General features: G+C 40.2%; 43 protein-coding genes, 1 long non-coding RNA gene and 1 other non-coding gene across 73 annotated transcripts; 19 read left to right on the forward strand and 26 right to left on the reverse strand.

The window, feature by feature from the left end:
- Positions 1 to 23,619: 23,619 nt before the first annotated feature.
- LOC6585993 (achaete-scute complex protein T3) lies at positions 23,620 to 24,688 on the reverse strand. Its single transcript, XM_002011581.4, has one exon. It carries the CDS (start codon positions 24,587 to 24,589, stop codon positions 23,732 to 23,734), a length of 858 nt encoding a protein of 285 aa, XP_002011617.2. The 5' UTR covers positions 24,590 to 24,688; the 3' UTR covers positions 23,620 to 23,731.
- Positions 24,689 to 29,162: 4,474 nt separating this feature from the next.
- Positions 29,163 to 32,705, forward strand: LOC122756838. Its single transcript, XM_044007466.1, has one exon. The coding sequence runs from the start codon at positions 29,163 to 29,165 to the stop codon at positions 32,703 to 32,705; it is 3,543 nt and encodes a 1,180-aa protein (XP_043863401.1).
- A 24,360-nt stretch (positions 32,706 to 57,065) lies between these two features.
- Positions 57,066 to 58,406, reverse strand: LOC6585994 (achaete-scute complex protein T4). Its single transcript, XM_002011582.4, has one exon. It carries the CDS (start codon positions 58,187 to 58,189, stop codon positions 57,104 to 57,106), a length of 1,086 nt encoding a protein of 361 aa, XP_002011618.1. The 5' UTR covers positions 58,190 to 58,406; the 3' UTR covers positions 57,066 to 57,103.
- Positions 58,407 to 104,664: 46,258 nt separating this feature from the next.
- On the reverse strand, positions 104,665 to 105,966 carry LOC6585995 (achaete-scute complex protein T5). The gene has a single exon (XM_032733142.2). The coding sequence runs from the start codon at positions 105,887 to 105,889 to the stop codon at positions 105,101 to 105,103; it is 789 nt and encodes a 262-aa protein (XP_032589033.2). The 5' UTR covers positions 105,890 to 105,966; the 3' UTR covers positions 104,665 to 105,100.
- A 31,575-nt stretch (positions 105,967 to 137,541) lies between these two features.
- Positions 137,542 to 161,669, forward strand: LOC6585996 (frizzled-3). Its single transcript, XM_002011584.4, has 2 exons — positions 137,542 to 138,144; positions 159,829 to 161,669. Exons 1-2 carry the CDS (start codon positions 137,908 to 137,910, stop codon positions 161,470 to 161,472), a joined length of 1,881 nt encoding a protein of 626 aa, XP_002011620.1. The 5' UTR covers positions 137,542 to 137,907; the 3' UTR covers positions 161,473 to 161,669.
- Positions 161,670 to 166,427: 4,758 nt separating this feature from the next.
- On the forward strand, positions 166,428 to 171,700 carry LOC6585997 (protein O-mannosyl-transferase 2). The gene is made up of 11 exons (XM_002011585.3): positions 166,428 to 166,688; positions 166,778 to 166,861; positions 166,924 to 167,008; positions 168,025 to 168,129; positions 168,204 to 168,312; positions 168,372 to 168,946; positions 169,016 to 169,222; positions 169,299 to 169,539; positions 169,610 to 169,758; positions 169,851 to 170,244; positions 171,422 to 171,700. Exons 1-11 carry the CDS (start codon positions 166,597 to 166,599, stop codon positions 171,613 to 171,615), a joined length of 2,235 nt encoding a protein of 744 aa, XP_002011621.1. The 5' UTR covers positions 166,428 to 166,596; the 3' UTR covers positions 171,616 to 171,700.
- Positions 171,701 to 171,773: 73 nt separating this feature from the next.
- Positions 171,774 to 173,450, reverse strand: LOC6585998. Its single transcript, XM_002011586.4, has 3 exons — positions 172,720 to 173,450; positions 172,329 to 172,640; positions 171,774 to 172,259 (listed from the first exon to the last, which is right to left on the reverse strand). Exons 1-3 carry the CDS (start codon positions 173,254 to 173,256, stop codon positions 171,849 to 171,851), a joined length of 1,260 nt encoding a protein of 419 aa, XP_002011622.1. The 5' UTR covers positions 173,257 to 173,450; the 3' UTR covers positions 171,774 to 171,848.
- Positions 173,451 to 182,174: 8,724 nt separating this feature from the next.
- Positions 182,175 to 184,224, reverse strand: LOC6586000. The gene is made up of 3 exons (XR_006356941.1): positions 183,847 to 184,224; positions 183,170 to 183,776; positions 182,175 to 183,097 (listed from the first exon to the last, which is right to left on the reverse strand). It is a non-coding gene; the product is annotated as an uncharacterized LOC6586000 (long non-coding RNA).
- Positions 184,225 to 184,358: 134 nt separating this feature from the next.
- On the forward strand, positions 184,359 to 193,218 carry LOC116804626 (anaphase-promoting complex subunit cdh1-like). The gene is made up of 2 exons (XM_032733103.2): positions 184,359 to 185,600; positions 191,781 to 193,218. Exons 1-2 carry the CDS (start codon positions 185,102 to 185,104, stop codon positions 191,960 to 191,962), a joined length of 681 nt encoding a protein of 226 aa, XP_032588994.1. The 5' UTR covers positions 184,359 to 185,101; the 3' UTR covers positions 191,963 to 193,218.
- A 3,815-nt stretch (positions 193,219 to 197,033) lies between these two features.
- On the forward strand, positions 197,034 to 238,175 carry LOC6586002 (putative uncharacterized protein DDB_G0286901). The gene is made up of 4 exons (XM_044007467.1): positions 197,034 to 197,262; positions 222,605 to 223,009; positions 235,335 to 235,732; positions 235,784 to 238,175. Exons 1-4 carry the CDS (start codon positions 197,136 to 197,138, stop codon positions 237,509 to 237,511), a joined length of 2,658 nt encoding a protein of 885 aa, XP_043863402.1. The 5' UTR covers positions 197,034 to 197,135; the 3' UTR covers positions 237,512 to 238,175.
- Positions 238,176 to 251,108: 12,933 nt separating this feature from the next.
- Positions 251,109 to 252,290, reverse strand: LOC6586003. The gene is made up of 4 exons (XM_002011591.4): positions 252,156 to 252,290; positions 252,039 to 252,100; positions 251,763 to 251,880; positions 251,109 to 251,697 (listed from the first exon to the last, which is right to left on the reverse strand). Exons 1-4 carry the CDS (start codon positions 252,188 to 252,190, stop codon positions 251,589 to 251,591), a joined length of 324 nt encoding a protein of 107 aa, XP_002011627.1. The 5' UTR covers positions 252,191 to 252,290; the 3' UTR covers positions 251,109 to 251,588.
- A 152-nt stretch (positions 252,291 to 252,442) lies between these two features.
- LOC6586004 (coatomer subunit delta) lies at positions 252,443 to 255,401 on the reverse strand. Its single transcript, XM_002011592.4, has 8 exons — positions 255,054 to 255,401; positions 254,911 to 254,950; positions 254,584 to 254,807; positions 254,102 to 254,520; positions 253,802 to 253,996; positions 253,426 to 253,739; positions 253,235 to 253,346; positions 252,443 to 253,168 (listed from the first exon to the last, which is right to left on the reverse strand). Exons 1-8 carry the CDS (start codon positions 255,054 to 255,056, stop codon positions 252,874 to 252,876), a joined length of 1,602 nt encoding a protein of 533 aa, XP_002011628.2. The 5' UTR covers positions 255,057 to 255,401; the 3' UTR covers positions 252,443 to 252,873.
- Positions 255,402 to 255,552: 151 nt separating this feature from the next.
- Positions 255,553 to 259,721, reverse strand: LOC6586005 (protein phosphatase 1 regulatory subunit 12A). Of its 2 annotated transcripts, none has more exons than XM_015160591.3 (5): positions 257,802 to 259,721; positions 257,437 to 257,733; positions 256,477 to 257,095; positions 256,164 to 256,409; positions 255,553 to 256,080 (listed from the first exon to the last, which is right to left on the reverse strand). In XM_015160591.3, the coding sequence occupies exons 1-5, from the start codon at positions 259,609 to 259,611 to the stop codon at positions 255,777 to 255,779; spliced, it is 3,276 nt and encodes a 1,091-aa protein (XP_015016077.1). In that variant the 5' UTR covers positions 259,612 to 259,721; the 3' UTR covers positions 255,553 to 255,776. The 2 variants fall into 2 exon arrangements, with proteins under 2 accessions (XP_015016077.1, XP_002011629.2); XM_002011593.4 differs by having other exon boundaries at positions 256,149 to 256,409; positions 257,802 to 259,720.
- A 272-nt stretch (positions 259,722 to 259,993) lies between these two features.
- Positions 259,994 to 260,972, forward strand: LOC6586006. The gene has a single exon (XM_002011594.4). The coding sequence runs from the start codon at positions 260,102 to 260,104 to the stop codon at positions 260,762 to 260,764; it is 663 nt and encodes a 220-aa protein (XP_002011630.2). The 5' UTR covers positions 259,994 to 260,101; the 3' UTR covers positions 260,765 to 260,972.
- Positions 260,973 to 260,997: 25 nt separating this feature from the next.
- On the reverse strand, positions 260,998 to 265,353 carry LOC6586007 (structural maintenance of chromosomes protein 3). Its single transcript, XM_002011595.4, has 5 exons — positions 265,244 to 265,353; positions 265,071 to 265,185; positions 264,864 to 265,003; positions 261,682 to 264,801; positions 260,998 to 261,601 (listed from the first exon to the last, which is right to left on the reverse strand). Exons 1-5 carry the CDS (start codon positions 265,256 to 265,258, stop codon positions 261,389 to 261,391), a joined length of 3,603 nt encoding a protein of 1,200 aa, XP_002011631.1. The 5' UTR covers positions 265,259 to 265,353; the 3' UTR covers positions 260,998 to 261,388.
- A 591-nt stretch (positions 265,354 to 265,944) lies between these two features.
- On the forward strand, positions 265,945 to 284,247 carry LOC6586008 (plastin-1). Of its 2 annotated transcripts, XM_015160592.3 has the most exons (6): positions 277,136 to 277,186; positions 277,576 to 277,742; positions 280,600 to 281,710; positions 281,782 to 282,060; positions 283,234 to 283,487; positions 283,562 to 284,247. In XM_015160592.3, the coding sequence occupies exons 2-6, from the start codon at positions 277,665 to 277,667 to the stop codon at positions 283,760 to 283,762; spliced, it is 1,923 nt and encodes a 640-aa protein (XP_015016078.1). In that variant the 5' UTR covers positions 277,136 to 277,186; positions 277,576 to 277,664; the 3' UTR covers positions 283,763 to 284,247. The 2 variants fall into 2 exon arrangements, with proteins under 2 accessions (XP_015016079.1, XP_015016078.1); XM_015160593.3 differs by lacking the exons at positions 277,136 to 277,186; positions 277,576 to 277,742 and adding an exon at positions 265,945 to 266,812.
- Positions 284,248 to 286,627: 2,380 nt separating this feature from the next.
- Positions 286,628 to 288,052, reverse strand: LOC6586009. The gene has a single exon (XM_002011597.4). It carries the CDS (start codon positions 287,981 to 287,983, stop codon positions 286,814 to 286,816), a length of 1,170 nt encoding a protein of 389 aa, XP_002011633.1. The 5' UTR covers positions 287,984 to 288,052; the 3' UTR covers positions 286,628 to 286,813.
- Positions 288,053 to 288,158: 106 nt separating this feature from the next.
- LOC6586010 (receptor-binding cancer antigen expressed on SiSo cells) lies at positions 288,159 to 289,224 on the reverse strand. The gene is made up of 3 exons (XM_002011598.4): positions 288,765 to 289,224; positions 288,589 to 288,708; positions 288,159 to 288,524 (listed from the first exon to the last, which is right to left on the reverse strand). The coding sequence occupies exons 1-3, from the start codon at positions 289,071 to 289,073 to the stop codon at positions 288,342 to 288,344; spliced, it is 612 nt and encodes a 203-aa protein (XP_002011634.2). The 5' UTR covers positions 289,074 to 289,224; the 3' UTR covers positions 288,159 to 288,341.
- Positions 289,225 to 289,510: 286 nt separating this feature from the next.
- On the reverse strand, positions 289,511 to 296,152 carry LOC6586011 (monocarboxylate transporter 7). The gene is made up of 5 exons (XM_002011599.4): positions 295,969 to 296,152; positions 294,752 to 295,831; positions 290,108 to 290,252; positions 289,926 to 290,046; positions 289,511 to 289,865 (listed from the first exon to the last, which is right to left on the reverse strand). Exons 1-5 carry the CDS (start codon positions 296,077 to 296,079, stop codon positions 289,613 to 289,615), a joined length of 1,710 nt encoding a protein of 569 aa, XP_002011635.1. The 5' UTR covers positions 296,080 to 296,152; the 3' UTR covers positions 289,511 to 289,612.
- A 1,716-nt stretch (positions 296,153 to 297,868) lies between these two features.
- On the reverse strand, positions 297,869 to 322,298 carry LOC6586012. 2 transcript variants are annotated; one of them, XM_032733092.2, is made up of 5 exons: positions 322,187 to 322,298; positions 321,063 to 321,313; positions 300,310 to 301,756; positions 300,052 to 300,243; positions 297,869 to 299,995 (listed from the first exon to the last, which is right to left on the reverse strand). In XM_032733092.2, the coding sequence occupies exons 2-5, from the start codon at positions 321,141 to 321,143 to the stop codon at positions 299,775 to 299,777; spliced, it is 1,941 nt and encodes a 646-aa protein (XP_032588983.1). In that variant the 5' UTR covers positions 321,144 to 321,313; positions 322,187 to 322,298; the 3' UTR covers positions 297,869 to 299,774. The 2 variants fall into 2 exon arrangements, with proteins under 2 accessions (XP_032588983.1, XP_043864106.1); XM_044008171.1 differs by lacking the exon at positions 322,187 to 322,298 and adding an exon at positions 321,372 to 321,438.
- A 7,326-nt stretch (positions 322,299 to 329,624) lies between these two features.
- On the forward strand, positions 329,625 to 329,697 carry Trnam-cau. Its single transcript has one exon. It is a non-coding gene; the product is annotated as a tRNA-Met (tRNA).
- Positions 329,698 to 334,361: 4,664 nt separating this feature from the next.
- Positions 334,362 to 342,201, forward strand: LOC6586014. 2 transcript variants are annotated; one of them, XM_015160596.3, is made up of 5 exons: positions 334,362 to 334,465; positions 339,076 to 339,450; positions 339,553 to 339,679; positions 340,419 to 341,735; positions 341,821 to 342,201. In XM_015160596.3, the coding sequence occupies exons 2-5, from the start codon at positions 339,157 to 339,159 to the stop codon at positions 341,958 to 341,960; spliced, it is 1,878 nt and encodes a 625-aa protein (XP_015016082.1). In that variant the 5' UTR covers positions 334,362 to 334,465; positions 339,076 to 339,156; the 3' UTR covers positions 341,961 to 342,201. The 2 variants fall into 2 exon arrangements, with proteins under 2 accessions (XP_015016082.1, XP_015016083.1); XM_015160597.3 differs by lacking the exon at positions 334,362 to 334,465 and adding an exon at positions 336,933 to 336,954.
- Positions 342,202 to 347,756: 5,555 nt separating this feature from the next.
- Positions 347,757 to 359,034, forward strand: LOC6586015. The gene is made up of 5 exons (XM_002011602.4): positions 347,757 to 348,180; positions 356,527 to 356,703; positions 356,774 to 356,900; positions 356,962 to 358,488; positions 358,562 to 359,034. Exons 2-5 carry the CDS (start codon positions 356,539 to 356,541, stop codon positions 358,699 to 358,701), a joined length of 1,959 nt encoding a protein of 652 aa, XP_002011638.4. The 5' UTR covers positions 347,757 to 348,180; positions 356,527 to 356,538; the 3' UTR covers positions 358,702 to 359,034.
- A 618-nt stretch (positions 359,035 to 359,652) lies between these two features.
- Positions 359,653 to 365,522, forward strand: LOC6586016. 4 transcript variants are annotated; one of them, XM_015160599.3, is made up of 5 exons: positions 359,653 to 359,967; positions 361,596 to 361,805; positions 361,874 to 362,144; positions 362,207 to 363,466; positions 365,273 to 365,522. In XM_015160599.3, the coding sequence occupies exons 2-5, from the start codon at positions 361,632 to 361,634 to the stop codon at positions 365,398 to 365,400; spliced, it is 1,833 nt and encodes a 610-aa protein (XP_015016085.1). In that variant the 5' UTR covers positions 359,653 to 359,967; positions 361,596 to 361,631; the 3' UTR covers positions 365,401 to 365,522. The 4 variants fall into 4 exon arrangements, with proteins under 4 accessions (XP_015016085.1, XP_015016084.1, XP_002011639.1 ...); XM_015160598.3 differs by having other exon boundaries at positions 359,653 to 359,905; XM_002011603.4 differs by lacking the exon at positions 359,653 to 359,967 and adding an exon at positions 360,277 to 360,599.
- A 240-nt stretch (positions 365,523 to 365,762) lies between these two features.
- LOC6586017 (protein split ends) lies at positions 365,763 to 389,545 on the reverse strand. The gene is made up of 3 exons (XM_032733098.2): positions 389,047 to 389,545; positions 367,484 to 370,094; positions 365,763 to 366,787 (listed from the first exon to the last, which is right to left on the reverse strand). The coding sequence occupies exons 1-3, from the start codon at positions 389,047 to 389,049 to the stop codon at positions 366,615 to 366,617; spliced, it is 2,787 nt and encodes a 928-aa protein (XP_032588989.1). The 5' UTR covers positions 389,050 to 389,545; the 3' UTR covers positions 365,763 to 366,614.
- Positions 389,546 to 393,924: 4,379 nt separating this feature from the next.
- On the reverse strand, positions 393,925 to 395,269 carry LOC116804632 (mucin-2). Its single transcript, XM_032733160.2, has 2 exons — positions 394,439 to 395,269; positions 393,925 to 394,384 (listed from the first exon to the last, which is right to left on the reverse strand). Exons 1-2 carry the CDS (start codon positions 395,185 to 395,187, stop codon positions 394,111 to 394,113), a joined length of 1,023 nt encoding a protein of 340 aa, XP_032589051.2. The 5' UTR covers positions 395,188 to 395,269; the 3' UTR covers positions 393,925 to 394,110.
- A 128-nt stretch (positions 395,270 to 395,397) lies between these two features.
- LOC6586019 (cell surface glycoprotein 1) lies at positions 395,398 to 397,228 on the reverse strand. 2 transcript variants are annotated; one of them, XM_044010049.1, is made up of 3 exons: positions 397,076 to 397,228; positions 396,436 to 397,001; positions 395,398 to 396,381 (listed from the first exon to the last, which is right to left on the reverse strand). In XM_044010049.1, the coding sequence occupies exons 1-3, from the start codon at positions 397,175 to 397,177 to the stop codon at positions 395,526 to 395,528; spliced, it is 1,524 nt and encodes a 507-aa protein (XP_043865984.1). In that variant the 5' UTR covers positions 397,178 to 397,228; the 3' UTR covers positions 395,398 to 395,525. The 2 variants fall into 2 exon arrangements, with proteins under 2 accessions (XP_043865984.1, XP_032589038.2); XM_032733147.2 differs by having other exon boundaries at positions 395,398 to 397,001; positions 397,076 to 397,227.
- Positions 397,229 to 400,198: 2,970 nt separating this feature from the next.
- Positions 400,199 to 402,851, forward strand: LOC6586020. The gene is made up of 5 exons (XM_002011607.4): positions 400,199 to 400,653; positions 400,900 to 401,209; positions 401,281 to 401,990; positions 402,051 to 402,399; positions 402,462 to 402,851. The coding sequence occupies exons 1-5, from the start codon at positions 400,498 to 400,500 to the stop codon at positions 402,767 to 402,769; spliced, it is 1,833 nt and encodes a 610-aa protein (XP_002011643.2). The 5' UTR covers positions 400,199 to 400,497; the 3' UTR covers positions 402,770 to 402,851.
- A 359-nt stretch (positions 402,852 to 403,210) lies between these two features.
- Positions 403,211 to 407,552, forward strand: LOC6586021. The gene is made up of 7 exons (XM_002011608.4): positions 403,211 to 403,343; positions 403,770 to 404,481; positions 404,544 to 404,635; positions 405,012 to 405,879; positions 405,946 to 406,134; positions 406,199 to 406,397; positions 406,513 to 407,552. The coding sequence occupies exons 2-7, from the start codon at positions 403,934 to 403,936 to the stop codon at positions 407,125 to 407,127; spliced, it is 2,511 nt and encodes an 836-aa protein (XP_002011644.1). The 5' UTR covers positions 403,211 to 403,343; positions 403,770 to 403,933; the 3' UTR covers positions 407,128 to 407,552.
- A 1,636-nt stretch (positions 407,553 to 409,188) lies between these two features.
- LOC6586022 (high mobility group protein DSP1) lies at positions 409,189 to 416,597 on the reverse strand. Of its 4 annotated transcripts, XM_002011609.4 has the most exons (7): positions 416,282 to 416,597; positions 415,937 to 416,117; positions 412,839 to 413,324; positions 412,600 to 412,761; positions 412,374 to 412,537; positions 412,076 to 412,250; positions 409,189 to 411,990 (listed from the first exon to the last, which is right to left on the reverse strand). In XM_002011609.4, exons 2-7 carry the CDS (start codon positions 415,958 to 415,960, stop codon positions 411,793 to 411,795), a joined length of 1,209 nt encoding a protein of 402 aa, XP_002011645.1. In that variant the 5' UTR covers positions 415,961 to 416,117; positions 416,282 to 416,597; the 3' UTR covers positions 409,189 to 411,792. The 4 variants fall into 4 exon arrangements, with proteins under 4 accessions (XP_002011645.1, XP_043867644.1, XP_032589056.1 ...); XM_044011709.1 differs by having other exon boundaries at positions 415,937 to 416,597; XM_032733165.2 differs by lacking the exon at positions 416,282 to 416,597 and having other exon boundaries at positions 412,839 to 413,300; positions 415,937 to 416,190.
- Positions 416,598 to 418,297: 1,700 nt separating this feature from the next.
- Positions 418,298 to 419,108, forward strand: LOC6586023 (HIG1 domain family member 2A, mitochondrial). 2 transcript variants are annotated; one of them, XM_002011610.4, is made up of 3 exons: positions 418,298 to 418,406; positions 418,497 to 418,672; positions 418,738 to 419,108. In XM_002011610.4, the coding sequence occupies exons 2-3, from the start codon at positions 418,528 to 418,530 to the stop codon at positions 418,899 to 418,901; spliced, it is 309 nt and encodes a 102-aa protein (XP_002011646.1). In that variant the 5' UTR covers positions 418,298 to 418,406; positions 418,497 to 418,527; the 3' UTR covers positions 418,902 to 419,108. The 2 variants fall into 2 exon arrangements, with proteins under 2 accessions (XP_002011646.1, XP_043867645.1); XM_044011710.1 differs by lacking the exon at positions 418,298 to 418,406 and adding an exon at positions 418,426 to 418,444.
- A 353-nt stretch (positions 419,109 to 419,461) lies between these two features.
- Positions 419,462 to 421,672, forward strand: LOC6586024. The gene is made up of 4 exons (XM_002011611.4): positions 419,462 to 419,529; positions 420,066 to 420,406; positions 420,584 to 420,896; positions 420,961 to 421,672. The coding sequence occupies exons 2-4, from the start codon at positions 420,072 to 420,074 to the stop codon at positions 421,270 to 421,272; spliced, it is 960 nt and encodes a 319-aa protein (XP_002011647.1). The 5' UTR covers positions 419,462 to 419,529; positions 420,066 to 420,071; the 3' UTR covers positions 421,273 to 421,672.
- A 300-nt stretch (positions 421,673 to 421,972) lies between these two features.
- On the reverse strand, positions 421,973 to 424,345 carry LOC6586025 (calpain-C). The gene is made up of 2 exons (XM_002011612.4): positions 423,373 to 424,345; positions 421,973 to 423,302 (listed from the first exon to the last, which is right to left on the reverse strand). Exons 1-2 carry the CDS (start codon positions 424,071 to 424,073, stop codon positions 422,003 to 422,005), a joined length of 2,001 nt encoding a protein of 666 aa, XP_002011648.1. The 5' UTR covers positions 424,074 to 424,345; the 3' UTR covers positions 421,973 to 422,002.
- Positions 424,346 to 424,430: 85 nt separating this feature from the next.
- Positions 424,431 to 425,993, reverse strand: LOC6586026 (XK-related protein 6). Of its 4 annotated transcripts, XM_002011613.4 has the most exons (5): positions 425,586 to 425,993; positions 425,367 to 425,522; positions 425,172 to 425,302; positions 424,938 to 425,090; positions 424,431 to 424,868 (listed from the first exon to the last, which is right to left on the reverse strand). In XM_002011613.4, the coding sequence occupies exons 1-5, from the start codon at positions 425,822 to 425,824 to the stop codon at positions 424,480 to 424,482; spliced, it is 1,068 nt and encodes a 355-aa protein (XP_002011649.1). In that variant the 5' UTR covers positions 425,825 to 425,993; the 3' UTR covers positions 424,431 to 424,479. The 4 variants fall into 4 exon arrangements, with proteins under 4 accessions (XP_002011649.1, XP_015016091.1, XP_032589008.1 ...); XM_015160605.3 differs by lacking the exon at positions 424,431 to 424,868 and having other exon boundaries at positions 424,944 to 425,100; XM_032733117.2 differs by lacking the exon at positions 424,431 to 424,868 and having other exon boundaries at positions 424,944 to 425,090; positions 425,165 to 425,302.
- A 1,742-nt stretch (positions 425,994 to 427,735) lies between these two features.
- On the reverse strand, positions 427,736 to 429,492 carry LOC6586027 (27 kDa hemolymph protein). 2 transcript variants are annotated; one of them, XM_002011614.4, is made up of 2 exons: positions 429,389 to 429,492; positions 427,736 to 429,319 (listed from the first exon to the last, which is right to left on the reverse strand). In XM_002011614.4, the coding sequence occupies exon 2, from the start codon at positions 429,215 to 429,217 to the stop codon at positions 428,315 to 428,317; it is 903 nt and encodes a 300-aa protein (XP_002011650.1). In that variant the 5' UTR covers positions 429,218 to 429,319; positions 429,389 to 429,492; the 3' UTR covers positions 427,736 to 428,314. The 2 variants fall into 2 exon arrangements, with proteins under 2 accessions (XP_002011650.1, XP_032589009.1); XM_032733118.2 differs by having other exon boundaries at positions 429,395 to 429,473.
- A 285-nt stretch (positions 429,493 to 429,777) lies between these two features.
- LOC6586028 lies at positions 429,778 to 432,219 on the forward strand. Its single transcript, XM_002011615.4, has 3 exons — positions 429,778 to 430,015; positions 430,117 to 430,842; positions 430,913 to 432,219. Exons 1-3 carry the CDS (start codon positions 429,866 to 429,868, stop codon positions 431,936 to 431,938), a joined length of 1,902 nt encoding a protein of 633 aa, XP_002011651.1. The 5' UTR covers positions 429,778 to 429,865; the 3' UTR covers positions 431,939 to 432,219.
- Positions 432,215 to 433,673, reverse strand: LOC6586029 (lambda-crystallin homolog). The gene is made up of 3 exons (XM_002011616.4): positions 433,350 to 433,673; positions 432,901 to 433,279; positions 432,215 to 432,778 (listed from the first exon to the last, which is right to left on the reverse strand). The coding sequence occupies exons 1-3, from the start codon at positions 433,391 to 433,393 to the stop codon at positions 432,242 to 432,244; spliced, it is 960 nt and encodes a 319-aa protein (XP_002011652.2). The 5' UTR covers positions 433,394 to 433,673; the 3' UTR covers positions 432,215 to 432,241.
- Positions 433,674 to 434,485: 812 nt separating this feature from the next.
- LOC6586030 (IWS1-like protein) lies at positions 434,486 to 438,109 on the reverse strand. 2 transcript variants are annotated; one of them, XR_006357961.1, is made up of 7 exons: positions 437,895 to 438,109; positions 436,649 to 437,827; positions 436,409 to 436,577; positions 435,987 to 436,350; positions 435,473 to 435,877; positions 435,154 to 435,414; positions 434,968 to 435,094 (listed from the first exon to the last, which is right to left on the reverse strand). XR_006357961.1 is itself a non-coding variant. In XM_002011617.4 (6 exons), the coding sequence occupies exons 1-6, from the start codon at positions 437,914 to 437,916 to the stop codon at positions 435,292 to 435,294; spliced, it is 2,262 nt and encodes a 753-aa protein (XP_002011653.2). In that variant the 5' UTR covers positions 437,917 to 438,109; the 3' UTR covers positions 434,486 to 435,291. The 2 variants fall into 2 exon arrangements, 1 of the variants encoding a protein (XP_002011653.2); XM_002011617.4 differs by having other exon boundaries at positions 434,486 to 435,414.
- A 190-nt stretch (positions 438,110 to 438,299) lies between these two features.
- Positions 438,300 to 439,320, reverse strand: LOC6586032 (glycine-rich selenoprotein). The gene is made up of 3 exons (XM_002011619.4): positions 439,200 to 439,320; positions 439,041 to 439,125; positions 438,300 to 438,976 (listed from the first exon to the last, which is right to left on the reverse strand). Exons 1-3 carry the CDS (start codon positions 439,216 to 439,218, stop codon positions 438,772 to 438,774), a joined length of 309 nt encoding a protein of 102 aa, XP_002011655.1. The 5' UTR covers positions 439,219 to 439,320; the 3' UTR covers positions 438,300 to 438,771.
- Positions 439,321 to 439,561: 241 nt separating this feature from the next.
- Positions 439,562 to 465,096, forward strand: LOC6586033 (anoctamin-1). Of its 8 annotated transcripts, XM_044011251.1 has the most exons (11): positions 439,562 to 439,789; positions 441,077 to 441,379; positions 442,575 to 443,125; positions 444,678 to 444,830; positions 459,759 to 460,196; positions 462,098 to 462,153; positions 462,213 to 462,750; positions 462,829 to 463,450; positions 463,582 to 463,787; positions 463,880 to 464,161; positions 464,683 to 465,096. In XM_044011251.1, the coding sequence occupies exons 2-11, from the start codon at positions 441,367 to 441,369 to the stop codon at positions 464,941 to 464,943; spliced, it is 3,120 nt and encodes a 1,039-aa protein (XP_043867186.1). In that variant the 5' UTR covers positions 439,562 to 439,789; positions 441,077 to 441,366; the 3' UTR covers positions 464,944 to 465,096. The 8 variants fall into 8 exon arrangements, with proteins under 8 accessions (XP_043867186.1, XP_015016098.1, XP_032589018.1 ...); XM_015160612.3 differs by lacking the exon at positions 441,077 to 441,379; XM_032733127.2 differs by lacking the exon at positions 439,562 to 439,789 and having other exon boundaries at positions 440,614 to 441,379.
- Positions 454,525 to 457,094, forward strand: LOC26528034 (phosphoglycolate phosphatase 2). 2 transcript variants are annotated; one of them, XM_015160613.3, is made up of 6 exons: positions 454,686 to 454,823; positions 454,988 to 455,069; positions 455,967 to 456,133; positions 456,187 to 456,321; positions 456,380 to 456,587; positions 456,649 to 457,094. In XM_015160613.3, exons 1-6 carry the CDS (start codon positions 454,809 to 454,811, stop codon positions 456,957 to 456,959), a joined length of 918 nt encoding a protein of 305 aa, XP_015016099.1. In that variant the 5' UTR covers positions 454,686 to 454,808; the 3' UTR covers positions 456,960 to 457,094. The 2 variants fall into 2 exon arrangements, with proteins under 2 accessions (XP_043867213.1, XP_015016099.1); XM_044011278.1 differs by lacking the exons at positions 454,686 to 454,823; positions 454,988 to 455,069 and adding an exon at positions 454,525 to 454,636.
- Positions 465,097 to 467,631: 2,535 nt separating the features above from the next.
- On the forward strand, positions 467,632 to 470,130 carry LOC6586035 (4-nitrophenylphosphatase). Of its 2 annotated transcripts, none has more exons than XM_002011622.4 (6): positions 467,632 to 467,859; positions 468,024 to 468,105; positions 469,003 to 469,169; positions 469,223 to 469,357; positions 469,416 to 469,623; positions 469,685 to 470,130. In XM_002011622.4, exons 1-6 carry the CDS (start codon positions 467,845 to 467,847, stop codon positions 469,993 to 469,995), a joined length of 918 nt encoding a protein of 305 aa, XP_002011658.2. In that variant the 5' UTR covers positions 467,632 to 467,844; the 3' UTR covers positions 469,996 to 470,130. The 2 variants fall into 2 exon arrangements, with proteins under 2 accessions (XP_002011658.2, XP_043864639.1); XM_044008704.1 differs by lacking the exon at positions 467,632 to 467,859 and adding an exon at positions 467,866 to 467,938.
- Positions 470,131 to 470,396: 266 nt separating this feature from the next.
- Positions 470,397 to 472,120, reverse strand: LOC6586036 (chronophin). Of its 3 annotated transcripts, XM_044008706.1 has the most exons (4): positions 472,031 to 472,120; positions 471,687 to 471,813; positions 471,223 to 471,600; positions 470,397 to 471,159 (listed from the first exon to the last, which is right to left on the reverse strand). In XM_044008706.1, exons 2-4 carry the CDS (start codon positions 471,702 to 471,704, stop codon positions 470,617 to 470,619), a joined length of 939 nt encoding a protein of 312 aa, XP_043864641.1. In that variant the 5' UTR covers positions 471,705 to 471,813; positions 472,031 to 472,120; the 3' UTR covers positions 470,397 to 470,616. The 3 variants fall into 3 exon arrangements, with proteins under 3 accessions (XP_043864641.1, XP_043864645.1, XP_002011659.2); XM_044008710.1 differs by lacking the exon at positions 471,687 to 471,813 and having other exon boundaries at positions 472,031 to 472,060; XM_002011623.4 differs by lacking the exon at positions 472,031 to 472,120 and having other exon boundaries at positions 471,687 to 471,858.
- Positions 472,121 to 472,583: 463 nt separating this feature from the next.
- On the reverse strand, positions 472,584 to 477,365 carry LOC6586037 (protein cramped). Its single transcript, XM_032733102.2, has 7 exons — positions 477,248 to 477,365; positions 476,422 to 476,997; positions 476,155 to 476,358; positions 474,673 to 476,090; positions 474,106 to 474,610; positions 473,422 to 473,573; positions 472,584 to 473,362 (listed from the first exon to the last, which is right to left on the reverse strand). Exons 2-7 carry the CDS (start codon positions 476,960 to 476,962, stop codon positions 473,261 to 473,263), a joined length of 2,922 nt encoding a protein of 973 aa, XP_032588993.1. The 5' UTR covers positions 476,963 to 476,997; positions 477,248 to 477,365; the 3' UTR covers positions 472,584 to 473,260.
- Positions 477,366 to 478,177: 812 nt separating this feature from the next.
- On the reverse strand, positions 478,178 to 482,947 carry LOC6586038 (syntaxin-4). Its single transcript, XM_002011625.4, has 7 exons — positions 481,565 to 482,947; positions 480,494 to 480,691; positions 479,140 to 479,233; positions 478,821 to 479,063; positions 478,695 to 478,768; positions 478,376 to 478,624; positions 478,178 to 478,312 (listed from the first exon to the last, which is right to left on the reverse strand). Exons 1-7 carry the CDS (start codon positions 481,595 to 481,597, stop codon positions 478,241 to 478,243), a joined length of 963 nt encoding a protein of 320 aa, XP_002011661.1. The 5' UTR covers positions 481,598 to 482,947; the 3' UTR covers positions 478,178 to 478,240.
- Positions 482,948 to 533,183: the final 50,236 nt, after the last annotated feature.

Raw genomic sequence — 533,183 nt, forward strand, 5'->3', positions numbered from 1 at the left:
CTAGAGAAAAGTGTGATCTACATAGCGGAAATTGTTGAAGATATAAACATAATATTTATGAAGATTGTGCAATTTCATCAGAAGTGATCGGGGCTATACAAAATTATATAACATATGATCTTAAATTCAACTATAACTGGATAGCCCTAAAGCATATATTGCTAAAATTCTCATTACAGATAAAAAACTGTTCGATATTCAGCATTAAATTGATCGATCTTTTATTCGCCACATTATGATATTTAATTCTATATATGTACGATTTAAATATTGTCCCTAACGATCTATGTTTGAAGTCTCTTCTTCTCCATCAATTGGAAAATCAATTCATGCACCAAATAATGATGATCATATATTGCAATATATATGTATTAAACTGCGTGTTTCTTCAACAGCTTTTTGGATCACTTGTGAGGAAAGGAAACACAATATCAAGCGATCATAAGATTGTTTCGCATATTCTATGTAAAAGCCGCGTTTATTTCGCCTGAAGCAGCGACAATTTACGATGCGCCCCGCACAATTCAAATTCTAACAAACTGTTCATCATCTAAGTGACAGTCTTGTTGTTGAGGATCGAGCAAGGATCATCAGCAATATACATATAGATTTATACAAATATATACATACCATATACACAGCGATCGTAAACTATTTTGTCTGCTGTCAAAAAAAAAAAAAAAAAAAAAAAAAAAAAAACAAAAAACAGAAAGAAACATTGAACTTCTCTGAATTTGTTGTTGAGGTTTTCTCTCTCTCATTCTCTCGGTGATTTTCATTCTGTGATCTGTTTGCATTTTTGATTGATCGCTTTATACCGTACAAGCAAAAGGAATGAGAGTACAAAATGTAAATGCAGCAAACCACAAAAAGTAAAATAAATATATATAAATGTATATATATATAAATATATATATATATATATATATATATATATATATATATATATATATATATATATATATATATATATATATATGAGGCAGGATCTTTGGCATCGATCATCATTTGGCGGTGCATATTTGTGGTCTTTGTTTTTTTTGAGTGATCGCAGCTTCTCAGCGAACGTCAACAAATGTTGTTGATAATCAAATCAAAGGCAGATCGAGAAATTGTGATTGTGTACTCGATGCAGGGCAAAGGAACAAACCATCATAACTTCAACCTTCACTTGTGTGTGTGTGTGTGAGTGTGTGCGTCTTGTCTTTTTGGATCTCTCGGTTTTTTTTGGGTCTTTCAGTTTGTAGCTACCTACGCGCTATACGACTTGCTGCATCGATCGAATGATCGGCAATCGTTGATATTGATGCATAATTAAATTTAAACAAATCAAACTGCCAGTGCAGCAGAGGAAACAGAAATCAAGTTGTACTTGGAGACCACCAGGCGATTGGCGCAAGTGAAATAATTTGCTGGAAGACGAGATTCAAAGAGATGCACGATCATCAACAAGGCGATCGACCCACACACACACACACACACACACACACGTACACTTACATTGCAGTAGCTGCCACAACAAAAAGTAGGAAGAAGAAGAAGAAGAAGGAAAAAAGAAAAACAAGTACAACTTGTAGCTGGAGCTCTCTGAAGCTTCGACTGTCTGCGCGCTGTGATCGTTTAATCTAGCGCTAAAGATCAGGCCAGGATCGTCGTCCTACGTACCGCAATGCTGAAATGATTGAATTGTGTCTTGCTGTCGATCAGTGCAGTGCGTGAGTTGGCCAGACGGAATACGGTGAGTCGTACGTCGTCTGATCGCCAGACATTGATATTGTTGCATTGATATTGATGCATGGATGTATGGAACGGATCGTCTCTGCTTTGGTATGCAAAACGATCAGCGCTTTGCATAATGGTAGACTCTTCTCTCGACTCTGAATCTTGGCATGCAAATCTCTCTAGGTTGTTCGCTGACTGCCTGAACGGCTCCTTTATGTGACTTTGAGTCCTGTTTCCGATCGCTGTCGCAGACTTTCACAGTTTTATAACAAATTTGATTGAATTGCCTGCCTGCCTGGCTGACTGTCCGGCTGACTGTCCGGCTGACTGCCCCGATCGATGGTAGGCAGCCAGCCAGCCCCCGTCATTCAGTGTGCTGTGTGTGCCTCTTGTCTTTGTCTGCACCTTGCAAATGATTATGAATTGATTTTTGATTGCTTTTAGCTTTATGCATGCATATTATTATTACTCACATATGAATATATTTTCTGTTTTCTGTTTTTGGTTTTTGGTTACTGATTTTCGATTTTGGGTTCCGGTACGTTGCATTTACTGTTATAACGAAACTGTTGCATCAACAGCTGCGATCGATTTTCATATTTGTATTTTGTTTTTTGTTTTTTTTTGGATATACTCTCTTCAAGGTAATTAGCACACGTGTGCACATGGGACATGATCTTAGATCTAGACATGTGTGTCCAGCTTCCTTTTGCGCAAACTATCTGCATGCATAGATCTCACATAATCAGCGAGGCAATCGCACGTTTCGCATTCGTTTTTGCATTGCACAATGATTGAGTCATCTCAGTGCATCTGATCATCCATCATCGATCTTCGGTCATACGCATTGTTTTGCTATTCATATGCAGGTACCATGGACAGAGAAATAGAGAGAGAGGGAGGGAGGGGAGAGACATGTAAAATAGCTATTTAATGAAGTGTCCTAAGACCCGCTGCCCATGTAAACTAATGTGCCTTAATGTTTATGCCAAGAATATGTTGCCGCGTATCTTTGGAGATCGCTGCATGCTGGATCTTTGTCAGCGAGCATCTTTGAAAGAAGTTTCTGCACGTGCTATGCCCAAGGGAATAGCTATAAGCAGCAGGTAGCTGAAGATTTGCAACTCATATGTGAGGTTGGGCATAGATCGTGCCTAGTCTAGCCCTATGATTGCATCAGAGTTGTTTGAATGGTAATGAGAGAGCGAGCAGGCGAGTTTGTTCGTTTCGGCTGGAGTTCAGATTATTGGGGAGCTCTTTAATGGTTGTCCTGTTAACAAACGATCTACTACTACTACAACAAACTTGTTGGAGATCATATATTACTTACATCATAGCAAGATTTCGAATTAAATATGTAAAGATCAAAGATGCAAGACTTTAGGAATATAAATAATATAGGAAAATAAAAAGATCTAAAAGTCTAAAACTACAAAATATGCTAAATATTAATAATGTGAGCAAAAGACTTAATACAAAGGAATCCCGATAATTCGAAATGGCAAGGGGATAAGTTTTTCGATTTATAATTAACAAGATACGATTGAGAATGTAAAAATCAACGGATCTGAGAGTTGTTCTCAGATATGTATTTAAAAACTTACTTAAATAACTGCAGATGAAGATATATAATTATTACTATTTAACTATCAAAAACATCAGATATGATGATCATAAATGCTGAGAATCATAGGGATAGAGGGATCTACAATTGTGAAAGATATAGTATCTAAAAGCAATGCACTCAAAAATTTGTAAAATTTTTAATAATAGACATATTATTATCTACTAAGTCTTAGATCTCCAAGGGAACGGAAATTTTGGTTGATAATTATTGTAGAGTAATGAATAACACATGTACAATAACAGACCATTTTACATATGCACATCACAGTTGAAGACGTCAATTAATTTGTTAATTGATATGTTAATTCTAAAATATAATTGAATTATGCTTAAGCCCAATTCGTGGCTGCTTTCTGGTCGAACCACGATCAGTGCTAGTAGCATATTAGTACATTCAACTACAGCTACAACTTACACTAATGTGAGATGCTGTTGATATTTTAAGTATCCCGCATGCTGTGTGCAGATTATCTATGGCTGCATCTGGCTATCTGGTTGAGTTAAGCACAAGCGCGATTGTAAGCAGGCATTGTGAGATGATAAGCTTCCATGTAACTGGCAGATGGGGGCCAATGATATAGAGGCAGGCAGGCAGGTAGCTATAGAGAATTGGCTTAAATCGATTTCTTATGTTGCCGCGCTTATCGATCGCGGCGACAGTTGGACAGTTGGACAGTTGGTCAGTTGGCCAGGGGCCGGGGGCCGGGGCCAGGGTGGCGGTAAGGAATGGAGGCAATAAAACGGCAAACTTTAAGATTAGCCAAGTGGCAAAGTTGATTTCCATATCAGTGGCCGGGGCCCATAAGTTGATGTAAGATATATTAAGAGATAAATAACAGTGCCAGAAACAGATCGATTCGTTGATCGCTGATCGTTGAACGCTCTGCGAGTGGAGTGCAACTTTATTAGAGCCTCTTAACACGATTGCCAATTGATAGCCGCATCTTAAGCTGAAGCTGTTGCTGTTGCTGCCAAAAGGCATTAACAAAACTGCCGGCAACGCGATTGGCTCATCAGCAAAGAGCAGCTAAAGAACTGAACTGAGCTGAGCTGAGCAGAAACAAACAGAACCAAACAGAACAGAACAGATCAGATCTCTGATCAGCGTCCGATCAGCAGAGATCAGCGCAATTAAAATTGTTATCGCTGTTTGTTGTTAATGCTGATGATGTCGGCGATCTGCGAGTTGCCGCAACTTCCTGTATGCCCACTGCCGCTCGATACACTCACCCAATTAGGGAACTGTCCACTAGCTCTTGAATTTGAAGTAATGCAGCGCAGTCAAGTGAAAAGTGCTAGAACTGGTGTTGAAGCATAGATAATATATTGATGGATTCTTAGATTTTATAAATTCGATATCTTTCTAGCTATTTCTATTTCGAGCTGTCAAATCTTTTTAGGTTTGGAGCTTTAGATAATCAAATTTTCAGCTATTGAGATCATTGCACATTTATAATATTGTATATCTGTGTTAAGATCTGCAGCTTATTCATATAAATAGTTATCTTTATATGTTCAGCTCTTTTACGGAACCAGATCAAAAGCAACTATGTGGAAGTTCTTTATTCACAAAGAAGTGATCAGGTGTCAAGTTATAAAGCAGGCATAGGTAGATTAGAACTTATATTTTGATAAGGTTAGCCTTCAAAGTGTATATGAACTAGTTCATTGAGTGGTTCATTATTCATCTTCAGGTGAATTACTCTGACAGTGATAATAGAAAAACGTGAATTTTTGGAATGTCCAATAGTTGTGAATCTTAAGTATGAACCGTTCTGTGAACCAGTTCAAGTACTATACATTGTTAATAAGAAAAGATTGCTGAACCAATGACTTAACTTTGAAAATGATCCGCCCCCATGAGCTAGTAGTTTAACTGCTGCTGTAACATTCATCTCAAGGATCTGTTGAGTGTATCTGCCAGTTCGGTGCATTATCGATTTGCATTGCGTTCGCTTGTTTGCTTCACGCCTTTGGCATTTCACTGAAAACTTAATTTAATTAATTGCCAAACACACACAGAAGATTTCCCATAAAATGTTTCAGTGTCCAGTTAGTGGTGGCATTAACCAAAAAGACCAGGAAAACAGAAAACAGAAAACTGAAAACTAAAAACAAAACTGAAGAGTCGAAGTTGGCGATCATCACTTTAGGCGCAAACTTGAATAATTGCTGCATTGGCGCATTGGGCATTTAAAAGTGATTCGTTTTACGAGCCCATTGCACTCGCCTTTATGATTGGCAATTAATTAGGCCACGAAATGCGATCGACTGAGTCCAATGAACGTTGGATCGCTGATGCAGTGCGAATGTTGCTTGGCCTGCCTTTGGGGGTGATTTGTTTTTACAGCTACCGTATTTAATAGTTGCGTCTCGATTTGTTTGCTTAATTAATCGCAGCTGTAATAATAATAATAATAATAATAATAATAATAATAATAATAATGATAATAGTAATACAACAACCAGTAGGTGCTCGTCTCTTCTTCTTTGTGTGATATAAGCAGGCATGAAATTAGTTTTCAGTGGAGAAAAGAAAAAAGTTTCTCAAGTTGAAACTGAATCGATTAATGCGCACAATTGCATTTGAATGGCAAATGTGGCGCATTGCTCGATTGTTTTCGATTGTCTGCAGCCCTCAACTCTCGCACACTAATCCTTCGGGCCTCACACTTGGCCCATTGTGTCGCCCATTGTGCTGCGGCGATTCGCCATGGCAATAATAATAAGAATACTTTATATATATATAGAGAGAGGGAGAAGCTGAGAGCAAACCCATTCCAAAAGGCATTCGAACGGAATGCTGCATGCTAATCCTTTGCATTCGTTTTTGAGACGTGTGTGGGCTGCGCCAGCGTTGGATTAATTTTGTTTTTTTTTTTTCTTTCTGATGCATTTTGCCATGAAACGAGTGCAACGAGCATCAAAAAGAAGATCACACGAATCAAAAGAAAAACAAAAAAAAAAAAAACAGAAATATGAAAAAAATAAAATAAATATTCACAAGCTAGCCTAGCTGTGTGGATGAACTAGAAAATACTGTGGAAAATGTGGAAAATTATCGAGGAATATCAATAACTCACAATAGCGCAGACTCCTGACACATTTGCTTTTGATAACGTGAATGATTATTATGCGATTTCGACTCCTCCAATATTTTCGAGCTGGAGCTGCTTCAGTTTAGTTACTGCAGAATCCTTTCTGGCATGTCAACTGCAAAATTTGACTTTACTTTTCTTTATTCCTTTCATAGAGAAGAGTCTTATGAAACTGCAGTTTTCTTAGACTGTAAAACGAAAAGTTTGGATGGGAAAAGTAGATTAGCTTATGACAAAGCTCCCAAGTTCAATGGTTTAGATCTATAAAATTTAGTCTCTATGCAGTCGCTCTATGCTCTTCTACTCTGTCAAACCATCCAAAGGAAACCCTCTTTAATTTCCATAATCCTACAGCTTCACTCATCAAACCAACCACTCGGCACACATCATAAGTACAGGGTATACAAATGCGTTTTTTATTGTAATATTGCTCGACATTCAGAAAAAAAGCAAAAAGAAGCAGATCTATGTAAAAGTCGAGAGCCTAAATAACGAACGTGCCAAGCAAAAAACCAAAAAAAAGAAAAAGAAGGAAAACCAAGATGAAATCCCGCACTGAGCAGAGAGTCAAGAGACCACCCTTAAGAACCGCGTGCCCAGATACCAAAATTTATTGCTGCCCAGAACAGTCAGGAGAAGGTCTCTGTGTATGTACGAGTGTATGTGTGTGTGTGTGTGAAAGGACCTTCTTATTGCCCGCTCGCATGCCGAACAGTTCATTTCAATTTTAATTAGAGCAACGTTTGGCTTGGAATTTTTCTCTAATTTTTTTTTTTTCGGTTCATTCTTTTCTTAAGGTCAACTCGGATTTTTCTAGTTTTCCTTTTTGGTAATTTAAATTTTAGTTAGTTAAGTCGGCGCATTTCGTTTGATATTTCTTTTGGCTGTATCTGGGACTCTTTATAATTAGATGGCAAAATGCCGCTGCAAGAAATTGAAATTGAAATTGATTGTTAAATAATTTTCTTGTGCCACCTTTGCGGGGACCCAACTGATTGGCTCCAACTCACATGGTCGGCGACTTTTTAACTGACTGACTGAGAGAGAGAGAGAGAGAGAGATGGAGACAGGGAAGTAGAGCAGCTGTGCAACGAGGTGATTGCGAAAAATTGAGAGAAAATTTGAAAATATGAGAATTTAATGGGGGGAAGATTAAGACTGAAAGATAAAAGACTTACAATTTTATTTGAAATAGTATGAAATATAAGTCATCTGTATAGGATTTAGTTTTATGGAATTTGCAATATCTTATATGGCATTTATATTTAAGTAAGGCCTATTCCAGCTGATCCTCAATGGGAAAGCAGTACAAAGTGATGCAAATATCAATATTAAGTCGATTTCATTTACACCTAGCAAACATGCATCCCTTTCATCTATCTTTATGATTAATGTAGGGAATATGACTGGAAAGAAGTTGCCTTGGAAGGATCTTAAATATGTTTAGACTTACAATTAAATGTGGATGGAACCCCTGTGCGTGCATAAAATTTTCCCAGCTATGGATCATATTTGTTTTACTCTGGAATCGAGAACTGAACCTTAAAATGAATGCAGTATTAAAATGACGAAAAATAGTTCGAGTTATAATTATAAAATATTATAATTTATATAGATGTGTATACATATATTATATGAGATCTATCTCTAGCATATTGAGACATTCGTTGTCTATGGGAATATAGAAGGATATAAACACATATGTAAAATTGTAGAGCAAGCAACATTATCAAAGTTTTTCATCAAAAATATATATTTTCCCTAAGAAAAAAGAAGAAGAATTATAGGTAAAACCTAAAAAAAATCGAAAAATCCTTAAAAATAAAAAAACAATTATAGAACTAGATAGTTTTATATATCACTCCGAATGCTCCATTTCTACATCGATCAAGACCAGGCCAGTTTTCTAAACTTTTGTGGCGCACCTCGCATTAGCCACTTGCTGCACGCATTCCTTAACTGTATGCAAAATATGCCGACACAAATCAAAAATGAAATCGGCAATCGCAAAAGCTAACGAGCCAAATGGAACGCTGAAGCAGGCAGACGACGAGTAGAGCGTAGTTAAAACGAGGCAGGCCAAAGGAGAGCGAGGACTGGGGAGGGGCAGCGTCTGCGCATGCGCGGAAGCAATCGCAGAAAATTAGGCGTAAATTTTTATTGGGGCGACAGTTGGAGTTGGGCTTTAACTTTATATGACTGCGGCGCGAGAATTGGAATTTGAGTTGAGTGCAATTGTGTGAGTGTGAGAGAGGGTTCTATACATACAAGTGTATGTATTTGTATGTGTGTGTGTGGGGAAGTACAATGCAAATCCACTTAAGTGGTCACAGCCCAGGCAAACAGCAAAGCATTTTGTCCAAGCAGTTCCATAGAAAGACAAGAAAAAAAAAGATGAGAAAAAGGGTTTGAAGTCTGTTGTTTATTTGCTTAAGGCGAGTATTGAGGGCGGAACAGAAGCTGACCACAAAAACTCAAATATATATTTATGAATAATATTTCAATAGAAAACGGAAGAGTTGAGCACACGCTAGATAGAGATAGAGGGCCAGAGATTGATGTCTCCTGAGAGTTCCAAGTAAGGAGCAGGAAGTATGTATAGCTATAGTATTACTGGCGTCTTACCAAGAATTTAAGAGATATATATAAAACATAAATATATATATATATATGTTGACTGTGTGCATAGACCAGCATAAATGCAAGTTGGGCTGGCTTGTGTCTGGCGCGTGTCGTTTGTTGCCAAAATGCTGGTAGGAGGCCGAGGCCGTTGCAACCGCAACAAGTCCCAATAGAGAAATTAAATATCAGCCAGGTGGTGGTGGTGGTGCCTGTCAAGGCTGCACAGCTGTACGGCTGTACGGGTTCGGCTCTCTCGTGCCATTTGCGCTAATTGTGTGTAAATATTTTGACCAGAGTCGAGGCACAGTTGACCCAAATGAGCAACTCTATTATAGTCAAACAGAGTGAGAGAGAGAGAGAAAGAGAGAGAGAGACGGCACAAATCTCTATTCATGTTGTGACAATTAGAAACTGCTTAGCTTTGTTTCACACGCACACACACACAGAGATTGCACAGAGCCTGTGTGTGCTCGGCTCAGCATGCTAATAACAGTTAAGAGCCCAAATGCTCATTTCAAGGTATTTTTAGCGAACTGCTGCGCGCTGTGCGGTCTTAGCCAGCATTGTTTTCATAGACAATGTTTTGACCGCATTTGCCAAAAACCAAAATAGATACATGCATATATATATTATAGATATATATATATAGAGAGAGAGATATTCGTTTGTCCACTGACAAAAAAGGGCCATAAAATCTCAACTCTGTGGTGGTCCTCAATTCGATGCTCTTTTGTTTCTCACCCTGCTTTGGTGTTTGTGTCACATGAAAACGCGTTTTTATATGCGTGACATCTCTATATAACAGCTAGACTCGGTCATCTTCTTCCTCTTCTTCGTCTTCTTGTTCAGCTATCTGTCTCTATTATGGCGCAGGGCTCTTGGCGAGTTTCCAACTCATTTGTGGTGGGCGTTTGTCAATTGTTATTGAATTGAATTGAATTGAATTGAGCCAAGCCAAACCGAGCCGAGCCGAACCTTGGCAATTGTCAATTGTTTTCTTTCGCTGTCATTCGGCTCGCAGATCGAGATTCGATTCCAGCGATAACATTCTTAACATCATCGTCGTCGTCTTCTTCTTCTTGGCACGGTGTGTGATTTGTGCATCTGCTACTGCAAATTGCATTAACTTGGCCCATGGACAATTGAGGCGTGATTTGAGGCGTTGTGTGCGGTAGCTGATTTCCCTTTAACGACCGCAAATTCATTTTTCTCCGCATTGTTTCCATTTGCAATTTTTTTTTTTTTTTTTTTTGGCCTCGAGGGGATATTTTGAAGGAACGGACTCTTCCAGCGAATCTCTCTTTATTCCAATAACAAAGAGCCCCACGTGCATGTGGCTCATACAAATGCAATTTAATTGCAATCGACAAATGTTTTTAACCATTTTAAGTTAGATGAAGATGTATAGAAGAAGAAATATATATGTATACATATATTGAACTATGAACTCCTGTCGTTAATTCTTATTTTTCTAACTCTTTCTTAATATTCTAATTACTTGGCATATATTTAGATGATTTTTTAATAAAAATAACAAAAATTCCAATAATTCCAATAATTCTGTATGAAATAGCACAGTTGTTCTATGTGAACTCAGCTCTCAATTGCAATTTACTCATGGAACTTGGTTAAACTACAACTTTTGGCAGCAAATTAAGCATATGTATACATGAGATCAAATATAAGATATATGATCCGATATTATATGGTATATGATATATGATCAATTAAAGTGAACTTTTGGCTTGAATAACATTTTTTTGTGCAAAGCCCAATCAAATTTGAACAAAATCATGTAAGACCGATTGAAATCGGCTTTTGTTTTTGGTAGAATAAAATTATGCTCTTAGTTTTACTATATACCATAGTGAATTTCTTTACTCCAGGCCAAACCTTCAGTCGAACATATTGCTATATCCTCAGACACAAACAGTCGTTTAGTTAATTATGAAATTTTCGTTTTTAAGCTGACAGATAGCAAAGTATCTTTGAGATATCTACATCACTATTTCGAAATAGAAATTGTTGTAAAACTCTCGTTGCCTTTTACGAAGCTGTCACGCCCACAACGTGAGCGCGTGCTGGCCCCTGGCTCAGAACTCATTACGTCAGCCTAATCCAAGCGTCAAGCATATCCATGCTCAGGCAAGAGATTTTAACTAGCAGACGGATCAGCGCTCATTCGGCCTCCTTTCTCTGTCTCACTCTCCCACTCACCCGCTCTCACTCCCTCTCCCGGTTTGGCTCTGGTGCTGGGTGGAGGCATAGCTGCACGCAAAGCTGTTAAGCGCATTCGACGCGCATGCCGCCCACGTCCTTTGCCCATTTTTCCTACTTTTCCCAATTTCCCATTTCTCTCGCTGTGGCTCTTGGTGAAAATTAATTAGCTAAAATCCTCGACGAAAAGGTGTTGGAAATCTCTGATTACGCTGGTAATTTAAGACAGCATGATGTGTAATGCGAGTATATTTCAGTTTTTTTCCTTCTTTTTCCAATTCGTCCGACACAATTTTCCTTATCATAATCATATTTGCCACGCCACGGCAGTTTTTCTCGCCATTCGAGGTGAGTTTGCAATTCAGAGCCGTGACAGGAAACATCTCAATTTGCTGTTGTTATACGTATATCCTGTTCGAGGTGTCTCTCTATCAGCGTTCTCTCCATTGATCGATGTTATTTTTTTGTGGTTTTTCTCATTATTTTTCACAGTTTTCTTCTTCTTCTATATAGTTTTTGTCGCATTTCCTTCCGTTTTGCTTGTAATTTCAAACGTCAATTAAAACTACGTTTTCTCCTTATCTCTATCTAAAGTAGTTTGTTCGCACTTAGTGCCTGGCTGATCCACTTTAGAGAGCGACTGGTAGCTGCCAGTTGCTCTGCTGCTATTTCTTCATCTTCCGCCTCTACTTCGTCTGCCCTCCATTTGGCTGTCAGTCGAGTGTCCATGGAGATATCTAAATTTGTTTGCGCTCTCGAGGCGATGACAGGCTGGCGAGTCTCTGGATTTAAACGCCTGTTGCCTGTCAATTACACGTCACGATATGCACCACAGCTCAAAAACTCTTTCACAACCCAAAACGCCAGACACGCGTCACACGCTCAGCTGCCGTTGCCGTTGCCGCCGTCGATATACCTTAGGCACTGCTTCTGTGTGTGCACGTGTGTGTGTGTGTGTGTGTGAATCGATCCAGCAAGCGAGTATCTACAAGTGCGTCAGTCAACGCTTCGATATCTTTCATTACGTTATGCGGCACATGCACTTGCTTCGAGTATTTAAAACTGTTTTGTTTTTTTCTCTGACTCCGATGAGACAGTTTATAAGTTTGGTTATTAAATGAGGCAGCATATATAAACTAAGTTGGTTCAGGAAATAACTGAGCTAAGACTATAGAGATAGAGCCTATCGCAGTAGCTGCAATAGAACAGGGAAACTTGAAGCTAGAAGTAGAATCTGGTTATAACTGTCATTATAACCGGAAGACACTATAACCGTATAAGTTTGCTCATATAAGCGGAGTCGTTATAACCGGATTCTACTGTATAAATTACTCTCTTACTCTACTTTTGATTTGGGTTTCAGCATATTATAATCATTTATGTAATCAATTTTATGAATACTTACAGATATTCATCAGCGCTCTCAGATAATCTCAATTATTAATACTTTCACTCTGATTGTAATCTTAAGAGTCAGTTCCTGATATCTTCCAGTTGTTCCAATGTTTTCGCTACTTTGAGTCTCGCTTGATATTGCTTCATACACAATATTATATTCATATATTAATATTAGAGTACAATGTAGAGTGTCTCAATATCTCCTGATATTTTTAAACAATAGCAACTAGTATATGCCTTGCCTGCTATGAAACTTTTTAAAAGTAAATTCAAATTTCAAGTCTTTTTACTAATATTGCTCGGTATTTAATAGAATTTCTCGTAAAATTGTTTAGTGAGGTATGAATTGTCATTCCCATAATGGACGTGGATATATAATATAGTCGAGTCCAGATTATTCGAAACGGCAAGGTTATAGAATTTTTTTGATTTATCGCAATTTTTGTTTTTGCGGTGTACAAATTATCGAGACTCGATTGTATATGAATATAAATGCGCCTATATGGATATAAAAGTACAACATCTTAGTGTTCTACATCTTAAACTGTAAGGAATGTAATTTCAGGCGACTTGTCATACCTATAATAGGCATAGAAATAAATACCTTTTATAATGACAAACTATACATATGAGTATAAATATTCTAAATTTCAAGCCTCTAGGAGCTTAAATAAAAGCGTTTCTGCTTTATCATATATACAAATTATCCGATTTGCCACGCCACTAGTACTCATATCCGAACGATAAAAACACTATACAGCAAGGCTACGGACAAGTCTTTACTTTCAGAATAAAATATTTTCACTTCATAAACATATTGAAAAACTATACATTGATTTTGCTAAGTTATATTCTATATAATATTATACTCTATATTAAAATGTTTTTTTCTTTCATTCAAATACCCACATAGTATATCATAATAAATTAATAATTTTTGAGAATTTTCTATGCAAAGTGTTTTTTTTTTTTTTTTTGCTCGTTTCCTTTGACGTTAGGACGCCCCTACATTATTTTTTGTGGGCGTTTTCGGTATGGTCAATGAAACCGCTTGGCACTTGTTCGAACAGAAAAAGATGTGCTGCTGCTGCTGCTGCCTCAATTAAAAGGACATCCTGCTGTGCTTGCACTGAATTTCATTAAATTGGCGGAAGCAAAATGATTCAGAATGAAAACTATTCAATGCAACGCACTCTCTCTCTCCCTCTCTCACTCTCTCTTTGTCTCTCTTCCTCTCTGTTTTCGTCTAGTTGGGGGTGTTGCCCGTGTTTGAGGCAAGTGTTTAGGCCATAATTGTTCACGCCTTGGCCGCGCAATAGAGACACTTTGATGCGCCGGCGTTTTTGGCCTACATTAATTGCTCTCGCACACACATCCTGCCCGGCCTCTGGCTGCCTGCTCTGTGGCTCCTATGCAAAGCGACGCTAAACGCTGAAGCGTGCGTCCTGATCGGAAATCGGGCGCCGAATTGCAATCGGAGAGAGAGAGAGAGGAGATGAAGCGCAAAAGGTAAACGACGGGCGTGAGTTGATTTCCCTAGAAAAACATAAATTGAGGGCCCGCTGAGCGAGGCGGACAGGGTCGGCCGGGCTTCAGCGTTCAGTTTGAGATCTGCAGCGACACACCGGGTCGAGGTTGCACGCTGTTTGTACTTAATTGCAGTTACCAAACGAAATTGATACTCGGTATCTGTAGCTGCACCTAGCCAAAGGTCAGGGCTGCGGCCTTTTGGCGAAAAACCAGCGTGGACAACATTCACAGAGATAAGATTGGCCCGCATTCGGTAAAAGATACAAATGTATCTGCAGGGACATGCACGTGCTGTGGGGATTCTGATTCCGGCTTTTGATTAGTTAAAGGTTTGTCTCTCGAGTGTCAAGAGAAAAAGTGTTTACATATGATAAAGACACAGAGACGATATATGTTGAAGATACAAATGTATCTGCTGGATTGCACGTGCTGAGCGGCAAACGAGATACAAATTTTGATTAGTTAAAGGTTTGTTCAAAGTGTCAGAACAGCGATTCTACATGTTCCAGAGATATGCAGGAAAAGAAGATATCAATATGTATATCTCATGCTGAGGGGAGTTTTGAATAATTATGAGATTATGGCTAAAGTATATGAAGTAAGCTCTAAAGATACAAATGAATCTCTTATGAATCACTTGCAGAGGACAGTTTTGATAGCATTTTCTAAGACTTGGCACTGCCTAAATTCAGTCTTGATTAGTTACTTAGTTAGGGATTGGGCTATATATAATTTTATCAGAGATTCTGGCATCCGCGAATTAGTTCGACCTATTGCAAATCATATTAAGCGAAAGAAACAAATGTATCTCCTGGATTGCACGTGCTGAGCGGCAAACCAAATACACATTTTGATCATTTATTCCAGAGATATACAGAAAAGACCATACAAAATATACAAAATATAAAAATAACTCATGCTGAGAGTAGTTTTGAACAATTATGAGATAATGTCTAAAGTGTATGCAGTCCTAGTAAGCTCTAAAGATGCAAATGAATCTTGAATCATGCACAATTTATAACTTCATCAGAGTCTCTGGTATCCGTGAATTACTATTGTAATATTATTAGGCGAAAGATTTAAATGTATCTCAGGGACTTCACGTACGTATTCTAGGGCTGCGATTGGAAAAAAATGAGCAGTGGAATTATAAATATGCGATAGAGATTTATCGCAGTTCTATCTACAATTTCTAAGCTGTCTAATAATACCAATATATTTTAAGAGTGTAAAGATTTCTTTGAAAAATGTCAATTGATGATGAACATATGAAAATGCATTAGCTACGATCTACACCTGATAGACAAGCAAAATTTATATATAACTTTGAAGATCTGATGGAGTTTCTTTACATCTACAGCTTCCACTACGAAGTAGAATAGAAATCAAAACAATTTGATATGTTGATCCTCAGAATATTTCGATCTTCACTCATTCATACCACATCTGCTTTATAAAAATTTGCAGTTTGCTTCGAAAACTCTCAGACTCCACATAGATTAAGCCACTCTTAGATTAATACCTTTACTATAGCCAAAGATTTTCATCAATGTTGCCTTCATTAAGCATTAGAACTCTCAACGCTTGACCAGTCTAAGCGGTTTGTTGTTTGGGCCATGGGAATATCGGCGAGTTCTATGGCCAAAAATCAGAGCATGACAAAAAACAGAAACAGAAAGATTTAGTTAAAAATCGCATCGAGCAATCGGGCCAAAAATGTAGACAATGAGAAAAGCGAAAGCAAAACAAAGCGAGACAACGGCATTAGCCCGCGTCGTAGTCAAAATTGGGCTGGGGTCGGCCACACATATATACATATATAGCACTATAGACCTATGCCCCATGCCGGGCATCAAAGCAAAGTCACCGACCGTAAACCACACTGAGAAACTAAAAAAAAGAAAAAAATTAAATAAAAATAGAAAGAAGAAAATGTCAACCACAAAACGGCGGCAACGAGACATCGATCGATGGATCTGCATTCAGCGACCACAAAGACTGAACTCCATGATGATGATCAGCTCGATAATGAGGTTAATGTTGAGGTTAAGACTGAGGCTGCGGCTGTGGTTCAGGCTGAGGTTGAGAAGTTGTCGATGGCCATTCTGATTGCATTGTGAATCGATTCGGGGTTCCCTTTTCTATTTTGCGCATCGCATTGTTTTTGTGACTGCCTCCTACGATGCGATAATCGATTTATCAAAAAAGCAAAATACGCTTTGCCAAAAATCTTCAGCAACAACAAAAATCGCTCTATATAAGTATATGAAAGGAAAAGCAAAAGTAGCCGCCGCTGTTGCTCGGTGACTCGGCTTGGTCAAAGAGGGCGGCAAATTTTTAACGCGCATTCATGTGCATTAAGATGTGAAATTGTCATCATTGTCCTGGCCATTGTGCTGCATGCAACGGCCCACATGCGACAGCAAAGAGAGCATCAGTCGGCGGTCTGCGCGTTGACAGCATTAAAAGTCATATGAATAGAATGTCATATATATGTGTACTATGCTGTACTAAAGGGAGAAAAAATAAACCAAAAATCTTTCGGCTGCATTCGCATAGACGATTCGCCGTCTATTCAGCTCGCCGACAACTACTTTTGCCCTGCTTGCCACGCCCACTTGTGGCCACATAAAAACAGAAGAAGCTGAAAGAGCAGAAATGCATCGAGTGGGCGTCAACGCAGCTCTGCACGAGTTTTACTATCAATTTTTTTTTTTGCCGCCTTCAAGCATTTCATACGTGCAAGCCGTGAGGGATATGCATGGATCTATGTTTTTTCACTGCCATCAGATACATTTGTATCTATGCATATCTGTGAGATAGTTTTTGTATCTTTAGATAAGCAACGCTTGGCATACAAATCTAGATCATTAGATACTTTTGGTAGCTATTATATGTTTTTTTTTTTTTGTTTGAGCAATCGCATCTTCAATTCAGGTATGTATATATAAAATAGTCGTTGTATCTTATAGATATCTATATCTTGAATCATAAACTTTGCTTTAGATCACATATGATTCATTGCTGCCCTTCAATATCTATCACACATCTCAGTCACATATGTATATATAAGGAATATTTCAATATATCCATAGCATTTGTATCTATGAGATAAATTTACACAGAGGTATACATTCATTACGTTTCAGATAAAAAAAATTGTTTGTCAGAAATGTTGAAATGTCAGTCAACTCCATTGCATAGGTATTTCTAATATGTATATTGATTGAAATAAGAATAGAAGCTACCAGCTAAGTAATAAGAGAATATGAGATACATATGTATCTTTAGATAGAAATCAATATTTTATATTGTAGTATGGTAAATATTTGTTGTATGTATGTCTCCATGAAGGCTTTGAATAAGATATAGATATGAGATACATTTGTATCTATAGCATTGAACTGCATTATTCTAAAATAGCTGAGAGCTCCGATTTATTCAGTAGCATTTGTATCTTCTAGTGCGATGAGATGAGATATATTTGTATCTATATGCTATTGTCGTGTCTAAACTATGCTCTAAGCATCTAATCGTATCTCGTATGTAAGCATCTATCTAGGTATGTAAACTATGCTCGTCTCTAAGCACGTTTGAAGATACATTAATATCTGTTAGCTGTAGTTGTATCAATACATACCAGTTAATGAGATAAATTTGTAACTTTTAGTTGAATTAAGTTAGCTAAAATTAATGTTGAGATACTTTTGTATCTGGAAGCTACTGCTTGATCTGAATTAACTCAAGCATGTGGATTACTTACAAAATTTTAAAAATTCTTTAATGAAACTGTCATGTTTTAAGCCAAAAATATTGTAAAAAATGCACTAAATTTATTTAGTTCTGGCTCATGATCTGTGTGCAAGGATTCATGCCTAAGGCGATCTATTGTAATATTTGTTTTCCGCTTTGTTTGGAGGGCCGAGTGCGCTAGCTGATCTGAGCCGTGGCCCGTGACATTGTCGCGCCTTGTGTGAATAGCGAAACACATGTGTGCGCCGTCCGGGATTTTTGGTTAATTTCTGACTGGTTCCGGTTCCACTTGCCAATGCTGAAAATTCACTTGCAAAAATGCAGCGACAGGGAAACCCCGAGGATTGCACGGCTAGCATAGGCGAAACAGGTAGTAACGAAATGACAGCGACAGCTATGCATTTAGACACGCTTCAATGTCGTGACGAATGCCCTTTATGTAGAGGGAATGCTATTCGTAATGCTAATGACCAGACATAGAGAGCCGCCCCGCCGTCTAGCAGAATTTTGTGAAAATGGGAAACCCTAAGACACTTCGTCGCCTCGAACTGTTGCAAATGCTGCGCAATTCGCTGAGCACAGCGATCAAGTTGCGCAGCCCTTTAAGTTTAACCTCCGAAGTTGACCTTTTGATGGATGAAATGAAATTCCTTGAGCACAATGGGAGCTCGCTTGGAGTTGCGGGGGTTGTCGAGAGCCCGAGCCAGAGCCAGAGCCAGAGGCACGCATCAATGAACAATTTCGTAAATGAGAACGAGAATGTCGTGATCAAAAAAGGAATATAAAAATCGAAAGGAAAATAGAAATCACTTTTCATGCGATTGAAGCGATGAGAGCGCGCATAGACAATGCTCGTTCAGGATATTCCAGTGAAATTGTTTTCAATGGGATTTTGCTTTTCGATTTTACGTTTCTTTTTTTTTTTTGCCTTTGGCTCCATTGTCTAGCCCGGGATGGATATGGCTCGATATGGCTTTTGCTTCTGCTCGAAAAAAAAATAAAAACTAGCTGACATTGATTGCCTGTGTTATGTTTTTTTGTGGAGTCCTGCCACGATGAGAACCTGCATGGCCAGGAGTTGAACACGTGTGTGTGTGTGTGTGTGTGTGTGAGTGTGCTGAATGCAACTGCGTTTCACGTTTACACATTGATTGATCCTGGCATTGTGCTTGGGCGCTTTTGTAGTCTAACTGCGGTTAGTTTTCAACATGTCAACAATCAAGTCAAAGTAGAGCCCGCATCTAGTCTCTCTTTCTTACTCTCCCTCGCCCTCTCACTCACTATCTATCATTCTGTGCTCTGACTGCCTTTTGTGAAGGGTTGTACGCACTGTAAAGTCATTTAACTACCGACAGTTCACACTGTGCTAAATGTAGCGTGTGTTGAGCCTCAATAAAATAGCCGAAAAAAAAATGTGATACCAAAGTGAAATGCAATATCATAGATTACCTTTTAGCTGCTGCTGCTGCTTCTGGCAGAGATAGTACTACGGTTCGGGGGTGGCTCTTGCTGTGCCGTTTGCGATAGCGACTCTAATGATCGAGCCCAACGATCGTGTCATGCTGTTTCAACAATCGCTTGCACCAGATATTTTTGCGATTTCGTTAGAAGTTTTAGTTTAATCTTGAAGAAGTTGAACTCACCCAAGATGATTAGCAAATGATCAGCGCTGCAGATTAGCGGATCAAAGTAAAGTCTGAACAGATACAGATCAACGGGTATAAGCAGAAGATGAAATGTCAGCTCTGTTCGATATCTTCTTCGAGAAGATGTGCGGATCGATCTGGTCAGCTCTGCTTGATATCTTCGAGATGATGTTTTATAAAGCAGAATTCAGCGATCTAGTCAGCTGAGTTTTGATCTCAATTAGTTCAACTGATCTGCCCATATATACATATATATATATATATATATATATATATATATATATATATTTATATATATATATATATATATATGTATTAATGGGCAGATCAGTTGAACTAATATATATATATATATTCCTCAAATATCTAAATACTTTAGAGTGTTGTTTGTACATTAATGAGTTTTCTTGGTAGTCTTGACAAAATGATCGCCCCGTCTAGAACTGATCGTGGCAACAACTCAATTGGATTGGCTCAGGCTATAGCTCTCGCCTGGGATTTGTCTGGTAGCACTCGGCGTCGCCTTATTAACGAGCTACTAGGAAAGTGGACAACTGTCCGACTACCACTTGACGCCTGCGCTAAGTGCGAAATCTAACAAGAATAAGTTCGAGTGGCCATTGATCGATGGCTAAAATCTATGCTGGACTCTCGAGCTCGAACTGCTCGGGCTAGAAATGGAAATGGGAAAAAAAGGAGTCACAGCGCGTGGAGGCGCAACAAGCGCTCTCGTATTTTGACACATGGCTCATAAATCTTGTCCAGCGATGCGTTGCCCGTCATAAAGTCACATAACACACATAACTCATGGAAATCGACTGCACTAGTACAAGCGGGCAGGACAAGTGTCCTTAAGGAGCAACGACGGGGCTGCGCCCAGTTTTCCTTTGAATTGCGACACGATAAAATAACATGAGACTCAAATTTCCAACAATGCTAGAAATATGCATGCCCAGACAGACAGATACGTATGTATATGGATGATATGAATGTATGTAGAAAAACACAGGCGCATTATAAAAATAAATAAACGGCAAGCACTTCAGGACCGCGCAGGACAATGTCTATAGATATACATGTGTGTGTGTGTGTGTGTGTGTGTGTGTGTGTGTGTGTATATGGGAGCCAAGGACTCGTGTGTCTGCCTCTCTGGATGCAAAACAAATACGCACTTCCTGCGACGTTCGAAACGGCGGACATGTCTCGATCTAAAGTGGCGCACAAAAGAAGTTACTTCCTGGCTAAAAAAAAAAAAAAAAAAAAAAGAAGCAAAATAATGAAGAAGAGAGAGAAAACATTGAAGTAGAAAAGGACCAGCTCAAATGAATTTATTGCAATTGCTGTCTGTCGTCCGTCCATGTTCAGTTATTTGAGCATTGGCTAAGCTGAAATCTGAAATCTTAGCTAAAATTGCATAAAAACTCAAACGTTGAACAGCGCGCACGTCAGCTCAGCCGGAGTCCTATTAAGGGACATTGGCTTAGTCTCGTATTTTGACACCTAGCAGCAAGTCCTTGTCCATGCCGGACACTGAGCCGAGCCGAACCGAGCCGAGCGGAGCGCAGGTCTAAGCTTCCTCTCGATATGCGCTTAACAATGCACGGATTTCAGCCATCGCCCTCGCTCGTTTCCTGGTCGCATCTTAAGCTGACATACAATCATATTTCGCATTGTCCTTTTCTCATTTTCTTTTTCATTTTTGCATTGCTTTGCCTTTGCCTTGCTTATAGCTACCGTACGTACGTATGTACCGCTCGCGCACTCTCTAACTACCTACCATTTGGCACTGCCTCCCTTTTTCGCTCGCTCTGTAGCAAGAGCAGCAGCAGCAGCTTCCTTCCTTCCTTCCGTCCTTTGTTGTGCAGCGTCTTTTGAGGCAAATTCTAGCTGAAAAAAAAAAAATTATTTCAGTTGGCTCGGCGTTTCTTTCGGTTTCCTGTCCTCTCGGCCCGCTGGCTGGGCGGGTCAGATATGCGGAGCAACACCCTACGGACGCTCCTCTCAGCCAGCAGCACTTCCTTTGATTCCTGCACGTGTCCGCTATGGACACATTTGCATAAACTATATTTTGTGGGCGTGTCGCAATTTGCATTTCCCTAGATCGCATTCCCAAAAGCAGACACACACACACATGGCCCACCACCTGGGCATTTAACATAATTATTTCTCAATATTTGGAATGTCCTGCGTCTTGGCACACGCCTAGGAGCATGCAAGCTCTTCCTTTACTCAATTTCATCTGCTGGCCTGGCAACGCGTCAATAATTTAGGGGTAGTCGAGGTGAGGCGCGGCGCAAGTTCTTACCCCGGAAGTGCATTTTATGCCATGTGATTACGTCCAGCTTTTTCCTTTCTGGGGTGCGCCAGACACGTGAGTGCCTGCCTAGCAGCTCCTAGCTTCGTCGCTGTTGCGTTTGGTCCTGCTTCAGTCTCTCAGGCGTGACTGCCTATTTCCGCTGGCGGCCCAGTCGGGCAATTTATGCGCCATTAACAATGCCAAAGACCAAAAATTGTTAAAACTCGTTAAAAACACACACAACAACAACAACAACAACAGCTAAGGCACACCGTGTATATATGTATTATATATCAACAAATATATTTGCTGTTACTTCCGGTCGAGCATTTGATTAGCGCGCGTCATGAGTGGGTTGCCATGGTCGCCCTAGGCAAGCTCATTGCCAGCCAGGAAGTGCTCAAAGTCCTGATGACTCATTATCCATAAAGCACATGTCGATAATTTGTATAGCGAATTCTTGCTGAAAAACATTTCATGAGCAGTTGACCATTTAGGGCGGAGTCGCAAAGGGATCCTTAATGGAATTACCTTAGAGTTACCCATAAAATATTCTCTATATGCATAAAAGAAAGAAAGAAGAAGAAAATGGTATACCATTTTTGCATTAAATATTTAGTTTTTTTTTTTTTTCTAGATTTTCTAAATTTGGCTCGCTTCTACTTTTAGATGTAATCTTTACTCCCTAAGAAATTTCTTTCATATATTTGTCAACTCTTGGATTTGTTTGAAGGACTCTTTAATACCGTCCTTGAATCTAGAGCTCTTCAGATCTATTTATGGAAGTTTATTTCTTCATCTAATACTTCAAGCCACTTAAATGTGCAGAACTTCCATAAATCATAATGTGGATAAGATAGTTGAGCTATTCATATATTCAATGAGTAATTTATACATGCTTGAGTGTTTTTAAATCTTTAGAGTAACCTCTTTAAACAGATTCACCCTTAACTAAAGAACTCGCTGAATAGTCTAAATTTAATTTTATATATTGGACTTGTTTTACATGCAGCATATAGTCAATAGTCCTTACAATCTATTTGAAAATAGATCATATTATTTAAAGATTGATCGAACATATTTAATTTAAAACATTTTTAAAAGAATTTGCTTGTCCTTCTCTCATTTTCTCTCCCTCTCATTCTCTCTCTGTATCTGTAGATCTCTGGTTCAATATCTTTCCAGCTCTTAGCTCTTACCACTCTATTCTTCTAACTTTGTTCCTTAAGTCTTACCATGCTTGCTTTAATACACTTCCAATTTTACTTCTGAAATTTGTTAATATTTTAATATAATTTTTTTTTATATTTTATTTATTTATTTTTTATTTTTTTTAGCATTTTTTTGTAATTCATATATGTGCACCCTCTCTCTTCTCCCTCTCTCTCCCACCCTTTTGTTTTCATTCTTAATAAAGAACATTTGCTGAAATATTTAAGAAATTGTTTTTTTCAATAAGAAAATGTTTAAGTTTGTTTGTTGAGTTTGTTTTAATTCTTAGTTATTATTGCATTTCAATAATAATAATAATAATATAATAATAATAATACTTAGTAACTAGTTTAGTGTCTTCCATGCTTATAACAAAAACTTAGATTATGAAAAAAAAGTATTTAGCCTAGAATTTTTAAATCATTGTCTTCCAAAAAAAAAGGTGGGGCTTATGACTAAGAAACTTCTAGAATCTGGGACTTGGTTGGTTTTTGTTTTCCATTGGTTTTCACTAAGGCAACAGTTATTTTTGTTTTTGTTTTTTTACACTTTGTACAGCATCCTGATGATGTTTTTGGCTTGACTGGATCTTGTTCGCTTCTATATCTCACTCACTGTTCCTGCCACGAGGAGATATAGTCGAGCAGCTCCTCATCATCGGGCTGCTCATCGCTGAAGCTGTCGAACGATTCGAATTTGAATTGATGCTGCAACTGTTGCTGCTGTTGCTGTTGCTGCTGCTGATGCTGCTGCTGTTGGTCCTGATCGGGCAGCTCCTGCTTCACATAGCTGGCCGATAGATCGGAGGCATCGCTATACGAGTGCGTGGGCGAGCTGCTCGAGTGATACGAGTGTCCGGCGTACTGCATGCTTTGCGGTCCCGGCGAGCTGCTGCTGTCGAGACTGTCGTAGCTGCCGTCGTTGCTGATGTCGTCGGTGAGGCTGCTGCTGCTGAAGAGCTGACGCCGCGGCTGTCCATCGTCGAGCATGTCCTGCAGGCCCCGGATATATTCGACGGCAATGCGCAGCGTATCCACTTTGGAGAGTTTCTTGCTGGCGCCGCGTCCCCCGTTCGACAGCGTATTGATGACGGTCTGTGGCAAATGCTGGCGCAAATTGACGAATCCGTTGTTCACCTGCTTGACACGGTTGCGCTCCCTGGCATTGCGACGCGCCACCGATGGCATTTGCTGCTCGCCACCAGCTCCTGCGCCGTATGGCAGATGGGTAAACGTTTGATACTTCTTCTTGGAGAGCATCGGGCCGAGTGTTGTTTGCTGTTGCATATTCTGCAATTGGCTGTTGCCCAGCGGCTGTGGCTTGGGCGCAATCAGCTGATGTTGCTGCTGCTGTTGTTGTTGGTGCTGTAGCTGTTGCTGCAACTGTTGTTGCTGCTGTTGCAATTGCTGCAACATAATGTTGCCAGTGCTCAGCTGGAAGTGCGAATAGCTGCTGCAGACGGTCGTCATGTTTATCCTGAACTGAATGCTGGAGTTGAGCTGAGTTGTTGACTGTGTGGAATCAAATTCCGCAATGATAAACCTCGTCCTGCGCGCTCGCCCTTAAGTAGCTGCCGGCGGCAGCGCTGCCGACTGCGCGACGACTGCGCGAACATGAACTGATCTCTGAGGCTACCTGCCCGAGGGCAGGCACACACAGTCAGAGCCAGCGAGCACAAGTGATCATGCCTGCTCTCTCGGCCTGCCCTTAACTTGCCCTATCTCGCTCTCTCGCTCTCGCCCAATCAATAGGGGTTGCGACGACTGTAGGGGTTGCTCTTACACCCGTGTGGGTGCTAACTCACTCTCCCTCTCCCTCTCTCTCTCTCGCTCAGCCCATTCAACTTGTCTGCTTTTTGTGCTCGTGTGTGTGTGTGTGTGTGTCACAATTCCTTTTTTTTTTCTTTTGGGAAAAACTGCATCGAAATCGAGACTTAAATCTTATGCACAATGATCCTAACTGCTGATCCTTGTCACAGAATACACACAAGACAAGAAAAATATGTATGTAAGAAATGAGAAAGAAGCGAACTCGCTTTTCAATGCACTTCCACTTTTCTTTTTGTCAGGCTAAAAGAAATAAATAAGAAAATTTACTGCGCACTATGCGCCAGCTCGCTCTCTCATACGGACGCCCTCTCTCCCTCTCTCTCTCTCCCTCTCTGTCTCTCTTTCTGTATCTGTGTCGCGATGTGATCCATCATGTGTGCGCCACTGGCTGGCACTTTCGCTGCCTGGCTGGGGAGTTGGGGGCAGGCACTCTGTGATCTGTTTAGGCTGTTGGCCTTGGACAGCAGACGGGGGCAACTGTTCTTTAGCATTAAGCATTTGCCGCATTGCCGCATTTGACACGTGCTTCCGATTCGAGGCTGATTAACATAAAGTTACAACAACAACAGCAACAACAGCAACAACAACAAATCCCACAAGTGTTTGCCCTCTCATGCATATCAAGTGCGAAAGGGGCGTCTGCCCTTGGCTGCATTTGCAACTCATTTGCTTAAAGCTTTGTCACGAAGCTGCAACTTGACGTGCCTGACAGCCGGACAGCTCGACAGCGCGACAGCCATGTGAGCCACGACACTGTCTGAGATGTGGGCATCGTTGTTTTTTCATTTTCAATACTCTTTATAAGACAGCGGGAACATGTGACAGGGGCATATAGGCTGGACTAAGCTATGTGAACTCAGTCACTTCAGCAGCTAGAACTGATATTTTCTAGTTTTAATAATTGGGCAATGGATATACATATATATTTTACACCACTGCCACCTGAAATATTTGGTATATTATTCTCTTTTAGCATAATTTTAGATAATAATATAATACTAATATGTGGTAGATCTTTACCTACCTTATTAAACCTATGAATTATAAGAGCTAGAGCTGTGAAATTTACTTTGCTTTTATCTTATCATCTCATTGAATTTACATATGGGTAATTTAATTTTGAATTTTTGTTTAAATATATAATATTATACATATAGTAAATACTTTTCAAAACATTAAGATTTTTTGACATTGTAATCTTAGTGGTAGGAAATTTGAATTCAATCGAATAATTTATACGTATGCCATGTATGCAAGTCGTAGACCATTCTAACCTTAAAGACCTCAGAAACTAGCAGAGCTAGAGCTCAACAATTTGGTATGAGATTATCATTTATCATCAATTTGAATAATATTAACCTATTCACCTCACCTATATTTGTGATAGACAGTAAGTTTCAATTTTTCCCATACTTTTACTTATAAGATCTAGGGAAACTTGTATTTTTATTGTACAAAATTTTTAAGACTTTGGATCTAAAGGTATAGTTGCCAAATTTTATATTGGATTGATTTAAGCTAACAGATATTTGCTGAATATACATATATTATTAACATTATTATTATTATCATTATTATTTTTATTATTATTATTATTATTATTATTATTTTATTTTATTATTATTTATTTTTTTGATTAACAGTCTTTATTTAATAGTTTTGAATAGATTCTATATTTACAAGTTCATTATTAGCTTGATTATATTTTATACTTTTTATATTTCTATTATTTTATATTTTTATTATTTTATATATTTTTATTTTTATGTCAGAGTGAGTATACTTTTCATACATACGTACGTAAAAATATTTATAAAGCCAAAGTCTGTTCTGAGTTGTAAATATGAATACTATATTGTTTATTATAAACCTAGTTAAACAAATGTTTTACTAGGTCTAAGACTGGCTACCTGTGTCTGTCTCTTATATGCTCTCTTCATTAACTATGAGAGCATATAAGAGATCTAAGCAATTGTTGCTATAACAACTTTCTTATAGTCAAGAGTCCATTGCATAAGTAATATATATATATATATATAGTTAAAATCGTAAGCAAAATGCATCCATACATAAGTATGATATATATAACATAGTATATACCCGATCGTATTAATATTCATACAATATGTACTTTTGCCTGATTTTACAGAGTATCTTTGCAGTTGGTTTTCAGAGTTTGTTCGAGTTGATTCTTCATTCTCGGGCCTCTGGTCATGCTTAAGCTCTTGGCGCTAGGCAGAGACGTGGCCACGTGCGTCTCGCTGGCTATTTATACGCCCGCAACAAGTGAAGTGGTCCCCCCACCCATAAAGCACACTCATAAATTTGTTATGGGCAGCAACAATGTTGCTGATCGACGAGGATCAGAATCCACGGCTACGGCTACGGTTGCTGCTTCGGCTACAGCTTCGTCAGTTTAGGTTGATTTTCAAATACCGTTACAGTTGTTGCACCGAACTCGCAGGGGTAACGAGATTGCGCCCCCCAATAAATGCATAAATGTGAATAACAACGTTGATTAACCTTAAGCAGGCAGCTGCCTCAACGAATGCAATTTTTTTCAAGGGGTTTTCAGGTTCAGCAGGTCTCGGCCTCTGCAGCGTTCTCTCTGCGTGGTTTGTTTAATCGTTTTTTAAAAGCTGCCAACGATTCGATTTTGTTTCTTCTTCTTCGTGCTGCAGTTTTTTTTTTTTTTTTCATTAATGCATTTCTAATATAACCCAGAGGCAAATGCTTTGCGTCATCGCCTACACGCCCAGCGAGCGTGGAATTCTCCCCAAAAACGTATATGAAAATCCATTTTCAACTCTTTTATTTTCCATTTTCCACAACACACCCACAAAAAAATGATGTTTTGGTAGCATTTTAATTAGCTTCTGCATTTCGATTACATCAGTTTTTGATTAATTAAAGTGCATGTAATGCCTAAGGGTTGTGTGAATGAGAACAGGTAGCTCTCAGGGTCCTGCAGGTATGCCAGGAGTCAACAGGATCAATTGCCAGGGTTGTCAGGCTGATCCATTTAGACAGTCAGCTGGCGGCATCTATGACACATTCCCATTTCGGTTACATTCCAATTGGATGTAATGGGAGTCGGTGGTGTTTGCTGCAGCGCCATCTAGCGTTTGATTTGACCAGCAATGAGAATGTTGTAAATCCAATTGGTAATTGGTTGGGAAAAATGTGGGGAAGGGCTATGAAGTGGCAATGAAATTAGAGAGCTGGGAGTAAATTAATGAATTGTGTTTAAATATAGTTGAAAGGATGTATGAATCTAAGGGTCAGGAGAGCTGTTTGAATATATAGGCAATATAGATTGTATCTAGATTTGTACATTCTAGATTCTAGATCAAAAGATGTCTTTTTTTTTTCATTTCATAGTTCTCATTCTAGTGAATGGGTTCTGTCCTAGTTCATTCCTATATTTAAACCTCAATATAAACAGTAAAAAAATGAAATAGGATTTTTATTTCAAATTTTAAGCATTTAATTTTTATGATATAAACCAAAATATTAGTTTAATTTACTGTTGAGGAACCATTTGTCATTTTTTTGCACATTTATCATTTTTTAGCATATTTGTCATTTTTTAGTATAATTTGTAGCTTTCATTATTATCGGCGAATGAAGAGCCGCATCGAGATCAATTATCGGTTAAGTCGATAAACTTATGTTAGTATTCAGTAAGCAAACGAACGGACAAGTTGAGCGTACCAGCAATTGGCTGTTATAGTTCATATAAAATAAAGAAATGTTTAATTATTCATCATAAATTTGGTCCTTCGAGCCGGAGCCGTTGGGCATTGCTACTGAATGTTCACTTGGAGTTGTTGGAAACAGCACGCACTATTGGAAAAGTGACGTGTTTTGTCTTGTATTGTATTTGCTGCTGGAGACGCAGCATTTGCAAATTCTTGAAATTACGTATCGATATTTGGCATCATACGTAATAAACAGCACGCACTATTGGAAAAGTGACGTGTTTTGTCTTGTCGTGTTTTTGCTGCTGGAGACGCAGCAATTGCAAATTCTTGGAATTACGTATCGATATTTGGCATCATACGTAATACGCAGTACGCACTATTGGAAAAGTGCGGTGATTTGTCGTAATGGTTTGTTCGGCTGCTAGAGACGCAGCAATTTCATCACATTAATTTAATACCTGGCTATTTTGGACAACTTGGATTGACTGCTGGCAACGCAGCAAGCTGCAATGGAAAATCTACGTACTTTACTGGGAGCCAGTATTTCTGGATATGCGGAGCATCCACCTGAGGGCTGCACCTTCTACGATATTGATACCAAATTGGACACGCTGGTTCAAGTTTGGAAGCAGTTTGTAAGCCTTGGTGACGAACTTTATAAATATGAAGATGTGCAGGGATATGTGGATCCAGCAAGTGACAACAATGTATATGAGGAGCGCTTTGAACGAGCTTGTGCTCTTCTTAAGACACTACATGCTGAGTACAAACCCCACAAACTGGAAGAAGCCAATACCACAACTAATGTGCTTGGGGAAGTAGATAATTCACCCATCCAAGGCATTTTACAACAAATACAGCAACAGTCTTATATGCAAATACAACAATTACAGCAACAATCTCAGATGCAAATGCAGACTATGGAGCACCTAATACAACGACTGCTACCACAGCAGGTGGATAACGAGTCACCGTCAGGCTCACAGCAAGGCGCAGGACCATCAGTGAAGGATTGGGAACTGCCACGGATTCATATCACACCATTTGATGGAGATTATAAGGAATGGCACGCATTTAAGGGTCTATTCGACAGTGCCGTTCACAGCAAGACAACGTTGACGAATATCCAGAAGTATCATCACTTAAAATCTTGTTTAAAAGGAGAAGCTGCGAAACTTATTCAGCATCTGCCCTTAGCCGATGCCAACTATGAAATAGCTTGGAATTCATTAGTTGATCGGTACGAGAAGCCTCGCTATTTGGTAAACGTGTTGCTGGATACATTTACTGGACTGCCCAAGGTTGCGGATCAAAACCCAGCATCGCTTCGATCGCTAACAAACGAAGCTGGTACCGTAATTCGGGCATTAGACGCCTCTGGACAAACGGATCGGGATTGTTGGCTGATTTACTTGCTCATGGCAAAGGTTGATGACACCACACGTCGTGAATGGTACGAAAAGAGTCAAGATATAGCAAATCCTACGATAACGCAGTTGCTCAAGTTCCTGGATGCACGTTGTGATCGGCTGGAGCTCAGTCAATCTGCAACTACGACAAGCAGCAAGCCTAGACAGGACAGAGGTACCAGGAACGCACATGCGCTACTCGCCACTTCAGAGCGCTGTGCAAAGTGCAACAAGGAACACGCATTGATGGCATGTACACAATTTTTGGATTTATCTATTCAGCAGCGATATGCCTTTGCAAAGTCCAAACACATGTGCTTTAATTGTTTGAGACTTGGCCATGGAGTGAACGCTTGCACATCGAAGTCATCTTGTAAGCATTGCAAGCGCCGACATCACTCACTCTTGCACTTCGACCAACGTAACACTAAGGACAAGGATGACCCACAGCAACATCAGCAGGATGATTCAAATGAGGCACCAGGTGCTAGCACAGTAGTAGCACTGACGAACGCCGTTAATACTTCAAAAGGTGGCAAGGGTGCAAATATGAGAAGTACACTGCCAACGGCGCAGGTGTATGTGCGCAATTCTCGAGGACAAGACGTTGTTTGCCGCATATTGTTGGACTGCGGCTCGGAGTTGTCCTACGTTTCGGAACGGTGTATCCAGACATTGGGTCTGGCCCGTTCACACTCTCGCATCTCTATATCTGGAATATCATCAATCAAGGCAGAAACAACAAGAGGGCTCTGTTCACTACATATCAAGTCGCGAGTGTCAGATGCATCTCTTGTGGTCAAGGCACACGTGCTTGGAAACATTACTTCGACACTGATGAGAGAAACTATAAATGCAGCAGACCTCTCTATGTTTAGCGGCCACACCCTGGCAGACGCCGCATTTAATACCAACGCTTCAATCGACATTTTGCTTGGTAACGATCACATTTGGACGGTTCTTACTGGAGATAAGCTGTGTAATCTTCAGGGGAACACAATTGCTATTGATTCAATATTTGGATGGATCATCACATCAGTGGCAGGAGCGTGTACAACCACAACTACGTCACTCCTAGCTACCATGGACATCAACACATTGTTGCAACGGTTTTGGGAACTGGAAGAACTTCCATCGTTCACGTCTGCCAATAAAGAAGATGAGTTAGTGGAGACTCATTTCGTCCAAACACACTCCCGTAATGCCGAAGGGAGATACATCGTCGAGCTACCATTCAAGCAAGGGAACCCAGAGTTTGCAGACACCTATCATGGAGCCAAGTCTCGCTTCTTGGCAGTTGAGCGTCGTTTAATGAGGGATGCAGCTTTACGATCGAAGTATGTGCAATTCATGAGGGAGTACATACAACTGGATCACATGAAGGAGGTGGATGCAGAAGAAGACGCCACTTCGAAGAAGGTTTTCTACATGCCGCACCATCCAGTGCTAGGGGCAAAGCTGCGTGTGGTATTTGATGGCTCATTTCAAGACCAAGATGGTCGGTCTCTAAACGATGCGCTTCATATTGGTCCATGTATACAACGCAATCTCTTCAACGTATGCATGAGGTTTCGAATGCACAAGTTTGTATTTTCGGCTGATATTGTGAAGATGTTTAGACAAATTTTGGTTGCATCTAAACATCAGGACTTTCAACGAATATTATGGAGAGAACATCCGTCAGCACCATTGAAACACTTCAGACTCTGCACAGTTACATACGGGACTGCGTCTGCGCCATTCCTCGCAGTCCGGGTGTTAGAACAACTTGCCAAGGACCACGAGAATGAGTTTCCTAGAGCAGCTAAGATATTACTTGAGGATTTCTACGTGGACGATGTATTAACAGGAGCCATGACAGAGGAAGAACTTATTGACATTCAAACTGAGCTGGTTGCACTCATGTCACGTGCGCAACTGGAATTGGGAAAATGGATCTCAAATAGCACACGACTATGCACCGCGCAAGGTGATAGAGTCAGCATGTCAACAGCAACATCAAAGGTATTAGGACTACATTGGGATCCTGGAGAAGACAACCTTGCATACAACATTGTATTATCGGAGACTGCAAGCTGCACAAAGCGACAAGTGCTATCCGATGTAGCACACATTTTTGATCCTCTGGGCATTTTGGCACCAGTGGTAGTCCAATTCAAGATTCTACTGCAAGAACTTTGGTTGCTTGATTTGGATTGGGACTCTGAACTTCCGATGAAACAGGCGCACTCTTGGCAGATGCATCGCAAGGACATTTCGTCGCTACAACAGCTCAAGATACCTCGCTTCATAGACAGTCACATGGATCACATCGAGTTACATGCATTCTCAGACGCTTCGCTTAAGGCATACTCTGCGGTCGTCTACAGCAGAGTTGAGTATAGTGACGGCTCTATAGGAGTATATCTTGTTGCTGCTAAGACTCGCGTCGCACCTTTAAAACTAGCAACGCGGCCACGCCTCGAACTGTGTGGAGCTCTACTGCTGACTAGACTTGTTAAGGCAATTCAAGCTAGTTTGGGCAAGAAGGAAGTGAAGCATTGCAGCAACGACCCAAATGGTCTACCAAAATGCCTAACATATCCCTTGGAGACATTGTACTCATCAAGGATTCGCATACGCCTCCAGCAACATGGAACTTAGGACGCGTAATCGAAGTGTACCCAGGAGAGGATGGATTAGTACGGGCAGTTAAACTCAAGGTCGTTTCTGGAGAGATTATACGACCCATCACGAAGATAGCAGCTCTACCACATTCTGAAACGGAGTTTCAGGGGGGGCCGGGATGTTGAGGAACCATTTGTCATTTTTTTGCACATTTATCATTTTTTAGCATATTTGTCATTTTTTAGTATAATTTGTAGCTTTCATTATTATCGGCGAATGAAGAGCCGCATCGAGATCAATTATCGGTTAAGTCGATAAACTTATGTTAGTATTCAGTAAGCAAACGAACGGACAAGTTGAGCGTACCAGCAATTGGCTGTTATAGTTCATATAAAATAAAGAAATGTTTAATTATTCATCATTTACGTATTCTTTTTTTATGGGATATAAAGGTATTCTAGATTGCATCATAGTTTGAGTAATTTCTAGATTCTAGATCAAAAGATGTATAATTTTTCTTCATTTCACAGTTCTTATTCTGGGACTAGTAATCTGTCCTAGCTGATTCCATCCTTCCTTACTTCAGGCGTTTAATTTTTATGATATAAACCAAAATATTAGTTTAATATTACGTATTTTGTTTTTGGAATATTTATTTGATAATATCAACTACTTAACCTGATTGATTTGTTATCAACAGCCTTTCTTAACTTGGATTTTTACAGCTGCCTTTCATTCCTATTTTCCTTGTTGCCTTCTGAGAACTCTGGCAAGTGTCTTTACATCTGTTCCGAGTCACTTTTACTAGCTGCACGTAGAACGGAAGCACACGTTAAGTGTCAACACTTTCGCTTCTGTAGGCGCTCTAGCCAGCTATCGTAGCTATCTAACGATATCGATATGACAATTAATTACGCACTTTATGTGACAGTTCGGTTCATTAAGGCTAATTGAGATTCCGTACAGCAGCCACGGCCGGAGCATATCCAACGCTCAACTCTAAGAAACCGCTGGCCGCACGTACGCATCGAACAAGTGCAAGACGTGATGGAGTAGGTCAGCATATTTACAGACATTTACAGTTTGACATGATTTTGTTCTCTGATCTTGGTTTCAGTTTCGGTTTCGATGTTGGTCAATTCGCACGATAACGATATCATGAGCGTGAAATCTATCGCCCTTTGGATACCCATTCATAAAGAAATTTAGTGGGTATGATAGGCTGCGAAACAATAAAAAAATATAGAGAGAAAGTAGGGATGCTTAGGATATATTTGATGTATATCATGTAAAAGGAATGTCTTCTATATATTCTTCAAATACATATATGTATAAAAGGCTATACTTATATACCATATACATATAACCATCTATTCTTTCTTGGCATCTCTCTATATTTTCGTAATTTCAATATTTTGAGTACTTCTCGAGATCTAGAAACGATAGAGATACCAAATTTTTGATATACGTATTTTTATCGATTAAGCGATTGAAAATAATTTTTTTTGAGTACCTATGATATGTATCTATAAAAATATAAACATTTAATTCATATAGAGACCTGCAGCTATTCGCGATAGTATAAGTTTACTAAATGGAATTTGTCAACATCGATCATTTGATCGATATACATACTATCGATAACTAATAAACTGCAGGGTAGCTACCAGTTCATCATGGCTATTTAACCATATGTAGGGTGTTAAGGGTGTTTCTGGCTTATCGCAAATCATATGCTCAGCGTTGTCTGTTTTTTTTATCCTTCTGCCTCTTCATCTTCGTGTCGATTGTCAACACATTAATTTGATTTTTTATGGCTGTTATTGAGTCGGAATCAAATGAAAGAAACATCAAGCGGAAATTGTTAGTGTAGTACGATGTAAAAGTGAAAAAATGAAGATTGAGAGAAAGGGGAAGAGGAAGAAGTTTTGAGCGTGTGGCGCAAGATTTGGCTTAAAAGGGATTTGTATACTGTGCGCAGGAGTGTATGTGTGTGTGTGTGTGTGTATGTGTGCTCGCTGAACTGGGGAGCATTGGATTTGCGATTCGCACGATCACACCTAATAACGGTAATTTACACGCACGCCACTCGTCGTGCGATAATTGCGAGGGCACAGGATATGCCAGGCTTAGCTTAAAAAAAAGACAAACGAAACAACTACGGAAAAAAAGTCAAAGAGAGTTCTCCTGCCTGAAGAGCTCCCATGAGCTGCTGATGAGTTGAGTGAGATAACAGTGCCGCAGCAGTTATTAAAAACGCTACGGCGGCGGCGGCGGTGGCGGCGATGTTTGAGCTGCCTCTACGCGCTGCCGTTGCAGTAACCGAATACGCCGCCAAGTGCGAAAAAAAAACACACACACAGCAACAATAACAACAACAGCGGCAAAATCGCAGCTTTAAAAAATGTTGTCGAGGTGTGAAAAATAACTGGGCACAGGTAGCCAAGCCAGCAACAACAAGTCCAGCCAATGGGGGGAGCCAGGGGGCCAGGTGAGGGAGGCTGGGCCTGAAGCCTGTTCCTGGGCACGCATCGAAGGTGTTGAAAGCTTTGCGCTTCTAAGAAACGTTTGTCGTTGTTGGTGCTGTTGTTGCTGTTGTTGTTGTTGTTGTTGTTGTTGTGATTTCGGCTGGTTGATATGAGAAGCGGCGCGTTACTTCTGTAGTACGGCATCGATGCGGTAAGCAGCGGCTCCCCACACCACACAACGAAGATGATATTTGTCGATGGTGTCCGAGGTGTTAAAATTACCCCAAAGGTACATAATAATTACCTTAAATTGCAAAAACAGCGAAATAAATTTTCAAACTGCCAGAGACAGCGCTGCCCAGAGCCGAGTTACGATAGCTAGAGGTACGTGCGCCCCTTACCCTCTCTCCGCTCTTTCAAAGGCAAAGGCCGAGAGAGAGAGAGAGAAAGAGTAAGAGAGAGAGACAGCGAGAGAGCAGGACTTTAGCAACGGCAGGCCGAACTTGAAATACACTCATGCATATGCCATATTTTAGTTTCAACTGCTGAGGGATTTATGCTAGAGAAATATATGTATGTATTAGGACTACGATTCTATTGAGATCTAACTACCTTACAAGTATAAAGTATCAAATACCAAAAAATTATTTATCATGTCGTATATAAAGTGTATTTTCCACCGTTCTTAGCAAAAGCTCATCTCTTGGTATCCTTCCTGAGAAAAGTTCAAGGATTCGTTGTCTATCTGATTGTCTAAAATCATCATTTGAGGGTCTACTCAAGGTTTCTCTGCGAAAAGAATCTTTCCTTAGTATATTTAAAAAACAACAACAATTTTCCCAAGGATCCTCCCTAATGATTAATCCCGAAAGATCTTTCCCTACGCTTCTTATGGGTTTTTCCCCCTATATTATCACCAAAGATCATTCCCTGAGCTTTATCGCAGGAGAGAACATTTTAAGGAATACTTCATACAGAACCAATCCATGCTTACAGTTCATACAGTATATATTTTTTTTAAGCTCTTCCATATGGCGGACTAGCAATGATTCTCTCTGGGATTTGTTTCTGGGAATGTCTTCAAGCAGTCTGACTGAGTGTCTTCCTATTAACCTTTTCTACAACTGCAATCCGACTCTTTATGAGAATATCTAACAGAAGCAAAGACTAGATGCTGATTATACATAAATCATTCGAATAAGCTTCAGAATCGATGGCAAAATTTTAATACCCTGACGCAGAGCATTCAAAAGTAGTGAACAAAAATTTTATTCAGCGGCCACGTTTGAAGCGCGCCCAAGAAGAAGAAGAAGCAGCAGCAGGAGCAGCCGCCGCCGCTGAAGCGTTGCCAGATCGTTACGTTTGGCATGCAAATGCCGCCGTATGGGGCGTGTGTCCTCCATAAAAATTGAATGCGGTGTTGCGGTAATTAAGCCAGGGCAGCATCAAGGAGGTGTTTTGTGTCTGCTGTGCCCCCTCATGTATCGATGGGGACATTTTGTGAGTGCTCTGGCCGAAGAGTAATGACAAGACGCGTCTTTAGACGCAGCTCAAGTGGTTGCCACAGGCTGCGGCGATCTATTTAATTAATTGCTAACAAGTCGCAAAATGTTTAAATGCTTTATGGCAGGCAGGCAGGCTGGATCGATGGCTGGATCTCTGGCTGGCTGCAAGGCAGGATGGAGATGGCCACAGAGTTGATGCTGTGAGGTCGCCTTGAAAGCGCTTTGGGCCTTTGCCATAAAGACAAATTGTGGCAGCTTCAGTGCAGCGAAAAGCTGTTGCTGCTGCTGGCTGGGCATTTGTGAGGCGGCCATAAAGCTGGGTGAGATTTTTTGGGGAACTGACAAACGTGACGATCCATATATATGTCACATATAAAATATATATATATATAGAGAGAGAGAGAGATTTCTTTTATGGCCTAGGTCATGTATGAGGTCTACAGTATGTGGTATATAGGAGGCATATATAGAGAGTATATATGGTATATATAGTCAGTGCATTGGCATGCCTTGCTGGAGTGCTTAAAGCTCATGCGTGTTGACAGTTTTTTTTTTTTTTTTTTTTTTGGGTGCAGACAAATGAGAGAGGAAGCCAGTTGGACGACATGAATGTCAACGCGATTGTGATCATGATTATGATCAAGATCTTCTTGTTGCTGTTGCTGTTGGGTTGATCTTGGCTGAAGCGCGAAGCGTATTTATCACAGTGAGAAATGAGTTGTGAGGCAGCAATTATCATTAAAAGTAACATGACAGCTCAAGTGCCGCAGAGCACAGACAGAGAGAGCAAGAGAGAGAGAGAGAGAGGGAGAGGGAAAGAGTGTGGTGAGTAGGGCAGCACGAGTGAGAGCTAGTGAAAATCTGTTCAGTTTAGATTGATCTGTGCCTAATTAATGATGGGTGCCCCATGGCTTAAGACCCGCAAAATTATGCAAAATAAATTAGAGAGAAAAAAGTAAACAGAAGACAGAAAACAAAATGAAAACAAATAAATAAAGATAGCTCCAGGGATTTGCGCTCCTTTGGTGGAAAACAAACAAAGTTAATGAATTTGCGGTTCGTGGTGATGGAGCGACAGGCGCAGCGGGTGGAAGACGAGTAGCACACGCCAGCGCACAAATATCGAATTCCGCTGAAAAAAAAATTCAAAAATATAACAAAAATTGTTGTATATGTATAGCCCACTGTGCGGCTCACTGTTACAATTTCAATTTTCTTTAGAAAACAAAGCGAAATTTATTTGTTGTTGTTGTTTTTTTCTGCTATCTGTTTCTGTTTGCCTTTTTTGATGTAATTTTTCATGCGCGTTTTTATTTTTTTTCTTCGTTTCATTCTCTGTCGATGCGAAGCAGATGCAATTAATCTAAATCCAATTATAAGACAAAGCGCAGCAAGGACCATTACACACAGAGCAAAAAGTCTTCAGACTGTATCTGTATCTGTAGCTGTAGCTGTAGCTGCATCTGTATCTTGAGCTGCATCTTTTGGCTGGTGATATACGCCAATGTGCAGCCGATTAATATTGAAATCAATACGCTTAACAGCCTTTTGTTTTGCAGCTCCCTTAGCACTTCCTCCATGGACTCGGCTCCATCCTCTCGAATGGGCTTTGCCCTTTGGGCAGCATATCACATTACGGCAGTGCAGCGGGGCTAACAAGATGCATGAAGTGTCTAAATTGGTGTTGAGCCATATTACCTGATCTGACTGACCGGCCAGCCGTCCTCCAGGCATGGACGCAATGGACGTTCTGCGCGATGTTTGAATCCAGTTCAAAGCCAACTGACTTCAAACTGAAATCGAGCTCATTTCGCATTTGCTGAGGGTACTTAGTTAAGGTGAAGACGCATAGTCAAAATGCAGAAGATTTCTTTGGTAGAACTAAAGTGACTTAAGCTTAAGTGATAGTAAATATCATATATTCATATGAGTAAATATTTGTAGAATGTGTTAGAACATTCATTCAGGAACTTTGATTCAGAACTGAGCTACTAAAAAAAAAAAGTTTTTTAATAATATAATTTTAGTATTCCTTATAGAGTTGTCGAAAGGGAAATAGATAACAAATCTAAATTGAAAACTCTTTAAAAAATTTTTAAATTATATTTATTATAAGACTTTTTTCTGAGTAACTCAGCTCTATAGCTTTCAGCATATCAATTACTTCCGGAAACCATAATCAGATTTCGGATCTCTGTCTATAAGAGAGCTAAAGATCACCAACTGAATTCATGCACTTATTTACGGATGAATACAGCGTAAATTTGTTTAATTCGTACTATATGTTATAGGTAAAACATATCTAAAATTTCAAGACTCTAGCGTTTGTGGTTCCAGAGATCGTTGAGTTTATACGAATGGACAGTCGGAACGAAAGACGGGCGGATGAGCAGACTAGCTGATGGGTAGACGCACGGGTAAACGGACGTACTGCAAAATGGATAAACGAACAGACGCACGGAAGGATATGACTAGATCGTCTAGTAGTACAGTTCAATCTACTTATGAGCTGGACTATGAGCTGAGACGTTTCTTTTTCAGTTGCATACAGTTTCACAAAGTCGTTATGCCCCGAAATAACACTTTAAATAGGCTTGAGATATACCCTAAGGGTCTTACATTGATAAAGGACTATATGATAAAGTACTATATATGTACTCATACACTAATGTTCAGTGAAGGAATTTCAATTGACTTTCTCTAACTGAATAGTATACTTAACAACAATAATATGAGCTAAGTCCTGTTGAATATAAATGCCTGAAATCAATAAAAGGGGCATGCCCTACTAGACATTTTAGCTGTCTCTTTAAATATGCCTGAAGCAGAAAATCTGTCCTTTAAGTCTGATGACTCTATAGCTCTTAATAATATAGTCAATAAAATACTCTTACCATTGATTATATTCTGCTCCAACTTTAGTTCAATTGCTGGCTAAAGAGCGGCCCAAAGTAGCTGCAGCAGCAGTTGGCTCGCCCCTGCACAGCTGACAATTGAGTTTGAGATCATAAGCGTATTAGGCTATAAGACCTCATGCAGGACAATTCACGATGAGGACACCCACATAAGACCACACAACATATAATAAAGAAGAGGAAACTTAAGTACAAAGTTCAACTAATGTACTCCAAAACTACTCCACTGATAAGTATCGATTGGGTTGCCTAAGTCAACACGATTTATGTCACTTAATTCCATCGAAAAAATGAGAAGAAGAAGTAGAAGAGGAAAATCTGACAATTGCAAATGAAATTGAGCAAGAGTTGGGGCAGTTGAAATGTGTAAGTAATATGCCCCGCATGATTTTTCCTTACTCGAGAAAGGCTTAAAGTCGAACAATAGAATTAAATATGAAATACATATACATATATATATTTTATATATACACATATATATATATTTGATTGCTCGCGCTGGATAAAGTCAATGAAATTTATGACTTTTTTAACGCGTTGCGGCACAAATAGCACTCGGACTTCTAACAACTTCATGTTCGGCTAGCTACTTTTACCTAAGCCGAATGACAAAGCATTTTGTGTGCGAGCTCCTCGGAGAGATCCTGAGGGTTTGCTCGATGCCTTACCCCCAGGATCCTGCGGTCGTTAATAGCGCATTAATTTCCTTCAAGAGAACACAGAGAAAACACACAAAATATAGTTTTTTACTAGTGTCTTATTCTTTATTATTATTTCTCCATTTACTTTTTCCTTTCGCGTTTCATTTGTGTTGTTTATCTCTCTGGTATCTGGCAGGAGGCATCGTTATCCTGCGGTGTAGTTTTAATAATTTTCATATTTCATTGTTGGCGTTGTGCCTTTTGTGTTTGGTCATCGCATTTTGTGGAAATTTACACCAGACTCTATCGCAACTATGATCTTTATGGCCCGCCATCTCTACTCCACTCCTCTCTCCCTCTCTCGGTTTCTCCTTGTGATGGATCAGCGCTTAGCAAAGTGCTGGAACGTGTCGCTTAGCTCTTTAAATTGTCATTTAAGCGCTCTAATGATCTAATGATCTAAGACTCATCCTGATTTGGGCCTTGCTTTAAGTGCATTGTTTTTGAAAGCTAAAAATAGGATTTAGATAATGCAGAGTGCAAAATATACACGATATACAGCTGGGTTCAGGATAATAGTAGCGCCACAGGCCACTAGCATTAAGTGATAAAAGTAATAGCTAAAAAACGATTAAAAAAAAAAAATATTGTCTAAAAAAAAAAAATAAAATTACCAGCACTTTATTGTATATACAAAAAAATAATAATATAATAATAAAAATAAAAAGAATAAAAAATAAAAAAAAAAATTAGGAAGAGGCTACAATTCAGCTATATTTTTTATTAAATTCACAAAATCAGTCTTGTGCTAGCTCTCTTACTGTACGCACGTACCTAAGGATTAGCTTGTCAAAGAAAATAAAAATAAAAACAAGTCCACGATTAAAAGAACAAAACGAACTTTATCTCCAGGGGACACCGTTATGTCGCCCAAAGTAAAGCGCACTGCGCTAAAAATAGACACTGGTCAGCGACCAAACGCCAACAAAAACTACTACTCGCCGTTGCAAACACTAATACAACCAAACGACGAGATCGAAATCACTGATAAGAATGAAGATGAGCTCGAGCAAATCAGTTCTAAAAACAAAGTGTATGTTCCCCCAATAACGGTCCTCAAATGCACAGTGGATCAAATTCATAATATCTGCAAACAAATTAATTGCACTAAATATTCCATCAAAAAGATTTCAATTGGAATCAAGCTCCATTGCGTCGATATAAATGACCATAAAGCCGCGTGCAGTGTAATGCATGGAAAATTTGAATATTTCTCCTACGCCGATAAAAATGACAGGCCATACAAAGCACTGCTGTTGGGGCTAGATAAAATGGATCCCTCTTCATTAAAAAATGAGCTTATCGGTCTTGGTCTAAACTGTCTAGATGTTAAACTGGTTCAGCGAAAAAGACCAAACAACACTGTCCTAATTCTATACGTGGTCTTCTTCACCAAAAAATCCATCACACTCAATGAGCTTAGAAAAAACCACTCAGTTATCAACTATGTAAGAGTGAAGTGGGAGTATCAAAAGAAATCCAGTCACCAAATAACTCAATGCTACAACTGCCAAATGTTTGGTCATGGCTCAAACCGCTGCGCCGTGAAGTCGTATTGCTCTAACTGCGCTGGACCTCACAAAACCGCTGAATGTCCGGATGGATCTACTGTTAAATGTGCCAACTGTAATGGTTCACATAAATCCAACGACGCTAACTGCCCTAGTAGGATTAGTTACCTAAATCTAAGATCTCAATATCGGTCGCATCAAGTAAGACCCAATCGTACTAATATTTCTTTGCCACCACAGCTTGATTACTCCAATGCGTTCCCTAATACGCTAAGTAAATCAAATTTTCATTCAAGCGCCAGATGGGTTAACCATAATGGCAATCACACTCCTAATGTCAACAAGGATCTTTTCTCTTTGGAGGAGATCAAGTCCCTTACATTTGAGCTTATAAAAAACTTAAGAAACTGCAAGACCAAGGCAGACCAATTCGAATTAATAACATCATTGGCATGCAAGTTCGTACATAATGTTTGATCATCTCTCAATTATAACTTGGAACGCTAGAGGCGTTAAAAATAAGAAAGATGAGCTTTTTGCTTTCTTAAATAGAGAAAATGTAGATATCTGTCTACTAACTGAATCCTGGCTTAACAGCTCATTATCAATTAAAAACAATAACTACTTTTGTTACAGATGTGACAGATCTAGTAGAAGAGGAGGAGGGGTTGCCATTATTATTAAAAAAATCTATTCGCCATACCCTGCTTCCCCTCCCTAACACAAATTTAATCGAATCTATTGGCATAAATATTACCATTAACGGAACTACCTGCACTTCACTGTTTTGCTGTTATTTTGGTGGTGGTCGAGCGGACCACCTTCAAAAACAAATCTTTACAAATGATTTGCGACTATTAACCCGCACTCCTGGAAACTTAGTGTTAGGAGGAGATTTTAATAGCCGACACAGGCTCTGGGGCTGTAACCGAGCAAATGTCTGGGGATCATTGCTGTACAACTTCTCATTATCTCGTGGACTTACAGTTCATTTCCCTAATGAACACTCTTATGTACCAGCGAGTGCTAGATATCAATCGTCTACGCTAGACTTATTTGTTTCAAACAACTGTCAACTGTTATCCAATACTATAGCAATAAATGATCTAGGCTCGGATCATCTCCCTGTCCAAACAATACTGCACTCAAATTACACTAAAGTTAAAAAATTCTTCTATGATATCAAAAACGCAAACTGGACTGTGTTTGGTAGAACAATCAACCGACTATTACCAGACTGCGACTCCTTCCCCGCTAGTTCGCAGGACGACATAGACAATTTAATAAATTGGTTTAGCTTAGTGATCGTTGCAGCTAAAGAGCACAGTATTCCTAAAAGAGAAATCAAATCTTCTCCCAAAGCTCTACCTCCTAATATAATCTCTCTAATAAAACTTAGAAACAGGCACCGTCGAAATTGGTTGAGACGCAGAAATATATGTGATCTGACTCTAGTTAGATGGTTCAGCCAACTAGTTAATATTGAATTATCCAAACTCAGAAACGAGAACTGGAATAATCTCTTATCCTCGCTAGAAAAAAATTCTTCCCCCTTTTGGAAGCTTTCAAAAGTCATCAAGAAGAAATACAGTGGAATACCCACACTCACACACAATCAGCAAAATTTCGTAAGTGCCGATAAGAAAGTCGAACTATTAGCATCATTGTTCGCCTTGAACCATTCGCACTCAGCTAACCTCGGTGATCCATCCACTAGCTCTGAGGTCAACAGTTTCACGGGGTTATTGGACTCCCTGCCTGTTGACCACGACGAATCATACCTGACAAATGTCCATGAGGTATCTTCGATTTTAAAAGAGCTTAAATCCAAGAAGACTCCAGGTCTGGATAACATTGAAAATGTGTGCCTAAAAGCCCTCCCTCGTAAAGGAGTCAAATTTCTTTCATTCCTTATTAATGAGTGCCTACGCCTCGGATATTTTCCACATAAATGGAAGATCTCTAAAGTCATTCCCATCTTAAAGGCAAACAAGCCTCCTGAATGCCCTACATCATATAGACCAATAAGTCTGCTTTCATCAGTCAGTAAAATCCTAGAGAAAGTCATTAAGAAAAGATTAGTTGACTTTACTGAAAGTAATAATGTCCTTTCGCCTCTTCAGTATGGCTTCCGTCGTGAACACAATACCATTCATCCTCTGGGTAGAATTAAAAAAATTGTCAAGGCCAATTTTAGTAGTTCCAAATCTACGGGTATGGTCTTGCTAGACATTAAAGCGGCCTTTGACTCTGTATGGCATGAAGGACTTGTGTACAAAATGAACCTCTTACATTTCCCATTGCAGATTATTAAAATAATACGCAGTTTCTTGAAAGACAGATTCTTTACAGTGTACATAGGCGATGCTCATTCACGTGCAAGTTATATTCCTGCAGGTTGCCCGCAAGGATCCTGCCTCTCCCCAATATTATATAATATCTATACATCCGACTTCCCTGCTTTAAGTGGATGCACGGCATCCATTTTCGCTGATGATACGGCAATCCTTTGCTCTGGTAAACTGGCAACCGATATCTCAGATTCTCTCCAAGCAGCCTTTAACGTTCTAGTTGCGTACTTTACTAAGTGGAAAATTCTTATAAATCCGGAAAAAACCCAAGCAATATACTTTACAAGAAATAGGAAAAATAATTATATTCCTCTACATCCTATTAATCTAAGCCAAGTAGACATTAACTGGGAGAACAATGTTAAATATCTTGGTGTCTTGTTAGACAAAAAAATTAACTTTTTCTGATCACGTCCAATTTATTATTAAAAAAACAAATATATTAATTAAAGTGTTATATCCATTCATAAATAGGAACTCTCGACTAAGTTTAGAAAATAAAATGTACCTATTTAGATCAATTTTCCAGTCCACAATTTTTTACGGGGCTCCGGTTTGGGCTGATATAGCTAAGTCTCATATCTGTAAAATCCAAGTCTTGCAAAACAAAATATTAAAAAGAATATTTAATCTCCCGTGGCATTACCCTACTGCGGAGCTACACTATATTGCCAGAGTCGAACTAGCGTCAGATAGATTGACTAAGTTGCACACAAATTTTGTAACCCGTTGTAGTTATTCATCTTACCTACATTTACAAAACAGTAATGAACCCTTATAAGCAATAAGCAATTAGTCTTAATTTTAATTTTAAGTTTTTAGTCTTTAAGTCAATTTACGAGGTTTTTGTTTATACTTTTCCTTCAAAAATAATGTTTCTAAATGTAATTAAATTTCCTGAACAAATAATATTAACATTTAAGCAGAAAAGGTTTATGGCCTGTACTCTTAACTTTCACATGTAAATCACTCACACTTGTGTAAATACTGATATAAAATAAAGTGTTCCTTATAAATAAATAAAAAAATAAATTCACAAAATTTTTCATGTACAGTAGAATCCGGTTATAACGACTTTACATATAGCGTCTGTAGGGTTATACCGACGAAAATTCTAGTCCCCAGACAAACTTTTATAAGCTTACTTATACGGTTATATTTGAAAATAAAGCTGTCCGTCTTTAAGTTACAATTGCCGCTGCTTTTGTCGAACTTCCTATAGATTTTTGATAATATTTAGATCCAGGCACTAAGCTGGCCAAATCATTATATCGATCTAATCTGACTATCGATCTCAGTCGATATCCAGTATCCTGCTGAAATGCTCAGCACAAAGACTTGTCGCAACTAGACGATATTCTGTTCATAGAGAGCTGAGCTGAGAGAGATCTAGAGAGAGCACTTGAAAGTAGTACTACAGTTACAGTTGATCTGATTCGCATAGGCAGACAGCTTTAGATGGACGCTGCTATTACTGCTCATCAATTATATTATATAATATTTATTATATATGTATATATTTATATATTATTTCTGGTCAAAACTGTAATATATATTAAAATATAATATATAAATATACATAAATATATATTTGTATTATATATTATATGTATATTATAGCCTGAAATTTTTCTCTCCCTCTACCCTGAATATCTCTTGGGGCAAGATCTCAAGATATATTGCAGCGGAAGTGCAGGAAGTTGTTAAACATCAGCTTAAGTAACTTTTTATAAAAGCCGTGCTGCTGGGTCCCTCTTCTTTTCCTCTCTGTCTCTCTCCCTCTAGCCCCTCCATCTCTTTCTGCTCCGCAGACATCTGCTTGACGCGTGTTAAACTTTCACTGTGGCCGCAATTTGCGTGCATGGCTGCTATTTTGAATGCCCGCGCGCGATTGTTGATTGACTGGACACGCGTGACGAGAAACAGTGAGAGAGGAAGAGAGAGAGAGAGAGGGGGAATGCAAGAGAGAATGAGATATCGAGAATTGGCCAATATGCGTTGGCGATCGTGGCTCAATTCTGGCCAAGTGTTGATAGCTTTATTTCAACTCTCACGATATGCCAATGCTGTGCGACGCAGCCGCTTTGCGGAACTGGCTAGTTAAAATCTTATTAAGATCTCGTCCCGAACGGCCAAGAAGGCAGCCTTAAGTGATCCCCACTGATCTGGCAGACCTCACAGGAAATGCGCTAAACTCATTTTAATTAGACTTGATTAAAATGCAATTTTCGAAAACAGGCAAAAATTTCAATTGTTGCTTTGCTGCAGCGAAGACACGCACCCAATGTCCAGCTCCTGGAACAGTGCGCCGCCAGCTGCACAAATCCACATCGCATCGATGCGCCGTCATGGGAGAGATTCATCTTCGTCGTTCATCTTCTTCGCTCTGCATCGTTGGTAAATAAAGTCATTAAATTCAAATCAAAATTATGCCAGCAATTTTGTTTTTGGGTGGCCAATTGATTTCGGTGCTGGATTTCAATTAACTCGCATCATGGCTATGGGCCAACAACAATGCAGCTAAAATATCAACAGCAGCAACAACAACAAGAATAAACATTATATCACGCAAATATTAACGGCGACCGCTGGTTGAGGGTTGGCAGCAGTTTTCGCTAATGGAAATTCGATAGGACAAGTGCAAAAGTATTATACACTTAGCGATATTTTCTATGAGAAATAGGTGAATAGAAAATAGTCAAAAATTAGTGAGTTTTTGGTTTGATTGTAACTTTAACTTCGATCTATCGATTTACACAGAAATTCAAATCATCGAGATTTATCGAGAACGATTTTTTTTAAGAGGATCGATTTTTTTTTCAATTTATCGCGATTTTTGATTATTATCGAGACTCGAGTAATTTTTGTTGCTAGTGCTAGAGTGTTGAAGTTTGGAATATATACACGGGTTAACAGCCTAAAATCAATAAGATGTTATGAATGTGATACGCCCATGGGGGTGTGGCAAATTCTCAAAAATTAGATTTCCTACAGTTTTAGAGCTAGAAACTGCAAATTCACTATTGACTTAAGCAAAAATATAATTAATATGGGGGTCATGTCAAATCGCATCATGAATGTGTATTCTGCAGTTGGTAACGCCCGATTATCACATTCTTACTTGTTGAAATATTATTTTTATCTACATATAAAATTTGTTTTCCTTTCTAACTCGTAAACTATTTGAGCAACAGAAAACTCGAGCAGCTGCATAGCTGCGTTTTATGTACAAAGAACTGAGATTTTTATCATATAAACTATATTTATCATCATCATATAAACTGTATAAATGGTTCATTTTTGATATTTTCAGACATAACATGATATCTAACTAACTATATACCATACATTTTGGTAAGTGGATGCTGGATAGGATATGTAATGTAGATCCCTTTTACTTTACTCAAATAAAGGCGAGAGTCTGCTAGTTTAATTGATTTCAAACATTCTTAGATTTTATGAGTATAATATACATATATATATATAAATACCTATATTTTTTAATGTGCCTTTTCATATTGGATTTCCCATTTATATGTCTGGGTTTTCTCCTCGCTTTTTTGCAAGTGCATTTGCAAAGAGACAATGTGAAAGATGAAACGCACGGAGGCACATGCCATTTGGCATTGGCATCGATTACCCTGCAGATTAGGCACGGCACATTGGGCAATAGGAGACGAGCGAGTCGAGTCGGTAGCAACACGCGGTGGTCGGGCTACTGTGCAACGAATGCGAATGCAGTAGTCAAACAGCTGGCCAGCGAGCCAAGCGAGATTTGCTCGGCCAGATGGTTGCAGATGTCAACTCGGGGACAAAACTTGACCTTGCGACCAGAACTAAATGCAATTCAGTTGCAAAGGAATTTCGATGTGGTCATTAAATTTCATGGCTAGTCCAAATATTGACACAAAACAAATGCAAAATGTGAAATTAATTTGGCTACAGTTGAGCATGAATAAAAGCGGCTTGCAACAATGGCAATGGCAGTGGCAGTGGCAGTTCCCGTTGCAGTTGCAGTTGCATCAGTTGCGCTGCATGGCGCCACAAGGCATGGCACAGTGCAGAGGCTCATCTAAGTCTCATCCAAGACTCATGCCAGACTCATTCGAAACTCATTTGAATGCACTCAGTGTTGCCCCGTTTAGCTCCACATACAGCAAGGGAGGGAGAGGGGGAGAGAAAGAGCGAGAGATACAGCGAGGCAACTGCAACCAGTTGAATGCAACATTTATGAATGAAAATTTCGCACGCTTCAAGCTGCCAGCTCTGTGCAGAGGGGCTTGGAGGACTGGGGCTGCTGCAGCGACTGCTGCACCTGATAATTGACAAAACCTGACAGCACTCGAGCCCAGGCATCATCATCAACATCTTCTTTCACGTTTTTTTTTTTTTCGTTTTTGCTGGAGATTTTTTTTATATTTTTATTTTTGGTCAAACCCGTATGGGAAGTGGAAAAATTAAAACAGGAATAAAAATGCAAGTGCTATAAAATAACAAGTCTACATTGTATACACTTTAAAGAGGAGTAAAAGAGTTTTTGTGGGTAGAGAAACGAACTGGATAGAGTAATAGATGGACGTATGATGAATAGATAGGTGAAGACTATGAGAATCGAAAGATGAGAAGAGAAGTAGAGAAATATATAAATATATGACTATAGATATAGAGATATATGAATAGATGTATATGTATATTATAGATCTATCTATATATTATAGATATAGATATTGAGATATAGATGTATAGAAGACTCAAGAGATGTTAAATAGGTAGAACTGAATATATAGTAGATGATAAATATGTATACACATATGTAGATGAGTATATACAGATACAGAAAGATGAATAAATGACAAATAGAAAGATAGATAATTTGATAGATAGGTGTATAACTTATATATGAGACATTAGATGGGTAGATCAAAAGATGGTAGATTTATTTTCGATGAGTAAAACACCATCTACATACATAGAGATTCTGTTATCAATGTAGCGGATAGATAGATATACAGATTACAGAGAAATAGATAAGGAGCTAAATAGAAGAATATACAGATACATAGATGACATATACATAAGTAAATAGATCGAGATAAAAATGGATCTATAGATACAGAATAGAAATATGTATAGAAAAATTATAAATAAATCTATATTGTAGCATCTGGAGTATGATATATGTATATGCATATGTTTCTGAAGGAGTGCCACATAAGATCTCATATAGATAGCTAGGCAGTCTAATACAAGTTTAGCTAAGCATCAATAAAAAGAGAGGACTGCTCACATAGCCAAGGGACCCCAACTAGAATGCAGCCCGAGGTAGGGCAGCGACTTGATTTCATTTGACAGTTTATCGCTGAGGTTTTGCGGTTGCGTTGCGCTGATTGCCCGGCTTGGCAGAAGGCAAGGCGCGGTCTGGGCAAGGCACTTCAAGTGCGTAAAGAATCAGTTAGAGAAGAGGTCAATAGACGTATTCCTAGAACTGTCTAAGAGACGGTGCATCTATATTGTATATACATGTACATATAGCGATGCATTTGTGTGAGTGCCTGCGCCTTGATGCATGATATGAGGTTGCATTTCATAATATTTGCGGCGCTCAAGTGTTTGCGCTCGATGAAAGGATACAATCACAATGCAATATGAGGGCCAAAGGATAAAGGACATCTTTATATGGGTAGAGTCACATTATAGCGCGAGATATAAGTGAGATGAGTTGTGGCACTTGCATGCATATCAAAACAAATATGGACATAGGACAGACATACATACATATGTATATATGTATATGTATATGAATATATATATATTTACTGTGTGGGCGCACTTCAAAGGGATTCTGCTTAAATGTTTGATCATTGCGTGGCGCAATCCTTTTTTACTCTTCTTCGCTTGTGTGTTTACTTGGGTGCGCTCTGAGGGGCAGCTGAGCGAGAGAGAGAGAGGGCTACAGTTAAAAGGATTACGCGATAAACTCTTGAACTGGTGCTGCGCGTGGCTTATGCGTTGCATCCTGCGCCAACGGGTAATTACAGCGCATGATTTATGGGGCAACGGGCAACGGGCCAGGGCTCGAACAACTTGGCCAAGCCGCAGACTGGGCAAGCAGCAACAGCAACAACAACAACAACAATCGATCGATCAGTTCAGCTCTGTCCGCCCATTTTGGCCCCTTTGGGCGCTCGCTTGGCCAGCTCCAAAAAAAAAACAAAAACAAAAACGAAAACAGCAACAATAAAACGCATTGCAGATGCGTCTTGGTGATTTTTATGCAAATACACGCGTTCCCCCCCAGCGCAGCGCAGCTGCCCCGCTGCCCTTGCCCTGTGTGAAATTTTTGCCGAGTGTTTGACAAACTCGCTGCAAAGCGTCAACCGCCACCGCAGATTGATGACATCCAACACAGATAAAGAAGCGAGAGAAGCTGAAAGGAGGGAGCAAGAGACAAAGAGAGAGAGAGAGAGAGAGAGAGGGAGATAAATATGAAAGAGATGAGAATCGCAGTCTAGACACAAATCCTAAACACTGAAGACTTTAGCAAAAATATGAATTCTAGTTTCACATGCTCGAAGTGCAGCCACTCTGTAGACAAGTTAGGAGCCACAAATATATCTTAAGTGTATACCCTGTAAAAATGTAAAAAAATTTAAGTTCTTAAGTAAGCCTAAGTTACTGGAATATGCATGGTAGTTACTAATAGTAATATCATATTTAGCTTTAACTATCAATAGTTCCAGTAGCTCCCGAGTCCATATAGGCGAACCAGTTCAGAACAGGAAATATAAGCACATTTTAGAGATATGTAATACACTTCAAGTATTGCGAAACTTAGTAGAAGCTAAATACTAAATTTTGTTCAAGCTAACTTTTATAGTATCTGAGCTCACATGGTGTGTGAATATATATATGCATGTACTATAATACTACAAGTTTAAAATGCATAGTTCACTACAGAAATGTATTCAAAACAAATATTTTCTTGATTGGTTCTATAGTTCCTGAGTTCATTTACGCTGTATATCCCATTGTATGTTGAATGTTACACGTCTTAAATATATTATAGTCTGAAATAACTCTCATGCAAAGGCTTTACTCATGAGTTATAGATTCTGTAATACTGTAAATAGTAGCTATGAAGCTTGAAAGGGAGGAACTCCTTAGCTTTTAGAGTTACTACTATATATAGGCTACCGCAGATTAATAATGAAGGCATATGTGTAATGATATGATACATGTCTTCATACCGTATAAGTCTTGATATATACTCATGCAGTATCCATATACCACAATTTATTTGAAAATCCACACACATATAAATTATCTATCTAAAACTATATGTCATTTGTCTGTTACATACACACTCTTACAGCTTGGTATACCCCATATAAAAATATGCATTTTATTTACTGGATACTTCAAAAACTATTTGCCGCTTTTGCGATATTAATTTTTGCCTTACTTCAACTTTATGAGCAAAATCCATATAATCCATCAAAGAACATCTCAGACGTTCGCAGTACGTGTTATGGAATTTCAATGCGAGATCTCTGGCAAAAACAGGAACAACAACACAGACAGGCATTCATATATGTATGTGTGTGTGTATGGACTGTCTTATATATATATATTTATATATATTCTCCTTTGCTACGTGCCAGCTCTTGCGTCTCTGGCAACGGCCACTGGGGCACGTGTTGGCAAATGTTGTTGGTGTTTTGTTCCTGTTGTCATGGTTCATAGTAAAAACCACTCAAGTGCTGGGCAATTAGAGTGCCAAAATATGCTGAAGAGAGAAAACAGTGTATTAGAGAAATTTAAAATTGGGATTGGTGAGAAATTGACAATTTGTTATTGCAGTGCGAAAGCGGAGACGCCCAGTAGCACTAGGCGAAGCTGTTTTTGTTGATATTTGAGATTAAAGTATACCTGACTCTGGCCGTTGCAATAATAATGCCATAAAACAAACACACTCAAGTCTTTAATTAAGGCAAGCCAGCACGGGTGGTCGAAGCAGCGATTAAAGAGGTCTCAGGAAATAATATTATATACCCAAATATATGTATGTGGTATATTGAGTATATGTAATATACCTAGTATATTTAGTACATGTGGTAGGTAGGTACTACAATGTCATCAGCTCTATGTGATCTACATGTTATTGGTTTCCCAATCTCAACAAACGGCTGAAGGATTCATGCCAATTGTCCAGATTATGTGCGAATAGGCCTGCTAATGAGCACAGGTAGAGCTTTAATCCTTTGCTGTCCAGCTCAGCCGCCCAGTGGGCAGGTGGAATCTTAAGCAACCTAAACAGGTCAGCTTCGGCAGGTAGAGCAGCCAGCGAGCTGGCCAGAGGATCTGTTCGGGGTTTTCTACTCGAAGTATTTGAGTCTCAATTGTAAAGTCAGGGTCAAAGGCGAAGGTCGTTAAAGCCATAAAAGTACAAAGAGACGTGGAAAAAATGCAGCTCTCGGAATTTCCCGAGTGTTGTAAAAGCATTTTGAATGATTCCAAAATCTGGGAAAAGGCAAAGCAGATCATCATGATGATGATGAGGCTGGGAGTTGGCACTTGGCGTTAGGGCCGACTTGGCTGTGGCCCTACCTAAGCGCCGGCGGCAGCAATCGGCGAGCAAAGTTATCACATTGAGTATGTAACTACATTTATCACAACCTAATATGACAAGTCGAATAACTTTTGCACGGGACTAACCCCGCGGCCCCGCAGCACCTGCCCAACGGCCGTCATCCTTGCGATGTTGTCTTGACAACTCTTGGTACTCCGTTCGCTCTCCCTCTCCCTCTCTCTCTCTCTCGCCTCTCTTGCTGTTCCTTGTGGTATCTGTAGCTGTCCAAGCATTTGAGTTTCGCTAATTGGAACATATTTTGCTGCATCAGCAACAGTTGAGCTGCCCCCGACTGTGGGGATCTACGGCATGATGTACGCGCACTCAGTTTGGGATTTATGCATCCTTCTGCAGCCGAATGAAGATATCAGACAATATATTTTCGGATCAGCTCTCTTTGTCGCAAGTGCAAATAGTTGGGACTATCGAAATTCGTAGTCTTGCCTGGGGGGTACAGCTGTAGATCCCCCCTCTTGCCTTGCGGAGCGCATCAATAATTCATAATGCTAATTAATAACGCCCCGTTTCAAATGTTGCGTGCCCCAACAAGAGCTGAGCGCAGCGAGCCAAAAGATGAAAGCCAAAAATGCCGCCCTATGCACATAACAGGATAATGAACTCGAGACACCACGCCCACACAGCGACCCCCGTGCATCTCCTGCTGCCATTGCCCAATGCCCAATGCCCTATTGAAATTCAAATAAACCTCGTTTCCATCTTCTTCTTCTTCTTCTTCAGCGTTTCGAAGGAGTTTTTTGATTGCGTTCAGCTTTAACTCTTAGTTTGTGGGGAATTTTCACTACTCGAGATTTGGTATGTGGAGCAAAGGGTATTTCGGGTTTCTTATGAAGAATGTAACGGGTAAAAGACTTTATATATATATCATAGATGTGTATGTATATCTACATATATGAATATATGTATATGTGTGTTTATCTGTCTTTGCTCTAGTCTAGTCTAGTCTTTGCGAAACTATTAAGAATGTTTGTATGTATATAAGAAATGTTCTATAGTAATAAATATCATAGATCTCAATATAAGAGCGAGATAACCAAACTTGCTTGTATCAAAGAGCCTCTATCAAAACGAGAACTAACCTAAAGCTAACCTTACCTCAACTATATATTATATATAGCCTAAATAAAAACTGAAAAATATTACTATAAATATTACCTAATATTTTATAATTCAAAGAATCAATAATGCCTTCAATTCAGTTTCGATTTATGTAGATCAAAAGTAGTTTCTTAAGTATATAATTAAATTATATGAATATTACATGAGTTTTTCCAGCATTCTTTGCGCAGCATCGGCTTCACTTCGTTCACAAAGCTCTTTCAATCGACAGAGTATTCAACAGTCAGCTCAACTCTTCCCTTATCCAGTTGACTGTATTTTTGTTGCTTTTATTATTATTTTAAATCCTTGTTTTTTTTGGGACTATCGCGGTGTTCGCATCACGCCTTAGGTGTAAAAATAAATGTTTAAAGTAACAACTTCTTAAAGAGCTGAATTATGAGCCACATGCGAGCGAGTGCTGAGCCCCCGCATAACTTGAGAATCGCCATCAATCTGTGCATCCTTAGAGAAAGACAGACAGACGAAGAGGGAGGAAGAGAGAGAGAGTGAGAGAGAGTGGGGAGAGGGGGAGCAGGGAGAGGGACAGCGCCTTGGCTCGAGCCTTAGCCTATAATTTGTACAAATTTGTTGGACTGATTGATGCGACGGCGGCGCGTTTTGTCTTGCCACAAAGTTGACCAAGAAAGCGGCGCGCCAAAAAATCTATTAAACAACAACTCCTTCAATGCACTTAAAATATAAATATATGTATATGTATATGTATATATGTATTTGTATTTGTATATATATTTAAGGAGCAGCTGAACAGCTGCCGCCTGACAGTTGCTGTTTATCAAATGCTCATTTCTTATGCTGCTACAAAGGTGAAAGTTCTTCCGGCGCTGTATCTCTATCATATAATAATAATCCTTGCCTACTATTCTAATACAAATGCAGCCCCAAATACCCTAACTCCAGGACAATCGCATTGAGTTGTCAAGTGTCAGCGTTGACATTGAAAGAATGGCACAAAAGTGGAAAAGTAGGGCTAGGCGAGGGCCAGCTCTATGGGAAATGGGCATCCAAAGGGTGACAAAGGTGTTTTTTCTTTCGGTTTCTTTCAGTTTCTTTTTATAAAAGTATCTATCCATTGTTCTGCTGCTCTTTAATGTGTCAAAATATAGTCCAAGAGCGAGTGTTTTTTGTAATGCAAAAGTGATTTATTGTGCGGGGCGTGGGAGCGAACAATCGCTTGAACAATCAACTCTCTCTCTCTCTCTTTAGATAGATGGAAAACCAAAAAGGATTTGAATTGAAATGCAAACAGGAATGTTGAGAGTAGAAAAAATGTTAAATAAATAGTTTTTCAATATGAACTAGAGTGGATGCCCTTTGGAGATTTAGGAAAGTGGAACAAAAATCAAGAGTGATCTCGAATATATTTCAAGTTCAAGTTATGGATATTAATTCTATGTGATCTTACATTTAATTCTGGATAATTAAAAAGTTTAAATCAAATGCCAGTTCAGCTTTTGATGGGCTTAGCTCTAATATGAAATTATATATTGATTTTATCAGAGATTGATTCTTGAGCTGACTTACGATTAGGTCTTAGCGTCATATTCAGATGTAGAAGTGAATTATATATACTTCTCGCAGATATAAATCATATTGGATATTCTATTCTTTCACGTACTGAGATTTTAAAAATTTCACATTTTGAAGAAGTATAACACAGAAAAGTTGATCAGGAATACGGACATATATACATATAACTACATATATACAGTAGAACTACATATATATAGTAGAAAATATAAACTCGAGGGACCGTCGCTATATCCGGAAGACGCCATAACCTTATAAATTTGCTCATAAGGGTTTGTCGTCCCATTAACCGTACGAACGCTATAGGCGGAGTCGATCTAACCGGAATCTACTGTTTATATGTATATTATATTAACAGATTTATATACAAGTACAATTATCATAGACCCAGGATATTTCCACTGTTCGATTCGTATACAAAAATAAATGCTTTTGACAACAAATGTCTTTATATGGCTATGGATATAGCTCTACAACGCCATTCATAAATCCTATAGTCAGGGTATATCCCAAAGTATTTCTGAACTTCTATTTACATGTGAAATAACATTGAGTCAAAATCATTTCGATTGAAATACAAAAAATTTCCAAAATGTTTGACTTTATTCAGGCTTCGTTACAGTATGCTTCATACATATGTATGTACATATATTTTGGCTGATTTTATCTGATTTTAGTTATGATATAGTCTTTAAAGTAGCGGCCGCCTATTTCCGCTTTGCGAAATGCTCGAATTTCAATCGAAATAGCATATCTGCGTGGAATTTATTTGAATTTGCTGGCGATAAGAGTTCTCCGTACTGTCTTGCTCCCTCTCTCTCTCGCTCTCCCTAGCTCTCATGCTCTCTCTATGTATATCTAACTCTGTCTTAGACGCCGTCTCGCTCAAGTGTTTCAAGAGCACGCGTCAAGGGCGTCATTTATTTTATTTTTTTTTACTTATCAGCTCTTATGGCCTCTGAACCTGGAAGGTATACTACCTGCGCTTTTTCTCCCCCTCACAGAGAGTGTCTGTGTCTCGTTTTTTTTTTTTTTTTTATACGTTTAATTTGAATTTGTATTTTTAGTTTTCAACCACGCGCCACATTTTAGGGGCTTTTACTTTTACTTTAGCCTAATCCCTAGCTACCTGATGATGTTTTCCTGCTGATAATGAGGCGCGTGTCGAGCTGAAAAGGGTTAAGAGCTTCGGTTCGGTTAGCCGAAGAGCAGGTCTGGAATGGCAACTAAATGTTTTATCTATATGTATGGATTTAAAACAAAAAAATCGTTTTCTTTTATGCTTATGAATTTGTTATTTTTATTTCATTTACAACAACTAATTAACATTTAATAATTAGCAATAATAGAAAAAAAAATTGTATTTTATATTTTATGAACTGGTGTCGAGTTGCTTAAAATATTTTCAACTTAAACTAAAAAAAAAAATTGTGCTTAGCCTAAGAAAAAAATATTTAAGATAATTTTATACTCATAAATTGTTTAATATTTTTTTAAAATAATATATATTTTTTAATATAAACTTAACCGAAGGCAAAAAAAAAAAAATTGTGGCTTAGGTCTAAGAACTGAGTCTATTTACAGTTTGAGGCACTTGGTTCAACTCAAAATATTTGACTAGATAGCAAAACAGCAGGAATTATTTGAAGTTTTGAAATATGTGTTTTTTTTTTTTTTTTTAGTATCTTTACTGCTCCTGCCAGAGCGATATATAGTCGAGAATTTCCTCGTCGTCGGGCGTGCAGTCCTCCTCGTCGAGCTGAAAGTGCTCGTATGGCTCGAACTTGAGCTGCAGCTGAGCATCCATGGCGGCCACAGGTGGCGACAATTGCTGCGGCTGCGCCTCGTAGGTGCCCGAGTCGAAGGACATGCTCGAGTTGAACGAGGATGTGGGCGAATGGCAGCCACCGGCGATATTTGTTGTGGCTGTCGAGCTCATCATCGATGACGTCGTCGTCGTTGTTGTTGTCGCTGGAATTGCTGTCTGTGCATTGTTGGCGTTCAGTGTGATGGGCGTTAGCGGATGATTGGGATACTGTTGGCGCTGCAATTGCTGCTGCTGCTGCAGCGCTGTGGGCGTGGCGGTGGCATTGGCTTGCGTTAACAGCGCGCTGCTGTAGTAGAGCTGCTGGGCGAGCTGCTGGCTGGCGCTGGAGCTGGCAGTGGAGCTGCTGCTCGAATTGGAGCTCTGGCTGCTGGTCTCGTCCAGGCACAGATTGAATTGGGCTGCCGTGGGAGTGCAGCTGTTCGTGCTCGGTCCGCCGTTCAGATCGTCGACAAGGTCCTGCAGCCGGCGTATGTACTCGACAGCGATGCGCAGTGTGTCCACCTTGGAGATTTTCTTGTGCGGTCCCCGACCGCCGCCCTTGGTCAGATCGGCGATAATGGACTGCGGTATGTGCTGACGGAGGCGGGCGAAGCTATTGTTCACCTGCTTGACGCGATTCCGTTCCCGGGCATTGCGACGCTGCACCGACTGCGACTGATCGACATTGTAGGGCGACGAGCAGCTGGAGGATGAGGAGGAGCTGTTGCTGCTATTGCTGGAGGAGGCGTTCGCCAGTGCCATGCCACGCGGCGTGTACTTGCGTGTCTTGATCAGCGCGGCACCACCGCCACCGCCACCGCCAACGCCGCCGTTGCTCGACTTCAGCTCCGGTGCGGGCATTATGTGCTGATAGCGAAACATTTTTGTAGCGCCTCCGATCGTTGTGGGGAATAGTTCGGCGGCGTTTTTGCCGACGGCGCTTGCATTGAATACCACACTTGACATCGCGCTCTATCTCTATCTCACTCTCTCTCTCTCTCTCGCTCGAACACACACACACACACGTTTAAAAAAAATTAATATTTTGCTTTTGATATGTTTGTAAAATTGTTTTTCCTTTAGTGCAATTTTTCGTTGGCAACGTAAAAGTTTTGTTATTTTGTTTGCTCAGCGTAGCTCAAGTTGATCGTTTGACACCTTGCACAAGAATGAGTCCCTTCGTCCTAAACCTTCATGTTTTGTACCTTTCGCATTAAGCAAACGGCGCACCGCGAATTCACTCAAGCGTCGCTCATGCGCTCGCGCTCGCGTTCGCGTTCGCATTCGCATTCGTTTGCTCTCTCGGTCGCTTACCTGTGCAGCGACTGCAACCACCTGGCAATTGAGTCGGCGTCGTTGAGCCACAGGTAGACGCAGTAGAGAGCAAGAGCAACAGCGCCTCGCATTGAGTTCTCCCAAACTCAACTGACTCTCTCTCTCTCTCTCTCTCATTCGCTTGCTCTCTGTCGATCAACTGCCTGGCTGGCTGGCTGCCTGCTCGCTCCTGCTTTGGCCTGAGTCGGTGATAAGGCACTCGAACTGTTCCCACTCGGGCAATAAGCAACAATTGCACTCAGGGCTACGATTTGAGCGTGTTTTATCTGTTCATTTTCTGATTGAGGATCATTTGAGTGGTTCGTATATGTTTTGAGAGCGGAGCAGAGTGAGAGAGCGAAAGAGAAAGAGAGGATCATTATGCGTGCATACGAAACTTTATTCAGCTTTATTTGAAGCATATTTTCGGGTGAGCCACTGAGAATTGCTAAAACTTTTCTGATTGAGAACGAGGCGAGGATCACTTGGAAATTAATTATATGACTGCACCATGTTGATCACGATAGATCAGTAAGAAGATCTAACAATAACTTTACGTCCTACTAGCGAGCGTAGGGAATGCTAGCTCTATTCTTCTTGAGATCGAGGCGCTGATCGCTTTATATGACTTTATTGAACTATATGCGAAGCCTATTAGAGCTGAGTACGCCATACTAAATTATCAGTAGCTCCACCTCTCTCACCGGTGATCGCTAGATCTTTACTGATTAATCACAAAGCGAGGATCCCTTGGAAATCAGCAATAGATCATGCTTATATGACTTTCTTGAGTACTTGAAACATATTTTCTGTTCGCAGTGATCTTTAGATCGTACTGAGCTGAGTCGCTAAAAACTCTCGATCAGCTCTAGCTCAAGTTCTCAGTTCTCACTCAGCTCTTGTTCTCAGAGCTTTGCAAACTTTGAGCTGCCAGGATCAAGTAGCTCAAAGCCTCAATGCTCTCAAGTGTTTGTGCATATTAATTGAATGCTTTGAGTGTGTTTTCTTTACGTTCTGATTCATTCAGTGGCTCGAGCTGCTGGCGTTGATTTTGAGCTGACAAAAACTGTTCCCAGTGCCAGTGATTGAGCTCAACTTGATTTTGAGCTGTTACGAGGATCAAGTAGCTTGCGTTTGAGCAATTGGAATTGAGAGTTTAGCTGGCAGCTGGCTGTCCTGCGTCGTGTGCCTTTATGGCTTTTTGACGGAGGCTCAAGCTGAGGCTCAGACTGACGCTGAGGCTGAGGCTGAGGCTGAGGCGACTGTGCTGGCTGAGTTGGCATGCCAGCAATTTGATTTCCGTGTTAATTAACTTAGCAAAACTCGCGATCGTCGTCATCGTTGCCGTCGTCGTCTTCACTCTGTTTTTAGCAGCCCATTTCATGTGCAGCTCACGCACACGCCCCTATTCATTAGCGCCGCCAGTGCAAGAAGAAGAAGAAGCAGAAGCCAAAGCCGAAGCAGAAGAACAGACCAGAACAGACGAACTGCAAAGAAGCCAAGTCAACTCGCCCCCAAAACGCTTTGGCATGCGCGTGTCACCAGGGCTGTCTGGCTCGCATTGCTTATTAGCTATGCAGAGTGAGGCTTGAGTTAGGTGTTCGAACAATTTCACATATGCCCCTCTAATTAAACGATCAACAAGATCACAAGTTTTTCCCTGCATGCTGCAAACTTCCGTTTGACACTCTACCTACCTACCATATCATACCTACCTCCCCCTCTCACGCACACACACTCTCTCTCTCTCTCTCTCTCGCTCTCTTTCTCTGTCGCTATTTCTTTTTGCCTGCTCATCGAACGTTTGATCAGTGCGATCTGTGGCCAGGTGCTGCCGCTGCCGTTTGTCGATTTGGTTTTATTCTGGCATTGTTTTTCACTCTTTCAACTCGTTCCCATTGTTTATTTTGGCCAGATTTTTGTGCTGAACCATCATCGATCGAAACGGTAGCCGTGTCAATTTTCCCATTTTCCCATTTCCATTTGCCAAAACCGAAAACTGAAAAACCCTTTTTGACAGCCATGACCGACGAGCGATCGAGTGATCGGGCGACCGGCGCTGTTTACTTTGACAATTTGCGTAGCGTTCGCTTCTTGTTTGCATGCTGCGGATTCATTTCTTCTATTTTCTCTCCCATTTTTCTGCATTGTAATGTCGAAGGGAGCTCTTGGGCTTAGACTCCATTATTTTGGCATCATTAACACTTGCATTGTTCGACATTCTCTTTTCACTTTTCGCATGTCCTTTGACATATCCTTTCCTTTCCGCTTGCGGCTATTCAAATTGATTTTGATAAATGCAAAACTCTCTCCACCCTTGACATCTGAAATTCCTGCTGAAATGTTCAGAATAGTTTTGCCGATTTTTGTTTGTTTGTGTGGCTCGGCTTGGCTTTTGTCTAACCCGTAGAATGCTTTCGGGCTGGCTGGCTGCCTGGCTGGCTGGTTGATGATGGCGCCCATTGTTGTAGCTCAACGAGAGAATTTCAATATGCGGCATATGTTACCTTGTTGGTTTTCAAGTGCATTTGCGTAATGATTGTCAATGCCAGAGAATAGATCGTGTCAATAGATCGGCTAATGGTCAGCCAAAATGCGACAATTGTTTATATACACAGCTGATGGATCGGCAAAGGATCGGCTTAAGCGTGTCTAAATGGATGAACATTAGTCTGTGACTATTGTAAGAGAGATTCCGAATTAGGTATATTATCTGTGGACCACTTAATAGGATTGACAATTAGCAAAATAAGCTAGTAGTTTGAAACTACTGAAGGTTCATAGTGAAATCGTAGTTTTAGTGATCTATTCTAAAGGACACTTGGGTATCCTTTGATATGTCTCGGATATGAAACACATTTACATACCAAAGTTCTATTTGAAAAGAGCTCAAACTGAAGTTGCTATACTTTTCTAACTAGATAAATCTCTACAAGATCTTAAACTCTACCGGCAAACCAGAAAAGGTTGCCTTTGGTAGCCCCGATCTTATATATCTTGTGCCACAGATCGAATGATCGTAAAGTCAAGCTTATATCTGTGTGCGTTCATATTTTGCCGGCAGATCAAAGAAACGCTCAGCGATCAAGAAGTTAAATCTTTTACATATGAGGAAAACGAAAGACTTGACCTCTGGACTGATCGCTGATCGTATGTCAGGTCTACCTGCATGTTGGTTCGAGCACAAATATAATCGTGGCCGAAAGGAAACTGGATAACTTATCAAAACTGATCAGCTATGATCTATGGCCGATCAAACTGATCTTTGGCCAAAATGTTGAGCTGCAGATCATATGACTTGGAAGGCTTTGAGTTGGCTCTGCTGGCCTCTGGCATTTGAAAGCAACAACAGCAACAGCCCCCGCCTTGGCCGTAGCGTCATATCCTTTTGCAACGCTTGGAAGATTTAAATGCATAATTATTTTGATATGATGCATAGTTCCGGGAGAAGCGAACCGGGCAACGGCAGTGCCAGTGCCAGGGCGCGTGCGTTAATTGCAAGCGAGCGAGATGGATAGACGGAGTGAGAGAGAGGGAGAAAGAGCGAGGTTGAGCTGGACTGGCATATCCTGCACTGAAACTGGGGCGCGTTTTTCCAATGAAACTGGAAATGCAAAAAAAAAAAAAAAAAAAAAAAAAATGAATGTTAATTGAAACAAGTTTCCGTCAGGACCTGCCGGTGAGCCTTGCTGGCCATGCCACGCCCCTGCCCCTGCCTCTGCCCGTTGCGCCAGCTCCTGTTCTTTATTGCACTCTCTCGCTCTCTCTCTCTCTCTCTCTATGCTTAGTGCTCCGGCGTAGTCCAGGCAACCGACTCGTAGTTGTTGCTGTTGTTTATCCCTCAGTTATTTTCGTAGTTAATATTTTAATTAAATGCAGGCACAGGACTCGGCCGACTCGAATGCGAGCTGACGCGTGGCAGGTGTATTTACGCGACCAAACATCACGAATCGCTGCGCGATCGCTGGCAACGGGGCACGGGCTTAGAGACAGCCCTCTCGCTCTCTCGCTCACTTTCTGTCTCTATCTCTGTCTACGGCTGCAGCTGAAAATGAACGCACACAAATCCATTTGGCTAGGGGTTGCCTGTCTCGTATCCAAAATAAAAACAACACAGGGGAACGAAATAAAAAACAACAACACAGAAACAGACACACTAAATAGGGGAGCTGAACTGAGCCCTCGGAGCGTCCACGCGACCGTGCGAGCGGCTCATTGAACTTTGTGTGCGCAGCCAGCGCAAAAGTTCACGACGCCAAAATCCAAACTTTGCCAAGCTGAGATCGACGTTCAGCTTTCTGATTCTTTTTGCTGCTCTGCAAATGCCTGTCGCTGGGCTACGACATGCAACTGGAAACTGTCGATGTGAAAAAGGTATGAGCTAGTAGTGGAACTAGTTCATGACATATATAGCAAGTCGATATATCAATAATGTCTTTTGAGTGAAGATTTATGGCATAGCTTACATATCATGACCCTTGCATGACGAATTAGACATTTCGTAATAATGTTCCAAAAATGGCGTTAGGCGTGTATTAAAGTTAAGGAACTGGTTCATAAGAACCAACGGTGCTTAAATGGTATACATGTATCGCCTGCCTGCATTATTTTGTAATTATCTGAGGACCTAGAAGGAAAGTATAAGTTATGAAACTAGTTCATGCTACTTACGTAAATGAACTAGTTCATATGAACTGCTATTTTTGCAATATAATCTAAACAAAAAAAAAATTTAAAAATGGTTCAAAACAAGTTTATAGGTTTAAAATGGATAATTCATTATTGAACTAGCTTGGAGCTTTAGGTGAACAAGTATATATAGAATTTTACTTAGGAAGAGCATCAAAATTGCGCTTTCGCTTGGCATAGAAAAAGTTTTGGAATAAATTTAGTTTTGTTTTATTTCTTGGTTTGTTTTCGCTTTTTTTTTGGAGGTTTGCTTTATGAGTAGTCGCGGGCCAGAGGGACAAACCCACAAAGACAGACACAGCTGATAACTATCATTACCCGCAGCGACAATGTGTGTGTGTGTGTGTATTTGGCTTTTGTTTTTGTATTTGGCTACAATTCTGCGGTCTGAACATGAGCCTGCCTCGTCTGATCATCATCCATTTTGATGTGCTGCAAAGGAAAAGGCAAACGGCAAACGGCAACAGGCAACAGTCACGGGGCAAGGGGCAAGGGGCAAGTTGCAAGAACAAACGGCAGTAGCACGCACCATTAGATGCGGTCAACATGAAAACATCTGCTCTATGCCAGCTCTCTCGCACAAAACTCTCCATCTCTCACTCTCTCTCTCTCTCGCTCTCTCTCTTTCTTATGCTGTCTGTGTGTGCATTATATGCCCGAGTCTTTTTGGGGTCAATAGCTAGACATATCTTGTGGCTTGCAGTGAAACGTGGCGCGCGCCATTTTCCAAGAACCACAGGAAAAGTGTTTTTGAAGCGTAAACGAAGCAGAACAAGAAGAAGAAGAAGAAGAAAAAAAAGAATAAGATGCAGACAAATAATGATAATAATATCCCACAGATGAGACGGCAAATCAAGTTGGCAACGCGAAAAGCGAACTGGATGCAAATGAAGCCATTTGCTGTGTCCCACAAAAATTGATGGCCAACACAGTTGCGGCTCATTAAATTTTAATCAATTTTTCGTTGCGTGGCGCGATCGTAAATCGCAGTTTAGTTCGGGATTAGCGCATATAACGTTTAATTTTAAAAACGCATAAAATTTTTGTAACAATGTCTCTCGCTCTACGGCAAGGCAGACGGTGCTGTTCGCGAATCCGAATCCGAATGCGAATGCGATCGGCCTAGAAAGATGCGCCCAGCGTTCAACATTTTGCGCCTTTTAACGACGCCAGATAAGCAAAAAAAAAAAAAAAAAAAAAAAAGGAGTTGCAAAAACCGCATGAGTAGCCAATAAGGGCTACATTGCTGAGATGCACTTGACTCGAAGATACCCTGCAATTTGAAGTTAAGCTGCAGTTGAACTGAAGCTAGTATTAACTCTAATTAATAGTTCTACAAAATTTTAAGGAGTCTCCAAACTACTTGATTTTGTCTAGTCTTCTTTACTTATAGCTTAGATGCATGCCTAATTTGTTAGACCTTGCTTTTAGAGTTTTCGAAGTATGTCTAGAAATATCCACACTTATAGGAATATAGAAACTTCACCTTGGGATAGATCCTTTGTCTCTTATATAAATCAAATTGCAACGCAATAGAATATCATATTTTTATCACTTATACGACTTAGACTAGAGAATTATAATCGATGTCTCATACATATAGAGTAGATTCAGATCCTCTGATTCTACTATATAGATCAAACTACCCAAAGTTGGCTGCATTTTGGGATTGGTTGCTGGGTATTAAGGCTGAAACTTGTTTATGCGCCCTACTAGCTGCTGCCACGCCCCGTCGCCTGCAACTGGGCGAATGACGGCGAATGCGACTGTGCGATCTGTCCGATCGGCAGCCGTTTATTGATTTTTAATGAAGCGAACGAAGCAACGATCACTTTTGATGTGATCCAGAAACCCGAAAGAGATCAGCAGCGGCAGCAGTAGCATACGAGACTATCTATATAGCACAAGTCATACACACATATATATATACATATATATATATAGAAATGTGTGTGTGTATTTCCTCAACTGCTTCTTCTTCTAGGGCACATCCTGTCTAGCCAAATATTTGGCAAGGTGAAAGAAAACAAATCATCAATCAAACTGACTGATCGCCATTCTAATTTGCTGCAAGTGCCAAAATCGACACCTTTTGCTGCTGCTGCCTTAGTTTTAGTTTTTTTTTGTGAATCAGTCGTTAACAGATCGAAGTGCCGTGCGCCTATTAGTGGCAATTTTCAGTCTGATTTACGCAGGCATCAGCATGTTCCAATTAAAGTTCTCTAAAATGCCAAGTGAGCCTTTTAAAAACTCATTAATCACACGCTTAACTATGCCCCTGAACCCACGATTCGCATTCGCCGTCGCAGTCGTCGCCTTAACAAGATCGATTTCAAATATTGCGAGCGCAAAAAAAAAAAAGAAAAACAAAAAGGTGCAAACCAATTTGCACCTTCGACGTGGCAAAAGTCCCTTTTGCTTAGCCTTAAGTATCTGCCTTTTGGCCCTGCCCAGTTCGGGGCTTGACCGCAACTCGTCCTGCAGCGACAGACTCTTAAGTCGAGCCCTCGAGCCCAGCCCAAGTTGCCGATTCGTGTTTTTCTATGAATTTCACGCCTACCTTTAACAAAAAAAAAAAAATTGTCTGCGCTTCATTTCTGTTCCTGTTCCTGTTCATGGCGCGGCGCCAACTTAATGGATCATACATCAGCCGTAGAGCCAGGCCTAACCACTCACCCAAGGACTCGGAAACGGCCATAAAACACAGAAAACCAGCTGCTCCTCAATTCCATTACCAAACATGTTGAAAAGCTTCCTTTAGCGCTCGGACAGAGATTAATATGGATTTTTGGAATATTTTTAATATTATGCTATAAATCGTGCTCTGTACTTTCTCTATGAGTAACTTACTTTAGGGTTAGAATGACTTTTATAAAGCATTTATGTATGATGACTTAGCTAGCACCTTGTTTTTGCATCATAAGAGGTATTTTGTTTCTGCATTCCCTGTATTTAGTAGTAGAGAGAAGGAAACTCTCCTAACTTTTCTCTATTCTCTTCATTCTTATATCATCTAACTTATCATATTTGACATTTCATCAATCATGTTTCTTACGGTCCTTTGCTCTATTTTCTAATCTTCTTTTATTCCTCTTATATCCTGTTTCTCACCTCTTTCTTTTCGTTTTTCTCTAGCACTATTAATACTTTCCTTTTTGTAAAATATGTTAAATTTTTCATATATAATTTATTTCATTTCTTCACTTTTCTTTTCATCCGTATACTAAGTCTTGTTTCTCTTACTATATCTTTTCTGTTTCCCATTTACTATTTTTTATTTCCTCACTATTCTGTTTTCGCTCTCAATCCTTTCCCTTTCCTATATCCTTTCCCTATAAGTACTCTATATATTCTATTCTGTCTTCTGTATTCCCTATCTTTTCATTCCTTTGTTATTTATCATATATGTATGTCATATATCATATCTTTCTTTTCCTCCCTGATAGTTTATAGTCTATGTCTTTTTTCTTTCCTTTCCTCTCCCTTCTCCTTTCGCCTATATCTCTACACTCTTCATTTCTTCTCACTTTTCTATTTCAGCGCCGTTTCTTCCTGTGCGCTTTAGTTCTGCAACCAAATAAATTCTAGATCTTTGGCTTTTAAATGTTTTATTATACCATTTGGTTTTTTTTTTTTTTTCTTTTTTAATATACTTTTTTTATTGGCAAATTATATGTTTATTATATGTATAGATATGAAACATGTACAATAGCTCCAATTAGCTTATGCCCGACTCTAACTAGAGTCCGCACTATATTTTATATCATATCACATCTGATTCGCATCAGACCTAAAAATAACTCTAGTCATTCTTTAGTTTAGTTTGTCCTGCCCCGAGGAACTGTCGGTCTTTTGTTTCTGTTTTAGTTAGTTTTTTGTTGGGTTCCAATTAAGCCATTAAATCTAGACATGCACCAATTTAGACGCCTTTCAAATTATTCAACGACCACACATTATAAATTTTAAGACAGCAGACCTCAGTCTCATAAAAATACAGACAAGAACAGCATCGTATGGCGAACTGAAACAGAGATACCGTGTGAGGGAGAGAGAGAGAATAAAAAAGACGAGACAAACTTTTGTCACAAAATGTCAAAGTCCTGCGTGATTTACTTCTCTGCCAATTTCTCTGTCTGTGAGGCGAACACACAGAGGAGCGAAAAAAAAAAAGAAAGAGCACTTGATGCCCTTCTCGTAGTCTGGCCATGAATGGGAGGGGGCGGTGCGGTGCCGTTGGAGGTATCGGGTCTCTGGGGTGTCTGCTGCTACGTTTGATTGCCGAGAAATTAAAACGTTACGCTCGTTGACGCAATGCCCAAAACGATGTTGACATGCGGATCGGCTTTTTATAGTTTTAAGTGATTGGTTATATAGCGAGGATCCTTCAAAGAGCGCTCTTCCCGCTGCCTGCCTGCCTGCCCTTCTCCTTCTCCCTCCATATATACGTATGCCCTCCCCACAGCGGCTGCCCATCAATCACAGACAACAGCAACCACAGCATCAAGTTCAGCAATCAAAATTCGAAGGCCAAAAATGCAATTCTTGCAATATTTTTGATACCCTAGAAACCATTAAAAATGGTTCAAATTATATGGGTAGCATAGCTATTGCGAATGTATATAGGGTATATTACATACATTAGAGCATGGTTTGGGATGAGATTCTAGATATTCTTAGACAGCTCTATTCTATTTCTCATATAAATTTTCGATAATTTCTGAGATATATTTGGAATATTATGAAATATTATAGATATATAGCCTTAGCTAGCTAGTTTAGATATGAATACTAGATAGCTTTACATCTACGACACCTTCATCTTGTTTTTCTCTTAACCATACGAAATCTTGTTCATATCTTATCTATACGATATCTCAATGCATAGCTTCATTCACTAAATAACTAATAATATTTCAAATTTGTTTCTTCTCTGATATATTCATCCTTTCAAAGGGTTTTTATATATTATTCGATAGTTTACTTCGATTATAGCTCACTCTTGCGATAGTTTCACTCAAATGGTTCCTTTCGTTAGCAACTTATGCTCCATAGCTTTATCTATATCATAGCCCCAACTTTTTGATAGCCTTATTCATAATTCATAGTTGAATATAATCGATAGTTTCATGTATTCGAATATATTCAATATATTCCACAGTTTAATTCAATTTATAGCGAGTCTGAAACGTATATGTATATATTATCGATTCTAGGGTATTTTCCAGCACATCATTTCTGCTCTTTTCACACTTAGTTGTTACTAATAAAATTGCATGAATTATATGCAAAGCATTATTCAGCTACAGCAGCCCCCGCGACTTGGATGAGGCACAGCGTTACGACACAGACCATCGACTGAGTGTGTGTGTGTGAATCGGTGGGCAATAAGACACAGAACTGTTGCCCGCGGGTGTAGCGTCTCGTAATATAAAACTTTCAACACCTTCGCAACAGATTTTCAAATCTTTATGGCGGGCTCGGTTGAATTCAGCGTTGGCTTCTCGTCGTCTGGCTGCCTTTAAATTGTTTCTGATTAGCGCTACAGCTACAGTTGAACCTGATCAATGGAGTCTTGACTGCTGCAGACAGCTCCCTCTCCATCCCTCCCTCTTTTTCTCTCTCAATCTCATTCTCGCACTGTGGTGATATATCTACCATTGCGTTTCTTGCATATATAATTAAGGCGTTAGTTGCGACTCACAACTGGAGTGCCCAATGCGAAATAGAGTGTCGAGGCTCTAGAGAAATGCGACAAAGGCTTTAGCTAATGAATTATAATATATTCAAATTTATAGACAAGTTTTGGCTCTAATAATATTGCATGTAATTGAGTGATTAATCTATGCTATATGAAAAATTATATTATTAATTGTTTGTGTTTTTATTGAGGTCAGTTCCTAAATAGAATCTGTCTCGGGGACAAAAATTATATTTATTTATGTTAATTATCTATCTTAAATATTTTATTAAGAAAACCATTAGGGCAAATTAAATTAAGATGTTTATATTTAAAAGAACATTTCTGGATGGTAAAAATATGTATAAATTATTTTATTTGATAAAACAAAATCATTAAAGAGAGTTAAACTAAAAAATTTATATATTAAAAGGAAATTTCTATTTATTCTATAAAATTTTATAAAAATATTAAACCTTTTTCTAAACCATTTGATCCTGCTATAAAGATTGCATTTAGATTAATAAATATTTGGCCAATTTCGCATACTCTCTACATATTTGTGCCTCGGTCTCCATCAGATTGACCATTGGGCACTTTATTCAAATGCAACCGAATGGCAGCACGCAATGTCTCTGCCCCTTTGCACCCGCTGCAGCTGCAGTCTCTGACGCCCCCGCTTTGGTCCACAATTCCGTTTAGCTGTCTGCACTTGAGATTGTCATCATCAGCAGCAGCGAAACGCGACTTGGTAGCTCTACACAGACTCTACCTATAGTCCTCTCTCTCTCTCTCTCTCTCTCTCATTCTCTCTCCCCCTCTCTCGCCCCTCTGTGCGTCGTTTGTGTTCTGGTTTGGTGGGGCGGCAGACAGGATGCGTTTGTTTTGTTGCTTTTGGACTAATGCAATAACAAATATTTATACTTTTTGCGATAAATGTTTGCGTTGGTTAATAAAGCGATTTGTTATTTCAGTTTCGTGCTCATAATTTATATGCTTAAATTGGATTATGTGGTAAAGCCAATACACCCGCGCCCTGCCACCCTGCCCTTGCGGTTTCACAGTCTCCGTGAAGTTGCGGAGGCGGCGTTGAGTTGCTTCAAGCGCCTCAGGCTTTTAGTTTCAAGTTTCAAGGTGTGAAAAAAAAAGAAATGAAAACGTTGAGATGCCACAAATACTTTGTTTACATTTTGCGTGGCTTTTCATTTATTTGTTGCCCTGTTCTCCGTGGCCTTATAGAGGGTATATGAGCTGTAGAATAATATTAAATCATTGATTATATTCAGTATCTCTGGTAGATTGGTATGCAATATTTTTAACCTAAGGAATTTATATGAGCCTCTCCGAAGCACAAGAAATAAACTCTATTCTCTATAAGAATCAAATTAACACTTTTACAGTTATAAAGAACATGCTCTGCTCGCCTCTCAGCTCTTCTTAAATTGCATTTCTAATGACTGCTCGACTTCCATTCGAGCATCCATCAGCATCTTGGACTGCCCACTATTTCGATAGCCTATTTGTATCCTCGGTGTTTTTTGCTTAATGGTTTTTTGTGTACATGGCAAATTACTTAACCAAGAAGTTAATGACAACACCTACAAGAAGCAGATCGAAACGATCGCAAAAAAAACGAAACCAGAAGAACACTTTTGATCGCAGCAAGAAACAGATTCTAGCTCTGCAGGGCACTTAGGTAGCTGCCTGGCACAGCATGAGTGAGAGAGAGAGAGAGAGAGAGAGAGCGGGAAGCTGCGACTGAGACGATCATTTACAGCGGCAGCGGCGATCATTTATTTAAAAATTATTGCCACATCGATCACTGGGCAGAGACACACAGAGTCCGAGTCGCAGTCGGAGACACGGAGATCGTTGAAGAGGTCTCCGCTGCCAGAGCATTTCATTATTATAGGGCAGCAGCAGATCGTTGCTGATCGTCGCTTTGCTGCTCTCGTTTTTTTTTTTTATTTTTATTTTTTTACTTTTTTTTTTTTTGCGCATTTGACGGAACAGAAACTGTATCTGAAGCTGGCTGAAACCAGCGACCGGATATGCTGCACACGCACAAGCTGAAATGCACTACATTTATTTATGGATCCGCCTGCCGATCGCTCGTCGGGCCGGCCTGCACGCTGGAAGAGAAAAGAAATCAATTGTAATCTTTGAGTTTGATGAATTGATTTGAGATTGCGTAGATATTGATAAGAGACGCACTGCAAACGCTGTCCGTGTGTTGTAAGCTGTCATTAGAACACCGCCCCATCGCCGTTGATCCTCGCCAAGCCACGCCACGCGATGATCGCAATTAAGCAAGCACACACGGCACACACAGCGAGATCTTTGTGGTACGGGGCGATAAGCATAGACATTATAGGCAATTTGTTGTAATTGAAAATTAAAGTGTCAGCCTGTGGCATTCATTAATGCAACAGCCACAAAACTGTGGGCACGCCTTTAAACCAAAAAAGCAACAACAACAACGAAAAATTGAAGTTCAGTTTGGCCATCTCTGCGTGGACAGTTTTGTCGTCGAGCATCGGTACACGATCGCCGATTGCGATAAGATGCGCATTACAAACCTTGGCTCGCAGCGGATCACCAACGCCTTACATTAAGCTGATATGCAAATTATGCCAGCCCTGTCTGTCGAACGATGGGGCAGTTTTTTTTGCTGTTGTTTCCAGCGAAACGTCGCCTGGTCGGATCGTTTAAATTAGCGTTAGCCAATAAGTATGCCAGGGTCAGGCAACAGCTCAGCCCGATCCTTGGCCAGATTATCGACGCGTCGATCGATGCGTTCGCTCAACGTCCACTGACGTCGTCTGCCTTGTATTTGTATTTAAAAAATTTACAACTTTTTTTTCGCTGCTTCTTCTTCTTTTTTTTTTTTTTTTTTGCCAACATTTTAATAATGTTTTGATGAATTTTATATGCGCCGCTTGTCGTCGCCGATCATGACTTTGATCATGGCTTTCGGCGCTTAAGCACAGCTACAGCTACAGCAGCAACAGCAGCAGCAGCATCAGCTACAGCTTCAACTCCCTTTGGCTAACTCTGGCAGTGCAGCGAGTGTCAGTTTATGAGCTTCATTATATTGATACTGGGTTTTATTTTGTATGCTCTACAATCGAGCCTAAACACTATCTCAACTGGTTAATGAAATTGCTGGAACTGTCGTCAGTTTTGGGCTATCTTTCTTCTCTTGCTCTGAGAGAAAGCTTTTGCTGAGTTTCCACTGGGTGGATTTTATGATAAGCTAATGTCCTGCCTTAACAGGAATGAAAGTTGGGATTTTCTTGAAGAATACCATTAATAATTATTCCTAACGCACCTATAAAGACCAACTTTGTTTATTGATCAGCGATATTGATGATGATCAACTCAAAGTGTTGCTACTCCTACCCTGCCTTGGCCTCTTCAGCATTCATCATTTCCGTTTAGACTTTGATAAAATCCAAATCCAAACTTATAAGTTTTCAATAGATCATCAGTGATCTTCAATAATGGTCCCTATATATAGGTACTACTCACTATATACTAAAGATATATACGTATATATACTGAACAATCATCAGCTGCCAATGCTTGAACAAATCTCAGTACTGATCGCAACAGTTCGCTTATCTATGATCAGTATAAAGATTTAGTATATACTAAATAGTGCTTAGTATTCTAGTGAGTAGCTCGCATCTACCATCTATCATCTACAAATGTCGTTACCAAACTGATCAGCTGATCAACCGATCAACCATTAAACCGATCATGCATACATAGTGTATATAACCTGCGACTTTTAGGCTTTAGCGAAAACTTTGCCGATTTTAATAGGCAGCCACATTGTCGCGATAGGCGATCAATTGGTGGCATCGCTGGGCCGATCGATGATTATGTTGTTGGCATATTTTACGATCAGCCTAGCAGCTATGCATGTATTATTTCCGAGCATACACTTCATGTGCTCGAGTGTGTGTGTATCTATATATCTGTGTTTTTTCTTTTTCGTGGGGGCTCTTCAGATCTCGGCCTGTCAGCCATTTGACAATGGACTAATTTACGAAACACGCAGGACTTGCAGAAGGATCTCATGGTTTTGTAAGATCGCCAACGATCGTTAATCGATTAAGCTGGTGGAAGCTGTGCACTTTTGTCTTATTTGTGTGTTCGGATTGGTAGCGAGGGCTACCTTATTTTGTCGCTAATAAAGAACGTGATAAATTGCGCACAAAGTCTTGGAAATTGGACTGGTGAAATGGGCCAAGAGGGGTCGTTGCTGAAACTGACCCCCGCAACGTCCCGCATCGTTGGATCATCGGAAATGAAGCGATCTGTTCGTTCGTTTGGGTGGCCAATGGAGCAACTTAATTTCAATCGCTTGCCTGGCTTATTGTTATAGCTGCCTGGCTGCAAAACAATGGGGGCAGCAGCAGCAGTCGAGCACACCCAAGGAGCAGCCAAAAGCGGCTCTCAACAGCAGCGGGCAGTCGGCAATAATAAACTTTAAGGATCTCTTTCTCTCTCACTCACTTGCTGTGCGTGTCTCTCCCCTCTCTCTCTCTCCCTCTCTCTCTCTGTGTTGGCTTGTAGAGTTCAGCCAATTATTGTGTGCGTTGTTGCAATAAATTCGTTTATCGCCGCAGCCACAGCAGCCAAAATCATTTAAAAGCGATCAGTTTTGGCTTGTCTCTCTTGTTTTTTCATGTAGAGTAAATATGTTTTTTAGTTCAGATTAAGTGATTGGCAAAGTTTTATGGGTCGTTGATATTGATTTTGGTTTTATATATATGTATATGCATACCCAGCACTCATTTGCAAAAGGGTAAGCGTCCAAATAAAGTCCTGAATTGACCTATGGATGTTGTAGTAGATTCTGAAACTAGAGCAATATGAAAACAAAGGCATTTTGAAATATAAAATGTGACTTACAAATCCTATTCGCATAAGGAATTTATTTCATAATCAAAATATTGAACGGTTTTTTGTTCCCTGAACCCATTCAATATGGGATATTGAGGTATAATGGTTTTGTTAAGAGTATGTAACAGACAGAAGGAGGTGTGACAGATCCCACAAAGTATATACATTCTTGATCAAAGCAACGAGCTGAGTCGATTTAACACTGCCTGCACTGTCTGTCTATCTGTCTGTCCGTATGTATAACCGCGTCGATCTCAGAAGTGATAAGAGTTAGAGACTTGAAATTTTGTTATCTAGGTCCGTGTATATAACGCGCACATCAAGTTTCTTTCCAAAAATCTATAACTAGTACCGTTATTGTGTTATCGATTAAAATCCTTATTGACAATTAGTTATAAAATGGTGTCTACTTCATCTTTAGAGACTCCAAATAGAGATTCGATTCATGCAAATTTTATAGAATTTCGATTTTTATCCCTTTAAAACTAGAGACTTGTGCTTTGGCATCAGCATGATCTAATTTATTGCAAAACAACTTACTGAAACATGTTTGACACTTGAAGAAGTCCCAGATTGTCAACTCTGCTAGCTACAGGGTATATGCCTAGTCGCATGCTCTCAACTAGATCACAGTTGCATGCTTATGTTACTTATTTGCTGCAGGCATCCTCTTGCAGGGAGGGGTCGGGTGCTTGGGGACAATTTTGCTTACAAATTGATTGAGTTATGTAATTGCATTTTGCTGCTTTACATGACTGCGCTTCACATTTTAATTAAAAAAACAGCCAAAGGGCGCTTGAGCAAAAGAGAGGGAGAGAGAGAGGGAGAGAGAGAGAGTAGAGTCGACTGCCGGTTGAACTTGTCACAAAAGCATTTTTAGCGGCAATCAATGCCATTTCGCCGGTCCATCGAATTGCGGGCTGCTGCTTGAAGCACATCATAAATCACACACACACATACACATATGGAGAGAGCAAGGTGAGAGAGAGATCGAAGCATAGTTGAAGTTTAAGTCAACGTCAGCGTGCACGTCGAAGTCGACGTCAAAGTTAACGTCAACGTCAACATCTCTTTAGCATTTTGCGAGCGAGCGAGCGAGCGCGCGCGCACTTGTTGTAAATTTCGTCAGAAAACGCAGAGCGGACAAGTGTTGCGGCCACCGTTGCCACCGGCTCCTGCTGCTGCTGCTGCTGCTGCTGTTGATGTTGATGCTGCAACGGCTGCCAGGCTGTGCCCGACTTGGCTTGGCTGCATGACGTGCGCACAATGCGTGCGCATAATTCAGGCTGTTGCCAGCTTTTGCTGTGTGTTGCATGCAACACGCCGCCCCATGATGCGACTGCCGCTGCTGGTGCTGGTGCTGGTGCTGCTGCTGCTTGAAGCGCGCTCATTCATTCATGCAATAACTGACAAGCAGCCCCCTGCCCGCCTACCCAAACATTGCCAGCCAGTTTTTGGCTCATTGATTCACGGGGCACACACATTCCTTTTGCTTGCCACTTGTCAACACTTCATTTCGTTGTCGTTGCTGTTGCTGTTGCTGCTGCTGCTGCTGTTGTTGTTGTTGTTGCTCAGTCAACTACTCCTTTTGATAAGTCAATCATGCCAAGTGGCAAGTTCGAGTGTTGTGGCTGCTGCCGTTGTTGGCGCAACAAGTGGCATTGTATGAAAAACGCCAGTCTACAATTTGTGTGTGTGTTTGGTTTTTGGCGGCCAAGTCAAGTGTTTTGTGCTTTGTTCTCTGGGTTGGGGCTCATCAGCTTATTGTTTGATCCTTTGTGGCATCCTTTTGATGATCATCCTTCCATTTGCAAGACGAAAACAGAAACTGCACTCCCTGGGAACCAATCGAATTGACATGAAGTCCATTAAACACTCATCAACCGCAAGTTGGCAGTAAAACTATGCGAACTAGTCATTGCAATGCCCTAGAATCTATATATAAGAAATCTATAAAAACTCATTTTACAGATGCCCAAGATTATAACATAGTATATAGAGATATATCTAAGAACAATTTGATCTAGTCGTATAGCTTCTCCAAAGTATGTATTATAAGTTGGGATATCTAGTCAGCCTAGAATATATATACTATGCATGCATAATTTCCGAGTTCTTTGAGATTGCTTACGTGAAATGAGCACTTCATTGACAGTATTTTTTAATATTTTTATGATATAACTAGTACAAACGAAACACCAAAATTATATAGTTATAGCTTGTATAGTTCCCGAGTTCCTTGAGACTCTTCATGTGAGAACTATGAAGACTCTACAAGAACTTAGTTTGCAATATAAAAATCACAATATTGCATCCACCAAAAGCAACATATAAAAGTTGGTGGCTGTTACAATTGATATTCCCGAGTTACTTGGGATGAATAATATTGATAGACAATTTAACTATATAAATTGAATGAAAAATTTAAATACAAAGCCAAATACCTCCGGTACGACATAAGTACATACATAGTTCACGAGTTTCGTAAGACTGCTATGTCAAAAACTTATCAATTACATTATACATCCAAGTACACCCACAGATCTAGAGTTATTTAAGGTACTCAAAATCCTAGAGGCAACATATAAATTTTAAATCTCTGTGTAGCTAGCTAATGCTACTTAACGAATCATAAGTTTGTGCCACATACAGCTCCCCAGTTCCTTGAGACTCCTGATGTCCGATAAGCAGTCCAATTACAACATATTAAATTTCGCCCAATAATAAATACTTGAAAGCTGCATTTTCTGCACTTTCCCCTTGCGACTGGCAGCAATTTGCCTCCACTTAGCAGCAAATCCCAAATCTGTAATCGCTTTGAGGTTATCTTCTGTTTTCTCACTTCAGATGGTTCCTTTTTTTCATATTTTTTTCACGTATTGCTCCAAATATTTTTCACAGCTCATTAAAATGTAATTTGAGGCGCGAAATGTTTTGCGTTTTGCGGCCTTCTTTTTGGCTTAAATTTTTTTTTTTTTTTTTTTTTTTGGTTTTTTGAAGCGAGCGAGTAATAAACCGTTGCATTGATATGATCGCGTCTTAAAGCGAGAGCGAGGGACAGAGAGAGCGGGAGAGAGGGGCAGAGGGAGATAGAGTGCAGCTAAATGGCAACTTAGTGTTGCACTTGAGCATTCAACAATTTAATTAAAATGAAATTTTCGAATCTCAGAAGGGGACTGCAATGCCAAGCAATGCAATGGCAACTGCTGCCGCAACTGATCTTGCCCGATTGTAAAGCTCCAAAGAGTGTAGATCAGTGCTGAGCAGGACAGAGGAGGATGAGGGATGCTGGATTGGAGAGATGATGGGATGACGGTATGACGGGGGGAGGTAGATGAGCGGCCAAAGTCAAAGCTGAAGGTAAAAAAGCCAATGCGTTTCGTAGTCGCCACTCCCCTCCTCCTCTCTTGTTTGCTGACGATGATCAATGATCGCAGCGCCGACGCCGACACGTGATCAAGATCACAGCTACACACACACACACACACACTGAGAGGGAGAGTGAGGAAGGGAGAGAGAGCAGGGGAAGTGTTCAAGGGGCAGTTACTGCTATAAGCGGCATGTAATGCGCCATGCATTACGCATATCTGGCGTTGTCATCGTGTCAGTTGCCTCGCATATTATTAATTGGCTGCCCCATAGAAATGTGGGAAGCATTGAGGGAGCTACAACTAGCGAGGGGGGAGCGGGAGGAGGAAAGAAGTTGAGCAGCATATGTAGTATATATCTGAGTCTGGATTCATAAATGCGCTAGAATTTATGTGTTAATTTGTCGCGCCGCCAAGAGTTGTTGATTTATTTTTGAATGCCCTGAAATGGAACGAGTTGCTTGCATATGATATGAAAGCTGAGACTTTTGGATAGAGAATAGATGTATGTACATACATATAGATAGTTTATAGTACCTTATCATTTCTAGGCGTGGCCTCCTACTGCCTTGTCTGACTTGAGAATCTGGATTAGAGTATCGTTTATGTTTATGTTTTTTTCAATTTAAATTGTTTTTTCGAAACTTCAATGATCAAAATCCCTATTTGACTTATTGTTATACAAAATAGTTAGGAGGAAGGATGAGAGAAAGAAGGATGTAGAAAATATAGCGGATGTACAACAAGATGTAAATATAAGAAGGAAAGTAAAAAAACGATTCTTGTATATCTTGATACTATATAACACCTATTTAAAATCCATGTATTTGTATGCCTATCATCTTTCGATCTACATTTTGTTTATAGTTAAGTACATATATGAATAAGTACAATCCATATATTGATATGGAAGCTATAGCTATATGCCTGACAAATCCGATAAAATTGATAGCTTTAGCCACTTTGAAGCTAGACTTGGCTTGATCACAGCTAAGGTATCTAAGAGATAGAGCTATAAATTGAATGATGCATTAATGGGGACTTGATAGATTAGTAAATACAGATACTTTTACATATAACTTTCTTCAAATATAATATTTTATATTTGAAAACAGAGATAAGCACGGAAAGCTTTTGGTAACTGATTGAGCTTTACATTTCACTTGTGCGAATAACCAAAATTTCTACATATTATTTAACACCTACTTTGCTTATATACAACCTCTTTGAAAACTTCTATAAGCTTTGCATAGCGAAGCCCTAATATAGTTATATATATATATCATATAGCCAATATCTAGTCATAAATATCTTTTCTTTAAAAAGAAAATTTGAGATCTGAAAACAAGACTAAGAAAAATATGTGCTCTTTTTTTCCATTACTACACATTATAAATATATCATTATCATTATAATACGAAAATCATTATATACTATACTATATCTTTCATCAATGGAACAATTTATCTCTCGCTTGAGAGAGGACTCTTGTCTAGCTTCTAGAGTATTCAATGTGGAGTAGCTCTTTCAGTTAACTGTTTCTTTATTGTGCTTCTGCCGAGTTTTTGCTAGCTGTAATTATTTTCGAGGGCAAGTTGTGGCAAGCGGTTGCAGCAATTTGTTGCATTGAGCCAGTTGCGTCGGACATAAACATTTCTTTTGTGCGCCGCAATTTGTATTGTTCGCATAATTAAATTGACGCTTGGCATTCCAATGCTCAGAGAGCACAGACTGCTGCCCCCAGACTGCTGCCCCACCTGTAGCTCATTCCAGTTGGATTGGAGCCAGTGGGGCTGTGACTGTGACACGCGCAGTCGCCGCCAGTTTGAAGCCGACAGTCGCTGGCCTGGCTCCTGCCTAGTTGGTATAATTAGCAACGATTAAACACTTGTCGTCCCACCCAACGCAGCAGTACAAAAGCATTTTGCCGACTCCCAACAATGTCCACGGGGTTCTTTTGCGCGTCTATTTAGCTATTTTATAGCTCCTAGCTGTACACTGCGAGTAATTTCAAAACAGTTTGGATAGTTTCAGGATACATAAGAACTACGAAGAATTTAAATGTTTTCAATTGAGAATATGAAAAATCTATTGAATATTCAAATATGTTTTGATTTAAGGAATCCACATGCCTAAAGCTCTAGCAATAATAGAACTCGAGTTCTGTCCATGTGAGCTCGAAATGTTTATTCCGATTGAGTTCTATGAATCTCTGATGAAAAAAATATGAATAGAGTATAGAAAATCGATTTAATATTTAAATATGCCTAAATTCATAGCTCTAGTAATAAGCTCTATTTGATTTCGAAACGTTTATTCTGATTGAGTTCTATGAATCTCTAATGAAAAATATGAATAGAGTATAGAAAATCGATTTAATATTTAAATATGTTTTTGTTTAAATAATTCACATGCCCAAATTCTTAGCTCTAGCATTAATAGTACTCGAGCTCTATCCATGTGAACCCGAATACTATTTATGCTAGAGCAGAAAATTTTGTTACATGGACTCATGGTATTTAATGCATACAAAGGTCTATAAATACAATTATTTATAAATTGAGTGTAGCTTCTTATCAACAATAAGTCAACTACTCTAGCTATGACTTTTCTTGAAGTGCACTTAATTTTGTAGCCTGCATTCGGCCTGTGGCCTCTGGCAGCAAGGCGGAATTTGTCAAGCGCAAGGACACATAACTGACTGCAATTAGGTGCTGCTGCGGCTGCGGCCGGTACTGCTGCTGCTTCTTCATCATGTTCATCTTCTACATACAGCATCCAAGGAGCACCACTCCCTGGCAATGGGAATTGTTGTCAGGCTTGTTTGATTAGCGTGTAATTGGCCTGTCACTGGGCCAGTTCGTACGTACGTACGTACGTACGCATCCATCCTTGCCCCTTGTCTGTTGCCCGCTCCCCGAGTCCATCACTAAATACTCAATTATAAATTTATTGATTTTAATGAACGTTATCAATTTTCAATATTTAAGCAACAAAAAATTAAATACTAAAGCCAGTCAGTCTGCCTAGCCGTATATCAATCAAGCTTCTCGCGATACCATCAGCATATCCATTATCATTATGAAGAGCACGCTCATTATCAACAGCATCATTAGCGAGTCACAAGGTCGTAACTATCACATATGCATAGTGTGCCCGGTGTAACTGGCTGAAGAGGTACTAAATACTTGACTGAAAGCTTGTCTCAGGTGTCGTTTATGACGGTGTCTAATTATATAAATTATTCGGGGTTGTCTTTCTACAATATAAATGCCAATTGCAGAGAATTATCATAAATTAGAGGTGTGGAGTATGTGAGAAATTAAGTTAAAGTGTTTATAGATCGTTGAATTGCGTTTGATTACCAAAGAGAAACTGAGTCAGTTACTATCAGTGCCTAAACATCACTCATTAGTCATCAGTCATCAGTCATCAGTCATCAGTTATCAGTCATCAGTCATCAGTCATCGGTCATCAGTCATCAGTCATTAGTCATCAGTCATCAGTCATCAGTCATCAGTCATCAGTCATCAGTCATCAGTCATCAGTCATCAGTTATCAGTCATCAGTCATCAGTCATCTGTCATCAGTCATCAGTCATCAGTAATCAGTCATCAGTCATCAGTCATCAGTCATCAGTCATCAGTCATCAGTCATCACTCATCAGTCATCAGTCATCAATCATCAGTCATCAGTCATCAGTCATCAGTCATCAGTCATCAGTCATCAATCATCAGTCATCAGTCATCAGTCATCAGTCATCAGTCATCAGTCATCAGTCATCAGTCATCAGTCATTAGTCATTAGTCATCAGTCATTAGTCATCAATCATTATAAATAGCTCAATTATTCCGATCAATTTCTATATCCACAGTGGGTAGACTTCCCCGACATTGTTCTTTCCTTATTTCCATATTGCCTTTTTGCTCTTTCCCATTCGATCAATTCTTATGTAAATCCCCGCCACATCGTAGAACACATCAAGCCAAATGTCAATTGAAAGCTGTGCAAACAGCGTGGAGGAGCGCGCGCGAGGAACCTGAAGGATATGCAAACAAATAAATAAATATTTATAAGGAAACAGACAGGCGGACGAGCACACAGGACGACGCACACGCGCCAGCCAGCCACAGCTCTAGCCCATAGCCCATAGACAAGCTGCAAAATATGAAGCAAGAGCCGTTACGCTGGGCACGGTCTGTGGCAGGGGCAGGAAGACGTTCGGGCAAATGTGCAAACGCGTGCGTCGAGGTCCTCGTTTCAAGTGATAAGAAGCCGGAGGGGGGGAGAGAAAAAGGTCTGTGCGACACCAAGAAAATATTAATTTACACGATTTGTTGTTGTTATTATTGTTGTTGTTGTTGTATCTGAATGTATCAGCTGCTTGGAAATAACAAGAAAAAAAGGGCTGCAAGGATTGCGCGCCAGACAATCAAGGTGCATCTGCAGCTAAGGCACGTCCACGTCCTGTGCCAGGCAAATACGACACTCAGCTAACCCCATCGCACACACCACACACCACACACCATACACAAACACACGCACACACACATGGAAGCGCCGCGAACACCTTGCCTCATGGAATCAAGAACGAAATCAAATACAGCCAAAATGAATGCAGTTGACAAGCGACGCCCCCGACATGTGCAACACATTTGCAGCTTGGATCATTGATGATTATTATGATTATGCCACAGACACGGATATGCACATAGCGAACGCGCACAATCAGGCGCTGGCAACATGTTGTGCCGCAACATTGTTGCTAGAGACATAAAACCGCTCGAAAAGTTTTGCATCTGAAGTCCGCTCGAACATTAGCCAATTAGTCGTAGCCATAAGACAGAACTAGTTTAGTAGTTCTTGCAAAGATCGTGACATTAAGTTGACTTAATTGCACCACCAAGAGATTTACAATATAAGTTGGTTAGCACTAGGCGTAGAAGTACTACTAGGCTATGGGCTATACAAAGAAGCTGTAAAGATTATTTCTTTAGTATTAGTTTTTGTCTTTTAGTCAATATCTTTATGTCAATATCAGCTGTTGAGTAGACGCCTTTCATTTCTCATGTAAATGTTTGCATCTCTATTTTACCTTTTGGTTTAATTTAGAAGCCACATCTTAGCTATTTCTGGAATAGTCTAGATCTTTCGAATGTTCTGTCAGTGTTCCAATTTTGGATAAGAGGTCCATAAAATGAACAAAATGAAGCTGGCGTGATGATCGTAAACCTCGTCATGTATAGAGCCACTAGAAATGCATATATGTAAGGAAATATTTTGACTGCTTAAATATAATGATATGATGATAATGATATAAGAGAAATTGATATAGAATTGATAAATATCGGTATGTACTATGTTGATAGTTTATACAATCGATGATTATCTATAATACGTAAAATCACTCTACGCCCAGAGCAATAGATATGAACGTACTCTTAATCAATATGTTCTTATATAATATCAGATATACAAATTGTCTTTATGATTTTTTTCAAAAATTTTATAGATCGAGTTTGGATCACAATCAAAATCATCAAGAAAATTTAAATAAATGAAAGATGAAAATATATTAAAATTTAAATAAAACTAATACCATCAAAAAAATTCGTATTAATGAGAAATTAGAATATAGTCAAATTAAATTAAGATTTATGGTTAATATTTCACCTGAAAAGCCTTTTACCGTTTATTTTTAGACGAGATCTAGACCACAAATCTTATTTGTATCTTGAAAATTTTCGAATCAATCTGAATAGAACTAAATACTAAATAGGACGCTAATACCAGACCCTACCACTGTTTCATATAAGAGAGAATGGAAGCTTCTATGTGGTCCAGTGCAATCCCATGCAGAACTAGATGATCTAGATGACAAATGGATTAGGAAACAGTGCGGAGGAAAAACAGTAGCAGATGAACTGATGTCTCAACTCTCTTTCTTCAGGTATTACAGGTTCTTACCTATTATGAGTTAAGATCTGCGATGCAAACTCTATTATAATTTCGGTTGCTAGATGTCATAATTGGGCGGGTGCTGTTGTTGTTGTTGTTGTTGTTGTTGTTGTTGTTGTTGCTTGTGGTGGCAATGCAAATGGGATTTGCATTACGCTAGCCGCAAATTATGCAAAATGTTCTTAGAGATATGCCGCTTAGATTAGAGAGGTGAAAGAGAAAGGGCGACAAAGAGAGAGAGAGAGAGAGAGAGAGAGAGAAATGCTGCTGAGCCTGTGGCTTAGCCGCAGCTAAATGCGGCTTTAGAGCCTTGTTAGGCGTGAGATTTGTTGTCGGCAAAATTTCAAATACAATTTTATGTTTTTCCACTGAAAATTTTCTAGTGAAATGGGAAAAATACACGCAAGACACACACACACACACACACAAACACAAGGAACAATGAGTTAGTTTTTGGGCTGCTGCCAGGATATGTTGGGATTTGTTTACATGCAAAATAAGAGCGTGTGTAATGTGTACTTTATGCATGTGCATGTCTGTGTGTGTGCATGTGTGCATATGTGTAACTTGTGTGTAACCTGAGCCGTCGACACGAGTCGCAGCAGCGGCAGGCGATAAACATCAGCTTAAAGCAAAAAGTCAGAACTTAGCAGGCAAGCCCCCCGGGCAAATATAAACTGCCAACTGCAAACACACACACACACGAACACACACACGTGCATATAGAATTCATCTCTGTGGCATGTCTGCCAGCTATATATATTCATATAAAATGCCTGCAGTTAGTTCTGGGGCCGGCTGCCAAAATAATTAAGTCGTTTCGCCAACAATTAAATAATTCTGAATACTTTTACTTGAAAAGTTCTGCAGGAGCTTCAACTGCTACTGCTGCTGCTGCTGTTGCTGCTGCTGCTGCTGCTGCTTATTTAGTGGCACGCAATTTGTTTAATTGCCATTTTTGCTGCGAGCGACAGTTTAACATACGAGACGACGCCTCAAACACACACAGCGTGAGAAAAGCATCAAATACTGTCCCAAAGCTGAAGCTGGGCATTCATCATGCGACACGCTCGCACAGTGTGACAAAAGCTATTTGATTGCAACATAAAATTTGAGAGAAAGAGAGCAAAATAGACACAAAGAGATAGGGAGAGAGAAGGGAAGACGGAGAGGAATATGAAGAGCTTTTAGTAGAGGGAGAATGAGAGACGGAGAGAAAGAAAGTTCGAGAAAGAGATAGAGCGAAAGACACAGAGAAATAGAGAGGGAGAGAAGGAGAGAGAGAGTGAGGAACAGATGGAGAGAAGAAAGTCGAGGAAGATAAAGAGAGAGAGAGAGGAAAAACAAAGCAAAAGAGAGTGAGAATGATAGAGAGAGTAAGGTACACAATGAGAAAAACGGAGTGAATGAGCAAATTCCAGAGATTGGGAGAGAAATAAAGAGAAAGAGAGAGAATGCAAGAGAGATTAATTGAAATAGAGAGAGGGGGAGAACGAGAGACTGCAAGAGACATCAATCGATATATATATAGAGAAATAGATACAATGCAAGAGAAATCAATTGAGTGAGAGAGGGAAAAAAAAGAAAGAGTCGGAGAGTGCAAAATAAATCACCATAGAATGCTAGAGACAGAAATTGAGAAAGAGAGGGGGAATCCTTCATTTAAGGTCGTGCAAGATAACAATTTGTTATTATTGTTCTTATGAGCTATAGATAAGGACATTTTCATTATCCACCTAAATCACACTTACATCTCATTCTGCAAAAGTTTGTTTTCCACTTTCAATCAACTTTTGTGCCACTGTCCTGGCGGCAGGCGCTGCACTTGGCATGTGGCTTTCACTGTTGTCCGTCTGCGTCTGTCGCTGCGGTTTGACGGCGTTGGCAGCCAGGGACTACTGTGCAACGCCCACTTTTTGGGGCGCGCACATAATTACAATTGTATTTTATTTTTATTTTTATTTATTTTAATTTTTTTTAAATTCTTTTTATTGCATTTTATTTGAGTTTTTTTCTTGCTGCGAATTCCAGGAGCTGTCGCACAGCTGAGAGCCCCAACTGCCTCGGGCAGCCGAGTGGAGACAGCGGTGCATGTGCAACTGTGTTGCCAATCTGACCACATAAGAATTATATTTATATATATATTTGCTTGGAGCACATAGGAGTTTCATTTCTGCATTAAAATTTTATATAGATTTTATCACAAATTTTTTTCAGGAATTTTTCTATATTGAATTGTTCTTCTAATCGATTCGCACGCCTTCGATTACTTTTATATTTCGCACTAAAAACATGAGTAGTGTCGTTTCAATTGTGCATTAGGTAGCAATTGTCGCATGTGTGTTTGTTGTTGCATTGTCCTTTGTTTGCCTTGGGCGACCATTGTCCAGGCGACACTTGAGAAGCAGCCGGCAAGCAGGCAACCAAGACTCGAGCCTCGAGACTCGCGTGCATTTCTGTGGGCGTTGCTCGAGGGGCGGACACCGAACAAATCGTCTTAACTCTCTTCTAGTTTGTCAAAGGCAATTAAGATGACCATTGTGTGTTTGGAGGCGTGCAAAACGCTTTGTGCTGGCGGCACACGCTGCGAATGCTGCGTATGTGACTGTGGCTGTGACTGTGGCTGTGAGTGTGAGTGTGTGGCTGTCGCTGTGGTTGTGGTTATCTTTTTTAATCTGCGACGCACCACTGCATCGCTCTAGTTAGCAGCAGAGAAATTGAGCCAATTTATGGACCGAATTGTCACTCATTGTCAGCCCTAGGCGTGGTTTGTCAACATCATCTTTGTCAGCAGCTACGAAATCTTCACAATCTTCACAATCCGCTGATCTAGATCCAGATCTTTGCTTGACTTTGTCACCATGGCATGTGTGAATCGCAAGCCGCTTGGTCTGCTTGATGCTTGAAATCGGTTTAGTTACTCGGGTTTGCGGTCAAAGTTAATCAGCAGCAGCTATAGAAGCTGGGAACAATATAGGATTTGCCAGAGTTTTTTGCTTTAGTCATCAATTGTTGACTGAGCAAGTTTGTTGTCGAAGTCATTTGTTTAGCTGGCCAAGTTTGCTGCTTAAGTCTTTTGTTTTTACATAATTTTTTACTAAATGTTTGCATGAGTAGCAACAAGTTCGTTGTCTAAGTCATTGTCTTGTTGAGTCAAGTTTGTCGCCTAAGTCTTTTTTACTAAATATGCAAGTTAATTTTTCTTGCCTAGCCTTATTTTTATTCCTAAGTGTTTCCAAACACGTTTATTGTCAAAGTCTGACCAATTAATATCTACATCTAATGAAACTACACACAAATATTCTGTCCTAGTTCGTTGCCTAAGTCATTTGTTTAAAGCAACCAAGTTCGTTGTCTAAGTCTCTTCTTTTTTTTACTAAATATGGAAGTTAGTTTTTCTTGCCTAATTTTCTTTCCTTTCCTAATGTCTGACCAATTACTATCTACAGCTAATGAAACTACGCACAAATATTCTTTACGCAGTTCGTTGCCCAAGTCATTTGTTTAAAACGACTAAGTTTGTTGTCTAAGTCATGTTCTTTTCTGCGTTGCACCAGTTTTGAAATTAAGTTGGTTGCCTCAAAGTTTTGCCTATGGCAATCAAGTTCGTTGCCTAAGTCATTTGTTTCAACAATCAAGTTCGTTGCCTAAGTCATTTGTTTGCACAATCAAGTTTGTTGCCTCAGTCATTTGGCTTTCTGCTCGCAGACATTGCCTTAATTTAGCATTCAGCACAGTCCTGTTTGTCTGTGTCCCGCCCTCTGCGATGCGACTTGCTCTACATCAAATCAATCAAAGTGATGCGCTTTGATGGACAGATCAACGACATATAACGAATGCACCCGAAACGGCATTAAAATATTTAACTAACAAAGCAGTAGCAGCAGCAGCAGCAGCAGCAGCAGTCGATGAGAGGGGACCATTTCATATCGAGCAGAACTTTATTTAAGGGGGAGCTCGTCTGCTCGATTCGCAAGTTTAACATAAAAGCAATCATAATACCCACACAGTGCTGACAAAAAGTTGTCAATTAGGTTCATCAAAAGGCAACCTCCCCCTGGCCGCACGCCTGTGTGTGTTATGTATGTATGTTAATGTGTGTGGCCGCCCGAGTAGTCAAATGGAGATGCTGCAACTGTAGCAGTGGATCGCCTCTATGCTGATGAACATCATGATGATGTGGATGATGCTGCTGATGATGATGATCCGTGCAGCGATCGTTGGGATCGTCCACTTTAACCACCCAAGCAGCGCATTTATTATGATTGCATTTTGGGCAAATGCTCGTTGTGGATGCTGTGACGGCTGCTGCCCCGCTGCTTAGTTAAATGAGACATCAACATTGATGACGAGATCTTTGCATATATATGTATATATATGTGCATTTGGCGTTGGCCCCGGCTTTAGCAATGACTTTGGCTTTGGCTTTGGCATTGAATCTACCAGCTAACAGAGACCAGCTACCGGTTAGCGGTTTTTTTTTTTTAGCTGATCGCCATGCACTTGCCATTCGATATGTTGTTGTTATTGTTAATAATGATGTTGTTGTGTTGGTTGTTGTTGCATGTAACACCTCCGCTCCCGCTCTCCCGCTCACCCACTCTCCTGCAACGCTGTCGTTGTCGTGCTGTGCAGTGTGTGAGAAAGCGGTTCATTTTGCAGACTTTTGCAAGTCGTTTAATGTCTTCATTACGCTGCTTCCCCAAAGAGTCGACAACAACAGCAGCAACAGCAGCAGCAGCAGTTGCATTGAAGACCCTCAGCCTACGCCTGGGCCAACGTTGTCATCATCATCCATGTTGTTGTTGTTGTTGTTGTTGCTGCTGCTGCTGCTGTTGCTCTTATATATTGTTTATTTATGAATGTCATTCAATTTATTATATCATTGTATATTTGACTTGAGAGGGAAATGAACGCATTTGTTGCTGCCTTCGCTGACCGACACAAAGGGCGCTGAACCAGCATCCAAACAGAGCCAAAGCACACCCAAACACACACACACACACACATACTAACAAGCTCTTGTAGGAGTCGTCGTTAGCGTCGGTCATCATCTTTGACTCGGACTTGGACTTGGGCTTGGACTTGGCTGTCTTGAGCTTGGCAGCATTTGCATCATTGCCAGAGCTGAGCTCAAATCAACTGAATCAACTAAGAGAGTCCATAGAAAAGTGCAATCAGTATGTTTACTGTTAGATTAGAGACATGTATTATTAGAGATATTATATTTCTGATAAATATATAGATAGATAGCAATTAGTGATAAAGATAGAACTATTTTATAAGCAATACTTCTAAACCTAAACTTTGATCTTGCTCTAAAAATATGAAAATTAATTTGTATGTAAACTCACGAAGACTATGTTAAATACAAGTCTGAGCTGCTTTAGATTTTTAAGATGAATAATGAATATTATATAGATATGAGTCTAAAGTGGGAGCAGAGTATTATATAGATATGAGTCTAAAGTGGGTGCAGAAGAAGAACTTCTAAATGTTTTCAATTGTTCTAATAAACCTTTTATACTACTTATGTCTCATAGTCTTTTTTTCACGAAAAGAAATATATAGACACAGAAGTTAGGATCTTAAAACAGGCAAAGCAATTCACTTTGTAGATTATGATATCTACAAAAAATAAATATTATATAAAGTTTTAAATACAGAAAAACTTTCTTTATAAATAGATTTCTGATAACGAATTCTCTTTATAGACTTTTAAAGCTCTAGCTAGGTAAGTCAAATATTTTTCTAAAATTTGTACACGAATTACAGCTGAAAAACTTCAACTCCTCAAGTAAATGAAACCATAAGGAGATGAATTTCACTTTAGCTAAAGCTTCCTTCTTTATGTTTACCTAATTCCCAGAATAGCCTAGGCTCTTGATATGTTTATGCTGCTTGCATCGACTAGCTCCTCTATGTAACTAAGTCTAAGGGCAGTTTACATATCTCCTCTTTATCTCTATAAGAAGCCTCAAAGCGCATTTGTAGTTCGACCATTTGTAGTTTTAGCCTTCTGGTCGCCTGGTTCGTTTGTGGCAATGTTCTGATCGCGAGCTCTGCTCGATTATTGTATATCATCATGCTGCAGACATTGCCAAGACGTTCCCCTCATATTTGAGCCGCTGCTGCGGCCTGGTTTTGCGGGGCGCTTAACAAGTTGCCAATGCTTATGAGTTGTGTGCGTGTCTCTTCCGTCCTGTCTCTCTCTCCATCTCTCTCTCTCTCTCTCTCTCTGTCACTTTGGCCTGTGTCTGATCTGTTGCATTGCATAAGATAATTGGTGATTTTCATATCGATTTATGCATCCGCCTGGCCGCCTGGCCGCCTGGTCGCCTGACTTTGGCTAGGCATCGGCAAGCTGAGCGGCTCTATTTAGGGTTTTTGTCAAACCGCGATCAAAGACTGATAAATGTCGCGGTGCATTAGGCCAACGATTAGCGCACAGCACGACATAGTCAGAAAGACAATAATTAAATCATAAATTGTGTCGAGGGGGCGTTGCGGCAAACAGAATTTATTGCTCTATTTGGGTGAAAGTGTTTCGATCCAATCAAATCACAATAAAAATAGTCACACGCCCACCAAACCTACATAGAGATGAGGTGTGTGTGATAAAAGTAAAAAAAAAAAAAAAATGAAGTAAAGAAAAACAATAGAAAACATTTGGTAAACATTTATTAAACAAGTCACAGCACACGCTGTGATCAGGATCTCTAGTCGATCTCTAGTTGGACTTTCTTCAGTCGCTGCAGCGAGCAGCTCGAAAGGGTTTTCTCTGCGGTTTTCCTGGAAGGCCTTGTTGCTGTGGCGGCATCTCATAATCAGCGCAATTATATTGCATTTTTCCAAAAATGTTCAAATTCCGAGAGATCGCCGCAATGCGTCTTTGTAGCGTGCCGACAGTACGTGGCTGGACAGTGGCAGGACTACAAATTGGAGTGGGAGCAGCAAGAGTAGGAGTAGGCAATAGGCGTAGGAGTTGTGGCGTCGCCAGTGGCCAGTCGCGAGTTTTAGTTTGTCTTTTGCGTCTGCCTCGTCTTTCTCTGTTGTTTTTGTATCCTTGTTATCCTGGCCAGCGCAACCGCAAATGTGCTAACGAATCGTTTGCAGCCGTCCGTGTCTCGGGCACAAACATTGCCCAATTAACGCGAACTCGAGCTAACAACTACAAAACTCTAGCCGTCTGGGCGTTAAACGTTCTCGCACCTCCATCGATGACTCGACGCAAAAGCAAAATATAGCCGAGAGCCGTCTCAAAAATCGACCTCAAACTCAACAAACGTTTGCGCGCCCTTTGTAAATACTAGCACCGGCCTCCGGTCGAAGCCAACTGCTTCCTGACTTTGCCAGCAATTCTGTAACAGAATTTTGTGCCTTGCATCTAGTCCAGGAATGTTTGTAATGGATATAGGTACTTGACTGCTGACTTTAATTCTCTGTATATGAAGAATCTGTGTATATGTTGCTTGACGCCTCAGAATGTGATTCCCAGTGAAGTTCGTGCGACTGATTTGCTTTTGAGTTACTTGAAAAAAACGAGCCTATAATCGTCCACAGAAGCCAAGATCTTATAGAAACACTACCCTATATGAAACAAGCCTATATAAATCCGAACAAATTCAAACTACAACAAGTAGGAGCATTAAAATCGGATGTTACCAACAAAAGAATACTCATTCAAGGCTCAAACGCAGCCAGATCGATTTTCCGATTTGCCACGCCCCCCAAGAAGGAGTGTATATATGGATGGGAGCACGATAAGACAGACATTACACAAAGCCAATATACTCATTTCATTGACATGAATGAGTATGAAACAAGAATATTTATAAATGATATACCTTCTACTTTCTTTTTAATACCAGCTCTTATCATGCTCTTTACAAAAGTCAGAAAAATTAATAAATGCAAGTCTTAACCTCTGAAAAATGGAATAAATGGACCTTTCTTCCTTTAAACCCTCCAACCTTTCCCCATAAATTTTTTAATGTAATAATTTAAAATGCACTTTGATCAACTTTGGTCTCTAAAGCCCACAATAGCCAAGCTCTTATAGAACTTAAGTATATTACCTTTATTGCAGGAATATCACTTATTAGCTGACATACCTATAAGATATATATGTATATGATATAACCTCTGCCAGCAAATGAAAGCTTTACCTCAAACGCATCTAAGTACAACAATGACAATTAATCCCGCTTGAGCAGTTGCAAACATGTTGGGTGACAGCAGCATAAAGTCGATATGGTTAAGTTGGGGGATTGACATTGTAATGCACTCAGTGCGCAAGTGTGTGTGCGTGTGCGTGTGTGTTTGCATGTGGGTATCGGTGCGCCTTTGTCAGAATTTAGTATTTAAATTATTTTAGCAGACATTCGCATGGCATTCGCAGTTTATTGCACTGCCTGCCTGGGTGGTGGCGACGCTCAGCGCAGCCAAAGTGTATCGGCTGGCTCCAAAATGCGTGCGGCTTACAACGTTGAGAAGTGAGCGACACTAATCCTGAACAGATCCGATTACTGACAGCGTCGCATCGAGACGCGCTGAGTGGCCAAAAGTGACAAGTGGCGAAGCGTCCACAGCTGAAGAGCTGAGTGAGTGAGTGTATACCTGTGGGGAGTGAACGACTAAGCTAAATATCCGGAACATGGTTGCGGTTTTAAATTAAAATGGGGATACAGCTTATTCTTCCTAGAGCAAGTCACTATGTGAACTGAAGTGTTTAATAACTTTTGTTCTATGTGAATATGTATGTTCTCATCTATAATATTTCATACTCCATATAATAGGAGTAGTTGAAGAATTCATTATTTGAAATAAATAAATTAATTGTTCTTTCAATTCCTGGGATAGTTGTTTCTAATCGATAATATTCATAATCTATTTTAGTAGGGTATTCAGCTTAATTGTGTTGTTTAAGTAATAGTTCAAATTTAAAAAAATCGATAATTATCGATAATAAGAAAAAGAGAAAATATAAATATATCAATAAAGAAACATGATAGATAAACTTTTACTTTATAAAGCATTTATATGTCAAAAACTATAACTTACAAGAAATGTTCATACTGATGGAAAGGTAGAGGACCAGATGTATAGAGAGAAAGATGTACCAACGGACAGACAAGGAGTCAGAGCTAGAGCGACTTTACTTATGTGTAAGATCAAGCATAGATAGACGAACAGACAGACATATAGACGGATAGATAGATAGATAGAGGTTATAGTTAACCTCATCATCTCTCTGTTCATCTCTGTGACTATCTGTCTGATTGTCTACTTGTCTATCCGTCTATATATCTGTCTGCTCGTCTATCTATGCTTGATCTAACTCTTAAGTAAAGTCGCTCTAGATCTGACTCCTTATCTGTCCGTTGGTACATCTAATTGATAGAACCCGGATTAACCTATCCTCGCCCTATACTTATCACTCCTATCGATAACATAAACGTCAAGTCCTTTGCCTTCTACGCGCTATAAAATGTCCCTGCAGTCCCATGCCAAGGCAATGTCATAGCACAGTCCTCTGCTATAACTCTAACTAAATTTACATCATAGATCATTTCTCGTTGACTTTCCATTGGAAAGTAAGTCAGCTTTAATAAAAGTCATTATTCAAGATGGGCAATTGTATTGTTGCCGCCATTGTTCGGGGCTAATAAAACGAGATAGTGGCAGCGCGAGTCCTTTGATAAAAGAGATCCTTGTTAGACAATTGGAAATTTGTGGACGATTGTTCAGCTTGTGGTATGTGGTGAATTGTCATAAATCGCTTTCTAATCGTTGCATCCTGGCTTTGTCCTGTGTGCACTGATCTCATTAGTACGCCCCATTTAGCACCTTTCAGTGTGTCGATCAGGTGCACGCGGCGTGGCCCTTTGATCAGCCGCCTTATTATTAGATCAAGTGAATTGAAATAAAAGAAACTCAATTCGATTCGATGCGATGCGTTACGATTCTTTTGTATTGCAACACAGCACGCCCCACTTTCTATTAATGATTGCGCAGCATCCATAACTTCTCACGCTCTCACACACACACTCTCTCTCTCTCTCCCTCTCTCTGTTCGTAATCACCGGCTGTCTTCACGCTCCGATCAAATGTCCATTAATCGTTTGGGCAATTGCTTTCCATCCTTGGCCAGGATGTGCGTACAGGCCGTAGCGAAATGCTGGCCAAATATTTGCATGCGGAAAAAACGGCGAACGGAATGGAACGAAAACCGGAAACCGCTAGAATGTCGACTTTCCCACACACGTAAAATCCCGTTTTTAGCTGTAAAACAGCTAAACAAACACGCAAAGTACCGCACGACACATTTGCGGCCTGAGCCGATAAAAAGGCCAACTAAAGCAAACCGACGAAACCCACATCAAATTCAAAATCAATAAAAGCAACAGATTCCCAATCGATGCGACTTCCGCTTACCCTTCTTGCCGCTCTCTGAATGACTGACTGACTGACTGACTGGCTGGCTGGCTGACTGAGTGACTGGAAATTGATTTGAACGCCCTCGCCTCGCTATAAAGCCTCTGCCACTCATCAGCATAACAATCGAGACTCGCAGTGGCAGCCCTTTTGCCACTTCCCGCTCTTTCACATGGAATCGTTTTTTGCGCTTCGCTTCCATTTTTCACACCCGATCGATAGTGGAAGCCGCACAGGTGCCTCGCATACGGACTAGGCTCAGCCTCGTTAAGTCACAGCCGAACGTTTTTCGTAGAAACGCATCAGCATCAGAAAAACAAAATAACAAAAACAAAAACAAATCGATTCGGATGTGTTCGATTTGCTTAATTGAATTTCGTTTTAGAGGCTCGATCCATGGATCGATCGATCGCTGCAAAAAGGCGGCTGCCTTCTAAATAGATTCACACGCACGCCACACGGATCAGCCAACAACAACAAGCATGTTGAGGGATGCTGCAGGGGGCTGATTTTGTTTATAGAACTGTATATTTGAATCTCAATTGATCTCCTCTCATATATAGAATAAATCAGAAGGTTCCAGAGCTGAAAGCAATCTTAAAAAGAGATCAGAAATTGCATATGCATAGAAGAAATGAGATTCTTTCAAATAGTTTAGGTTAGCAAAGAATTTGCTAGAGATCTATGAAGATTATTAGAGCATATCTTAGAGTTAGGCTGAATCATTTTAGTTGATCTATGGATCATTTTAGTGAAGTGAACATAAATTAGATGATGACTGACTGATTGACAGATTGATAGACCAATGAACTGAAACTGACTGATAGACTAACTAGTTAATTTGTTGAGGTTAACACAAGCCTTGATTGATGATGAATAAGTTATGATTGATCTTTGATTCAATATATGTATTAACGAGTGTTCAACTGACTGTGAGTTCAACTGAATGATTGATATTGATTGAAAAATAATGTAACTAACTTTGATTGATGATGATTGCTTGACTGATGGCATATATGAATAAGTTTCTGATGGACTAAAAGTCAGTTTGAATGGTTGATTGGTTAATTGAACAAGTAGATATATAACTTAGTTTGATTGACGGATTGAATGCATTAATAAACATAAGATTGATTCGAAGTATGACTGATTGACCTGGAGTGAATAATTACCGATTAATAGCTCACATAGTGTTTGATTGATGATTATTGATTGACTGAGTGAATGAATCTATAATTATCTGGACTCTGAATATATAACTGATGGCTTGATATTGATTGAATAACTAATATAACATTGGTGTTGATTGTTGACAGTTAACTATCTTTAGCTTAATGATTGATCAACTGATTGAATGCGTGCATGATTAGCTTGGATGGAATAAAACAGAGTTAGCGCAGGAACAACTAATCATAGTACTCATGGAATCCGTGCTTAAGCAACTGATTGAATGATTGATGATCAGCGACTAGCTCAAACTGCAAGAGCCGAGTAGTTCACAGAGGAGCTGCACAAAAGAACACTTAGCCGTGGTTTTTGGAACAATTTCTTTCCCCTAAGTCACTTTTCCAGACATAAACTGCTCGACAATGGCCAAATTGTAAGGAACCATTACTGGGAGTAGGTATCATGGAATCATTATAGCCATTATCAGACAAGTAAGGCCTGCCCCAACACAGGATCATTTCTCAAAATCTATTCTATCGACATCAAGTGGATGTGGATTTTTATCGTACCGTTCATTAGGGCGGCTCAAGCGAATTGCCAAACGGCAATTGTATTTGAGGGGCGACCCACTGGCTTCCATGTAAGATGCGCGCCAAACTTAAAAGGTTTCCTTTCGGGGTTTGCGCTTGGTGACAGGACTACGGCTACTGCGCCTGCCGCGTGTCAGTCCCGGGGCTAGAGGAGAGCGGCGAGTAGCGCTGCTAGCTCCTGGGTCAATTAGAAACACATTTCTGGGCGCAACCTCTGAAGAGGCTTACAAACGCCTTACATTCTTAGCCGTTTTGCACTAGAAGGAAGGTGCATTTGCTGGAATAATGAAAAGAATGAAAGGAGAGGACGATCCTTATGCAATTTACGTCGACTACTTTTCATTATCATCATTGTCAATTGTCAGTTTGTCACAATGGACAATGGGCCATGATTCCTGATTTGGGCAATGCCCATTGTAGTAGTTTAGCTTTGCCAGACACACGTGCACCGCAGCACGTCCCAAAGATCCTCATCCTGGCAAAAGGATGTGCCGTGCCCACGGTGTTTTGTTCGAATCGGTTTCTCGGACATTTGCCACACGCTGCGTCCAGAAATTGTATTTGTATTTGTATATTTTTCTCTTTTCGGGTGTTTTGTTTCGCATTCGATTTTGTTTTGGCCCATGCTACTATTTGTTTGCATTTTGTCACCCGCAGGCGTTAAATTATATGCATAAATGTTGACCACAGCTGGAACTAGATGTGGAGTATTGAATCAGAAATGTTTGCCTTATGCAATGCGGAGCCTTCAAAGGATCTGGATTCGACGGAAGCGCCTTCAAAGCACTAAACACCGACAGACAGAGCCTCTGCCCTGACCTTGTGTTCATTGGAAATTGGCTACCAGTTCGCTGTTGCCATTTCCGTTCCCGTTGTCGTTCCAGTGTCAACTCCAGTTCCAGTTCCAGTGCCAGTTCCAGTTTGCGTTGCTCGTCATCGTCTGTCATACGGCGCGGTGCGGTCATAGCATTTCATTGCCATCATTTCTTATGCAAATATCCTGTGGCAGCGTTTCGAATTTATTAATTACCCCACCAAAAAAAAAAAAAATAATAATAATAAATATATACATTTTCTGATATATATTGTATGTAGTCGTTGCTTTGGGCTACCGGTTCCGAATGGAAACGGGGCGCCGTTTGTTTGTATCGTCTGTGGAAATCGCTGAAACTGGGCGACTTGCTGCGGCTCGCTGTGTATAATTAAAATGTTCAAAAAAGCGACAGTGTTCATTTTTTATACCCTGTAACAAAGGCAGCTCAACGGGTAGCTTGAATCTGGGCTGAAGCTAAACAAAGAGTAAACGAGTATGCATTCATTATGACTGAAGACAACGAAGACTTCACCTAGTCTGGTTGATGTCAGATGAGTTGAAAAGAGATATAGATCAAATATTATATATTGTTGTATAATCGATGAAGGTGAAAAATAGTGGCAGATCAGTAAATATAGATGAACATTTTGAATGAAAGTTATATGGAGATAAAATAGATACGATAGAAGAGACATATAAGATAAATAGCAGAGCTCAGTTAGATGAGAGATGAGAAAATATAGGCAAAATAGATAATATAGATGACATAAATGAAGTACTTAAAGTATCTGTTTTATATTAGTTAGATATTATAGATACGATAGATAATAGAGTTGAGATAGACAAAATATATAAGATAGGTAAGATAAATATGATAGTTATGATAGTGATCCATGATCCAAATAGTTATGATAGTTTTGATAGATATTATACATATGATATTCTATATGATATTAAAAATAGATGATATAGACACAATATATAAGATAAGTAAGATAAATACGATAAATAAATTTAAATATTTATGATAGTTTTGATAGATATTATAAATATGATAGATACAAGAGTCAAAATAGATGAGATAGAAAGAAAGAAATTGTGTAAGATAGGTTGGATAAAAATGATTTATGATTGGATCCATATGTATGTTTTTTTATATGTAGAGCATCTTTTTACTCCATTATCTCCCTTAAGACATAGTTACAGCTCGTAGATAAATATAATAAATATATCAAACAGATTGGGAAGCTGTGATAGTTAGATGAGATAGATGCGATAGATATAGATAGAGATAGATAGTTAAGATATAGATAGATATATGGATAAGATAGATAAAGCGGCCTATATCATGTATAGATACCATAATGGGTATCTAGCTAGTCGAGCAATCATCGACTATTGCCACCTCATACTCGCTCATCATAAATTTTCAAAAAGATTGCAATTTTGGCGCTGGAGTTGAGAGCGCGCGCGCCGCGGCTCACTTCAAATGGACGACGCGCGGCAATGACAACCTGACTGGAGGAGAATGGCAAAGGCTAAACGAAGGGGCTAGCGCAGTGGCAGAGGGGGCAAAGAGGGTAGAGCGGATAGAGGCAGCTCTACAGCATTGCTGTTGTTAAAATTTGAGTTGTTTTTTTTTCCCCTCAAGTTTTGACTTTTGGATTCAGTTACAGTTTCAGATTTGGTTTCGAATTCGGATGCGGATTTGGTATTATGTGCGATGAACCAGTTCAGGAGAGCTGCGCAGTTTGTAAATATTTTTGCTCTTTATTTTTCTTTATATTTTATTTTGAAGTAATTTTCAAATCAAACCAAGGTCTGGAACTGTCCGTGGCACTCGAGGCGAACTGCGCGTGCGCAGCGGCAATTTGATGAAATGCATATGAAATCAAAAGTGAATTACGACTGATCGCCAGCAACTGGGAGAGTCTGAAAGACAACTAATTGGGACAGTCACGCAGCGCATTGCAGTTTTACATTTATAGTCAGTCTCCCTCTCTCTCTCTCTCTTTCTCTGTGTCTCTCAATATATATAATGGAATGATGATGGCCAGACTGTGTCTTGATGACACACGTCATTTTCTAGGCTGCTGCTGCTGCTGCTGCTGCTGCTGCTTCTGTTCTTTTGGAATTCGCTGCCTTGCGGGCAACGCGGCACTCAGTCTCTGGCAATTAAATATTGTAAATTTCATTATAAAATCCTAAAACAAAAAGCTGAAGCTCAAAGCTGCGAAATCAACACGCACTAGAGACACTCAACGTGGCAGTGCCACACACAAATAGAGAGAATTAACATTCAGCCTCAGCCAATGAATATCTTTGCTTCCTTTGCCTCAGCTCATGTGTCATGAATTGCTCTCAATTATAATATTTATATATTAATCATAGCTGAGAGCAGAATCCAGAACTCAATTCATAAAATATTTTAGCTCTATCTGATATTCCCAAAGTATTTCAGAAATTAATGTTTTCTCTCTCTCTCTATCTTCTTCACTTCTGCTATCATATCCAAAACTACGACTATTTCTCTCTCTCTCTCTCTCTTCGTCTTCTCTTCTGCTATTATATGCCTGACTATGCCTATTTCTCTCTCTTCTTCTCTTCTGCTGTCATATCCAAAACTACGGCTATTTCTCTCTCTATCTCTTCTTCTCTTCTGCTATCATAGCCCTGACTTCGACTATTTCTCTCTCTCTATCTCTCTTCTTTTCGTCTGTTATTATATCCCGAACTACGGCTGTTTCTCTCTATCTTCTTCTCTTCTGCTATCATCACCCTGACATGGACTATTTCTCTCTCTCTCTCTTCTTCTCTTCTGCTATTATATGCCTGACTACGACTATTTCTCTCTCTCTTCTTCTCTTCTGCTATCATAACCCTGGCTACGACTATTTCTCATATCTCTCCTTTCGCTCGCTCAATTCAGCTTGAGCTAAATTTCACTCGAGTAATACAATTTATCTGCCCAGGCGATGTCTGAAGTCGCAATTAAACATTCACTTGCTCAGTCTACAATTAAAAGAGAGAGAACAAATGAAATTATATAAAACATTCAGTTTTTTTTTTTTTTTTTTTTTTTTTTTTTTGCGTAATTATTTAAAATAATTTGCTTGGCCCAAATTGTTTCAGAATGAAAGAAGGCGCAAGAGAAAGTGCCCCAAGCAAATTGAGACATTTGTCTCGGCCCTTTCGGTAATTAAGCCGCTGGAGCACAGAACAAAATTCGCTGCGTTGCATTCAATAGAGCAGAAGAAGAGCGAGACAGAGGGGGGAATTAGAATGACATTAGTCATGTTTTAGCAAGTGTGAAGAAAGAATGTAAGAGAGAATTTAAGAGCAAAGCAAAATGCAATTAAACAAGTGAGAATAATATGAAAGGAATGAAATAACGGGAATTTGGAAAATTATAAAGAGGAGGTAAAGGAAGGAAAGGGCAGCAAACTTTGAGTGTTTCTCCTTTTATGTTTATAGTTTTGTTACTCTGCTTCTCTCTATACCTAATTTTCCTTCTACTCTATATCCATTTGTTTAGATTATACAAATGCATATATTCCTCTATTTCTATCTTTCTATATATCTTTCTTCATATCTATTCATATATGCATGTCTTTCTTCTTCTCTCATATATATCTCATATATCTACATTTGTCTACATATCTCGTTCTATATCTCTCGATTTCTCGCTGGTTGTTTCTATGTCGCTTACTGTCTCTGTCCATGTCTTCAAATTTTTCTCTATCTATAGATCTTCCACTCTCTCTCTCTCTCTCTCTCTCTCTCTCTCATCAATCTTTCTCCCAATCTTACTATCCAAATCTCTCCCTCTCTTTCTTTTTTTATCTTTTTCTCTCTTTTTCAATTTATCTCTCTGCCTCCTTTTCCCACTCTTTTTAATTTTTCTCTCTCTCTGTCTCTCTTCCCTTCAATATATCTCGCTTTCTCACTCTCTACCTCTCTTTTTCTCAATATATCTCCCTGCCTCCCTTTTCCTGTCTCTTGCTCTCTTTCTCAATTTATATTTCTCTCTCTCCCCCTTTCACTCTTTGTATATCCTCTCATTTCCCACTCTCCCTCTTTTCTTGACCACCTAACCCCTCCCCCTCTCTTATAATCTCACTTTCCACTTGTCTCTAATTCCCTACCGCCCAAGCACTCCCTGAAGACCTCAACTAATGCTCATCATTCTCTAATTTGATTGTCACACTACTAAAAATCGTGCCCAAAACAATTCCCGCTCACAGCGATCGTTCGCTCGTTTAATCCCCCAAGGAGGAATCGTTAAGTAAATTTAATTGCACTTAGCTACGCTCACTTCATTCACAATTGGAACAACGACAGTCGCCCCCTGTTATTAACATTTCAGCTGGAAAAATTAGAAAACTAAAAATTAATCAGCTTAACTGCGAGAAGAACGACGAAGAAGAAGAGCAACTTTATAGTATACTGTCCCAAGATATCGAAAGACTGAACCTGTCCTATCCTAACTATGAAATTTACACACACACACACATAGAGTGAGTGAGAGATCACGCAATATACGCAACACGCAATTGTCCTTAACAATTTCATCTTATTTCCTTTTATTATTTCATGTTCATTTTGTGGGCGTTCGTTTTTTCCTTTTTTGTTCAATTTGGAAATGGATGGAAAATGTGGAAAATTGTAACAATGGATGCAACTAGATAAAACGCAAAGCGTTTAATTTACGAGCACGAGCAGAGAGCGACAAGTGCAAATGCACTTGTTCTAGGGAAACTTGTGAGAAACGCTCGCTGCTCAGATCTTGCCGCCCAAACAAGTGCTGGGGCGGGAGGCGTGGCTGGCCAACATGAGAGCCTGCTATCGGTGCAAATATCTGTAATTGCAATGCGGTTGAATCTAGGTGACACAAGTGCTCGCTCTCGCTCGCGCTCTCACCCTCTCCCTCTCTGTCTGTCGCTGGCTATGGGTGAAATCCGGAGCTGAAAAAAATGTCAGCATATAGGGCTTGAACATAAATTACATTATTCTTTGTCAACATTTGTGAGTCAAAAACGTGTTCGCTGTTCATGTTAAACAAATAACTCACTTGTTGCGGCTGCCTCAACTGTTTTTATGCGACTGTTATTTACGAGACATCAGTCAGGCTGCTTTTTGCAGGTACCCAAAGCTTGCCCCCCCCTTGCCGCTCTCCCACTCTCCCTGGACTGCTGCTGCTGGCTGGCGTGTTGTAATCAGAGCATCCTTAATAAATCATAAATTTATTCGGGGTCTCTTGCAGGCGCATGTAAAGATTCGCAGCCAGGGCCTCTTGCATTTGTTTGCCTGCAATTCTGCATGCATACATACATATACATTATACATACACATATACATATACATGTGCATGTACATTCGTGTTCTGCTCGCTCGTTGTCAAACATTTTATGAAGTTCACACAAAGAGCGTTCGATTTTGCACCAGTTTTGTCGTATGTCGCCCAATGCGACCGCCACCAGAGACCCAAATCCGCTTCCTACCCACCTCCCCCCCTCTTCTCTGGCCATTGCCCTCTTCCTTAACCCCTTCGTCAGCTTATTGATGATGTTGTTGTATCTCATCTTTGGGCTCGGATTTTGTGCCTTTGCTGCATACATTATTTGCAGTCCAAGTGCAACAAGTGTTGCATATAGTTATGCAATTCTTGGCATGACTAGCAGTTACCCTGTAGAGTTTTGGTATAGCTAATTCTTATTGCATTTTTTGTGGAAATCTTACGAAATTTTTTATGTACGTTTATAATGAAAGAACTAATTAAAATTGTTCCATTGCAATGTTAGTGAAAATTAAGGTATGATTGCTCAATCTGTGCCTGATTTATATGGGTAGAATACTGGGTATAACAAGAGCCGAGTCGAGTCGAAATGTTGAGGCTAGACATCGAGGTTCCGCTTTGAACCTCTTTGATTTCAGTATGAGTGTTAACTGATATTCAATTTTCATTAAAAAAAGTCTGGTTAGATTTAAATACAAATTTCATAAAACAATATTTTTTATATTTTAATTAAATATTTACAAAATTTTGTTTTTATTTATTTTTTTTTTAACTCTTTAAGCTCTCAAGCTAAGTTTAAAAAATTCTGATATACCTATTTAATATTATATTTAAGTATTTTAAGTATTTTAAATTTATAGATAAGCATCCTGCTGTTCTTTGGTCAACAAAATCTAAACATAAACTAACTAGAATTAATCTTTCAGTTAGTACCAAAGATCTTTAGCAAGTAGAGATTTAACATTTTGTTGTAGTTTTCTTTTTTTTTTCAAATTTTCAAGTCACAGTGAATAATTTTAGACTAAATAATTTAATATAAATAATCTGCATGGATTATAATACATTATGTAAATTTTTTTCTTCGTAACGGCAAATCTTTGCTTTTGGTAGATTTTAAAGACAAATAAAATTGCCTAAGATTCTCCATAGCTTAGATGCATTTTGTATTTTCGCGCTGTAGTGAATATTTTTGATTTAGCACAGGGTATATGAAAAGAAAAGCAAAAACAAAAACCGGAAATAACAATTCGATAAATGCGCCATGAAGATGTGGCCCCAAAAAAAGAAAAACAGAAACCGAAACCGAAGCAAAAGCTGAAGCTGAAGCTGAGGCTGAGGCTGAGGCTGAAAACTGAAGCTACATGAACAGGCAAACCGTTCGTTTAGCTGCTGGCTGCGTTGCGAATTGATTGCAACGAGACCCCAACAACAACAAGACAAGCAACAGCAACAACAACAACGACTACAACTCTCGAAATTGGCATTAAAAAACAATGCGTTCCCTGCGCCCTGCTTGACCCACAATTGACCCCACGGCAAGTGACGGAAATGCGTAAGCCAATTCATTTATCTATTAATGGCAGCCGTAAACAGAGACAGAGACAGCGACAGAGGGAGCGACAGAGAGAGTCAGAGAGAGAGAGAGAGTGAGGGAGATAGGAAGAGCTGCAGCGGAAATGCGCGTGGGAGTCTTTTGTTGCTTAAGCACAAAAGTTCTTGACTAGAACAGACGCATCCGCTTAGCCCGGATCTGTGCAAATATATATATATATATATATATATATATCCCTTTATATATGTATATATACCCTTAAGTATATATAAATGTATGGATGCCAGCTTGTCGGCTTTGCTTTGCTGCTTATCTGCTTTGAAGCATCGCGAATTGCAAAGGCCAGCTTCCGTTCCAAGCTGTGCTCCCCAAAACAGCTCAGCTCCAAAGACAATTGCTTGGCTCGCTTGTCGGGGGCGATCTTGCACATATATATATATATATATATATATATATATATATATATACATATATACACATATATTTATATACATTTACCTTAACATATGCAAAATTGTTGCTGCATTTTGCGCATATCTCAAAATTAGTTCAATTGAAAGCATCGATCCGGCGAGCGATCGATCGATCTGCTGGAATTGGCGGCATATAAACAATTTGGTTGTTTAACCTTCGCATATGCAAAAATGCATCAAGTAATTTAACTTCTCTGTTGCGCTTCTTTCAGCTCTTTTGGTCAGGCCAAATCGTTTGCATAATCTGCGCAGTCATTTTTCGTTTCGGCACAATTTGTCGCCAGTAGGACGTAGCGTAACGGTAATCGAAGGGAGTTTATTATGCTACATATGTATACGAAATTCAATATTCATTGTGTGTGTTAAAATTGAGTTTATTTTTTTGCAATTGATTGGCCAAATTGAGTTGAAAGTTGAAAAAGAACTAAGTAAAATTTCTCATATTTGAATATTAAATTTATATGTATATCTATATGAAATTATTTTTGGATATTAGCAAGAACAAGTTCTTCATATTTGAATATTAAGTTCATCTTTAAAGCTATATAAAAATTATGGCGTGTTATGAAAGCAATATATATAATAAGTAACATTATTAAGCATTTTCCTTTCCAAATAAAGAGGCAAAAAATTTTTATTTTATTATTTTATTTTATTTTTTCCAATATTTTTTTTTTTTTACTCTAAGTTTCAGTATAAAGAATGTTAATGTTGCCCGTAAAGCTAAAGAAATTTCTTGCTTTCGTAGTAATCTAATCTATTCGTCACCTTAGCTCCATTCTTTGTGCTCTGTCCTGAAATATAATATTGGATAATCCAGTAGTGCTCACTTGGGTAGGGTCAACTTTTATACCATATCATATATAGTTCGTAAACTGATGGATGTATTTATATATAACATATAATTATTCTGTATATAGCTCTACGAGTGAGTTAGTACCATAGACAGAAGATACATAAAAATTCAGAATGACTCTACGATGTACGCTTAATTTTATTTTTCAGTTATTATCATTATCAGTTGAATCGTAATTATATTTAACTCTTAAGCTTGAGTCGAAATTCAAATTTAATTAAATTTATTATTTCATAATTTCATTTTATTTAATCGAGTTTCATAATTAAATGTTCACAATTCGAATTCCTAATTGAGTTCATTCATATATTCAAATCTAATATAAAATTTCAGCTAACTTCATTGCAGCCACAAAGAATTGCCAGATTCACATTCCCAAGTTTTTTCTTTCCCAAATAAATAGATAAAAATTGTTGTTTTTTTTTATAATAACTTTTTTTTTACTATAAGTATCAGTTTAGTGTCCTCCATGTGTTTGCTTAGGTTTAAGGAAAAAAAATATGAATTTCTTACAGCTAATTGTCTTCCATGTTAAGCTAGTTCTTAGGAATAGGCAGTCTTATAAACTATATAAAGAACAGGCACATTCAGCGCACTTAAAACTAATTTGTACAAAGTGTTTGTAAAACAAAAAAAAAAAAAAGAGTTTGAAAAAAAAAAATGTGCTTAATATTAAAATAAATACTTGAGCGTTGGCTGAGGTAATACTTGAGGTGGTTAAAACTTGACTAGTTGTTGTTGTTGTTGTTGTAGGGAATTGTGTCTCTATTGCTTACATATCGTCCTGCCAGAGCGATATATAGTCGAGTATGTCGTCATCCTCGGCGCCCGAGCTGCACGAGTTATTGGGATAATCTTCGTAGCCGCCGGCGCTCGTCTCCTCCTGCTTGAGCTGAGCAGGAGCGCAGGCGAAATAGGATGAATCGAAGCTGGAGCTGCTGGTCGAACCGGCTGATGATGAGCACGTGCTGGAGCTGGGCGAGATGAGCTGCAGCTGCTGTTGCAGCGCATAGAGTTGCTGCTGCTGTTGCTGCAACTGTTGCTGCTGGTAGTTGAAGTGTTGCTGCTGTTGGGCAAACTGTTGCTGTTGCTGTGGCTGGTGTTGCTGCTGCTGCTGCTGCTGTGGTAGCAACAGTTGCTGCTGCTGCTGCTTGTGCTGCCGATCGTTGTCATCGATGACGCGCTGCAGCCGCCTAATATACTCCACGGCCATGCGCAGGGTGCTGACCTTGCTCAGCTTCTTGTTGGCGCCGGGTCCAATGCCGCGCCTGCCATTGCTCAGGTCGGCAATGATGGCAACGGGTATGTGCTGGCGCAGCTGGCTAAAGCCATTGTTCACCTGCTTGACGCGATTGCGCTCTCTAGCATTGCGACGCACCACCGAACCGCCGCCCAGCAGCTGCAGCGGCTCATCGTCGTCATCGAGCTGCTGCTGCTGCAAATAGCTGCTCGGCTTGGCATAGGGCGCCATCCGCTGCTGCTGCTGCTGCTGCCGCTGCTGCTTCTGCTGCTGATGGTAGAGAGAGAGACTCTGGCTTTGATTCTCGCTGCCTAATGCCATCTTGATTTTGGTTGAGTTTGGCTTCTTTAGTTCTTGTAGTTTGAGCTGATCTTTTGGTAGTTGGCTCTGCGAGCTCTGTCGCTGTTCTGATGCCCTTCCCTGCGCCGTGCGCGCTATTTATAGGACAGCGCGTAGCCGCAATTCTCACCTGCCGCAGCAGCAGCAGCAGCAGCGGCTACCTGTGTTCCAGACAAAAGGTGCAAACGGCGCAGCGCAGCCAACCAGACAGCATCCGCTCAAGGATCAGAGTTGCTCAAACTGAACAAATGCGACGATGCACTCAAAGTCAAGCGACTCACTCATTCACGCACTCACTCATGCACTCACTCGCTCTCTTTGAGCTGGGAAGAGTCTTGAGTGAGTTTGAGACTGGGAAGAGTTTTTTTTTAATGCTTGCTTCACTCGAGTTGCTTTTCAGCTTCCTTTGCTGCTGCTGCTTCTTCTTTTTTCTTGTTGTTGTTGCTGTTCGGGCAGCTGCTTTTGATTATATGTCTGTGTCCATTGACTGGCTGCCGCTCTTCAGCTTTATCTCTCACTACTTCTCCCTCTCCCCCTCTCGCTCGCTCGCTCTCTCTCTCTCTCTCTCTGTCTGTTGCTTTGGTCGCTGTCGCGTGCCGGCTGCGAACCGGTTGCTTGGCCATTCGTGTGCCTTGCTTTTTGGAGCAGTTGCTCCCATCTGCTCCCATTTGCTTGTGAGCTGCCTCGCCTAGGAGCTGGCTGAACGACAAATGTTGCCTGCCTGCCAGGCTGCCTGGTTGCCTGCCTGCCTGCTTGGCAGTCAGGGTCAGGTCGCATTAACACCCCGCCCGGTTGCATTTAACTATTAACACTTCCACTGCTAATGCCCGTTAGTCCTTTATGGCCAACGTCCCGTTGTCAACGAAGGTCGGTGCGTAGCAACGCGCACTCGAAAGCATTTAGCATTTGGCATTCTTGGCCATTCTTGGCCATTGTTGGCCATTGACGCTGTCGGAGTCAACTCTGGCTGCACGCCAGGCCGCAACCGTGTCAAAGCGTTTGACATTCGCACCTCAATGGCCCAATGGTCCAATAGCGAGCCCAACCGTACCGCACCGCACCGTACCAGAGCGGACAGCGCTGACCACGCTGTGCCTCATTTAGCACTTCAGCAGCCGCAGCAGCGGGATATTGCATAGCATTGCGTTTGCCGCTTGCATTCAGCCGAACATCTGGTCAAAGTTGAATCCCAGGCCGAGGCCCAAATTCAATTCGTATTGCATTTCGCTTTGGTTAAACTGTTTTGCCCAACATTTGATTCGCATCGGCTCCTCTGTTGGCGCAATAGAAATTCGTTTTGCACAATTTTTAGTTTTCCTGCATTGGTTTTCCTCTTCTTCCACTTCTTGAGACTGTTTGCCTGCTCGCATCGTTCATATATAAATTGTGAATTATTTTTTACGTTGTTTTTGTTTTTGTTTCTGTTTTTTTCTTGGTCGCGTTCCATTCGAACGTTAACCGGGCCGGTTCGCGGCGTTGCGGCACGCTTAATGCCGCCTGAACAGGCCACAATAACGGTTAACCAAACTGAGCCGATCAGTCAATGCTCTAACTTAAGAATTTTGCAGCTATTGAAAGTGAATTTATGTGAGCTAATATGTGTTAAATGCTAATTGTGAACAATTTATGTGAACTAGTACAGTTGGTGGTTCAGTGCATTCAAGATATAATCATATGCAATATTTCTTAAGTTAAACTGAACTGAGATTTAAATCAATTGAACTAGTTTTAAATGGTTCTGAATCGAATCAATGAATCGATGTGTAAGAAGCTCAATTCATAAAACTTTATGAAGAAGGATCAGACCTAGCTCAAAAGCTCTAGCTTTTGGCTTATATGTAAACCATAGGTTCATAGGTACTACACCAGTTCTTAAATGGCTCCAATCCCAATCACGCAACTGATAGGTTAGTTGAAAATATAACACTATAAAAAGCAAAAACAATTCAATATCTATATATCTATCTATCTATCTATCTATCTATCTATCTATCTATCTATCTATCTGTTGGTTGGTCGAAAGAATATGAATATGAACAAGTGGTTCGAAGTGAAATTAACCTAACTATATCATGGAAATATCTCAGAGTTTTATGGCATTTGATTGAAAGTACAAAGCAATAAACTTAGGTTTATCTTAAGAACTAGTTCATTAGTAATTCCAAAGCGAATATGCAGAAATGCATAAGTGTAGTATATACAAAGTAATTAATTGCGGCTTTAGATATAATGAAATAAATTTAGGCATATATTATGAACTAGTTCATTAGTGGTTCCGAAACGAAGTAAATGCGTATAGTAGTATACAAGATACCTACTTCCAATTGTATGTAGATTAAATGAAATAAATTTGGGCATGCATTATGAACTAGTTCATTCATGGTTCCGAAACGAAGTAAGCAGACATGCATAAATGTACCATATACAAGAAAATTACTCTCGATTGTGGATTTGGGCGTGCATAACAAACTAGTTCATTTGTGGTTCCGGAACGAAATATGCAGAAATGCATAAATCTACCCTATATGAGAAAATTATTTGCGATTGTTGATTTAATGAAATAATCTTAGGCATGTATTATGAACTAGTTCATTAGTGGTTCCGAAACGAGGTAAACAGACAGACATGTATAAATACAATTTGATATATATTGAGGAAATTAATTTTGTTTGTAGTTTAAAAGGAATAGATTTGAGTATAACTTGAGAACTAGTTCATAAGTAGCTCTAAGCACAAGTCTGCAGACTTACAGACCTCAAATTTCCTATGCAAGAGATTAAAATAGTTTTACTTAATTGTTTGAGCTACTTGTTTTTGTTAAGTTTATGGGCTCTCGTATGAAACGCTAAATAGAGTGTGGAAATTATTTTAGTTATGCTCTGTACGCACAGTTCCTTAGCCTAGCATCTTATGTGAAGAATTGCATTTGAGAATTCTCAAAATAATATGAATACGGCCATGGAGACAAAGCTGCTCACTTAGCTGTTGGATCCCAGAGTTCCCAAAGCTGGCATTAAGAGCAGCCAGCTCTGTGGATGCCGCCACCGTTGGCAAAGCCTCTTGTGGCTGTTGTTGGGGGCTTTAAGCCTTTTTCGGTGGCTCAGGTGAGACTGAGCTGGAGACAGGTCGAGCAACAACATATATGTATGTATATAGGCATATACATACATATATACCTATATATGTATGCAGCATGCAGATATATTTAGCGATCGGCAGCAGGCGCTATCATTATCTGACACAAAAATTTAATATAAATTATGTTGACATGTTGGCTTATAAATATGCGAGCGAGGGAGACAGAGAGATAGAGTGAGAGAGAGAGAGAGAGCGAGATGAAGCCTAGTTGAATAATATTTGTGCCCGCTCTCATAATTGCTAGTAAGACACGTTGAGCAACAAAACGAATTCACAATCCCAAATGCGAAATGCGAAATACGAAATATGAATCCCGCCCGAATCCGAAATGGCAATCCGAAATGCATTCACACAGGGCGGAACGGTGCCAGAATCGCGAGATGAAGTCGTCATTAATATCGACTCTGGCCTGTCAATAACTTGACATCGCATCATCATTTCGCCATCGCCAGCGTCTACCTTTATTTTTTTTATTATTATTATTATTTTTACTCTGTGTGTGTGTGTGTTTTTTTTTTTTTTTTCGCGCAGCTCCTGGAACTCCTTTTCGGTCAGACGGCGACGATCATTCGAATATTCGCAGTGCCACTTTGTTGTTTTTGTTGTCTTTTTTTTTTTAGCTTGCCAACTTTCAGACACTTGGCGTTACGATTTTTGACGCGCCCCAAGCCAAGGTCGAGCTTCCAGGTATTTGTTGTTGTCCAAGACTTTTTTAACCCTTAATGTTGTAGCTGTTGTTGTTGTTGTTGTCATTTTCATTATTGCTCTTGCACTTTGCATAAGTTTAATGTTAATCAAAATTCGACTGTGTCATCTTGATGTCTTTTTTTTCTGCTTAATAACGTTGAGGGTAAAGGCGAAAGTTATTTATTGAGAACCAGAGTGAACTTGAGAATTACAGAAAATTTGGAGAAAAAAATAAAGAAGCCGTAATATCTTATAGATATACAGATTTCATATAAATCGTACGATAATTCTTAATCAGTTGAAAATGTATTATTGATTTCATTGCTGAGGATGGTATTTCTCAATGGTACTTCTAGCTGAATATAGACATATGTTTAGCATGCTGTACCGTCTGACAATTAAAAGTATTATACACATACATTTGATATATGTATTACTTACAGCGAAATTTTCTTATATCTTTCAATACTGAACATCAGGAATATTGACATTTGATAGGTTTGTACCTAGATGATGATGAGTTAATCGGCTAAAGTCAAAGTACAGATTGAATCGGAATCTTAGACTACTCGTCATAAAGAAATATGTAGAGCTGATAACAGCTAAAAATTCCTTGTAATGATCATTTGGTGTTGATCGCTGATCCCCACTGTTATACTTCGTATACCTCTCTTGGAATAACCTATTGCTATTTAGCATATATCTGTTGGTAGGAACTATCTATATTTAATTATAGGGATGCTTCCATCTCTGATAATTCTATCTGTGTCTCTCTATTTTAATATCTTCTTTGACATGTAATTCATTTGGCACTCTTTTCGCAAAACCTCTTAAGCCTTTTGTATTTCCAATTTCCTCTTCGTCTATCTCTCTCTCTCTCTCTCTCTCTCTCTCTCTCTTTCAGTTTCTGTATTTTTACTATTTTACTTCTCTATCTCTCTCACGATCTCTCTTGCTCCTTGTCTAAGCTTCTCTCCGTCTCAGTCTTTCACTCAGCCTTTTCTCCTTCCGCTTCCCTGCTTCTCTCTATTTGACTCTCTCTTTCTCTCCTGATTTCTTTTCTCTCTTTATTCTGTGTCTTTTCTTTCTCTTTTCTCCATGTTCCATTCTCTCAGTCTCTCACGCACATCCGCATTTCTCCCTCTCTCTTCAAGTCTATCTTATTTTGTAACCTTCTGATTGAAGTTCTTTATCCTATCCTTCATTTGCCTCTCTTCCTCTCTTCTCTATGATTAACTTGCATTATAAATTGATTATTACATATTAAGCTTTGATGATTATAGATCGCTTCACATGCTTCTGTTTGTTCGCCTCATTTCGTTTACCTCTTTCACCCATTCTCTCCCTCTCCTTCTCTCTCTCTCTCTCTCTTTCTCTCTTGGCTATCATCAATTGTTTTGACAGCAACTGTCAATCGTTCATGGCCATCAAATTGCCGCCTGATGTGCACATAAAAGCCTAAAAGCCGCGTCCACTCAGGTCTCAGCTCCAGCTCACGTTTCAGCTCCCGTTCGAGCGGTGAACCATTCGACACCCACTCTGATGAAGATCACGCTCGCTCGCCCTGTCTCTCTCCCTCTCTTTTCTACCTCTCTCTGTCACTCTCTAGCTCTGTGCTTGTGTGTGTGTGTGTGTTGGTTCGCTTTGCTGATTTATGGGCGGCTGTCAGCGGCTGTTGGACTTCTAAGGTGCGCATTTTGACGCCGCCGTCAATTCTATTGGCCACATTCGCAGTGATATTTATGGCCAGCACAAGCAGCAGCAGCAGCAGCAGCAGCAGGAGTAGAAGCAGCAGCAGGAGCAGGAGCCGAACCACCATATTTGCAGTGCATTTTTGATTAATTGTAATGCGAGAGCTTTTGATTAATTGCGGCCGTGTTGCGGCAGCCAAAACATAACAATTTGTTTTCGCATTGCATTAAATCAATGTGCAGCAGCACTTAAAAAAAAAAAAAGAGCTGCTGTCTCTCTCTCTCTCCTCCTCCTCTTTATATCTCGTGTGATTGAATTGGCCAACACCTTCCATAGTTATTGTTGTTATTGCTGCCATATCGATACATCGCCAGTATCGATACTTTGGCCAACAATTTATGAATGGCCCCCAAATCCATTAAGCAATCGAGCCGAGCCTTGCCGCCGGCCTCTGTAATTATGCAAAAAGTTGTCAAATGCGGCTACAAACAAGCGCGCAGCACGGGGCGTTGCCAGGCTGTAACTATCAACAAAATATAATCAACAACAACAACAGCAACATCAGCAGCAGCAATGAAGATGATGCTGGAACAGTGGCAGGAGCTGGGGCAGGAGCGGGAGCGGAAGCAACGGCTGACAACTGAACTACAAAATTAACTCGAAAAAAATACCGAAAATTGTACCAGTTTTTTTTTTCCTTTTTGTACTGCACTCGCGTGCAATTTACATGTCTCTGTGTACCACAGCTATCCGTCTCTGCTTGCCCTGTCCCCTGCCACCTCCCCGCTCGTTCGCTCTGAGTGTCTTGCTGCACGCTTCTGCCAGCAAAACCAATCAACGCGTCTGTCAGTCGCTGCAGTTGCCGCTTATCGGTAGCCGCCGCCGCTGAAATCAGCTTCTGGCACTCACGACGATCGCACTGCCAGCCGCGCACCACCACCACCACCACCGCCGCCGCCACCAGTGCTCCTCAGCTGCCCGGCTGCCCGGCTGCCCACTGTCTCTTGGCCCTCACGGCGATCCGTGCTCGTTGCTCCTGTCACAATTACAACAGCAAGTGCAGCGGACTAATGACAACCACAACGACGGTGGCAGTCACAGGCGCACAGTGGTGCAAGCTCCATGGAAAATGTGACAAAAGAATTGTAGAATTATCGATTGACAAGTATGGCAAATAAACGATTTATGTATCTATAGAATTTCTTACATTGATGACAGAAGAGCAGTAGCATTTCCGATATACCACAGCAGCTCTTTAAGTTATCGATACATTATCGATTTATTATCGTTAGCTGTGATATAGCTGAATATAAGCTGTTGAAATATCCAATATAATTTTTATCCAATAACATTTTTACATAGGTACTCTTCTGTAATTTTAATTTTTTTTTTTTTTTTTAATTTAACGTAAGATTTTCGAATTTCTGTTTTATGAAAATTTTCTTAAGTATTTATGATTAACATTCCAAATATAATAAAGTTTTCTGAAAAAAATTTTTATATACAATTTCTTCAAAATATTTTCTTCAACATTATTTTGCAATATCCTAAAAATATTATCCAATATCCTCAAACTTGCAAAAATCACTAATAAAATTTTAGTTGAGATTTTTAGAATTTTATATAGACTAATTATGCTTTAATTCAGATTATTTAAAAAGTATGCAAACAAATATTTAATTACTGAATTTATGTTTAATTTCAGATTATGTTAAAAATGTGCTTAACAAGTTAGATTAAAGGAAAATTCATTTAAGCAGCTTGTAAAGAAGTTTTGTCTTTGAAAGAGAAGAGACTACATATATATGTCGCATATGTAGCATATGTCATGCACTCGGTCTCACGTTAATAGAGCTTAAGATAGTACATTTTATAGGTAAGTTATCTGTGAACGATCTGTAGACTATTTGTCTATTTGAAATACATTGCAATCAACATAAATATGAATGTATTATAAATAACCATGTATGTATCATATTATATAACTCTATCTCATATGATACATTAAAGAATGATTTCCTTATATTTTAACTTTGAGCTGGTTTTATATGATAGATTCAACAGCTGAACCAGATTAAGCCCGAACAATTTGCAAGCATTTCTCTTCTCTAAGTCTCTGTTTGATAAAATGTCTGACCAATCTCAACTAATTATAACAATTATATCAGAAAAATGCTTGCAATTCGTTGGGGTTTGGTAGCTAAATAAAATTTCTGTATGTCTGAATTATGTTGCGATTCATCCATATTATTTCCTCAATATGAACTCAGCCCAAGTAGAATATAGAATATAGAACAGAATACACTTTGCTAGAAATCTAAAATTATCTCATTAATAGATGCCGACTTCAAAGAGTTATATAAATGTCTTCCTACACTCATCAGTCTTTGACTCAGTTCCTCACACTCGTCCCACTGTGCGACTGGGCTCCACAGTTGACACGGGGGAAACTTGATATGGCACACACGAGTCGAGTCAAGCCAAGCCAAGTCAAGTCGAGTCGAGTCGAGTCGAGTCGAGCCCTGGGAGCTGGGAGCTGGATCTTGGCGTGCGCGTGCAGCGCAATTAACTTTGTTGTAAGGCAAGCAGGCAACACTTTGACATTGACTTGGACTTGCCCAGTGGCTGGGCAGCTACCTATATGGCATGGCGTTGACTGGGGATGGCAAGGCGGGAGGGGGGGGTGGTGGTGGCGTCAGGTCTCGAACTGTCTTTGGGGCACACGGCGACAATTTCACCTGTTGCTGACACAGTAACTTATATATTATTTGCATGACTCTGGCCACGAGTCTGGCGACGGGTCGCAAAATGCGGCACAGTGCACAAAATTCAGGAACTGGTTTCGTACGAGACGTCCGTGCCACGTGCACGGCCAAATAGCACGGCCGTGGGTGGGGCCGTCGAGTTAATTAGACCAAAAAAAAAAAAAAGGCAAGACCAGAGCAGATCAGGCCAGACAGCTAAGTAGCTGGCATTAAAAATAGTTTCAGGTGCCGGGCAACGCACAAAACTATAATTGCCGCTGCGAGGCGTTGGCAACTGGCAATTAGATGCGGCTCTCGAAATGCAATTAGTTTTCATGGCAACGAGCCGTAATATTTGCAGCTTAGCACATCATTAGAACTAGAAGATGTTGCAGAGGAAGAGCAGCAGAAGAACTGAATGTACAAGTGCAAGTGGCTGTGGATGTTGAAGGCGAATGCGAATGCGAATGCGATTGCGAAATCGAAGCAAGAGCAAGGAACAGAACTGAGCTGCTCACATTGACTGCTCGACTCAATGAGCTGATTGCGTGAGTCGTCTTAACTGATTCTCATTGATTAATTGCCATCATTAGCATATGGAAACGACGGCGTATGATTGATATGATATGGTATGATATGGCAGTAACCAAAAGCTGACTCGACCACCGGCGTTGTTTTTGTGCGCCAATGTGGAATGCGGCTCTTAATGTTTGGGCTCCATAAAAGGGCAACATTTGTGGGGCAGCAACAAGCAACAAGTGTAGCAGCGCGCTTAGAGCTAAAGCAGGAGCCGAAGCAGGAGCAGGAGAACCTGTGGGGCTGGCGCGCTAATTGTTAACAAATTGTTGGCCAACTGCAAGTGAAACGAGCCACATGAAGCAGATGCCCGCTGCCCACTGCCCGCACCCCGCTGACCGCTTCCCGTTGTCCAGCTACCAAGTCAAATGGCATTGGCAATGCCAACGACACGCAAACTGTAACCAGAGCTCGCAGCCTCAAAAACTTGGTGCACACGCAATCCGCGCGTAACTGAAAATCCATTACAAGACAAGACTCTTCGGGTCACGACACGCAGCAACTGCAGCTGGCAAAAAAAAAAATAATAAACAAAGAGAATCCCTGCACAGTAGCCCAAAGCACAGCTACATAGCGAACAGCAGGGCCAGAGACGTCGGCAATCTTGGCCAATTTGCTGGCGGCTGGCTTGCTTTTATTAGATGCTCCTGCCCAGCCCCCTGCCCCCTACACCAACAACAACAAAGTTGCCCCAATTGCAATTCAAAGATATAAAAGCCTTCCGAGGATAGAGGCCATGTGTAAAACATGATCTGAAACCGTCTTCGATTACATTTTTGCAGTGGAGTCTACAAAGAGTGTTTGAACTAGTAGTAAGTGAATGAGTTTGAATAATGAATTACAATTAATTGAAAGAGAGAGAGAGAGAGAGAGAGAGAGGCATATAGAGAGGACGATAGAGAGATATATCTATAGGGGGAGATATAGAGAGAGATATTTATATATAAGATATTTATATATGAATGAATGATTTGAATAATGAATCACTTCTAATATAGAGTTGAGCGCTGAGTTGAGTAGGGCTCTAAACTCTAGCTGAGGTAAGAATTGAATTTGTTAATTATTTAGGAATGATGTGAATAATAATCTAATTTTGAATTCGCATTTCAAGTTTTGGATTTATTACTCTAAATTACGAATTATATAAATAATGATTAATCAATTAAGAAATAAAATTTGAATTTTTGGATTGATGACTCTGAATTATTAATGATATAAATCATAATTTAATATAAATCCAAATTTTCATGTGTTAGAGATAGGCTTTGAGACCAATTGAGAAAGGAAATTGAATTTTCGTATTGATAGCATTGATAGCTGTATGATCTTATGACCCTCTAGTAATATGAATAGAGTTGAGGTATGATGAGATCATAAGCTAGAACAAATCTTTGCTTTTCATAATGATTCACTCTCAATATAATCTATTTGTTCATTAAATTCAATATATATCAGATTTATTCATTGAATTTTAATTTTTCACGCACTTAATGAATGTCAGCTAATAGATCTGTAAGTCTAAGATAATTGATATCACTACATTTATATATATTATAAAGTCAGTAGAGCTCGTCGGCTTGAAAAAGTTGAGTCTATAAAAAGTATTTTCTGAACAGAACAAACATTCAGAATTTGCTTTTATAGTCTAAGATAGCCTAAGTTTCCTTGAAGATCGTTCAGCTCCCTAGAGGAAGATCTCTGTGATAGATTATTTAGGTATGATGGATAATTTTAATATGTATGACAAATGAGCATTTCTCTGAGTTTCTCCACTGCCTCTCCGCTCCTAGCTTCTCAGAAGCTGCGCCTCTTTTCCTTCCAAGTAAATAAAATGAAATTTGTAGCCCGACTCTCCAAAACTCTTATTGACACATTCCTTTTATCTTATCCATGCAGTTGATTGTTTTCATATGCAGCTTTGGCCCTTTGGCTTTTTTGCTCTCGTTTTTTAATGCTTTCAGCTCTTTAGGTCTTGAGCTAATTGAGCGCCTATAGGTTGGCTGTAAGTATGTTATCAATGGCTAGGCCGGTGGACCCATAATCTGCGACCATCAACATCAACATCAACATCATCATCAACATCATCATCATCATCATCAACAGCAGAAGCTGCAGCTCTGTGCCAATATTCATAAATGCAGTTGGGGCCATAACTTTCCATTAAGAAGAGTTTCAATTTCAATATTAAAACGTTGCGCTGCGACAGTGGCAATTGGACGATTGCTGCGATCTGAGTAAAAGTGAATAACTACCTGTTTTTTTTTTTTTTTTTTTTTTCATTTTGTTTCGCTTCGTTTGGGATGAGCAAGTGCTTCGATGCGATTCGATTCGATGCGAATCGGTTTGGTGCCGCGAGCCACATTGGAAATTCATTTTCACTCTGGGCGCAGCCGCAAGGGATCCTCATGATGATCTGCTTTGATCATAATTATATTCGACCGCAGGCAAAAGTGTGCTCCAGTTTAATTGAAAGCGGTTTTCAAGTAACGGCCTTGATGCCAACAACAACAACAACAACTACAACAACTGTGCATGCTTCGAGGTGTGAGCTCTATATCAGAGCCTGCACTTGTTTTAAATGTACGAATCGGTGTCATACCCTGTACTTAATCAAGCTCTGTTAGGAGTATTACGGTAGTAGCTTGCCAAAATATGTGATCTATATTGACTCGAGGGAAATTTCTAGATCGATCTGAGACATCGATTATAACTAAAAATTAGCCTAAGTTTTTCCACATTAACCTTAAATACTCTCGATAAATATTAATGTCGAATTTATTTATCCATATCAGATCAGTAAGCTATATTATTTAACTCTAAGTCGGTAGCTCAAAATTATAGAGAGCTATGGATAGCTAAGGATATCAAGCGCGATTTCTACTGACATCGATAAATATCGAGAGAGATACTGACAGTTGTCGAGAGAGTTATCGACATATATCAACAGTTATCCAGAGATCGACAGATATCTAGAGAGATATTGGCAGATATCGGGAGATATATTGACAGATATTGGGAGAGATATCGACAGATATCAGGAGATAGCCAGGGAGATATCGGGAGATATATAGAGATATGGATAGGGAGAAATCGAAGGACTGAAGCTCTACCCAGTTACTATGCAAATATCAATAACAATGATCTCACAAATGGATATTTTCATTGTTAATTTTTAAATATCGATAAATATCAAGTAAACAAAACCTATATTAAGGCTCAGAAAATTGTACAAGGAGTCTAACTTGGGAAGCAAAGTTAATTTAAGATTTAAACTCAGTTTCAAATTTCCCCACTACAAATCAAAGCCAGCGACGCTATTTCTAGGGTATCTATGAGCCATGCAGTTGACAACCAGCTGAATTTGACTTGTTTTTAATATACGAGTTGATGTTGCTGCCGCTGCTGCTGTAGTTGCTTTATTGATTATATTGACGAAATGGAAATTTGTCAATTCTCACCTGGCAGGAGTGGAGCAACAATTACCTGGCCGCCTGGCCAACTGACGAACGTGGGCACATTTTTGTGGTCTGACCCCAAAGCGTGGATGATGAGCTTTTTCTTTGCGGCTAACTTTCAGTTTTGATCAACTGCCAGCCCACAGTCAAGGTCGCTGCTGGACGGCAGGGAAGCGAAGGGAGCGCGGCTCTTAATACGGACTAAAAAAAAAAAAAAGTCTTTAAGATAAGCCAGCAATCGCTGCCTGTAAACAACTCAATCAAATGAGTTGAATGCCTGTGTGTGTGCCTCTTTCTCACTCTGTCTCTCTCCCTCTTTGTCTATCTCTTTAAACTCCTTCTCCTGTTCAGGTGTTATCTACATGGTTATCCGGGTTAGAGTCCAGTCGCACGGCGACATACACGAATAACCTTTTAATTAAACCATGCAACTGTTACTGGCGACAACGATAACAAAATCGTTTGACGCTCCACACTCATCGCTCTTCACGCGTGTTTCGTCATATCGCAAAAACCCAAACTCAAACCCAAACCCAAGCCCAAGCCCGAGCCTGAGCCCGAGCCCGTACACGATAATCGTCGTACGTACCCAAATGCTATCCGCATCCGTATCCGAGTCGGCCAACCGGCCACGCCTTATCGCTCGCACGCAGCGTCTTCAGTTCTTTTTCCCTCCCTCCTCAACTTCTTATTTTATTATTTTTATTTTTTTTATTATTTATCAATGAAACTCGCCAAGGCAAAACCCGAGCTCGATTCTCTCATGAATGAGACTGCGGTCATTTGACATTTGCCAATGCAGCAACGATTAGATTGGCTGCATTTGACTGCATACCCAGTGCCAGTGGGCATTAGAAGTGGGTATGCTCGATTTGTCGTTGTCTTTGACTAGCAGCATTTGTTAATTTATAAAAATTATATGGCATACCAAAGTTTCCATATAGACGTATAAGGAAGGGTTGTATATAATGAAGTGAATTTGAATAGAACTAGTAAATGTTCCATTGGTTCACAAGTGGTTCAATGGCTCACAAATGACGCAGCATCTTAACTTAAGTAATTTTTGAGCAACAGAGTTTTAGCTCCGATTCAGCTCAGAATATGCAAAGAGTGGTAAAGGAATCACATGCTGTTACAAAAAAAAAAAAAAAAAAATTAATTTTTTGACGCATTTTTTTCAAATAAATTCAAATTCAAAATATTCTAAATAAGAAATTGAAACATTTTGTTAAATATTCAACTGATTCAAGCATAAAGTGGTTCATAAATGCTACATAAATGGTTCATAGCTGACTCAGCAGCGAATTTGTAATCACAATTAAATTATTAAACTATATTGAATTGAATAAATGAACCAGTTCAACTCATCGTATTGTGTATTGGTTCACATAAGGCTCACAAGTGATTCAGAAGTTTATACTAGAAGATCAGTTTCATTTTCTGTCAACTGCATCTTTACTAGAAGAAGAAGATCATGGAAATGGCATAAGCAGAGTCTAAGATGTATTCCCATGAAGCAAATTATATTCCCACATATGAACTACCTAACAACTCTCACTGATATGCGTGGTATATGCTAGCTAGTCCCTGTCCGCCAGTCTCGCTGCAGTTGTAGAGTTGGCAGGTCTGCATCTTTGTGGCTGGACAAGTACATTAGTTGCACAGCTGCGTTGTCAGCTCTACCTGGCCGCAAAGATAGCGCAAGATACAATTATATCTCGTGGGCTCTTTGTGTGGCTCTACACACGCTACACACTTGTTCTTGTGGACTCTCTCGCTCTCTCACACACTCTTTCTCTCTCTCTCTCTCTCTCTCTCTCTCTCTCTCTCTCTGTCTGATTGTCTTGACTGTTAACAATTTTTATGCGCGCCCACCAACAATGCGGCCGCGGGGCCAAAGTGGGCTGTGCGATGCGAACGATTTCGTGTTGTCCTTTTGAAGTTGGCTTTCATTAAAAAGACATAAAATGTCAATCAAGATAATTTCGCAGCTTCCTCTCTCGCTCTCTCTCACTCGCGCGGGCCAAACGATATGCACCAAAAATATTTAAAACATTTGCTTGTTGCCATTTTTTTCATCCGTTTCTCCTGCTGCTTCATCTTCATCTTCTTCTTCGCTCTTTGTCGCGTGAATTGAGCGATTAAGCTGCACTTTCTTTTTGTGCCGCAACGTCTGGGATAATGCGAATTATGCGCGGGGAGTGCTTGAATGAATAAAGTACTCATTCGCATTTGTACTCGTACTTGTATTCGCATTCGTACTCGTTGTCAATTTAGCTGCTCGACTGGCCAACTGCTCCAGCTGTCCAGCTGTCCATCCATCCGATTGTCCGACTGGCGGACTGCCTGCTGGCGGCATTTCACGCCTTCACTTTTGTACAATCAATTACGACTTTGTTAAATGCGCATAAAATTTGCAGCATTGTTCGATAAAATTAGCGTCGCTTTTAATTGAAAACGCGCAAGCGAATGAAACAAAAAGTTCGCAACGAAAGACTTAAGCAACGAACTTAACCAGCGAATGACTTAAGCAACAAACTCGAACTTGTGCTCTCCTCAATTTTGTTTTTGTTTTTATCGTCTGCTCGCCTTGTTAACAGCCGACAGCTGCACAGCAGGTCAGCAATTGCGTATAGAGTTTAACCAGTGCCACGCCCACACGCCCCAAATACAACCGCCCGCTGCTTGTTGGCGCCTTCAATTAAGTAGCTCTATTTGCATGCAGCCCCCATCTGACGCTCTCCCTCTCGCTCTCTCTGTCCGCATGTCTGTCTGTCTGTCTGTGTCTTGAACTAGCTGTTGTTTGGCTCATCAGCTAAATGCGGCTGCTGCCCCAAAACGGAAGCCATAAATGGCAGCTTGATATTAACGCCGTCTAGCATAAAATTAGCAAAGTGTTCGAGTTTTTGTCTTCCTTTGCCTTCCTGTTGCATTCCATGCGTTGGGGAAAAAAAAAAAACGTGAAGCCCCTTTAGGATTTACAATACACTAGCTAAGAGAGTATTATCAGCTTGCGTATGCCACTAGAGACTTTTGTCTGTTTCTATATAGAACTGTATATCATATATACAAATTGATTGTAATATAGAGCAAAATTTTCAATCGATATATATAGTCTATATATCATATTATACATATGTACATGCGAATTTGTGCATATTCTACATCTTATAGCTGCCATTTTTGCTTAGGCTTATATAACAATATTTTGAATCATATAGAATATTATTCTCTAAGGCATAAACCTTAGCGAAATATTTTTTTTTTTTTTTTTTTTTTTTTTTTGAAACATAATCTATTTAATAACCTCTTCTTGAAATATGCCAGAAAACCCAGAAACTATATGTACTATGAAAAATATTTTTTTCTGCAGCAAATACGATTTTTTGGAAGAAGCACACAAAGGGTTTACTTAACTACCCGTACTATTATAAAAAAATAAAAATAAATTTTCTTGGAATTATACCTAGAACTATATTGAAATTGATTATGTTATTATTATTATTGTTAATAGTTTGTATTAAAATATTTTCTAGGTTTTATCAAAATATTTTCTATATATGTATATATGTATTTATTAAGCAGAATGCAAAAAGTTTTGTTTTATGCTTTAAGAATATATTGAAAAAAAAAAAATTAGAAAAAATTTAGTTTTGGTAAAGTTATGTTAGTTTTGATTAGGCAAGCTAAAATTGATCGCACTTGTATTTTGATAAGATGCTTTCAGTTGGTGAGCCAATATTCAGACGAGGATGATGAAAGCGTAGCCAGCATAGCAGATAGAAGAAGACACTGAAGTTAGTAGATGGACAACTGAATTGAGTAAATGGCATAGGGTAAGTAAGTACTTCAGACGAATCGAGCAATTCATATACCATATTCTTAAATATCTATGGGTATAAAAATATACATATATACAGTCGGGTCCCGATATTTCGAAATGGCAAGGTGGTCAGTTTTTTTTTTTTTTTTTCGCTTTATACAGAAAATTAAATTATCAAGAATTATCGAGATCGATTTTTTTCAAGGCGATAGAATTTTGTTTCTATTTATCACGATTTTCAATATAGTGGGTACAAACCATCGAGACTCGACTGTTTATATTGTATATAGATAGCAATAGTATTTATATCCTGTTTTAGCTATACATATATGGGATTGCAAATGCAAATGCAAAAGATACCGGATTGACTTTATATCGATTGTCCATATCACTTGATCGATCAACTCAAACTTTCATCAAGGATGTTCGGGGTCTTCTACTATCGGCTAAAAACGCTAATCTTTCATCATCTCCATCTAAATCTAGTATCATGAGCATATAGACTAGTTCAAGAATTTTGCCTATTTAAAGTGTATTCAATATTTGCCAGCTGTGAGTCAGTAATGTCTAACCAGAATTTGTAGCTTTAGCATTTTTATTTATTTTTGATTGCAAAAAGAGGCTGAAATAAGCTGAAAACCTTTGGCGATTTATTGCATTTGAATATGCGAGGCAGCAGAACTAATGATAGTGTACTGTCCAGATATCGCGAGACTATCTCAATATTTGTTTAAGCTGCCAGCGCCGCGATGAAATTTCTATAATTTGCATGTGCAAAGTTCAAGCTGCGGCTGCTTCTTCTTCAACTTCTGTTTTTTTTTTTGTTTGTTTTTTTTTTTGGTTTGATTTTGGGTTCTGTTGGTAGCTCTCGCTTTCTGTGCGAGATGCTGCTCCTATGTAAATCATCATTCGGGCAACCGCAAATTAGCCACACGTATGCATTGGGCTAAGCTGGCGATGGCGATGGCAACGGCGATTGCTGCCGTCGTTTCTCGTTAACGGACAACGAGTGGCAACGGCGGCAACGGCGGCCACTGCGGCGGCTTCCTCTTAATGCTTTTCAATAAATTTTCAGACGGTCGCGCGCTCGCGCGGTTACAGCTCGGCGAACTGGTCCACGCAGACGCGTTAATAGAGCAAGTGTTGTTTTGCTCACTTTTGGCGTTAAGTGTTTCGCACAGCAGCCAAGGAGCCAGCAGCTGCAGAGGACGGCGGGCGGCGGGGGGAGCTACGTGTATTCGTAATCAAAAAGTAAATAAATGCCGGCCGTCAACGATTGCTGCGTCCTGGCCTCTTGCTTTCGCCTCGTTTGTTTGTTTTTGTTGTTTTGTTTTTTTTTTTTTCGTTGTTGTTGCGAAAGTCACAAGCGGTCTGCTTGCCACGCCCACAAGCGGGCAGCAACCGCGGCCAGCAATGCCTGGCGTCCTGGCGCAGGCCCTGGCTGCATATATAAATCATGCGCATAAACTGCAAGGGGCGAATGGCAGCAGCCCATCTCATATTCCCAGCCTCGATCTCACTTTGTAATTATGTGTGAATTTTGGCACAGCCATCATTTTTGAATACCCCCAGCTCTGCCCCGCCCCAGCCCCGCCATTCACTCACAAGATTGGCCAGCGTCGTGTGCATGCAAATGAACGGGCCCAAACGCAGACGAAACAAGTTTACAAAGTCTTATTTTTCTTTTCCTTTTTCTTCACTGCTGCATGAATGAATGGAAATGGTTGTATATATGAAAAATCATATATGCATAAATAGGACATTTATAAGTATTCATAATAGAAAATATTGTTTTTTTGGACAAGTAAATGAAATTACCTTTTATTCACACTATGCAAATTTCTGCACTCAACAACTTTTTCGGCTGCCTCAAAGTATGCAACAAAAATTTTGTTTGTTCATTACAGACGCCCCCTAGCGTTAGTTTGTGGTACTAACCATACCTACTTAAAAAATGCACCTAAAATTATGCTTTAGCATGATGAACTCGGGCTGGATTGAATCTTGGTAACAGTGTTGCCATTTTTCCAGAGGCAACCATAATAAGCTGAGTCAGGATTTGAAGACATTATTGCACACTTTATATACGGCGTCATTATTCCGTCATTTTTTCTTTTTAAACAACGTTGGTGAGGATCACTCGTATACGCTTCACCGTAAGAAGCCGAGATGGGCATTTAAATGATGTCATAATTCCGTTTATGCGCCGTTCAAATAAAAAAATAGTTTTGTCCATACCTCATACACAGCTTGTTTTATTCTATTTCAACATCTACCCGCCCTTATTGAAAAACCCTATATAAAAAAAAAACCTCTTGAGTTGATCAGCTAAAATTATGTAATAATGTAAAATTATGTATATTTGGAATCGCGCCTGGGAATAAGCCAAATCTGGCTGAAAATAAGCCAAAATAGCTAAAAATTTTGTTTACCCTGAGCTTAAAGAAACTGAGAAATTATTATATATGATAATGTATGATTATGTAACATGCAGAAGGAGGCCTAGCAGACCCTATAAAGTATCCAAATTCCTTGATCAGGATGGCGAGCTGATCTAGCCATGCCTGTCCGCCCGTCCGTCCAATAGTCCTCCGCTATAAAGTATGCTTTGCCAATTTTTATCTATTCGAATCCCTAAATTAAAAGCATATCTTTGGACGTACTACACAAGTCATATTAGTCCAGTTACAGCAATGAGCTAATATATAGCTATATGTGACTGTCATTATAGCAGACCGATAATTTCATATGGATCAAAAACAAGCAACTAAAGCAGCTATTAATTATTTGATATTTCTTTGCAGCATAAAATTGATTTCCGCTGCAAAGCAGGCTTCAATTATTTGTAGCTATTCGAAAAGCGTGTCCTTGGGCGTTATTTGAATTAAGAATGGAAATGCAGGGCATAATTGTTTTCTCAAAATAAACTTAACGGGAAGAAGTAGTTGAAGAAGTAGCCAGCTGAGTGGATTTAGCTATATTATAATATAAATATTTGTATAGGTGAATGATCGATAGCCCTTTTTCTTATATTTTCTTAAATATTTCTAACAAAATATAAATATAATAATAATCATGACAGCTGTGCGTCAACTTCTGTTGACCATCATAGCAGGGGATCGGAGAATTAGGTCCCTTGGTTGCCTTCGGTTAAGCCTCCTAGAATTCGGTTTCTAGTGATCACGTCATCATTTCATGTACTGAAATCGATAGCAGTAGAATATCTTTAATAAACCATAAGAAAAATACCTCGATTACAAAGATCGTTTAACTTTCCAATTCTTAAAGAGTTACGAAGTAAAATCCTCGTGAATTGGCAGCTTTTGTTATGCGAAATAGCAAATACGAAGAGGATTACTCCCTGTCCGGCAAGCGGCAAGACTTTACCAATAAAAAAGATATACAAATCCTCTCTAAATAAACAGGTTTGGTCTGCAAAGAATTAAACCAAATGTGCTGTAAACGCATAATATTAATGTATAGGTTAAGGTACAGGTAGTGTATAACCTGTACCTGTACATAAAACATAAAATAATAAAAAAAAAATGAATAAATAAATAAAGAAACCAAATTTGTATTATTTGACAAAACTTTAAGCATTACAATGCATTGTAAAAATGTTAAATTTATGGAACTAAATCTACAAAGTTGTATTTGAAAAAATATTCATTTATTACTATGCAGCATGAAATTAAAGACTATTTGCTAGGGGCTATATAAAAAATAAAATTTCCAGCTGCCTTTTAAAGTTGTATTTATTACTACCCTCTAGTACTGGTAACTGGTTCGTAGCTGGTGAAATCACTACTTACTAGGGTACTTACTTACTTACTTTGCTAACCCTAAGCAATGCATTTCATCATTTCGTTTTTTGTATGAAATGTCCGCAAAAAGGGTCAATCGCCACCTCCAGTACTACAGGGTATATATTGATTATATTCACCTGACAATTCAGAGGCTATGCAAGCATTCATCCATTGACAGCTTCTTGTCTCACACCCTCTCTAACTCCCATTCCCTCTCCCTCTCTCTCCCTCTATTACTATCTGTCCAAATCTATCTGTCCATATCTCTCTGTCTTCCTCTCTCTCTCTCCCTCTTCATGCCTCTCTTTCTCCCGTCTCTCTCTATCACCTCCTTTCTCTTATCCTCATTGTTTTCCCTCTCTCCCTCTTCATCGTTCTCTCCCCTCTCTCTCTCTCTCTTTCCCTCTATCTCTATCTGTCCATACCTCTCTGTCTTCTTCTCTCTCTCCCTATTTCTTTTCTCTCTCTCTCTCTCTCTCTCTCTCTCTCTCTCTCCCTCTTCATGCCTCTCTCTTTCTCTCTTTTTCCCCTCTCTCTCTGTCCCTCTCTCTCACCTCCTTTCTCTTATCCTCATTGTCTTTCCCTCTCTCTCTCTCTCTCTTCCTCATTGTCTTTCCCTCTCTCTCTCTTCCTCGTTCTCTCTCCTTCGTTCTCTCCCCCTCTCTCTCTCTCTTTCTCGTTCTCTCCCCCTCTCCCTCTCTTTCACTCTCTCTCTCTCTCACACCTTTACTCTCCCTCTCTCTCTCTCTCTCTCTCTCTCTCTCTCTCTCTCTCTCCCTCTCTCTCTCTCTCTCTCTCTCTCTCTCTCTCTCTCTCTCTGCATAGCTTTCCCTGTCTTTTCTCCCATCAGCCAAATGAATTGAAATTGGAAACCATTTCAATAAAATTGATATAGCCATGCTTGAGCTACTGCCTGACGTAGCGATGCTTAAGCGGCGGCTCAAAGGAGCTCCATTTCTCTCACTTACTCACACTCTTTCTCTCTCTCTGTCGCTCTCTCTCTCTCTCTTTCTGTCTACCGCTCTACCGTTATCATTGTGGCAACAATTGCATTTGCATTTGGCAGTTGCCGCCGCCCGTTCTTATCATTTAATGAACGCCCCAGCCGCGATAGCAGCTTCAACTTGCAGCTTAATCTTGAGCTGTGCGTCGTTTCCCATTTGATGATGCAGCTGGCCCGCTGCCAGAGCCGCAGTGCCACACGTTTGCCTTTATCTTAAGTAAATGGCAGCCTTTGGGGCTTACAGTCTGTCCGTCTATCTGCCTGGCTGCCTGACTGACTTGAGCTCCTCTCGCGCACTGCACTGCACTGCAATGTTAATATAGCGATAATCATGGCTCCATCTACTAATTAATTGACTCTTTGTGTTCGTTCCTTGTGGCTCTCTTGCTCCATGCCTTTTGCTGCTGCTGCTGCTGCGGCTGCTGCTGCTGCTGTGGCTGCTCCCCTACGATCCTGTGCGGCGCTTTCGTTTCATTAAAAGCCAGTTTCAATTTTCTGCATTTTACTGCCTGATGCACTTTGGCATCTCGAGGTAAGGCGAGGCAGTCATTCGTTCATTTCTTGCTGCTCTCGATGTTGTTGTTGTTCTTGCTGTCTGGTTGGCTTTTTGTGGTTTTTGTGCCTACACATATTTGCACTTTGGCTGGCCGCTGCTGCTGCCGCTGCCGCTGCCACTGCCTCTGCCACTGCCGCTGCCACTGCCGCTGCCTCTTCCGCTGCCTCGACAAGACCCATAAGGCATATAGGCAGCGCTCTAACCCAACTTACCCATCCTCCGTCAGGCGGTTGCTCTTGAAGGCGTCTGCCTCCGCACAGCCGCGTCCCACCGCTTCGCGCATAGGTCCACATTGACAGTCGCGTCCTTCTTTTAATGCGTTCAATTCATGTGTGTAGATAATTTTGACATTTAGTTTCTTATCTGAAGTTTATTTCTTTTGAAAATGCAAAACTTTTAGCCAGCCCCAGTCGACGCTGGGCGTCGCCACTGCCGCTGCCGCTGCCGCTGCCGTCGCGACGCGTCGCTGCGCTGTGAATATGTGCGGGGGGTCGCTAAATTAGCACCTACACACGCACACACACACACACGCACACGCACAGAGCAATACACACATACAACAACAACCAGCTACAACAATAGCCGCTCTGTTGCCACGGCAACTTTATTAGCACCCCAGAATCCGTTTGATCTTTCGCCGCCGCTGCCGTCAATGATGATTAATACCCTTTGCACTTTGGGCATAACAGCTAACGCGTTGGGCTTATACAAAACTCAGTCTCTACAAGCATTGCACTCGGGCGTGACCGACTGCAGCATACCCATTCAAAGCTTAAACGCATTCAAATCTTTTATTCAATTTGCCACGCCCCAAATGGGGATATATGTGTATTATATTTTGTGCATATTAATAGAGAATGTCAAGAGTAATTTATTTTCTAGCTCTAAAACTGTAGATAATCAGTTTCCCCCGATTTGCAACGATCCCAATCGATATAATCGATATAATCGCGATATCTTCATGATTTTGTTTCGTCAAACCAAATTTCATCTCACTATAAGAACTTCCATGTTTTCTGAGATACAGGAAGATGAACCTTTTTACCACGCCCCTACTGACCAGATCAGGAAAATCTTGACAATATTGTCAATATATTCATATATAGGATATATACAAGTATATGTTCTATATTTGAGGTCTCTAACTTCAATAGCTTCATATGGATAAACAGACAGAAGGATGGATAAACATATTGACAGCAAGACGAACATTGCACAAAACCAAAATACTTTTTCCTCATTGAAAACAAGGTATAAGGTTCATACCACAAATTAAATTGAATCTTCCATCTCCGGTTTGTTTTTCAAAATAAGCTTTTAATTTTGATTTTTTGCAGTGCATTTAGCATTCGTTGTGAGCCATCAATTTTTGCCCTTAATCGTTTTTATTTCTATATAGATTTTGCTTTCATGTTTTATTTTTCTTTTTTCTGTGCGCAGGATATGGCAAATTATATTTCGGCGCACAAGCTCTAAAGTTCAATGGCGAGACTCCGGAGAAAAATGTTCTTAATTTTGTTGTCTTTTCTTTTGTCATTTAATTTTCTTGTTTTTATATGACTCAATAATTTACTAAAATGTTTTTTTTTTTTTTCGATAAATGAAATATTACATTTTTATGAAGATATCTAGTTATTTAGTAATATATATGTAATAGTAATAAATACATATGTATATATTTTTTTTAATAAACTCCATTTACATTTTTTGTTTATTATTATTATTATTTAGACATTCAAATAGACTGTTTTTTTTTTTTTTTTTTTTTTTTTGTAGTATTGTTAATATTTACTTCAGGTTAAACTCTAAAATTAAAACTTACTTTTATTTAATAAAGAATTAAGTCATATATATGAATTATGTTTATATATAATTTTTTAAATTGTTTTGTGTTTACTTCAGGTTAACATTTTACAATTTACTTTCATTAAATTAAATTTTAGTATTTAATTAATATGTAAATTATTTTTAATATATTTTTATTATTATAATGTTTTTTAATGCATGTCATCTTAAATTTATTTTCTACATTATTTCAAGTTTATTGCTTTTAAAAATTTTTATTTTTGGATTTTACTCAATTTCTTTTCAATTTAATTTTTTTCATTAAAAAAAATTTGTTTATTTTTTTCTTTTTTTTTCTTTAACTATTTTTTGCTGCTCGGGTGCCCGTGTTTCTTTGGGACTCTTTTTTATAGCTTGCGATTCCAGTTTGAGTTGAGTGGCCTTTGTTATTGCTGTTGTCTGTGACGTTGTTGTTGTTGTTTTTGTTGTGCTCATATCCTGTGATATCCAGGCAAGCGCCAGGCTCCGTTACCTGCCTGACTGTCTGACTGCTTACCTGCCTGCTTGTCTGTTTCTATATCAGTCTTTCTTTGACTATCCCTTTCACGCTTTCCCTCTCTTTCGCTCTGCCTGGCATATCAATTTCAATTGGTTCTATTATACGATCCGGCCAATTGTGTAGTTAATCGCTGGCAAAATTTGCAGATGAGCGTCTTCAAGCGGAAATCGAGATCCCAGCGAGCGGGAGAAGATAAGCGAATTTATTGTTATCAAACGAAACCTGTTCCGGAATACATTTATAGATCGACTCATATGCAGATTTTTTGCCAATAATATGGCCAAGGCTCAAATTGTAAAGTGAGATATATATATATATACATATATATTATGTATATAGAATAAAGAACTAGTCTCTGTCTACAAAGTAGAGGCAGGGTTATTTAACCTTCGCAGCGGTGGGCATTGTCTATGATAGCAAAAATATGCGGCAAGCGTTTGTGTAACTCAAGCAGCAACCCGCAGCTCAAAGGCACAGCGACAAAACAGTGCATGCCATAAGTCTAAGGACAGTTATTTCACTTAAAATCGAAATCTGGTAGAATATAGCTGTTAGCTACAGCCAAGCAATGATCTATAATGTTTATAACATGAAACGGATGAAGTCAGAAACGGGCTTTAGAGGAATTTAGGGAAAAGACACAAAATATGGTCACTCTAAGGATTAGACTCTACAGAACTAAGAGTCGAAATGAATTCGTTTTGACTTTGATTGACTTGAACAACAATGAAATTACCGAGTATATACCATATGTATATACTATTTACTATATATTATTTCTCAATTATTGCATTGAACTGACCTAAACTAACCACATTTTCAGGGCGAAACTTGAAACATGAAGTTAAAATTTCACATATTTTGTTTTTTTTTGACTATCCGTTAACCTTTTCAGAACTGCTTTGTGCTTCCATTTACTTCTACACTCATATTTGTCATGATTTACTCTAAAAGATCTCGATCAGATGCTGCAATACTTTTCTGACGCACTGTGTGTGCATGTAAGATTGTCATATAGCCGGAGCCATTCGAATACAACACATTTGTTGAGTACGTGTGGCAACAACAGCAACAACAACAACAACAACTACTACTACTACTACTACTACTACTACTACTACAACAACAACTACAATTACAGAGACAGTTTCCATTCCGTTTTATGCTCTATTCTAATCCCACTCCCTAGGCCCATTCCCAGTACCCGGGGTAACTTTAGATGCCCCAATGTCCATGGCCCTCCCGGCGGGGGTGTCGGGGCGAGTGTAGCTGCTGCTGTTGTCGTCGTTGTTAATATTGTTGTCGTTGTCCGACAACTTGGCTTGAGTTGCGGTAATTCACACGCTCGCCTCGGCAAGCGCTCCTGTGTGTAGCTGCTGTGTATGGGGCCACTGTTTGGAATGATTCTTGCATTGTAATTATCGCATTAATTCTATGGCTTCAGCAAAAAAAAAAAAAAAAAAAAAAAAAAAAACAAAAAAATAAATGTAGCTGCTGTTAATATGGGGGGTTACAAAGCAGTCCCCCTACCCCACCCCCTCTACGCCCCGTCGGCACATATTAAATTGCAAACGGGCGCCAGTTGAAGAGATAGCAAAGGCAGTCGACCCATCCATCCAACTGTCCGAATGTGGGGTCCGGGTTGGGGCTCGACTTTGACTTCGACTTCGGCTTGGCTTTGGCTACGGCTAGCCGGAATCGATGCCAAATGATTTGATCGATGAGGCAACAGAGATCGCCGATTGGCGATCGCCGATCGTAGATCGTAGATCGAGGATTGGAGAGTGGGAGCCAAAAGCGGAGCCAAAAGCCAAACATCGTGACTTGCAGCGTTGTCGTCGGTAAAACATCAAGCATACTAAAATAAAGTACTCAAAGCGTATTTAAAAGCACTAAACACAAGTACCACAGATTAATAAGCGCTTTTGAACTCAGCCGACCAGAAAACTAGTTAATGGCACAACAACAACTACTACAACTACAACAACGACAACTCTGCAAAAACAAAAAGGCAAAATATAAAAAATTATGAACTAAAAACAAAAAATGTTGAAAACGGCGCCGGCGACTACAGAAAGGGAATGCCTCATCCATGGATTGTCAACATCATCAGCGGCTTTATGGAACCGAGCTGCTCCGACTCGACTGGGGCCGGTGAAATGGTGTTGAAAAATGCTGGTGGAAATCCATGTCAAATGACAATTGGAAAAGCGCAAATAGGCAAGCAAGCGAACCGAGAGCCAAAGCGAATGGCAAATACTGAAGCAGTGAGCGGCTGTAACTGACCGTACAATACCCGCTCGAGCAGGTATAGCAAAAATAGTTTGTACATTTACAAAGACATTTCTATGATGCCAACAGCACTCAGAATTGGAACTCGACCTACAAATTTGTTATATTCAGGAATATGCATTTCAAATATGCCCACCCTAATCCTTAACTCGCATATAAAAATATGTATATATCTTCCAGCTTCTCGCTTTGCATGTACCTAAATAGCCATTAACCAAAAGCATCTTTGAGCGCAATATTTGGTCACCCTAATTTTTATAAAATTATTTATAAAAATAAATAAATTTGAACTAATCATAATGTATATTACTAAGAGACCCTCAACGTAGATTATAATATGGTCACTCTAATCTCAAATAATTTACTCTGGCTGTAATGAAGCAATTAAAGTATTAAATGATTTGGAGTCTCATTATGATTATTCTTAAGGAACACTCAAGAAGCAGGTGAACTGTCGAATTTGGTCACTCTAGTCGCTATGAGCGATCGTGATATGAAATTTTCGAGAGTCCAGTTTTTGCTTCAGCCAAGCAATGAACTTAAATTTGGTCACTCTAGTCACAAATATTTGGCTTTATTTCAAACAGAGCTAGCGAATTTGGTCACTCTAAAAATGTAAGAGGTACAGATAGAAGTCAGGTGGTGATATTGTTATTTCATAAGGTTATACTCTTTATTCTTTTTTAGCGGGTATAAAACAAAATCAGGCACACACATGTTATACCCAAAAGCCATCAATGATGATGATGATGAAGATGAAGATGACGATTATAATGATAATGATAATGATGATGACGAGGGCAACAGCGAGTTGCTAAGATGCAAAGAGACGTCCCTGTTGACAGCAGCGAGCAAACATTGTTGCAGTCCCCACTTCAGATTGAAATGTAGCCGGCTGGGAGTCAGGAGAGCGCGAGGCTGCGCGGAAGCGAGAGAGAGAGAGAGCGAGAGACAGAGAGGGAAGCAACCTGCAAATGCAGTCGCTTTATGTTTGGCATCTGGTGACAGAGCGGGAACTCTTTGAAGATGCATACGACAATTTAATAGCTGGCAATGCGTCTTTGTTGAAGTTTTTTTATAGCAATCAGCGATCCGTGATCCGTGATCGGTGAGCAGTGAACAGTGAACAGTGATCATAGTTGAGTAAATAGTGCATGATGAAGTCACAAAATGTCAAAGTTGAAACAAGAAAACTTTAAACTTCTATATCTATATCTATATCTATATCTATATCTATATCTATATCTATATCTATATCTATATCTATATCTATATCTATATCTATATCTATATCTATATCTATATCTATATCTATATCTATATCTATATCTATATCTATATCTATATCTATATCTATATCTATATCTATATCTATATCTATATCTATATCTATATCTATATCTATATCTATATCTATATCTATATCTATATCTATATCTATATCTATATCTATATCTATATCTATATCTATATCTATATATATATCTATATCTATATCTATATCTATATCTATATCTATATCTATATCTATATCTATATCTATATCTATATCTATATCTATATCTATATCTATATCTATATCTATATCTATATCTATATCTATATCTATATCTATATCTATATCTATATCTATATCTATATCTATATCTATATCTATATCTATATCTATATCTATATCTATATCTATATCTATATCTATATCTATATCTATATCTATATCTATATCTATATCTATATCTATATCTGTATCTATATCTATTATATCTCAGGTAAATTCATATAATTTCCAGGGTATTTTCCAATATGTCGAATACCACTTAAAGATCGTTGAAGACAAAACGTTATTGTTATAAGCTTTGCGAGCAAAACAAAATAAAATTGCTTGGCCTGGGGCAACGTATGCTTATTCATTCGTATGCTCCGTGTTCCGGAGACAATGCAAAGTGATCGACTGAACCGAAATGCCTCGCAGCGTTTCTGCTATAGATGTTGTATGTACTTGGGTGCAGGCCGTGGCACTCAATGCAAACACTTCACATCAAAAGAGCGAGTAGATAGGCGAAAGAGACAAAGAGAGAGAGCGAGAGAGAGGGAGACGAGAGGGCATAAGTTGTAAACAAAAGACGAAGCCGAGGAGGCCAAAAGTAAGTGCTTACATTAGCTATTATAGGGTAGCGGCTGCCCCTGCCACATGCAGCACATGCAGCCAGATTGATCCCTTTGATGATGTGGATATATATGTGTATATGTATATACATATATATTCTTGCGTACGCCCGGATTTTGAAAGATCAACAAACAAACAGCCCGTGCAGCGATCCGAGCATAAGAGTCGTCGAGTAGTCGTATTATTGTTGCCCATTGCTGAGCAGCTCAATGGGGCCGTAAGGCAAGCGACGAGAAGCGACGTGCAGAGCGGGGGGGCAGGGGTAGGGTACAGAGGCTTACATGGGTATTAGCTCTGATGACAATTGAGAGATCACTAAAAGTGGTTGGCTGCGATCGAATCAGGGGCAGGGACAGGGGCCGGGGCACTGCGGAAGTGTGCACCGATTTGCTGTCAATTGAGCGTGCCACAAATCCAAGAACAGGTGTTGCAAGCTGCAATTGATCAGCGATCTTCATTCTATGCATATATCTAAGTCACAGCTCCGTTCGGTATTCAGCATTCAGCATTCGGCATTCAGCATCGACATTGGCATTGGCATTGGCCGTGGCAATGGCTGTTCAAGTGGTGCTGCTTCTGCTGCCGCCGCGCTTTACCGTTGCTGCCACCAAACGTTGCCAGCCATGTGCAACGCCTCCTTTTGCTGGTGCGGCGATAAAAATCTCGCTACGCTTCGCCCAACTGCGTTTGATGCGCCGTCGCTGGCGCAAAATTTGCTGCAATTCGTTTTGATTTGCGATTTGTTGCAGCGTCGCCGTCTGCGCCCCACCAAAGAGGGGCAACAATGAGCAAAGAGAAATATATATATATATATATGTGTATATATATTAAGCAAGAAAAAAAAAAGCGGAGAATCTTATCTCGCTGCCGGAAATCAAAGCGCACATCAAAGATTGCCGACGCCGACGTTGTTGTTGCTGTTGCTGCTGCTGCTGCTGCTGCTGCTGCTGCTGCTGCTGCTGCTGCTGCTGCTGCCAACGGAGGCCGCCCAACTGCCCAGCTGCACCGCCTCCCTTCGCCCTGCGCTCCACGGTGCCGCTCCCACGCGGCCAGCGACATGGCAGACCACCGCCACCTTTTTGCTGCAAGGGGCCACCTTTCAGTTTTGTTTGATGTCGTTGCTGTTCTCCTTCGCGTTATTGTTGTTGTTGTTGTTGTTGTTGCTGTGGTTGCAGCTTGTCGTGTATGCGATCAAATTTCTCATTCGCCCCACAAGCAAGGAGCCAATCACACACTCACTCACTCACACACACATATACACACACTCACTCGCCTCTGTCCATGTGGAAGATCGCTGCAGAGGCGCTTTGATTGCCACGCCGCGTTGCATAGCTCACCTGCCACGGCTGCCGCCAACAGGTGGGTCAGCTGGCTGTCGATCACCCATCGCCGTTCATCGATCATCGATCAGCAATTGTAGACTCATCAAGAAATTGATGCTCAATCGGTAACGGTGCATTTGAAACTCTGAAATTATCTAATTGATTCGATTGAGATAATAAAAAAAAAAAACGAAAAACACGTAAAATAAAATAATAATTTACCACATCTCTATGTCATTTATACACATTTATATATAGTAATTTTTATTATACATTATATTTTATGAATTTATTTATTACTGTACATAAAGATAATAACACACAATATGTGTTGCTTATTTTAATTCTTTTTGTATAGTATACAAAAAAAATTATTATTTTTTAAAAATTAATATTTATTATTTATTTATTTATTTTTTTAATTACAGCTAATAAAATAAGTAAGTAAAACTAATGTATATTAATATTAATTTGGATAATTTCAAAACAATTTTTATTTTTAATTATTTACCATACACTAAAAAAAAAAACTAATGTAATATTTTCTATGATGTAAGTAAAATACTTTGTATTCATTAAAAGAAATTTTAAAAAAAATTATAACAAAATCAAATAATTAAAGAATTAAACCGACTGCACCATACTCAGTCACAGTCTAAACAGGCTATACATATTATTTTTGTGCAAGTCAATAGGGGATGTCAACAGTAATTATTCGTTAAATTTGCAACTGTAGAAAATACTTTGAGTTTTTTTTGCGGATTCGCCACGCGTCCAATGTGCCGAGTATATATTCCAAGTTCCGAGTCTTTAGCATCAATAGTACTCTGGATACATAAGGATCTAGGTATATATCTATATAGTCAGAACAGATCTTATAGTACTTGCTTGGGTTCCTTGGATTTCTTAACTCTACAGTTATAGAAAGTTCACTCGATGACCTTTTGTAAATGACTATTTAATAAAACTGTTATACATGAATACAAAAGAAGTATTTTTTAACATATATTTAAATCAATTTTTTTTGCTATAAATAATATTTGTTGTTTGATTTTATGCCTTTTGCCTTTTTTTTAGGTATATGAATTATTTATATTTTTATTTATTGAATTAATAATGTCGAATATTTATATTTTTAATTTATTTTATTTTTTTGCTTTTTTTTTCTTAGCTTTAAAAAATATTAATATTTTTAATTTATTGAATTTATAATTTCGAATATTTATATATTTTTAATAAGTTTTATTTTCTATTTTCCATAGTTATAAAAAATATTTCAATTTTTAATTTACTGAATTAATAATCTGGAATATTTATATTTTGAATTAATTTTATTACAATTGCTTTTTTTTAGTTATAAAAAATATTTGAATTTTGAATTTATTTATTTATTTATTTATATTTTTTTTTTTAAGAGAAATTATAAAATGTATTTATTTTTATTGAATTAATAATCTCGAATATTTATATTTTTAATTAATTTTATTTTTATGTTTTTGTTTTAGTTATAAAAAATATTTATTTTTTGAATTTATTGAATTAATCATCTCGAATATATTCACATTAGCCTGTACCAAATGCAGGCGGGCGTATAACAATCACTGTTATACTAGCATGCATTGTTGTTGTTAGTGTTGTTGCTCTTAATTACATACACTTTGGTCTGTGACAATGCAAATATGTAATGCACCTGATGAAACGGACCACGAATTCAAATTGTCTAGCGCCCTAACTGTGGCTTCCTCTCCCAAAAACAGCGCGCTTCTCTCTCTCTCTCTCTCGCTCTACCTTCCGCTCTCTATATGTGCCTTATCTGTCCTTCACTCTCTCTCTCTCTCTATCTCTGTCTTTCTGTGTGCCTCGCTCTCTGCTTCTGCTCTAGCATCGCTTTGTTGTTCATATGCGCGCTCAGTTTAGTTTCAGCTGTTACTCCAGTTCGCCTCTCTCTCTCTCTCTCTCTTGCTCGCGCTCTTTCGGCGACCGGCTGAACCCAACGAGTTGCAGTTCGTTTCGCCGCCTTGTTCAGTCCACGTTGAAACATCGAGCAGTGTGGACGCGTTACAGTCGCACCTCAAATTACATAAATTACGTACGACTCACACAGTGCCTCCTGACCCAATCGGAAATATATTTATTATTCAATTGTAGTAAATCGAGTCTTGATTTCTTGATTTACCCACCCACTCAATATTTTTTTTTCACGTGACTCGCTGATAAAAGCAGCGCCCGCGCGAGTGAATGATTCGCATATTGTGAACAATGAGGCCCAATTGATCTGTCAGCCTCTCATCCTGATCCTAATTCTGATCCTGAACTAGCCACAAAGATCTAGTGTACGGCCCGCTAGTGACCAGACCCGTGAAAACAGCTCTGCAAGCAGTCGAATCGGTGCGTAATGCTGGCCGCTAAACTTCTGTTGGCCCTGCTCGCCTCCTGCCTGCTGCAGTGCAGCGGCCACCAGGCGCAGGCAGCGGCCGCGGGCAGCGCTGCCAACGGCGGCGGCGGCGGCAACAGCCCCAATGGATTACAGTGCAAGCGCATCGCCGTGTCCGCCTGCCAGGGGCTCGGCTACAATATGACCGCGTTGCCCAATCTCGCGGGTCACACCAATCAGCTGGAGGCTGAGCTGCAGGTAAGAGTCCCACCCACCCCCTCCATAGCCCAGCCTGGCCTAGCTTTGTGCTTGAGCCGTGGTGGTGCCTGTGCCGATGCCTGTGCCCCGATAAGCGGCTTGCCTTTCGGTATGGTGTGTGGCCATAAAAACAATTCTTGACGCTTACGTGCGAAAAACACACAAAAAAAAAAAAAAAAAAACAGCAAAAACAAAAAAGTGTTCAAAAGTCACAAGGCATTGCGAAAGTCATCGGACTGCGACGCCGGAGACGTAGACGGATCTGTAACTGTAGATATGGACATGACCAGAGCTTCAGCTTCTACTTCAGCTTAAGCTACAGCTCCAGCTCCAGCTCCAGCTCCAGCTCGAGCTCCAGCTGTAGTCAAAGTCGGCGCTGTGTCAGTTGCTGTGACGTTGACGGTAACTGGCGGCAGTTGATCAAAGCGCCTCCACTTTTTAGCTGCTTCCTCTTCTTCTTCACGTCTTTTTTATGTGTGCACAAACATATATGAAAAAATTTCTATATATATATATAGAGTTTTGTTTTTTTTTTTTTTTTGTGGCTTTTCGCTTTGGCTTTGTCGTTTCGCGATGTACACAAGATAACGACGAAAGCCAGGGAAAAACAAATACTAAACTATAAATTGAAATAAAGACTGAGGGCAAAGTCTCTCGGGGGATTCCGAAATGTCAATCAGAAGAAACCATCAAAATCGATTCATAGCTGTAGTAGAACAGGCAACTGCTTACCTATAAAGGAGATAGCATATGTGAAATACAAGGATAAAGAGATATATAAAATATGCATATATATATGTTATGATATATGATAGGTAGAACAATATGTAATAATATATAATAATAATAATATGTAGAATAAGAGATATATCTAATATGTATATTCCACTGCATATAATGGTATAAGTGTATATGTAGAATAATAGACCTTACGGAATTCTAGTTCAGATGGCGATGACATATTTGGTAGCTGATCCATGCTTCATGGGGGCGTTGCGACATGTAGAGCTTTGCTTATTGATAAGTCTGGAGAAGGACAAACAGAGGGAGAGAGAAAGAGAGAGAGAAGGGAGAAAGAGAAAGAAAGAGAAAGAGAAAGAAAGAACTCTTCCTCTTCAACTGAATTGTCATCAAAATCGATTAAAAACTTATCTATGCTAACTGAAATGAGATGTCATACAACTTATATACTTATATATCATACATATACATCTCCTATATTTATACATACATACATCTCCTATATTTCATACTACATAGATCGTGGATCTTGGATCAATTACCCAAAGACCCTTGTAGTTTATAAGGCAAAAATGTCAGCTATGCCTACTCTATATAGATTCAGAGCTCTTTTCTTGGAGTATTATTAAAAGAGAGTTGATCATACAGTAAAATCAACTCTTTTTCTTCAATTGATCCACAATCCATAAATCCTGAAACCAAATTGCCTAGGGCAATCTGGTCCTCTAGCCTAATCTACCTGAGATTTGATTACTCCATATCAAATATGAGATGAAACTGTAAATTTCTATTAAAGATAGCGAAGTATTTGTGAGATATAGAAAGCATTATGATGGTTTATCGCAGTACTCAATGTGATTTGAATGCTGAGAGTTGTTTTGCCTATGTTTCCATTTATTCGACTTGTTCTAAATGAAGCCATATCAGCTCAAGCCTTAGCATTATGCCAGCTATAAAATCTGCTAAGAACTGTTCAAATTTCAAATAGAATCTACAATTTGAATAGCAATGCCTGCTATAAGAAAGAATGATCCTCAGTTTCGGTAATTTCCTTGAAAGGACTTTTGGATGTTTTCGGGTTCTCTGCTTCATTATCTACATATATGGAGTTTCGTTCGGGACCTAATGTAAGGGAACTCTATTACTTTAAGCATATCTAGACAAGTCAGCAAACACACACACACACATACACACACACACACTCGCACAGCCAAGTTATCAGTCAAAAGACTCTGGAGCAGCGACAGCCGCAAACATTTAATTGCTTTTCAATGTAAAACGCTGCCTGCTATCAGTGACTGCGCCGTCGACGTCAGCGTCAGCGTCGGCGTCGCCTTTGCATGTTCCAGATAAAATGATAAAAGAAAGAAAAATACAAAATGAAAAGAAGCAGCAGCAGCAGCAGCAGCAGCTCAGCAGCAAACAATATGTGAAGAGGCAACTACAAAGAGCAAATAACAACAACAACAACAACAGCAACAGCAGCAGAAGAAGAAGCAGAAAAAAATGAAATGACGAAATGAGCAAGAAATTGTTAACTGGAACTAAAGTTGAGCATTTTTTTTTTTTTTTTTGTTCGTTTTGGCCGTAAGTGCATTTGAGGTCAGCTTCAGTCTTGGCCATAATTTACCATGGAAATAGTCGAACCGAGTGCGTGCCTAAAGCTGTGGCAGACGATGAAGAAGATGAGGCAGCAGCCGGAGACAGAGACAGAGACGAAGACAGAGACGGAGACGGAGCCGGATAATGCTGATGGTAATGGGGCAAACGTTTAGTGGAAATCTAGAGACGAGCTGACGCGATCCACAAAAGCCGAGTTTCGAATAGGGAGACACACACACACACACGCATACACAGAGACAAAGAGAAATAGTGAAAAAGTGAGAAAGAAAGAAAGAAGTGAGAAATGTGCGACGCGTAGACAAACGGCATTGCAGGGGTCGGAAGACGTCGAGCGTCGGACGGTAGTCGGGGTCATGGTCGGGGCCTTTCTTTTGGCCAAAGTCCATTAACACCTTTTTGCCTGTTGCGGCATTCATCGGGCTCTTTTGAGTATATATCTTGCATTTCATGCCCTACCCCAGTCCCAGTCCCAGTCCCAGCCCCTGCCCCTACCCCCGCCTCTACCCCCCGCCCCTACCAAGCGCATGCGCCGCTTTCTGTTTTGGTCATTGGGATGCTGTGCGGCATTAAGTGCAGCGGCTCTCGGGCAATAGAGACTGCAGCTGATTGCAGCTGCTGCGGCTGCTGCCGCTGTGACGCCGACAGAGTATCAAAAGCCATAAAATGCGGCACCAGGCCACGCCATGCCAGCCAGTTGGCTATGGCATACCCTGTAACTGGCTGTGCTCAGGGAAGGTGTAGAGATCAATAATTGAGAGTTTAATAAGATATTGTGTGAATGAATATATGTATGTATATACATACATATATCTATAAGTATGCTTAGTTCATATGGCAGAGTTTACTCAGTCCATAGCAATTCACTTCGGCTGGCTGCGTATCTGGCAGTCGTTCATTGCCCATGGGTTTTGCGTTGGTTTTTGGAGGCGTTCGGTTCGCGTTGCCGCCTACTTTGCCTTTCTTATCGCAGCCTGCGCCTGGCGCTGTTGTAAACGTTCGTTCTTATGCCCTAAATGGATGTCTGTCTGCCTCTCCTGCTGTCTGCCTGACTTCCATTATCTTGTGCGCCCTCTCTCTCTCTCTCTCTCCCTCTGCCTCTCTCTGTCTGCTTAGACCAACGAAATGTTCAATTTTGCAGCCTGAGATGCGTGTGCATGACTATGCCCCTGTGTGTGTCTGTCTCTGTATGTGTATGTGTATGTGTATGTGTATGTGTATGTGTCTGTGTCTTTGTTTAGATGAAACTCAAACAAAAGTCGAACATGTTTCAAGTGGGCAATAAAAACGAAAGCAGCAAACGAAATAAAATGAAATTAAATCGGAAGCATATAAAAAGCAGATCAAAGACTTTTCAACTGCAAGCGGATAGAAATAGGAAAAAACAACAACAACAACAACTACAAGCAGCAGCTACAACTACAACATAAACCTCAAGTTATCAAAAGAAAAGTCCAACTGCAACAACAACAACAATAACAACAACCATCAAAAAGCTTTGTGTGGCCAGATTCAAATGCATTCCATGAAAACTAAACTTATCAAAGGCAAAGGCGAAAATCAAAGAAATGAACGGAAATAAAAACAAAATTTCCATCTCAAAGACAAAAGTTTTCTTTATGTTTAAGTTGAAACTGCGAAAAAGTTTTACGATTTCTTTAAGCAGATCAAAGATATATAAGAATATATATGATATATGATTTGATATATATTACATATATATGATATATGATTAGATATATATTTTGTAAGGAACCTGAATACTGCCCTTTATATACTTGAGTCAAAATTATATATTATTCCCGACGTACCAAAATAAATCATATCAGATTCTTTGCTTGGAGTGTGGAAAAATCGAAGACGAACTGTAAAATTTCTTAGTAAAATTATTTTCAATAATTGACTGAGGAGTGAACTGGCTTATCGATATCGAACATCGATAGTCGAGTATCGATATCGGAAAACGAAAATCGAATATACAAACATAAGCACTTTCAACTAAAAACTCACGATAGTTCTTAAGCAGATTTCGCAACTTATTCATATAAACATCAATCAAGATATATATATAATATATATAATATGTGAAAAATATAATAATGCTATATAATATCATAGCATAATGCCCATATATCATATAATACAATATGTGTATGTCCAGATACTTATAATATTTTATATACATATAGCAAATGTCTTGGACTATATTTGGAGTCTTTTATTTTGTCCCATGTCAATTGGAAAATGCTTTCCATAACTTTCAACCAATTTGCCATGGAGCACTTCGACAAGTGTCCAAGTTCTTCAATTTCGATTGATGTTTATCTATGGAGAGGTGCGCTGCTCAGCTAAGGGTGCTTTGTAGGGGGCAATGGGTAGTGGACGGGCAGCCGGAGAGGAGGAGGGGGGCAATGGGTAATGGTGTTGCAGCACACGTTGAATTAATTTGCTTGTAATTGTCCGTTGACGAGCACTTTGTCGGCACTCGGTCGTAACGCCCACAGAGCAAATAGAGCGAGCGAGAGAGATGGGGAGACAGGGAGAGCATGAAATCGAGATAGAGATAGATAGAGCCAACAGCACGGGGAACGGTGAGATATGGAGGCGAGGGCAAGTGCAAGCGACGCATTGTGAAGGGCCTGGTGGGTGTGTGGCATGTGGAGAGATCTGCCTGCTATGCTATTTGACTTGACTTGCTTATGCCCCACTGCTGCCGCACCCCACCTGGTCACCCCGCCAGTTGTTGTTGGCCGTGCTGTATGTCTGCTAGATTTTTATTTGTCCATTATCATTTCACGTGTTCCCGGGCAGACACAGAGAGTGTGTGTGTGTGAGAGAGAGAGAGAGAGAGGGAGGGGGAGATAAGAAGAGACGGGCGGCGGCAGACGGGAGACGGTCTTACTCGCTGTCATGTTTGTCATATCGCCTTCGATAAAGAAACAAAAAACAAAATAAAAGTAAAGAGAAAAAACAACAAGAAAACGAAGAAGAAGCAGCACGACAAGCTGCGGCCCGTCGCCCGTCGGATTTGTGCCTTAAATATGACAGATGAGTGCGAGAGAGCGAGAGGAGGGGGGAGAACTCTACCGCTGCCCCCAGCCAGCGCCCCTTGCTGTTGCGCTTTATAGCGTTTATGTAAAGTAATTGTAAATATTTGAACAGCGTTTTGGGCGCTGTGTTTGGACAACGCATTAGCCGCTGACACAGCGAAGATCTGAGACTCAAACTGCCGATGTGCCCAAAAGGCAGCACACTTACCCCGCCCCCCCAGAGCCAGTCCCCTGTCTCTGTCTCTGTTCCCACTCGTTGCTCTTCTCATACTATTATTAATTGCAATAGTCTCCCCATAGCATAAACACACACACACACACACACACACACATCACATGAAGCCGCAAAGTTTCCTCCATAAAGTCAACGATGGCGACAATAAAACTGTTTGATTTTCAAAATCAGAGCCCATTAGGCATGGCCCAGGATTGGGGCAGGGCTCTTCTGTCAGTGTGTGGCACTGTGGCTCTGTGGCATCTGATAAACAACAAGCCCAAAGGGAATACTTCAAGCTGAAGAAATTTTAGATGGCTGCAACCGCCCCACACCAGCCTTGCCCCCCCTTGAGAGGCAGCCATAAATGTTTATGGCAATTATGCCGCTTATCAAAGAACGCTTTCAATATAAATATCTGATATATACACACACACACACACATACTCACACTTATAACCACAATATCAATATCTATATCTATATGCCCACAATTGCTTCACAATTTGATTAAAGAACTAGGCGCAAAAAAATATTTCACACAGTTTAGTTTTTTTTTTTTTTTTTTTAATAATAATGAAAATGCAGATTATGAAATCATAGCCAGACCGTGGAACCCTGGTCAAAGTTTTCAGTTTAAACGCGTTGATGTCATCCAATTCCCAAGACCTAAATCAACAATCGAACTGAGAGTAAACAAGTGCAGAAGAAAATACGGATATTCGAAACTCCGAATTTGCATGAGAAATGTGAATATGCAGAATAGAAGTAGATATGATACCTCTGAGAGTAAAGAGCGAACTCAATTTGGGAACTCACAAATCTTTCTTCTTTGCTTTAAGTTTTGCAATAGCCAAAAATCTATAGATGAACCAAAAGATGTCCAAAGCGGGCGAACTTATCGATATTATCCATAATTGGATATTGAAAGTACGTTAAAGTAGATTAGACTTTAAGAATAGACCTCGTATACACTTTTTTCTATTTCTACATTTTCACATATACTATTTATAAACATATGTATATTTTTAAAGAAAATTTAAAAGAAAAGAAAATCATTATTATTATTGTTATTCTTATTTATTTTATTTATTTAATCTTTTTTTTTTTTTTAATATTTAAGTTAATTCTATTTTTTTTTTCTTTCAATATTTTTTAGTAATATTTTATTTTATTTTATTATAATTTTTTTCTTTTTTTTTTTTTTTTTTTTTTTTGGCGGTCGTTTGATAAATACTTAATGTGTTTGCATTGCTCTCAGCTATCAGTTTTCTGTACAACAATAACAACAGCAACAAAAAGATTGTTTTTTCGCCCCATTGTTGTTGTTTTCTTAGCAAAGAAAAACTCATCCAGAGTTAATCCGTGGCGGCGTTTTGATAAGAGTCGCTCGCTTATCAGACAGACGCTGAAATGTGAAGCGCCAAGTTGTTGCTGTTGTTGTTGTTGTTAGCTAAAGCTACCAGGTTACGTTTTCAGATATAAACGCACATATATATATATATACGTACACATACATATACATATATGTATATTTGTATTGTAATTATGTGGGCAAATGTTCGTAGAAACAAAAAAAAACAAAAAAAATGAAGCAAAAGAAGAAGCAAAGCAGCCGTAACAAAGACTCAAAGAATGTCAGGGCGGCATTTGAGGGGACTTAGCAATGATAATGTCAAATGTTTGAGTGCTGCCGACCAGCAACAATAATAATAATAATAATAATAATGACAACAACAACAACAACAACAATGCGCACCCCGAACATAATGCATCAGTTACTTATGGACAAATGACTTTGAAGTTTGGCGCTGGCAGTTCAAATGCCACTGAAAGTGGATGCGTGTCTCTGTGTATGTGTATGTGTGTGTGTGTGTGACGGTTAACTATGGATCGTTTGTCATTCGATGGCCGGCATAACTCTGGCAACGACTTGATATAATGATGAAGCACTGCACAATGTTGACGAAAACATTTTTGACAAAAGGTTGCCTCCACACATTCACATTGGCTGTGGCACAGACGCTAGCAACTGTTGCCCGTCGCCCATGTCCGTGCCAGTGCCCGCTTTCCGTCCTGGCAACAACAATTAGTTGGCCCGGCTCGAACGAACGACGATGACGACCCAAGGCACAAAAGCACGCAAAAAATGCAGCAACGTTTTTCAAATGCCGCACCAGGGAAAAAGCCAGGCAGGAATGTCAGAGTAACGATGCGATGCCACTGAGCGAGCAGAGCAAAAACACAAAAGGAACAAAAAACCCGATGGGAATCTTGATTGACTGACAGATGCCCTATGTAGACAGTTTAGATATTGCATTAGCATTAGTTGTATTCATTATCATCACAGTCAGCGGCATTATTATGTGAGATTCATGAAATACATTATTCTAATCATTCGAATTATTGCTATTGTCATTGTCATTGTCATTGTCATTGTCATTGTCATTGTCATTGTCATTGTCATTGTCATTGTCATTGTCATTGTCATTGTCATTGTCATTGTCATTGTCATTGTCATTGTCATTGTCATTGTCATTGTCATTGTCATTGTCATTGTCATTGTCATTGTCATTGTCATTGTCATTGTCATTGTCATTGTCATTGTCATTGTCATTGTCATTGTCATTGTCATTGTCATTGTCATTGTCATTGTCATTGTCATTGTCATTGTCATTGTCATTGTCATTGTCATTGTCATTGTCATTGTCATTGTCATTGTCATTGTCATTGTCATTGTCATTGTCATTGTCATTGTCATTGTCATTGTCATTGTCATTGTCATTGTCATTGTCATTGTCATTGTCATTGTCATTGTCATTGTCATTGTCATTGTCATTGTCATTGTCATTGTCATTGTCATTGTCATTGTCATTGTCATTGTCATTGTCATTGTCATTGTCATTGTCATTGTCATTGTCATTGTCATTGTCATTGCCATTGCCATTGCCATTGCCATTGCCATTGTCATTGTCATTGCCATTGCCATTGTCATTGTTATTGTCATTGTTATTAGTAGCATACCGCCAATGAAGTCAGTCTTCTAGCAGTCTAGCATATTGCCAAGGATATCTTGCTTCTTCTTCATGGCATAGAATCGAACTATAACGTTGTCTGACTCTGCCTGTCCAGGGTATTCAGAATGCAGACAGCGACAACAACAAAAATCGCGTTGCCATGAAACATAAAAAATACAGAAAACGGAGAAAAAAACCAAGAAGAAGAAGTAGAGGAAGAGGAGGGAAATAAAAAACAAAATATAGCAGGCAAAGTCGCAGCAGCCGCCGCAGCAGGTTTGTGTCTTAAGTCTTTTGTTTTGCAGCAGGATGCTGAATGCCGCCGTGGCTGAAGATGACGTTGAACTGTGCCAGTGTTGCCGATGTTGTTGTTGTTGTTGTAGCTGACTGCTGACTGCTGCTGCTGCTGCTGCTGTTGTTGTTGTTGTTGCAGCGCGTAATTACATGGCAATTAAGTTAATTGAACTGCGCGCCTGAGCTCGCGTGAATTGCTTTGGCTAAAGATAATTTCCCAACCGTCGCCCGCCGAACGATCGCATCGTGCATATGGCAAGTGCGCGTGGCGCAGCTGCAAGGCTTTGTTTTGCTCTCTCTTTCTGTATTTCTTTCTTCGTTTTAATTTTGCTGTTGTTGTTTTTGTTTTGTCAAAAATTCATGTAAGCTGGATGTATTATCCATGCGTCGGGGCAACTGACAAAATTGTCAGCCCAAAAACCGGGACAGGCTAGACGCAAGTGCAGCCGACTTGGACTCCATGCTCAAATTGAATACATTAAGCCGAGCGATCGTCCAGTTGGGTGTGTGTGTGAGTGTGTGTGGTTGGGTCAGGGCTGACCGGCTGCCTGCCCGCCTGTCTATATATAGTATATATATATATACAATGGCTCGAGACGTTCAATTGTAACTGTAGCGTGCGCAAAACTGAGCGCAATTGCTTTCATGTACTGCCAGGCCGCAGCCAGAGCAGAGTCAGCAGTTGCAGTTGCCGTTGCCGTTGCAGTTGCAGTCGCTGCCATTGTGGCTCTCCTTTGAGCTGTCTGTCTCTCTGTCGGTCTGCCTGGCAGATTTCTGCCAAAGATTAGCCGCCGCTGTCGCTGACTGTTTGTCTAACTGCTGCCAATGGCAGGCGAAGTGTAGCCACAGCCCGTTGCTGCCTGGCATCGAGCTGCCAGCTGAAGTCGGTGCTGCAGTTGCCACACTCGCGGCGCAGCTGATTAGAAACGCTTACCAACTGAATATAGTAAATCTTTCTGTATCGATTGCTATGCAAGTTTAACAATTTCCTGATTGTTTCCAGAAACATGGCTCAAATTTCGATTTGCCTAAAGCCTTTGCTATAAGAATTTTACAGAGATATATAGTATAAGAGATCCAATATAATTTGTAATACATAATATAATTATATACTCTGTAGACTTGCTACAGTTGTTGAAATTTTCATAACTGCTGAGATCTTGTTGCTATAGCTTTATAATGCAATATCGTATCTTTTATATAGATTATCTAAGATCTTATTGCTATAAGTTTATAGGTAATTTTTATATCTTTTTTGCTATAATATATGCTATATATTATTGCTATAATTTTATAGGTAATTATTATAGTATTTTATGATTCTTCAAGATCTTGTTACTCTTATTGCAATATTATTTGACGGAATTATAAGTTTGTATGATTCCTCAAGATCTTGTTGCTATAGTTTTTATCCAGCATTATTTTATGTTTTGGATGAGTCTTAGATTTCTAAGATCTTGAATAAGAACTAAGATCTATATGCTATTGTTACGAAAATTTTGTAAACCTCTGACTCTCTCTGTCTCTCTCTCTCTCTCTCGCTCTCTCTCTCTCTCTCTCTCTCGCTTACTATACTACCACATTTTTCTATATATTATATGCTGAGCTTAATTATTATTGCTTAAGTTCCAAAAACAATTTTTGTTTTTCTATTTTGAGAATATATGAGAAATCTTTGAGGTATGAAATATCTTCAAGATATTTTAGATTATATATTTTACTACCTATATTTATTTTATTTGGCAAATTCTTGACTTCAATCATACTAAAATATTATATAATATTCTAGCAAATCTATAAAATGTTACATGAATCATAATAGAATATTAGAGCTAATTTATAATGGCCTCAAAAGGTATAGAAACATTTGTAGCCTCAATCCAAATCGATTCTTTATATCCTTAGCTGATTCTACTTTTTCCCCTAAACATTTCATCAACTGCTTCTAGTTGTTTGCCCCGCGCTGTGTCTGTGATGCGGCTGCCTGCTTCTAGCACTGTAGCTGCCATTAAGCTCTAGCTCTTTTTCCTGCATTCCTGCCTGCCTTGGCTGCCTTGGCTGGCTGGCCAACTTGAGTTGGCTTGGCTGGCAGGCAAGAGCCAAGAACGTCGGCGAGCATTTCATTTCATTTCGTTTCAATTCGCTTCGATTCATTCCATTTGGCTGGCCATTGCATTGGCCGTTTTGAATGACAATCGTCGGCAGTCAAAACGTCAATTAGCTGTGAGAAGACATTCATATGTCGGCAGTGCTCGCTTGACAGTTGCATGCCGCCGCATGGGGCATGGAGCATGGGGCCTGGAGCTTGGATCTTGGGGTTCCCAGTCAGCTATGCGGCGTCGCTTATCAGCTGCTTAATTACAGAGACAAAAAGTCGGCCTGATTGTTTGAGATCTATCAGTTCGCTCAGCTATGATGTCATCTACGGATTTCGCATTTGCTTTTTAGCTTTTCCCTGCTCGACGTCGACGTCGACGTCGTCGGCTTCGATTTATCATCGCATCGTTGTCACGCGGCGGCGTCTTAATTATGCAAATTAACGCCTGACGGCCAGCAAAGCTCCAAATTTGCCTCTCACGGTAACCTGTTGAGCCAGCACTGAGAAAAAGAAAAAAACGAAGAAGATGTATATATGTATGTGTATATATAGCAACGCTCGCTGACACAGCTGGCCCCAAAAATAAAAGCAACACTCGCGCATATTATTCATATTTGTGTTCGCATTTCTAGCTGGGGGATCGCGAATCGAGCTTCGCTAATTGCAAGCGCTTTCAAAAGCAAATTAAATCAATTGGTGCACTTCAAAGCGGCCGCTGTGGACGCTGTGGCCACTGTCGATACCCCGGAGCCACAGCGATAATCCAACTAAACTTCAGCTGCCCCATTCCCCAAACAGCCGCCCCCGCCTGCCGGCCGGCCTGGCTTTTGGCTCGTATCAAATGGCTCGCAACGTGGCCGTTAAGCGAGCAACTAAATCAAATAAAGCGCAAATCAAATAAATGCACTGACAACAACAACAACAACACCAACAGCAACAACTGACAGCAAGATAAAACGCTGCCGTCCTGTTCATATGAAGATCGTGAACGACGCTTTTGTCGGCTGACCAAACTTGACTTTGACTGGGCCAAGCGCGGCTGCCAAGCTTCAAAGATTTACTAGCTGTGCGAGCATTCACTGTATATCTGTCTGTCTGTCTATCTGTCTGTCTGTCTCTGTGTGTGTGTATGTGTGTGTGTGTCTAGTTTGCGGTACTTTGCTCAGGCATTTTGCAACACTTGTCACTTGTGGCAGCTGAGCAATTTGTGGAGGCCAAAGTCGCCGCCTAGATGCAGCTTCAAGATAACGCAACAAAAAACCGCTGCTTAAGATGCTCAATACATAGACAGCACACACACACACACACACACACAGATCACACACACACACATACAGCTCACACACATAGAACTCATTCATAGTTCTGGCTGTCTCTTGAGCACGCTGAAAGCTCAAGTAGCTGACTGAAGTTGTTAGAGCACACGCATCAGCCTGATGATAATGATGATGATGAGCTCTGCTAATGATGATTGGCATAATAATGATTATGGAAATCAGTCACGCAGCCAAATGCTGGGAACGCAAAAAACAATATACACACATACACATACACATATATATAGAGCATAAGTTTGGCATAAATATAACAAAGTGAAGCAGGCAAGATCTGAGAAAATTATAGCAGCTTGATGAGGTGAACTGAATTAGCTTGGATTAATTATAGAAGCTATATATGTAGAGAAACTAGTATAGATTAGAGAAAGAAGTTAACATAGATTAGCCATGGAAATTATATATATTTACATATATATAGTAGTAAGTATAGATAAGTCAGGGAAATTACATATGTATTGTATATATAGGTAGACAAGATCTAGTCTACAAAACAGAAAACAGATTTCAGTTTTTTTTCCCCATTTATATAGATTAGTTAAAGTAGTTATATATATATATAGAATGAAGTATATGTATGTATATAGACTTAAGATCTAGTCAACAAACAAGTCAGTCAACAGTCTTAGTTGGGCAGTATACATACAGAAAGAAGTTATACAATATTATATCATAGAAATGATGTGTATATACTATGTAGTATATGTAGACTTGGGTTGTCAAAAATATATTGAAATATCAATGTATCGATATTTTTTGTTTTAAATATTATATATATATCGGGATATTATTTGGGTCAAATATCGAAAAATGCGATATTTGGATATACTTGAGTTGAGCTTGAAATGTATCGAAAAATATTGATATATCGATTTGCATACCAAATATCATATTGTTATTTATTTCAAAACATAAAATATCATCGATACGATATTTTGAAAATATTCGACAACCCTAATATAGACCTAAGATCTAATCAACAGCTTTTAGTTATTGTTTAATTTGTAAGGAACTGATATACATATATGTATATACTAGTAGCCATAGATTCGTTATAGAAGCTATATAGATACCAATATACAACTCAATTATATATAGAGTCGAGATCCAGTCAAGATCCTAGTTAAAAGCTTTTAGCTAATTTTTCACTTATATAGATTCTAGAGATAGATATAGATTATAGAGTCAAGGAATTGATATATGTATATACAAAAAGGCGTAGATTAGTCGTAGAAACTATATTTGTAGATAGATACCAATGTATATATAGACGCAAGAGGGATCTCGACTGGAGTCAAGAACACAGTCAACAGCTTTTAGCTACTGTTTCATTGAGTATCTTAGATGGCAATGGAAGCGCTTGGGCTGAAGCAAACTAATCTCATAACAAATTGCAGTTGCAGGTGCAGGAGGGTCAGTGGCAGGGACAGAGGCAGGGGCAGGGCAGGGGTAGGGGCAGGTGGCGAGCCAACTGGCTGGCCAAAAGGCAGAACAGTTCCAGTTTCATGCTATCGAGCTGGCCTGGCGCTTAAGCCTATAATTTGTTGGCTCGGCCTGGGAGCAGCCTGGGCACCCGGAGCGCAGGTAGCAATGCCCACGTAGCATGTAGCAAACGAAGCCGACGACGACGATGATGACGACGACGATGAGGATGCAGCGTAGAAAATTATAAATTAATCCATTACTTAAGAGCAGATTATGCAGATGTCTGGGCGCATTAAATGTCGCCGGCGAGCCGAGGATCATGGCTAAAGGCATTAAGCGTTAATGAATGGAGGATGCCGCCAAGCCTAGCTCTGGCCCCAAGCATAGACACACACACACACATACATATATATATCGATATATGTATTTGTGTGCTGGTATATCTCTAGCTCTAGCTCCCTTTCGAAATATTCAAAGCCAAAGTGCCGCAGCAGCAGCAGCAATAACAACAATAACAACAACAACAACGCACAATCGTTGGGGCAACATGAATGCTTCGCCTTTTTGGCTTCGCTTTGCTTTCATTTCATTTGATTTCGTTGCGGCGAAATCATTAATCAAAATCGAGAAATCATTAACTTTGCGTTTATGTTCAGGTGTCAACTGTTTGTTGTTGTTGTTGTCGTTATTGTTGTTGTTGCTGTTCCTTAGCTTGTAATTGAATTGTGAACATGGCCAGGCAACAAGCCAGCGAGTCGAGACGGTCGAGAGTCGAAAACATTATCAAACCGAAACAAGATTAAATGTTATTTAGCTTGGCCCGAGACGTCGTAATCGTCAAAGGAACAACAACAACAACAACAACATATGATGAAAAAAAAATGTGTGAAACAGGCTGAACTGAAGGAATTGCCGCCAGTCCAACAGAGAAAAAATGATTTATAGTTGGCATATCGAATACGAAATACTCTTTCCAATTGAAGCCTGATGTTAACTTAATGTTAATTCAGAAATTTCCTAAATCGCCAACAAAATTGGCCAAGAAAATATCTCATTTATTGATCGAATTTTCTCTTACGATCCCTCAAGCTCTGTTATTCCTTGGCTCTGCTCATACTAAGCATTTAGGCCTCAATCTAACTATATAGTATATATCCATCGATTATGGACCAGCCTGTTGTATATACACATATCATGGATACGGTATACACATATAGTAAACCCAGTATCAAATATGCTTCCATTAAAAATAAAATCGATATAAGCAAACTTTCCAAAGCAATCTTCGTCAACTCATCTCTTGTCTATTCACTTAATAGTCTCGGAAAATGACTTGCCTAACATGTTTAATGCTAAAGTAAGCACACCCTATAGAAGCTTATATCCATGTAAAGAAAAAACCACATCCGAAACGAAACTCGACTTGAAAGCGATAGAGACAAAGAGCTGCGCGTATGCCTAGAGATAAATTACAGAAAAAAAAAAACTTTATTTTAGCTGAAACAAATTAAGCATAACTTTTTCATTTTACACACATACAGACATGGCTCGATGACACAAAAGTTAATTTCATGATCGATTTTTTTGAAAATCGCGCAAAGCTTGAAAGCAATTTTTTGTATTCTTAGCATTTAAATGGCGACAAAAATGTCAGTTTCAATTGCAAAGGCAAAACTTGTTTAATATATAGAACATGGAATATAGAATATAGAATATAGAATATAGAATATAGAATATAGAATATAGAATATAGAATATAGAATATAGAATATAGAATATAGAATATAGAATATAGAATATAGAATATAGAATATAGAATATAGAATATAGAATATAGAATATAGAATATAGAATATAGAATATAGAATATAGAATATAGAATATAGAATATAGAATATAGAATATAGAATATAGAATATAGAATATAGAATATAGAATATAGAATATAGAATATAGAATATAGAATATAGAATATAGAATATAGAATATACAATATAGAATATACAATATAGAATATAGAATATACAATATAGAATATAGAATATAGAATATAGAATATAGAATATAGAATATAGAATATAGAATATAGAATATAGAATATAGAAGTCTCGAAATTTCGTACGAAAATCGCGATAAATCGAAAAAAAATTCTATCCCCTTGAAAGAAATTCGATCTCAATAATACTTGATAATTTGAATTTATGTGTAAATTGAAAAAAATCTGATCTCCTATTGTATATATACTTTTTTCATATAAATACATATTTCAATAAATCATTTGTATACTCATTCACGAAAGCGAATTGAGTGTATTGGTGGACATATCTCAGTCCATATTCTTGACCGTCCGTTTGTCCGTATGAATTTAAGCCATTTCGGTGCTATGAAAGCTAGAGACTTAAAATATGTAACATATACTCGTGTTTACTTTCGAATTGTAAAGTAGATTTGCACGATCCGCCCACTAGAGGCGTGGCTAATCAAGAAGCATGGTATTTCAAGTGCTAGAGAATTGAAATTTGAAATGTATACTCGAGCTGGCAGTCCAAAAGCAAAATGATATATATTTTCTATATATTTTTTTAACTATATGCTGATATTCTATATTAATATTGATATTGAAATAATTTATAGTTATATACCAAATGGGGGCGTGGTAGATCAGAAAATTAATCTGACTGCTTTGTAGCGAGAATGAGCTTACTTTGTTTCCTTTTTTGTTTTTTTCTTAATCTTTGCCCAAATATTTTCAGCTCAGTTGAAATTCAACTATTAAAAAAAAAGAAAAATCATATTTTCACGTTCTATGCCAATGTCAGGCAAAACGAATTTGTTGCATTTTGTCGGGTGTGCAACGCGTTGCGCGTCGGCGCGGCGCAGCGAATCGCGGCCTCTTTTTTAATGTTTTTGTTGTTGTTGCTTCTTGTTGTTGCTGTTCTGCGGCAATTGCGTGGCCAAAAAATGCTCACAGCGTTGCAGATTGCATTCGATGCGCAGACGCAAAACCGCCTCGGCTCGGGAATGGGCATTGGGGCAGGGGGCGAGGCAGACAGACGAAGACGGAGACTGTGGGCAAGTCGGGTTTGCCCTTTTGCATTTGGCAGCAAGAAAAAAACAAAACCAAAAAAAAAAAGAGGGGAAACAAAAAAGAACAGCACAAAGCGGCATTAATAACACATTTCAGACACTTGGCCGGCCGTTTGTTTGTGGCCCAAAAGCGTGAAACAGCTTTCGTAGCTAGTCCATCTCTCTCTCTCTCTCTCACACACTCACTCACTCACTCTGTTGCCCTGAAGAGCCTGTGTCTATGACTATAGATGCGGTTGGCCTGTCTATTAGGTTGATTGCCTTTCAGTTTTCGGCCTGGCCTATGACGATGGCAATGATGATAATGATGATTATAATGATAATGCTGATGCTGATGCTGATGATGATGGGGCCCTGACACTTGTTGCTATTGTTGAAGCCTGACTGCAGCATCATTAAATTATTATTGCCTCTGGGTCAGCATAATAGACGCAAAGACTGAGAAAGACAGAGAGAGAGAGAGAGAGAGAGAGAGAGAGAGAGAGAGAGAGTGTGATATGAAGAGAGAGGTTGGAAGAAAGGGCAAGTGAGATGGATGCTAGCGCGATCTGACAATAATAGTTCACAGGCGGCTGCCACAAAAGAACTTGGATGAAAATTCGAAACGAGAGACGAACTCAATCGAAGATATTTGAACGACTATGAAATACCTCGCAAATTGATCGAATAATGTAAAACTGCTAAGAGAAGTTGCTCAAATTGAAGCAGAGTTAGTTCTATAGCTGTATTTGTATAATATATATAGATGTCTGTATATATGTGTTTGTATGTTTTTCATATTGCATATGAAATATATATCTGCTTGAATATATATATATATATCTGTTCGGAAGGGTATATTGCGTGCCTAATGCGCTGTTCCACATGACCAGCGGCTATACAGTGATTCACTGTGTCTGTGTCTGTGTGTGTGTGTGTGGCTATTGACTGCCCTAATGTACCTTAATTATAGCCAGAACAACAAGTATGTTGGCCAAGACAACAAAGCGAAGCAAAGCCCAGCTAAACCTGTGGCAGCTGAATGAATGCCAAACCGAGACTCGAGAGCTCCAGCCTCGATGGATGTTGGTCGCCAAGTCGAGGCAAGCCAAGCCAAGCCAAGTCGAGCCGAGCCGAGCCAGCGGAGGCGGAGCTGGAGCTGGAGTTGAAGCTCGGTCGGGACTTGGTCTTGGGACCGCATGTCAACCCATCAAATGCATGTCAAAGTGCCGCACTGGGAGTCACAAAGCCTTTGCTGCTTTTTTTTTTTTTTTTTTTTGCTTTGCTGTTGTTCTTAGCTTTTTTTTTGGGCTCTTTCCTGAGAAAACGTCTCACTAATTTGATGCAGTCTTTTTTCACATTTTTATTTTCTGCTTTTTGTTTCTGTTGGCTGTGGCTAAGATACGCGTTAAGCGCTGGCCCAAATCCGCAACCCTTTTGGGTCGTCTTCTAGACGAAAATTCCGCAAACTCATAAATGTTTTATGCCTCGCCCGGGACGTTCGGGGTTCGTCATCGTCAGCGTCAGCGTCATTATTTGACGGACATGTCTGGACCCCGTTCGCCTTTATTATTATGTATCATAATTTCTCCCCCTCCCCCTCTCTCTCTCTCTCTCTCTCTCTCTCTCTCTGTATTGGTTTTTTACCTCTGCTTGCGGATCATTTCGATTGAAGTTGTATCTGGCTTTGCAATTAATAGTCGCAACTCGGAAACGCTTTGGTCTGTTTCTTTTCGCCATTTGCAGGCATTCGATGCATTGCGTGTAATTAGCCCGTAATTGCGCTCAACACTTGCGAACGGGCATGGGAAGCCATATCGATATTGACTCACCTGCTGCAGCCCCTTCTCCCTCCGCCACTTGGCCCGTCACATGTGCGAAGTTTGTCGCTAATTTTCACACAAACCGCATTTGTCATCGACTAATGGGAAATTCAACACTGTTATCAGAGAGTTGCATTCGCCTGCAACGACTAGCAAATGGTCTACAGCGGAAGGCGTGCTCGACTTGAAGCACAAATTGCATTTGTTTCTGTTAAAGTAATGTTATACGGCATGAAATGTTAATTTACTCTTAACAGTAAAAGGCAGGTTTTCTTTTTGTTAACTTCAGACTACATTACATTATTTTCCTTAGAAATATACTTGTCTGAGCTCTAATATACATATATATTCTTGAAGAGGATGGCGAACTGAGAGGTTCTAGACATATGGTTGTCAATCAGTCCGTGTGTCCAACGATCCCTCCATTCCTACTTTCCCTTTAACCTTAGTCTGCATTTAGCTATATGCTCTGGGGTGTATCCATCCGTTTGTCTGTCCAGATATCCGTCATCCGTTTGTCTATCCGCCCGGCCTTGCTTTCTAACGTTTTTTCTTCCCTCCGTCTTTTCGTCCATCCTACCTCCTTCCTTCCTATTGTCCATCCTTACTTCAGTCTTTCCTTCTATCTTTCCGTCCTTTCTTCAGTTCTTCCTTCCGTCCATCCTTCCCACCATCCTTCATTCCGTCATTCCTTCCGCCCTTTCTTTCGTTCATCCTACCATCCTTCCTTCCGTACTTCTTTCCATCCTTCGTTCCGTTATTTGCGTCCTTTCCCCCGCCTTCTCCCCGTCTTTCTCTTCATGGATCTTATCATCCGTTCTTTCCTTTCGTCCTTCTCTCCATCCATCCTTCCTTGAGTCCTTACATTCATCCATCCTTACTTCAATCTTTCTTTCCATCCTTCCCTCCATTCTTCCTTCCGTACGCCCATTCGTATAACCGTCCATCCTTTTGTCCCTCCATCAGTCCAAACGTTTTTCCGATTAATCGTCTGTCCATACATTAGTTCGATCAAATTTTATATTCGCAAGACTTTAAAATATGAATTCACAAAATTTATGACAAATATAGAGTTCAGTTAACTTTAAGAAATTGAAGTACTTGAAATACCAAGTACTTGAAATATCAAAAAAAAAAAAATAATAATAATAAAAATCCATTTGATGATGCGACTTGAAACCATTTATAGATATTCCTGATCCAAATTGAAATACTCTTTGATAGGGATGTCAATTGCAAGCTTGTTTACCTAATAAATTCACTTGATAATTGGTTAGAGATGAAAGAGTTTCGTTCGTTTGCTGTTGAGGAGGGGCGCGTTACAAAATGTCTCGCAGATTGCGATTGTTAGATAAACAAAACTATTTAATTGACTGTAAACAAATGCAATTAGATATTTTTTCTGTTGTCGTTTGCTTTTTTTCCAATTTTATATTGTTAACATTTGTTGTAGCAGTTGTAGTAGTTGTAGTTGTTGTTTTAGTTGCTGTTGTAGCTGCGACTAGACGCGATTCGGTCGGCAAAAGAACAAAGAGATAAACGCGCAAACCTCGTCTACGTTTGACTACAATTTTATTGCATTTTTATTAGATAAAATTATAGACATCAATGAGGAGCAACAGCAACAACAACAACGGCAACAGCAACAACAACAACAACAACAATTAACAAATGCCAACGGCGCCGAACGCCCCTGCCCAAGTGTGAGGTGTGAATGGGAACGCCGACAATTTTATTGTTTAAATTTTTCATTTTTTTTTTCTATTGTTTAGAATTGAGCTTATATTTTTTTTTTTTTTTTCTTTTAGTATTTGTTGTTTAACTTTGCGCACATATTTACCGAGTTCTTTTTTTGCCCACTTCGCTCTAATTATTTGGCGGCAAACTTTCAAGTTTTACTGTGGCCGGGGAGTACCTGACTTAGCCTTAATTGATAAAGCTCTAGATCTATGAAGATTGCGCTGAGTGATTTGAAAGCAGCACCCAGTCTTAATTGATAAAGCTCTAGATCTATAGAGATTGCGCTAAACCATTGGAAAGTTAATTGTGGAGAATGTGCATGGAGAAGATCTTAAGGCCGTTGGCATTGGGCAAGGGAATTTAGAGAAGGGAGAGGGAAAATAACTGGCAGTGGAAATATAAATCGAAATCATAATCCCTATGTATATTTGTATATACATATAAGACAGTCAGACTAGACTAGGATATGAGTAGCTGTATTAGAGCCAAAATTATTGCTAGATCTTTGCCCAATTAGATTCTAATTAGCCAATAAGACTTTTTCCTGACTATGCGAAATATATCAGTATATGGTATTTATTTAAATCAACTTTGAGCTATATCTCTATAATACTCAACCTTTCGCTAGATGGTTAAACAATTAGATTCTTTATTAATCTACTTATTAAGGTTGATGCAAAAAGTTGGTTCTCTATTATTCTACTGCTTTGGGGTAAGACTCCTATATCTCCACAAAATATGAGTTTTGGTTTGAGAATTTATGTTAATTTTCTTTTCTCAGCTTTAAGTCGAGGAACCCTGTGCCTACTGCTCTACCTACTCCACCTACTAACACCTACTGATCCATTAACTGATAGCAATTCTATTCATATTAAACCTTTAAGGCTTGGACTGAATACAGACTGTCGCTACATTCGCTCTACCGTTCTCCTGGCCAGCTCTTCTTCCATCCACCCATCCTCCTACCCCACCCGACTCTCTATGCTACCGTCCATTCATTCATCCTAGCGTCCTACCATTCATCCCTCCGTTATTCCCTTAGACCTTTGAGTACAAGTTGTATAGAAGAAGGGCATGCTTGACTCTGCACTATAAAATGCTGAATACTTGAATTCTTCTAGTCGTAGACTACTCAATCTATGCATTAAGGCGTCACTCCTCTACAAAATTCAATTAGTCTCTGCAATCATGAATATAATCGTAAACACTTAACTCATTTCTCATCTCTCTCTTCTCCCTCTCTCTATCTCTCTCTCTTGCAGATAGCCAAACTGTTGCCGCTGATCGAGTCTGGCTGTTCGCGGCGAGCACGTTTTCTGCTCTGCTCGGCGCTGTTTCCGCTCTGCAGCCCGGATGTGCCACGCCCCGTGACTGCCTGCAAGTCGCTCTGCGAGACGGTCAAGGGCGAATGTGCCGCGAATGCGGCACCGGAGCTGATGCAGCTGTGGCCGCAGTTTCTCAGCTGCGACTCGCTGCCCCAGCCGGAGAACCACGAGCTCTGCATGCAAATACCGCAGGAGGCGGCGGCCAGCGAAGGCTCCGCTGTGGGCGTGCCAGCGCCCAGCGCCGATGGACAACAGACCTCGGCCGCCGAGCCGCCGCCGCCGCAACAGCAGCAACTGTATTGGTCCTGGATGGCCTGGAAGATGTCCGCGCAGCTGGGCAAATCGCCGTCCAGCAACGGAGCGCCGGGCGCAGCCGGCTCAGTTGGCTCAGTCGGCGTCGGCGTCGGCGTTGGCTTTTGTCCGCAGAATTTCAGCGTGAATCCGCTGAACGGCGAGGAGTGCCTGCCGCAGTGCCAGCGCGACGCGTTCCACTCGACGCAGCAGAAGAAGCTGACCGAGAGCCTCGTCCTGGGCCTGTCCGCCGTGTGCTTCGTGCTGACGCTGTTCGCTCTGGTCACGTTCTGGGCGGAGCCGACGCGCTTCGGCTACCCGGAGCGTCCGGTGCTGTTCCTCTGCCTGTGCTACAATCTGTTCAGCGTCTGCTATCTGGAGCGCATTGTGTTCCATCAGGCGCGCAGCCTGGCGCTGCTGCAGGAGCCGGGCGGGCGAGCGGGTCGGGCGGCCTGCGCCCTCACCCCGCCCTGCTTGGCCTCGTACATCAGCACCTCGTACCTGAGCCTGTGCGCGGCCAGCTGGTGGCTGATCTTTGCGCTCTGCTTCTACCTCTCCTCGCACAAGAAGTGGTCCAGCGAGGCGCTGGAGAAGCGCTCCGGGCTGTTCCATGTGCTCGCCTGGGTGCCGCCGCTGGCGCCGCCCATCGCCGCGCTGCTGCTGGAGCGCGTGCGGCCCAGCGAGCTGACCGGCATGTGCACGGCGCCCGGATTTGTGGAGCTGCCAGCGCTGGCGCTGCTGCTCCTCGGGCTCTACTTCACGCTGCGCGCCTCCCGGTCGCTGCACTCGCTGCAGCAGCAGCTGCAGCCGACGCTGGCGCATCAGCGCTTCGCCCAGATACGCAAACGCTTTGTGATCTTCTCGCTGCTGTTCTTCGTGCCGACGGCGGCGGGCGTGGTGGCCGCCTTCTGTGAGCGGTACGTGGAGGCGGTGCCCAGCTGCGCGACGCCGGAGGATTGTGTGCAGCCGGCCCAGCTGAGCGCCTGGCCGGCGCTGGTGCGCATCTTCTTTCAGCTGGTGGGCGGCACGCTGACCGGCATGTGGGTGTGGTCGCGCAAGACCTGCGAGAGCTACCGCAGCCGCCTGGTCGCCGGCGGCTCGCCCAGCTCCTCGCTGATGACGCAGCACAAGTCGTCGGCGGCGGCGCTGCCCAAAAAGCATCTCTACGCCAGCGGCAAGTCGATGCTGGCCGTGACGGCGGCCCCCGCCTCCTCCCTCCAGGCGCCCCTCTACGCGGGCATCAGCTTCCACAACGTCCCCGTCTACGGTCCGCACCAGTCGCGCGTGTAGCAGCCAACGCGAGACTCGGCCTGGCCGGATCTCAGCCTTGTACATATGGTAGCTCGGGCGGGCTGCTCGGCCCTGATCCACGAGTACGTCTGCCTCGATCTTAGTGTAGACCCTAAGCCCTAAGTCTAAATCAAAAATGTGTTAATAGCTTTAAATTCAATTTGATTCAAATTTGTAAATAGTTTTTTTTTTTTTTTTTGTATTATTATTATTATTATTATTGTTAGCAATTAAGTTTATTGAACGAAAAAAATAATGAAAATATATAATATAAAGTTATTTAAAATATAACATTTTGAATATTTTCTTTTTTAATGTCAATACGAAAGCAAAGAAATGGGGCTTAAAATCTCCTGGAAATAGTAAGTGCGAGGCTTTATGGTTTTTGAGAGGCGGCAAGGCAGATGCTATAAAATATTCTTGAACAGGAGAAATCTTGATCCCAGCGATCTCGTCAACTACAGAAAGAAAGCACTTGAAATTTTAAATATATGTATATTTCCATATACCATACAATTTCTATATACAATATCGGGTGCTGCCTGATAGCACCTGCTATATACCATATGTACTGAGGGCTTATGCTATATTGATAGCTCATCCCATTTTCTTGTGATCGATAATAATCGATCGTGTTTAATATTAAGTTAATATATCATCTATATAGCACAGGCAAAGCAAATATTATTCAAGAAATTATCTCTTTACACTGTTAGATAATTTCTTGAATAATATTTGCTTGTTGCCTGTGCTATATAGATGATATATTAACTTAATATTAAACACGATCGATTATTATCGATCAAAAGAAAATGGGATGAGCCTGTTGTTAGTTCTTCCTCTTCTGCTTAACCCATTCACGATCATCGCACTCCTACCACTCACCAGCCTCATCGTAAGTATCGATTGATTTATATTCATTAATAGTTAACCATAGTGCTGTTCCCTCTTACTGGCCTACTACACCTCAAAATTAGGTATGGAATGATTTGAACATCTGCTAATCTGTCACTACCAACTAACTTTAAAGCATTTCTACTTATTCCCAGCTGCTCTCATGAACATGTTTGCGAGACAAGTTCTATATTCTTCACTATCTTCACAATTAGTTATAGATTGTACCAAAACATATATTATATATACATATAGAAACTTATTATATTTAGTTGAATAAACTTAAAGTAGTTTCTTACGCCCCAAACACCGACGACTCCGAGCCCAGCTATAATAATATGTGTGAAATACCCGCATTATATTCATTCAAATTTAATAAATTACCCATTTTCAAGTCAACCTTAAATCAAAATAATTGCATAGTATTACGCGTCTTGATGAAGCACCAAAAAACAAGTCAAGTTTATATGAAAGTCAATCTAAAAATAGATAAGTAATGGTCGAACATGAAGAGGCTTTGTTTTGATATCGAATCGAATTTGTTGAAACTTGAAAACTCGAAAACTTTTGACATTGGATGAGCTTAGGAATGGGAAAGTTTTCATTGACTGTGGAGCAGCTGAAATATGAGCTGAACAAAATGAAAAGCATTTCTGCCAAATTACGGTTTCAAGTCAACCCCTTGAAGGCATTAAGGTTTCTTTTAGCCGATGTCCACTTATCAAGCTATGCTACAATTGCTGAGCCATGCCAGGATAATACTTACGACAGATGCACAAAACAAAAATTTTGTATTTCAGTAGAATTTTAATAGCAATGAGAGTCGGCACGAAATTAAGTTAATTGCGACTACTGTATTTAGTATTTTTTACAAGGTTCAAGTGAGGGCGAGCAAGAGGTAAAGCAGGAGGAGAGGGAGAAGTAGAGGCACACAGCGTAAGAAGTAGAGGCAGTCAGACGAGAGAGGGAGCGAGGTAGAGGCAGTCAGAGGGAGATGGAGAGGTAGAGGCGGTCAGAGGCAGATGGAGAGGTAGAGGCGATCAGAGTGAGAAGTCGTAGTAGAGGCAATAAACGGAGAGAGTGAGAGAGAGGTAGAGGCAGTCAGAAGGAGACGGTGTGGTAGAGGCGGTCAGGGGAAGAGACAAACAGAAGAAGACAGAGAGGTAGAGGCGATCAGAGTGAGAAGTCGTGGTAGAGGCAATAAAAGGAGAGAGAGAGAGAAAGAGAGAGAGAGAGGTAGAGGCATTCAGAAGGAGACGGTGTGGTAGAGGCGGTCAGGGGGAAAGGGCGAGGTGGAGACAAGTGGACGATCTGGGCAATTAGACACAAGTTTAATGAGAGACCCTCAAATTGCTGGCAACAATTTGGATCGCTCTGTATGTGGCATGCTCAGCTGCTGATGTTGCAACAACTGGGCAACAACTGTGGGCAACCCTTTTGTCTGCCACCCTGTAAGTGTCACACAAAACATACAACAACAGCGACAGCAACAACAGCGGCAACAACAACAAGCCGTAACAGCACGCAATTAATTTGATTGAAGCTGCCACACGGCGTGCCTGGCAACGTTTCTATCTTACAAATTGCCACGCTGCCGTTGCAAGCAGCAGCAGCAGCCGCAGCAGCCGCAGCGACGGCAGCACGAACAACAAAAGCCACTGTGCAGCAAAGCGTGCAATTAACTGTTGTGCGCCAAGATCAAAGCGATTAAAGCCGCTGCTACGTTAAAAAAAAAAAGAAAAAACTCTAAATATATATAAAAACTCAGGCGCTGCTCGCGACCCTATGGCTGAAAGCGAAACCCTGCGAGTCGAGTCGAGCCAATGAAGCTTTATCGTCATCGTCATCATCATCATCATCATCAACATCGTTATCATCATCGTCATCATCATTGGCTGTTGCTTGTTGTTTTTAGCTGGCCCAAAAAGCCAAAAGGGAGCAGAGCAGACAGCGGCAGGGCCAGGGACGGCGGTGCAGCATTGCGGCCTTTGCAGGTGGATGGCCCAGACGGACATGGACATCGTGTAAGCGGCCCGAATGATTGCTGGCCATTTACAAGTGTTAAATGTGCATAAAACTTGGCCAGCATTCAGACGGTGTTCCGGCTCATTCGCCAAGCAACTGCAATTTTCATTATAAATGCGGCGTCCCATTTGGCCAGCGGGGGCGCAACAGCGCCATCGCACAATGCCCACCACTTGGCCAATAACTCATTCGGCAGCAAGTTGGCCAAGAGCTGCTTACAGGCGTCCTCCATATGCATATATGTATGTCTCTTGACTTGGCTTTGGCTTATGCCCTGACCGGCCCTGCCCTGCCCTGCCCTGACCCGGACGACCTTAGAAAGCAGATAGCATACAAAGTGTTTTGTGGTCAAGTTAACCTGGTCTTAGCCGATTGAGCTGAAGATCTGCATATAGTCTAACGGAAGACTTGAGGAAGTTATGATTACAATGCAAACCATACAAAACATCGCTCTTAACAAATATTGTGGTAAGTGCTTAAGTTTGAAGTTAGTCTTAACTTTATATTGATTCTCATCTCTAATAAGGCGTATGCTAGTCGACTATAGCCTTTAGTTACATGTTACATTACATTTTTGTAAGACTTATTTAAGATCTGGGCATGTTCTAGTTCTGGTAGTGTAAAAGTTCACCCGTCTTCACTATTGCCTTTTGCTAGCATATGATTCACATGTGCTCAAATAATACTTTGAGATGAACCAGTTCTGTTAAAGTAGATATAGTATAGTAGAAGAGCCGCGCCTTCAAGCCAGTATCAATTAGCTCCTAGAATCGAATCGATCTAGTCCTGACCGTACTGTATGATACCATTTATATTGATATCTGATTTAATTTGCCTCAATCGATCAAATTTTTCTTATTCCTGCAATCGATTTCAATTTAATATCATATTGCTTTATTATCTAAGCTTGGAATTTTAAATCTTACAAAGCAACTTCAAAGAATCTTTCACCCATTGCCATATAGAATGAAATCAAACTGTAATTAGAGTATCCTAGTTATGGGACTTCATTTAAGATGCGATATATTTACTGTAAGTTCTGCGACTATAACAACTATTAGATTTGAGTTCCTCACAAGCAAATCAAACCCTTCAAAGTACTTTATTTTCAACTTAACTTATTTAGCAATAAAATGTTCATGGAACTTGTGGGTTTGTGTAGTAATTGCAGGGTAGCTACGAGTCGATCACATTCAACTGGACAGCTCCCATTCCAAAATTTTGAGAGTCCATGGAAACTGGAAAACCAGCTCATAATATTTTCCTAAAAAGGTATACAACAGGCAGGAGGAGGCGTGGCGTTGAAAATAATCGATTTTTTTTTTTTTTTAATTTCGTTTTTAATAAGCCTAATTTGAATGCTGCTGGATCTAAATATTTTCTGAATCACTGTATAAATTCATGTGATTCATTTGATTCATGTGATTTTCAGATCTACTTTGTAGATTCATGTAATAATTTCTTTTTATCTTTTATCTTTTATTGAGCCATAGTAAATATTGACCATAGTAAATGTAGTGAATAAAAAGTTTCTTTAATGTTTATAGATTTTGGATACCAAGTCCACTTTGATAAAGAAGCTATTTCAAAAATTTGTATATGCTTGACATGTGTAGCCATTGCAGAGTAGCTGCCAGTCGGTCACTCCACTCCACGATGCTTTTTAATCAACTCGAAGCACTTAGCAGCCCCGTTTTATGGCACCGCCCCAAAGTATGCAACAGTTTTTTTGTAGCAGCAACAGTTAAAGCACAGAGTGTTTCAGCGTCGCTTCGAAATATGCAAGGGAAATGTATTGAAGAGAGTTAACAAGAGCAAGACGATATGTGAAATACAATATATATATAGAATTATATAAATATAATGTATTTAAATACTAAATATATATATATATATACAGTTGCATTTCCCATAGCTCTGCCAAGCTCATCTATCGATAACACTTGGCCAAGGCAGCTCTAAGCTTTGCAGCAGCTGTTTCATATTGGCCAACCTGGCCAAGACCGGTTTTTGTTGACTGTGTTGGCCCACACTGTTGTGATTGCAAGAGAACGAAAGAATGCCAAAGGAGAAAGCATTCTTCTGCTGCTCGCCAGCTTTGTCTGCCGCTGCTGTCGACGTGTGCAACAGTTGAGAAAGAAAAATTAATTTATCGATTTTTATTCAATTTGTTTATGTTGTTTTAATTAAATTTGCGCCTGCCAAATGGCCGCGAGTGTTGTTAAGGCGCCCAAGTGCGTGGCGAAAGCCAAAGACGTGGCCCAAACGAGGCCAGCACAGGCCAGCGATGACAATGGGTGAGCAAGCGCTGAAACAAAAGACTGAGGCAACAAACTCGATTCACTAAGCCCCCCATTTTTCCCATTTTCCCATTGTTTACGCACAGACGCTGGTGGGCATTGCTGGGCCTCGTTCTCCTCTTCACCTTTGCCACTCGCTTCTACAAGGTAACCGAACCGGATCACATTTGGTAAGTATTTCCCAATAGCACATTCCAACTGGATCCAATCAGAACTCCACATCTCTTCTCAGTTGGGATGAGACGCACTTTGGCAAGATGGGCAGCTGGTACATCAATCGCACCTTCTTCTTCGACGTGCATCCGCCGCTGGGAAAGGTGAGCCGACTTGAAAATACCTCAGACACTTCAATATATGCCTAGAGTAGTATTCATCTCCCTATGCATCTATTTCAATATGCATGCATAGACTAGGACGATGGAAATATTGAGCGAAGCTTTGCTTCGATTTTTAGTTTATTTTCCATTTCCAGAATTTTCTATGTGAAATTCCATTTTAGCCTCTTTTCTTGCTCTCTGCTCAAAGTGTTTATCTCTCTATGCATCTTTTACTGCTTCTCTATCTAACTGTTGTTCTATCTATCTCTTTGACTCACTCTCGCTTTTTCAGTCTACATGTCTCATTATCTGAGTAGCTTCACTTCTGTTTGTCCCTTGCTGTTTCGCTTTTCTCTCTTTCTCTCTCTCTCTCTCTCTCTCTCTCGATGCCTTTCTCCCTTACTGTCCCTCTCTCATTATCTCTCTTCCTCTCTGTCAGTGTTTCTGCCTTACTCCTTATTGCTTCCCTCTCTCCCTCGCTCTATCTCTCTATGTATATCCCAACGCCTTTCCCTCTGTGTTCCACTCTCTCTCTCTCTTTCTCTCTCTCTCTCTATCTCTCTCTCTCTATATATATATATATATCTGCATCTCTCACAGTCTCCACCTCCTTATCTATATCTGTCTCTGTATCTCTCTGTTTCTCCCTTATTCTTTTTATTTCCTTCCCTATATCTTAGCGTTTCTCCATATCTTCCTGAAATTCTCTCTCTCCAACTCTTTGGCTTTCTCCGTTCATCCTTCCACTTCTCTAATGCTCTAACCTTATCTTCTCTCTCTCTCTCTCTCTCTCTCTCTCTCTCTCTCTCTCTCTCTCTCTCTCTCTCTCTCTCTCTCTCTCTCTCTCTCTCTCTCTACATTTCACGCTCTCCCACCAAATCTTCTGTAGCAACTTGTCTATCTAAGCTGAGAGCAAGAATGTTTTTTTCTCTGCTCTCCCTCTTTCCTTCTCTTAGTTGACTTACATACTTCTCACTCTCTCTCACTCCCTTTCTCTCTCTCTCTCTCTATTCCAGATGTTAATCGGCCTCTCTGGCTATTTGACCGGCTACAATGGGACCTTCCCGTTCGAGAAGCCCGGCGACAAGTACAACGGGACGCGATATCAGGGCATGCGCTATGTGAGCATCCGGAATCGGAATCGGAATCAGTTCTCTGGCCCAAACTAATCTTTCGCTCAACTCTTGCCTTGCAGTTCTGCACTACGCTCGGCGCACTCATCATGCCGATGGGCTTTGATACGGTCTACGATCTGACGCGCTCGCATGAGGCGGCGCTGCTGTCGGCAGCATACCTGATCTTCGGTAAGCACTGAGGCCACTCCATGCGAATAGCTAGCTCAGCTCAGGTTGTCTCGTTGCAGATGTGGGCCTGCTGACCCTCAACCAGTATATCCTGCTGGATCCGATACTGCTGTTCTTCATGATGGGCTCGGTGTGGGGCATGGTCAAGATATCGAAGTGCACCGCCGCCGGTGGCTCCTACACGCGCCGCTGGTGGCTCTGGCTGCTCTTCACTGGCACGATGCTCTCCTGCACGATAAGCGTAAAGTTTGTGGGCCTGTTCGTGGTGCTGCTGGTGGGCTTGCACACGGCCAGCGAGCTCTGGCTGATACTGGGCGACCTGGAGAAGCCCATTGTGGAGACGGTGAAGCAGTTGGCGTGCCGCGCCATTGCGCTCATCGTCTGGCCGGTTCTGCTCTACACGATCTTCTTCTACATCCATCTGCGTGTGCTCAATCGCAGCGGCCACGGCGACGGCTTCTACAGCTCGGCCTTCCAGTCGCGCCTCATCGGCAACTCGCTGTACAATGCGAGCATGCCGCGGGACGTGGCCTTCGGGGCGCTGGTGACCATCAAGAACCACAAGACGGGCGGCGGCTACTTGCACTCGCATTCGCATCTCTATCCCAAGGGCAGCGGCGCACGCCAGCAGCAGGTGAGCGAATCCAGGTGGACTGTACGCACCGCACAGGTCGGCTCTAATTGAAGCTCCTCCTTGGCTCAGATCACCACGTACACGCACAAGGACGACAACAACATCTGGCTCGTCAAGCCGTATGACCAGCCGGCGGTGCCCAAGGGCGAGCTGCGCCTCCTGCGCCACGGCGACCTCCTCCGGCTGGAGCACCTGGTGACCAAGCGCAATCTCCACTCGCACAGCGAGCCGGCGCCCATGACCAAGAAGCATCTGCAAGTGACCGGCTATGGCGAGGTGAGTTCGAATTCGAGTTCGAATTCAAATTCGATTTCGATGCAAAATAAATTCCATTTGCCATTTCGCTCCACAGCTCGGCGTGGGCGATGCCAACGATGTGTGGCGCGTGCTGATTGTGGGCGGCAAGCAGAATGACACCGTCCACACGGTGACCTCACGGCTCATATTCGTGCACTATCTGCAGAGCTGTGTGCTCACGTCCAGCGGCAAGCAGCTGCCCAAGTGGGGCTTCGAGCAGCAGGAGGTCTCCTGCAATCTGAACATACGCGATAAGAATGCCCAGTGGAATGTGGAGGACAATCAGCATAAGCTGTGTAAGAAGAGCATTGACTCGCTCTCTCTCTCTCTCTCTCTAATATTTCCCTCTCTCTCTCTCTCTTCTAGTGCCCAGCGTAAGCTTCAGCATCTATGCGCCGGGCTTCTTTGCGCGCTTCCTTGAATCACATGCGGTCATGCTGCAGGGCAACGCCGGCCTCAAGCCCAAGGAGGGCGAGGTCACCAGTCGACCTTGGCAATGGCCCATCAACTATCGGGTAAGAGAATGCTACATCTGTAGCTCCGACTCCCGCCTCCCGTACAAGTAGGCAACGGTAACTAATAATTTTCGTTCCCCTCCCCCTTGCAGGGTCAGTTCTTCTCGGGCAGCAGCTATCGCATTTACTTGCTGGGCAATCCGTTGATCTGGTGGAGCAACCTCGTCTTTCTGCTGCTCTTCATCAGCATCTTTCTGTGCAATGCCATTTTGCAGCAGCGCCGCGCCGGCTTGGCCGCCCGCCAAGCCGCTGCAGTCGAGCAGAGCGCCACGCAGGAGCTGTGCAGCTGCTGTCCGGCGGAGACTCTGCCGGAGCCAACTGCCGTCGCCGTGCTCTCCGAGCAGAGCCCGCAGCGCATGTCTTTGCAGGCAGCCGCCTGGCTGTTCATTGGCTGGCTACTGCACTACTTGCCCTTCTGGGCCATGGGTCGAGTGCTCTACTTCCATCACTACTTCCCCGCACTAATATTCAATTCACTGCTCACAGGTAAGTGCTGGAATTTATACTTGGTATAATGTGTAAGTATTTGTGAATAAAATATTTGTGTATACCTCTACCTCTACTAAGGAAAATTCTTAGACCTTCTTAGTTGAGGTAGAGATCCATCGATAGTGGGTGCCAATCGATAGTAGGTGATGGTGAATTTAAGAACCAGCGATAGTGGTCGATGGTATCATCGATAAGAAGTCCTGAAGTAGTGCTAACTTGAATATATATACCTATCTATTGATAAAGAGATCAGCTTGACTAGCTAGCTATACCAAAACTCAGTTATATTTCATATGTGTATAGGGTATCTACAAGTCAGCTGTATGCAACTCAATGATTTAAATTGTGTCAATGTATTCAATAGCTGTATATAGTAAATAATCTAGCTATCATTCTATAGAACTGGCATACTACAAGTACGTACAGGGTATATATAGTCGAATACTTTCAACCCATACAATTTGGAATATCGTCTATACATAAAACTGGCACACTCACTTTAGTACAGGGTATTCCCAAGTCTTAGTCATTCAATAACTTCAACTTTTCTCCTATTTCTCCATTCAGTGTATTCGATTAGAGTTAAGTATCAGATTAGTATAGTATATTAGCAAATCAGATATGCGCACCTTCTTCTTCAGCTTCAGCTTCTGCTCTTCCAATCACATCTTCTAGAGACAGTGTATTCAACTAGTGATGTTTCTTAGCTTAGAGTAGGGCATTCGCCAGTCGGTGACATTCATCTTCATCTTGGAGTATTCATAATTCTCATTATCTCATCACCCTCTACAGCTATTCTTCAGATTAGTATAGGGTATTAGCAAGTCAGGCACATTCATCCAATCCGACATCCCTTCTTCATCTTCGTCCCATCTCCTTCTTCAAGCGTTATATTTAAGCGTAGTATAGGGTATTCGCCAGTCGGGGACATTCCACTACTGCTTCTACATATTATTATTTACCACTGCCTAATCACCCATGTTCAGGTATCATACTTATCTATAGTTATGTTTCAGATTGGTATAGGGTATACCGTATGTCGCATACCTTCTTACCTTCCTCAATCTGTCAGTCAGCAACTAACAAACTACTCTTCAGCTATGTTACATATTAGTATGTAGGGTATTTGCCAGTCGGCACCATTCATCACCATCTTCTTCCTCATCTTCTTCAGGCATTATGTTCAACTATATAATACGATCGCTGCCCCGATGGCTGCAGCATGCGCTGCTCGGCTCGCTCCTCTCGGCGCTCGTCTACAGCTTCGTGCTCTTCTCCCCGCTGGCCTACGGCATGAGCGGACCCCTGGCCAACGAGCCCAACTCAACGATGCACAAGCTCAAATGGCTCTCCACCTGGGAGTTTTAGCTTATAAGCATATCCATATACTCTATTTATTTATATAGATCCGTGTAAAGAAAATAATGCGCTTCGTTTAAATACACAACAAAAATTATATTTATTTTTTTTTTAAAAAAAAAAAAAAAAAACATTAAAATATGTATATCTTAACCGTATGATAATAAAAAAAAAAAAAAAAGAACATAGGTAACCAGATGCAAGTTATAAATATAAATAAAGCATTCGCATTAGGAGTCGCATCAGTCAAAGATGCCCAGCTCGTCGAAGCGCCGCAGTGCATAGCGCAGGGTGTCGGTAGTGCGTGGATTTGAGGAGAACATCAGCTGGACCTTCTTCTTGGCAAAGTCCTGGTCGGTGAGGGCCTCGATGCTGATGTCATAGGAGTCCTCCTTCCGCATGGTGACCATCGGCAGGAAGGCGTAGGACGAGAAGAAGCCGTACAGCTCCCTGGCATTGATCTCATGCTGGATGTCCGCATAGCTGGGCACAAACTCAGAATGCATGCGCTCCAGGCTCTCGCGCAGCGAGTCATAGTACGTCTGGATGAGGAACTCGCGCCTGTGCATGAGCACGTCCAGCTGGACGCTGCTGTTGAGAAAGAAGTTGATGTCGCAGCCGGGACTGCCAAAGAAACTGTTCTGAAAGTCCACCTAGAAGAAGAAGTTCGCATCCGTAAGGATTTGTGAAATTACTCGCACTTCATGCCTGGGACAACTCACAAAGATGGCATCGATGGGCTTTGTGGGCAGCTCATCGTGGTATTTGTACATGAAGTTGTTGACCCACAGATCGCCATGGTTCAGCACTGTGATCTCGCCCGGTACCGCCCGGCCGGTCACCACCAGATTCTCCTTGATATTGTCGCAGTGGCGATGCAGCTTCTCGGCCAGCTTCTCGTAGCCAGCCCACTTGCCCACCAGATTGGCCAGCGTGCGCAGCTGGAGGGTCATAAAGTTGATGAACCGCTCATTGGTGCGTATGTAGTTCTCGTCCAGCATGCCGCTGCTGAAATGCTCCCGCACGCTGGGCTCCTGGTTGAGACAGAGACAGAAGACAGAAATTTAGATGAATCTGATTGATGTCAATCCCTGGAGTCGGCTGTTGGCTTACCTTCTCGACCAGCACCATGGAGCTGGCATGGAATTTGCCCAGCTTCTTCAGTATGACCACACAGTGCTCCTCGTTGAGGCCGCTCTGGCGATTGGCCAGCTTGTAGCCGTACTGTGTGAGATCATCGAAGACGATCGTCTGGATGGGCTCGCGCGTCGTATAGAAGCACTTGGCCCCAAACTTTGAGCCGTCGCCGATCAGCACCTCCAGCTTGCCGAGCACATCGAAGTAGAAGATCTTCTCGCGCAGATAGACGGCCAGCTCCTCGAGGAATTGTGTGGCCGGCGTTATGGCAATGCTTTTCACAATCAGGGCCAGCTCCTCGTCCAGCTGCCGTTTGCTGCTCCGATACAGAGCCCGGGCCCGATAGATCTTGCTGCAGTAGTTCTCACCACCGCCGCTGTTCGACTCGGCGAATATGATCTTCTTGATGTCGACGCGCATATCGCGCAGCCCATCCTCGAGGGCGGCCTTGAAGAAGTCCTCGTTGAGATATTTGGGCGGCTCGCTGGTGCGCTTCTCGCCTTCCAGCTTCATGCTGTGCGCTTGAAACTCTGCGAAACTCCTGCGAAACTGTGAACCAAAACTAGCTGCAGTCCCTCTGTCTCTCAGTCAAAGTAGTCCTCGCTCTACTCAGTCTCCTGTCTATCCTCCCTGTATCTCTGTATCCTCTGTCAGTGAGCGCTTTGTACCTGTCTGCTGCCTTGGGCCGCGTCGCTTGGAAAACTGTGGCCGGGCCAGGTGGCTTCTCTATATAAGTCTGATTATCGACTTTCGCCACTGCGCTTATCAAACTTGGGTCGATATTAACTTCATGCCGACATCTGCGATCGGCCAATCAATATGCGCTAAGGCTAAGGCATCACACAGACAGACATATACAGAGCCATCTATATAGTATAGTACATATATATACATATGCACACATACTGAGCTGAACTGTCGTGTTATAATCACAATATTTGCCAATTAAGCTATCTAATAAATCGTCAAGTGGCGACCACTGCGACGCAATGCATATAAGTACATATATATAAGAGCTAATACCCCCACTTTCCCCCCAGACAGCCCTCACGACAAGAACTAACTGAACTGAAATGAAAACTTGCGCCAAGAGACATAGTACTATACATACCTACTATAGACAGTCGAGTATGCTCTATTAATCCATGATTCTCTGACTCCATGATTCCATGACTCTCTGCCTCTATGACTCTAGGATTCTAGGATTCTATGACTCCATGACTCTATGACTTTATAGCTCTCTGATTCTATGACTCTATGACTCTAGGATTCTATAACTTTCTAGCTCTCTGATTCTCTGACTCTGTAACTCTCAGACTCTGTAACTCGCTGATTCTCTCACTCTATGATTCTATGAGTCTATGACTCCATGACTCTATGACTTTATAGCTCTCTGATTGTGTGACTCTCTGATTCTCTGACTCTGTAACTCTCAGATTCTATAACTCTCTGAATCTCTGACTCTATGACTCTATGACTCTATGACTCTCTGATTCTATAACTCTCTGAATCTCTGACTCTATGACTCTATGACTCTATGATTCTATGACTCTATGATTCTATAACTCTATGATTCTATGACTCTATGACTCTATGATTCTATGACTCTATGACTCTAGGATTTTATAAGTCTATGACTCCATGACTCTATAACTTTCTAGCTCTCTGATTCTCTGACTCTGTAACTCTCAGACTCTATAACTCTCTGAATCTCTGACTCTATGACTCTATGACTCTATGATTCTATGACTCTATGACTCTCTGATTCTATAACTCTATGCCTCTATGACTCACTGATTCTATAACTCTATGACTCTTTGACTCTCTGATTCTATAACTCTATGACTTTCTGATTCTATAACTCTCTGAATCTCTGATTCTATAACTCTCTGAATCTCTGACTCTATGGCTCTATGATTCTATGACTTTATGACTCTATGACTCTATGATTCTCTGGCTCTATGACTCTCCGACTCTTCGACTCTCTGACTCCATAATTATGCAGAATTTTTCCCACAATTATATTATCTATTTTAGATCAGTTTCTTTGTTATAAACATATAATGCGCCTAATCGCTAAATACATCTATAAACACACCCATTTATAATGATGATTTGATAGGGATCGCAACTTGGACACTTGCACATGCAACGAGATTATTCTAGCTCCGAGTCTTGCACGTGTTTCCATGGGCTTTTAGGGCTTATCGGTTGTTAGCTATGCATATAACACATACATACATATATATACATATGTATATGATTTACAAATTCTATCAAGTTTGTTGCCAATCTAAGAACTAATTTGTGCTACAATTCCAAATAAAAGTGAACGTATGAGTAATTCGATTAGATCTCAATTCCAGTTATATGTAAAGACTCATTTCCGCTTCACTTTGAATATTGAATTTAATAACAACTTTTCACTTTCTCTCTATCGATTGGCTTGATTTGCAGACAATTAGAAAACATAGTTTGGGCATTCACAATCGTCAAGTCCTTGTGTGAGTGTGTGGGGGCGTCTGCCTGTGCGTGTGTTGGCGCGGAGTCTGCGACACTTGATAATGAGTGAGTGCTCATTCGTCTGTGGTTTCATCCGTCTATCCGGAGGGATGGATATACATATGGATATGTCCGTCTGTTCTTCCGTCTTTTATTTCTGCTGTCCATCCTTCCGTCTGATTATTCGTATGTCTATCTGTCTGTCCGTGCATCTGGCTGTATATCTCACAGCCTGCCTGTTGCTCCGGCTGTCCGTGTCTGCGTCTAGCTATCTTTCCGTCCGCCAGTCCTTCTATCCGTCTATCCGTTCCTCAGTCTTTCCATTCGCCTGTCTGTCCGATTGTGTGTCTGTGTGTCTAATCATTTGCCTGTCCGTCCATTCTTCATTTTATCTGTTTTTCCGTCCTTCCATCAACCTTTCCGTTCGTCAGTCCGCCTGTCCGTCTGTCCATCCATTCGTCATTCAACTGTCCGTCTTTCATTCCATCTGTCCGTCCATCCTTCTACCTACCTGACGAGTTCGATAGATTTTTTGATATCTTTCGACTGATTGATTGCACTTTCAGTGAATTTCATAGTTTTGATTTTTATTGCTCAATGAAATTTGGTGAATTACTTGAAGCGCCGTAATCTACAATTACCGACAATTACGTCATCTGCAGTCAGAGTGCATTGGGGAAACAGTTCGTGCCGCTATGTTGATCAGATATGCTGCGCTCATAAGCGAACAGCACCTTTCTCCGCAATTCTCATAACATGCTGCTACGTGCTTCAACAAAGACAAAGACCAACACACACACACACACACACACACATAGCTGTGAGCACAGATTTTAGTTAATGAGCTTGAGACGTCGCTGCTATGATTATCTCTGATTCACAATAAACCGAGTCTGGCAATCGTCTAGTTTTGCCATCTTCGATGAGTCTTAACCACAATGAACATGCACACCAGTGATAAGCATCCCCCATGAGCCATGACGTACTTGCTATAGAAAGAGAGAGCTGCCCATTGAGCTGCTAACCTTGATGAAGATGGGAAGTTAACTCTGTCGCTGTTTCGGAGACGTTTCAGCATCAGCACCTGCGACAATACGACGCGGAATCCCAGCTCAAAGATCAAAGAGCAACATTATTCATTTAGATATCGCGGAGTATTTCATTAAGCTTTCATTAATATATTTATATTGGTTTTGTTTTGTATTTGATTCTGGTTAATTTTCTGTTTACATAAGTCAAGATCAATAAACTCACTCTCTGGAATTTATAGAAAATTCGATTGGCTTATCAAGCTGTTTGAGATGTGATTATAATAGCCTCATACGAACTTATAAAATAGATATATTTCTAAGCAGCACCAATAACCATCTTCATTGAGAACTGTCTAACTGATCCCAACTACAATGGGAACTTAAAATAGATTTCATAAAATATGCGTAGCAGGCAAAAGGAGTCATCATGCTTCATGCTATAAAATCATAATCCTTTCTAGACTTATTTAGCTGTCCTTCAATCCATTGATCCGTCCGTTCCATCCGACTTTATCTATAAACTTCCGTCTCTCTTTATATCAGCCCATTTAGCTTCATCTAGATCTTTACACCTATCTGTGCATTCGCTTTTCCATTCATCCACTTTTTATCCATCCATCCATCTCAAGAGCTATAGAAAAATATAATAACAGATCGATTAAGTCAGCTTTAAGCAAATATGTTCAAAGTCTTAAGGTCTACTTGAGCAATCTAACTAGAGAAACTCCCAAAATATTGACTAATCTGCAGTACCCATTCGACAGCATTCCTTACCTCCCAGACTATAACTCTTCATAACAAATGATTCTCAGCCCTTTTTATCATAGGGCCCAAACGAATTCTTCTATCGTAGATGCTCGAATCTAATTAAAATCCTTTTCGATTTGCATAGGCCCGTCATCGCACTGTGTCAAGTAGAACTAGAACTGATTTCTATAGATGGTGATTTCTATAGGTGTAAAGTACAGCGTGTGTGTACAATACAATATATTGGTATACTCGTATGTATTAGCCTTCAGGCACTCGAGATGGCATACAAAATGCCAGTTCACCGCAATCCAGAACTGGACAAACATTAGCAATTGATCAATTCGAGAGCTTGATACTGGCCAGCTATGTCCACAGTGGACGAGTGCGACGAAATCGAAGTGCAGCCCATAGATATCGGGCTAGAAGTAGAAGTGCCCAGCAGACAGCTCGAATACCTCAATAGATAATCGATAACTGCGACTTCTAGCACATTCGAAACGCATTCGAACTGTGTCAAAACTCAAGTAGCATCGCCTTATTTACCTTGTCTATGAAACAATTCACAGACATACCCATCTGATTATCTATTGAGCAGCGGCATGCCGCCAGACTGCAGATAGGCCCTACACACACATACAGTTTTATATGCATATATATGTATGTGTGTGTACATAGGCACAATCTGCACTTGTGCAACGCGAATCACCAAGAAATTTTTATTGCTGCGCAAAAAACTGCATCAAACTTGAACTAAATTCTGCGCATTTATTGAAAGGCCAATCAAACTTGAATGGGCGCATAAATGCATAGAAAAGGTATGCAATGACTTACTGGAGGTCTCCGAAATGAAAGTAGAACTAGATTAGATTAATAACATTTTGTTATGCATTATGAGTTACCGAAACCTAAATGAGATCCGAAGCTTTACAACTTTGTCTCTTCCTGAGACTCTAGGGTTTCTTTCTTTTCTTTCACTCGAGAGTTTAGCTTGGGAGTAACCTCTCTTGACCTCACTTTCATCTAATCTCAACTCAAAATCCAAAACCCAAATCCTGTTCGCCTGTGTAACTGATAGACCAAGATGATTTCATCGAGTCGCACATCTAATACCCTAGAAAAACAAAGATAGTTCCATGTTGTACTCGAAATTCGTTTGATTATCGTAAATAATCTGAGTAGAGATACACGATTTATGTTGTCCGAAATCAGATTTATATTTTTCAGAAATTATAATTAACTATCAATTCGTCGTATCAGCATAATATCAAAGTTCCTCTTCTGGCGTCCGCTATAGAAATCGGTTGCTCCCTGAATGCTCATTTCTCAATTCTCTCTCCCTTTTGGTTTGCTCTTCCCTTGTATTTGCCTCGATTCTTCACTCTCTCTGAATGCTCGTTTCTCAATTCTCTCTCCATTTTGGTTTGCTCTTCCCTTGTATTTGCCTTGATTCTTCACTCTCTACAGGCTGTATTTCTTTCGCCCTCTCTACATATACATATGTGTCTACCTCTCTCTCATATTCTCTGTTACTGTTATGTCACAAGTTTTATATTTTTGTTTCTTTTCCTGTTCCTACCGTCTCTAGCTCAATTTATTGCACTCTCATTATCCAATTCCCTCTCCCTCACTCTCTGTAACACATTCTCTGTCTCTATCACAATTTGCCATACTGTTTCTTCATAATATTTCGCTCTCCCTTATACTAACTCTGTCTCTCTCATACCATATCTTCATCTGTCTTCTATGTTTCCTCTATCACTTGACTCTCTCTTTCATATAATCTATCTCATTTTCTCCCTCATTTTCTTCGTCTCTCTTTTTCTTGCAGCCCTTTGTTAAACCTTCGCCTTCGCTCTCTGTCTGTCTCCGTCTCTCTTTCTCTTATATTCTCACTCTTCCTCTCCCTTACACTCTCACTCTTTTCCAAAATTTCCCAGTCAATAATATAGTGTATAAAACCCTCTCATGATGTCTGCCTCCCCCTCTATCTCTCTTTCTCCATCTTTCTCCCTAAATATATGACGACTGCAACTTGTAGTTGTAGCTGGATGTTTCTGGCTGCCATTCAGCGATCAGCTTTAGATTGGGCTTCACGAAATTGTCGAGGCCTCTGGCATCTACCCCCTGCCGGCTCTGCGGCAGTCGCTTCTTGTGCTTTGGCTTCGTCTTCGGCTGGGCCAGCCACTGGGACGGCGGCTCGGGCAGATCGCCGGCCATTGGCGGGCACATCAGTGGCACCGACTTATGCAGATTGAGCTCGCGTCGCTCGCAACGATTGAGCACACTGCGCACCTCGTCGCTCTGGACGAAATAGCTGCGCAGCTCATTGGCATTGAAGTGGGTCATCATGCAGCTCTCACTGGGATCCTGACGGTTCTGGATCAGATGGGCAGCCATCAGCACGCTGGCCAAGTTCACGCCGTCCATGGCGGCCAGCGCCGGTAGCGACACCAGCGGCTGTCCGTTCGGCTGATGTGTCCACGCATAAACCTTCTCGCCCAACAGCTGACAGGTGTCCGCAATGCCATCGACACTGCGCCTCTGAGGATTTGCTCCAATCGGCTGTGGCTCTGGCTTTGGCAGCTCGTATGTTGTCTTCTCTGGCTTTACTTCAACCGTATCATAATAGCTCTTACAGTCTCTGTAGTACTTCAATGCATCCACTGTGGATCCACATGGCTGCTGTAGTTCGCTCAGATTCTTGACACTACCATCGATGTTCCCACTCTGGAGATCTGCACCAATCGGCAGGGGCTCTGACTGTGGTCGCTCTTTGCCCAACTGCGTTGTCTTCTCTGGCTCTACCTGAACTGTCTCATAATAGCTCTTCCAGTCTCTGTAGTACTTCAATGAATCCACTGTCGATCCAATCGGCTGCTGTAGTTCGGAATAGTAGCCCAGATTTTTGGCACTACCATCGATGCTCTGACTCTGGGCAGCTGCTCCAAGCGGCTCTGCGGGCAGCTCTTCACTCAAGTACATTGACTTCTCTGGCTCCACCTGACCCGTCTCGCTGTAGCTCTTCCATTCCTTGAAGAACATCAATGCATCCACTGTGGATCCAATCGGCTGTGGCTCTGACTGTGGCCGCTCTTTGCCCAACTGCGTTGTCTTCTCTGGCTCTACCTGAACCGTCTCGCTGTAGCTCCTCCCGCCCTTGTAGTACTTCAATGCATCCACTATGGATCCAATCGGCTGCTGTAGTTCGGAATAGTAGCCCAGATTCTTGGCACTACCACCGATGTTCTGATTCTGGGCAGCTGCTCCGATTGACTCTGGTTTTGGCAGCTCCTTGCCCAGCTGCTTTGCCTTGCCTGGCTCTACCTCAGCTGTATCGATGTAGCACTTCCCGCCTTTATAGTCCTTGCATGAAAACACGTTGGATGCCAGATCCTTGACATTGCCATCGATGCTCTGTCCCTGAGGATCTGCTCCACTCGACTGTGGCTCTGACTGTGACTCTACCTGAACTGACTCGCTGTAGCTCTTCCAGTCCTTGTAGTACTTGAATGAATCCTTTTCCGGTCCAGACGGCTTAGGCAGCTCGGGATAGTAGTCCAGATTGTTGGTAAAAAAGGGCCTATCGACGATTGGCTCAGCGCAACTATTATCGCTGGCTTTCACCGGGGTCTTCTTACCTCTGCGCCTTTTATCGCCGTCCATCTTTTTGTTTGCCGTACTCATTTAAATAAAATAGTTACTTATCAAAACAAACAAACTGTATTTCGATATGAATTGTGCATAGAATTTCAGTATTCTACAACCTGACATTTGACAAGCATCGAACAGCCTACTTGACACATTGAAATAAAACCCACAAGTTTCATAACGGAGGCGAGGGGCAATCCCGACAAGCCCATGATATCGATATATATCGATAGATATAGGAGGCAGCTCGTAAATAAGTTAACATAGTCGTTCACACAGGGAAAAGGCCGCCCATCTATTTATGTAAATCAAGTAGCAATATATTTCGATAGACTTGTTTTTGGCAGAATCAAGCCCTATTATGCAGTCAGGCACTCTCTAAGTAACAGTACTGTTGAGAACCATTTTGAATAGTTCATTTCTCGCTCCTTTTCTCTCGTTCTCTTTCACTCCCTCCTATTCTCGCAGAGCGTGCACTCTGTCTGGCACTCTCTTGCTCTCCTTTACTTCTCTATCTCTCATATACTCATTTACTCTCTCTCATTACTTACTCTCTCTCATGCTGTCTCCATTTAACTTGCTCTCCTTCTCTACCTATTACTGTATATCCATATGTGTTTTTCTTCATATCTCTCTCCATAGCTTTTCATCTCTCTCTCTTGCACTTGTGTCTCTCTTTCACACTGCTAGAGAAATTCTCCCTCTTTCTCTCTTTCTCATTCTCTCTCTATAGCTTTTCCCCTTCTCTTTCTTCATCTCTCTTTGTCTCTATTGTTTTTCTCCATTTCTCCTTTCTTATCTGACTCTCTCTCTTTCTCTCCATCTACCTCTTTCTCGTTCTCTCCCTTTCTCTCTTTCCCTAATACTCTCCCTCTTCCAATCACTCTCTCTCTCTCTCTCTCTCTCGCTTCCATTTCGCATTTAGGGTAACTATGAATGCATATTAATGAAGAAGAAAACTTTTATAAACCTGAGTACCATCGCTGAAGCTCTGCTTATCATCATATGAGACCTGCAGCACATGATGATGCTGAAGCTTTGTTCCCCAAAGAAAATAAATGCTCTGTGTGTGCTCCGACTAGTTCTTGCTGTATTCGTGAGTATATTTTCATTTTCCATTCATTGTTATTATTTTGGATTTATTTTTCTTATATATTTTCTGCTCATTTTTTTTCACGTTTCAAGCTCACATCGTCGCTTAGTTGATAAACGAACGCGTTTGCGAGCGGACCTGCCACAAGGCAAAAACAGAAGAAACAAAACAAAGTTCGAGTGACTCCAGTATCGGCTAAGAATTATAAATATATATATACTTTATATATATATATACATAGAATGCATGGGTGAGTATATGCAGAGAGAATGCAAATATTTCGAAATATTTGTTTTAAGACCCCTAAAAGTCGATATGGATATTATATTATATATACATATATGTATGTCTATGCTTCCATCTATAGAGACCTCGTTGCTAAAGCTATCAATGCTCAAATCAAATAGTTCATTTGTTTTTTGTAAATTTTTGTAGTATACAATAAAATCCAATCATAATTTTTTACCTCAAACTATTTTGATGTTTTTCAGGCAATTTCTGGGCATATTTTCATCGATCCCATTCAAAGTTCAAGTGATAGAGTTGAGAGTTTTACTCATTTGTCGTGACACGACGGCGATTTTAATTTTACATCAATCGACGGACTTCAAAGATATTCATAATTAGGTAAGCACAAGGTCATTATTATTATCATTTATTACATTGATTTGTATATATGTATGTATCTCAATTTTGAAATACTTCTCAACGGAAATTCGGTTTCCCCCTTAGTCAATCGATTTGTTTTTTTTTTTTTTTTTTTGCTTTTCGCTTTATTTGCTTGACTTCCTTGTGTTATTTGCATTTACCTGCACATTTGACGAGAGCTCGCGTCTCAGAGAAAAAATAAAACAACAACAACAAAATGAAACAAGAGTCAAACATGACACACTGACACAATTTGTAAAGCCTGATTGTGGCTACCTCTCTCTCTCCACCATTGTCAGCCAGATCTGCAGCTCATTTGCGTGTGCCCCAATTTGCTAAAAAGGGGAGCTTTACACACACACAAACACACACACACACATCTATAATGAGCCTCAGCGCGTGACTCAACGTTGGAGCATGCATTTGACTTGCTCGTGATAAAGTTGACGCTGTCACAAATCTTGAAATTAAAACGCAATTGGCATTGGCATTGGTCTCTGGGAGGGGGACTGGGCAGTGGGATGCAAGCATTTGCATCCATTGGATGCGCTTATGCATATATGCACATTTGCATGTGTGTGTGTGTGTGTGTGTGTGTGCAAAGAGACGCCAAAGTCTGGCTAAGATCGTACGTGACGGGAGCTGCCTCGCGTCAAAGGCAATCGCGCACACATGACTTGAGCTAAAAGCAAAAAAAAAGAACATAAATGAATAATAAAAATAAATATAAAGTAAATCATAAAAAAGCGCTTACAGCAAATGCGTTGGGCTTTGTTTAGAATTGTGAACACAAAGCAGAAAAGCCAACTGCGCTTATCGCAGCGCAGCAGAGCTGCGCGCGGCTCTGTCTTCCTTCCTCTCTCTCTCTCTCGCTCTCTTTCTCACACGCTCTCGCAGCCAAGTTTCAAATTAAAGCTTTACCAAAGTTGCCGTTGCCATTAGAAAGCTTTTGGCACCGTGGGCCACGGCCGTTGCGACGGGTCGCGCGCACACCGACACGCGACAAGCGCCTGCATGTCCAGGCCGACAGGCTAACTACCTGTTGGCTAGCCGCAATGTCTTTTTAATCGCTTTGCCAGGCCATCGGCCTACCTGCATCAAATGCCTATAAAGGTGTGCGCGGGCAGGCGTCTGTAAGCAGTTGACTTTGAGTGCTCATCCTTGTAGGTCTGCAAATTAAATTACATAAATAATAATTGTGGAGAAAGAAAAACCAAAATTATAATACACCCATGCATTTAGGTAAGTTCCGTTATAATATAATCATGTTAATCATATTAGCAATGCTAAGACCACAGCGTACTAGTCCCATATGCCATACCTATAACCGTTTGGCCATATTCGCTCAAGTAAAGCATTCGCTGAAGAGAGACAAAACGAATAACATAAATTAGCATTTCCTCCACATAACAAACACACAAACATACATACATGCATACCCATCTACAGCTGTTTAGCGCGCCGAATTAAAGCAAACAAAAGCCAAAACACACGCACACACAGAAAGTTTGGCACACGATGCAGTGCGGTTGCTGTGAGAGCTTTCCTTGCTGCAGCTTGCAAGCTTTTTGGCCACTGTCTACGGTGCCGCTGTCGCTGCTGCTGCCTCTGCCGCCGCTGCTACTGCTGTGCTCCCGCTCCATGACCAAAAACCAAATGACGACACTTGAATTGGGTTAGGCGCAATTGGAGACATGCGTCAGCTGCGCGGCTGGCGCTGGCAGCGTTTACGGCTACAGCGGCTACGTCGCCGACAGCGCAAGCGTTTGTCTTTTTCTTTGTTTGCCAGAGCCACCTCGACGCCGGCGTCGCTGTTACAATTACACATGCAGCGACCGTGGGCAGCGGCAGCGCAAGTTCATTCGCTCACACACCGACACGGACACAGCCACAGACACAGACACAGACGCACGCACGAGAGAGACGCTGCGCTGCTGGTGTCGCTGCCCGTCCATTCTGAGCTTCAATCATACACGGCGGCCGCAGACGTTTATTTTGTTGTTGCTGGTCAACAAGTTAGGCAGCTGGTCGTGCAATTTCTTGCGCTAGTTTTCAAATACGAAATTCGCCAATCTTCAATCAATCCAACGTGATCAACGTCAAAACGTCAAACGAAAAAGGTCAAAACAAAAAAATATACGAAATACTAACATTTGCGAAAATAATCAAAGCAGACCAAACAACCAGCTAACGAGTTTTCTTTACAGTTTGACTGTAAGACACTCTCTGCTGTTTTCCTGTGTGAGTGTGTCAGTGTCTTTATTTTTTTTTCCCCCTCTGTTTTTTGGTGTCACTTCTCTGTGTTTTATTGTGTGTCGAAGCAATTTCTCAAGTGCTGCGTAAAACGAATTTCGCGCGCCGCCAAATTTTGACGTCAGCCGCGCGACGGGCCGCAACTGCGAGAGTTACGTTTAGTTAGCTGTGCGAGATATTCTGATATTGTGATTCGGACAGCCTATACGGGTATTTGCATTTTCCGCCCAAAGCAACAAAAGAAAAACTATGCGCGTGCCCATGCTACTGCTGCGATTACAACTAATACGACAAGAGCAAGAGCAAGAGCCAGAGCCAGAGCCAGAGCAAGAGCAAGAGCAGCAAGCAGCAACAGCAGACGAAGGGGAAGAGGCAGAGAAGCAAGAGAAACAACATCGCCAATTCTGCACAGTGAGCAAAAGGCGCACGTAAAATGCAACTCGTAACGTCAACAGCGAGCGTCAACGCCAGCGCCAGCGTCAACGGCAGGGGCAGCGTCTCCCCTAACGGCATTTTAGGAGCTTCCATTGCGTACAAACGCAAGCCCGATCAGGAGCTGGAGCTGCGACGCAAACAGCACAGAGGCAATTATAATGCGTACGGCTACAACAACAACTCTTACTACGATAACAACAACAACAACAATTGTAATGGCAATAGCTACGGGTATGGCGACCAACGCAAGCAGGTGGGCAAAATGTATTACAATTCAAAGGCGCGTCCACCGTGGGCCAAATATCGTACGCCGATATTCATAACAGCAGCAACAACAGCAACGATGACAACAACAACAACAAATTCAGCGATTGCAGCAACAACAATGCCAGCAGCATTTCTCAATACCAGCAACAGCAACAACAACAACAACAACGATCAACCGTTAACTACAAACTCAGTACCAGCAGCAACAACAACAACAGCAACAACGACATGTGAGTCTCTTGTTATTGTTATTGCTTTGCTCTTGTCTCCGTGCTGTACGCTATGTCTCTGCTGTTTTTTGTTTTGTTTTGTTTTTTTCTTTTTTCATTATTGTTATTTACTTATTTTTTTGATGTGATGTTTTCTTCTTCGTTGCTTTGTTTTTGTTTTGCGCAGTCAGAGCACATAAACAGAGTCAACGTTATCGCGTTGCACGTTTTGCACAACGACAACAGCGACAACAACAACAATAATGCAAACAGCTGCGCGCTTGTAAAGAAAACAGCTGATTGCCGTGCACAGCGTGACACAGTGGTACAAGCCACGTAAACATTTGTGCAAATAGTAATTATGGCGGTATTAATTCAATAGTTAGTTTCAAGTTAAATGTGAAACTAAAAGAAGCCGTTAAATGATTTATATATATCGAATGCGTATATAAGATTTATATATATATATTTATAAGATATAATGGCAAGCAGTTTTATTTCTTTTATTTTCGATTTGCCCAGAAATTCAAATTATCGAGAATTTTGTATCTAAAACGAACCTTTTTCAGGGGGATAGAATTTTTGCAATTTATCGCTATTTTCGATTTAGTGGGAAACAAATTATCGAAACTGGACTGTATTATATAATTGATTTCATTATAGATAGAATTTTTTTCGATATATCGCAATTCTCGATTTAGAGGGGTACAAATTATCGAAACTGGACTGTATTATCACTGTATTATTACTATATGTAATTTATAATTTATTTACTATAATTTGCTTATTAGTGCTTATTGGCATAGAAGCTATAATAATAGTTATTTTTTTATTTTTTATTTATTTATAAATATTATTTGGTTTTTTCTGTTTGTTTTTTTTTTTAATTTTTAATTTATTTATTTTTTTTTTATTTTTATTATTATTATTATTTTTTTTTTTTTTGTTGAATTTTCAGTACATATAATTAATGTACAATATAATTGTGTAAAATAGTTGTGCAATTTTTAAATTTTTTTTTTAATATTATGAATAGAGTTTAGAGAGCAATCCAATTATTGATGTCCTTGGATATTAAGTTATCAGTAATGCTTCATTTATATATACTTTTGGTAGTACTACTTTCAGTACTAATTCTTATATTGTATAATTGAACTATAATCATCATGATCATCATCATATTATTATTATAAAGTATTACTTATTTATTTTTTATTATTTATTTACTATTTACATTCAAAACTCAATTCTAATCGTTATATATGTATATACTTACATCGTATTTTGTATCAACTCTATAAATCAAGTTCAAACAAAAAAGATGCTCGTAACATTTGTTTATCAGTCAACATTTATCGTTAAACATATATTTGAGGGGGAAATGTTTATGCGCTTATATTATATTTAAGCACTGTAAAGCACATATTTCCGAGAAGCAAAGTCCCATGAATCACTTATGCCGAAAACGACAATTGGCGATCTCTCACACATGTACGCCCCGGCGATCTATCTGGCCAGATATATGTACATACATAGATCTATCTACATTAGGCATCCATCTATCTTTCTTGAGTCTGAGTAGGAAAAGATTTATATTGAATTCGAGTGGCGTCGCCGACAACCCGGCAATGATGCTGCAAATTGATGCCGGCCAAGGATAAACAAGGCATTACGCGTTGCGTTCTATTCCCCCCCCACACACACACACACACACACTCACACACACACATACATATGTACATATTTATATCTGCTAAGCAATGCGCCATTAAGAAAATAATAATTAAAATCATAAATGCAAACACATGCACTTAAAAGACGATGATCAGAGGAGAGCAGCAACAACAACAACATCAACAACTACAGTGAGGCAACGCACTCAAAGAGGTTAAAGCACGGCAATGAACTTGAAAGCCAAAAGTTTGTTATTTTCGAGGTTAAATCCATATGCCACCCCACTGTTTATGTGTGTGTGTGTGTGAGTTTATCTATGTGTGTGTGTGCGCCTGTCAGCTAGGGGCGCGGGGTTGGTTGGGCTCTCAGTTTGGCATTGGCATTGAACATTTTTCTGCAATTTGCCTTGAGCTTTCTACTCCTTTCCCCGTTCTCGCACGCCCCTATTCTCTTCTCACTCTAGCGCTATCTTAAAAAATTATCAGCAGTTTCTGTTTAGCGTCGCATATCGAACAAACCCAAATGTATTGCCCAAAATTGAATAAACAATAGGTTCAATGCACTAAACGCGCAGTAGAATTCAATTGGCAAATATACAAACATTCTCACGCGCTCGCACATGCCTCTCTCGCTCTCTATCTCTCTTTCACTCTCTCACACACGCGTACACACGCGCACACAAAGCCATTCAAGCTGATGAGCTTTTAGAGCTTTTTGCGGGTGCTGCTGCTGATACTGCTGCTGTGCTGTAAGCTAACAGTCTGCTGTTAATGCACAGACACACACACATGCACTGCCAGCTACCTCAATATTTCTACTCTGCCCATCTGCTGGTGCTGGTGCTGCTGCTGTGCTGTTAGCCAACAGTTTGCTGTTATGCGCACACTCATGCACTGTTAGCTACCTCAACATTTCTACTCTGCCCATCTGCTGCTGCTGTTATCGCTTTAATCTTTTTGTTGTTCTTTTTTTTTTGTGACTTTTGAACGTGTTGCCCATTCAACCCGCTGTTGTTCATGGCTGAAATTATTATTTATTTGCATATATTTGTCATACGCTCTGCCATTGCAAACTTATCGCCAAATTGTTGCGATAAGTCTTATATTACGCATACGCCGCCGTATCTGCATCTGCTGCTACTGCAGCAACAACAACAACACAAATTTTGATAAATGTTGCGTTTGTTTTTTTTTTTATTTATTTATTTTTATTTCGCTCTGAATTAACAGCAATGTCAATGGAACTTGATGCAATTTCACTTATTTATAACTGCGCACAATATTATCGTTCTGAAATTGCATGAGTTGAGTCTTTCATAAATATTTATGAAATATACAAGTACAGATATCCGTATATCTGTTTCTTAAGAAATTGACTGAAAATTTAACATTGATTTTGTTAGGAAATAGAACTTATATCAAATATTACCAGCGAATTTCCTGTGTTTCTAAGGTAAATATTAAATATTACGCATACGCAACATTGCCAAAAATATTTATTAGTTACTATTAAATAAAAGTCATTTATTTTTTTAAGTTTTTTTTTATAGTTATTATTTTTTGTATATTTTGTTTGAGCATTCTTTTTTTTTTTTAATAAGTTCATAGATTAATTTTGCTAATATTTTTAAATTATTTGTTATAAAATTTGTCCTTATTAAGCTGAAATTATTGAAAGAATATATATATATATATATATGTTTATTATTTATTTTATCATTAGTCATTTATTTAAATCTTAACTTTTTCTCAATATAAAAATTAATAATTATTAGCTTGAATTTATTTTATTCATATTATAATTATTGAATTAAAATATCAATAAATATATCGTAATAATTAATTAATTATAAATTATGGAAAAATATCGGATTACATTAGCTAAGTTTTTTTTAACAATTTGTGTTTTATTCTTAATGTATGTGAACATTTTAAAATTGCATTTTTAATTTAAAAAACCAACATAAACTAAAGCATTTGCACCTGTCGCCGTGTCAAATATTAATGAGGATGTTTTACTTAATTGTTGTTGTTATTGTTTCTTTTTATACCCTGAACCCATTGAAAATGGGAAATCAGGGTATAATGGTTTTGTGAAAAAGTATGTAACGGGCAGAAGGAGGCGTGGCAGACCCCACAAAGTATATATATTCTTGATCAGCGCGACAAGCTGAGTCGATATAGCCCTGTCCGTCTGTCCGTCCGTCCGTCCGTCCGTCCGTATGAGTGCGTCGATCTCAGAAGTTACAAAAGCTAGAGAGCTGAAATTTGGCAGGCATACTCGTGTGTACCATACGCAGTACGAGTTTGCTTTATTTTTTCGATAAATCGTTCGATAACTTTTTTATCGAGAATAATCGAAAAATTGATTTTGTTTTTTTAACCTAATTTAAACACTTTTAGACCTGGAGTCTTCAAATTTACGTTGTATATAAAGTTAATCGATACAAAGATTTTGTAATTTACAGATTTTGGATACCACGCCCCCTTTTCCCCCAATTTGTAAAAAACGCATTTCAAGTACTAGAGACTTGTGCTTTGGAATGTGCACACATATTCACCATATGATTACACTCTAAAAGTTTCATTAAGATCGTGTGTCTACAAAAGAAATTATTCAACAAATAAATTCTCATAATATTGCCCACACTGCAGCGCAGCCCAAGCGCAGTCGCTGCTTACTGCGCAGTTAGCAGAGCGCAGGCTTATGCATGCGTGTGGATGCATGTGTATGTATGTGTGCATAAAATAAGTCCAGAATGATTAGAATATCAGCTTGGAGGGTTCAGGGTATCTCCTAGTCGAGCAGTCTCGACTGGAGCGTTCTTACTTGTTGTTTTTGTGCTGATGAAATGCTACGTAAAGAAGCATTTAGAACGATTTTAATGTCCGACTGTCGTCGTTTCCAATTAGACTTCCGTTGCGCCAATCAGACGAAACAGTTAGTCAAGTGCTTCCGCAAGCGAAGCTTAGTCAATGCTCAACTGAAGTGCAGTTATGCCACGTGCCCGACAGGTGCACTGAGTGTGTGTGTGTGTGTGATGTATGATGTGTATATGTCTCTGGAGCGTGTGTGTGAGTGTGTGTGTGTGTGAGTGTGTGTGTATTTGTGCATTACTTCCTGTGCGTAATCGGCGTAATGATGAACAAAGCAAGAGCAAACAGACAGGAAACGAGGCGAACAGCAAAAACAACAGCAAAAAAACAACAACAACAACGAAAATTCTTGTTTTCGTTGTTTTTACGGTCGACCATGAGCCAAGAATGCAACGCAATGCAAATTGAATGACAACATGCACAATATGCTGATAATTTACAATTTATTAATTATTTAGCGCACTCGACACAGCACCTTCCCTCCTACGCCTCCCTCCCCCCATCCCCCTCCCCCTCCTCTGCCCACCATCTTCCCTCCACACTGGGCGCAGAGTCAAAATTTCGCCTACCCCAACAAGTTGCGTCGTTGTGGCTAGGCAAGGACAGCGTCAGTGCCCGTGGCTAAGGTTGTTGATGCCACAGATCGAGATATACATACACACACACACACACACGTACTTACACACTGTATTCATATATATATATATATAGTCTCGTTGGTTCAATAAACCTGGCCTGCCCAATATTTTGAAATTGCGCCAGTTGAACGAACTTGTTGTTGTTGTTGCCCAATGGCCTGCCGCAGACGCAACAGTTGTTGCCATCATTGTGCTGCCAGCCGCGCAGCCAGCGGCGCTGCCAACGTCTCTGCTATCATCAAATTAACAGAATTTGCTGCAGAAAGTTCAAGCACCTGCAATGACATCGCTTAGCTTTTTTCTAAGTGCACGCGAGCGACCTCTCTCTCGCTCTCTCTCTCTCTCACTCTCTCACTCTCTCCTACACATACACATAGTCACACTCACAATATGATTGATGTTAGTGAGAGCTTCGAATGCTCCCAAGTGCAACAAGCACAACAACAGTAACAGTAACGATAACAGTGGCAGCTGCTCACGATTGAGTCTTTTAACAGTGGCAGTTAATGCTAAGCCTTTAACAGCCAAAGCATCATGTGCAACGGTTCGTTTCATCGATAAGCTTTTTGCTCAACTTTCTTCAAGGCTGTGGAAATTACAGTGTTAACTGCACTATTAAGTTGCTTGGCTAAGCAGATATTTCACTAAATAGAGTATAATATATGTAAACATATGATATAAATATGTATGTAAATATATACGTTATTAAGTATATATAAGCTAAATTTGCATGGATAGATCGCTTGTCCACTTGATCAGTATCAGAAGGATCTGCTGCCATCATACGAACAATATGACTAAGCATGTCATAAAACCGTTAGATATGCAATGAATATTAACAGACTAGCGTGCCATTAGCTAATAAAAGAACTTCCTTTAGGAAAGCTTAGCTAACAGAGTGCTGTTAAAATTGAACATTTTTCTGCGCTATGATTATGTTAACTATGTTGATTGTGTTAACTATCTTATTTCTGCTATTTATTAATGTTCTCTTCTTTTTCTCTCTCTTTCAGGTAAGTTAATAATTTTGTATTTTTCCTATGCATTTAACAATTCTATGGGTAAGTGCTGCTATTTTAATGTCTTTGCGCCAAGCCCCAAAAATCATATACAAAAGACACGTCGCGACGTGAACAACAAACTTCATCAAATGTTAAAGATAACCAGGAACAGTGTGGCAAATGAGCGTTACTGACTATTGAATACCCATTCATGGCCCAAACGCCAGATAGGTATTTCAATTTGCCACGCCCCCGACTGGGGTATTTACAGATATAGAGGATCTCTTGTAGTATTTTAGCTGTTATTTTAAGTTTATAGCTCTAAAACGTTTTATTTTTATTCGACACGCCGTCAAATGGGCAATGATATATACAGATATCTGTCATATCTTATTAAATTTGATCTGTCAATCTGTTCTATTTGATGCTATGATTTCTGAGCTACCTGAAAAGACATTTTCCGATTTGCCGCGCCTCTATTGGATCGTCTAGATGGTTTTTATTCAGAAACTAATATACTCATCTTTATTTTCATGAATGTGTATAAATATATATACAAAATGTATATAGAAAATGTCCAATTATTTATGATGCTAAACGCGTTAGAAATTGCGCATTTGCAAAGAGACAACAGCAGCAACAACAACAACAACAAATGACAAGTGACATATTATTAAATGTGAAACTTGTTGCATTTTGTATAAATTTCGAATAGCGCATAAATTTGGAGTAAATTGATCAAGAGAAACGAACCAAAACAGGAAATGTGTGTGGGTGTGGGAAATGTGTAGGGGATGCAGGGAGGTGGGGGCGGTAGGCGGGGTCGACGGTGTGGGTTTGTGCCAGGCGAAGTCCTTCGCTACAGTTCAACGAACCAAAAAAAAAAAAAAAAAAATAAATAAATAAATAAAATAAAATAAAAATGTTGCCAAGCCAGCTTCAGGTTGAGCTAAAACTTTGGGGGCCAACTGCGTAGCGGGCCTGGAGACAGCAGCGAGCGAAAGAGACAGCGGGGAGGAGAGAGAGAGGAAGTGAGGGAGAGGGAGCGAGAGCGAGAGCGAGCGCGAGGGTTGCAATTGCGCGTCGCTTCGCATCGCGTCGAGTCATTAACATTTTGGCAGCGCGATGTTTCATTGAACCTGAGCTCAACCAGATAGCATTAAGATTTATACACACACAAACACACACAGAAAGAGAGAGGGAGAGCGAGTGAGAGAGAGTGCGAGATGCGTACACATTGTGCAAACGAACAGATGTTAGCCTGACGCCATCTGTTGGCCGCATGACGAAACTCGAAACAGTATCACGCATCACGCATTGTGCAAGGACATCTGCTCGCTCGCTCTTAAGGTTGTTGCTCGTTAAGATGCCCCATTATGGGCAGCGATCGCTTCATCAATTGAGCAAACAAACAAAGAGGGAGCGAGAGAGATGGAGATAGAAATAGAGACAGAGAGAGAGAGAGAGAGAGAGAGAGAGACTAGCGCACCTGGAATATATACACACCTGGCTGGCATGTAAGCAGCTGTTGGTATAGACTGATGTAGATATATATGTATGTATATAGGCTATATATATATATATATATATATATTATATATATATATTTACCTATTATATTTATTTTTATATTTATATGAATTTCAAATCAATTTTTGGCAATGCTTTGTTAGCCTCAATGTGATTCATTCGTAATTCAATTTCAAATCAAACATGTTTTTCAATATTTAAAAAAAAAAAAAAAAAAAAAAAAAAGATACACTTTTTTTTTTGTAGTACTAAATACACATGCATGCTAAATATTTAAAATATTCTTAAATAACTTTTGTCTAGAAAATTGAAATATTTAGTTCTTTGTCTTTAAGAAAATGATGTCAACATTTAACAATTTTTTTTTATATAATTAATATATAATTTATTTAGTTTATATTTATTAAATTAATTCCATGAGATTTTTGCATATTCATGCTCTATATAGTTTTCCCTAAAATACATAGGCTAGCGATATTTAAGCTAATTTATTGAGTGAATGTTGTTTTATTTTGCTTTTAGAAAAGTTGTAAAAAATTTAATATTTTTTATTTATTTTATCAAATAATTTGTTTTAATTTTAACAATTTTTTTTATTGTTTTAAATGAAAAACTAAAAGAAATTTTATATTTAAAGTCTATGTTATCGAAGTACTAAAAATTTATTTTAGAAATACATAAAAATATATATATTTATATATTTATTTTTATAGATATAAACTTTGCGTTTTTCTTTTTAATTTTAACAATTTTTGTATATTGTTAAAAAAAAAAACTTTTGAAAATTAATTTTTAATCTATTTATCAAAATCAATTAATTTAGAAAAAAATGTAATATTCTAAGTATATTTCATCAAAATCATTTACCCTTTATTTAATTTTTGAATTTCAACAAATTTGTTGACTCATATTCTCAGAATATTTTTCCGAATATATAATTCTATATGGAATACTAAACTTTGACAGTTATTTCTGCTTAGATTAAAATGAGAAAACATCAAAAATTCCATAATTAATCAAATGAAATGTGAAGGGGAACAAAATGTCAAGGATTCGGCAATTAGGTATTGGATCAACTTTGTAGCTGACGTGGCTCCCATGCACTTGTTAAATATAGATATATATGTGTGTATGTATGTATGTGGATGGGGATGTATAGATAGATAGATATCGGACTGTGTCTGTCTGTCTGTGTTTTATTCTAATTACCAAACACGCATTCAGCTCAGCCAAAGGACTTGAAATGTTGTTGAGGGGCAGGCCAAAGTTTGCTGTTACTAGGAGCAGCCAAGCCCCATCCCCTGCCCCCAACCCTTATGTCTGCGGTGGCTCGCTGTGTGTGTGTGTGTGTGTGTGTGTGTGTGTGTGTGCCCCCTTACCTTGTGGCAACAAAGGCGTACGTGTCCATTTGCAATCGGCTGGCAGCAGTAAAAAAAAAAGGAAAAAATTAATCAATTCAGTTCATTGCAATCGGATGCACTCGACTGTGTAATACCCCTTACCTGTGTCTAGTATACAGATATGAATATGTATGTAGAATCTGTTAGATGTGTTCAATCTAGTGTAAGCTCTTCTTCTTCTTCTTCACTTGCCAAGGCAGCAACAGAACGTGAGAAGAGGCTCTTCATGCAGCCCCCTCAGCCCCTGCCCCACTCGATGCCCCGCTCAATAGCACTCGAATGCAACCCTTTGTGGATCACAGTGCTGCACCCTCAAAGGGTGTGTGTGTGTGTGTGTGTGTGTTTGTGGCATGTTGCATGTTGCTAGTAAGCGTCAAAAGTTGTTATAATGCGCAAGGCAAGCGCTAGCCTAGTTCTAACTCAATCGAGGACTCAATTTAACCCAAGGCTAAATATTTAACATGCTGCTAAATGCGGTTAAGTATCAGACTTGCAGTAAATTGAGATTGCATGTGTATGTATTGTCAATCATAGAAACATTCCATATGTATTTCTATGTACAATATTTATAAATATATATTAAGCATTGATTTGAAATAAATAAATGGTTGTTCTTAAACAAGTTTAGCCATAAAATTCATTCTCTATCCAGCTTGACTCACGTGCTATTTGGCATTTTGTTGTTACGATCGGATCCGCGTGCTATTTCATGAAGAGCGCACAGCTAAGAGAGTGGGAATGAGAGCGGGAGCAAGAGAGTGTTTGCAAGAGAACAGCAGATTGAAAAGAGCTGACTCAGCCTGGTACAGTGGTTAGCAGGCAAATGAACACTCGTTCAAGTGTCACGAAATAAATTATATATCTGATGTATATATTGATATATGTGATGTGAATACTGAAATATTATATACTTATATTTCAATTAAATGTGCACATATATTGCTATTTTTTATTAACATGCTCAAAAGTTAAAATATAAGCAACAAAAATCCTACTTTAATATACTCCAAATATATATAAATTACTCATTGAATGCGTTTAATATGTGAAATATACGCAATACATATATACATATACCCTAAAATAAACAAAGTCTATACATTGAACTTTTGCCATCAATCAAATCGTCTCTGCCCACGGTGGCAATCACATTTGGCGAGAGCAAATAACATAACATCATGGTTACGCTCATTTTCGACGACTGCTAACAGTGCCATTGTGAGTTTAACATAGACATGTGCTTGCGTTTAGCATGAGCTTGTATGCCAATTTTCATTACGAGCGCTCTCTCGCAACGCTCTTTAACAGTAACAGAGACAACGACAGAGCTGCGCAGCGACGCTACAAGAAAGTCAATAAGGCAAACATGTTAAGCTTAACATAAGATGCAGAAGAAGCAGCAGAAGCAAAAACAAAGCCGAACGAGACGGACGTGTGAACGGTTGGTCGGCGCGCGCACACAAGCATAAAAACGCGATTCTTAATTCCGGCCCCGTTTTTTCGTGTGCATTTCAATAATAAACGAAATCATAAATTATATATGCCCAGCCGTCGCGAATTTCTCAATTCAATTTGTTTTAAAAATACATACATATATAAATATACAAATATAAATATATTTATATTTGTTTTTGTTGTTTTTTTGAGTTGTTTTCTGCGCTTAGTCTGCGGCAAATGCAATTGTGGAATTGCTGTTACAGTTATTTAACGGGTCCATGCAAAACAAAACATGGCGTTACAACATTGTCTGCCAATAGCAAGAGCAACAACAACAACTGCAACGAGAAAAGCAAAAGCAAAAGCAACAACAGCAACAACAACTACAACACACTGGCACGCCGTAAACAAGCCAAAGGATACGCAGCACACGTTGCCGCAGACAACAATTACCGCAAGTAGCATAGAGTAGTGAATGAAGCGGCACAGCGCAAGAGCAAAGAAGAGCAACAACAACAAAAACGCACGCAAAAAACGTTTGACAAAAGGCAAATAAAAAACAACAACAACAAAAGAAAAGAAAAAACAAAACAAAATACAGAAGAAAAATAGAGTAAGAAAACGCAGCAGCAGCAGCAGCAACGCAGCAAAACTCTTACGAAACGTGAATAACGAAATTTGCCAAGAATCCAATTGGATAGCATGCAGCGGAATTCGAGTTGGAAAACAAATTGAAATCGTACAAGTTGGAAAATATTAAATAATCTAAAGCAAAAAAATAATAATAATAATAATAATAATAAAGAAATAAAAGAAAAGCGAAAAATAAAGAAACGCGCGCGCGCCTGCGCCCAGCAAAGAGAAAAAGAGAGAAAAAAATTGTTTATATAATTTTCGTTAGAAATTATTTTTATTTTATTTTATGTGCTAAGTGTGCAGTGAGCAGTGCCAAAAAAAAAAACAAAAAAAAAACAAGTTAATACCATTTAAACCAACAGCAATGGAGCAAATCACGAACTACTTTGAGCACATGGATTACGTGTCCTTCGGCGTGATAGCATTGCCCTGCGTTATCATTGCCATCTACGGATTCCTGCAGGTGGCCAGCGGCCTGGCCAAAGGCAAACGTAAGTGCAGCGTCCCTCATTGAATCTGTTAGCGCACTGACTCAATTGCCAAGAATGTGTATATACGTAGTACTCGAAACTATGTACTATAGATGTGATGTGTGTGTGTGTGTGTGTATTCAGATTTCATTCTTTAGGCCAGGCGATGAGTCAAACTGGATGTAAACCGAGCGCTGCTAGCTAGACACAAAAGAATCGTTCAACAAAAGTAACTGAAACTCGATTAGACCTGGCTGCAATGCATTTATGTTAAGTAACAGTTGTCCAATAAGAATCGCCATTCTATTGGGAATCTGTCATAGGAATTTCTATTTTGCATTCGCATTTCCAATTGTCTTGCAATGCACCTATATTAACTACCTATGTTAAGTAACAGTTGTCCAATAAGAATCGCGATTCTATTGGGAATCTGTCATAGGAATTTCTCTTATTTTGCATTCGCATTTCCAATTGTCTTGCAATGCACCCATATTAACTACCTATGTTAACTAGCATTTGTCCAATAAGAATCGTGATTCTATTGGGAATCTATCATAGGAATTTCTCTTATTTTGCATTCGCGTTTCCAACTGTCTTGCCTTTTAACATTTCTAGTTTATTATAACACGCGATATGGGTATGGCGGAGTCATAGCAACAGAGGAATGTGTATATACTCCAAAATGTATACTCGACGTATGTGTGTATATTTAGATAGATTTCGTTCTGTAAGACAGGCAATGAGCTTAGACTTTAGGTAAGCCGACTGGTACTAGGTGGCACATGGGAATAGCTCAGCAAAAATGATCGAGACTTTAACAGACTTGGCTAAAGTGCACTAATGTTGTTGAATTTACAAATACCTGTAAACATTCCATGTTAACTTGTCTAAAAAGTGTCATAATTTTCATATTATATACACTTAGTGATACATAGAGTTTATTTTTATTAGACATACGTACTAATAAGACTTTATGTTACTTAACATTATTCCTGCATTTGCAATTGCTTTGCTCTATTTATTTAACATCTTTAGCTTAACATGATACTGTAAACTTCTCTAAACAGCTCGGCGTCCCAACTGAAACCAAACAAATATGTTGGCTTAAACTCTACTTATTTGATTGAATTAACCCAAATGCCTAAATAGCATAGATCATAGAACGCGCTGTGACACATAAATCAAACAATTGCCAAGTAAATAATATGTTAAAATAAAAGAAAATAGAATTTAGCAGGCTTTTCAGGCAGCCAGTTTTAACAGCTGCAATTCGTAATGCAAATATTTCTGCTTCTTCGTATCAAAGTGGGTCTTTCCCATAGAATGTGACGTGTGCTGCTTATAGTAGATATATAGTAGATATATATACAAATACTTGTATTGTTTATATAGCATATATATAAATAGCCCCAAACTACAAGTTGAAAACGTGTTTAGCAGCAAAGACCGAGAGCTCCCAATAATTACGTAAAATCCCGTCTAAGTGTTCCAGAAAGTAAATTAAATATGTTATAAATACATATATATATATATATATATATATATATGTACTACTGCTATATCATATATACCATATGTAAATATAAATTAATATATACTTATATACATGTATGTGTGTGTGTGTGTGTATCTGCTTCTGTTGGCATGCCGGGACTGACCTATCCCTCGTTGTTTTGTATTTCTGTTCAGAATCACAATTTCGTGCAGTATCTCGAATGATAACGACGTTGAACAAATTAGGCATACAATATTGGAATATAGTATATAATTAGAAATATATGTATATAGCAGAGAAGAGATACATATTATATATGCATATAATGAGAGTATATACATATGTACATATAATACTTTTCTTATCTTATATATATTTGATAATAGGAGAAGAGAAGATTACAAATATATATCAGCTATTCTATTCTCTATATATATGTATGTAAGTAGACAAGAAGAGAAGCTATATATATTCTCGTCTAGTCACGTTTTCTCGCATCTCCTCTCAACTCCTCTCGCGTCTCTTCCAGAATTGAATAGACGAGATATGAGATATTTATCTTCTGTTCACTTCTTATAAAGGCGAGCGTAGATAAGAGGAGACTGATAGAATATATATATAATATATGCATATATCTAACTGAACTCTCGTCTCTTCTTCTTCAACCTACTCCCATCTGCAAAATTCTCTACTTACAGCAAGTAAAACTTAAAAAAAAAAACTTTAAAAGTCAAAATAAAAAACCTAACAAAAAAAAAAAAAAATCTTGATTCAGGTTTTATTTAGTTACGATCAAAAAACACGATGTTTACATAATTTGAGCAACTTTCATTCCCAACAGATAAAAAAATCCAATTCGAATTGTCGCCAAAAGGCAAAAAAAACGTTGAAAAAAAAAAACAAAAAACTAATTGGAAATTAGCACAGCGCAGCATTTGGCGGCTGACTTACTTTCTTTTTGGTTGAGAAAGGTCTATTGTTTTTTTAATCTGTTTCTTTCTTTATTTCTGATATTCCATAATAAATGTGTGTGTGTGTGGGTGTGTGTACCTGTGTGTGTGTGTCTGAATGCAAATATGAGCAGATGCTGCAGAAGATCCCAAGTTAAACACACACACAGACACACACATACACACACACACACACACACACACCTATACAACTAGACTAAGTTAACATATTTTTGTTCATCTTTTTCTGTTGTTTTTGGTTTTTATTTTAGTTTTCTCGGTTCTATTTCAATTTATATATTTTATTTTATTTGCACTTTGCTGCTATTTGATTATTTATTTGTTGTTATTTATTTAGTTTTAGTTCGCTTTGCTGCTTAGCTATTTCTGTTGACTTTCGTCTGTTTGTTGTTGCCGTCGCCTTTGGCCACTCGCAAATTGAGTTCACATATCGCGAACGCGCTTAACTGCAGCGCTGCTGACAGTGGCTGCCAAAAGTAGCTGCCACCAAACCGAACTGAGTTGATGCCCATTGAACTGATTCACTCGTCATGTGCTTGATAACTGGCTGCTAAAGTTAGCTTGCTTGGTTAACATGAATAACTTAAGGAGCTAAACTTATCCTCTGCCAACTGCCTGTTAAATATTTAGCATACAATTTTCACAGTTAACTAGGAGTTGACAACTTTAGCTGCTTGTCAAAGTGGCTGTTAATGCTAAAAATCAAGAGTATCGAGGATGATGATGTTTAACAACCTATTGAAGGACTGTTTACATTTACTATTCGCTAAGATTAAGTTCGATTAAGGTGTATGTTAACTCTGAAATGTATAGAATATATATAGCTTAACAGCCTGTTAAAGTTAACTTGTGTCATGGCTAACAGTGTTATTCAAATTAAGCTTAACATGCTGTTGGCATGGCTGTTAACATTAGACAATATGTTATATAACAGTCTGTTAAAGTTAACTTGTGTCATGGCTAACAGTGTTATTCAAATTTAACTTAACATGCTGTTGGCTTAGCTGTTTACATTAGATTATATGTTACATAACAGTTTGTTAAATTTAACTTGTGTCATGGCTAACAGTGTTATTCAAATTAAGCTTAACATGACTGTTAATATGAGAATCAGTAGACTATATGTTATTTAACAGCCTGTTAAAATTTACTTTCTTTTATTAACATATTCAAAGCGGAAGTTAAGTGAATTCTTTCTGTTAAAAGTGAAGATTAACTGTATGTTAAATTTATATTTAACATACAGCAATTTTTAAATTGCTAACAATGAAATACAGCTTAACTGCCTGTCAAACTGACTGTTAAACTGGGCGGAGGTGTTGGTCTATGCGGGACTCTATTGAAGCTAGAGATAGAGCAGTTGGCTTAGTGAAATGGAAGCTTAAGATCCATTTCCGAACCCAACCATGAGTGGGCATCAGGCAGTCAGTTATGCTCGCCTATGTTCGATTTCGTTGCATCTTCAGCCAGAAAGTTGCATGCTGCACGGTCTGTCAACTGCTGTAACTATCTCTAATTATAGTTGTCGCCGCTTTTAAGGTGGAAGTTTTTTTTTTTTTTTTTTTTTTTTGTTAGTTTAGACAGATGCGCATTACGTACAACTGCGATTTGGCCCATCCAAACGAACACGATGATCATGATGATGATGATGATGATGATGATCAAGTGATACGAGGCGTTTTATAAACTGTTTATTTGGTTTGCATTTTGTTTTATTTGCTGTGTTTGTTTTTGCCGCCGTCTTAATCTAAATAATATAGTTGTTATTCGGCGTCGTCGGAGATTAGGCTGACTCTGTGTAATTAGAGGCGCTTGAGAATACAGATGCGACGACAGCTGCAGCTTTGGCAAAAAACAACAACAACAACAACAAAACGCAGCAATTTTCAGTCGATTTCAATTGCCGTCAAGCAATTGACAGGGAAATGTGAGCAGATATATATATAAATATTTATATGTTATATACATAAACAAATGTCTGTATATACTCATATTAATTATACGCACTGTTGTTCACCTAAAACGCGCGACTTATGTAATTGAGCTGTCAATGCTATTATCTTTCATATATGTATGTGTTTATGTGCGCCTGATATCTATACGCTCATAAGATAACAACAGTATATAGTCGGCAAGCTATCGATTTTTTGTATCGATATTTTATTGATAACAAATTAAAAATACGAAATTTTATGACTCTGGTTCTCTGTAATGCTTGGAGTTTTGCCTAAATTTGTTAACTATTAAATGAGATCGATTACAAAGTGTGTCGGATTATCGATATACAGGTGATTAAATCTTACTGCATTTGGTATAGAGGAATGTAGACCGCAAATCCTTTGATTTTTGTGACTTGCACATAAGGACAGACTAAGGGATTATTAGATCATCATGGATATATAATTACGTACATCATTTACCATATATCTGTTACGTCTTCTTCATTCCGAATAATACGTACGGATAGACAGACATAGAGACGAACGGATGCGTGGATATGAAGTGGATCGATTCAGTTCATCAATCTGACAAAGAATAGATATATATACTCTATACTATATATACTCTATGTAACCCATATACTTTATATTTGCCACGCCTCCTATTATCTGTTACACACTCTCACACAAAGCCTATATACCCCATAATCTAACTTTTAATAGACATGATGTAGTTCGACTCAGTTCATCAGTCTGATCGAGAATAGATATATACTTTATACTATATATACTCAATATAACCCATCTACTTCATATCTGCCACGCCTACCATCTGTTACATACCTTCACACAAAACCCATATACCTCATAATCTCACTTTCAATAGACATGATGTAGTTCGACTCAGTTCATCAGTCTGAACGAGAATAGATATGCATTATATATGGCCGTTACATACTCTTCCACATAGCTCATGTGCCCCACAATCCAACACAATTTCAATAGATGATATAAGCCAACTTTTGGGCCGCTTGTATTGGCTTCTCCTTTGGCCAAGTTAAACTAGTTATGATAGAGATCTCTTATATAAGAGATATGCAACAATTATTGTGCATATAATCGTGTGGTGAATGTAATTGACAGAGTATTAATGAGCTTAGTAATCAGAGCTATTTGAAGCTGTCTAAAGTTGTAGTCAATCATTATACTCCCTATGCTCTGATTGACTTTGTCTTACACAACTTTAGTTAACTTCAACAATAAGACTCTAAATCACGTATACGCCTTGCCTCTATCAATGCTCTTCGCGAACTCTTCCTCTAGTGCTGGTGTTGCCATCCTGTTTCTCAGGCAACTTTACAGCACTTTATAGATATTTTCTATCAAATACATGAAAATCTAATTGTAATTGAAGCGCATAGCCAGGTTGCATATTTCAAATAGTTTCAATTGGTTTTATTTTTCGAACTTTCGTTAATTATAATCTGCGAGCTGCATCAAAGCATCTCGGAAGAGCTCGGCTTTTACTTGCATTTCGTTTCGTTCGTTTTTTTTTTTTTCAATTTACCTTGACTTCTCACTATATTTCTCTCTTCTTTTGCGCCATCTTCTCATGTTTCTGTTATACAATAATTTATGGCTTTAGTCTATTTAATTTGATTTTGTGTTTTGTTTTCGGTTTTCTTTTCTTTTGGCATTTTGTTACACAATTTTGCTCGGTATTATCATCATCATATGATTTTGATTATTGATAGCACTGGCAAAATCAACAAGAAGAAGAATGAAAAAATAAAAAAATAAAAAGAAAAACATGTTTCACTTGTTGCCGTTGCTTTTGCTGTTGATTATTTACTTTTTGTTTATGCTCATTCATATTGCGCGTTTATTTATTTAATTTATTTCTACTTTCATGCTAATTTGCTCGCATTTAGTCGCAATTCTTGTTGATTCTAGAACACACTATTTTACTACTTAGTGCTATGGGGTCGATACACGTGTGCGTATGTCTATGCAGATTTGTATAGCTCTTCGAATACCCTGTAATTTAGATTTTTACAGCTATAGAAAAGCTTTCCTAATCAATTTTTATTATGTAAAGGTATATATGATTTATTAATTTTATAAATTTATATATTTATTTTATTAAGTAAATATATATATGATTTAATATATACATATTTTTATACCTTTTTAGATACCCTGTAATTCATAAATCTATAGTTTTTCACACAGTCTGAGTCTCACATCAGCAATAAATTTTATTTATATATATAGAGCATATAGAAAAAATTATATAAAATGTTTACGTTTCGGGGATACCCTGTAAATAACTGAAATATGATTTTTCGACTCTTCAATTTGATCGCAAAACTTTCGCAATTTATTCAACTTATATACATATATATTCATCTGTGTAATACATATTATATATGTTTTAAATACCCTGTAAATAGAATAAAATATTAGTTTCCGTCTAACAGTTTCTTCAATCAACTCTTATGTGGATACACATTTCTCCATATATTTTGTTACCTGATACCCTGTAAATAGCTATACGATAGCTTGTCGTCACTTCAAGTTTTCGTTAAACTTTCCCTAAACAACTTTTTAGCTTCGATTCGATTCAGTTTTAGCTTTTAGCTTTTATAACCTTTCCTTTTCCACACATTTTCCGCAGTGCTGTGCTTAAGATATTCTCACTTTTGCTTTCGTTTTGCAGCCTTAACTATTTTGACTTTCGTCGCGTACAGCGTGTCTCTCAGTTTAGCACATTTTTAATTAAAATTCTCATATTCAAATTTCGTTTTTTTTTTTTCTCTTCCATCATTTCACTTTTGCTCAAGTAATGTAGATACATATATGAATATATCTTGTATATGCATATATGTATGTAGTCAGCTGACCTATATAAAGTTTAAAATGCGCAGCTGCCATGGCCTTTACATGTCTCTCGATTGGTCTTTGAGCAGCAGCCGGCTAAAGATGCTGTGGCTGGCTTAGATCGTGCTACGCGTGCTGCGTGCCGCGTGTCGTGACATAATCGACCATGCGACAAAAAAAAAAAAAAAAACAAACAAAATAAAAAGCCAAATAGATAAATAAAAACAATAAACAAAAAAATTTGCATTCAATTAAGCCAACAAAAAAGTGAAAAGTCAAAGAAATGCCAAGAAAACAGAAGAAGAAGATAATGATGAAGCAGAAACAGAGCCACAGATGGAAGCAACGGTAAATACGTGACATAAGAAAGGTCGTGGCCCATTGTCATGGCGTGGCCAAGAGCTCCGAGCTCTGCAGACGAGCGCGCCTCATCATTCAGCCAGCCAGTTGAAGCCAGCTCTTGGCTTTGGCCAACACACACACACACACACACACAGACACACACTCACACAGAGATCACTTTTGATATTTCATTTACTTTTTGCTTTTTCTTGGTTTTCTTCTTGGCCAAGTTGCTGATGGCCAAGTCCAAAGCCAAAGCGAAAGTTTTTGCTTCTTTACATTTTTTTGTGTTTTGTTGTTGTTTTTTAAAAAATGTTTTTTTTTTTTTTTTTTGGTATTTCTTTTTTTAACTTCTTATTTAACCTGGGTTCGTTTTCACTTTGCCTTGCCGCGGCTGCTGCTGTTGCTGCAGCTTGTTTGAACGTGCCGCAATTCAAAGCCATATGTATATCTATATATATATATATATATGTATCTATATAAATATATTTGTGCACAGCAAACATTTCGATTATGTGAGGAATCCAATCAAGAAGAAAATAGTTAGCAAGTTCATCCAAGTTTCAGTTAAATTGCCAAAGCAAATATATTTTATATTTACATTTATATTTATATATTATATATATACATACACATCGTCTATTTCTCATTGACTCATTAGTTGTACCCACTAATAGAAATCAATTTATTAAATCGTTTCTAATGAAACTCGATGCGATTGATTTCATTTGAATAATTGAAAGTCATTTGTCGTAATGAACAGATAAGTGAAGCTATATCACATGTGCATCATAATAATAGTCTATCATCATATCTATATAGTGTATAATAATGATAAAAAATAATAATAATTCGCTCATATATACTATATATGATATTTGTATATATACATATATAGGTTTGAGTTATTTCATTAGTATAATCATAAATATTACGTCAGTGTCCTTCAATATCTCTCGGACTGCCTTACACATTTGCTGGCAAGCTGGCGCCTTTCTATGCGCTTCTCTCTCTCGTACTCTCTCTCTCTCTCTGGCAGGTCGGTTCTTTCTGCAGTTGGAAAAAGCTTTCTCTTGAATTTTTGAAGCAAATGCAACTGGATTCGGCACTTTTCCCCATTTATTTTGTTTATTCTTTTATGCGCCTTATCAAAGTCATCAATGTTATCATTCTCATTCTGGATAAGATGTTATTCTCATTATTATCATTAAACTATAGTTAAGTCATTATCATCGGAATGCTTTATATTATCATTACCATTGTCAATGACAATCATCTGCAGCAGCCTTTATCAATTTCATTGTCATTGTTATTGCAATTATCATCATAGGAATACTTTTTATTATCATTATTATCAGGGCCAAGCTTTGCCATTATAATTATCATTATCATTATTATTATTATAGTCTTCATCACTCTCATTCTCAATTATGGTCATGAATTCTAGAATTGTTATTAGTAACATTTTCATTGGAATGCTTCTATTATCATTATCATCGGAAACAGTCATTGTTAGCTATTATCATTGTCCTAGTCATCATCATTATCATTGTTATTGTCATTATTACTCTTATTCCCAATATTTGCATCAAAATTAGATGTATTTTTGTTATCATTCATCATTATTATTATGATTCTCATTCTCATTATCGATGTCATCATCATTATATTAAATTACATGACCAGTTTATAGTTACTAATCCGAGCCGACCTTTGTTTTATAGCAGCCCCAAACCTTGGTCCACGACAAACAACAAGGCCACAGACGATACGCCTAGAATTCGTACCCGGAATCAGTTGATTCGAAAAATCACTAATCATAATGAATAATGATTCTATTGAATAATAATAATTCTAGAACTAAGCTTAGAGAGCTGCTGCATGGTGTAATAATCTTATGGTGTCTCAACTAGAATGGATTATAAATAATTAAGACATTATCATTAGTTTAGAGTCTGAGCTTGATATTATTGGATTCGAGTTGGCGATTTCAAGTTCCATTTTCTGTTCCGGTCCGTTTTATTCTTAAGGCTGAGAAACCTCATAATGAAGCTGAAGCTTTGCACTTAACAGCTTGCATATTAAATGCTATTGAAGCGTGCATGCGAGTGCGAGCGAGATAGCCAGCTGAAGCGAGACAGACTCTAGTTGCTAGAGTGAAATTATTTAGCAGCATTTCACATTTGGCTGGTCTGGCCTTTGTTAATTGTTATAGCTCAACTGGCGGCAGCTCTGCTTGACTGATTGACTGACTGACTGACTGACTGAGTTGGCACTTTCTTCTAGCCAAGGAAAAAGTAGCCCGAAAAAAAGCTAAAAATTTGCGACTTTCGTTTTGCATGCTAAATGCGTCGTCGTTCGAGTGTTATACAAGCAGCAGCATGCCCCAGAAGTTGGCCAAGAGTGAAGATTGGGCAACAGTATATAGAACAAAGCAAGCAAGGTTTCAGCTCAGTCAAGGGTCTGCCAAGCCTAGTTAGCCAAGTTAGCCGGCCGGCCGGCCGGCTGAAGCGCAGCTGTCTCGCCCCGAAGCAATAACTCAAATGCGCTGCGAGTTGTTTTCCGTTGTTAACACGTTTTCACGCGCACATAATTGCAACACACACACACACACGCAGAGTGCTAAACACTTGTATGTGTGTGAGTGTGTGTGTGTGTGCGTGTGTGTTCTGTGTTGTTGCTGCTGTTAGCGCCGCGTCACAATTTGCTAGTGTGAAAAAGCATAACCGAAATTGAGGCTAATTGAAGGCACTTTTACTCTCTCTGGCGACATGTGGCAACAACAACAACAACAACTACAACAAACGCTATTAGGTGCACGAAACAAACACATGCACACACACACACACACATGCACAAACATTTTGTGTGCATTTGGTCAACAACTTGACATCAATTTGCCAGTGAAATAAGGAATCTTTAGGTCGAGTGAGAAAACGTGTTTGGCTGTAAACAGAGCCAACATTATGTAGCTGGAATTCTCATTTAAAGCAATGTTAGTGGCTTGATTAACTGTTAAGCTGAAGCTAAACTAGACAGGCCACTAAAATCAAATGATGAAATTGAAACAAACAAAAAACAAGCACATATATCTATATATATATATATATATAAATATGTGTGTATATACTATTATATATTATTTATAAACAAACAAATTCAACGAACTGGGTTAACAGCCAGCTGTTAATAGCTCAATGTTATTGTCAGCCTCGAATCTGTGCACAAGTAAATCTTGGGATACATTTTCAATTAGACGCATGCTCGTGCATAAGCTGCATAGAGAGTATATTAGTTATATGTATATGGTTGAAATTTGAAAGGCATTATGGTAAATAAATGGTAAATAGATTATTTTCAATCAGCTAGTATAGTTTTCAAAGATAGGCTATCTCTATCTCTATCTCTATCTCTATCTCTATCTCTATCTCTATCTCTATCTCTATCTCTATCTCTATCTCTATCTCTATCTCTATCTCTATCTCTATCTCTATCTCTATCTCTATCTCTATCTCTATCTCTATCTCTATCTCTATCTCTATCTCTATCTCTATCTCTATCTCTATCTCTATCTCTATCTCTATCTCTATCTCTATCTCTATCTCTATCTCTATCTCTATCTCTATCTCCATCTCTATCTCTATCTCTATCTCTATCTCTATCTTTATCTCTATCTCTATCTTTCTCTCACTCTCCCTCTATCTATCTTTCTCTGACTCTCTATCTCTATCTTATTCTCTCTCTCTTCCTCTCTCTCTCTTTGTTTATATTCTCTCTCCCCTTTTCTCTCTCTCTCTCTCTCTCTCTCTCTCTCTCTCTCTCTCTTCCTCTGTCTACATCTCTATCTTTCTATCTGTCTCTGCCTCAGTCTCTCTCTCCCTCTCACGCTCTCCTTTGAGATTGCCGTTTGTTGTGGCGTGGGCGAGCATTGTGCAGTCGTTGACGTATTATGAGTTTTTATTTACTCATTTTTGTTGCTTTACTTTTTGTTTTCTTCTGTATGTTTCAGCTATTTCTATTTCTGCAAGCACATACGCATGCAGATACGTTAAAAATTTCGTTTCTCTTTCTTTTGCACCGTTTTTGTTTTGATGTCCCATTTCTGATGACATTTCATTCAAAGCGAAATTCAAATAATTGTTGTGACAGGCCATAAGCAGCAAATGTGCAAATTCAGAAAGCGAGAGAGAGAGAGAGGGCGGGTGAGAGAGAGAGATATGTATAGGCTGATGTTATGTTTATTGTTTCTTTTGCCAACTTGTTGATTCGCACACTCATCGCACTCATTTCAGTGGTGTGTGAACAGCATTATAAATGTTGTAAGCTGTGTGCGTGTGTGCGCGTGTGTGTGTGTGTGCGCGCGTGTGTGCTTTTGGGCATCAACAATTGATTTATCAGGCATTACACGTTTTACAATGAGCTAATATTAGAATTAACATGAGGAATTCCGCGTTCATTCGTTAGCCACTGTCTTTTTATTTTTGGCCGTGTTACCTGTAACCTGTTACCTGTTTACCTGTTCGCGGAATCAACGTACTCGCATCTTCATGGCCCACATGACTTCCGTCAGTTATTTAAATGTATATATACAATTTATATATATTATCTACTAACTTTCCCAATGTGTAGTATTTTTTTCTTTTTTCTTATTTTTCTTATTTCTTTATGTTTGTATATGCGCTTCCGTTTGTATTTTGGCCTTTCACTGCACCTCTCCCACTCCCCCCCTCTCTCTCTCTCTCTCTCTCTCACGCGCTTTTGTTGTTGTCTTCTTTGCTTCATGGTATTTACTTATGTTTTTTACAGCTGCAATTGAGGTTACTTTCTATTTAAAATTAAATAAATAAGAGGTTCGCTTGCAAATAGAGCCAAAGCTGATGCCATGGCGTTTATTATATATTATCTATTTGTTTTTGTTGTTGTTGTTGCTGTTGGTTTTATTTTTCACACAGCTGCCGGCATGCATCAAAATTTGCCATAATTTTTCGAGAATTTTGCCCTTGTTTTAAGCATTTCATCTAGAGCCCAATGCGACTTATTTAACAAATGGAAGATGCGGGCTCGCTAGCTACAGATACAACCAGAGATACAGATACAGATACAGATACATCTATAGATACCGAGACTTATGCTGTTTACTGTTCGCACTGTTTATTTCGATGCTGCTTCTATATCCTCTTTGTCACACCTCCCCCACTCTCTCTCTCTCCTTCTGTCTCTCTCTCCCTCTAGGTCTGTCTCTGCTCTTGTTGTTTATTTATATATATTTTGCTCTCATTTGTATTACTTTGATTACTTTTTGCCGTTTCGCCGCTTGTCGTTTGCCCGCTGTGCACAAATAAATCATTGCGGTTGCGGTTTCTATATATTTTACGTATATATATATACTTTTATATATATATAATATATACACATGTTTGCATAGAGCATGCCTAAAATATAGTTTTTGCCCCCATCTCGCTTGTTCATCATATATGAGAACTAGCATACAAAACGTTCGACTAAAAGATATCCAGCATGCAATCCTATCAATAGCTATATAGTTATGTGTATACTATATATAGGTACATATCATCATATAACCATATAGACATGTGCATTCCACATATTCGCTGCACATTCCTAACATTTTTAATAATTATAATGCCAAGTTCTACCCTATATAAATCTAGCATCGCATTTGATGTGGAACAAAATCTATAAATTTAATAAAGATTCATTTTTAAAACATCACAAATTAAAAAATATATATATTTATATACATATATATTTAAAAAAAATATATTACGCAAAAATTGAAGTAATAGGTTTTTTTTAATTTAAAATAAGGTATTTGAAAGTTGAAAAAAAAAATACAGAAATATTTGTTTATTTATTTATTCGACAATGCAATTACTATATAATTAGAGCTTGCTAATACTGACTAAAGTATGCTCAGCTTGTTAAGAAATATAAGAAATATTTAAGTTATAAAAAAAAAATAAGTAAATAAATAAAAATTAAAAAAAAAAAATAAAAAATAAATGAAAATAAATAAAAAAAAAAAAAAATAAAAAATAAATGAAAATAAATAAATAAAAAAAAAATTAAATAAAACATAAATGCATAAATATGCATAAATACATATTTTAAATATTAGACAAAATTTGCGACATTTAAAAAAAAAAAAAAAAAAAAAGCGAAAGTTCTAAAAATTGCAAAGCCATAAAAAAATTAAAATTTTTCCAAAAAAAATATTTGTTTTTCATTAAATAATGCTTAAGAATTTTTTTTTTTTTTTAATATTTGTAAGCTCTTAAAACTACTAAAATTTTTACAAAATGTTACATATGTATATGTACAACTGAAGTAGCGAGGATATTTTTCTAAAATCTGGAAAATTTCTAAGAATTCATAGACAAGCCCCTGGTAAGATGGGGCTGCCTTTGACATGTACTTATATGCTATATAAGCAAGATTTGACTCAAGAAATTGTTTCGAAATTGAAAATATTTTTTAGTCAAGAGTTCTATAGAGCCGTCATTCTCTATAGGCAATCACTTGTAGATTTTGCTGTTTGCTAAGCCAACAGCAAATACCGCATCCTGATACCCTTTGGACTGGCCAACAGCTTTGTAGGGTATCCACCCAAGTGGGCAATCAGAGATCTAAAGAGACACGTCAGCATTGGCATTAGCAGCGTTTAATGTCATTGTTTTTATACGTCGATTATAATGCTCATTATGTATTATTATAATTATCTATTATGTATGAAAACTGTCGCTCTCTCTCTCTCTCTCTCTCTATCTCTTTCTCTATAAATACCCACGTTTGTATATGATTAAGAACTTTTGCGTACATTTCGTATGAATGAATATGATTTTTTGGCAATCGCTGCCAAAAATGTAAGATTTACCAAAACAAAATACGTCGATAAACAAAAGCAGAGCAACAACAACACGTGGAGGAGGAAGAAGAAGGAGGAGAAGAAGAAGCGAGGGAAAAATATTCATAATAAAGGCAAAGCATGAAATCATTTTGTCATGAGCACAAATCAAAACAACATTCAACAACAGCTCTCTTTCCCTTTCTCTCTCTCTCTCTCTCTCCCTTTCTCTCTCTGCTGTGGACGCCACCTGAAGCAATTCAACAATTTGTCGTAGGCGTTGCGATTGAGCAAATGGAAATAGTGAAATAAATATATATAAACATATATATAGGTATACCTATAGATATAGATATATGCATAGTTCTTATAGTCAGATTGTGTTGATGATCATGATCCATGCAGCATCTGTTGCTCAAGCGCTAATTGCATTGTTTTTAAACGGAATCAGAGCAGCAGCAGCTAGAGCAGTGTTGTATAATGCTTGAAATACGTTGTTAAGCAGTTGAAAATGGGATTAAATCTGGATCTGAGTCGAAACTATATTTGACAACAATATAGAGCAGTTATTCCTACTCGCTCTCTCTTTTTCTCTTTCTTTCCCTCTCTCTCTCTTTCTCTCTCTCTCTCTCTCTCTCTCTCTCTCTCACTTCCTCCATATGCGCATATACCCTTCTAGTAATTATCGTTCTGTACATAAAGATCAGTTTGTTAAGCCATTTAATGGCATTGTTGCTGAATCTGTTCTATAAACTGTCAACATCATAAAATTGTGACAAGCAGCACGCGGTTGGCCTACGGCCTACAATCGTCTATATACATTACGATCTATCATACATATATATATATATATATATATATATATATATATGTATGTATATATAATGTATACATATGTGCACATACATATATAAAACTATAAATCTTTCCAAACCAATTTTAAAGGGGGGAAAAAAACGCGCAACAAAAAAATTCTTCAACAATTAGTTTTTTCAAGCAGATACCCTGTAACTGTGTGCAAATGAGCATATTAGTGCGCTTGCTGTATATTTTATATACGATAAATACAGGGTATCCTGTAGTCGCGCCTGCTCTGGCCGCTTTTACTTTTTCTCTCATTTTTTTTTTGCTGTTTGTTTTAATGTATTTTCGGTTTGTGTAAACACAACGTCTCATAATGTTTCGAATTAATAACAATTGTTCCGAATGATATGCCGAATATTTGCCTCCTCTGCAAGTGCCAAAACGTTTGCCCCTGCCACGCCCACCCTTCCCCCTCACACATTGGAAATGACGCAGAGTGTGGCGCGCATTTGCCCAGTTGCCCAATTTATCAAAATGCTCATTAGAGATTGCTTATGAAACACATAATATTGATTTGTGAGCACAGCAGAAGGCGAACTTGGGGGCGTAGATAAGCGAGGATGAATAGTAATTGATACACCTGTCAATAGTTCGCTGGGCGCGATTGTCATATCGATTGCTTCTGGAAAGTTTCTACACAAATTCAGTGCGTAGTGCACTTGAGCACTACATTTTAGATGGCATAAATTGGTGCAATAGTTGAATGCGATTATCATTATCATTATCATTAGATTGCTGCTGGAAAGAAATTCAGCGTGTAGTGTAGTATAGAGTAGTGCACTACATTTTAGATGGTTTGATTGAGCGATAACCTCAATATTTAGATAATAATTTGAAATGAATATTGGGCTTGACAATATATTTATGTATTTATTTATTTTTATAATATACATATATATATTTGTATGTTTTGCTTTGATTTCGAGGTCGAACAACTTAAGTTTCTTTCTGAAATAAAACTGGACAAAATTAGAATAGGAATTTCAATAAATTTCAATGATATATAAATTAATTCCAATTACCATAAGTATATAAATTACTCTTCCTATTGAAACTCTTTTCTTTTCTCAAGTTACTTCTTTTTGTTCCAACTACTTGTTTTTATGAATGGTCGAACTTCATTGCATCTCTCTAAAAAGTTAACTCTGACCGAAAATAACGGTCTTTATTGTATATATTTTTATTTATTTTCATTTTTTTTCTCGTCTTATTCTTTTTTACTCTAGACACAAAGTGAGCATTTCATTTGAATTCCCCAACGGGAAACAAATGCTATCGCATGTGGTTTACGTGTTGTATAGAGCAGTGTTACTATATGCCTGAACATAACTGTATACAAGTTTATACATACATATACATATATATTTATATACTTGTATATAACTCTTGAAATTCAAGGTCTTTGATAATAAAACTACATTTTCTTTGCTTTTTCAATTTATACTCCTTTTCTCTTTAGCTCTTTTATTGATAATCTCACTTCAATTGTAGCTTCAGTTCCACAGAAAACTGATTAATCATTATATATGTATATAAGTCTCGATAGCTTACGATTCCATATATATATATGAATATTAAACCCCTTCCATTGAATAATTTCGCTTCAATTTCATTCCATTCAGTTCCAACTCAATTTCGCGCTGCCAGTGTTGTAAAACGCACATATTGTCTAATTGCTTTGCATGCCAAAGCTATCAATTATAGTAGGCGCATTGGATTATTCGTGCTCCACACGCTGTCAAAGCCATTTCCATGGCCATTCATGCCGCAGCAGGCAACGGCTTGCCGTTAGTTATCACAACTGAAACGAAGAAGAGGAAGCCGAAGTCAAAGAAGAAGCAGAAGCAGAAGCAGAAAAAATGATAAGCGACAATTCCCACGCATGTTTACATCGGCCAGCCTAGCACAGTGAATACTGTTGTGAGATGGAAGGAGGGGGAGTTCCTAGACCTAATAGCCTTAGCGTATACTTCTGCTGCCTCCTCTATTTCTATTTCTGTTTCTATTGCTATTTCCATGCCCATTTCCATTTCATTTTTCTTCATTGCGCATACGCCATGTGCTCAATGTCGTCATCGGAAGTGATTTGTTTATCGATTTCGCTGGCAAGCAGCAACAACAACAACAACAACAACAACGGCAACAGCGAATGCCACTGCGAACGTTTATTAAAGTGCGCTTGATTGACGCGCCCACCTCCCCCCGCATGCCACTCCCTCCGCCCCGCACACGCACACGCACACTCATCTCTTGCCAGCGCCAACCACGCTCTTTTCCTATTTTAATTGTAATCAGCAATTGTGTGCGGCAGGCGGGGCTGTGACTTTGATAATTGGGCGTGGCAGTTGAGGGGGGCAATCAAGCATTAAATAAATAATTGACGAGCAACGAACGTCATCGCGTCGCGTCGCATTGCGTGAGCTATTTCCCCCCTGATTAGCAGCTGGCTTGGCCTGGTTAATCACGCCTCTACCGCTGCCTCTACCTCTACCCATACCCCTCTCTCTCCCTCTCTCTCTCTCTCTCTCTCTGGCACTGTGGCCTGTCCGCCGCTCAATCGATTCATCAAATGATTTTTCAAATCGTATCTCTTCCTGTATTTTGTCTTACATGAATCTCAATTCATTGTCCGCACCGTCCGAGCCGAGTCTGTGCCATCGGCGCGTTAATCTATTTGACTCCGAGGCACGCAATTGAATGCGAATGGCTTCATTTTCAGTGGATTTATTTTTATGGCCCGGCCACAATTATACAATACATTAAAGTGGCATTAACAATTTCCGGTTCTAATAGCGCTATAGCCCACTCGGAAATCACTCAACTACTTATTACAATCGCATCGCATCGCATTGAAAGCGAAACAAAACGATTATTAAACGGACGACAACATTGTCGCAGCCATTAAGCAAATATATTTATAGAAGATCCACAATTAGCACTCTATAAATTCTAGCAAATTCGTGGAAAGAGCTGAGCCTACCAATTTATCTGCTCATATCATGTATGATATCTCTAGCGTTTCCCATTAACACCAAACAATCTGTCAAGCTAGTTAGGATTCTGGGAAACATCAGGTAGAGATTAGATGAGAAGATTCTGCTGAAGCCTGATTGCGAGCATAACGCCCATTAAAGAAAGATATACGCTCGAAAGAGCGGAGCAGAAAAAATTTTAAACTAAAAACATTATCGAATCATACGTCCCACTCGGGAAACGTCAGAAATAGGAAAAGTTTAATTCTGTTAAAGTTTTCAATTTGAATTTGGTAAATGGGCAAATATATCTTATCTTCCATTGCTATAGAACCTTGGAAACAAACTTGGATGCTATACCCACAAATATCTATGTGAAATCGGAAATATGTATATCTATGGGTTCTAGAGTTTTGGAGTATATTGTTAAGAGATTTTCCTCTCGAAATACTTAGAGCCTATAGATCCTAGATCCTATAGATTAGGTACTATAGATCCTACCTTAGGGTGAACTCACAATGTATAATTATATACCAGCTGGTGGGCGTGGCAAATCGCGTGGGTAAAATCTCTAGCTCCTAAGTCTACAGAGCGCACAGCTTTGATAGTTCTAGAACCCACAACTCTGGAGACATAAGCCCACTGTAGACAGACCCCCTTGAGCCTCAGCAGAAACGCGTAAAGCTCTCGTTTAACGCCTCAACGAGTATTATACAGTCGATGGCCTCAGTCAAAATTATGCTTCTCAAGTATTATTATTATTATAATTATTATACATGTGCCACTTGTATATTTATGATTTTTAGGCGCGTGAAGATTTCGGAAACGAGTTTGCAACTGGAGGCGGCTTTTCGAGGTTCAGCACCCCTAAAATATAGACACACACACACATGCACATATCTCACTATGTATTTAAGTTAAGTTAAGTCCATTCGTCTATGAGCTGATGAGAAACCCGTTTAGGGTCGAAATACGCGACAGAATCTTAAATACTTAGCACATCGCACAAGTTCGTAGTACAAAAGTTTTGGCAAGTCATCGCCGAACTAATGTGAGCCGACAGACTGAAACTAACTGGACTATACACACGTCTAGGCAGATTTTGGATACGTTTCGATTGATCATTAATCACGCATAGCTGGGGAAACGATCCAACCGTTCATTTGGGAGAGTCTCTAATGCAGCTGTTGCTGTTCCCGTCTCAGCTTTCGAGCTTGTCCTTGAGCCAGAGCAACTTCGAGCATGTGAAGTCTGAAGCAGCGGCCTCTGGCATGGGGTAGAGCCAGAGACGAATGCCGGCAGGGGCAGCCGATGGGGTTGAGGCGGCGGTAGGGGCTGCAGGGGTAGGGTAGGGACTGAGTGTGCGCTGCTGTGGCATTTGTGTTGCCATGCGAGAAATTGCCATTTGTTGTTGTTGCTGTTGCTGTTGCTGTTGCTGATGTTGCTGATGTTTTCTTCATTTCGTTTTTGCTCAATTTTCGCGTCGCCTTTTGGCTGGCTCTTCCCTTAATGATCTCTTTTGTTGGTTTCGGTTTGCAGCCGCTGTTGCTGTAATTCGAGCGTCTGCGTCACTGCCTTTATCTGTCTCGCTCATGCGGAGAGCGGGACTTTGCCATTCCCCTCAACTTCCCTCCCGTCCCTCTCGCACTCTTTACGTCTTGATGGGATTCATTCAACTTTGGTCACGCACACACTCACGCGTGTATCTGTGTGAACTTATGAATGATGCCAATGATCATTATCGTTCGCGTCATGATCATGCTTGTTGTTGTTGTTGTTGTTGTTGATGCTGCTGTTGCTGTTGCTGCTGTGTGCTTTTGTTGCCACAAATAGCAACACGCGCCGTTTGCATTGCGATGCATTTCCGTTTTGGCAACGCTGCCAAAGCTGCAGACGTGCCGCCAAATGGGCTAAAATGCTGAAAAAAAAAACGTCAAGAATCAGGGATGCCAAAGCAAAGAGCCTATAGTATGTGTGTGTGAGTGAGTGAGTGTATCTGTGTGTGTGTGTGTGCATATCTGTATCTGAGGCAATTCAACGAACTCGCGTTGATATCATATTAAAAGTTATGACACATGTGAGTGGCTGATTTTGCATTAATTTCATATGCGAAATCTTTTCGATAACTTGCTTGAGAAAGCGCAAGAAAGAGACAACAAGGCGAAAGAGAGAGTGAAAAGGCAATTGATTGAGAGTCTAATGAATATATCACAAGCCTCGAGCGTTGCCATCCAAATATATTGGAATGCGCATGCAAATATGTACATATGTATATATACACATACGTATATACATGCTACACATACGTATATATAGTATAGTATTTTTAGTTACTCTATATAAATAGTTTTATTACTTACACAAAACCTGAAAGCAACAACAACATTGGAGTCAGCGATATTATTATCATTGCTTAGCGGGGATTTTTTATTCTTCAAAGTTCTTGATATTGGGAATTCGTCATATAAATAATTCATGATAATTGCTATTAAAACAGTTAGTTCTGTTTAGCTAATCAAAAAAATTGTATACAACAGAGTGAGAGAATGAGAGGGAGAGAAAGAGGGACAGGTATAGAGGAGAGAGAAAACTAGGTGAATGACAGAATGAGTCAATAATAAAATACAATGAGAAAGTGTGGGAGAAAGAGAGCGGCAGAGACAGAGATGCAGAGAGAGAGAGAAAGAGAGAGAGAAAGAAAGCGAGAGAGGCGAGATAAAGAGAGAAAGAGACAGTAAATGAGCTAGAGAGACAGAGAAAAAGAGATTGTGAAAAAGAGAGTGGAAGAGGGGGAGAGTGTGTGGAAGAGATTGGAATGGAGAGAAAGAGAGGAAGATTTTCGGAAGTATGGAAACAGACAGAATGAGAATAAGACAGATAGTAGGAAATAGAGAGAGTTATAGAGAATGAGAAAAAATTAGAGACAATGCGAGAAAGAAAGAAAGAAAGAGTGAAAGAACATGAAATAAAATGAAGGGACTGAGAGCAAGATCAAAGACAGAGTAAGAGAGAATAGGACTCAGGCTGAAGAACACAGAGGGAATGAATGTGAAAATGAAGTGAAAGCTTAAGAGACAGATAAAAGGTATGAGAGATTTAGAGATACAGAGAAAGAGAGTGATGCAGAGAGAGAGAGAGAGAGAGAGATGCAGAGAGAGAGAAAGATATGTAGAGAGAAATAGAAAAAACTTAGGCATGTGCAAGAGAGGAGGAGACCGAAAGAGATAAAATTACATTCTAAGCTAACATAAGCTATGCATCATATGATTGCACATACACCAAGCCGCACTCACACACACACACATGCAAAGATCGAAAAGCTAGTTCAAGTTCAGCTCAGTTCAGTTTGTTCAGCTTTGATTCATTCCTCAACTGAAGTTTCTAGCTCAGAGCAGAGTATTACGTGTGCTGTGTACTCAGCTTGTGGCACTTTTGTGTAGTTCTCGTTGTTCTTCTTCTTCTGCTTCTTCTTGCTGAGCTTACCCACTACGCAATTCCATTCAGGCGCGCTGCTAACCGATCCGATCAGTTCGTATCGTTTCGTTCGACGTCGTCGGTCGGCAACGTCTTTTCTTTCATAAATCAAAGCGCATAACTGCCGGCCGGGGCCTGGGGGCGGTGGCGCTATAAAAAGTGGAGAGCGGCAACCTGAGCTAGTCGCCAGCGGTCAGGGGCGGGGCGGGGCGGTGCGCCGTGGGGCGGCGGGTAGAGCGGATAGAGCGGGACGCAAGGTGTTTGGGGTGCTTTTGTTTTGAATTTGAATTTTTTGGCAAAAATTACGCTACAATTTCAAGTATCTTTCACTGTATTGGCGCAACGGATGACGGGGTAGGCGTGGTGGGTGGGTTATAGCCACACACACACACACATACAGGTATGTAGTCACATGGAGCGGCGCTAGGCACGAGCTGGTACCTGTTTATTGTAGTCGCTTTTGACTCTGCCTTTTTCTTGTATTTATTTTAATTTTTAATTTTCGGCATTTTTTTTTTCTTTTTTGTTTTATTTGGTCAATTTTTTCTTGTTTTTTAAATATATATGTTGTATTGTTTATTTATAAATTTTTTGTGTGTGTAGCTACATACTTTTCTTCTCGCGTTTGGCATTTATTTGTTTTTGTTTATCAAGCGTGGGCTTTGTGTGCCGTTATTTTCGCCTTTCTAAGCGTAAATTCCATACAAGTGAAAGCCAGCGGGGGCGGTGGGAGGGCAAAAGGTGGGCGAGTCAATGATGAGCGGCGAATTTATATACTTGTCAGAATTGTTGCCACCATTTGTGGCATATGTGCGAGTGCGAGTGAGTCAACAAAGCTTCAAATCTTATTTACTTGAAGATTTCAAAAATGTGGGAATTTGGTAAATTTGCAGCACTTAACGTTCCAGGGAAGGGGTTTTGTTAAGATGTGTGTAAGAGGCGCTAGAAGGCGTGGCAAAGGTCATAAACTATGCCTGTTATTGAGCAGGACGAGCTGATTGAATGTAGCTAGATTTGCATTTCCTCCGTCTGATCCAAAGAGACCTGAAGCTGTAGGTTTATCCATCAAAATTATAAGCTGTACGAGCTGACTCATTCTGATTATGACTTATGACCGATAAAAATTGATAGATCAACATCGGTTTTTAGGACCTGTAAAGCACAAGAATGTGAAGACTTCCCTAAGCTCGTGTGATGAATACTGAAATTTCGAATATATTGGATTTGGGTTACTTTAATCTCTATACCACCAAATTTGAGAAAAGCTTCAATTTTTTAATAAAAGGTAGATAGTCTATTTCAGCAAATACAAATTGTCAGTAATACATTCCAAAAAATTTATGAAAAAAGTTTAACTGAAGCAATAGTTATTCTATAATTCATTTCCCATGGTAAAGTCTTTAAGCACCGTCCAAGAGAGCTAACCCAAGACAACTTGTATATGTATGTTCATTTGCATAAGTCAGAGCTAACACACTTGCTATTACTACTACTACTATGCTATTCTACTACTACTATTACTACTTCTACTATGCTATTCTACTACTACTATAACTACTATTACTATGCTATTCTACTACTATTATTACTACTACTACTATGCTATTCTACTACTATTATTACTACTACTACTATGCTTTTCTACTACTACTATTACTACTACTACTATGCTATTCTACTACTACTATTACTACTACTACTATGCTATTCTTCTACTACTATTACTACTACTACTATGCTATTGTACTACTACTATTACTACTATTACTATGCTATTCTACTACTATTATTACTACTACTACTATGTTATTTTACTACTACTATTACTACTACTACTATGCTATTCTACTACTACTATTACTACTACTACTACTATTACTATGCTATTCAACAAACACATAATGCTCAGGGCTCGCGGTATCTCCCAGTCGGGCAGACCCGCACAAACTCACCAAGACGATGTTCTACCCTTTAAAAAGTACTATTTCATGAGACGATGTCAGTTCATTAAGTCAGTAAATTCTCTATATGTGAATATATTTAGTATGTAGTATTTGGTATTTAGTATATACTATATACTGTATGAACTCTATTTGACTTGCTCCTCATGCAATCATAGTAGCCCTATAAACACTTTGTTATATGAATTCGATTTGAAATTGTGTGAACTGCAGTAGCCCGATAGATGTCAAGCATACACATACAAGTAGGTATTTCGAAGTGTATAAAAATATAAAATAAAATTTTCATAACGTTTTAAGTATTTGTCAATGTTGTATATTGTCGATATGTGTTTAACCGTAAATAGCTAAATAAATTTTCCGTATAATTCGCGCCGTTTTTATCAATATCCAAATTCAATTGTTCAATATCAAAATTCTGTAATGTGATTGCATCAAATCGAAGCGAATCGTAATTTGTGAGGAAGCAATATCAAACGACTATTGCTTCGAATCCTCGCGCAACAAAGCGAGAGAGGACGCGCGCGAGAGAGACCGGGACAAGGACAGGCATAGGCAAAGGGCCAGGCAAAGAGTGAGAGAGAGAGAGAGAGAGCGATAGAGTCTTACTGACCGAGAGCAAGAGCGAGTCAATTGCCAAGCAAAGCAAAGCGAAAGCGAAAGCGAAGAAGCTCTTGACGCACTGTAAGAATTGCCCAGTTTGTACACGTTGATTATGTGCGCACGGCCAGGTGAAGAACACGTGCACAATTAACAACAACAACGGCAGCAACAACAACTGCAACAACTGCAATTGCAACTTGTCGAGCGCGGCATGCGCAACGATTAAGCATTGCTCTAGTTGTTGTTGTTGCTGCTGTCATTTGTTGTCGTCACTCACTGTGAATGATTCACAATGTGTTTGGTGTCGTCATCGATAGCCGCGCGCGCAATTCAGCACATTTTGAATTGTATAACTGGGTATTTGATTTCATTTGTTCACATTTCTTGTTTTGTTCTTGCCTTCCGTCCTGCTCGCCCTCTCTCTCTCTCTCACTCTCACTCTCACTCTCGTCTAGTGCCAAGAACGCAAGAAAACCGAATCAAGTCACACACACAACACCAACCCAGGGGCCAGCACACAAATTGTTTATATCGCGCTCGCTGCTAATCGCGGCGTTTAGTTTGATTTGCACGGCAAGTGCAGGCGGGCGAATTGCGAGCCACAGGCGAAAGTCAACAGCTTTGAGTGTTGGCCGAGGTCGAGACAAGACTAGACAGGATAGAGTTAGGATAGGATAGGATAGAACCGAACCGGACCTGAACTGAGCTGATCTAATATATTGACAGCTATTGGCCAAGTTATTGGCCCAATTCGCTCGCATTGAGTACGAACTCTGCGCGTTTGTGTAGCTCAGCCCAGCAGAATGCATATCTATCTGGAAGATATCCTGCAGGTGCATCTGCTCAAGATTTGTAAGTCGCGTGCAGCGGGTGTTTGCTGTAGTGAATATATCATATTATATATATATATTGATGATTGATGTCTGCGCTCCTTTACTGTCAATTGCTATACATATTTAATCATTATTCTCCCTCTTCTCTCTCTCTCTCTCACAGATGACAACATGCAACGCTTTAACAGCAACAATACCAATACCAACAACCAAAACAACACCAACAGTGTCAACAGCAGCAGCAGCCAGCATAAGCGCTGCTCACAGAAATATAACATAGGCTCAGCCGCCGCCACAGCAGGCAATTATCAGCAGCAGCAACAGCAGCAGCAACAGCAACAGCAGCAACAGCAGCAGCAGCAGCAACAGCAGCAACAGCAATGCAACAACAGTCGCGCCGCACGCAAGGCACGCTACAATAACAAACGCCAGGAGACTCAAGGATCGAACGGCTCCTACAACATGCAGAAGCGCGCCAATGCAGCCGCAGTTGCTGCCGCCGCCGCTGCCGCAGTCGCTGGCAACACATCGTCCTGGCAACGCTATGTAAATTCTTCATGCATCGAAGGTGAGTCCAACAACAACAACAACAACAACAACAACAACAACAGCAGCAACTTGATCTGATTCATGCATATAAATTCGCTGTGCCGTTGTTTATAAGAATTCCGCGCAAATCGCACGCTCATTCACAATGATTCATCAGTCACAGTTGTCGTCGTCGTCGTCGCGACGTCATCGTCAGATTTCTCCAAAGTAACTTAATCAGCTGGCACACACACACACGCACAGATAGATAGATACGTGTGCATGTGTGTGCGTGTGTGTGTGTGCTCGTATCTTGAATCAAAAGCAACGCACTTAGAGCGCGCACTCACTTTAATTAGGGTCGACTTTCCAACGCCTTATTGGGTCACCCAGCCGCCCAAGCACAGTGCGCGTCATAAATATACATACAGTTAGAGCTCTGATCGAACGCTGATGATAGCCATAACAAAGCGAACAGGTTGAGCTAGCTTAGAACTAGACTCTATGAATCTTGCCTAATGTGGCTCAATATAGTCAAAGGTTTGCTCTGAGGTTTGATCTATTTGGGGCTCAGCCCAGCCATTGCCATTGCCAGCCCAGAGCTGACCATGTGCTCAATTGCAAATGGCTGTGGGAAAATCACAGCTGGAAAAACCGCAAGACAATGAAAACACAGCAGAAATACAAGTAAAAAACATTGCAAACGGGCGTTAACGACTGCAGCATACTCCTGCAGGGGCAAAAATGCTGGCAGATATGCCACGCCCCCAATTATATATTATATTATGATTTACATTATATATTCATAAGCCATCAACAATATTTTAGTCGTTCAATTTGGAGTAGAACTTATACAGTTCTTCGAATTTTCCCGTTTTGCCACACCCTCAATGGGCGTAAATATATCCACGATATTTTATTAACTTTGAGCTGTCAACGTGAGCAAATTTATTCCAAATTCAACTCTCAACTACCAAACTTTGTGAGATACCGGAATATGTATTTTTAAAATACTATTTTTCGATCAACCACGCCCTTAGTGGGCGAACAAACTTGATAATCTAACAATCGAGGTTATACTATATACGACTATCCATGCCAAATCAAAATGATTTGCATTCAGACAGACATTGCTCAAAACCAATATGCCCAATACACTTTCCTGAATGAGCATAACCAACAGAAATTGTAAAGCGCAGTTTTTTTTTTTTTTTTTCAACCTCACTCAATCAATTTCGTATTATTTATTCGCGCACTTATCTATATCGTGGCCAAACGAGGTGGCTATCGGAGCAATAACATTGCTTTTATGAGGGGCTCTTCAGACTAAACAACCGCCCCTAACAGCGGCCAGCCCCCTGCACTCACCTCTCTCGCACTCACGTTGAATTAAACTAGATTTGGGCTTAGTTTATATAACTAAGGAGAAGATTTCAAATCTTTAGCCGCAGGTCAAGTGAACGGAAGTTGCGTATGTTTAGCCAAGGATCTTTTTGCAAGACAATTGCACACACAAAACACACACGATCGGTATTTTGAGGTTAAGTATGAGGGTCTCTCTCTGTGATTCGCAAAAAAAACAAAAAAAAAAACTATTTCCAGACCTCGGTTGCGGTATTTCAATTTGCAATTGAAATGTAGAATCATAAATAAGAAAATTGCAGGAAATCTTCGCTTAAGCTTAACCGCAACAGCCTTAATGAAAGTCGCTGCACACACACAAACACATTAAGACACACACACATACATAGATTTCAGCCTCTTGCTCGACTTTCGCTTTCAAACAGAAAAATGTGCCACAGCCAAAAATCAATTAAAATTCATGAACATGAAAATGAAGAAATAGAAATAAAATATAAAAATAAAATATATATATATATATATAACTTCATTAGCTAAACAAATAAAGCAATTCACGCTGAGAAAGTATTTCATATGATTTAGTTTTTAGTTTCGGAAGCTGCGACAAGGCTGAAATAATAAAGTCCGAACTATAAAATACCCTGAACGTGAGGTGTGTACAGGGTGAAATATGATAGATAATTTCGTAGTTGTTCAGCCGTGTTGATAACGATAATGAACATGATCATGATGCAATTCGAAAATTTTGAATACAAATATTTGAACTGGGAATCATCTAAAAATATATTAAATGAATAAATGAATGAAATATGAAATAAAAATTAAAAAAAAAAAAACTAAGAATAATATATAATAAAATATATATAAATAACGAAAAATAAAGAAAATTAAAAAATTAAAAAAAAAAAAATACAATAGAAAATAAATAGAATAATCAGTAAAAAATTAATAAGCACATGCAAAACTTAAATTAGAAAATAAAAATAAAATGAAATAACTAAATAGCAAAATTATATAAACGATTAAAAAATATAAGCAAATATAAAAATGAAATAAATAAAAATAGATATATAAAAAAATTTATAATCAAAATGTATTAAATTGAAAAAAAAAAAAAAAAATTATTAATACAAATAAATACGAAAGCTGTGAATAATATTATTGCTCTGCGTGAGAACCATATGTGTGTGGGTTTTTTTATTTGTATTTATTTGTCATATATTTATATGTATAAACTTAATTTCAATATATGTATAAATATATATATACATATAACAAAAAACTAAAATTAATACTGAAATATAAACAAAAATTGAGCATGGAATTTGAATTCGTCAGCACGTAAAGCTGTAGCGGAGTTATGATAAGACTAATTGTTAAGACAGCGATATACGATATACATATTTATATATATATATGTATATACATCAGATATACATAAATATGTATATTTATAGCAAAACTACTCGAAACTATTTTCACATGGCATTTTCAATTATTTTCTATCATTTGTTTGGTAATTTATTTATATAAATATTTTGATTTTTTTATTTATTTTTTATTTTTTTTTTTTTTTTTGTGTTTCCAAAACTTTCCAGTGACATTTTTTTGTTGTGGTTGTTTTATTTTTGCCTTTGTGTTTGTTTTCTATTTTTTCCATTTGCTGTCGCTTGTAAAGCGTTGTTATGACACTTATTTATAGCAATGCCAACAACAAATTAAGACGCAATACTCGTCGAATCGTAGAATCGTCTGATTAGCGTTTCGATCTGTCAGATTTTGACACAAGCACAAAAAGCAACAACAACAAAAAAACTGACTGGCGCCTCTCTTTGTGGTTCTACTACCCCTACTTACCGCCCTATCTACCGCCCCCCCTCGTGCCTTCGTCATGCCCTACCTTCCAACCACCCACACGAACGGTGTTCCGTTCATATCTGGAATAAATGCCGCTTAAACGCCCTGAACTGATAGCCAAGTCAACAATCAGTTTGATTTCATTTGCCTCGCTCGGTCGTTACATAAGTTTAGTTCGTTTTATTTTTGTCATTGATTAGCACTTGGAGCAACCGCAGCTCTACTTCGACTCAAATCTAAAATGTATCATATATACATACACATATACATACATACATAAATATACAGTATTTTATGGTTTGCTAGAAAACCGTTTAAAATGTCATTTGTCATCAGCAAAACATTTATGGCGTCAGCCGATGCACGCATGCTTTATGAAAAGCATTGCCTGATACGCGAACTGGAACTAGTTCGAAACCCAATTGAACTACTGCATCTGCCCCGATGATGCACGAGTGGAATATTAGCAGGCATTGTTTTGAAAGCTGTGTTTGAATAGACAGGCATTATGGCTACGTTGTAAGCGAGAGCCTTAGAAGTATCTATTCAGCGTGAGCGTTGCCAGATTGCTGCTATAAATGCCAGAATAGAATAGAAGCCGAGAAAAAGTTGGGACTCAGCTGTTTTCTCTGTTTGAGAATAATATTATAGGCATCATATGATGTAGCCAACAACCTGATATAACTGGTATAGTTATAGCATACCATGAAATCTGCCGAAGCGTTGCCAGACTGATATATAGAAATATAGATATGGTATTAAGAACTTCTAATTCAGCGGATTCTTATTGGATTTCCTATGAAACTATACTATATAACCACAGCTCCTTGTGTAATATGCTCACGCGTTGCCAGACTGCTGATATATGCTAGAATACAAACTGGGAGATTACTCAATTGTTTCTTATTATAATCTATAAAAGCAACAAATTCAAATCTATAGCTGCTCTAGCTATACTGTGAAACCTGTCCAAGTGTTGCCAGATTATCATAAAGAACTTCTTATTGAATTGTCATGTATTTTTAGCTACATAGAAAATATGTTAACATAGCCGTTAGCTGAAAATTTGAAATGTGCCTGGTTCAAGCCAAAGGGTTGCCAGATGTCTAGTGGCTCACTTTCTCTTAGATAATCTGGCACTGGATCGTTAGCTAATAGAACATATAATAGCCTAATGATTCTCATATCATTTCTCACATCTCAGATCTCACATCCCACAGCCATAGAGACGCCTTGCCTTGCCAGCAGCTATACAGTTAAGGTGTTAAATTTAACTACATAGATAATTATCTGTTGTTATGTGTTCTGTTCATCACACCGAACTCTGCTCTGGACAACAACAGATAGAAGAAGTGAATGAAAAACAGTTCCTCTACATAAATGCGAAGGGGCCTTCTCGGCTTCCGATATTTAATCAAAATTCTGTTGAAAACAGAAAACAAAAAATTTGAGCTTAGGTTGCGCGTTATTAACTTATTGCGGTATGGCCAAGAAATTGCTGCAGCTGCTGCACACTTCACGCCTCGCTGCATCGCTTTAAGGTTAATGCGACGCTAAGCGAGAGGGGGAGGGGGAGGGGGCGGCAAGGGGTAGGGGCTTGGCTATGTAATCCGAAGATGGAGCAAAAAACTTGAACTCATTTCGTTGCCTTTTTAAGTGGCAGAGCGCAGACTTCAGACAAATGTTGACTGTGGAATGTGAAGAGTGGAGCGGCTAACGGTGTGGCATAGACACACACACACACACACACACACACACAATGACAATGAAGTTACGCCGAGTCTTCGCATTATTAACCTATTAAATGCTCTGGCACAGAATTCTCGCGCTATTAAGAAGCAGCTGAAGCTGAAGCTGATGCTGAGGCAAAGAAGCGCACATAAATTCTCTTGAATGCTCAATTCCTTTTGATGCCGGCTATACAGCTTACGCCTCCCCCTTCCCCTACCTCTGCTCATTTTCCACTTGAAATACGCACAGCTCCAGCTGCAATGGCCAAGGTTAACACGTTCGCCTTTGGGCAACAGCTCACACCAGATCTGCCAGAGTCTCGTCGAGCGTCGTATCTCTATCTGAATTGTTGGCTTGGAAATGTGCGAGTCTCTAGATATGCCAACGCAGCGACTAAGTTTATTTATCTATATTAGATACTTATCTTCAACTGGTATCTATCTATATGCATAGTGATACATAGTGATGCATATGCATATAGATAGATACCCGTTCAAGATACATGATTCTCAAAGTATAAGCTGTATCTATATTTGTATCTAATTGTACATTTGTACCTATAACTATATCTTTATCTGTATCTATAAAGGTACATCTCCAACTGCGCCTACCTATATCTATTTATGTATCTATAGCATGCTATGTATCTGCATCTTGATCTGCAGCTGCATTTGTATTGGTTTCTGTGCCTCCATATACATATATCTAGATATGTTTCTATCTATGCATATGTATCTGCATCTGTATCTGTATCTATATCATTATCTACAATTGTATCAATATCTTCATATTCATATCTTTATATCTGTTTAGAAATTCACCAATATTTATAGATGTATATACAGCTTTACATCTGTATCTGTATCGGTCTAGAAAATCGTCAATATCTTATGCTGCAATAGTATTTCTAAATGTATCTATAACTTGATATGTATCTACATGCATATGTATCTATAGCTTTGCATATGTATAAGTAGTATCTGCATCTACAAATGTATTTGTATCTGCACATAGATACATATCTCCAAGTTCACCATAATCTTGATCTTTATCTATGTCAGTATATGCTTATCAATGTATCTGTAACTACATCTGCATCTATTTATTAATCTTTGTATGTGGCTTATCATTATTTTCATCTTTATCTGCATCTTTACCTCTACGATTATCTTTATCTATATCTTCATCTGACTTTGCATACAAATGTATATGTATCTTTATCTATATTTCGATCGCAATCCGTATCTTCACATATATGCACATATATATGGTTATCGGTTATCGATACGCTCTTATATCTAGCGCCAAATATCAACTTACATTATCTTTAGCCTATTCTTATCTCATGTAGTTTGATGGCTATAATTTACAAGATCAGAAAGCAGCGGACATTATCTCTCTATGATGATAATAGCTATTGTTAACGACAATCGCTAAAGATTGCGTGCCTTGGTTCATATACCTGTAACAACAATATGCATTAACATATATGTGTATATATGTATGTATATATGTATATATATACTCATCATGCATATACATACGTACATATATACTTATCGTATTTTTACAGCTCTCACTTATGCGAAACGACTATGTGAATAAAACACGACATCTTCGTCGTCGTCGTCGCCTTATGGTGTCTTGACCTCAATGGCTATTTGGCATGCTTAGTTTCGCATACCCTATAATTTCACAGCAGCCAACAAGGTGTTTGTAGTATCTACAAATAGTTTCCATTGAGATTTCCTTTTGGCTTATTTGCCATGGAAATGAAATATTTGAAGAGTAAAGATTTTCCAACTGGCTCTCTTGCTACTTACAGGGTATCTGCTTCGTCGAGCAGCGCTCACCTGTTTCTTTATGCGTGCTACAAAAAAAATGCATATTAGTTGAAAATGTAAAACGCGCCTAAATCTTGCCCAAGTACGACTTATCGTCACGTACGTAACTCGCAGGGCAACAACAACAACAACAACAACAACTAAGACAACAACATTAGCATTAGCCATAAACCCAACTAACCAACATAAAGTGTTCTCGCATAAACATACCTATTCAGTCCGATTTTCTGCATGTGTGTGTGTGTGTGCCGACTCGAGCTTGAGCTTGCTTTATTATATTTGGCCTGGTCTTCTGTTGGCCTAGGGACAGGAAATGGCGCACCATTTGGCAATGCGAGCTCGGCTCGAAGGCCATTGCACAGCTGCGTTTGGGCATGCCTGGGAATTATCAGGGGCCGACGCTGTGGATTCTCGTATTGCTCGCCGCATGCTGAATTTCATCGTTCACATCAAATGTGGGTCACGTTATCTTGGATGAAAGCACAAACATAAATAAATGCCTGCAGTGCGAGCAAGTGCAGCAAGTGTCATAGCAACGAGCTCGCAGCGTGACGCGGTGTCATAGCAGCCAGAGCTGAATTTTAGCTGCTTTAAGCATAGTTAGTATATATGTATATAGGATATTCATATAGTATATATTAAAAAAGGTTTTTTTTTTTTTTTTTTTTGTATTATTATTATTATTTTTGGGGATAGCCGCCGCTGATTAGGTGCCTGGTAACGTGAAGTCCACTTGACAACCGCAGCTAGACAGTCGAAACCAAATGCCATTGGCAACATCTTATCGCCCTGGCAACTAGCTCGAAACTAAATGTGGCCACTTGCCCACTAAATTAAAGCCTTACATGCCTGAGAGTACGGTGCAGATACGTCTACTAAACACCATTGATAATAATCTAACTAAAAATTAAAAAGAAGATAAAGCAAATAATGTACAAATTGAGCTCTTGTGATAGATACATCAATTTGTCAATTATTCTTATATTGTACAATCGAGCTTATGTATGTATACCCTATATACAACTTATGTATATTATAGATATTACTATACTACTAATACTACTATATATACTACACTATACTACATATACTACGTATACTACATATACTACGTATACTACGTATACTACGTATACTACATATACTACATATACTACGTATACTGCGTATACTACATATACTACGTATACTGCGTATACTACATATACTGCATATACCATATATGCCACATATACTATATATACTATATATACCACATATACTGCATACTACATATACCACATATACCACATATACTGCATATACTATATACACTTCATATACTGCATATACTACATATACCACATTTACTACATATACTATATATATCACATATACTACATTTACTACATATTTTATGTATACTGCATATTCCACATATACTACATATATTACATAAACCACATATACCGCATATATACCACATTTACTCTATATAATATACATACTATGTTGATGCATATAGATTATCAGGGAACTGATCGTAAAGCTCGCCACAGTAGCCGCAAATTTATACGCTGTGCAATCTTATCAGGGACTTTTTAATAGTTCATTATTATTATTAATATTCGGATTGTTGTTGTTGTTGTTACTGTTGGTTTTGTAACAAGCGCCAAGCTATACAAAATACAAAAATAAAAAGTATAAAAGTAAAGTAAAACAATAATAATAATATTAAAGCAAAACATGAGTCAATTGTAAGCTCGTTTAAATGACTTTGGGGCCGTGTCGCAGCGTCGCTTCATCTAGAATGACATTAATCAGATCTTTGAGAACAAGGCAAATCTTCGCTAGCTTAATAGCTTGTCAAACGTCTGGCGGGCCTTCAACCAATGACATTCAACGTATCACATTCATTAATCTCCACTTAAGATTCGCATCGCACTTGGCCAGTGATCTATAGCATTCTATCCATATCTCCGATTACAATTTCCCACTTTTTTTTGGTTTGTTGTATAACATTTGTTGTTCTTTTTTTCTCCCTATCTATATCTATATCCCTATCTATCTATCTATATCTATATCTATATCTATATCTATATCTATATCTATATCTATATCTATATCTATATCTATATCTATATCTATATCTATATCTATATCTATATCTATATCTATATCTATATCTATATCTATATCTATATCTATATCTATATCTATATCTATATCTATATCTATATCTATATCTATATCTATATCTATATCTATATCTATATCTATATCTATATCTATATCTATATCTATATCTATATCTATATCTATATCTATATCTATATCTATATCTATATCTATATCTATATCTATATCTATATCTATATCTATATCTATATCCATATCTATATCTATATCTATATCTATATCTGTATCTGTATCTAAGTATTCAAACTTGTGTCTCCCTGTAGAGTTCTTCTTTTCTCATGCCTATCACATCCGATAGTCTGCTGCCTTAGACTATATTCCTCATGTCCCACTCTGCCCTCTAGATAACTCTTATCACCTACCATGCCTGATTGCATAAGTATCTGAGCATTATTCTTCGGGTAACTTGCAGTCGAGCACTCCCCACTGGAGCACTTGTGTTTGTCCTCATGTGCGCAGAGACAGCTATATATTTAGCTATTTTACTCTTCTCTCTCTCTCTCTCTCTCTTTCTCTGTCGCTCATCGGCGAATACGTTTGAAACGCACCTCGCATAATTATGTTATGTTTACGTTTTAATCGCATATCTACACTTGTTATGCGCGCACATGAATATTTATATGATTTTCAAGGTTGTTGAAGATTTTGGCGCGTGTGTTTGTGTGTGTGTGCGATAAAGCGCACAGAGTGTGTCCCTGTGTGTGTGTGTGTGTGCGTGTGTTCGGGAAGTTCGTTTATCTAATCGCTGGGCCAAACAGTTCTCAATGCGTGTTAAAGTACGTGTTGCACATATGTAAACAATAATTGGCAGCTGCTCAGCTGCTGCTGCTGCTGCTGCTGGGCCGCCGCCTGGCAACGCTGCGTATGCGTGATTTATGACTTGATGCGGAGAAATTTGCTTGACATGCAAAGCCAGCGATTGACTCGGCTCTGCTTGGCTTTGCTTGACTCGGCTTGGCCTGGCTTGCCTTATTGGCCAATTGCCCACACAAGTCACGCGTCCAGCCAGCGAGCCAACTATGATGCTAAATAGAGCTCCACATGTAGAGTACATATTAGATATCCGATATGTCCTTCGGTCGTATGCAGAGTCAACAAACTGTGCTATGATATGATATGATGTGAGGTGCGTGTGTGTGTGTTTGTGTGTGTGACTATAATACATATTGATATAATGATATATATACATATATAACTGATGACTTGCTGCGCTGCACTTCCCTTCCATCGCACGCAATTTATCAGGCATCAAATTGTCGTGGGAAGCTCAAATGCAAACAAAAACTTAACAAATTGGCTGTGCAAATAGGAAGCAGCAAATGCAATGCATAAATAGATAACAATTTGTGATTGTTGTTGCTGTTGTTGTTGTTGCAGTTAAGCACTAGAACTTGTCGCCGGTCGTCACTTAGATAAGCTACAGCTGGCCTCTAGCTAAATACACGTTTAGCTCCGATTGACGCTTAGCCACGTGTTGCTAACGATCAACACGTTGCCCGAGCTGAGCTATCCCCCCAAGCCCCGCCCCCTTTTCGTTGCTTGGCAACAGCGAGCTGTTACAACGCCCCTTTTGCGGCTTGAATGAACTGCCCAGAAAATGCGGAAGTCATTTTTCGGCTCATTATAATTATGTTGCTCATGAGTAATAGCTCACCATCATCAGCATCAGCATCATCATCAGCATCAGCATCATCATCATCATCATCGTCTTGTGGGTAAGACAGGCAGCCACGCGCCTCTGTTGTTTGTTTCCTCTATGAGACAAGAGCCAACATATGTCACTCCCTCTCTCACTAGCTGTCTCTCCCTCGCCCTCTCCCTCCCTCTCGCCCTCTCCCTCTCTCCAACTCTCTCATTGCTTAGAACTTGAGGTCAAATAAAGTCGACTATGAGCGACGCATAGATACGCCGTGAAGCACTTTTCTATCTACACTTAATACAATTCTGCCTAGGCTTGTCGTATTACAGGGTATTCCTGGCTGAGCATATTCCTCCTGCTTTTTTTTTTTTTTGGCAATAAATTTGTATTATGAATGCCGAGCAAAGTCACAAAATGAGAAGCACGTGGCGCGCGCAATGATGCCGACCGGCTGATAAGAGCGATTCACAAACAAACGCACACACACACACATATAATCATACGCATGCTTACGACACACACACACACACACACACATACACACATACGAATTTGTTATCAACTCAGCAATTAGCAAACGTAAATTGACGTCAAGCAAATTTACTATAGCTGAAAAAAAGACGAAATAATTATATATAGATGTGGGTACTCACATACGGAATTTGTGCACAGATTGTCTATGGGATCCCTGAGGCGTGGGCGGCGGCGGGGGCGGCGGCTGAAGCGTAGTCGAACGACGTAAAGATTAACTAGCTGGTAACGCATAAGCGAACTAGTTCACGAGCGTAACAGAGCGCATTAAATGGAAATCTGTTTAGTTTGGATGAGTTTTAATTTATGGAATACCACGCCAGCTAGCTAACACGCTTCAGAAGTATGTTATGTTAGCTGAGTTAGCTCAGATGAACTAGTTCATAACAAGCGTCTCATGAGCATGACTATCAATGGCAAATTTATTCAGTGGATCATTAGCGTTTTCAACATAAATTGATAATGTATGAGCTATTGAAATATAGGAGGGGTTCAGTGAACGAACGAGCAAAGAGCTGGAACTATCGATTCTGTGAACGAACGAGCAAAGAGCTAAAGCTCGTTCAGAAGTGAACACAATTTTGCTCGATGTAATATATAAAAAATGTAAATGTAAATTCAGAAAAATATATGAGTAGACAAAGAACTAGAACTAGTTCCAAAATGAGCTGCATTTGATTATAGCAAAGTTATATGAAATAGCAAAGTTAAATATTTTATAATAGCGGCGCACTAACAAGTTCACTGGAACCAGTTCACGAGAACTAGTTCATTTGAACTAGTTCATTGGGCCTTGTTCGCTGAAACTAATTCACGCGAACTAGTTTATAAGAACTAGTTTAAAAGTACAACTGCATCATTTTAGAGCGAAAAATAATTCATTATTGAATGAACTACACTTGCCTACACTGATCTCATACAATCCCATATACTCTATCTATAGAAATATAACAAATCTAACTAGTTCAAATGAGTAAGCTATGAAAACAAAGTCAGCTGGGAAAGTTCTGTTGGTTTTTACATCACCAGGGTAAACATTTTCAGTTTGGAATCAGATCGGTCAGAGAGAAATGAATTTCATGAAATTTAAAATCTGAATTTTAAAATCTAGAACAGTTGCCAATATAATATTGATAAACGCGATACGAACAGAAACAAATGAAAGGTAGTGAAAGAAACTTAAGAAATACTAAAACGTCTTTTCTCGTATTGGCTCTTTGCAGAGAAATTCCTGGGCCAGCACAATCCTGGACATCGGAACAGCACCAGCAGCGAGGCAACCAGCGAGGACATCAATTCCAGCGACGAGCACCTGAACAAGCCCAAGTGCCGAGCTGGCAACAATTCTGGCAATCATCAGAGTAGCGGCAACAGCAACAACAAGTCGCGCTCGAAGCGCCAGCAGAAGGGGCAGGCGTTGAAGCAGACGCCTGGACAGGTGCAGGTGCAGATACAGGTGCAAGTGCCGCAGGAGCAGCAACAGCAACTGCAACAGCAGCAGCCGAACAAAGCCAACGGCAAGTGCAAGGGCAAGTGGCGCAACAACAACAACAACAACAATAATAATAATAATAGCTGCAACAATAACAACAACAACAACAACAATAACGGCAACAATTGCAATTCAAAGCGTGGCAAGGCAAAGCAAAACAAGTGCAACAATAACCAAAACAACAACAACAAGCTGCACAACAACCACCACAACAATAATAACAACAACAACAACGGGCACGGCAACAACAACATGAAATTCAACAGCTCCAATTCCTCATCAGCTGTGAGCTCACCTGGTGGCTCACCCATTGGCAGCAGCTGCGGCAGCATACGCAACAATAACAACAACAACAACAATAACAACAACAACGGCAACCACTACAACCATAACAACAACAACAGCTACAACAAGCATGGAGTAAAATCGATAACGAGCTGGCAGCGCGAAGAGCGCCAGCTGCACAAGGCTCAACAGCGTCAGAATTTGAATTTCCTGGTGCCGCCGCTGCGTCAATACGAGCGTTTGGACATTGATGATGAGGCGCTGATGCGCCAGCTGCGCCGCTATCTGATCGATCAGAATCTGTTGCGCGTGTACGGCTTCCCGGTGGCCAGTGTGGTGCACGACGGGGCCATCGAGATCTTCAAGTGTCTGCCGCACATGAGCTTCGCGGCCGCCCATGTGATGGCCGTGGCCGAGTCGGCATTGACGGTGATCAATTGCCATGATGGCCTGAATACGAGCCAATTCGAATATGTGGTTGGCGGCCAGGAGGTTGGCCATCCCGACGAGCTCATTGGCGGCGGCACTGGCCGCATCAGCAGCAGCAGCAACAGCAGCACCACCAGCGGCAGCAGCAGCAACCACATCAGCAATAGTGACACTAACAACGATAGCAACAATAGCAACAATAGCAACAATAACAACCACAGCCCAACAGCAACAACATCCACAGACTCGGGCAACATATCGCCACGTTCCCTCGACTCGGAATCGGGCGGCGAATGGAGCGGCAGCGAATGCGAATCGGCACCCAGTGCCGAGAGCAGCTACGGGCTGGAGCTCTATTGCAACTACCCGATGGTGGAGCGCACCCTGGCCAAGCAGTGTGTGCGCTGCAAGCGCGAGTTTCTGGTGGACGATCTGAGCGGACAGTATTTGACGCGCGAGGAGTGCACATACCATTGGGGCAAGTACCATCGCTGCTACGACGGCAATGTCTGGGTGAGCCGCTGGACCTGCTGCAATGGCACCGAGGAGAGCGATGCCGGTTGCACGCATCACGATCTCCATGTGTGGACCGGATCGGTGGTGGGCGTGAATGGGCCCTATCATGATTTCGTCCATACACGACCGCGCAGCGGCTCGTCGGCCCGCAACCGTGAGCCGCCCGCCGTCTATGCGCTCGACTGTGAGATGAGCTATACGGGCCGCGGCCTGGACGTCACCAAAGTATCGCTGGTGGCCCTCAACGGGCAGCTGGTGTACGAGCATTATGTGCGACCGGATGCCGATATTGTTGATTATAATACACGCTTCTCGGGCGTCACCGCCAAGGATCTCAAGGCGAACGGCTGCAAGTCGCTGGCCGAGGTGCAGCGCGATCTGCTGGAGCTGATCGATGCGGACACCATACTGATCGGACATGGGCTGGACAATGATCTGCGCGCCCTGCGCATCGTCCACAATACGCTGATCGACACATCCATTGCGTTTCCACACACAAGCGGATTCCCCTATCGTCGGGCCCTGCGCCACCTGACCAAGACGCATCTCAATCGCGAGATCCAGAGCGGGGACGGTGCCACTGGACACAGCAGTTTCGAGGACTCACGCGCCTGCATGGAGCTGATGCTGTGGCGTGTACGCCGTGAACTGGCCTCCGGCGTTGCCTGGGAGGATTAGATTAGTCTGTATAGCCTCAACCCACCCCCCAAACACACACACACACACACACACTCATACACAAAAAGACGTCCAAGCTCTAACCACGGGGCGGGTCACATTCACTGTATCGTATCGTATCAGATCTATGGGCGGGGCAACCCAAGTACTTTTAGTCTGTAAGACGTTCCTAGTTTTAGTTAATTTTTTTTTTTTTTTTTTTTTTTTTTTTTTTTGGAGTGATCCTTGGACGGATGATCGCTTCTTGTATTTAATCTCAGTCTATGGTTGCTTTATCCTTCTGGCCTTCACATCACATCCAAAAAAAAAACAGCCCCCATTAGACCATTAACATCCATTAATTTCTCTCTCCCTCTCTCTCTCTCTCCCTACCGAGCCCTGCTACTCCCTGCGAAATTCTGTCCATCCCCCTGCCCTTGTCCCAAGTTTGTGTGTTTTTTTTTTTTTAGCCCCGCCTCATCTAAATTCCACTCCCCCACGCATCCCGCGCCCCCATCCTTCCCCCCTCCCCTCCTGCTCCCCCGTTAAATCGACCTAACTCTGGGGCTCTGGCGCCCCAATCTGACGAAGCAGCTGGGCAACGCCATTGTGAGCTGAGAATGAAACCCCCAAACGAAAGGCATACATACACACACATACACACGCACGCACACAAATGCAAAAATTAAAAAAAAAAAGGAAATAATAAAAGCGACAAGAAAATTGACCAAAAAAAAAAAAAAAAGAAGAAAAACAAGCAAACAATAATATGGAATAGGAAAGCGAAAACAAAACAAACAAAACTGACAAAATGTCGTCTATATAGAGCAAAGTCTATTTTTAGTTATACGGCGATATATGTGTACATATATATATATAAAATAGCATACATATAGATGCACACACATAAACGCATATATATGTATATGTGTGTATAAATATGTGTATATGTATATAGATCTATATATATGTATGCCCATATAGATCTATCGATGTATATATATATATATATATGTATGTATATAGATCTATATAGAGAGATAGATCTATCTATATCTATCGATATCTATGTGTATATAGATCTATCTATACATATGCATACATCCACACACATGAGTAGCTATATATATATATACATATATATATATGTATATGTGTGTGTTTACACCGATATATACGCACAACAATAAATTGTAAGCATATTTGTGTATATATATGTATTTATGAAGAAACACACACATACACACACACACCCATTTTGTTGTTTGTTTTTTTTTTTTTTTTTTTTTTTTTTTTAATTCATTCTTTCTTTCCGCAAACTTTTCTCCAATTTCGATATTTTTTATAATAATAATAATAATATTAATAGTTATTATATATTATTTTCGAAGTAACCACAAGAAAAATGTACTGAAGTTTTAGCTGTGATGTTTTTTTCACTTTCTCACATATTTACAAAAAGCAAAAAAACAAAAAACAAAAACAACAACAAAAAATGCATAGGAAAATAAAGAAATTTTCAAATAAAATATATATGCAAAAAAAAAAAAAAAACAAAAAACAAAAAGAAACTGACAAAAATCACTCCACTAATTTTTTTTATATTTAAAAATAATTTTAATTTTTAAACAATTTTTTTTTTTCCCCAAATTTGTTTTCGGCCCAAAGTACGAATGTGAAGCATCTCATAAACAGAAGTAAAAAAATCAAAGTCAAAGTAAAAAGAGCAAACATTTTATATATATACTATATATATCATATAAAAATATGTTAGTTTACATTAGATTTTTTTTTTTATCTTAGCATATGCCTATTTATTTTGATTGAAATTCATGCCAATTTATAAATATATATAGGGGAAGAACACATACGTGCATATCTCTATATATATGTATATGTAAAAAGTTCATTAAAAATTTCTTCAAGTGTATAATTTTTACATAGAACAACAACAACAACAACAACATCAATCTACAACTACTACAACAATAATATTAATTAGTCTAAAGACTTACAATTTAAGATTATATTATCAAATATTGTAATAGATATATATGTATATACACATACATACATATACGTATACATATATAAATAATTTTTTTTTTTGTAGTAGTTCGTAGATTTTTACTACTATTTTGTAATGATTGTTTCCAAGACAAAAATGCTGCAAACACTCTATATATATATACACATATGTATATATATATATGTATACATAAATACATTATGTTTCAAGCAAGATTCTCCAACAACAACAACAATTACACACATATTTAAATGTAGAATTGATGTTCCTAGCAGCAGCAGCCAACCGAGAGAGATGTGTGGCGGAAGCGAATGTATTTTTATATTGAAAATCAAAATGTGAAATGCGAAAATGCAATTCTTGATTGACATACACAAAAAAGAGTAATCAAAACAAACAGAAATTCAAAAAAATAATAAAAAAAAAAAAAAAAAAAAAAAAAAAAAATGAAATGAAAACGATGCAGAAAATAAATGAAACATTAAGTTGTTTTCAAACGATTTAACATTTACAGAAAAAAAAGCAAACCATTTTTTATTTAAGGGGTTGGATTTGGGGTTAAATTTAGTAAAGATCGAAATCGAAATCGAAATCGAGATCGAGGTGGATATAGAACAGATCGAAATGGATATCGAAATCGTTATGGAGATCGCATGGGGATGGATATCGTAATAGAGATAAATACCTAATTTCAGATGGGGAACGAATTCTAGGCAGAAATCGACATGGATATTTAAATTGAGATCGAAATCGAATACAGAATGGATATCGAAATATGTATAAAAATCGATATTAAGGTTGAGATCGGAATCGAAATGGAAGCAGAAATCGATATGACGAGCGAGATATATATTAACCAAAAATCAACCTCTTTAAGGTTAATATTAATATACAAGAACTATGTCTATTGCTGTGGTTTCCCACGGTGTATAATACAAGCTTAATGCACAATTCTATAATAGATGGCTGCGACCCTAGGGAGGCTCGTAGATTCCTCAATGCTGACTCGCAGTTGTCCACATGAAAGCTTAAATAGGGATGCTTTAAGAGAACTGTTTCCATTAGATGAACACTGGAAAGAGGAGGCGTAGCTCGATGATGGAGCGATTTGATTAATCAGCTTGAACTGGTGTTTGAGTTCATCACAGATCGCTGTGATCGAGCATGGGTACAACTTTTGATACCAGTCTATATCAGGTTGGTAATACTTATCCTCGTGCATAAATCAAAAATTTAAAATAAAACATTCGATAATATAATAATGAAAAAAAATACAACAAATATTTTTTCGCAACTTTGCATACCTTTTTAAAGAGCCCTCGTATCTAGAGCTGCGCTCTGGCATAAAAGGAAATTCTCTAGCTGACTTGGAATGGTTTTGCATAATCTCTATTAAACTACAATTTGTTTACAGTCTAAATTAAGTTTTGCGATACTTTTCTTTACTTTTCTTTTCTTTCCTTTCTTTTGCCTTTGGCACTTGAGCTGGACATGAATTGAATACAATTGATTTGAGGTAGCCGCTGGTGACCTTTGAGCCCGAACGAACGAACTATTATATTTATAGGGCTGGCCGGCGTCGCAGCGAAGATGATGATCATAGAGAATCGAGAGTAGTTCTCACAGTCACAGCCAACGTAAGCATAATAATAGTAGCAATAATCTATTTCAATTATTTTTGATTAACAGCTGTTACATGACGATGCTCGTGTCACCTTCATAGCCATCATCCGCAGTGCGTCCATGCCACCTATGTATGTATGTGTTGTATCTGGGCCACACGACACGACACGGCTTTTTGAGGTCAATGCAAGATGAAAGCATGCCAAAGCCAGCCATCGCTCGCTGATAATGAAAATCGTCATTATAGTAATAATAATAATAATAATAACAATAACAATAATAATAATGATGATCACAATAAAGCGACAAACAAATAACCAACCAACTGTTTGTTACTGTCAGCAATACCAGCTGTCTGCCCGTCTGTCTGTCTAACTCTGCTTTACATGCGACTGTGTGCTCAGCTGAGCGGGTGCTGGTAGGGGTGCGGGTGTGGGTGCGGGTGCGTGCCATCGACTACTATTTGCTCAACTAAGTAACCAGGAAGTGCTAAAGCGTTTGCAATCTATCGCAAAAAAAGAATGAAAACAATTAGCAGTCGCAGCACTCCCAGAGACAGGCATATTAGGTCTAGAACTACAGTGGAGCCGCCACAGCAGTGAGCAAGAAAACTCTAGACTAATAAAAACTTCAGCATTTTCCATTAAATATTTGACAATATTTGCAACTGATCTTCAAATAAGAATTCGACAGAATTTTTATTGGTTATCCAATATATAATATAAATCAATATACAATATAATATAAAAAAATATACATGAATCTCAATACAACATTTGGAGGTTTTAACCGCAAAAGTATAGGAGGTACAATTTTATAGCTGACTCTAAATTAGTTAATCGATAACATTCAAACGGATTTACTTAACGATCAAACTCGATGTGCGCTTTCTATACAGGAACCTAAAATAATTTGATGGCTCTAGCACTTATAGGTCGTAAGATCGACGCGCTTACACATACGGACGGACAGACGGACATCCAGCAGATAGACCTGACTAGATAAGGATCAGAAATATATACAGCAGAATCCGGTTATAACGACACTCAAGGAACCGTCGTTATACCCGGAGGCGCTATAACCGTATGAGTTTGTTCATAAAAGTTTGTCTGGGGACCAGAGTTTTCGTCGCTGATTACCGTACAGACGCTATAAGCAGAGTCGCTATAATCGGAAATTTGGATCCCAAGACAAATATACTTACTTATATGAGCAAACTTATACGGTCTTTCGGGTATAACGACGGAGCCTTGAGCTTCGTTATAACCGGATTCTACTGTATATATACTCTATGGGGTCTGCCACACCTCCTACACTTCAACAAAAGCATTACACCCTGATTTCCCATTTTCACTTGATTTAGGGTATACAAACAAGCAAGCGTTGCTCCAAGCGGCAGTGCCTGACTAGCTGATACCCTGCACACTGCGCAGAGCTGCTATGCCAGTCACTCCACACTTCTTTCAGAGCACACATAACAAACAAAACAGCAAACAACGCGCACACACACACATGCATATACACACACACAAGCTTGGGCACGCGCGCCGCTAACTGCGCAGTTAACGCAGCGATTGCGCTGGAGCTGCGCCGTCGCGACGGCTTTGCCATGCGAACTTAATTGTTGAATAACTTTTCATCTAGTTGGACTTTCTTAAGCAAATTTTCAGAGCGTGATAATAGCAACCAGATGTGTTCATGTGCCAAAGCAAACGTCTCTAGTATTTGCCTTTCGTATTATTTGTATATGTGTGAGAAGGGGGAGGGGAGCTAGCTCCCTAATATAAAAAATCTGTGTATTTAAAAAAAAAAAAACAGTCCATAGGAAATTTACAGTTTTTTAGCGAGTTAAAATAAAACGAAATTCCATGATCGATTATTGGATACAATAAGAAAACAAGTAAGAAGGCTCCAGTCGAGACTGCTCGACTAGGAGATACCCTGAACCCTCTAAGCTGATATTCTAATCATTCTGCACTTCTTTTATGCACACATACATACACATGCATTCACACGCACGCATAAGCCTACGCTCTGCTAACTGCGCAGTAAGCAGCGAATGCACTTGGGCTGCGCTGCAGTGTGGGCAATATTATGAGAACTTATTTGTTGAATAATTTCTTTTGTAAACATATGATCTTAATGAAACTTTCAAAACGTATTCATATGGTGAATATGTGTGTACATTCCAAAGCACAAGTCTCTAGTACTTGAAATGCGTTTTTTACAAATTGGTGGCGAAGGGGGCGTGGTATCCAAAATCTGTAAACTACAAAATCTGTGTATCTATTAATTTTATATACAACGCAAATTTGAAGACTCCAGGTCTAAAAGTGTTAAAATTAGGCTGAAAAAACAAAATCAATTTTTCGATTATTCTCGATAAAAAAGTTATCGGATTAGTTATCGAAAAAATAAAGCAAACTCGTACTGCGTATGGTACACACGAGTATGCATTTCAGCTCTCTAGCTCTTATAACTTCTGAGATCGACGCACTCATACGGACGGACGGACGGACGGACGGACGGACGGACGGACAGACGGACAGGGCTATATCGACTCAGCTCGTCGCGCTGATCAAGAATATATATACTTTGTGGGGTCTGCCACGCCTCCTTCTGCCCGTTACATACTTTTTCACAAAACCATTATACCCTGATTTCCCATTTTCAATGGGTTCAGGGTATAATGAGATGATTTATTGAGAAATGAAAAAAAAAAAAAAAAAACAAGTTCATACTATAATCGTATATCTTAAAGTCTATAAGTATATAGTATGTACATATATTTACATACATATATAGAAAGACGGATTAATAGACGCAGGACAGATCAACAGAATGACGAACGGGCAGAGGGATAGAAGCATGAACGGACGTAAGGCTAGATAGATCCACGAACAGCTCGACAGGCGAACGGACGTGCGGAGCTGGCTAGAACGACGCAGTCGAGCAATTACTTTCAGTACTCTAAGAGCTCTGGTATGAGGCCCAGTGATCAGTACCAAATCCCGTTGCGAATGAGTTCAAGGTGTTTGGAAGCATAAACTCGATTTTCAGCAGCTGGCCCTTTACACATTGGCTCACTGTATATGTGTGTGTCTGTGTTGCAGTGAAAGTAGAAAGTGTTTCTCCAGATGACGAAATACCAAACTGTGTGCAGATGACTTCTGCAGCAGCCAGCAGAGAGCAGGAGCAGAGAGCAGGGAGCAGAGAGCAATCAGTGGCTGTGCCACTTGGGGCAAGTTCGCTGATTCGCCAACTGGCAATGCAACTTAACAAACTTTTGCCGAATATCAGCTTTTGCAGCTCTATGCGCACGTGTGTGTGTGTGTGTGTGTATGTGTGTCTTTTTCATTTAATTTAATTTTACTCAATTTTTATTTGCTTTTTTTGTGCAGCTCGCTCTAAACCCCATATAAAGACGGCAGACTGAGGGGAATGGGTATGGGGCGAGGGGCCAGTTGGGCTGCGGGGAGGGGGCGGTGGTAGAGCTGTGCTATCATTTGACGTATGAAGGCGATCGACTAAATATAAATTGAATGTTCGTGTTTGGCACATTTGTGCTAAAAATCGCATCGATTGTTTTAAATTGTCGAATAGACATTGTCGAGATGTATTTAGACAACAAGCGATATGTGTATATGTATGTGTGTGTGTGTGTGTGTGTGTGTGTGCATATACTGCAAAATTTAGACAACATTGTATAGTGTATAGCATGATCGACGCCCACCGACGCGCCCTAATGCTCTATATACACGCGAGCGAATGAGAAACAAAAATTGAATAAATCATGTAAATAAATAAGCGATGATAAACAGTACTAATACATACATACATACATATGTATATGTATGTACATATGTAGTTGCAAATGTATGCACATATGCATGTACATCATATAGCTGTATGTGTGTATGTTTCTTATGCAATTGAAATTTTAAAAATAGACAGATAACAGATGCTTTATCAACTGTGTATGTATGTAGATAAAAGATGGCCAATAGTGCGCCAGCAGGTGCAAGCGACCTTGGGCAAGAGAGTTAATCTAAGTGCGATGCAGGTTTGTGCAAATATATTACTAAAAATTTGCTATACATTATCAGCAAATATGCCATTATCTAAGTTAGATATAAATCATGATATGTATGTATACAGTATGTACATGTACATACATATATAACGGCGCTAGCTCAACATATTCAAACAGCGTAAAAGAATATTTCGCACACCTATCGGCCTATCGATAGTCAATTGCACTGTGTGATAAAAGCGTCATTGGTCAGTGTTGAGGAACGAGTGCAGCTGCACTAGCGCACTTGGCGCGCATTTTCAAATGACTCAAGCAAAGAAAGTTGCCTTAAATGGACAGGCAATAAATATGAACGTATTTAATGGTCGCTTAAGATTGTTTTTTGTTTATGAAACATATGGCTAAAACGCGGCGCATGAATCATGCATGTTCGTCTGTATTGTAAATGCGTGTAAAAATTCAATAAACTTTGGATTTAACCAAATATGGCTAAGACGAGTTCGGCGTGAATCAGACGTGTGAGCATTTTTATTTATTTATTTTTTTTTTTTTTTTTGTGTATTTCTTTTGTTAAATATGTCGTAATATAAACGTAAATAGAAGTATATTTTGTTGATATCAGTGACAGTTGTTTTTTTGTTGTTGTTTATAAACTAATTTATGGCATTTTCTTTACTCTTGTTTTCCCATAACTAATAATAATAATGGTAATAATAGTAGCAGTTGTTGTTGCTGCTGCAGCATATGCCAGCTGGAGGTGATAGCTCGTGCCTGCCAAACAGAACGTGATTTGTTATGGAAGCGCACAGCAAATGCAATTTTGTTGGCGCCGATGCTGTTCCATTATACAACATTGAAACCCAAACAAAAATGAATTGTAAACAATACCAAATGTGTGTGTGTGTGTGTGTGTGTGTGTGTGCTTATGTGTGCGGCAGTTTGTACATATTTGAAATCGAAGCTAACTTCGCCGACCAAATGTCGTCATTTTGGTCTTTGGTGACGTGATTATTTTTTGTAAAGCGCCTGACTCTCTGACTCTGTCTCTGTCTCTGTCTCTATCTCCGACTCTGTCTCTGTCTCTGGCTTTAGCTAAGTTTGTCGCCTCGACGGCCACATGACATAATTCTCCATACATGAGATTCTGAATAATGCAATTTGCATGCAATCAACTCATTGAATTTGCCAATGAAATGACGTGAGGCAAACTCAGCGAGCTGCCTTAGAGAATTTCTTATCAATTTCTTATCTATGCAATTTTAGCTTTTAAATTTATGAAGCTAGCTGGGCCTTCGATCATAGATATACATATATCTTAAAAAAAAAAAAAAAAATAGAAAAAAGAGACTAAAAGATTTATCATGTCGTGTGAAAAATATTGCCATGAACAAAAATCTTTATGCTTGGCATAACTCAAGCATAAGTCGTCTAGGGGCAACAGTGGTCACATAATTCTTCACATATATATATACATATATATATACATATATATATATACTTGCGTGATATATGTATGTATATCCATCTGCTTGGCAATGCTGTGCAAATGAGCAAATGTGGTCAAGAGTCAACAATTTCCAGCTACAAATCTAATGAAATGTTGCAAGATTTTACGTTATTTTTGGCAGAAGGCGACATCTGTATTACATACATACATGTACTATATATACACATATAATCATATATATATATATATATACATATATGTATGTGGCACATTGTGCAACTTGTCTCTTTTGCTCCCAGCTTGGAGCACCTTTCTCGCTTTCGCTGTTGCTTTTACCAAAAGGGAAAGGCACCGATCTTTCGCTATTGTTGCAGTCGCTCACTTATCTAATTTGATATGCTCGCTTCTTTCAGAGAATTGGCAATTGGTTGGCTGGCTTTGCATTTCGCCTTGGGCCACTTATCTAATCGACTTCTTTCTTTTGTCTAGCTGCCGTCGCTGAGCTAAGCAACTTCTTGAAAGCGAAAGTTGGGCAAGCTCCGTTAGCTCTTTGCCTGCTTTTCACTGCCAGACAAACTTATCTAAACGAGTGAATACGCTTCTCGCGCCAACGTAACTAGCTTATCTAATTAATTGGGAATCCAGTTCTCCCTTGCCAACTCACTGAGCTATTTGCTCAAGAACTGCCGTAGAGAAATTTATCTAGTCTCATAAGTACGCTTCTCGCTTCTAACTGAATTGAAAGTTGGGCTTGTTCGCTTCCTCGCATCTTCTCTTCCTGCAAGTCCATCATCCATGATTTTCCTTATTTGCTAGCTACAAAACTTATCTAATGGCATGCTAAAAACCGTTTGCTGTAGACTGCTTGACTTTCTGTCCGAGACAAACTTATCTAAATTAGTCTCACTTCAATAAAACAAGCTTATCCAATAAATGTAGATAGCTTCTCTCTGTTGAATCAGCTAAGCTATTTGCTGTCTTAACGGTAGCTTACTACTGGATAGTTTTGCTGTCTGCTGCAAGCTTATCTAGTCCAATGGTTACGCTTCTCGCTTCTACCAGGCACGCCGGTGCCTATATCCACTTTAATAGCTGCTCTTTGCTTTCAGCTAATCTGCAAGATTAGTTAGAGACGGCATTCTAACTTATTTAATCGCCACACTTATTCAATCGATTGCTATGGCTTCTCTCTGCTGCCGCACGCAACTTCTTGAAAGCGAAAGTGAGACAACCTGCTGTGCCGCTCGCTGCCCGCCACCCGCCGCCCGCCACCCGCCGCCCGCCGCCCGCTGAACTCGATTGAACGCTTAGTCAAGTTGAAGGCTTTCGGTGGCTTTGGCCGACTAAATAAACCCGCCTTGGCGGCCAATTTCATTTTGGTTTATCAGCTGACGTTTGTTGCTTCAATTCGAATTTCGAATACAACAACGAGTTTTACATGCAGATGCGTGAGCGTTCACTGCGTGTTTACCTTTCACACCCACACGCAGAGTAAGAGAGAGAGAGAGAGAAGAGAGAGAGAGAGAGGTAGAGAGTTTCTGGGCCACAGACAAGTGGAACGCCCCACGCTGCATTGCCCCTGGATGGTTGGCGGCGCCGTAGTTAGTGAAAGTTCAAGGCTGCAGCAAACACACTCCCCACACACACACACACACACACACACATGCACACGCACACAATGAACAATAGCTTACCTGCATATTTCAATAATTATGTACATAGACAAGCAAATAAATTCGCACAAAGCTTGTTTAAACTTTGCTGTTTGATAAAGAACATTTTCGCCAGTCTCCCTTTCCCCTCTCTCCGCCTGTCTCTCTCTCACTCTCTCTCTCTCTCTCTCTCTCTACCTTGCTGTTAATCGCATCAAGTTCACATATTTGTACAAATGAATTAACATATATGTATTTGCCAATGTACTTTATTGGCGCTCGACAAACACACAAACTCCGGCATTGTCCTTTGCCCAACAATTGCATTCACTTGCGATTATTTGCTCATGCTTTACATCTGTTTCCATTGAACTTTGAGGCACAATGGCCTCCAGTCCATGGCGCACAGGTGATCAGATCTCCAACTGCATCCACAGTAGTCGACGGAGCTGCTGCTGCTGCTGACTATCGGAATGGAGGGTATAAATTCGATCACTGAACCTTTATAGCTCCCCTCGATGTCATTTTCCATAAAAGGCTTCGATAATGTCCTACTGATTTCCATTAATTACACACACATACATGCATAGCAAAACTTTCGGCAACTGTTTCACACCGCACTTTATTTTGATTTCCATTTCTCTCTCTCTCTGTCTCAATCTCAGTCTCTATCTCTCTCTCTTTCTCTCTCTCTGTCTCTATCTCAGTCTCTGTCTCTCTATCTCTCTCTCTCTCTCTCTCTCTCCCTTTCCACCTCCCTCTATGTCTATTCTCTGTTTCTCTACTTGACTATGTTTTCTTCCACTCTCTTGACTATGTTTTCTTTACTCTCATATTCTTTCATTCGCTGCCTACTTCAGTCTGTCTTTTACTTTTCCCCGCTTTCTCTCTCTTTCTCTCCTCTCTCTCTCTCTCTCTCTCTCTCTCTCTGTCTTCCTGCATTGCCCTTAATATTTTTCCTCCACTCTCCTCATTTTTTCTCCTCTCTCTTTCATCCTTTATATGTATTTTCTTGCACTCACACTCTGCCTCACTCTCATTTTCGCACCATTTTCCTCTCTTTCTTCTGCTGTCACTCTATCTGCCTCACCTCTGCTTTCAGTCTTATCTCGCTCTCTTTCTTACCTTTCAATCTTACATTCTCACTCTCTCGTACCTATCTACTATGCCCAACCCTTCCTATCTCAGCATTTAACTATCTCAATATATTTCCCTATCATTATCCTTTATCCTATCGCTATCTCTGGCCTGCTTCTTATAGCAGTCTCTCTTTCTCTCTCTCTCTCTCTCTTTTCTTCCTTTTCACTCTTTCTCTTTCTATTCATTGAACATGAGTACTTTGAATACTCGCTCATGGATTTGAAGAGTATATAGGTTGTATACATTATTTCTTGAGCCCTTCGCGATTCGGCACAGCTTAAGATGTCATCGAATTGGCACATGATATTTTACTGAGCTCTTCTTCTTCTTCTTCTCTGTTTAACATAGGCAATCTTGGCTGTAGTCGCTAAACGGCTGTCGGCACTATGTGGCAATTGGCAATAAAGAAACTTGTTTAGCTTCGACGCAAACACCCTTGGGGGCGCCGGCTAATGCGACGGCGCACTCAACTCCAACACCAACTCCAAATTCAGCTCCAAACACTCAAACATATTGCCAAAATTGCCTGTAAACTTGTGCATCAACTAGATGGTTAATGTGTGTGATGGGCGGTTGGCCAGGCTGTCACACCACTTTCAAAATATATGTATATAAAAAATGAGATAAAAACTAATACGAAAAAAATCAGTTTTTTTTTTTTTTTGAAAATGCAGAAAAACTTGTGGGCTGAAATTAACGGCAATTTGTTGGGGAGTCTCTTATGAGAGTGTTGCATGTTGCATATTGCATGACGACAATATATCATTTTTTTTTTATTTCTCTCTTTTTATGATGTATGTAGGCGTAGCTGCATTTCCTCGATGTTACCCAATCCGGAAAATTCAAAGACTAGACGCTCGCAGGCAGCACGAACAGGCGCCGTTATGATTGAGTAATTACGAGCAGATAGGCGCGCACATAGGTGAGTATTAATTATAATTATACTAAGGCAGGTAGCTGGAAGACTTGCAAGTATTTGTGGCGTGGCGAGATTTGGCCAATACGAAAAAGCAGCTCGAGACTCTTTGGCGCTTGTTGTTGGCCTTTGATCAGTGTTTGATGACTTTCACTAATGCATATTTTGACCACGGCTGCTATTAGCATAGGTCTGTTAAAATTTTAGATATTGAATAATTGATGTACATATGTATGTATATGTGCTTGTCGAGTTTGGTCACCATAGCTCATACTTTTATACTTTTTAAACTGCGCGCAACATCAAAATCTCAGTTTGCATTCTTTCACAATGTGAATGGCAATTTCTAGTCGCTTCTCTTTATTCTCTACTGCAAATCATAACAGCCCTGTGCGAATGAGCTAGACAGCAACATCGTGGCTACACACAGCAACAACTCTCGCTATCTCACTCTCCCTCCTTAACAAAGCGCGAATTGAAGGATGCAAATCAAAACTGAGAGGCGAGCAGCCAATACGCAAACTCACTCGGATGAAAGCTTTCAGTCGTGGCTACACGCAGCAACAGCTCTCGCTGTCTCACTCTCCCTCCTTAACAAAGTGCGAATTTAAGGATGCAAATAAAAACTGAGAGGCGAGCACCCAATACGCAAACTCACTCGGATGAAAGCTTTTACAGGAGCTTAACTCAATGGAAGCTCTCAGTCATACACTAATACTACTAATACTGCGACAGCAGGAGGCAAACATAACAGAATTGAGCAACTTAGAAAACAGGATTTTCCATACATTTCGCAATATTACGTTATTAATATTATTGCGATACTACATGATCATCTTTATATTTGTAATTTTGCTTTGATCACTGTTCAGGCTTAATCGTACAAAATGTATATATACACAAATGCTGCCTAAAGTGTTTCGAATTAAGCTTTTCAGTTTTTCGAGCATATAATCGCTTGTTGCTTAACTCACTACGATGCAGTGCAACATAATTATATTCGTTACATTTACATATATATGTATATAAAAAAAAAAGATAAAAGAAAATAGTAAGAGATGGAAATATACAAATAATAAACGCCATTTAAAACAAATCAACAAAAAGTGCACAAACGCTGCCAGCTCTTAACGGCTAAACGGCTACGAATGTCGCCGGCTATTGCTGCAAACAATACTCGAGCGCATTTGGAAGAAATTTGTCTCACGTTGGCCTAAGGTACGAGCTATGTATGTATGTATGTACTCGCATCGCATTGCTAATTATTGGCCGATGTCGATGCTGTTGCTGCTGTTGTTGCTGTTGCTGGTGTTGTTTGTTTATAAATGATGCCAGTTATATCGCCATCCTTTTGTATGACACAGCGCCTGCAAAAGGATAGAAACAATAATTAAATGGGTGCCTGCGAATGGGCTAACGGATGTCTGCTTACTTATTGCCACTGTACAGACAAACAGTGGCCGGAAGAGTGCTGTTGGGCTCCAGCTTGGCCACCTGCTCGGATATGGCCATTCCAATGCCAGAGACGTTGGGATTAATGTTGCCCTTGGCTGTGCAAAAGTTGAAGGAAACGGCAAAAACAATCAACAACAATAAAATAAAGCAGACTTGTTTACGACAGATTAAAGCATACATATATGGACATGCACACACACACATGCACACTCTTGCATGCATGTAATGATAATGCTTTTTTTACTTCACTCACCGCCCAAGCAGAGGCCTTGCCGATTCGCCACTAAGGCACCCACGGTGTCTTGTTGTGTTAAGCTGCAAGGATCAAGTGATTAATAGTTTGGATGGTTTATTATTATGCAATACGTACATTTCGCTCAACACTTTTTCCAGTTGCTGCTCCATTTGTTTAACTTCAATTTACCAACAATTGTAAAAACGAAAACAAAGAATAAACCAAAACAATGCTAATTCCGAGTTGGACTATCGAAAGCGTTGGCTATCGATAAATGGGGGTGGCCACAGATTGACTTTAGTGTTGCAAAATACGTCGAGTCTAGCACGAGCGCCACTTGCAGTACTTACTGAAAATCAATTTGAATTTAAGCGTTACAATAGATTCAAATACAAAATAAACAAAAAGTAATAATAGTCGAGTTGTTATTAACATATATTTTATTGCCGTTTGTATGCAGACGACTGCATTAAATCAAATTCTCGTTTACAATGCCAAATATATTTAACAATTTTTATGGTTTGAAATCAAAATATAAGCTACATACCGAACATTTAATAAAATATGTGTGTATTTTACCTTATGTATTATACTCTATGATGATGGTTGTGGAGCACGCCCATTTGGAATTACTGTTAGCCATGTTGCGGCTGGATGCGTGCTTTAGGTCGAAATATAGCTTTAACATTTATAATCGTACATAATGCGATAAATCGCTCAAAAATATAAGGGTATGTATTGATACTAGGTATACTACTACTGCCGATAGTGTATTTCTCATTTTTCATGTTGTTTGTGTGTGTGTGTTTCTTTCTTCAGTGTATATGTATATGTATGTGTGTGTGTGTGTAGTTTAAACGATTTCGTACTTCTCCACGAATAGAATCGTTTCACTTGAATACTTGACAGACGAATCAGTGTCAACCTGTACTACATCCAGCGCACTAATTGCCGCATACGGCGTCTTTGAGACAAACGACACTTGCAAGGGGAAGAAGTCGCTCGGTATGGAGGCACTGCAACTGAATTCCATTGATCCCGACTTATTCTCAGCATCGATGATGGGAATGTGCCACTGCAGCACATGCTTGCGTGCATCATAGTTGTAGGTACCATCGTATTCGGCCACAGAGGGCTGGACGTTCAAGCTGCAATAGGAATGGATTACCATTGAGATAACCATATGGATGGATGGCTAATGATTATTTCCTTACGGCAATGGTATAACGATGACGACATCCTGCAACTCCAGATGCTGTGTCTCCAGTTCATATTCAATGTTCACATCGCAGCCGCCTTCTCCGTTGTCCGATGGCCAACAGTTAACTGCACGGAATGGATTAGAGAGAGACAGATAGATAGTTAGTTACTAATACAGAAAGCAGCCGAAAACGGATGAGCTCACTGGTCAAAGGAATGGCCGATTCGTCCTGTGTAATGAAGCGCCACTTGAGTACGCCCACATCGGTGTTGAGGGGGAACGGCTTGGCTGGATTCTTGAGTCCGATCATGGCGCGTGTCTTGAATAGTTCCTTGTCAACATTCGGATGTGTCTGCAGCTGTATGCCCTGTGTATCATTGTTGGCCAGCTTCACCTTGATCCGTCCCAGATTCTCGTCGGTAATGCGCAGCGTTAGCAAGCCGCTAAGCTCGAACTGTTGTACGCCGCCATCACGGCCCAGACGCACCACCAGCTTGTCTTCCATTTTGAGATGGACACTGGAAAATAAATGTAGTTTATATTTATGTGGTCAAAGGGACAACGCAACTCATTCCATTACCTTTCTGTATGAATGTCCGCGGAGATTTTAGCCTTTGCCGCTGCACTGGCGCTGGCCGCTGCACCGGCACTGCCCGCTGGCACAGCTGGTGCCAGGTTGGCAATCTTCTCGCCCTCGCTCTTCAACTGATCAACAAAGCTGTCCACGTCCTTGGACTTGCCGCCTAATTTGAGCGCATTGCGCGAAACAGGCTTTCTGCAAGCGCGATAACAATGGAGAGAGAGGAAGAGAGAGAGAGATAGAGAACATATTAATGTAGATTATATCCCATATCAAGAGTTGCTATCAATATTAGCTTACATTGCCGGCTTGCTAGAGGAGGACATATGCTTGGTCTCCATCTCAATGGATGGTGCACCGCTTCCGCTGCCAATGCCAGTGCTGATGCCACTGCTGCCAAAGCTGTCTGAGCTGAAGCCACCGCTGCGTCCGCCCATGCCGCCCATGGAGGGGCCACCGCGCTTGGTGGCCTCCATGCGTTGACGCTGCAGCTCCTTGGCCTTCTCACGCATCTTCTGGCGTGCCTCGCGCTCCTGTGTCTGACGCACGGCCTGGTAGACCTTCTCCTCGTGCGAATCCATCTCAACGAATGTCTTGATTTGCGCCAGATTCACGCTCTCCCTATAGCCAAGGGCAACAATCTCGTCAAAGGCAAATATCAAATTGAATGCATTCTCCACAATCTCCTTCTCGTCCAGCGAGTGACTGTACTCTGGGATCTGCGTGGAAAGCATATATAAATGGAAATTTGAAACAGCTATTGCATATTAGTATGCACGCACCACTTTGGAGAATAGACGCAGCGTTTCCAAGTCCTCCAGTATATTGCTGGCCTTTGTGGTTATGAGCAGCATATAGAGTTTCTCCATCGGCTGATAGACGTAGCGCACCGAGTCTGTCTCCACGTACGTGTGCTGCTTGCCGGCGGTCATCAGCTTGGGGAATGCTGCCAGCAGACCCTCGATGCGCGCCTTCGTCATCTCCACGAACTGACGTGACAATATGACTGTGTGTGTATGTGCGTGTGCGTATGCGTGATGTTGGAATGTGAAAGTGTGAGGTTAGACATTTAAACAGTTTAAGTAAACAATATTAAGTGATTGACTTACCTTTGCCATTCTTTGTGCAGACTGCTGCAGCAATGAGTACCTGGGATTAATCAAACACAAATGAGATAAGCAAAACAGCCGACGTAGACGTATGTACGTTTGTGTGTATGTGTGTGTGTGTGTGCGTGTCTGTGCGGGCTTACCATTTTGATGCAGCGGTAATTGAATCAGCTAACGAATACCTGAAAATACCTAGCTGTAATGTATGTAGTTCGAACGGTAGATTTACTGATTTGGAATGATCAAAACAAATCGCTGTTAATCAATCCGCATCCGCGTAGCTGACGTGTTCGGTTCTGCAACTAAATGTTTACGATTGCGTGCGTATGTGTGCTAGAGATGGCAGCGCGAATAGCACAGGCAGTCAGTTCTTGCTATCCCAATTGATTCGATTGAATATGCGGCAAAATCGAGAAGGTGCTATAGTAACGTGTTTACTTATCACTAACAAATTGAAAACATGGTGCATCCTGCATGTGCATTTAATTTTGTAATTTTTAATTCATCAAACTATAGAGCACTTAAATCGAATCTCTATTTTGCTGCCGGTAGTGTGTGCTATCGATAGTATCGAGTGTCTATCGCCACCGCTGACACAAGCCGATTACTTGCACAACACTTCAAATGATAACACAAATCAGGTTGCAGTTGCTTATTCGAGTACGGTTTATTTAAGTTATAAACGAATGCTTAAAGTACTTTACATACTGACGTCAACTAAAAATACACACGTTTGTACATCAATACAAACAGCTGTTTACTGCATATACATATCTTCAACTGAATCCTAAAGTTTTTTTTTATGGTTTTTTCGAATGTTCATAATTTCTAATCAATAACATAAATGGCTTTCTTCGATTTGATTTCTAATCAGTAGTCAAAGACAAATTTGCCATTTGTTCGGCGACGTCTAACTGATTAGCAAGGGCGGCCTTTTTCTTGGCATACTCGGCACCCAGAATGCGCATCACATTTGCAGCCCCAAGATTGTCACGATTGTACTTCTGAAAGTTATCCTTAACGAATTTGGCAAAGCCCACTGGTGGGCGCACCGGAGTCTGTTCAATGACGCCCATCTTGTTTTTCTTGTTTATATATAGATCAATTGGAGTAAGACAGAAGCGACAGCGTAGATCGCTACACTTGCGCGACTTGGAGTGAGCGTGTGATCTGAAATAGAAGAGAGAGGTAAACTCCGAAATGAGTTCTTATTATCTATCAAATGGTAGGCTACTTACGCGGCTCCGCAGTACCTGCATTTATAAGTGTATTTAAATTCAATTTCGTAGTTGTGGCAAACAGTAATCGGCGGCAAATCTGGAAACCTTTCCATGGCACGCTTTGCCCAGTTCTTCCAAATGACGCCATGTCCGGTGGCCCCGTTGAACACCCATGCAGCGGCATGGCATAGCTCATGAATTAGAGTTGAGCGAAGACGATCGGCACTGGTGAGCACCTTGGTGCTCAGCTCGATCCTGCTGATGCGCACCCCATCCGAGCTGCAAAGCAAAAGAAAAAAAAAGAAGAGATTCTCGGTGGCCGCTCCACAATGATCTCATTACTTACATGGTCTTGTTGCGGCAAGTGCCGGCCGTGTTACGCAGCCTGGGCGACCAGGAGACTTGCACATCTAGTGATTCATTGAATACGTGAGTATTATACAAATTGTATAACACAGTGGTCAGACGATCCTTGACTCTGGCGTAGTTTTCACGATAGTAATATGCTTCACGGTCACAGAACTCACGGCTGATCTGTGGCTCCAGGGACTTCAGGAAGCCACATGGCTCAGACATTACGATCTCATTCATGACTGGCTCAGCTCTGATTGGAGCTGGAGTGGTGGGTCTTGGTGTCCGCTTCTTAAATACGGGCTTAGCTTTAGGCGTTGCCACTCCCATTCCGAGCTGTTTCTTCACCTCCTGGATGCGCTTATGCACGTTAGTGCCCGGTAAATAAATAAGCTCCAATTGCTCCAAACTATTCAGATCGAGCGCCTGATCAACTATTTTGATAGCTTCACTGCTGTCCTCGTAGCCTGTATTGGGCGTAAATAGCTGCCGGCGTGTGGGATTCGATGGGGCTGGTGTTGTGACTGGCGTCACTGGCGTCGCTGGTAGCTTCGGTTTATCTGTGGCCCGATACTTCCGCAAAATATCATCCAGTCGTTTGTGTGGCTTGGATGCTGCGTGGTGTGGGACAAAGTATGTGAATGTCGTTCTCTTACAGAAGCTACCAAATCCACGTAAAGAGCTTTGTTATATTTAATAAACTATAAATCGATGGTCCGCGCGAGTTTGTTTCATTGGATATCTTGCGCTTTCTCAAAATTCCGATTTTCCGTTTTAATTTTTTTTTTTTTTTTTTTTTTAAGGAATTTTTGACTAGCTTGCACAGCCTAACAAGAGTCACTGACTGCTCTAAGCTGAATGATGGCATACGAACAGTCAATGGAAAGCCTACCTCGAATCAGTTCTAAACTAAAAGTCATGGCTCACTAGATCTGCCCAATCCCAGTATACTCACATCCAGTATCCGGCTCATCCGGATCGCTGACCACCTCGACCTCTTTCTTGGTCAGATCCAAGTAGGTTAAGTGACCGTTCTCCTGCTCCTCGCCATCACTAGCCTCACTGCTCTCCGTGGCATTGGCATCGTCGTCATCCGAGGCATCCGTGCCACTGTCCGTATCGATCAGGGCCCGCCAGCGTTCCTCGTCAATGTGTTTGGTGCGCACCTGCGGCCTGCCAGGACGCCTCTCGCTGCAGATGGCCCTGGGCAGTTGCGTGGAGTTGAACTTATTGGAGTTTAGAGCCCGCCTAACTGAGGAATCGGGAAAATATTCTTAGAATAGATATATATGCTTTATGTGTATATTATTAAATATTTACATATGCTAAAGTCGCCCACGGCGCTATCGTTGGGCTGGGCCGCCGGGGCCGCCTTTTTAGCTGTCGCTGCCTTGGGTTGCCTAGGCTGGCGCTTGATCTCGGTGAGCGGCGCACGTCTTGCCGCTCCAACGGACGCAGTTTTGCCGCCGCTGCCGCTGGAGCGTTTCAGTGTTCGTATGACATCCGGAGTTTGCCAGGATTTGCCATACAATTGATTCAACAGCTTTTCAGCTTGTGTCAGAAATTGCTCATCTTCCGAAGCATCGCTGCCTAGCACAGAGCACTCTCGCTCTTGCTGCTGCTCCTGCTCCTTCTCCTTTTCCCGCTCCTGCTCCTTCTCCTTCTCCCGCTCCTGCTCCTTCTCCCGCTCCTGCTCCTTCTGCTCTTGCTGCTTGCATGAGTCAGCGCGCTCCTTTGACGTCGGCGTCGTTTCTATAATGCTCTGTTCCACTTCCGAGCTCGAGTCCAGCGTGGGTATGTGTATCTTAATGTTGATCTTTGCCGATATATTAATGCTGCTCACTTGTATGGCGGCCGAATGCACCGATTCCTCTGGCTCCGCCGATGAGGTAGAGACGGGTCTAGGCGGCGAGTGCTCCAGCTCGCTGCTGGTCTCCGGAATAGTTTCATCCAGAGCTGTCTGTTGGCCGGATACATCGGATAGCGGCACCTCCAAGTCGGGTGTGTTTACCTCTGTGTCATCGTTTGCCAGCCGCTTGCTGCTATCCTCGGAGCACACTGTGTTGACCTCCGTATCGTTGTCCGCCAGGCGTTTGCTGCTATTCACTTCCTCCTCGGAGCACACGGTGTTCAGCTCTGTATTGACCTCCGTATCGTTGTCCGCCAAGCGTTTGCTGCTATCTACTTGTTCCTCGGAGCACACGGTGTTGACCTCCGTATCATTGTGCGCGAGGCGTTTGCTGCTATCCACTTGCTGCTCGGAGCAAATTGGACCGATCTCCGTATCGTTGTCCGCCAGACGTTTACTGCTATCGGCCTGCCACTGAGACACGGACAGCAGTTCCGTGCAGTCCACGTCGCCTATGCTCATGGATTCCGTGTCAGCACTGGCCAGCCGTGTGATGTCGCCTAACATGTCCGCGCAGCCACGACGTAGGATCTCACGACGCTCAAAAGAGACGTCACGCAGAAACGCTTCTATGCGCTGCACCTTGACATTGGATAGGTTAGGTGCTGTTGGAGGCAGTTGCTCGCTGACCGCCATGCTCGTCTGCTCCGGCTCCCTGTCAACAGTTTGCTGCTCTCCATGCTCACTTACACTGCTATCTGATATGGTAATGCACGAAGCACTATCGTCGTCACTTTCTGCAGTGGTTGATGAGATGCAAATGGATTGCTCCTGCGGCAGCCCCTTCTCGGGCTGCATTGTCAGATTGGTCACCTGCGTGGATAGGGCTTCCACATCCACGTCGATTGTCTGCTGTGTGCAGCTCATATGGAGCGTTTCCATATAGTCGGACACATCGAGCTGTGACCTGGCGTCGTCTGCCTTTGGCGTGTGCTCCTGACCCATTGCGTGGGACGATGAGGAATCGCTGCGCAGCAGTGGATGCTCGTAGGATTTGGCAGCCGCCAGATCATTTAGTTCGCCCAACAGTTGGCGACTCACGTTACTGCTTTTAGTTGATTGCTGCTCTGGCTGAGGCTTCGGTTGTGGCGTAGTTTTTCGTGCTAACTGTTGTTTCTTGTTCGAAGAGAGCGTCAGTTTGGCGAATTTCTCCTTGATCGGCACGTTGACGGTCGTCGGATCAACTGATCTGAAAAGCTTAAATCCATTCGGATCCGCCATTTTGTTGACGTTCTTTAAACTAAATAACTGTAAAAATGCAGCAGAAGAATGGCAATGCAAAACGTATCACAAATAAAAATACAAATCTATCGCGGGCGTCCAAACAAACTTCATCCGCTTGATCCAGTGTTGGATAAGTAGTTCGTGAACCAGTGAACTGTTTGAATTTCTTATTGCAATTATTAAAAGTTCTTACACTTTGCCTAAGGCGAAAGACTATATAAGTAATTAATTAGTTTTAAAATATTTTACACTTAAAATATGTATAGCTCTATACAAATAAATATATATCCTTTATTTGTGAGTCTAGAAAAAACTGGAAAACATTTAAATCGGCAACGGCTGCATGCAATTACCCAGCACTATATATCGTTTATTACTACCGGACACTTCTTAGAAACATCGATAAGTTACGGCGGCACCTTGGTCAAAGACAATAACAGAATAAGTTTTTGTTTCGTTTGTTTGTTTGTTTTGAGCACCTGTCGCAATGGCTGTCAGTGCCATCGGCTCCCTGTCTTCCAAGTTATCCCTGGGCCTGCTCAACTTTGTGCTGGCCGTCAGTTCCGGCTGGGCACTGAAACACTACAGCATCGGCCGGTACGCGCTAGCCGCATATGGATTATTATTTGCACACAGCTTATTCTGCATTCTGCACTGCACGCATCCCAATCCCGGCCAGGTGCAGCGACGCATTTGCGAGCTATCACTACGCTATTCGCCAGTCATCTTTGTCACGCTGATCGTCGGCCAACTCCAGAGCTTCTTTGTTGGCCCGCAACCAATCTTCGCTGGCAGCTCCAGCTGGCATCCCATTGTATTCAGTTTATACATCAGCCTCTTGGCGCTGGTTAGCGTGCGCAGCTGCCTCAACGAGAAGTCGAAACTGGCCAATGTCTTGGCCCGGCTGGAACGCCTTAATCTCGCGCTCTGTGTGTTGTGGAATGTGTTCTGCCTGTGGCACATTGCCATCGCCGATGAGTTTTGGTGGTCCTTGGGCTTGGCCCTGTTGGTGCTGCTCAATCACTTTGTGCTCTGGCGGCTAACACTGAGATACAACATCTCACCCCTGGAGGTCGGAACAGTTGGCATGTGCTTCTCCGTCATATTTGGCATTAATGCAGCCCAGGAGATGATCGAGAGCAGGAGATGATGATGATGAAGAGGATCACGAATCGATGACGATGGGACCAGGCAATCTTGTTAACCAAATGTTGGATTGATGCTGCATTTAGCACAACACCTCGAGACATATTTATATTAATTAAGAGTTGATGTTTTTTATATACATATATACTTGTTAATATGCATTTCATTCGAATGCATATTTAGTCAATAAACGAACATTTTTATATGCGCAATCTGTGTGGAATAAACACTCGGTAATTGATCTAAATACATGTGCATCGTTGCATTTTATTAGGATTACATAAATATATACTGTGAAGTTCATCCATTGATGATGGTCGAAAGCCCTTAGAACATTTAGCCGAAGATAATGCGAGACTTTGCTTGGCCAGATCAAGTACGAGAATTACTACAATATAGACAATCTTTAGGCTTAACAAATATATAGTTTTAAGGAAAGTCCAGTTTAAAATCAAATTTCTATATGTAGTAAGAGTTATTCCAGTAAAGAAATAAACACTATACGCCTAATCACTAAGAAATGCTTGAATGTAGAAAGAGTGGGAAGATATGGGGCATGGAGAAGTGGGAGCGAGACAGATCGAGTCAGTGGGAGATGGAAGAGGAGGAGGGAAAGCAGCAGACGCATCTAGGCGTGTGTATTGTCATCCTCGACAAAGTCCTTGGCCTGCTCCCGGGTCACGCAATCAATGTGGCTGACCTTGTTGCGAAACCGCACGCCGTAGAACTTATGGGCATTCTCCAGCAATTCGGGCCTAAATGTGGTGGTAATAAACTGGGCTGTGTCGCTCAGCTCGTGTATCATGTCAGCCACGGCCTTGCGATGCATGGCATCCAGAGCCTGTCAAAAAGAGATGGAGAGAGAGAGAGAGAGAGAGATTAGCATATGGGCATTCAAATCCCAACGGGTCAACTACTCACCTGATCGATCTCATCGAATAGATAGAAGGGCGCTGGATCGCATTTCTGTATGGAGAAGATGAGGGCGAGGGCAACCAGAGATTTCTGTCCGCCGGATAGCTGATTCATTTCACGCATCTCGGCATCGACGCCCGTAAAGGAGACCCGTATACCAATGCCCGTGAAGGCATCCGAATTGGCCACCTCCTTCTCCATTTCCTCGCCCTCGTTGTCCTTTGTCTTCAGTATCAAATATCCGGCGCCTTGGGGCACCAGCTTCTTGAACACCTTGGTGAAGTTCTGGGCCACCTGCCGGAAGGTGAACTGTATGGCCTCGACCTTTTGCATCTCCAGCGATTGGATGAGCATGTGAATCTTCTGGTCGCCCACATCCAGCTCCTCCTTGCGCCTGTACAGCTTCTCCTTTTGCTCCGAGAAGCTAAGGAACTGATCGAGCGCCTTCTTGTTCACATGGTTGTACTTCTTCAGATGCTGATTGGCCTTCTCCAGCTCCTTGAAGATGTTCTTCAGCGAGATGCGTGTGTAGGCGGCATCCACCTGGGGCAGTGCACCCAGGCTGGCGATCTTCTCGGTGCACTCGTCGATCTTCTGGTTGAGCATGTTCTCTTTGGTGGTCCATTTCTCCAGTTGTTTGCTATCCTTGTTGATGTTCTCCTCGGCCTCCTTCTCCTTGCGCACATAGGTCTCCAACTCCAGCTGCAGCTCCTTCTGCAATTGCACGGCCTCGTTGACACGCTTCTCAATCTCCTCCAGGTCTGCATTGACCTTCTTGATGCGCTTCTCCGTGGACACCAGCTCCGTCTTGCAATTGTTCAGCTTGCGCTTGCGATCCTCCACGGAGATCTCCTGCAGCGCCTGTATCAATTCGTCCCGCCGCCTAAATAGATTGTTGATCAACAGATTATCCAGCTTATTCTTGCGCACCTCCAGCTGCATGCGCTGGGTGAAGGCCTCCTTGTTCTCCTGGTTGAGACGCCGGATGTCATCGTTCAGCTGATCGATCTCACGCTGATCCTGCACGGAGAGCGTGGACATGAGCTCCTGCTTCAGCTCGGCCTCCAGGCTGGCCTTGGTGCTGTTCATCGCCTCCAGCGAGGCCTTGCACTGGGCCAGCGAGCGCTCCTTGGGCGCCCGATACTTCTCGATGCGCACCAGCTCCTCCTTCATCAGCCGGATCTCGCCCTGCACCTTCTCGAAGGCATCCTTCGACTTGCCCTGCTTGGTCTCCGTCTTCTGCATCTCGGACACAATCGAGTTGATGTTGTTCTCCGTCGACTTCAGCTCATTGCGCAGCTTGCTCAGCTTCTTCTCGAATTCGGCGATCTGTTGCGTGTACTCCGTGCGCTTCTTCTGCATCTCCAGGCGCGAGCGCGACGTATTGAAGTAGCCGCCGGTGAGCGAACCCTTCGACGACACCTGGTCGCCGTCGAGTGTGACACAGTCGAGACCCGTGCTCTTGGCCAGTTCCGTGGCCCGCTCCAGATTACGGCAGATGAGGGTCTTCCCGAATATATAGCGCAGCGCCTTGTCGTGCTGCTCGTCGTACTTCAGCTTCGATATCATCGGAATCGAGTCGGGATCGTCCGGATAGTCGTGCACCTTCACCTGCAGCCGATTCAGCGGCATGAACGTCACCTCGCCGGGCAGCTTCAGTTTGTTCATCTCCTTCAGGATCTGTGTGCCCTCGTATTCCGATTCGACAATGTGATGGAACAGACGATTCGCTGCGGTCACCTCGACGGCCGTATAGATCGTCTTATCGCAGCTAAAGTTCTCAATCACCGGACCGTAATATGCCCGAGCAATTGCCGCCGACTGGCCGCCGCGCTCCACGAAGCTGTCGAGCACCTTGCGCACTGAGTCGCAGCCATTGAGGATGGGCTTGCCGGCCATGCTGCGCAGCGCTTGATCTGCACGAGACAGCTCCTCCTTTTGGGTCTGCAGCTGCTGGGTCATCTGGGTCTCCTTGCGCCACAGCTCGTTGCGCATGGACTGATACTGATCCTTGGTCTTCTTCAGTTCGTAGTACTTTTTGTTGTGCTCGTCGATCTGGAGGCGCAGCTGTTCCAGCTCGGAGGAGTGCTCCTCGATCTTGGTGCCCAGATCCTTCTCGGACGTGGCATCCTTCTTGAGGTCCTCCACCAGTTTGGCGTGATGATTGATTTTATCCTTGGTCTGTTTGCTGATCGATTTGAGCTCATTGTGGATCCACTTGTCACGATCCTCGCGCGACGAGAACTGCGAGCCACGCCCCTGTTTGGCATAGAGCTCCTTGCGCTTCTGCTCCTTCAGCTGCAGCTCGCGCGAGCAATCCTCCTCCTTGCGCTTCATCGCCTCGTACTTGGGCTTCACTTCGTCCAGTTCGTGCTCACGCTCCGCTATCGTCACCTTGAGATTCTTGAGCTCCTGATCGGCCCGCTCCTTGGACTTGTTGTCGCCCTGCACCTCGTCATTGAGATCGACAATGGTGAGGTCCAGTTTGGTCTTTTCGCGCAGCAACTGCTGCTGTTCGGTCATCAGGACGGAGCGCTCCTCCTTTGTACTGAGCACCTTCTTCTTGGCCTCCTTCAGATTCTTTTGCACCTCCTTGATCTTCTCCTGCGCCTTCTGTATCTCAATGTTGTAGTTCTTCTTTTTGTCCGATGAGGATTTACGCTGCAGCTGCAGCTCCTCGAGAGCGCGCCGTGTGTCCTTCAGCTCCGTCTCGTAGCGTATATACTCGAGAGTGCGTCGTGTCTTGTCCCATTTCTGGTACTCCTTAAGCTCCTCCTTCTCCTCCTCGAGCGTCTGCAGCCTGTCTTCGATCGTCTTTAGATATTCACTGATTTTCTCCACTTTGCCATCGGTTTCTCGCAGCAGATTCAGGGACTCCTCCTTGCGCTCATCATAGACCCGCGTGCCCGCCACCTCGCGCAGCAGCTTCAATCGATAGGAGTCCGCAGCGGTGGCCATTTGATTGATCTTGCCCTGCTTGACAATGTAGTAGGGATTGGAGCTGGAGAAACCAGCCGACTCCAGCAGATTGACGACCTCATTGCGCGGCACCACCTTTTTATTCAAAAAATACTGATCCTTCTTGGCGCCAATGACGCGCCTCAAGTAAATCTCCTCCTTGTCGATCTGCAAGCAGTTGAGCACCACATGAAATAGATGTTTGAGTGAATCTATGGCGTTCCACTTACCGGCACACGATTGTCCGAATTGTCAAATATAATCTCTACATAGGCCGAGATGACCCGAGCGCCTGTTCCCTCGTGCAGCAAGGCTTGGCGCTGCTCCGGACGCAGATGGGTGAACTCATCGCTCAGCACAAATTGTATAGCTATTGTGTATTCGTTAGCACAATCAATATTAAATATACGCATATACGCATTGAATGCACCACTCACCGTAGAAGAAATTACTTTTGCCAGAGCCATTGCGTCCGACAACGACGTTGTGACGCTTATCGAATGGTTCCACCACCGTCTGGTCCTTGTAACTTTTAAAGCCTTGTATAATAATCTGGAAATGTGCGTCAGTTAGTTGAGGAGTGGCGCATAGGAGGCCATGATTTACCCACCTGTTTAATGTGCATTTTATTTTGACACAAACACACATAAATTGTCAGCTACACCACAATATTGTTATTTGCGCCAGCACAGGGTTGCCACTTGTTTTTCATATAGCGTTTGTGTTCGAGAAACACTCTACAAGACTTATTCCCGCGTCAGCTGCTCTAATTTGCACTAACAGCATTATGTTAACTTCAAAAAGCGCCATTAGCTGTTCCCACGACAATTTTTAAATTAAGCAATCACTTTAAAATTTTAAATAATAACAGCATTCTTACAGTTACGAGATATGCTGCTCTCATGTTTTTTTTTAAATTATAGATTTCTGAATTAAATAATTAGCCTAACATTAATAATTCTACCCGCATATTAACGGCTCAAATTTGCGTTAACAGAATTATGTTAACTTCCATTAGCGCCATTAACTGTTCCCATGTTAATTTTTAATTAAGAACGCAATTCACGTTTAATAAAATATATTATTATGTGTTTCAGAAACGGTTATTAGCTCTGGTTACTAACTTATTTTAATTATACAGTCAATATTCTAGTAATTTCTAATAACCCAGCAATGAACCGTTATTGTAACAGCTTATACCTGTTTTCAAATTCGCTGGGTATTTTTTTGTGTGCGACATTGAAATGTAAGTTTTAGTATTTTATGTATATCTTCTTGTATGCGATTAGCGGGCACACTGCTAAACGCCATATCAGTTTTAATTCAGACTTTCTTGCGCATGGTTGGTGTGCCCCGCCAGCAATATACAAATTTGTCGAGTTATTGTTATTGATTGCTATATAAGAAAGTGTACGCAAACAAAAGCCGGCAATCCCGCTACAGCCGAATAATAACCAAAATAAGCAATAAGCTGAGCTTTCGGCGTCGTGTAAATACAAGTGGAGAGTGGGACCAGATTTGTTGGGCTTATATACATCTATAGATATATATTTTGTTAAGTGCAAAAAAGTCGTGCATCGTGTGCCAAAACATAGATCGAAAGAAAGAGGAGAACACAAAAATTGGAAAATAAATAGCGAAATAGCAAAATAGCAATTATCCAGCGCAGTAGCGTGTAAAAGAATTAACAACAATAACAGCCATAAATAAAAGCCGCCGCCGCCGCCAACACAACCGCCAACGCCACCCAAAAGAAAGTGTCACTGCTGCCTCCCCCCAAACCCATCTTCATCTCCTTCTTCTGTAGCGGGCAAACAAACCCACCACCAGCACAACAACACATAAGAAGACGGCAGCGACGCAACGCAGCAAGCGCAGTTTTTCGCATAACAAAAACAATAAGAGAGCGGCAAAACGGCGACAGCGACAGCAACAACAACAGTGACTGCGACAGCGACCGAGGCAGTGGCAGAGGCAACGCGACTGTGGCGATAAAGTGAAATTAACTATAATTTATTTAACTAATAGCCAATATAACAATTAAGAAAAAGCAACACCAACGAGAACAACACCAACCAGCACCACCAACAACAACAGGAACAAAATGGCAACATTAAACAAATTTACAAAAACTTTATCCAATGATGAAAAGGCCGAGATAAAAGAGAAATTTACAGAGGTGAGTTTAGAATCAAAACGGCGCTTAGCATAACTTACATATACAACTATATAATTAAATATTAATATGTATGCATATATGCATATACATACATACATCTATATAATCTCTTGTGTTAGATCGATATGTGCAAGTGTATGATATATTTTGGGCGACAGTGTAGAAAGGCTTTTGGGGCTGGGCTTGAATTCGTATCCCAATTGCATGAGTCACTTAAATAAAGGCTGCGTCGCAAAACCGTTAACCGGTGCATGTGGGCGTTGGCGTCGACCGCGGCAGCAACAGCAACAGCAGCAGCAGCGATAGCGACAGCGACAATGGCCTTCAACAACCCCCCATGAAGAGAGCGACATCAACAACAACTAACGGTAATGCGCCACCAAGCGCATGCATACACTTATACAGATATGTATATAAATATACATATACTTTTGTATATGTATGTGTGTCTGTTTGTGTATGTGTGTGCGTGGGGGAGCGCAGCGCAGTGCATGGGGGAAAAACAAGTTCCCTTGGGTGGTGGCCGCGCCATGTCTTGTGCTCTGGCCGTGCATGCAGAAGAGCCAGAGTGCAAATTCAAATCAAGAGACACAGCCACAGCGTATCAACGCAGCAACGCAGCAACGCAGCAGCTCAGCAGCAGCGCATGCGCTGCTTGCCCCTGCTGACGCACAAGTTCAATGTCTGTGCTAGCCTGCCCCCCACCTTCGACACCCACATGACTAATCCTCGTCAAACTAGGCAACGGCCAAGACAACAACGCATGCTTCTTTCACTTTACTTGGAATTCCATATGAATTTCGCGAAAATAACATTTGAATAATACACACAGACACACACTCATACGCACACATAGGAGCAATGTTTGTATGTGGGTATGCAGGGGCTAAAGTATTTTCATAGTATGACAACACGACAGAGCGCAAAGAAGGCAAACAAAAACCAGTTTCAGCTTAAAATAAAAACACACACGCACACATACACAGACAGCGGTGTAGGCATAGACGAAGACAGAGAGGCAGAGACGGCGGCTCTGGCAAAGATGGGAGAGCGTGAAAAACTACGACTCAGCGACAACAGCAAGCCAAAGTCGAAGAGCAACTACAGTAGAAACTCTGCTAGGCGAATATGCATGTGTATGCTATGTTGCAGTGCTATGAAAAATGTGCACTAATAACACATACATACATATACACACACACACATAAAATTGCATAGATTCCAATAAATTTACATATTGCGCTGACCTAGTCGCAGCTGTTGAGCTGTCTGACTAAGCGAGCTACCACTGTAGTACATCAGCAGCGACGCTGCTTTGGCCCCGCTGTCTGGTTCAAGGGGCAACAGTAATTGTGTACAATTTCTTTAGAGTATTTACACCCACACACACATAGACACACGCATACCGAGACAGACATACACACGTGCACAGTTGTCTCACACATTTAATAGTTTTCAGGTGTAGCTTTTCGATTTGCCAACTGTAATTGCTATTGCTTCGTCTTCGTCTTCGTCCGCCCACTCACCGCTTAATGCATTTGCGTTTGCTAACAGTTAAGCAAGCAGCGCGGGAGCGCACGCGCATAGCGTTAATCAAAACACAATGTGGCATTGTTACGAGCGCGCTCGCGCGTGTTCTTATAAATCTGCGTGGCAAGCGAAACGATAAAAAGGACAAATGAAACTAACAGAGTGAGAGGAGGAGGTGGCGGAGGAGCGAGAGAACCAGCGTGATAGAGAGAGAGAGAGAGAGAGAGAGAGGAGCGCTGCTTAAAATAACAATGAGTGCAGCGTAGGCGGTGGCAGGCTAAATTATACTGGCTCTCGCGCTGATTGACACTTAAATGTGGATTTTGTTATTGTTGTTGTTGCTGTTGATTTTATTAATCAGAGCTTTTGCTGCTGCGCCGAATGACTAATGCAGGCACACAGGCATAAGAGTGACAGAGAGAGCACGAGGTCGGGACTTGTTCCGCATTTAAGTGGCCGCCGCTTTGCTTTTGACTGCTTTTGTTTATGTCAATCAGAGACAGAGTTGCCACACTCGCGCACAAAGCATTTGCTGTTGTTTGTCTTTGCATCGGTTCGTGTGCGTGTGTGTGGGAGTGTCAGCAGTAATTGCTGCAAAGTCTTGCATTTTGTTATAGAGGGAGGGAGTGAGAGAGTTTATGTGTGAGTATGTGTGTGTGTGTGTGTGTATGCATGCTTTATGCATACATGCATACGTACTTTTATGGTTTATCAGCCCGCTTACTTCGTGCATGCATGTCTTATGTTGAATAGAGACGGGCAGCACATAATTCATCGAGCTGCGTTTATTAGGTCTGCGCAGTTGTTGTTTTTATTTTCTTTTCTTCTGTGCCCATTCTCAGCAACAACAACAATAACAATTGCGGTTGTTGTTGTTTGCGTAGCTGCTGTGGCATGGCTTTTATCAAGTGCACTCTAAGTGCAAAGGGCACTGCCTAGCGAGTGAGAGGGAGAGAGAGTGAGAGGGAGAGAAAGATGGGGCACATTTAAGGAGAACGCTACTTATGCATCCACTTAAGCATTCTTTACATTTAGACAAAGCCCATATGACGTTCCATCGTTTTATTAATGCATATGCAAAACGATTTACAGTGCCATTCAAAAGTCGTGCAACACGAGCAGCACAGTGGTTCGTGTTGCATTCAAATTGAGACAAACGATTTCGCCTATGTGTTTGTCATGTAGATAACAATAAATGCAGGCATGCATACATATGCTTGTGTGTGTGTGTATGTGTGTGTGTGTGTGTGTATGCATGTGCATATGATATATGACATCAGTGCTATTGGAATTTGAAATGCAGCAAAATTAAGAAAGCAAATTTACATATTTACTGTGCACACTGTGTCCGTGTGTATGTGTATGTGTGTTAACTGTAAAATACGTGATAAGCGTAAAGAAATCAATAACTATAATATATGCATAAATGCTTATTTATTATGCAATTATACAATAACAATTTGTATTAAAAACTATATCTTTTTTTTCCATAAGCCATAAACCAAGCGCGAGCTCAAATCCCGAAGGTCTTACGTTATATAATGTTATAATAATTCCCAAACATGAAAAGTAGTTCCACTGAGCATTAAATGTTGTACAAGTAAATTTTGTGATAAATATAATGTTTTCAACAGCATATGAAACGATGATAATTTTCATAATTTTCAAAAATATGTTTGTTTTTTTTTTTTTTTCTCTCTCTTATAAATGTATGTATGTATATAAATACTTCAATATATATTTACAATATCCTAGTACTAATATTAGTTGTAAATCCACCTATGGGGAATGGAACGAGCGTCTCCAGGCGCTGTTTTTGCTGTTTTTTTTATATTTTTTTTTTATGGCTTTTGCAGTTGCCACACAGCTCTCTTACTATCGCCCCACAGGCTTATATGATTGGTATTCAATATAAAATGCCCTAAAAGTATATTTAGCCTAATATAGATTTCAGTTTGGTCATAACAGCCTTGGCCCCACTGTTCGCTGCAGCGAAAGTGATTTTTAATGCGTTTATTGCATCGCATGCCAGCTGTGTGGCAACTCTGTCCGTCTCTTTGTCTGACTGCTTTTTTTTCTCTTTTTTTTTTTGGAGCTGTCACTTGTCGTTTGTCCTTATGCAAAAGTTTTTTTTTTTTAAGCTTTCTTTTGGTTTTTTTTTTGTTTTTTTGCGTGCAGAGTTCCTTGAACTCGGATTACCAGTTACTTTATGGCGACGATAACAACGTTTATACGTGTGTGTATGTGTGTGTTGTTGCACTCCCAAAGTATGTTTATATATATATATATATATATATATATATATATATATATATATATATATATATATATATGTATATATTTTGATCACTTTATTTGCCTGGCGAATTTTCACTTTGCACAAAGAGCGAGGGAGATGGAGGGAGACTGGGAGACAGCGTGGGCGGGAGAGGCAGGGGCAGCGGCAGAGGCGTACCCATGTAAACAGAGACAACGAACGATTTACTGCCTCATTACCAATATTTGTTGGGGCTGGCAGCAGCAGCAGCGACGCAGCTACTAGCTAACTGTTAATTTGTCATACGGCCAAGCGGCGTTTACACTAATTAACACACGCCCTCAGGGTGTGTGTGCTGACCGTCCGCCCCCTCAGACCCCGCACTGCCCCCACACTGCCCCACCCTTCGCTACCATCCCACCCTCCCATAAATCGGTAAGTCTCGACTCTATTATGAGTTCCGTCTGCTCGCGCGTAGTTTCCCCAATTGGCTGAGTCATTTAGTCGTCATTTATCCTTGTGACTAATATACATACTGTATTATGTTTCATGCACAACAAATTGCAATCAGTCCCCGGCAAGGGCCACGCCTCGCACTAAAAAAAAAAAAAAAAAAAAAAAATAATAATACAATTTGTATTATACAAACCTACAAAGTGTCGAGTCCGTGGCCAGGGGCAAGTGGTCATTGGGCTTGTCTATGCGGCGGATATGTGTCACTACTGATTATACAATTCACTTAGCTTGCCGAGTAAGTAGTGTCTACCTCTCTCTCTCTCTCTCTCAGTCTGTCTCTGTCTCTCTCTCTCTCTCTCTGTGTGCATAATGCTCGACTCTTTATCTTGTTGGTCGCATTGCCAATTTCTACATAAAAATTTATTACATGCAAGCGCGACTCGACTCGAGTTGAGTTGAGTCGACTCGAGTCGACAAGCAGAGTCAAATTTGCTGTACGTGTTACAAATATCAATTGACTTCCACGATAACAACAACAACCGCAACAACAACAACATCAGCAACAACAACAATAATAAAGTTGATGAAGACGACAACACGAATTGACAACGCACTGGACGCTGGTGCAGGTGACAAAATTGTCAATAAACAAATTACAGAGAGAGTTTTTTTTTTTCATTTATATTTAATTAACACTAATTTATTGTTATGAACAATGAAATTAGTATAACGTTATCATTATTATTTGTAATTTAACTGTTTGCATATGTTCAAATTGTGATTATTAAAATATAAATCAATATACAAATTATTATTATACATTTGATTAGTTCCGACTAAATTATTATCATTATATGGGAAAATGTATAGCCGTCATAGCTGTCTCAGCTGAGTTGATCTAGCCGACATGGCTAGATCGTCGTTTCGTCCAGCATATGAGCGCCGAGATCTCGTAAACCACAAAAGCTAAAGACTTGAAATTTTATTATATAATCTTGTATACCAAATGCAGTACGAGCTTACCATATTTTTTTTCGATAAATCAAACCATTTTTGTATTATCGATAATAATCAATAATTTGTCTTTTAAGCGAAATTTGAATACTAACAGGAAGGGAGGCTTCAGATTTACTATGCAGATCCATGTAATGTATACAAAGATTTTATAGTTGTTAGCTTTTGGATACCACGCCCCCTTTCGCCACAAAGTACTATGTAATAGCTATATGCTATTAGAGACTTGTGTAAAGGTGTTTTTCCCACGCTCGAAACACTGCGCCGCTGCCCTCTTGATCTCCCCAATCGTAGCAAGGCGTCGGCCTATCATAGATCGCTTGAGTTATGGGTGCTGGAAAATATGAAAATCTTGGGGTGGTTATTGTGACTGCGGCATTATATGGCTGTGGCTTTGTGGAGTTATAGATGGAGTGAGCCACTTTAAGGCTTGGGCTGAAATCGAAGGATGAGATGAGCACTTCAAGTGCAAAGGAACTTGTCGACGTTAGTATGACAGAAATATCGATAAATCGATAACACGTATACTAATCTTATTGTGAATACTCGCAATAATTTATCAGCAATATAGTTAAACAATATGGTAAAGAACAAACAACATTCTCTATATACAATTGAACAAGTCAATGTTCACTTTTGTCGGGTGTCAACTACTTTCTATGATAGTCTTTCCCTGCCCCTGTACTTAAAGCCATTTAGTTGACTGAGACAGCAAGAACTGTAAATAGATTGGCATATGCATAATCATGGGCTGGGCTGGGCTGGGCTCATTATTAATTTTTGTTCAATTGATTTCCTTTGACTATTTACGATCCACTGGCAATGAGCTATGCTCTGTGGCATGCATAGATATGTTCGCTAGATACTCAACTACAACACACTTTGACTGTGACAGTGTTGATTAACATGTTTTCAATGCTGTTCGAGTTAGTCAGCGGTGCCGATGCCGATGCTGATGTTGTCGATTCAATCAACGTCAAGCGCTGATGTAATGCCGCCTTTGTTGTCGAGGTCGGGCTTCAGTTAGAGTTGGAGTTTCAGCTGGAGCTGGAGCTGCATGCAGTTTGGGCCAGCATTAAAGCCCCGCAAGCTGCTGCCACAAAGGTTCGTGCCTGGCATGAGCAATTGGAATTTGACTAGTGAACTGGTTCCAGGCCACGAAACCGGTTCAACGAAACCGAAAAATAGCAACAACAGAAATAAGACCATAACAAAGTACAAATGCGATAAATACAATGCATAGAGAGCCATACATACATACATACATACATATATAGAGCTCTACGAGTGTGCGTGTGAATACATAACTGTGCACTACATTGAGGGCAATTTCGTAGCTCCCTCTTGGTGGGTGGGGGAAGCAAAAACGAGTTGCTTGCGTCACAGAGGGCAGCCATTAAAGCCGCGACATGTCATTAGACATGACCCGAACGCATGCTCAAACAGGTAATAACTAAGCTACTAAAAGTCAGTGTCCAAAGGAGAATGAACGATGTAGAGGCGGCGGTAAAGGCAGAGGCAAAGACTGTAAATAGCGTTTAGCATCTTTTGGCCCGCTAATGAACTTCATTTGCCGTAAATTGACTCCAAATGACAATCACAGCAAAAGTTCATTAACAAAACTTTCGCGCGTCGTCTCTTTGTCAAAAGAATCATAATTACGGTGCGTGTGTGTAAGTGTTGGCCGTATGCCGTTCCATTCTGACCTCTTTACCTGGCTTACCTTCTTGGCTGTTCTTTTCTCTTCTGTCTTCTCGCTCTAGCTGTGAGCCAACAAAGTGGTTCTATGCAATGACAGTGGAAAGGCCAAGAAACGTACTTGAACTTGCCAGAGCTCAAGGTAAATATAAAAAGTACCTTTCCAATTCGTATGCGAACAGAGCGATATAGATGCACACATGACATGTTTGACTCATGTTTGTCACAGCTCAGCTTAGTCCACTAATATATGTTATTAATTGAGAGGTAAACATGGAAGTGATCTAGTGTTGGTAGTGCTTGACTTGGAAATGCTCTAAACACTGTGCAAAGTTGCTATTTGAAGCATTTTGCACTTTAACAAAATATTGTGTAAAGACATACACATCCTCACATACGCACACACACACACACAGATAGTCTCAAGCATGCACTCACTCACACACACGCACACAGAAAAGCATAGGCTCTCGCTCTCTCTTGAGCTGCTCTTACGGACTTTACTGTGGGAACTTCAATGTTGTATACAATTTCTTCTAGATAGACTTGAAACAAATTTTGGAGCGTGACAATGAAATCTAGATATAATGTATGACATTATTATACATAACAATAATCAATATACCTAGAGTACTAAACCTAGAGCTAGAGGTAGATACCTTTCCTTCAGATTTGAATGTGATTTAGCACATTCATTACATATTTCAAAGAAAGAAAGAAAGCCTTTGTGACTTATGAGATTCCAAGTATGAAGGCTGTGATCTTGTAAGCCAGATTTATAAACCTAGATCGACTCAGCTGTTCCTCCTTATCACGAATGTATTTACTCTATAGTCTCTGTCGCACCTTCTTCCACCTGCTACATACATTTACACAAAACGAATCAACCCTGAGTGCGCAGTTTCATTGAGTTCAGGGTATACAAAATAAATTCCAAATTGATTATAGACAGTTATTCAACACTAACAATGTCAAGTGCCATTAGCTTATATTAATTGACTTACCTAGTATATTTATGCAAATGCCAAACACTTTTGCAATTGATAAATGTGTAGAAATTTGCATATATTATCATATATTATATAATCATGTGAGAAATGTGGGAAAAAATGTATTCCAAAATGTTATCGTTATGCCATCGATAATTTGGAAGCTAAGTCGCATTTATGAATTGGAGCAATTGATGAATGCACCGCACGTAAATCGAAAGCTGTTTAAACACAATTGTAAGCAATACGTATATATAGTATATACTATACACATATGAAATGTTAACCTGCTGTCAGCTGAAATGAATGGAATGGAAAGCGTTGCAGAACAATGAACAGACTAGAACGATAAAGTGCAAGCACAGTGCACAGGCACAAGACACAGGCACAGGCACAGGCACAGTCACAGTAAAAAGTAGACCACCAAAAGAATTCATTTAAACAGCTGGCAAGTCCATGAACTGAAAGACTTTCAGCTAGAACAATGCTTGGCCTTTGTGTGGATGGAGAACTTGGGACTCGTCATGACGAGACGAAATCAAATAAAACTGAGCATATCCCAAGGAAACAGACATCTGTATATACTATATAGAGGGAAAGGGAATCATGTACTTATTATGGGAAATGACGAGAACGGAGCTGAACTGTCTTTCAGGCTAGAGTTTTAATAAATAACTAACTAACTGCTTATCGACAAATTGTTTCTTATCTCTTTTGGGCAAAATGCTTTTAAATTTATGTTTAACAACACATCACAGTTGGCGAACGGCAATTGGCACATAATTCCCTGCCTGATACAATGGCTATTAAAAAACCAATTACGTTTAAATGACATGTTAGTTGAGCTCACTCTCAGCCTCTCTCTCTCTCTCTCTCTCTCTCTCTCTCTCTCTCTCTCTCATTCGCGCTCTCAAATCGTTTCGTTCATCATATCTGAAGTACATATGAGTTATAACCGCTTACATACCTACTTCAAATACATCGACTTACGTAAGGTATTCGAGCAGAGATACAATTTCAATGCGTAAGCAATTTTCCAAAGGTTCTTTTTTTTTTTTTTTTTTGGCACTCCGACAAGAGTTGCCACAGTTTCCGCTAAAATCAGTTGAAATATATGCATATTGCTTAAGAAATAATAAAAAAGAGAAAGAACTTTTGGACATTTACATAACAATCGATTAAGCGGCGAATGCTCTAAAGTATATGAGCAAAATATGCAAAGTTTTTGTTATTTTTGGTCGAATCAATTTAGATGAGCTTTAGAGAGCAGTTAGTTCAATAACATAATAATAACAGCTCGATAAGATAAGATATAACAATAACAGTTTAATAACATAGCAATAACAGTGCAAAGAGTTGGCTCTTTTCTGCTTAAATTAAGTTCTTACTCTACTCACAAGTCTATGAAATATATTCTCTCAAACGGATTTCAATCTCAGATTATTAGAGTCTATAATCTGACAGAGATTACCCTAAATTAGTCTAGTTTTAGTATATTTTGATAAGCCCTATGGCTGACGAACATAAGTTAGAATCTTGGACAAGTGCAGCTTAACTGATCGCATGTTATGACAACCCTATTACAACAACAGGCGCTAATCGAATGTAATCTGATATGCTTAATCGATATCGCAACAATTCTTGTTAACTGGCTGACTGATTGACTGATTGGCTGACTGACTGACTGACAATGTAGAGCAAGGTATACGAGTGCTTGCTGTTGTTGTTGGTTTGTTTGCTTGGTTGAGCTGATTGGCTGTCTCTTATCAGAGCGAATGACCAAAATACCAATACACACACACACACATACACACACACATGCACGCTCACATTGAGAAGAGCTAATTGTGAGCTCATATGACTTTGCTTTTTAATGAAATCAAGTGTCAAGCTAATTAAAAATAAAACTGAATCGAATTGAAATATGCAAATTAAAAGGGGGGCATTCAACGCAATGACTAACTCCGATATAGTAAATGAAACTTATGGAGCTTGCTTGGTTCGTAAAAATAAGCAATGTGACTAACCCCTATTTGTCAATAATATCCATACTGAAATATAATCAGAATAACAACAACAAAGTTGTGCTGCAAGAGCGAGGCAATCCATACATATGTGGATGATTCAGGGCATAAAAACAGACGCTCTTCAATATGGTTTGGTCTCCCAGCGATCGATTTGCCGCCGGCTGCTCGCTCAGCCGTTATCAAATATGAAAGAAGAAGAGATAGAGAAGAAAAAAAACCTGCTGCGCGTTCGATTTGTGGGAGAGGTGGGCGAATGAGCGAGTGGGCCTGTTGGTTCTGCCTCTGCCTGCTGCCTGCTACCTTCTGATAATAGAAAAGGCATAAATAGTGCGCACTGCGTTAGGCGCTCAATTAGTAGTACAGCTCGTCCAGAGGCGCCCACAGCAAAACGCCGGAACGCAGAGTAAATTCCAATTTGAATTCCAGTGTATTTCCCATAAATCCTTATAGCTCTCTCGCTCTCTCGCTTTCGCTCGCGACCTGTGCCAAAGCTCCAACGCTCTCGCTGCATTTACGGTTCGCGTGCGCTCTCATTGATTTTGCACATAACGGTGTTGTAAGCTCTGTCGCCTGTCGCCCAAGCACTCGTGCCGTGCTCTCAAATCGATCGCGTCCGTGTGTGTGTGCACGTGTGTGTGCCTGCGTGCTCTTTGCCTTACTCTGTTTCCTTTCCTTGAACAGTGGATTTTGTTTTTGTTTTCGTTTCTAAGTGTGCGTGTGTATTTGTCTTCAGTCAATTTACTTAATTCACGCATAATTTTTTTCTGTTTTGTTTTTGTTTATTTTGCTCAGAAATTAAGTGGCTAAGCGCAAGAATTTAAGAGAACATTCAAATCGAATATACAAAAAAGTTCTAACGAAATAAATAATATCAAAGAAAAATGTCCGATATATTAAACGTTGAGCACCACCAGGCTGTGGAGGAGTTCAGACAAAATCTGGAGGAGATGCTGCCCGAAGTATGTACATGTATCTAAATGTGCGTGTGTGTGTGTGTGTTTATATGGTGGCGACATCTAGATGGCGCCACATAATCATGCAAGTTGCATTGCCTTCGCCTGTCCTCTGTTACGTCGACATGCGTGCGACATCTAGATGGCGCCACTAGCTCATTTGCAATTGCATTTTTGAATATTTTCTCTGCCATTTCATATCAAAATTTTGTATTTTATTACTCACGGACTCACGTAATCAAGAGGTGTTTGCTCTCTCTGTCTCTCTCCACGGTGTTGTCGGGAACACTTTATGGTCGTTTCAGAATCGATAACACAGACAGGTGAACAACAACAACAACAACAACAGCAGCAGCAAATATTCGCTCTGTTGTTGTTGTATTTTATAGACATTCACAGTGAACACCTTTGATAAAGTTCACGCGCCTCGAAATCACAATCAACTGACCATAGGGCCAAATCGAACTTCCGCTTAATGTCAGTCATTCCCGGCTGGCCATTTCGCCTGTGCGTGGTGTTATCACAGGGAAACTATTTGGCATCGACCATTTAGGCCACCCGTGCAGGTACCACATCAGTCATTCGTTTCCATTCTTTCTGCCCTTATATAGGTATATATATATATACCTATATGCGGTCGTAAGCATTACCATATAACTGAAATGCTGCTATTTTCGATTTTGTTGCCATTTTACCACAAAACTTTATCTTATCGGGCAACGCGAAGCAAACGAACGAAACCGCCAACATCGTCATCATCATCATCATTATCATCATCATCATCATGAACAACACCATCGAGCCAAACAGCACAAACACAAAATACATACAAGCCATACCATTTATACATGCCTATATCTGGCCCTGATGAGAATTTCACACCAGAGTCAGAAACGCTTGCGGTTCCTTGGCCCATACCGAAATGTGTTTGCACTTCTCCAATTGAGGTGGGCAAAAAACAGAAAACAGAAAAGAAAATAACATTCTCTATTGCCAATCACCCACTTGACACACACTATTAAAGCTCCATGGGATGGGACTAGGCTAGGCTGGCCTGGGATTTGAATTAATATTTCCCTGATGGAAATTTCTATAGTTTTAGAAATTTTTATCAGGTACTTCCCTGTGGAGTAGTTCCTTCAATCTTAGAGCATTTAATCGTAATGCCTACTATATCATATATATCTTTTGTTTTCTAGACTTTTTTGAATTAAAATTTTTATTTCTATGAACTGAATCTGGCCTTTCAGCTTTTAGGGCTTATTATTAATACATCGACTACGGCCCAAGATTAATAAGTGGCTTAGTAAGTTTGGCTTATTTATAATATGGCATTATATGGGTTACTTTATCTTGTTCAAAAATACATATTCTATATAAGAGGAACACAAAAATAAATTGAATCTATTAAACAAACGACGAAGAATATAAGAATAACTTTATTACCATAAACAATTAATAAGAGCATTTAAAAAAAATATTTAAAATATTTAGAGCACATAATAAAAATTGTTTTTTTTTTTTTTTTTTTTTTTTAATATAAATGTGTATAATATTTTAATACTAAATTTTGAATTTTAATATTAAAATCAAAATAAAAAAAAAATGTACCAAATATAAAAAGTATTCAAAATATAAAAAATATGTATACATATATTTTTTTAAACATAAAAAATAAAATTATATATATAAATAATATAAAAATATATATAAAATATAAATAAAAAATAAATAAAATATATATATATATATATTCTTCTTTATTATTAAAAATAAAAAATAAAATTATATATATAAATAATATATAAAATATATATACATATATATATATATATATATACTTTTTTAATAAATTTAATTATGCTTTTTCTTATATAGATCTTGCACTATTTTTGTTGTGCATTACACTATAATTCTTATAAAGTATTAAACACCATATATATAAATATAATATAAATAATTTTTGTTAAAATTAATAACTTAAAAATAACAACAAATATTTATCATAAATATGTATACATACGTACACATATATAAAAAGGGAAGAACCTTGTCACATTCCGGTATTGTGGCATTCCGGCATTACGCATGCCACTTCAATGCTGATGATCGCAACGTTTGAGGCATTCCGATATCGATAACGATTGCGCACGATTTGCTAAGCTGTCACAATGATAGTTCAATTACGCATGCACCTATACATACGTATATATGGCTATATACACATATATCTCTCTCCCTCTCTCTCAATATATATATATATATATTGACGCATACGTCAGTTGAGCTGTCCGATAATCAATTCCAGACACTGTGAAATGATATGCAAGCGCCTTTGGGGCTGGCTCTGTGGCTGGGTGGGGGGCGTGCTTGGGGAAAGCCTTGGCAAGATATTTACCAATGATCTAATTGCTGTGATGGCAAGCAAGACGATACTGGGGCTGGGCGAGGGCGGGTAATTAATCAAGGCGGCTGATAAGAGCGTCCAAGATAGCAGAGAAGCCATCAAAGTGGGGGGAGCAAGAGATGGGAGTGGGAGTGTGGGATCGCTGCTCTCTCTCTCTCTCTCACTCTTTGCATAGGTGAGGTAATGAGTCTCAAATAAAACACATCCATATGCCACTACGGCACCAGATCGATCGCTGATCGTTGCCTGGCATCTGCTTAGCATTGGCATCAGTCAATCCGCTCGATCTGGGCTATGTACGTAGGCAAATTGGAGGCGCTGAGTCAGCGAATCGAACTAGAAATACGGCCATGAGTAAGATGGGCCTCTTAGTCATCGTCGCTGTAATCGATGACGGCATGGAATTGTTGTTGCTGAGATTAACCCGGTGTCTGTTTCGATCTTGTCTGATTGCAGCTGGATGCGAACAACGATGGCTTCATCGATCTGAACGAGCTGAAGGACGCCCTGAATCAGGTGGGCTTCAAGCTGCCCGGCTACCAGGTGCGCGAGATGATCGACGAGTTCAAAGGCAAACAGCGCACGGCGCACCAGGGCAAACTGAATCTGGATGAGTTCGAGACGCTCTGCCTGGACCTCAAGTCCAAGGATGTGGCGAGCACATTCAAAACGGTTGTGTCCAAGAAGGAGAACCTCGAGACGTTAGGCGGCATGTCCAGCATATCGTCCGAGGGCACCACACACTCGGTGCGGCTCGAGGAGCAGCTGGCCTTCTCCGACTGGATCAACTCAAATCTGGGCCATGACAAGGACCTGCAGCATCTGCTGCCCATTGATCCGGAGGGCAAGCGGCTCTACCAGTCGATCAGCGACGGCATCTTGCTGTGCAAGATCATCAATCACTCCTGCCCCGACACAATCGACGAGCGCGCCATCAACAAGAAGAACCTGACCGTCTACCGGGAGTTCGAGAATCTAACGCTGGCGCTCGTCTCCTCGCAGGCCATCGGCTGCAACATCGTGAACATCGATGCCCACGATCTGGCCAAGGGCAAGCCGCATCTGGTGCTCGGTCTGCTCTGGCAGATCATTCGCATTGGCCTGTTCAGTCACATCACCCTGGACAGCTGTCCCGGCCTGGCCGGTCTGCTCTTCGACAATGAGCGACTGGAGGATCTGATGAAAATGTCGCCAGAGGCCATACTGCTGCGCTGGGTGAATCATCATTTGGAGCGCGCCGGCATTTCGCGCCGCTGCACCAACTTCCAGTCGGACATTGTCGACTCGGAGATCTACTCGCATCTGCTCAAGCAGATAGCCGGCAACGAGGCCGACGTCAATCTGGATGCGTTGCGCGAGTCCGATCTGCAGCAGCGCGCCGAGATCATGCTGCAGCAGGCGGCCAAGCTGAACTGCCGCAGCTTCCTCACGGCCCAGGATGTCGTCAACGGCGTCTACAAGCTGAACTTGGCCTTCGTGGCCAATCTGTTCAACAATCATCCCGGCCTTGACAAGCCCGAGCAGATCGAGGGGCTCGAGTCCATCGAGGAGACGCGCGAGGAGAAGAGTAAGTCCGAATCTCTGCCGCTGTCTGCAATTCCCAGTTTAATCTGCCTCCTCTTCGTCTTTGCCTTGCAGCCTATCGCAACTGGATGAACTCGATGGGCGTGGCGCCGTACGTCAACTGGCTGTACTCGGACCTGGCCGACGGCCTGGTCATCTTCCAGCTGTTCGATGTCATCAAGCCGGGCATCGTCAATTGGAGTCGCGTCCACAAGCGATTCACCCCGCTGCGCAAGTTCATGGAGAAGCTGGAGAACTGCAACTATGCCGTTGATCTGGGCAAACAGTTGAAGTTCTCGCTGGTCGGCATCGCTGGACAGGATCTGAACGATGGCAATGCCACGCTCACGCTGGGTATGTAAAGAGCAGGACGAGAGATAGTTGTATAGAGAAGTAGCGAAGCTTTGTGGGGGTCACTAAAGAGAGAGAGAGAAAGATAGAAGAAAAGAGATATAGAGAGATAGAGATATGGAGATATAGAAAGAAATAGGGAGAAAGAGAGGAGAGAAAGGGAGGAATAGATATAGAGAGATAGATAGATAGATAGATAGATCTAGATATATAGAGACATATAGATATATGTAGATAGATAGAGAAAGATAAGGAGAAAGAGAGTGGGTCAGAGAGTTGGGGAGATACAGATATTGAGACATAGGTATATAGAGATAGAAATATAAAGAGAAGAGTTATAGAGAGATAGACATACATATTTATGGAAAGAAATAGTTATGGAAATATGGATATAAAGAGATAGAGATATAGAAAGATAGAGATTGACATATAGAGAGATCTCTCCCTATAAATATATAGAGATTGAGATATAGAGAGATCTTTATATAGAGATTTAGTGCTATAGAGAAATATAAAGAGCGATAAAGACAGATAGTGAGAAATAGGGAAATAGAGATATCAGTATATAGAGGTATAGGGTTAGAAATATAAAGAGAAGAGTTATAAATAGATAGAAATATGGATAAATACAGATATAGAGATATATGGAGATAGGGAGAAAGAGACAGGATGGAGAGATAGAGATATAAGTATATAGAGATAGCAAAAGATGGGGTCACAGGAAACTTTTCCTAAAGTTGTAGTAGAATTTTAACGTATATAATTATTAAAATAAGCTAGAGATTTGCATGTTCAGGGTATAACCTAAGAGCATATGTCTTGTGAACTACCTAAAGGTTATTAAAGATGGGAATGTATATTCTCGCCGAGATAAGTCTAGAATCCAATCATGTCCTTTTGTCCAATCGCCTGAGTGCAGTGATATTATAAACTGCTAAAGCTAGAGACTTGAGTAGAATAAGTTGATAATGTTTCATCGTTGATTCTATATTCCTAGCTATCCCATGTACAAATTCTAGAGCATTTAGGATTTCTATATTCAAATATATCAAAGCACAAACTGTAAGCAGGGTATTTAACAGTCGGGCATTAGTTAGACTTCTATAGAGCTAAACTGAATTGATATTACTGAGCGTCTAGGCGAGCTCTCACCCGTTTTTCCCGTTTCTTTTGCAGCTCTGATCTGGCAGCTGATGCGCGCCTACACTCTGTCGATTCTCTCCCGGCTGGCCAACACGGGCAATCCCATCATTGAGAAGGAGATCGTGCAGTGGGTGAACACACGCCTCTCCGACGCCGGCAAGCAGTCGCAGTTGAAGAACTTCAATGATCCAGCGATTGCCGATGGCAAGATCGTGATCGACCTCATCGATGCCATCAAGGAGGGCAGCATCAACTACGAGCTGGTGCGCACCAGCGGCACACAGGAGGTACGCAGGAGGACGCAGCTAGCCAATGGCCAATGGGAATTATCTAATATTCAATTCGAATTTTCTGTTTTCAGGACAACCTGGCCAATGCCAAGTATGCCATATCCATGGCGCGCAAGATTGGCGCCCGTGTCTATGCCCTGCCCGAGGACATAACCGAGGTCAAGCCCAAGATGGTGATGACCGTCTTTGCCTGCATGATGGCGCTCGACTATGTGCCCAACATGGACAGCGTTGATCAGAACAACCACAACAACAGCAACAACAGCAATTGAATTGCACCACCAACAGCACCACCACCACCAACAACAACAGCAACAGCAACAACTCAATTACACCTACAACAAAACAGCAACAACAAATTGTAAAAACAACAAACGGAATGTAAGCAATACGGACGGAATGTGTCTTTGCCGTAATCAACCTGAAACTAACTAAAGCAAAAATTCGTGGCGCAACAACAACAACAACAACAACAACAACAACAATCATCATCAATGAGCTGCAAATTGTTCTTGTAACGTTCTTTTAGAATTTTTTTTTTTATTATTATTATTATTATTGTATTATTTTTTTGCTATTGTAATTAAGCGTAAAAAGTTAACACAAGAAAAAACGAGAGAAAATCTAAAAAAAAAAAAAAAAAGAAACAACAACAACAACAACATCCCCCCCCACACACAACACCTTTTGTGTTGTTAATTTATATATAACTATATATACTAAATGTGTATATAAAACATATGTCTACTTTTTTTTTAACATAAATGTATTGTTTAATTATATAAACTAAAAAAAAAAAAAAAAAAAGAAAAGAAAAGAAAACGAAAACAACAAAAACAAAACCTTATTTTATAAATAAAGGTTTGGCCTCTTCTGTTTACGTCTACGATTCGGCGCCAAGTTGAGCGTGCAAGAAACATTTGTAATAACAGTAACTAAAATATATTGTAATATATACATACATACATATATCGATATGTGCGCCTATACATACATACAAATACTAAGCATATATATTTATACACATAAATCTATTTTTGCATCTAGAGTTTGCCTGAGATGAAAAGAGCTAACTTCATTCCGCTGCTGCTACAAATTGCTTTGTTTAATCACACACATACATACATACAGATATACCGATAGATATATGCATATATATGTGTATATACATCCTCTTCAGTTACGTATTAGAGTGAGATGGCAGACACACACACACACACACATAAGCAGTGAGCGAGAGAGCAATAGCCGCCACAATCGAGCTTTTATTTGTATACTCATTCACGTAAATGAAATGGGTATATTATTTATATGTGCAATGTCCTTCCGCTTGTCTGTCTGTCCCTTTGTCCGTGCGTCTATGCGCTAGATAGATTTGAAATTGCTCTAATAAAATGTCAATATTTTCCCGATACGCCCACTGTTTAGGCGTGGCAATGCATTTTGCGGCATCTCGGAAACTAATGTGATTGAAGAGCTACCGAGTTGAAATTCGGAATATAAGAATATATTCGCGTTGACAATTCAAGGATATATCTATAGGGGCGTGGCAAAAGCTTATATAGTTCTAGAGCTAGAGATGATGACATCCTCTATTGCCTTGTAACATATGTATATGTACACAATCGGGGGCGTGGCAAATCGGCAAATGCTTCTAAATGGTCGTGAATGAGTATTCAGCAGTCGGTAATGGCCGACTGCCAGGCTCTCACTGGATTTTTGTGTTTTCCTAGAGCAATGAGGCCTGCGGACAGACAGATCAGAAATGTGGAACTAAATCAGAATTTAATAATAACGTATGTATTAGAAAAGGCAAAACGTAAATGAATAAATAAAGCAAACAAACAAAACAGAAGAAGAAGAAGCAAGAAACCATATACGTTGACATTTCATTTGATTGCACAACAAATTTAACTGCTAATTTAAAAATGTTCCCGCCTTTGCTTTTATGATTCGAGTGGAGCTATGTGAGGCGAATCGCCGTTCTGTGAGCACAGCAATTATATATGGAATGCAATCTCGAGTCGTAAGCACTTTTCGCCAGCTGCTCCAAAGGGGGGCAGGTGTCGCCACCCAATCACATACATATATGATATACATATAGGGTGTATATAGCAATTATATATATATATAAATTGTCACACAATCTGAAATCAATTATTGTTGCCAATCGCATTCGCCTGGCCCTGATAAGCGCCCTCACGTGGATCCAGCCAACGGCTTATCTAACTAATGTGATCTCAGTTAATAATTTTTTGTATTTTTTTTTTGCTTTTTTGTGTGCAAAGTCCATGCGTCATAAAGGCTAAATGCTGATCAGCAACGTTAAGCTAAGGTAATTCGAAAGAGAGAGAGAATTTCAGATTTAAGGGAAATAAACTTGGATTATAACAGCAATGAAGATGATCTAATAGGAACTATACCTGGAGAGGGCCTGGAAGAGCCTTTTGGTAAATCTACGCATATCTCTGAAGATTTCTGAGCTGGAGAATTTCGGAATACAGAGAATTAGAATCGGAAAGAAGTTCCTTAAACTATACTTAGAGAGCGGGACCTCCTCAGTGTTAAGACTGGGATATTCTTATTTGTAAAAAAAAAAATTATATAAATTGTTTTGTAGAGTTTCCCAAAATATTCGTAGCTTATTTGAATTTTCTAATTCTAAAATTTAGCAATAATTAGAAAAAATGTTTGGTTTTACAAATATTATATTGTTCTCATTTTTTTTGACGATTTTTTCCTTTTATATAGGCTTCAAGGTTTTTAATATATTATTTTTTAATGTTTTATTATTATAATTTTGTTGTTCTCCCTTATTTACAAAATATTAAATTTATTTTGATTTTTTTAAATTTATTTATTTTGATATAGACTTTATTATTATTTCTTTATGCTTTAATTTTTTCTTATTTGGGGATTGCACAAACTATTTTTTTTTTTTTTTTAATTTATAATTTTATACAAATTTTGAAATGCATTTTATTTTCTAGATTCTAGAGTTTTACAAAATTTGTTAATAATCTTTACAATTATTTTTTTTTTATTTATAAAAATTTAATTTTGCATGTAGGCCTGGGAATACCTCAACTTTAATAAACCCTATGAAATTTCCAAAATATAAATATAAATAAAATATATATTTTTTTAGTTCTTTTATTCAAAAAACTCGAAGCTGTCTGGAACATAGGCGTTTGCCAAGTCTTTTAGCTTACAATATACGCATATAGGTTTATATAGATTAGATACAGATTAGATTATACGAAAAAAAATAAAATAAAAAATAAAAAACATTGATTTGTGTAATATTGCCATTGCCACGCCCACTAAGCAGCAGTCATTTTGGCTGGCAGACGTCGGCGCACAACTTTGGTCAGCCGGCGAGCAGGAGGCGGGGATGCGCCCGTGGCCAGCGCTGGCATAACGGTACTATTCATGGCCAGAGCTGGAGGCGCTGTGGTCAGGCCATCGTCAACGCCATCGCCAACGCCATCGCCCTGGCGGCTGCCCTGCGCATAGCTGTAGCTGATGGTGCGCTTGTAGATGCGCTGCTGCTGCGACTGCCTGGCGTGCGGCTGAGCGCTGCTCTTGCTCTTGCTCAGCTTGTTCAGCTCCGCGTCGTAGCAGCGGCGCAGCTGCTGTCCGCCGCCATCCTTGCACTCGTAGCAGACGCTCTTGCCCACCAGGCGACGCTCGCAGAGGCTGCTGCTCTCGCCGCTGCTGCTGCTGCTGCTGGGAGTGCTGCTCCTGGTGGCGCCTCCTGCTGGCTGCACAATTGTCGTGTGCCGCTTGCCATAGCGACGCTGACGTGGCGTCGGCATCGACTGCCTTGGCTGCTCCTCGCTCTGATCCTCCTCGGGCGCTATGTCCCGATAGCGCCTATACTGGCTGCCACTGCCGTAGGCGTACTGCTCCGGCTGCTCCTCATGCGAGTAGCTGCACGTCTCGGAGACCTCGTTGTTGCGCGGCTCGCGGCATATTTCGCACAGCTGGCCGTGGCGACGGACGTGACGGCAGCTAGTCGGCTGCGTCTGCTTGTGCTTCTGCTGCTGCTGCAGATTGCTTGCCTCGGCTTGGGACTCAACGCTCTCCTCCTGCTCGGCCGCATCCTCGTCGCTGTCCTCGGGTATGCGATCGAAATACTGCCGCACAAACTGCTCGTAATTGCGCTCGTAATCCTCGCCAGAATGGCCCTCGACGCTGTGGCTACTCGGCTCCAGTTCCACGTCCACGTCATCATCATCAGCTGCATCTGTTTCCGTCTCCAGCTCATCCGCATCCGCATCGTCATCGGCCGCATCCTCGTCCAGCTTGGCCTGGGCCACCGGCAGCTGTGCCGCCAGAGCCTCAGCCCGGCCCGGTTGCACGTCATCGGCATTGGTGATCGCATCCAGCCGCTGCAGCAGCTTGCCCGGCGCAAAGGCCTGCCAGTAGTTGACACTGTGGTCGTAGCCACCAGCGACCGCTCCGACCAGCACCAGCATCAGCAGCAACATTTCGATTGCAATTTGAAGCGCTGCCTCGAGCGACAGCAGCCTATATAAGCCAGCGGGCGATCCAGCGATGCGTGGCCAAACCAATTGGACACCGATGATTGGGCAATGGCAAACCGCAGCGCGTCAGGAAATGCAATCGACGGCGACTGGAGGAAGTGCGAGTGAAAGGCATAGATTCGTGGCTGGCGCTTTATTGTGCCCAACCATGGCGAAAAGCAAAATAAAACGAGAGAGAACTCAAGTCGGGGTTCATTAAACTAAGGCCAATTGGTAGCTAAAACTTTGTCTTCTTGTCGATAAATAGATGGCGAATGGATCGTGGAATGGATGGGAGCAGATGCGGGCGGATGTCAGCGGACTACGCGATGCGCTGCACATCGCTGATCCGCTGGGCACCGATGCTCGGCTGCGGCGCTTTGGGCGGCGGCTGGCGCTGATGTCGCAGCTCGCGCCGTTTTTCCCGTATGATCTGTTTCGTCTGGGAGGTGTCCAGCTCCTCCCAGCCGCCGGCATTGTCATCCACCCAGTCCTCGAGATCGGCCTGCAAAGTAAACATTGATCAGTTGACCGCACACAGATGCACTTGCTCTCGCTGCTTTACTTACATTAACACTAATGGGCACAATGTCCTGTGCCTTCAGTCTTGAGAAGTCTGTGGGCGCTGGCGTCGGCGCCGCATCGTCCAGATAGTATTTCGGCTGCGGCTTGATCACTGGCGTCAGTTCCTGCACATGAACAGAAATGAGAGCGTGTGCTCGGAGCGCCTCTGGCATACACTTACGCTGAAGAAGTCCGGCTCGGGCTCCTCTTTGGGCGGTGTGGGCGGCTGGGCCATGCGCTGGCGATACTGTTCGATGTGCTCCTCGACGGTGCGTGGACTGTCGTCCCACGAGTTCCAGTCACGCTCCTTGGCGCCGCCATTGCTCGACGTCGCCGGCTTCGCTGTGGCTGGGAAATCGCCAATCGTCACGGCTTGGAGCTGATCGGCGCCGCTGTGGCTAAGCTTGCGGCGTCGCGAGAAGCAGCAGAGGGCGCGCCGGAAGAGCGTAACGATGCCCAGCAGGAGCATTTTAATTTGTTGCAGTACCATTTGTTCAGAGCTTAATTAAGACCTTTTTATTTTGTGAAGGGGGGAATGGGGTTCAGCAAAAGTAAGTGGGGCACAAAAGAGAAACAAGCAAAACAAATATGATGTGTCGTGTGAGTGTGACCGCGCATGGTGCAGCTATCAGCTGTTCGTGGACAACGACAAGCTGAATGCTATGTCACTTTCACTCGATAACAAAATGTTATACGATGATTGTGTGCACAAAAGTTCAAATTTGGCTTACGCGAAATGAAAAACTAAATGAGCATACCAAATTTTCAATAAACAAATATATAAATATAAATATAATTACAAATATACATAATACAAATATTTAAGCAACTGCTTGATTTGAATACGAAGGCTTACCCGATAGCTGCTCGATAATTTCATGTTCTTGGTAGAGCTTTTCTGAGAATTTCAAATGGGAAAACAAACGGTTTTGTGTTTGCTTCTCTGTTTATTCAATTATACCTACGTGGTGTATGAAAACTAACATTCGTTTATTCTATACGCATAAAATTACAACAGCCAAACGCTTTTTAGTGCACCATCCTGTTGTTTCCATTGTCGTGCTCACACACATTATTCTGCTCGAGTTTGTTGCGCCGGCGAAATTTAACACACAAAATTTCGATGATCCAAGGCACAGCGCAGAGGGCCATGAAGACGTTCAAAATGTGGAAAACCAACAAATAGTCTTGTGTTCGATCTCGTATATAACCCACAATTGGACCAATTATAAACATTGCGTTTCCCTGCGTAAACATAAACAGGCCGTAGCCACTGGCAAATCTGCGAAAATCAAAATCTTAAGTTATTTAGTTCTGGCAATTTAAAATAGAGTTACCGTACCGATCTTTTGGCAAGTAATCGGCAAACACCAAGGGCAGCGGAACATGAATCCAAGTGCGCAAGAAGCCAAGCACGGCTGTGATGCAGGCCATCCCTACGAAATCAGTAATGCCGTTGAAAGCTGTAGTGATAAATAAATATATTCATTTATTTAGCATCATTTGTATTCATATGTCACTTACCAAATCTGGTGAAAACAGTGAAAAGGGAACCAGTCAAGTAAATGTAACGTGCTGGCACTTGAATGAAAATCGCAGTAATTGCCAGAAATATGCGAGATAGCAGATCCGCAGCGGCGCCAATAGCTATGATATTTGCAGTATCAGGCTGAAAATTCAACAATATTAATAAGTTAATTAACGAATATAAAATGTACTGAACTGTATTTGATGTGAACGAACGAACTTTCAAGTTTTTCGACGACACTGAACTCTAACAATCTCTCCATCTGCTGGCAACGCCAAAAAAAAAACAACGGTTCTTTTTCGACCGAAAACTGAAAAGTCGCGCGACCAATTGTCTATTGATCTCTTTTTAGGCTGCAGTTTTAGCTTGCTGCGACTGCGTGCGAATGAGACAATTAGACACTGACTTAGCTCTCTGCCTATTAAAAACGGCCACAAAATCTGCCGGCAGAGGCTGCTCGCCAGAAAGTCTAGCAAATTTAATCACTTTACGTTTGGCCGGCACCGAGGAAACTCTTTTATGAACAATCGTCTCGTTTTTTTTTTCTTGTGAATTTAAAGTGATATACATATAAAGACTTAAAAATTTTGCTAAGAATTTGTAAGTACATCAATACATGTAGAAATATTTTAGCATACATTTTTTTGTGTGTGAAAGTGCTTTGTTATGAACATTGTTTAAAGAGTTTGGCAACAAAAAAAAACGAAAAACAAAAATAAATCGAAATTATAAAATTCATACACATATTCCTCTAGAATTTTCAAATGCTCATTTCAATGTGCTCGCGCATGCTTATGTGCGCAAGTGCGCGCAAACGCAAAGCAAAGTACATACAATAAGAGTGAATGCGGTGCAGCTCTAGGCCTGCGCAAAAGTTTGCCGCGCGGATTCAAAATGGTGGATGGCAAGCAGAGACTTCTGTGGGCAAACGTTTGCGCGTGTGTGTGTGCATGAGCATGGGCTGCCGTTTTTGTGTGTATGTGTGCATAGGAACATTTTTACGCACACGCAGCTAAAGTAAATGAAAGGTATATAAAGGCGCGCATAAAATTGTAATTTGTGCAATAAGAGTGAATTTAATAAAATACATAATTGAAATGAAATTAAATACGTATATAAAAAGAGATTAAATAGAGTAAAGAAAAGTTTAGGAATTCTTGATGTTTGAAGTTAGATGAAATTATATAGGAAAATAAAAAAGCAGGTATATAAAGTGCAGAATAAAAATGGACGACAGCTCTACACATTTGCAAGTACATAACAGTGAATTTAATACAATCAAATTGGTGAAGGAATGCTTTGCTTTGTGAAAAGTATAAATTCTAAATTCTGCAAATAAGAGTGAATTTAATAAAATACATATATGAAGTTAATTTAAATACTTATAAAATATGAAATTAAATAGAATACAAAAATTAAGGAATTCTTGATGTTTGAAGTTAGGTGAATTTATGTAGGAAACTGAAAAAGGAAATACATAAAGAATAAAACTGGAGAACAACTCTAAAAATATGCGAGTGAATTTAATACAATAAAAATTAGTGAAAGATTTCTTTGTTGGCAGGTAGGAAAAAAGCAAGTATATGAAGTGCAGAATAAAAATGGCGGACAGCGAGTACCACACATGCAAAGCAGTGATTTAATACATACACACATATGTAAGTAAAGGAATACTTGACGTTTGAGGTTGTGTGAAGTTGAGTAGAAAAATGACAAATCGAGTGTATAAAGTGCAGAATCAAAATGGCGGACAGCTCTGCTAGCATAGAAAAGTAAATTTACTCAATGCAATCAAGTTAGTCGTAAAGGAGTGCTTGAAGTGTGAGGTTGTGAAGTTTAGTAAAATAAAAAATAAAATAAATCGAGTATAATAAATGCAGAATAAAGATGGCGGACAGCTCTTCACATTCAGAAGTATAAAAAAGTGAATTTAATAAAATCAAATTAGTAGTAAAGAAATGTTTGACGTGTTAGGTTTTGTGAAGTGATGTAGAATAATGAAAGGTAAGCCTATAAAATGCGCACGCGTGACAGTAAATTTTTGAAATAGCTTAATAAAGTGAGCATAGTATAATAAAATATGCGAATAGCTGTGAACATTCGAGAGTAAATAAAAGTGAATAATCCATGAAGTTCTTTGTTAGGTAAAATTATGTAGGAAAATTAAAAATTGAGTATATAATATGCAGAATAAAGATGGCGGAAAGCTCGACACATGCGAATTTATAAAAGTGAATTTAATAAAATCAAATTTGTAGCAAAGGAATGCATGACGTTTGAGGTTATGTGAAGTTTTGTATGTGTAGAGAAATGACAAATCGGACATATAAAGTGCAGAATTAAGATGGCGGACAGCTCTGCTAGCATATAAAAGTAAATTCATTTAATACAATCAAGTTAGTCTTAAAGCAGTGCTTGAAGTGTGAGGTTGTGAAGTTAAGTAAAAAAAAAAAATTAAAACTCAAGTATAGTAAATGCAAAATCGAGATGGCGGACAGCTCTTCACATTCAATATAAATAAAATATAAAATCAAATTGGTAGTAACGAAATGCGTGTAAGGTTATGTGAAGTAATGTAGGATAATGAAAGCATACAAGCATATAAAGTGCGCACGCGTGACAGTAAATTTTTAAAATAGATGAAATAAAGTGAACAGAGTATAATAAAATATGCGAGCAGCATTCGAGAGTAAATAAAAGTGGAAGAAAAAGCAAAATTATAAAAAATAAAATTAGAATTTAATACATTCAAATAATTTATTGTTAGGTGTGAAAAAATAAAGTATAGAAGGTACAGAATAAAAATGGAGGACAGCAAGTATATAACAGTGAATTAAATACATACACATATATGCAAAGGAATGCTTGACGTTTGAGGTTGTGTGGAGTTGAGTAGAAAAATGACAAATCAAATATATAAAGTGCAGAACCAAGATGGCGGACAGCCCTGCTAGCATATAAAAGTAAATTTACTCAATACAATCAAGTTATTCGTAAGGGAGTGCTTGAAGTGTGAGGTTGTGAAGTTTAGAAAAATAAAAAAATTGAAAATCGAGTATAATAAATGCAGAATCAGGAGTAAATAAAAATGATTTTTAATAAAATCAAATTAGTAGTTAGTAGTTAGTGATGTGAAGTGATGTAGGATAATGTAAGGCAGGCATATAACTGCGCATGCGTGACAGTAAATACTTAAAATAGCTTAAATAAAAGTGAGTCTAGTATAATAAAATATGCGAACAGCTGTAAAAATTAGAAAATAAAAAGTGAATTTAATATAATTAAATTTGTAAAGGGATTCTTTATATTTTGTGAAGTTATGTAGAAGAAAATGTAAGTATAAATGGTGCATTTTCTGATTAAATATATTATATTATTTTATAAAATTCAATTTAACAAAACACAACACAAATTGCGGACAGTCTACAAATTAAAAAAAGTGCATTCAATTTATTAGAAGAAAATTTGCGAACAGCTCTAGACATTTCTGCGCATGTTAAACTGAATTTAAGAAAGTCAAGGCGAAATAGCATATGAAGAGGAATGAAAAACCAATATGGCGTTGCTTCAATAAGTGCAAATGATGTATATGTATGTGTGTGTGACAAGTATATAAGGAGAACGCGTAAAAGGAGAAAATCAAGATGGTGGATAGTTCTACACATTCGTGTACACACATAGATGAAGGCATAAAAGAGACAGGAAAACGAAGCATATGTAGAAATAGAAACCAAGTTAGTATAGCGGAATTCTTGATGTTTGAGGTTAAGTGTAAGTTAAGAAGGAGAATAAGAAAATATGATGTTGCTTCACATGTATACGTGTGTATGCATAGTAAATGTAAAAGTATACAGGGAGAACGCGTGAAAGGAAAGAATCAAAAATGGTGGATAGCTCTACACATTCGTGTGTATGCATACATAGAGGAAGGCATAAAGGAGATTGAAAAACGAAGTACATGAGCAAGTTAGAATTTGGAATTTGCAAACACGTGTGGACGTTCGTGTGTATAACGGAAGGAGAGAAAGAGAAGGAGAAAGAAAAGATCATGGTGTTGCTTCACATGCATACGTGGTTATGCATAGTAAATGGAAAGTATATGAATGCAAAGCAAAGCAAGGAATTAATATGGCGGACAACTTTGCCTTGTACATTCGTGCATTTCTAATTGAGGTTACGTGTACTTATAGGGCAGAAGGAATTGCGAAATATATGAAAAGCATGCGTGATTAATAATTGTGAACAGTTCAAGAATCGTGCTTAAGTAAAATTCATAATTAAAATTTAATTTATTTCAGTCAAATCAGTGAAGAGGTTTTTGATGTTTTTGGTTAGTCGCAGTTGCATATGAAGGAGAATGAGAAAGGAATATGGCTTTGCTTGACATACGCTTGTGCTAATGTAGAGAGAGAGAGAGAAAGCAAAGAATTAAAATGGTGGACAGTGAATTTAATACAATTAAATTATGAGTTCTTGATGTTGAGGTTAGGTGAAGTCATATTGGCAACGAAGGAAAATGAAAAAAGAATATGGCGTGACTGCAAGAATGATAGAATGACGAGAATTCCAATTCAACTCGAACTTATGCAAATATTTAATATATTATGACTTACTAATACAACTATATTAATATAACCTACCTTGCTGTAGCCCAGTTCAAACAGATAAGACGGGTGTATGGTGAAGAAGGCGATGTCCGAGTATAGAGCGAACGTGATGCCCAGCACGATGTTAACGTAGATGGGTTGCTTGAGGAGTGGCAGATCGAGGAAATCGGCAATGGTGCCCCAGCAGCTTCGCTTGGCCACAGCACTGCCATCGGATGCATTGGCCATCGGATTCGGAGCGTTGACAATGGGGTCGCTGACAATGGAATGGCGTCGCGATGCCTGCAGGCTGTGCTGCATCTGTGGAGACGCATCGGTGACAACTATCGGGCCAGACCAGTTGCCCAGGCTGGTGATGCTGGAGGAGCGACTGGATATTAGCTTCAGCATGTGCTCGTCCACGTGCGAGACACGACGTGAGCCCAAACGCGAAACTGGCAGTGAATCGGGAACCGCCGCAGCCCCGCCATTTGTCTTTGGCCCAAAGTCGAGTTCTGGTATCGGTGTCAGTGGCGTCTCTGGCTGAATGTGCACCACGACCGTTGGCTGAACAATAGGCTGCAACTGCTGTGCCTCCTCCTCGACAGGCACGCGCCGCATATGCCACTCGACAGGATGCATGAGCAGCATGCCCAGCACGGCGTGCGCATTGATCCCCGTGAGCACCAGAAGGCAGCCACGGAAGCCGTACGTCTGCATCAGCATCTGCATCAGAATGGGATAGACCATCGAGCCGAGGCCAATCAGCGACTGGGCGAAGCTCATCCACATGACGCGGTTCTTCACGAAATAGTTGTTAAACGACGTATAACTGGTGGGAATGATTAGGCCGAATCCGGTGCCCTGCAACAAACTGAATGCAAAGGTCAGCTGCAGCGTTGTATTGGCAAACACCTGCATGCCCGTGCCCACAAAGTAAAGGATGCCACCGGCCAAGCCCACGGGCCGCATGCCAAACTTTCGGAACAGCGAGCCGGAGAAGAGACCCGCAAAGCTCAGCGAGCAAAAGAATGAGCTGGTTATGATGGCAATGGCGCTCGTCCCGGCGCCGATGCTCTTTAGGAAGTCGCCAAAGATTAGGCCAAACGAGGGCAACGCTGCCAGGCCGCTGATCTGTAAGAAAGCGCCGCACATGTATCAGATGAATATTGATAGATATATATATAGAGAGAGAGAGGTATACTTATACATGTACTAAATATATATATACTATATAACTCTCCTCTCTTCTATGTGCAGTCTACACTTACGAATGGCAGCGCCATGCCAATGCAGACGAGTATGCCCCAGCCGCCATCGGGGGCCACCCATTGATAGGATTTGGACTTAGCTGTCGCTGCTGTCGGTGCTGCTGCAGTCATCTTAGCTGCTCGGAAGTCGTCCGGTAAGTGAATCGCGCCGGGACTAGATTGAAGATCTCATCATCCGTTTGCCTATTAATCATCAGCATCTGACTGCTGACGGCTGACAGTAGCAATTAGTTTGAATTGTGATGCTAGTTTAAGCCATACAAACTGAAGGAAGATTAGATTAGGGCCAGCTAAAAGTGTGCCTCCTCTATGGATGCTTGGACAGCACCTTACACTGTGATGGCCGTGTCAAAACTTCCGTGGCAAGCCCCATTCACATAGAGTAGTCTCGTTCAGATGGGATCTACCTTTTATTTACCATCGGTCCACACGGTATTCTCTATACCCCGGACTCATTGAAAACGCAGAGTTGGGGTATAATGGTTCTGAGAGAGTGGAGGCGAAGTGGTAGAGCCCCCCATAAAGTGTTTATATTCTTATAAGATTATATAGACTTAATGGACTCTACCATGCTTGGGGATCTTGTACAATGCGTAGTACGAGCTTTTCATTTATTTTCAATAGCTTCCATTTTGGTATCGATAAAGCGATATAATATACCCCAAGTAATGTAGGCTTCTACTTTATTTGTATAGGTTCCTACAATGAATATAAAAAACATCCGAGTTTGGATACCTTCTCTCCGCTAAAATAGACAGACTCTCTAAATATTTCAGGGTATCTCCCAGTCGCGTGCTTCTCCCCCAACATCGCTCTTGTTGTTTTCTTTCTGGCAAAACATGCAATTACAGCTCCAAGAATTCTTGGTATCAACAATCATCAGCTATCATTTAGAATATTTTCCGTTATCAGTCAACTATTTACAGTGCCAACAGCGTTCGGTCTGGTTGTTTAGATAAAGTGCCATCTCTCTGAAATCCCCGTGAGATTTATAGCAAGTGCATGGAGCCTGAAGCCTCTTTCCTCACTAGAAATGTCGCTGGAGACTAACGGGCGTATAATTTATACCAATTTAAATTTATTCTTCACGCATTAGGGGCGCTTTTTAGCCAGACGTACTCTCTTGGTTGGTTTGCTCGCCAATTTTATGGCCGGCAACCGACTGTGCCCGAGATCTCTGCCATGTAATAATTATCATTATCATTATCATTATCAATTTCGTCATATTTGCCGTATGAAAAGAGACAGTGATTGCTTTACAATCGAGTTGATTTTACGGAACTACCATTATCGCTTACAATTTGCTTTTCTATTTCAAACGGCCTTCAACTGAGCGGGGTCGTGTGACTGCTCGACTGGGAGATACCGGCACCGATATCTGCCTGAGTATAAAATCTTTTATATCCGACTGGGAGATACCAATTGCCCCCAATTGAAACTCTCGTCTGTTATTATATCACTTTATTTAAATTTGATAATATATCATCTAGTTATATATATACATATATATTTATTTATATATATGTATGTTATGTATAAGGCAATATCGTCAATGCATATCCAAAAGATAACACTGTTTCTCTAAATATAATTACTATATTTCTAAACAAGTATACAGTAATACATATCATATATGTTAGTTATATACATACAGACATGTACATCTATATATTCATAAAAAAAATCGGGTTTTATATACTACACACAACATATTCCTTTCAAGTTTTTAAGTACATACTGTTTTGTGAGTTTCCTAATGGATTAAATTATTTCATTGTTTTGTGTTAGTGTGGGCGTGGCATATAGCTGCCATATATACTATATTGTTGTAGCCCAATCTGAACAGTATGCTTTTTGGTCATGACATTTTCTATATACTTAAGCAGCATTTATTGCTTTCCGTTGTTCTTTTATGATTATTCTTTTATCATTTCTCTTGTCATTGTTTTTCTCGATTTTTATATATCTTACAATAAGGCATTATTTCATGTCCAGCAAAGCTTTTGTTTAGGCACAGCTATACACATACACACCTGTGTAGGTGTACTTAGCGTGTTGCATGTTAGTTGTCTGGCATTTTATTGGCTAAATGGAGAACCTAATGCAGATGCATATATTTGTAGTTAACATTTTGTTGCTTGCTTCTGGTGGGTTATTTTCATTCAATTTAATATTTATATTGTATGACATTATCTCTTTCCATCTTTCTCTTCTATCTCACTGTATCCGTTGTCTATCTCATTGTAACTCGGTTGGGCTGCACTCCGAAAGATGATGGTTACGCCCACTTTTTCTCTCCCTTGTCGCCCCCTCTATCTCTTGTATAATTTCTCTATTCTTTAATACCCCTTTCGTTCTCCCTCTAGTAATTTAGCTCTTCAATTTTTTATTTCTTTATAAGTATATCTCTCTTTGTCTATAGTGTACTGTCTTTCTCTGTTTATATGTTTCTCTCTCTCTTTCTCTACTTTCTCTCTCTCTCTCTCTCTATACATATATCCTTGTTTCTTTTTGTCTTTCTGTATCTGCAATTATATTTCTGATTTTATGTCCCTTCCTCTCCCTCTCTCTATGTGTATCTCCGATTTCTACTTTTATTATATAAAATTTACATATATCTCTCCCTAAATTTCTTTCATTCTCTCTGTCTCTGTATAGTTGTATATTTCTTCTAAAATACATTTCTGTAACTATCTCTTCCCTGCCTTTATTTCCTTCTCTCTATATCTCCATCTCCATTCGTCAGTACCTTGTTCTATCCATCTCTCTGTCTCACTAACTAACTCTCCCACTTGCCTTCTCTTTTCTCTCTCTTTATCTATCATTGGCATTTTCAAGTTTAGTTAACCTTCACAGCTGCCAGCAAATTTGTCTGGGAGAAGTGTGTTTAGGTGTATATGTATAAATCCTGTTTCAATATAACTTTATTTTGTTAACTCAGTTCATTTAACTTGGCTTCTGGTTCGTGTATATGTTTGTAAATGTTTCTATAAATAGGCATATGAATCAGGTGTAAATTGGTAAAACAATTCCATTTCCAGTTTAAGTGTGTTTTTAGCTCTTTCCTATAGTTAGGTAAGGTATATATTTATATGTATATATATGATTTCATATAGATATATTTTTAGGTAGCTCATGTTGGTGTGTTCCGTGGTCGTTTCAAAAGTATATATAAACATGTATATTTGTATATCAATTTTAAAGCCAGTTTTTCATTTATTGTTTGTTTGATTTGTTGTCGTTGTTTTGTTGTTTTTTAATGCCTTTTGTTCATATTAATATTGTACAGCTATATTTTTGTGTACATTGTAAAATATGCTCGCTTTACGTTCTAACTTACAAGCTATCTTTGAACTATCACATACAAGTTCATACAATAAGTAAAAAAAAAAAAAAAAAAAAAAGAGTTGATAAAATAATAATAGAGACTAATAGGTATGAATGATGTTAAAGCTCGTTCCACTAACAGATCTCAAGTGGAACGAACTTTACACACATATATATTTATGTATATATATATAGTAGACTGGCAAATGAGAGTTTAATACAGTTAGAGGAGAGGGTTACACAGTGCAATTGCTATATTATTATTATGTATTAATTATTATTATTACTTTTTTTCCTGGGCTATTTAGTTAGGTCAGCTAACACTCTCTGTAAATAGCCCGCAAAGACGTACTTTTATTAAGTATCTATGTATATGTTAATTAAGTATTAAGTAGTTTGCATTTGATGAGTTTTTCTTATTTTGTTGCTGTTTTTATTCTGCATCTCTGTTAATTCTCTCTTGATCTTTGGCCTTCATATTACAGCTTGACATCCTGGCCGGCTGGCGCTGTCGCTGACGCTGTGCCAGCTGCTCCGCTTGCTTCAGCTGCGCCCTCCTGTGCCACATCGGCGGTGCGACGACGCGACTGGATAAACTCCACCAAATACTCAATGCCCCAGGCGACGGCGCAGATCATAATGCAAACGCTCTGCGCGTGAATGCAAATGGGGTAGCTCTCGGTAAGATCACGAATCAAACCTGAAATCAATCAATCAGTTAATTAGTTATCAACAAAATAATCTTATAGATCTCACCAATCAGTGGCCCGAAGCTGATGACAAACAACGCCTTGCCCACCAGATGCCAGCCAAAGGCCGAGGGCAGCTTTTCCAGCGAACAATACTCGGAGACGGTCAGCGTGAAGTTGCTCAGCGCCGAGCCACGGAAAAAGCCGCAAATCGATAGCCAGACCATGAGCTGTGTCCAATCCGTTTGCTCTGCCATAACTGCAAGGCAAATATAAACATTAGATGGATGATGGATGGATGGACTGGCCTCCAATCTATACTTACTGGAGCGCGTGATGGCCACAAAGATGATCGAGATCAGGAAAATGGTGCGTTTCCTGATCGTGGTCCTGTCGAAGATGGGCGGCAGTACGATACGCGCTGCGATGTCCGTGATGGCTGTTATCGATAGACAGTAGGCCACATCCGCCTTGGAGTAGCCCAAGTTGGCAAAGAAGAAGGGCGTCACCATTTTAAAGTTCATCTCGGCCACGTAGAAGATGGACAGGCCGAACAGCAGATTAAGAAACATCTTGTCCTTGAGCATGGCAATGTCGAGCAGATCGGCGAAACGACGCCAGAAGCCCGGCTTCTTGGCGTTCTTCTTGGCCTCCTCGTCGGCGAGTTCGGTCTGCTGTTTCTCCAGTTCGGTGGGTTTCATTTTGATGAAGCTGTCACGATGTCCGCCCAGGATGCTGCCGGTGGCGGTGCCAACGCGTCGCAGCTCCAGATCATTGCGCTCGAACTCATCGTCGCCGGTATTCAGATGCACCTGGAGTATGGAGCCGGTGAAGTCCATGTAGGACAGATTCGAGGTGACGGACGCCTTGCGGCAGCGCAGCTGCGTCGTATTGATCTCCGCCTGTGAGGGATAGCCGCCGCTGCCGCTGCCCACGTCCGCGGACTGCACACCAGCCAGAGACATGATGCGCGGAAAGGTCGGCCGCTTGGTCAGGCCCAGTCTGGAGCCGTTCATCGTGTTCATGGCCATTTCCGAGTAGTTCTTGCGCATCGAAGGATGGCCGTGCTGATGGTGATGCTTGTTGAAGAGCAGCGTATTCAGCTCTGGCAGCGCATCCTCCTCGTTGCCATCCTCTTTGATCACATTGAAGGTGGGCGCCGGATTCGCTGCTGCGCCAGTGCCGGCCGTCAGCTGCGGCTGCGGCGTCGGCAGCGCCGAGATGCACATCAATTCCTCGTCATCGAACTCCTCCTTCATGTGCCACTTGACGGGCTGCAGCAGCACCGAGCCGACAATTGCGTTCAGCGCCACGCCCGACAGCAAGAGGACCGCACCACGAAAACCATACGCTTCCAGCAGGATTCGCACCAGTTGCGGCATTATCAGCATGCCCATCGCCGTGCCCGCCATGGAGAGGCCCACCGCCTGGCCGCGCTTATGCTTGAAGTAGTGATTGAGTGCCACAAACGCCGCCGACGTGGACAGCCCGACGCCGATGCCGTTGATCACACTGTACGTGCTCAGTATGTGCGCCATTGTCGTTGCCGGCGAGGTCAGGGCCAGGCCCAGGCCGCACAGCAGGGAGCCAGCTATGGCCACCTTGCGGTAGGAGAACTCCTTCAGCAGCGGCCCCACAAACAGGCCCGAGAAGTTCATGCACACGTCCATCGTGCTGATAATGACGGCGGCTCCAGTGGTGCCCACATTGAGATCGCGCAGCGTGTCCCCAAACAGCAGGCCAAAGGACGGCTCAATCGAGCGAGTCGCCAACTGTAAGCAAGAAGTAAATGGACTTTACCAACTGTTATCTCTTCAAGCATTAACTAACTACAGGTTACACAACCTTGCAGCTGGAGGGGCGCTTTAAGTGTGTGACGTGCACTAAGCTCTTATATAAGAGCACTGAAGCAAAAGTTCTTTCAAGCGAAATGCGTTATCTGAACAGCTATTGAAGGTTCCGGTCTCAAATTGATAGCACCGGTGCCTATGCCTGTACCCAAGCACAGCTGGCGCTTAGGCATATGCAAAAAGAGAACGAGAGAGCGAGAGATTCACAGGTGAGCGAGATGCTATGCTTCAGGTATCAGAAATAGACAGACGATAAATGAGTTGACAAATTATAAGAAATTTTATATGACTTCTCCAATGATGGAGGGTAACTTTAATTTACTTTTTATTATACAGTAGAATCTGGTTATATCGACTCCACTTATAGCGTCTGTACGGTTATAACGGCGAAAACTCCTGTCCCCAGACAAACTTTTGTGAGCAAACTTATACGGTTATAGCGCCTTATAAGCGGATTCAACTGTATTTATATTTTGATCTTCATGATTGACTGATGTATATATGATGCTATGTACAGTCATATTGTGAATGATTGAGTGATTCTTCTTTTGGCTATGAATTATATCTTTATATACAGTTCGGTCATGGTTGTTGACTGATTGATAGATTGAACAGTATGTGTAAAACAGTTAGTAATGATTGATGGCTTAGTCTATTGATTGATTGACTAACTAATTGAACAGCTGGCTTAAAAGACTTGCTGATTGACAGAGGGTTTAAGTACAATTTATACTGATTGATCGGTAAATAATTAAATGATTGACTGACTGATTTTACAATGTTTATTGATTGATTCACTATCTAGTATGTCTGACCGACTGATTGCAAATATATATATATATAGCACAATGTCATTTGCCTGATTGACAGATGACTTTACTGCTTCATTGATTGACTGCTTGATTGACAGACAAACTGATTGAACAGCATGCGTTCGACAGTTTCTACGCATTGATATACTTAATGTTTGATTGATGAACTTGCATATTTATGAACTGATTGACTCATTGACTGATAATGATTGCTTAGCAAACTGTCTGATGCCTGATGCATTTACATTAATATATCTGCAATAATTATTTTCCTAATAGCAAGACTAGCATTTGTATTACCTGGGTAAGTCATCAGCTCATTATTAATTATGAGCAAGTTATTAATTACCAACTTTATGACAGATGCACTGGGCTAAGGAAGCCATGGATAAGGCCTACCGATTGACGCTAGTCTATAATATATGACCTTAGCCCGCTTTTTATATTGGCCAATTTGTAGGAGCTAATCGGGTGCGACCAGCCGCGTGATTTATCGGCCAAACAATTGGTAATCAGCAAAAATGCGAATTCAATGCGATCGTCAATGGCAACGTCATCATATTTCGACTCACTATCAGCAGCAGCAGCGGCAGCAGCGCAGTCGCGCCGTAAGTACGATAAGGCAGGGACAGGTAAGTAGACAGAGAACCTATCTATGCCTATACCGTAGCACACTATTACGTATAACCAACTAATGTCCATTTTTCTGTAATACCAATGTGATATATGTGTCAATGCACTTGAAATTTTGTCATTTGTCAATCCCCCTCAACTCAAAGAGCCTTCACTCGCGTATCATGCAGCAGGCTAATGATTCCACTGTTCCAAAAAGTACAATGAGAAAAATAAAATGAGGGCAACGATGTTCCGGGTCGAAACCTTCAGACCCACCAGCAGCACACTCCATGCCCTACCCTCAGACAGTGAATTCATTTGTATTCAACTGGATATTTAGTTTTATATTCACGCGCTCCATTTTCGAACTACCATTGAAACTCTCTCAGCTGTTTGCCCAATGAATATTTCATTTATCTGTCGATAATTTATTCGATATGAAATTCAATTTGAGATCTGCATTTATCCGCTCAGTAAAGAATCTCATGAATTCTAAGCACTTGAACGGTTAAATCTCTAATGCATATTATCTATTGTAAGACTTCGCAATCAGTGAGAAGCCTTATATTGAAAGCGGTTATATAAGCCGTTTGTTATTGTTCCTAAATCAAAGAGAGTCGATTCCATTCTAGTTTTATTATCTATAGATCCCACTCCTTAGCCAATTTATTGAGTGACAAATTTCTTGTTGTTTTCCACCTTAAAACAGGTGCTTGAAATATATATATTTATCGATGCTTATAATGATGATGATGATGATGATGATAACGGTGATAATAATTCGTGAAGTGCTTTATTTGTGACTTTGCAACGATTATTTATTGATTATGGCTGTTATTGATTCTAGCATTCGCGAGTATTGCTTTTCATTTCACTCCCGTCGAGGCAGCGCCCACCACCTCCTCTCCCCTTGCCGGCGCAGAGCCACGGCCAGGAATTCGTAAAATTAGTCTTAGATGTTTATGGGCGCTTCATTCAAAACGTTAATTGCTCGATAATTGAATTATCACCAATCATAATTGAAACTAGAAAGCAACACGCGCTCGCTTAATGTCAGAATAAACACACGCTCCCTAAATACCAATAGATATGGCCAACAGCCTGTAGCCAATAGCAATAGCCAATAGAATACGGCCCGAGCAGCAGCTAGTTTGTTGCCTAGCGATCGAGTTTAAGGGGTTTCTATAATTGGGCGCACTTTGATTTTGTCAAATCGCATGTGATCGCGACATGGCATAAATTGATTCGCACCAACTCAGTTAGCTTATCGCACCAGATATGTGAATGTGTCGTATATATAGATTTTGCTATACATGTAGGTAGTATTTGGATAATATCTCGCATTAAGATCTGTTTGTATGCTAGGAATTTTAATGATCTCTGATTGGAGAGCGTATATAGACAGTTGAGTGTATTAATCACAGTTCCAATAACAGCCTTTAGTTGAGTCTATATAGAGTTGTATATATGGAGTATACTACATCTATATTCTAGTCTACAATTGAGTGGACTGTGTATAGCTATATCTATATAACAAAGTATAGATTATCTATATCCTTGTCTACAGATGTGTCTATATATCCGAGTACAGATTGTTTATATACTTGCCAAGACTTGACTCTGTTGTAGTAGCTTGTCTGTATCAGCTATATCCAATAAGAATAGGATTGGCTATATATAAGACGATCTACTTCTATTGTATTATCTTATATATAGATATAGATCTAATTCTATTGTATTATCTTATATACAACTTTACTTCTATCGTATACGAGTGTTTATATTATACATTTCATTTTGATATATATTAGTATTAGTATTATATCATTTATATCGATGCAAATCATGGATTTGTGTTTATATATGGATATGGATATGGATAGCTACGCTTTGATATATAGAGACAGCTCTATTATTGGAGTTGTTTATCTTAATCTGAATCCTTTAAACAATTTATACATCTGAACAATACAATAATATATAATTCGATTATTTTAATTATTATTATCATCATTAGTATTTCAAGGTCTGATTAAAACTGTTCCGATGATAATCTGCTTGTACAGTGGCACATAAGTGAGGTCCTACATTCACAACGATTTTATATAGTCTCTTATCTGAGGCAGCTAATCTCATTACTGTATAATTTGTATGAGCTTATCATTATCAACATCATCGTTCGACTTTTGCATTGCAAATGTTTGAAGTGTTTTTCTATTGTTGTTGTTGTTGTTGATTTGTTGTCCAAAACATTGACTCATTCGATTCACAGCCGTTCTTCCATTGATTATGCAAATACATTAGCATATATATACGTGTATGTATATATTTGTATATGTAGCTATATATTTGTCTGTCAGGTTTTCTTTCTTTTTTTTTAGCGCAAAACATCAAAAGTCAAACAAAAATCGGTTCGTTCGTTAATCGCTGAGCCGCAAATGCTCTAAATCAGCTTTAGATTTATATTTATTGACCAACAACAAACACGCCCCGAACAGCGCTTCCTTGTGCTAGCTGCTCAAAAGGGTGCGACTTTGTAGTGTCTCTCTGTGTGTGTGTGTGTGTGTGTGTGTGTGTGCACAACTACTACTATATTTTTTATTATTGGTAAACATTTGTGCAATATTTTCCAATCCAATTTACAGCTAGTCGCTGTGAGCACTTGCGTGAAATTAACGTGATATTTGGATGTTCGCTTGCAGCGCAGCTCAAATCGATAAAAAAAAGCAAGCTATATATATATAGCTATAACTTATAACTTATGTATACACATACGTATACTTATATATATTTCGAGTTATTTGACGGCATCGGCATTATAGCTAAACTGAATATATAGTATAAACTAAAAATTTCAATTTTGGTATGGGGTATTTGCCGGTCAGGCAAGTTTTCTGGCAAATTGGTAGATTTAGCAGCTCGCATAAATCACAATATAATATATACATACCTATATAATTAATATGAGTTTTGCTAAATATTTTAAACAAAGCATTTATATAAAGCAAAGCTTATATATTATATATATACATATATAACTGATGTGTATGTATATATATGATTATTGACGATCTATATATGTTCCCATAACAGGGTCTGCTGCTGGAGGTCTATAGTTCCATCTAGATCCCATTACATATACAATATTACAATACTATGTAAGGGGATCCAGATGGAATTATCGATCTCAAGAAGCTGAGTTTGCTATGGATCACAGTGAAATAGTTGAAAATATAGACAGACCGTCAATAATAATATAAATTTTGAGCTTTTCTTAACACTTGATTGATTATTATTTTGTCTATCGTTTCGTACCTTTTAGGTTAAGTTTTGTTTCTGCGAACTTTCAATTTGAAGGCTAAGCTAATGCTCAGCTATCAAAGCTATTTGATTTGTTAGGTCCTAAAATGTGCATCTAACAGATTTAATAAAATACACGCGCATATATACATCAATATAGAATTTTTATCGTAGATATAGGATATTATACATAAATAATGTACATATTCGAATATAGTAATAACGTAGATTTAGTATGTAGATATCTCAAATATAGATATCTTTATCATGGATATCTGTTATCGTAGATATCTTACATCTTAGACATCTAATATCGTAGATATCTCAAAATGTAGATATCTAATAACTTAGATGTCTATCGTAGATATTGAATGCAGTAATATCGTATATAATAATATAATAGAAATCTTTTATCGTAGATCTAGAATGCAGATTTAGAACATAGATATCTAAAATATCGTAGATATCTTTATAATGGATATCTATTATCGTAGATATCTAACATCTTGGACATCTAATATCGTAGATATCTCAAATCGTAGATATCTAGGATGTCTTATATCGTAAATTTTGATAGATAAGTTAAGCATATTATAGTTGAATATCGTAAAATTAAAACTAAAGTTGTATTATCGTAGATGACTAGGTGTGATATATCGTAAATTTTAGGTTAGATATCAGATGTGGTAATTAAATATCAATATCTTATATATCGAATATCGTAACTAAACATCGTATATCGAACTTGAATATAATTGGATTGCATTCCTTATTCTATTTATAAAAATATATTTCCGAATTAGAATACTTATCACGTGCCCGCGTCTGACAGGTCAGTTAACGTTGGGTCAAAGTTCAGTTACGCGCACGAGCAAGCGTCGTGCCTGACGGAATGTAAAGCGCTCTCTCTATATATTTTATTTATTTTTTCTAATTATTGGCTTGTGTCTCCGTTCAAGATATGAGCATTTGTCGTTCGCGTCGCAGACACTTTGATAATTGCGTGACAATTGTCGTTATCAATTCATTTATTTATTTTTATATTTGTTTTTATTTGGAATTTTTTTTCTTTCGGTTTTTTTTTTTTTTTTTGGCATGATGACGTTGCCAGCTATTTTGAGTCTGGGTGTGAGGAAGAGCTACAGACGGAAAAATGACGTCGTCAGCTCAACTCGACTCGTCTTGTCTCGACCCGATTCGTTTCGGCTCGGAAGTTTTAGGTGCTTTCCTCCTAGATGTTGCCGCTGTCTGGTGACCGTCGTAAATCAAGCTTCAATGAACCATAGACATTTGGCTGTTCGTGTCCTCGACGTCGTTGTCGTCGCCATTGCCATCGCCATCGCCGTGGTCGTCATCGTCATCGTCATTGTCATTGCCAGTGCTTTTGTTTTTGTTCTATTGATTTCCCATTAACTTTTGCGTGACATATTTTGTGCTGTTTTTTTCTTTTAACTTGCGGTGGTTTCCGTTTTTGTTGTTTTTATTATTTTATTTTAATTTTAGAGAGCGCTTCGTTCCGAGTAAAAGCAGTAAAGCTGGCGCACCTAGTGTCGCACTCTGCTCCACTCCAAGTTGTGGAATTTAATTCTCTGACGTATTCCATCATTCAAAACTCTGCTACCATGCGTAATTGTAAAGTAATTCTCGAACTTGCGGTTCACTGCAACTTCAGTTCAGCTAGCGACAGTAATTGTAATATCTTTTTGGTATTTGTCAAGTGAAAAACTAAATTCTTCATTCAGCAGTGTGAAATACTAAGCTGAATTTTTTCGACTTGAGTATATGTAGTATGTATTAATGCAGAGTACTCTAGTTGAGTGTTCGACTAGCGAGGGGTATACGACTAGGAGATACCCTGAATCTTTGCATATGTGAACAAGTCAGTCCACCAGTTGAGAATGACCGACTAGGAGATACCCTAGTTGCATATAAGTGTTCTCCTTGAGAATGCCCGATTAAGAACACCCTATATTGTTGCATATATGAACAAAAGTCGTCTAGTTGGGAGCATTCGACTAGGAGATACCCTTAATCTTTGCATATGTGAACAAGACTAGGAATAACCGACTAAGGGATACCCTGTATCCTTGCAGATGCAAACAAGTCAGTCCACTAGTTGAGAATGACCGACTAGGAGATACCGTTCATCGTTGCATATGTAAAAAAGAGTGTTCTCCTTCAGAATGCTCGACTAGGGGATACCCTAAATTGTTGCATATATGAACAAGAGTGCTTTAGTTGGGAGTATTCGACTAGGAGATACCCTGAATCTTTGCATATGTAAACAAGTCAGTCCACTAGTTGAGAATGACCGACTAGGAGATACCCTTAATTGTTGCATATGTGGATAAGAGTGTTCTCCTTGAGAATGTCCGATTAAGAGACACCCTAAATCGTTGCATATATGAACAAAAGTCGTCTAGTTGGGAGCATTCGACTAGGAGATACCCTTAATCTTTGCATATGTGAACAAGACTAGGAATAACCGACTAAGGGATACCCTGTATCCTTGCAGATGCAAACAAGTCAGTCCACTAGTTGAGAATGACCGACTAGGAGATACCGTTCATCGTTGCATATGTAAAAAAGAGTGTTCTCCTTCAGAATGCTCGACTAGGGGATACCCTAAATTGTTGCATATGTGAACAAGAGTGCTTTAGTTGGGAGTATTCGACTAGGAGATACCCTGAATCTTTGCATATGTAAACAAGTCAGTCCACTAGTTGAGAATGACCGACTAGGAGATACCCTCAATTGTTGCATATGTGGATAAGAGTGTTCTTCTTGAGAATGTCCGATTAAGAGACACCCTAAATCGTTGCATATATGAACAAAAGTCGTCTAGTTGGGAGTATTCGACGGGGAGATGCCCTGAATCTTTGTATATGTGAACAAGTCAGTGTCTTCAAATTGAGATTTTCCGACTAGGACATGAGCTAGTTAGGGTACTTCAGACATGCCACAACACCATTATATACTGTGAGTGCATTTTGAATGTGTTCCATTCAAAATATGCTTACGAAACTTTGACAATGAATCTTTAAGAAATATATGTATGTGTATATAATTTAACTATTGCTTTATATAATACAAATTAAACTTGAGCATATGTGATAACTCCACTAACATATCGGATTAAGCACATTGCGTCGAGTATTGCAAAACATCTAGAGTTTATTAGCTTTTTGCAAATAGACTCCTAGATTTATTGCTACTATCTAAACTGCAGATGTATTTATGTATGTACATATGTTTAATGCAATTGTATATCTTCTTAGCTGTAGCTGAGCTCTGGCTAAGTTCAATGGCATTTTGTACAGTTCAATTATTAATGTTTCGTCGACTCGCTCATAATTAAAAGCAAATTTACGCTTTGTGTAATTTTACGAGTTTGTTAACAAAATCGCCTTCAACTTGAGAGCAGCCCCCTGCCCCAAATATATATATATATATAAAGATATGTATTGGCATTTATATATATGTATAATCTATATTGTTTCTCATTTGTGGCTCATATTCATTTGCGTTAATTGAAAAATGCGTTTTGTTTAATGGGCAATGGCTTGGGGAACGAACTGGTTGTTGTAGCCTTAGATAGGGATAACAGGGGGGGCAAAAGAGAGGGAGTGAGAGAGAGAGAGAGCGGAGCGGGAGGGCTGTGTGTCTCAAAGATCGATGTTAAATAAATTTGAATTGAATTTATTGCGTCTGTGTGTGTGCACGCGCTTGTGTGTGTGTGTGTGTGTGTGTGTTGGCAATTGAAGCAATTAACTGTGAAGTACATTTCACTATGTGGACACACAGCAGCAGTCACTGTGAATGTGACTTGTGACTGGGTCTGCTTTCCACTGTCAAACATTTCAATTAAAATATCGAGCAGATATACGGACAGACGTACACATACATATATACACAATTATATATGTATAACGAACTGAACTCTCGAGTTGAATTGAACGCTTGAGCGGATGAAGCATTGAAAGCTGGACAGCAGCGTAGCGGGTGTTTGGCCGGCCGGACTGGCGGCTCACTCGCGCTTCGCATGATCGCAATCATGTGATTTATCCAAAGACATATACATATATATGTATATACCTCTCTCTCTCTCTCTCTATATATATATATATAATTACACACAGCAGCTAGAAACAATTGTCAGTGAACGCTGTTGAACTGCAAACAAGTTTTTTTTGGGGCAACAAACAGCAGCAGCAGCAGCAGCAGTTGCAATAGGAAACAACAAAACACAAGTTGCAATAAAGTCACGTGATCAGCAGGAGCAGCAGCAGCAGCATCAGCTGCACGTTCATTGTTGTAACTAGCTGTTGCTGTTGTTGCTGCAACTAAAACCTGATTGGCAACAGTTGTCGTCACGGCCAGCAGCGAGCATTGTTCATCGCTGACATTGAATGCAGCTCTCGCAATGCAGTTCGCTGGCAGCCGCGAACGCTTTTCCGGAGCCATTTAGGCCGTAGACTATTTTCTGTGCACGTGCTGCCCGTTGTGGCCCACCGTCCGTCCGCACCGTTGCCTCGTCTTCGGTTTATTGAACGTCTGCTTCGTGATTCTAGCATTAGCATCAATTTCATATCAAATAGCCAAAACATTATTATTAATTATGACCATTTGCAGTTGGCCATGTCTTCTAAACAATTAGCGCAAGTCTTGCAGCGATCTTCTATTTTTTTTTTTCGCATTTACCTGCCAATATCCATTTGATTAGTTTACTTCATTGTTTGCTAATGTCCAACACACAATTAGTGTACCAAAGTTTGTTTACTCAGCTTATTTAAGCTAGTTACTTGAAGTAAATGTACTAAGTCTACTTCTTAAAACTCAAACAAACCCTTGTAAAACTTCGCCAATGCAGGGTATTTTTTAGCAGTGCAGAATTTGGTTTAGTTCGTTTGTTTATTATTTGTTTGTTTTAGTTTTTTTTTCGTTTGTTTGTTTTTTGTCTAACTCTTTAATTACTATTGCTTTTTTATGTTTATGCTTAAAGTTTATAGCAATGCGCCGAAATTATCATATCAATTAACTTTGTCCAATATAAAAATTAAAAATTACACATTTTTCTAGACTATTTTTGATATCCATTGCATATGAGTATTTTGGGTGGATTGGTTGAGTGAAAATGTTGGACGAGGACAATAAACTGATTCTTTATAGTCTTCTGTTGGCCATGCGATCTTAGAGACATGAAAGTATAATCTATAAATATATTATATTTCACATTCTCATATACCACACGCAGTACGAACTGATATATTGCTTCGCTAACTCATTCCATTTGATTTAGTTTGTAGATTGCAAATTTTACGTTAGTTTCGTTTTCCAGTCAGGGTATCTCACAGTCGTGCATTCGCTAAAGATTTCCTACTTGCCGTTGAGTTCGTTCTGAAGACTGTGTCGTATCAAACTTAGAGTCATATATAATTATAGCTTTGAGCAATTAGATAATACTTGTGTGTAAATGAGACTTCAACTCATTTACACAAAGTAATTGCGGCGAAAAGTTAGTCCAATGCTCAGCTCTTAATTATATAATTATGACAGATCTGGTAACTGTGCCATGAATTCAATTCAATTACGGAAGTCTTTATAGTTGGGTGAATGTGCTTAGAAGGGAATCTGACTTATGTATATCTACATATATTTATCGAATGCTGTTTCTTTTTCCATTGATTCTGAACTCAATGGGAATGGAAGTATTTTGCTTTTATTGGTTAAGCTGTGAAGACGTGTTTGACTTGATAGAGCATACATTATTCACATTATTATTATATACTCAGCTCAATTTTGTTTTCAAATAATCAACTTTTTCGATAAAATCGAGTTGAGTTATCGAAAGTTTTTAAATCTAAGCAATAAACTTTATGCATGAATTTTGCTCAAGTTGATATGTTTTACATATATATATATATACATATATATATTGTGTATTCCATATTTTTGATTACTCTGGGAAAAATATCTTGATTTTGGTTCACTATGTATATTTCGGGGAACTTATCGCAAATACTTTGCCTGTTTATCGAGCACTCGAACAGCGCTAAGCATTGGCAGATTATCTTATTTGCTATGGGATTTGAGTTCGATGCACACTAAAAGTTCAGTTTCTTCTTCTTTCACTGTGCATGAATTGGAGCGCTGAATATTCATAAGATATTCCTGCGTATGTACAGCCGAAATTAATTAGTAATGCAAATCTCATTAAATTTCGATCATAAACAAGAAATTAAATATTATATGTCTGATGTATATGTATATTTATCTGATATACATATATATATATATATATATAAACTATTTTTATGAATTACGCTGCCATAATTAGCATTATAATAAATGAGATATATCGTTCTTGGGCCATTGTTTGTTTTCGCTGTGACTTCATCATCGAGAGCAGCAAATTGAAACCGGCTTTTGGGGACAAAAAAGGTCTATAAATAATATGCTGCTATATAAGTATATATAGATATATGTATATGCGACATACGAAACGTATTTGCCAATATTTGATTAAATTGGCGCTTTGGTATACGATATTCAGTCGAGTCTTGCGCTTGGCTATACTCATCGGTCTTTTCTGAGAACCTTAGCGACAACGTGCCGAGGTGTTAATCGCCTCACTGTCGATAAGAAAACGAAAAATACAAAACAGAATACAACAAAAATCAAGTGAAAACAACACACAAAAGCAAACAACTGAGAGAATATCGCAGTTGGACATTAACGACTGCATAATACGCGTTCGCTGCTTTAAAAACACCCAAATTGTTTATTGTAAAACTCAAGAAGCAAGTCTCTAACATTACATTTTTGAGCTCTACCTTCGGATGATATATTGGTAAACACCAATATGAATAGAAAGAAAAAATTATGGATGTCAAAAGTAGGATAGTCGTTGAATTATGATTTATATTAGCTGTCAAGCTCTTAAACAGCTTTTTCCTATTTTTATAGGCGTCTGTATATAAGTTACAGACATTGTTTAGTGAAGATTTACTACAACGTAACTCCCAAAGGCCTCGACTATAACGTAGGTCTCATGGTAATTTTGTATTTGTTTCGCCCCTACTATATCTGGTATAACTGAAAGATTATTATTTTAGGTGCTGGAATTTTGACAAACGAATGCCAAAAATATCTATATGCACATCTGTAAAGCGGGAAGATGTGTAATGCGAAGAGAGATCCTTGGCATTGAAACAACATATCATATGCGTTGGTCGTGAATGTATCTATATAGATATTTTTGGCATTCGGTTGTAAACTTTCTAGCACCTTAAGTAGTTATACCAGACATAGAGTAAGGGCGAAACAAATCAGCTGGGACTAACGTTATAGTAGACACTACTAACGGTACACCAAAAAATATATACTCACACTAGTCTCCCTACTTTTGAAAGTGGTTGGCGTTTATACATATGTTTACCAAGACGTATATACTCCTATCAGTTATCATGAAACGAGCATAAAAATAAAAACTGAAAGCAAAGCACAAGAAAAAAACAACCCAAATCAATGACGATGTTATATCGCTTGGATTTCGCTAAATTGATGCAACGACATAAAAACCGGGCACTACTTCGTCTGCTTCGTCTTCTTCCTCCTTCTAGTCATTGTAGTAGTGGGAAGGGAGCGCTTTGGCTGATTCGCATATTATCACAAATAGTAACAGCAGCTAGCAAATTGTCAACAGCAGAGCTTCAATTTGAGTATTGACACTGAGAATCGACAAAGGCAAATGCAAACGGAACAGTTAAACAACCCCGCATCGATATAATTTATGGGTAAACACTGTTACACACACCCACACACACACACGCACATATATATACACACAGACACATATGACAACTATCTATATAGACGAGTGGAAGAAAGTTCCGAGTTTGTGGGCGTTTTGCGTTGTGAGGTGCAAAAAAAAACCGACAATAGCTAAATGTGTACAAAGTCCACGCAGAGATTGCTCAATATTAATTTGCATGCTCGCTGACGTTCATTTATTTCATTCTTGGCACTGTCTATCAATGGCTGGAAATCGAATTTGTTTTCTATTTTGCTAGAGCCAACATCGAGTTGTATATCTAGAGCTGATTATATGAAAATCGACGCGATTAGCTTGGTTCCGGCTGAATGTGGCAATTATACGATGAGCTCACACACAAATGTGAATTTAGCTATAAATATATATATATATATATATATATATATATATATACATATATACATATATATGTTCCTAGCTAATACTACAATCTCTTTGGTTTAGCTTGCAGAGAAATGATGCAATGCAATTTAAATCCCAATTTAATAAAAAAAAAAAAATCTTTGGTTCGGCACGTGTTTGTAGGTTTATTATCTCTGCTATTGTATATATATATATATTTACATATATATATATATATATATATATATATATATATATATTTTTTTTTTTTTTTTTTTTTTTTTTTTCAAGCTTTATAAATTTTTTAATTAAGGTGCGACGCACCTTTTGATTCGACTCTATTAATATATCGACGGCTTATCGACATTTTCAAGTGTGAAATTGATACATAAAATATATCTACATAAAATCCAAATTTATATATGTGATTAGATATATATTGTAAAATATATCTATATAAAATATACCCTCAGATCCAAATATATATTTGATTAGATATAGTTATAAATATTTGCTCTTTCAATATACTTTATTCGGTTGTTATACCCTGAACCCATTACAAATGGGAAATCAGGGAATCATCGCAGACCCCATAGAGTATATATATTCTTGATCAGGACGACGAGCTGAGTCGATATAGCCCTGTCCGTCTGACCGTCCGTCTGTCTGAGCAAAACGAACTCAGAAGATATAAGAGCTAGAGAGCTGAAATTTGTCATGCATACTCGTGTATGCCATACGCAGTACAAGTTTACCTTTTTTTTCGATAACTCATCCGATAACTTTTTTATCGAGAATAATAAAAAAATCGATTTTGTTGTTTTTTCTGCCTAATCTGAACACTTTACTGTTTATATACATTTGATGAATACAAAGATTATGTAATTTAAGTTTAAATAAGTAATAATAAAATAATAAACAGTTATATATATATATATATATATATATATTTTTTTTTAAATTTTAAAACTTTGCAGTTATAGATAGCTCGTACTTTAAATGGTAAGATTGCAGTATTATCTTTAGTACTATAAGAAGGGGATACTTTAGAAATAGATAGCACTTTAGTACTCCTATTAGTAATTTAGTAGTATATAGTATTTCAATTGGTGGTTAGTATTTTAGTGGTAGATACATAGTCTTTAGTAGCAAACACTAATATGGTATTTATAGTATATTGAAGATAATTTAGTTGTAGATGCTACTTTTGGATACTCGTAAATACTTATTTGACAAGCATAATAATATATTTTTTTACTAATCTTTTTCTTTAATTTCAGCTCTGATAACTCTGTCTTCTGTTTCTTATTTCACTTATTCTTATGCAAAGAGAGTTCCTTGAAAACTATAAATTTAATTTTAAAATTTAAGCTTTCAAAAATATGTATGTTGTAGGTCAGTGTATTCAAGCTTCGATACTATCTTATTCATTTTTTTATAGTCAATGCAAACAAGAATTTTTAATAAGAATGATATTTTTTATCTTTGGACCCAGCCATGTGCGCAGGGCCATATACGCAGCTCACGTGATAAGATCCATAAGCGAATAGCGCTCAAATTAGATTCGCACACTATTTGGCAATAACTTAATGAGATGATTAAATTTTCTATTCTCGAATAACAGTATAAGAAGAGATATAAAATGAAAGAGAGAAAGAGAAAGAGAGAGAGAGAGAGAGAGAGAGAGGCAGAGCGAGAGAGAGAGAGCTACTTTTAGATTTAGATTTAGATTTAGATTTACCTTATCGAGCCTCTGGCTCTGTAAGCCTCACTTCACAGCTGATTCAATTATTCCATAAGCATCCATTCAAAAGAGCTAATTTGCCTCGCCAATGATTAAATTAGCGATTAAATGTGTTGCAAAAGATAACGGTAAGCAAACAGATTAACCAGCCACTGGGGCTTGGTCATATAATCGACTGATTTGCGTTATCAAAAACTGAGCAAACTATACGTTAACAATGATTATGAGGGCGATGGCAATGGTGATCTAAATGCTTTGGTTTGCTTTTTGTTTTGTATACCTAGAAGTTATTGAGAATCGGAACTCTAGGTATATTATGCTTTATCCCGATAAAGAGCTCTCTCTATCTAGTAATCTCAGTCAGTATATACATCTATATATTCGTGTATATCTTGAATTTTCTGAATAAATCCTAATCCTTATCATAGATTTTAAATTATAATCGATAATTATCAAGTTCTTCAGTAATCTCCATACAAATCCATTCCAAGAAACAAATGATCGAAATAGAAGCTTGGTTTAAGAGTATTCCCCAGTCGCTCCCTCCCCACTGGACCACTTTTACTTGTTTGTTTTCGTATTACGCCCATAAAACTGCATATTATTGATACGTGTTTTTTCCCCTTTAGTTGGAAACGAGGCTTGAATTTGACATCAATTAAGTTTTACGAGGGTGTTTTAATTTTTAATTTGCGCATTAAAATGTCAAAGTATGCCCAAAACTCTGAAGTGTTTCTGTGTGTGCTTAATCGCTTTGTGGGAATTGTCGTGCGACCAAAACAGAAACTTTTTATGCCAATATTTGGGCATTTCAAGAGTTGATAATCTTATCTTAGTTTGATTTTTATTACTATTGTATATTTGTTTTATGGGTTACTAGGCAATTAGCTACGAACTAAAGCAACCAAAGTGTTTCGTATTATTGGAGGTTTTGAATCTAAAACCTGCCAAGCTACTTGACTTTCTGAACTTTGACTTTGTTGGAGAACCATTCTCTCTCCCAACAATAAAAAAAAATTATTTAAATTTATTATCAAGTTAAATTTAGCAACTTCAACTTTGAAGCATTAGATTATATAGTGAAAATTAGTTAATTATCTAGATATCATTTTTTTTTTATTTTATTTTATTTTTTTTTTTTTTGTGAGATCAAGAGATGTTCGGATTGGTCTTATGGGTTTCACAGCGCTGCCCCTAAACGTGTCTTTTAATACATATCGTTACGAAAGCTGCCCTGCGAAATTCATGGGGCTACATAAGCAACGAGTTTTATCTACATACAAATCTGTATATATAACAAAAATCACTTCTTTATGTAGCAGAAAATTTGTATAGTACCTGCCAGCAAAGGAAATTTTTAGTCTATGGGTTCTGCACGGTGGCTCTTTTAAAAGTTTTTTATATATACTGTTAAAATGGCCGTCATGCAAAATTCAAGGGCTAAATAAGCAACGAAACGTGCAGAAACCCAATTCTTTATACAGCAGGAAAATTTCAATAGACTGATCAATTGAAGTTTGTAATAGTCTTATGGGTTTCGCGGCGCGGCCCTTTTGCGCGTGTCTTTTAATACTTATCGTCAAATGCGCCGAACTGCGAAATTCATGGGATTAAGTAAGCAACGTGAATTATCTACATACAAATCTATATAAATATATGAGTTCTGCACGATGGCCCTTTAAAAAGTTTTTTTATTTTTTAAATATGTATTGTTAAAATAGCCGTCTGGCGAAATTCAAGGGATAAATAAGCAACGTGCCCTGTCTATAAATCTATCCAATATACATATTTCTGAAGTCATACGTCGTTTTGTTTTAATACTCATCAATGGAAAATCAGTTCTTTATCCAGCAGGAAAATTTCTATAGTGAGATCAATTGACGTTTGGAATAGTCTTATGGGTTTCGCGGTGCGGCTCATTTGCGTGCTCTTTAATACATATCGTGAAATGCGCCGAACTGCGAAAGTCATGGGGTTAAGTAAACAACGTGAATTATCTACATACAAACCAATATAAATAACAAAAATCAGTTTTTTAAGGCAGGAAATTTTTATAGTGCCTGCCAGCAAAATTTTTAGTCTATGGGCTCTGCATGATGGGTCTTTTAAAGGTTTTTTTTAATATATATTTTTAAAAGAGCCGTCTTGCAAAATTCAAGGGCTAAATAAGCAACGAAGCGTGTGGAAAATCAATTCTTTATCTAACAGGAAAATTTCTATAGTGAGATCAATTGACGTTTGAAATAGTCTTATGGGTTTCGGTGTGCGGCTGTTTTGCGTGTCATTTAATACATATCGTCAAACGAGCCGAACATCGAAATTCATGGGGTTAACAGCGCCTTTTAAAAGTGTTTTCTAATATATATAGCGATGAATAGAACCGTCTTCAAAATTCTAGACTGGTAAAGAAACGTCTCTAGTGTTATGGGTTAGTATTATGAATCGTGCATCCTGGCGTGTCTTTTAATATATATCGCCAAGCGAGCCGACTTGCAAAATTCATGGGGCTAAGTGAGCAACGTTTATCATCTATATACATATCCATATATATAACAAAAATCAGTTTTTTTTTCTAGTAGGGAATTCGTAGTCCTATGGGTTTTGCACACCGGCGATCTTAACGTATTTTCTAATATATATCGTTAAAATCGTCGACGTACACAATTCTAGGGCTAATTTAACAACAACGTTTATTGTCTATATATCTATATTATATTTGAATCTATACTTGATTAAGACCCAGGGGACTTTGCACTTTAGTTTTGATACTGTATGATGGAATCCAGTACAAAATTTTAGTGCGAAGCTCATGGCGCTTCATTTTGACAAATACAGAGTTTTATTTGTTCATTATTCATGTGATAAATCTATGTTGAAAAGTGATTTAATTATATATTATAGTATTATATTATTGTGAATCATATATATTTATATATCTAATTGGTGTCTTTTGAGCTTTGCCCAGAAGATCTCACTAATTTGTTTTAGATTTCGTTATTGAGATATTCTGAGCAAGCATAAAAGGCTGCCACCAGCAACAGCTGATACAAAGAGAGTTTTCCCGAGTGGTCAACGAAGGTCCTTCATTGAGTCAGACATATGAAATTTGTATACCGAATCTTCGTATGCGTTGGATCTCATGTGTCTCAAGGTCGTACATTTGTCTGTGTGTTCGAGCCTATGCACTACTCTCCCAGCTCGTGGTCAGTTGGGAGTTAGCAAGCAATACCTAACTGTATACGATTTGTTATATATTGCTCGCTATTCCAAAATTGCCATGCAGCAATATCAACGAGTAGTAATAGGCATAGGGCGAGAGTGAGAGTGAGAAATGCCAAGTGAATACAAAGTCGGTTCAGAGTATTTACTAGTCGTGCACTACCGAGCCACACAGCATGTTTACTTGTTTGTGAATATTGTGTTATTTGCTCAATGTCAAGCGCAATTGTTTGCAACTCGTTGCGCAGCCTAAATGTGTCAGGTACCATCGAGAGCTCGCGATATACATGGCTCTATATTGATATACACATATAAATGCATACATAAACACATGTATGTCTATTTTTACATGTGTTATGTATGCATATCTATGTCTATATTGGAATGCATAGGTGCCTAAAGGCTTTCTTTTCCCTTAGGGATTACGTACTCATCCGATAATGATGCCTCAAGTTTGTCATTTTTACACATCAACTTTTTTTTATATATATATAATAAAGCTGATGTGAAAAATGGCACACTTGTTGTCATTAGCAAAACTTCGGAGCAATTAGCAATGCGTCCATTAAGTGTTGAAGTAAGTGAAATTTATTAAAAAATAAATAACTCACGAAAATTATAATCGAGAGAGGAATCGGTAATACTCAAAATTCAAGTTCAGTCTAGTTCAAGTTCTAATCACATTAATGCTTGAAATATCGTCTGAGCCTAGTGAATGGTTCAATGTACTATACATAACACTCATAATACATATATATGTATGCATAGAACCCCAGTTATAATCGGCTCAAGGACTGTAACTCTATCCATTAACTGGCAGGGATCTTGAGAAGTATGTCTCATATACTTCCCGGAACAATGGTGAGTAAACCCTCACTATAAATAAAGAAAATTATAAACAAAGAAATTTATAATCGAAACAGGTACCGGTAATACTCAAAGTTTAGTAAATTAGCTTTTTAAGCTCTAATCACATTAGTGCTTGAAATATCATCTGAGTCTAGTGAATGGTTCAATGGACTAAACTAAGTGGAGTTTACTCAATAGGCCGGCATGCGAAGCTACAATACCAGATATAACGTTCTCAAAGACTGAAACTCTATCCATTTACTGGCAGGGATCTTGAGAAGTATGACTCATATACCTCCCGGAATAATGGTGAGTATACCCTACCTATAAAAACTTCCCACAAGTGGGATATAAGTGGACGCCGAAAAGTACAAAAATCTTATCGTAAATGACGCACATTTCTAAAACTAACCTATCCTAACTGTTAACGGAGCTGTACAGCAGAGAGACTACTCACTTACTTAGTTATTTACTACTAAGATTATCTCTAAAATTAGTTGAATTTGAACTTACGTTGACCAAACTGACGCCGAAACAGGCAACCCAGCCCCAGCCGCCATCGGGTGCTACTTTTCTTGGTGGTTTTGTTGTCATTGTTGCTGTAGTTGTTGTTGTTGTTGTTGTTAGTTGCTTGACTGATTTCTCTTGTCTTTGTTGTTGTCTTTCTTTTATATTCTTTTCACTGCCTTTGGGTGTATCAGGTGTGCAATTTCTTTTGTTGTTGTGCCCGTCCTTCGTCTATATAGTAAGTGCATCGACGGTATCTAAAGAATTATTATTATAAGAATATTATTTTATTTTATTTATTATTCTCTTTTGCACCAGCTTCGTTCCGTTCTTGTGTTTTTTTCTTTCAGAAATTTTCGCGCGTTGCGTTCCGTTGTTCGTTTTTCGTTTCTTTTTGTTTTTATGGAGCGTCGCGTTGGGTTTTGTTTGTTTGCGTTTTTTTTTTTTTTTTAGAATTTTGTTGATTTATTTTTTTTTGTAGAATTTTGCTCGTATTTCGATATTTGTCGCCAACGCAAGCACAAAGAAAAAAAATTAAATTGGGAAAAAAATGTGTTTTGTCAATGTTCTGAAAACAACGTTTTTTCTTATTGTGTATTTGAGCTGGTTGTTTTTTTTTTTTTTTTTATACTTTTTATTTTTTACTTTTTTACTTTGCTCCTTTTTTGTTTTCTAACGTAGTGCCAAGGTTATTTTTGTTGTAGTTGCTAATTTATTTTTATTTACTTGGCTGCTTATGTGTGTGTGTGTGTGTGTGTGTGTGAGCCTGTGTGTTGTGTTATGTTAATGATGTCAAATCTGTAGCATTACCTTGTTATTTTTGTTTGTTTTTGATTTCTTTTTTTTTCTATAATAACTTGTTCATGTAACTTGTTTTTATATATTCCGATATATATGGATGCATATATAAATATATAGGTATATATATTTATTTATTTTTATTTTATCAATTTTCTCGCGTATTGCTTGGTTCCATTTAGTTTCGTTTCTTATCTGAGCGACGTTTATTCCATTCGTAATTTACAATTTGTATTATAATGATTTATTATAACTTAAAACCGCCACAGAAGCGAGTACGAAAATGCTTTTTAAATATTCATACATAAGTACATATATATGTATATATTTACCTCAAAAAATATATGTATATTAAGTTACAAGGCACGTTTTAACGGAATTATAATAAACATTAAGTTTAAAGCCGAAAACGCGCAAAATTATACAAATTGAATTTGGAACGAACTAAAAAAAAAAAAAAAAAAAAAAACAGAAACAATATGTAAAATATAGAATGGTAATATTTGTTTTCTCTTTTAGGCTCGTCTACGCTTCGTCAAGTTTCGCCTTAATTTCCAGCTGTTCTGTCTGTTTTTGTTGTTTCTTTGCTTTAGTTTTTGTATTTTACTTTTATGTTTCTTTTTTTTTTTATATATATTTTGTGTTCTATTGCCTCTCTCGCGTTGCTGGTTGGCTGTGCCGCCTCCGTCGTTCTCAGCGTATTCTTGCTGTTTGCTAGCGTGGTCGCTTCGTGCAACGCTATTTATTACAAACGGGGGTGTGGGGGCCTAGCCGGGCTCTCCGCATCGGTTCGATGTGTTACGCGCGACTGTTCAATCGATACTGACTGGCCGTCGACGTCGCCGCCTGACTGCCTGCCTGTCTGCCTGTCTGCCTGCCTGGCCGTAAAATCCGTGAGAGCAAGTCAGAGCGAGAGCGAGAGCGGAAGAGAGCGTGAAGTGGACGACTCTATTGGAGAGAACGAGTGTGTGGGACAGCTGCGCTGCTGAGTCAGTGTATGTCAAGATCGCGTTCTAATGCCCGAGAGCATTGTCTGCTGCTGCTGCTACTCCTGGTGATTTTGTTCTCTGCTGCCATTGCCAAAAGCGCAACCCCAAAACAAAACAAATCCTACAAAAGCTACGTTGACTTGTTTTGTTTTTTGTTTTTTCTTTTACTGCCCTGACTAATTACGCCTCAGCTAACTTTTAGCCGCTCCTCCTTGTCTGTTTCTTTGTTGAGGTTCATGCACACATGGAAGATATATATATATATGGATGTTTTTGCGTGCACGTGTGTATAAACACATGTCTGCAAGCACAAATGTACACACACATACATACGTAGATGTACATATGTACGTATGTGTGTATCAGCTCGTTTGTGTTTATTCTTTGTCTTGGCCATGGCTGGAGTAACATTTGTTACTGGGCGTCTTGCAGCAAGGTGCACTCTGCGTTGCCTGCGTTGTGGATTCAACACATTGTTCGCTTATCCATTGACTCAGTTGCGCAAACGCGCTCCCAATTTGTGCATGTCTTCCTCTCTCTCTCTCTCTCTCTCTCTTACTTACTCTCCCGCTCTCTTTGTCTGCTTAACATTAACGCAATTCGCTCACTCCCGCTGTTTTGTAACTTGTTGCTTTTGCCTTGCAGATCTTCGACGTGTGTATGATTGTTGTGTGCCTGTGTGTGTGTGTGTGTGTGCAGAAGAGTTTTGTTTGCGTATATGCATATACATATATACATATGTATGTGTATGTATATTGTATGTACTTCGGCGAGGGATTTTCGGTCTTAAAGCCTGAATACTTGTATGCATATGGATATACATATGTATGTATATATACATATGTATACATATGTATGTACTCTGCTGGAAATGTTCCAGGCTCGAGGTCACGCAGGTTGTTTGTTTAACTATTTCAAGAACCTTCCGGGGCGCTGTCATCAGCAGACTTCGTTAACGACTTTACTGCATCGTCTTTGTTGTTCTACTCTCGCTAATCTGTAACCAGTTAATATTCATACATATACATGCACATACATACATATACATACATACATAGGTTTCTGTGTATGTACATATATTACAAAGCAAGTAGATATATGTATGTGTGTACATACATATGTATATTGCATTAAATTATTATGACTCCAAAATATTGTCTTACTAAATTTTATGCTTCCTGTTGGAGCAAGGAAAATTTTTCGAAATTTTCTCCATATTTTTTAAAAGCATTTTCGATCGTCTAAGACCACATACATATATATGTATGTACATACATCTCTTAACAATGTGTCAGGAAACTTGACAAACAAAAATAAATAAAATATCTATATACATATGTACATACATACATATATAAATTTTAAAAAATCATCAACTATCTGCCGACATTGAGAGACACTGAAATGGAAATGAACATTGAAAAGCTGAAAACTTAAAATCACAAATGAAATTCGCACGCGGCTCACACACATACATACATATTTACGCGAACGTCCAGTTTCGTGTCTTTTACGTGCTTTTCGGTCTACTGCTGCGACATACACACGCATACAACGCACGCATGCTTGGGCACATGTACATGTGCATGTATGTGTAGCTATGTAGATTTGTTTGTAAAGGCACTCGCTACATTTACATACACATATGTAATACATGCGTACCACAATAACCCGCCCGCGCTCACCCGCGCCGTGTGTGGACACTGTTAAGCTGCTCTGCTGTCCAGTGTGTGCTCTCCAAAAAAAAAAAAAAAACGACTTAATAAAGAATCGATAATGAGAGCAAGAAAAAAAGAATGAAAGCAAGCCTGCCTCATGGACATATGTACATACATATACTAGTCCATGTTGCCGGCGGATTGTTTGCTACATTTGCTTCCTGATGTGCTGTTACTTTTACTTGTTGCTCCTCCTCCAGTGACGTCATATGTTGACACACACGCATATGCGCAAACAGATGGGTACGTGCCTATGCTGCGTAAATCTGTATGCGTGTGTGTGTGTGCGTGCATGCAAATAATCTCAGAGAGAGTGAGAGAGATAGATGGGGAGAAGAGGTGTAAGTCTGACGGTGCTTAGAACTTTCGCGAACGAAGAGCTTAAATAGTTTTATTGTCTTGTAAGAGGACAACAGTAAAATGTCTGTCAAAACATACGGATGTATGTATGTGTAGGCATTAACATACATATGTACATATGTATGTATGTACATATATACATATTTATATCGTATTACAGGCAACCTCTTGGAAAATTTACATTTTCGACAACAATCACGGCAAATGTATAGAAGTAAACAATAAAAGCAGGGGAGACAGGGAGCGAAAGAGTGGGCGAGTTTGTACAGTTATCGGAGACGCTAAATCAACTGAAGTGTATTCGCGTCATTTTCCTCTTTGCTCTGCCCTTTTTTGTTTTTGGAAATAATTTGATTCGGCCAATACGAATTGTATAATGCGCTGCAGTGGGTAGTGGGAAAGAGAGTGACAGAGAGAGAGAAAGAGAGAGAGAGAGAGAAGGAGAGAGGTGCAGTTATCGATGTAGTTCAACTGAAGTAAACTGTATTTGATTTATTTATTTTTCTCATTTTCCTTTAGCACTTGGCAACTGCGAATTGTATAATGCGCTGTAAATGAAGCTATGGAATGATCCGTCATAGAAAGTTGGGCAGATTAAAAAGATTAGTAACTTTATTACACTCGCTATTTGTATTCGCTTAATCACGTATTTATTATTATATTTACATTGCCTCGTAATATATACCCACATAATTGCATATACATACATACATATATGTATATATGTTGATAGTCTCCCTGATGTTGCTGCACACGCCTTAACAAATTGCCCCCATGCCATGCAAGGCACTGTATGGCAATGGGCGCAAAAGGAAATGAACTAACTGGCGCACTGATAAAGTGTTTGATTGACAGACTGATATACTTTTAGTTCCGTTGTCTGAAGCGACAAATACAACAACAAGAACGACAAAGACGACAAATTTATTTAGCATTGGATACGGGAACAACAGCTGGCTGGCTAGATTTCCGGGCCAGTCCTACATAGTACATAGTACTTATGGAGTCCAACATGGCTAGTCAACAATCATTGAGACGGGACGTATAGCAAGACTTACTTGCATGTACATATATGATACATGTGGAACATATAGAGGACGCCGTACCCAAATTATTATTTTACACTCTCTGTAATTATCGTCTTGAGTGCATCCATCACTCAGCTGTTGGCCTGCTGAGCTGAAGGTTAAGCTGGTTCCATTTACAACAGAGAGAATGAGAGCACGAGAGTGTGTGCGAGGGAGAGAGAGAGAGAGAGAGAGCAATGAATGCGTTGTACTTGCTCAGTTGATAACCCTTTGTGGAATCTTCACATATTAATACAATTACTATCCATTGCCAGCTGATCACAAAATAAAAAAAAGTATACCTATATTTCCAGCAAACCCGTTTAGCATCCAAGTGTAGAATATAATATACATACATATATATAGATACACATATGCGATGTTTGCTCAAAATTTGGTTCGATATAGTTCTGAGCATATGTTGCATACATGTATATATATATTTGAGCATCACTGATTGTCTCTATATTGATTGATTCGCGTGTTGCCTGCATGCATATAAAAATGTATACATACATATGTATATACATATATAGCAATAGCTTACATATGAATTTCTCGTGATATTCACGTGCTCTATTTGAACGATGCCCCGGACCAGTTCTAGTCACAAGTTCCGGAGTCAGATATCAATGATTTTTCATTCAATTTGCTGATGAGCGAAACAATTGAAAATTCATTGAAATGTAACTTCCAACTATTTGTGCAATGGGTCCATAGTAAAAATCGAAGTTAAAACATTTGCTTTCGAGGTATTATGTAGTGCTATACGTTTATGTTTCGGTTATCACTACGTTTTAGCTCGTTAACGAAATGCTCTACTGTGCAACAAGAAAATGTGCCCTATAAACAAAGTGTCTTCTACTCAATTCAATATATCGTGTTATATATATACTTATAAATCTATCGTGATACTCACATGCTTTATTTGAGTGGTGCTCCGGACCAGCTCTAGCCTCAAGTTCCGGAGTCAGATTTCAGTGATTTTTGATTCAATTTACAATCGGTCTATTGCAAAAATCTAAGTTAAATCATTTGTTTGCGAGCTATAACCTAGTGGAGTACGCTTATATTCCGTATCACTAAGTTATAGACCGCTGACAAAATGCTTTACTTTGCAAAAGGAAAATTGAAACAACTATATATACAAAGTATCTTAGTGATATTTAATATATCGTATTATAGATATACGAATGCATTTCTCGTGATATTCACGTGATATATTTGAGCGAAAATTCAATTCGAAATTTCTTTGATATATAACTTCCAGCTATAGCAAAAATCTAAGTTAAATCATTTGTTTGCGAGCTATAACCTAGTGGAGTACGCTTATATTCCGTATCACTAAGTTATAGACCGCTGACAAAATGCTTTACTTTGCAAAAGGAAAATCGGAAAAACTATCAACTATGAATTGTGCAATATATGAAAAGTTTTTTAGTGATATTTAATATATCGTATTATAGATATGATATGATATTCACGTGATCTATTGGAACGAAAATTCAATTCGAAATTTCTTTTAAATATAACTTCCAACTATATGTGCAATCAGTATATAGCAAAAATCTAAGTTAAATCATTTGTTTGCGAGCTATAACCTAGTGGAATACGTTTATTTATCGGTTTTAAGTAGGTTATAGACCGCTGACAAAATGCTTTACTTTGCAACAGGAAAATCGGAAAAACTATCAACTATGAATTGTGCAATATATGAAAAGTTTTTTAGTGATATTTAATATATCGTATTATAGATATGATATGATATTCACGTGATCTATTGGAACGAAAATTCAATTCGAAATTTCTTTTAAATATAACTTCCAACTATATGTGCAATCAGTATATAGCAAAAATCTAAGTTAAATCATTTGTTTGCGAGCTATAACCTAGTGGAATACGTTTATTTATCGGTTTTAAGTAGGTTATAGACCGCTGACAAAATGCTTTACTTTGCAACAGGAAAATCGGAAAAACTATCAACTATGAATTGTGCAATATATGAAAAGTTTTTTAGTGATATTTAATATATCGTATTATAGATATGATATGATATTCACGTGATCTATTGGAACGAAAATTCAATTCGAAATTTCTTTGAAATATAACTTCCAACTATATGTGCAATCAGTATATAGCAAAAATCTATGTTAAATCATTTGCTTGCGAGCTATAACCTAGTGGAATACGTTTATTTATCGGTTTTAAGTAGGTTATAGACCGCTGACAAAATGCTTTACTTTGCAAAAGGAAAATCGGAAAAACTATCAACTATAAATTGTGCAATATATGAAAACTTTTTTAGTGATATTTAATATATCGTATTATAGATATGATATGATATTCACGTGATCTATTGGAACGAAAATTCAATTCGAAATTTCTTTGAAATATAACTTCCAACTATATGTGCAATCAGTATATAGCAAAAATCTAAGTTAAATCATTTGTTTGCGAGCTATAACCTAGTGGAATACGTTTATTTATCGGTTTTAAGTAGGTTGTAGCTCGGTGACAAAATGCTTTACTTTGCAACAGGAAAATCGGGAAATCTAACATCGATATAATTACACGAGAATTTCTCGTGATATTCACGTGCTCTATTTGAACGATGTCCCGGGCAAGTTCCGGAGTCAGTGATTTATCATTCAATTTGCAATCGGTCTATAGCAAAAATCTAAGTTAAATCATTTGTTTGCGAGCTATAACCTAGTGAAATACGTTTATTTATCGGTTTTAACTAGGTTTTAGCTCGGTGACAAAATGCTTTACTTTGCAACAGAAAAATCGGGAAAACTATCATCGATATCGTATGTTAATATACACGAGAATTTCTCGTGATATTCACGTGTATTTGAACGATGTCCCGGACCAGTTCCGGAGTCAGATATTAGTGATTTATCATTCAATTTGTAATCGGTCTATAGAAAAAATCTAAACTAAAACATTTGTCTGCGAGCCAGAATCTAGTGAAATACGTTTTAGTTCGGGTATCACTAGATTCTAGGTCGTTGACAAAATGCTTTGCTTTGCAACAGAAAAATCGGAAACCCATCAAATGTGTAAAATTCTATATAAACAAAGTATCTAATATTCGATTCAATATATTGTGTTAAATTAAAATTAAAATCTATTTCGTATTACTCAATTTTCTTATAATATAGTAAAAAAGCACACAAAGGGGTTACTCAACTACCCCGTAAGGCTTTAATAAATCAAAAAAAAAAAAAACTTATATCAATCGGAAAGCTCGATATTAGAAAAGCCTAGAAGCATGCAATGATATATATTTTCTAGGAATGCGCTCAGAGGTATGCAACACTTTTCGAGTTTGAAGTAAAAGTTCATTTTTGTTGCTATACTATATAGTATATATGTATGTTTCTGAGCGTGTATATATATATTCGTCTTCTTAATTCAATTATTGCTTCGTCCTTGTTCTGGTAGCCTTCAGTCAACGAGTGCTTTCAATATGCTCCTTGATTGCAGATTTATCCGAATTAGAGCTTTGCATGTGCAACAGATGATATGAACACAGATAGTCAAAATAAATCTATATACACACATATATAAATATTTATATACATACACATACATATCTGGCTTAGATTAGCTGCAATGCTGCAGCCTCCCAAGGCCTCGGTGGCGCAGTTGGCAGCGCGTAAGTCTCATAATCTTAAGGTCGTGAGTTCGAGCCTCACCCGGGGCATGTCATTTTTTTTCTTGAACATGCGGTTGATTTATTACGATTTTTGGATTCATTTCCAAAATGAATTCACATTAAATCAACCCCATATTCAACCAAAAATTTGATGCATCATCAGACAAGAAAAATATAATAAAATGTGTCTACATATATAATATTAAGCTAACAGATTTTGATTTGCTCTGGATGATGGTATTGAAACACATTAATATATATATTTTCTACTATACAAATTATAGGTACATAAATCTTCATCTGCGGAGGATATCAATCATGGCAACGTGTTTACGATGGGAAATTATTGGATGGAAATATTGGATGCATTCATAATTTTTACTTCTATAACACTTACATCAGAGCTACAAAAATTGTTAACAAAAATATTTTGTTGAACTGGAAATCACCTCATATTGGACTCTTTCCGTTTCAACATTATATTTCATTTAAAATTTCAAAGCTCTAGCATATACGATAATTGGCATTCCCTTATACGATAAAATATACGACAAACATATTGGAAAAATCGTATAACTCTACTACACTATACTACCATTGAGATTATATTTCAACCATCTAATGTGAACTACAACAGAAGATCATTTTGTGCGCGCGCCTCAAAGTAGGCGATATATTATTCCACTTGCGCAGGAATAATCGCATGGAGAAACAAATTGACTTCGAATCCAGTTTGTATAACAGAAGTATAGATTGTTTGGAATAACAGCTCTGCACAGAGTTCAGGGTATCTTCTAGTCGGTCACTCCCGGTCAGAGCCCGCCTACTTGTTAATGCTCGTACGTTATTTTACTAACCTTTGGATGACTTTAACTCAGATACTTTGTGTATATATTTGACTATTTTCGACAAGCTGTAATTAATGATAGTTGGAAGTGTGATAATAGTTTTCATATAACATATACATATGTAAGTTGACACCAGCTAGGAGGCCTAACATTTCTCCATTCAGACTTTTCAGGAGAAAACACAATCAATATTCACACGAACACAACTATATTCAGACGAGACAGATCTTAGACCTACATTTTTCGGCAGTATATAAACTACTTACTTACATTGTATACCAAGTCTATTTGGTTTCGCTAAAAATAGAAACATTTCTACATGATAGATCAATGTATATATCTAACTAGCATACTCCTAATATACTCCATCCTTTTCTTTGCTCAAAACATATTAAAAAAAGGTGAAATTAACATATATAAAACCCTATATCTAGTACCAAAACCAATCACAAAACTCTCCTCTCCTTTACTCGATCTCGACTGTCTTCAGATCTATACTAAGATAGTTCAGTTAGAGCTAAAGTTCTTACAATTTGATATTAACTACTGCTAATTTGATTTCCGATCAAGGTGCAACGACTAAGTCGGGGCAGCGGCGTTTCCTTTTTAACATATTTGTCTATAATTTTATCGCTCTATTATCAGCTTATCGACAACGTGCTGCGGCTGAGTCAAGGTGGTATTCAGCTCCTTGGACTTTGTGCTGCCCTAAAAACAATCGTACGTTCCATCGATATCGGGAAGAAATAAAACCAAAAAAAAAACTGCCTCAACAGCTGTTAAACATGAGGAAAATGCGGACTCTATGATGAACTTAGATGATACATCATATGGAACTTGGAAGCGAAATAAATGATTCAAAGTTTCTTATTTAGTATAAAGTGTATATGATAAATATGTATGCGTACATATATAAATAAATATATGTCTATTTGTCGATGTGATTAAAATTTGCAGCTAATGTGTTTCGATTTGGGTAATTAATTCTTTTTTGGGGGCAGGTCTTTATTGATATAGCCAAACATATACACTTTTAGACACACATACATATATCTGTATATATGTTTCACTTGTTGGACGCCGATTTGAATAGGAACTGAGCGGAAGACACACCCACTTTGCGCTTTGCACCCCACCCCAAAGAGAGCCAAACAGCAATTATTATAACTAAGCTTATCAACGACACTTGTAAATTGCAAACGGAATGTCCAAAGGTTCACAATTAAATGGAATGTTTTGTTATTTTTGTTTGTTTTTTTCATATATACTTTGGTTTCAGTTCTGACCACTGAAAAGGCCGCCCAATTACGATATAAATATAGTTAAGGCCATCGAACAACATCAGAAAGTTGAAGGCTGAAGAGTTATAAATAATATCTAAGTGTAAGTATATAGAGTATATGTATGTTTATATACTGATAAAGATAGTTACTTAGGTATGCCTCTATATCAAGTGCTAATTGGCATTCGATTCTCTAATGAATGTGGGATATATGCATTTGAATTAAGAACAAACTTTCATAGATTAATCGAGATATAAAATATATTTATGTAATACTGCAAAGTAAATTATTATTTTACTCCAAGTCTGAATCTGAGTTAAGATATTATTCTGAATCAAAATGTAAATCTGCATCTGAATCTGAATCCTAGGCTGAGTCTGAATAAAATGTTTTAAAGTCTGAGTCTAAATCTGAAACTTAATCCTAGTCTGAATTTGAATCCAAATCCGAATATGAATCTCCTAGTCTGAATCTAAACATAAATGTCAATATAAATCTAAAGCTGAATCAATATCTAAATCTGTATCCAAATCTGAATTTCAATCGAAATTTAAGTCTGAGTCCTTGTCTGAATTAATCCAAATGTAAATCTGAATCCAATTCTGAATCTGAATCTAAATATAAATGTGAATGTCAATCAAAAGATGAATTAAATCGGTCTCTAAACTTGAGACTACTTACAATTTCTTTATCAAAAGTTATATTCGAAAACTAAGCTTCGTTCTTAACTTTATAAAATTATATATATCTTTTGACATTCCCACTGCACACATGTATTTCGCTACATAGACCATGCACAATAGAGAGAGAGTGAGAAAATCGAATCAGAAATCCGATGCGGAATTCCATTTCCCAGCCAGTCAATATGTGGCATAGCTTGGCTGGGGCCTAAAGATCTTAGATACACATCTGATATTCAATTTGCCTAAAAGCATTACCCTTGGCAATGGCTTATTGCCAGGCACTACCACAGAGTCACAGTGGTGCGAAATGACAACAACAACTATACCGTAAAATTGAAATGGAAAACTATTTGCTGATGATATTAAAACGCAATATTTGCCTTGAGCCTACATATATTTCTAATCGTGACTTTTACAGTTAGTCGTTTTTGTTGTTTTCGATTTACATTTTTGCTGCTCGCCTGGCACACTGTGCGTACGGCGGCCAAATCAAACTGTAATCGTTTCTCCTATCGTAATGTATTTATGAATATGTATTTAGGTGTCCCAGTGTATAAGTGTGTGTGTGTGTTTCTGTATGCCTATTCACTGATAATTGTGGGCCGCAAAGTCGCAAAAATTCTTATCAGAAATAAATAAATATGTGTGTATACATACATACATACAATATTTCTTTTTCGATCTTATACTCTTGTAACAGGGGTATATCCTTACAATATTGCTGGGTGTAACATATAACAGATAACATATAACATATAACATATAACATATAACATATAGCATATAACATATAACATATAACATATAACATATAACATATAACATATAACATATAACATATAACATATAACATATAACATATAACATATAACATATAACATATAACATATAACATATAACATATAACATATAACATATAACATATAACATATAACATATAACATATAACATATAACATATAACATATAAATATATAACATATAACATATAACATATAACATATAACATATAACATATAACATATAACATATAACATATAACATATAACATATAACATATAACATATAACATATAACATATATAACATATAACATATAACATATAACATATAACATATAACATATAACATATAACATATAACATATAACATATAACATATAACATATAACATATAACATATAACATATAACATATAACATATAACATATAACATATAACATATAACATATAACATATAACATATAACATATAACATATAACATATAACATATAACATATAACATATAACATATAACATATAACATATAACATATAACATATAACATATAACATATAACATATAACATATAACATATAACATATAACATATAACATATAACATATAACATATAACATATAACATATAACATATAACATATAACATATAACATATAACATATAACATATAACATTTAACATTTAACATTTAACATATAACATACACATCTCATATATGATATATGATATCGATATCGATATATATATATCGATCACAAACTTTGCCAGAGAGCATTCAATATTCGGACTGCATGATCGTATGAGATCCATGATTTATATATTTTTATGTATTTTGAAACAGTCGAGCCCAAATATCGAAAACGTATAAAGACCAAAATAATACGCACACAGCGACAAGCGAAAGTGTATATACATACATATATATATGTACATATATTTTGAAAATGTTGCTCCACATGCCAAATAATATGGAACACAAAGGAGAGTGCGAGAGAGAGAGAGTAAATGTAAGAGCAGAACAGTTAATTGTGTATAGATGAGAGCGCGTGTCTGACTGTGTGTGTTTGTTTGTATTTGTTTTGTATTTGAGTTTGTATGTGTATTTGTGTGCTGTGTTTGCATTTGTATTTATGGTTTGCTAGCAACTGTTAATACTATAATTTACAAATTTGTTCGGTTCAGTTCGCGCTGGAGAACGTTGCGGAAAAGTTGTCGTTCGTTGTTGGTTAGTGTCGAAATTATTGTTGAAACTGAAATTGAAATTGTGTTTTTGTTGTTTGTTCATTCAACGAATGCCGGCTAATAAACGGTGTTTGTGTGTGTGTGTGCCCGTCTGTGTGGGTGTTAGTGTTTGTGTGTTGTGCGTGTTTTTGTTGTGAAAAATATTTGGTGAAAGAGCTTGGCATTGGCTAGCTGCCAGGGTCAGCGCCTAGCCAGGGAAAGCTAAAGCACGTGCACTTGTCCTCCTCTGCCCAGCGACGCCCCCTCCCGTTGGCCATGCTCCTTGTCATGTGTAGGGCGTGATTTGGCATTGTTATCGGTGCAGACCTCAGGTGTCATGCCGTTAAACGTCCATCAATCACAAGTCGTCAAAAGCTTAGCACGGGCTCAATGCGTCGGCGCGCACGCGGCTTAACACCTTGTTGCCAAAAAGTCAGCCCCCAGCACCTGTCCATCCGTCCGTCCGTCCGTCCGTTCGTTCGTTTGTTGATTACTTGAAAAGTTGATTTGAACAGTGGCTGACAGCTTGAGACGCCTCGCACACTTTATATGGTAGCATAACTCACTCTAATCTCGTCTTCTCATTCAATGTGTGGAAATCTTTACATGAACTTTTGCACATTCGAATCGAAAACTGAATTTCATAATCACAAAGTTGACGACTTCCTAGCGTACAATGATTCGCAACTTATATATGTATGTATATATAAACTATGCACGATTATAACTATAAATGTATGTATTTGTGTATATTTTTATATTTATGTGTATGTATCTAAGTTTATATGCTTGATTTACGCTGTCAATAAAAGCGAGTTTTACAGTGGGCGACAGTGGGCTGCTTATTTTCGCACAGTGGCTCACTTCCGTTCGGAAAGCGTGCGATGGAATAGTTCAGTTGAGTTTGGCACATCATCGTTAGGCCTTATACATAGTATCTCCAGTAATGTCATATGCATATGCATATCAACAGCAATCACTTTGCCTGCCTTGAGTTCCAAGTGGCACCACAGTGCCTAGCATATGTATTCGTCACTCATGATTGATTGCTTCGGCAACGTTTTACATATTTCAAGAAGAAAAGAAAAACTATTATTATGTCAGCAACTAATAGATCAGCTGCTTTGGCTGTAGTGTGAATCTATATGTATATATGTATATACACTAAATATATTATCTAGAGAGTCTAGAGAGTACAAATAAACATTGCTCACATCATAAATTGTATTGAAGTCAGTTTCGATTCGGATTTATAGCCCGCATAATCTATAAACTCTAATTGATTTATCAAAATTGTTTCGTAATTTGTGCTCCATAATGAGTCAATTCAATATAAATCACAATTTTTCTGGGTAATACAGTAATACGATAATACAGAAGTATGCAAAATTCTTTAATATATTATATAAATACTTTACATATTTTCCTATTGACCATCTAATATATGAAAATAAAAACGCAAAACATGTTTATATTCATATATTCTACATTTGATTTTCCACAAAGAATGTGTTATAACTTATAAGTGCCTTACTTATAAAAGAATCTCTAAAACAAATGTAACAAAGGAAAAACTGGGAAATGAAATTGTCATATATTATATGTTATATTTATGTATGTGTATAGACATTCTCATATCCTATAGATCATATATATAACTTGTTAGATACTTTCCTATATATATGTAGATATGTGGATAGATGAGATGTGGATATGAGATTTCTGTAGAACTGGAAGTAAAATACAAAAAGTGGGTTATGCATATTCCCTCACTTCTCATAGTATATTACAATTGAAAAAATCAAGTGAAATATAATATATTGCATACAAATAATGGGTGCTTTAAACAAATGTGATTATACGTGATTAACATATAGAAAACTTTGGTCTTGAAGACTCAAAAAAAAAAAAAAATTAAGAGAAAAAATTAAAATAAAATATATTTTATTCTTCAAAGAAATTAAGACATGATTTGCTCCATTTGATTTTCAACTTTTTTACCTGTACATACAATAGATATATTATTTATATTATAGTATTTTGAAAGGAATTCTATACAAAAATAGTCTCTTAGTTGCTTACTTTTAGCGCTGTCTGTAGGCGTCATCAAAATAATATTAAAAATAAATTATATTTTTTATTTGAAAGCGTTATTTGAGTAGGAAAACTATTAGTAATTATAGTTCGCTAGCAAACAATTTAAATTTCAATTTTTAGCGACCTTCCATATGGCTGACAGACAAAGTGATTCAGTGTTGTTACAACATACATATTCTCCCTCTCTCTGTATATATGTATGTATGTATATATATAGTTTGTAATATTGTTAATCGTACGCGGTTCCAAAGCTCGATTCTCGCTTGCTTAGCTTATCATCTGGATAATGTCCAGCTCTGACTCTGAGTCTGAGTCTGAGTTTGACGCTGACAGTTGAGCTCTGTTGCTCCACGGCTGAGCACAGCTCTAACGGTGATAGTTTTGAAAGAGCCCTAGGTAAACCTAGCGTGAAATATTATTACTGTTTTTTAGAAAGGAGGCGCAGGAGAAGGCGAGCAGTATTTGAACTGCCTTCAAATGTGGAACTGTCCGACTTGGCTTATCACCGCGTGCCAATTTTTCTGTTTGACGTCGTCAATGGCTGGGATTTTGTTTTTTTCTTTCCTGTGGAGTGAAAAGCTAAAGATACGGCTGACATGATATCGCTGTCATTGGCATTTATGAGTTGGTCAATGCGATATTGGTCGGCTTGTCAAGGCCCATCGATATGAGAGCCAATTCGATATCAATTCTAAAATATTGCAATGCCGCGATAAGGACAAGAACGACACCAATAATTTTATATAATGGGTGTTACTTTGTGTGTGCTTGAGTGTGTGTGTAGTGAGCTTAATTATGTGAAGAGAGGGAGCAAATGAAATATAATTGGTGGTCAGTGCGTTCAGGGACCACATTGAGTTTGGGCCGTTCCATGCAGCTGCTACTTTTCGGGATAGTTTTTTGGAAATCGCCATTAAAGTCGTTTGATCGGTAAACGATATTCGATTTACGATATTTACTTAGTAATTGTTGATTGCCTACGATATTATATTTACGGTAATATGAAATACATACATTAACAGACTGAAGTGATTGTAATTGAAGGCAATGAATTGGCAATATACGATATGCGACATGAAACTTATGATATAAGTTATTCCATATTCGATTTATGACAGACTGAAGTGATTGTAACTATTGTTGATTTGCAATACATTTGCTTAGTTTACGATATCTCATTTACGAGATTCCAAAGACGAAATGCGAAAAATATAATTTCCAAACTGAAGTGATTGGAAATATTGTTGGTTGAAATGTGTTTTTTCAAGCTGCGATATTCGATAGATCTACGATATGTGACATACGATATGAGATATATAGAGCTAATAGCCCTAAGTGTTTGTAATTATTCGTAGCAAACCATTTACGCTATTCGAATTTACGACATAGCGACGATTGTAATTATTTTTGTTTGACAACATGTTATTGAGCAAGCGATACGATATTCGAAAGCGACACAGTTAAATGAGGGTGATTCTAATTTATATTGCATGTCAATACGTTTGATCAACATACAATCTAAGGCATGCGATATTCGATATACGATATGTGATATAGCTAACTATTTGATTGATATTGTTTCTTAGCACATTTGCCTAATATACTATAGCATATACGATATTCATTTTACGATACACGGGTATACAGATTTCACACGATATGCCATTTATTGGTAATACATGTGCTCAATATACGATATTCCACATACGATATTCAATGTTCAATATGCGGTATACGTATTCAATAGACTGATTCCACATACGATATGCAATGTTCAATATACGATATACTTAGTTAATAGACTGATATCAATTGGTAATGCATGTTTGCTCAATATACGATATTCCGCATATGATATATGTATGACGTATGATGTATGTACTAGCTAATACCAGAGAATCGCTTAGATTCAGCTGATTATGGTTTAATGATTATGAGATTAATTAACAAGTCTGTGCGCAAAATCAGTCGAACAAACACGTTCTGTTTGGCAAAATATGTGAGCTCCAATAATAACATTTCGCATGGCCCAACATCTAATCTTATCTGAGTCGATATTCGCTTGGTTTTATTGCTCTCTTGTCGCTGTATATATATTGAGAGCACATTAACGTAACGCCACCGAAGAAAGCTTTTAATTAATAACGTGTCGATGATGATGTTTTCCGTATGAACGAAGTCAATCGATTTGTGCTTGGCCGAGTTTCGTATTATTTGCACTGAACTTATGGGAAGGAACTAGTTAATTTAATTGAAAACATGTATTGATATGGGATGAGCCACTAGATAGGAAAAGAGTGAGCTATAGAGAGGGGGGAGAGAGAGCTGGCAAGCATCTGTTATCGAGAGAGTCAAAGCGATTGAGGCATTAGCTTGGCCAGAGCTCATGATCTGTAGACGAGATGGGCTGGCCAGTGAAATATTGTTGTATGACTGCTAGATATACCCCCCCCCCCTCCTCTCTCACTCTCTCTTTCTCTATCTGTCTTGCCTTCACTTCAACCACAACTTTTGCAGACTTTGGTAACAACAACAGCAGCAGCAGCCTTCGATCTCAGTGACCACCCAGTGATGCTAGCATAAGGCGAACATTTAACGATGACTGATTACAAAAATGGCAGCAACAGCAGCCCGCCCAGCAGCGACAACAACATGAGTAGCAGCAGCAACAACAACAACAGTAATGCTCTAAGACTAAATGTGGCCAAGGAGCAGCCGCCAAAGTATGACGAACAGCCACCCAAGCAGGCAACAACAACAACAACAGCAACAACGCATCCCAGCAAGAAGAAGAAGAAGAAGCGACGGGACAAGGGCGATCTGGGCGATGATTTTGTGGCGCCCGATGGCGGCTGGGGCTGGTTGGTGGCCATCTCCAGCGGCATCAATATTGTGAGTAGCAGCAATCCCTCTCTCCATAGAGATTGAGGGAAATATATATATATATAATCAGCTTCACATTACATCTCTCTCTCTCTCTATTGACATTTACAGCTGGTTACGTTTGCGTTGGCTCAACAGTTCGGCGTCATCTTTCGTGTCCACTTTGAGCGTTTGGGCATCACCAGCTCCGAGCTGACGACCATTATCAACACACAGATTGCTGTTTCGGCCTTTACAGGTGAGTTTAGGGATACGCAGAGTGCCAGACAGTTAGGAATTGCAGAATACCCCATAGTATGCCCTGTTTGTCAATGCGAAATGGGTATATTCTATCTATATCTTCTGTCAGTTTTGCTAGAGTTGATGCCACTCATTGTAGTTAATACTCTGTTATTGATATCCAAAGGGGTATATTGATTGTGAGCTTTTTGTAAATTGATAAACTCGATTGTTTTTGGCATTCCTTTTACAATAGTATATGGGTAGAGCCCCTTAGGTATATATACTATTGATAAGACGATGAGCTGAGCCGAGGGTGTCCCTTGGCCTGTGAATGGATGAGTATATCGCGCAGTCGGTCAACTCTACTAGGGCTCTTTTTCTTGTCTAGAATAATGAAATGGAGGCAACAGTTGCATAGAGAGAGCTTAGGGTATCTCCTACTGATGTAATTCCGAGTAGAGCACTCTAATTTGGCTAAAATGATGAAAACGTCCAACTATTCAGGACGTTCAGACATTTCATAGTCGTGCAATGCCTACTAGATCGTACTTACTAATCTAGATTGATGGAAATACTATGATAGAGCACCTCATAGTTGTGCACTCCAAAACAGAGGAACAACACAGCTCTCTGCATACTCAATGTTATTTCGTAGTCGTGGACTCCCGCCTAGTGCACTCTGACTTATGTATGTCCCCCCTAGTCAACTTCCCGAATTCTCCATCTGAAGTCAATTTCTTTCACTGTGTTCGTAGGCTTGCTGAACGGCCCATTGTTCCGCCGGTTCACGTACCGTGTCGTGGCGCTGGTCGGGTCGGTGCTGACCTTTGTGGGTCTGTTCTGGATGGTGTTCGCCAACACCTTCACCATTTACCTGCTGAGCTTCTCGATCATCTACGGCTTTGGCCGCGGCCTGACAGTGTCTGCCTCCTCGCTGGCGGTCAACACGTACTTCAAGCTGAAGCGGCGCACCGCCACGGCATACCAGTTCGGTGTAGCCGGGCTTGGGCCCATCGTGTGCCCATACTTTGCCACGTTCCTGCTGCGGGAGTTCGGTGTGGTCAGCACCGTCCTGCTGTTTGCGGGCGCCTCGCTGCACACGATCGCCTGCTCGCTGATCTATCAGCCTGTGAAGTGGCATGTGGTGAAGCGCAACAAGGATGCGGAGGCGCTGCAGCCGGAGAAGTCGCAGGCGCTGGCCGATGAGGAGGACGATGACATTATCAAGCATGTGGTGGAGCCCGAGACGCCGGTGCTGCCGCGTGCCAATGACGGCTGGTTCGGCTCCCGGGCATCCCTGAACAGCAGCGGCACACGGAATCGGGTGCAGTCGGGCGAGAATGGCCACTTGGAGCTGAGGCGTCTCAGCAGTCGTGACTCGGGTGGCGGCCGACAGCATCGCAGCATCTCGGTGAGCCACAGCATCAAGGAGGAGGCGCACGATCAGGATGAGCCCGAGTACGAGTATGAAATCGAGAGTCGGGAGCAAACGCAGCCGCTGAAGGCGACGTCACAGCTGACGGCCAAGGAGCAGCAGCAGCTGGAGGACGAACAGGAGCTGGAGCGCCGCAAGAAGCTGTCCTTCCTGCAGAAGATTGTCATATTCTTCGATCTGGATCTGCTGCGCGACATCACCTATGTGAACCTGGCCGTGGGCATTACGTTGATCAATTTTGTGGAAATCAATTTCGCCATCCTGACGCCCTTCATACTGAACAATCTGGGCTTCAACAGCAATCAGATAGCGTTCGCCATGTCGCTGCTGGGCTTCTTCGATCTGATCATACGCTTCCTCATCCCACTGATCACGGCCAAGTTCAGTTGGAGCAATCGCACGTTCTTTGTGGTCGGCATCCTGGGCATGTGCCTGGGCCGGTTTATGCTCTCGATGACCACCAATTTCTACGTGATGATCTCCATATTTCTCTGGCTGGGCCTGAACAAGGCCTTCCGCACCGTCTTCTGGTCCCTGATCATACCCAGCTATGTGCCGCTGAAGCGTCTGCCAGCCGCTGCTGGCCTCCAGCTGCTGATGTCGGGCACATTCTCCATGGTCTTCGGGCCGATGATCGGTGAGTAGTTGTGGTGTCTCCTGCACGCTCCTGTCGCATTCACTAATCAACCAATGTCCTTGCTTATTCCCTGTCCCACTACCAGGCCTCATACACAGCACTCCGGTCGTCCTTAACTGTTTCAATATGCTTTGCGTTACGGCCATTAGCCTTTGGTACATCGAGGACTGGATTCGTTCCCGACGTCGCAAGTCACCGCCAGTCACCGATGCTGACTTCAAGTGACCTACACCGCCATGCCAAACCCATGCCAACCCTATCACGCATCGTTCATCATCCCACCCCTGTAACTCCTAGTCTAGCCAAGATTTTTTTTATTGTTGTCTATGTTGTGTTTTTTTTTTTTTTTTTTTTTATTTGTTTGTAATTTAGTTTAAAAATACATTGTACATTTTGTATATATAATTGAATGTAGCCAATTATTTTTTACTGTTAATAATATGCCTAAGCTGAACAACTGACAAAACGCGACTTTAATTTGTTTGCTTATATTTATTTTTTTTATTATTATTTTTTATTTGTTTACATCACAAACAAATTTAACGCGTGCGCCAATCAATTAACAATTGATTTACCAACCAGCATTTCAATTGAGGCTCTAGACACAACAAACCCAGCTCGGCCCTATGACAGATTTCAATGCAGTTCGTAACGCCTGATGGGGAAGTTGTTCCAGCAGTTGTTGGTGTGTGCTCAGATAGGTTGAATATTAAAAGTCTTATTTGGATTTTACGTTGACAATTCCAATTCACTTTCTAGCATAGATCAGATTGGGCTTCATTTATATTTCTATATATAATTATAATATACGAGTAGTATAACATATGTGAGTTTCCGATCTCTTTGAACTGCGTTCAAGTCTTTCATAGGTCTCTTCAATTGACAGGGAACAAGACAAAGTCTTATGGGGGTATATTGGGGGTAGTCTAGTCATTAGTTGTAAGTGCTTACTTTGATAGAATAGACAAGAGTCAATGACGAGCATTACCTATGTGTTCAAAATATTTAAACTTATCGGCCCAGGTGGGGAATATCAGTACAAACCCAATAATCCGAGGTTCTTGAGCAGACCTCGCTATATGCATATACATGTATGTATATATACATACTTATACACATATATATTTGTATTTTAGTTTATCTAAATCACGCTTTTTTCGTTGGTTTTTTGGCTGTGATTTTTTATTTTTTTCTCAGTAATTGTGATTGCAAATAATTTGCACAGATGCTATAAATATTATTGCTAAGTATGCAAGCATATCTAATCTTCGGCTTGACGTATATACACAGAGCTCATTGAGAATGTAGATGCGGGGTATATTTCTTACGTGAAACTGTATGCAAGAGACAGGCAAAGACATTTCAGATACCATGAAGTGTATCAAGAGCACGCGCTGATTTTATCTGATGGTCGATCTAGCCGTATCCGTAAGACCATTTCCATTTCTCTATCTGTCCGTCCGTCTGTCCATCCATCGGTCTGTAGCAGTGATCTCGTAAGCCACAAAAGCTAGAGACCTGAAATCTTATAATTGAAACAGAGGCTTGTAATGTAGTATACATTACATGTATACCATGTGCTGCATACATATATTATTTACTTACGATAACTCAGCTCTTACTATCGATAAAAATCGATTATGTTTATTGGTCTTTTAAGCGTTAGCTTGAATACCATACCATAAACTTAAACTTGCTGTGGGAGTTCCTGAAATGAATACACGGACTTAGTTCCTCCTATCTCTCCCTCCTACCCGCCCTTCCCGTTTTCTTTAAGGTTTAAGAGACAAATTCATATATGTATTTGAATAAGATTCTCTCGTTTTGCCTATGCTTAAGTAATCCCATTTATAATCACTGTGCGTTGAATTCAGGGCATCCCCTGGTCGTTTACTCCCGCCATGCGCAGTTACTTGTTTTTGTTTTTTTCGTAGTACCCGAGAAGGCAACTCATGCTGGCTGCTCATCAGCAACAGCGAGCGATGTGTCATGCAATTGCCGGTAATTGGAGCCGAAGCTGAAGCTGAAGCCGAAGCAGAAGTCGAGAACCGAAGCAGAAGCCGAAGCAGAAGCTGAAGCTGAAGCAGAAGCTCAAGCCGAAGCCGAAGCTGAGCACGCTAACAGACAATGTTGCGAAATATTTGTTGTGAATGTGTGTGTGTGTGTGTGTGTGGGTGTGTGTGGGTGTGTGCGCATGCTATGTGTGAGTGTGAAGCCGAACTGAAACGAATGAAGTTGCAGCAGCTGCCCTTTGGCTCGCTCGCATTTGACAGATTGAATGAAAAAGCTCTGCCCGTGGGCAGAAATCAGCTGGGTCGCTGATCTCTGTTTTAGCTTGGCTTGGCTTGGCTTTGGTTTGGCTTGGTTTGGTTTGTTGGCTTTAAACCGGTTTATGGCCGTTGCCGGCTGGCCGGCCCAGCTCGGCCAATAAACTAACCGCACAAATGTGCAGTCCGATGGGCGATGCGACGCGTCTGGCAGTTAAATTAGGAATTTACATGAAACGCATTAAGGCATCTAAATGCGTTAAATCGAGAATCGAGCAAATATTGAACTGAGCCTAGGCAATCAGGACTCGCCGGGCGATAAAAATCCCGGTGGTGCCATTGACCATGTCAACGAAATGAGTCTGTGCCTGAGATATATACTTGATGAGAGCTCGATATCGGTTCGGCAAGTCACGATCATTAATCAGCGAACAGCGAATTCGACTTTGTCAATAACTTTTGGGCATTGAGCGAAACTGATCAATCAATAAGCAAAAACATGGCCGTCGAGTGCTACCGACTGCAGAATGCTCGCTCTAGATGCAAACCTCATCAGCTACAAGGCCTTGTAGTATATAAGTACTTTTTATCCGATTTCCCCACTCGCCCCACATTCGAAGCCGGAAGTCTTCTGAAATACCGCAAAACAATATTCCCGATATGCCATTCCCCTGCGAAGATCTTATCAGTTTACGATCACGAGGGTATACACGAGTATATGTACATACATATATTCCCAATTTTAAGGCTCTCCCTTCAATGGCAATGAAATGGTCTGCGTTCATACAGACGGACGGACGAATAGACGGAGAGGCAAAAAGACGCACAAGCCGATATGCTCATTTCACTTGAGTGACTGAGTATAAAAATACAAAAAGAACTTTTGATAGTCAGATAATCAACTCATGCTATGAGTCAAGAGCTCGGTACAAAGTGGAATGTCAACAGACTTGACGGCGAGCGCCCCACTAATGTAGAACCCATAAAAAAAGAGAAGAACAGTGTAAATATTTGCCAATATTTTCGGCAGGAAAGGGCGCCTCGAGTCCCACTACTCTAATGTCTAAGCTGTTAGCAGTTACTCAAAAATCGTCACAACTTTCGGACTAGATTCATGGAATTTCCATATATATATATACAGGTGCTTCTCATATGCTTTTCGATTTGAATTCAATTTTGATTATCGTTATCAAGTGAGCAGACATGTTTCAACTTAAGTACTTCGAAATATAACCATTATCAATATGGTATACTCTATAGATATCAGATGATTAGATCTTTGCAGCAGAAAAAGCAAAACCTTTGAATTCCCCAGTCAGTTGAAGCTGCTATTAATGGGCAAGGCTCGATCGAAGTCTGTCGATAATGGAATTTGGGAATCTTTAGTGTAAGACTATATAATAATTCTTTTAAACATATTTGATAAGATTACCATTTTTAAAATTGTTAAAATTGTATTTTATAATTTTACTCATGAATTTCACAAGCTGAAATTTTTTTAATAATTCCTTATCAAAAAGGCATGCAAAATCTATTAGAGATAACTGTAAGTATTTAATAGAACACATATTGTACAGTTATCTTATATATTATATAATTTATGTATATGTATGTATATGAATACAATTGAACTTATTGAACTTGAAACTTATATATATTGTATATATAATCGATTACAAATATAATAATTATTATTTTTTTAGTTGTATTATAGAGCTATAAACAGAGCCAGTAATTGTTAGTTGAGTAAACTGCGGTACGACAGGCATGAACAAAGTTGTTTTTATTATATCATTATTTTTATTATCTAACACAAATATATATGAGCAAATATAAATGTATATACATATATATAAATATTATGAATTCTCATGGTGAATTAAAATATTTATAGTTGAGTCTGATGTCTTGAATCACACATGCGAATGAAGTATTTGTATTAGTTTCGCGATAGTCGAGCACAATTTCCGTATAGAAATATACATAGAGAGCGAAAAAGCGAGAGAGAGAGAGATTCACATACATACACACATAGTTAATTATCTACTACTTTGTACCTTTTGTATGTTCTATAATTGACTCAATGCGGCGTTCCGTAGTACCTGTTTAGAAGCTATGGCGCTAACGTATGAATGAAAACGTTGGAGACTAAGCAGCAGGGCAAGCGAGTGGATGAGAGAGCGAGAGAGCGTTAGAGTGGCGAGCGGCGAGCCAAGCCGCGCTCAGAGCCTCGTGGAGTGGGTGAGATATGATTGAAATGCTCGGAATGCCCAACGTTAGTGTCGTATATATATTATTATGGTAGATTTATATACCAAAAATTATATGTTTACATGGTATATGTACATATATGTACATGTAGTAGTCTCTGCAATTTGCAATTTAAACACCTGCAGCAAATTTCGCCGGCGATTATTTATTGATGTCGGATCAATAATCAATTGGGCAATCTGCCGCGCGGAGCCTTCAGGCTTGCCGGCAACGTTAGTTGCTCTTTAAAAGTTAATTAGCCATCGATCGATCTGTCAGTCAAACTACCTGATTTTTATCTATTTGCCGCAACTTCTACTTTTTGATGTTTCTCTCTGTGTGTGTGTGTGTGTGTGTATGTGTGGTCGGTGCTGCCAGCTGGTCAAAGTTCAAACCCTCAAGATTTCGACAAGCGGCAAGCAACGGTATCAAAGTGCCGCTGCCGCTGCCGCTGCCTCTGCTGCTGTTCAGCTCTGCTGCCAGCGCAAGAGATCGCATTGAGTATCTGACAGAGTGACAATATATGCTGCTGCTGCGCTGCTGCGGCGCTGCTTTCTTTACTAAAACAAGTGTGCGAATCTGGTAAGCAGCAGCAGCAAGCAGCAACAGAGATTGGCGAGGTTCGTCGTCGTCGTCGTCGCCGTCGTCAAGTACATGGTCGTGTTGCTGCTGTCTGCGCTGCCCGGTTTGTCAGCCAGCATCCTACGCATACGGTTAACTGTTAATGCGCCAATTGCATTGCTCTCTTTCTGCTGCTCGACATAGCTGCGTGCGTGTGTGTATGTGTGTGTGTGAGTGAGTGCTGCTGGCTGCCAATGCTGCGAGGTTGTTAATCAACAAGTGAAGCGCGAAGGTTTATATACCCTGTAGACGATGAATATATATATTTTTATACATTAAAAAAAAATTTTTTTTAATATTTTTATCGTCTATTAAGTATATATAGTATTAAGTATTGCTTATAAATATATATGCAAATTTAAATATATTTTGAGACACTTGTATTAATTAACTTTTTAAATTATGTTAAATTATATAATATAAATATAAATATTCAAGTATATTCTGAGATACTTTAATATATAATATAATAAATACGATTAATAAGTAATATAAATTATATTTAAAATTTCCATATAAATTATCAACATAAATTTTTAGCTCATTGCTATACAAGACTAATCTATATTCTATAATTATTTATATAAATAATAATCATTTGTATAATATAAATATTTTAATATATTTTTAGATACTTATAATAAATAGTATAAATTAAATGAACATAATTGTTTATTAAATACTATTCAAGATTGAAATATATTTGATATATGACACAGAATAGAGAACTACAAAATAACCCCTAGACGTTTTCAATGAGCATATCCACTGATAGCCTGTACAATCTGTGTGTGTGTGTAGCATACCCGCTGCACAGCCGCCTATTTATGTACAGGGTATCGCGCTATAAAACCAACAGCAATATGTGCTAGCAAGCAAGTCGAGTGCTGGACGCGTAACAGTTAACAACACGTTCGGCCCAGCCCGAGTAACGTGTGTGTGTGTGTGTGCGTGTGCTTGTGCGTGCTCTACGTATAATTACATTTGTATTAACATTGGCGCTAACGTTAACATTCGCATTAACAGCGACATTTACATCTATTGTATATTGTTCAAGCCGGGCTTTGTGCTCTTCCCATTGTATTTGAGCGCTGTGCTGTGTAAAATCGTCATTGTGAAGTCAACAAATAACTATTAGCAAACATTTTTTTTTATTGTGAATTTATTTGAAGTGTGTATGTGTGTGTGTGCGTGTTTGTATGCGTTTATCAGCCAACTAATGAATGTATAGAAACCCAAAATACAAATACACGTTATTAAATTGAAAGCAAAGGCGAAATCTAGCATCGGAAGTGATAAACTGTCGCGTAAGTTAACCCACAGCTATTGCAACAAGTGTTAAAATACAGCAGGAACGAAGTTATTCAGGCTGGGGCATGCGCCCTTCCTGTGTGTCTGCCCCACTAGCACTTCCCGTGTGCCCTGGCCAAATTGAGTTAGCCAAGAGCTGGGCGAAAAAAAAACCCACCGTGTACAAAATCAAATTATCAATGTTGAGCTGCATGTTTTTTTTTTTTATCGTTTATAAAACCGTTTCACCTTGGGGCTCAATAAGCGTAGTCAACTGTAGAGCCTGCAGAGTGCTATTTCAAATAGAAAGGGATTTCGATCCAGCAGAGGAACAGCAACTTATAACAAGTCATTCTAGAACCTGTTACTCTGCAATTAGCAGTAGTTAATGTTAAAGTCATGAAGCATTTAAAAGTTGTGATACGATCAAAACATTTTAATTCAAGCAATTCCAGAGTTTCGGTCGTGTTTTAGATGTTAAAGTTAAAAGTTGAGTTTATCATTATCATTAAATAATGAAAAAATAAATAAATATTGTATATTTTATTAGATCAACATACATATATGATTAATTTGAACTATGTATATGATTTATATGCTCTATATGATCTATATGATCTATTTGATCCATATGATCTATATACTCTATATGCTCTATGTAATCTATATGATCTATGTGATCTATATATATTTTTTATATTTTCTATATGATCTATATGATCCTTGTGATCTATATGATCTATACGATATTATACGTTTCCTACGGTCTATACAATTCTATACTTGAATTTTACGTTATATACGATACGATCGGATCTATTTGATCTATAATTTAATTGAAAAGGATCTACACGAATATATTATGCCATACCTATGATATGCATGAACTATAATTTAATACGATCAATATAGGATCTGCAATATATATGTTCTATAAGAGCTACACGCAGTTTATCAGCTGCATGATCTATACGATCTGTAAGCTTCATATAATCTAGACAATGCAATCAATTGATTTTGCACAAAAATGCAAAGTGCAGTTGGTCTTTCTCTCAGTGTGCCCTAGCTCTTGGTTTACTAGCGAGCATATTAAGTATGAAGATTAGAGTCCTAGAGTCTGATTATTATCGGCGAAATACGAAAATAGCTGCCGGACTCCATAGTTATCGCAGCGAATGCGATGCGGTGTCGATAAAGACAGGCAAAGGCGATAAATGTCGATCGTTATAGATGTCTGGGATGGAATAGTTTAACAATGTGCAGCTTGGGGAATTGCTCTGTTGATGTGTTTGTCCGTTTGTGGGGTCGCTCGTCATGTTTGACAGGGCGAATTGCCAGCGGGTAACGGGGCAATGTTTTGGGCTTAGACCGCTTTGGATGCTCCTCAAGTGGCATTCGCTGCAGTACGTATTGAATTTCAGACATATTCCCTTCACAGAACCACTTAGGGCGCACACATTAGCCGCGTCAAATTGAAGTACGTGAATTTATTTGGTTGTTGAACAAACTCAAGCAAAACTCAGCCTAGAGAAATGACTTGAAATGCGCATTAAATGCATAAACAAGCGACACGCCACTCGCATCGAGCCCGAAATTCGAAAATCCAAAATACAAAACCAAAACCGAAACCAAAACCGAAAACCCAAACCCAAACCGAAATCCCAGCTCTGAGTCGGCACGCAGCGGGACAAAGGAGGGGCTGGCTGGCTCATCGACACATGTGAGAATGCGTCGGTTGCTGGGATTATTTTGCGGCCTATGTGTGCGGCGTGACTGTACGACAATAGCAAATGCAACTGCAACAGCAAAGGCAACGGCAAAGGCAACTGCCACTGCATTGCACACAGACTTAGCACGCAGCCCAATAACAATAATCAAAATGCACCTAAATATAGCAATTCCTATAGCAACAGCAACTGGAACCTTGGCTACATACAACACGTGTGCCGTAATCAATGTCACGAAATATTTAATGCGCTGCACTGACATCTGAGCTGATGGCCCGTCTAATCCATAATCCAGCACACTCAAGCCGAATTCACTGTCTTTGCCTCCGATATCAAAGCATAGAACTTTCATTTAAATTCAAATCAAGTTTGCATTTCAATTTCATTTCAAACAGCTCAGCTCAGCGGCAGGTGATTCGACTAATAGATCTATTTGAATACTAAAACACGAACTATATCAACTGATCTCAGTTGGTAGCTGAGAAAACAATCTATCAGAAAACTATAATTAACCTATCAGTCAGCTGTTTGTCTACTTGTTCAGGGTATACTAGTTTAAGTTCTGGTTTAACTAGCTTATCTTCAAAGCTAAATCTATGAATATAAATAATTATATGTACAATGGAAGATCTTACGACCCTTATGAATCCAAATGGGCTCTGCTAAACTTTTATTATAATTGCGTTCAGTTTTAGTGAGAGTCAACGACTGCCCAATACTCGTGCGAGGATATACGATATTATGATTTGTTTAATTGACAAAACTTGTAAGGCTTATCACTAGGTTTGTCGGATACGATAGCGGAAATATAGATATAATTATCTGATAGAAATATAAAGTAATTTTAATATTTAAAGTTTGCTTGTTATTACATAAGCTCTAGGAATCATGAGTACATAGAAATATCAAACGTTATAATTCTTGAGCCCCACCATAGACCGGAACCATTACTCCAATTGCTACATTCGCCAGTTCTCTATAGTGGAGCTCAATAATAATATAAATTTTTGGTAATTTTATTAAATTTCGATATTTCTATGTGGTGCTGATTCCTAGAATCGAATATATATATGAAAATATCACCCTATTAAGCCAGTTCTAAACCTAGCTAGGACCAACTTTCGATCTGCTCCAGACATCTTCATATGTTTCAAGTATTTGGTAATCGTTGACTCTACCCAAAACTGCTGGCAATTACAACCACTACACACCTAGCTATACTACTGAATAGCTTTTATAGAATTGTTTGCCAATTTTCCCGTCTGAGAGAATAGCATTATATTAGTGATACGAGCCTTTGATTCAATCAATGAGACTATAATAGAGTGCATCAGAATTTTATTGGCACCTCGGTTCGAGCTATGTATTTATTGATTGTGAACTCATTTCGTTTGCTCAGATTGACTGTCCGCTTATCTATTTCGTATAATTGTGGTGGGAGAGGGAGCGAGCGGGTGAGAGACAGAGATCGTCCCGAAAAATAATACCCATTAGACTGCAATCAATAACTAGCTGTAACTCGCACCCATATCTATGGACCTCAATTAACGCTCATTGACACAATTTAATTGTTCAGCATTCGAAGTGAACGAAAGTCAGCGTTGAGCGCAGTTGACTTGACCGCTACACTGAGCGAAAAATATGTGTATTAAAATTATATAAATCTCTTATCGATTCAATGTAAGACAGAGCTAAGCCTTGTTTACTTACGAAATATGCAATATACTATATGTATATATATATAAATATATATATTCTTTAATTGCTAGAGTTTTTCTCACAGTGCAGTATTGGGTGCCTTGTGAGTATAATTGAAAAATTGCGCCGTTCGATTAATCTCAATTAAATGGCGAACAAACTGCCAATTGGCTAGCAAAATAATGAAAAGCAAAAGAAAAGGGAACACGAAACGTAGCCTCAACTTCCGCCCGGCACTAGATACAGATACATGGCAAATGTATCTGCCAGATACACGAGTGAGAGCTACACCTGTGGCTACACCTTGTTGCTCTTGTTGTTGTTGTTCTTACATCTGCACGGTGTTCCCTTAAGTAGACAAATATGTGAACTTGAGTAACAAGTGTTTCACTATTTGTGTTCTGGCTCCGCGCCTCCTACTGATAAGCTAACAAGAGAGACACGAAACAGAGAGAGAGAGAGAGAGCGAGAGAGAGCGAGAGAAAGAGAGAGGGAGAGCGAGCGAGAGCGAGTAAAGGGCTAGTTACAATGACCTAATCAATAGCGCCGACACTGCCGATGCCAATATCGATGTCTATAGTCTATGTCTTTTATCTACGAGTGAGTCAACGGCACAGACTAATTACCAACATGATAAGCCGCATCGGGCCGCTTGATAGCGATGCGGCCGGGTGCGGCCGGTATCTTAGCTGCTGCCTGTTTCCAAATGTCATAGCACACGGGCATCCATAATCAATACACAAAAAATATAATAAGCTCGATGTATGTACATATATATGCATATTGATATAGATAGGTTATATAATGGCATTTATTAGATAATAATAGTGAAGCGACGGAGTTTGATAAGAGATACTCTTTCGCGCGGGCTGAACAGAGTTGGTATGAAACTTGTTAAATAGGCAAGAAAACTAAAGCAGACAAAGTATATAAAGTATACAAAGTATATATAAAGTATTGTATATGAAAGTAAATAAAGTATATACTAAGTATGTGATGTATACAAAGTATATGAAGTATACAAAGTATAAAAAATGTATGAAGTATGCTTAGTAAATGCAAAATACAAAGTATCTGGTAGTATCAAAGTATATATGCTATATTTAGTATAGGAAGTTGACAAAGTATATAAAGCATACAAAGCACTTGAGGCACACGAAGTGCACAAAGTATATGAAAGTAAATAAAGTATATACTAAGTATATGATGTATACAAAGTATATGATGTATACAAAGTATATGAAGTATACAAAGTATATGAAGTATGCTCAGTAAATGCAGAATACAAAGTATCTGGGATATACAAAGTATATACGGTATATAGTATATGAAGTTAACAAAGTATATAAAGCATACAAAGCATTTAGGGTACATGAAGTGTACAAAGTATCTGTAGTATTTGAAATATCTACAGTTTACAAAGCATATGACGTATATGAAGTATACAAGTATATTAATAATTCAATATAAGTATACAAAATATTTCGAGAATAAAAAGTAGACAAAATGAATAGAGCATACTACTATGTTCGCTTTGGGCTAATCTACCCAAGGCCATCACGACTGAGCTAAGAAACATCTAAAGCAGACTTTGCTCTTCTATTCACAATATCACGTCATATACACATATATTTGTATATTTATATGCGTATATATACGATTCCCCATGTCAAGCTTTTAGCAAACAAATAAGTCAGAGAAGCAGCAAAAATAATCTTTTTTTTTGTTTGCTTGACTAATTAAAGTCAGATGTACGTATATAAAAATCTGATTTAATTAGAATTTAATCACGCTGTTTGCTTTATTATAAGAATCATATATAATTAAATAATTCACTATTGAAATAGGCATAATTATATGCTTGAGGTGTAGAGGTTAGTCAAAAAGTCACAAGCTGAACCCAGTTAGGCTTGGGGGCAGCTCTATAAATAGCATCCACTTATAATATTATTCGTGCTTTAATTTATGGACACGACATGATTAAGATATGGTTTTGTTTGATATATTGTAATCGGTGAGAAAGTCAAACCGAGAGACTATGTATATGTATATAGATTTAAATTTGTAATATTCTTGAATGAATCTTATGAATGAATTTTAACGTCCTTAAATAGCTGAAATATAATACTTGAGCTTACCGTTAGTCCTCGAGTGGAGTTTCGAGTACAGCGAGAAATTGCGAACAGTCATCGTGGCTTGCTGGAAATCGAGTATCCCCCTCGTGATGATCATGAATTCTGACGTATGCGGAATGGGAATCATTAGCTTGCGTGCTGTTGTTAATGATGATAATGATGGTGATCATGATGATGATGACGCCTTCGCGTTTTGTCATGCTAATGGCGTACTTATTATTGTCCATGCCGCATGACTTGCGAAAAGTAAAACCATTAAATAGCCCCAATCGAAGCGACGACAAATCACAACTAGCTGCAAACCGGTCGAGTTGATAACGCTTGTTAAGTATCTCTCTCTCTCTCTCTCTCTTTCTGTCACTACTCCGCCTCTCTCTCCCTCTCTCTCGCTCTCTGTCTACCACTTGGTCAGTCTGTGCGCTGTCAGTTGGGTCTAGTCTTCAGGCCAACTAAATATTTGAACTGGCTGCGTGTGCTAAGCGAAAGTTATTTGCGTATACCCTGAGATCATTTCAACTGGGTATATAGTCGCTCTCATTTATAATGTATGCCGGAGGCAGCAATGGGAGTGGCTGAAGCCATAATATATGCTTACATATTGATTGGAATGCAATAGACGCGCCTATAACGAGCTGAAATACAGGAATGAGAGATTTCTTCGACAGATGAAGTTTACATTAAATAATCGATAATTAAAGTTATGGAACTACAGTTGAAGATAGATTCTGGCATATATGTAAATACACCCAAGTATTGTGCAATCCAAATTCTGTGATCGACTCTGATCAACTTTACTTAAAAGACAATCGATAGCTAAAGATATCGATATTTAGTTTTAGAAGGCTAGAGTTACCAATTGCGGTATAGAAATATTCCCCAACAAACCCCAGTTTGTGATTGATTTTGATCAATTTATAGTTAAGCTTACCAACTCTGGCTTATAGCAGTTACCTCCAAGGTAAGGTCAGGGTATTTCATAGCCGAATACTATCGAACTGCATAGCTCTTGTCTTATTTTGTCACAGCCTACACGGGCATTGATCGATGGCATGAGTGCGTGAGGCTGTTAAGTGCTGCTCCCCTTTTCTCAGACTTGATCTTGGTCATGGTTTACCTCTCTCCCGCACCCTCACCAGCCCTCCTCGTCTACAGATGGTTTCATTCAGTACGCCCCTGACACTGACACTGTCTGTCGGAATCTCTGACAGCGGGCGTCAATTTATGGCACGCTTCGATGGAGTTCAATGGCAAACAAGACGACGGCAGCCACGACAACAACTCGAACAACTCCAACAACTCCAACAACTGCAACAACTCGCTATCTTCAGCTGCGATGAAGACATCCAAGTGCCAGCAGCCAAGTGCACCGGCTGCACCAGTTGGTTGGCCTGTCTCCGAATTATCGCTGCATAAATAGAACTGTACAGATGAGGGCGATGTCAGACTGAGAGAGAGAGGCAGAAGGAGACAGAGGTAGAGAGAGGGAGACCGATAGGGGCTGTGCTTAACTGCTCTTTTCCTTATGGACTCTTCATTATTTTTACAACCAAACCAAATGATTTTTCTGTTTTGTTTTGTTTTGTCTCTGCGTTTTTATGAAGGACCCAAATGACGGCGACAGTCTGCCTCTACCACTGCCTCTACCCCTCGTCCAGCAGCAATTCCTGTCTGGCTGCCACCATCAGCCATTAAGCCAGCTCCATGGCATCGCATTGATCTCAATGAACCGGGCACACCCGCTAAGTGATTTCCCAAGCCACGTTCGATTGCCGCTCGCTCTGGGCGAAGAAGAAGCAACAGCGATTGGTGCGACTATCGTGTTTTGCATATAAAAACGAATCGTTTAGATCGACGCGGTTTTTGGTCACGTCGCGCCCATATGGCAAAATCAACACAATATAGAAAGCACATGTCTAAGACAGACCCAAACCCAAACCCAAACCCATACACCAGACCCCAGACCCCAGACCCGTTCCTACTATAATAATGATAATGCCTAGCATGGGGGACGGCCTGCCGACATTGTCGGCGACAATGCCAATTAGCAATTAGAGCATTATCTAGCATTAGGCAATGGCAATAACAATAATGATGAGGTGTGCCGCGGCATGCCGCAAGGAGTCGACGTCTAACAGCATTGATAGACCGCAATTTTCCACCTTACAAATGGCGACAATTTTGCATAGCTTCAGGTAAACGCTGATAGATCAATAGATAGAAATAGATGCCTCCCATGTTAGCTTAGAAATTAGAGTTTCTGTTGCCTCTAAGAAAGACGTATGATTAAATCATGACATGGCATGCGTCCAACTTGTGGCTCTTCAATAGATTTCGCAAATATTTGCTCTCTCAGCAAACTCTTTACTGACTTCCGGTATATTGGGATTTCCAGCTTGAGCACGAATTCAATGTCATTTTGCGTAGTTATCTGCAGGTTATCTAATCGGCCAGGCGTTTTCGTATGCAAACAGACCAAAGTATAACTGTGAAATGCATTTTGGGATAGAGAGAAATGGGGAGAGAGATTCGGCAGAGAATGGAACCTTATTCAATCTCATTGAGAGTCATTTCCGGACCATCTCAAGGATACCTGCAAGTCAAAAAGTTGTCTTTCCTTAGAATCCCACATTCTGTACTTTGAAATGGGATTTGGAATGGGTTACACTTCCATTGCAGAGACCATGTAGATAGAACTGCAAACGGATGTACCCTATCCAATCCACTTTAGCCTGAAACACCCTTAAAATAATGCAAAAGCCAATCAAAAGCATAGACTAAGATATTTCCCTGTTCTTCCTTGCAGACATCAACTACCATGGATAAGTCCACGCTGACACAGAAGAATTATGCGAGCGTCTACAAAGAGACGACGAAGCCCAAGAAACCGAAACGTCGCGACAAGAGCGATCTGGGTCCCGATTTTGTGGCGCCCGATGGCGGCTGGGGCTGGGTCATCTGTGTGGCTGCGGGCTTGAATAATGTGAGTACCACAGAGCGATCTACAGTATATATGGAAATGACATCAACTAATCCGGCGGGGCTTTGTATAGTTCTTTATGTTTCCGGCACTGCAACAGTACGGTCTGATCTACCGGGCGCGTATGTCGACGCTGGGCTTCGATGCCAAGGATACGACGATCATTGTGAATGTGGTGATGACGCTGTCTTCGCTAGTGGGTAAGTCACAGCATCTCTGAGCGGATGTAGGCTTGGGTAACTACATCTCAAATATTTCCAGGCATTGTCAATGGAGCAATGTTTCGGCGCTTCACCTTCCGCCAGGTGGCGCTGGCGGGCACTACCCTTGGCTTTTTGGGCATCTTCGGCTCGGCCTTCTGCGTCACCGTCTGGCAGTACATCATCTGCCTGTCGCTGATCTATGGTGTGGGCCTGGGTCTGGCCATGGCCGCCGTCTCGCTGGCCGTGAACACATACTTTAAGCACAGCCGTCGGCGCGCCACCGGCTTCTCGTGGACCATCACGGGCCTGGGACCCATCATCTTTCCGTACGTGTCCACCTTTCTGCTGGACTACTACGGTTCGCTGGGCACGATTTTGGTGTATGCCGGCATCGCGTTCAATGCGGTGCTCTGCGCCCTTACGCTGCAGCCGGTGATGCGGCATGTGCGCAAGCCGGAGAAGCCCGAGCCCGACAGCGTCGATCCCAAGGACCAGCCGGAGCTGCTCGAGGCCAATGGCAATCTGCTGTCCACGGGCAGCGATCCGTGGAGCGACTACGAGTGCAAGTACTGCCAGTACCAGAGGCGCGCCAAGCGTGGCATCTTCTCCTCGCAGTACCTCTTCAATGACGACGATCCCGACCATCCCGGCTACGAGATCACAGATCCAGGCACACCCATGCTGGCGCGTGCCAACGACGGTTGGTTCGGCTCCAAGTTGTCGCTGGTCTCCGAGCGGCGGCAGGTGCTGCTGCGTCAGGCCTCTGTCAGTGTCGTGGCGTCGGCGGCCACCAAGCTGAGTCGCGACAACTTGGACAAACTGGAGGAGGCCAACGAGGCGGACCGGCTGCAGCGGCAGCAGGAGTCGGCCGTGGGTCTATCCAAGCCGAACTACTTCAGTCGGGAACGCGGCGATCTCGGCCGGTATGCGAGCAAGGCGAGCATCTACTCCAAGCCAGGCGGCGAGGAGCTGCTGCGCTGCACTTGCGCCGAGGACAAGGCGGTGCTGGAGAAATCGGCCGCGGCGCTGCGTCTCCAGGAGCAGGCGCTGCAGGCCGCCGTGGAGGCCGAGGAGGTGGCCAAGCGCAAAATGAAGTTTCGCCAGAAGGTGGCCAAATTCTTCGATCTGGATCTGCTGCGCAACGTGACCTTTGTCAATCTGGTCATCGGCATGAGCATCATGATGTTCGGCGAGATGAACTTCTCGGTGCTTACTCCGTTCATTCTGGACAGCTATGGCTACACGAACGAGCAGTGCTCCCTGGTCATGTCGCTGCTGGCCTGCATGGACATCTCGGTGCGCTTCCTGGCCCCGCTCTTTCTCGAGAAGGTGAACCTGGACAATCGGGTGCTATTCGCCTTCGGCATCGTTTGCATCGCTGTCGGCCGCGTCATCGTCACCATGGCCTCGTCCTACAATGTGATCGTGGCCGTCTTTCTGCTCATCGGCTTCGGCAAGGGCTTCCGCACCATATTCTCCCCACTGATCATACCCAGCTATGTGCCGCTGCGTCGCCTGCCCGCCGCCTCCGGACTGCAGCTGATCTTCAACACGCTCTTCTCCTTCGCCATGGGACCCCTGCTGGGTGAGTATTTCTGGTCAAGCACAGCACGCTGGAATCCCTCTAATCTCGAATCTCGAATCTTTGTGCTTTGCAGGCGTCATCACCAACGCCTATGGCTACAGCGCCACCATTCACTGCATCAACACCCTCACCGCCGTCGCCCTGCTCATGTGGATCGCCGAGTCAGCGATCCGACGTGCGCTCGGCAAGCCGTACAACCCACCGGAACAGTAACGGTCAGCTGGGGCAGCCCTGCTGCAACAGAGCTACTTATGCGGCCCACCACTGTAGACCAGTTGGCCCAGGTCAAATCTACATCCATTTTAATTACCTTGTCTATAGTATTATCCTAAGCAATTCGCATTAGTTTCATAGCATAAGTTGCTAGAACTTTAGTGATATTACCTAGCGTAATACACGATTTCATACACGTCTTAGGTACTTATAGTTAGTTATAAAAATATTTTTTTTTTTACATATGTGCTAGCTTTAACGGTACTCTACTTTAAAAAAAAAAAAAAAAAAAAAAAAACATTAAACGTTTCACTTGATTGATTGTGAACTGAAGAACTGAGTTAACATATATTTTTTTGACTAAAATTTTGAGATCATTTCATATTATATCGAGCTTTTACTGTACCATGTGCTGTAAAATCTCTCAATTAAAAAAGGTATATTTGTGTATAAAACAAAATATACACACATCGGTCAACTAAAGGACATAAGGAAACTAACAGTAAATACAATATACATCATATTGTTCGATAAATAAATATATATAGATATATAGAATATACATAGTTCGATTAACGAACACAACTCTTGCTCGAGGCGTTCGTTAACCGAGGGTTCACTGTATATGATAATACATTTACTGGGTGTCAAACGGCCAGTTAGCACTGAAATATAAATGGCGTTAGTTTTCTGCACAGTTGGCGTTCGATAATACCATAAGAAGTTAAACAAGAATTTAAATAAAATATAATATCACATCAAAAGAAATAAATAGTTTCACTGAATAAACTGAATTTGTCAAACACCCCACGCAGCTCGCTCGCGCTTACTGGCGTTAACAGTTGCAGCGCTATGGGCTACACAGCATGCACTGCTGTTAGTTAACAGTACGCTAACAGCTCGCTGTTGACGCTGCACACTGTTCGGCGTCTCTCAATTGGATTGGCAATTGCGCTGATTTGACGTCGGGCAATTATCGGTTTTTAGTTTGTTTGAGCAGCTAAAGCAGACGAGACAGCGGCCCACGTAACGAGCCGTTAACCGTTAGCCCGCTTACCCGCTTGCCCGTTTAACCGCTTAGCAATTGTTAATCATTGAAGCGGCATGCCAATTGGATAAGTGCAATTGCAGTGCCGCATTGCTTCAATTGGATTCTAATTCGAATTTCGGCTACGTTACTCCAATTGGACGAAATCGGATTGCGGTGCGTGGTGCTTGGCGACGTTGAACTTGATGAGTTGCCAAAGTCAAAGTCACTAAAAAGATGTAAAATTATTTATTCTTGTTGTTTTTTTTTTATGTGGGCGTGAAAGTGTGTGTGTGTGTGTGTGTGTGAGCGCACAAGTAAAAATAAAATTGCATACGCAACACGAGAAGGAGAAGGGAAAGCAGAAGGCGCCAAGAGACAGATCGACTGCCAACGACAAAATTCGCATTCGCATTAGCCAAGAGGAGCAAGCCAAAGCAATTAGCAACAACTATATATATATAAATTTATATAAATATATATATATATATATATATATATATTGTCATCAAGGTATGCGCACACTTGTTTAGAGATATATCAATCTATGGCTGATTACATGACATGATTAAATCGGTTCTGTAACACGTTCTTATCACGAATTTCGCTCATGAGCTGGGCGCCAAAGCGCAATCGCATTGCAATCGCCTTGCCACACCTGCAGTGCAGCTGCCCGCCTGGGCGTGGCTCTAGGGCAGCCAAAAGGACCAACAAGCCATCGAATCACTCAAAGAACTATTCTTATCAGTTGGCTGTATGTATCTCTCGCTATATAGAAGCTATATAGTAGTCAAAGCTGCACGGCAAACAGATAAAGATAAGATCAACAAGCGAGCTATTGACAGAGCTGATTGGCTTGCAGTTTGCACAGGTAACTGAGGCAGTGATAAGGCTTGATCGATCAATAGTACTGAGGCAGCAAGAGAGATCGTTTTCAACTATTGTACAACATATATAAATGCATGTATATGCCACATACGAATCATACACTCCAGTCCTAGTTTGCCAAAATGATTCACTGTAGGCTTAGGTTGGTCTTGGCAAAGTCGGGCCATATGACGATGCTGCTAGGGAGGGCAAAAGACCTCAGCTATGAGCCCGACAACAACATCAACAACAACAATCACAACAATTAGTAACGTTGCAGTCGGGCGTTACCAGCTACAGAATACTCCTTCACATCCCATCAACAATTTAGAGGCTAAGTTTAGCTCTAATATAGTGCAAGGTGCAGTTTCTCCCGATTGGCCACGCCCCTAGTGACCATAGGCACCTTATTCCTGGCCTAACTGCAAAATTTGTATGCTTATGCTCCAAAAATGTCAAAATTACAGTGTATTTTTCGATCGTATCGATATGTATCGATAGAGGAGGTTACTAGTAACTCAACTATCCAAATTTGAAGCTTCTAGCTCTTAAACTGTAGGAGATATAAACTTTTGCGGTTTGCCACGCCCCCTGTAGGCGGCCATATATCTGCCATAGCTTTTAGGTCTTGGGAGGTCAGCCCAATTATACATATATACCAACTTCTAGCATCAATAGTGTCCAAAATATAGCAGATTAATCACAATATCTTCACGGACAGACAGACGGCCAACAAGACGGACATTGCACAAAACCAATATACTCATTTCACTCCCGTGAATGAGTATAAGAAGAGCAACGGCAATGCGAGCTCATACCTGACAGTTGCCGCGTGCCGTCGCAGTTAATTCTGACAAGTGCTCGTTAGAGCTCTATTGCAATTGAACTGGCTTTAAATCGTTCCGGAATTGGCGTCGATGCCACGATCATGATTTTCGCTTGGCATCGGCTCCAGTTGCGTCACAGCGCTAGCTGATGAATCTATTGGCATTGATTGCAGAGCGAGGCCAGAGGCGCCAGCGAGACGAGATTCGACATGCCGTCCCAGGAGCAGAAGGTCTATGGGGATACGACGCAGCCGCTGCCGCGACGCGCCGCAGGAGACGGCGTCTACTACAACAGGAAGGACAAGAGTGATCTGGGCGAGAATTTCGTGGCGCCCGATGGCGGCTGGGCGTGGCTGGTGTGCATCGCCGCCGGCATATCGAATGTAGGTAAAATCGAAACTCCCATCCAGTGCCAAGCAATTATCCATGGGCAATGCCATCGCTCTGACAGATGTCGCTGTATCCGTGCCTGCAGCAGTTCGGGCTGCTGTTCGGCCAACGCCTCCGGGTGCTGGGCCTGAGCAGCTCCCAGGTGACGACCATAGTCAACACGCAGCCGGCTGTCGCTGCCTGCTCGGGCCTGCTCAACGGGCCCATGTTCCGGCGCTTCACCTTCCGGCAGGTGGCCATGGCGGGTGCGTTGCTCTCCTTCACCGGCATCGCGCTGAGCGGCTTCTGCGAGACGTTTGCCGGCTACATAGTCGCCTATTCGGTGCTTTACGGTAAGCCGTGTGCCATTCGATTGCTCCAATTCCTCTGTGGTCACCTCCAACTCCATTCTCAGGCTTTGGCATGAGCATCAACGTGTCGGCCTCCTCGCTGGCGATCAACACGTACTTCCAGCAGAAGCGGCGACGCGCCGCCGGCTTCTCGTGGACAATCACCGGACTGGGGCCGATCTTCTTTCCATATCTGGTCACGTTCCTGCTGGGCATCTACGATGTCCAGGGCACGGCGCTGATCTTTGCCGCCCTGGCGCTGCACAGCTTTGTCGGCGCGCTGATCTTTCAGCCGGTGCGCTATCACCTGCGCCCGAATGCTGCGACTGAGGCCAAGGATGAGGCTGATGCGGCACTCAAGCAGCCGGAGCAGCAGCCGGAGATACTGTGCGCCCATTGTACGCTGCAGCGCAAGCGCGAGCCGGGCGGCATCTTCTCCAGCCAGTATCTGTACCAGGACGACGATGCTCAGCGACCCGGCTACGAGATCATTGAGCCGGGCACGCCCATGTTGTCGCGGGCGAACGACGGCTGGTATGGGTCCAAGATGTCGCTCACCTCTGGACGCATGCGCTTCCGCACGGTGTCCAGCTCGAAGGACTTGGAGCATACGCAACGCCTGCACAGTCCTGTCAGCAAGGAGCAGCAGCAGGACGACGACTTCCTGCGGCCGAATTACTTTCGGCGAGAGCGCGAGGAGTCCATGCTGGAGTCGAGTCGCTGCAGCTGTGCGGAGCAGCGGGCGATCGCTGCTGCTCGCCAAATGGAGCAGCAAGCGGAGCACAATAACAACCACAGCGGCGACACGGAGCTGCCGCAGCCATCCCAGATGAGCTTCGTGCAGAAGATCGTGACCTTCTTCGACCTGGACCTGCTGCGCGACATAACGTTTGTGAATCTGGTCTTCGGCCTGACGGTCATCAACTTCGGGGAGCTGAACTTCGCGATTCTGACGCCGCTCATATTGACGGACTTCGGATTCGAGACGCCACAGATCACGGTGGCCATGTCCCTGATGGCCGGCATGGACATGACGGTGCGCTTCCTGGTGCCGTTCGTCACCGAGAAGATACCCTGGGATAACCGCGTCTTCTTTCTAATTGGCGTCATGGGCATCGCCATCGGACGCACCGCCGTGGCCTGCACGCCGTCCTACATGGGCATTCTGGCCAGCTTCACCTGGATTGGCCTGTGCAAGGGCGTGCGCACCATCTTCTGGCCACTGATCATACCCGGCTACGTGCCCCTGAATCGTCTGCCAGGCGCATCTGGCCTACAGCTGCTCATCACGGGATTGTTCACGCTCATCTTTGGTCCCTTTGTGGGTGGGTATTATCTATTATCTACAGCTGTATTTGTATTTGTATCTGTATCTGTATCTGTATCTGTATCTGTATCTGTATCTGTATCTGTATCTGTATCTGTATCTGTATCTGTATCTGTATCTGTATCTGTATCTGTATCTGTATCTGTATCTGTATCTGTATCTGTATCTGTATCTGTATCTGTATCTGTATCTGTATCTGTATCTGTATCTGTATCTGTATCTGTATCTGTATCTGTATCTGTATCTGTATCTGTATCTGTATCTGTATCTGTATCTGTATCTGTATCTGTATCTGTATCTGTATCTGTATCTGTATCTGTATCTGTATCTGTATCTGTATCTGTATCTGTATCTGTATCTGTATCTGTATCTGTATCTGTATCTGTATCTGTATCTGTATCTGCACCTGTATCTATATCTATATCTATATCTATATCTATATCTATATCTATATCTATATCTATATCTGTATCTGTATCTGTATCTGTATCTGTATCTGTATCTGTATCTGTATCTGTATCTGTATCTGTATCTGTATCTGTATCTGTATCTGTATCTGTATCTGTATCTGTATCTGTATCTGTATCTGTATCTGTATCTGTATCTGTATCTGTATCTGTATCTGTATCTGTATCTATATCTATATCTATATCTATATCTATATCTATATCTATATCTATATCTGTATCTGTATCTGTATCTGTATCTGTATCTGTATCTGTATCTGTATCTGTATCTGTATCTGTATCTGTATCTGTATCTGTATCTGTATCTGTATCTGTATCTGTATCTGTATCTGTATCTGTATCTGTATCTGTATCTGTATCTGTATCTGTATCTGTATCTGTATCTGTATCTGTATCTGTATCTGTATCTGTATCTGTATCTGTATCTGTATCTGTATCTGTATCTGTATCTGTATCTGTATCTGTATCTGTATCTGTATCTGTATCTGTATCTGTATCTGTATCTGTATCTGTATCTGTATCTGTATCTGTATCTGTATCTGTATCTGTATCTGTATCTGTATCTGTATCTGTATCTGTATCTGTATCTGTATCTGTATCTGTATCTGTATCTGTATCTGTATCTGTATCTGTATCTGTATCTGTATCTGTATCTGTATCTGTATCTGTATCTGTATCTGTATCTGTATCTGTATCTGTATCTGTATCTGTATCTGTATCTGTATCTGTATCTGTATCTGTATCTGTATCTGTATCTGTATCTGTATCTGTATCTGTATCTGTATCTGTATCTGTATCTGTATCTGTATCTGTATCTGTATCTGTATCTGTATCTGTATCTGTATCTGTATCTGTATCTGTATCTGTATCTGTATCTGTATCTGTATCTGTATCTGTATCTGTATCTGTATCTGTATCTGTATCTGTATCTGTATCTGTATCTGTATCTGTATCTGTATCTGTATCTGTATCTGTATCTGTATCTGTATCTGTATCTGTATCTGTATCTGTATCTGTATCTGTATCTGTATCTGTATCTGTATCTGTATCTGTATCTGTATCTGTATCTGTATCTGTATCTGTATCTGTATCTGTATCTGTATCTGTATCTGTATCTGTATCTGTATCTGTATCTGTATCTGTATCTGTATCTGTATCTGTATCTGTATCTGTATCTGTATCTGTATCTGTATCTGTATCTGTATCTGTATCTGTATCTGTATCTGTATCTGTATCTGTATCTGTATCTGTATCTGTGTCGGTATGAATCGGTATATCTATTTTTATCTATATTGTTTTACATATCTGTATCCATTAACCTTTTCTGATTCATGCAGGTCTAGTGCGCGATCGCTTCAACTATTCGGTGGCGCTGCACTGCCTCAATGCGCTGTCCTTTTTGGCTGCTGCTTTGTGGGTCCTGGAGGCGCTGCTGCGACGGCACAGGCGCAAGCTGGCCAGTTGATTAATAACAATATGTTAAATATATAAATTATGATTTTTTAGCACTAAGCTCTTATGTAAACTATGCACAAATATGTACATATTATACTAGCTGATGGTAGCAAGAGATTACCTATAAGATAATACAATTTATTCACTCTCTTTTAAAAATGGCTGTATATCTATTGGCTAGATATCTACTTGATATGTAATGCATTTCTTTGATCATAAGTCAAAAGACTCTGACAACTCCTTGGCTTTGTATTCATATTATAAAAAGTGCAGCATACTTTTGCGCGCCACACAAATAGCAGCGCATGCAGCAGTTGCATATTTTTGTAGCATACTTTTAGGCAGAGTCAGTATTAAATGCAGGAATAAATCAAGGCACGTACAAATATTACGTTTATTTTAATATATTGAATAAGTTGCAATTCTCTCAGCTTAGATACATAAAAGTGACTTTCGATTCGCATTTTATATGTCTTATGATAGCATTTCAATAGCTTATTTTCTTCATTTTTTTCTGTGGTTTTGTTTAATCTTTTTATTCCGCTTAAGTAATTAGAAACATACGTACACACTGCGCAGCCGCCCCCACACGCACGTGACAATGGGGCGTGGCCAAACTAGACTTTCCATATTGCTACGAACATATATATGCATATATATATTTACCTATATATATGTATATACTTGAAATACAATTAAAGTTCACGTCACGAAAAAAAAAAAAACAAAAAAAATATATATATGTAGCAGTAAAACACATTACCAATACGGATAAAACTAAGTGTACGTGTAAAGCTACCAAATGCAAAAATACTCTAAAATTGGTTTAAGGCTTACAAAATAAATTCGCAACACGATAAGTCAGGTGCAAGCATCCATCGAATCGGCCTGGGGAAATATATTACAATAGATGCGCCGCTCTGGTCAATGGAACCGCTTTGGGAAATCGGAACTCAGGAGCTCTCTGCTCTCTGCTCCGGCTGAGTCCTGGAGGGCTGCGTCCTGGCATTGGCTCTATCTGGGTCTAGGCGATATCGTGGACTTTGGTGTTGGTCGCTGCAGCGCAGCCGCCGAGGGCGCCGCTGTCACAATTGTGATTACCTGAGTGTGTGTGTGTGTATGTGAGTGTCGAGTGAGCGGATGTGGATGCAGTGATGAATCATGAATAATATGCATATGTGTGTGTGAGTGTGTTCGAGACAAAGCAAACATTATGATTACGTATCAAAGCCAACGGTTTGCTGCATTGCGATTTACTTTGGAATTGCCATCAATGATCTCCACTGGCTCCGCTGGCACATAGGCGGACAGACCCATCAAGCCAAATATGTCCGGCGTATAGTTGCGCACCTGTTCTGTCGCGGGCGTGGGCGTGGCGGCCATTACATCGCTGGTGACTGTAAGCGGAGAGTGAAAGTGGCGAAGAGCAAAAGAGAGAGAGAGAGAAAGGTATAAGATTAAAGAGGTTATATTCAAGGTGGCTGGCAAGCACCGACTGCATGATACTCGCGCATCATGATCATATAACCGTGGCTTATCCTAATGGGCAGGCTATATAGAGTAGATTAACACTGAGCTGTTGTAATCCCAGCTCTAAAGCTGATAAGTTTTTACCACGTCCCACAAGGATTTCCACATATTAGACAGATATTTCTATTTAAGGTTATATAAGCTATAAACTTGTTTAATCCAGTTTTCGATCTCTAACGGATAAAACCAATATACCCAGTTCACTTCTTGAGCGAGTATAAAGTGAGAATATTTCAAAGTGAAGCGCAGGAGATCTGAACTCCATTGTCTCACATCCAATCAATAGCATACGGACTGATAGCCGATGCTAATATACCCGGCTTACTATGTGAGAGAGTATGAAAAGAATATGCATCGAAATTTCAAGCAGGAGAAGCAGACTCCATTGTCCTATATGCTAGATAGACCCTAGGGAAAGCTGGTTTCATAGCTAAAAGACAGACGAACAAAAACCCAATATACCCAGCTCGCTTCTTGAGCGAGTATATGGCCGACTGTGAAGCGCGGGAAGCAACCTCGATGGCCTTAGATGCAACTAGTAAGCCTATCCCGTATCACCTTACCTGTTGCCGCAGCTGGTGTGGGTCGCACACGTGGAAATCTAGGCCCCGGCGTTTGGTAGACCGGCGCCGGCACCGAGGCCGATGCGGCCAGCTCGCTGTGCTGGGGCTGATGGCGCGGCTGTGGCGTGACGACGTACACCTTCTCATTGGTCTGGGGCAGAATGGCCACCTTGGCCTGCTTCCACAGCTCGACGGGCGCCGGCGTGGAGGCGGTGGTGCGCATGTACAGGGGCGTGATCGAGTCGCGCGTCGTCTCCGCCGTGGGCGCTGGCGTTGTCGTTGTCGCCGTGGGCGTGGCTGAGGGCATGGGCGTGGTGCGATGCGACGACTCGTGGTAGTCGGGCAGCAGGCGATTGTCCTCGACGGACGGGAAGCGTCGCAGATGCAGCTGCTCCAGATTGTTAATCGAGGTGGACAAATCCCCGGCATTGCCCAGGCTCGAGGTGGCGCCGCTGCCCAGCTCAAAGCCACCGGCGACACCGCTGCGCGTCGTCTTCGACTGACGCAGCGCCGTCGATGTGGCCGTCGGGGTAGCCGGCGTCGTTGTGGTCAAGTACTCCGTGGGTATGTGCTTGGAGCGGCCGCGTATGGTCGGCGTGCTGGGGCGGTGCGACAGAGAATTGTACTCCTGCTCCGTCCAGCCGTCGATGTTGTGCTGCAGCTTCGAGATGTCCACGCCAAAGTGGGCGGGCCGTCGCTTTGTCTCGCGCTCCCGCTTCAGCAGCTCGCGCAGATTGGAGGCCAGGATTTTGGTCAGATATTTGGTGGTGCGACGCGTGTTTGGTGGTGGAGCCACTGTCACTGCGGACGTGCTCACCAGCTTCGATTCCTGCTGCTCGTGCAGCTCATTCTCCTGGCTCGGCCGCAGCCGCCAGCCGGGCGTCCAGTTGACCGGCTCGAAGGGGCGTGGCTTCTGCTTGGTCGTATACGGTATGATCACCTGCTGTGGCCCCGGCGGCGACATGCCCGCATACTGTCCGCTGGCATCGATCGCACCGTACGTGGACGTCGGCGTCGGCGCTTGCGTCTGCGTCGGCTGCTCGTGCCGGAAGCTCAGCTCGGCGGGATCACGGGTGAAGGGGCGTGGCGGCGGTGCTCCGTGCGCCTGGCCATGATTGATGGGCGAGTCGAGCAGCCGCTTGGGCGTCTCCCGTTGCCGTCCATCGCGCCCGTGCGACACCAGATGATTGTTCAGCTCGACAGCAGCCGACGGAGCCGGTGCCGGTTGCTCCGTGGTATAGATCAGCGACTCGTACACGGGCGTCACGGTGCTCGTCTCCGTTAGGTCCTGGTACTGTTCGGCATAGTAAAGGTGCTGCTGCTCCTGCTCCTCCTCGTGCTGCTGCTGCTGCTGCGACGATGCGGCCGGATAGTTGTCTGCGGCCGGAATTTGCGTTGTCGGCGTCTCCACGGTGATGGGCGTAAAGTGGCCCAGCTCGGTGAGGAGCTGCGAGGCAGGCAAATGCTGATGCACTGCACCGCTGCTCAGGTCCTCCAGCTGATAGCGCACAGTGCTTATATCCAGCTCCTGCTGCTGCTGCTGCTGCTGCTGCTGCTGTTGCTGTTGCTGCTGTTGCTGTTGCTGCTGTTGCAACTGTTGTTGCTGCTGCTGTTGCAACTGTTGCTGCAGCTGATGGAGAGGTCTGTGATTCTTAGGCAGCGCTGTGGCCGTCGGCGTTGCCGTTGCCGTCTGGCCCAGGTCAATGGCATGCGACTGCACATAGGTGGCCGGATACTCCACGGAGGTGACAAAGTCTGTCAGCTGATGGCTTTGCACAATCTCAAAGCTGCTGCTGCTGCTGCTACTGCTGCTGCTCGATTGTCTGGGCGGCGGCTGAGGCGTGGTCGATGGCACCGCAGGCACAGGTCGCAGCTCCGAGTGAGCGCCAACATTCTCCAGCGGATAGAGATGATGCTGCTGTGGCTGCGGCTGTGGCTGTGGCAGCGGTCGGAATGGCTGCGCATTGTAGAGTGGAGGCATGGCCACATGACTCAGTCCGGGCACTGGCAGCGAGATGGGCAGGAAGACGCTCTGGGGTGGCGCCTGGAACTGCACTGCGCGCTGGCGGTGCTGCGAGGCCTGCGCCAAGGGCTGCTGGTGGTGCTGCCAGGCAGAGATCTGCTGCTGTGGCAGCTGCTGTTGATGCAGATGCAGAGGTGGCGGCGGTGGCTGCTGCTGCTGGTGCTGATGCTGCTGCTGGTGCTGCTGCTGATGCTGCTGCCCGAACATGGGCACCCAGGGATACTTGTTGCACAGGCCGCACGGCTTGCCGTCCGCCGTGAAATGCTGCGTCGGCTTCGGATAGGCATAGCTCAGCCCACTGGCGCTCAGCTGCTGATCACGCGGCGCTGAGCCCGGACCGCCCAGGCCGAACCAGCGGGCGACGCGCGTCATGAAGCCACCTTCGGGTGGCTGTGGCTCCGAGTAGCCGGCATGTGTGAGTCGCTGCGCTACAGGCAGCGCCGGTGATGGCGGTGCGGGTGGTGCAACGGGCGCGGGCGGCGGCACCAGGTGATCAGCTGGCTGCGGCGGCGACAGCGCAACGGCAGCGGTCACTAGCAGCGCTGCCAGCGCCAGGCCCAAAGCAGTTGTCAGCTGGCTGCGAGTTGCCTGCAATGAGAACAATAGATGGAGGATGAGATGGGAGTACACAGAGAGAAAATAGGAAAATGTAGAACCTAAACAGTTTTAGGCCAATTACTGCTTCAGACATAATTTGAAAATCGCATAGAAGAGCAGCTAATCTGAAAGCGAGTGTCAGCTACACTGATAGAAAAGAGAAGTAACAAATAAATTAAAAAAAGAACCTTAAGACAGCTATGACAATTGCTAATTCTACTTAAGACAAGAATTTGAGAATACTACAATTTCTACTCTTAACAAGGGACAACAAGTCAAGTCTTATGCATTTGAAAATCACGGAGAAAAGCAGCGAAATTGAAAACGAGAGTTGCTCACACATAAGTGTAAAATACACTGATAGAAAAGAAGAAGTAACACGAGATGCAAGACAAATAAATGAAAAAAACGCCCACTTCTACTCCTACTCCAAACAAGTCTCACGTTTAATGAAAATCAAGGAGTAGAGCAGTGAAGAAAATGCGCGCCAGCGTCAACATACACTGAAAGAAAAGAAGAGTAACATCAAAATGAAATGAAGATCTTAAGGACTGCTATGCTGCTTCTTACTCCTCTTACTTCAGACAAGTCTCACACACAAGAGAAGCTAATTAAATGAGTAGCATTAATTTGAGAATCGCATAGAAGAGCAACAAACTTGAAGAAGTCAACAGAAACGGATTGACAACAGTAATACGAGACGAAAATGATATAAAAGTCCTACTTCTAACATAATGCAGAGAAGTGTCGTCCACATGAAACTCAAAATAAATTTGAGAAGCGTATAGAAGGGCAGCTAATTTAAAAACGAGAGCTAGTTACACATACACACGCTGATGGAAAGGCAAAGTCACACGAGCTGCGAGGCAAACAATGAAATGAGAAACCTCTACTGGGCTTTAGAGAAGTTGCACTTGAAAATCGCATAGAAGAGCAGCTCTACTAGTTTGTAGCACACATTTTCGCTCAGTGCAGACAACGCGCAATCAATTTTCCATTTCACTTTTCAGCTCATAAATTGAATGCCTCGCGGCGAGATGGCAACCATTGATATTGGCCAAATTGGAGCGGGCCGGTAAATGATTGGGCTTATTGATCCGGTTAGCGGCGACCGAGATCCATTATTAAGCCGAGCCGGTTAGGTGAGTCCGTTGTTCACGGCCAAGGTCTGGCCGGCGTCAAAACAATGCCAACAGGTGAACAGTGAAACAGGTAAACACTCAAGCAGGTAATCAACTCTTTCCCAATAGAGCTACAGACACAAATCGAAATGAAGTTATTAACTGCATAAGGAGCAGCTCAGAGAACTTGCCTCTTGGCCAAATTCATTCATAGCATGGAATATTTCCGAGGCTATTCACACAGAGCGCAACGATAGCAGAGGTCTTAAGTGTGCTCGATCAAGGAATGAAATATAATAAATTATATAACGGGCCCATTGTTATCGATTATCAGCTGCCCGCCCCTTTGACGTGATAGTGCGTCTTTTCAATTGAAAGCCCGACCGTAACTGAAACTGACTAATCGGCCCAATGACAGATTCACATAGATACGACATAATTGCAAAATAAATGAATCAGCTATTGATAGTACTATATGCGACATATCTGTAACTGAGCCCAGCATAGAATAATACGCACTCACCCAACTCTACTCGACTCGGCACATAGCTCGAGTCGCGCTGCTAATCTCGGCAATTTCAAGTGGTTTCCTTAGATTAAAAGCCAATTAACGTCAAAACCTCGCACAACCAAATAACAACAATACCAGCGACAGATAACTGCAGATATCAGACTGAATACCTGAATATATATATATATGTATATATGTGACTAAGAGTGCCTAAGTAAATCAATTAAATGTTGGCCTACATGCACGGTGGGTCCTTGACTTCAAAAATGTTGACAAAAATTATTATCAAATAATTTTTATAAGAAATAAAAAAAATATATTATACGTGTTTTGCATATATTTTTTAATTTTTGTTTTTTTCAAATGTTTGGTAATTTCATATATATTTTAATAAAATATATTTTAATCATTTCTTATCGAAGCTTATTTTCTCTTTTAATTTAAAGCTATAAATTAAATTAAAATTATATTCGTGTCGATTTTTTAATTAAAATTCAATTGAAATATGTACTTTGTATATATGTATTTATTTATACTTGTTTTAAATATTTATGTGTATACTTTTATTATTTTTTATTTTTTTATTTTTTTTTTTATTTTTTTTTTTTTTTTTATTTTTATTTTTATTTTTTTTTTTTTTGGTTTTTGTTTTTTTTATGTTAACGAATGAATTTCTTATTCCATTTTGTTTTCACATAAAATATAATCATTTATTATTTAGAAAAATGTATATATCAAAAATATTAAATATAAGTATATGAAATAATAAGTAAACTAATTCTCTTTAATACTTAATGATATTTTGTCATATATTGATAAAACTTTTCAAATTGAATATATGAAGTAGAGTTTTTTTTTTTTTTTTTAATTTATTAGCGTATTAGAATTTAATAACTGCACAAAAAAAAGAGTGAAGAGTTTCAGGCCTTTCATTTTTGGTAAATTTCAATTCAACAACGGAAAACAATTTGCATTAACAAAATTTGAATACGATTTGAAATATGTGTAACTGTGGCTATGACGAATGAATTTTGGCTCATTGCGGCTTTCTCTCGACTCGAGGGGGCAGGGTCGTGGCCCAAATTGTTAATTGACCCAAGCCAATGGCCAATGGCCAATGGCTACCGGCCGCCAGATGGCGTCATCATGGCCATCAAGTAACAGCCACTAAGTCTAAGCAATGCTGTTGCCTTTGCATTAGCTGTTGTTGCCTTTGCTTTGGCCTTTGCTTCAGTTGTTGCTTTCCATGCAACAACGTTCGACCACAATAAAAAAAAAAGCTGCATGCAACACACGGCCCGGTACCCACAGCAATGTTGAACTTCCTTCCATGTGCGTCTAAATGTCAATTTACCATTATTTATGGTGGCTTTCGGCTTTCGGCATTCGCCCCGCTCATTGACATCCCCACATGGCAGCCAGTTGCCCCCAGCTCAAGCTGAAGTTGAGACTAACCAGGCATCTTCCCTCCCTCCCTCTCTCTCTCTCTCTCTCTCTCTGTCCCTCTTGTGGTTGACTCTTCATTATCTGCTCAACGATTCCGCATTTCGATCGCCAGCAGCTGCTTAAAAACTACTTAAAGCGTAAACAAACCCAAACTAATTGAACTTTTCTTTGGGAATTCAATTTCATTTGAGTTGGAAGTCAATTTGCAAGCTGCCAAACGGATATATATATTTCGAATGACTATATAAATTGGATATAAAATCTGACCAGATGAAAATTGGAGATGAGAAGAGATTAAAATATATTATCTTTACAACTTTTGCGAATTGTAATAGCTGACAGGCATCATAAGAGAAAGAGAGGCAGAAGGGGTCAGAGGAAGTGATAGAGAATGGCAGAGAGAAACAGAGACAGAGTGAGAGAGAGAGAAAGAGAGAAGTGCGTAGAAGGAAAAGGCGGCGTAAGACTGAAAGAGAATGAGTGAGAGACATAGACAAACGGATAGGGAAAGAAAGAAAAAGATAGAGATAGAAGATCATAGAAAGTAAAAGGTGAGAGAGACAGAGAAAAACTGCAATACAATGCAAAAGAATGAAGGAGAAAGATACACAGATAGAGAGAGACAGAAAAATAGAGAGATAGATAAACACACTTCTCTAGATTGAAAAGAAATGGAGGGATAGAGCCAGATGGAGAGCGATAGCAAGAGACAGAGAGAGAAATTGACAGATATGAACAAATGTCGAGATTTATAAAGGTGGAGTGCGGAGATACATGGTGAGAGAGGACACACATCGGAAAGAAACAAAGAATATCGCAGAAAAACAAAGAAATACAGAGATAGAGACGACAGAAAACAGAGGAAAATACGAAGAGAAATACACAGAGAGATACAGTGAGAGACAATGAGATACACAGAGACACAGAGAGAGACAAAGAGACGCAGAACGGGATAGAGAGATACAGTGAGACACTGAAAGACATAGAGAGAGAATGATCCGGATAGATGCGGAGTGAGAGACGTGCAGATAGAGATACAGAGAAATAAAGAGTGTAAAGAAAAGTGAGAGAAAGAGAGGGAGAAAGAAAGAGAGAGATTGAGGGACATGGAAAGTAAGAGGAGTAGTAAGCAAGAGCAGCACATATGAAATCAAATACGAATCTTCTAAGAACGGCAACTCCAATAGGATTTCCTCGCATGAAATTAATACACGAACCTTCATTTAGACTCGGATTAACTAAACTAATCGCCATCCCACTCAAAGGCAACAGCAAGACCCACAAGGAATTATTGAATGAGATATTGTCAATTGTTCACTTTGCAGTTTTTCTCTCTCTCTCTCTCAGTTTGTCATTGGCATTGCCCAATTGCCAGCTCACGATGATCCTAATGACCCAATTTTCATAATACATGGAAATTTGGACCCAGCTTCCACTCGGCGTGACGCTGGTCAACTTTGAACCGTAGTTGGATTATTTTATGGAGCCGTAGTCAGCTGGGCTAATTATGTGAAAACTTGCTGCACATTTGGCTTGATATCAATGGCCATGGCAATGGAAATGGAAATGGAAATGACGATGGAAATGGCAGTGGGTGAGCAGCCGAAAACGAGTTGAGGCGGCAACAATGGGCGTGGGCTTTCTCATAATTATTTTTGGGCGACGGGTGGACGAGGCAAAGAGGGCGTCGAGAGGGGGCAGGCAGGCAGGCATAACTGTCACCATGTGGGGGCAGAGAAAGAGAGAGGGAGACAGACAACGTAATTCAATTAGAGGCGCTGTGACACGATATAAAATACAAATAAAACAAAAGCAGCGGGGGCTGTGAGGCTTATGGCCAAGCTAACGCCGTTGCTGTTGTTGTTGTTGCTGTTGTTGTTGTTGTTGCTGTCATTGGTAATAAATCGGGGTCAGCGCAATTTCGAAAGAAAGTGAAATTCTGCAACAGTTGGCAGCATCAGCTACAGCTGATGCCTCAAACAAGCCACGTTCTCTCACTCACTCACACAGTCCCTCTCTCTCTTTCTCTCTCTGTCTGGAAACCCGTTTCGTGTCGATAATAGAGCCAACTGCTGGCACCCGAACTCAACTCCTTCGCATGCAACCTTGGCTTTGCACTTGAAAACGCCATAAGGTTTGACAAACGACCCCAGCGGGCAGACAATCTATGCACACATACATATGTATGTATATGTATATGTATTCAATCCAAGAGCGAGTCCATAGAAAAAGACTGCACGCGATTCAACAATGCGCCTGGGAATCTTTGAGCTGCCAGAGACCGCAATTGTTGTCGACCTTATATATATATCTATATCTCTATATGCATGCATGGATTATGTGTGGTACTATAAGTCTCAGCTTGTGTGTCTGTGTGTGTGTGTGTGTGGCTATATGAGCTTGAGCTCTTCCTCGAGCTTGTGGCGGCAACGAAAAGTGAAATTGTCGATCAAAAATGTGAAAAGAGGCGGCAAATGCAGCAACAAAAACTGTCACAGACAAACATATATATATGCATAGATATATTTATATATACATATATACATATATATATGTATATATGGGCATATACATAACGGCATTGGGTTTTCCAAACAACAACTACAACAATTGCAGTGGCAACAACATTCGCAATAATTCACATTAGGCCGCGCCGCATATTTCTCTTGGCGCAGCTGAAAGAAATTAATTATGAAAATACTCAGCGCATGGGCCATAAATATTGTTAGAGGCGCAAAGAAAAAAAAAAAGGCCAGCAACGCCCAGCAGCAACAGCAACAACATATGACTTTTTATGTGTCAGGTGGAAGTGCAAATGATTATTAAGATGCAAAATATGACCCATAAAAAAAAAGGCAGCATTAAAACTAGACAAAAAACGACGAGGCAGAAAACATAATTATTAAATAAATAAAAATGGCAAATAAATAAAATATTATAAATATACCGACACAATTGCAAGTCGAAAGCTCAAAAGGAGTGAAGCAAGAGCTAAACGATTTGCATTAGCTCCAGTTAAGCAGCGTCTGAGCTATCATTTACAACTAGATAATGATAAATTGAGAAAGATTATATATGTCATAAAAAATATTTCAAATTCAATTTTTTCATTTTCATGCCTATGGCTCTGTTGGCAGCAACTTTTCTCTTTAGCAGCAAATAAAACTTTTGTGTCAAGAGAAAATAATAATAAAAAAAAGCCGTCACAATACAGTTTAATTAACTAATTAATTAGCTTTACTTAACAATCAAATTCCCATGGCAAAGCCCAAATAAGCAGAGCACTAGCGCGAATGTGAGAGTCAGAGTGAGAGAGAGGGAGAGAGACAGAGCGAGAGGGAGAGCAAGAGAGAGTGAATCTTGTTAGTGAAGTGTGTATTGAAGAAGGCTAAGAATTAGGGCTGTCGAAAATATATCAAAATATCGATATTTTTGTATACAAATATATTTATATCGGAATATTTTTTTGCCTAAATATCGAATATTTTTTAAAAATATTTGTGATATATTTGAGTGATAAGTGAACCAAGCGAAAAGTAAAACAAGTAAGAACGTTGCAGTCGGGCGTTACCGACTGCGGAATACTCATTCACATCCCATCAACAATTTAGTAGTTAAGTTTCGCTCTAATACTGTAGAATATACAGGTTTTTCCGATTTGCCACGCCCCAACTGGGCGTAGACACCTCATTTTTGGTCAGTTTTTAGCAAGAGATAACGGTACCCTGACTGCAAAGTTTGAATGCTTACCCTCAAAAAATGTGAAAATTACAGGGTATTTTTCGATATGCCACGCCCCTAAAGAGGCGTAAACATTATTTTTAGGGAATCGATAGAGGAGGCTACCAGTAACTCAACTATCCAAATTTGAAGCTTCTAGCTATTATACTTTAGGAGATATAAACTTTTGCGGTTTTCCACGCCCCCTGTGGGCGGACATATATCCGACAAAACTTTTTGGTCTTGGGTGATCAGTCCGAGTATATATACAAAATTTGAGGTCTCTGCCATCAATAGTGTCCAAAATATAGGAGAATTTAAAAAATCACTATATCTTCAGGTCCGATTTGCCACGCCCCCAATAAGCGTAGACTTATAATTTATCTTCAGACTTTATAGAATCATACCATTAGCTGACGTGCAAAACTTCAGCATTCTAGGTTAACAACTTTAGGAGATACAGTTTTATCCGATTTGCCACGCCCCCAATGGGCGTAGATATATCCGCCATAGCTCGTGATCTTGGGTGGTCAACGCGGACCTACATACCAAATTTCAGCTTTCTAGCTCTTCAACAAACATGATTTCTGGTATATCGGAAAATGCATTTTCCGATTTGCCACGCCCCTAGTGGGCGGATCGGGAAAATTTTAACACTTTATAAATCGGAGATATACACGAGTATGTGTTCCAAATTTCAAGTCTCTAGCTTCTATAGCGCCGAAATAGATTGCGTTCATACGGACAGACGGACAGACGGACAGACGGACGGACGGACAGACGGACGGACAGCAAGACGGACATTGCACAAAACCAATATACTGATTCACTTTCGTGAATGAGTATAAAAATTGGAAATGGTGAAAACGAAATATTCAGACTTTAAAAATGGAGCATCCAAATGTAATGTGTGCCTTAAAGTAATAAAAACCTCAGATATTGTGTCGCATATAAAAAAAAAAAAAAAACATTGATAGTTTCGAGTACCGAATACGGGAGTTAAGCGGTATTTATCATATAAATAAAAAATTCTTATTCTTATTATTCTAGTCTTTTGGGACAGATTAAAAATGTATGGTGGGAAAATGTTAATAATAATAAAAATCGAAAAATATTGATATATATTCAAATATCATATATGTAGATATTTTTTCAAAACTTAAAATATCATCGATACAATTTTTTAAAATTATTCGCCAACCCTACTAAAATACCAAATCTATGTAGGTTCAGGATACATCCTAGTCGGGCAGCTCCTCCTTTAAGTCTCTTACATCATATATCTCTCTGGCATTACTCTAAACCAACGATTTCATATACTCAGCCTGTCACCTGTCTAAGGCACCTTTATTTTATGACTTTTCTGGCCAAATAATTTTCATTTTAATTACAAACGATGAGCTCCAATTGGATAACAATAATGAGAACTCTGGGCAGCAGCAGCCTCTCTCATTTGGGTTTACTTTTCTTTTCCATTTCTTTGCTGTCTCTCAATTGTAGCGCGAAAAGTATCTGGGCGGATATTTCTGTTGTTTCAATGTTGCATATCATTTTGCAACAACTTTTCCAAATGACGCTGCACAAAATATCAAATAGGCAAGTGGAAATGAACCGAAAAAAAAAATAGCAGCAAAACTCAGAGAGACGATATTATGCACCGGAATTTGGGCCACAAGCGAAGATCACGTGACAGCGGGTTTCTGGCGAAATTCCCATTGAAATACATATACATATATATTATATATATAGTTGTATATCCTCTGATATATGTATGTATGCTTGACAAAAACAAGAGTAGTGTGACATAAATAACTTAGGGCCAGTCTTATCTCGCATTGGTATTCCAGATACTATGCCAGATAGGCAATCACAAATGGACAATGACTGCCAGCCGAATGACCGATTCCTGGTATTGGATGGCGACAATACACAAATGGAGCCAATCAGCAATTGTTGACGCATAATTAAAAGCAATGCCGATAGGTCTATATCTAATATATGTTATGATCATGATGAGCCGCATTCGAATTTTTCATTTAGCAATACGTAATATATTTTTATTAATATATTATTAGAGAGAGGGAGAGAGAAGAAGAGATAGGGAGAAAGAAAAAGAGAGAAAGTAGTCTGTACTCATAGTAAGAAGCTATAGCCTATGGGATTTTTTAGCTCTACGATCTAGAATTACACTTAATTTCTATAGCAGATAGTTTTTTACCTGGAAGGCAAAAATCTCTCTTGGACGCTACTTTCATTCTGTGTATACTTGTGAAACTAACGAAATACTAGGTCCAGATAAATGAATATTGATAGCAGCTTCAATTGATTAAAAAATAAAAAACATGCCTATACATGCCATTCATATAAAATTTCAGTCTATTAACTTTTGTGGCTTATGAGCTCAGTCGGACAGACAGACAGACATACGGAATGAACGGATGGGCATTTGTGAATATATCAGGGAAAAGGAGGCATCTCAGAGTGTTTATATTCCGTGGTGTACAAATTTATCATTTATCATTGCGAGAACTTGTGCCACTTCAAATGAACTCTGGATATAAAATAGCCGTATATTAAGCCGTATATAATGATTACTAGAGATCCTATATTTTTATGTCCCTAGATACTTCTCTAAAGAAACATATCTGGATATGCCTCTATAGATATAGAAATACATCTATGTATATATAGACTAGCTAAGACTATATCACACGACCTTTGAACTCTAATTGATATGGTAATATATCTATATATAGACATGTCCATATCTATATGTATTTTTATAACTACAACTATATGTCTGTATAGATGTGTGTATATCAACCTAAAGATAACTACAACTGTATCATACGCACTTCCAATTCTAATTGATATAGATATACATATATACATGATATTTGTATATACAGATATATGTATATAGAAAAGATAGATATTATCTATCTATACATAAGTAACTCTACATCACACGCACTTCCAACTCCAATTGAGATATATTCATTAATGCGAGTGACCCTACTCTATATGTTTGGCCTTGTCTCAACTCCAACTACAGCTCCGATTGCAACTCCAATTCCTCCGCCGTGAAACCACTCGAATGTGATAGAGTTGGTGAAGCTGGCTAATTAGTAGATTGGTTGCGCTTCTCTGTGCTTTGTCGGGCAGGTGCTATTCGGGCCAGCTGGCTGCGACATTTTGCGCAATTTGTTTCATGCAGATAATTTGTGAGCAATGCGCGAATGTTGTGCGGAGTAGTTGGCCTAGCAATGCGGAAAGAGAAACAGTGAAGTGAAGACGGTGCCAGAGTGAGAGGAAGAGGGACGGGTATTTCTCTAGCAGAGTCAACAATTGTGACAGCACGCGAGTAATTAACGAGTTTTTCTGTGATTTGTCGCGTAATCGCATTATAAACAAATTATTGACTCGCATCTGGGTCCAATGGAGGAGACATTATGCTCCACAGATCGATCAGTTAGCGAAGACCATCAAAAAGATGGCGCCATCGCACCGAGCGGAGCTGAGCCAAGTCTGTCCGTCTGTCTGTCTGTCTGTCGTGTCGATGTAACGAACAATTTGCATTGTCTTTGCATAATCGCATCAATCGATGCTCAATTGTCATACTCCAGACCCATTCAGTAAGTCAGCCAATCAGCTAGTCAGCAAGTCAGCTAGTCAGCTATTCAGCACTCCCGGAAGACCGCATTTAACACTGCCTGTTGCGGTGACACATTCGTTAGGCGTATCAATTGCTTATGATATATATACATACATATATAATGTATATTGGCATATCCCACGGTTATAGGGTAGACTAGGAAAATAAAATGAAATGAAATCAAATGAAAGACATGCCCAGGCAAGGTCCTAGATCACAATTGGTTAGACTCGAGCTGATGGGAACTTGATGCAGCAACATTTTTTGATAACTAACCAACTCTTGGCTCGTTCTTGATTAGATACCTAACTCATTACTATAATTAGTCACATATCAAATATATATATATATATAAATTTGATCCGATTTTAGACTTTAGCTATAAATACATATATATGATTTTTAGTTTACATTTGAAAGAAATTGGAACAAATTACTTTATATACAGTCTAGTCTCGATAGATTTATCAAAGAAATTCGTTCTCAATAATTCTCGATAATTTGAATTTCTGTGTACTTCGTAAAAAAAAACCTGATCCCCTTGCCATTTCGACTTATCGGGATTCTACTGTATTATATATATGTATACTTTATATATTATATACATATATGTACTATATGCATATGAGTAAATATAATAAAACAATATACTCAAATTTTTAGCCCAAGATTTACAAACCAATGATAGCCAACGTTCGTCCCAGACCCTGAATAGATCAAGTTATAGAAGAGCAACTGGAACTTAACAACAAAAAATGTATTTTCTTTTACGAACTGGTCTATAATATCAGCTGGGAGCTACTTTTGGGAAATACTATGAAATACATATATTAAATATAATATTATATTAATTTATTATTATACACACAAAGTTCTTCTTATGAAGTTCCTTGCCCAAATATTAGTTAATTAGCTGATATTGGCCTAAAGGCAATTAATTAATCAAGCATAGTTGGACAAGTTCAAGCCAAAGGGAGCTGTGCTGTTGGCAATTGGCCAATGCCGTTCACAATGGATCAGCGCGAATGTCATGTGGCCAAGACCCCAGCAGAGCGAAGATCTCACAACAAATGAAATGGCGAGAAGACACACAGAGAGAGAGTAAAAGAGAGGGAGAGAAAGAGAGAGAGAGAGAGAGACGGCATCATAATAATATATGATAATAACAGCTCCCAAGATTGGTAACATAATCGGCGCATTGTGGATTTTTATTGTTATATCCATTGTCGCATGGCGCTCCACTCACCCACAAGACGAAGACGACGACGAGCAGCAGCAGCAGCAGCCGCCGCAGCTAACTAGCCAAGTCAAGCTAAGCCTGGCCAACGGCGGCAACCGCAGCGCCACCTACGGCTGTTCGAAAAGCAACAACAAAAACAACAAATTTAATAGTTAGGAAAATAAAAACAAAAACGAAAAAACAAAAAAAATTAAAATAACTACAGCCGGCACGTCAGGCCGTGCAGCGGCAAAGGCTGCCGCCGCTCAGGAAAAACAACTGCAAAAACAACAAAAACAACAACAACAAAATCACAAAAAAAAGTGAAAATTTGTCCGCGTCCAAAAATTATGCGCTTTTCACACGCGCAGCTTCAGATTCAAACGGCGCTAGTTGCCCGTCGTCTCATTGTCCCGCTGAAGCTGGCGGGTGGGGGGGCGGTACGAGGGCGGCACTGGGACTGGAGCTGCGACTGGGGCTGGGTACTCTAGCCAGCCCCCAAGACGTGTGACAACGTGCACATCGTAGAACCGGTCGCCCGTTTCGTGCAGCTCTCTGGCTTTGCTTTAGTTTCGCGAAATTCACGTAGCTGCTGAGCAGGAGGACGGACAAACGGACGGACAGGGGGTGGGAGCGTGCAGCAGGGGGGCAATTGCCAAGGCAGTGGAGGCGGCCGGAAAGCAGCTGCTCAAACGAGGCACAGTGAAACAAGGTGAGAAAAAAAACCCGAAATAAAAAGCAAAACAAATAAAAATGAAAATGAAAATGCAAATAATTAGGTATTGAGAAACCTAATAATAATACTAAAAGCGCCTGTCTTGAAGATGACTGGAAAACATAAATCTTAAAACATCATTCTCTATACGCAATATTTGCTTGATAAATTTTTATTTTATGAATACACAAGATAAGTGAAGCAACAGCCTAGGCATATTATAGTTTCATTGAAATAAACTGATTAGATTTAATAGAACACGCTTCGAGTACTACGCTTAATAAATCAAATCAAACTATCGAGTATTATGGCTAGTAAATATTGAATGGGTAAAAAAAATAAAATATACAATGCAAAACAAATAGAAGGGCAGATGAATATCTCCGGCTATATTTTGATGAAAAATATATGTACTATATATAAATATATAATCATATTTATATTTAGTTAGTGGGCGCTAAGAAAATAATTCTGCCCTGAATTCACATTGCCGATTCCAAATTCTGGGCTTCCAACAACATTCAGAAACAGTTTTCGGGTTTTTAGCTGATCAGAGATCTGAGGAGCTGAAAGCTTAAGTTTCATTGTCATTGTTATCCTTATGGCTATTCTCATAAGCCATATCATTCTTAAAGTCATTACTATTATTATCAATGATCATCGTTATTATTAATAACCATCATTCTTATTTTCATTATTACTATTATTACTCATATCATCATCATTAGCATTAGCACATATTATCATAATTTCTGGCTATTATTATTATTTTTCTAATTAGTATTATTATTGTTAAAATTATTACTATGATTTTTTTTATTATTAGCATTGCTATTATTATAATTATTATTATTATTACATATTATTAAAAAAAAAAATTAATTATTTGTTTTATTATTATTATATGTATATTATTATTATTATTACTATTATTATTATTATTATTATTATTATTATTATTATTATTATTATTATTACATATTATTAATATGAAATCTGTTAAACTGTTTCAATCTGACTTTCGCTATTATGCAAAGCTTGAGCAAAATCCTCTAGGCTGACCTATCAAATTGATTTGGGCCCACTGTGCAGGCGACACATTGTGAACTTGAGTGTTGAAAATGTAAATTAAAACAAAAGTAAAAGTTGTTGTTGTTGTTGTTGCTGCTGCTCGCTGTTTCTAAGCATTTTCTATTGTTGTTGAACTTTTTTTCGGTTTTCTTTTGTGGCCATTTCTTTTTGGGGTCAAATGCGAGCATCGAGCTAGATGTGTGCGTGTGTGTGTGTGTGTGTGCGTGTGTGTGCGTGTGCGTGAGTGTGTATTGCAGCGCATGTGTGTGGCATGGCCCAGCAGCTGCCCTTTGGTAATTAAGATCTTGGCGCTGGGCCTAAGTGACGCCAATTAAGCCATATTTTTATGGGCCGCTGGCCGCAAACGGCCAAATGGCCAGCAGGCTGGCTGGGCGTCAGTTAACAGTTTATGTTTTGGCTGGCTGGCCGATCTCTGCTTCTTCTGCTGCTTCTTCTTCTTCTGCTACAATGCGCGCTGCAGTTATGCAAGTTCTGCACATTATCTAGGGAAATGCCGAAAATTGTTGCATGTTTGTTGTTCATTTTCTTTGGAACTGTGGGAACAACTCAGCAGAGTTGGACAGGCCTCAATTATGAGGCCGGACGAGACAAGTCAAGACGAGTCAGACTCGGAGCTGGAGCTGGAGTTGGAGTCGAGCTAGAGTCACATAAATAACTGACACTCTGTGTAAGTTGTTAAAATTGAAGTGAAATTGCAACTGATTATTTGAATTGTTTTTTGTTTCGTTTTTTTCTGTTTTTTATTTATTTTTTTATCTCTATTTTGGGCCATAAAAAGTGGGCATAATGAGGTAAGCCAAATGGCCGCAAAGCCGCATCATATGCTATATTTTTGAGTTATAATTAAATGGCGCGACGCTAGAGCGCTTATAAATAATGTAAACCAGACTCTGATGGCACTGTTATAGTTATTGTTAATTGTTTCCATTCGCATCAGCTGCTGCTGCTGCTGCTGCTGCTGAGCTGCTGCTGTTTCTACCTGTCGTTAATTTCGTGATAGCTGCTCGGCCAGCGGCTTAATTGGCCGCGTCTTAAATCAAAAGCGTGTCAACTAAATGCATTAATAAGCTCATATAATTTACTTCATATATGTAACACATGCGGCGTATGCGTAATTTCTGTACGACGATTGCTTGCATAATCCATTCGACAGTCGACAGTCGACAGTCGACAGTCAAGAGTCGACAGTCGGACAGTAATCCATGGCAGTCTGACTGTCTACAGTAGAAATCCCGCTGATTAATCTCTGATAAATGCAAATCAGAGTTAGCTAAGCCTAATCAGTTTTCTAATCGGAATAGCGGAAGGCTTTGGCCAAACGGAAATCGATCGAAACTTTGAGCAAATTTCACTCGACAGATTTATGGCAAAAGGTGAAAACTTTGCGTATGCCATGTAGCTGGTAAATTTTAACATTCAGTTGAAAATGTTCCATCTCAAATATGCAATTGATAGACTTTTTTTCATTTTGTAGGAAATCGAGTGAAGCCAAATGCTATAACTGCCTGCTAAGTTTAACATGAAGCTTGCAGTTGTTGGTAAATTTAACATGTGCATTGTAAAATTAGTCTGCATTTGAATGTTAAATGTAGAATTAGAAGAACTTAGTTCATATGTTAATATGTAATACATTTAGAGCAAGTCGCAGCAAGCCAAATATTATAATAGCCTCATAAATTTAACATTAAGTTTAAGAACCGATATGTTTCACTAAATATTAAAGCTTGTAAATGATTTTCTTCATATTATTATGACATGTAAAACTTCTATAGCAAGGCAAATTGACTCTATTCCTAAAGTGACTGACAAATCTAACATGGAGTTGATGGAATCACCTTATAAAGTAGCTAGCCAACTCAACATTGGATTGTAAGCTGAATGTCAAATTGAGAATTTACAAACATAAATGTTTAAGATTTTGAAATAAATTAAAAGCACTTATTTAACATTAAATTTATCATGAAGTTTGTAAAAGTAACTTACGATCAAGTACTACAAGCTTATTATATAGGCAAATTTCACTCTAGGTTTGCTTGACAGCGCTTATTATTTTTCATATTTATCATTCAATCGCTGAGCAAAATAAATGGCAATTGACAGCCACTTTGAATTGACAGGAACTTTAGCTGAAGTCAAGTCATAGATCAACAGCTACATCAGCCCGTCAATCAGGCGAGCGTACATCTCATTTGAGATGGATCATCGTGAGAGTGAATCGATGCCGACTGTATGGGACCCCACGTAAGTGGCCCGGGGTCAGCGTCAATCACTGATTGGACTCAAGTAGCGCCTCTGTAAGTGATTCCCATGACGCTATTTAGCCTTATCAGTGGCATTAGTGATCGGTTCAACTGCCAATTACGCATTATGGCAAACGAATCGACGGACAGAGGGGCGGGTGTACGGCTCGGTAGAGAAATGAAAGATCGATTCGGCTTTTTGGCATGCGAAAAGCGCAACGGACGCGTTTCTTTTGTGTGTTACATAAAAACCAAACGCCAATGCCCAACACAGTAAAATAAAATACCAAAAAAAAAAAAAAAAAACAACAAAAAAAATAATAATATATATATGTTTAAATATATTACACTTTGGGTATTGCCATTGTTAAAGTTAATGTTATTGTTTCAGCCCGGTTGCGGTTCGAAGGCGGCGCGGCGGGGTTACCTGTGCGTGCGTAACAGGTGCGCGCCGGCCAATGCATTTCAATTGAAAAGTGAAACACCAAATTGGACGAGCACCAAAGCTGGCGAACTGCCAGACATGTGTAGCTATGCTAGGCTATGGTGCTATAGCACCAAATCTTTCTTTCTTTATGTTTCTTTGTTGTATTTTGTACTTTTGTGTGTTTCCATTGTGTTTTTGGAGGGACTACGCGACACGCATAACATGCGCCACATTATATATGTAGTACTTCGATATATGCATATAATGAATAATGAATTGAATGTAGTCTGAATGTAATTGTAGCACTTGAAACGGCGCTGATTGTGTAAGCCAGTGCTACGATTGCATTCCATTTGCAGGCGGCAGGGACTCCAGATAGACCAAATAGAAGTCGAAACTGAAGTCCAAGTCGAAGTCGAAGTCCAAGTCGAAGTCGCAGTCGAATGTCATTGACACGGGCCACAATTATGCGATTGCACGATGATGGCATCTTAATTTCATCTCGGCTTAGCCGATAACAGGAGTACGCAGCGAGACCAACAAACACACAACAAACACTAAACAACAACAACAACAACAACAAGGCTGTTGTCAGTTGGCCAGGCGACGCATGAACGTGTTGATGTGATAATGCATTTAATTGCTAAGCGCATTGGGAAGTGAAAAGCGAGCGCTTGCATTTGCTTTTAGCCAACTGACTTACCCTTCTATTATTATTATATTTTCATTTTTTGCTTGTTTCTTGTTTACTATTTTTTGGCTTCTTCATTGGCCATGCGCGTATTACAGCTGCAGCAAATAGTTTGTTGTCAGGCAATCCGGCCAGCTTAACAAGCCACTTGAGATGTGCGACAGGCAGGAGAGGAAGGCCTCAGCCTAAGTGGGTATAGCATGCACCAAGCTGCATATGCCACATGTCATAATATTTAGCTAAACGAGACATGCGCATGTGTGTGTGAAAGCTGCAAAGCATCTGCTGCGTGCCTATGGAAGCCATCAGTGAGTGCTGCCTAGAGGACATTTCTAACTGATCGTATTATACTACATGACTGCAGAGTGCAGTTAGTAACTGCCAGCGGATAGTCTACACGCGTAATTAGTAAAATGTTTAACTAGAAGTTAACGTAACATAAGTGCACAGTCAAGATTTCCAGTTTGTGTCAACCCTCTTAACTAGCAGTTAAGATTACCTAAAAGATAATCAAGATTTTTAACTAAAGGTCAATACGACATTACTGAGTAGTCAGCTAACTAGTATTTAATCCTACTTAGCTGAGTGTGCAACAATTCGAACTGATGATACTATAGAACTGAATAGCCAACAATTTTAACTGGTAGTTAGTAAACCACAACTGCATAGGCAACAATTCTAGCTCGTAGTTAATACTATAGAACGGCATAGTCAACATTTTTAACTGGTAGTTAGTACTATAGAACAGAATAGTCAACATTCAGTGCTATAGAACAGAATAGTCAACATATTTATTTGGCTGTTAATACTATAGAACGGCATAGTCAAAATTTTTAGCTGTTAGTTAATACTATACAACTGCATAGCCAACAATTCTTACTGCTTTTCAATATTTCATAGTCGTATAGTCTATGTTTTCAAATGAAAATGTTTACTATGTAAAATGGTCAGCCCTTTAAACTGAAAGTTAACATAACTCAAAAGTTAACGGTACTAACACATAATATTAAGCATTCAACATTTCTAACTGGAAGTTAGGATAGTCAACATCCTTAACTAGCAATTAAGAATAAATAACTGCGTAGTCCACTCTCTAACTGGAAGTTAATCCACATGATTGAAAAGTCAACATACTGAACTGAAAGTTAAAGTAAACTCGAGAAGTAGTAAGCCATAGAATACTGTTCTGGGAGTTCGTATCTTAGTGTTAAATATAGCCAAAACCATTTCTAAGATTATCGAATCTAAGTCTTAAAATTGTCTTGTTTATTATAAATAATATACATAATATTTTTTAAATTTTTTGGTATATAGAAAAAGATTTAGCATACAAATTCCAGAAATATTTTGGAGTACTTTTAGTTTAGGCTTTAGTTTTTAATAAAAAAAAAAAATAAATATATAAATAAATAAAAAAAAAAAAAAAAATCAAAAGCCAAATCAATATTGAAACTGCAATGCCTTCATTTAAAAATTCGTTTGATATTTTTAAGGAATATTCATTTTGCAAGTCATTTCGATTCTTGGTTCTGAACTCAACTGAAATGCTTCTAGAAATTTCAAGGAATTTCAACTGAAAGCGAAGATCGAAAAGGGTTGTTACAAGTGGCAGATGCACGTATAAGAGGAGATCATTCAAGAGGTCTAGAATGTGCTAGAGAAGCTGGAAAGATGGCTCTATACAAATACATTTCAAAATACTTCCGAGTACAATATGAAAGCGAGAAGAATTCTTGTATTTTCTATAATACATTTTATAGATTGCATTATATACTCTACTTTATGCTATATGCATACAAATATCGCGGTAGTATATGGAAAGGTGGAAAGTGATTAGCTGGCCTGGGGCAGCCAGGCAGCCGCTGCCATAAAACCCATTTCGGAATGGACATTAACAAGCCCTTGACATTCTACAGAGTCATTTGCGAGCAGAGAAAACCTGACCTAACCCTCAGAGACTCGGCGACTCAGCGACTCGGCGACTCAGCGAGGCTCATAAACTTTGTTAGCCATGTGAAAATTCTTGGTAAATGGGCTTCGCAATGCGTCATTTGTTTTTACTACTAGTATTTGCTTTCCATTTCCAGTTTTCATTTTCACACTTACCATTTTCAGTGTCGGCGCAGCAAATGCATACACAAAATTTCCCAGGAAAAGTCTCAAGTGCGAGCCGGGTCGAGCTGGGGCTCACAGTACGCTGATTGATCGATTGATAGATCCTGTCCAGGACAGGTAAAAAAAAAAACAAGAACACTCGTTGTTTCTCTTATTTACTTTTATCTATGTTAAGATCACTTTGAGGCTTGATAAAATGAAATAGCACTTGAAAAAAAAAGAACTAGGGATATATATTCAATTCGATTTTAGAAACTTTTTACACTCGATTCTTTGTTTTTGTTTTTTTTATTTTTATATTATTTGATTTTTTTTAGCACTAATTTGTTTTTTATTTTAGTAATTCGGCACGGATTGAGGCTCGCTGAGGTGCACCCACGTATCTCGTATCTCGTTGATCGTATGTGTATATAAAAATAAATATATTTTTTTACCGCTAGCCAAGCGATCGATGCCAGAGACAAAAACTAACTGCACATGCGCGCAGGCGCCCACAAACTGAGCCGCGCTCGTGGAAAATGCGGCAGGTAAAGCCAACAAAGCGACGCGCCGCAACGTGAGATCGGCGCGTACAGCGCAAGAGAAAGAGTGCGACTGATAGAGAGAGAGAGAGAGGGAGAAAGGGAGAGATAGCGTCGCATTGTGTATGTCTCTCTGGTCTCTAGTCTCTAGCGCTACGTGAGCGCTCGCGGGCGGTTTTCGCTCAAAGGCAACATGCAAAATGTTGCAAATAAATGTGACAACGGCCAAAAACTCCAACGAAAACTGGAATTGAGCTCGAGAAACTGAAAATGAAACTGCAAACGAAACTGAAACTGAAACTGAGCCACTGAGGCACTGAGACACTGGAGACATCCTTGGCCAAAGCTGTGAGCAAAATCAGAGCGATTCGAAATTCCCATTGCGACACGAAAATTGATTTTTTCTTGACTTTGCCGGGAAAAGCTTGAAAATTTATTTATGTTTCTCTGTAAATTAATTTAAAAAAAAATATATTTGGTTAACTAGTTAACTATAGTTGAAACCATTTTGCCACGGATATGCAGGGTATAATGATCTGCTAACGAATATATAACAGGCAGCAGTAGGCGTGGCACTCTTAACTCTGTTAACAGCCAATAAATGTCTCTACTTCAGTCTAGTTGGGCGTTTCATTACGGATAGACCTACACTACTTAATATTGATATTGAATTTCCATTCAAGGTTTTGTGCTCTGATTGAAATTGTTGGTTGTTGGTTGAATGGCTGCACTTGGGCTGAATATAATCCATAAGCTTGGACAGAAAATTACTATTTCGTATGCTTTATGGGCTGGCGAGTTCATTGCTCCATATGCCTTTAGAAACGATGATTGATGATTAGGAAAATTAGTGTTCCAGACAGCTCTGTGCTGAGGTAGTGGTTCTACTAGTCGTGCACACCCGACTAGAGGCCTCTTACTTGTTTTCTCTTTTTGGCATTACTTACCATTCTTTGGCAGTTAGAAAGGCTGGGAGAACGTTTGCAAACTATTTAGATTTTCACTCATAAGAAGTACTTGAAGAGCACTACGATCATTAGACGTGGCTCATAATAGAATATCTCCAACAAACAACAACAACAAATTTGAAGCACAGCTTGTACGTAGTAAATATTGTTGCAGTTTAGTTAAGCTAGATCTAAATCAGTTTCTCAACATTGGATAAGTCTGTGACGTCATTATGGCAAACATCTGCGAAAAGATCTTGGCTAGCATTCAGATCAGAACTAGAGCGTCGTTCACACGTCTATTGGGCTCAACGGCAACATGGAAATTATGACGTTTCATCAAGTGAAACGAGTATGTTAGCTTTGTGCTAGTTTCGCCTTGCTGTTCATCCGTCTGTACGTCCGTCTGTCCACTGCGCATTCAATCGTTTGTCTGCCTATCTGTCTGTCTGCCCGTCTGTCTGTTTGAATGTCCATCTGTCTGTCTGTCTGTCCATGTGTCTATCCATCTGTCCGTCTGCCCACCTGTCCGTCTCTCCACCTGTACCTCTGTCTGTCTGTCTGTCCGTCAGTCTGTCTGTCTAACTGTCTGTCCGTCTGTCTGTCTGTCTAACTGTCTGTCCGTCTGTCTGTGTGTTCGTCTATCCGGCCGTGTGTCTGTCCGTCTGTCCGTCTATCCAGCCGTGTGTCTGTCCGTCTGTATGTCCGTCCGTCTGTCTATCCGTGTGTCCATTCATCTGTCTGTGTATCCGTCTGTATATCTGTTTGCCTGTCTATCCGTCTGTATATCTGTCTGTCTGTCTATCCGTCTGTATATCTGTCTGACTGTCCGTCCGGCCATGCTTTCGTCTGTCCTCTGGCCTTCCATTCCTCCGCTCGTCTATCCGTCAGTCTGTCCGTCCATCTGCCCTTCCCTTCATCTCTTTACCCATCTGCCCGTAAAAATTCCGCACACAGGGCACCTCCATTTCATGGATTAGATCTGATCCGACGTACAGCTGCCACCGTCTTCCTCAGCTAAGATACTTCCGACTTCCTCTCGAGACTTACCAACCATTATTTAATCCTTCTCTTTTGCCACACTGAGACCAAGTGAGAACTGATAACCCTGATTGGACTCCGGCAAATATCCAAAAAAAAAAAAAAACTCCGACGTAATGGCTTGCAAATTTCTTTTGAAACAAACGGCGGGGATTGTTGTCGATTTCGTTTGCCTGGTGATGCGGATCGCATAATTTTCGTACAACATTTGAATGCTGATCTGGGCTAACAGCGATTTCTCAGCTGCTTCTTCAGCTTCTTCTTGCCCCCCTTGATGCTTGGGCAACAGCAGCGACAAGATGAAAGAAAAAGAGTAAATATATATGTATACATATAAACAAATAAAACATAATGTGTAAATGCGCAAATTACATAAGAAGTGCGAGTATGAGCAACATTCAAATAAAGATACAATTGTATCTCGCCATTTATCTTTACTGTGCCCCCAAACAACAACAACATTTTGGGCGCAGTTTGTGTGCCCCCCACATAAAAAAAACCCAAAAAATATGATGATAATAAAAGAAAGGTTCGCACGAAATGTTTGTGATTTGTTTAGTGCTGTTTGGTTGTTTGCTGGGTCAGCGGCGACGCAACACCTGCCCAGAAGAAAGCGAGAAACAAGTCTCATCACTGTTAGAGACGAAACTCGCATCAGCAGCCGCAACTGCAGCAGATACTTAGCCGTTGTTGTTGTTGTTGCTGCTGCTGTTAATGTTGTTAATAATGGCCAAGAGTTACATTTGCGCCATGAGCGTATATGAGCATCGTTTAGGGCCAAATGGCACAGCGTTGGCCCGTGCGTTGCACGTAGCTCGTCTCATTGCTCTAACGCTTATCATCAAACATGAGCTCGACTATCGGACGGACGGCGACGGCGACGGCGACAGCGACGGCGACGTGCCTGGACTGCGGCCAATGCAAAAGTGCCGGAATTATTTTTGCATTTGCAGACGTCAGCCAACTGACGACTGCCGGCCTGGGATTGCTGTGGATAGAGTCTGGCCCGGCCTGCTTTAATTGTCGCCAGCGTTGGAAATCATTTTAACGAGCTACGCGCATGCGCAATTGTCCAACCAAGCGACGGTTCCCGCTTCGTCTTCATCTTCCTCCCTCTGTGCCTGCTGTCTGTTGCCTACCCCCTTGCTCACCGCACTGCCCACGCTTCCCTCGCTCTCCTCGCTCTCCCCGCTCTTGCCTTATGCAATCGTTGCGGCGCCGACGACTTTCACTCATTTGAGAATTCATCGAGTTGTGGCCGCCGTGCGATTTACTTGCATATTTATTTTACTCATTGCAGATTCCCACTTCTCTACGTCGCCCCGACACCTCCTCACCTACTCCCCTACTCCCCTACTCCTCTACTGTCTGTCTTAATCAGACGTAGTTTTTCTTGAATGGTTTTTCTATCATAACAATATTACAGATAATGTGTTACCCCATCTCCCCAACCGCTTCACTTATCAGGAAGGCATTTCTCAGTCGAGATTAGAATTTGTATTATGCGCAATTATCTGCATCGTTATGACTATACTTTTTTTTTAGGTGAGTGCATATTGGAGTGGACTATAAATGTTATAGCCAAACATGAACAGGAATCAATGGCATTAGATCGCTATTAGGTTTCTAGGCTAAGCCCCAATATTTAGTGAAACAAAATCAAATCATGGCATCTTTGGCCGAGCGATGTCTTTCCCAATAATCTTTTTTTTAATAATAAGTTGAGATTTTCTAAAATGAAGAGTGCCCGACTAGAAGATACCCTGAACGTTGCAAGGCCTCATCCCTCTGACTATTAACAAAATATTGACACAGCCCTATCATATATCATGTTCAATGAGTTCTGAGTTTATATATAGAATTGGCCGCATTTAAAATAAATTTCGTTATCAATTGTAGCTATTGGCCATTTCGATTCATAATTGGCTGACTATAGGATGTTGACTTCGATATGATTCAGTGGAATTGGGTATCGAAACTGTAAGCTTAATCAGATATTACACAAAGATTGCACTCGAAAGGAATTTAGGCAGATTCTGCCGGCCAGCTTTTGCCCAGCTTTTCGTTACTATGCAGAGAGATAAGAGCGGATCATTCGTGGCACTGTTTGATTTATCGTAGGTCTAATAAAGTCATGTTCTTACAATCTGGCTCGAATGGCTACGTGGCGCTCAGAGCAGTAGCTCGTCATTTTGTTGTCCAAATTTGGACCCAAATATTGAAAGAGCTCATCAAGTGCCATCGATAAGATACGGCAGACAGTCAGTTAGGCGGAATTTTAAAATTAAAACGTCCTCTTATCATGGTCACTTGAGCATTTTCTATTAAAAGCGAATTGATTACTGATTCCGCATATGAGATATATGATAGATATATCCAATCAATTAACATCAATTAGACTAAAGTTTATTCATTTGAACAAAAAAAAAATACAAAAAAAATTCCACAGGGATTGAAAAAAAATAATAGGTTGCTATAGTTATGCATTGCTTAATTGTACACACAGTGGGATATTTATTTCATCATTAAAATTCTGCACTGATTTCTCACTGCTCTACATTGCATTCACCATTAGGTGAAGCCTTGGTGCAGTCGTAGTTTAACCTACAGAATCCGCAGCCTGGATCAAACTGCTGCCCATTAACGCACTGTTGAACTACCGGGTGTATATCACCATTGTCGTCTTCAAAGCAATATACGAACTTATAACAATCTCCATTTTTGGGCATGAATCCAGTTGTTGCGCAAACTATTTCAGGTTCCGGGGTGGTCGATCCAGTTCCGGGAGCTTCAGTTGTGGTACTAGGTCCGGGAGCATTTGTTGGTCCGCTGGGATCAGGAGAAACCGTTGTTCCGCTAGTTCCGGGAGCATTGGTTGGCCCGCTTGGTTCAGGAGCAACCGTTGTTCCGCTGGTTCCAGGATCATTTGTTGGTTCGCTGGGATCAGGAGAAACTGTTGTTTCGCTAGTTCCGGGAGCATTTGTGGGTCCGGTGGGTTCAGGAGCAACCGTTGTTCCGCTAGTTCCGGGAGCATTTGTTGGTTCGCTGGGCTCAGGAGCAATCGTTGTTCCGCTGGTTCCGGGAGCATTTGTTGGTTCGCTGGGTTCAGGAGCAATCGTTGTTCCGCTGGTTCCGGGGGCATTTGTTGGTTCGCTGGGTTCAGGAGCAACCGTTGTTCCGCTGGTTCCGGGGGCATTTGTTGGTTCGCTGGGTTCAGGAGCAACCGTTGTTCCGCTTGTTCCGGGAGCATTAGTCGGATTTGATGGTTCGGGAGCTGCAGTGGGACTTGAAGGCTCTGGAGGGGATTCGGAAGTACTCTCATCTAAATTTCCTGGTGGAATTGTGGGGTTCTCAATGTCGCCACCATCAGCAGCTGGGACTGCATCCCGCTGAAGATCAACACATTGAGCCTGTTCCGAATCGAAAACCATATTATCCTGGCATCTCAGCCGAAGTAGATGGTAGCCCCCATTTGTTGATGGAACGCACGCATAGAATCCGTTAGCATTGTCCCCGTCGGCAATGAAATCCGTGCCACTGCAAGGTACCGTCAGGTAGTCAGCGTGGACAGCTCCAAGCAGCACGAGGCAGGTGGCGCTAAGTGCCAATTGAATGATAAACATATTCGAGTATTATTGCTCAATTCGCTCCTCTGATGGTATTATCTCTTGCGATTCGTTACTTGTTTCGACAGACTAACTGGATGGGCACTTGGTTCGGTTCTTTTATAGTCGGCCACAAACAACTTTTTGACAATCGTTAAGATTGCGGCTGATTAGCTGATAAACGCACCGTCTAGGGCGCTCTTTGTTGACCAAAAGCATTTGAAACCATTTTGTTAAAGAACTTTTGTCTTTATTCATGCAAAACAGGGAGAAAAAAAAATGTGAAATTAACAACCATAACTTAATGAGACTACGCTATACACCAACATAGATTAGAACTGGATTACTGGGCCTGATTATTCTTCGATGCTGGGCACCTCGGGGGACTCGACGCTCTCAATGGACACAGGCTTGTTGGCCTTGGCCTCTTGCTTTGCCTTCTCCTTGGCCGCCTTTTTGGCCAGCTTATCGGCCAGCTTCTGTTGCTTCAGCAGCTCTTTGGCCTTGATCTTTTCGGCCTTCTTGCGCAGCTTCTCCTCGGTCTTCAGCTGCTTCTGTTCCTGCTTGATGGCGGCCAAATCTTCGGCCTCATACGCCTGTCCGGGCTGGTAAACTGTCCAATCGTAGCGCCAGCAACGGCCAATCAATGGCTCGAAGCGCTGGCCGGGCGAGCAGCGCACAATGTACTTGTGATAGCCACCGCGCAAGCTCACCACACAGTTGTAGTAGTAGCTGGAGTCGTTGCCTGCAAAGCGTCCGGGAGATGCGCAAACGAATGCATCATTGTCGCACGCCGAGACGTCGCGCACGCAACGGCCGTACTCGGGCGAGAAAGCCAACAGCGGAGGGCACACCAGGTCGTATTCATTCAGCGCACCCAAAGGAGCATCCTGGACGCATTTATGGAAGCGTTGACAGTCACCGCTGATGTGGGCGAACACACCAGGGGTCTCGCACGTGAATGCGGGCGGTGCCGGTGGTGTGGGTGCAATGGTGGTGGCGCCTGCCTCTTCTTCTGGAGTTGTGGGCTGCTCCTCGCCGGGGCTGGAAGTGGATGGCTGTTCGCTGGGGCTGGCAGAGGATGAGCTCTCAATGGGGCTGGAAGTAGACGGCTGTTCGCTGGGGCTGGCAGAGGATGAGCTCTCAATGGGGCTGGATGTGGATGGCTGTTCGCCGGGGCTGGCAGAGGACTGCTCCTCAGTGGGACTCGATGTGGATGGCTGTTCGCCGGGGCTGGCAGAGGACTGCTCCTCAGTGGGACTCGATGTGGATGGCTCCTCGCTAGGACTGCCAGTGGTTGAACCCGCGCTAGGACTGCCAGTGGTTGGCTCCTCGCTAGGACTGCCAGTGGTTGGCTGCTCGCTAGGACTGCCAGTGGTTGGACCCTCGCTAGGACTGCCAGTGGTTGGCTCCTCGCTAGGACTGCCAGTGGTCTGCTCCACACTGGGTGCCGAAGTGGAGGGCTCTCCACTGGGGCCATCAGTTGGCTGCTGCTCGCTGGGGCTCGATGTGGATGACTCCTCATTGGGTGCGACTGTGGTCTCTGCCTCCGGCTCGCTGGGACTGAGCGTGGTTTCCGCATCCTCAGCGGCAGCAGTAGTTGTCTCTACGCCACCCTCTGGTGGATTTTCGACAGCTATTGTTGTAGTGTCCAGCTCCTCAATGGCATCCGTTGTCACTTCCTCCTGCACGGTGGACTCGTCAGGCTGTGGTGTGGTAATGATCGTCTCCTCCCAACCGCTACCCTCGGCAAGCGTTGTTGTTTCGCTCCAGGCCAAATCGCCGCTACCAGCACCGCTAAGGGCCTGAACGCCGCAGGACTTGGTCAGCAGCTGTAATCAATGGAAAGTCAAAGGTCAGCTATCCGCACATTCCGAACTCGCAGCTATGCAGCCGGATCTCTTACCAGGGCTGCGCAGAGCAGCAGCACCGCGGTGGCTGTCGAGAAGAATCCGTGTCTCGCTGTCATCGTTGTTCTGATTGTTGTTCTGGTTGTTGTTGTCGTCATCGTCGTGTTGCCTGTGGCTAACTTCGGTCGATCGTTGTATGAGCCACTTGTGTTACCCACACTCTATTTTATAGCAGAATCTGGTCGCCGGATGCTGGGTCTTATCAACCCTAGCGCCTAATTACGATTGGCCCTATCTCACAGCTCCAGGCCGACTTTAGTATATAGCGCAAATAAAACCTGTTGCTTTAACGTCACCACCATCAGCGCAAAATACAGTTGTAAACCCATAAAGACTCACCTGTACGAATAGAGGCAGCCGCCACGCCCAGTGCGCTGCTCTGTCCGCGGATGTGAAACGGAAGTGTGTAAAGATATTGTCTTGATAAGCGCCGTACAGGAGGTCAACCTCTGTCGCTCTCCGATGCATCTGCAATTTGGCTGAGCTCCAATCGGACACGCCCGACACCCAACCACCTACCACCTACCTGTCCACAATATTTATGGCCATGTGTTGACATTGGAAGTGATGAAAACAACAAGTCTGAATCACGGCAATTTCATAATTTTACATTTAATCACAGTTTCCAGTGTACTTTAAAACAATTTGGATATACAAAGTTTTGCTTAATATATTATAAACACATAGATTAGCTTATTCCACTATCTACTTAAGACCGTGTTTGCTCTACTTTATTCCCCAGATTAGTTAGCCAAAGTACTATTTGAAATGATTATGCTCAAAGTAATATACGTTTCCCATGAATCATTGAGCAGGGATCATGCAGTTGGCTTCATGGACTGATAACGTTTCTTCGTCTAAATTTAGTTTGCTTAGTCGAGAGTTGGTCATTATGAAATTGTGGCTAGTAGATTATGAGGTGGATTGTAGGCGGATATTAGATTTCTAAAATATATATAATTTGTATATTTATTTTTATTTCAAAAAGAATATTTTACATTTGATACTACATTTTTAATATGTACAAATAAACTTTAAAAAATAATGAATAAACAAAACTAATTTATAAATAAAAGAAAACATAAATAAATAATAATAATAAGTATTTCGACGATATGAGCATATTTCTAATATGTAAAAAAAAAATAAATTTTAAAAATAAAAATAATAAAAAACAAGTAAGAACGTTGCAGTCGGGCGTTACCGACTGCAGAATACTCATTCACATCCCATCAACAATTTAGTAGTTAAGTTTCGCTCTAATACTGTAGAATATACAGGTTTTTCCGATTTGCCACGCCCCAACTGGGCGTAGACACCTCATTTTTGGTCAGTTTTTAGAAAGAGATAACGGTACCCTAACTGCAAATTTTGAATGCTTACCCTCAAAAAATGTGAAAATTACAGGGTATTTTTCGATATGCCACGTCCCTAAAGAGGCGTAAAAATTATTTTTGGGGAATCGATAGAGGAGGCTACCAGTAACTCAACTATCTAAATTTGAAGCTTCTAGCTATTATACTTTAGGAGATATAAACTTTTGCGGTTTGCCACGCCCCCTGTGGGCGGACATATATCCGACAAAACTTTTTGGTCTTGGGTGATCAGTCCGAGTATATATACAAAATTTGAGGTCTCTGCCATCAATAGTGTCCAAAATATAGGAGAATTTAAAAAATCACTATATCTTCAGGTCCGATTTGCCACGCCCCCAATGGGCGTAGACTTGTAATTTATCTTCAGACTTTATAGAATCATACCATTAGCTGACGTGCAAAATTTCAGCATTCTAGGTTTACAACTTTAGGAGATACAGTTTTATCCGATTTGCCACGCCCCCAATGGGCGGAGATATATCCGCCATAGCTCGTGATCTTGGGTGGTCAACGCGGACCTACATACCAAATTTCAGCTTTCTAGCTCTTCAACAAACATGATTTCTGGTATATCGGAAAATGCATTTTCCGATTTGCCACGCCCCTAGTGGGCGGATCGGGAAAATTTTAACACTTTATAAATCGGAGATATACACGAGTATGTGTTCCAAATTTCAAGTCTCTAGCTTCAATAGCGCCGAAATAGATTGCGTTCATACGGACAGACGGACAGACGGACAGACGGACGGACGGACAGACGGACAGACGGACGGACAGCAAGACGGACATTGCACAAAACCAATATACTGATTCACTTTCGTGAATGAGTATAATAAGTAAATAAAAATCATTCATACATTAACGAAAAAATAATAAATTAAGAACAAAAAGAAATAAAGGCAAAGTATTTCGGGAATGAGAACATATTTCTAATATGTAAAAAAAAAAAAAAATAAATAAATAAATAAATAAAAATAATTTATAAATTAAAGCAAAACAAATAAATAAATAAAAAAAAAATAAAAAAAAATAATAATTAGTGGATACACATGGTCGAAATCTCAAGGCGTCGATATGATTTGCATTCATACGAACAGACGGACAGACTGAGAGACGAAGAGACGGACGAACCGCAAGACGAATATTGCACAAACCCAATATGCTCACTTCACTGCGTTTCACTGCATTTCACTGACAAATAATAATTATATAGGATTTTAAGGAATCATAATTGATGTAAGTATATTTTAAACGGAGTCATTCACAGAACGACTTCTGATTGCCTTAATTGCCTCTTGGCCTAATCTTAATATTCAATTGAATGAAGCTTTCCATGTTTTCTTTTTGAACAGCCTTCTGATGTATGTGTGTGTGTGTGTGTGTGTGTGTGTGTGTGTGTGTGTTGTAACACAATTGCTGGCAACGTTGCACTCGGAATGGCTCCCATTACCGGATCGTATGCTGCGCGTTATCAGAGTGCGATGTCTGATCAGCTGGCGTGTGGTCATAAACATAGTCCTCTGCTGGCGTTTGGTGGCCGGAGCTGCAGGAGAGCCAACAACGTCAACAAAGACGAACGATTATTTTTCTTCTCTTTCTTTTTTTTTTTTTTTTTCTTTTTTACATATGTATCTGACGTTAATCTCGGGCACACACACACACAAACACCCACACCCAACACACAGGGAGATAGACATGCACACACACACACACACACACACACTGTGCATGCGTCCTCTGTGGGGGTGTTGGTACGCAGAGATATCTTCAATGTGATAAGCGCGATTATTATCACAATTTTATTTATTTTTTTTTTCGCCATTATCTAAACGGGTTTCGGTTTGGTAAATGATGAATGCTAACGGCCAGACGACGCGCCTCACACAGTACCAGCACACAAATTCCATACGAAAAGCAAACTGTGCGGGATCATCCACAAAACGGTCGCAATTTTCCAGGGAAAAGTAATATAAGCGGGAACGGGAACGGGAATAGTAACGGGAACGGGAACGGTAACAGGAACGGCAACGGGAACGGCGGGCATGACAACAATGCCAATGACAGCAGCGGCTGCGGCACCAGTTGCTGGTGCACCCGTACGTCGTGCCGCTGCCCGCGCCACAGCCGGAGTGCAACGGCGGCGGGTGGTCAAGAAGCACATACAACAGAAGTATATGCTCTGCGGCTTTGCCATACACGTAAATATATCAGCCAAGTCTCTCTCTCTCTCTCCCCTCCTCCCTCTCTCCTGCTATCATCCGCTCTCTCCAGCTCTCTCTGCCACCTCTCTCTCTCTCTCTCTGTCTCTGTCTCTCTCCGCCTCTCTCTTTATTGTCTTGCACTTAGTTCAAGTCTCACTTGCTCGGTCTCTGTCTCTTTCTCTCCCCCCTCCCCCTCGACTCATCTATCTTCTGCCTCCTCTCACTCGTCGTTCTCTTTTCTAGGCATTTCTGGCAACGCCAGCCTATTTGTATGGCAACGTCGTGGAATCGGACAAGGATCTGGTGCTGCGCATTTGGCCAGCGATCGTCTACCAGGCCACCGGAGAGCTCTGCCGCTCCATTATGGAGCACCTGGACACAGAGTATAGCGGCCGGGCACGCGAAACAGTTCAATACAGACGCATCTTTCTGCTGGCCACCTTGATTGCCTGCCTCTCACTCATGATCAGCGGCATCTTCTTCTCATCCGCCTGGGTCGTGGTCACCACCACCACTCAGACCGTGGCCATTGTCTTCTACGGCTGCTTTGCGGGTAAGTCGTTTGTGCCAGCTGTGCCTGCTGCTCCCAGCATCCCAGTTTGAAATGCCCCTATGGCCTTTTAGGTATCGGCGCCAGTCTCTATCAGTGGAAGACGCACGTCATACTGGAGGCAGTGCGTCCGCGCGAGGACAAGTACGTGCGGAAGACGATTCATCTGTGCGGCGAGGCCTTCTGTCAGCTCTTTCTGTCCTTCGTCTTCACCAGCCTGCGCACCCTGTATGGCACCGCGCAGTCCATTGTGCTGATGTCGGCAATGCTGGTGAATCTCATACCGCTCAGCCTGATCATCACCAAGCATCGCGAGGATGCGTTCACAACCAAACGGATCTCAGTAATCAAGGCGGAGACCGGCTTCGGTGCGCTGCCATTGCGTGCCGCGCTGGCGGCCATCTTTGTGGCGGATCAAATGGATGGCCTGGAGACGCCCATGTCCTGGCGCAATCCGGCCACAGAGATGCAGACGAACGCAGCGCCAGCCTCAGCTGTGGCCGCCGCCGTCGTCGACACGCACAGCAACTATATGCTCGCCACGGATGAGGCGTATGTCACGTATGTGAATCCGAATGGCGTTGAAATCATGGAGATAATACCCGAAGAGGACGAAACGGTGTCCATCATGCGCTCCAGCAATGCGACCATCGACAACTACAGCATATCGCAGTCGCAGATGCTGCACAAGTCCCACTCGAATGGTCGCCTCTATTCGCAGAATCCGCAGAATACCAGCGCCACCGGCAGCTCCTCTCCCTTGCCCGAGGCCTATGCGAATCTGGTAAGCATGGTAGCCTCTCTGATGTAATCTAATGTGATCTCATCTTTTGCTTGTTGGCAGCATCGCATTCGGCGCATGTCCCTGGCGGTCACATCGCACCTGTGGTGGAATCTGTTGGATAAGATTGTGATGCCGCTGCAGCAGGCGCTGCTGGTGCCGCAGCTGTATGCCACCACACTGCTCATCTCGGCGGACATCTTCAGCTACGTGATGTGCCTGACGGTGCTGCCGGGCCTGGCTGTTAGCCATCACGCGCTGAAGAACGCCGAAATACCATTCCTCTTCTCGCTGCTGGCCTTTCCCTGGATGTGCTTCTCGCTGATGACGCCGCGCTTTGGCTCGAGCCTGTTCAAAAGGAAGCTGCAGTGGTTCACGTTTGGCAGCATCTGCAAGTGTCTGGCGCTCATTTGTAAGCATTTGGATTGTGGCATCATCACCTTTTACTGTCATTTACTATTAACAATTCTGCAGTTATTAGCTTCTCCACGTCCAAGCTGCTGCTGAGCGTTTCGGCTGTGCTGTTGGGCTTCGGCCAGGTGGTCACAGCATTTCTTCAGGAGATGGTCTTCCAGTTAGGCATGACGCGTGCCAATTGGACGGCCATTCGCCGGCCGGTGCACTTCACCAACGGTCTGCTGATACTCATCTGGGGCGCTCTCGCCCATTGGGTCGTCGTCCACTACACGTTCCAGGCAACGGTGGGGCTTGCGGGCGCCCTGTATGGATCCACAACATTGTTGTGGAATTTTTTGTTTTTCTGTTGCCAAAGCAAGGATTAACAGTGAGATGCATTATTGTGCATAGTATCTGGCCTTGACGTTTGGGGATTTCTAATAAAACGTATATACATATATCTATAAATGTTAATATATAAGTAGTAGCATAAATTCATTTTTAAAAATAAATAAAACAATATGGCGCACACGCTTTCAATTTTGAGCGGGCCACATTTGAGTTATCGATATTCGATACGTTTCCGCACAGCCATTTAGTGTTGCAAAATACATTTCACAGAGCAGATTTGCAAAAAATTATATACTTTTTAATTAATATTGAATATAGCTAACAAAAAAAATAAAATTAAAATATCATACAATTTTTAAAGTAATAACTATTCAATGAAAACCTCAAAATTAAACACTATACGACATTTAAAAATAAATACTGATTTCTGTTCGGTATTTATTGTTTGGTATATTTTTTGGTATTCTTGTATTGTGTTGATGTGGTTGCTTTATAGATATGTGAGGCAGTCAGCACGCTTAGTTTTAGGAGATTAGATTTTTAATTCTGAAAAAACTGTAAACTTTATATGCCTTTTCAAATTTCTCGTATATAAACTCTAAACAAGAGGTAAGTGCATGTCCATGCAACAATACAATATATGGTGCATTTGTATATATGTGGACGCGTACGTTTTAAAGCGCAACTGCAAATTTCAAGAGCGGCGTCGAATTAGCATCAACCGGCATTAAATTAACTTCACTTGTAAAATTCTGCAGTTTCGTTAGAAGTGCGTGTTGAATTCGCAATGCAATAGCTATAGCACAAGTTGTTTTGTTTGTGGCACAAGCATTTTGTTTGTTTCGTACATGGACATATTGTGGTATCTGCGTTTTCTTTTACTCATTTCTCTTGTTGCCGTTGTTGTTGTGCCCAGGCGGCGCGCAAAATTCGCCGATGCACATGGGCTCCTGGCAAGGTTTTGGCAACGACGTCGCATGGCGGCCATGTTCGGGTGCATGATGAACTAACGTTTGCATTGTTTCTCCCTGTTAGCATTCAGTCTATAGCTGTGCACACTTTAGTAGGTGTGCGCAAATCAACCAACCAATATACTACCTAGTCAAGTAATTGTGGCGGCCAGTGGAGCCAACTGTAATCCTGGGCTGGCGCTGTCATTCAACGGTGTTGGGCTCCCGATCTATTCGAATACTGCATCGATGACAAATGGCCCTGAATTTCCGCCTTCAAACAACTCCATAATTACATCAATCTACAATTCTACATCGCGAAGTCAACAGGAACAGCTATTAAACGCAACTGACTTGGAACAAGAGGCATTTGCATCAACTAGCAACGTAACGAAGACGAAGCCGGAATCGGATCCGCGCTTGGCAGTCATACAGCGTGCACTTGACATAATTGTGGAAACCTGCCGGGGTCGACATTTGAACAGTCTTTGGGCCGTTCTGCTGTTACTGACTAAGCTGAACGATGTACGCGATTATCTGGTGACTTCCATTAGAACTGAGCCAGCGACTGCATACGAAACGTCTGTATTGCTGAATGAGATCGATTTGAAAATAAAAACCCTATCAACCAAAATCGAAAAAGTCAGAGGCGGACCCAATCCACATCTCGATCCGATGGGCTTTGATATAATTAACTGGATACGTCACTGGTTGCCAAGCGGCGGCCGCAATTCGAAGAACAGCAAGGAGCCACCCAATACTCCAGCTGAAGACAGCGAACGTAGTCGCAAACGATCGTAAGCCCATCAATGCAATATAATTGTTTACATTAGTAAAATTTTCATATATTGTATTACAGTTACCCAAGCTTGGCTGGCGAGGGTGAAACTCTACAGTTGATCAAATATCGCCGCGTGGATAATACATTTCCTAAATATATGCCGAATGACGGTAAGTACCAGATAGATGAAGAAAACTCGCATGGAAATAGGAAATCCAATCAAGAAATTAACTCAAAATTAGAATGTCCTGGCCAAGTGTACTCCATTGAAATCACTGAATTCGAATTTTCCCTATCAACTCAGCTCCCTTCATAATGATCTCATTTTATACATATATGTATTACAATATATGATATAAACATTTGTCAAAAGCAATGTGTATGTTTTTGTATAAAAATAAAAACAAAATTATTTTTATTTTGTATATTATATTTTAGTTAAATTGTAAGTACCAAAAGCCCTCCATCCATTCATCAGTCATCAATCATCTCAAAATTGACTATGAAAGTCTCTTTAGTATTGAAATTGTTTTGTATTCTCCACAGTTGATAATTTTTGCCGTATGGCAAACCCAACCCAGCGCAAGGAGCCAGAGAACAACAACAGCAATCGCAATGCCTTCCAGTCGCAGCCGAAGCGCCTCTCGATATTTAACACGCCGCCAACACGGCAAGTGAATGTCCGCAACACACAGCCCACATCGCCGATAGATCTGTCCGACTCGGACGATCAGCAGCATAATGAGAGTAACTTGTACCAAACGTTCGCTGATCGTCTGGGCACAAGTGGGCAGCCGGCGGCGCGTCAGAATGAGTTTGGACGCATCTCGTCAGCTAGACGTAACAACTTGCTCTACTCCGACGCCTTGCGTTTCGGCACAAACGGTTTTTCGAGCAACATCAACTACCAGCGTCCCTCTAGTAGCCTCGCGTCGTCCGAGGCGCGCCTAAATGGGCACAGCAGCAATATGTTTGAGTCGGGAGGTCCTGGAAAAGATTCCATATTGGCGCTAGAGGAACAGCGCAATGAGCACAATCAGTATGTCAATCTGATCAATAATTTAACACTTCATGATCGCGAATATGCACGGCGTGCCGCCGCTGCACGCGAAAAGGAAAAGCCACCGCCGCCGCCGCCGTTGCGTCCGATTAGCCTTAATAACACTGACTGGATGCGCGCTTATATTAAGAACAAGGCCGAGTCCGGTGTGGCTGGACGCTCCGAATATGCTAAGCTCTTAAATTTCAATTCGAAAGCGGATGCAGTTAAGTCAGCCGACCCACTAAGCACAAAAGTGCCGGCAACTCCCATTCAGAGCTACTTGAAGAGCGACAACACTGACAACAGCACAAATGTCGAAAAGCCGTCAATCCCGAGTATCGTAGATGACGTCCCCGGGCAACTATCGGAAAAGTGAGTGACATTCATGACAGTGCTATCTTTTGGCAAAGTCGAACATTAATTCATTGTTTCATTTAGTTCGAAACAGATTTCGCAGCCGCAACCGTCGTCGTCGTCTAAAGAGTTACCAATGCCACGCACTAAAGCACTGCAGTTTCGCATCAGCAAGTCGATCTATTTCGACGACAACTATGGTAATGTATTTAGCCAGAAGTGCACCAAGACACAGGAGGAGGTGAATCGCACTAAGAACCTGGTGATTCAGGAGTACGTAATTGCAATTAATATTAAAGGTTTGTCAACTATCTAAGTATATGTAAATTGTTCGCAGAGCTGAAAGGCGAACTGAGGAACGTCGCGCATTCGAGCAAGGGCTGCGTGAGAGCCTTGCCAAGCGACGCTTTGTCGGCCACACATTATTTGTGTTGGAAAATTATTCGGTCGAGGAGGATAGCAAACCGGAGTTTATTCCATGGACCGATGCCCATCAGCAGCGCTATAATGAGCTGATATTCGGCAAGCCCGACCAGGTAAATTTCATTTTGATAGGAAAATTGCAAATTTATTCACATGAACTGTCACATTCTATCTCCATCTCGCTCTCGCTCTCTCTCTCTCTCTCTTTCCTTCTCTTTCTATTACTAGGTACTTATTTCGAAGTTTAGCCTCAGCATTACTCGCAACGATATTCGCACTCTGTCTGGCAGTTCCTGGCTGAACGATGAAGTTATCAACTTCTATATGAATCTATTAACTGATCGCTCCCAGCGCAATGAGGGCAAGCTGCCCAGCGTGTATGCCATGAATACGTTCTTTGTGCCGCGCCTATTGCAGGGCGGCTACGGCAATGTGAAGCGCTGGACTCGCAAGGTTGATATATTCAGCAAGGATATTATTCCGGTGCCGGTGCATGTCAGCAACGTCCATTGGTGCATGGCCATTATACACATGAAAAATAAGACCATACGCTATTATGATTCTATGGGTAAACCAAATTCGGAGGTGTTGAGCGCCCTGGAGAACTACTTGCTGGAGGAGTCGTTGGACAAGCGCAAGAAGCCATTCGATACTAGCGACTTCATTATCGAAAATGTCCAAAATGTGCCCCATCAGACCAATGGCAGTGACTGCGGTGTCTTCAGCTGTATGTTCGCTGAGTATATAACACGCAATAAGTCGCTCACGTTCTCCCAGGAGCACATGGAGTACTTCCGCAAGAAGATGGCCCTCGAGATTTGTGGCGGAGAGCTCTGGAATTAGGTAGCCTCATATGCCCAGCAAGTAGTATACATCATTATCATTAATTAAGTACATCAAATCCTTTATTTAAAATAATTTATTTATTATTGATAATAATGTGTGTATGATAAGCAGCCGGGGGCGTTCTCAACAAGGAATTTGGAATACAATGTTTGCCTTCAATTAATTCGGACTTTCTTAGTTTTAGCAAACCTATGAGCACACAGAAGAACTAAGAAGTCCGCATTAAAAAAAAAAAAAAAAAAAAAAAAAAAAAAAATACACTACACTTACAATGACAACTATTTCAGTTTTGCAAAACACAAACAGACTCCGAAACAGAAACCGCAAACATGTAGCTGGATTAACCGAAATACTCCTAATATTGTAACACACGGAAACTAAAATCAAATCGTGTAATAAATGAAGGCAATCACCACGATTAAGCCAGTGTCTATTATTGGGGTTTGATTCAATCTGTAATTACTTTCAGCTATAGCAATTAAGTTATATTAAGAGCTATGTATCAAAATACAAAGTTAATCAAACACTAGAAATAGTAGCAGCTCTATAGGCATCTCTGTAGATGTCTCTCCATCTCAACTGTTCTTGAACTAAGCCTAACTAAACTCAAATTAAGTTATATTATACATAAGTCCAATCTGACCATAGACCAGTTACTCTTTAAGTAATTTTATTTTTAGTAACTAATTTTTTTGAAGAAAGGGGTGTAGTGGCTGGAGCTCCTATAGCGCTCCATAGGCTGCAGTTTTGTATAAAAATTAAATTTTGCTCCATCAACCGATGATAGAAAGAGAACGATAGAGAGAGAGAGAGAGAGGTGTCAGATATATGTAAGCCATCTCTTTCTACATACACTGAAATACTTACCCATTGGAATTCTTTTAGATGTAAAAATTCGGAAACAAATTTGAATAGCTTAAAGCATATATCCCATGTATTGCTAAATCTAAAAAACTACCCAAAATTTCTTAAAGATGCGACAAGATATGTAAGGGAGAATTTACAATTTTAGCTAAGCAAAAATAAATGAAAAATTTGTTTTCTATATAAGTTATGCAAAGTTTATGTTTTGACTATATGTTAGTGCTATCCCTTTCTCACTTCTGAGTTAGTTACTTATGTTAAATAGCTTACCTTTATTGCGCAAAATGTATTTTTTTTTTTATTTTTAAATCCAAAAAAATGTAATAAAGTTAATTTAGTAAAAGTACAGCTGATGTTTTTTGGAACATGTAACACTTAGAGAGCACAGACAATGATGCCTGAAATAGCTGCGTCTCGCTCTAATCGATCGGTTGTGCGCATTTGCCATATGCAAAGAGCGAATAGGGTACATCAGCTTGCTGGCTATTTGAAGGACTTGCTGTATAGATATATGTATATGTAGATCCTTGTCTAATGTCGAAGAATAAAAATCGGAGCAAGAATTATAGATTACCACGCTCTTTGGGATATCGTAGAACAGGAAGTTTCTATATAAAGAGTTATACAAACCAGAAATCGGAATGGTCCTCTCCTATTGCCCAACGAGCGTATACATATATCGGAAATTGGACTGCAGTTTATATATACAGTTATGTAAATCAAAAATGGAAAAAGACCTTCACGATTTACCAGCGAACGTGTACATATATAATTCTTAGAGCTATGATCCCAGCGTCGATTTCTTCTATATATGTAGAGCAATGATCCTAGTGTCTATATATGCAATTATATTGTCGCTTTCTACTACATCGGAAATCTGATCGGTATCCTCTATATCTATTCAGATATATCCGAAATGTGAAAGTTCTCACATTTTTGTTTCCAAATATACCTATATGTATGTATATACATATATGCCTGTAGACCGTATATGAATCAATGCATTGTATTATATATGTACACTGATGTATTTTATAAATAATCCTATCAAAATCATTTTAAGAAAAAAATAAAAATAAAAAATAAATTTAATAATCTGGAAATCATATATCTTTCTGCCTTTCCTGAAATTTGCATAATAAAAAAAAGTAAAGTAAACAGACACAAAAGAAACATAAGAAAAACTTTTCAAAATTTGCCTTCATAAGCATACATCTAGCTAAATTATATTTATTTTTAACTATTTTTACAAGATTGTGTAAATTCATAGAAAAAAATTAAATAAAAAAAATACCTTAGTAGCTACCATTGTATTGCTAATGTATTTCACACTTACATATACATAATAATAATATTAAAAATAAAAATAATAATATGTAATCCAAAAAAAGGTATTAGGATTTTTGTTTCTCCTTATTTTCTTCTTTTTTTTTTTTTGTATTTTAGGGGAACTTAAAAAAAATAGGTTGCTTATATGGAGAACCGACATTGGAGCCTGCACGTATGTACATGCATATCGTACATATCGTATACACTAAAAACAAAGTATCACTTTTCTAAAAGTTTATTTGTATTAGTTTAGTTTCTTATATAACAAGCACGGGGAACTGGAATTGTCATAGTAAATGATGTAAGGATTTACGGTTTAATAGAAAAAATTAAAACACATATATAAACGATATCGACTCATATATATATATGTCCTAATCTACACTTCTATGAATATCATCTCGGTGGCGAGTTGTTCTCTGGCAAAACGAAAACGAAAAACAAAAACTAAAAAAAAAAAAAAAAAAAAAAAAAAATCATATGGTATTTATGAAAATAATATCTGTACATACATTTTGAGGTATATAACGTGACCCATCATCAGGTGTACGGTATTCTTAATAAAGCAGTAACACTATCATGTTACAAAATATCATTAGATATATATAGATTTATATGTTAGTTGTCATTATTGTGGTTGTTGTTGTTGTTGTTTTTGCTTGTCGATTTGTCACGCCATATTCTAACTAATATGTATCCCTACTAGTCTATACATACGAATTAGGAAGTCTCTCGTATTACCCAGATCTTGTTCGATATCTGCTTGTATTTATTTATTGATAGATGCCACACACATCGGAGTAAGAGAGTTACACGATTGCGTCTTATCAAAAAACAAAAAAAAAGCATAATTTACTCTATATAGTATATACATATATATATACATATACATACATATATGTGTGTATCTGTGTGTGTGTGTCTATGTGTCTGTGTGTGTGTTTTTTTTTACTGAGTTAATTGGCCTGCATAAAAGGATCATGTCTATATGGTCCCTCTAAGGCATTGGCAATACTTTCCCCTAGTGTACATATGTATATGTTGTCTTGTCTTGTTAAAGCTATATACTCCTTACAGACACAATCTGATATTGGTATAAGCCCAATGGTTTAAATAATACTTCAATATGTATGTACATGGCCAAGACAACGGGTGCGTTGTCAAGTGCTTCTGCTTCTGCTTCTGCTTCTACTTTCATATAATGCAATACAGTTTACTCGTATATATGTATATGTTTCAACAGCCTAAAAAACATACAATTTTCATATATTCATAATACATCTGGATTCTATCGGAAATCTAACATCTAAATTAGGTTCTTATGTATTTACACAGAAAAACAACTCCAGCCAGAGCTCACTTCATTTGACAAGGAAGAAAGGAAACACTTTTGCAATTTGGAAATGTTGTACAAATATATATATATATATATATGTATATATATACTGAAATAGTTATATACATATATGTATTGAAATAGGTGTTCAAATTTCCGATTTGGACCGATGAAAATATAAAATTTGAATGCTTTTCGTCGTCATTTCATATTGATAAAAAGTTATTCTTTAAATGCTGACAGTATATCCATTGCGATAATTTTCAGTAGTAGTATTTCTGAAACTTTATGATAATTTACGAGTATATATATATATATCTTTATATATATATATATATACCTAAATATGTAGAGAGATATCACCCGCCACTGAGTTAAGTATTTCAAATTATCACGTTTCATTGAGTGGTTGCAACTGCAATGAGTAAACGCATCATTTTTTGTTTGTTTTCAGTTGTTTTTTTTTTTTTTTTTTTTTTTTTTTTTTAGTTTTAGTTATAGATTTAGATTTTGTTTTGTATTTTTTTTTTTTTATCATTTTCTTAGTTTCATTATTGGTGTGAATCATCTAACTTTAATAAATGGGGGAAATATGTACCAATAATATACGTAATATATGTATATACATATGTTTGCATGTTTAGTGGTAACGTGTCTATGTATGTGAGTGTGTGAGTGTTTGCTTGCTGAGAATGACATGATGAATTTCTTCAAAGTTATAAAATAATTCGTACTTAGTGTTTTAAGAGGAGAAACTTATCATTGAAGCACAAAATTAAGATTTGCAGACAGATTAATGTCATTTTAATCTAACCATATATACTTATATATTATATTCTTAAAAATAAAACTTATAAAAGGTTTCTTTGTGATTTTCTCCTTCAGTAATTCATGGAAATTTGATTACTTATTATTTAAAAAAAAAAAAAAAATTAATATTATATTTCTATATATATATTGTGTATATATATTATCAATATATACTGGTATATATATATATATATATATATATATATATATATGTTCAACACGCATCAGTCAATCTGGTTATCGATCAGCTGACGCCCTTTCCTTGTTCGTGATGACCAACGGAGGATAGTGTATAAATAGTGAAGAGTATTTTACTGCTAGACCTATTGATTCTCGTCATCATCACCGTCACCATCATCGTCGTCGTGCTGCTCATCCAGCTGCTGATGCTGCTGCTGCTGCTGTGCGGCTGCGGCGAGTAACGCGGCTTTCTGTACTGCTTGGGCCTGCGCCTGGATCGACGCTTGCATCGAGGGCGCTGACATGGCAATTTTCCCGCTTGTCTTGTACTCGGTCATTTCCTAAACACGAAACGAATATTAATTAATTAATTAATTAGCAATTCACATAAAATATATGTATATATATGCGACTATTGCCACTTACTCGCTCATATCGTGCCTTGTCCCTCTCTGCCATCGACTCGTACTTTTGCTTCACTTCGGGATCAACGTCCGACCATTTGCGGCCCAGCTCTTTGGCAATGTCACCAACACCGTATTCGGGATTAAGAGCCTTCACTTTATTTCTTTCATCATTGCAGAACCAGAAGAACGCAGACCTGCAAATCGAATCAATTGCAAATTAATTATTGTCCCATTTCGAAATGTGCATAGTGTCATCCATGCCGGATTCTTAGTATTAGTAAGTAGTATTAGTATAATCAATTTTGCTACGAACTCACAATGAACGTTTTGGCGCATTCGGATCCTTGATCTGTTTTCTTTTCTTGCCACGGCCCACGACCGCACCCTTGGGCGGGACATAGTTCTGCATCTCCTGCTCGTACCGTTGCTTGTCTTTTTCAGCCATTTCGTGGAAGCGTTTCTTCTCCTTGTCAACCATCGTCTAGATGAAAGGCAAAACAACTGGTAGACTTCAACTATGCTGTTGATGGGGTTATTGCTTACCTTCCAGCGCTCAGCGCACTTCCTTGAGAACTCAGCGAAGATCACTGTCTCATCGGGATGCTTCTTTTTGTGCTCCTCTCTGCATGTCTGTACAAAGTATGCGTAGGCGGTCATTCGGCCTCTGGGTTTCGCATCAGCTTTGCCCCCCCTGACCATTGGGCTCTGAAATGAATATGAATATGAATATCAACAATAAGGAATAGAATAGAATTATTTCTATTATTTGATTAGCAACTTACCCCGGCTGAGTTGATGACATTCTGTTGCTGCTGCTGTTGTTGCATCTGTTGTTGTTGCTGTTGCTGCTGCTGTTGCTGTTGTTGCTGCTGTTGTTGTTGCTGCTGTTGCTGCTGGAGCTGTGCAGCTGTGTTGGCATCCACCTGACCCTGATTGGCAGCCGGATACCACCATTGGGAGCCGGGCACCGCCGCAGCTGCCGCAGCCTGCGCCATATTTAGGCGGTAATCGTAGCCAGTGGTTGCCGCATTCGAGGTGGCAACAACCTGGGCCATTGTTGTGGCTGGATTGGGGAAACTACTGGCCATTTTGTATGTGAATAGCTGTTGGGTGCCAACGCCGGAGGTGGCGTTGGAGCTATTCTGATGTGCCTGCTGTTGATTTTGCTGGACAACCACTTGGTGTTGTTGCAACTGTTGCTGTTGTACTGCAGCCGCTTGTTGTTGTTGCTGCGCAGCCAGTTGCTGCTGATAGTGTTGAATTGTTTGCTAATCAATAGTTTGTTGTTGTGGTTGTTGGTTTTGGTTATGAATGTGTTTAGGTGTGGGTGTAAATGTAGGTGTAGGTGCGGGTGTTTCAATAAGTACGAGGCCAAAACACACCAATTGTTGCCAAAATAAATTAAACATCAAACATGAACAAAGGGAAAGTCAACAACAATGTCGGCGTCGCACTTATCACCCAATTAGATATAAACAAAAACATTATAAATTTACATTTGGATAGTTGAATAATTTGATCAAATAAATTCATTAAGTTCTCACTTATTGATATATTCATCAACTTTCAAATTTAAATTAGAATGTTATTATTTAAGCATTTAAGCATGTGCATAACTGACCTAGCGTGCCCCAAGCACACGCTTACATACATACATATGTACATATATACAATCACATTCATAGACGTATGTATGTATGTAAGAACGCATGTACATTCATTCGCAACTATTCAATGAGTGTTTGCAATTAAAATTATAAATGGGAGCGCAGCACACACACACACACACACAAAATTAAAACGTAATAAAAATAAATAAATAAGAAAACAAATCATTTTTAAGAGAACACTCATAGCAGATCTTGCACAGCTTTTGTTGGCATTTGGCGCCAAAAACGATCTCTCATTAGTCGCTGGCGGGTTTCACGCTCAGCAGCACACACATGCATACGCAAGCGTACACATACATAGAGACACCGCCACCGACACACACACACATAAGCAAGCTTGTACATTTATACAGTAAACGGTGAAAACGCGCATGAGCATGAGCAAGTTCCAAATGGTTGGAGCAGCGAACATCTGCGTTGCATGTTCCAATTCTCAATGATTCCATTCACTTTTTGTCCAGTAATAATACAACCGCTACGTTTCTTATTGGCAATTAATGCGTACAAAATGTAAACAAATTGCGACTCTTTTCGTGAGGCATGGGGTGCAAAACAAGTTAATTCATACGTAATCATATAAACAACAATAAACTATAAACAATAAACAATAAATTGCATTGTTTTGTCATAGATATCAGCTGTTCACCTTTTTTCTTGCTTTCCCTTTTTACAAACAAGTCGCTCAAATGCAACTGAGAATGATTTTTGAAAAAACGGCACGTTTTTAATAAAGAGCAGGTTCATTCGGTTCATGAACCAATTTATCGGCTCTTCTTTTATTCTCTCAATGCCAGGGGTGTCTTAACTACTCATGCAAAAAACGGCAACACTGTCAAAACATACAAACACATGTACATATTTGATGTACGTATGTATGAACGCGAGAGAGACTCGGTGAGAAAATAAAATATATAATGCTCTTTACAATGTAAAGTTGTTTGTGCACAAACCAACACATATACACATATGTGTGAGTGTGTATGTACGTATGTGCGTACAGAGAACTGACAAAGCATTTCGAGTTTTGTACACATACACACAAAAGCACATATAGACATACCAGTTGTAGTTGTCTTAAAACAAGAGACACTATACAAAGAAAAGAATTCACATGGGGAGCAGCACGTATACATATTTACATATGTACATACACATACATATGTTTGTATGTACATACATTTGTATGTACATACAGCCAATTTCAGATTACGCAAGCTTCAATGTTGTGTGCATATTTCAAGTTTTCATACATACATACATGTGTTTGCACATACATAAATATATTCACATTTATAGCCACTATATATTTGTATGTATGTATGTACATATGTATGTATCAGAAACAAATACTAACAAACCGTCTTGTTTGTATCTGTTCAACATTCGAAAATCGAGGCACATGTCATTTCCAATTTTATAATGTTAAAGATACATACATATGAATATACATACACATATGTTTTATATTTGTATGCACTTAAAAACGCATGTAGTATGCAATTTCGGCTGTTCTAAATTAACAAAATGCATAAGTTAATGACGAACGAGCAACAAAATAAAATAAAATAAAAATGGCGGCCATAGATGCGCACGCAAAATAAAAATGTTTCTTGTGTCTATATGTTCGTATGTACACATGTATGTATGTACGTAGCATGTACGCATAGCGTCGTCGTATGGATGCCTGCTTTTAGTTCGTATTTAGTTTCTTCTCAAATGTATATGTATGTAGATATATGTATGTATATATATTTATATGCTCGTGATGTACATAAAGTCGAAAAACTAACCAAAACTTATGTACATATGTATGTACGTATGCTGCTCACACACATGTATGCATTGAGATTCCAACTCGGCCATTGTAAAATTTCCATACTCTCTCATGCGTCTCATTTTATATGTATACATCCATGCACACATATGTATATGCTAATGCGTATATGTTTGTGTGTGCGTCTATATGTATGTATATTAAAAGTAGTGCGTGTTTGCCAATTTAATTTGTTGTTGGCGGGAAAAAAACTTTAACTTGCGACAATAAATGATGTAGACGCAATGTGAGCAAAATAGACGATGAACGCAAGAATAGTTTGTGCAAATATATGTACATATGTACATACATACAAAAATATTCAAGACTGTAGGTTGGTGTGCTGTGCGTGTGTGTATGGGTGTATGGGTGTACGTGTGTGTGCACTTCAGCTTACCTGTATTTGATGAAAGTGTTCCATGATTTTGGCCGATTACTGTGCGAATGGTTCGTACTGAGGGGGTTGAGGGTGGCGAGGAGTTAGTTTATATATTTTGCAATAGTTTTATATATGTATGTATTTTTCTGCGTTCTTCCTCTTTTGATTTTTTGCACTGCACACAACACAAACTCAATGGCTAAAATAAGTTGAAAGCCAATTGCAACTCGCATTCGTTTATTCCATGTACATATGTACGTTATATTGATTATTATGCAGATATATAAATATATATATATATATATATATTATATATATTTATATGTATATACGTATTTATGTATGTACGACGGAGGAACTAACAGAAGCAGAGCCGTCAGACGCCACACGGTAAAATTTGAAAAAATTTTTGTTACCGATTCTTACGGCGAATCGGCGTAACAGCGAACGGAACGATAAACGTAACGTAACGCGAGTTTGGAGTTTGGTGCTTCTTGTGTTGTTATTGTTTGTTTTTAGTTAGTAAAAAATAAACAAACGACGCCACAAACGCAGCTTTATTGCAGTAAATGTGTTTTTGTTGGTATCAATGCGGAAAAGATGAGGTTCGCGCGCCGCTCGCTTGATTGAAAACACACACAGAGAGAGTACCAACAACGAATGCAAAGGCTATTGAATTGAATAGCCGTCTCTGCCTTACTGTGCTTCATAGCCCAGCCTGGCTAGCGCCAGACTTCTGTATGCGTTGAGTGCGCAAGTGTGTGCGTTTGTGTGAGTAACTCTTGTCTGTGTGTGGGAACGAGAGAGAACGAGGGAGAGAGAGAACAGGCAGCAAACCAGCAAGCAGACAGCGGCGTGCTCTGCTCTGAGTACAGTTTACTGAGCGCACACTTTCTCTCCTGGTGCCCAATGAGTGCTGAGTATGTGAATATGTATGCATGTGTGTGACAGTGTGTGTGTATACACGTGGTGGAGGGAAACAGGCCTTTTAACATTTTTGGCTTGTTACTTTTTATACTAAGGTTCATGCAAACATATGAACACTATATGTATGTATGTATGAGTCTTAAGAAAAATGTACCTACAGGCAACGTACATACATATGTACATACAAACATATTTATGTTCCTTACTTTAAAAGTACATACAAACAAACCTAAGCATATTTACATACTTAGTATATGTACATACATACATATGTATGTATATTCATCTGTACATATGGTATGTCCATGTGGACCAACTCTCCTTTACTTAATTATATTTATTATTGTTTGTTAGCTTTCCGAACTGCTGTTCGGAACTGCTGCATATAAACAGAAAACGCAATAAATCATATATTAAATAAATTCAAATAAATATTAATATATACATATGTATGTATTTACATTTATACGTACTTACATACATATGTACATATGTATACGGTTGTAAGTAATTATGTACATACATTTGTATGTACGTGCCTGTGCATACATATTTATTTATGCACGTACGTTCAAACGTACATACATGTCCATATATATGTACGCATATGTATATATGTGAGCATGTATACATCCCCAGCCCATTCCTACAATACATTCACATTTGTTTGAGTGTATGAGTTTGTTTTTCGCCTTTACACAAACACAAAAGTGCATGTATTTTATTTGATATACACACACAATGATATTCTCGCTACATACACATGTTTCATTTTGCGTTCCTCGTCTGACTGTACTTCCCAACTCTCTCATTTTAAAAAGAGAGAAACATTGTTGGAATAATGCAGCTGTGTGTGAACGTGTTAGTGAGGTCAGAAATACCCAACACACAAATTTTCTTCGATTTTATTTGATCATCACAAGGGTGTTTTTAAATAAATGTATGTACACATGAACGTACGTACATACATATGTATGTACATATCTTTTAATGTACATACATATGTATGTATTATGTAATTTGTTTTCATCGTATATATAGAGTAGAATTATAATGATATAAATTAAAATATGTATAATGTAAATATTATTTACAGAAACTTAATAAAAAAAAATATATATATATATATAAATATATATCTAATTATATTAAATATATTTGTATATGTACATAGATGAGAATTATATAAATATATAAATTCTGTACATAAGATTTGAAAAGAGTAGCTCAATTCGATAAGCGATAAGCTTGTGTGGCAGCCCTTGTTTTATTGCATATTCAAACCGACTAGGGATGGAAGCTAATTCACATGTAACATAAATTTAAAATAATGAAATAAACCATGGATTTAAGTTTATACCACATGCTGATATACTCATCTTATGTATATCGTATAACTATATAAGTACACAAATAGAAAATGTATAATATCATAGGAATAATTTGAGAAAGTAATCAAAATCGAGTGAAATGTGAGCTAGTTCAGGCAAATATTTTAATCGGAAACCGGGCAAACATTCAGCCCTGTTTCATTCCATTGTGAATTCGCATCGGTGAGAACGTATGTAATCATATGTTTATATAGTTGTTTGTGCAATTGTATGTTAATATGCATTGTCGGTATTTGATCTGACAAACTGTTTAATTGCAGAGAAGCTTACGTTCAGATATAAATACAAAGGATGGCCAACAAATCGCAGATACCGCTACCATCCGAAGATCTCGACTGGATACAGTTACGTCAGGACTTGGGACCCGTTGTTGAAGTTGAAACGACAAAGGAACGATTTGTGCGCAAAGTCAAGGAAAACCCACTGGTGCCCATTGGTATGCAATAATTACATACGCTACACTTGCCACAGAGTGTTATATAAACATTGCCAATTTCATAGGCTGCCTGGCGACCACAGCCGCTCTGACCGCTGGCCTCTACAACTTTCGCACCGGCAATCGCAAAATGTCACAGTTTATGATGCGCACTCGTATCGCCGCCCAAGGATTCACAGTCCTGGCCCTGATCGTGGGCGTTGTGATGACCTATGGCGAGAAGAAATAATTATGATATTGCCCCGCTAGTTACTTACTTTTAAAATGTACATATGTACGTATAAGTAGTATAAATTAAACGATTATACTAGAATTCACATACACGCATACATACATCTGTAGCTATAATTGATAATAAGGCATAGTAGAGTGCAGTTATGTTCGTATGTATTGGTCTGGTTCTAATTAGAATAAAATGTGCAATGTTGTCCAATTAGATGTGATTTGGTCAGATTTGGCGTTTCTATGGAATATTTTGACCGGCGTTGCGCAGCTTATATGTATAAGCTGTTTTTTTCTTTTACATACTTGTGTGACTTGTAACTATTATTAACTACAGTTGCATTTTACCATATATTTCTCTTTGCTAAAAATATTTGTATTATTTGTTTTACAGATTTACGTTTTTAGCACGCAAAATGTTATATTTTTTTGGATAGTTGAATAATTGAATACATCCAGAGCGTGTGTATTGGCTGGGTGTGGCTAAGGCGTGATGCAGGGGTTATTTGTTACCCACTTTCGATTGGGAGATGTGCGCGCGCATCGAGGCTCTCGGAACATTTGAAAATGCCAATTGTTTTCGGTAGTTAGTTCAAGGTAAGATTTCAACGGTAAAGGACGTTTATTGGATTAAGGTTGGTCAAAGTTGCAATAAATGCTGTTTTTACAAGTGAAATAGTGTTAAATGGCCAGCAGTTTATATAGAAATATATATGGCAGGTTCTTAAGAGACTATTGAATATTCAAAGATTTGTTGATAATGAAAAGTAATTTTATTATACTGGAATTTGGGTCGCAAAACAGATATATATATGTATGTAGGTATATAACAGATATAGGTATATATAGATATATATATAATATCTGTTATATATGTACATATCAATTAATATAAAATTAATTGAGATGAAATTTCTCCTCTGGGCAAGGTAAACATTTTCTTTTTGGTGGGTAAATTATTTTCTAATAAGAAATCAACCCTAACGGTTTGTTATGGCCATTTTGTATACATATGTGTGCAAGTATGTGCACGTACACATACAAACAGACATATACATAGGCATTTGCGTAAAGCTTGTCTGGCATCCCAGGCATACACATGTATGTATGTACATGAATGCGAATGTTTATTATTTACATGCATACATATGTACATATCTATATATTTTAGGCAAACATGAATATATTACTTGGCAATTGTGTGGGCAGCTGTGATCAATTGGCCGGCCCGCCGCCCGATTTCATATTATCGATGCCACCGCCGCCGTTGCCATCGTTCCTGATCTCGAAACCAAAGAGCATTGATATATTATTGCCAGCGAACGAGTCGCAGCCCTGCTTTGCGGCATTCATGTGCGGCCAGAATCAACACAATGAGAGCGGCAATGAGCTGATGGAGCTGGTGCGCAGCGATACAAAGAGTATGGAAAATGTTTGGTTTTTCGTCTCGTCCTGCATTGGCATCTTTGTGCTGGGCTGTTTCCTCGCATTGATTGTAATTCGATGCAAAGAGTGAGTTCATTTCAATTTCACTTTAAGCAGGGCTGTTGCACACGAATGAAGTCTGTCTTGTTCACCGAACTGGCAAGCTGAGGATTTATTTGCATAGCGCTTGCAGCCCTGGTTAACGTTATTATTTGTTTACATCGGGAATTTTACTAAATACTCTTGTATTTGCTTTGCATGCAGCACCTTCTTCTCGTACCACGATGCGAATATCAAGCAAACGGCCATCAATGCTTTGGGTGAAGCAACCAAATCCAACGCCTTCACATCGGGCGGCATACTCTATCCGTGTGCCACGGCCAACAGTCGAGATCTGCTCCAGAGCCAGCTGGTGAACGACAGCCGCCTGCTGTGGGCCACCCTAACACCGCATGGCACCAGGCATTTCATCATCGAGAACTCACAGGATGGCCACTACGAGTCCGTTGACTATCGCGGCAAGGCGCACAATCAGGTGTTCCGCGGCTATGCCAAGCAATCCCAATCCTTTGTCAAGGTACGTATGTCAAGCGTTTTCTGATTGGAGTCTGCATTGAATTGGTTTCACTCTGTTTGAATAGTCCTTCGATAATAATGGCTTTGTTGATTACGACTATGAGGATCCCACACCCTTGATGGACTCCTATCATGATGACATGGACTCGGGCTATCAGGAGCCGCATGAAGTAACCGGCTCGCTGCGTCGTTCCCCAATGCGTGCGCTCGCCTCGTCGCCGACCACAAACGATATCTCGAATATCGCATCGGCCAGCTATAATGCCAGCCTGGCGCCCAGCAGCCAAGCGGCGCCCAATTCGCTGTCCATCAGCCGCAAGACAACGTTGTCGCGCCGCATCAGCGATGCCTCCTCCCATAATGGGACATCCATGTAATTTCCATGGCATCGGCAATAATGTTAATCAAAACGCAATCAAGTTTTTTTGTAAATTAAGCATGGATTTATTGAGCGAGAAGCGAACGGAGAAAGCTGATTCGATGGAACGCCAGTCGTCCAATAAAACAAAACTAAACTCAAACTCAAACTCAAACTCAAACTAAACTCAAACTCAAACTCAAACTCAAACTCAAACTCAAACTCAACTACTCATACAGTATTCATATATAGAGATACAGTTATGTATGCCATTCTAGCTTAAGAACTCAACTTGTTGTATTACTGCTTATATAGTCATTATGCTAACTAATCCAAATCAAATTCCGCTGCTAAACCAAAAATAGATATATTCAGAAGAGAGGAGAAGAGAAAAGAGGAGAGAAGATGAGAAAAGCAAACGATTGTCCTATCATATTTATATATATATATACATATATATAATGAATTTAAGTATATAAATATACAATCTCTATAACTAATATATATTAAGTCCGAAGATTCTGTTATGTTTCTCGTTTCTCAATTTAATTTTATTTTACACTTTACGCTCTCAACAACGTATGTATGTTCCAATACATAGAAGGTATATATATATATATATATATATATATATAAATTTCTTTTGTGTCCCATTTTAAAAATAAATAATTATAAATATATATATATATATAATTTATAGAAAAAAAAAAAAATTAAAATAAAATAAAAAACAATTTATTGCATTTGCCTTAGCAGCTCAATATGCTCTTGATCCAATCGTGCAGATGCACCTCAATCACATTCACCTGGTTGTAGTTCTTCGAGTGGAACTGATTGAAGGCCGTCGTCAGTTGGATGACCGCCGAGACGAAGTCGCTCAGGCGCAGGGTGCCATCCTTGCGTATGTAGCGCTGAATGAGACAGTTCATGATGTCGGTGCTCAGCTGGAAGCCAATGTCGTAGAGGGCATCGCGCAGGCGTTCCGCGCGCAGAATTCCCGCTTTCTCTTTTGTGTAGATTTTGAAGACGCCCTGCCAGGACTTCAGATTGACCATGAAGGTCTTGAACTGCTGGAATGTGATGCGGCCGCTGCCCGTCTTGTCCTGCAGGGCGATCACCTTGCGGCAGATGTCGATGTTGGCGCATCCCTTGATGTAATCATTGGGCAGGCAGGCCTCCAGCAGCTCGTGGAGCTCGAAGCAGTTGATGGTCTTGTTCTCGTCCGCCAGCTGCATATAGACCGGCTCGTACTGGCAGATGCTTTTGATTTTCTGCACATTGTCGTCGGTCTTGAGCGCCGGAAACGGATCCAGCAGGATCATCGTCTGCGTCTCCAGGCACGACAGCCGAAACGACGATGTGCCCAATATGCGCACCGTGAACTGCGCCTCCTCGGCCGGCTCATAGGTGGTGGGCATCAGCACATAGTGCCCAATGTCCAGCTGCGTGTGGTAGCTGACGTGCCGTGTGTTGCCATAGTCCGAGTTGAGGAAGCTCACCTGGTTCTTGAAGAAGTCCTTCTGCAGGCACTCGTTCAGGCTGTAGTCCCGATTCCACATGTACATGGTGAAGCCAATCACTTTCGGCTCCACGGCCGTGTGCTGATTGAGCGCTATGACAATGTCCTGCTTCTCCTGTATGGAGACCAGCAGCTGTGGATTGATGTGAAAGGATTCGTGATTGCGACAGCCGCCGGCAGTCACGCCGCGCTTCCACTGTCCCTGGTACATCTTCATTTTCCAGTGGAGCGGCCGGCCCTTCAGCATCTGCTCCCCATTCGCCGTATCCGAGTCCAAGTAAACGATTTCCAGCGATGTGAACGTGTGCACGAAATCATAAAACGAGATCCAAAACTCGCCCAGCTCCAGTTGGGCCAATAGACGTCCGCGTTCCGTGGACGAGACGCGCTCCCAGGTCTTCGACGTGGGCGACCAGTCCCCAATGAAATTGGTCTTGTCGCCGAAGGGCTTTGATGAGAATGTGTCCTTGATGCGCACCAATTGCACCGAATCGCCCATGACCGTCTCCACCTTGTCCAAGCAGGAGAGTCTACAAAGAATATTTTGTACGTATAGAGAGAGAGAGAGATATGTTAAGAGTTCTATGGTCAATATCTCACCTGTAGTTGACATTCAGCAGGATGCCATTGGAGAGCCTCTCCGCCGTGTTCTTCTTTTGTACGGCGGCATTCTTCACCGCAATGCAGGTGACAATGCAAGTGGTGGCCAGGTGATCCTTCAGGGTCTGTGGCCTTATGGTATCCGCTACGATGGGCATGCACTTGACCACGCCGCCCAGCAGATCGGTCAGGCCATCGGAGCGTGTGCCGTACTTGAGCGCCTCATAGGAGCCGTGCAGTTTGGCAATGGCTTTCTCCAGCAGCGATGCCCAGAAGCAGTTCGACGATTGCGGCTGCATGAACGCAAGTCGTCCATTGATCGTGGGCAGGCGATCGTCGACGAGCACCTCCACCCACTCGCCGCACCACCACAGGCGAAAGCGATAGATGCCCATCGCTTTGTCCAGACTCTGGTCGGCGGGCACAACGCGATAAAACAGATTCCTCAGCGAATAGAGCACGCCCAGGCAGGAGACGAGCCAGCGATCACCCATCTTGCCAGGCACCACATCGAACTCCGCATTCTCATTGAGAAACGAGGCCTGGGCATTGTTCAGCTCGGAGATGCGCTTCCACTGGAATGTGAATGGGGGCGTTTGATAGTAGAATACCGATGATTGTATTGCTGGGAAATCAGCGTCTTCCCACAATATATTCCTCGCTCTGCAGTCGCTGATAATGCGCTCATATTTGGATGCCATATTACATATAGATACAGTATTCCATAGGCTATTATTTAGTAGTTCGCATCACATCGGTCGATCTATCGATTTCTGGTCTTTTTTATTTGATATTGACCTATGCAGCTTTTGATTTTTGAAGTGAAAGTTAATTTGTGACCTGCTCGCTTGGGTAGGCTAAGTCACTGCCACCTAGTCTAAGCCATTTCTTTCGTTCAGTGTGGCCAGATAGGCGCGACGGAAAAAGCGCTAATCGAAGCTTCTATTCAATCGGCGCGCATGCGCCTTAAAGCCCACAAACAATACAATAACAAAATATTAATTTGAATTCAATTTAAATTAATTTTAATGAATTAATAAAAAAAAAAAAACAATAAATTTTAATTGTAATTGACTTTATTGCACACTACTACTACTTGTTTTGTTCTTAAAATACGGCAGACGTAATACCGGGATGGCATTCGAGATAATAATAAATCATAAGCACTATGCCTATTATATAAAAAGCATTAATCCAACTGGCCAAAAATAATGGAATCCAAAATACACAAGCGAAGACATTTTGCAAAAAGCATAGCAGCAAATAAATGATATACTTATACTTTGTGGGTCCATCGGAGACGGGCGTGAATATGAATATATAAACGGCGCCAAATGCCAGACACAAAATGTAGTTAGTCAATGCAGTTTTGGCAAACTTCGGAGTGTCCGCTATGAAGACAACAGTGCCACAAAGCAGCAAGTGGAGAAGACAGGCGGCAAATGTTTCCATGGGAAATATACTGGCCAAATAGGCTATGCAAATGGTGCGCGATGCTTCAAATAATGATTGAAATGTATATATTAGATAAATTGAAACTGATACTTGATTGAAAGCAAACTAACCCGTCAGACAGAGCAGAAACCAGAACTGCACAATGAGCCCCTTGGTGCCTATATCGTATTTATCCAGCTGCACCAATCGATTCGATCGGTTATAGGCTACCAAGCACCAGGCGAGACTGAGAAAATAGACCAAAAATGTGAGCGCGCGTACATCTGAAAATATCTTAAGATTATCAATTTATAAATTATATACTCTTCAGAGTTTTCCACTACGATATGCTCTATACTTATTACACGTTAAGCTTTTCGTATTTTGCAAAACTATGGCGAGCTGCAGGATTTTCTGCGGGGCCGTTTCCAAGAATGAATCGAAGAGTCGAAGGAAGCCAATGTTACAGTCCTCCTTCAAATACCTGCGGTAGCATCTACAGATATATGTATATACATTAATTCGGTTATATATGTATATTTATATATTTAACGTCATACTCAATTTCGGCAAACTTATCGCCACGCCTCTTTGCCTCGGTGTATTTCAATGCCCAATTTAAGGTCGATGCGTCGCGAAATAGGTAGGACACCACAAGTCTCCAAAATTGGCGTGTGTGAGCAACGGGTTGTTTGCCTGAGTTGCTAGCAATTAGTCTACGAATGGAATTAAATGAATCATTTAATTGGAATGAAAATAAAAGCCGTAGTTATTCTTACACATGTGCATAGATTAGCGTCGTTATAAACAAGGGTATTACTATGGACATAATTGTCCAGTGACAGTAGGTGTACGATTCGCTTCTCCAATACTCATAGGCCAGACAGCAGTTCAGTATGATTGTTAAGAAACGCATAAATGCCGCAATGGCCGTCATAACAATGTTGAATGTTGTTATATGATGCGGCAATGTTGCAGATTGCATGTTCTCCAGAGTCTGGCCATCGACGAATTCCATTTCGAATACTGAATCTTAGAAGGAGATATCTGCAGATATCTCCCATACCGCTTAGCTTGTTAGAACAATCATTTCCAATCACTTGCTGACTATTGTCAGTTTCAGTTGAGATCAATTTGTGGCTCAGCTATGCTCGAAGGTAAGCCAGCTGCGCATTTGAGATGGGACAGCCTAAGTAGCTGATCTATCGAAATACCAGAATTGTGGCTTAACAAATATAGCCTAAAATTTACCGAAATAAATACCGACATTGGCATTGTATAAGGGCAACTGCTGCTGGACTAAATTCAATTTAATGTATTCAGATTACTTTAGAAAAAAAACGAGTTCTACTACCCACACTTTTACTTTTCAACATTTTTATTTTTTTTTTTGTATTCTCACTTTCTTATACATTTCAATTTCCATTTTCAAACAAAGCTATCAAAAAAGAGGTCTAATTCGAGATTTGTATAAAGGTTTCTTCTATGATTATAGAAAGCAGATTCCATTGGGGGACAAGCCTGCTTTTTCTTCATATTACAATTGAGTTATATTCGCATTTCCAGGTATCGGTAATGGTGGCAGTATGTGGCACATATTGTTTCGGAAAATATGGAATGCAGACACTACTAAATTGGTCGAAGTTTCTGGCAAACAGTTTTTCAAGTGCGACAGAGAGCAGTCTTCAAATGCACCCAATCCTTTGCATTCATTCTCTCCAAGAACCAAATTATCTTCCGCGTCAGAGTCGTCTGTGTAGATCGGATAGCGGCATGCATCTATATTGTCAATTTGTGATGCAAAGCACGTGATGGTTGATTCGTCATTAAATATGCCTATAATATGATCTTCGTTCTGGCATCCAAACGCGAAAAGTTTTTCGACTGTATTAACAAATGTTGACAGGGTTTCCTTGTCCTTCACTGTTAAGCATGGGTGCAATGCCGTCAATAAGTCTGCCAAACAATTTATGGGAACCTTGCGGTTGTCGCAAATGTATTTGATAATTGCATGCGTCAGTTGAAATTCATCATCAGAAGATCTCTTGGGTCTCATTATCACAGACTCCGAAAAATTTTGGCGACATTTCTTAAACGTTTCTTCAGCTATGACTATTTGCTGGAGCGCCTGTTTGCCATTTTCTTCGCCGATAGCTGCGATGCATATATTACGAAACGTCGGCTCCAAGCTAATAATAGCAGATGATTCAATGTCGTCCAATTCATCTCGGCTGTCATCTGTATTGAGTACCTCTTCCGCTGCGCAAAGTGCCGCTCCTATTAGGATTGGCCAGATCCATATGTATGCCGTCAACTTCATTCTGTTATTGATTGTTGTTTAATCTTACACAAACTTTTGTTTTCAAATGCAAAGCTCTTGTGTAGATTCAATAAATACTAACGTAGATCCTAATAAACGGGTACAATTTATAGGTACCTTGAATTTGAAGTCTGATTCGTATGTGCCTGAGATTATCATTTTGTTGCTGCCTTTTTTTTTTTTCATTTTTGTTTGTTTTTTGGCTAGTAATCTTAGCAGTCTTATCACTCCCATCCCAATATATGTAGCTGCTTTTCAAAATATGAAATATTAATCAAATCAAATTAAAATGTATACATTCCCATAAAACATCTAGTATGCCAGACTCTTACACTTTTGCATACATACATAGATTGATGTCAAGAAACTCATTGATAATAACAGTCCTCTATAATTTTTCTAATTGCATATACATATTTGAATCAAACGGAAAAAGGTCGACTGCAGTATCTAAGGTGATGTCAATAACAAATAAAAATAAAATGTGTAATCGATAGTCTATGCGATGAGCGATAGATAGCAAGCAACGTTGCATTATCATCAAACTTTTGAAATGTCCAAGCCTTGACGAGCTGTTTGCCGCCCAATTACAATAAATTACAAAATTCGTATTGTTACTCGATATTTATTTCTGAAATACACATTTAAAAAAATTATAAATTTGTGTTCATCAGCGGAAATTGAATCGCTGCGAACGTTTGTTAAGTTTTACCTGTACAGATATTAATTGTCAGATTTGTTCACTTTTTGTTTCTTTTTATTTCCAATTTTATATTTCCATTTATACGCCAAGTCTTTACAAACTTTCAACCTTTACCTCTATATAAATATATTGGTTTTTTATATGTTTATGAGATTTCCTTGATTTTCAATATGTAGTTATTATTCGATATTTGATATAAGAGATTGCAATAAAAACATAACATAAGCATGTTTATAATACATATTGTGAAGAAGATATTCTTTAAGTTCGTTCGATTGCATATTGTGGAAAAACTATTTCTTATTCGCCGAAATGTGTATGTATAAGAAATCTCAATTGACACCTCATTATTTTTTGTTGTTTTTGTTTCCGTTTCTTTTTTTTTGTTCTTATGTTTGGCAAGCAAGCAAGCATATTTTTTTTTCTTAAATATAGAAGCATGCACCATTCATTCCAATTGCGAATTGAAATGAAAAGAAGAGAAATTACTTAAAATAGGAGAACTTAAAGAAAATGACGATCATGATTGTAAAGATGAGTATGTTATTTATATGCGTAACATGGGCAAACGCGTTCGCGCTCCCAGTCAATGCCATCTGATTGTAGTTGCGGCACAGAGTCTCGTTCCTTATAAAATTGAACATCGACTCAATTAGATTGGCCGGCGTGATTTTCGAGCAGTGCTCCAAGTGACGCACAACACAGTTCTCAAATATGATGATGTCGCCGCATTGTTTCTCCTCGACAACTAGTTTGGGTATTGTTTTGATTTTGTTGTTGCCCTGCATGTCGATCTCATCGAAATAGGTTGAGAAGGTGCTATTGAAGCACTGATGAATATTGTCCTTTTGTGATTCGAGGCATTCGAAGCCTTCTTCGGCAATGAATAATGCTATCTGATCGCCATCCTTGTGACACACAAAGTTCAACAGACTTTTCACTATATGTTTGATCACATCCAAGCTCTCCAACTCCTTCTTATCCAGACACGGCACCAATTTGCTCGTGAACGCATCAACACATTCTGTCGCATTCGAGCGCTTCGCACAGTACTTATTGAAGACGACGTCCAGTTCGCCCTGAGGACTCGCCTCCTGAATTTCCTTCTGCATTGTCGTATAGTTGACAATGTTGCTCATGCATTCGCTAAGTGTTAAGAAACCTGTCTCTATATCGGCGTACGCCTGCTCGCCATTTTTTTCGCCGGAAACTTCGATGCACTTCTTGCGAAAAGCTTCCTTTGCTTGATTGAAGCTGGTGTTTTTTAACAAGTCCTCTGGAATTTGGCTTTGCATGTCGAGCTTATCCAGATTCAATTCTGCCTGAGCCTCTAAGCTGACAAATACGATTAGGATTGGCCAGATCCATGCTTGCGTTGGCAACTGCATCCTATTAACTTGATTCTTAACAATTCTTACTCAACTTTTAATATTCCAATTGTAAATGTTTTGCTTCAGCGCTGATGATCCAACAAGCAACACCGTAGCTCCCTTTAAAAATCAAGGTACTGTTTTAGTAATTAGTTGTAAATTGCCATCACATATGCATATTAATTGTACTTGTACTTTGAAATCCGAACCGTATGTGTGGATTGTTATAATTAATTTGTCATTGTGTTTATGTTCACTATGCCCACATTTGCTTAAGGCAATCTATCGAGAATGATGGAATAGAACAAGAATTGCTCATGTCTTACCCGCGATAAACAAAGAATGTTCATCTGAGCTAGTTATCTGATTTGGGTAAATTATGATAAGGAAGCTTATCTCAGTTATTGAAATTTTTTATTTGCAAGTAACTTATTATTTTTGGTTATTTCTTAACGACGTGCTGACTTTGACATGGCTTAAGATAAAAAAATATACATTCTGCAATTTATTTCATTTAATGGCAACGGTCTGCAAATTTTAAACTTTCGATAAATGATTCGATACATGCAAATTTGCAAAAATTGCATCACTAGATTCAGGTAAAAGCGGGAAATTGTGCATAGCTTCAAAAGACTTCCGCCAAGTTCATTGTATACTTCAGATAAAATGTGTGATATTGGAAATCTAATTGATTTAACGGGCTGGGATGAGCCTGTTAAGGATGAGGAGGTCGTAGAAGATACACCAATTCAATCAAACAGCTTCAAAGGACCATACGACCCATTCGATTCAGTGGAAAAAGAAGCCTGCATCAAGGTGTGTATGCACATGCACACAGACACTCTCTCTCACACACACAGAGAGATTTATAACAGGATGACAAGCCATTTTTATTATTTCTTATTTCTTTTATACAGGGCGAACACTTTAAGAATGATACACAAAACACACCAACTACACCAGCTGAAGGCCAGCTCGTCAACAATGAGTCTTCGCCATTAACCACAGAATCTGAGCCGAGCAATTCAGATATCATTAGTAGCTCTACAGTTAGCAATGAATCGCGTCACCGCAGTCTACAGCAGCTTGCCAAGCTGAATGCAACCAGGCTATCAAATATGAACACACCACCGAGTAATCAGTTGGTGAATGTTGGCACAAGTGGAAATAGCTCGTATTTTAACAGCTGCTTTCTGACCGAGAATCTGCAAATGATTGCCGCTGAGTCGCCAGTGAAGCTCATAGAAGATGAGCCCAATCCAATTCCAACCACGATGCCATCTGTCGATCTGCCTGACTATACCTGTTCCAATACAGAGTTCGAAGTACGCCTAAAGCAGATGCGCATCGCCATGTTGGGCTCGCCAGCTAAATCCGCTGCACCTGACCCTCTCGCAGCACAGACAACTCAAAATTCTCACAATACTCCAGCACAGATTGAAGCGCTGTGGCAAGAGCTGAAATTTCTGGTTTATGCACACGTTGAGCCCTCCAAGAGGGAGCAGTTCAATGCGGTAATTGAATCGCTACGCACAGCCTTCCAATGCAATCGCCCAACCCCAGAAGATGCCAGCCAGGTTGCTAAACAATCGCCAATCCAATATACACGTCAGGGAACCTTCGATTTAGATCTAGAGCAACAGGTATATCTAAGCTATCATCAATTGATGCACTGCATCCAATTTAATTTATTGTATTCCATGTAATCTATAGCGAATGAAAGCAGATGCTGCAGATCATTTGAAGGCAAATGGAAATATTCAAGAGTTTCCCGATGTGATGACGTGCTCGTCGGCCACATACGATGCGGAATCGGCTGATAAGCCAATGAGTCCGATTCGAGAAACTGAATTTCAGAAAAAACCCGATTCGTATGTGACCGAAGTGGTTAACGACAACAATCTAGCTCAACAAATCAATCAGCTACTGGAGCGACACAATCTAACCAAGCAGCAGGTCAATGACAATGAGCCACAGCATCACGAGTCGGAAACGAATCAGCACCCATCTGGCCAAACCGTTATCTTGGTGGTAAACTCCACGGCCGGCAGTCAATTGACCAACTGTATAGTGCATCCGTCCTCGGCCAGAGTGACCAATGCGGCGGCCAAAACTGAGAGAGATAACGCGCTGCGTAGACGCTCATCGTCGCTGTCCATTCACGACAAGGCCAAGCAGGAGCGACCGAAGTCGATAGTTAAGCAATCATCTGAAGAGGGCAACGAGAGCAATCTCGTGATGCCTCTGAAGGAACTGTCGACTGTGGGCGATAAATTTAATGCCATGTCGAGCTTTAGGCAGCGTCGCAACTCCTTTTCAATCGCTTCAATAGGCGGGGGCAAGGGGACTGCGCCAGCTCCCGCCGCCAGCCAGGCCAGAGGCCACTTGGTTGGCCGCACCAAGGTGACGGCCATAAACGAAACGGTTATGAAACTGAATGCCACCTCAAAGGCGAACAGCAAACCGGTTAAACGGGTTGTGCCCATGGTGAAGCCATCGCTGGAGCTGACTGATGTAACACACCTGAATTCAACGACGCCCCGCTGCAATGTCCAGGATACGCCTCTGACGACCAAAGCCAAGCAGGCCAGCAAATTATTCTGCACCAGCACACCGATGCCACAGGTGCGTCCGCTACAGCGCCGCTCCCTGAGGCCAGTGAGCAGCTATGCCAACACCTCCTGCGCCACCACCTCCACGCTGCGATCCGCCAACTACTCTAAGAAAGCTGCCCAATGAATTGGCAGCCAAATTGTGATGTCTCTCGATAGAAATGATTTTGTTTTCAAGCTTAGTATTAAGAATTAAGAATTAATATTTAGATTAAGAATCCGTCCGTTTCATTTTGTTTATATAATGTATGCAATTGGCAAAAAGAGGCATGGCCAAAACCAGACTAACTATAGCACTAGATACATTCGAGACGAGGAGACCTGAGCCATGTCCGTCTAACTTGATTCATTCCTACATATTCATAAGACAAACGCATAAAGAATAATGAAAACAATTTGTAACTCAAATTTTGACATTGAATGAGTGATTTTATTTGTTGTTATTGATCTTATTCTTCAAGATGCTGAGGTGTGTCAAGCAGTTGTCCCGGTATGCGCGTCGCTCCACCAGCTTGTCCAGGGGCACCATCTCGTTCAGCTGCTTGGCAATTTCGACGGCCGTGGGCCCCTCCATTTTGGGTGTCTCGCCCATGGTTTGGCTAACGGCATATATCGTTTTCGAGTAGCGCTCAAAGTAGTTCTCCATGCCCTCGGCGTTCAGATGCGCCGTCTCCAGCGGACCCAGGAAGGCGTAACGCATGCCCAGGCCATCGCTCATCACGCTATCAATATCTTTGACATTGAGAATGCCCGCCTCGACCAGACGCCACGTTTCGTTTAGAATCGCATACTGAATGCGATTAAGGGCGAAGCCCTCAATCTCGCGCGATAGTGTGACGGGCTTCTGGCCGATTTCGTCCATCAGATCGCGCGTCTTTTGCACCACCTCGGGCTTTGTCCACGGCGCCGGCACAATTTCCACCAGCGGCACGTAGTAGGGCGGATTGACTGGATGGGAGACAACAGTCTAGAGCAAATGGAAAAGGGAAATGGAAATAAATCAATCCAAGATAAGACCCAGAGATATGTGAAGATAACGTCACTCATCTACATCTATGTACATATATCTACAATCTCCGTTCGACTTACGTTCTGTTTGTGCTTCAGGTTGGCGGTGAACAGGGAGGGCAGGAATGTGCTGGTGGAACTGGATAGGATAGTGTTGTCCTCGACCACATCGTCGAGTTTCTTGAACAGCTCCTGCTTCCAGTCCAGCTTCTCTGGGATGCACTCCTGTATAAAGATGGCGCCCTTGACCAATTCCTTGATGTCATTGGTGCCCGAAATGCAGCTAAATTGTTGCGCCGCATTCAATTTGCCACGCAGCAAACCCTTCGCCTCCAGCTCCACCAGTTCCTTCTGTGTGGCCTTTAAGGCGCCCTGCACTTGCTCCGGCAGGATGTCATAGAGCATCACCTGGTAGCCCACCGAGGCGAACAGCATGGACCAAGAACGCCCAATCAAGCCGCTAGATCAGAGCAAATACATTTAAATTTAAAGCAAACATGCCTATGGACTCATATGTATGTATATCCTACCTGCCGACGATTCCTACTTTAGCCATTTTTTTCAAATCTGACATTTTGCTGCTCTACTTTAATTGTTTGTTCACTCTTAATTCTCTGTGCGCTGCCAGAAGGAACACGACTTCTACATTAGACGTACTGTAGGCGTTTGAACACTCTTAGTGGAGTACAACCGGTTTAATACCACTTATTCAGCGATAACAATAAAAGGTGAGCGCGACCTACATACACATGTGTGTATGTATGTACACGAAGTGTGATGTGTTGTGTTGTCTAATTGGGTGCTGGGGTGTTGCTGATTCCAGTGCAGATAATGGAATGGCTACCAACAACATAGCTATGTACATATGTATGTTCACACACACGCACACACACATATACGCATGCATATGTATGCATCTAGTTTTATTGCTGGCAACGCACGAAGAAAAAGAATCAGCTGTCGCAGAGCGCGCGCGAGAGAGAGAGAGAGACTGAGAGGAGTAAATCAAAACAATCATCCCGCTAGAAAAGTGGCTGCCAGCTTGGATTAATTGAATTTGTAAAATGTATGAATTTATATCATGCATGTATTCCGTGCATGTGTCGCGCATAACCGGTTACAGCCCGAATGATTTTCTATCAAAATTCCATATCAGAAGTGCGTATAGAATGCCATTGGATTTATACTGTTGCTCAATTCGCTACAGGGTGTTTGTGCTCTGATTAGCTTATTTCATAAATTTAGTCGAAATGCCCTTAATTTGACTTTTAATATTAATTCAAGTTTATAATGTTTACGGGGAGTAGGTCGTATCTATGGGACACAAATAATAATAACTACCGTCAGAGATAAAGATGAGTGTTTGAATTATAAAATGAATGTGCAAAGCTATTTATATTTGTATGTACATATGTATGTATGTACATATACATATGAGTGAATGCAGGTATGCATGTGTGTGCATATGCAGCCTCGCTTGCACATAGTCAATACAATTGCAGCAAATAGCACTTACCCTAATTAAGGATATTCCACACTATCTAAACACACACACATTCTATTTATAATAACTAACTGTAAGGCTAACCACATCTAGCCAATTGCAGGTGCACGATTACAAAATATGTACATATAAACAATAGTAAATAATTGCACTTTGATAATGTTGTATGTATATGAGAGGTGTCAGTGCCGACTCTTCGCATTTATTAATTCACATTCGAAGCAACGAAATTGTACATTTTCTGAATTGTGTTGTTCAATATCTTAGCCTTCAGATAAGTTGGTTTTATACAATATATGCACGCTTATGGATGTGTACGGGTGTGTGTATCTTTGTGGATGTGTGTGTGTTGGTGGATGTGTGTGTATATGTGTCAGCTGCCTCTCTCTGTGTGTGTGTGTGTGTGTGTATGTGTCATCTGTCTCTGTGTGTGTTTCTTTCTCACTACGTCTGTGTGTGTGTGTTTGTGTCCTCTGTCTCTGTCTGTGTGTGTGTGTGCGTGTTCTCTGTCTCTGTGTGTGTGTGGATGTGCGTGTTTATGTGTCCTCTGTCTGTGTATGTATGTGTATGTGAGTGTCGCTATTAGACTTAATTTGCTTGAGACATTGTGACAAAAGCGTATCACAGGACAACATCGACTTAAGTTTCTTGTGCAGGAGAGTATTCCAATTGGCAGATGCCGATGCTGATGGATTTGTCTATGGTACTTGAGGAACTCAATTATTTACTTAAGCCTGTCAGCAGTTGTCAAATATATGTATGAATATGTTTCTGCAAGTTGATTATGGATATTTTTGTTAAGTTTAAATGGCGATCATTTGCATACATACATAAATGTGTAGAAAGGCGTTTTAAATATACAAATATGCATGTACATGTACATATATATATATATATATATATCGTCAATCCTTTTGTCGAGTGTCTTTGAATGATCTTGTTGTATGTGTCTGTTTGTTGTCTTATACTTAAAGCGCCATTTTACGCCCCTCTATAGAGATTTCGACGGCACGACGACTCTCCTTCGAGCGTTTTGAATCCAAAAAGCGTTTCATGTGCTTCTCATAGCGATTAGGCTTGCGTTTTGAAGACTGCAGAGAAATACGTTTGTAAATTGAAAATAACAAATGTTTGTTAATTGTGGCTTACTGAAACTTCGCCTTCGACGGTTGACTTGGGGCGAATAACGTAATCTTTGTTGGAAGGCATTGGTACACGGGCGCGGGCCACCCAGCCGGGATCGCCGGGACGCAGCAGTTTATCCTCACTGGAAAAGGTCTGATTTAGCGATGGTGGATTGCTGCTTGATGCGGGCGCAGGCTCTGGGGTCTTATGACGATTGCGTGACATTTGCGCCAGATCGCGCTCCTGACGCTCCTCCTTGCTCATTGCTGAGAAATCACAGCTCAGATTGAAGATGGGACGGGCCCATTCCGATATCAAGCGGCCAGCCCGATCTCGATTTGTCTTTGTCTCTTGTGGATGTTTGTACAAATACATGACGGCTTTTCCGATGCCAGATTGCTTTAAATATGACTTATCTATGGTTGGGAACTGACGAAAGCGAGATATACATCAAGCAAGGAGGAGAAAGAGAGAGAGAGAGAGAGAGAGACACAGTTATATGTATTGCATGATGAAAAGTAATTACATTTATAATTACATCGGATAGCAGACGCAATATGCTTTCGCGTATTTGCAGACAGGGCAGACTTTTATTTGGCAACGGTGCTAGCCAATCCGTAAGTACGTTGAGTATGTTGTGCTCCAAGAAGGCCAATTGCAGATCCTTCTTAATCAGCTGAGACATCACTTGTTTGAGCATTGAAATCTTCTTAGTTGCCGGCTTGCCGGCCAAATTTAGCTGGCGATCATCGTCTGAGGCGTTCTTCATATTGATTATCAATTGATCGATCAGATCATCATTATCATTTATCAAATCGATATCGCGCTTGCGTCGTCGCACACGTTTCTCCTCCTTCTTGCGCATCAACATTGCATCAAAATCAGATATGAAGTTGCTGTTTCTAAATAGGTTCAAGATATATATATAAAATATACGCTGTCTATGTTTGGTTTCCTTACTCTGGCTCATTTGAAATGGGCGTGTTTTCATCATCCGAGCTTTCAATAATTTTAGCCTGTGACTTTTCAGCCATATTATCATCAGCGTCCTTCTTCCTGTCCTCATCCTCGTCCTCGTTGTCTGTGTCGGTGATTTTAGCCCGTTTCTTGTATAGCTTTGGTACATCATCTGTGTTAGGATGGACATGATGATATAATAACGATTCCAATATATGTACTTATAATAGATATTCAGCTTACCTTCAGAGTCGCTGGTGATAACACGTTTGCGATTCAGTGCATCCTGGGATGTGATCGAGTCGGCAGCACTATTTGAGCGCGAGCGTTGGTCAGACTTCCTTTTTGATTTGCTGCGACTGTGTGAGGAGTCCGCGCTTTTCGATCGACTGCGTGAGCGAACGGAGCCAGCACGTGAGTCCTTGGAGCCGCTGCGTGAGCGAGTGCCACTGCGCGAGCGTGTGCCACTGCGTGAGCGCCTGGAACCAGAGCCACTCCGGGATCGTCTGGACCCGCTGCGTGAACGTCTGGATCCACTGCGAGAACGAGATCCACTATGCGAACGCCTCGATCCACTACGCGAACGCCTCGATCCACTGCGTGAGCGCGCAGATCCACTACGTGAGCGGGCAGATCCACTACGTGATCGTCTGGATCCGCTACGTGAACGTCTTGATCCACTACGCGAGCGTCCAGATCCAGATCCACTGCGTGAGCGTCTAGATCCAGATCCACTGCGAGAACGTCTAGATCCAGATCCACTACGAGAACGTCTCGAGCCACTGCGAGAACGCCTTGATCCGCTACGTGAGCGCGCAGATCCGCTACGTGATCGTGCAGATCCGCTGCGTGAGCGCGCAGATCCGCTGCGTGAACGCTTGGATCCCGATCCACTACGGGAGCGTCTGGATCCACTACGAGAGCGTCTGGATCCACTACGAGAGCGTCTGGATCCACTTCGTGAGCGTGAGCGTCCCTCAGAGCCGCTACGTGAACGTTTCGATCCACTGCGTGAACGTCTAGAGCCGCTGCGAGAGCGAGTACCACTTCGCGAACGAGCAGATCCGCTGCGCGAGCGTCTAGATCCAGATCCACTGCGTGAGCGTTGAGATCCACTTCGAGAACGATGGGGCGACCCGCTGGCTGAGCGAGCGGAGCCAGATCGACTACGAGAGCGTCGAGAGCTGTCAATAGCACTACCGCTACGGCTGCGTGACTTTCGAGTGGCACTTGGTGAACGACTTCCTATTAGTGGAGCTTCCGGCTTTTCCTGCACTGGTTCGCTCGGAGGAGCACCGGCTGATTCCTCCACAGAACACGTTGAATCGACTTCATTGTCTTGAATTGTTTTTGGGTCCGTGGGCAAGGCCGCGACCACGTCCGTGACTTTGCCGCCGTCCGGCTCTTTGTTGAACGCTTCGCCTAGAACACAAAGTGTAGACGCATAAGCACGCTAACGCTGTTTATCCACCATTTTTTTGTACAATACCTTTTTCAGCCCCCATATCCATACTTGAAAGTTTTTAGAAAATTTGGTACATGTGATATTCAACAATTTAGCTTTCTAATATTGCGCGCTGATAATAATTTCCGAAAATAACACTAAGAATAATACTTATTAACTCTCTAAAAAAGATTATGAACATACACACATTTGTATGTACAATTCGATTAATTTTATGTTCAGATAGCTACTGAAACAAAATGAAACTGAAACGGCAAATGTTCGATATATTTCAACATGCACATGTACTTGAATCACTAGTTCGATACTTTGTTGCTGAACTGGATTCAGCTCAAATTTAATTATTGTTTATTCCATTTACATGGCATGCTATAAATATTATATCATTTATACAAAGTAAAATAAAATTAGAAAAATAAATGTAATAAATAGTTTTTTAGGCAATAAAAGATTGTTTTATTGATTTATATAAATGTATGAAATTCTCAACTTGTATTCGAAACAATTTTACATTTACTTAAAATTTCTTTAGTATTCGTAGAATTCGATTTACGTTATAGGGATAGTAATAACATACATATATCCTGATAGATTCCATAAAAGCAGTTGTAATCCTTAAATTTTTAGCACTAAGAAACTAAAACTCTACGTTGAAGAAATTGTTAGCCTAATATCGAGAGCGTTGATTGTTTAACGCGCAGAAATAAAGAACAAATAAGTCATATCCGCGTAGATGTATCAGCAATATTCCACTCAAATGATGAGTTTATGAATATTGCGTCATAAGCGCAAATGAATTGCGAGATCTAACACAGATATGGACCATTCACTATTTGCTTTAAGACTACGCTGGGGTCAGCGGCGACTGAGCATTTGGTACTCTAAGTCGCCGCTACTATCCTCATCCACCTCCCATTGCACAGGCTGAGGAATCTATGGTCTGCTGTATTCGTCCAATGCGTCTATTGGGCCTTAGACCACCTCCTCCTCCTCCGCCACCACCTCCTCCTCCACCACCGCCACCACCGCCCCAGCCACCATTGCGTCGGCCAGTGTTGCGGTTATTGCCATTGCCACCGTTGAAAGGAGCGAGTAGGGTCTGAACACTGCAGGATAACGCAATTGATTGCTTTAGAGCACATATGGTTTAAGTCTTCATAATGTACTTACAATTGCACCAAAATATACCAAAGTCCTACAAATATTTCGATAATACGTTCAAGATTCCAAGGACGCTTCTCCCACACTCGACCATCTGCAATCACAAAACAGTTTAAATAGTATTCAAATACAACCTATATATATATATATATATTTAGAAATACTTACTTCGGTCTATGTAAACCATGTTGCTATCGTCTCGACATTAATAATATTGTGTTTATCTATTATTTTATATAGTTTTGGAGACCATGACGTGTCTAAAGCTCAACAGCTAGAATGATATCGGCTAATCGATATTTATGAAATGTTATTAGAGGCATTCCTCAATATATGCGATAAACCTAATCGAAGTTATTAAATTATTTACAAAATTGCAAAAAACAATTGTTTTACAATAAATAATTGCATATAGATAAAATTAGCTTTTCAATTAAGTTATGAGTAAAAATATGTATTTTATTAGGGAGTATCCCTGGTTGTGAACTGTTTGTTGACATAATGCGATGAGTTGACTCTAGTGATATACTATCGATATGCTCGATAGTTCACCAGCTATAGTCAAGTGCGAAGAATTACAAGTTTGTAATTTAGCCACAACAAAACGGCAAAGACGCTAACGCTGGCGTCTGTTGCTGCACGTAAATAATTGCGATAATACAGCTGACAGAGTTAATATTCCCGCACAGGAAAACAGAAGAAAGCATCGTGGAGCTGACACTGGCCATAATCACGGTCAGCTGCTACCTGAGGCCAAGGTGAGTTCGACTAGACCGCAATTAGATGCATATTTACTACTAATCCATGTCTCTAACCGAGTTTGCAGCCACCAGAGCTCATCACAGACTAACAACGTCGTCATCTGACTTCTTAATCATTAGCCAAATCGACGAGTGCTGACAAATATGCGTAGAATATCAATCTGTTGTGATTAGTTATCGTTGACCTCCCACGCGCTTCTCAAAATACCCCGCAAGGGAGGGATATTGTCAGAATGAATGAGACATGGCAATGAATGAATAGTTTGGCATATGTATAGTGTTTTTGATTGCAGTAATATTATTGAATCATGTTCATATGTATATTTACAGACACATGATCAACATGCATATATTGAAAGCCGGCTAGATTGTCTCAGCAGTGCAAGATTTGACTTAACGCAACAACAGTAACTGCACATAACACACACACACATACACTCACACACACACACACATGTATGCCTGGCAGAGTATTCAGTCTTTGCCATATGGAATAGTATGAATTTGATTTATTTATTTAATTTTGTGGCATATAGTTTGACGAATTGTTAACAAACACTGGCTGCATGCCGCGCGTAAATATTTATTTCCAGTTAAGCAGCATGTACACATATAAATATATGCATATGTGCATGTGTGTGTGTGTATTTGTGTGTATTGAAACGGGTTTCACGTTGGACGTTATTCAAATTTGCACTTTGATTTTGCAACACAAATCATTTACACTTCAACTTGACCTTTGTGGCCATGCAAATATATGTATGTATGTACTCACGTCTATATTTGGTGTGTGTGCATGCATATGTATTCAAATTAATTCAAGTGTGCGTGCGGGTGTGTGTGTGTGCGCGCCTTCCATATGTGTATCGGTTACAGCTCGCTGCACGCTGTCGCTGCCTTTTTGGCAATCAAATCTTGTTGTTGTTATTATTGCTGTTGTTCTAGCTGCTGTTTTGTTCTAGTTGCTGCTCTGCGTAGACCGTAGACCGCTGCCGCATTGCCTGAGTTTGGTCAGTAATCGTCAAACAACGCGCGCGTACGCATTTTTCTAGCTCGATACGTTTTTTTTTTGTTGCTGTTTATTAGCTGACATCATTTGGCCATTGGTCAGACTTGCTCTTGCTCTCTCGCTCTCGCTCTTGCTCTCTCTCTATTTCTTTCTCTTCGGCGCTTGTGTGTGTGTGTGTTTTTGAGTGGGTGCCTTAATAATTTGTTTATCAAAGCTCCTGCTAACCAACGGTCTCTCTTTTCTTTTGCTTTTCGTTCTCTTTTTTGGGCTTACAGTCAGAGTACCGTTATGCCTGGCACGTCCTCAAAAGCTGCGATCGCGGGTTCTGCGTGAACTGGATCCGAGTACGTGTAACGTGTAACGTTTTACGTTTTATCGTGTAACGTGTAACGGGTATCAAGCACAATACTCGATACTTTAAGCTGCCATCTGGCTGGCCTTGCTCTTCAACTTCCTTTCCTTGCCGCCGCTCTGTCGCGCCCCCCCACTCTCGCTACCTGTCTCTCTCGACTCTCTCCCTCTCTATCGCTTTCCTTCGCTCACTGCTGTCCTCTGTGCCGCAACAATGTATTCAGCGGGTAAATAAATAACGATATATCCTGTACATACATACATACGTGCATACATGCTGGCCATCTGGCTTAGCGTTTGCATGTGTGGCATCTGTTAATAAATAATAAATAGCACGATCAATATGCCCTCACCCCCCCTCATACATTCACTCGTCATTCATTCATATGCAAAATTCCACGCAGTTTGATTTTATATATATACATACATACATACATATACATATGTATATATTCTTAGACCAGTTTAGTTCTATGCTTGTGTGTGTCCGTTTGCTTAGAGACTCCCAATCGTTTGGGTATATAAATGTGCCTAGTCAGGCCCTAACTGTTTAATTTGCTTTCATTTGTTTATAGAAGGCCCTCCCATAGGCTCACCTATACATATGTACATACTTCAGCACCCGATCTGCATGAAGTCATCGTCCACTTACACTTGATTTGCTCACTTTGCACTGTTCCAGGCCGGAAATGGATGATCATCCATTTGCCACCGGTCTTACACCCATGAGCACACAGACAGACATATCTATGTATGCATATCATACCATTATATAATTGACCGCATTTCAATGACCCCCATTTAACGAAATATCACTAGCATATATTAGTTGCTATCGTCGCAATCCATTGATAAGCTAACTCATTTGGCCATCTAATTAGCCGCTGCACAGTGGGTCAAATGTAATTAACGAAAAATCCCACTTCAATTTGAAAATGGGAAATCCAGAACATACAAATTTTATCAAAGTGTATTTTACAGGCAGGTGGCACACCCCATCAGATATCTACATATAAATATTCTTTATCTTGTCCGTCCGCCTGTGCATGCATTGATCGCAGAACCTACAGAAACTTAGGGTATGTGCTAGTCGGGCAGCCTTGGAGTTATCTCGAATAGAGAATACATTTTCATCTCTCACTCCCTCCCACTCTCCCCTCTCACTCAGTCTAGTTTCCGTTGATGCATTTGCACCACTGTGCCACATTATTTGATTAAATTGCTTTTATCAATCGATTAGCTTAACGATTTCACGAACTTCATATCAGCCCGAGAAGTTTTTGGAACCGAGCATAACATTCCATGCCCATTCCCATATCATGCTTTGATTGATGTACATGTATATACACATACATGTATGCACTTGTGTACTTGTGTTGGTTATTGCATACACAGTTCACTAATTGGTAATACTGTTTGCAGTTCGCACCCACGACTACGATTATCCCGAATCGGAAATGGATGAGCGAGAGAGTCTTTACTTTGATACGATCTCGCTGGCCGATTCGGAGGCAGCGGCAGCGGCGGCACATCGCAAGTCGCTATCGCAGTCCCGCAATACCATTTACCACTCGGCGGTGGATCTGGCCGGCGATGAGACGCGCAACAGTTTGAGGAACAGCGCCATCGTTACGGATCACATGAGGCTCGCTGGCTGGCAGCCGGGCTATCGACAGTCGACGGCGCTGGAGCATCTGAATGGTGATGCCGGTGCTGGTGCTGGTGCTGGTGCCGTTGGCGTTGACCATACGGACGCTGCCATTGCTGCCCAGCTGCTGGCATTGCAAAACGGACGCACACATCTGCCCACCGGCATTGGCGTCGCCGGTGGCTATGGCTATAGCCGAACGGGCGCTGGCGCTGGCGCGGGCAGCGGTGATGATGAGGTCTCTAGACGTCTTTTAAGGCAAAGTAGCACAGTTTCTAATAGAGATAAGAAATTGCCAATTACATACTCCCAGTGGAAATCGAGGGTAAACAACAATAAACTAAAAACCAAAACAAACAACACACAAAAACCAACAAACGATCAACGATTAAATAAGCAGCACAAGCAATGCAAATACTCTTGCCAATATGCCAATACATACATACATACAGACAAATATCATTAATAACAGTAATAGGCGCTACTCAATGGCGTGCACTCTATCCCTTTTTAGTTATGTACGCTGCAATTGTATATTGCTCTCTCGCTCTCGCTCTCTTTCTCTGTCACTCTCACTACGCTAATCGTTTGCATACGCTCGCACAAGTTTCATTTCTCAGCATTTCATGGCAGCAGCACACACACATCCATTCCAATTCCAAGTCGTTCCACTCTGTTTCCTGGTTAGCTGCGCACTGTGGTTCGTTTGGCTTTAAATGCATTTAACTAATAGAAAACTGTTTTTGACAGCATCTGCATACGTACATACATACATCGATACATACATATTTATGTACATGCATCACATATGCATCAATTCACACTGTATTCGCATTATTTTGTTTACTTGCTGTGGCTACGTTTCTCACCATTTTCTGTCTTTCTCTTTTTTTTCTCTCTTTTTTCAATAGTTTGCTTGCGGGAATGGGTAATGGCAATTTTTTAGCATAAATACCTCAATATGTATATATGTATGTATAACAATATATGTACATACATACATATATACATACGTATTCAAATATACCTTAGTATATAAATTGTACATAAGTTAAGTTTAAGCTCAGTTTTGATCAAACATAGGAGTCAGGAGCGTTGTCTGAAAAGATTTCATATTTTCCGAATATTTTCCAATGCGTGCGTTGGCTTAGTGCATGTATATGTGTGTATGTATGTGCATGACTCAGTATACGCACAACATTTATACGTACATATCATATCTCACTGTAATATTTGGCAAACATCTTAGCTTTCAGGATCGATTATCAGCTGTATTTACTTTGAGCTTGCTTTAAAAGGGGTATTTGTTTAATTTTAATATTTACTGATTATAAGAAAAAGGGAACCATAAAAGAACATATATGTTTATTGGGAGCCAATCACATTGCGAGTTTTATCAGCTTGCAATTCCATGAATAATTGATATGTAGAACTGCTATCCGAACAGAGTTAACGCGTATTTCTGTTGTGTTCCTGACTTTCGTATTTATAAATATCCGGTTCCAGATATTGAAATATTACGACAGACTGCAGTTAGTTAGACTTTTATGTTTGGCCAGATCGGTTCAGTTATTGAGCATGTTTTGCACGAATATATGCAAACCGTTCCACTCCTGCTATGAAACGGACATTTTACTAAATGATCTTGTATGCAGTTGATGCTTGGTCAGTTTTTTTTTTTTCTGAAGCGGCACTTGCACCTACAAGCGCTTATTTTGTGTACACCCGATTCCTGATATTATATATATGTATATATATAAATAAATAAATATATATATATATATATATATATATATATATATATATATATATATATATGTAATATATATAAATCCATCGAGCTGCGCTTTAATCTCTGTGAACCTCTCCCTTGACAGACGTATCGCAGCTTGAAGGATGGACGCAGCGTGGACTTTGTTCTGGCCTACAACGGCGACGATAGCGACACGGCGGCCAAAAAGCAGCGTGAAATCTTCGAGGAGAATCTAAAGCGCGAGGGCCTAGTGCTAGAGCCCTATGATCAGCAATGGGTGCACTTCACCAAAGTGCATGCACCGATGCCGGTGCTGGAGCGGTATGCGGAAGTGCTAAAGATCAAGATGCCAATGAAGGTTATACCGGGCCAGGAGCAAATCATCGCGGAGAGCCAGCGCGAACTGAAGACCTGCTGGAGTCGCATGTGCCGCAGACTGTTCAGTTCGGTGCAGCTAAACAATGAGGTGTTTCCCGAGCGCAGCCAACGCATCCACATGGAATTCGCACGTAAATACCTCGAGCTGTATGATAAGGAGCATCCCAACTACTTTGATGACAGCACACGGTATTCGATCATCAATTTCATAATGCAGCGACAGCACTTCGAGAAGGGCGACGAGACGGCCGAGAGTCTGGGCATCGAGAAGCTCATCGAGGATGGGGTCTACCTCTGCGCCTATGCGCTGCACGATGTAAGTAATCTGGTGGACATATATATATATATATATATATATATATATATATATATATATACAGTTGCGAAAAATAAAATAGCACCACTTGCAAACGCAAAGTTTAAGAAGTTCTCCTAGGTGCATTTATCAATGTATTGATCCAATTTTTTCTTGTATATAAGCAGAAAACAATTAATAATCGCAACAAGCAAGAATTATCCCAAAAATATTAATCGTTTTTATATAATTCAAAAAATTCTCAAAAAAGTCGTAAAAATGCCGAAAAAAATAATAGCACCACTAACCCTTTTCGAGTGAAAATCTATATTTTTCGCAGATTTGAATATCTTCAAAAGCACTAATTGATGAGATTTGTTGGTTATATATCTATTTTGATTAAAAAATTTTCAGAATTTGTGAAAATTTTCAAAAAAATGGGTCGTGAAGAGCATTACACCACCGAACAACCCAAACTCATCAAAAAGTTGATTTCGGCTCAAAATTTTCACAGGAAAGTTGGTCATTTGATGGGTTGTTCAAATAAAATGATCCACAATGCATTAATCCATAAAAAAAATTAATGAAAAGCGCGGATTGCGTTGAGTTCTGACCCAAAATCATGTCACTCGTCTCATTTACGAGAGTAAAAGAATCCTTTTAAGCCGGCTACTCAACTGAAAAAGGACCTAAACATATCAGCAATGGACCAAACAGTACGGAAATATTTAAGACATCTCGATTTGAACACTTTCCGTTCAAGAAAAGAACCATATTTGAATATAAAACACATTTCCAAACGGATGGCGTTTGCAAAAAAGCAGTCTCATACTAATACACTTGATCCGCTATGTTTAAGTGTTTTTTTGTATATCTAGGACCGAATTCTAAGTTCTGTGGATGTCTCACGTAGGACCGCGATCCTTTTCCACTAAAAATTAGCATCTTACTTTCATTATTCAAAAGTATGTTTCTTCATTCCTTCGTAGACCAATTTTTGTGTTTCCCTTGCAAACGCCATCCGTTTGGAAATGTGTTTTATATTCAAATATGGTTCTTTTCTTGAACGGAAAGTGTTCAAATCGAGATGTCTTAAATATTTCCGTACTGTTTGGTCCATTGCTGATATGTTTAGGTCCTTTTTCAGTTGAGTAGCCGGCTTAAAAGGATTCTTTTACTCTCGTAAATGAGACGAGTGACATGATTTTGGGTCAGAACTCAACGCAATCCGCGCTTTTCATTAATTTTTTTTATGGATTAATGCATTGTGGATCATTTTATTTGAACAACCCATCAAATGACCAACTTTCCTGTGAAAATTTTGAGCCGAAATCAACTTTTTGATGAGTTTGGGTTGTTCGGTGGTGTAATGCTCTTCACGACCCATTTTTTTGAAAATTTTCACAAATTCTGAAAATTTTTTAATCAAAATAGATATATAACCAACAAATCTCATCAATTAGTGCTTTTGAAGATATTCAAATCTGCGAAAAATATAGATTTTCACTCGAAAAGGGTTAGTGGTGCTATTATTTTTTTCGGCATTTTTACGACTTTTTTGAGAATTTTTTGAATTATATAAAAACGATTAATATTTTTGGGATAATTCTTGCTTGTTGCGATTATTAATTGTTTTCTGCTTATATACAAGAAAAAATTGGATCAATACATTGATAAATGCACCTAGGAGAACTTCTTAAACTTTGCGTTTGCAAGTGGTGCTATTTTATTTTTCGCAGCTGTATATATATATATATATATATATATATACATATATATACAGAGGTGGTCAAAAGTATTTACACACCGAACATTGGTATAATGGTTTTGTTAAATGTATGTAACAGGCAGAAGGAGGCGTGGCAGATCCCATAAAGTATATATATTCTTGAGCTGAGTCGATTTAGCTCTGTCCGTCTGTCCGTCCGTCCGTCTGTCCGTGTGTAAGAACGCGTCGATCTCATCAGATATAAGAGCTAGAGTCTTAAAATGTTGTTTTTTCCTAGCTATAAGCATATTTGCCTAACAGTTGTGTTTTCAAAATACTTTTGGCGTCGCCTGTATATATAATAAATATGGTGATTAATATTGTTAAATGATTAATATATTTCAGAAGGTCAAACGTGATGATCTGCTGAAGGAATGGGCGAGCCTACGTAATTGGAAGAAGTAAGCATAGATTTGGTTTGATTTGATTTGGCATTCATTAATCCTTCTCTCTCTCTCAGAATGCAGCCACTGGATCACATCAAGGACTACTTTGGGGCCAAGGTGGCGCTCTACTATGCCTGGCTGGGCTTCTATACGCAGATGCTGATACCGATTAGCGTGCTGGGCATACTCTTCTTTCTCTACGGCTTCGTGACGTGGAACAGTGATCCGATTAGCTATGACATATGCAAAGGCAACGAGACGATCATGTGCCCTCAGTGCGATCGTGGCTGCAAGTTCTGGCATCTGAACGAGACGTGCGCATCCTCGCGTTTCAACTATCTGATTGATAACAAAATGACGATGGTGTTCGCCTTTGTGTTGTCCATCTGGGCGGTGGCCTACTTGGAGCTGTGGAAGCGCTACTCGGCGGGTCTGGTGCATCGCTGGGGCCTCACCGGTTTCAATCATCATGTGGAGCATCCGCGTCCCCAGTACCTGGCCAAACTCCGCAAGTCCAAGAAGCTCAAGGACACACCGCTTGACACCAAAACCATGTTTGATCCGGATGTGCCCTTCTGGAGCTTCAAGTTTCTGCCCAACTTTACCAGCTACAGCATCGTGGTGTTGTTTGTATGTTCCCGAACTACCCATTGTCCATTGTCCATATCTATCTATATCTGTATGTATATGCGTTCGATTTGTTGGCAGATATGCATATCACTGATCGGCGTGGCGGCCATCATCATTTATCGGATGGCCCAGCGTGCCTCCAGCTCCATCATTGGCAACGAGGACTCAATGACGTACAAGATCATGGTGCTGCCAATAACGGCCGGTTTTCTCGATCTGCTTGTGATCTCGGTGCTGGATCTGGTCTACAGCAAGCTGGCGATTAGCCTAACCAATTACGAATATTGTCGCACACAAACCGAATACGACGAGAGTCTCACCATCAAGAACTATGTGTTCCAGTTCGTTAACTACTATTCATCGTTATTCTATATTGCATTTCTGAAGGGCAAATTCGTTGGCTATCCCTCCAAATACAATCGGATATTCAGTTTCCGGCAGGAGGAATGCAATCCCGGCGGCTGTCTCATGGAGCTCTGCATGCAGCTGGTGATCATAATGGGGGGCAAGCAGGCGGTGAATGCGGTTATCGAGATGCTCATACCATTTCTGATGCGTGTCTTCAATGAGCTGAGCCAACGCTACGATTTCCTCAAGCGCCACAACGAAAAGAAGGTGCCGTCTATCAATCAGTTTACCGAAGACTTTAATTTGCTGCCAGCCGAGGGCAATTCATTGTATGAGGAGTATCTGGAGATGGGTAGGATTGGCTAGATACGACAAACTCGAATCAAATGACTCTAATCACTTTCTCTCTCTCCCTCTCTCTCTCTCTCTCTCCCTTTCTCTCTCTCTCTCTCTCCCTCTCTCTCTCTCTCTGTCTCTCCCTTTCGCATCTATGCGCAGTGGTGCAGTATGGCTTCATCACGTTGTTTAGCTTGGCATTTCCCTTGGCGCCGCTATTGGCGCTGATCAATAACGTGATTGAGGTGCGTCTGGATGCCATCAAAATGCTGCGCTTCGTACGGCGTCCCGTGGGCATGCGAGCTCGCAACATTGGCGTCTGGCAAAACATTATGGCCGTCGTCACACACATCTCGGTCGCCTCGAGCGTGAGTAGTGAACTAAACGACAAACTCCCGAATGCACATACTAAATATTTATATTTATATATATATATATATATATATATATATATGCTTGCAGGCCATGATAATTGCATTTAGCACGAACTTTATACCGAAATTCGTTTACAAAGCCACCCACGATGATCCCGAGCTGGATGGCTATCTGAACTTTACGCTGGCCGCATTTTATACCAAGGACTACAAGACGCAATCGCTGCTGGATGCCAGCAATGCGGCCAACGTGACGCTCTGCCACTATATTGAGTTCCGCAACGATCCGTGGGTGGACCCACCCTACAAGCGGCCCATGATCTACTGGAAGATCCTGATGGCCCGCCTGGCCTTCATAGTCATCTATCAAGTGAGAGATTGTCCCTAAATACAGATTTGAATATCTAGTTTTTATTATATATGCTTTATTTCTGTATTATTTTTTTCATTATAGAATATCATCAGCATGCTGCAGGGCATTTTGCGCTGGGCTGTGCCCGACGTCTCGGCCCGCCTGCTGAAGCGCATCAAACGCGAAAACTTTCTGCTGCGCGAGCACATCATCGACTATGAGAAGAGTCAGGTCCAGGAGATAACGCAGCAGCAACAACTGCAGCAGCAACAGCAACAGCAGCAGCAACAGCAGCAACAGCAGCAACAGTCGCCGCGCCTGCGTCTCAATGGCAACAGCGACAATGCAACAACTTTTGTCTAAGACTCAATCATGCCCCAGTTTATTTTGTTTTTGTAGCGTCGATTCAAGTGCATTTTAGTTCATAAGCCTCTTATTGTGGATGATTTATATATATGTATATATATATAGATAGAAACCAATATAACTATATACTTTTGTATATAATGAATGTAACATGCATTGAGCTCCGATGTAACGTACTTAGCTACGCCGCCCCCCTTAACAAGCAAAACTATCTTTCAGCCCCGCCCCACCCGGAAAAAAAAGAAACAAACAATTAAGAAAGCTCTAGTCGAGACTGCCCGACTGAGATCCCCTGAACCCTTCGAGTAACTGCACACATACACGCACACACACAGACATACGTACGCACGCATAAACACGCATTGGCTGCAGTGGTTGCTTACAATGGGAACTTAATGGTTCAATAACTTTTCTTGTGGGTGTACTTTCTTCATGAAACTTTTAGATCATGAATATAACATAAATATGCATGTATTTGCCAAAGCACACATCTCTAGCATTTGAAATACGCCTTTTACAAATGTGAGGGTGAAGGGGTGAATTAGGGGTGGGGGGTAAATTTTGACAAAAACTGAAATTTTATAAAATGCATATAAGTATACATATAAAATTTGGAGACTCTAGCTTTAAAGATGTAGGAGATACAAATTTATTACTGGTTTTCGATAATGTTTTTAATCGATAACAAAATAACGGGGCAAGTTATCGATATTGAAAGCAAAACTCGATATGCGCGTGCTATACACGGACCTAGGAAAAAAATTCAAGTCTCTAGCTCTTATATCTTCTGAGATCGACGCATTCTAACATACGGACAGACGAACGGACGGACAGAGCTAAATCGACTCAGCTCGTCGCCCTGATAAAGAATATATACACTTTATGGGGTCTGCCACGCCTCCTTCTGCCTGTTACATACATTTAACAAAACCATTATACCCTGATTTCCCATTTTCAATGGGTTCGGGGTATAAAAACCAGATTAACTTTGTATAAAATTTGTATAAAATGCCAAATTATTAAAATGTTTGAAAGGCTTTCGTACTATATGTATATATATATATATATATCGCTTTTGGCCTAGACTATTTGTACATCTTTGATGACTGCTATGCGTCCAAAGATTACTTCCATATATCTAATCATACAATCGTATTGCTTTTTCGTACTAATCTTTCGTTTGTACCTAAGACGATGTGTCGATATATGAGTATATACATATGTATTACTGTATATGTACATACATATATGTATATGTATATCTGTATTTATATCTGCTGCTAAGCCAAAAACTATCAAATTGCGAGTGCTTAGCCTATTTGTATATAAGCAAAAACAACATAAACAATCCAATGTACCTTATATCATCTACACACACACACACACGTACACACAGAGAGAGACACCCGCACACACCTATACATCTATATGTATAGTACGTGCTGCTTCATGTGAGTTGTTTATACGATTTTGTGTTACGTTCGTCCAGCACAAAAAAAAAAAACAAAAAAAAAACTGTTTTATACAACCGAATGTAAACTTTTAAGAGATGCAGTTAATATATTTTATTATTTTGATAAATATATTTATATACAACAAAAAGAGTTGGAGCGGAGAGGAAGAGTTAGATAGATGGAAAGAGAGAGAGAGAGAGAGAGAAAGGTGCATTGCGATGTATGCTCTAAATAAAACTTTACACATCGAATTGTTAACAATTTACAAAAAAATAGTAATCAAATGAGATTAAAAAATGACTTGGAAATGTTAAACAAAATAAAAAAATAACAGAAATAAATTATAGTAAGAATATATTTAAAACAACTAAGAAAGCTCTAGTCGAGACTGCTCGACTACGAGATCCCCTGAACCCTTCGAGCAATAGCTATTTCAATAATTTTTCGCGTCTTTTTACTTACACAAGACACACGCACACACACACACACTCACGCATACACACACACATACACACACACACACAAACGCTCATACCCGCACACAAGCACCCACGCCTAAACACGCATGGGCTGCAGTGTGCGCTTACCATGAGAACATAATTATTTAATAACTTTTTTTCTGGACATACGATATTCATAAACCTTTCAGATTATGATCATAACACGGATATACATGTATTTGCCAAAGTACAAGTCTATAGTATTTGAGATACGCCTTTTTGAAATATGTTGGTGAGGGGGTGGATATAGGGGTGGAGGTAAATTTTAACAAAAACCGAAATTGTATAAATTGCATATAAAATTTGGAGACTGTAGCTTTAAAGTTGTAGGAGATATAATTTTATAACTGATTTTCGATAAGGGTTTTATCGATAAAAATATCGAGAAGAGTTATCGATTTTTAAAGCAAAATTCGATATATGTGTGGTATATACGGACATTTTACAAAAAAATGTGGTCTCTAGCTCTTGTATCTTCTGAAATCGACGCGTTCAAACATACTGACAGACGGATAGACGGGCAGCCAGACAGACGGACAGGGCTAAATCAACTCAGCTCAGCCCTGATCAAGAATGTATATACTTTGTGGGGTCTGCCACGCCTCCTTTTGCCTGTTACATACATTTCAACAAAACCATTATACCCTGATTTCCCATTGAAAATGGGTTCAGGGTATAAAAAACTGAAAATTATTATGAAGTTGGGAAGCTCAAATTCTAGAATATTGGGGAAGAGGAAAATTTGGGTAAAGGTAAAATGATTTATGATTTTTATATGTATGAAATCATATATAAATATAATATAATAATATAGGTAATACATATATGCAAGATGATCATCTGATGAAGAGACTTTCTTACGCCTATGAAAAAGCTGTGCAAACTTATATGGTTATAGGGACCGTCGTATGTATATATGATGATTTTCAATGATCTTGCATAACTCATGCTCTAATGCCACAGGTCAGGTAAGCGAGCAGAACCGGAAACACAGGCACTAACTAAATAACTGTACATTGAGTCTATATATAAACATAATATCTAGCATATCTATATCTATATCTATATCTATATCTATATCTATATCTATATCTATATCTATATCTATATCTATATCTATATCTATATCTATATCTATATCTATATCTATATCTATATCTATATCTATATCTATATCTATATCTATATCTATATCTATATCTATATCTATATCTATATATCTATATCTATATCTATATCTATATCTATATCTATATCTATATCTATATCTATATCTATATCTATATCTATATCTATATCTATATCTATATCTATATCTATATCTATATCTATATCTATATCTATATCTATATCTATATCTATATCTATATCTATATCTATATCTATATCTATATCTATATCTATATCTATATCTATATCTATATCTATATCTATATCTATATCTATATCTATATCTATATCTATATCTATATCTATATCTATATCTATATCTATATCTATATCTATATCTATATCTATATCTATATCTATATCTATATCTATATCTATATCTATATCTATATCTATATCTATATCTATATCTATATCTATATCTATATCTATATCTATATCTATATCTATATCTATATCTATATCTATATCTATATCTATATCTATATCTATATCTATATCTATATCTATATCTATATCTATATCTATATCTATATCTATATCTATATCTATATCTATATCTATATCTATATCTATATCTATATCTATATCTATATCTATATCTATATCTATATCTATATCTATATCTATATCTATATCTATATCTATATCTATATCTATATCTATATCTATATCTATATCTATATCTATATCTATATCTATATCTATATCTATATCTATATCTATATCTATATCTATATCTATATCTATATCTATATCTATATCTATATCTATATCTATATCTATATCTATATCTATATCTATATCTATATCTATATCTATATCTATATCTATATCTATATCTATATCTATATCTATATCTATATCTATATCTATATCTATATCTATATCTATATCTATATCTATATCTATATCTATATCTATATCTATATCTATATCTATATCTATATCTATATCTATATCTATATCTATATCTATATCTATATCTATATCTATATCTATATCTATATCTATATCTATATCTATATCTATATCTATATCTATATCTATATCTATATCTATATCTATATCTATATCTATATCTATATCTATATCTATATCTATATCTATATCTATATCTATATCTATATCTATATCTATATCTATATCTATATCTATATCTATATCTATATCTATATCTATATCTATATCTATATCTATATCTATATCTATATCTATATCTATATCTATATCTATATCTATATCTATATCTATATCTATATCTATATCTATATCTATATCTATATCTATATATCTATATCTATATCTATATCTATATCTATATCTATATCTATATCTATATCTATATCTATATCTATATCTATATCTATATCTATATCTATATCTATATCTATATCTATATCTATATCTATATCTATATCTATATCTATATCTATATCTATATTTATATCTACATATATCTATATCTATATCTATATCTATACCTCTATATGGTGTCAAATCAATTGCAGCCGCGTCTTTGGTGGATGCAAACAATTGAGGCATATCGAGAGCTTGTCACACTCAAACACTTTACTCGACGAGATCATCGAGCGTGCCGCTAATCAAATCGCTGGCAGCTAAATTGAAATGAACGCGGTGCCTAGCCCCCTTGGTCAACGCGTTCCGTGCCGATCCGATCCGGCTACGTCAATTGTCTTTGGTCAGTCGAGCATCAGAGTCGCGGGTAACTGGAGCTTTGGTCTCTTCATAGACGCAACGCTTCAATGCAATTTGCATGAAGTCGCGCCGCGAGCATAACAAAAGCACAAATAATCTCACAAATCTCGATCAACTTTAACCCGCTTTTATCTTTCATCGTCTTCTCTTTTTTGGGTGATTTTTTCCCTGAATGTAAAATGAGCTGCAGTTCGGTAAGTAGTTAGGATGCTGCGTCGCCTGTGCCAAGTCGGCGCGACGTCTTGGCGCTCAGCTCAGCCAAATTGCCACAGCGTGCGTCACTCATAGAGAACTTCGATTCATGGCAAATCGACTAATCCCCTTTCTTTATTCACAATTCTTTCATTATCGTTGACAGCCCAAAGTTTTCAAGCAGCTCAGCGCAGCGGAACGTGAAAAGTTTTTCGATTCATTCGATGTCGTTTTCTGTGATTGCGATGGTTTGTTCAAAGCGTAGACAGCTAGGGCTGTTCAATAACTAACGGGGATTCTGGTCCCTTGAGAGTAAACCCCATCTGATATTATATCAGTCCATTTATCCCATCAAAATACATTAAAGTAGTCTAGTTTCTGCTGCTCTTTAGATGTCGACTTTATCTGTTTAGTCGGGGTCTAGCTTAGGGCTTTTATGGAAAAGAAAAAGCCAAAGAGTTTAGCTCTGTGGGCCTACGTTCGTACTGCTGCTCAAAGAGTCTAAAAGCCCAAAGTTGAAGGTGAAAGGGTCAACAGCTCAACAGTTCTAAGAATCTAAAGAACCCAAGGCCTAAGGATCTAGAGTTTAAAAGATCTAAAGATCTAAGGGTCTAGATGTCAATAGATCTAAGAATCTAATGGTTGAAGGAGGAAAGGTTAAAATGTCTAAGGACATTAAGGTCTATAAGGGCCAAAGCTCTCGTAATCGGATGTACTACAACCCTTAACGCTTAAGGGCCCAAAGGTCTGAAGGTCCAAAGTTGTAAGAGTCTAAGCAACTAAGAATTTAAAGGTCGAAGGGTTTAAAGGTCCAAAGTTCATAAGGCCGAATAGTTAAAAGGTATAAGAATCTGAGAGGGTACAAGGTTCAAAATTCGCAAATTCGCACTTAAGGTCTCAGGGTCTAAAGGCCCAAAGCTCTGAAGGTCTAAGGTCCAATGACTAAAAAGCTTAAAAGTAATATAGTCTAAAGGTTCAAACATTTAAGGGTGTAAGGGTAAAGAGTTGAATGGCTCAAATATCCCTTTAGACCCTTTCTAAAGGACCAAAAGAGCTAAGAGTCTGCAGGCTTAAGAGGTCTACAGTCCAAGAGTGTAGTTTTCCAAAGGAGCGAGGGCCTTTTAATGTTTCGGGCTTGCTTGCAGGTGTCGTCTGGTATACGCTGCGAGACTTTATACCCGGCTCGGCCCAAGCCCTGGCGGAGCTGCAGCGTCGCGGGAAGCGGCTGACCTTTGTGACCAACAACAGCATCAGCTTCGTGGCGGAGCATCTGCACAAGTTTGCCGAGCAGGCGCAGGTGCATGTAGCGAAGGTATGTCCAGAGATCAGGTATTAGAGGATTATTCTATAAGTCTTGGCCCACAGGAACAGATTGTGCATCCAGCGCAGGCCGTTTGTGACCATCTGAAGGACATTGGCTTCGGCGGGATGATATATTGCTTGGCGACGCCGCCCTTCAAGCAGCTGCTGCGCGATGCTGGCTTTCGGCTGAGCCAGGAGGTGAGTTGCCTTGCCTCGGAGTGCTTGACAGGGATTCAGCTCGTTCTCATCCGACCAGCGCGAGGGCTCCGTCATCAAGACTCTGGCCGAGCTGCGCGAGGCCATCTTTGGCGGCGAGCCCGTGGATGCGGTCATCATCGATGTCGATTTCAATCTGACGGCGACCAAGCTGATGCGTGCCCACGTCCAGCTGCAGAATCCCAGCTGTTTGTTTCTGGCCGGCGCTGCGGATGCGCTGATACCCTTCGGCAATGGCGACATCATCGGTAGGCAATGGTTTAGCAGTGGCTAGGCCTAGGGTAACTAAAGGATTCCGTTTCGCTCTAGGACCCGGACCATTCATCGACATTGTCGCCCAGTCGACGGGCCGGCAACCAACGGTGCTGGGCAAACCGGGCGAGGCACTGCGTCAGCTGCTGCGCCAGCATCACGCCCACATCCCGCCCAACCGCGTGCTCTTCGTCGGCGACAGTCTGGCCAGTGACATTGGTTTCGCGCGCGCCAGCGGCTACCAGACGCTGCTGGTGCTCACCGGCGGCAGCAGCCAGGCGGACGTGGACAGCCTGCCCGCGGGCCATGCCCACATGCCGGACTACGTGGGCGATTGCCTGGGCGATCTGTGCAATAAGGCTAACTAAGCTGGCCACCGAGGCAATGAAGAGCAGGAGGAGGAGCGTAGAGCCCTAAACAGCCATCATATATCATTTGTAACTTAGATAAGCCTATGGACACTAGAATTCCAGATGCAATAAAGTCAATAGTTTACCTAGTAATGCATAATGCACATAATGAGAGAGAGGGAGAGAGAGAAAGAGAAATGGAGAAGGAGTGGGAGAGGGAGCAATAAAATTCCCATTTCAAGTCGAAACCGAACCGAATGGGAGACAATAGCAGAAGTGAATCAGATTATATTGAAAAGAATATTTGATCAATAATATAATATAAATACATATAGTATAGTAATGCAAGTGGTATATGGTTATGAGCGAGTAAGGCGAGGGATACTTCAGAATAATTTGACAAATCCGAGACAAAATAATGAAGTGAAACAGAATATTTATATTAAGAGCATGCTCTTATCAAAAATATAACACATACTATATATAATACATATACTAAATTAAAGCGGAACCGGTTTGGAATAATTAGGAATAAATTTTCTGTATATATGACAAGGTCACCTTTAACCCTTAAAACGATATATGCATGTATATATATATATCTAAAAGCATTAGTATATCTTCAAATGTTGGTTGGGGTTAGCCATGCGCCTTGGGTGTACTCTCAGTAGATCTGCAGTAGATCCATCCCGACTACTATTATCCCGAATCGGAAATGGATGAGCGAGAGAGTCTTTACTTTGATACGATCTCGCTGGCCGATTCGGAGGCAGCGGCAGCGGCGGCACATCGCAAGTCGCTATCGCAGTCCCGCAATACCATTTACCACTCGGCGGTGGATCTGGCCGGCGATGAGACGCGCAACAGTTTGAGGAACAGCGCCATCGTTACGGATCACATGAGGCTCGCTGGCTGGCAGCCGGGCTATCGACAGTCGACGGCGCTGGAGCATCTGAATGGTGATGCCGGTGCTGGTGCTGGTGCTGGTGCCGTTGGCGTTGACCATACGGACGCTGCCATTGCTGCCCAGCTGCTGGCATTGCAAAACGGACGCACACATCTGCCCACCGGCATTGGCGTCGCCGGTGGCTATGGCTATAGCCGAACGGGCGCTGGCGCTGGCGCGGGCAGCGGTGATGATGAGGTCTCTAGACGTCTTTTAAGGCAAAGTAGCACAGTTTCTAATAGAGATAAGAAATTGCCAATTACATACTCCCAGTGGAAATCGAGGGTAAACAACAATAAACTAAAAACCAAAACAAACAACACACAAAAACCAACAAACGATCAACGATTAAATAAGCAGCACAAGCAATGCAAATACTCTTGCCAATATGCCAATACATACATACATACAGACAAATATCATTAATAACAGTAATAGGCGCTACTCAATGGCGTGCACTCTATCCCTTTTTAGTTATGTACGCTGCAATTGTATATTGCTCTCTCGCTCTCGCTCTCTTTCTCTGTCACTCACACTACGCTAATCGTTTGCATACGCTCGCACAAGTTTCATTTCTCAGCATTTCATGGCAGCAGCACACACACATCCATTCCAATTCCAAGTCGTTCCACTCTGTTTCCTGGTTAGCTGCGCACTGTGGTTCGTTTGGCTTTAAATGCATTTAACTAATAGAAAACTGTTTTTGACAGCATCTGCATACGTACATACATACATCGATACATACATATTTATGTACATGCATCACATATGCATCAATTCACACTGTATTCGCATTATTTTGTTTACTTGCTGTGGCTACGTTTCTCACCATTTTCTGTCTTTTCTTTTTTTCTCTCTTTTTTCAATAGTTTGCTTGCGGGGAATGGGTAATGGCAATTTTTTAGCATAAATACCTCAATATGTATATATGTATGTATAACAATATATGTACATACATACATATATACATACGTATTCAAATATACCTTAGTATATAAATTGTACATAAGTTAAGTTTAAGCTCAGTTTTGATCAAACATAGGAGTCAGGAGCGTTGTCTGAAAAGATTTCATATTTTCCGAATATTTTCCAATGCGTGCGTTGGCTTAGTGCATGTATATGTGTGTATGTATGTGCATGACTCAGTATACGCACAACATTTATACGTACATATCATATCTCACTGTAATATTTGGCAAACATCTTAGCTTTCAGGATCGATTACAGCTGTATTTACTTTGAGCTTGCTTTAAAAGGGGTATTTGTTTAATTTTAATATTTACTGATTATAAGAAAAAGGGAACCATAAAAGAACATATATGTTTATAGGGAGCCAATCACATTGCGAGTTTTATCAGCTTGCAATTCCATGAATAATTGATATGTAGAACTGCGATCCGAACAGAGTTAACGCGTTGTATTCCTGACTTTCGTATTTATAAATATCCGGTTCCAGATATTGAAATATTACGACAGACTGCAGTTAGTTAGACTTTTATGTTTGGCCAGATCGGTTCAGTTATTGAGCATGTTTTGCACGAATATATGCAAACCGTTCCACTCCTGCTATGAAATGGACACTTCACCAGATGATCCTGTATGAAGTTGATGCTTGATCAGTTTTTTTTTTTTTTCTGAAGCGGCAATTGCACCTACAAGCCCTTATTTCGTGTACACCCGATCCCTGATATATATATATATATATATAATAATAATAATGTGAACCTCTCCCTTGACAGACGGATTGCAGCTTGAAGGATGGACGCAGCGTGGATTTTGTTCTGGCCTACAACGGCGATGTTAGTGACAAAGAGCAGCGTGAAATCTTCGAGGAGAATCTAAAGCGCGAGGGCCTAGTGCTAGAGCAATGGGTGCACTTCACCAAAGTGCATGCACCGATGCCGGTGCTGGAGCGGTATGCGGAAGTGCTAAAGATCAAGATGCCAATGAAGGTGATCAAGATGCCAATGAAGGTGATACCGGGCCAGGAGCAAATCATCGCGGAGAGCCAGCGCGAACTGAAGACCTGCTGGAGTCGCATGTGCCGCAGACTGTTCAGTTCGGTGCAGCTAAACAATGAGGTGTTTCCCGAGCGCAGCCAACGCATCCACATGGAATTCGCACGTAAATACCTCGAGCTGTATGATAAGGAGCATCCCAACTACTTTGATGACAGCACACGGTATTCGATCATCAATTTCATAATGCAGCGACAGCACTTCGAGAAGGGCGACGAGAAGGCCAAGAGTGTGGGCATCGAGAAGCTCATCGAGGATGGGGTCTACCTCTGCGCCTATACGCTGCACAATGTAAGTAATCTGGTGGACATATGTATATGTATCTACTATATATTTATTTATTTATTTATTTATTTATTTATTTATACGTATCTATATATATCTATGTATATATACAGTCGACGGTATAACATATTATATTATATATTTGGGAACAATTTTTTACTCTATTTTGCGTTCTGTTTTGAAGAAATCGAGTATATAGCGGTTCTTCGTTTATAGCTAAAGCATAGAAAATCTGGGAAATCTGGTTATAATGACTTTGTGAAAAGTACACTAGTAGGCATAAATATTTTGAAGAAATCGTTTTGTGACTATTAAAGTTGGCATTGCATAGTACCGTTATATAAAATAGCGAACATTAGAATCAAAGAAAGAATCTCATACTCGTAATAGCTCTATGCCATTTACATTTTTATACCCTGAACCTATTGAAAATGGAAATCAGGGTATAATGAATTGTTGAAATGTATGTAAGAGCCAGAAGGAGGCGTGGCAAACCCCACAAATTATATATATTGTTGATCAGGGCGACGAGCTGAGTCGATTTGGCTCTGTCCGTCTGTTTGTCTGTCCGTATGTCTGAATTCGTCGATTTCAGAAGATATAAGAGCTATATTCTTGAATTTTTTTCAAATGTCCGTATATATAGCGCGGATATCGAGTTTATCTCCAAAATCGATAACTCTTCCCGGTTAGCTAGTTAATTATATCTCCAATATCTTTAAAGCCAAAGTCGCCAAATTTTTTATGTATATTTATATGAATTTTATTGTTTCGATTTTTGCTATTATTCACTCCTCACTCCTATATCCACCCCATCACCACACGTTTGTAAAAGGAGAATTTCAAATACTAAAGAGTTGTGCTTTGGCTCATAGACGCACTTTAATGTTGTAATCGCAATCTGAAAGTTTCATGAAGAAAGTACATCCACAAGAAAAGTTATCAAACAATTATGCGTGTTTATGCGTGCGTGCCTATATGTGTCTGTAAGTGTTTATGTGTGTGTAAGCGGAAATACGGAAAGGAATTAGTAAGATATCAGCTGCTCGAAGGGGCCAGAGGATCCCGTAGTCGAGCAGTATCGACTACAGCTATCTTACATGTTTCATCCTCTTTCTGCTGATAAGAATGCATGGGGGCATCGAATAATGAACGCTGATAAAATTTGCCATAAAGTATATATATTCTTGATCAGGGCGACGCGCTGAGTCGATTTAGTTCTGTCCCTCTGTCCGTATGTTTGAACGCGTCGATCTCAGAAGATATAAGACTCGAGGCTTTAAATTTTTTTCCTAGGTGTTTTTTTAGGGTTTTTATCGATAAAAAATAACGGAATGAGCTATCGATTTTTGGTGATAAGCTCGATATCCGCGCTGTATTTACGGACATTTAAAAAAAATTGAAGTCTCTAGCTCTTATATCTTCTGAAATCGACGCGTTCATACATACGGACAGACGGACGGACAGACGGACAGGGCCAAATCGACTCAGCTCGTCGCCCTGATAAAGAATATACATGCTTTGTAGGGTTCGCCACGCCTCCTTTTGCCTGTTATATATATTTCAACAAAACCATTATACTCTGATTTCCCAATTTCAATGGGTTCAGGGTATGATAAATAAAGTGTTCTGAATAAAGCCGTTAGATAGTTATAATTATGCCGACTAGTGTATATATATTCCTGATCAGAGCGACGAGCTGAGTCGATTTAGCCATGTCTGTCCGTCCGTCCGTGTGTAAGAACGCGTCGATCTCTGAAGATATAAGAGCTAGAGTCTTAAAATGTTGTTTTTTCCTAGCTATAAGCATATTTGCCTAACAGTTGTGTTTTCAAAATACTTTTGGCGTCGCCTGTATATATAATAAATATGGTGATTAATATTGTTAAATGATTAATATATTTCAGAAGGTCAAACGTGATGATCTGCTGAAGGAATGGGCGAGCCTACGTAATTGGAAGAAGTAAGCATAGATTTGGTTTGATTTGATTTGGCATTCATTAATCCTTCTCTCTCTCTCAGAATGCAGCCACTGGATCACATCAAGGACTACTTTGGGGCCAAGGTGGCGCTCTACTATGCCTGGCTGGGCTTCTATACGCAGATGCTGATACCGATTAGCGTGCTGGGCATACTCTTCTTTCTCTACGGCTTCGTGACGTGGAACAGTGATCCGATTAGCTATGACATATGCAAAGGCAACGAGACGATCATGTGCCCTCAGTGCGATCGTGGCTGCAAGTTCTGGCATCTGAACGAGACGTGCGCATCCTCGCGTTTCAACTATCTGATTGATAACAAAATGACGATGGTGTTCGCCTTTGTGTTGTCCATCTGGGCGGTGGCCTACTTGGAGCTGTGGAAGCGCTACTCGGCGGGTCTGGTGCATCGCTGGGGCCTCACCGGTTTCAATCATCATGTGGAGCATCCGCGTCCCCAGTACCTGGCCAAACTCCGCAAGTCCAAGAAGCTCAAGGACACACCGCTTGATCCGGATGTGCCCTTCTGGAGCTTCAAGTTTCTGCCCAACTTTACCAGCTACAGCATCGTGGTGTTGTTTGTATGTTCCCGAACTACCCATTGTCCATTGTCCATATCTATCTATATCTGTATGTATATGCGTTCGATTTGTTGGCAGATATGCATATCACTGATCGGCGTGGCGGCCATCATCATTTATCGGATGGCCCAGCGTGCCTCCAGCTCCATCATTGGCAACGAGGACTCAATGACGTACAAGATCATGGTGCTGCCAATAACGGCCGGTTTTCTCGATCTGCTTGTGATCTCGGTGCTGGATCTGGTCTACAGCAAGCTGGCGATTAGCCTAACCAATTACGAATATTGTCGCACACAAACCGAATACGACGAGAGTCTCACCATCAAGAACTATGTGTTCCAGTTCGTTAACTACTATTCATCGTTATTCTATATTGCATTTCTGAAGGGCAAATTCGTTGGCTATCCCTCCAAATACAATCGGATATTCAGTTTCCGGCAGGAGGAATGCAATCCCGGCGGCTGTCTCATGGAGCTCTGCATGCAGCTGGTGATCATAATGGGGGGCAAGCAGGCGGTGAATGCGGTTATCGAGATGCTCATACCATTTCTGATGCGTGTCTTCAATGAGCTGAGCCAACGCTACGATTTCCTCAAGCGCCACAACGAAAAGAAGGTGCCGTCTATCAATCAGTTTACCGAAGACTTTAATTTGCTGCCAGCCGAGGGCAATTCATTGTATGAGGAGTATCTGGAGATGGGTAGGATTGGCTAGATACGACACTCGAAACTCGAATCAAATGACTCTAATCACTTTCTCTCTCTCCCTCTCTCTCTCTCTCTCTCCCTCTCTCTCTCTCTCTCTGTCTCTCCCTTTCGCATCTATGCGCAGTGGTGCAGTATGGCTTCATCACGTTGTTTAGCTTGGCATTTCCCTTGGCGCCGCTATTGGCGCTGATCAATAACGTGATTGAGGTGCGTCTGGATGCCATCAAAATGCTGCGCTTCGTACGGCGTCCCGTGGGCATGCGAGCTCGCAACATTGGCGTCTGGCAAAACATTATGGCCGTCGTCACACACATCTCGGTCGCCTCGAGCGTGAGTAGTGAACTAAACGACAAACTCCCGAATGCACATACTAAATATTTATATTTATATATATATATATATATATATATATATGCTTGCAGGCCATGATAATTGCATTTAGCACGAATTTTATACCGAAATTCGTTTACAAAGCCACCCACGATGATCCCGAGCTGGATGGCTATCTGAACTTTACGCTGGCTGCATTTTATACCAAGGACTACAAGACGCAATCGCTGCTGGATGCCAGCAATGCGGCCAACGTGACGCTCTGCCACTATATTGAGTTCCGCAACGATCCGTGGGTGGACCCACCCTACAAGCGGCCCATGATCTACTGGAAGATCCTGATGGCCCGCCTGGCCTTCATAGTCATCTATCAAGTGAGAGATTGTCTCTAAATACATATATGTATATCTAGTTTTGATACCCTGAACCCATTTTCAATGGGAAATCAGGGTATAATGGTTTTGTTAAAAGTATGTAACAGGCAGAAGGAGACGAGGCAGACCCCATAAAGTGTATATATTCTTGATCAGGGCGACGAGCTAAGTCGATTTGGCCCTGTCCGTCTGTCTGTCCGTCCGTCCGTCCGTATGTATGAACGCGTCGATCTCAGAAGATATAAGAGCTAGAGACTTGAAATTTTTTTTCTTAGGTCCGTGTATATCACGCTCATTTCAAGTTTTTCTCTATATATCGATAATTATCTCCGATATTTTATTATCGATTAAAACCCTTATCGAAAGCTAGTTATTTAATTATACCTCCTAAACCTTTAGAGGTAGAGCTTCCAAATTTTAAATGTAGACTTGTATGTATTTTATATAATTTCGATTTTTTTGTTGTAATTCTTACTTGTTACTATATATGCTTTATTTCTGTATTATTTTTTTCATTATAGAATATCATCAGCATGCTGCAGGGCATTTTGCGCTGGGCTGTGCCCGACGTCTCGGCCCGCCTGCTGAAGCGCATCAAACGCGAAAACTTTCTGCTGCGCGAGCACATCATCGACTATGAGAAGAGTCAGGTCCAGGAGATAACGCAGCAGCAACAACTGCAGCAGCAACAGCAACAGCAGCAGCAACAGCAGCAACAGCAGCAACAGTCGCCGCGCCTGCGTCTCAATGGCAACAGCGACAATGCAACAACTTTTGTCTAAGACTCAATCATGCCCCAGTTTATTTTGTTTTTGTAGCGTCGATTCAAGTGCATTTTAGTTCATAAGCCTCTTATTGTGGATGATTTATATATATGTATATATACATAGATAGAAACCAATATAACTATATACTTTTGTATATAATGAATGTAACATGCATTGAGCTCCGATGTAACGTACTTAGTTACGCCGCCCCCCTTAACAAGCAAAACTATCTTTCAGCCCCGCCCCACCCGGAAAAAAAAGAAACAAACAACTAAGAAAGCTCTAGTCGAGACTGCCCGACTGAGATCCCCTGAACCCTTCGAGTAACTGCACACATACACGCACACACACAGTCATACGTACGCATGCATAAACACGCATTGGCTGCAGTGGTTGCTTACAATGGGAACTTAATGGTTCAATAACTTTTCTTGTGGGTGGACTTTCTTCATGAAACTTTTAGATCATGAATATAACATAAATATGCATGTATTTGCCAAAGCACAAATCTCTAGTATTTGAAATACGCCTTTTACAAATGTGAGGGTGAAGGGGTGAATTAGGGGTGGGGGGTAAATTTTTGACAAAAACTGAAATTTTAGAAAATGCATATAAGTATACATATAAAATTTGGAGACTCTAGCTTTAAAGATGTAGGAGATAAAAATTTACTACTGGTTTTCGATAATGTTTTTAATCGATAACAAAATAACGGGGCAAGTTATCGATATTGAAAGCAAAAAATTCAAGTCTCTAGCTCTTATATCTTCTGAGATCGACGCATTCTAACATACGGACAGACGAACGGACGGACAGAGCTAAATCGACTCAGCTCGTCGCCCTGATAAAGAATATATACACTTTATGGGGTCTGCCACGCCTCCGTCTGCCTGTTACATACATTTAACAAAACCATTATACCCTGATTTCCCATTGAAAACGGGTTCAGGGTATAAAAATGACTTGGAAATGTTTAACAAAATACAAAACTAACAGAAATAAATTATAGTAGTATCAAAAAAAATAAGTAAGAAGACTCTAGTCGAGACTGCTCGACTAGGAGATACCCTGAACCCTCTAATCTGATATTCTAATCAGTCTGCACTAATTTTCGACACACATACATACACACGTATTAGAACGCGCTCTGCAAACTGCGCAGTAAGCAGCGACTGCGCTTGGGCTGCGCTGATCTATATCTATATCTATATCTATATCTATATCTATATCTATATCTATATCTATATCTATATCTATATCTATATCTACATCTATATCTATATCTATATCTATATCTATATCTATATCTATATCTATATCTATATCTATATCTATATCTATATCTATATCTATATCTATATCTATATCTATATCTATATCTATATCTATATCTATATCTATATCTATATCTATATCTATATCTATATCTATATCTATATCTATATCTATATCTATATCTATATCTATATCTATATCTATATCTATATCTATATCTATATCTATATCTATATCTATATCTATATCTATATCTATATCTATATCTATATCTATATCTATATCTATATCTATATCTATATCTATATCTATATCTATATCTATATCTATATCTATATCTATATCTATATCTATATCTATCTATATCTATATCTATATCTATATCTATATCTATATCTATATCTATATCTATATCTATATCTATATCTATATCTATATCTATATCTATATCTATATCTATATCTATATCTATATCTATATCTATATCTATATCTATATCTATATCTATATCTATATCTATATCTATATCTATATCTATATCTATATCTATATCTATATCTATATCTATATCTATATCTATATCTATATCTATATCTATATCTATATCTATATCTATATCTATATCTATATCTATATCTATATCTATATCTATATCTATATCTATATCTATATCTATATCTATATCTATATCTATATCTATATCTATATCTATATTTATATCTACATATATCTATATCTATATCTATATCTATATCTATATCTATATCTATATCTATATCTATATCTATATCTATATCTATATCTATATCTATATCTATATCTATATCTATATCTATATCTATATCTATATCTATATCTATATCTATATCTATATCTATATCTATATCTATATCTATATCTATATCTATATCTATATCTATATCTATATCTATATCTATATCTATATCTATATCTATATCTATATTTATATCTACATATATCTATATCTATATCTATATCTATATCTATATCTATATCTATATTTATATCTACATATATCTATATCTATATCTATATCTACATCTATATCTACATCTATATCTATATCTATATCTATATTTATATCTATATCTATATCTATATCTATATCTATATCTATATCTATATCTATATCTATATCTATATCTATATCTATATCTATATCTATATTTATATCTACATATATCTATATCTATATCTATATCTATACCTCTATATGGTGTCAAATCAATTGCAGCCGCGTCTTTGGTGGATGCAAACAATTGAGGCATATCGAGAGCTTGTCACACTCAAACACTTTACTCGACGAGATCATCGAGCGTGCCGCTAATCAAATCGCTGGCAGCTAAATTGAAATGAACGCGGTGCCTAGCCCCCTTGGTCAACGCGTTCCGTGCCGATCCGATCCGGCTACGTCAATTGTCTTTGGTCAGTCGAGCATCAGAGTCGCGGGTAACTGGAGCTTTGGTCTCTTCATAGACGCAACGCTTCAATGCAATTTGCATAAGTCGCGCCGCGAGCATAACAAAAGCACAAATAATCTCACAAATCTCGATCAACTTTAACCCGCTTTTATCTTTCATCGTCTTCTCTTTTTTGGGTGATTTTTTCCCTGAATGTAAAATGAGCTGCAGTTCGGTAAGTAGTTAGGATGCTGCGTCGCCTGTGCCAAGTCGGCGCGACGTCTTGGCGCTCAGCTCAGCCAAATTGCCACAGCGTGCGTCACTCATAGAGAACTTCGATTCATGGCAAATCGACTAATCCCCTTTCTTTATTCACAATTCTTTCATTATCGTTGACAGCCCAAAGTTTTCAAGCAGCTCAGCGCAGCGGAACGTGAAAAGTTTTTCGATTCATTCGATGTCGTTTTCTGTGATTGCGATGGTTTGTTCAAAGCGTAGACAGCTAGGGCTGTTCAATAACTAACGGGGATTCTGGTCCCTTGAGAGTAAACCCCATCTGATATTATATCAGTCCATTTATCCCATCAAAATACATTAAAGTAGTCTAGTTTCTGCTGCTCTTTAGATGTCGACTTTATCTGTTTAGTCGGGGTCTAGCTTAGGGCTTTTATGGAAAAGAAAAAGCCAAAGAGTTTAGCTCTGTGGGCCTACGTTCGTACTGCTGCTCAAAGAGTCTAAAAGCCCAAAGTTGAAGGTGAAAGGGTCAACAGCTCAACAGTTCTAAGAATCTAAAGAACCCAAGGCCTAAGGATCTAGAGTTTAAAAGATCTAAAGATCTAAGGGTCTAGATGTCAATAGATCTAAGAATCTAATGGTTGAAGGACGAAAGGTTAAAATGTCTAAGGATCTAAAGGTCTATAAGGGCCAAAGCTCTCGTAATCGGATGTACTACAGCCCTTAACGCTTAAGGGCCCAAAGGTCTGAAGGTCCAAAGTTGTAAGAGTCTAAGCAACTAAGAATTTAAAGGTCGAAGGGTTTAAAGGTCCAAAGTTCATAAGGCCGAATAGTTAAAAGGTATAAGAATCTGAGAGGGTACAAGGTTCAAAATTCGCAAATTCGCACTTAAGGTCTCAGGGTCTAAACGCCCAAAGCTCTGAAGGTCTAAGGTCCAATGACTAAAAAGCTTAAAAGTAATATAGTCTAAAGGTTCAAACATTTAAGGGTGTAAGGGTAAAGAGTTGAATGGCTCAAATATCCCTTTAGACCCTTTCTAAAGGACCAAAAGAGCTAAGAGTCTGCAGGCTTAAGAGGTCTACAGTCCAAGAGTGTAGTTTTCCAAAGGAGCGAGGGCCTTTTAATGTTTCGGGCTTGCTTGCAGGTGTCGTCTGGTATACGCTGCGAGACTTTATACCCGGCTCGGCCCAAGCCCTGGCGGAGCTGCAGCGTCGCGGGAAGCGGCTGACCTTTGTGACCAACAACAGCATCAGCTCCGTGGCGGAGCATCTGCACAAGTTTGCCGAGCAGGCGCAGGTGCATGTAGCGAAGGTATGTCCAGAGATCAGGTATTAGAGGATTATTCTATAAGTCTTGGCCCACAGGAACAGATTGTGCATCCAGCGCAGGCCGTTTGTGACCATCTGAAGGACATTGGCTTCGGCGGGATGATATATTGCTTGGCGACGCCGCCCTTCAAGCAGCTGCTGCGCGATGCTGGCTTTCGGCTGAGCCAGGAGGTGAGTTGCCTTGCCTCGGAGTGCTTGACAGGGATTCAGCTCGTTCTCATCCGACCAGCGCGAGGGCTCCGTCATCAAGACTCTGGCCGAGCTGCGCGAGGCCATCTTTGGCGGCGAGCCCGTGGATGCGGTCATCATCGATGTCGATTTCAATCTGACGGCGACCAAGCTGATGCGTGCCCACGTCCAGCTGCAGAATCCCAGCTGTTTGTTTCTGGCCGGCGCTGCGGATGCGCTGATACCCTTCGGCAATGGCGACATCATCGGTAGGCAATGGTTTAGCAGTGGCTAGGCCTAGGGTAACTAAAGGATTCCGTTTCGCTCTAGGACCCGGACCATTCATCGACATTGTCGCCCAGTCGACGGGCCGGCAACCAACGGTGCTGGGCAAACCGGGCGAGGCACTGCGTCAGCTGCTGCGCCAGCATCACGCCCACATCCCGCCCAACCGCGTGCTCTTCGTCGGCGACAGTCTGGCCAGTGACATTGGTTTCGCGCGCGCCAGCGGCTACCAGACGCTGCTGGTGCTCACCGGCGGCAGCAGCCAGGCGGACGTGGACAGCCTGCCCGCGGGCCATGCCCACATGCCGGACTACGTGGGCGATTGCCTGGGCGATCTGTGCGATAAGGCTAACTAAGCTGGCCACCGAGGCAATGAAGAGCAGGAGGAGGAGCGTAGAGCCCTAAACAGCCATCATATATCATTTGTAACTTAGATAAGCCTATGGACACTAGAATTCCAGATGCAATAAAGTCAATAGTTTACCTAGTAATGCATAATGCACATAATGAGAGAGAGGGAGAGAGAGAAAGAGAAATGGAGAAGGAGTGGGAGAGGGAGCAATAAAATTCCCATTTCAAGTCGAAACCGAACCGAATGGGAGACAATAGCAGAAGTGAATCAGATTATATTGAAAAGAATATCTTATCACTAATATAATATAAATACATATAGTATAGTAATGCAAGTGGTATATGGTTATGAGCGAGTAAGGTAAGGGATACTTCAGAAAAATTTGACAAATCCGAGACAAAATAATGAAGTGAAACAGAATATCTATATTAAGAGCATGGTCTTATCAAAAATATAACACATACTATATATAATACATATACTAAATTAAAGCGAAACCGGTTTGGAATAATTAGGAATAAATTTTCTGTATATATGACAAGGTCACCTTTAACCCTTAAAACGATATATGCATGTATATATATATATCTAAAAGCATTTGAATAGCTTCAAATCTTGGTTGGGCTCAGCCATGCGCCTTGGGTGTACTCTCAGGCAGTAATTGCAGTAGATCCACCACGCTGTCCGCATAGTAGTCCGGCAGCAGATCGGGATCCGTTACGGCCAGGAGCTGGTGGAGCGAACAGCCGCCGGTTAGAACGAGCAGCGTCTGGAAGCCGAGCTGGCGGCCGAAGAGCACATCCTGAGCGAGCATGTCGCCGATCATGAGCACGCGTCGTGGATCCGTGATTTTGTTCTGCTGGAGGAGCATGTCGCCCAGCGGCCGACCCGGCTTGCCCATCACAATCGGCGGCTGGCCACTGGCCTCCACGAGAATGGAGGCAAAGGCGCCGGGCCCGATGATGTTCACACCCTTGCCCACTGGGAGCAGGCGATCTGTGGCGCCGGTAATCAGCAGGCAGTCGGGATGACGCAGGTACAGATGGGCACGCATCAGCTTGGCTGAGGTCAGATTGAAGTCGACATCGATGACCACAGCACGCACTGGCTGCTTGTCGAATATGTGGCGCGCCAGATCCTCATAGGTTTCCTCGATAAAGTGATTGGGCTAGAACAGTGAAGCATCCAGATGGGATTAGCACTTGAGCAGGACGCCGCGGCTGCTACTTACGCCTTCGAGCAACTGGAAGCCTGCCTGCTGCAGCACCGCCTTAAACTGTGACGAGGCCATGATATAGATTAGCCCCTCGAACTGGATGCTCCGCAGATAGTAGACCAGCGTCTGGGCCGGATGCCAGATCTGCTCCGGCGCCACTTGGATCTTCAACTTGGCGAAGCGTCGCGCCGTCTGCTCCAGGGTGCGCACGCTGTTGTTGGTCACGAAGGTCAGCCGCTTGCCGGCCCGCTCGAGTGCGTTATAGGCCAGGCCAGCATCCGGGACATCCGACTCCAGGTTGTAGATGACGCCATCTATGTCACTGAAGACCCAATCAAACGACTCCAAGAACCGCTGCCGCTGCTCGCCGCTCATCGTCAAGATGTGCTGCGGCTGTAAAAAAAAAAAAAAAAAAAAAAATAAATTCAGCCAACTGATAAGTTTACTTCCTTAAGGTGGACCAAGTCCATGAGACTAACACTGTTGCTCTCCGCCATGTTATTGTTGTTCCTGTTGCTGTTGTTGCTGGAGCTCGAGGTTGTCGCTGGCACGTCTGGCAGCCAACTAATGTGACAGACTCGACTGGCGCATCATAAAACGCCTAAGCTGGAAAACAAAATTACAGTATTAAGAACACAGCAATGAAAAAAAATTAAAACAACAGAAGCAGCGGCAGCAGCAACAAAAAAAAAATGAAATAATGATTAACACTTTGTAGCGGTAAGCTAAGACACAGACACTGGATTTGTCAGTCAGCGCAAAGCCAATAGCAACAATAACAACAACAACAACAACAACAACAAATCGGGCGACTCTTATTTACTGTTGTTGTTGTCATAGCAAACTGCCGTTGCTTATCGGAACTATTTACTGCACGAGCGTCAGCTCTCTCTCAGTACGTCTCTCTGTGGCGCTCTCGCTTTAACTATTTCACACTTTTGCTTTCTTGAAGTGGGCTCTCGTTCATTGCACTGCCACTACAAAAGCACTCACATGCATACACAGAGAAATACGCATGCATATGTGTGTACACATATCGGTATCTTGCGAGGCGTCGATTGGTAACCAGCGTTTGAATCAGCAAACTTAGCTGGAAATGTAGCAATAAACACACATACATACATATGCATATGCATATGCATATGCATATGTAGTTGTGTGTCTTTCATTCAGAAATGACGTATGTCTAACAGTGGCGTATGCCTAAAATGTACCAAGTACGCATTACATTATTGTACAGATACGTATATACATATACACACATACATACATACATATGTTATTGTTACATTATGCTAATTTCCAATTTTACGCTTTCGTATGTTTCATATTTGTAATTTTTTACTTCCCAAATATAGAAATAAAATGCAATTCTCTTCTTCGGGCGTATATACACAGGGTAAACTGTTATTTATTATTATGATTATATGAAGATTTCGCAACTACAACTACAATACAACTTATTCGCGACTAAATTTCTAATAACTAAGCTAATCTAAGAGCTACAACCAACACAAAAAAGTAAAAAAAAAAAAAAAAAAAAAAAAAAAAAAAAAAAAAAAATTATGAAATCGAAACCCCGTTCAGTTCGGGTTGGACAACGTAAGACAATGTGAGTGCTTGTAATACTTAGGTATAGTTAATATGTATGAAATAAATATCGAGCATGTGTATGTTTGTTTCCAAGTATCATATAAGTGGTATTAATATTAGTATTAAACGTAACGTAAAAGAACAATTTCAAAATCACAAGGCTTAGTGTAGTAATGAAGATAAATGTAATGTGTTTAAAATATAGATATAGATATATATGTGAATATACATCTGTATACAGATACATATTGAAAATGTTGAAATTAACATTAATAATATCCGTGTTAGAATTAGTTTCCTTTTCTGTTTTGGAATAGCATATTCTTTGCTCTAATTGATAGTAATACGAAAACAAATCAAATTCAAGAACGCCAACGTAGTGTGTGTGTGTGTGTGTGAGTGTGTGTGTGTATGTATGTGTGTTAATCCCTAGAAGATCTAGAGGCCAATTTCCAGTGTGTTAATCCTTCTCCTGCTGCTGCAGCAAAGCCGAAATCTCCTGAAACTTGTGACGATAATCCACGCTGCTCTCACTGATCACCGACATCGTAGACGAAGGATCCTGAAAGATGGTTTGATTGAGAGATTGAACTGCTACTAGATTCACTAGAATTCACTCACCAGTATATCGCGCGTGGCATCAAAATCATCCAGATGCCCCAGCAAACTGGTCAGCGAAAAGTCATTGATATTCTCCTCCAGCCAGCGTGCATTGGACGTGGAGTCGCGCAGCAAATGCATCGGACTGACGCTGCCATTGAAGAAGCTTTGAGCTAAACAAGAAGAAGAAAAAGAAGATGAAGAAGAAGAGGAATTAGCATTAAGATATTTGTATAGAATAAAAAGGGATAGCCTAAGCTTAAGACACGAGGAACGATTGGAACTGAAATGCCAATGCACACACAAGTGAGTTCAAGTTGCCAAAAAAAAAAAGTTATTGCTACCGTAGAATTCTCTCTCTTCCGTTTTCCGCTTTCCTCTTTTCCTTTAACTAATTAGAAATTCCCTAAGTATCTTTTAAGTTTATCACATAGACTCTGGTATTAAAAGAGAAGAGTATTCCTAGATCCTGGTTACTCTCTAAACTCTTTACGCTTTGTTCTAAGTCGCTTACTGTCGCTCTAGTCTTGTACATCCTATTCTAGGGTTAATGCCTGGTATCAGCAGAGTATTCATCCTCCCTGGACATCAGTTGTCCTGATCTAAGCTCTGAGCCATGCTCTCTCTCTCTCTCTCCCTCTCGTTCGCTCTACCTATTATCTAAGTCTTTGTTCACATGGATTCTATTCGATATGTTCCGCTTACAGGTGCTTTCGTCCTGCACATCCTCGGGCAGTGTTGTGCTTGTGGCTGGCAGTGCTGTTGGCTCTGCGCAAAAGTCCAAGTTGGGCATGTCCAGGCCGCTGACGCCCGAGCCGCTGCATTCCATGCTGTTGTAGTAGTTGTTGTTGTTATGGCTATTATTGGCGTCGCCATCGCCGCTGCCGCTGGTACTGTTGCTGTTGCTGTTGGTGTTGGTGCTGATGCTGCTGCCCATGCCGCTGCTGCTGCTGCTGCTGCTGTTGCGATCCTCGGCTTCTGCCCGCTGCTGCCTGGCGTTGCTGCTGCTGATTGCATTCAGCTTGGATATCACAGCGTTGATCTCATCGTTGTCGTTTGCGTTGCTGCTGCTGCTGACGCGGTCGATGGGCTCGAAGAGTCCGTTCTGCAGATTCCGCAGACTGAGCACATCGTACGGCTGATCCACCGAGGAGGGCGGCAGGAGGCAACGCTGCACCAGCACCTGCCGTGAGAGCTTCTGGCGCGAGAGCTGGAAAAGTAAAGCAAATTTGTAATATATATTTCTCCCAACAGTTTGTAAGTGATTCGCACCTTGCTCAGCTGACGCACTGGATCAATGATGTTGACCATGGGTCGACGCACTGGCAGCATGGGCGTGCGAAAGACAACCTCATTGCCATCGCCAGAGTTGGCGCTGGCTGCCGCAGCTGCACCGCCCGCTGCCGCTCCGGGCCCAGAGCCGCCCAGATTGCTCATCCAGCGTGCCTTCGTGATGAGATCGCGCTTGCGATCGCAGCTGTGGCCGCAGCTGCACTGGCGCTTGCGCACACGCTCGCTGAGATTGGCGACGAGCAGCAGATGCTTCAGCTTGTTGCTCACCGACGCCGTATTGATGGCCTTGACGCGCTCCACGCTATCACAGTCGTTGGCATTGTAGGGCAGCGATGTCGAAGCTGACGACGAGGAGGACGTGGACGTCGAGGCGCTGACGCCTGTGGCGCTGCTCGACGTGCCCACCTCCGGCTCACACCAGTAATACTCGAGCTCCAGCTTGGAGTCCTGGCCCAGCACCACGTACAGATCCCCGATGGTGATGTCCGCCGAGTTCGCTATCGTCCAGCCGCGGCGTATGCGCTTGATCACGTCGTCGCTGAGCAGCGGCTTGAAGTTGCGCGCTGCAGCCGCTGCCCTGGCGCCCTTGCCGCCGCCAGCGCCGGGGCCATCGCTGCGTTTGGCTCGTGACGGAGCCGGAGCCGGAGCTGGAGCTGGTGCTGGGGCTGGCGGTGCGGGCGGCGGCGGAGCAGCTATCTCGGCTGACTCAGCTGTACCGCCAGCGCTTGTGGATGTGAGCAAATCGTTGATCTCCTCGCTCAGCTCGTCGCCGCTGCTGCTCTCTAGCTTCACCTGATTGCTCGCCTCGGCCAGCTCGTCCATGGACTTGTCGTGCGCCGGACTGGACTGCGGCTTCAGCTTCTTTGTCTCTGGCGAACGCTTCTCCGAGCCGCTCTCGGTGCGTGCCCGCTTGGCGCTTGCCGCTGCAGCAGCTGCGGTGCTGTCCAGTGTCTCGCTGCGCACCTTGACGCCCAGACGCTCCTCGTAGGCGCCCAGGCAGATGTTGACGCTGCTCAAGTACGCCGTAATGCTGAGCAGCGGCCGGTGTATGGGCACGCCTGGCTTGGGCAGAAAGCAGACCGTCGGCTCCGTGTACGTCTCGGCCGGCTCTGCGCTGCCGGCAGTGGCAGCGGCAGCGGCGGGGGCGCTGGTGCTGGTGCTGGTAGTGGCGGCAGTAGCGCTGCTCGATTGGAGATGCTGCTCCGCCAGGCGGGCGTCCGGACTGCGCCATTTGTACTGAAACGTCTTGATGAACGTGATGAGCTTCTTGTGCAGCGGCACAATGGCTCGCCCGCGTGGATTCTGGGCGAGCGCCTGGACACGGCCAAAGGCGTCCATGTTCGCCGGACTGACCAGCACTTCGATCTTGCTGGGCAGGCGAATGTCCTCCAATGTGTCTGAGGTGGGAATATGAAAATGAATTGATATGGATTGGCTTTCAGTTCATCTGGATGAACTTACCGTCCAGCTGATTAAGCCGTCGCAGCGCCTTACACGAGGGCGTCTTGATGCGTATATTCTTGCCCTTGCTGCGCACCGTGATGTGGCCCTGGTAGATAAGTTGCTTCAGCTTCATGAAGTGCTTCTCCGTGAGGAACTGCAGCTTGCGCCTCATCTCGCCATAGTTGATGAGCGTGTAGAGCTCCTGGGCGGGCTTCTTGAGCTCTTTATAAGAGGAGGAGGATTTAATTAGGTGAAGGCGGATTATTGATATATACAGGGACTCACCATCGGTGAAGCGCACATATTTGCCAATCTTGTGATATGTCTGATAGTAATGCTGGCGCACCTGGTCCTTGGTCTTGAAGCTATAGTCGCTGCTGGAGTTGCGACGCTTCAGCTTGGCATTGATGCAATTGGCCACCGCCTCGAAATCTTTGCCAAACTCGTTGAGCGCATCGAAGAAACAGTTGCGTTCCAGATTTGTCCAGGTCGTTTTGCTGGCCGCCCGCAGCTGCGATGGCGTCTTCTGGGCGGCCTTCTCCTCCTTCTTGCTGTGCTCACGCTCCACCGGCGGCGGTGTCATCGGACGCGTCAGATCCAACTTCATCTTCTGTATGACGCGCGCGCTCGCTCGGGTGCCCGGGCAATTTTGTGTCGTCACCGAGCCGAGCAGCTCCTCGGGCTCGGCCACGGCTGCCAACTTGAACTGCACACCCTTGCCATTGCTGGTGGATGTGCTGGCTGCATTGGCTGCCGTCGATGTCTCGGGAACAACAGATTCGGCTGCAAACTTCACACTTTTACACATGCTGCCGTTGTCCTCCATTGCGGCCCACGGCCCACGGCAAAGCAACGAACAGGCTATAACGAATGGTAGCAATAATTCCAGTTATTATGCTGCAAATATCCCACTCTGCACAGATAACAGATCTGCAGCAGATTCACAGAAATTTGCAGATCAATGGCAAACTTTGTGCGACGCCAGCGAAAAAATGGCGCTCGCCAATGGGTCAAGAATTTGATTGGATTTTGTTGTTGTCTGTTTGCGTTCGATTGGCTGTTGTTGTTCGATCACTAGCCGCATATTGTATGTATGCACTTGTGCACTTACCCCAAATGAGTTAATTAATTATTTTACGTTGGATTTGTTGTCGTCTTGGCTTCTATTTATCTTCATTGTTTTGCATTTCTTAGCAGCGTATTATGTTATGTTAAATGGCTATTTGGACCGTTAACATATCCATAACATAGCCCTGTTAGGTTTGCAGTTACGTTACTCAATCTGCGCTTACGTTACAGATTTATGCATATACATTGCTGATTCAATTAGCTGGAACTATGAATTTCCTAGGAAATTCATTGTTGTTGTTTTCATTTGCAAGGCTTTTGCGAAATGGCATGTCAAATATTGCGTTTGTCTACCTGAATTTTGCAGCTTGCTTGGTATCTTTGAACATTAAGCGTATCTAGGGCTGAGTCTATTCATTTAGAATTAAATTAAAAAATAATACACTTATTTTCTTTTTTCTTTTTAATTTTAAATAGACAGAAATAAACAATACTGTAATAGAGGTGACCTAAAATCTTGGTTTTATTACTTACTGTTAACACAAATTGCGGTCGTATAAAAAGTTTCGCTTCTGCGTTTTTAAAATGGATTGTCTCGTAACGGAACAGATGATTGCGTTTAACATCGTACGTTAACGTTTAACAGCACGGGCGTCGTAAAAATATTTTAAAGCTGCCATTTTTGTATGTGTATCAAAATTATTGCTTTCATCTTATCTTTTCAGTAGTCTTCCAATTTTTGGATTTAATTAATATTGGTTTAATATTGGCCAAACCATTTAAAGTAAATGTTTATTATTTATAAACAAAAATCAGCTGACAGAAAATATGTCATTTCATTTGCAGACATTTCTAGAGATAGCAAATGCAACCCTGTAGGCGCGCCTGTCCAAGTGTGGTGAGTTTAGCATTTGAAAGTCTGCCGCTTAATTAAAACAAAATCTGCTTAGCAAAATTAAATTTATTTGTCCTATGCATATGAAAAAAAGTATATATTATACATAATTATATATAAATTGTTTTGCGCTTGTGTGCATCACAAATAAATACCGATAAATATTAAAACTAACCCAACTGCAACGAGTATGGCAATGATCATTATTTTTTTCTGCAAAAAAAGATGGATATTAAGAAAATACTAAGCTATGAAATTTATTTTCAACTAAAACACCTTGCGCGCCTTCTCCCGGTACTCGTTGGCCTTGTCGAGCTCAGTGCCGCCCTTCTCAGTGTAAAGGGTCGCTTGATTCGCATGGAATTCCACCCGCTGTATCGTCTCGCTCTGCTCCATGACGAGCGTTTGGATGCGCATGAAGAGCGCATGGACATCCTCAATGGATTTCTCCAGCTTGCGCAGCTCATTGAATCGATCCATCAGATCGCGTAGCGTCTGCCGCTCCTTATCTGTCTCTTGCAGTATCTAAAACAATTCAATAGGTTTTTCATTTTTGTTGTTGTTGCTTTTTTTTGTTAATCATTATCGAACTCACATTGTCCACAAAGAGCTTCGTTGTCTTGTTCTCGATCAGCAGCTCAATCTCCTGATCTGTGGCCTCCGAATTGACTAAACAGAGTGGGATTAATGGGAATCGAGTTGCGATCGCTTGATTACTTACTGATCTTGGAATGCATGCGCAGATTCTTCTTGACCTTCATCTCATAGTTCTGCAGGAACTCTTCGTTCTTCTGCCACAGATTGATGAACGTCTGGTAGAGGCCATAGAAGAGGGTGCGCTTCATGCGCGCCTCCAGACAGTAGTCTGTCTCGGGCGGCAGATTCGTTTTGAATTCCCTGAATCGACTCATCAGCTGATTGCCCAATCGCAGATTCTTGTTGTGCAGCTCATCCATTTCGTTCTCTGTGGTATAAATACATGAATTTCGTATATATGAATGTCTCTGGGGTTAACGCTAATGTGTATTCACTGTACCTACCGCTGAAGGTGCGCAAGTGTATCGTCTGCGACATGCGTTCCATGGCCTCCAGATTGGTCACGATTTGCGACAGTTGATACCGTATTTCCGAATACTGCAAGTAGTGTTGGTAAACGTGTGAGCAATATGTGTTTTTGTAATAAATATACAGTTATATATTTAAATAACAGTCAAGTGCTCTCACTCTCAAAACTATCTTTTCTCTCTCTCTCTCTCTCTCTCTCTCTCTCTCTATCACACACACACATACATACATATGTTTGCCACTGAACCGCATATTGTCTTGAGAAAAGTGGAAGAAAATTGAAACTTGATAAGAATATAGCTTAACAGTGATTATTTATATATAAATTTTATGATCTTAAGTTGCCTTTAGTAAAGTGGAAGAATAAGATGGGAATATACACAGCTAAACAGTGATTATTTATTTATAGTTGACCAAGATTGACTCACTATTTTGCAAGCCGGCTTGCGATAAACGAACAATTTTTAAAATTCATTGGAATTTACATATGTATGTAGTTCAACGGTAATTCGTTACGTTATTCAAGATTCTGTAACAAAAAGTTCATTAAACCCTTTAAAGAATAAGCGATATTTCTGTACATATGCATGTACATACATAATAGTAATAATAATAATAATAATAATTTTAACTGGTATTGACATACACTGTATGCATATACACACATATACATTTGTATATCTGTTGGTATATGTGTATGTACTTTATTAATTAGATGCCGCTATAAGCCAGCATTCGGTTATCACGCGGTTCGATTGAGTAATTCATTTCTGATGTGGAGGCGCTTGCTCGCTGGCTGATTCATTCGCGTGGCCATCAAAAGTTGTGTGATAAACAACAGTTATAGAATCCAATGGGCCTGCTTGGCGATGACAGCGTGCCGATTACAAAAAGAAAACAGCTCAGGTTCCATTTGGTGTGTAACGCACGCAATTAAATATTAGACATAGCACCGTGAGCCACAAAGAAAATGTAGAAGAAAGAGTAGTGATTTCATTTTTTCTCACAGCTTACACATATTTCATGCTAATCTTATCTGAGTCTGCAGCTTGTTGAGATTGTGTATTTATAGTTGGCATTTTATACAAAATTCATTCATGATTCGGAGCATAATTATGTCTCATTATACGATACGCACGCTCATCTCTAGTTTCGCTACACTCAGAGCTCTCTCACACGCACAAAACCATACACACACACAGTCACAGACTTCAGGATAGCATCCACATTCGTTACCTGCTGCGACATTTTACGATACACAAACAGTTCCCTCTCGCTCACACGCATCGAAACATACGCACTCTCACACACCAACTCACACATACTTACTGGAGTCAGAATAGCATCCACATTCGTTCCCGACATTTTGCTGCGATCCTTGTTGTTGTCTACGCCGCTGCTGCTGCCGCTATGGGTGTTGTTGTTGTTGCTGTTGCTGTTGGTTAAGGACTCGGTGGTAGCGTTGTAAGCGCTAAGCAAAAGCGAGCCGTTCGATGATGAAGACGTTGAGTTGGCGCTCAGCGAGCGCTGCAAAATAGTTAACAAAATGCTTAGACAGTTAGCACAGCCCGAGCTTCACAGATGAATGAAAAAAAAAAAAAAAAACAAACAAAATTGATTTTCGAGCATCGCTGCTGCAGCGATGCCGGCGCGACTCTAACTAAAACTTCGTGCCTAAATTAGACGGCTTTTTCTCTTCATCTTCTTCTTAGGTTGTTGCTGTTTTCTTTGTCGCTAACGATCTGCGCTGCTCTCGCTGCTCGGAGGGGGCTGGGCACGATGGGCGCGAAATGCACAATCTGGCAGCGTTGTGCATAATAAAAGTTGGCCAGCCAAATTGGAAATTGGAACGGCAATGGATGTGGGGGAATGGCCCTCACATGAGGGCTACTTTATCGCTCTTATCTGTGGACGATCTGATAATAACGGCCCGAGCTCAACAATGACAACACGCACCGCGCCATCTCCCCCCACCCCCAACACAGTACATGACAAGATAGTGCTAATGCCGGCTGTGGAATGTTGCGTAGTGCTTGGCAATGCCGGCAAAAAAAAAAAAAAGAACAAAAAAAAGTAAACTGAATACTATTTCAAAATGCAGCTAGACGAAACACGAGTTTTCTATTTTATATGCATCAATTTAGTTTTTATTTGCTTTGCACTCTATGCGAAAGTACTGCCTAACAATGGGCGCCACAGGATGTTATTTATGAAGCACTTATGCAACACTCTATTCTTCTGAGCAAAACTCTCATTATTTTGCATTTTGGCACACTGTATTTGCTCAATAAACAACTGAGCTTGCTCTCTCACAGAAAAAAAAAAGAATCAGAAAAACATTGGCGCTAATAACTTAAAAAAAAATATACATAAAAAATAACAATTTACACAGCGACTCACCTGTAAAAGGTCTGGCAGCCTATCTCTGGTCATTGTGGCTGTGTTTGTGTGCTTGTGTGTGTGAGTGTAGGTGCTGCAAAGTTTGCTGTTGTTGTTGATGTTGTTGTTAGTGTTTAGCGTTGATTTTGTAAGCAGCGACGCGATACATTTATATATGTATATATAGATAGGTATGTATGTATATATTTCTTTTTGTTTTTGTTATTGTTTCAGAGCACTTGTTTTAATTGCTTTGCACATGCAGTAGGATAAAAATGTATATGTATATTGCAGTTGTATTTTGTATACATATGTATGTATGCATGTAGATGAGCGGCAGTTGTTGTTGTTGCTTTGCATAATCGACAATGCAAACTGCGCGTCGAGCTTTGTGCGCGCTGTTGTTATTGTTGTTGTTCGGCTTCTTCTTCTTCTGCTTGCTGCTGCTGTTGTTGCTGCTGCTTCTTCAATGCTCTGGGACACTTGGCCGACGGCAACAGCTGTGCTCTAACTGTGCGTAGGCTTCTGCTGCCCAGTGAACAGTTACGCGTGAGAGTAACGCGCACAATAACCGCAACTGTGAGAGCGAGAGCGAGAGAGTGAGAGTGAGCAAGTAAACGAGCGCGAGAGTGCGATACCAAAGTTGATAAGTAACGGTGCTTATCGGCAATGCCCTTGTGTATGCCGTGTGGTGGGAGTGTGTGAGTATTCCTGTTTGTATCTGTGTGTGTGTGTGTGTGTGTGTGTGTGTGTGTGTGATTAAGTGCTACCTTATCGCACTTTCAGCACTACATTTGCCGTTATGTTTGCAATTGTATTTGTATTTCGAAGACGCTTTGAATCTTGCACTTTATTTTGTCATCGACTGTTGCACGACCTTCTTTACCAAGCTGATGGAGTATTAGTGAGAGAGAAGGCAGAGAGAGCGAGAGTGCATAATAATATTTATAGCTTTCATTAATTGCAACAAGTTTTATTTTTTTTTTAACAATGTATAGATTTTTTTTTTTTTTTTTTTAATTTTTGTTTGTATATAAATATTTGATAATTGAGATCTCTTCACGCCGCACGTCGCCTGCTAACTAAAAGCGCCGGCAGCAAAATAAATTCCACATAGCGCTAGCTCCACCGCGTCAGAAGCTGCCACTGAGATTTCTTTCAATTTAAAGATTAGCACAAAGCACAAAGTGTGTGTGTGTGTGTACGTGTATGTAGCACAGATAAAGTTATGTATTATGTGTAAGTCAGTCTGTCCGTCTGGCTGCCTGTCTCTGCGTCTCTCTGCACTTTTCGGCGTCTATTCTGGAAATTGAACCGGTTGCGACGCTCTATGAAAAATGTGTTAATTGCCACTTTTATTCGCGTATTTTTTGTTGTTTTTACAAGTACAACCTTTTTTTTTATGCTATTCAACAGCAACAACAACAACACCGTTCAATTGAAGGTAGCGACGTCAACGTCAACGGCAACGGATCCAAAAGTCACTTGCGCTAATTAGTTGAACTTTTTCCTATTGCTTTTTTGTTGCTGCTGCTGCTGCTGCTGTTGTTGTTGTTGTTCTCGCTGTTGTGCTTGCGGTTGCAAAACGCTTATAAGCTTGACGACGACGACGACGACGACGACGACGCTGGCGTCGACTGCAAATTTGTATACTTCTCATTCTCGTTCTCGAATCGCCAGCAAAAAGCGCACGACGCAACCGTCCGTGGGTCACAGTTCTCAATTCAGAATTCAATGCATTCCAATTACGACAATGGAACAGAGTGAGGAGCAAATTGATATCGAGTGATAATATATGCAAAGACACACACACACACACACACACACACACACACACGTGCATACGTATATATGCTTATATATAACTTATTTATAGTGCAAATGCATGTGTGCTTTATAAATGATATTCATTGTTGCTTAATGGATAAAATGGACGAAGAAAAAAAAAAAAAAAAAAAACACTGAATTTGCTTATATACAATATAAATATTTGCATACATACATACACACGTACATATGTATATGATACGTATACATTCCACGGGCTTAAAGGCAAAACGCCGTAGGGCTAGATGTTATTAACTAACTGCGTGTCGTTCAGTGAAACCACAAGAATGCAAAATTCATACAAATTAAACAAAGCATTCAATATGGATGACCAAGATACCCTGTAATGGCATATGAAGTGCATATTTGTGCATTATTTAATACATTGTGCTCGCCTTTTTTACGAGGTATTTCGTGAGTTGATATTCATTGTACAGGGTATCACACAGTCGAACTACAGCGCTTGATTTCCTCAATGTGAACTTTGATTTATCAGCAACGGAGTCGAACCGAACGAAGCGACGTTGAATTTGATTGAAAGAAAATCTTGCTCGATATGCGGATAAATACTATATATACTCGCATATAAGTTGCACTCGAGCTATATATATGTACATATATACGTGACTCAGTCGGAGCAAACATGATGAAAAAACGCACAAAAAATCCCTCGTAAAGCCGATCATGATTCAAGCTAACTGAAAGCCGATATTCAAGCTGAGTCTGTGACAAAAAAATGGCATTCAATTTAAGAGGAATTAGTGAGGCAATCTAAAGAGAATCATCGGGCGGGAGAGAGGGAAAGGGGAACAGAGAGGAGGACTGCTAGAGGGAGGGAGGGAGCTAGAATTCTCTGTGAGTGAATCAGCGATATATGTTCTATAGCTCTTTATATTTCTTTTATAGAGGGAAACAAAGATCGATGAAAAGTGAAAGATAGAGAGAGATAGATAGATAGAGACAGTAAGATCGAGAGAGAGAGGAAGAGTGAGCGTGAGGAAAAGAGAGTGAGACTCATATATATATAAAGAGAGAGAGAGTCTGGTCGAGAGAGAGAGAGAGAGAGAGAGGGAGAGAGAGAGGAGAGAAGAGAGGAGGAGAGAGGAGAGAGTGTGGTGCCGACAGATGCAGAGACAGGTAGACAAAGATAGAGAAAAAGAGTGAGAAATTGAGTCAGACATTGAAAGCAAGAGGGAGAGGAAGATAACAACAGAGAGAGTTAGAGGGCGAAAGCGAGCAAGTGAGCGAGAGAGAGAGAGAGAGAGAAATTATTGAGTTTGAGCGGGAGAAAGATAGACAACGAACTAGAGATATAGAAAGAGAAAGGGTTAGGCACACTCTATATATGGGATAAGTCTGTTAATTTAAGGCAAGGCAGCTAAACGAATTTGTTAGTTAGTGGAAAGTTCAGCTTGATTTACTAGAGAAACTAGCTAAAATTAAATTCAAATATGAGCCTCTACTGAGGGGAAATAAAACGTGAATTTCTAAATCGATTTTTCTCAAAGTTCCAGCTACAGATCTAGTTCCGATTTCAGTTCGGATTCGACTTCAAGATCTCAATCTCAGCCTCTGCAGCTTCCCTTACCAACACATTCAAGGGCTTACCAAAACATTTGAAGCGTTTGTTAGTTCTTAAAGTAATGCCATTAGTTGCAGCTCCAGTTCCAACTCAAACTTCAACTCCAGTTCCAGCTGTCAATCTCTGCTCAGCTTCAGCTCCAACTACAATTTCGAAAGAAATTCGGAACTATTTGGGGGCTTTTGGTTGGCATTAGTTGTCATCAGTGGCTCAGCTGGAGCTGCAGCTACTGGTTCCAGTTCCAGTTTCAGTTCCAGTTCCAATTAATCAGCTTTGGCTTTCTCGTGCCTGCCATCAGTTGGTTGATTATGAACTTTTGGCTTCATCGACTCGACTGCGCACGGCAACAATTCAAAAAGTGCAAAATTGTATATTTTTCATACGCCCTGTATGCTGGGAGCATCCTTTGTTTTTTATGTTTGTTATTCATGCTCTTGCTGTTGTTTGTTGTGTGCGTGTGTGTGTGTGTGTGTGTGCCTGTGTGTGTGTTGGTATTGGTGTTGCTCATGCTTTAGCGCAGCTTTGTTTACAATTTATTTTGTCATGTGTCGAAAATTGCAAATTTATGAGTTTTTGATGAGTCTTTTTGTGCGCGTCGCTCGCTCGCTCGCTCGCAGTTATTTGCTGGTGTTTTCCTTTATGTGGGTCAGTACACACGCACACGCACACACACACGCATAGGCACACGCATCGAGCATATCCTGGCGCATCCTGCTCGCTTTGACTTTTGATTCAATTCGCACGCGCCAAACTATAAATGACGAGCACGGCAAAAACACCAAAAGGAAAAAATAAAAAAAAAAAAAAAATGCATATAAAAACAAGTAAGAAAGCTCTAGTCGAGACTACTCGACTACGAGATCCCCTGAACCCTTGGAGTAATAGCTATTTCAATAATTTTTCGCGTCTTTCAGCTTCACACAAGAAACACGCACACACACACACACACACGCACGCACACACAGGCATACATACACACACATACATACACACACACACACACACACACACACACACACACACACACACACCCACATACACAAACAATTACATACATATACACACACAAGCATAAACACGCATGGGCGGCAGTGAGCGCTTACTATGAGAACTTAATTGCTTAATAACTTTTTTTGTGGACGTACGATCTTCATGAAACTTTCAGATTATGATTATAACATGGATATGCATGTAATTGCCAAAACAAAAGTCTCTAGTATTTGAAATACGCTTTTTACAAAAGTGAGGGTGAGGGGGTGAATTTAAGGGTGGGGGGTAAATTTTAACAAAAACCGAAATTGTATAAATTGCTTATAGGCATACATTAAAAATTTGGAGACTCTAGCAATAAAGGTGTAGAAGATATAATTTTATAACTGGTTTTCGATAAGGTTTTTTATCGATAAAAAAAGATCGGGATGAGTTATCGATTTTTAATGATAAACTTGATATGCGCGCTGTAATTACGAACATTTAAAAAAAAATTTGAAGTCTCTAGCTCTTATATCTTCTGAAATCGACGCGTTCATACATACGGACAGACGGACAGACGGACAGACGGACAGACAGACGGACAGGGCCAAATCAACTCAGCTCGTCGCCCTGATCAAGAATATATATACTTTGTGGGGTCTGCCACGCCTCCTTCTGCCTGTTACATACATTTCAACAAAACCATTATACCCTGATTTCCCATTGAAAATGGGTTCAGGGTATAAAAAAAAATAAAAATAACAAGTAAGAAAGCTCTAGTCGAGACTGCTCGACTACGAGATCCCCTGAACCCTTGGAGCAATAGATATTTCAATACTTTTTCGCGACTTTCAGCTTACACAAGAAACACGCACACACACACACACGTACGCAAACACAGGCATACATACACACACACGCATACAGACACACATACACACACACACGCATACATACACAAACGCATACACACACACATACACACACACATACACAAACACATACACACACAAGCAACCACGCATAAACACGCATGGGCTGCAGTGTGCGCTTACTATGAGAACTTAATTGTTTAATAACTTTTTTGTGGACGTACGATCTTCATGAAACTTTTAGATTATGATTATAATATGAATATGCATGTAATTGCCAAAGCACAAGTCTCTAGTATTTGAAATACGCTTTTTACAAAAGTGAGGGTGAGGGGGAGAATTTAGAGGTGGGGGGTAAATTTTAACAAAAACCGAAATTGTATAAATTGCATATAGGCATACATTAAAAATTTGGAGTCTCTAGCAATAAAGGTGTAGAAGATATAATTTTATAACTGGGTTTCGATAAGGTTTTTTATCGATAAAAAAAGATCGAGATGAGTTATCGATTTTTAATGATAAACTTGATATGCGCGCTGTAATTACGGACATTTTAAAAAAAATTTGAAGTCTCTAGCTCTTATATCTTCTGAAATCGACGCGTTCATACATACGGACAGACGGACAGACGGACAGACGGACAGACGGACAGACAGACGGACAGGGCCAAATCAACTCAGCTCGTCACCCTGATCAAGAATATATATACTTTGTGGGGTCTGCCACGCCTCCTTCTCCTTGTTACATACATTTCAACAAAACCATTATACCCTGATTTCCCATTGAAAATGGGTTCAGGGTATAAAAATAGATATGAAAAATAAATAGATAAAAATATATACATATATACATAAATAAATAAAAAAATTAAAAATTATGCAAAGCTGGTTTGATATATTTATATATACATTTAAACATTTTGTATATATTATTTAATATTTTTTAATACATATTTTATATATAATTCTCTCTTCTAGTTTTTCGACTGTGCCACAAATTGCTTTTAAAGCCTTTAAGGCGAATGCTTATGCATGTGTGTTTGTGTGGCTGCGCGTCTGTCTGTGTGTGCGTGACAGGGACAGCATGATTGGCTGCACAGCTTGCGCCGGATGTAGTTTATACGCTTTACGCATCCAAAAGCTCGACGGCATTTTTTTTTTTTTTTTTTTTTTTTTTTTGTTGGCACCTCAGAAGCAATTTGCATAAAAGTCACCGACGTTGAATTCAAGTGATTGCAAAAACTAATGGTAAACCGCACACACACACACACACACACTCACACATTCATATGCGGGCGATGTGCACTTGTGGCCATCGTCGACGTCATAATGATGTGAATTATTCATTGTTTCTGCTTCAGTTGATGTTTTAATTAAACAGCAAATGTCAAAGGTAAAAAGCAAAACATGCGACAATAGCGCATTTCCCTGGGATGCTGCTGATGCTGCTGATGCTGGACCAGGACAGCGGATGGAGTGTGCAGTGGGTGAGCGGGCGAGCGCGCGAGTGGGGGAGCCGAAAGGTGTCCCGGCCACCCCGCTGTAAGTTCATACATTACAAATTGACACAAGTGGACAATTTAATCATTTGTGCTTTTGTGCACTTTAAGGCAACACAACATCACTTGATTTCACTTTCTTCATATCCCATGGGGGCGAATACGCGATATCGAGCTATGAGAGTGTGGGGCGAGAGCAGGGGGAGAGTGGGATGGGGTGATTATGATTTATTTGAATTGAAAAATAAAACACGGAAAACAGAGAGACAGTGAGAGAAAGACATGAATGAAAGGAAAGGGGAAGATAGAGAAGAAGAGAGAAGGAAAAAGAAGAGAAAGAGGAAAATTATAAGAAGATGGAGGATGGGAAGGTGTAAGAAAAGAAGACTAGAGGAGAGGAGGAAAAGAAATAGATGGAGAACGAACGGGAAAAGTACGAAGAAAGGATTGGGCAGAGAGAAGTAGATAAAAATGGGAGCAGAGAAAAAGAATTGGAAATAAGAGGAACACAGAAGGGGAGGCAGTCGCAAACAAGGTAGGAAGAGAGGAAGTGAATTAGAGATGGAAACTGAAAATGAAAATGAGTAGGAAGAGGAAAATGAAATGAAGGAGGAGAAGGAGAAAGAGAAGGAGAAAGAGAAAGAGAAAGAGAAAGAGGAAGAGAAAGAGAAAGAGAAAGAGAAAGAGAAAGAGAAAGAAAGAGAAAGAGAAAGAGAAAGAGAAAGAGAAAGAGAAATAGAAAGAGAAAGAGAAAGAGAAGGAGAAGTAGATGGAGAAGGAAGACGAAGGAAAAGAAAGAGAGCAGGAAATGGAGAAAGAAGAGGATAGGAAGAGAGCAAGAGAGAAGGAGAAATACAAGGAAACAGAAAAAGAGAAAAGAAGAGGGAGTGAGAGGAAGAGAAGTAATTGGAAAGAAGAGGAGAGAAAGAGAAGTGGAGATGAAGACATAAAGGTAGAGTAGAAGAGAAAAAGATTGGAAGAGTGAAAGTAAAGAAGAGATGTGTGGATGAAGTGAGGAAGAGGTGTGGAGATGAAGAGGGAAAGGGATGAAGAGAATGAGGGAACAAATGTATGAGAGATTAGAGAACGGGAGAAAGAGAGGCGGAATGAGACAATGAGGGGCTTGAGATAATGAGAGAAAGCCAAGGAAAAAGAGAATCACCAGAACGTAATAGAAAGGTCTCTTGGCCTGAGCCGAGGAAGAGACAGTGAGATAATGAGAGAGAAAGAGCAAGATCATCAGAATCGCATAGAAAGGCATTTGAGTCGAACGCGCCCAGTCCGAGCCATACAGGTAGCTCACACTCCACAACCTTTATGGAACGAATGAAACGAGGGACGTGAAATATGATGCTCATAACACTCGGATTTGTGAATGTATCGAAATGAAGTGAGTGCAAAATCAGCGTCGCATAAACAGATAAGCGACTTGCCACATCCGCGCGCTGCACCTTTAAAGTGCAGTCGGATGCGATGCGGAGCGTCGTGGCTTAAAGCGGAACGTGGCACGGCCATCCAGCCATCCGAAAGGCATAAAAAACAGAGACAGTGGCATGAGGAGCATGAGCTGTGTGGCAGGAGGCGGGAGGCGGGAGGCAACGCCAATTGCCAAGCTGCATTATTTATCGCATTCGCGTTATTTGGATTGCGAGCGCTGGGCAGGCTAGGGGTAGGGGTGGGGGTAGGGTAGGTAGGGGAAGGTATGGTAGCAGCGGCAGGGGGTAGCGGGTCTGTGAGTTCGGTTTGCAGCAAAACAAAATGGCGCCAGTGCCATAATGGCGGTCGTCCTTGTCGCTGGCGCAGCGGATGCTTGGCATTTATTGCAAGCGACAATATTTCGCTGGCTGCATCAGCATCGCTGGAGCAGCAGGCCGCGTCCTGCTGCGGGTGGCGTGCGTCCTGACTGTGCACATCCGTTGGCTGGCGCATAGATGCGCCTCCTGCTTGCCACATAATGGCGAGCGTGTCATTGTCAGACCGATCGAAAGGAGGGACCGACAACGACAGAGTGTGGGGGGGTGTTACTTGGGGCGGGAGGATGGTAGCAATGCATCGCATCGCATCGCATCGCATCTCAGCTATTTGTTTATAATAAAGCGAGCGAATTTTTCACAACACAGCGACAGCGACAATGCTGGCAACGACAGCGCAGCCAGCGTCGGCTTAGCGGAACGCGACTGCGGTGCATGCGGTAGAGGTAGCGTCTACTCAATTCAATTGGAAGACACTCAGCCCTGGCAGGGCTGGCAGGGCTGGCAGGAGGCAGCTCAGTCAGCTCCATTTCGCCAAGCATCTACTTATTTATTTATGCAAACACATAATTCGTTATTTCGTTATTTCGTTCGAGCGCCTGGCAATCAGTGAGCGATGATGTCCTTGCGCAGTCTTTTGCCTGCCTGTCCTCGGCTGTCCTGTATGTGTGTCTCTGTGTGTGTGTGTCTCTGTGTGTGTGTGTGTGTCATCTTCCTCGTGGCATCGAGCTGATTGTATAAAGCAAACGAACGACCGCTCGACTCGACTCGACTCGCTCTCTAAACGGCTTAGTTTGTAATCAAGCTGCGATGGCCAGGCTAGGCCAGAGCCGGAGCCGAAGCCGGAGCCAGCCAAGAACACGCATACCAGCACAGTGATGTCAGGTTGCCACTGTTAAAGCCCAAAACAACAACAACAACACACACACACACAGACACACACACACACTCACACACGTACGTGCCACCATGTGTGGCAACTGCAGCTGCACAAAAATCGCTCAAATCGTTTCAAAATCTGTCAGCAAATCGCATTTAGTCAGCTTAAGAATTTAATACACCTATTTTTGGCTTGTTTGTATTTATATATATACTACATAGTTTGCTGTTGTTGTACAATGTTTATTGTGCAATATTGATTGTATTTATTGAAACAGGGCAACGTACGGCTTTTCCCCTTGATCTCAATGGAATTTCCAAGTTGATGTTTTAGTCATTTAACGTATTTGATTTTTGTTATCAACATTATCGATTACCCTGTGCTATCGATAGGAATATCTTGAGGCTTGCGATAATTTGAGTGATTGAGCTTAGACGGAGGGAACGCAGATAGAAGAGGGGAAAGAGACTAATAGGCAGAAGGAAGGATAGACGAACAGATAGTTGGAAGGACAAACGCATAAATGGAAGAACAGAAGAACAGACTTACAAGAATGATAAAGTGAGAGACTGACGGAAGGGCAGACAGAGGAAGAAATGACATGCAGTAGGACAGACCGATAAGTGGAATGACAGACAGCAGGACGGTTAGACGGACGTTCAGATAGACTGACGGGTAGACAGAAGGAGAGACAGACAGAAGAAAGGAAAAATGGAAAGAGAGATGGGTAGACGAAAGGACAGACAGAAGGAAAGACAGATTGTAGGAGGGACGGTAGATGAAAGGACAGAAAGACAGACGAAAGAGAGAGAGAGAAGGAGGAACAACAGGATAGCTAGACATAAAAATGGATAGGCACAAAGTCAGGTAGATGGTCGTTAGGCATAGAAACAGAAGGTAGTATAAAAGGAGGAATAGATGGAAAGACGGAAAGACAGACAGCCAGAAAGAAACTCTCTCTCTCTCTCTCTCTCTCTCTCTCTCTCTCTCTCTGAACAGATGCAAGACATAATGAATTTGACTTATTCACATGAGAATAATCTGATTCTCATGGATCCATACAATTTTCACTGAAATCGGATCTCCAGAAACAAAAAGTGAAAGTTCTTAATTGCACATCTAATAGGTCTAATCTAAATATTATTGAACACAGTCTCTCGGGCTAGGAAATGGAGCTGGATTAACAAGTAGGCAGAAGAGGTCTACGATAAATTAAAGAGCCTTTTAAAATTGAAAAAAGAAGGTAACGAACGGCCCCAAATTGATGGTCACCCAGGGCCCCATTGAGGGTTAATTCGGAATTGTTAGGAAACTAAGTCATATTGATTATCTCTAAGAACTCAAGCCAAGTCTAATTGTTCTAGTCTATGTAAAATTTCTCTTCTAAATTCATAGATATATATTATATTATATTATATTATATATATTATATATATTATATTATATTATTTTGTTTATCTAGAAATATAATGAAATTTGAGTGGAATGAAGTGCAAATCGTATTTAAAGCTGCGCTGTTTTCAGGCGAGATTCTGTCATTCTGAACAATTGCAGTGGAACGAACACTCATTCATATTTATTAATATATATGTATGTATGTATGTGTGTATGTGTATATCTACACTGATGGCAATTTATATGGGCGGGCATTTATTGTCTATGACATCTATGATATGCCTATTCATAATAATGCATTATTTATGTATGAGCAGAAAAGCCGCTTGAAGCGTTTACCCGCACCACGCGGACGACTCCATGGAAATCGGCTTAAATTTGCGAATAGATTCGAAACGTTTTCGTTTCATTCCAGTCGTCCCATTGTCCTATGATAGTGTATAAATAAATGGTATAGCCTACTTTTTGGGGGCGGCTGCCGGCAATAATAATACTGGACTTAATAAGCGATAAACTTACCGTTATTTATGGGCAAACGAAACGTTAATCGCCAGACGAAGGCGCAGGTGAGGTCAGGTAAGTGATTAACGCCCCCAATGGCTACTTAGCGGTAATTGAAGTTTTTGAATAGAGTGAGAGAGAGAGAAAGAGAAAGGAGGGGGGGGAGGAGGTGGGGCATATATATGTCATATATAACTGTAATTGTATATAGAGTCGTATAGTCGTAAGTATCGGGGCAACATTGTTCAGTTCGTTGCGAACAATAACAGAAATAGAAACGAAAGAAACAAAATATTTGCACAAAAACCGTTTTGCAGCCGCAGGCAAAGGTGGCCAAGACGCGCCAAGGGGGCCAAGGGGGCCAAGGGGGCCAAGGGGGCCAAGAGGGCCAAGAGGGCAGCGGCTCTCGCTCATTGTGTGCGGCTCACGTACTCGAGCCCCAATAAATATTGATGAGCACACAAACAGAACATTAAAACGCTGTGCGTAAAGGAGCCCCACACACACACACACACACACACACACACACACACACACACACGCACACACACATAGAGTTGGCTAGTGGTCCACTCCTATGGCTAGCTCACCCCGCCGCCCCCACTAATTTGTCTTGCCAGCAACAGTTATGGGCGGTAAAATTTAATAACAATAATAACAAGGCCAGGCTTTATTTTCATGCCAGTCGTGTTCTCTGCGTGGGCGTGGCCAAAATGCCGTTCGCCCACTTTTTCGTCTTTTTTTTGAAAATGATCAGGCGAATGCATTAAATATTTACAGCCAAAAGTATATGTGCCTTAAATTACAGCTCAGAATGCTATAAGTGAAGCGAGGGTCGCACGAGCAGTTACAGCAATATTGGACGAATATGTGCATAAATTTGAGGAATCAGTATTTAATGCCATAAACAAAATAAACTAAGAATATCAAACAATTTAGAATTTAAAACTATTATAAAAAATATTAAAATAATATTAAATAATATTGATGAAAAATTAAAAAAAAATATATATTAAAAAAACTATAAATATATTGTATTATTTAAAAATAATATTTGAAAATAAAAATATATTGAACAATATATATTAAAAAAGTTATATAAAAACATTAATAATAATATTTGAAAAAATAGTTTACATATTCGGAAAAAAAAGAAAAAAAAATATTGAGAAAGGTTAAAAAATATGTAAATGTATTATTTAAATAAAACTAAATAAATAAAATAAAAGAAAATATTTCTTTTCTTTTTAATGCGAAATACAAATTAAATAATATAAAAACGATATAATAATAAATGAAAAACAAATAAAAACTCTAAATTAGAATAAAATAAATACTGTAACTCTGTAAAATTTGTTTAAATAAAAGGCTTGCAACTAAATTGCATTTACAAAATATCTGCAGAAATTTTAATAAATTTTAGTGAATTCCTGTGGCAGCTCTCGGCCTTGGTCAATGGCGAACGTTAGTAATTGAATTGACCTGCAGATTGGCCTTTCGGCCAGGTTCATGGGCTTCGCTTCATTTCGTTGGTAATTTCTCTAATAGGTTTACACTCAATATGCGACTCCCCCTCGCCCCCAGCTCCTCCCCCAGCCGACGCAACAGCACATAAAATGCCTTCATAATGTGCGCGTTGCTCTCTGTCTGTGTGTGTGTGTGTGTGTGTGTGAGTGAGCCGGTAGACAATTTCACAGTTACTTCTTGAGTATGTGTGTAAAATAATTGTAGATTTTGCGCGGCTCGTCTTGCGGCTTAAATCAATTAATCAGAACAGCTCAGAGTACAGCAGTGATTAAAATTTGGTGGTAGGTGAAGGCGAGTGAGGGGGGTGGGGGGGAGGGCGAGGATGAGGGTTGGGATGGAGATTTGGTAAGAGCTTGCTGTATGCCGTGGCAGCGACGTCAGCTGCGACGCCAGCAGCGAAGCACAAATAATTTTAGTAATTGGCCGCGTTGACAATACGATATGCATACATCGCTATGTCTCGCTCTCACTCCTACACTTTCCCTATATATATGTATATCTATCTCTCTCTCTCTCTCACTCTTTCTCTCGCCAAATGCCATGCCTGTTAAGTGGGCCATAATGCAATGCAACAGGATAATCCTAATTATGTTACTGGTAGGAATAGGGGTAGGGGTAGGGGTGCGGGTAGCTTTAGCGGTAGTGCTAGGGGTAGGGGTAGGTGTGGCTGTGTGGGTTGTCGGCTTGCATCCGATTGACCGCTGTGGTCCATTGCAATTGGAAATAATTGTGGCTGATGCAGCATCTGCGCCAGCCGAGCTGCGGTCGATTAAACAGGTGTAAATCGCAGGTGAATCTTAAATCCAAAATTTGCTTTAAATAATGAAAAAGTTGCTGAGTTAGAGCTGATTTATTTTATTACCTGTGCAGTGAAAAATAGATTACTCAGATGACCTCAAGTCTTTAATGTGTTTTGGAAAATACTGTAAATACATATATTAATCCTAAGCCTAGTCGGTTCTTAATCTTTTTTCTAGTACGACATGGGTAGCGAGTCATCGGTTACTCGTAGGTCGTTTGATTGTGCCACTCGTTGGTTTTACTCGTTCCCACTACTCGTTGGTATCACTCGTCGGAATGGCTTATAGCATTCGCTGACTGCAGCCCGTCGTTGTTACTCGCTGCTCTGAGGTGAGCTTAGCTGTTAATCGTTGCACTTGCCCTTACTTCTCGTTGCTGCTGCTCGTTGATATCGATTGCTCGATGTTGTTCACAATTGCAACTATTCCATTTAGTTACTCGCTGTCACGCTGGCTCTGGTATTTCTTCTCGTTGCTGCTACTCGCCGCTTTTAGCATTACTTCTCCTTGCTATCACTCGCTAATCTTCATTGTAGCTACTCGCTGTTTTGATTTGCAGCTTTTCATTCTATTGTAGCTACTCGCTCATGATACTCGTTGGTCTTTTGTGAGCTAAATGGTTACTCGCTGCTTTTGGCTCTGCTGCTCGACGGCACAATTCGTTGATTCCAACTATGTAAACTATGCTGTTGCTACTTATTGCTCTCATTCCTATCTACTCGATACTAACTCTTACTCGCTGCCCATGTATTGCCTCTCGTTGCTGCTACTCGTTAGTCTTCACTATAGCTACTCGTTCTTCTCAGTTGCACTTACTTATCGTAGCTACTCGTTGCTTTGCTCTTCACTAATTACTGCCACTCGCTGCTCGCTGCTCGCGTTGCTCTCACTCGTTGCTCGCTCTCATCTTCGCTTTGACTGCTAATTGATGTGTAATCATCTGTTCGTCCGACTTTACGCCGTGGCGTCGCACCTGAGGGCATTGCGACCATCGATGCGTCACGAGAGGGTGAACTCGGCCAAGTGGCATGCTAATTGAACGCAAATCGGCATGTTGAGCACCTGTGCGCGCAACTGGGCGACAAATTGATTTGGACATTCGTTGGCGGCGCGAGCAGCCAGTGGCCGTTGATGGCTTAGATGCGCAGCATGGCTAATTAATTCATTAGCGGCAAGTGCTGGCCGACCAAGTTCGGGCCAGTTGTTCATGTTGGCCAAGGCTGCTGCTGGGCGAAGCTAATTAAAACGCGTTGCATTTTGGCCACAAACGTCTTAATCATAGCGTTGTCCTTGTTCTCGTTCTCCCGCTCCCGCACTCGTTGCGCTGCTGGATCCTTGTGCCCATTTCCATGCGCCTCTCGTGCTCATAATTCAATTAACAGGCGGCAATGCAATTTGTCAAAAGAGTTGGTCGCTTTGTTCATTTGCAGCCACTGGCCATAAATCGCCGACGCTCTACGCAGCGCATGAGTTATGCACTTGACGCACCTGAAGCACACACACACACACACACACACACACCCATACACAAAGGCTCACACACAGACAGAGACATATAGACACCTGCTTGCAGGTGGCGTCTGATGAGCGGCCGTGTTGGCTATTTTTCATGCATTTAACAATAGAGGCGACGATGCTGGCGACATTGCCTTGTCCCAGCACATCCATCTGCATCCACATCCACATCCACATCCACATCCACATCCACATCCACATCCACATCCACATCCACGTCCACGTCCAGTCAGTCAGCCATGCGTCCATTCATCTATGCCTAGTTAGTGCCCCACTGCGGCCGGGGCATTGTGACTTTGTGGTAACAGTTGGGGCGGAGCCACAGTGACAACTCCAAATGAAGTCCGTTTAGCATTTAGTTAGTTAAGCTTTCGATAAACGTTTACGAATGCGCCACGGAGAGAAAGCGAAAAGTTTCATGATGTATTCTGTTATTTTTTTATATTATTTTTGTATAATTTTTGCAACAAAATAAAATTAAGTATTCTTAAAGTAATATAAATATTTAATTTTGAAATTTATTATTATAGAATTACGCAATTATTGTATATATGTATATTTATTTAAATATATTTTATATATGTATGTTAAAGGTTTTCAAGTAATAATTTCAGTTATAAGGTTTTTATAAACACAATTAAAATTGAAAACTATATTCCAATTTTGAAAAACAAAAAATAAATATATATATGTTTGAATATTTGTATATGTATAGAAAATCAAAATATATAGCATTTTTCTGCTTTGTATATACATTTGTATAGTATTTATATTTGTATGGAATTATATATATGTATGTATTTTTATTTAATGTTTGGTATTTCTTATTTCTATTTGTATTTTATTGCACAACTTAAATTTTGTTTTATATAAATTAACCATAATTCAATATTCAATAATATATATGCCCATCTCTATTCAACAAATATGCAGGGCATTTGAGTTTCGTGCTCACGCAGCATTTTGAAAATTCATTCTTCGATCTTCATTCTTCTAGTTTGTCGTTGTTGCTTTGCTTTTGTTTTACTGTTCGAATTTGCAATTCGAATGGCGGCTGCAATGGAATTTGCCTGTTGTTATTTATGCCGTTGGCACAGTCGAAGACATTAAATCGTCGGGCAGCGCAGGCAAAGCCTGTCGAACAGTAGAAGACGAAAGCGCAAAAGGAGAAAAGGAGCGAGAATGAGAGAGCGAAAAAAAAACAGTTATTGCTTAATTTAGTTTGCAACACTAATTGAAAGTTGGCGCAGGCCCTTGTTAAAGCCTCTATGCATCGACATTGAGGGGCGTGGCGGAGCTGGGCGAGGATGTTTCATTTTCGCACATGCGACCTTTGTTTCTTTTGCTTTATATTGTATTTTTCTTTGATGCCCTGCAGGCAGGCAACATCGGGCAGCTGATCATATACATAAATATTTCGTAATTTGCAATTTTACTTATTTATGCATTAATATTATATAATCTAACAAAAGTAGTAATTTAAATTTACATAAGCTGTATATGTACATAATAACCTTTAACAATTTAAGTGACTATCATTGTTAGAGGGTAGCATCACGTCGACTACTCTAGCCTGAGCGCGTTCTCACTTGCTTTGTTGTTATTGTAATATTTGCTGCGTATTGTCCTGCACTGCAACAAGCACTACAAAGTTGTAGATGTCAGTGACTGTGCCTGCGCCTGTGTCTGTGTGTGTGCCTCTATATTCGCACAGTTATATTCTCGTTTCTTTTTTGTTTTCTGTTCACTCGCATTGCTGTGGATCTATCGCACACTCTCTCGCTTTGCTGTCATGAAGCATACAGCTGGCTGTCCCGGCTTGTCTCTGGCTTTTTGATTTCAACAAATGCTTTTCTAATCTCAACTGGTGCTGTTGCTATTTGCTGCTGTCCCACTGCGTCATCTCCTCTGCTTTGGCTGCTCCCTTGCCTTGCTTGCCTCTCCCTCTCTCTCTCTCTCTTGCTCTTGCTCTTGCTCACTCTCGGTGCACTCGCTGCCCGCTCGAAATGCCTGCATATTTCTCATTTCGTTTTGTCGCCTATTTGTCATTGCATTGCCATTGGCCGCAGGCGACTTCTACGCACACATGTCAACAACAGTAGCAAACAGCAGCAGCAGCGGCAGCAGAAGCGTCGGCAACTAGCACTACATAACGGTGCACAGAAATGTGTGAGGAGAGAAAGTGGGAAAGAGAGAGCATATTGTTGCGGCACAGAGATGGAGCTGGGGCCGTGGCTTAAGTCGACTGCTTGCGGGCATCTGCAACAGTTTTGCTATTGCTAAGACGCATTTAATAGCTTGGCCGCGGCCAGATTCAATGCTGCCAAGTCTTGAGCATTAAGTGTGACCCAGCTAGGCGAACAGCATATGGCGCATAGAGCAGCAACAACTACAACAACAGAAAGCATTAACTTCCAGCTGGACTGCGCCAGTGTTGCCTGCTTTACAGCGCTGACAATGCGTGACTAAGAAGAGCATAAGAAATGTAATAGATAAGTAAAACTGTTATCATCTGTAGATGTATTTATTTAGTTGTGATCAATGTATGAAACTCATGTGGAATATTAGTTTATAGATAGCATATATACGGTATATATACTATAAATAAATATAAGTAAAGTTTTCGGTAAAAGTTTAATATATGAGAATCTCATAGAAGAGTGTTGACAGCTTTCAAGGACAATGACTTAATTTGTATTGGAATAAGTGTTTTATTGGATTGAATCAAGTTAGATCGAAGTGTATTTTCATCAACAACCAAAAGCTTAGCCCTAAGTCCACGTTTAGTCTATGAGAATCTCATAGAAGGGCGTTAGCTTGCAGCTTTAAAGCATATTTACCTAATTTGAAGTAGAGTAAAGTGTTTGACCACCCATAAAATGAAACATTTATATCGAATTCAAGTGACGAAGCATCCCAAAAACGGCCCTCAAGTTAGAAGTGAGCAAGTCTTTGCCTGCGGCTGAGCGGCTAAGTGGGAAACAATGCGCTCCTGTTGCCGGTCCTTGTTGTGCTACGTTGCCATAAAAAGTGTCAGTCAAATGGGCTAAGGACTTTTGGCTGCCTTTGGAATGGGAAGGAGGTAGGTGGGAGGCGGTAGAGGCAGTAGGTAGAGGATGGAGGAGGATGGGCATTGGCCAACAAATGCCACAGGAGGCATCTTTCAAGCAAGATAGGGCCAAGGCAGCTGACCCAAAACTCGATACTCGACGATGGTTGTTGTTTGTAGTGAAAGTATCGAATCCCTTTTCTCATTCGATTTGCTGGAAAAGGTCACGCGACCGCACAACCAGCCGCAAAATATAGCCAGACTGGTTGGCCGACTGGCTAGCTGGCTAGCTGGTTATTGGTAACTGGTAAGTGGTCAACAGCGGTCAGCCGTGGTCAGCGAATCAGGACATGCACGTATTTTATTTGGTTTTATTGATTTTATACTATGAAAAGGGCTTTCGACCTGGCCTAAACCACTTCAGCATTTGGCTTTTAATTTCAATTTGACAAGCACTTGGCACTGTTGTCGCTCTGCTTGTCCTTGTCGCTTGTTAAACTGTGTGTGTGCGGTGGAATGGGGACGGGGGGGTGGAGGTGGGTGGTGTGTGGTAACTGTGGGGATGTTGAAGCTTACTGCGACGTGCCACCTCAGTCTAAAACGTAACTGGAATTTTACAATAACTCACGGCATTTGATGACGACTTTTGGTTTTTTGCTATATCTCCGCACACACACACACACACATGTAGCTGTGGCCTATGTCTATGTCTGTGTCTGTGTCTTCCTTGTCTAGGAGTGTTTTGCTTGCCAGGAAGCAACATCATGTACGTGCGCTTAAATCTTCGATAACTTTCGTGATGCTACGTGACTAAAATGCCATGCAGTCAGTCCACAGGGCCGCAGTTAGCAAAGAACAAAATCTATATATATATATATACATATATACAATAAAAATATATATATTGTGTAGTGTATAGAGTGGCCCGTTCCCTTGCCGCTGGCTTTGGCTTTATTAAAGCCAACTGATGTCGCTGCCGTTGCTGGCCATTAAATTATATGCGAAATATTGATGTAGCCATCACACATTGATTTTTAGCAGCCGGAGCCGGCTTAGGTTTAGTCTGGCAATCCCTGAATGGGTCTGTTGTCAGGAGTTGCAGCAGAATATTTGGCTTATGCTCTTTTCTTTGTTTCCAATTGGCTCATTTGGTTGCTGCTTCTTCTTCAGTTCTTGCTTAAAGCTTACACGCGTGCGCATTAAAAGCTTACAGCTTAAAGCTTAGCTTTCGTCTGGCATTGTTGTTCGACTACTTATTGATTCTGGGATCATACTCGGCTTACGTCTTTGCAATTGTTCCAATTGTTATTCATATGCAAATGGCTGGCTGAAAGCAGCTTAGTTTGGCTGACAGTGGAAAAAAAGCTTTCAGCATTTCAGTATTTATGCTAACACTAAAAGCTTCATGGCTTTATATGTATTGACAATGTTATGGCAGCTCAGCACTGTCTATGATTTTGACAGTAAAACATCGTTCAGCTCTCATGTTTGTTGGCTTATTGTTATTTAACTGTTGACTTTAAGGGAGCTTTAAGCAAGCGACTTGTCAATCCATTATTGTCGAGAAAAGCTATTTAATGTAACTAGACGTAGACAGCTTTTATGCAGATTTAATTGGAGGAGCTTAGAATTTTTGTGGGGGTTTTCTTTAGTATATACAAATGTAGTTAGTAATTAATATAGCTTTAATTTTAGCGAGAGCTTTAGCAAAAGTCCTGCCAAGCCTAAGTTGAGCTCACTCAGCAAAATATTAATCATAGAACTTTAATGGAACATTAATTGGAGTGAGCTTTATGCTATTACGTCTAAGTAGTGCGTATATCAATCGGCACAAGTATAGCTTTAATCCAAGTTTTTTTTTTTTTTTTTTTTAGCATGAGCTTTAACATATTTTTTCAAGTATTTGTCATGTATAATTCAGCTAACGTAGATCTTTAATGGAACTTTTATTTAACTTTGGTGTGATTACGTCTAGCAGTGTGTATTTCACTCAGTTCAGGCAGAGTTTTAAGGCGGCCTTAATTCAACTTTGGCGAGAGCTGTATCATATATTTGTAAAGCCAAGAAGAGATCTAGTTTTGAAGAGAATTACATGATACATCGTTAAGCTGACACGAGCTTTAGGATCTCTTTTCTTCAGATTGACGAGATAAGTACTGAGAGCTTTAACTATCTAATAAAGCCGAGGAAGAGCTTTAATCATTTAAAATGGTTGTAGTCAAGCTTAATAAGAGCTTTAACATAAGTAGATCTGAGCTTTAGCTATGCAATAAAGCCGAAGATTAGTCTCATACATTTAATACTTATCTAATGAAGCCTAATAAGAGCTTTAATTGTTTTTAAATTCGCCAACTGCATTAATGAAACTTGACAATCATTGAGCTTTAATCGTTTAATATTTATCTAATCAAGCTTAATACGAGCTTTAATCGTCCCTTTAACACGCATTGTCCAAGCTTTAATGAAACTTGATCACATTTTAAGCTTAATTCCAGCTTTAATTGTTCTTTCAGCTTGCATTGCTTAACTTAACTTTTCAAGCTTCACAATTTAATCAGTCGTTAATGAGAACGCTTATTAATTCTCTTTTATACGTGTTCGAACTGTATGTTTATATAGTGAGTTTGTGTGTGTGTGTGTGTGTGTGTACATGTGTTTTTATCATTCACTTTTAAGCTCACGCATCTCTTTGGTTGCTCGCAGATATTTTCCATATTTGTTTTCCGTCGTCGTGGGCGAACGGGCGGTACTTAGTGTAAGTGCTATTGCGCGGATCGGCATGGCCTGGGCGGGAGGGGACCTGGCGCTGGGCCGTGGCATGGCTTTAATTATATATTATGACACCAGACGCTTGGCTCAATGGGCTGACAAAATGTTTTTGGCCTGGTCTGTGCCAATCGAACGCAACTCAATCAACAGCGCAGCCAGCGACGCGGCCTCCAGAGGCTTCGCTCGCCCATGCTGCGTCGAGTTAAGCCTAGCAAAGGAATGTGCGTGTGCGTGTGTGCCAGTGTGTGTGTCGTTTACTAGTTTGCCACAACTTTCAATTGCTCGGGGATTTGGAGAGAACGTTTTGTGCCATTAGAAGCTCTCAGCTCTCAGTTCGCAGTTCGCAGTTCGCAGCTCGAAGCGTTCAGCGGACGCACAATCGACATGAGCGACGCAAAGGCGCTCCAAAAAAGGGAATATCATGTGAAGGGAAATGGCTGGAAAGTGGGTAAAGCGAGCAGGGAGGGGGGTAGGGATAAGAGGGCGGGTCGCTGGGGGCCAAGGGTGGCGCGTGTTAATGCTAATGCTGTTAATGTTAACTTTGGGCTTGTAATGTCTGTTTGATAAGTTAATTTTCGCCCTTAGCACCTAGCACCGGGGCGTGGCTAAAGCGGTAAACGCTGCCGTCTATATGAGTTGGATTATTATCAGCCGGAAATGAACCGAAGCAGCCGCACTGCCAGTCCCAGAACGGCAAAGTCATCAGCTAGCTCTGGAGCGCTCCTTGCCGGATTTGCCTCCTCAAGCTGATGCCATGCACTGGCCCCACACACAAATGTCGATTGATCGATTTACTTACTTCCACTAAATGGCTTGCCTGACCTAGCAGCACTTAGAGTACGCTGAGCATGAGTCGTATTTAAAGGATCTTGCGTTGCTCTTCTAATGCAATCCTTTGTGCAGAGGCCGTCAGTCTTTAGGGCAATCTGTCTTTGCTTTTGTTCGTCCATCTGTCTGTGTTGTCATGTGGCCATCCGTATGCCTTTCCGGCTGTCCAGACAGACAGAAATCTCTCCATCTGCCTTTCCGTCCGTCCATTCGTCTGTCATATTGTTCAGTCTATTCTTCAGTCTAACTTTCTGCGTGCTCTTCTGTTCTTCGCTCCATCCGTCTGTCCGTCTATCCATATATCCGTTCATTCATCTTTTCTTTCTGTCCTTTTGTATGTCTGTCCGTCCGTCTTTTCTTCTATCTGCCCTGCTGTCTGTTTTCCTGTCTGTCCGTCCGTCTGCGCGTCCGTCTTACCTTCTGCCTGTCCGTCCGTCCGTCTTTCTATGTCTATATACATGTTTATTTTTCTGTCTGTCTTTATGTCTGTCAGTCCGTCCGTCTTTCCTTCTGCCTGTCCGTCCGTCCGTCTTTCTATGTCTATATGCTTGTTCTTCTGTCCTTTTGTCCGATCTGTCCTTCCATCCATCAATCCGTTCATTACTTCCTACTACCGCCCGTAGTATATCCTTTCGTTCATCCGTTCGTCCGTCCGTCTATTTGTTCGCCCTTCCGTTCATAGGTCTATTTTTTCTCACCGCCTGACTTTTCGCTCGTCTGTCCGCCATCTGTCTTTCCGTCTGCTCTTCTGTTTGCCCGTCCGTTCGCCCGTCTACCCGTCCGTCAATCCCCCTGTCACAGCGATCTCTATGCTATACTAATACTATATCCTGTACGATTTTAACATGTTATCCTTTGATAACTGAAGATAATAAATAATCGATTAAAATCGATTATTTTCATTAATATTCGGAGTATAGCTGGGAGCTACGGTCTTCCGGTCTTCCCTATATATGTGTATATAAATGTATTTACATATACATTTATCACATTAAGTCAGCAATGCACAGCTTGTGTCATTTGACTTTCAATTAAATGTGGCATAAATATTGTTAAGTAATAATCATTACGGTAATTATTGCAATTAAATTGCGCCGTTTTCCATATGCGAAGCGCAGCGAATGTTGTTGCATTAATTGATCGGAGGCTCTATCATTATATGATTTACTTAACGATATCGAATGCTTTATGCATTTTATTGGTTTGCCGCGGTTTGAGGGGGGGGGGGTGTGCGCAATTTACTAGACTTTCGATTTGTTGTTCTTATTGTTGGTTGCTGGAAATCCCAAGTGGTTGGTGTCGTTACTTGACTTCAGCTCCTGCTGCTGCTCCTGCTGCTCCTGCTCCTGCTGCTGCTGCTCCTGCTGCTGCTGCTCCTGCTGCTGCTTGTTATCCTTTCGCTCTCTCACTCTCGCTGGCTGTAATCAATGAAATTACTTTTTGCTGCAAAGCAGCCAATAGTGTTGCGAAATTAAATTATTGTTGGCCAAGGCAACAGCCAACAGCCAAGAGCTAAGAGCCAAGAGCCAAGAGCCAACAGCTATGAGCAAATAGAGCAGCGAGCGCTTCACTTGCAGCCGGAGCTCTTAGCGTTTGCTAATGAAGTGTTGCCAAGACGTAGATGCGATTCGAATTTGGGGCTGTTGGCGCTCTCGCGCTGCGTCTGACATTTTTCAGCTTTCAGCTTCTTCTTTTTTTCTGTTATGCCTCCCCTGTTCCCTTTTGCCTTTGCCTGGCTGTTGCATACATTTGCGCTTAATGGCTTTGGGGAATTCCAATGACGCTTATAGCCAGCCAAACAGCCAGCTTCGGCTGGAGCGTCGCGGCGCATCCTCTGGGAAATTTGCTTTTGAAACTTGCCTGCTGGCGCTTGCCGTCCTGGCAGCAAAACACACTTAAAGCGAATTGCATAAACCAGCAAAGGGAGCAAAGGGTGGCAAAGGGAGCAGAGCGAGAAAAAAACGAGGCGCCAAGAGCACGCGGCTGGACAATAACTTGTCGCTGATCAATAATTTGCTGATGGATATGCCACAGCTCAGTTAACAGCATTTTATGCACTTTAACTAACGCCAATACTCTTGGCCAACGATACTCTTGGCCTCTATACTGTTGGCCATTTGCTAAGAGACTCTAGTTGAGTCAATATAATCTATAAGCGTCGGAATTTACGATGATATAACAAATGGATATATAGTAAAGTAGTAGTAGTAGTAGTCGATATAGTAGTAGAAGCTAGTAGAGTAGTAGACGAAGTAGTAGAATGCAGTATAATCCAACTACTATACTACTACTACTTCTACTACTTTAATAGTAGTAATCAATAGTATAATAAAAAGTACCATATACTACTACTACTATTAGTAGAGGAGATCGTAGTAACAGTATAATCCATCTGCTATACTACTACTATACTAGTAGTAATCGATAGTATGATAGATGGTACTCTCTATATACAAGACATATCATACTACTAGTATAGTAGTAGACGAAGTAGTAGTATATAGTATAATCCATCTGCTATATTAATAGAACTTCTACTACTATAATAGTAGTAATCAATAGTATAGTAAAAAGTACCATCACTACTAGTACTATTATTAGACGAAGTTGTAGTATGTAGTGTAATCCAACTACTAATACTTCTACTACTATACTAGTACAGTAAAAAGTACCATAAACTATTTCTAGTACTATTACTACTATTAGTAGATTAAGTAGTACTAACAGTATAATCCATCCACATATCATACATCTGCCACTACTAGTATAGTAGTAGACGGAGTAGTAGTATATAGTATGATCCATCTGCTATACTTATACTACTTCTACTAAAATAGTAGTATATATCGATACTGTAGTAGTAGTAGTAGTAGATTGCAATCTCTATATAGTAAACCTACCAGACTACTATACTATCTACTACTAGTAGTAGTAGACGAAGTAGTAGTATAATGTATAATCCATTTACTATACTACTACTACTTTTTAGTAGTAATCGATAGTATAGTAGTAGTAGTAGTAAATGGTATTCTTAATATCCTAAAAATTCCAGACTACTATGCTATCGAATACTACTAGTAGTAGACGAAATAGCAGTAGTAATTTACTATCTATTATCCTCGTAGTAGTATAATATATAACAATATGCATTATATAACTATATCCCGAACATACTTATATCTGCAGTTCTATATTTATATGTATCATATCATCTAACTTACATATATATTTATCTACATATATCAAATCATCCAAGAGTGCATTTAGTATTCGTTCATTCCCTTTCTCTTTGCTTTTATCTTCTCTTTTTATTGCTTTCTTTTTATTTGTGTGCCAAACATGTAAAATATTTATGGAGCTTCAATTAATTTTGGTTGCATTGATTGTGCTACAAATGAATGGGAAGCTATTTATAAAACTATTCATAGAAATTTGTTCAAGTTTGCTTCTTTTTATTCTCTTTTGTTTTGTTTTGCAAACCATTGCAAATGGAAGCTCAGCGTATAAATAGGCATCAGAAGGCGTGACAGGCGTCTCAAGGGATTCGTTATAGATAAGAACAAGCTCTTAATAATTTTTAAATAAAAGACTTCTGTATTCTTTATGAATTTAATGTTTCATGTTTTTCTACATATTACTTTCAGATTTTCATTGTTTTGTCTTAATAGTTTTATCGTAGAACAAACCCTTTCTATGCTGGGCGAGGGCGAAGAGCTGAGTCCATCCATTCAAGAGCTTAGCCTTTCTGTCTCGATAACTTAATTCCTAATTTGAGCTGATGTTTGAAGCACAACTTGATAGAGCCCTACTTGATACTTGTTAAGTAAATGTCTGAATGCACAGATTATGAATATTTTATTTTCATGTTGTCTAGAATATTGTCTTGAATATTACCCGTAAGCAGCTTTCCGGGTATTTGCTAGTCGTGCGCTCCTATCTAGAGTGTTCATACTTGATTCAATTGGCTGTAGCTCAAACATTTGGTTGCAACATGTATAAGTCTGTAGCATCATTGGAATATCAAGGAAGCTGCTTGTTAGTATTTTGTAGAAATAGTCTAAGAAATGCTTGGAATAACGGTTCTAAGCTGCTTTCCGGATATTTACTGGACTCTTGTCTGGCGCTTTCATATATTTATTTTGTTGTACCTGCAAAATAATAGTTGCAACATGCAGCCGTTGATGAAACCTAACAGAATTTTCAGGGTATCTACCAGTCAGGCATTGCCGCTAATTCAATGATTCATTGACTACCGGATTGAGTCAGTTTTTGAGACTCCGGCTGCCTGACTGCCGTATTACTCACTTTATCGGGCCTTGAATATTTTTCCAATTCATCTCAAATCTTTTTTAATTAAAAAAACTGCTTAAAGTTTACAGGGTATCGGTAGGCAGGCATTCCCTATAATTTAACTGATTTACTGTCTAATTGTTTTACTTATTGAAGTCTCGAGTTTATTTTCACTTTAGCTCCCATCTTTTTTTTGTTATATTAAAAAAATTCCTTCAAGCTCAACTTAATCAATTTAGTTAATTTAATTAGTGCTTTTACTCATTACGTACGCGTTTATATGTATATAGATGTATATCTCACTTGGCAGCACTTTGCTAATGGCTTCACATAAAGCTCAGTTGGCAGCACTTGTCAATGAGTCAGATTTGCTTGCATTTGATGTTTTTCTGCCAACATTGCGATGCTATTAAATCAAATTAACGTCATTTGCCACACACACACACACGCACACGCACACGCATGCACACACACACACACACACACAAACACACGCCCACAGTGACGTAGACAATAATGTCATCAGTGAGATTGAAGTATGGTGTCCGGAGTCGGGAATCACAGCCAGCAACTGAAACAGAAACAGAAACAGATGCAGATGCAGATACAGATACAGATACAAATGCAGCTGCAGATACAGATACAGATACAGATGCAGTGGCAGCTGCTGCTGCTGCTGACGGAGTGTGTGGATGTCTGAGTACTGCTAATAAACGTCATCGATGCATTGATGCATGCCAATTAGCAGCGCTTGGCGAGGCCATCGAGTCGCTTGCTCGCTCGACGATTGACGGGTCGATGGGTCGACGTTGGGTCGACGCTGGGTTGACGCTGGGTTGACTGGCTGCCTACAATGCATCTTTGGCAAGTGCAGCAAAAAGTGTACGCCGCATTAATTGCAACTGTCAATTGTTAGGCGTGGCCAAGTGGCCGGGCGGGGCGGAGAGGTGGAGAGGCGGAAAGGCCGTTCCAGGCTGATTCCTTGCCACATCGGTGCCTGGAGGCAGCCAGTCAATCATTCTGATGGCGAACGATGCCAATTGCCGCGGCGGATAAGCAGCAGCTGCAGCAGCAACAATGTCACAGTTGCAACAATGTGCTGAGCACAGCAGCAACAGCAACAGCAACAGCAACAGTCACACCGACAACAGCAACAACACCAACATCAGTTAATCAGCAAATAACTGCCAATATAAATTCATCTGGAATTTCCGTTGTTTTTCTTCCACTTTCTCTTATTTTTATGCAAATTGCAATGAAAGCGAAAATCAGTCGAAGAAAATCTCTTTTCTTTGTCTATGTCTTACGATTGACTCGACCATTTGTAAACAAGCTCTGATTGGATGAATTGTCAACTCTCTGGTGCCTTTGTATATCCTGAACTGGCTCCAGTTCAAAAAGTCATGCACCCACATAGTGTTCATATAAGCGACAGTTCACATATCTAGCAGCTCATTTGTTTTTTATATTGAACTTGTTTATTTAAACAAATATTATATTCACTAGTTCATTTGAACTTATTGTATACACTAGCACAATTGTACAACAGTTTTCTTTAGTTCATTTTTATAAAAGTTCTTAGTTCATGGGCGGTTTATACGTTCAGTAGTTCAGTTGCACAAGAATTTAGCGGACTTCTTCATTTGCATAAATGTTCGCATGAACATTCTTATTCCATTCTACGCAATGAATTCACCAGTTCCGCTGTATAACAGTTAATATAGTCACAAGCTCTTTACACCTGTTCATAAGTTCCTTAATTTATTTGTTCATCACCTTAGACATTCTAGTTCATTTGTGCATCTGTTTATTTGAATGACAGCTCATCTGGTGGTTCAACTGCAGAATAATTACATATATGAACTAGTTCATTTGTAAAATAAACACAGTTCACTCTTTCGTTTGCTCTTCATGCCTTTACTACCTCAGATTAAAGAAAGGCTCAGCTATTTACTAGTTCATTTGCACTGTTCGTTTGTATAAGAGTTTATGTATATGTAGGTTATCTAAAGGAAATCTCTCACTGACTCATTTGAACTACAAGCATACGCTTTTTCGCTATAAAAAGTTTCATTGGGCTAGTTCACTTAAATAACAGTAGAAAATAGATGCTAGCTCAGTCTAGTTCACTAGTTCATTTATACTACATGCATGTACCAGTTCAGTTTACAGAAAGACTCATTAAATTAGTGGTTCATTTGCACAACACGGCACTACTAGTTCATTCATATAACGGAAAATGTTTAGACTTTTTGATATCGCCGTACCCCCGCCCCTATTTACAGATAAGTGTATAATTTCTCTTTGTCTTTATGCTAATCTCCATTGAGGGCCCTGCTAAACGGCTTCCGCTGGTTCCCCTGGTTCTGGGCAAGTCGGATCTTTAAATGAGAAGCCGACACTTCGACTTAAGTGCGCGCTGAGATGCGTTGGAAATTGGATTGTAAAATTTCCGGGTAAACGCATATTTGATTCGTTTGCCAGCCGCGCAGGATACTCTTTCAAGTCGTGTCTTTTTCCTTGAGTGGAGGGCTTTCTGCTGCCTCTGCTGCCTCTGCTGGCTCTTCTGCTTCTTCTGCTCCTTCTCATTTCAGTGTTTCTTTTTCTGTTTCACTTATTCACCGTCGCGAGTTCTGGGAGATTGTGTTTGCATTTTTCTAAGAATATGCCATGTGGCATAGCACCTGGGGGGAGGGGGCTGTTTGGGGGAGGGTCGTTGATTTTGCGTCGTCATCAGGTCGAGTGGCAGTATTTAATGAGGTGCAAATGAGCTTGTCCTGGCAGCGGCAGGCAACAAGAGTCGCAACACTTTAAAAAGGAAATTAGCCTGCCAGGAGTAGGCCAAGTGGCAGTAGCCAAGAAGCGCGTAAGACGAGTGGCAAATGTTGCGTCTAACGTTTGTCACTTGCTAATTTCAACAGTTGCTGTGCTTTGCTTTGCTTTGTCTGTCCGTCCGCCTGTCCGTCCGTCTGTCGGTCTTTCTGTCTGTCTGTCCGTTTGTAAATTTTACATATTTTCTATGAAAATTACCATAGACAGGCGGCGGCATGCAGCGGAGGATGCGAGGCACGTAGACGTGGGTGCACCCACTTAACATGATAAGCGACAAGACACCTAACATGCTCAACACGACACCTTCACGACACTGCCACATGTGGCGGGGCAGGCTGGTGCTGCTTCTGCTGCTGCTCCTGCGCCTGCTGCTGCGGCTGCCCCTGCTGCTGTGGCAGCCACTACCAGAGTGACACACACACACACACACACACACACACACACACACACACACACACACACACACAGATTGCCTGCAGCAGCAGCAACATCCTCCTCACACCTCGCCTACTCGGCCTGCTGCTGCTGCTGCTGACTTGTGGCAAGCTGTAGCTTGTGAGCGCGCGACCGTGTTGCCGCACCGTGTCTTTGTCGTTTTTGGTTTTTGCGGCTCCGGTTGCCAGCATATCTTGCCGTGATATTAAGCAAGTGCGTCTACGTGTGTGGCATAAGTTGCCGCGACATTTACACTCAATTTCGACAGACCAGCAGCCACTCCACACACACACAGCAGCAGCACTACCAGCACCACCCGCACCACCCGCACCACTACTTTCAGCAGCAGCGAATTAACCACTCAACCATTTGCTTGTTTGACACACAAATAAATATGCCTCAATACGCTAGCCCTAGACACACACACACACATTCACATACACATAGAAAGTCTCCATCTATTGAAAAGTCTTGGCTAATATGCTCGTAATTACGCTAATTAGCTGACTGCAAAGGAAAAAAAAAATTGATTTCACAATATTGTTGCTCTTTTTGCCTTGAACGCATTTGAAATGAGCCGTTGGGGCATATTAGTTTTGTGAAAGAAGGCGTGGCATATAGCTGGAGCTCAACTCGTGGTCGATCTAGCCAATGTCCGTATGAAGGCATAGAGTTCTTAAGGACTTGAACAATTGGCAACTCAGGGGTATCCTCCAGTCGGTCACCCCCGACGTGAATTAGTCTAATATGCTTTCATTTGTCTACCCAGAACCTATTGGAATGCTTATTAGTTTAAGTAAAATGAAGGCGTGGCACCTAGTAGATCGAGAAGCTGATATAGACGATGCGTACCTAATCATTGTTCTGCCTGGATGAATATCATTCTTTTGGCTGACTATCAGCAGTATCTTGCAGTGGGGTACATCCCGTCCAAGCACTCATAGCTGAGCTAATTATCGGATCAACAAGTTGAGTTCATATAGACTATTTCCGTCTGGCTATTAATCGAACCTGCATATCAGCTCTGTGTAGAGCTGGGTATCCCAAGGTATCTTACAGTGGGGTACACCCGATTTGAGTTAACTATCAGATCTACGAGCTGAGTTGATCTCGCTCAAAGCCGCCTATCGAAAAGCCAAGACTTCGACTTGAATGTCGAGTCTGAGGACTGAGCATCTCGCAGTCGGGCACTCCCGACTCAACGCTTACATCTATTTCATTTTACATTTTTCTTCTTCTTTTTTTTTTTTCTTTTACAGCTTTGCATTCAACAAAATGCTGCAGTGCTGCGTAAGCTGCTTAAAACATTTGAGACGTCAACAATATGCAACAAAGTCTCGCACTTTCAGCACAAATAACAACTTTGATGGCATGCAAATAGATTTATCTAGGTATACATATACATATATATATATATATATTTATAATACCTTATGCTATATATATAATGTTGACTTCATTTTCTATTGCTGGCAATTAAAATATTCACTTAATTCTACTTCATAAGACTTATGTGTTATAAAAAGCGAGTTGAATCGTTGGCAAACAGTTTTAATTCCAATTATGAGATTAGGAAGCCGTTTCAGCTCATCATCCGTCTGACTGCTTGAAGCCATTCCGTTGAGGTTAGATTTGAGAGGTGCTTATCCTAATCTATAGCTTGCCCAGTTTTCCAGCTAATTTAATATTGCAGGCCTTCGGAAATTAAATGACGTACTTCGTAACACCGTCTTTGGAGTCTAGAAAATGAGATAAAAAATAACTAGAGCAAAAGAACTACATTATCTTCCATAGTTTTATAGCTGGATCATGAAGATCTTCAGCTCCAAAGTTTTTTAGATACAAAGTTTTTTAGATACTGGTCTAATGAAGTACTCACATATTGCCGATAGCAAATCTCTACAAATCTGAGAGCTGATCTGTTGAAACCAGGAGCTTGGCATTTGCCATAGATGTTGTTTGTATCTATGCTCATTGTAGGCGTGGTCAATTGGAATATGCTACAGGTAAACGCATAATATTGCGACCGTTTATAATATTTGATCCGAGTTCAGATAGTTTAAATATTGTTTCGTGAGTTGTTGTAAAAAAGTATATAGAGCTAGAATCTTAAGATTTCATAATAATAGTTATATACATATTAATAATGAGATATACATAGATATCAAACTAGATAGTAGTAGAGCTCTTCTCTAGAACCCCATTTAGTGGGTATCTGTTAGTCGAGAGTTCTCTTTGGAAAACCGGATCAACTATTGATTGCAGTTCAATATAAGACCTTGTTCCCACCTCTCTCCTCCCTTCACGCCTCCGTCTGCAGCTCAAACTAAGCCCTTTTCCCACCTCCTTGTCCCTCCCAGCGAAGTATACGCCTTCAGTAAACAGCTTAAGCAACCCATAAGACTCTCTCAACTCCCATATGCAATACGCTTAGGGTATACACAAAACATATTTGTGGACATCAAGCATATTGTCCACACTTAAGCCACTTATCTTGTGTCCATGGAGAAATTCGTTTCTAAATAAATTCATGTTCAATATATTTCATATAAATATTCTATTATATTCAATTCAATGATTGAGGTGCAGGCGAAGACCTTATTCTGTTTGCCGTAAGCCTCGTTTGTGTGTGTGTGTGTGCGTGTGGGTGCGTGTGTGTGTGAGCTTGATTAGATTTTCAATGCACAACTAATGGCTGGACAATAAATAAAAGCTCTGGATGAGACTAGCCGGGACAAAACTCATTCCATTGCAAGACAATTTTTTAATTGTTTCCAAAGTAAGCGCTGGATGCTGGACACTCAATGCTGGGTGCTGGATGCATGGATGCATGGAAGCTGGCTTGCTTATTTTTTGATTGCTCTTCAGCTGTTTGGGGACCATAAATTCAACAACCTCACTATGAGGCATGCGGTTGACCAACCGCAAAACGGTTGCATGCAACAGTCGCGCAGTTGTTGCCATTTCAATTTTTGTTGTTGTTGTTGTTGTTGTCATTTTTATGTATCCACAAACCACAACAAAATAAAGCTGGACTCGAGTGGAATTCAGACAAAAATTCTGGTCTTAGTTTTGCACTTTAATCTACAAGAGTTCCGGCACTCCAAAACGAAAATGATTTTCACTTTATTTCAGAGCTCGAAATGTGTGAAAATAATCAAAAATTCGGTATCAATTCACTTTGGCTACATTATTTACATCTTAAATATTGATATATGTAGGGAGATTCTATTTAAAATTGATCGTTTTTCTCTCTCTTACACAGTCTCCTCCTCTCTTTCTGTTCAATCGAAACACTAAATGATTTAAGTGAGCTTATAATACGTGTAATTAGGCCGATTTAATGCTATTTTACTTTGACCTAAGCAAGTTGTATTTAATACCCATTAGATAAACATGATTAAAGTGGGGTATATTGGTTAGCTGCTCATATTAGTGAGATGCAGCAATAAATAGGCTCTATATAAACTCGTCTGCATAAATGTACAAATTTGGAAAACTATAAATGCTATGAGCCACTAATGCTATGCTTTTAGATACCCTATAATAAGTAGTTTCTATACAATGATAGCTACAGGGTATATTTTGGTATTACTTATATGTGTGTTGCGTGACTATTATATACTCTAGCTATAGCTAGCTTTTCTAGTGACAGAGTATCTGTTAGTCTGCCATTTTTCGCTCTTATATATGCCTGTAGCAACAGCTTACTACAGGATATCTACTAGTCTGGTACTTATGACTCGCTGTTGCCACAGTCATGCATATTATAGTAAGCTAGTTGGCAGGGTATCCTGCTGCTGGGTATTTTTTGGTCGGATACCTTTAACTCTCTGTTACACCATACATTTCTGAAGCCGCAGCTTGCTAGAGGGTATCTTTTAGTCCGACTCTCTTTTCCTACAGCTATAATATATACAGTTATGCTACAGCTTGATTTTTTAGTTACAGGGTATCCATGAGTCTGTCATTGCTGACTTGATATTGGCTGTTTATTAGTCGGATTGTCGTTGTTGTCTAGCTTTTGCTATCTAGAAGATATCTATTAGTCTGATACATATAGTTTGCTTGCTTGTCTATCTACAGGGTATCTATGAGTCTGTCATTTCTCACTTGCCATTGGGTATTTATATATCGGATACCTTCCATTCTCTGTTGCTTCATATACATATGTATATGTGTGTGGCAATAGCTGGCTAGAGCTTACTTTTTCATTTACAGGGTATCTGGTGACTCTGTCACTATCATCCAGCACACATCTCTGTTTCTCTTCCACAAGGTCTATCACATGCTATCCACCAAATTAAGCAGCAGCAGCTGCAGATACTTTATCTATTCAAGCTGAGTGAAAGTTGCTTAAATGAAAATTTTGTGCTCACATTTCTGAATCCATTTTTGAGAGCACACAAAGTCTGCAAATGAAAAGAAGTAGTGTGTGTGTGGGTGTGTGCGTGTGTGTGAATGTTGCTTGGGGAAAACTGTTTGGGCAATGACACGGAATGAACACCTTTAAGCCGCTTTGAAAATTGCAATGGTCAAAATCAAAGCAACAGACTCGATCTAGTTGGACGTCACGTTGTGCTCGTCCTGTAGTCCTTTTCAAATGTGCTGCAAAGGATTTCGAAATCAATTTGATTTGCTCGCCAGCTGCCGTTGGGCTCGAGCAGCGAGAAGTGAATGGAATGGGGCTGAGCGAATAGGGAATACTAGGGGAATGCCAGGGAATTGCTGGAGCAGAGGGGCTGAGGTTAACAGGACTGCAGCCCGTTCGCAATCAATATGCAATGACAATACTGTTGCCTATTCTAGACTCGTCTACCTAGCTTTTGATTCGTTTCGCTTTTGTCAACTTCCACAATTCGCTCTTTTACTACATGCGCACATGCACACACACACACACACATGCTTGCATACATGCACACACGCGCTCCAACATTTTGGCTGCTGCTGTTTGATTTCATTGCTTGGTTTGTTTGTTAGCCTTTCCGTCCGTCCGTCCGTTCGTCCGTTCTTCCGTCCTTCTGTCCGTCAGTCCAGCTGTTTGGCTGCCCGCAGCTGCAGCAGCGGCTAAATCACATTTGTCTTGGCATTTTAATGACGTTGACAAACAGGATTTCAATTGTCACAGCTCGCAAGTCGAGCCTCGCCATGATAAAAGGCTAAATGACAGACTTTTCCCGCTGCATTTCAATTTTATTTCCCTTCGAGTTTTTCAACAGTTATTTTTTTTTTTTTTCTTTTGGTTTATTTTAAGCGTTGAATCTGTACAATGCAAGTATAGTACCTTAACAACACAGTTAGAATATATTATATAGAGCCTAACCTTCTGATATATTCAGGAGGACTTGCAAATATATACTTACTAATATCATTAAACTAAACTTATCTAATGTTTTTGGCAAAACCCAAGCGTTTTAATCGCCTTAGTGGCCTCGCAGGAAGCAATCTTCTCGCTTTTCAACATTTATGATACCATTTTTTTTTTCAATTCCGTTCATATAACATTGTCTTTTCTTAGCAAACTATGAAATTGCAAAAGATCAGCGCCTGAAAGTAGGCTTCAATCGTTTCCCCTAAGATGGGGTAAGAATCACTAAAGCTCAGCTAACGTAAGTTTCCCGGCGCGACTAAATAGGCTAAATTAATAGATAATAAGCTCACAAAGGGGTTACTGGAGTACGCGGTATGACTATTGTAAGCTATTTCTAAAAAATATATTTTTTTTAAATAATAATTTATTAATTTTATAATTTTTTGTAATGCTAAAATAATATTTTTTTTTTGTAAAAATTTTTATATAATTTTTTTTTTTTTTTTTTTTTTTTTGTAAAATTGTTATCTATTTAAATTGTTTATTTTAAATTATTATTTTAAAATAAAATTTTGGCACTATTACCAATTTGTAATCAATATTTTGTATATATTTTTGAATTGTTTAACTTAAGTTGCATTCGCAAGTTTATTTGTTTTTCATGCATTTTTTTACTTTATTTATTTATTTATTTATTTTTTTTATTATTTTTATTTGTATTTTTCTTTTTTTTTAGCTTTAAATTTTATTAATCTATATGTATTTTTTTCTAATTGAGTTTATTTTCTTAAAGGCAAAATTAAATTAAATTTTATATATTGTTTATTTTGGAATATTATAATTTAAACTTATTTTGTTTAAAAATCGATTTAGAATTTTTTTTTTTCGAATTTTTTTTTTTTTTTTTTTTTTTTTAGTGCTATTTGAATCCATTTAATTTCATATGATTTTACTTTGATTTGCTTCTATTAAAACTATTTAAAATTTTAGGTAATTAATTTTTTCATAAATATAGTTTCGATTATGATATTATTTTTTACAAATTCATATTGAATTATTTGATTTCAATTTGGTTTCATATTGAATTTTTATACTCATTCACGAAAGTGAATCAGTATATTGGTTTTGTGCAATGTCCGTCTTGCTGTCCGTCCGTCTGTCCGTCTGTCCGTCCGTCCGTCTGTCCGTCTGTCCGTATGAACGCAATCTATTTCGGCGCTATTGAAGCTAGAAACTTGAAATTTGGAACACAGACTCGTGTATATCTCCGATTTATAAAGTGTTAAAATTTTCCCGATCCGCCCACTAGGGGCGTGGCAAATCGGAAAGTGCATTTTCCGATATACCAGAAATCATGTTTGTTGAAGAGCTAGAAAGCTGAAATTTGGTATGTAGGTCCGCGCCGACCACCCAAGATCACAAGCTATGGCGGATATATCTCCGCCCATTAGGGGCGTGGCAAATCGGAATAAACTGTATCTCCTAAAGTTGTAAACCTAGAATGCTGAAATTTTGCACGTCAGCTAATGGTATGATTCTATAAAGTCTGAAGATAAATTATAAGTCTACGCCCATTGGGAGCGTGGCAAATCGCACCTGAAGATATAGTGATTTTTTAAATTCTCCTATATTTTGGACACTATTGATGGCAGAGACCTCAAATTGTGTATATATACTCGGACTGATTACCCAAGACCAAAAAGTTTTGTCGGATATATGTCCGCCCACAGGGGGCGTGGCAAACCGCAAAAGTTTATATCTCCTAAAGTATAATAGCTAGAAGCTTCAAATTTGGATAGTTGAGTTACTGGTAGCCTCCGCTATCGATTCCCCAAAAATAATTTTTACGCCTCTTTAGGGGCGTGGCATATCGAAAAATACCCTGTAATTTTAACTTTTTTTGAGAGTAAGCATTCAAACTTTGCAGTTAGGGTACCGTTATCTCGTTCTAAAAACTGACCAAACATGAGGTGTCTACGCCCAGTTGGGGCGTGGCAAATCGGAGAAACCTGTATATTCTACAGTATTAGACCGAAAATTTACTACTAAATTGTTGATGGGATGTGAATGAGTATTCCGCAGCCGGTAACGCCCGACTGCAACGTTCTTACTTGTTTGATATAAATTTAGTTGATATTGTTTTATAAATATATGTTTTCATACATATATTGCCAAAAATTTCGTTGCTTGATCTAATAATAACTTCTCTATCTTTGTCAATGCTATTGCCAAATAAATAAATGGCAATAAATTGTAAACGTATTTTGGCTGGTTGAAGTGCGAAGCCTTTGCCCCATTTGTCGTGCTGGGCAAATATTTGTGCAAATTATTTGGTAATGGAAAATCAAATTGCAACAAATTCGCACACAATTGCAACAAAATGAGCAGAAACCAAATAGAGTGGATGCCATCAGCGGGAGGCGGGAATGCCCTGTTTCGATTTAGAGATGCCGCCACAGCATCCCCTCTGCGACTGCTGCCACACGGCTGCTGTGCCACACGGCGGCAACCTGCAGCAGTCGACAGCTGTTGCAGCAATCGAGCTTAGTTTTCTCTCCTCTCCTTCTCCCTTGCTTTCTTTTTTTTTTTTTTTTTTTGTTGTTGGCGGGGGGAGCAACCCTTGACGTGGCAGCCAGAGCAACAATGTTGTCGCATTTGTAACTGTCTTGCAGTCGACCAGGTTCGAGAAACAATGCTTTAAACAACAGAAACAACAACAGCAACAACAACAACAGCAAAAGTTAGCTAGACAAGCAACTCGTAAGACAAAGGCCACAAGTGTGCCGGAGGGATGACAGGAGGGGCGAGGGGGGGGGGTTTGAGGGTCGCACTTTGTGGCACATGCAGCAAGTTAAAGAATTCCAATCAGCACAGCTATTGTTCTTGAGACATTTGCTGAAAATTGAAGATAATTGAAGTGTAAAGCGTAGAGCGGAAGTGCAGCAGTCAGCAACAGCAACAGCATCAGCATCAGCCCCCCTCCCCCACCTTCGCCTACATCCGGTCTATACGACAGGCTGCCTGCCTGCCCGCAGCACCCACTGCCCACACGTCTACGGCTTGCGGTGTTGACTGCTGTCCATTGCATATTATGCAATGCAATTTTGGCTGCTCCGGCTTTGTCTACTTTGTGGGTCACGTCGCCTCGGCAAGCGGCCCAAACACAAGATACCCTATGTACAATAGATGCATATACAGATAGTTTGCATATGATGTGCAGCTAAAGCTGGGCCAAGAGTCGAATTAAAGTTGCTGCATCTTAGTTTAACTTATCTCAAGTTTCTTACTGGAATTTGAAAGTATTTGATCATTATATCATCAAACACTATCCTTATTTATAGAACGCTAACGCTAACGCTCATAGCTTAAGCTGGGTCAAGTCTAGGCAATAATTATTTGGCCTAACTTATCTTTAGATTCTCGCTTGCATTTTATTTCTTAGTAATTATATACATTTTAATTATATACATATATACCATCCTTTGAGCGACTTGCAAGTTACTTAAGTGTTAGCTTATCTCTTGCTTCTTTCTTGCGTCTCATAGTACTATATAGCTGAAGATAATTCCTAGGTATATACGATAAGATAAAGATAGTTCCTAGGTAAATGCGTATAATGATTAGCACTTCAGTCTATTTCAAGCAGATAAAATATTCATATTTAAGCTTAACTTATCTCAAGCTTCTCTCTTTCGTTTCAGAATATTTTTCAATAAATGATACCTAATAATCTTATTATAGATGGCCTTAACAATATGTATTTGAGAATATGTTATGCACTCTGGTCATTACTTTCTTGACTTAACTTAACTCAAGCTTCTCTCTTTCATTTCAGAATATTTTCAATAAATGATGCTTCATGATCTTATTACAGATGGCCCAGCTAACGATCTATATTTAAGAATTTTTCTGCTTGGCTTAACTTATCTCAAGCTTCTCTCTTTCATTTCAGAATATTTTCAATAAAGAATACCTGAAAATACCTGAATACTTAATCATAAACTTTATAATCTAACTGATCTTTAGTTTCTCCCTTCCTACATTAGATAAACAATAGAACCTTCTCATTTATCGCATAGCCAACGATCAGCAATTGTTCAAATGTTATGCTCTCCGATGAAATGCCTACCTTAACTCACACCCTGCTTTCTCCCTCTTCGTATTAATATATTCTTCAGATCATTGCTAAACTGTTTGCTGCTGCAACACTTTGCTTTGCTCCGACAACAGCAATCCCTTTTCGTGTTAGTCAACAAAATATGATTCACACTTGAGCTGCAGCTCAGACAGCAGATGGGTAGGTGGGCAGGGAGGGGCCCGGGGTGGGCGGTGCGGTGCAGACTTTGGGGCAAAGTAAATGGGGCTAACTGTTTACCGCATCAACAACAACGAACAAGAAATTTGCGGCATGCAGATACTGTGCTGTGTCTTAAAGGAGCCAAACCATCAACTTGGCCTCGTACTCGACAGGACACTGCATGCTCAACGCAATCACAAAGTTGCTCAAGTAATGAAACCAAAAGACAAACCAGCAACAACAACAAGAGCGTGGCATGGTTTAGACCAAGCTAATACCGAGTATCTGACAGCATTTGTCTTGCGGTCGCCTGCAGCACTGCAGGGCGCTCGTTCGCCCCAATATGTGGCACGGATCCTCCGACAGCTAAACATATGGCACAAAGTTCTTTAGCCGTCGGCCATTCTCACAGCAATTGGCTGAGTGTTCTACAATTTCGTTAAGCCAAATGCCGGAGAAAAGCTTTCTTTTCCCCCAATTTGGCCGGAATGCCATTTAACGAATTTTCGGCATTTACTGCGTGTTTATGCCGCCAAACGAAATTAGACGAAAAGGGGCGGACCCGCGCCCTGACATGGCCTTAACGTGCTATTATTTAATTAAGGTCGTTAGTGAGTATATTACTATGGGTTGCACATAATTTATATATTTATAGGTGTATACATACATATATAAATGTCTAGCCTAAGCTAGATTGATGCCCTGCATAGATTGATTGTGCACATATACTCATTCAGTGAAGTGAAATGGGTATATTGGTTTTGTGTTGTCCTTATTGAGGGGAAATCTATAATATATGCTCTGGCCAAGAGCCCAAATTCAGAAAGATATGGCGGATATATCTACGCTCCTTGGGGCGTGGCAAGTTTAGAATAATATGCACAGAAATAATATGTATATAGTATAAGCCGGTTATAACGACTCCGCTTATAGCGGCCGTACGGTTATTGCGACGAAGATTCTGGTAAACTTATATGAGCAATCTACGGCTAAAAGTATTCCGGGTATACCGACGGTCCCTTGAGTGTTGCTATAACCAGGCTCTACTCTATATCAATTGAAGTAGTAGCAAATCGGAGAAGGTATCTGGCAGCGTATGGGCAATGAATGGGTATCCTACAGTCGGTAAAGCCCGTCGTCTAGTTTGTTTCTAGTGTCTGAGCTGAATCCAAGCTTAACTGATATCTGGTTTCTTTCTAGTATTTTATAATATTTTCCATAAAAACCAAATAAAGACTTGTGTTATATACAAAATACCTATCGATCAGAGCTGGAGCTCAATGAATGAGTATTCAGCAGTCGGCAATACCCGACTTCTAGCTTAATTCAAACTGTATCATATGTGATTTTTCAAATTCTATTTATATTCAAGTCCTCGAATAAATTGGTAGATGAATTGGAATTTGTTTTAGTGTTTGAACAAAGCATGGAAGATGAGTGGAAAAGAGGAAAATACTTTAATATTATATTATATATAAATATTACACATAAATATTTTATCTATATATATTTTTTCTTTCTTTTCTTCATTTAACATTTCTCGTTTCTTTTTTAGACCTGTTTCCAATTGAATAACTGTTTTTGTTTTTTTCAGAGTTCATATAAAAAGTTTGTATATTTATAAAACTGTAATATTTGATAGTACGTTCAGTTAATAAAATTAATTTACACATGAATATGGTCGACATTGCATTTATGACAAGTGCGCGTGGGCGTGGCAAAGGGGAGTAAGAAGAAAAAATGTAATTGAAATTAGTATTATTGTATTTATAGCTCGGAGCCAAAAATACGAAAAACAAAACAAAACGAGGAGCGAAACAGAGGAAAGCAAAACAAAGGCAGAATTGTAATGAAAGGAAAAACGAAGCGAAATATCAGTGAAACCAAAAATGAAAATGAATATACTATATAAAAAGAAAAAAAATGAAAACAAATCAAATGCACGGCGACGAAGCATAAAAAATTGCTATGCCACTGTGATTGAAGTGGCCGAAGGCAATTCCAGTTGACAGCAGCAGCAGCAGCAGCAGCAGCAGGAGCAGCAGGAGCAGCAGCGGCAGAGGCAGTAGCAGCAGCGCCATCCAAAACCTGTGGGTTTTTAAGGGGCGGCGGAGGTCGGCGGAAATGGCATTGGCAATACAGCGGCAGAGACGTCAACAGATTGGCAACAGTTGTAAAAACGATTCGAATGTTTACTTGGTAATACGCGAAGCATGTGGGAAGCTGCTGCTGCTGCTGCTGCTGCTCATACTCGCATATGGCCAGAGGCAGCAGCAGCGGCAGCACAGGTAGTGAGTGGCTGAGGCAGCGACTGAGGCAGCGGCAGCGGCAGCGAAAATCAAACGAAGCGAAAACACAGCCCACAGGGGCTAACGAAAAACCCAAAAACGAATAAATGAAATTCCGTTGCGAAATAACAGCAGCATCAACTCATACACACACACACACACACACACACACATATATATATATATATATATATATATATACACATATATAGATATGCGTGTGGGTGTGTGCAACTATGTAAGCATGTATACAAGTGAAATTGCATTTGTGCATGCAGATGAGCAGCATCAGCGTTTGGGGGCAATATATACATACACAAACATACATTTGTGGGCGTGGCACTGGGGTTAGGGGCCGTGTCTTGGTTAGCGAGCGAACGTCCTGGTTTAGCCAGCGACCCGCGCAATGATTGCATGAAAAATGTAGCTGCATTTCATGGCTTGGCCGATGAGAGCGAGAGTGCGAGAGAGATAGGGAGGGAGAGTGGGAGGGAGAGTGGGAGTGGGAGTGGGAGAGGCAAAGTCTGTTAGCCATGGCTTAAGCCCAAGCAGGGCAACGGCAACGGCGACGGCAACGGCGACGGTTGTGTTTGTGGTTATTGAATGTGCCACACTGTTGCGATAATAGTCGTCTGCTGCCAATGGCTTTTCGATTTGATATTTTCGCGCTAGGTAGACGAATCTTCGCCTTTGCCATGCATAATTCAATTCCTTTGCCGAATTGTGTTAGCTGTTTCTATTAACCAGTTTTTCGTTATTTTTTGCGGTTCGCAAATGTTGTAAGCGAGCAGGGAAATGGGTATGTATGGGATGGGTGCTGATCCTGATAGAGATGATGAAATCTCACTATTCCACTCTTGATGTAATCCACCATTATTCTTCTACTGATGTAACCCCCCGATGTTCCACTATTGATGTAGTTCCACTCATTTCAGACTCCATTTTATTTGTCACTGAGCAACCTTTACTGCTACTCTCTGTGTGTATGCCGATCGACTATTCTCGAATTTATACACTCAATCACGCAAGTGAAATGCGTATTTAGGCTGCTATTAATTCACCTTTTATTTGTTAACTGTGTGCACAGTGTGCTAAAAGTGTACGTACGTATGCATAAGTGTGTGTGTATAACAGAAAGTGATCAGAAAGCAAGTAACAGCAAATAGCGAGTGCCAGTAGGAGAACTCATGTTGGAGTTATGCTATTAACATAATGCTGTTAATAGCATAACATGGCGTAGTGGGTGAGGAGCAATTATGTTAATGGAAACTGCCAATAACAGCCTCAGAGCTATGTAAATCTAGAAAATCGTGCAGCTAAAACTCTTGAGCGAGCTAAATCAGCTCTTTTTTGTATATAATTATATATAGTACATACATAAATATATACTAGCCATGGTAATGTAGTATATAAATATGTATAGAAATATTCTAAGCATAGTCAAAATCCTAGCAGTTGCTTAAACATGCTGTCAGCTTCCGTCTGCTGTCTCGACTTGGCTTGCTCTGTTGACATGTGTGTGGCCTGGCTGCAGCGAACACTTTTAGTTTGTGGTTAACAGAACTATGCGCAATAATAGAGCGAATTCCACATGTCGTGGCTAACAAGTGCGATCAAATCAAATTGGTTTCGTATTTGTCTAAGCTGAGCTTTGCGCGTGATGAGTGCTCAAAGAATTTGTGTGTGTTACTTGTCTGGGGCAGAGAGATAACTATGTGTGTGTGTGTGTGTGATGTGATTTGATACGTGTGTCTCTCTCTCTCTCTCTCTCTGTGTGTGCTTACCTTTGTTTTTTCGCTGCTGTCCGTTTAAAGTCAACGCTGCGATTTGGGCACGCTCGAGCTGAAGGACCTGCAGCTGTCAGCGCAGTTAGTTAGCTTTGGCCCAACACACACACACACACAGACGCATACTTGGCCATAACCAGACTGACAGCTCACAAATGTGCAGCACACAGAGTGCGAGAGAGATGGATATACTCATGCCGCACTGCACCTTTTTTGGCTGGCGGATATTTTGCTGCTGACTGGCAGCCAGTTTTGTTCAAAGGAAATGCGCGCAGCGTTTTGGCTTTTTGCTCACGCTGTTAACAGAGACACACACATGTGCTTTCAGTTTGTTTGCGGCCAAACGGAAATGCGATTTAAATTATTTGATTTCCGCTTTTGAGCAGCAGCCGCAACAACGCTTTGTCGCGCGCTGCATCTGTCTGTCTCTCTCTCTCTCTCTCGTTCTCGCTGTTTATTTCTGGCTGTGGACATTTTCAAACAGTGCCTGCTGCTTTTTATTTCTATATACACACTTTTTTTTTAAACCAGTTGTTGTTGTTGTTGTTTGTCTCTTGCAGCCATTTGCTTTGCCTCTTAATGATGGCCACTACACTGTATCCGCTTGTCGGCAGCACGGTGGGCGTTGAACGTTGGGCGTGGCTAGCTGGGCAGCTGGCCGAGCGCGGCTTGGCGTGAATGTAGCTCGTAAATTTGTTAGTTTATTAGCGCAATTTCCGTTGCTAATTAATTGCTAGGCCACACACACACACACATACACACACACAACTCAGTCGCTCAATCTGCTCAAACGGCCACGCCTACGCCGCCCGCCCGCCCGCTGAGCTGCTGCAAGAGATATAAGTGACATGCAGCTGCAATTTGAAAGAGAAGCAGAAGAAGATGAGAGAAAAAAGAAGCCGACATGCCGGATATTTTTGCTAGCTGCGGCTTGGGGCAGCTTTGGCCTGGCTGCTGCCTCCGTCTGCCACTCAGCTGCCTGTCCCGCTTGGATTATCCAAGCCAATTTGCTCTGCTGCATATTTCTAATTAATTAAGCTGCCTGCTGCAATGCACGTCTTATATATGTGTATGTGTGTGTGTGTGTGTTTGTGTATAAGCTGCCTGCCTGCTCTCACTCTATCCCCCCTCTCTCGCTCTCTCTTCTATGTCTTTGTTTCTCTCCGTCTATTTTTTCAATTTCCGGCTCATAAAAGTACATTAACAGGAACAACATGAAAAAATGCACAAGCTTAAGACACTGCATGCAGCGCGCTTGCTGCCTTTGGCTTCATTCTAATTTGGCTACGAAATTTCTATAATTTTTGGCCAACAAATTCAAAGCAAATTTCATTTATGAACATGCATTTAAGGCAAATAATTTGTATAGCTTAAAGCTAAAACTGAAACGCATTTGAGAATCGCATAGAAGAGCGATCGTCTCATTATTGGCCTGGAAGTGTCTTTCACATTTGCTTTCATGTTTTACTCCTCACTCTCCCTCTCATGGTCTCTCTCACTCTCTCTCACTACTCCTCACTCTCTGTAGCTCCTCTTCAACACTTGAGAATCGCATAGAAATTTGCTTATCAGCTTTTCTCTCTCTTATTCACTTTCTCTCTTCTCTTCTTTTGTATCTTTCACTTCTCAATTTAGTGTCTTTTCTTTTCAATTTTTCATTAGAAGTACATAATTATAATATACAAAGTTTTTTCTTCTTCTTTCCTAAATTATTGAGCTCTTACTCAGGCATCATCATCTGAGAATCAAATAGAGAGGCGACTCTTAACATTCTTAGCGATTCTTAGCATATTTGAAAAGTTCTTAAACCATCTTGTATACGATATGCCCAGTTTTCACTGTTTGTTAGCAGTTCTTACTAGTATTATTTGAGAATCGCATAGACAGGCGAAATAAGCTAATTAATGAACAAGCTCTAGCCCTCGATCAAAATTGCCTATAAATGCATATTAATTTCTATTTACAATGTTTCGCTTTTCACTCTCCAGCTCGTCTTCATTAGTTGAGAATCGCATAGAAGTCTTTGGAACTATTTAGCTTATCGTCCTTCAGTTGACTTAATTTTAGCTCGCTGATAGCTTAAGCATGCTCGACGAATTAACCTGTACAGTGCTACACAGTTAAAGCTTCCAGACTTTAGCCGGCGAAAACTTCAACTGTGGGCAACGCCAGGGAAACGGCGACAAGCTATAAATTATAATTTACAAGACATGACTGCCAAACAAATGGCAGTCGTTGAGCCACTGCTGCTGCCGCAATGTGTGTGTGTGTGTGTGTGTACGTGTGTGTATGCCTAACAGTATGTGTGTGTATGTGTGTGACTTTGACAAGATTTTGATGGTATATGCCCAGCGAACAGTGCACTGCTGCACAGTGGTATCAAATGAGATTGTAAAGCGATTGGGTTTTATTTTTATTATGTACACATATACATATATAGACCATATATTTTTCTAAATATTTGTTACTTAAATTTATTATTTTAATTAGTTTCTTTTTAAAGAATTTTTTGTCAAATGTCTAGCTTCAGTTCCACTGTGCAGCGAACGGCGAACGTTGGCAGCGGAGGCTCTTCATGTAGCCAACATTTTTCAATTAACAAACGAACGAAAAATGTATGACATGCCACAGACACATACATCCGCCCACACACACACACACACACACACATGCACATGCACACATATATAGTCACTCACACATATATAATTTTTCATAAGCGCCCATATTTTGGGGCAGCGAATCAAAGCACCAAAACGGCGCTGTCAAAGAGGGAAGCGTCGTCCGTGGAGAGAAAGGAGAGCTGGGCTGAGCTGGTAGGCTACTTTGGCATAGGTGTAGATGTCGTTGTGCCGGGCCGGTCCTTGGCAACTAACAAACTAACAACAATAAGTTGGCCAGGACGAAGGCATGTGATGTACTTGTGTCATTCGTTTCCTGGCAAAATGACAAGCGAAATGTTTGCCACAAAATTTCATTTAGAAAAAGGGTTATTAATAATATCAAAATTTGACGCTGGGCGGACATAATGGCACACTATGTCTATCTTCCTCTCTCTCTCTCTCTCTCTCTTTTGTTATCTATCTCCCTCTCGGTGTGTGTTTGTGTTTTTTGGGCGTTTGGTGGAGCGCTAAACACCTGGTATTTTATGATTTTATTAGGCACTCAACACGCCACATATAGAGCAACAAACACACACACACATGCACACACATGCACACACATGCACACACTGTGTTTACTTAAGCTAGTCGCATATGCGAAGCAGGTGCTGGCAGCCATCGAGAGCCAACTAGGCGTATGTGTCATATAATGCCCCAAATTTTAGCAGACTAACAAACGTGAATTTACATATTCACATTTTTCGAACGGGCCATGAGACTGTGCTCAAAGCAACTTCAAGCTTGTTGATGACAAAATATAGTCAAGAGATGAATGCAATACTAGCTGTATATCTATGTATAAATTCATCTATATATAGATTTCTAAATAGTTATTTTTCTTTGGTAATAGTTAGAGTAATCTTATCATGTTTCATAAAGCATTTCTTTGCCTTTGAATTTAACTAGATTATTTTAGATCACATACTGTCATATCCTAAATCCATCGGAAATTATTTACAGTCGAGTGTTGATAAATTGTACGCCACTAAATCGAAAGTTGCCGTAAATCAAATAAATCAAAAATTTTAGTTCCTTGAACAAAATTCGTACTCGATAATTTGAATTTCTGTGTAAGTCGAGAAAAATACTGATTCTCTTTCCATTTCGAACAAAACGAACTCGACTGTATTAGGGCTTAAAATGATGTATTTTATAGGTTGAAGGAAGCATGACAGAACCTCATGCATACATAAATTCTAGACCAGGAGGTATAATACAGTATCAGAAATTTATAGTCATCTCTTCTTCTATCCGGCTGTTCCGTCGGTTTATCCGTTCGTTCGTTCGTTACCGCCGTCCGTCCGTGGGTTGTCTGAGGCTCTGTCGATCTGAGTATCTGCCATTGAGAGATGAGAGTGATATAGATGGAGAGCGAGACTGAGAGAGAGAGAGAGAGAGAAGAGAAAGAGCTAGTGAGAGTGAGATAGAGATGGAGAGAGAGAAATGGAATAAGTCACTGTATTCGAGAGAATCGCAGAGAAAGGCAGTAGTACGATGTGGGTGCTTCGCATAAAGATAACCAACACACATTCACGTACACAGACACACACACACACACACACACACACACACACACACACACACACACACAAATATATATATATCCATTTCTATATGTTGTATATTTCAAGTTTTATTGCTTTCCCGAGTTGGTTAATTGAAAGTTAGCCTAGTTAGAGGTCGATGTGGCCAGCGCTGTGGGCACTTGTGGGACTTTGCTCTAAACTTATTTGAATTCACGACATAAACAGATAGGCCCAGCCGCACACCCCCAACCATACACTTGGCGACCTTTGGATATTTTTGAAGTTAAATTTTTAATATTTGTCGCATTGGCCACTGGGTGGCCATTTTAATTGTCAGTGCCAGAGCTTACCTCAGCCGCCCGCACCCCAAGTTGCGGTACATGAAAACATATTCAAAACAAACATAATAAAATGTTTTTTTTTTCCCCCTGTTTGTTATTCCAGCAGCCCACAGCTGATTTCCTTGGAGACAAATTAGCCAGTGTGACACACACACACACAGGAAAAAAAAAAAACATCAGACGCCAATGTTTGAGTTGGTTTTTCCCTTTTTTTTTAACTTTTATTTTTTGGGCAAACATTAATAAAGTCGCCCGGGGGCGTTGGTGTAGGGAGGGGGGAGGCAGGTCGGGCAGGTCGAATGTCGTCGCTGGGTACAGTTTGGCATTTGTCTCTATTAAAGTGCCCTTCGGAAATAGCCAAAGGAGCGTTAGCTGAAAACCGCATAGGGCTTTGGGCCCAAAAGGTATCTGCGTGTTGACTGCGATAATAAAGAGAGCAGCTTGACAGACAAACGGCCAAAGCTTTGCCAAAATATTGATAGAGCCAGCTGCAGGCAGGCAGGCTTGCTTCAGGACTTGAGAGAGAGAGATAGAGGGAGAGGGAAGAGGAGACTGAGAGTAATATATCTTAATGATCGCCAAATTGGATCTATCAATTTGGCTTGAGAAGACAGGAAAGCCAATGAGAATGTTTGGATTATATTCGAAAGTCAACTGATTGAGCGAATTAAGAATTGATTGACTGAAAGATTCATTGACTAACTGACTGACTGATGGGGGAAATGATTGATTGACTGAGTGATAGTCAGAGATCACGCTGACTAGCTCATTGAATGACTAAGTGATTGACTGACAGGTTGATTGGCTAACTGATTGACTGATGGGGAAAGTCACTGATTTATTGGCTATTGTCGTAAATGACTGCTTGACTGACTGATCACGCTGACTCAGTGATTGATTGACAGCTTAATTGGCTAACAGATTGACTGATGGCGTGATATTCATAGATCACGCTGTCTAGCTCATTGACTGACAGGTTGATTGACTGACTGATGGACTGATGGGCAAAATGACTAACTGATTGACTATTGACTATATTAGTCAGATATCACGCAGACTAATTGATTGTCTAGCTGTCACTCTAAACAACTCAATGATTGATAGACAATTGAAGAAACTGATTGGCTGATTGACTGATGGACTAATTGATTGATTGAAGTGCTAGCTGATTGAAATTGAACTCGACTGTTAGACTTCTTAACAGACTCTCAGATTAGCACTGACAGATGAATTGAACTCGACTGTTAGACTTCTTAACAGACTCTCAGATTAGCACTGACAGATGAATTGATGGACTGACTGTCAACTGGACGATTGGCTGATTGCCTGATTTTCTGACAATCTGACTGATTGATGGACATTAGACTGGTTAGTTGGTCGACTTACTAAGTGTTTAAATACCTGATCGATTGATTGACCGACTGTCGGATTTCCTGATTGATCTAATGACCTATTGAGACATTAATTAACAGATAAACTAATAAACTGACTGATTGATTGACTTGTTGATACACTGAATGATTGACTGATTGATTGACTGCTAGATTGTTGACTGATTGATTGATTAGCTGACAGATAGACTAACAGACTGACTGATAGATTGACTTACTGACTGATTGACATTGAGTTATTCATTATTCGGTTCACCAGCTGACTGACTAATTACTTAACTCAATCAATTAGTTGATAGATTGACTACCTGACTGACCGATGCCCACTGTATGGGTGAAAATAATTTCAAGCAATTCCAATCACTCGTCTCGTTTCAACCACTCGCACTTGATACAGCCAGTACTGTGGCTCTCCAAGGTCTCTCGTCCAATTTGACCTGGCAGATTCTTCTTATTAGCCGAATTGAATTTGAGCCAACTCGTTGAATGCTTTAATGTTATTTGCCATGAAAGCAAAAGTAACCAAAAACTAGCGTTCAGTCAACTGGCTCGGCACTGCCACAAACACTTCACAGTGCAACATGCCAGCCCCAGCTCTAGCCCCAACTCCTGCCACTGTCACGCCCACCCCCTTCATTCCCTTTGCCCAGCTGTAGAATTTGCCACCTTTTGCGAAACTTTGCTTTTGCAGTCAGCTTTGCCTTTACGTGATGTTCGCTGCTCTGATTTTGCTTTGCTTTTACGCCTTTACAAAGCAAAGCTAAGGGCGAGTGGGAGAGCGGGGGGACGGGAGAGGTGTGTATGTGTGTGTGTGTGTGTGTGTGTGGGCAGGTAAATGCTTAATGTTACTTCGGGTAACGTTTTGTTCTTTCAGTTAATGAAATTACCAGGCGACATTTTGCATTATGCACTCACTTTTTGTTGTTGCTCTGCTATTATGTTGTTATTGTTGTTGTAGCTCCACACATGTGTGTCTAATTTCAGTTGGGTAAAGCAATTTGATTACTTTAGCACACGAGTCGAGAGGAGAGATTCAAAATAAGACAGGTATTCGTAGAGCTTCCATTCTCTGTGTAGGTGTGTGTGTGTGCGTGTGTGTGTGTAGGTGTGGGTGTGCGCGTGTGTGCAACTAAATGTAAAGCGTAGCTGGGAATTGTGTGGGCGTGGCCAGTCATGTGTTCAGCGCCCAAAAGCGTCTCAAAGGTAACACTGGAATCATATTTAAAACAGAAAAACAACTCCAGTCTCTGACTGACAAACTGTCATCCGAATACCCTTAACATTGGGGCTAGTCTAGGTGAACTAGTTGGACTGGGATAATTTGAAGTCTAAATTTATAGTCTAAAGCTTTAAATGAAAGGAAGCGCATAAGTCACTAAAATTTAGAATATAAGCACAATGGTTGAAAGTATAAAATGTTGGATCTTTTTAACGCCAACTTCGATTTATATGATATACATTTTATTATATACAAAAATTAATTAGTTTTGACGAAGAAAAGTTTTTCGCCAGTTAGCTTTCATTAACATGTTGTAAAATTTCTTATTCTTTTGGTTCATCGGAATAGGTTTGGGAACTTTAATTTAAATTTAATTTTAGATCAGTTTAATAATTATAAAAAGCTTTGTTTTTATGTATTTATTTATTATTTATTTTTTTTATTTATTTTTTATTGTAATATCTGAAAAAATTATTTTTATATTTTTATAGAAAAGTGGAAAGCTCTAGAAGCTTAGAGGAAATTTTCAAATGATGAATTAAAATGGCTAAAAGCAAAAATAAAATAATATATTAAAATACAGGGTTGTCCATATACGACCCACCCATGTTTTTTTCTTTTAAATCAAAAGCAATTTTATTGATGTTGATGATAATAATAAATTTGTTTTTTGTTAAAATAGATTTGTTGACATCACATATGGACAACCCTGTATATACATATATAATAATATATGAATCATAAAGGATCATGCTGTCTTATCCTTATTAATATAAAGTATACTAACCTACTAAAATTAAATAATGAGAAAAGAATATTCTTTTTTTTTTAAATTTATTTAGCGTCTTGAAATTTTGGGTTTTTTAAAGGAAATAAAATAATAGATGATTCTAAAAAAGAAGTAAGTTTCTTAAGTTCATAAGTTTCTTGTGAAATAAAATAAATAATTAAATTAAATTAACAAATATTATTTACAAATGTAAATATATTGATCTGATATGCTAACTTAATAATTTCTTTATACTACAAAATTGACTTTATTCAAATCGGAGTTTCCATTAAAGAGATATGATTTTCTTAGCTTTTTTCTGTTATGTAATACCGCCTGGCAGGCCGTTAGACACGCTGTTAATACTCTTAGTGAGGGCATCGAATTCATAAACAACAAGAGGCAGCAACAAAGCCAAAAGCGAAGCGGCAACAACCAGTTGGCAAATGGCTGGAGAGTGTAGGACTTGGGCTTGGGCTTAGGCGCTGGCCTGTCCTGGCCTGTCCTGTCCTGTCCTGGCCTAGACTCGAGTGCTGAGGGTCTCGCTGTTGCGTGGAAGACGATTTAATGCATACAAAATGATTTACACGCCGCTGGCCAAATATAAAACCCAAGCACGTTGAAAAACTGCCAACGGAGGCGAATGCGTTCTTGAGGCCCCTTTCTCCCCTCCCTTCATACCACTTCGCCACCAACCTCTGGCGCCCAACTGTCCTAGCCGTAAG

This window comes from Drosophila mojavensis, unplaced genomic scaffold (genome assembly GCF_018153725.1).
Source record: "Drosophila mojavensis isolate 15081-1352.22 unplaced genomic scaffold, ASM1815372v1 contig_136, whole genome shotgun sequence".
In the NCBI taxonomy this organism is placed as follows: Eukaryota; Metazoa; Arthropoda; class Insecta; order Diptera; family Drosophilidae; genus Drosophila; species Drosophila mojavensis.

What these genes read in the sequence shown, in the direction of transcription:
- LOC6585996 (XM_002011584.4), top strand. Translation starts at nt 137,908, where the DNA reads ATGCTGGCCGCTAAACTTCTGTTGGCCCTGCTCGCCTCCTGCCTGCTG. An exon ending in AGCTGGAGGCTGAGCTGCAG is followed by an intron (nt 138,145 to 159,828) that starts GTAAGAGTCCCA and finishes TCTCTCTTGCAG; the next exon opens with ATAGCCAAACTGTTGCCGCT.
- LOC6586023 (XM_002011610.4), top strand. Translation starts at nt 418,528, where the DNA reads ATGGCCAACAAATCGCAGATACCGCTACCATCCGAAGATCTCGACTGG. An exon ending in AAACCCACTGGTGCCCATTG is followed by an intron (nt 418,673 to 418,737) that starts GTATGCAATAAT and finishes CCAATTTCATAG; the next exon opens with GCTGCCTGGCGACCACAGCC.
- LOC6586021 (XM_002011608.4), top strand. Translation starts at nt 403,934, where the DNA reads ATGACAAATGGCCCTGAATTTCCGCCTTCAAACAACTCCATAATTACA. An exon ending in AAGAACCTGGTGATTCAGGA is followed by an intron (nt 406,135 to 406,198) that starts GTACGTAATTGC and finishes AATTGTTCGCAG; the next exon opens with AGCTGAAAGGCGAACTGAGG. An exon ending in TATTCGGCAAGCCCGACCAG is followed by an intron (nt 406,398 to 406,512) that starts GTAAATTTCATT and finishes TTCTATTACTAG; the next exon opens with GTACTTATTTCGAAGTTTAG.
- LOC6586007 (XM_002011595.4), bottom strand. An exon ending in CAAAAGTAATTTCTTCTACG is followed by an intron (nt 265,004 to 265,070) that starts GTGAGTGGTGCA and finishes AATACACAATAG; the next exon opens with CTATACAATTTGTGCTGAGC. An exon ending in TATTCGATGAGATCGATCAG is followed by an intron (nt 261,602 to 261,681) that starts GTGAGTAGTTGA and finishes TCTTTTTGACAG; the next exon opens with GCTCTGGATGCCATGCATCG.
- LOC6586008 (XM_015160592.3), top strand. Translation starts at nt 277,665, where the DNA reads ATGTCCGATATATTAAACGTTGAGCACCACCAGGCTGTGGAGGAGTTC. An exon ending in GGAGACGCGCGAGGAGAAGA is followed by an intron (nt 281,711 to 281,781) that starts GTAAGTCCGAAT and finishes TTTGCCTTGCAG; the next exon opens with CCTATCGCAACTGGATGAAC. An exon ending in CAATGCCACGCTCACGCTGG is followed by an intron (nt 282,061 to 283,233) that starts GTATGTAAAGAG and finishes TTTCTTTTGCAG; the next exon opens with CTCTGATCTGGCAGCTGATG.
- LOC6585994 (XM_002011582.4), bottom strand. Translation starts at nt 58,189, where the DNA reads ATGTCAAGTGTGGTATTCAATGCAAGCGCCGTCGGCAAAAACGCCGCC.
- LOC6586014 (XM_015160596.3), top strand. Translation starts at nt 339,157, where the DNA reads ATGACTGATTACAAAAATGGCAGCAACAGCAGCCCGCCCAGCAGCGAC. An exon ending in TGCTGTTTCGGCCTTTACAG is followed by an intron (nt 339,680 to 340,418) that starts GTGAGTTTAGGG and finishes CTGTGTTCGTAG; the next exon opens with GCTTGCTGAACGGCCCATTG. An exon ending in GGTCTTCGGGCCGATGATCG is followed by an intron (nt 341,736 to 341,820) that starts GTGAGTAGTTGT and finishes TCCCACTACCAG; the next exon opens with GCCTCATACACAGCACTCCG.
- LOC6586033 (XM_044011251.1), top strand. An exon ending in AGCCCTATGATCAGCAATGG is followed by an intron (nt 444,831 to 459,758) that starts GTGCACTTCACC and finishes CTAGAGCAATGG; the next exon opens with GTGCACTTCACCAAAGTGCA. An exon ending in AGCCTACGTAATTGGAAGAA is followed by an intron (nt 462,154 to 462,212) that starts GTAAGCATAGAT and finishes TCTCTCTCTCAG; the next exon opens with AATGCAGCCACTGGATCACA.
- LOC6586002 (XM_044007467.1), top strand. Translation starts at nt 197,136, where the DNA reads ATGGAGCAAATCACGAACTACTTTGAGCACATGGATTACGTGTCCTTC. An exon ending in AAATTCTTCATGCATCGAAG is followed by an intron (nt 223,010 to 235,334) that starts GTGAGTCCAACA and finishes GGCTCTTTGCAG; the next exon opens with AGAAATTCCTGGGCCAGCAC. An exon ending in ACAATAACGGCAACAATTGC is followed by an intron (nt 235,733 to 235,783) that starts AATTCAAAGCGT and finishes AATAACCAAAAC; the next exon opens with AACAACAACAAGCTGCACAA.
- LOC6586026 (XM_002011613.4), bottom strand. Translation starts at nt 425,824, where the DNA reads ATGGAATTCGTCGATGGCCAGACTCTGGAGAACATGCAATCTGCAACA. An exon ending in GATAAGTTTGCCGAAATTGA is followed by an intron (nt 425,303 to 425,366) that starts GTATGACGTTAA and finishes ATATATCTGTAG; the next exon opens with ATGCTACCGCAGGTATTTGA. An exon ending in GTTTCTGCTCTGTCTGACGG is followed by an intron (nt 424,869 to 424,937) that starts GTTAGTTTGCTT and finishes CATTATTTGAAG; the next exon opens with CATCGCGCACCATTTGCATA.
- LOC6586003 (XM_002011591.4), bottom strand. Translation starts at nt 252,190, where the DNA reads ATGGAGCAGCAACTGGAAAAAGTGTTGAGCGAAAT. An exon ending in GAAAAAGTGTTGAGCGAAAT is followed by an intron (nt 252,101 to 252,155) that starts GTACGTATTGCA and finishes TGATCCTTGCAG; the next exon opens with CTTAACACAACAAGACACCG. An exon ending in GCAAGGCCTCTGCTTGGGCG is followed by an intron (nt 251,881 to 252,038) that starts GTGAGTGAAGTA and finishes ACTTTTGCACAG; the next exon opens with CCAAGGGCAACATTAATCCC.
- LOC6586017 (XM_032733098.2), bottom strand. An exon ending in CACACCAGCTGCGGCAACAG is followed by an intron (nt 366,788 to 367,483) that starts GTAAGGTGATAC and finishes CTCCGCTTACAG; the next exon opens with TCACCAGCGATGTAATGGCC.
- LOC6586010 (XM_002011598.4), bottom strand. Translation starts at nt 289,073, where the DNA reads ATGGTACTGCAACAAATTAAAATGCTCCTGCTGGGCATCGTTACGCTC. An exon ending in CCGAGCCGGACTTCTTCAGC is followed by an intron (nt 288,709 to 288,764) that starts GTAAGTGTATGC and finishes GTTCATGTGCAG; the next exon opens with GAACTGACGCCAGTGATCAA. An exon ending in TTGTGCCCATTAGTGTTAAT is followed by an intron (nt 288,525 to 288,588) that starts GTAAGTAAAGCA and finishes TTTACTTTGCAG; the next exon opens with GCCGATCTCGAGGACTGGGT.
- LOC6585993 (XM_002011581.4), bottom strand. Translation starts at nt 24,589, where the DNA reads ATGACGACCGTCTGCAGCAGCTATTCGCACTTCCAGCTGAGCACTGGC.
- LOC122756838 (XM_044007466.1), top strand. Translation starts at nt 29,163, where the DNA reads ATGGAAAATCTACGTACTTTACTGGGAGCCAGTATTTCTGGATATGCG.
- LOC6586022 (XM_002011609.4), bottom strand. Translation starts at nt 415,960, where the DNA reads ATGGAACACTTTCATCAAATACAG. An exon ending in AACACTTTCATCAAATACAG is followed by an intron (nt 413,325 to 415,936) that starts GTAAGCTGAAGT and finishes ACTATTGATTAG; the next exon opens with CAAACAATTCAACACTATCA. An exon ending in AATGCGCCAAAACGTTCATT is followed by an intron (nt 412,251 to 412,373) that starts GTGAGTTCGTAG and finishes TTCGATTTGCAG; the next exon opens with GTCTGCGTTCTTCTGGTTCT.
- LOC6586009 (XM_002011597.4), bottom strand. Translation starts at nt 287,983, where the DNA reads ATGTTGCTGCTGATGCTGGTGCTGGTCGGAGCGGTCGCTGGTGGCTAC.
- LOC6585998 (XM_002011586.4), bottom strand. Translation starts at nt 173,256, where the DNA reads ATGAAGCTGGAAGGCGAGAAGCGCACCAGCGAGCCGCCCAAATATCTC. An exon ending in CCATGGTGCTGGTCGAGAAG is followed by an intron (nt 172,641 to 172,719) that starts GTAAGCCAACAG and finishes TGTCTCAACCAG; the next exon opens with GAGCCCAGCGTGCGGGAGCA. An exon ending in AGCCCATCGATGCCATCTTT is followed by an intron (nt 172,260 to 172,328) that starts GTGAGTTGTCCC and finishes TTCTTCTTCTAG; the next exon opens with GTGGACTTTCAGAACAGTTT.
- LOC6586019 (XM_032733147.2), bottom strand. Translation starts at nt 397,177, where the DNA reads ATGACGACAACAACAACCAGAACAACAATCAGAACAACGATGACAGCG. An exon ending in TGCTGCTCTGCGCAGCCCTG is followed by an intron (nt 397,002 to 397,075) that starts GTAAGAGATCCG and finishes CATTGATTACAG; the next exon opens with CTGCTGACCAAGTCCTGCGG.
- LOC6586032 (XM_002011619.4), bottom strand. An exon ending in TGGTATATTTTGGTGCAATT is followed by an intron (nt 438,977 to 439,040) that starts GTAAGTACATTA and finishes GTTATCCTGCAG; the next exon opens with TGTTCAGACCCTACTCGCTC.
- LOC6586016 (XM_015160599.3), top strand. Translation starts at nt 361,632, where the DNA reads ATGCCGTCCCAGGAGCAGAAGGTCTATGGGGATACGACGCAGCCGCTG. An exon ending in TCGCCGCCGGCATATCGAAT is followed by an intron (nt 361,806 to 361,873) that starts GTAGGTAAAATC and finishes TCGCTCTGACAG; the next exon opens with ATGTCGCTGTATCCGTGCCT. An exon ending in CATCTTTGGTCCCTTTGTGG is followed by an intron (nt 363,467 to 365,272) that starts GTGGGTATTATC and finishes TGATTCATGCAG; the next exon opens with GTCTAGTGCGCGATCGCTTC.
- LOC6586024 (XM_002011611.4), top strand. Translation starts at nt 420,072, where the DNA reads ATGAATATATTACTTGGCAATTGTGTGGGCAGCTGTGATCAATTGGCC. An exon ending in ATTGTAATTCGATGCAAAGA is followed by an intron (nt 420,407 to 420,583) that starts GTGAGTTCATTT and finishes CTTTGCATGCAG; the next exon opens with CACCTTCTTCTCGTACCACG. An exon ending in AATCCCAATCCTTTGTCAAG is followed by an intron (nt 420,897 to 420,960) that starts GTACGTATGTCA and finishes CTGTTTGAATAG; the next exon opens with TCCTTCGATAATAATGGCTT.
- LOC116804626 (XM_032733103.2), top strand. Translation starts at nt 185,102, where the DNA reads ATGCAACTCGTAACGTCAACAGCGAGCGTCAACGCCAGCGCCAGCGTC. An exon ending in AACAACAGCAACAACGACAT is followed by an intron (nt 185,601 to 191,780) that starts GTGAGTCTCTTG and finishes TCTCTCTTTCAG; the next exon opens with GTAAGTTAATAATTTTGTAT.
- LOC6586015 (XM_002011602.4), top strand. Translation starts at nt 356,539, where the DNA reads ATGGATAAGTCCACGCTGACACAGAAGAATTATGCGAGCGTCTACAAA. An exon ending in GACGCTGTCTTCGCTAGTGG is followed by an intron (nt 356,901 to 356,961) that starts GTAAGTCACAGC and finishes AAATATTTCCAG; the next exon opens with GCATTGTCAATGGAGCAATG. An exon ending in CGCCATGGGACCCCTGCTGG is followed by an intron (nt 358,489 to 358,561) that starts GTGAGTATTTCT and finishes TGTGCTTTGCAG; the next exon opens with GCGTCATCACCAACGCCTAT.
- LOC6586028 (XM_002011615.4), top strand. Translation starts at nt 429,866, where the DNA reads ATGTGTGATATTGGAAATCTAATTGATTTAACGGGCTGGGATGAGCCT. An exon ending in AAAAAGAAGCCTGCATCAAG is followed by an intron (nt 430,016 to 430,116) that starts GTGTGTATGCAC and finishes TCTTTTATACAG; the next exon opens with GGCGAACACTTTAAGAATGA. An exon ending in ATTTAGATCTAGAGCAACAG is followed by an intron (nt 430,843 to 430,912) that starts GTATATCTAAGC and finishes TGTAATCTATAG; the next exon opens with CGAATGAAAGCAGATGCTGC.
- LOC6586029 (XM_002011616.4), bottom strand. Translation starts at nt 433,393, where the DNA reads ATGTCAGATTTGAAAAAAATGGCTAAAGTAGGAATCGTCGGCAG. An exon ending in AAAGTAGGAATCGTCGGCAG is followed by an intron (nt 433,280 to 433,349) that starts GTAGGATATACA and finishes GCTCTGATCTAG; the next exon opens with CGGCTTGATTGGGCGTTCTT. An exon ending in ACCTGAAGCACAAACAGAAC is followed by an intron (nt 432,779 to 432,900) that starts GTAAGTCGAACG and finishes CATTTGCTCTAG; the next exon opens with ACTGTTGTCTCCCATCCAGT.
- LOC6586025 (XM_002011612.4), bottom strand. Translation starts at nt 424,073, where the DNA reads ATGGCATCCAAATATGAGCGCATTATCAGCGACTGCAGAGCGAGGAAT. An exon ending in CTGCTGAATGTCAACTACAG is followed by an intron (nt 423,303 to 423,372) that starts GTGAGATATTGA and finishes TATTCTTTGTAG; the next exon opens with ACTCTCCTGCTTGGACAAGG.
- LOC6586004 (XM_002011592.4), bottom strand. An exon ending in GCGGACATTCATACAGAAAG is followed by an intron (nt 253,740 to 253,801) that starts GTAATGGAATGA and finishes TTTATTTTCCAG; the next exon opens with TGTCCATCTCAAAATGGAAG. An exon ending in ATCGGCCATTCCTTTGACCA is followed by an intron (nt 253,347 to 253,425) that starts GTGAGCTCATCC and finishes CATTCCGTGCAG; the next exon opens with TTAACTGTTGGCCATCGGAC.
- LOC6586011 (XM_002011599.4), bottom strand. Translation starts at nt 296,079, where the DNA reads ATGACTGCAGCAGCACCGACAGCAGCGACAGCTAAGTCCAAATCCTAT. An exon ending in CACTGTTTTCACCAGATTTG is followed by an intron (nt 290,047 to 290,107) that starts GTAAGTGACATA and finishes TTATCACTACAG; the next exon opens with CTTTCAACGGCATTACTGAT. An exon ending in GATTACTTGCCAAAAGATCG is followed by an intron (nt 289,866 to 289,925) that starts GTACGGTAACTC and finishes TGATTTTCGCAG; the next exon opens with ATTTGCCAGTGGCTACGGCC.
- LOC6586006 (XM_002011594.4), top strand. Translation starts at nt 260,102, where the DNA reads ATGGCTGTCAGTGCCATCGGCTCCCTGTCTTCCAAGTTATCCCTGGGC.
- LOC26528034 (XM_044011278.1), top strand. Translation starts at nt 454,540, where the DNA reads ATGAACGCGGTGCCTAGCCCCCTTGGTCAACGCGTTCCGTGCCGATCC. An exon ending in GTCGAGCATCAGAGTCGCGG is followed by an intron (nt 454,637 to 455,966) that starts GTAACTGGAGCT and finishes GCTTGCTTGCAG; the next exon opens with GTGTCGTCTGGTATACGCTG. An exon ending in CGCAGGTGCATGTAGCGAAG is followed by an intron (nt 456,134 to 456,186) that starts GTATGTCCAGAG and finishes CTTGGCCCACAG; the next exon opens with GAACAGATTGTGCATCCAGC.
- LOC6586012 (XM_032733092.2), bottom strand. Translation starts at nt 321,143, where the DNA reads ATGACAACAAAACCACCAAGAAAAGTAGCACCCGATGGCGGCTGGGGC. An exon ending in TCGGCGTCAGTTTGGTCAAC is followed by an intron (nt 301,757 to 321,062) that starts GTAAGTTCAAAT and finishes TCTTGCTTACAG; the next exon opens with TTGGCGACTCGCTCGATTGA. An exon ending in CAGCTTCGGGCCACTGATTG is followed by an intron (nt 299,996 to 300,051) that starts GTGAGATCTATA and finishes GATTGATTTCAG; the next exon opens with GTTTGATTCGTGATCTTACC.
- LOC6586038 (XM_002011625.4), bottom strand. Translation starts at nt 481,597, where the DNA reads ATGACCAGAGATAGGCTGCCAGACCTTTTACAG. An exon ending in TGGATGCTATTCTGACTCCA is followed by an intron (nt 479,234 to 480,493) that starts GTAAGTATGTGT and finishes CACTACTTGCAG; the next exon opens with TATTCGGAAATACGGTATCA. An exon ending in ACACTTGCGCACCTTCAGCG is followed by an intron (nt 479,064 to 479,139) that starts GTAGGTACAGTG and finishes TTTATACCACAG; the next exon opens with AGAACGAAATGGATGAGCTG.
- LOC6586027 (XM_002011614.4), bottom strand. Translation starts at nt 429,217, where the DNA reads ATGCAGTTGCCAACGCAAGCATGGATCTGGCCAATCCTAATCGTATTT.
- LOC116804632 (XM_032733160.2), bottom strand. Translation starts at nt 395,187, where the DNA reads ATGTTTATCATTCAATTGGCACTTAGCGCCACCTGCCTCGTGCTGCTT. An exon ending in CCTGAACCAAGCGGGCCAAC is followed by an intron (nt 394,385 to 394,438) that starts CAATGCTCCCGG and finishes CAGCGGACCAAC; the next exon opens with AAATGCTCCCGGACCTAGTA.
- LOC6586035 (XM_044008704.1), top strand. Translation starts at nt 467,873, where the DNA reads ATGCTGCGTCGCCTGTGCCAAGTCGGCGCGACGTCTTGGCGCTCAGCT. An exon ending in CGCAGGTGCATGTAGCGAAG is followed by an intron (nt 469,170 to 469,222) that starts GTATGTCCAGAG and finishes CTTGGCCCACAG; the next exon opens with GAACAGATTGTGCATCCAGC. An exon ending in GCTTTCGGCTGAGCCAGGAG is followed by an intron (nt 469,358 to 469,415) that starts GTGAGTTGCCTT and finishes TCATCCGACCAG; the next exon opens with CGCGAGGGCTCCGTCATCAA.
- LOC6585997 (XM_002011585.3), top strand. Translation starts at nt 166,597, where the DNA reads ATGGCCGCGAGTGTTGTTAAGGCGCCCAAGTGCGTGGCGAAAGCCAAA. An exon ending in GATATCAGGGCATGCGCTAT is followed by an intron (nt 168,130 to 168,203) that starts GTGAGCATCCGG and finishes CTTGCCTTGCAG; the next exon opens with TTCTGCACTACGCTCGGCGC. An exon ending in GGACAATCAGCATAAGCTGT is followed by an intron (nt 169,540 to 169,609) that starts GTAAGAAGAGCA and finishes TCTCTCTTCTAG; the next exon opens with TGCCCAGCGTAAGCTTCAGC.
- LOC6586020 (XM_002011607.4), top strand. Translation starts at nt 400,498, where the DNA reads ATGACAACAATGCCAATGACAGCAGCGGCTGCGGCACCAGTTGCTGGT. An exon ending in TCTGCGGCTTTGCCATACAC is followed by an intron (nt 400,654 to 400,899) that starts GTAAATATATCA and finishes TCTCTTTTCTAG; the next exon opens with GCATTTCTGGCAACGCCAGC. An exon ending in CCGAGGCCTATGCGAATCTG is followed by an intron (nt 401,991 to 402,050) that starts GTAAGCATGGTA and finishes GCTTGTTGGCAG; the next exon opens with CATCGCATTCGGCGCATGTC.
- LOC6586036 (XM_044008706.1), bottom strand. An exon ending in GCTTCCAGTTGCTCGAAGGC is followed by an intron (nt 471,160 to 471,222) that starts GTAAGTAGCAGC and finishes TCACTGTTCTAG; the next exon opens with CCCAATCACTTTATCGAGGA.
- LOC6586037 (XM_032733102.2), bottom strand. Translation starts at nt 476,962, where the DNA reads ATGGAGGACAACGGCAGCATGTGTAAAAGTGTGAAGTTTGCAGCCGAA. An exon ending in ATATGTGCGCTTCACCGATG is followed by an intron (nt 476,359 to 476,421) that starts GTGAGTCCCTGT and finishes CCTCTTATAAAG; the next exon opens with AGCTCAAGAAGCCCGCCCAG. An exon ending in ATGCCACGCGCGATATACTG is followed by an intron (nt 473,363 to 473,421) that starts GTGAGTGAATTC and finishes ACCATCTTTCAG; the next exon opens with GATCCTTCGTCTACGATGTC.
- LOC6586030 (XM_002011617.4), bottom strand. Translation starts at nt 437,916, where the DNA reads ATGGATATGGGGGCTGAAAAAG. An exon ending in TATCACCAGCGACTCTGAAG is followed by an intron (nt 436,578 to 436,648) that starts GTAAGCTGAATA and finishes ATCCTAACACAG; the next exon opens with ATGATGTACCAAAGCTATAC. An exon ending in CCGTCGAAGGCGAAGTTTCA is followed by an intron (nt 435,415 to 435,472) that starts GTAAGCCACAAT and finishes ATTTCTCTGCAG; the next exon opens with TCTTCAAAACGCAAGCCTAA.
- LOC6585995 (XM_032733142.2), bottom strand. Translation starts at nt 105,889, where the DNA reads ATGGCATTAGGCAGCGAGAATCAAAGCCAGAGTCTCTCTCTCTACCAT.
- LOC6586005 (XM_002011593.4), bottom strand. Translation starts at nt 259,611, where the DNA reads ATGGCGGATCCGAATGGATTTAAGCTTTTCAGATCAGTTGATCCGACG. An exon ending in GGATGAGCCGGATACTGGAT is followed by an intron (nt 257,096 to 257,436) that starts GTGAGTATACTG and finishes CACACCACGCAG; the next exon opens with CATCCAAGCCACACAAACGA. An exon ending in TGCAGGTACTGCGGAGCCGC is followed by an intron (nt 256,081 to 256,148) that starts GTAAGTAGCCTA and finishes CTTCTATTTCAG; the next exon opens with ATCACACGCTCACTCCAAGT.